The 420288-nt window shown below is 47.5% G+C and overlaps 12 protein-coding genes and 1 long non-coding RNA gene across 37 annotated transcripts; 7 read left to right on the top strand and 6 right to left on the bottom strand.

Annotated features, from left to right (window-relative positions):
* The first annotated feature begins 39319 nt into the window (after positions 1-39319).
* On the top strand, positions 39320-43371 carry LOC311521069 (uncharacterized protein). 5 transcript variants are annotated; one of them, XM_084629171.1, is made up of 4 exons: positions 39320-39785; positions 41186-41360; positions 41439-41555; positions 42328-43371. In XM_084629171.1, the coding sequence occupies exons 1-4, from the start codon at positions 39574-39576 to the stop codon at positions 42862-42864; spliced, it is 1041 nt and encodes a 346-aa protein (XP_084485297.1). In that variant the 5' UTR covers positions 39320-39573; the 3' UTR covers positions 42865-43371. The 5 variants fall into 5 exon arrangements, 3 of the variants coding, with proteins under 3 accessions (XP_084485297.1, XP_084485296.1, XP_084485298.1); XM_084629170.1 differs by having other exon boundaries at positions 41186-41555; XM_084629172.1 differs by lacking the exon at positions 41439-41555.
* A 6559-nt stretch (positions 43372-49930) lies between these two features.
* On the top strand, positions 49931-52637 carry LOC311528808 (uncharacterized protein). The gene is made up of 4 exons (XM_084644237.1): positions 49931-50093; positions 50470-50729; positions 51241-51330; positions 51978-52637. The coding sequence occupies exons 1-4, from the start codon at positions 49943-49945 to the stop codon at positions 52386-52388; spliced, it is 912 nt and encodes a 303-aa protein (XP_084500363.1). The 5' UTR covers positions 49931-49942; the 3' UTR covers positions 52389-52637.
* A 14181-nt stretch (positions 52638-66818) lies between these two features.
* LOC311515521 (protein mono-ADP-ribosyltransferase TIPARP-like) lies at positions 66819-70193 on the bottom strand. The gene is made up of 4 exons (XM_084618669.1): positions 70012-70193; positions 69342-69529; positions 68987-69256; positions 66819-68239 (listed from the first exon to the last, which is right to left on the bottom strand). The coding sequence occupies exons 1-4, from the start codon at positions 70150-70152 to the stop codon at positions 67795-67797; spliced, it is 1044 nt and encodes a 347-aa protein (XP_084474795.1). The 5' UTR covers positions 70153-70193; the 3' UTR covers positions 66819-67794.
* Positions 70194-87880: 17687 nt separating this feature from the next.
* On the bottom strand, positions 87881-114035 carry LOC311529441 (TRPM8 channel-associated factor 2-like). Of its 2 annotated transcripts, none has more exons than XM_084645414.1 (8): positions 113879-114035; positions 108401-109034; positions 103952-104943; positions 102901-102995; positions 101730-101943; positions 100466-100705; positions 96751-97088; positions 87881-94838 (listed from the first exon to the last, which is right to left on the bottom strand). In XM_084645414.1, the coding sequence occupies exons 2-8, from the start codon at positions 109015-109017 to the stop codon at positions 94584-94586; spliced, it is 2751 nt and encodes a 916-aa protein (XP_084501540.1). In that variant the 5' UTR covers positions 109018-109034; positions 113879-114035; the 3' UTR covers positions 87881-94583. The 2 variants fall into 2 exon arrangements, with proteins under 2 accessions (XP_084501540.1, XP_084501541.1); XM_084645415.1 differs by lacking the exon at positions 113879-114035 and adding an exon at positions 110086-110215.
* A 12169-nt stretch (positions 114036-126204) lies between these two features.
* On the top strand, positions 126205-151437 carry FKBP4 (FKBP prolyl isomerase 4). The gene is made up of 10 exons (XM_084644308.1): positions 126205-126391; positions 132237-132381; positions 134088-134230; positions 143865-143985; positions 144473-144629; positions 146672-146762; positions 148228-148311; positions 149216-149401; positions 149937-150176; positions 150743-151437. Exons 1-10 carry the CDS (start codon positions 126308-126310, stop codon positions 150851-150853), a joined length of 1362 nt encoding a protein of 453 aa, XP_084500434.1. The 5' UTR covers positions 126205-126307; the 3' UTR covers positions 150854-151437.
* Positions 151438-154958: 3521 nt separating this feature from the next.
* Positions 154959-196604, top strand: ITFG2 (integrin alpha FG-GAP repeat containing 2). 6 transcript variants are annotated; one of them, XM_084645595.1, is made up of 13 exons: positions 154959-155060; positions 158850-158945; positions 159446-159487; positions 161546-161723; positions 162101-162240; positions 162864-163012; positions 164837-164931; positions 169781-169834; positions 174135-174226; positions 175727-175844; positions 176573-176746; positions 176913-177056; positions 186168-188294. In XM_084645595.1, the coding sequence occupies exons 1-13, from the start codon at positions 155037-155039 to the stop codon at positions 186278-186280; spliced, it is 1419 nt and encodes a 472-aa protein (XP_084501721.1). In that variant the 5' UTR covers positions 154959-155036; the 3' UTR covers positions 186281-188294. The 6 variants fall into 6 exon arrangements, with proteins under 6 accessions (XP_084501721.1, XP_084501723.1, XP_084501720.1 ...); XM_084645597.1 differs by lacking the exon at positions 186168-188294 and adding an exon at positions 195365-196604 and having other exon boundaries at positions 154968-155147; XM_084645594.1 differs by lacking the exon at positions 186168-188294 and adding an exon at positions 188316-188433 and having other exon boundaries at positions 154968-155147.
* Positions 188650-212497, bottom strand: NRIP2 (nuclear receptor interacting protein 2). 2 transcript variants are annotated; one of them, XM_084645654.1, is made up of 6 exons: positions 211919-212497; positions 199977-200156; positions 192424-192506; positions 191812-191939; positions 190530-190582; positions 188650-188780 (listed from the first exon to the last, which is right to left on the bottom strand). In XM_084645654.1, exons 1-6 carry the CDS (start codon positions 212147-212149, stop codon positions 188688-188690), a joined length of 768 nt encoding a protein of 255 aa, XP_084501780.1. In that variant the 5' UTR covers positions 212150-212497; the 3' UTR covers positions 188650-188687. The 2 variants fall into 2 exon arrangements, with proteins under 2 accessions (XP_084501780.1, XP_084501779.1); XM_084645653.1 differs by lacking the exon at positions 188650-188780 and having other exon boundaries at positions 189829-190582.
* A 16529-nt stretch (positions 212498-229026) lies between these two features.
* Positions 229027-230244, bottom strand: TEX52 (testis expressed 52). Its single transcript, XM_084614708.1, has one exon. It carries the CDS (start codon positions 229733-229735, stop codon positions 229214-229216), a length of 522 nt encoding a protein of 173 aa, XP_084470834.1. The 5' UTR covers positions 229736-230244; the 3' UTR covers positions 229027-229213.
* A 4324-nt stretch (positions 230245-234568) lies between these two features.
* FOXM1 (forkhead box M1) lies at positions 234569-244283 on the bottom strand. 6 transcript variants are annotated; one of them, XM_084633873.1, is made up of 9 exons: positions 244170-244283; positions 241355-241954; positions 240553-240701; positions 240122-240328; positions 239311-239439; positions 238613-238657; positions 237633-237711; positions 236902-237083; positions 234569-236161 (listed from the first exon to the last, which is right to left on the bottom strand). In XM_084633873.1, the coding sequence occupies exons 2-9, from the start codon at positions 241908-241910 to the stop codon at positions 235100-235102; spliced, it is 2409 nt and encodes an 802-aa protein (XP_084489999.1). In that variant the 5' UTR covers positions 241911-241954; positions 244170-244283; the 3' UTR covers positions 234569-235099. The 6 variants fall into 6 exon arrangements, with proteins under 6 accessions (XP_084489999.1, XP_084489995.1, XP_084489998.1 ...); XM_084633869.1 differs by lacking the exon at positions 244170-244283 and adding an exon at positions 243574-243711 and having other exon boundaries at positions 237633-237708; XM_084633872.1 differs by lacking the exon at positions 244170-244283 and adding an exon at positions 243574-243711.
* Positions 243820-253529, top strand: RHNO1 (RAD9-HUS1-RAD1 interacting nuclear orphan 1). Of its 4 annotated transcripts, none has more exons than XM_084634000.1 (3): positions 243820-243913; positions 248773-249031; positions 252858-253529. In XM_084634000.1, exons 2-3 carry the CDS (start codon positions 248864-248866, stop codon positions 253524-253526), a joined length of 837 nt encoding a protein of 278 aa, XP_084490126.1. In that variant the 5' UTR covers positions 243820-243913; positions 248773-248863; the 3' UTR covers positions 253527-253529. The 4 variants fall into 4 exon arrangements, with proteins under 4 accessions (XP_084490126.1, XP_084490124.1, XP_084490125.1 ...); XM_084633998.1 differs by lacking the exon at positions 243820-243913 and adding an exon at positions 244104-244241; XM_084633999.1 differs by lacking the exon at positions 243820-243913 and adding an exon at positions 244126-244237.
* Positions 253530-254186: 657 nt separating this feature from the next.
* On the top strand, positions 254187-333304 carry TULP3 (TUB like protein 3). The gene is made up of 11 exons (XM_084633928.1): positions 254187-254311; positions 289074-289125; positions 303980-304142; positions 310637-310813; positions 319580-319710; positions 320894-321091; positions 321607-321719; positions 322125-322239; positions 326227-326325; positions 329328-329499; positions 330014-333304. Exons 1-11 carry the CDS (start codon positions 254271-254273, stop codon positions 330145-330147), a joined length of 1395 nt encoding a protein of 464 aa, XP_084490054.1. The 5' UTR covers positions 254187-254270; the 3' UTR covers positions 330148-333304.
* Positions 322472-335766, bottom strand: LOC311523741. The gene is made up of 3 exons (XR_014712411.1): positions 334713-335766; positions 333631-333689; positions 322472-323706 (listed from the first exon to the last, which is right to left on the bottom strand). It is a non-coding gene; the product is annotated as an uncharacterized lncRNA (long non-coding RNA).
* Positions 335767-339945: 4179 nt separating this feature from the next.
* On the top strand, positions 339946-416208 carry TEAD4 (TEA domain transcription factor 4). Of its 6 annotated transcripts, XM_084633943.1 has the most exons (15): positions 339946-340083; positions 340422-340512; positions 347345-347401; positions 354020-354117; positions 357113-357367; positions 383349-383413; positions 385368-385430; positions 391071-391205; positions 392782-392825; positions 394250-394305; positions 396253-396383; positions 397065-397238; positions 408905-409045; positions 410814-410966; positions 415979-416208. In XM_084633943.1, the coding sequence occupies exons 5-15, from the start codon at positions 357361-357363 to the stop codon at positions 416090-416092; spliced, it is 1083 nt and encodes a 360-aa protein (XP_084490069.1). In that variant the 5' UTR covers positions 339946-340083; positions 340422-340512; positions 347345-347401; positions 354020-354117; positions 357113-357360; the 3' UTR covers positions 416093-416208. The 6 variants fall into 6 exon arrangements, with proteins under 6 accessions (XP_084490069.1, XP_084490070.1, XP_084490067.1 ...); XM_084633944.1 differs by lacking the exon at positions 347345-347401; XM_084633942.1 differs by lacking the exon at positions 339946-340083 and having other exon boundaries at positions 340170-340512.
* Positions 416209-420288: the final 4080 nt, after the last annotated feature.

The raw sequence follows: 420288 nt of genomic DNA on the forward strand, positions 1-420288 counted from the left end.
TCTTCCCCTGGGTGGGGGGTATAGTTAATCAAAGGAAATTAATATAAAGATAGAGGTTGCTGATATTCTCCTAAGAGATGGAAGCCCAGGAAATGTGAAAAATATCTGTAGAATGGTTGAAGGAATGGGAAACTTGAATTTCTACTTGGTAAGTAAACTTCACTAGCCTTCAGAATTCTCCCAGAGTGGAGAGCCTGCTGGTAATGACTGGAGAGAGCAGGAAGATCTCTCAACTTTTAGATAAAAGGGTAATCTATACTAAACTACAGCTGGAGGAAGGCCCTCTCCTCCTGGGTTGGTAGGAATTCAGCCCCCCTCCCCTAGGCACTCTCCAAGCTCCCCTTCTGGATTAAGGCAATCGAGGACATTAGACACACAGCAGCATGAAGCCTCTTACCCTGTGACCCTACCCTTTGCTTGGGCACTGCCTGCAGCCCCACATGCGTTCACAAAGCATGTAGCAGTGATGGCAGCGTTCCTGAGGAAGTCAGGAGTTCAAGTGTTTCCTTTCCAGGGTGACTGGTTGGTGAGAAGGTCTGTGCCTCAGGTGTTGTCTAGCGTGTCAGTCATCCAGTCCACCTTGGACACATTTGAGTTGCTCTTCAACACAGAGAGGTCAATCCTGTCACCTACAGAAAAGGAGAGAGTTTCTAGGAGCTCTCTTGGACTCAACGGAAGCTAAAGCCTTCCTGCCATAGCTAAGATTCCAGATGATGCTGGCCATATCCTCAAGCTTCTAGGGCATGTAGCCTCATGCATTTATGTAGTTCAGCAGCCAGGCTCCATCTTCGGAAACTGCAAAGGGGCTGGCATCAGTACAGCCTCTAGACATGTTAGTTCGGGTACCACACAAATCTTGGCCTCTATACTGGTGGACAGACCCTACAAACGTCTGTGTGGGGATTCCGTTTGCTCCTCCTAACTTCCATTGAAGCCCATCTCCCTATGAAATCTCACAGTGATGTCTCTCTTTCCCATCTCAGCCAGATTGATGCTCTCTCTCCACATGCATTTATACAGACAGCAGCTAACAAGTTATATGTATTGTGGCAAGGCACCTTCTTGCTCTCAGCAGCTTTTAGCCTTGGTGAGACGGGCTTGGGGTAAAACAGTCCCTCTGGGCTGCACAGGGGCAGTCCGTCCTTCTCTCAGCAGGTCTTTTGGGCCTGTTTCTCTCTCTTATGGGAGGGAATGCAGCCTCCCCTCCTGGTGAAACTTGCTGTCTTGCTGCTCCTTGCCTACTGGCAGCTTGACTCCTTCTCTCTCTCCCTCTTCTCCCAACAGGGGAGGGTTTAAAAAGGTCTCAGGGAGCCCATAGTTGGAATCAGCTGATCCTAATTGATCTCTGGTAACCCTCTTCTCAGGTGAGCCTGATTGACCTGTAGTCACCCCTCCTCAGTTGATAGGGAGGAGGGCCTTTTAACCTTCTGGGACTGTTTTCTGCCCCCCGCCCCCCTTGCAGCCATCTGTCCTGAGTTTATCACATATCCCCACCACCCTACCCACCCCCCCACAGCCCCGCTCAACATTACGGGGTTGGACTACTTGGGTCGGCAAACAGTGCGCCCTTGACAGGCCATCAGTGTTGCCATTCTTTAGCGACAGTAACCACCTTGGTGCTCTTGCGTTTCTTTCTTTTTTTTGGTGCATCCACTTCAGAGGGATGTGATCCGGGATGGAGATTTACCCTCATCAGAGTAGGTAGTAGCATAGGCTTTTTACGGCCCACTTTACCACCAGGCATTCCTCCTCTACTACAGAATATTTATGTTCTCTGGGCAGGCATTTCCTACTGAGGAACAAGACTGGGTGTTGTTCTTCTCTGACCATTTGCAAAAGGACCGCTCCGAACCCAACCTCGGAGATAAAGGTTTGTAAGATAAACTTCTCAAAATCTGGGGCTACCGGCACTGGGTCGGTGCAGAGTGTGGTCTGCAGATCTGCAAAAGCCTCCTTGGCAGCGCTGGTCCATCTTACTCTGGGCTTTTGTTAGGTCTGTTAACGGGCATGCCCTGGTGGCAAAGTGGAGGATGAACTGCCTATAGCATCCAATTAGTCCCAGGAATTCTCTGACCTGTTTCTTCTGGACTGGTCGGGGCCAATTCTGTATTGCCTCTAACTTGTTCAATTGGGGCTTCACCATGCCCCTCCCCATGATATACCTGAGGTATTTGGCTTCTGCTAGCCCAATCGCATATTTGGAGGGATTTGCAGTTAGCCCCACCTTCCTCAGGGTGTCCAGGACTGCTTCCACTTTTCCAAGTGCATCTCCCAGTCTGGGCTATGTATAATGACATCATCGAGATAGGCAGCTGCATACTTGCCATGTGGACACAACAGCTAGTCCTTGGGAAGTTGCGGGAGCCCCATGTAAACCAAAAGGGAGAACAGTGTACTGATACAGTCCCTCTGGTGTTGAAAAGGCCGACTTCTCTTTATCGGGGGGGGAAGAGGGGGATTTGCCAGTAACCTTTGGTCAGGTCAAGACTGGACAAAAATCATGCTTTTCCCAATCAAGTCAATTATCTCATCTATCCGGGGTATAGGATACACATCAAATTGGGATACTTCATTCAGTTTCCGGAAGTCATTGCAGAACCTCATACTGCCATCAGGCTTAGGTACTAGGACAACTGGACTGGACCATTGGCTATGAGACACTTCAATGACTCCTAACTTCAGCATTTTCCTGACTTCTGTCTTGATCTCTTCTCTTTTTGCCTCTGGGATCCGGTATGGCTTGACATTCACCTTCACTCCAGGTTCTGTGAGGATGTGATGGTGAACCTCGGTAGTCCTGCCTGGCTTTTCCAAGAATACGTCCTGGTTGCATTTGATCATGTTGATCATTTCAGTTCGTTGGACGGGGTCAATTCCGGGGATATTCCCACTTGGCTGTACCGGTTGTTTTTGGGGGGTGACCCTAGAGTGACCACATGAGCTTCTGTCTTGCCAAGGTTTCAACAGGTTTATATGATAGCTCTGTTCCAGCTTCCGGCAGCCAGGCTGTTGGACCTTATAGTTGACCTCTCTAATGGCTTCTATTATTTTGTGTGGCCCCTGCCACCTGGCTAGGAGCTTGCTCTCCTCTGTGGGTATGAGCACCATTACCCGATCTCCCACCTGGAATTTTCGGATCATCGCTCGGCTATTGTACTATGTCTGTTGGGCCCCTTGCACCCTCTTTATGTGTTCCCATACTACGGGGGCGACTTGGGCTATCCTGTCTTTCATCTGCAACACATGCTCGATGATATTTCTCCCTGGGTTCAGCTGTTGTTCCCAACTCTCTTTGGCAATGTCCAGTCTGCCATGGGGGTGGTGACCATATAACAGCTCGAATGGGGGAAACCCAGTTGAAGTCTGAGGAACCTCCCCTTATAGCAAACATTAGGTATGGCAGCGGGGCATCCCAGTTCTTCCCAGCCCGGCTCACTACCTTCTGTATCATGTTCTGTAATGTTCTGTTAAAGCCTTCAACGAGGCCATTGGTCTGCGGATGATAGACTGATGTTCTTATGGTCCATATGTGGAGCATTACACACAAATCCTTCATTAATTTAGACAAAGAGGGGGTTCCTTGATCCATCAAGATCTCTTTGGGTATCCCTACTCTAGAAAAAATGTGGATTAATTCCTTAGTTATGGTCTTGGACATGGTGTTTTGTAGGGGTATGGCCTCAGGGTATCTAGTAGCATAATCTAGCACAACCAATATGTGCTGATGGCCCCAGGCTGCGGTCTCCAGTGGGCCTACTAGGTCCATAGCTATTTGCTCAAATGAGACTTCAATAGTCAGCAGAGGTACCAAAGGGGCCCTTATGTGTGGTCGGGGGCCATGTAATTGTTATTCAGGACAGGAGGCACAATATCATTGGACCGTCACATAAATTCCTAGCCAAAAAAATCTCTGTAGAATTCGATCAATGGTTTTATCTACCCCTAGATGCCGCCCTAACAGATGGGTGTGGGCTAGATCCATCACGCCCCTCTGATGCTTCTGTGGTACTAAGAGCTGTTCCACGACTTCCTCTTGGACCTGGACTACTCTGTGTAGCAGATCCCTCTTTATCATATAATATGGCCTTGGGCCCTTGGCTCTGCCTTCCACAGGGACCCCATTCACCTCAACTACTTCTTCGCGAATATTGTTATATATTGGATCATTAGCCTGATCCTGCCCAAAATTTTCCAGTGAAGGTCCAATTTGCCCAAACTCAGGGGGATCTATTTCCGTCTCCCTCTCGGGGGGGGAGTGTCCCCGAAGAACTGGGTCCAGCTGTTGGTTTATCAACCCCCTGCATAGCCCTTGTCAGCTGAGCCAACATTTTCCCCTGGGAGTGTAGGCTTCTGGTTCTGGGCCAAAATTCTCGTTCCCCTCCTCTCATCTGCCCTCCTTTCTCACCAAGTCTTCCTGGGCTTCCCAAGGGGAAAGAACAAATCCTTGGCAAATTCATGGAAGAATGAGGGGTTGGGCGCTTTGCTGTACCTGTATTTCCACTCGTGGAACCGCTGGGCCCTTTTAGCTGTAGTCAAGCCAGACCTTGCCAGGATCTGCGCCTTCAGCTGGGGGTAATCTGTAGCTGCTTCTGTTGTCATGTCAAAATACGCCTTCTGGGCCTCCCCACACAGAAAAAGAGCTAGGATACTGGCCCACTGGTCTTGGGGCCAGGCTTCCCGCAGGGCCATTCTCTCGAATGCGAGGAGATATGCTTCTATGTCATCCTCCATCGTCATCTTCTATAAGTAGCTGCTGGCTTGCAGGGGCCGGGTCCCATGGGGGCCATGCGTCAGAGTGGTCAGGGCCTTTAGCTGGTTCCCAACCTCATGCAGGGTGGCTCAATCCTGGGCCGCCTGGCTCATCAGTAATTGATTTGTCTCCTGCTTTATTCGCACTGACTCCTGGTGGGCAGCCATCTGAACCCTGGTAGCCTCTTGTTGGGCCGTGGTGGCCTGTACCAATGCCTTCACTACAGCCTCCATTTTTTTTTCCTTCTTGTTGGGGAGATGCCCTGAGATGGTTCGCCACGAAGTCTCACTCAGACGATCGCAACCCTGACACCACGTGTGGCAAGGCACCTTCTTGGTCTCACCAGACTCAGCTGCTTTTAGCCTTGGTGAGACAGGCTTGGAGTAAAAGTCCCTCTGGGCTGCACAGGGGCAGTCTGTTCTTCTCTCCGCCAGTCTTTAGGGCTTGTTTTTCTCCCTTACAGGAGGGAATGAAGCCTCCTCTCCTGGTGAGACTTGCTGTCTTGCTGCTCCTTGCCTACTGGCAGCTTGACTCCTTTTCTCTCTCCCTCTTCTCCCAGCAGGGGAGGGTTTAAAAAGGTCTCAGGGAGCCCGTAGTTGGAATCAGCTGATCCTAATTGATCTCTGATAACCCTCTTCTCAGGTGAACCTGATTGACCTGTAGTCACTCCTCCTCAGTTGATAGGGAGGAGGGCCTTCTAACCTTCTGGGACTGTTTTCTAGCCTCCAATCCCCTTGCAGCTATCTGTCCTGAGTTTATCACAGTGTGTACTGGAGGAGGGAGTCTTTCCCTTCGGGTCTCCACATGGGAGCCAGCGCTGGCGAGTCTGGGGGCCTAGAGCCTGCAGAATCACCATCCTGATATAGAAGCCGCTCCCAGGGGCTCCGTCTCCATGACAGCACTTCCTATGCTGCTTCCACTTGTAACCCTTCTGCCCGTCAGAGTTGGCAGCAACAAGGGCCGGGTTCAATATCTAGGGGTTCCATTCCAATAACACAATGCAAACCGGCTCGAGCCCCCACCCAGTGACCTGGGACCAATATATACCACCCCCGCTGGGCGCCTCCAAGAGGCAATACTTCCCCTCTCGCAAGCACATAGTCTGAGTGTAGCAAAAGTCTTTTAATAACAGAGAGAAACAATGTGGCATTATGTTGGGGAAACACCACCAACAGGATTCATAACACAACCCATGAGCAAAAACAACCCCACCCCAGGCAAATTGGGGCATGCCCTTTTCCCTTTGGTTCTTGAGTCCAGCAACCCCAAATCACCCAAAGTCCCAAAAGTCCAATGCCCCAAAAGTCTCTGTCCCTGGTCAGGGCAGCCCCAGAGTTCGAAAGTTTATCGGCAGAGCTTTACCTCCCAATCTGGGTGGAAATGGGACAGGGGTAAGAGGCACCTTACGTGATCTGAAGCTGACCGCCCCATAGCTCCATAGCGGCGCTCCGCTCCGCCAGCCGCCCCACGAACTCCTTCGCTCAGCTGCGCTCCGCTCCGCCAGCCGCCCCACGAACTCCTTCACTCAGCTGCGCTCCGCCAGCGGCCCCACAAACTCCTTCGCTCAGCTGCGCTCCGCTAGCGCCAGCCGCCCCACGAACTCCTTCACTCAGCTGCGCTCCGCTCCGCCAGCCGCCCCACGAACTCCTTCACTCAGCTCCACGGCCCACAAGCAGCTCCTGCCATCCACACACTGCTCCGCGTCGAACTGCTTCACCAGCCGTCCCGCAAATTGCTCCACAATATATCTTCAGGCTCCCCCACTACTTAACACAACACTCAGTGATTTCAGCTCTTAGGTGAATTCAGCTTATAGTAGGGGAGCCCCAGTGCTGGTGCACTGTCAGCCCAAAGTGAGCTCAGCAGCCTATAACTAGACTTCTAATGAAATCAAAATTAGCTCTGATATTCCACAGTGGAGAGAGGAGGAAGTGCAATCAGCATGTAAGGCCCTCACCAAGGGGCCCATGCCACCAAGTATTAATACTTATCCCCAGCCTCTCTCCCTTCACACAGTTTTGGAACCCATGACCCTTGCCTAGCGAGTGCTACTTAGTTGATGGTGAATCCCTCCATCATAACAAAAGGCCACGTACAGTTCCAAGCACAGTTCCCATAATCAGGGTAATAGCAATTTATTCTTCCTGCCCCAATAACAGAGACACTGGGGATCCCACAGCAGCCAAAGTGACCATTTGGGCAGCTATGGTCTCATTCTAGGCGTGGTGGGTGTGCCTATGCAAATGAGATCGGCCCCTGAAGTTCTTTTCCACAACTTGCCACACCTCACCACCAGATGTCAGGGTGGAGCTCATCCTGACACTGCTTACATCCTCCCCCCAGCCGAGACTTTGTCGTCCCGACAAATCACACTCCCTTTATACCAACTCATTGGTTTCCTCCAAAGGGCCTCAGGAAGCCCACTTTAGCTTCCACAAGCCTGTGTGCTAAATGTATTGGCTCCTCACTAGTCACCCCAGGTGCATCATAAGTTAACCGTTTCACTGGTCTTATCACCCTGTCTCGTCTATTGAGAATCTCTGTTGCCGAAGTAAGGGGAACATCCTCTTGAGTGACGGATGGAGAGGCTTCCCTGGAGGGTCCCTCGGCTACTGGCGTAGGCCCCTGCACTCCTAGTTCTAACGCTGGAGGGTCCAAGGTGCCCAGGACATCCTCTACCTGTCTGTCCCCATTGTCCAATAACCTGTGTTTGTCATCACAGGGGGGTCTCATCAGCAGCACCGGGGTATCAGAAAGGGGCCTAAATAGTTCCGCCAATGGGTTTAGGGCGGAAAAGGGAGAACTCTCGTTTGGTTCAGCTGATCGAGACTGAAATCTTGTCTCCATCCCAGGATACACCAGGGTTGTGTCTTCCTCCTCAGACTCACTCTCAGATGTGCAGAATAGGGGTAAGTTAGCTGCAGGGGGCCCACTGTCTGTGTTGGATGGCGGCTTTGGTCTAGCACCTCTGTTCTGCCCGGCGGCCCTGCCGTGGCCCATCTCACAAGGGGTGCTTACCAATTCCCCCACAGGGAGCAAAAGGTTTCTATGCACCGTCTTTATTTGCCCTGGACCGTCTTCAGGTTTGATCTTGTAGACCGGCAGATCTCCCAGCTTTTCCATCACCAGGTAAGGTATTGCCTTCCATCTGTCAGCTATCTTGTGTTTGCCAGCAATACCCAAATTTCGCAGCAGGACTCTGTCCCCCGGCTGGAGCTCCTGCGAACGCACTCTAGCATCATATCGATGTTTGTTGCGGTCTGCGTTCTTCCGAGCCGCAGCGGTAGCTAAGCGATAAGCATCCCGCAGCTTTTCTCTTAGTCGGGATACATATTGCTGATGAGTTTCATAGCTATCTCCATCCTCTGATACACCAAAGCACAAGTCTATGGGTAATCTTGGTTCTCGCCCAAACATCAAGAGATATGGGGTGACTCCCGTAGCATCGTTCTTTGTGGCATTGTAGGCATGCACCAGAAATGCGACATGCTGGCTCCAGGTTGCCTTCTGCTCTGGTCGCAAAGTTCCCAACATATCTAATAGGGTTCGATTGAACCTCTCTGGCTGAGGATCACCTTGGGGGTGATAAGGCGTTGTCCTAGACTTTTTAATTCCTGCTATCTTCAGCACCTCCTTCAGAAGGTGACTCTCAAAATCCCGCCCCTGATCAGAGTGTATCCGAGCCGGGAATCCATAGACTGAGAAATATTTGTCCCACAATACTCGAGCAACGGTGGTGGCCCTCTGATCACGTGTGGGATATGCTTGTGCATACCGTGTAAAATGGTCAGTCACTACTAGAATGTTTCCAACATTCCTCTTGTCTACCTCTACAGACAAGAAATCAATGCATACCAACTCCAAAGGTTTGTTGCTGGTGATGTTCTTGAGATATGCAGCCCTCGTGGGCAGAGTTTTCCTTTGAACACATCGAGCGCAAGTCTCACATTTCCTGCGAACATCTTCAGCCATTCGGGGCCAATAGAACCTACTACGAATAAGTTCCAGGGTCCTCTCCATCCCTAAATGCCCAAAGTCATCATGCAGGGCCCTCATGGCCAGGGCTCTGTACTTTTTTGGCAGTACTAGTTGTGCTCGTTGTTTTTGTAAAGGGTCAGTGGTCATTCGGTGTAGCACTCCCTGAATCAGTTTTAGTTTGGTCCATTCTCTCAATAGTAGTTTACCCTCCGGGTTAGGTGGGACAACCGCAGTTGGGCTTCGCCCCTCCCTTTTGGCAAGTAGTGTATCACGAATGTCAATATCTTGCCGCTGGGCTTCTTGCCAGTCAGCCGCATTGAGCATGGGCAAAGGAGATTGGTCTAATGCAATATAGTTCACCGAAGCAGAAGGCATGCATTCAGGGGGCAGGCCCAAAGCTTCTGCAACACATCCCTGAAAGTCTTCACGGGCCTCTGGCTCTCGGCGACTCACACTGCAAATAGCTCTCACTCCATCTGTGGGTATCACAGCAACTTCTGGAGCCTGCGGACGCCTGGACAATGCATCTGCATCTACATTGCTTCTCCCTGATCGGTACTGAATGCTGAACTCATAGCTAGCCAAGGCGGCCACCCATCTCTGCCCTGTAGCATCCAGCTTAGCACTTGTTAACACATAAGTCAGTGGATTGTTATCTGTCCACACCTGGAACTGAGCACCATACAAGTAGTCTCGAAATTTCTCAGTGATGGCCCATTTCAAGGCCAAAAACTCCAGCTTGTGGGTGGGATAGCGAGTTTCACTATCAGACAATCCTCGGCTGGCAAAGGCTACAGGTTTACATTTGCCTTCCACTTCCTGGTACAGGACTGCTCCCAGACCCTCCAAACTGGCATCAGTATGCAGGATAAATGGTTTGCTTGGGTCAGCAAAAACTAGGACTGGAGCATGAGTTAGGCAAGTAATGATTTCTTGAAAAGCCCTTTCACATCTCTCATCCCACCGTGGCCCAAATGGTGCAAAGGGGCCATTGTGTCTCTGCACAGGAGGCTTTGGGGACCTCCCCTTATTCTTGGACTTAGATTTGTTCTTGCTGAACTGATGTCCCCTGGTAAGATCATTCAGAGGCTTTACAATCGTAGCATAGTTTTTCACAAATCTGCGGTAGTAGCCACTAAATCCAAGGAAGGTCTTGAGTTCTCTGTAGTTACTTGGACGTGGCCATGTAGTGAGTGCTTCTATTTTATCAGGATCAGTACTCACACCTTCTTGGGACACAATGTGACCCACATACTTCACTGAGGTTCTGCAGAACTGGCATTTGTCAATTGAAAGCTTCAGACCATAATCCTCCAACCTATCAAGCACTTTAAGAAGTCTTTCTTCATGCTCCTCTAAGGTTCTTCCAAACACAATCAGGTCATCCAAATAAACTAACACTTGCAGTAAATTCATGTCTCCCACAACTTTCTCCATGAGACGTTGAAAGGTGGCAGGTGCTCCAGAAATCCCTTGGGGCATGCGTTCAAACTCATAAAACCCTAATGGGCAGATGAAGGCTGTCTTCTCCTTATCTTCTTCTCCCAGAGGGATCTGGTAGTATCCACTTCGAAGATCCAACACAGAGAACCACTGGCTTCCCAGCAAACAGTCTAAGGCGTCTTGCACTCGAGGCATAGTGTACTGGTCGACCACAGTACGGCTGTTTAGGGTGCGGTAGTCAATACACATCCGGATTTTCCCATTCTTTTTGCGGACTACCACAATGGGTGAGGCGTATGGGCTGCGGGACTCTGTAATGATGCCATTCGCAGCCAGCTCCTGAAGATGATGTCGCACATCTTCCATCTCAGAGAGAGCAATCTTCCTAGATCTCTCCCTGAAAGGTCGAGAGTCATGTAGTCTGATATTGTGCTCTACTCCTTTTGCACATCCCACATCCCACTCATGCAGTGAGAACACCTTGGATCTTTCACAAAGTTTCTTCCTCAGGCGATCTTTCCAGTCCTCGGACACTGGTGAATCTCCAAAGTCAAACTTTGCTGGGTCTATTGCCGAAACTGGAGTTTCATACTGGGGTTTTACAATCGACTCAGGCTCAAAGAGGTCTGCTATCTTTTGTCCTTGCTTCACAAAAATATCACGACTCGTTTCATTAGCAATCAATATAGTCACCCTTTCCTGGGCTTCAGCAGGTAGGGTTATGACTCCACTGGGGACCAGCACTCCTTCAGGGAGCTCTCCTCCCATCGGCTGCTCTATCATTGCTAACGTCCCTTTACTGCCTTTCAGACAGGTACTCATGACAAGCACTTCTTGCTCCGTCCTTGCAGGCACTACTAAGGGGGTTGTGCCCGCGTACTTCAGTGCCCCAAGCGGTAGCTCAGATGTGTCCCTTTTAGCGCTCTCAATTTTCCTATAGGCTTCAGCACAAAGCGTATGGATCATCAGGGTATTCAGGTACTGGTCCCCAGCCCGCCTTCTGCAGTAATCCGCGAGTACCTTGAAGAGACTGGAGTTGGTCCCTATCAGCACAGACACATCAGAAGTCCCTTTAGGGTCAGGGCATATTAAGGCAGCTGTGTCTACCTCTTCTCTTACCCCAGCAACCTCCTCTGGGAATTCCAGGTGCACTATGACATACCCTTGATAGGGGTATTCATCCATGCTGAGGCCACATAGGCCAAGGCCAGTCAGTGGCTGTATAGGCAGGTGCCTAAGCATCTGTTGGTAGAATGACTGAAATATAATAGTCACTTGAGATCCAGTGTCAAGCACTGCTTTACACTCCACCCCTTCGATCCTCACCATGACCTCTGCTCGAGGCCCTATCAGTCCTGCAGGGATCCCAGCTGGACAGTCTTTTCTGGGGGAATCTTCAAATCCTGCAGACCTGGGGGGTCCCCGTCCCCAGACCCTCTGGCAGCTACCGGATCTCTCCCAACTGATCCTCAGCTTTCCATACACTAAGGAGGGGTTTTCTTCATTACGGCACTTGGCAGCACTGTGTCCATCCTGACCACATCGGTAGCAGAAGAATTGACCTTTCCCCCTTCGCCTGGGGGGGATGGTGGCTCTAAGTGCGGGCTTCTCAATCGCCACAGTTTGAGGCTTCTTATTCCTAGAAGTCTTAACTCGGTCAACGGTACTTTGCAGCTCAGCTATCCGTTCCGTCAGGACCTGCATTTGTTGGGCAAGTTCCTCTCTGGTGCTCGCCATCAGTACACTGGCCATTTGCAGTGGTGTTGTGCTGGCTGGCTCCGATGTTTGGGCTTCCCAAAACTCACTGGCAGCCTGCCTTTCTTCCTCCTCTCGGACCTCTTTTATCAGCTGGGAGTAACTTGGGGGATGTTCCCGTCGTTCTCTTAGCCGGAGATGAAGTAGAATCGGGTTCTGATACTGAGTTCCTCTTACAATTTGAGCCAGTCTGGTCTGATCCATCTGCTCAGCAGTCACTGCTCCCCTCATGACAGCTCTCTGAAGCAGTCTCTCCAGTCTCTGTATGTAGGCTGAAGCCTTCTCGCCCTTTTGTTGTCGGGAATTAAGGAACTTACAGTAGCTGTCTTCAGGGCCCTCTACGCTCCCAAAGTTGTGTTCAAGGGCCTCTAGGCAGTCCTTCACACTGACCCCAGGGTCAATGAGCTTCAGGGTGCGAATCACATCTAATGCTGGGCCGCCAAGGCTCTCTATAAGGCATCTTCGCTTTTCTGCATCTGGTACGGCCCACTCTTGCAGCATTTCAGTGGTATGCTCTAACCAGGGTTCAAACTCCTCCTCCCCAGCAAATAATCTTAACTTACGACAAGAGTCTGACTCAGCATGGGGAAGCACAACCTTTTCCAATATTTGCCCCAGAGCTTTTGTCCAATCATCAGCCGAGGCTGCAGCCTCTGAGCTAGAAGCTGCTGAGCCAGGGCCCAACAAACCTGACATATTAGCCATTATACAAACAGTAATTTCCTCAAAATATAAGCACAAACAAAAAAAAATATAAATTGTTTCCCAATGTAGTGGATCACTCAACAGGTGCTTGCGAGGGGTACTGACCCAGGCGATCCCGGACGAGCCCCCAAAAATGTAACCCTTCTGCCCGTCAGAGTTGGCAGCAACAAGGGCCGGGTTCAATATCTAGGGGTTCCATTCCAATAACACAATGCAAACCGGCTCGAGCCCCCACCCAGTGACCTGGGACCAATATATACCACCCCCGCTGGGCGCCTCCAAGAGGCAATACTTCCCCTCTCGCAAGCACATAGTCTGAGTGTAGCAAAAGTCTTTTAATAACAGAGAGAAACAATGTGGCATTATGTTGGGGAAACACCACCAACAGGATTCATAACACAACCCATGAGCAAAAACAACCCCACCCCAGGCAAATTGGGGCATGCCCTTTTCCCTTTGGTTCTTGAGTCCAGCAACCCCAAATCACCCAAAGTCCCAAAAGTCCAATGCCCCAAAAGTCTCTGTCCCTGGTCAGGGCAGCCCCAGAGTTCGAAAGTTTATCGGCAGAGCTTTACCTCCCAATCTGGGTGGAAATGGGACAGGGGTAAGAGGCACCTTACGTGATCTGAAGCTGACCGCCCCATAGCTCCATAGCGGCGCTCCGCTCCGCCAGCCGCCCCACGAACTCCTTCGCTCAGCTGCGCTCCGCTCCGCCAGCCGCCCCACGAACTCCTTCACTCAGCTGCGCTCCGCCAGCGGCCCCACAAACTCCTTCGCTCAGCTGCGCTCCGCTAGCGCCAGCCGCCCCACGAACTCCTTCACTCAGCTGCGCTCCGCTCCGCCAGCCGCCCCACGAACTCCTTCACTCAGCTCCACGGCCCACAAGCAGCTCCTGCCATCCACACACTGCTCCGCGTCGAACTGCTTCACCAGCCGTCCCGCAAATTGCTCCACAATATATCTTCAGGCTCCCCCACTACTTAACACAACACTCAGTGATTTCAGCTCTTAGGTGAATTCAGCTTATAGTAGGGGAGCCCCAGTGCTGGTGCACTGTCAGCCCAAAGTGAGCTCAGCAGCCTATAACTAGACTTCTAATGAAATCAAAATTAGCTCTGATATTCCACAGTGGAGAGAGGAGGAAGTGCAATCAGCATGTAAGGCCCTCACCAAGGGGCCCATGCCACCAAGTATTAATACTTATCCCCAGCCTCTCTCCCTTCACACAGTTTTGGAACCCATGACCCTTGCCTAGCGAGTGCTACTTAGTTGATGGTGAATCCCTCCATCATAACAAAAGGCCACGTACAGTTCCAAGCACAGTTCCCATAATCAGGGTAATAGCAATTTATTCTTCCTGCCCCAATAACAGAGACACTGGGGATCCCACAGCAGCCAAAGTGACCATTTGGGCAGCTATGGTCTCATTCTAGGCGTGGTGGGTGTGCCTATGCAAATGAGATCGGCCCCTGAAGTTCTTTTCCACAACTTGCCACACCTCACCACCAGATGTCAGGGTGGAGCTCATCCTGACACTGCTTACACACTCATTGTGGAACGACATTCTCACCTGGAAGGGCAGAAGGAAAGGGAGGAAGGAGATGCTGATGGAGGAGGGAACTTAAGAAGGCTCTGCCTTTATTTCTCCTTCTCTCTCCCAATTACTCTCACTCCATCCCTTCCCAATAGGGACAGTGTCATATTTTATGCTGAGTTCTGGGAGACACCAGAAAGTAAGCTGTGAAAGTTATTTAAAAAATAAGAAAGGTAAGGGGAGATTCTTCCCCCGCCCCCCCACCCCACAGATCCCTCCAGCTCAGCCAGAAAGAGACCTTTCTAGCTCAAGAGACACCCTCCCCTGTACTGGAAACTCCTCTGTCCCCATTTCCCTCTCCAAGACCTTCCTAAAAGGAACTGCTACAGCCTCAGTGTTTGCCCTGACTAGGGAAAACAGAGACGGGAGAGAGACTCCCTATCACGAGAGGCTGGTTTTACTTGCTTCTCAGTGGGGGCCAGGACCTGGGCCAGCACAGTGATTGCACCGTAGTCTGTGTGCATCTGGCTGTTAAAGGAGAAAAACAGAATGTGCAGCTGTAACTAGCTGTACTGGTTTCGATTCCTCCTCTCTTTCCATTGCTCATTCCCTATCTGGCACTCCCGGGGGCTTTGGCTGCCTCAATGGTTCATGCACAGTGAAGACGGGCCAGGTGTTGATGAAGCCCTGGGATTTCTGAGCCGATCCTCCCCCTGTAAGGAGAAAAAAAGAGGGAAGAAGTAACAGGAGAGTGTAAGCACTGGGACGGGAGAAATGTTGTTCAGGGCCTTCTGTGGAAGAGTGAGAATTTAAACATGGGACAGTAACAGATCATGAATCCCAGTAATGGTTGAACCTAGCAATATTCTGAACAAAAAGAGCTCTCAGCCATGCTTGTAGCTGTTTCTATCACTTCACGCTAATTCAACAGACAGTCTGGGGTTCAGAATGATATATACACAGAGTGACAATCCTGGAATCTTATACTATAGACCTGGTCTACACTACAAAGTTAGTTTGACATAAGCTGCCTTGCATCAACCTCGCTGTCTGTGACGTTGACAGACCCCAGTTGTTGGTGGTCAGGATCGAACCTGAGACCTCTGGAGCTAAATGCAAGAGCCTCTACTGCATGAGCTAAAAGTCACGTGGATCTTAACCAAGGCTGCAACACTCTGATTAATCTCTAAGTGGTCTAGGTGCCTCTGGAGGGGGACAGAGCACCCACCAAGCAGGCATGGGTTACAGGTGCACGTGTTTACAATTAAATTTGCCTCCTGCTGATGTAAGTGCCCTGTTATGCCGACATAGTAACACCACCATCCCAAACAGCATTGAAGCATGGTGAATGTAGTGAGGTCAATGCAGTAACATCACCTCCCTGCGGTGAGACATGGTCTATATATGACTTCTGGGGGAATTCTGTGCCATTGCACATGTGCAGGATTTATGACTTTCTGATTGGGAAGCAAAGGGAAGCAGCAACAGCAGTCATGCGACCCTCCCCAGCAGTATGTTTTGAGTGCCTAGGGCAACTGTCAGAGAGGTAAATCACCGTGTGGTAGGAGGTGGGACTGGGGAAGACCTGGCTGGTGGCTCCCAGCAGGGCTGGGGAGGATCAGACTTTCTCTTCCCCTGCACGGCATCCAGGGCCATGTCAGACCCACCCCCAGATTTCTCCCCCAGCTGTAGGAAGCTCTGCAAACTCCCCCATGCTTCCTGCACCCATCGATCCCCATCTGCAGGGTGAGGGATCACTGCACAGGGAGCTGCTCCCCCATCCACCCAACTCCCATGCATCCAGATCCCCTCATGCCCCAGACTCTCCTGCCAAGCCTCACCCCCTCTACCCAGAACCTCCCCAATAAGCCCCACTCCCCCTGCACCACCCCAATGAGCCACCCACACCCAGATCCCCACCCTACCAAGCCCCAACCAGCTGCACCTGGATCCCCACTCCACTCCCCTAGCATCTGGACCCCCTACTGAGCCCCCCACACTCAAACCCCCATTCTGAGCTCTATCCGCCACACACCTAGACCCCCCTCCCCGCAGAGCCCCAACCACCTTCACTTGGACCCTCCTGCAGAGTCCCATTACTATTGCACCCAGAATCCTCCAACAATCTTGACCCTGTGCATCCAGATCCCCTCCACACCCAGATCCCCCACTGAGCCACCTGCTCCCACATTGCCCCACACAGAACCCTCTCAACCCACACCTGGATCTCCCCACATTAAGCCCCTCCACACTTGGATCCTGCCTTGCAGAGCCTGGCTGCCCATACCTGGTGCACCTGGCACAGAGGGGCAGGGCTCTGTGGTGTTTCTGGGGCAGGCCCAAGTGCTGTGTCAGGGTTGGATGAAGCCTCACCGCTGAGTCTGTGTCCCAGGGGAGGAGCTACACAGTGATCTCCCATGTATGTGCAGCCAGTAGCCTGTGCTCCCCAATGCCACGCTGGAGCCTCCACATTTATTTGACAAATAAAATTTGCAGAATTTTAAAATATTGTATGCAGAATTTTTAATGTTTTGGCACAGAATGCCATCAGAAGTAATATACTGAGGTCAACACGGCACAAGTGTATGTTGATACTGTATTACCTATGACAGGTTTCAGAGTAGCAGCCGTGTTAATGTGTATCCGCAAAAAGAAAAGGAGGACTTGTGGCACCTTAGAGACTAACACATTTATTTGAGCTATAGCTCACGAAAGCTCATGCTCAAATAAATTGGTTAGTCTCTAAGGTGCCACAAGTCCTCCTTTTCTTTTTGCAAATACAGACTAACACGGCTGTTACTCTGAAACCTATGTTGACCCTAACAGTCCTCCAGCAGCTATCTCACAATACCCCACTGTGGTCACAATTATGAACTCCACTGCCTAGGGATCATATAGGCTGAAAGGCCCCCCTTCCTTTTAATGCCCCACAAATTTTTGAAAAGTCTTTTCCTGATTGCCCAGCTTGGTTGGCATACCTAGCAGTTCTCCATTGTTGAGTGCAATCACCCAGCTGACCGTGATGGCTACATGCTTCAGACATAGCTTGGAGAAGACAGGAGACATTGGATCTGCTGGGCCTGTGGGGAAAAGAGACTGTGAAAGCACAGCTACGGACCAGCCATAGAAACATCAACATCTACAAGCAGATAGCTCGGCGGATGCCGGAGAAGGTCTGACAGGGACCAGCAGCAGTGCCACATGAAAGCAGAAGAACTGTGGCAGGCATATCAGAAGGCTAGGGAGGCCATCAGTCGATGCCATAAACCTGCCACTTTTACAAAGAGCTGCATGCCATCATCGGCAGAAACCCCACCACCACCATGGATTCTTCTGAGGTGCCTAAGCCCACAGGCACCCGGCCTGAACAGTGAAGACAAGGACGAGGTGGAAGACGCAAAGGGGGAAGATGTGGAACATGCGATGAGGGTCCATCTATGCCACAAGCCAGGACCTATTTGAGACTCCCCCATGGTCTAGTCGGTCCCGGCAGTTGAGCATGGGTGAGCCCGATGCAGCGGAAGGATCTTCAGATAAGCGTGTAAATGTATTCCCCATTATAGCGATGGTACCCCTATCTTAACAGGGCAGCTTTAAACTTTGCATTAATTTGCTCATGCAAGAAGAGGGAGTGGTACAACAAAGAGAGGGAGCATTATCTGCTTTTCATTCCCCTGAAGAGTTAGGCAAAGCGGGGGTGGGGGGAAGGCGGAGCAGTTTGTTCATATACACAGGGATGTCCCTTGAATCCTGAGAGATCTGGATAACACTTTCATGGAGGCACTGTGCAGTCCTCTCCCGGAGGTTCCTAGGTGTGGCCGCCTTATTTTTTCCTTCATGTTAGGACACTTTCCCACACCAGTCAGCGATTACTTCAGCAGGCATCATTGTAGTACACAGGCTAGCAGCATATGGGCCTAGGCAGCTTCTCAGCTTTCTGTGTTCCAGCTCCATGGAGCGTGTGTGGTGGGCATGGAAACTGGGTAGTTTCTGCTGCAGAGAAGGGGTCATGCTGGCTTATGTCTTAGCTGTGCGGGGAGTGAGCACCGAGTAGATTCTCCAGCTGGAAGAGGGACTTGTGGCATGATATGCTTGGAAGGAGGGGGTGGGAATTTATCAGTTCTCCTTTATTGGAGAGGTGGGCTACATTGGGGCTGGATACTTTGGAGTGGGAGATGGGGGATCTCAGCTATAATGGTGGTTTACAAGCCTCTATTATGAATATTCATGGGCAGGGGGGCTATGCACATCCTGCCCCCAGAGCACAGTGTGAAAATGGGCCCCTTAGCAAATAGTCAGGTCTTTGCTATCACCTGTGGCTTTGCCTAGAGGGCATTTTACAGTATGGATTGGCTTTTAAACATGACTGTAGTTGTGTTACCCAATTCCTTGACCTTGAATCCAGCACAGGGAAGCAATGAGCACTGGCGAGCATAGGGGTCTTTTCTTCAAAGGATTCAAGGGAGTTTGTTGATATTTTATAGATCTATTAAGCTGTTGAGAGTCCAAACGAACTCCAGGTTGGCCCATTAGTGGGTGGAGGTCAGGGGTTCCAGGTGATGAAGAAAGGGTAGCCTAGGCCCTCTTGAAATGTCACTTGTTTTGTGAGAAAATCAGGGTTCATATTCTTGGGTGGGTCAATGCAGCATGAGTTCCCAGGGGGCGGCTAAAGGTGTGTCAGTTTTTGCGATGGGAGGGAGGGACAGTTCTGGAGTCGGTTCTCATTTCATCCATTTGGGCTGGCCCAGCCCTTTCTTTGTGTCCCCAACAAATCAGAAGAAAGCAAAGGACCAGTTGCTACCATTTTTGTGGTCTCAGCATCTCAGGTACTAGCCACTTCTGACTTTAACTTTTTATTGTGTTGATGGAGCTGAAGTTAGAGCACTTTTTGCAGAAGGCTGCAGGTGTGGGGCAGGGGGGAGTGAGAATTGGGTAGTGTCCACAGGAGAGAGTGGAGATAAGACACGGTGGGAACTGGGTGGATTAAACAGCAGAAATCAGGGGTCACACTGGCCATGTCGCTTGTCCTTTGGGCGTGGAAGGGTCAATGGGGGATATCCGAGCTCTGTGTTTTCTCTCCTGAAGTTTGAGCACAGCCCCCACTAGTGGCAGAACATGGAATCTGACTCTGTAGCAGACACGAGCTGGAGAGAGCAGGTGCATCCCCAAGGATCAGGTCTGAGCCATTAGAATCAGGATTTCTGCTCCCCAAGGCAGGGACACATGCCCTGGGACCTCCTCTGGTCACATGCTGCTCAGGTGCCTACTTTCCTCCTTCCCCCACAAATCTGTAACTTGTGATGAAATAACCTCAAAGGATTTGTGGGGAAAGTTAAAAGGCTGAATCAAAAATTACCTGAGCACTCCAAGTCCCCCCCACCCCCAATCCTTCCCAAAGTCCCCCAGCTGTCTACTTCCAGTGGCACTCTCTCCCCAATGGGCCCTGGCTCCTTCCTTCCCCCTGACTAAATTCCTCCCCCCTACCCTGCTATCTGTGCCAACCATTCGTAGGCTCACTGGCTCCTTGAAAGTGGTGGAATCTGCAGGCTGGTCTTGGATCCTAGGCCAGCTGGCTCCTCCTACTGATGCCAGCACAACATGAAGCCCTGACACCTCCTATCCAGGCTCTCTCTACCCTCCAGAGGCTGTACCAGGACCAGAAGGCAACTGGAGCTCAGGCCTGGAGTGGGGGAGTGGTGGGGTAGAGTTAGGTACCTCAACCCATGGAAGGGACTGAGTTGAGGGGAGTTTCCAACCACAGCCCAGAATCACTCTGTGGGAGGGCATGAAACGGAGAGACAGTGGAGTGACAGTTATGGCAATGTCCTGCAATATTCTGGTCAAACCTTTTGGGATTAAACATAAGTATTTTGGAGGAGATGGGGCAGAGAAAGGAATGTGGCTATGGGGGAGGTTTGCAGATGCTCCCTTGCCCAACTCCGGTGTTAAGTGCAGTGCAGGGTTGAGAGCACTGATATATTTGAGAGCACTGATATACTCCCGATATATTTCACCCTTCGGTCCACAGAATGGCTGCTTGTAATATTCCCAGGGGTTGGGGAACCTCCACCCATTGTTGGGGCAGCTGACCTGTTGGGAAACGAAGGGACACCACACACACTCCCTAGAAACTGAATGGGAGGTGGGAGTGGGAGAACCAGGTTGTAAGTTTACACCCAAATGTTCTGGGATAACAAGGATAAAAAGGGGCATGGGAGAGCTCAGCCACAGGGGTTCCAAGGAGAGAAATTACGCAGGATGGTTGACAAACAACTCTGTGTGGATTTTTAACAGGTGTAGGCTGGCTGGCTTGCAGAAAGTTTATTATACGCATGGCTGAAATATAAAATTATAAAAGGTAATGGGAAAGCTGCTACTCAGGAAATAACCCTGTCCAGCACCCTAGTAAAACCCACTTCTTTAAGGGGGAGATCTGACAGTTGTGGCAATTTCCAGCAATATCTTAGAGCAGCGGTTCTCAACCGGGAGTCCACAGGCCCGTGGAGGGGCCACAAGCCAGTTTCAGGGGTCCGCAAGCCCCGAGCCCCACAGGGCAGAAGCCCCTAGCCCATGGGCAGAGTTGGAGAGGCGCAGTGTGGGCATTGCTCCCCCAAACTGCAGTGCCTTAACCAGAGCAGGGTGGTCCCGGAGGAAGCTCCACACACCCCTCCTCTGCTCCCACCCAACCAGCTGGCCAGGTCAGAGGCAGGAAGCTGGAGCCAGGTAATGCAGGGCTGCTGCTGCTCTAGCTGGTACCATGGAGCGGGTGGCTGCAGTGCTCCCCCATCTCCTGCTGCTGCTTGTGGTGCCCTGGGCTGTGGCTGCAGCTGCCCATCAGCTCCCAGCCCCCTTTACTCCTGGGGGAATTCTGCAACAAAAACTTAAAAATTTTGTGCACAATATTTTAAAATTCTGCAAATTCCTGCATATTTTATTTGTCAAAATAACACAATATAATCACACCCGTTTCAATTATTTTTGGTCGTTTATTTCAAAATATCTGTCAGCAAGTAAGTCTGTAACAATACAGACAACAAAAAAGATTCAGGAAATGTTTTTTGACAAATAGATTCCTTACTAGGCATATTAATACAGAACTCGGAGTAATAATTCATTTAAACTGCAATACAGAACCATATTTCCCGCACCCCTCAGAAGCAGTGCAAAGGTTTGGGGGAGTCAGGAGTAATGTAGGAGCTGAGGGAGAGGGAAGTAATTGCTGGGAAGGAGCCTGGGTGTGAACTTGGAGGGTTGTTGAGTATGCGTGGGAAAAGTATGGAACAGGCTTTTGGGGGCCACAGAGAGAGACTGTTAGGGAGCTTCCCCGATGCAGACCTTGGCTGACCCCTAGCCTCTCTGTGACAGGTTTCAATCGGTCCTCTGAGCCCCTAGGGGGCGATGGAGAGCTATGGTCCCACTGGCGGGCCTTAGTCACACCTTTCGGGCGCTGGGGAATTAGCGGGAAAGGTGTGCTGGCCGGAGTCTGCAGCGCACCCCTCCGGCAGGGGGGCGCCGGCACGAGTCTGCAGCGCACAGTTCTGCTACCCAAGGCAGGTTGGCCTGGGTAGGGGAACGCAGGCCCACCCAACTCCACTGCGTTCCAGCCCAGGGCCCTGACAATGGCAGGAGCTGAAGGTCCCGCTGCTCGGTCAGCGGGGGGCTATCCGCACCTGCTGACCAAACACACCCAACCCACGGTGCAGTTCTGCCCCTGGGCTACTTCCTACCCAGTCTCTCAAGCGGGTCTCTCCGGTCCCTCCAGCTTGTCCGGGTATGCCGCTGCTGGTAGCTCCAGCTCCCCCTCTGTGTCGGACTCACGCTGGCCCGGGCTACAGCCGGCCCCTCCAGGTCCTCCGGGTACTCAGCGGCTGGCAGTCCTGGTTGCCGCAGGCCTTCCTCCCCGTCAGGTTCCTCCTGGCCCAGGGCCTCCCCTGGGTCGGCAGCAGGATCGCGAGGGAGCAGCCAGCAACCTGTGTCTGTCTCCCTCCCTGGTGCTCTCCTCACTGGGCAAAGGGCCCCGCCCTTTGTACTTCCTGTCCCACCCCTCCCCTTCCGGGGATTGGCGTAAGCTTGGTCTGGCCCTCCCACTCAGGCTGAGAGGGTGGCTCTTTACCCTCTGGTTCAGAGGGAAGCCACCCTGGCTCCCTATACTCTCCCATTCAGTCAGGCACACCTGCTCCTGCTCCCATGTGTCCCTAAATCCCATGTATCCTTGCCCCCTGTGTCCACATGTTCCTTCACCCCCATTCCCCCTTCCCCATGTGTCCTTGCACCCCCTGTCCATATGTGTCCCTCCACCACCATTTGTCACAGTCACAGTAAAATTGCCCCCTATGGGGTTCCCTGGGTAAGCACCAGCATTGTATGTCGCTAACGCCTATATATGCATATACATGGGAAAGGATTTTGGGAGGGGTTGAAGGTGTGAGTGTGGAGTGAAAGATTCCTTTGCAAGTTGCAAGAGGCCACAGAGGGAGGAAGGGAGAAAGAAACAAGTAAACTCGACGATCCATCTAGATCCAAAGATAAGAAGCTGGCTCCAGCCACCCAAGGCCAATGCACACAAGCAGACTCTCTGATGCCAAGAGAGATGAAAGCCTGAATTCTAATCCTGACCAGCCATGAGAAAGGAGAATTAAGCTGAACAGAATTGCAGGGGCCGCAAAACCTAGTAAAACGGCGAAGGTCAGCAAGTGGGGAAAACAACAATCTTGTGTCCCTGAAGCCAGTGTGTTTTGGGAAAGCTGAGGAAGCCGCGAAAAGCTGGTTTAAACTGGTACAAAGAGCATGGGAAACAAAGGTCCCTGAACGAAATGCCCCCAGAAGAACCCAGGACTTAAAAATCCTCCCAAGAGCCAAAGCAAGTCGGAGATCAACAGCGAACCCTGGATGGCCTGTGCACAGGACAAAATTCTCGTCCATCCTTCCCCCTATTCTTCTTACATTACACCTGGACTTGGCCAGCCTTGGGTTGTGAGTGTGTGAGTATGAAAGTGGGTGAGGGCTCGGGCACTAACGCTTTCTTCCTTCCTTTGAGTGACGTGGAGAGAATCCAGCACTCACCGCTGTTATTTTATTAATAAAGCTTTAAAACTTAGTCACTTGGTGTGCTCCTTCATCTCCTCCCCTAAAGATCCTGTGACCTCAGCCTGATCACCTAAAGCCCCAGGCCAATTGGTAACTTAAATCTGTCACACACTCAGACACCATCTCCCATGTGGCCCTGCATCCACCCCATCCCCATGTGTCTCTGTGACCCCACTCAGCCATCCCCTGTCCCTATGTGGCCCTGCACCCCCTCCCTATGTGTGTCTCTGTGCCCCCACTAAGCCACTCCGCCATAACCATGTGGCCCTGAGCTTCCCTCCCCCTTGTGGTTCTGCACCTCCACTCCCATTCAGCCCCTTCCCCAATCTGTCCTCCCCCACCATCCCTTATGAGCCTCTGTCTGACCCCCCCCAGTAGCCCCAGGCTGGCTGTCTCCCCATAGCCCCTGTCTCCTGACCTGGCCCAATAGGCGCTGTAAAGAAGGCTCTGCAGGCTCTTCCTCTTTCCTAGCTGGCTGGGAGAGGCTGCTGTGTTCGTTCATCACAGCGCCCTCTAGTGGGCCAAAGGTGGAACTGCAGATGTTATTTTCTACTGAGAGCTGTTGCTGTGTTCTATTGCCATAGCACCATCTGGTGGGCAAAAGGTGGAACTGCAGCAAATTTTCAGCAGGTTTTTTTCTGCATAAAAAATTTAAAATGTGCACTGCTCATTAATTATGTGCACGTGCAAGTGGTGCAGAATTCCCCCAGGAGTACCCCTTTCACTGCTCACACAGCCAGTAAGAGTTGTCTGGGTGGGAGGACCCAGTTCTGAAGCCAACAAAGCCCTCAAGGAGCAAATACCACAGGGGGGAGCCTCCCTTGGCACACAACCCCAAGCTATCCCTGTCCCTGCACCTGAGCTACCTCCTGCCCACACACAGCTACTAGCTACTCCCTGGCTGCACCCTGAGCTAACTCCTGCCCACACACAACCCCTAGCTACCACTTGCCTGCATGCTGAGCTACCCCCTGCCTGCACACAGCCCCTAGCTACCACCCTGCCTGCACCCTGAGTGGTTTTTAAACTTTTTGAACTGAGTTATAATTTTGGTTGCACTCCCCCCAACCCAGAGAGGCTGGGTGGCCTGCTGAGGTGAGTCGGGGCTGGAGACGGCACTCCCTCCTGGGGCTCTGCCATGCAGAACTGGCCTGAACCCCACTGGGCCCTGCCCCCTGCCCCCTGCCATAGAAGTCAAACTACACCTGTGCCTGAAACCCCACCCCAGCCCACCTGGTGGCAGAAGCCCAGAGCCCTGAACTCCAGCATCCTGCAGGGCTAAAGTCCCAAACCTCCCCCTCACTGGTGGCTGAAGCCTGGAGCCCTGAGCTGTCCCCCACCCCTGCTGGACCATGGAATTTTTATAGCATGTTGGCGGGGGGGACTCAGAAAGAAAAAGGTTGAGAATTCCTGTCCTAGACAAATCTTATTTTTAAACCTTACTGAATAAAGTTTCCACATGTTAGGAGTTCAATGTATAATAAAAGGCAAATAGTCATGTATTATTGTGAGATTGGCTGGAACTTCTTTAGGAGGAAGACAGAATTAATGCATTCTCTGGGAAGTACTGTGGGCTTCAAAAGATGATGCTGAACAATGTAGCAGATGCAACTGATCTTTTGGGAAATTATGTGTGAAGAGGAATGCCTAGGGAGTACTGGGGAGGAGGGGATTGCAACTAGCACTTAAGGACTCAGCCTTCAAAGCTTTGCCCTGAGAGGGGACCTTTTGTCTGCTTTGCACCTGTTACATGAGATCAGTTCAAAGACAAACTTTAAAGGAGTAACTAATTTACTTATGGAAATGCTGTTTCTGAGCAAAAGCTGTTATGAACTTGTGGCCACCAGGAAAACCCTGGGTGGGGTTTGGAGGACTGTTCACTGGCCACAGCCCTTGTTGGAGTTGAGGGTGATCTCTGGTAAGGTTCTTAGTATGTGTTTAGGTTCTTCTGTTGTTTTAAAATGTTTTCTCTGTGATGCTTTTACCTTAGGAATACATGTGCTTGCTTAGAAATAGCTGTGTGGTAGCTTAACTGTGACAATTACACTGTTTACCATCTCTGGGGATAAAAGTAAAGCAGACCAGATTAGGCAACCCTGAATTTTCTGAGAAGGTCACAGTGTAGGCTGGGAGCTGTGCAGCCTGGAAAAGCCATGGTCAGGAAGGAGAGAGATACGGGTCCCCACCCAAGAGAGGTGATGGTTGAGGTGCCGGAGCAGGTGCCCTTACTGGCCATAGAGAGGAAACACAGGAGCCATTGCCCTGAATTGTGACAAGTGGCTCACACCTCTGTCAGATGTCAGTGCAATGACACTGCATAGATCATGGTGCTAGTCCTCTACTTAATGTCAGCACTAAAGTGGTGCAACCAGCTACTGCATTGATGTCAAGGTGATTGCATGTCTGTGTGATGTCAACACAGAGTTGCTGTAATAGCACACTGGGGTGTTGGGTCACTGTCATGGTAGTGCAACAGGGCTGTGTCAAAACATGACAGGATTACACTCTGGGATGCCAGCGCTATGATGCTGAGACAGAACATAGCTCATACTGTTCCTGACAGTTATGCAATGTAATGATGATGTACAAAATGGTCCTGCTGTCACTCCTCTGTGACACGGCAAACCGAAATATGTTGTCATCTCCGCAATGCCAGTGTGGTACTGAACTGGCTGAGCAATTTCACAGGTATCCTGGTGTTTGATAAAGCATCTGTTCCTTAGTTGTAGAGCTTTCCTGGCACATCGTAAATGTTCCTGGACTAACAAAATGCCTTCCCCATTCTCCATGTTAACCCCCAATTTCAGTTGTAGGGAATATTTGGAGACATAGGACAAAAGGCTGTGTCATATTTCTCGAAGCTATGCTAAAGGCTTCCCCATACCATGATAACCTCAGCACACAAGGAGTTAGTTATGAGAGATAATGCTGCTTTTTTTTAATTAACAAAATAACCACATAACTCCAGACATTCCCACTATGTATGATATTTTTTCTTTTGGCAATCGGTAATTTTTAAGCTACATGAGTCCAAAACATTGAAACTAACAATGTGAACTTTAACACCAAAATTTATTTCATTCTCAAGTTTTAATTCATTTATATCTACCTAAAGAGGAATTATGACAGTTCATCTCCTCAAACATGCTCCGGTATCCTTGTTTCATATGCTGGTCCATCTACTGGCCTCCCACAGATGGAATTTGGTGGCTTATCCACCTGTTGAGGCTCATTTTCAGGTTGTGCAGCTCAGTGGTCTTTCTGCAGAGGAAACGAAGGGGCAGTCTGGTGTTGGTATTAGCAGACCCACCACAATTGCCTCCAATAGCTCATATACAATCAGCATGGGGCTGTGTTACCAGCAAATAAGCATGAGACAGTCCTTTGAAATAAGGAGACAAGAGATTTCCATTATCATTACTAGTTGTATTGCAGTAGCACCGATGGAGATCAGAGCCCCATTGGGCTGGGAAATGTACATACCCAAAATAAGGGGCAGTCTGTTCCCCAGAGAGCTTACAAACTAAATAGACAAAGAATATAGTGAAATAAAAGTTATTCCAGTTGTGTGGAGGATAAATGGAGGGATTAAGTGATTTGTCCAAGATCTAAAGATACACATTGATAAGAAAGACACCACCCCCACAAAACTGTCCATTCACCACTGATAACATACTTTCCCCTCCACTGTAAGTTCCTGGTAATTGTTCTTGACCCTGCTAAAGTGTCTCTGTACTTTTTTTCCAGTTATTGCAATAGTCTTTTTGGTTCACTCATATGGTAAAAACAGTCTCAATTTCCCTTTCATTTTCACCTGCATTTTGGAAGGATGGAGTGTTATACCTTGGACTTCTTCACTTCACCTCCCCAAAAAGTTTGCATTTAGTAGGAGCTGTACTGAAATGAAGAAAGAATATGCAGTGTACAGGTGCTTGAAAGTTAAAAAATGCCAGAAAACCTTGTGTGAATATATAGAGACAAGATGGGTGAGGTAATAGCTTTTATTGGACCAACTTCTGTTGATGAGAGAGACAAGCTTTTGATCCACACAGAGCTCTTTAGGTCTCATGCACCTTGTCTCACTAATATCCTAGGACCAACACAGCTGCAACTACACTGCTTATATCTGAACAGTCAGTTTTGAACTCACCCTTTTCTTGATATAACTGTACTGGTGGAGGGGGTTAGGACTGGATTTCTCATCTTACTGAAATTAATTAGGAGGCAGAGTTAACACTGCATTAAGGTGAATGTGAGACAAGTTATCACCTTTCCTGCTCCTATTTTCAGCCAGAGACAGTTTCTGCAAGGCTGAATAAACCCTGCAATACACAGCTGTTTCCAAAGTGAAAAATCTACATTTCATTTTTAATGGAAGTTTAAATTTGGCAGAATCAGAGAGAATCCAATGTTGCAGAGACACTAAACACTCAGTGCAATTTGCTCCTTTTGATATTCTCCATCTGCTGATCCTCAAACAGGAATTTGTTGATTTGTTTGTTTTTTGATTTTTTAAAAATTGTTTGAAGATTTTGCTATGTCAGTTTCGGGGCAATGTTATCAGGCTCCCAGGTACAGCCCCAAAGTAGCAGCCCCTGGCTATAGGGGAATGCATAGTGCAGAGTCAACAGAGCGCATTTCTCTTCTGAAAAATGAGACAGCAGTAAAGGCTCAGCCTTACTCCACAGATGCTGCTCTAAAATAGATCTGTACAAACTCCAGAGAAACTTCAATGGCGATTCATTTACACTTTGTTCATTTATTAGACCAGAATCAGGAGCAGAGTCATATCTGATAGCTTCAGGATGAGATTTTTGAAAGGTTCAAGTTACTTAGGAAAAAGAGGCTCATAGACAGTCAATAGGACTTGCTCTGCCAAGTCTCTTCAGTGGTTTAGAAAATCCCAGCCTTAATGACTAAAATAAATGTGTTCAGTCAAAAAGAGGGTGGCACCAAAGCTGGTTATGACTATTCAGATTTATGCACAGAAGAGGTTTTCCTTTTTCTCCCAATTTTTCTTATCTAAGTAAATAAATGCTGGGCTGTTTTGATTTATATTTAACCATATAATAAAGAGAAATGTACCAAACAACATAAAGAACAGGAAACACATTTTAATTTATATCGCTGAGCTATTGCTGAAGAAGCCAGAAGTTTTCCATTGCCTATGTTGATTTTCTGTCTCTCTGTCCATGGTTTTATCCCATATCATTGTGATGTCTGAACTCCTTTTAACTGTGTGACCTCAACACTACAAACAATATGGCCTAAGGTTAGAAACTTACTAGTGATATTATGAACCTCATAATTTGTGTACCCAACTTGAGACACCTTAATGGGGCCAGATTTTCAGTTGAATAGTTTTTAGGTCTGACTGGGCAAACTGTTAATAGATAGCTAGATATGTGGGGAGCCGTGGGTGGGTTGGGGGAAAAGAGTGAGTGTGGGAGATCAGGTAAAAAATGCTATTGAGGTGTTGTGGGGGTGTCCATGAATCATGAAACCCACCCCCAAAGTTAACTACAATGCAAGTTTAGGGGGCTCAGCATCTCACTGAATTGAATCCTTAAACTGAAGGGGGGACAGTAGTTCCATAGTTAAGGTGCAACCCAGTTCTCAATATGCACCCTAGTATCACTACCCAACAAAACAGACAAATAAAGGTCAATGGGGCTGAAAATTAGTCAGGAGCTTCCAGGTCCAAGATAGAATTTTTCTCTTAGGTTTTGTGCAAACTCTCTATTGCTCATTTCACCTGCAGATCGCACAGTGCTTTACAGAGGAAGGTGCCATGACCCTGGTTTTACAGATGGCGAAGTGAAGCAATGACGTGACCCAAGGTTTCATAGAGTGACAGTCGCTGAACCAGGATTCAGATTTGTGCCTTAACCACAGTGCATCCTTCTCATACAGCATTCCCATCCATTCCCAAAGACATTCTCAGCTCCCTTTCCCTTGGTCCATTGCGCAGTTGCTTCATTCCACAGGAGTCCATGGAGCCTGTGCAGATTCCTGATTTTCAGAGGTGCTGACCTGAACTCAGAGCAAGTTGTGGATGCCCAGGGCCTGTGGCAGGGCAGGTAGCCCAGAGGAATGAGTTCCAAACCTGGTGCCATTACTGATTCACTGTGTGGCCTGGCGCAAGTCACTTTGTCTTTCTGCTTCAGTCTCCTCACCTATAAAATAGGGATGGTAATATTGGCCCTGCATCTCTCCAGGATTAATTAGTTCGTGTCTGTACAGTGCTTTGGTGTAAAAAGTGATATCAGATGCCAAGTATTCTGAAAAAACAGGCTGTAGGTGTTTCGGGTTAGGCACTTAATATTAGGAGAGACATTTATAAATTCTGGCCTCCCTTTGCCTCTGTTCCCATCTATAAAATGGAATAATGATACACTGCTGCTCATAGGGGAGTTGTGAGGGTAAATCCCTCAGGCCTGGTCTACACTACGAGTTTATGTTGAATTTAGCAGCCTCAAATCAAATTAACCCTGCACCGGTCCACACAACAAAGCCATTTTTGTCGACATAAAGGGCTCTTAAAATCGATTTCTGTACTCCTCCCCGATGAGGGGATAAGTGCTGAAATCAACATCGCCGTTTCGAATTAGGGTTAGTGCGGACACAATTTGACAGTATTGGCCTCCGGGAGTGTCAAGGTTCCTTCCCCACTCTGAACTCTAGGGTACAGATGTGGCGACCTGCATGAAAACCTCCTAAGCTTACTTTTACCAGCTTAGATTAAAACTTCCCCAAGGTACAAACTATTTTACCCTTTGCCCTTGGACTTCCACTGCCACCACCAAACTTTATCTGGGTTCCTGAAAAAACATAGTTTGGAAACGTCTTTCCCCCGCAGAATCCTCCCAACCCTTGCACCCCACTTCCTGAGGAAGGTTTGGTAAAAATCCTCACCAATTTGCATAGGTGACCACAGACCCAAACCCTTAGATCTTAGAACAATGAAAAAGCATTCAGTTTCCTTACAAGAAGACTTTTAATAGAAGTAAAAAAAGAATCACCTCTGTAAAATCAGGATGGTGAATACCTTACAGGGTAATTAGATTCAAAACAGAGAATCCCTCTAGGCAAAACCTTAAGTTACAAAAAAGACGCACAGACAGAAATATTCATTCTATTCAGCACAGCTATTTTCTCAGCCATTTAAAGAAATCATAATCTAACACATACCTAGCTAGATTACTTACTAAGTTCTAAGACTCCATTCCTGTTCTGTCCCCAGCAAAAGCATCACACAGACAGACACAGACCCTTTGTTTTTCTCCCTCCTCCCAGCTTTTGAAAGTATCTTGTCTCCTCATTGGTCATTTTGGTCAGGTGCCAGCGAGGTTACCTTTAGCTTCTTAACCCTTTACAGGTGAGAGGATTTTTCCTCTGGCCAGGAGGGATTTTAAAGGGGTTTACCCTTCTCTTTATATTTATGACACGCCCCCCAAATCTCAGCTAGGGTGAAACGCTGGCTGGGATTTCTTCCTGGAGCTCTAGGAAAAACAGAGTTAATAAGGCACATGCACCTCTAAATATACTACCAAGTACATCAAGACTAACAATATTTTCCACATCTCAAGGACGATTTTAACCAGTTGATTCTGGGAAACTTTCACGGGAGAGTGCATCAGCCACTTTGTTAGAAGCTCCTGAGATGTGTTGGATGTCGAAATCAAAATCTTGGAGAGCTAAACTCCACCGAATAAGTTTTTTGTTATTTCCCATGGCGGTATGAAGCCACTGTAGCGCAGCATGGTCAGTTTGCAGGTGGAAACACCGTCCCCAAACATATGGGCATAGCTTTTCCAGGGCGTAGACAATGGCGTAACATTCTTTTTCACTGACTGACCAGTTGCTTTCCCTCTCAGACAGTTTTTTGCTGAGAAACACTACAGGGTGGAATTCTTGATCAGGTCCTTTCTGCATTAAAACTGCTCCCACACCACGCTCGGACGCATTTGTGATTACTAGGAACTGTTTGTCAAAGTCTGGGGCCCTTAGTACAGGGTCAGACATGAGTGTCGCTTTAAACTGGTTAAAGGCCTTCTGACACTCTTTGGTGCACTGAACGGCATTTGGCTGTTTCTTTTTGGTTAGGTCTGTCAGTGGGGAAGCAATCTAGCTGTACTGTGGTACAAATCGTCTGTAATAACCGGCCAAGCCTAAGAAGGATTGAACCTGTTTCTTTCACTTTGGGACAGGCCACTTTTGGATAGCATCCACTTTGGCCTGTAGGTGGTTGATAGTTCCTTGACCCACCTGGTGTCCAAGGTAAGTCTCTCTGTTTAGGCCTATTTGACACTCCTTAGCCTTAACAGTTAGTCCTGCCTCCCTTATGCACTCAAAGACTTTTTGTAGATGTTCCAGGTGTTCTGCCCAGGAATCCGAAAATATGGCCACATTGTCAAGGTAGGCGACTGCATATTCTCCTAATCCCGCTAGGAGACCATCTACAAGTCTTTGGAAGGTGGCGGATGCATTTCACAGCCCAAAAGGGAGTACATTAAATTCATACAGCCTGACATGTGTGGTGAAGGCTGACCTTTCCTTGGCGGATTCATCTAGCGGTACCTGCCAGTACCCCTTGGTTAAGTCCAAGGTAGAACTGGGCCCGTCCTAGTTTCTCTAATAGTTCATCTCTGCATGGCATTGGATAGTTGTCTGGGTGAGTTACAGGATTTAGCTTACGGTAGTCCATGCAAAAACGTATCTCCCCATCTGGTTTGGGAACTAGAACCACTAGAGATGCCCATGCACTTCCAGAGGGGTGGATTACACCCATCTGTAACATATCCTGGATCTCCCGTTCTATAGCAGTTTTAGCTTGAGGAGACACCCGGTAAGGTTGGACTTTAATTGGGCGAGCATTACCTGTGTCAATGGAGTGGTATGCCCGTTCAGTCAGTCCTGGGGTGGCTGAGAACGTCAGCGCGTAGCTAGTGCACAGCTCCTTGATCTGCTGTCGCTGCATACGCCCAAGGATCATGGAGAGGTTCACCTCTTCCACACCACCAGCACTTTTCCCTTCATAGTAGACACCTTCAGGCCACTCAGCATCATCTCCTCCCTGGGCTGTAAACTGACAAACCTTTAAATCTCTGGAATAAAAGGGCTTTAGAGAATGAATATGGTACACCTTAGGCTTTCGGTTGGAGGTGGGGAATGCTATGAGATAATTAACAGCTCCCAGGCACTCCTGGACCGTGAATGGCCCTTCCCAGAATGCTTCCATTTTATGGGCCTAGAGCGCCTTTAAGACCATGACCTGGTCCCCTACTTTGAAGGAACGCTTTCTAGCACGTTTATCATACCAGACTTTTTGATCTTTTTGAGCATCCTGTAAGTTTTCTTTAGCAAGGGCTAAAGAGGTTTGGAGGGTGTTTTGTAGGTTGGTTACAAAGTCCAGAATGTTAGTTCCTGGAGAAGGTGTAAATCCCTCCCATTGCTGCTTCACCAACTGTAATGGCCCCTTAACCTCACGGCCATATACAAGTTCAAATGGTGAAAACCCTAAACTGGGATGTGGTACAGCTCTGTAAGCAAAGAGCAACTGCTGCAACACTAGGTCCCAATCATTGGAGTGCTCATTTACGAATTTACGTATCATGGCCCCCAAAGTTCCATTAAACTTCTCCACCATGCCATTTGTTTGATGGTGGTAAGGAGTGGCAACCAAGTGATTTACCCCATGAGCTTCCCAGAGGTTTTCCATAGTTCCTGCCAGGAAATTAGTCCCTGCATCTGTGAGGATGTCGGAGGGCCAACCTACCCTGGCAAAAATGTCTGCTAGTGCTTGGCACACACTTTTAGCCCTGGTGTTGCTTAGAGCTACTGCTTCTGGCCATCGGATAGCAAAATCCATGAAAGTCAGTATGTACTGCTTTCCTCTGGGTGTCTTTTTCGAAAAAGGACCCAGAATATCCACAGCTACTCGCTGAAATGGAACCTCAATGATGGGGAGTGGCTGGAGAGGGGCTTTGACCTGGTCTTGGGGTTTTCCCACTCTTTGGCATACTTCACAAGACCGGACTTAGGTAGAAACATCCTTGCCCATTCCCTCCCAGTGGAATGACCCCCCCAAACGGTCTTTCATAGAATCATAGAATCATAGAATATCAGGGTTGGAAGGGACCCCAGAAGGTCATCTAGTCCAACCCCCTGCTCAAAGCAGGACCAATTCCCAGTTAAATCATCCCAGCCAGGGCTTTGTCAAGCCTGACCTTAAAAACCTCTAAAGAAGGAGATTCTACCACCTCCCTAGGTAACGCATTCCAGTGTTTCACCACCCTCTTAGTGAAAAAGTTTTTCCTAATATCCAATCTAAACCTCCCCCACTGCAACTTGAGACCATTACTCCTCGTTCTGTCATCTGCTACCATTGAGAACAGTCTAGAGCCATCCTCTTTGGAACCCCCTTTCAGGTAGTTGAAAGCAGCTATCAAATCCCCCCTCATTCTTCTCTTCTGCAGGCTAAACAATCCCAGCTCCCTCAGCCTCTCCTCATAACTCATGTGTTCCAGTCCCCTAATCATTTTTGTTGCCCTTCGCTGGACTCTCTCCAATTTATCCACATCCTTCTTGAAGTGTGGGGCCCAAAACTGGACACAGTACTCCAGATGAGGCCTCACCAATGTCGAATAGAGGGGAACGATCACGTCCCTCGATCTGCTCGCTATGCCCCTACTTATACATCCCAAAATGCCATTGGCCTTCTTGGCAACAAGGGCACACTGCTGACTCATATCCAGCTTCTCGTCCACTGTCACCCCTAGGTCCTTTTCTGCAGAACTGCTGCCTAGCCATTCGGTCCCTAGTCTGTAGCTGTGCATTGGGTTCTTCCGTCCTAAGTGCAGGACCCTGCACTTATCCTTATTGAACCTCATCAGATTCCTTTTGGCCCAATCTTCCAATTGGTCTAGGTCCTTCTGTATCCTATCCCTCCCCTCCAGCGTATCTACCACTCCTCCCAGTTTAGTATCATCCGCAAATTTGCTGAGAGTGCAATCCACACCATCCTCCAGATCATTTATGAAGATATTGAATAAAACCGGCCCCAGGACCGACCCTTGGGGCACTCCACTTGATACCGGCCGCCAACTAGACATGGAGCCATTGATCACTACCCGTTGAGCCCGACAATTTAGCCAGCTTTCTACCCACCTTATAGTGCATTCATCCAGCCCATACTTCCTTAACTTGCTGACAAGAATACTATGGGAGACCGTGTCAAAAGCTTTGCTAAAGTCAAGAAACAATACATCCACTGCTTTCCCTTCATCCACAGAACCAGTAATCTCATCATAAAAGGCGATTAGATTAGTCAGGCATGACCTTCCCTTGGTGAATCCATGCTGGCTGTTCCTGATCACTTTCCTCACATGCAAGTGCTTCAGGATTGATTCTTTGAGGACCTGCTCCATGATTTTTCCAGGGACTGAGGTGAGGCTGACTGGCCTGTAGTTCCCAGGATCTTCCTTCTTCCCTTTTTTAAAGATTGGCACTACATTAGCCTTTTTCCAGTCATCCGGGACTTCCCCGGTTCGCCACGAGTTTTCAAAGATAATGGCCAGTGGCTCTGCAATCACAGCCGCCAATTCCTTCAGCACTCTCGGATGCAACTCGTCCGGCCCCATGGACTTGTGCACGTCCAGCTTTTCTAAATAGTCCCTAACCACCTCTATCTCCACAGAGGGCTGGCCATCTCTTCCGCATTTTGTGATGCCCAGCGCAGCAGTCTGGGAGCTGACCTTGTTAGTGAAAACAGAGGCAAAAAAAGCATTGAGTACATTAGCTTTTTCCACATCCTCTGTCACTAGGTTGCCTCCCTCATTCAGTAAGGGGCCCACACATTCCTTGGCTTTCTTCTTGTTGCCAACATACCTGAAGAAACCCTTCTTGTTACTCTTGACATCTCTGGCTAGCTGCAGCTCCAGGTGCGATTTGGCCCTCCTGATAACATTCCTACATGCCCGAGCAATATTTTTATACTCTTCCCTGGTCATATGTCCAACCTTCCACTTCTTGTAAGCTTCTTTTTTATGTTTAAGATCCGCTAGGATTTCACCATTAAGCCAAGCTGGTCGCCTGCCATATTTACTATTCTTTCGACACATCGGGATGGTTTGGTCCTGTTCACCCCAGCATGGCCACTAGGATGATCGTGGGCTAAGCTCAAGAGCTTGGCCCAGTATTTAGTTGGAACTACCAACTGTCTCTGAGGATGCCCGTCTTCCTGGTGTCCACCAGAAAGAGTTTCCTTGTATAAAAGTCCTTTTTCTACAACAAACCTGGATCGATTAGAAAAGCTGAGAGGCAGTGGGTTGCTCAGTGCCGCCGTCCAAGCTCTCTGGAGGCTTTCATCTGCTTCCTGTTCGATCTGGAACTGTTCCCTTGATGCTGGAGACATCAGTTCCTCATCGGATTGTGGACCTATGCTTGGTCCCTCTGGAAGCGATGTAGAGGATGGGGCTGTTTCCATTGACTGTGAACCGCTCTCCGCTGGGACACTATGTTGGGGTTCAGGCTCCAGCTGAGCCTCTTGTCTAGGGTTATGGGCTGCTGCTGGTTCAGGTTCGGTGGGGCCCTCTGGTGTTGAGGTTGCAAGTACTGGATTCAGTGCTGGCAATAGGTCATAGAATCATAGAATCATAGAATATCAGGGTTGGAAGGGACCTCAGGAGGTCATCTAGTCCAACCCCCTGCTCAAAAGTAGGACCAATCCCCAATTAAATCATCCCAGCCAGGGCTTTGTCAAGCCTGACCTTAAAAACTTCTAAGGAAGGAGATTCCACCACCTCCCTAGGCAACGCATTCCAGTGTTTCACCACCCTCCTAGTGAAAAAGTTTTTCCTAATATCCAACCTAAACCTCCCCCACTGCAACTTGAGACCATTACTCCTTGTCCTGTCCTCTTCTACCACTGAGAATAGTCTAGAACCATCCTCTCTGGAACCACCTCTCAGGTAGTTGAAAGTAGCTATCAAATCCCCCCTCATTCTTCTCTTCTGCAGACTAAACAATCCCAGTTCCCTCAGCCTCTCCTCATAAGTCATGTGTTCCAGACCCCTAATCATTTTTGTTGCCCTTCGCTGGACTCTTTCCAATTTATCCACATCCTTCTTGTAGTGTGGGGCCCAAAACTGGACACAGTACTCCAGATGAGGCCTCACCAATGTCGAATAGAGGGGGGACGATCACGTCCCTCGATCTGCTCGCTATGCCCTACTTATACATCCCAAAATGCCACTGGCCTTCTTGGCAACAAGGGCACACTGCTGACTCATATCCAGCTTCTTGTCCACTGTCACCCCTAGGTCCTTTTCCGCAGAACTGCTGCCGAGCCATTCAGTCCCTAGTCTGTAGCTGTGCATTGGGTTCTTCCGTCCTAAGTGCAGGACCCTGCACTTATCCTTATTGAACCTCATCAGATTTCTTTTGGCCCAATCCTCCAATTTGTCTAGGTCCCTCTGTATCCTATCCCTGCCCTCCAGCGTATCTACCACTCCTCCCAGTTTAGTATCATCCACAAATTTGCTGAGAGTGCAATCCATACCATCCTCCAGATCATTTATGGTGCTGGTTGTTCCGCTGGTTCCGCTTCTGGGACTGGTTCCGTCTGGGTCTCTGGGACTGGATCCACTACTGCTGTTGCAGACATTGGCCTGGGGTCTGGGTCCATCACTTCTGACCGGGTCCTGATAGAAGTTTCCGGAATAGAGCTAGGCGTCACGGCTTGTTTATTCCCACCCCCTTGGCCCGCTTCACATGATTGGCCAAGTCTTCCCCCAACAGCATGGGGATGGGCTAATCATCATAGACTGCAAAAGTCCACGTTCCTGACCAGCCCTGGTACTGGACAGGCAACTTGGCTGTAGGCAAATTGAAAGAGTTGGACTTGAAGGGTTGAATCATCACTTGGATCTCTGGGTTGATTAAATTGGGGTCCACTAAGGAAGCATGGATAGCTGACACTTGTGCTCCGGTGTCCCTCCATGCGGTGACCTTCTTCCCGCCCACACTCACAGTTTCCCTCCACTCCAAGGGTATCTGGGAGGTATCTGGGCCTGCGGATCTCTGGTGTGATTCCGGTGCAATGAACTCTAATCTGTTGGGGTTCTTGGGACAGTTGGCCTTTACATGCCCCCGCTCATTACATTTAAAACATTGTCCAGCTGACGGGTCACTGGGGCGAGGCAGGTTGCTGGAGAACGGGGTGGTGGGACGATAAGGTGTCTGGAGGGTTCTTTGGGAGGTAGGTGGGGCCTTGGGCGGCCCCCGGTAATATGGTGTGGTCTGGGGTTGTCCCTTCTGGTCTCCGCTCCAACTGCGACCAGTTTTCTTTTTCTCTGCCACCTCCACCCATCTGGCTCCAATCTCTCCTGCCTCGATTACAGTTTTGGGCTTCCCATCTAGGATGTATCTTTCTATTTCCTCAGGAACACCCTCTAAGAATTGTTCCATTTGCATTAGGAAGGGCAAATTTACAGGAGATTCAACACTTGCTCCTGATATCCAGGCATCCCAATGTTTCACAATGTGGTAGGCATGTCGGGTAAATGACACATCTGGTTTCCACCTTAGGGCTCTGAACCCCCAACGAGAATGCTCGGGTGTTATCCCCATTCTGACTCTCGCCTTGGATTTAAACAGTGCATACTTGTTCATGTGTTCTTTAGGCATTTCAGCCGCCACCTCAGCTAAGGGTCCACTGAGCTGCGGCCTCAGCTCCACCATGTATTGGTCGGTAGAGATGCTGTACCCAAGGCAGGCCCTTTCGAAGTTTTCTAAGAAGGCCTCAGTATCATCGCCTGCCTTGTATGTGGGGAACTTTCTGGGATGGGAAGTGGTACCTGGAGAAGGATTGCTAGGGTTTGTTGGTATATTCTGCTGAGCCTTTACCTTCTCCATCTCCAGTTCATGCTTCCTCTCTTTTTCCTTCTCCTCCTCCACATGCTTCCTTGCCTCCATTTCCCTCCTGTGGGCAGCCTCCTGTACATCCTTCTCCATCCGCATGAGTTCTATCTGTCTTTCATGTTCCTTTTGTTTTTCATCAGCCTGAAATCTGGCTAATTCCAGCTTTTGTTGAGCCGTGGAGTCTGTCATCCTAACCTCTCTGTTTTTAACTAACTTTACACCTGAGGTTTAGAAATAAAACAAACAAAACTTGGCTTGTAAAATTTTGTTGTGCTGGAATAGGATACCTATTCTCTGATAGTGATTGTCAGAAAAAGACAATTCCCTTTTGTCTCTGCTCTGGCCCCAAATCAAAGCAAAAAACCTCCAGCTACTTGGAAACCTGCTTTCCAGCAGCCCAAAGGAAAAAAATTTCCTTTTCAAATCTGTGCTCCTTGTAAAAAAAAAAAAAAAAAAAATCCTAAAAAAAAAAATAACCCTACCACTTTTGTCTCCGGGCAAATGGGTAGAACACTCCCCTATTTACTTTTAAGGGAAAAAAAACCTCAGGTTTGTGAAGACTGAATTTCCCTGCAGGAGGTTAACTACTCTGCCTCCAAGCAAAGAAAACCTGCAATTCACAAAGATAATCCCCTTTTGTCTCTGCTCTGGCCCCAAAGCAGAGAAAAAACTAGCTGCTTTCAGTTGGACCTCCTTTCCAGCAGCCCCAAAGGAAAAAAAAATATTTCCTTTTTAAAAATCTATTTTTCTGGTTCAAAAAATCTCAAATTGATCTCAAAAGGATTTCAGGTTAATCCCACCACTCTGCCACCATGTCAAGGTTCCTTCCCCACTCTGAACTCTAGGGTACAGATGTGGCAACCTGCATGAAAACCTCCTAAACTTACTTTTACCTACTTAGGTTAAAACTTCCCCAAGGTACAAACTATTTTACCCTTTGCCCTTGGACTTCCACTGCCACCACCAAACTTTATCTGGGTTCCTGAAAAAACATAGTTTGGAAACGTCTTTCCCCCCAAAATCCTCCTAACCCTTGCGCCCCACTTCCTGGGGAAGGTTTGGTAAAAATCCTCACCAATTTGCACCGGTGACCACAGACCCAAACCCTTAGATCTTAGAACAATGAAAAAGCATTCCGTTTCTGAAGGGTTAATGTCTAGCTATTCCACCTGGAAGCAGGCGGGGCACACCCTGACTGTTTCCTAGGAGCAATGCACACATTGCTCTATCCAAGGACAAGGGCTAGATATGAACCCTGAGAACTTGATTGTTTGGACAGCAACTGTGGGAGGTTTCTTTAGCCTGGGCTCAAGGCCTGAGAACCAGGATTGTAGTAGATAGAGGATGGTAACTAAGCATATGAATCAACGTCATACATTCCTTTGTGTAGCAGTGTGTAATGCTTAGGGGGAGAAATATAATAAAAGGAGAAGGTGGAAGGCAGGGGGGGCAGAACAGCCCATCTCCGCTGACCAGCCTGCTTGCTTGCAAAAAGCTGTGTTCTGTCTCATCACTGAACCGCAACAACTGGCGCCCAAACGTGGGGCCCTCAACACTCACCTCGCCCGGCAAGGGTTTCAGACGCGTCACTCATCCACTTCGTGGATCCCGGTGAGTATTTTTCATTGTGGTAAGTATGGGAAGCTCCCTCTCTGCTTTGCAAGTGCAACACCGTAATGAGCTGCAGTATTTGCTGCGTAAGGCTCAGCATGACTGCCCGGCTCGAGAACTCACTCTCCTGCTACAGGAGGTGCGTGCCAAGTGCCCGTGGTATCCTGAAGCTGGAAGCCTTAAGTTAGCGGACTGGGAGCGATTGGGCCAGACATTGCACAAAGAGCCTCGGGCACCCGTGCAGGCTTTACATGCCTGGCACCTCTGCCGCGACGTGGTACAGCGTGTCGCCTCAGACAGACCCTCCCTCGCGAGGCTGGTGCTCTCGCCGCCCCCGTCCGCCCCTGCAGTCATCCCCCCTCCTGGCGATGCGACACAGCGTGTCGCCTTGGAAAGGCCCTCTTCAGCACCAACAGAGGAGCTGCCGATCCTGCCACCCCCGTCCGCTCCTGCAGCCATCCCTCCCCCTGCTTCGCCCCCAGTGCCTCTATTACCACCGCCTCCCTGGCCTTCCCCACCGGAGCCGGTGTGTGATCACCCTCCCCCCATGGGGCCCCCCGGAGAGTCATCTGCATCTGCTCAGAAGCTTTCGCTGGTGCAACAAATGGTTCATGCAGCGAAAGCTCGATCAGATCTTACAGCAGAGGAGCTGGCTGATCTGGTCTCCGTTTGCCCGGTGACCTGGCAGAATGATGACCAGGGCAACCCCGTGGGCACCTGGACCACTCTGCCATACTCGGTGGTTAGAGAGGTAAAGAAAGCAATTCGTGAATTTGGCCTGACTAGCACCTTTGTGCGTGGTCTCATTGAAGGGATGGGTGCTGGGTACTCCCTAATCCCTGAGGATTGGAAAACGCTGCTGCGCATGATGTTGTCACCCAGTCAGTATGTTATTTGGCTTAGTGAGTATCGGCAGATGGCAGAACGCCAAGCCCAGGTATATAGAGAGCAAGGTATCATTTATGAGCATTTGGCAGGGGAGGGCCAGTTTGCTACTATTGGGATGCAGTCTCAACTCCCTCAGGCCGTCTTCCCCATTATCTCCACCTGTGCCCAGCATGCCTTCAAGAAGGTCCCGGATTCAGGCAAGCCTACCAAAAGCTTTGTCAGTATCCGTCAGGGTGCCTTAGAGTCCTTTTTGGATTTTACCAACAGATTGCAGGAGGACACGGACTTTCAGCTGCCAGGGGAGGTCTGTGCCATACCTACACAGGTGATGGGACCTCTCCCTGCCGGCTTTGTAGGTCTTGTTCTCCCTCGCTCACATGCTGGGAAACAGGGCTTTTTTGTCATTCCAGGGGTCATTGATGCTGATTACACTGGCATTATTAAGGTTCAGGTGTGGACTCATCTTCCACAGTCGCTCCTGCGTGGACGGTCAATTGCACAATTGATTTTAGTCCCCTATCAGGTGCCAGCTGCCGAGGATCGAACTCGGGGCGGAGGAGGCTTTGGATCTACGTTGTCTCACTCGCCGTCTCACAGCGTTCAGAATTGGCTGCTGTTATTTTGGCCTTTCAACTTTTTGCTGATTGTCCCTTTAATTTAATTGTGGATACCCATTATGTTTATCAGGTAATTGATCATTTACCCCTTGCCCTCATTACCCCTCAGGTTGATGCAGACCTCCTTCACCTGTTTTTGTCTTTACAGCATTTTCTTGCCACTCGTCATTTCCCTTACTTTGTTGCTCATATTCGCAGTCATACCCCTCTGCCTGGGCCACTCACTGAGGGCAATGCACGCGCCGATCGCGCGTTGCGTGGTCAGGTAAATTCCCTTTTTTCTGACCCCATTGAAAGCCATGCCTTTTTTCATCAGTCTGCCTCTGTTTTGGCCCGGCAGTTTCACATTCCTGCTGATCATGCACGTTCCATTGTTCGTTCCTGCCCCCACTGTGCTGCTGCTGCTCCTACTTTTTCTTATGCCGTTAACCCCCGAGGTACCGCAGCAAATCAGCTGTGGCAAATGGATGTTACTCATGTGCCACAATTCCGCCCCTATTCATTTTTACATGTTTCCGTTGATACTTATTCAGGCTTTCTTTGGGCAACCCCACAACGTGGGGAAGCCACTAACAAAGTTATTCACCATTTGCTGGCCTGCTTTTCTGTTATGGGTCGCCCTTGCCAAATTAAAACAGATAATGCCCCAGCCTACTGCTCTGCAGCCCTCTCCACCTTTTGTGCCCGCTGGGACATCCGTCTTAAACACGGAATCCCTTATAATTCCACGGGCCAAGCCATTGTTGAACGTGCCAATCGCACACTCAAAACCTTGCTAGATAAACAATTAAAACAAGGGGAGCTGCATCTCCGAACCTTAGGAGACATTCAACAACAGATGTATATTCTCTTGTTTACTTTAAATAATTTAACACTGAATGCAGATCAGCAGACCCCTGCGGATCGGCATTTTCACAAATCTGAGGTACTGGAAAGACCGCGTGTCTTTTACCGTCAGCTGCCCGATCCACAGTGGCTGGGCCCAGCACCTCTAATCACTTGGGGTCGGGGATATGCTGCTGTGTCTCTCCCTGCAGGACCGTTGTGGGTTCCAGCCCGGTGCGTGCGACCAGCACTTAAACAACATGGCATGGCACCAGGGGCTGTCGAATCCCATACCAGAGTTTCAGCTGACCTTGGAGGAGACCGCGTTGCCCCCCGAGTCGACAACGGCGGGACGGAAACGGAGGAGGCGTAACGTCCCAAGCCAGCCCGTGACAGGGGGAGCAGTAAAAGCATTGGTCGCCACGGCTCAACGAAAACTGGCAGCAGATCAGCAGCCAGAAACTCCTAAGACTTTGTTTGTGGCGATTCTCGCCCAAATCACTGCTAATTCTGTGATGATTGTGTGCCTTTTGTGCCTGCTATTTTCTGTAGGGGTTGGCTCGGAAGCGCCTCCCCCGTTACAAGCCCGAAGGAGAATAAGATACTGCTCTTTGCTTATGCTAATCTTTTCTCCCAGTATTTTAGCATGGCTAATTGGGGCCCGGCCAACTATACTCTGCCTCGCACGGCTATATTCCTTCACACACCGTACCCGGCTGGGGCTCACAATGTCACCTGTGCGCGTGTAGTTAACTGCACTAGTACAAAGGTGCCATTGGGCTGTCAAAAATTTCTCAATCCCTTTTAAATTGTTCCCATGCTGTTAATGTTTCATATAATTATGGCCATATCATCCTACCATCAGGATGGGTTTTTACTTGTGGTTCATGCACCTTTAATTATATTCCTGCAAATTTAAGTGATGGCACCCTTTGCTGTCTTAGTAGAATGATACTTATATTGCCTTTTGCTGGTTACAATTGTAGTAAAAGAAGTGTACCCCTTTTAGATGATTATATTGCAGATGTTAAGTTTTTGGTTATTTTGTGTTTGTAATTATTGGGCTTATTTTTTGTTGTTGCTGTGTACAATGTATTCCTTCCTTGTTAAGACTTTGTAAAATTTTTGCCCTGGAAAGCTCCCCAGGTTATGTCCTTGTCTGTCTGGGAGTTAAATAGCATGATAAAACAAATTGGCGGCTACCATGAGATGGCCAATTATCAATAAACAAAAAAGGGGAGATGAAGGGTTAATGTCTAGCTATTCCACCTGGAAGCAGGCGGGGCACACCCTGACTGTTTCCTAGGAGCAATGCACACATTGCTCTATCCAAGGACAAGGGCTAGATATGAACCCTGAGAACTTGATTGTTTGGACAGCAACTGTGGGAGGTTTCTTTAGCCTGGGCTCAAGGCCTGAGAACCAGGATTGTAGTAGATAGAGGATGGTAACTAAGCATATGAATCAACGTCATACATTCCTTTGTGTAGCAGTGTGTAATGCTTAGGGGGAGAAATATAATAAAAGGAGAAGGTGGAAGGCAGGGGGGGCAGAACAGCCCATCTCCGCTGACCAGCCTGCTTGCTTGCAAAAAGCTGTGTTCTGTCTCATCACTGAACCGCAACAAGTTTCCTTACAAGAAGGCTTTTAATAGAAGTAAAAAAAGAATCACCTCTGTAAAATCAGGATGGTGAATACCTTACAGGGTAATTAGATTCAAAACATAGAGAATCCCTCTAGGCAAAACCTTAAGTTACAAAAAAGACGCACAGACAGAAATATTCATTCTATTCAGCACAGCTATTTTCTCAGCCATTTAAAGAAATCATAATCTAACACATACCTAGCTAGATTACTTACTAAGTTCTAAGACTCCATTCCTGTTCTGTCCCCAGCAAAAGCATCACACAGACAGACACAGACCCTTTGTTTTTCTCCCTCCTCCCAGCTTTTGAAAGTATCTTGTCTCCTCATTGGTCATTTTGGTCAGGTGCCAGCGAGTTTACCTTTAGCTTCTTAACCCTTTACAGGTGAGAAGATTTTTCCTCTGGCCAGGAGGGATTTTAAAGGGGTGTAGCCTTCCCTTTATATTTCTGACAGGGAGCTATCCCACAGTGCACCATTGTGACCGCTCTGGACAGCACTCTGAACTCAGATGCACTGGCCAGGTGTACAGGAAAAGCCCCGGGAACTTTTGAATCTCATTTCCTGTTTGGCCAGGTGAGCTCATCAGCACAGGTAACCATGCGGTCCCAGAATTGAAAAAGAGCTCCAGCATGGACTGAACGGGAGGTACTGGATCTGATTGCTGTATGGGGAGATGAATCCATGCTATCAGAACTATGTTCCAAAAGACAAAATGCCAAAACATTTCAAAAAATCTCCGAGGCCATGAGGATCAGAAGCTACAGCAGGGACGCAACACAGTGATGTGTGAAACTTAAGGAGCTCAGACAAGCATACCAGAAAACCAAAGAATCAAACGGACGCTCTGGGACAGAGCCCCAGGCATGCCGCTTCTACACTGGGCTGCATGCAATTCTAGGGGGGGCCACCACCACTACCCCACCCCTGTCCATGGACTCCGAGGATGGGGTACCCTCCGCCATGCCTGAGGATTTTGCGGAGGGGAAGATGAGGAGGAGGAGGAGCTTGGGGAGAGCACACAGCACACCGTTCTCCCCGACAGCCAGGATCTTTTTATCACCCTGACTGAAATACCGTCCCAACCCAACCAAGCCAGAGAAGGGACTTCTGGTGAGTGTACCTTTTTAAATATAATACATGTTTTAAAAGCAAACATTTTTTAATAATTAATTTGCCCTGAGGACTTGGGATGCATTCGTGGCCAGTACAGCTACTGGAAAAGTCTGTTAACGTGTCTGGGGATGGAGCGGAAATCCTCCAGGGACATCTCCATGAAGCTCTCCTGGAGGTACTCTAAAAGCCTTTGCAGAAGGTTTCTGGGGAGAGCAGCCTTATCCCGTTCTCCATGGTAGGACACTTTACCACGCCATACTAGTAGCAAGTAATCTGGTATCATTGCATGACAAAGCCTGGCAGCGTATAGTCCCAGTGTTTGCTGGCATTCAAGCAACATCCATTCTTTATCTCTCTGTGTTATCCTTATGTCGTTCATAGTAACCTGGTTGAAATACAGGAGTTTAATTAAGGGGACATTCAGAGGTGGCTGTTCCTACTGGGCTGTTTGCCTGTGTCTGAAAAGAAATCCTCCCCGCAGTCAGCCAAGCGGTGTGGGGGGGGGCCATTGGTACTAAGCAGTTCACGTTTGGCTAGCAGGGATCTTCCCTGATACCAGCCACGCAGTGGGGGAAGGGGTAAAACAATCATCCCAGAGAATTGGATGGGGGGGAGTTAGTTTGGTTTCTACTGCTGCATGTTAACACGAAAACCGCAGCACTAAATGGCCAAGTCAGCGTGCTTTGCTTGATATGGGAAAGGAGGATGCTGCTGTTATGAAGGTTGCAGAAGCTGAAAGACTATGGCTTACCATGGCCGCCTGCAAGCTGAATTCTGTTGCCCGGCCCTGCGTGTGTGATCTCTAACACCAAAGCCGCAGGCACTCAATATAAGATGCAAAATGTGACCTTGTACCAAAATCACACGTGCTATGTAATGTGAATAGTGTTGTTCACCGTGAAAGAGTATAGCCATTGTTCTGTAAAATGTATCTTTTTAAATACTTCACACCCTTTTTTTCCTCCAGCAGCTGCAAATGTTTCAAGCCTCCCTCCTCCGTCCCAAAGACTATTTCAGATAAGGCGGCAAAAAAAACGAACACGTGATGAAATGTTCTCTGAGCTCATGCAGTCGTCCGACACGGACAGAGCTCAGCAGAATGTGTGGAGGGACACAGTAGCACAGTACAGGAAAGTGGCCAATGAACGTGAGGACAGGAGGGACGATCGAGATGAGAGGTGTTGGCAGAGGAGGCATGAAGCAACGCTGGTGCTACTGCGGGATCAAATGGACATGCTCCGGCGTCTGATGGAGGTTCAGGAACAGGAGCAGGATCACAGACCGCTGCTGCAGCCCCTGTTTAACCACTCTCCCTCCTCCCCAAGTTCCATAGCCTCCTCACCCAGATGCCCAAGAACGCGGGGGGGGGAGTTCCGGGGATCCAACCACTCCACCCCAGTGGACAGCCCAAGCAACAGAAGGCTGGCATTCAACAAGTTTTGAAGTGGCCTTTTCCTTCCCTCCTACCCTCCTCCCACACCCCACCTGGGCTACATTGTGAGTTATCTCCCTATTTTTATTATCAATTAATAAAGAATACATGTTTTTTAAATGATAGTGAATTTATTTCCTTTGCAAGCAAGCTGCGATCGAAGGGGGGCGGGGGGTGGCTTACAGGGAATTAGAGTCAACCAAGTGGGTGGGTTTTCATCAAGGAGAAACAAACAGAAGTGTCATACAGTACCCTGGCCAGTCATGAAACGGTTTTCAAAGCTTCTCTGATGCGCAGCGCTTCCTGCTGTGCTCTTCTAATCGCCCTGGTGTCTGGCTTTGCATATTCAGCTGCCAGGCGATTTGCCTCAACCTCCCACCCCGCCATAAACGTCTCCCCCTTACTCTCACAGAGATTGTGGAGCACACAGCAAGCAGTAATAACAATGGGAATATTGGTTTCGCTGAGGTCTGAGTGAGTCAGTAAACTGCACCAGCGCGCCTTTAAACGTCCAAATGCACATTCTACCACCATTCTGCAGTTGCACAGCCGATAATTGAACAGCTCCTTACTACTGTCCAGGCTGCCTGTGTACGGCTTCATGAGACAGGGCATTAAGGGGTAGGCTGGGTCCCGAAGGATACATATAGGCATTTCAACATCCCCAACAGTTATTTTCTGGTCTGGGAAGTAAATCCCTTCCTGCAGCCATTTAAACAGACCAGAGTTCCTGAAGACCATGAACCTTTCCCGGCCATCCCACGTTGATGTTGGTGAAACATCCCTTGTGATCCACCAGCGCTTGCAGCACCATTGACAAGTGCCCCTTGCGGTTTATGTACCGGTTGCCCTGTTGGTCTGGTCCCAGGATAGGAATATGCGTTCCTTCTATAGCCTCACCACAGTTAGGGAATCTCATTACAGCAAAGCCATCTACTATGACCTTCACATTTCCCTGAGTCACTACCTTTGATAGCAGCAGCTCAATGATTGCATTGGCTACTTGCATCACAGCAACTCCCACAGTAGATTTGCCCACTCCAAATTGATTCCCGACAGACCAGTAGCTGTCTAGCATTGCAAGGTTCCACAGGGCTATTGCCACTCGCTTCTCAACTGTGAGGGCTGTTCTCATCTTGGTATTCTTGCGCTTCAGGGCAGAAGAAAGCAAGTCACAAAGTTCCATGAAAGTGCCCTTACACATGCAAAAGTTTCGGAGCCACTGGGAATCATCCCAAACCTGCAACACTATGTGGTCCCACCAGCCTGTGCTTGTTTCCCGGGCCCAGAATCGGCATGCCACGGTATGAGTCTGCCCCATTAACACCATGATCTCCAAATTGCTGGGGACAATTCTCCAAATTGTTTTAGAGTAATCTGTGCCCATGTCCTCATCACTCTTGTCACCGTGCTGCTGTCACCTCCTCGCCTGGTTTTTCAGGTTCTGGTTCTGCACAAACTGCATGATAATGTGTGAGGTGTTTACAATGGTCATAACTGCTGTGGTGAGCTGAACGGGCTCCATGCTTACCGTGCTATGGCGTCTGCTCAGGCAATCCAGGGAAAAGGGTGTGAAATGATTGTCTGCCGTTGCTTTCACGGAGGGAGGGTTGACTGATGACATTTACCCATAACCACCTGTGACAAATTTTTGGCCCCATCAGGCATTGTGAGCTCAGCCCAGAATTCCCATGGGCAGTGGGAACTGTGGGATAGCTACTCACAGTGCACCGCTTGGAATGTCGACGCTTGCCACGGTACTGTGGACACACACCGCCGAGTTAATGTGCTTAGTGTGGACGCATGCACTCGACTTTATACAATCTGTTCCCAAAAATTGACTTCTGTAAAATCGGAGTAATTTCATAGGGTAGACCTACCCTTAATATCTGTAAGGCTCGGATATTCCAACAGTTAGTCTGAATAAGATTTGCAGGCACACATTGGATTATGTGGCTCACAAGAAATATTGTACTGTTGTCTAATTGCCTGAGCACCGTCCATCCAGTGCACTGAGGTATCTAGTAAGTAATGTTGAACTGTGTGATCTTAACAAACAGAAAGCCTGGTCTACGTTTAATAAATTTACTTGTGGGTCCCAGTGTGGGAAAAATGGTGGGATCAAACAAAGACTGTATCATAATGCATATGCCCAAAGGAACTAAATTAAGGTTGCACAGTCAACCACAAGTCCTGCATTTAGTAAATTTCCAGTACTTGATTCGGCAACCTAAATACCTTCCTAGTAAGGTGGGGGGTCTTTAGGTGTAAAAATAGCTTCCACTGGAATGTGCTCAGGCCTGTGTGTGATTGGATCAATGATCAGTTCATGCCCAGGCCGAGTTCAACAAAACCTGTAACGGACATCGAGCGGGTGATTCGTTTAACTGCTAATGTGATTGTCCTTCTGTCCAGGAATAACGGCCAGTGGGATGAAAGGGAAGCTGCATTGCTAGAGAAGGGATCTTGGGTTCATAACACTGAACTGCACAGAAAAATAAAGACGTCGTTTAATGCATTTATTTCCTAGGTAATGTCAAATGTAATGGCTATTGCAGAGGTTTATCCGTTGCTGAAATGAGGATTACATTAAGTTCCCTTCCTGCACGATAGCCCTGGTGTTCTCCTGGAACCAAATGGGAGCTGCATTCCCTGAGCTCTGACCATCCCCAGCGTGGCAGGACAGCCCCCTCTGGACACATTTTCAAAATCCGTGGCAGTCGGTATGTGAATGCACTGCTCTCCGCCTGCCCCCCGCCAGCCAGTAGGTAACAGACCCAGACCTGAGTACGGGACAGTGGCCTCTGGCGGCGAGATGAAGGGACGGGGGTGGCCCGCAGGGACACCGGGGCGGGCGCCCTGCCGGGCCGGGGGGCCCGGTGCGCAGCGCGGAGGCGCAGGGGCTCCGCCGCCTGGCGAGACCCACCAGGTCCCGGCCCGGAGCCCCGGTGCCCGGGCGACGCGGGCCGAGCCGAGCCGCGCCGCGCCGCGCTCTGGGGACCCTGGCCCAGGGACCCTCCCGCGCGCAGCCCCGGCCGCGGTGCTGAGGGGCGCCGGCAGGCTCGGGCGCATCCCAGCAGAGGGCGACGTAGCCCGTCGCCCGCCCGCCGGCTCCGTGCGCGCCCGGGGGAGACCGGCCCCGCCGCGTGTGCTCGGGTCACCAGCGCGGCCGGGGCCTGCGATTGGAGCCCCCTGGCTCCGCCGCCGCGCGCGGTGGCCCTGGGCACCCGGGGCTCCCTGCCCACGGCTCGTCTCACCCCGAAAGGATGAAGAACGAAGGGCTGAGAAGTGGGGGGTGGGAACTGGAGCCGGGGGCCCCCCTTTGCGGCCTCCAAGCCCCTGAAACCCCAGCCCCCGGGAGGGACCCGGGCCAGGGCTTGGCGAGCGGCTGCCCCACCTCTTCCCTGGGGTGGCTCCCCGCCGGGCTGGGGTGACTCAGCCTTCCCAGCCAGGGGCCCTCGGAGAAGCCCTTTGAACGGGAGCTTTGATGGGGCCCCTTGGCCCCTCCCCGGCGAGGAGCACAATGGCCTGAGCTCCGGGTATAAGAGGCCCGCGAAGCGGGGAAGCAGAGAGCAGCAGGGAGCCCGAGAGGGAACATGGACTCTGCCCCGGAGCTGCAGGAAGCCTTTGCAGCCATGACCCCAGAGCTGTGGGAACTCATCCCACTCGCGCGCCACCCAGCACAGCTCGACAGCAGCGGCGGGGGCGGCCAGCCCCTCTGCGCTGGGCCTGCTGGCTCCACGGGTGGACTGGTGGGGAGAGCGGGACCAGGCCGGCATGGTTCAGGTGAGCCCTCCAGGGGCTGGTTGTCAGGAGGGGAGCTGGGGGCCAATGCACCGGGCCTGGCTCAGGGCAGTTCTGGCAGCATCGCTCTGCGGGGCTGAGGCTCAGTCTGCTCTGCAGGGCTTTGCCCTGTCCTCCCTCCAGCTGACTGGACAATGGGGCTGCCACCACTTCCCCCAGGGACTCTGTTCCTCAGTCGCATAGATGCCCACTGGGAGGGAAGGATTCCTGACCCCCAGCCTGGAATGAGAGCTCAGCTCCATCCCCCTTCACCCCCAGCTCTCGCAGCCTCTTCAAGCCCCCCAGGCAGTGCCTCTACCTTCCTGGGGTTTGCGCCTTCCTCTGACCCTTCTCCTCTCTTCTCCCTTTGGATTTACAGCAGGGATCGACTCCAGAGAGGGATGCATGGCTTTGCCCCAGGTCCCGTCCATTGCTGCTGGGCCCCATGTGGTAGCTGCTGCCCCCAGCAGGGATCCCCCCCACAGTCGGTGGGGAGGGCAAGAGAGGAAGAAGAGGAAGAGGAACTTGTACAGCAGGAATCAGCTGCACATCCTGGAGTCCTTCTTCCATCGAGAGAAATATCCCAACCTGCCTGAGGCTGAAATGCTGGCGGGGATGACGGGACTCACCTACCAACAGGTACGTCCAGCCCCTCACTCTGGGGCTCTGGTTTCTCCTCTCTCTGCTTAAGGGACAATTTGCGTTCTGCGGTTTCTACAGCCAGGGCACCATAGGGAGCCATAGCAGAGGGTTGGGGGAGTGGAGTGGTGCTGGGGTCTCTGTCACTCAGAAAGGTGCTCACAGTGGGTCTGGAGGTACTGGGGCTGGGAGGACAGTTTCTGTGACCTGGACGGAGCAGGGGAAAGGGTCGGGGGGGTGGGGGGGCATGTGAGAATCTTTCATCCAACCGGAAAGCAGTGAAGGATCCTCCCCTCTGTCCCTGCCTCCCATTCTTCATTCAGGGCCACAGAGATCTGCTGTTGGACACAGGACTCCTCCCTTCTTCTCAAGGCCTAGGGAGGGGAACAGGTTATTTCAAAGCCTCTCAGGAGGAGGGCAGGAGGGAGGATAAAAGGGACAGACATTGAGGGGTCCCTGAGGTTCCTTCTCTGCCAGCAGCTCCTTCAGCCCCTCTTCTCTCCAATTCCAGATCCGGATTTGGTTCCAGAATAGAAGGGGGAAGCACCGGAGACTTTACACTGGAGACGGGACACCTGGGAGCAGCCTCTGTACCCTGCAGGTGAGAGCTTGAGAGCTACATACACACACAAACACACTCCCAATCACCCCCTCAGACACACGCTGAGTGTCCCCCACCCACACCTCCACTCATCCACAGAGACACTCAGACAGCGAGACACCCCAAGGAGCAGACACCCGCTCACACCTGCCAACAGACACATGGGCACTCTGGGCCTTTTCCACAAGGGTTATTCACTGGTATCTGGCCAGCACTTCAGTGACACAGGGCCAGATCCCCAGCGTGTGTAAAGCCGGGCAGCTCCAGTGAGTACAGTGCAGCTACACTGAGCACCAGGAGTTGGGGCCTGGCCTGTGAAGTGCTGGGAACCTGCTGAGATCTTAGCATTACACTGATCTCCCTCTGGGCTGTTCCTTTCCTGCCCTGTCAGGTTTGTTGGGGGCTGGTTTATGGGCCATTGGAACCCGTTGAAGAGTCAGATTTCTCCCCTCAAAGCATCCCAGGTGCAAGTAGATTCACCACCTGCAAGTCCCCTTGGGATCCTCTGGGACAGAAGAGCCTACAGAAATATCCAGGACAGGGCTATTAGTGCTGCTAGCAGTGAAGAGAGCTGAGCCCTGGGGATCAATGCAGGGCTCTGGGCTCTCTGGGTTGTGATTAAATGTTCTGCTTTCTCTTCCCTACAGACCCAGTGCTGTGCACGCTCCTGCAATGATCCATTCTCCCTGTTTCATTGGCCAGCACTTCCTGGATCCCCAGGACCTGATCCAGGGATGCAATGGGCTCTGCAGGGACCAGAAAGCTCTGCCTTTGACTCCAGAATTAACCTGCCTCCCCTCCAGTCCCCTTCCACGCCTACGGACTTCCAAGCCTACAACACATGGGCCCCAGAAACCAGCCTAGGAACCTCTCCCACTGCTGTGCACCCTGTGACCATCAACTCCAGCTTCCTCCACTTCTCTCAGATTCAGTCCATGGAGTCTCTGGAGCTGTCACAGTTGATCAATGCTGGTGACTCTCTGCTCTCTTCATTCTGTATGGATTCCCAAGGGAATTCGCAGTGGGGGCCCAACCATGGGGATAGCCAGCCCTGGTGACACAGAGGGAATAACTTCAGCCCCTTTGTCTGGACTCCCCACTGGCTGTTTCCCAGCCTGAGTCATGGAGTTCTCAGGCTCATCCACTCCCGAGGAATATCTGACACTCTTCACTAGTGAGACCACCAAGACTTCTTCAGACTGGAAGATGAGATCTGGACAGAGGGAGAGGGACAGAGATGTGGTTTCAGAGTTTGTACAATGCTGTGCATACGTGCATTTCTTCAGTGATATTTTCCTGGTGTGACAATGAACCCATTATGTTAATTTGGTTTTATTATTTTCCAGTAAAACAGTTTTAAATAATCAGGTAGTGGTTCTGGTTCTATTCCTGAGCTGTAAACAGGTCCAACTTCCAGAACTGCTAATCACCATGAAAAATTAAAATTCACACTCCTGCTACCCCCAGAAAGGACAATATCATTTGTGTGGGTTTCCGAAGACTGCAGTGCCATGAACCTATCCAATCTTCTAGCCACTGGCTAAGGTTGGGTTCTGTGAGAATGGGGGGAGTGGGTGTATTTTTGAGAGTCTGTCATAGTGACTTAGGTGTATAATCTCCAGACATTTACTGATCATAATAATGCCATCTGAGCTAGGCTCCTTTGCTAAGGCCCTGAATCAAAAACTTCACAGAGGCAGCATCACTGGGGCTTGGAGCAGAAGTTCTGAACCATTGAAGGGTCTCTCTAATATCTCTTCCTGCCCATTCCCAATGTCTTTTCCATGATCTAAGTGCTGCCGCCTTCTTGTTTCCTGGTGGGTCTCCCTGTTCTGGGCTGGGGGAGAGGGGCTTTGACTTTCTCCCCCAGAGATAAACTTTCAAGGATGGCAGCTGAAGCCCCCATGGGTGAGAAGGAAGATGGGATTAAGGTCCTTTCTGCACTGGGATCAGAGCCAGACCAGCCACAGCCTGTGTGAAATTTGGCTTCAGCTAGAACCACGTTGCGGCCAAGTCCTTATGGCGGGATAGGCATAGGTAGAGGACTGTCTACTCTGTAAATGTGTCCCCCACCCCAAACACAAGCCCTCCCTGATCCTGCAGACGTGCTCCATGCTCACCTGCCTCTCTCGTGCCTGCTTCACATTCCAAATTCCGTGTCAGGTTCGGGGAGGCTGGGGCCTGGTGGGATACCAGGCTCTGGTCATTTGGATGCAGTGGGATATTGTGGTTAGAGCAAAAAAGGAGGGCGTGGATCTTAGTGAGAGAAGGAAGCCGTCACCATGATACACTCCAATTAGTCCCCGTGTGGGTTCCCAGCTTCTGCCCTGTATTTCCCTAACAGCGAGCTAGGAGCCAGGGGCGGTCTTTGCATCCCACATAAAAGAAAGACACATCCCCCTGAGCCTCTCTCCATGGTCCTGACGCGGCGCAGACAGCGCGGCCCATTCCTGTGGGTCAGACACAGAGAGACCTCGGGGAACGTGCTTTGCCAAACACCTCCGGTCTCTGCTTCTTTCTCTGTCTGGGGGAGAACTCACACACAACCTGTCTCAGGCATTAGCGGGGCCCATGCTCGTCCTGCCCTGCCCCCAGAAGCACGGGAAATACCCACAGACTGCCCGAGGAAGGAAGGTGCAGTGGGAGACAGGGAGTTAGGTGCAGAAGTTCAACAAGTGGAAAGGATCGTAGAATCTCAGTTCGGACAGGGCACAGGGTAGCTATGTGCTGCAGAGGAATCTGGAAAAGCCGTTCTACTCTGGTGCTACCCTTCATACTGGCCATTCTCCCCCTCCCTGTGTCCAGTCAGTATCTCTTCCCATGCAACGGGAATCAAGCGCTGCACTGTACCTAGGGGAACTCTAATATGGTCCTCCTTCGACATAGATCCCCCCCGCGCCCCAGCTTCAGCCCACAGCATGATTTCTGCTGCCCGGGAGTGAGAAAAATACCTTCTTCCCCCAGCTCAGGGTTACACTGCCAGAACCAGACTGCCAGATGCTGTGTGTAAACCTGAAAGGAATTAGCTGCTTAAATCATTGCTTTACTATGAACCATTTATATTACAGTAGATGCCTACGGGCTTAGGCTTTGTAGTGCTGGGATCTGATCAAACAGAAAATGAGACAGTCCCAGCCCCAGAGAGTTTACAATCTGATTCCATAGGGACACAAAATATGAGACCCTCTAACATGGGATTCTAATTCAGGGGTGCTCACAACAATTCTTTTGGTGGCCTCAGAGTGCAGCCACCAACTCTTGCGGGTGGCTGTTGTGACAATTCTTCCTAAAATACTTAATTAACTTTCGGAAAAACAAATCAAAATGCACAGATACACCTCCAAATCATTTTAATTTATTTATGTACAGCTTTTTTGGGGGGGGGGGGTTGAAAACTCAATAATACAAATAATGTACAGTTGTCTCTATTCTTTACTGGACCCAAAAAGAATAGACACAAAAATAAGGGTTTTTGCATATTCTTGTCTTTTGTTGTTCTTGCTTTTGCTTTTTTGGTTGCTTTTTGTAGACTTGCTAGCTAGTAAGTCTGCTGCTATGAAAAATGATGTTTGTATGTTGTTAATATCACTTTTCACTGCCTCCCAGCTTGCTAGCAAGTCTGCTGCTATGAAAAGTGATATTAACAAGCATACAAATATAACTTTTCACAGCAAATTTACAAAGCTCTGGCAAGTTGTAGGACAAATTAAGCTCTGGATGGGGAGGTGGGTAGCGAGGCAGCAGGGGCCAGGGTGATGGTTGGGGGGGAGGGGCTGGAGGAGGCAGTAGGGCCAGGGGCAATGGGCTGGGGGAGGCAGTGGGGCCCAGCCAGACCGGACTAAAGCCCTTTGACTAGGGACCAGAGCCTGCTGCCCCATGGCTGGAGCCTGCCGCCCACAACCTGCCACCGCAGGACTGAAGCCAGAAGCCCACGCTCCACCAGCCCCAGGAAGGTGGGGAACTCACACCGACTGCCTGCTCCTCCAGCATTTCTGGCTCCAGAGCGGGGCAGGACCCGACCCCTGCTGGTGGCCCTTGGGGAGGGTCACTGCTTCCCTCCCCTCCTCCACCAATCACTGCCCAGGAGCCTGTGGCTGCAAGAAAAGCCCCTGCTGACTGCAGTGGCCACAGGTCGCAAACGCTGCTCAAATTATAATGAATCCAGTTGAGGGTAACCTAGTGTTGATGGAAGTAAACCCTGTTTAACAGGATCACTCTGAGATGGACTGTCCTGCTGCAGCATCTCTGGAGGCCCGGCAGCCTTTGGACAGTGGAAGTTTACATAGTTCACAGCATGAATTTCTAGCTCCCCTGGGAATGAGGGAAACCTGCTGGCTGGCCTGATGCTGAGCCACCTGCCTGAAGCTGCCGATAGAGAGACACAGGCTAAGTTCGGGTCTGTGTTCTCATGCTATAAATCTGGAGCCGCACCTTTGAAACCAATGCACTTACATCAGATTGACACAATCTGGCCCAGAAGCTTTCTAGTGCCGTTTACAAGGCTCCATTCCTGGAGGTGTAACAGGAATAAGGGAAATCACTGAGAGCAGGATGGCCCCATCCATGGGACACTGCTGGAAAGACCAGTGACATGGGCTTGTGATGGGGTATTTGGGCTAGATTCACAAAGGTATTTAGCCATCTAAGACCCAGCTTTAGGCTCCACTGTAATGCAGCAAACATCTGCCAACCACTGTAGGTGTCTGAACTCATTCAGCACATACATTTTCAGGGTAAAAGTTCCCTCAGCACCAAAGTTTCTGCCTCTGAGAATGCACTTTGCTGCCTGGCTCAAGGCCAGTGCTTCCCAAATAGTGAGTCCCAACAAGGTTCTAGAATAGTTGCAGGGACCCAGGCAATCACACACTTCTCACAGCCTGGTGCAGAAGGGAGGCCAGAGGCAGATAGCAAGCCACGCACACTCACCCCACAGCAGCAACTTCTATCCCATGGGGCTGGGCCTGTCTCCCTGCTCCAAGCATGAGTGGCCCTGCGACTCCACACACCGGGTCACAACACTGGGCACTCACTCTCATTTGGCTCAGATATCTCTCTGTCAATGCCTGAGGCTATGTCTACACTAGAAACGCTAGAGCAGCACAGTTGCACTGCTGTAGCGTGGACACTGCCGTGATGGAAGGGGTTCTTCCATTGCTATAGAAAATCCACCTCTCCGCGAGGCAGTAGCTAAGTCAATGGTGGAATTCTTCCACTGACCTAGCGCTGTCGGCCCCGGGGGCTTGTCTTCATGTACAGTGCTACGGAGGCGCAGCTGCATGGCTGTAGCGCTTTAGTGAAGACACTACTATGTCGACCAGAAAGCTTCTCCCATCGGCATCGTTAATCCAACTCCCTGAGAGGCAGCAGCTGTGTCGGCAGGAGAAACTCTCCTGTTTGACATAGCACTGTCCACACTGGGGGTTAGGTAAGTAGACCTTCTTCCCTCAGGGGTGTTTATTTGTAGTGATACCAATACAGGTCTGTACTGTAGACCTGGCCTGGGGTTTAGATTAGCTTAACTACATCTCTCAGGGCTATGATCTTTTCATATCACTGAGCGAGATATCTGTGGCACTATGCACCCTGGTCTAACGTGTTCAAAACTGCTCACTCCAGTCCCCTCAGGAATTTCTCAGGCTTGGCCAGCTGCATCTGGGGTGGCTATTACACGCAAAGGCGTCCCTTGTTGGGTTATTTCCTTAGTGGTCCCGGTGGTGATTATTTTGTGAGATCGCTGCCCTTGGCTTTGACGAGGCAGAATATTGTAAATATTGAAGTGTTTGTTTTAAAGACCTGTGTATTACATCAATGAGGATGTTTCAAGTTTTGGGTCACAGGTAGGGCAGGCAATTAAAATAGATTCACTATGGCTGTACAGTCTCTCCTGGGTCAGAGCTTGCCATCCCACTGTTGTGAGGATGAAGGTTGGGGATTAGGGAACACAGCTCCCATTAGAATCCATGAGAAAACCAGGGATACGCATTAGTAGAGGAAGTGATGTGATTAGTATAATCCTCATCAATGCTGATTTTTTTCCCACGGCAATAGCCATTGAATGTAAATAACAAAGTTTAGTTTCTTTTAAGATACAGGTAATGATCAGAAATATCTTTCTGTACCAGGGCAGCTTCCCTTGCATGTGACTCAGCAGAATTTCTGTTCCTGGGAGAGGGGAAGCCTGATCACGTTAGCAGATAATGAGATCACTGACTGGTGTGAAGTTCAGGTCCAACAGCCCCTTTCTTTTTACAGACATGCCGTGGCCAAACCCTGCCTGCATGGGCATGAGCACCATGCTAGCTGCAGGACTTGATTAGAGAAAGCCCCTCCATGGGCAGTCTCTTTGGTTCACAACCTCTGCCACCAGCCCAACTGATGCTGCTCCTGTGAAGTTTGTGGTTCAGGGCCTCAGTGAAGCAAGTTTGCTCCCACTGCCCTTGGCAGGATTATTATGATCAGCAAATCTTTGGGAATTAAAAAAGAGTCACTGTGAAAGACGCTCCCCTGCCCCAGTTATGGCTGAACCCTGCCATAGGTAGGGGCTGGGAGAGGGGCTAGCATTGTGACACCAGCACTTCTGGTAAACCCACATAACTGATATTGGCCCATTTGTGGGTTTTGGGGGGGAAGGGGGATTTTAATTGTTTGTGATGAGGAGAGGTTATGAGGGTTGGACCTAATTATAGCTCAGGAACTGTACAAGAAACACTCCCAGTATTATTTAAAACTAGTTTATTATAAATTAGCAAAATCACAATAAGACAATGGATTCACTCTAACAGCAGAAAAGCACCACTGAAATGAGAGAGACCCTCCCAGCATTCTGCAAACACTTAAACCACAGCTCTTTCCCTCTCCCTCTGCCCAGCTTTTCGCTTAGTCTGAAGGAATCTTGGTGTTTTCATGAGTGAAGAGTGTCAGAGATTCCTCGGGAGTGAAAGAGCCTGAGAACTCCCCGACTCAGGCTGGGAAACAGAGCCAGTGGGGAGTCCAGACAGGAAAGCTGAAGTTACTCCCTGGGTGTCAACATGTGTCAATGAAGAGAGCAGAGTGATTAACAGTGACAGCTCCAGAGACTCCAGAGACTGAACCTGGGGGTAGAGGAGGAAGTAGAGTCAATAGCCACTGGTTGCACAGCAGGGGGAGAGGTTCCTAGGCTGGTTTCTGGGGCCTGTGTGTTGTAGCCCTAGAACTACAGCTGGGAGCTGGCTGGAGGGGAGCCCGGTCAATTCTGGAATCAATGCAGAGCTTGCTGGTCCCTGCAGAGCCCATTGCATCCCTGGATCAGGTCCTGGGGATCCAGGAAGTGCTGGCCAATGAAACAGGGAGAATGGATCATTGCAGGAGTGTGCACAGCACTGGGTCTGTAGGGAAGAGAAAGCAGAACATTTAATCACAACCCAGAGAGCCCAGAGCCCTGCATTGATCCCCAGGGCTCAGCTCTCTTCACTGCTAGCAGCACTAATAGCCCTGTCCTGGATATTTCTGTAGGCTCTTCTGTCCCAGAGGATCCCAAGGGGACTTGCAGGTGGTGAATCTACTTGCACCTGGGATACTTTGAGGGGAGAAATCTGACTCTTCAACGGGTTCCAATGGCCCATAAACCAGCCCCCAACAAACCTGACAGGGCAGGAGGAAACAGCCCAGAGGGAGATCAGTGTAATGCTAAGATCTCAGCAGGTTCCCAGCACTTCACAGGCCAGGCTCCAACTCCTGGTGCTCAGTGTAGGTGCACTGTACTCACTGGAGCTGTCCGGCTTTACACACGCTGGGGATCTGGCCCTGTGTCACTGAAGTGCTGGCCAGATACCAGTGAATAACCCTTGTGGAAAAGGCCCAGAGTGCCCGTGTGTCTGTTGGCAGGTGTGAGCGGGTGTCTGCTCCTTGGGGTGTCTCGCTGTCTGAGTGTCTCTGTGGATGAGTGGAGGTGTGGGTGGGGGACACTCAGCGTGTGTCTGAGGGGGTGATTGGGAGTGTGTTTGTGTGTGTGTGTGTAGCTCTCAAGTTCTCACCTGCAGGGTACAGAGGCTGCTCCCAGGTGTCCCGTCTCCAGTGTAAAGTCTCCAGTGCTTCCCCCTTCTATTCTGGAACCAAATCCGGATCTGGAATTGGATAGAAGAGGGACTGAAGGAGCTGCTGGCAGAGAAGGAACCTCAGGGACCCCTCGATTCCTGTTCCTTTTACCCTCCCTCCTGAGAGGCTTTGAAAAAGCCTGTTCCCCTCCCCAGGCCTTGAGAAGAAGGGAGGAGTTCTGTGTCCAACAGCAGATCTCTGTGGCCCTGAATGAAGAATGGGAGGCAGGGACAGAGGGGAGGATCCTTCACTGCTTTCCGGTTGGATGAAAGATTCTCACACCCTCCCCCCCCCCACCCCCCGAACAGACCCTTTCCCCTGCTCCGTCCAGATCACAGAAACTGTCCTCCCAGCCCCAGTACCTCCAGACCCACTGTCAGCACCTTTCTGAGTGACAGAGACCCCAGCACCATTCTGCTCCCCCAACCCTCTGCTATGGCTCCCTATGGTGCCCTGGCTGTAGAAACCATTTTGTAGAAATGCAAAATGTCTCTTAAGCAGAGAGAGGAGAATCCAGAGCCCCAGAGAGAGGGGTTGGATGTACCTGGTGGCAGGTGAGTCCCATCATCCCCAACAGCATTTCAGCCTCAGGCAGGCTGAGATATTTCTTTCCATGGATGCGCAGCTGATTCCAGCGAACGTCAAACGTTGTTGATCCTTTCTGCTTAGTGTTTCTGCAATGTTGGATTCCTTCTGATTCTGCCAAGCCTGAACTTTCATTACCAAAGGAAATGTAGAGTTTCGGCTACCACTTTGAAAGCAGCTGTGTGTTGCATGGTTTATTCAGCCTTGCAGAAATTGCAAACAGCAGCCGGAAAGGTGACAAGTTTGTCTCATCTTCCACCCAATGCACTGTTAACTCTGCCTCCTAATTCATTTCGATGAGGTGAGAATTCCAGCCGCGCCCCCTCCGCAGCGCAGTCCTGTCAAGAAGGGGGTAGTTCAAAGGTGGCTGTGATGAATCCCAGGTATTCACAGACCAGATTTTCTGGCATTTTTAATCTTTGCAGCGCTTGATCTGGCAACCTGAATATCTGACTGGTAAGGCGGGTTTTTTGATGTACTAACAGCTTCCCTTGGAAAGGTCTCAGGTGTGATGCGATTAGCTCCATGCTCATCTGATGCCCCGGCTGAGTTCAGCAAAGCCTGTCACAGAAGTTGAACGGGTGATTCATTTTGCGGCTGATGTGATTGTCCTTCCCCCCAGGACTAAGGGCCAGTGGAAGGGAAGGCCGGCTGCGGGGAGAAGGGGAAAATAAAGGAGGAGGTCAATGCATTGATTGCACGTGTGACGCACAAACGTGGTGGGATGTGCGGAGGTAAAAGCCGGCGGCACAAGAATGGGAAGCAGCCTTAGTGCCGCGTGGCCTGGGGGCTCTCAGGCGGGAGCTGCCCTCCCTGGGCCTGGCCCTTCACGGCACGTGCAGCCTTTGGGACCGGGCCCATTTTCCAGGCGCTACGTCATTCCTCTTCGCCTGTCCCGCCGTGTTTCCGAGCCCTGGCAGCCAGCCTCCTCAGGGGCCGAGCGCAGGGTGACAGCACGGGAGAGGGCTCAGACCGCAGCCTGGCCCGCAGGGACACCGGGGCGGGGGCCCTGCCGGGCCGGGGGGCCCGGTGCGCAGCGCGGAGGCGCAGGGGCTCCGCCACCTGGCGAGACCCACCAGGTCCCGGCCCGGAGCCCCGGTGCCCGGGCGACACAGGCCAAGCCGAGCCGCGCTCTGGGGACCTCCCCGTGGCCTGGCCCAGGGACCCTCCTGCGTGCAGCCCCGGCCGCGGTGCTGAGGGGCGCCGGCAGGCTCGGGCGCATCCCAGCAGAGGGCGACGTAGCTCGTCGCCCGCCCGCCGGCTCCATGCGCGCCCGGGGGAGACCGGCCCCGCCGCGTGTGCTCGGGTCACCAGCGCGGGCTCCCGTAACCTGGGGGACCCGGGTCTCTGCCGGGTGCCCTGGGGAGGGGGTTCCCGGCCTCATCCTCCCCGGGTGGCGGCTGTCCCCACCCCAGCACGTGGGGCTTTCTCAGCGCAGGGTCGGTGCAGCAGCCGCGGCAGGCTCCATTCTTGCGCCAGGCCACGTTGTGTCTGGCGTTCCTGGGGAGATGGCGCCAGGACCGCCAGTTGCAGCTGAGCATTTTGACCTTGGCCTTTGGGAGGCCGGCTGTCGGAGACCCCAGGGCATGGCCACAGTTAAGTCCAGGGGATGGAAGGCCATAAGGGTGGAGGAGGTCTGCCTGCTGTAGGCCTTAGGGCTTCTTTTAACCCCCCCCTTAACAGAACTCAGGCCTGGCTGGTTTGAATAAGCTCTTTTGCTCTTAAAACAATGTTGCAGCGGCAGAGCATGCCTCATAGTGTAAGGTTTGCTGATGCCAAGTTAAAGATAACAGGAGAGACAGCTACAAGGCCAGGCAGGATGTGCTGGTTGTTTAAGTTGCTAGGAATGCTTGTTAGAGGTTGCGGGAAATAAACATTGTTGTAACCCATATAAGGAAGGCAGAGCATTTGTGCAAAGCTTCGATTGGCTGATGTGTAGTGCAGCAGCATTAAGGAATATAAAAGTGTGTGTAATGACCTGCTCTGATGTGCAGGATTTGAGATTCTCTTCTCCCTGTACCTTAGTTGCAGCTACAAATAAACTTTTTTGCTTCTCCACCCCGTTGTGATTATTGGGTGACACACACCGGGCAACGAACCCCTGCAGTTGTTTGCCTCTGGCGCTGGGTGCTGGCAACAAGGCAGACCCCGACTACAGTGCGATCGCTGTGCTGGCCCGGCCCCTGGCCCTCACTGAGAAGCGGGTGAAATCAGCCTCTCCTGCTGGGGCGTCTCCCTCCTCTGTCTCTGCCTCCCAAAGTCAGGACAAACTGATGCCGTAGCAGTTCCTTTGAGGAAGATCAGGGGGAGGGAAATGGGGACCAGAGGGGTCATTACCCAGGCTTGCAAATGTGGTAGGTGTCAGGTAACATTCTCTCAACCCAGAAAGGGACTTGGCTTAGGGAGATTTCTGGCCAGCGGGGGTGTGGGGAACCTCTCCATCATTCTCTTCGTCTTGTATTTTACTCTTTTGCGTACTTGCCTCCTAGTCTAAAACACACTATACAATATGACACTGTCCCTGTGGGGAAGAGGAGGGAGTGCAGTGGGCAGAGGGGATTGGCTCCCACTTCCATCAGCATCTCCTTCATCCCTTTCCTTCTGCCCTTCCAGGTGACCATGTGGTTCCACAGTCAGCCAGAGCAGCACAGGAAGTGCTGATGGAGACGGAGCCTCTGGGGGGTGCTTCTCTATGGGGCAGCTGAGTCTGAGGGCTCTAGACCTACAAACTCCCCAGCACAGGCTCGCATGCCCACACCTGAAAGCACAAGGGCCTGATCACGTCACAGTACCGAGCTGTGAGAGTGACACATTTCTGCTTGTCACTAGGGCCTGAATGCCAATATTCACAAGTGTCTGATGGACAGTCTAGCCTCTGCCCATAACCCCTATGGAGGGAGATCTCTGGAGCAAGGGAGCTGGGCAGTGAGACAGCAAATAGGGGGATCTGACTTTGTGTTAGCCTATTAGTGGATATTGGCAGAGGGACAAATGGTGAAAGGGTACAAGGGGTGAAAGGGAACATTTAATACAGCTGTCCCCAGGCAGTTGTTGGTGCTCTTAGAAAGCTGTGGCCAATCTATTCCATGTTAATGCTGGGTTTTGAAATGAGCTGAATGAACCTGGGACAATGCCTGGCATTCACTAAATATCTATTAGTTAGATATGGGCATGTGTGTCTGAGATTGTTAGAGATCAGGCATTGCTTCAGCATCCGGCAAGGTGGTGCTGGGCTGCTGGACACTGCACTGATCACCAGCAGGTCAGTTCCAGGGTACTTTGTACAAGAATAAACCCAATGTTTTGCCCAAATGCCTCCTCACAGGTATTTCCATTTTGTCCCCCTGCAGTTCCATTCCTCCCTTCCTATGGCCCTTCACCAGAGTGAAACTGGGGCAGAGTGGCTGCCATGTCCTGCCCCAGAAGTGGCTGCATTTCCGCAGGTGCCACATTCATCACTGCAGCCTCTTCCTTGTGGGATGAGGCTCAGATCTGCCCAGCTTCTGATTCAGTCTCTTCTTGTCTCACCAGGTGTGATGAAGTTCTAAATGCAAAGCATGATCTGGGTTTATTTTTTTAAATACCTCCCATATGGTCTAGCGGTTAGGATTCCTGGTTTTCACCCAGGCGGCCTGGGTTCAACTCCCAGTATGGGAAGTTTCACTTTTGATTTAGTTGGGGATTGGTCCTGCTTTAAGCAGGGGGTTGGACTAGATGACCGCCTGAGGTCCCTTCCAACCCTGAGATTCTATGATCTCATCCCCTGCCCCACCAGCCCTGCACTTCCAGGCATGATCAAGAGATGCAACAGCCTCCCCAGAGAGCAGCAAGCACCAGGAATACCTGGGTGGTGGGCAATGACCATCCTCATCCAGAGGTTCAGCAACCAGCTTCCTACACTGACCATCCCCACGGGCAGCCCCTGCGATAACACTCAGAGGGCTCTCAGCAACCTATGAGCTATTGCCAGAATGAGATGCGGGGGAGCTGTCACTGCCACTGGATCCTGGTCTGATCACAACTGAGCTCTAAAACTGCTACTGTGACTATTCGATCTCATGACTTTTACCCTCCTGTTACTCTCTTTTTCTCCACAGCCCTGCCTAAGGGCCATAGGTTCTCTCGAGGTTTGGGGTCACAGCCCCTGTCAGTGAGGTAGACACAAAAAAGACACAGACATTTTAAAAAAATCCTGCCTTGGCCAGAGAAAAAATAACACAGACCCAAGGCAGCTTCCACTGGGTTACCATATTTGAGAGGGGGTCTTATGCTGTACCCCTATGGCATAAGGGGTACATATAAACAGAGGCTGGGACTGTCTCCTTTTCAGTGCTTGTTCAGAGATCAGCACCATACGGCCTTAGGCATCCACCATAATATGACTGTTTAATAATCAGCAAACAGTTTGAACTGCAACACACAGCAGCTGGCAGCCTGGTTCTATCAGAGTTACTGCTTTAGTGAAGTCACTACTACGCCAACAGGAGAGCATGAATTGTGCTGTGGGCTGAACTTTGTGGGGCCTATGTAGTGGAAGAACCATATTAGAGTCCCAGAGGGAAGGCATTCCCTGTCTATATCAGTGAGACCAGTTGCACTGGGTGTCAAGCTGCCTGCAGTGGCTCAAAAGCATGAGTACCAATGTCAGGGCAGACTGTTAGGAAGCAGGGCACAAACCCCAAACTGGTTGTGAGTTTATACTTAGATTACCCCAACCAATTATTAAGTGTAAACTCCTCAGGCACTGTAACAGCCTAATCATGGAGTCACAGACAGTCCCCTTCAGTACTTCAATGTATTTTGGCACCCTTGTAAGCGTACTTTTGTGGTAGATCGTCCCTTACACCAAGAACCACAGCAATATTCAGGCCACTCCCAGTCCCAAAGGACTAGTCATTTACCCCAGGTCAATTAGATCTCACACTGAAGACAGCACTTGTAACCAATCTGATAATAAACTGTCTCAAGATTCATTAAATAGGAACAGGAAATAAGAGAGTTATTTCCAAGGTTAAAGCAGGTAAACAAAGAAACACAAATTCATTCTAATCTTGAGTTTCAAAAGATAATAGGGCCCTAGAGCCCAGGCTTCCACCCAAGCCTGGAAGTGTACACATCATGAAACAGCCCCACAGCCCAAGCCCCATGAGCCCGAGTCAGGTAGCATGGGCCAGCCACGAGTATCTAGGTGCTGTGTAGACAGATCCTTAGAATCAAAGACAGTTTCCCTGGTTATTAAGTTAACATGAACTACAATCACTATAGGAAATCTCTACACACCCAGCACATTCAGTGTCTGAGCTGCACCCCTAACTGTGGCAGTGCTCAGTGAGTGTCACTCCAGAGGACTGGGCTGAGAGCCAATCCCGAGGAGATCCTGCATCAACAGGGATGGCTGCTGCACTCAGCATGGAGTTAAAACTCCATGAGGGAACACATGGCTCATTGGCCAATCCAACTTTTAGATCCACTGGGATTTGTAGGAAAAAATATTCAAAAAAGATCGAGATCTAGACAGAAAATCCCCATTGTGACGGTAAGGAAATAACCCAACAGGAAAAGTCTCCCACTCCAATATTAGTCTCAGTTGTACCTGGTCAGGCCCCAAGAAAGGTGGGGTGTCAGGTGGCGTCAGTGTCTTGTAGAAGCAGCATGTCTTTGGTGACACATCAGACTGACAATTGGCCTGCCTTGCCTTCAGGTACGCCTGCCTCAGCTCCTTGATCTTAGAACGGCACCGCTCTGTGTTCCTTTCTTGCCCCTTCTCCTCCAGGCCATGAGAAATCTGCCCAGAGGAATCAAAGTTCCTACAGCTGGAGCTGAGCTGCGACTGCACAACCTTCTCTCCCCACAGAGCCAGCAGATCCAACAACTCCGGTGTACACCAAGCACAAGAGTGTTTGCTGTAGGGAGCCGGCACTGTCAGCTGGGAAGACAGCTGCGATGTGAGCTGTTGAGGAGGAGCAAACAGGAAGTGGAATTTCAAAAATTCTCAAGCCTTTAAAGTAGGGAGAGGCATATGCCTGTGTAACTGGCTGCAGGGCAGCGGAGTTCAAAATGGTGACCAAAGTGGTCAAGATGGGCATTCTGAGACACCTCCTAGCGCCCTCTTGTGGCGACGTAAGAAACACAGGGTCCGTTGCTCTAACTACATCACAAAAAGCTCTATGCCGCTCGTCGAGGTGGTTTTATGATATCGGCGGAGCAGGAGAGCTAGATCAGCGGGAGAAGCATTTCAGCGTGTACCTCCACTGTTTTGTTGACGAAAGCTGACTTTTCTCGACAAAAGTGTATAGTATCCTAAGTGTGTTAGCTTTGAGGTACCTGACTTGACACTGTAAGAGGATGCTGACTTTCCAAAAGTGCTGAGCCACTGCTCTGTGAAAATCAGGCCTTTTTGAAAAAACGTGTCACCTGCAGAGCACCTCAGGTCAGTCCCTTTTGAAAATGTAGGCCCCAAATCCATGTTTTGGCACTTAATCGTGATAGGAGAATTTTTAGAGGTACCGAGTACCCACAACTTACCTTGAACTCCCAGTCACTTGGTCCTGCTCAGCGTGTGTTGAGGTGGAGGTGGGGGACACTGGGCTGGACTAGATGACTTCTGGAGGTTCCTTCCAGCCATATATTTCTATAATTCTACATAGCGTAACTTCCGAGACTACATTAATTGTGATTGCTGGGGTATTAAATCAAATTAAGTAACAGGTTTAATGAACCAAGTGTTAGATAATGTAGCTCACACTGATATCGTGCAGTAAACAACATTCTTAGCTCTTTAATTTTAAAGACAAGAAAATAATGTAAAGTATAAGGCAAGTGATCGCAAATTATGAAGGCAAGGAAACTTGGCAAAGAAAGTAATTATGTTAATAGTACAGTGTGAATTAAAGAGTTATTGCTTACATGAATAAATGAGCAATCCACAGGTTCTCAGGCATTAGGACATATTAACTCACTAACGACTGGCCAATTCCTAGGTCCCAAAAACTGAGGATCACAGGAGGTTTCCTGCAGGGGCAGGTGACATGTTATCATTGGGAGCAAGGCCTGAGCAGCCAGAAACTTTCCCTGATCCTTGACATTGGGGGGTTTCATGCAACAGACTAAACACAGCAGATGCTTACAGCCACTCTGCCTTTGTATAACGAACCTATATGTTAAATAATTACAAACACATGAGAGCACTCTGACCCATGGTGAATATTCTAACAATACTTCTAAATTAGTCTTACACCAGAAAACTTAGCAAACACTACAGCAAGCCACTGTGCAAACAACTGTTGACAAACCAATTACCCGCAGGCTGAAGGCCCCTTTAGAAGGTGGAAGAGAAGGTGAGTCATGAACAAAGTGGTGACTTTTTGTGAATCACATACTGCAGTCTACAAAAGCAGTGAGAGGTCACGGAGAGTGATGGCTCGTATGGTGTAATAGAGCAGCTTCCAGGCCAGAGCTTGGAGCAGTGTCTGATGGCACAGCCTCCCAGGATGTTTGCATTTGGACAGATAGTGAAGGTGACAGGGGTGAAGTTGAACACAGGGTGGGTAAATCTGCTGGAGATTGAATAGGATGGGATGGGACAGAGCTCTTTTGAAACTAGATGGCCTTGTTTTCCACATACCCTGGGAGGGTCACAGCTGCTGCTCAGAGTGGATGTAGAGTGGGTTTTACAGAGCAGGTTGCATAGGAAGGCTGTAGGTGACAACAAAAAGTGACCCCTGTCCCCACAGGGGGAAGTGGAGCCTGATCAGAAAAGCTGCGTCAGCAATCTTTCCTAATGAGCCGTTCCTCCCCCTTGCACTATCAACCATCCACTGCTATGGGGTCAGAGAGCATCTTGTAGCTGATCAGGAAGTAGGGGTAGCACTGGCAGTTGTCAGAGATCACATACACTTGGGTATTGCTTTTGCTGTTGACCCAGGAGTTGAAGAGCTGCCCACCAGGCACCATGGGCAGGGGGTGGCGGAAAAGTTTATGCCCAACAGCAGTCTTGCCCACCAGCACCTTGGCCAGGAACATGTAGCGTAGCCCGGCCTTGCTCGCCTGGCCGTGGCGGTGTGAATAGATGGCACTCTTGGAGAAATAGCAGCCCCTGCCGTAGATTGGGGCATGCAGCCTTGAGAAGCTGGGGTCAAAGTTGTTCTGGCAGATGGGCTCCAGGAAGTCAGCAGCACTCCCATAGAAGAGGTGCTTCTCCAGCTGGTGTTTCTCCTGCAGTGAACATGCATGGGACATGATGGCCTTCTTCCTGAAGGAGACACAAAGGGAAAAAAAGCAGGCTTAGATCCTGCCCAGAGGGGATGTTTGGGGAAACTTAGAGGCCTAACTCCCCCCAACTCCCTCCATCTCCACTTACTCAATAGATAAAGGCCAAAAGCTTGAATGGGAAAGACTTAGGGGGTCAGTCTTCCCCAGCCCTCAAGGATCCATCCAACAATGACACAAGTGCATCCAATGTCACTTGAGCAGATTAGGATCTGCCCACCACTGCACAAATATTCACATTCAAGTGCACTATCTGCACCAGTGCACATGCATGGACCCTGCAAACAACCCAGTGCACTAGGATCCATGCACCCATTCCCGAGGATGCATCCAAATATGCAAACTCCAGTGCAGCTGAATCTACCTACACTCCAGCACAAGGAATTGCCAAATGAGAAGCAATCATGCTCACGCTGGTGTGCTAAAATCCCACCTGAGGAAACAAGCACTAATATTCACACCCTCGCACACTAGCTCCTTCAGTCAGACTCCTGTGAGTGCACACCTTAGCGCACTAGCTCCAGGGCTCATGCTCCTAGGCTTCCAGCGCCATGGGTTCTGCGCCCTAAAGCACTGACATTAGGTTTTACACTTCCTGCCGCGAGCATGGTGAGCTCCACACGTATAGGCACTAGCTCCAGCATCCCCCCTCTGGCACTCGGGCTAGGGTTCTCACGCTCACATATGTACACGTACAAGCACAATCTCCCCACAACATTTCTCTTTATACCTGGTATATTTTTCCCAGAGATCATCGTTCCGGATTCGGTAAATCCCCAGCACCAGTGCCTTTTCCTCTGAGACAGACTGATGGAAGAGAGCACAAACTCTGTGGTATGCAACCTCTGTTGGTAGCACCTCCATCTGCAGGAAAGCCTGGCCATCTGGTGGCTTCGGGACCCAGGCAACAGGATAGGATCCACAGTAGCCATCCTTTGGATTCTCCCCGAGGACGTCAGAAGTGGAAGGAACTGTTCCCCAGGGTCTTCTTGGGAGTGTCCTAGGGAGACAGTGAGACAAGAATTAATCTCCTCTGAATGCTGTTATATTCCTTTAGGACCATGGTTGCCAGGGGAGTCACTTACATCAGCTGTGGCACCATACTGAGGAGGGGACGGTAGGAAGGTCGGCGCTGGACCAGGCGGACGTATCCCTTATCCCGGTTCCATTGCACATGGCGCTTCAGATCCACAATGAAGAAGTGGCCCTGGCGTTCAAAGGTGTAGCTGTCCTTGTCTTGCTCATAGGCAGCAAGGAGACCTTGGGAGATGGGCTGAGGGGGAAAGGAAGAGAAGGTGTACAGGGAGAGTGCTCCAAAAAGGAAAGCCAAGGACCCACACACACTGCTCCTTAGGCTGCCACCTTCATCAATAATTCTTTAGCTATCTGGGGAAGCCAGAGGCAAAGATCTGCCAGTATCCAGCCTGTCTTCATCTTGACTAACTATGACCTGGTTTTAAACCTTTCCTTTCCCTACAGCATCCTTTAGCCTTTTCAGCCTGGTTTTCCCTCAGGCCATAGCAGAGAAACTCCTTTCTCTTCCTGCCGACGAAAGCTCCTTCCCCATCCTCAGTATCTCCCCTCCACAAACCTTCTCTCCTCTGTCTGTGCCCCTCAGTGTGTCTCCCCCTTTGCTGTTGTTTCTGCTTTAACTACAGTATGTAATTCCCTTGCATACCTCAGTGAGGCATTGTTGGGGAAACGCATTGTATGATATACATGACGCAGGTTGGATTGCCGTTCCCTTTTCCTCACCTCCTCATACTTCTTCCAATTGTCATTGCTCTTCCAATAGGCTGCCCACTCTGTGGGGAAGTGGGGATTCTCCTTTGGATCAGAGGTGTTGGAAAGTCGCCGCACTTTGTCATAGGGTCCGATGAAGCAAACCAGCTTCATGGAGTGCAGAAAAATGCTCCCAACAGCACCGCCTCTGTGAGCGGGAAAAGGATACAGTAAACAATAATTCCTCCATTACCTCCTACTAGGAGAGGCCAGGACTGGAGGAGCTAGCAGCTTCCCCTGCACCCAGTGCTCCTGCCCAGTTCTCTACAGCACCTCCTGCTGGGTGAGGCCAGGACAGCAGTAGAGTGGGAGCTCCTGGCAGCCAGCACTGTGGCCTACACCGTAGCTCTCAATTTGGGATCCACGCTTCTAGTGCAAATTACCCCTTCTGTAACCTTAGTTCCTTGAGTCTATTTCTGATGTAAAATAATTTTCAACAAGAAAAGTGAGGGGAGTCCCACACATGTGGGACATAAGGGACCTGGGGAGTGGAATGAATGAAAGTGGGGAAACGTGCAAGGTATTCCCTATGCTACATCCCAGATTGGGGCAGGGACTTGAGACACCATGAGCTCCCTATACTCAGCACCTCTCCCACTGTTTCCTACAGCTCTTCCTGCTGGTCGATTCCAGGACTGGAGTTTGGCTTCCCATCACTTACTTGTCCACAAACTTAATCTGCTCTTTTCCAGTGTCGCAGTAAAGTTTCTCTAGGTGCCGCTGAGCTGACTCGCTAACACTCTGCCAGGCATTGCTGTCCCTCCGCCTAATCTGCCAATGGTAGGGATAGTGGGTGTGGTGGAGGGGGCAGCTGTCCCCCTGGGTGCAGCCCCCCAGCAGGAAGCGGTCACAAATCTTAATTTCATCTCTTGGATGAATGTGAAATCTGACCCCATTGTCACCACCCAGATACTCGGAGGCCTCCTCGCGGCTCTGGGAGCTCTCTCCCTTGGCCGTGCGCATGCGTTTTTGGGGTGGGCTGTTGGGAATGGTACTTTCACTGGCTGAAGAAGCAGATGTCTGAGGGGAGCCAGAGCGCTCTTCATGGAAGGAATCCAACTCCTGGGAGAAAGAGTAATTTTGAAATGTAACCCTGAGGCACAGAGTAGCTCAATGCAGGGCCTCTAGCTTGAACCCCCCACTCCTACTCTGCATGCACCCATGCCACAATGGGGCCTCTCCTCTGATATATCGCAATAAACCACACACACACAGTCCTCCCCAGGGACCCCAACTCCTGTTCACACCTCTAACTCACACACACAGTGCTCTACAGTGGAACCCTATCCCGATATACATAAAGGTAACTTGGCCCTAAATCCACAGGATGGGTCACCCCTATCTGGGACTTTAACCTCCCTTTCAGCACAAATGTAGCTCCCACCCGTGGGACCCCAACCCTGCCCCCCAGAGATCTTTTCCTCTCCTGGGGGAACCGATTCCCAGCATGGCACAGCCTCTGCCAGCCCCTGTTCCCCACAGAGATTCCCATTGGCAAACACCTGCTGGGGCTGACTGGGGGAGGCACTTCTTGTCCTCAGTTGGCCTGGTAGCCCTGTGGAATTATTCTGCCCCATCCCTCTCCCTGTGGCTCAGGCTGTAGCCACCCCTCCCAAACGCCTGGCCTGCGTCTTGCTGCGTCTCTTTGAATATGGGGATTCCGCACTGTGCAGGAACAAGGGGTTTAGAACATTGGAACATGTTCTGCTCTGATTGGTGGGAATGGGGGGGGGTCCTCTGCTCTGATTGGTGGTTTACGATTAGTGTTTAATAGGTGTAAAAAAGGATAGGAGAAAAACTTGATCCCACTTTTCTTGTGACTGGGCAGTAGGGTAAAGTCCAGCTCTACCTTAGATATATTAAAATGAAGTGTAGAGTCTAAAGAGGCATTACATGCCTCTCTCTGTTACATATCAAAAGGTATAATACAGTCCCATGTGTATATTAATGAAGGGAGGAGCATGAGCAAGCATCTCTCTTCCCTTCTGCTGAGTATTCAGTGGGCTAGTATAATCTACACGTCCCAACTACTGCCATCGCCACCAAATATTAAGGAGTCTGGTAAAATACTTTTTCCCATTGGGACATATTGTCTGGGGATTGTATAGTACTCCAGAACCCTGAAGAATAACTAGGATGGGTAATGCTAGAACGCAAAAGGGAAGAGACCCGGGGTGGAAATGGGATTTGAGGATGAAACAGTCAGTAGTTTCAGCCCTAAAAGGTAGGTTTTTGTAGAGCTAGATTGTATTTCGATATAAAAATGGATGTAGGGAATTGTAAAAGGGAGGAAGGAGAAGAGTTTTACAAAAACCAATATGAACAAAATTAAAACACAAGTAATGAGAAGAGAGAATACTTTCTTTTACTTTAAATGTGTGGTTAACGCCAGGTGACCAGAGAGTGAAACTGACCCAGAGCAGAAATGAAATTGACCTCATGTAAGGTCATTCTCCAAGATGAGTGAGGGGCAAAGGGTAAATGAACAGCATAAAGAGGGACGAGAGAAATACATTAATTTTTCTTACATTTCTTTCAGAGTTAATAGCCTAAGGGGGTAGTTATAACATAAGGAACACATTATTTTTATCCTGATACCATCCCTTTAAACAATGCATTTACTGTTAGAGCCTTATTTAACTGCTTCCTGTTTTCTTTTTTAGGCCTCAGCTCTGTTTGTTGTGTAAAGTTCTAATAAAATATTCTGTAACCCTTTGCTAATTTGTGTCTCTCTGTCACCTTGATGGACCAGCAAAATGGGGAGAAGTTGTTTAACTGGTTCTTTTCTTCAAACCAGAGGATTCTGATAACAGTGATGTTACAATTCAGGGTAGTGACCTCATGTGGAATTTGTGATGGCATTGGTGCTATAAGGCAACTCAAATTCTTACTCACAGTTTCCCCAGTGCTTGGAGTTTCCAGAAAATTTTGCTGCAATTATCATTTTTATCATGGAAATGTGAAGAAACAAATCAAAGTTGCTCTGAGTTTATTGAGCGTTTTGTACTTTCAAATCAGTGCATTTAAAAGAGGGGTTCATCCAAGGAGGCATGGAGAGCGCTCTGTGAAAACTGAGTCTGTAGATGCCAATTACCGGTTAGGCAGGCACCAGTTTGAGGTCGGGATATCTGCAGTGGGTACCATGGTGTATGGCAACACATAATATGCTGCAGGGCTCTGTGATCAAGGTGTCGAGTGTACTCAAGCTCACTGAGGGATTTGAAAAGCAATGATTCCCAAACCGTGCTGGACACTTAAATGGTATGAACAGGCTCATTCTGTACTCATGCCACCAGCACAATGAGTTAGTTAAGAGAAATTCTGCTGCTTCATTGTGGTGCAAGCTGTGGTGGACCATTGCAGACAGTTCTTGGATGTCTGTAAGGATTGAGCCGGAAAAAGGTATGATGTCAGAACTCTTTAAGTCTGATTTTTTTTTAGGCATGGACATAATGGCACATTCTTCTCTCCTCACAACATTGACATCCACAGTGTACCCACCCCTACCGGTATTTTGGGGACCCTGCATACTCTCTGCTTTCTTGGTAACAAAGCCATACATAGACTCAACAAAGCCAGATGAACAAAGGTTTCACCACAGCGTTAACACATGCTGGATAGTGATGGAGCGTAGCTTTGACCAGCTTAAAATGAACTGGAGAGTCAGAGATTTAAAGGCCAGAAGGGACCATTCCATCCCCTAGTGGGACCTCCTTATGCCCACCTACACATGTTGATATTGGTGTTACAATAACTGCATGCTGCAGTCTCTACAATATCTGTGAAGGTGGGGCAATACAATTGACCATATATGGGTTGAGGTGGCTGCATTCCTTGCTGCAAATGTTCAGCAGCTAGACAGACAGACTAGGGCACCTGACACTGCAAGTTCTGCATTCCAAGCACTCATGGGAGAGTGTGTATGAACAACCCTTTCCGATGGGCTCTCTTCCCCACAACCCTGACTCCTGGAGAAGAACAGCCAGTCAAAGCTGCTGAAGAAGGCAAGCAGAGCTCTCCCCCTCACCACTCAGGAGCCAGAGGAGTTTTCAGGATGGGAGGGAGCAGCTGTCACCTTCCTCACAGGAGGGGAGGTGGGGGCAGAACTAGCTGATCAGCTTGATTCACCGCTGGGCTGGGGGAGCACAGAATTAATTGATTAGAATGTTGGCTTTTTTGGGAAGCTGGAAGCTCTGAACCATCAGGCAGCCAGAGAGCTCCTGCAGCAAGGCCAGAATCACCTTCCTGTATGAATCTGGGGGAGTTGGCAGCACCACACCTGTCACACACACGGAGGAGGCGAATGCAAAAATCAAAAGACCAAAAATTATAATATCCTTTTTTTTTTCAAAAATCCCATCGTTTTGGGGGCCAGGCATGATTTTTCACCTTGTGGGGTTGGCAATGCTGGCATCTGGTCACCCTCTTTCCTCTCACTGCCTGTGACATCTGCCCAGCACCATTTTTTAAATCAAACAGATTTTTTTAGTTTAACAAACTGTCATTTCTATAAGAGGAGAGAAACCTGTTTCAAAATAACAAAAAGCAAGCATGTTTGGCCTACCCATTTTACCAGGAAAGTCTCAATTTCATCTTTGAATTTCCATCCTGGTGATAAATTGTATAGTCAATTGCTTGATCACACTTTGATTCATTATGAAATATATTCAAGTCCCCTAATGACCAATGTCAGTCAGGTTTATTGCTCTAAGCCAAAAATAATATAGTGCAGGGAAAAGGTTCAATAAGAAAGCAGGCTCCAGGAAGCTGTCTTGTGCGGCATTGTTACACTCACAGCCTGCTCCCCAAGTTGCACATTTCAGCTAGGGGTACTTATATGATGATTTTACAAGTTACAGAACTTTTTGCCTGTCACTAAAATCCAGCCCATCAGTTTGTCCCACTTCCTTCGCTTGTTCTGTTCCTTTTCTCATCTTTCTTTTGGGTACTAGCGCTGCAGGTACCAGTCCGTGAAGATACCGTCCCCAGCAGCTTGTACCAAGACAGAGAACAAATGTATCTTGATTTTGACAAGTTTCCTAGCAGCGTATGCCAAATGCTGAGTTGTGCTATTGTAGGGAATTGTGGGATGTAGCTCAGCATGAGTGAACAGAACTCTGGGAAAAACAAAGGCAATTCAGCTCTTAGAACTTGCAGGCATTTGTAGAATGTGGTATTTTCTAACATAACATAAATGTGTTGGCCACCAATCCTTATTCTTAGGACTATTTTAGCCATAATTTCACCCTTACAGTTATATTGATGCCTATTTGTATTATTCCTGACATCCTCCTGGTTTTGTATTTATCATCATTTTCCTCCCTGTCTCCATTCTTCATCCGATCATTTTCAGTAACAAACTCTACTTTTTCCAACCACAAATTAAATGCAGACCCCATAGTCCTTTAGAGTAAAGGCCAGAGAGGAAGAGAAGAGGGGAAATTATTGTGGTGTTTGGTTCCCTAAGCTTTAAAAGGGGGAATGTCTTCCCCTCTTCCATGGCTAAAGAGAGGGAATTGATGCAGGGCTACAGTTCAAGGTGGTGGGGGAGGACAAGCTAAGCAGAGGGTGCCTATATCCCCTGTGTGATGCAGAGCCATCACTCAGATTCATTCTCTACCATTCAGATGCCAATTAAAACAATTGCAGAATCTTGGATCAGTCATAAAGTGGAATTATAGAATCATAGACTTGTAGCAATGTTGGGCTGGAAGGAACCTTGAGAGGTCAACTATTACATCCCCCTGCGCTGTGCTTATCTTCTTTTCCTTTACGTTTGTAACTGGTCGCTTACTGGGAAAGATACTGCTCCATTGGATTCTCTGGCCATTTTGGGAATGATATGGCCAGCTGCTGGGAAAGCTCTTCCTTAATAGGCCACCCCCAGGCCTTAAAAAAAAGGAGCCAATTTTTTCTGCACCTGCTGAGAAAACTTTGCTGCCCACAGATTCACTTTGAGTCATTGTCTGCTGGGACGTGGCACAATGTTTGGTACTCAGAAAAGATTTGAATGAAGGATTCCCATCCAAAGGCCTTTTCCAGCTGAAGGTCAGAAAAGAAACAAAACAAAAACATAATTTAAAATACAATTCCCTTCCCTAGTATTTTAGAAAAAATTTCCTGAACAATCAGTAAGTCTTTCGCTGCTGGGTGGAGCAGGCCCTGATCTTCACTTGGAATATTTTTCTTTTCTTTTCTACAAATGTGGCTGTCTGAAAAAGTCTAAGTACATGTACAAAAATAAAAATAACTCTTTAGCACTATTAAACTAGTTCGCAAACACTTCCCTAAAGAGCTTTCTATTTGCTGTTTTAATTCTATATATTCATATGAAAACACACACATAGACAGCTTGTTTATATAACATCTTTCATCTGGAAGGATCTCACAGCACTTTACAAAATACCTACCCGTCCCTCTTTGCACACACATCCATCCCTCTATGCACACACACACAGAGTCATGGAGGAATCCCTTCTCCTGTCACTGAAATGCAGGCATCTGGAACACATCTGTTTGTACAGCATCACTCCAGTTCATACTTTAGGCCAGAAAAAGATGCAGAAGATGTTTACACTGCAGGGTGAATGACAGCAGAACAGGAGGTTGGCAAGGATAATCAGAGCTAACATACTCTTGCAAAGACAGCCATGGTAGGCTTAGGGCATGATTTTAAAACCTTCTGACTTTGTGGGTTACTGTTAATGTTTACACATCTGTTGGGTAGTCACAACACCGACTAGTTTTGCATGTAAATTTGATACTTCGCACTCACAAGAAAGAATGGGCACAAATGTATGTAATATTGCAGCAGTAAAATTGGAGGTCAGTTTTAATTAATTACCCAGGGTCCCAGGCTTGTATTGCCTGCACTGAAGACTATGCTGCTGTGGCTTCACTGCTACCGGTACCCACGCTAAATAAATTAAAGCTAGCTCAGGTATGTCTTTGTGTGCTGCAATCACACAACCTGATGCAATGTAGACATGCACATTGTATTAGCTGACAAGCTGTGCTGACTCAGGCTGTATGGGTATGTCTACCCAGCAACTAGACCATCATGGCTGACCCATGCCAGCCGACCTGGGCTCACGGGATTAGGGCTGCAGGGCTGTTTCACTGCTGTGTAGATGTCTGGGCTTGAGTTGGCGCTTGGATTCTAGGACCCTGCAGGGTGGGAAGGTGCCAAAGCTCCGGGCTGGAGCCACAGCCATCTAGCTGTTCTGTAAACATGCCCTATACCTCCTGACAGGCCAGCCAAATCAAGCGAAAAGCACCACCACACTCGAGGAAAGGGGTTGTGTGTGTGGCTGCATGGAAGGGATGCAAGTTAGGGACAACACTTGGGTTATCACTCGAGACAATTCTGCAGTGAAGACAAGCCCTCAGCATATCTGACCCCTGTCTACCTTTGAGTTAAAGCTGTTTGCTTTCCAAACAAGAACATCTTTTCAGGTTTTGTTCATACGGGAGAACAGGGATCAAGTAGCTTGTTTGAGCACAGCGCTGCAAATAATAAGAGACAGTGGTCATCTTTCCTTGGGCAACATCTCTTCCGCCTGCGGAGATTGTGGAGATACGGAGATCAGCCTAGTTGAGAGTAGCTTAGCTTCAAATCCACTGAAACTGCCATCTTTCATAAAGTTAGAGATGACTGCCATCTTTCATAAAGAAACAAACTGTGAGATTGTAGCAGCTGCTTTTGTGATCAGATTAAAACAGATCCCCTAAAACAGGTACAACTATGAAAATTGGCAAGTTTTGCTCTCAGAGGGCTTCTACTACCTATTACCAACGCTTCAGTTAGAGCACAGAGCCATTAGGACCTACTTTCTAACAGGTGTTTCATTAGTGAACTGTCATAAAGCTGCATTTGCTTTCTAAACAACTGAAAGCAGCATTTTGCTGATACACAACACACCACTTTCCATCCTGCTTTAAGAGCTTTTGTGCATGCATATCTCCAGAGCCACATTATCTACCAAACTACCGAAAGCTTGATTGAGTGCCCTAATTTAACAGAAGGTCCCAATGGACCAGCTCGATTCTTTCCATCCCCATTCACCATGGTTCACTCCCACAGCAGTAGGTGCAATGATGCATAGGTTAACTGTTATCCTACATCTGCCTGCCAGTCTCTCTCTCTAAAAAACTACTGTATTCTTCCCCTGAGCTGGCTGCATTTCAGTATCAGGTGATGTGACATGTATAGAGGAAAATCTGAGTCACACAAGTAATCCTTACTCACATGGCTAGTCCTCTGAAGTCAATGGAATGATGCATATAAATAAGGATCTTCAAGATCGGGTTGTAACTTTAATGCACTAGGGTCCCTTTAGAAATATTGATCCTAGAGAAAGGTAAAATGTTATGATTATTATTCTTGCCAGTAGCTATTTGAACATCTGCCACAATCCTCTCTGGCCTTGGAAAAGTTGCTGGTTTGACTGCCAGTTTGGCTATGGCTGTCAAGATCTGCTCCCAGAGGAAAAGCAGAGTCTCTTGGTTCTCTATATTGCGGGTGTCATCAGCAGGTACTGTCAGGATGATGTTCCAACTAGCCAGTTCAGCCCAGGGAGCAGGGTAGTGACGGGCGGTGTCCTGCCAGGCAGATATGCTGGTTTCCCCTAATTCAGCATTTAAAGCCAAATGTCATTGGCTGAAAAGATTTTTTATACATAAATAAAAGAAGGACGGCTCCACCAAAACCCAACCAATAGAATCATCCTAACTTCATAGTCCCTCTGGATAGGGTTGTTTCTATCACACCAACTGGTAGACTTCATGGAGATGTATTATAAAACGTGCTGGGGACTGATTAGCTCCAATGACACCCTCATGTATGACACCCACTGTTTGGCTGAAGAGTGGAAACATTTTTAATACCAAGCCACTTTAAATGAGGCTAGGAAGCTCAGATACGCAGATGGTGATGATGTCACAGAGGTGGGGGGTAGACAGACCGATAAAATAGAACTCCAGGCTAGGAACAGAACACTTTCTGCAATGAGTTTATGGGCAATTCCCCTGGTGCAACATTTATCCCTAGGACTATGCTGTCTCCAGCTGCAGACGATATAACATGCGACCATGGAAAATGCAGGAAAATGTGGCCAAGTCAGCAGCATGGAAATATGTCTTTATTCTTTTGTCTTCAGTTAGGAATAGTGTCCACTTATTAAGCCTGAAAAAGAAGCCCGCATAGCCCGTTCTGTGGTGACAGATATTTGGCCCAGTGTTCATTTCTCTGTCACTAGGACGTAGATGAGGCCACCCCACAGACTAGGGACTTCCATCTTTGCAGTTTCAATGTTAAACTTCTGATGACCACAGGAGGGCGCTTCAGCTCCTCTGCATCCCCGAGGTCATCAGAGTGACAGCCAATCTGCACCTGGAGGAGTTAGGGTTCAGCTAAAGGCACCAGAGAGGCAACAGATTGGAATGGTTCATCCCTGAACCAGGGGTGTAGACAGGGGTGGGTCTGGGTGGGTCGCAGCCCATGCCACTTAGCATCCAGGCCCACTCAAATCACGCCCTGACCCTGCTCCCCAGCAGGTGCACCGGTGGGGCAGAGCAGGGCAAGACCCCGCCCACGGATCCTGCTCTCCAGCAGGAGTGGGGGTGGGGGGGATCGGGGCATCTCCACACCCCGACCGCATTTCTCCAGCAGGAGGGGGTCCTGCAGGCAGAAGGAGTGGGAAGGAACCCCCACTTGTCCTGGCCCAGGACCCCACAAAACTGTAATCCCCTCTGTGAGGGGAAGCGGCCCCCCGTCATTGCCCGCCCACCCAAAAGCCGGGGCCCACCCAGTTTTCCTATCCTAGATATGCCACTGCCCTGAATTTAATATATTTACCCAACTCCCATAAGCAACGCACTCTTCTTTCCATTGGCTAGTGCCAATATTACACAGCACAGGACCCGGTCACGCCTTGGGATAGGCGAGGACCCTTCACGTTGACAGCAGCATGAGAGCAGCATGGAGGAGTTTGAAGGCAGAACTGAGCCCCAAGCGTCTAAACCGAACATTCCAACTAGGTTGCCACAGAGGAAGCAGAATCCTCCTTCCCTGTGCTGATTTACAGGAGGCTTTTCCCTTTGGGGGTGCTTCCAATGTGACTAGGCTTTTGTCTACAGTGGTCATTTGCCCCACCTGTGCCCCCTCACCGGCATCACTGCACTGATGCAAACACTTCATGTGGATGGGCAAAGCCACTATTTGGACCAGTGGAGCTTACCCCTGCTGGAAACAGGGGTAAACTGCACCAGGGCAAATGACTGCAAAATCTGCCGCAGATTACCCTATCTGCACTAGGAGTATGCAACCTCGAGGACTGCCCATTGATGGCTGAAATTGGGGCAAATCCCCAAGGCCTAAGAGAACACGGGATCAAATATTATGCGATCCATGATCTTTTTGTCTTCAGAACCACAGTATTCCCAACTTGTGACTATGCTGTCACCTGTGTGCAAGGAATGTGATTGTGATTGTCAGAGTGGAGTGGGAAGGCTCCTTGTACATCCACTCAGGGACAGGCAGAATCTGTTCCATAGTTAATCCTATTGCTGTCCCCTTAAAGGAATGGAATTGCCTGCCACAGTATAGCATTATGTGGGTTTTATACCTTTCCCTTTACCATTCGGTATGGGCCACTATCGGAGAGCGTTGGACTAGGTGGAACATGGATTGAGTCTGGTGCAGTTACTCTTATGTCCTAATAACAAAGTCCAATAAATCCTGAAGGAAAACAAGTTATTAGAATTAGGAGGCCTGGAGATAAGGGAGGATGGAAGCAGAAGACAGAGATAGACATTTTCAAATGTGAGGGGGAGGCTATAGATTTATGACTGGCAGTGGTGGCTACATCTCTTCCATTCATAGAGACACAAGAGTTTCTGCAGAGAAAGCAGCCTGAAGAGGAGGAAAGACTTGGTCAAAGAAGTGAAGTGCCAGATCTATGTGGCCTGGTGGGAGTAGTCTAGAGCAGATGAAGGAGATCATAGATGATGTGCTGGGTTTGCATATTTTGGTGGAGTAACTTTTGAGAGGAAGAAGCACGGCAGCGTGGCCTCAGGCAATGGAAAGAGCCGCCTTCCAGGATTTTGATGGCATAAACATGAGAAGCAATTGCTCATGTATCTGGTGTCAGCACAGCAAAAGACAAAGTGCAAGTGTAACGCCAACAGACCCCAGTCGTCAATGAGCAGGATCAACCCTAGGATCTCTGGAGTTTAGTGCATGGGCCTCTACCGCATGAGCTAAAAGCCAGCTGCGTGGTAGCTAAGGCTGTGGAGCAGACTCATTTTCTCTCTCTAAGTGGTCTCGGTGCCACTAGATGGGATAGAGCACCACACCCACGAGGTCTGTGGGTTACACAAGGAAATGAGAATGGTTTGTCTGATTGTAATTCAGAGCAATGGAAAGTACTCACCATCAGATTAGCCCTGATGGCAGTGGAGGGGAATAGCAGAGTGGCTGTTTTTCCTGGAGGAATATAGAGTCCAGTGCTTCTCCACGCCGTCATGCCTATAAGAAATCACAGCAGCTGACATGACAGAAACACAGGTAGATCATATGATAGGGGTCATGACCTTCAGAGTTAAGGATGAATAACAGTTTCCATCCAGATTTACGGATTTTGCATGCGCTTATTTTTCTGAAGCTTTTACTTTGGGTGGGTGAAACTTTCCAAGCGTGGTCTATGGCTGAAGTTGAATGTTTCTGATATGTTTGAGCAAAATCCCTTTTGCGTCTTTTGAGTTATGAGAGAATGAAAACTGTACACGGGCTCTTCAAATTACACCCTCAACACCCGTGCGACCCTGTTGCTTTGCACAGGTGTAACTAATGGCATAATTTACAGACCAGGTGGCCCTGCAGTTAGAACTGAAATAACAAATCTGTCTGTGACACAGAAGGCAGAAAAGAGCCCAGGCCTAAATCTTCAAAAGTGACTAGTGATTTGGGATGCCTCAGTGCCCAACCTGAGACACCTCAACTGGGCCTTATGTCCCTAGAGCAGGTGCTGAGCATGCCAGCCAAAGCACCCAACTCCATCCAGAGGCACTGTAGAGACAATCTGATGAAATACAAAGAAAGAAAGAAAGAAAGAAAGAAAGAAAGAAAGAAAGAAAGAAAGAAAGAAAGAAAGAAAGAAAGAAAGAAAGAAAGATGTGTCCTACCTTCATTTCTTCCATCTATCTGAACAGTCACAGGATAGGCCAGGGGAGTTTCTAAAGGATTTTGACTCAGGGGAGGTGCTTATTTTTGGAATTCAGGGAAGATATTGTACAGCTCTGCAGCTAAGTGGATTAAAACTGCTTCCTCAAACTTCCCTTTGATGGGGTTTTCTGCACTGACATGGGGGACTCCACCAGCCAGGACCAGCTCAGCTGGCTCCTTCTGAATGGAGAATAAAGGTGGAGAGTCCTGAGCTGGGATCTTTATGAATGCTGTCGAATCCTCCCCCAGCTTCTTGATCCATGAGGAAGATGGGGTTTTAGAGCCTCTTTTTTCTTAAGGTATTGCTGAAATTGAAAGAGTACCCAGCGAAAGTGGTAATGGGAGGAAACATCTTCAAAGCATACAGCCAGGTATTTCAATACCGCAAGGATTTTCTCCAGGATTGCAATTCCAAACTTGTTCAATATTTGGTTGCTGGGATACTCAGCAATGGCATGATGGCCAGTATTGCCTGTAGCCCATGACCAGGCCTGTCCCCTGATCAGCAGTCTACCTCCTTCTGCAACAAACTCCTGCATCTTTTCTGCCCCTCTGTCACTATTGGCTGTGCAGCAATACACACACAGGTTGTCCTCCAGGTCTGCTAGCTCACACAAGATCTTCTCCTGACTTAGCAGAGGGCAAAGGTTTTGCATGTTGTTTCCAAGGCCAACTTTCCCTCCCTTTTCTGCTTCCAGCCAGTGGATAGCGTTGAGGATAAAAGTTTTCATTGCTGGTGCATAGAGCTGTTTCTCGTGACTGGCTACCACAGCACGACCCCTTCCATAGTGAGCAGCTGCAAGAAATGACTGGTGGGAGTCATCTAATCCGACAGGGAATGCTAAAGATCCATGGATCAGCAGGTGAGAGGGGACATTGCTTTCTTCCACCTTTAATTCAGTCATTCCTTTCAGAAGACCCTCTAAATCATTTTTTCTATTTAATCCATGCCTGGAAAAACCAGAGACATCCTTGTCATCGAGAGTGATTTATAATCAAATAATAATACCTAGCTAGTATCTTGCCCTTTCCATCAGTAGATCTTAAAGCACTTCACAAAGAAACTCAATGTCATTATCCCCATTTTACAGATGGGGAAACTGAGGTGCAGAGAGGGGAAGTGACTTCCCAAAGGTCACCCAGCAGCAGAGCTGGGAATAGAATCAAGGTCTTCTGAGCCTTAGTCCAGGGATCTATCCACTAGGCAACACTGCCTCTCCTCTGCCTCTTCCTAAAGGGTGAAAGTAATACTCAGTCGTGTATTTCTTTGTCCGATGTATAATTAACTTCTATGATTCACTGTTTCAGGATATAACTGAGACAAATACCTTGATCTCTTTTTAAAACATTTGAATATTACCCTAGCTAGCGTTAATATTAGGAACAGCATCTGCAGTGATATTAGCAATGTTAAAATGATGAGGGCTATCAACTGCCATGGTGCATAGCATAAACTGACCACTAGCTGGTATCAGGAAGGAAATTCTCACATACACAGGCAAGGATATCACTGCACAACTATGTGACCTATTTCCTATTCCATCATACTCTGAAGCATGTGCTTTAATCCACAGTCTGTCTGGCTATCCAGCTTATTTATACATCTAGATTTTTATAAAGTCTCCCATCACCATGGTATCTGAATAGCTTCCATAAAAAGGCAGCCTCATTAGAGGCCAAGCTCCGAATGAGCATGGATACCCTGTTAACTCCATAGATGATCCCTTCAGCTGTGATGTGGAGCACGCTGGTGAAAGGTGCTGTTTGAGAGACCCTTGTACTGCTGCTGTGTGGGCTCCCCAACAAGCACCACTCCTCAGCTGTACATTCACTTGAAGCGTGGTTTTGCCCTGAAAAGTGACTGCAAAAATAGCACCTTTTTACACAGCAAATCTGCTCTTGGAGCATAACCAGAGGCAAATCTGCTTATTGTAATGACACCGCTCTTAACTCGTGTTCACCCTGCTGAGCCAACACAGCTCCACGAGAGGGAGCAGGAGTCTCTTCTTCCTTGTGACTCATGAGCAGAGTCACTAGCTGCTGTAAGCTCCGACAGCAGGGTCAAATTCCACCCTCATGTACACGTGTGTCCTCCGTACTGACTACAGCTGGGCTCCATGGGGTCACTGAAGGTAGAATTTACCTGTGGACTCTTGATTACTGCTAATGATGGTTGAGAAGGAAAAAGCCCAGCTTGACTCTCAGATCCCAGGCTGAGTATGTGAGGCAGTTGTTTTACCTGTAAAGTGATCAAGCACCTTTGCTCTGGATTCACGAAGGGTCAATAAAGACGGGGCTCAGTGGTTTGCACATTAGCCTCCTAAACCCAGGGTTGTGAGTTCAATCCTTAAGGGGGCCATTTAGGGAGCTGGGCCAAAAATGGGGGATTGGTCCTGCTTTGAGCAGGGGGTTGGACTAGATGACCTCCTGAGGTCCCTTCCAACCAGTGGTGAGCTGGAACTGGTTGTTAAATTTAGAAGCCTTTTTAGATCCAGTTGTCCCTCGTGGGACAACCGGTTCTAAAAGGGCTTCTAAATTTAACAACCCGCCAAAAGTGGCGCTTTAGGCGCCGACTCTGTGGGTACTCCGGGGCTGGAGCACCCACAGGGAAAATTTGGTGGGTGCAGAGCATCCACTGGCAGCTCCCCTCGTCCCCATCCCAAGCTCACCTCCGCTCCGCCTCCGCCCTTGAGTTAGGCTCCGCCCCGCTCTGCTTCTCCGTCCCCAGTTTCCCGCGAATCAGCCGTTCGCGCAGGAAGCCTGGGAGGGCTGAGAAGCAAGCGGCAGCTTCGCGCGCAGGCCCAAGGAGGTGGAGAGGAGGTGAGCTGGGGCGGGGAGGCACGAGAAGGGCCGCCCGTGCCGCAGCAGGTAACCCGGCAGGGGGAGGGGCACAGGGGAACCGCTCCCCGCCCCAGCTCACCTCCACCTCCCTGGGCCTGAGCAGGAAGCCGCCGCTTGCTTCTCAGCCCGCCCTGGCTTCCCGCACGAACAGCTGATTCAGGGGGAGCCGGGGGGCGGAGAAGCAGAGCGGGGCGGTGCGTTCAGGGGAGGAGGCGGAGGCAGAGCGGAGGTGAGCTGAGGCCGGGTGTGGGGTGGGGAGCTGATAGTGGGTGCTCTGCACCCACCAAATTTTCCCCATGGGTGCTCCAGCCCTGGAGCACCCACGGAGTCAGTGCCTAAGGCACCACTTTTGATGTGATCAGTGGGGGGAATGGCCGCTCCCCCTGCTCCCCCCCAGCTATGCTACCCCGCCCCTAGGAGCCAGAGAGACCTGCCGGATGCTTCCTGGGAGCCGCCCCAGGTAAGCACCTCGGGGACTCCCCACCTCGCCCCCCGACAGGTCCCTCTGGCTCTTAGGGGCGGGGTGGAGTGGGCACCCACTACGGTGGCCCACGAGACCCTCCTGCCCGGTTCCGGGGGCAGTCAGGGGACAGGGGAGGGGGGTGGATGGGGCAGGGGTCCTGGGGGGGGCCACAACCCCCTCATAGGGTGAGGAAGGAACCAGTTGTTAAGATTTTGGCAGCTCATCACTGCTTCCAACCCTGATATTCTACGTGGTGGAGTTTCCACCTATTACCTTATGTGATGGGACACGGCATGAGGAAAAGAAGGGGGACAAGGAAGTGCATGTAGCTGAAAGGAATCCATGTCCCAAGCAGGCCCATAGCCAGCCATGCAAATGTGTGTGTGTGTGTGGTTCAATCCTGCCTGCCGACGAGCGGGATCTGTTGGCGTTACAAGTGGGGGCTCGTCCGGGATTTCAACTGGGAAGTCTCTGAAGCTCAGGACACGCTTCCTCAGCTAGGGGAAGTAGGTAACCCACACACCTCCTGGGTATGGTGCTCTGTCCCATCTAGTGGCACCGAGACCACTTAGAGAGATTAATGACAGGTTTCAGAGTTTAGAGATTAATGAGTTTGCTCTACAGCCTCAGCTAACAGCCAGTTGGCTTGAGGCTCATGCACTAACTTCAGAGATCCCAGGGTGAATCCCACCTGCTGACAAGTGGGGTCTGTCAGAGTTACATGTGTGTGCACATGTGCATTCATGTATGTGCCTAGAGAGTGGATCTGTGATGTCAGGGAGCACAAGGGTTGTCCCCAACTTCCATGTTACAAAGCATCAGGAAGGGGAGGGAATAGATAGGACCATTCTGTTCCCCTTGGCTTGGGGAGGGAACTCTGTTGGCAGGATCTCCCTTTTCTCCTGGGGGGGCTGGATGCTGGAGGCTCTACTGCTGAATGCCCAAAGGGCAGGGTCTGAAAACAAAAGATACATTTGCATAATCAGCAGAATGATTTAGGGTCAGAGTCTGCCTCCCTTATGTTGAGTAGTACCTTAGTATGTAGGCAGGCAGATAATACCTGAAAAAAACCCACTATTACTTTTAATCAAAGCATCTGAAAGGCAGGGCTAGAGGACTGAGGAGACTGGCACTCCATATTGGGCATTAGGTCACCCCTCATTTTAGTATCTGAGAAATTAATGTGTTTTAAACAAACACACGGGTGCTCACTGATGGTTATTTCTCTTTTTAAATAGTGAGAAGGTGCAAGATGCTGCAGTGAGGGAGACAAATAAATACCTAGAGCTAGATTTTGATAGGAAGTTTTTCCTCTCTAGGCCATGAGTTCAAATCCAGCTCACCTTGGGAGCAAGGGAAAGGTATTTCCATCTGATATTTGTTCATTGTGACCTTTGTGAAATGAAGAGTTGATCTAAATCCGTTTCATAGTGGGACAAGGGTGCATATCACCAAAATAGACATCGCAGGTGGCCTCTTGTGGGCAGTCTCAGCAGAGACTGAATGTGCCATGGAGTCTGACCTCCCAGCTCACTCCAGAGTTGGTCCCTTGAGAACATGGGCTTGAAGCTCAGTACTAAAAGCAGGTGGTAGATTGTAGCTGCTCTAATGGACCGGGTTCTGGCCTTAGGCGATGTGGGCTCTGTTGGTGAGCACTGAATTATTTATTACTATTAATAAAACGATCAAGATGACCTCAACTACATTGCATAATGCATGCCCTGCGCAAAAGGGCAAACCAAAGAAAAGATGAACCATAACAAAGAAGACCAGTAAATCCTTCATTAATGCTGCATACAGATCTGCATGTGTTTGCTTGCTTGGGTCAGACTGCAGGAGCTGCTGCTCTTTGCTTCCCTAAACGTAGAACAGTCAGAAAATGAAACCATGAAGGGCAGAGCAGATAAACATCCCACGCTGCACTGTTAAACACTACCACAAGTTCTGATTCTGTAATGTAACCAGATGTGGGATAGACAGTGTGTTTGTTATGGCAGCTGAGCAATCTCTCAGTATAACAAGCAATAAGAAAACCAAAGGTGCTTAAAGTTAATGGGTGCAGAAAAGGCCATGTATGCAAAAAGATAATTGTATGTGCACAGGGACACCGGTATGTGCATGCCTCTGTTGGAATTTGGCCTGAAATACAGACAGACCATTAAACGCTGCAAGCTCTCATATTCATCAGAAAGGTGGTGTCTCCCAGCAATCAGAATAATAAATTTCTTCAATAGTCGGAATGTTTCTGAATGTTCATTGGAAAAATATGGATGACAAGTGGAGCAATAGTCAAAGAAACTCAAAACCTCCAAATCTAAGATTTCACATGGCATTTTAATTTAATGAAACCGGTTCAGTTGAATAAGAAACCTTCTGAGTTTTTTGGGGAAGCAATGGTTTGGTCAAAACAGGACAGACTGAAGTGAAAATGGTTCCATCTTCCCTTAAAAGTGGTCTTTGTTTTGATCAGAAATGTCCAGATTTACAAATTTAAAATTCATAGCTTAATTTAGACAAAGGCCTATCTTTTCACATCAAATCACAAAATTAAAAATGCTTTCAAGTAAAATCATATGCTTTCAAGTAAAAAAACCTACAAGTTCACAACATTTTTGTGGAAAAGTGTGGGGGATAAAAAATTATTTTCAGAGTCCTGAGTATTTAGAGAGCACATTGCATTTACCATCACAGTATTAAAGGCTAGAATTCTCCCACTGCCAGATTATCTCTTAAGGCAACTATACCTGAACCTAGGACCCCAACATGTCCTGAAGCCCAGACCATCACTGAACCCAATCACTGGCAACGGCCATATTGTCTCTGCCCCAGTCTCAGTGGCCTCCCCCTCCCACCCTCCTCATCCAACAGCAACAGGTGTACTAGGACATTGGTTACTTTTCATACTACAAGGGCATATGAGTTTTGTGCAGACTATATCATGCTTACAGAGCATTAATGTCATGCCCAGGTGCCAGGAGTCCAGCTCAATGGTTAGAACCAGGCTGAGGTAGCCAGAAACAAGAGCCAACACTGAGGCCCAGAGTCAGAAACCAGGAGTAAGGCAGGAGCAGGACAGGAACAAAGCCAGAACTGAAGCAGGGCAGGGACAAGCACAGTCACAGCTGCAGGCTAAAGCACTGAGCAGCCAATAACCTGCTGTTGCTGAACTTGAAAGCTGGCCTCCTAGCTACCACAACCCAGCTGAGCTCATGAATCTGCCCAGAGGCTGGGTTGGCTAGTCCTCAGGCTCAGCTAAAGATGGAATCAGGAAGAGTGAGGATTTGAACATGGATCTCTAAAATACTAAATGAGTGTGCTAACCCATCAAGCTATGGGAGTACAGGGGGGCACCTCTTCCGCTGGCAGTCTTTTGAGGGTGGGGATTAGGCACGCTCTGAGCCAGAAGTGAAACTAAGCCGGTAGGGCAGGGCCACTGAGGGGGGAGAAAAGGGGCAGCTTCCCCAAGGCCCTAAGGCAACACCTTCTGTTTGACACCATCTAATCATTCAGCAATTCTCCATGGGCCAGTTCTCAGCATTAGCCTTTGAATGACTGCACTTTAACAGTTGTTGTAGCTGTGTTGATCTCAGGAGATGAGAGAGACAAGGTAGGTGAGGTAATATCTTTTACTGGACCAACTTTTGTTGGTGACAGAGACAAGCTTTTGAGCTTACACAGAGCTCTTCTTCAGGTGGGGATGTAGGCACAGTGCTGGGGTCAGAGTGCCATACCAGAGCTGCAAAAGTAAACAGACACTCAGTGCCTACTTGTCTGCTGGCTGTCAGTGTCCAGGTGGTGAGCCACAGCAGCAGAGCATTTAAGGTACTCAGGGTTACAAAGCAAGAGGTGCCACAACCCCTCGCTGGTCTGGATTGCACCTCAAAATGTGACATTGGTGTAGTCTAACCAGGACTGACACACAGCCTGCTATTTTAACTGAGGTTTATACCTCAAGCTCTGGTAAAACACCTGTCAGGGATTTACAAGTGTGGAGGCTGGGAACAGTCCAAAGAAAGGTTATGGTTTTATTATTTTCTGTTTGTTTATTTTGAGAAGGAGATAGAGTAAAGGAAAGTGTACGGATGAGTAAACAGCAGAAGGAGCGAATGAAGGAGAGGGCTGGACACTTCAGGGCAGGTGGCTTTGGGGAAATTTGGGAGTGTGCTGAGAGTCACCTCTGCATGGAGTAACCAAGGCTGGCGGAAACCAGAGTGGGGCCTGCTGTGTTGTAGGAACAGCACACTGAAACAGGGCTGCACAGCGTAAAGACACAAAGGATTCTGCATGCTTGTCTTCTGGTTGTTAACCTCCAGGCTGTGAGCCACAGGTCATAGCCATCCCAGTCCAGCTGTACTAATCAAGGGCAGAAAAAGGAAGCAATTAACTTGCTGCTGAGGCTGGTATTAAAAAACTGTGTACATCAATGGGCTCTCATATGACTACTCACACTGTGGACTTTTAAATGTCCTCTCAGATTGGGACAAAGTAGGCTCTGGTCAAAAAGTGTGGGTGGGGATTCCTGGTGCTCACTGAAGCATATCACGTTAAAACACTGGAGGGGAGAGAACAGCAACTACAGATTATGGCCCCAGTCCAGCAAAGCACAACCCTAACTTCAAGCACATGACCTCAAATCCCACTGAGGTCTCTTTGTGTTATTTTCCTGTCCTCACTGGGGTTTGCAATTAGCCCACTGTTTACTCCCCACTACAGATAACTAATGAAGGCTAGACCTAATAATGTACCCTATGGTTCTCTGCTACACACTCTTCCAAACTCAGGGCCTGATCCAAAGCCCAGTGAAGTCAAGGGGAGTCCTTCTATTGACTTCAGGAGGAATTCAGTCAGGCCCACAATAGTTTGTCATTTATCATTACCCTTTCCTTGTTTAGAGTTCAATCCTTGAGCTGGGCTTAAATCAACACACACCAATATTTATATCCAAGACAATTTGGATTCCTTTAGAGAATGAGATTTCATGAGACACCATCAAAAGCTTTCCTAAAATCCATACTCAGGACATCTAGCACATTCCCTTCCTCCACTCACTTTGTAATCCTGTCACAAAATGCAAAAACTAGTTTTTCGGGCAAGATCTGTTCATTGTAAATCCATGCTCCCTCCTGAGGCTTAATAACAAGGCATTGAAGGTTATATTCACAAAGAGAACTTAGGTGTTGCAACACCTAACTCCTAGGCAACATGTCACCCAGTGGAATTCACAGCCCAAATGTGGAGTTAGGCACCTAAGAAACTTTGTGAATCTGCTCTTGAGGCTCCCCATGCATTGTATGGAGAGAGAGAGGCATCTAAGAAAGGGATTCACAGAGCCAGCAAGCTACATTAGCCAATAGGAAATGCTGAGGCCTAAGCTCCACCTCTCAAAGGTAGTTAGATTCACAGCCATGAACCCTCTCCTGGAGTTAAGTGCCTAAACCAGGTCAACCCAGTCTTGCCAAAAAGAGAGAGAGAGAAACAGCCCAGGTCAAATCTTTTTGGAGGCTGGAGAGCTGGGTACAAGCCCTTGCACCAAACTAGGCAGCATGGGGATTTGAACATGGGGATCGCATATCCCAGGCAAATGCCCACCACCGGGACACACTCTCTCCTGCTTTGTGAAGCCCACCCAGGCTTAAGCTTGAACAAGGGCACTGAGCAACTTAGTAGCATCAGGAGGAATCAATTTTGTACGTACCGTCAGAAACATAGGTACCAACAGAGTTAGGTGGCTACTAAGCAGGGGCTTTGAGGATCTCACTTAACGGGGAACTTAGGTGCCCAAGTCTCTTTGTGGATCTAGCCCTGAGTGCCCTTGCAAATTTCCTTTAATTGTTTTGTTTTTAATTGCTTGTCATTCATATTTTTAAAAATACAGTAGTTACAGAAAATGTACTCTTGCCATCAATATTATGTTGTCATATGTGCGTGTGGTGCAGGGGAGATGTGTACATAAAAACATACAAAAAGGCTAAAAAAACGTTACTGAGGTGGCAAAGTCAAGCACTCCAAAGATAGGAAAAGCCAGATTTATTGGTGCATCTGTCCTGTCCTGAATGAGGTCAGAGTCCTGTGGAAAAAACTGTATGTGATAATGTAATTAAAGACAGAGTCAAAATGAATGTGAACAAGAGGGCCGAAATTAAGGTTGACATTCTCTGTAATAAATGATATACCTTTGATTAAGAAATCCTAGATTTAGAACCTAAATGATGCCTGACAATGTCCCTTTATCACTGTGGATAAATCAGTAAAAAAAACAAACAAACCAGACCCATAATACAGATTTTATTTTACTTGTGTTCTCTAACACTTAATACTCTCCAGTTCCCATATAACTATCTTCTTTCTATTTACTTTGAATGCAATAAAAACAATATAAAGAAGTAACACATACACAGAGAGCAGTGACTCTGACTATCTGATTGAATGGGGAGAGACTGAGTTTAATAAAACAACAAAGAGGAAATAAAAGGGGAAAACTCCTGAAAAATTAAATACAAATTGCTGATGTTAACTACAGTAAGCAGAAGGAAAGGGGATGAGAATTAATTCTATGAAACTGTGACAAGGAGAGAGAAGAGTGCAAGGGAATAAGAAAGAGGTGCCATGCTTCATGACTGGCTGCCTCTGAATTGTTTCAGCTCTGCGGATCCCATTCAAGTCTCTATTGGAATCTTTCCATTGACTTTGGTAGGCCCTGAGTTACTGCTGTTCTAAACACCAATGTCTTGGTTCAAACACACAGCAGTGAACGGCTCAGAGGGCAACCTTGAAAAAAATCTCTTTGGGTCTAATTAAAAGGCTGGTCATTGAAAGTGATGCTGTAACTTGTAAACAGTAAATGCCGGAGGGCCTTATTTAAAGTTGCTGGTGATAAGATTTTACAAGAGGCGCACCTATTAGGAAATCACACCACTTCCCTCTCACCCACGCCTGTTTCCATCCAGAGAGAGACTACAAAGAGGAGGAGAATCTCTCCTGACTTCTGCCCTGGAGAAAAACTGACTGTGACCCTAAATTAATATCCAGTAGCATTCTTTGTTTCTCAAAATACCATGCAAAGAAATTGCATTGCCTCAAGGAAATAATTTATTCACTCTCTAGCAGAGGAGAGTCTGCTGCAGTTTCCACGGCATGCATCCGATGAAGTGAGCTGTAGCTCACGAAAGCTCATGCTCAAATAAATTGGTTAGTCTCTAAGGTGCCACAAGTACTCCTTTTCTTTTAGCAGAGGAGAGTTTCATTTAAGTAATACTATATTCAATCATTATTCCATCCACACTGGTGTGCAAGCTCTTGCTCTGCTTGATTCTAGCGTACCAGAACAGCATTGTTCCCTTTCACTGTCCAGTGCCTAACCTCCTCCTTATCCAGATCAGGCCTCTGTCCTCTCTAGTCCAGCCGTCTGCTACACAGGATTAAATCACTGATTCATCTAGCTTGTTATCCCATTTCCTGCACTCCAGAAAGGACCTCAGGACCATCTAGTATCCCATTTCCCTGTCAGATAGGGTCAGACCATAGCTCACTCTCATTAAATATCCTAACTACGGCCACAGCCACTTCCACAACGCACCTGTTCAGTCATCTAATTACAACACTTTCATTCCTTTACGCTCTGCTGCCACTGGGTGGCCATTTCATCCCTATTGTGTATTATTTATTGCTCATTATTTATATTACCAGAGCATGTAGGCCCCCTAGTCCATAGCTCTAGGTAAGGACCAAAACCTCATTGTGCTAGGAGCTATACAAACACAGAAGAAAAAAAAAGACAGCCTTAGAGTGTAAGCTCTTTGGGCCAGGGACTATGTCTACGCTACCGTGGTAAGTCAACCTACGCTACGCAACTCCAGCTATGTGAATTACGTAACTGGAGTCGACGTACCTTAGGTCAAGTTACCACAGGGTCTACACCATGGGCGGCGGGGGGGGGGGGGTGGTTGATGGGAGAAAATCTCCTGTCGACTTACCTAACTCTTCTTGTCGGGAGTAAAGTACAGGGGTCAACTGGAGAGAGGTCTACAGTCAATTTGGCGGGTCTTTACTAGACCCGCTAAATCGACTGCCTGTGGATCAATCTCAGAGCGTCGATTCCCACTGTAGTATAGACCTGCCCCAAGTATGAGACAAGAGACAACAGATGGGCACAGACAAGCCGATGGGAGAGTACAAGGCAACAGTGAAACAGCATTGGTCAGTATGATAGTGTGTGATCTCAGCACACCACAACAGCCTACTACATTGGCAAGTTTTGTGTAGGTATCATGGCAAAAGAGAGGTTTAAGGAGGGTTTTGAAGGAGGAGGAGGAGGTAGCTCTATGGATGTTTATGGAGAGTTCCTCCCAAGCATGAGGGGCAGCATGGGAAAAAGCACAAGGGTGCTTGTTTGAAAATTTAACAAGGGGATGAGGGAGGCTGGAAACATGGGCCAATCAAAGATGGGAGTAAACATTTCGATAGCAAATGAGAGATGATAGGTAGGGTGGAGGTAGGCCAGGAAGGGCCTTGAAAATAAAGACCAGAGGCTTCTGTTTGATGTGATAGGAGCCAAGAGAGGGATGCAAAGAGAAGATGACATGGTCAAACTGACAGGCTAGGGATGAAATTTCCCCCTAGGCAGAGGGTCAGCACAAGCCCTACGCACTAAGTAAGTTCTCAAGGTTTACATGAAATTTGGATATCACATAGGCCTTTGCTGACCCTCTGCACAGAGGAAGGGAGGGGATTTCACGCAGAGAGCAACAAGCTATGGAATTCAGGGCAAAGATAGGGAAATAGTAAGTCCATATCCCACTGTCCAGTGAAGAACAGAGGTTGTGGATATAAAATCAGAATCAGTGTGTTGGCATGATCATAGAAATGTCAGCCTGGAAGGGACCTCGAGATATCATCTAGAACAGCCCCCTGCACTGAGGCACCATTAAGTATACCAGCTAGACCAATGAAAACTCTGGTACAGCTTAAAGGAAAGGTAAGTGACTGTTGGATTAGTTTTGAAGACGAAGTGCTCAGATTTTATTTCTTCCCAGGTTCATGTAGCTTCATTGGGTTCTCCTCCCAGTTTGGTAGAGAAGCCAGTTTCAAGGAGACTTCATCCTTGATGGGCCAGCCCCAGGCCAGAAAGAAAGGAGCCAGATTCTTGTTCACCTGCTGAGAGAACTTCTCTGCCCACAGGTTCATCTTGGAGGGGTTGTCCTTGGGGACATTGGGCATTTTCTGGTAGTCAGAGAAGAGGAGGATGAAGGGTTCCCAGCCAAAGCCCTCCTGCAGCTGAGGGGCAAGGAAGAGAAGTGTTAAAAACACGATATTGGTCCCCGAGTATAACATGAGAGCCTGTGCTTGATCCCACCTCAGGCAAAGCCTCACGATGCAATCAGGAATAGTAATGACCATGTCATGAATATGGAGACAGAACCCTTCACTGATCTAAATTTAACCTTTGTGCCTCTCAATTCACAGGCATTCATTGTTCCCTCGTGGAAGACATTCTCATTTTAAAATGAAAAGGAGTACTTGTGGCACCTTAGAGACTAACCAATTTATTTGAGCATGAGCTTTCGTGAGCTACAGCTCACTTGCATCCGATGAAGTGAGCTGTAGCTCCCGAAAGCTCATGCTCAAATAAATTGGTTAGTCTCTAAGGTGCCACAAGTCCTCCTTTTCTTTTTGCGAATACAGACTAACACGGCTGCTCCTCTGAAACCTGTCATTTTAAAATGTTACCTGCAGATACATTAGACAGGGGAAAAACCTATGAAGGTGACAAACCCTCATGGTTCTGGGCATAAGACAACTTGCCTAAGGACAGGAAGAAACATCTCCCATAGGCACACAATTACATAATAGCTTAGAGACCCAAGCTGCAGTTGCTAGCAGCAGCAGCCTGGTGTCACAGCCCCAGGAACCTTCCTGCAGTCTGGCAGCGGCTAATAGATGCGGCGGAGGGTAATTTGCACCGAGGGAAGGAGAGGACTGTCAAGAGAGGAAGGTGGTATAAAGGCTGGGGGGAGGGGGAATGGAGGATGGGGGAGGGGAGATTGTAGGTGGGGCATACTTTGGCCTGGAACAGGATTTCGGGGGGTTATTTTCAAAAATAAAAATAATTGAGGAATTAGTTCAAAGCAAAAGGGGGCTGGGCATGGGCTGGGGATTAGGGTTAACGATCAAGGTTAGGTTAAATTAGAGGTGACAGTGGGGGATCATACAGAAAGCGTGTCATATCCTCTTCTCTTCTCCTTGGCCCGTGTGAGGTCTATTTGGGCCCTAATGACCTTACAATCTAGACGCGTCTTATATGTATGTAAGGCATCTCCAGGGTACTATACGAACACTACTAAATGATGGAGGGAGAGAGGGGGGATTTACACCATCCTCTGCAGCATCTGGTCAGGCCACTGTCAGAGACAGGACACTCAACTGGTTGGCCCTCAGCTCTGATCAGTACAGCAATTCCTATGTTTCCAGACTGGGAGCGCTATGCATAGGCCCTGGCTTCTTCTCCTCTGCTGAGAGGCAAGAAGAGCCTCAGGGGGGCTCTGTGGACTGGTGGCAGGAACAACACTGGCTTGTTTTCACTGCCCAGCTCGGGAGGGCTTGCCACCACTGCTGCCTCTCAGTCCAACCAATGGCCACTTGAGGGACGGTGGGGGAGAAGGGGAAGGCAGCTGAACCACAGCTCCCCCACTCTCATCTGCAGTACTTACCTGGCCCCCACTACCCTAGTAACTGAGCACCTCACAATTGTTATCTCTGTATTTCTCCTCACTGCACCCTGTGAGGGAGGGCAGCAGTGTTATCCCCGTTTCACGGATGCCACAGAGAAACTAGGGCCCAGATTCTCCAAGGTATTTAGGCACTAACCACCTATTGAGTTTAATGTGCAAAGAAGCAGAGCAACAGCTCCTGTTTTCCTTCCCAGAAGGGAGATGGGCTTCGTCACCAAGGCAAAGGAGCCAATGCCATCTGCCAAAGTCCTGCAGCAGAGAGCGGGCCTGGAGAAACACTATGGCAGACTGAGCCATCCATATGCCTGCTGGGTGCTTTATAGACCTAGGACAAGTCCAGCTCCTGAGCAGATGTTTGTGTGGGCTGAAGACTCCAGACTGAGGATGTTTATCTCTCAAAGAAATCACTGAGTGCAATGAAAACACTCCATCTCCAACCCCGCCTCTCCCATAGTTACCTGCAAGTACGTCTCCAGCGCAGTCCACACGCTCCAGTCCTTCAGCTGAGCCCCTTTCTCCAGATAACCTGTGACCCTCTGCTTCCGACACTGCGGCTGGAGGGCCTGGTGGGCTCTGTCCCTGGGGATCCCCAGCACCTTCTCATGCACATAGACAGACCACAGGTTGCAGGTGGCCTCAGTAGTGTGAGGGGGGAATTCCCAGCCTGCTCGCTGTTGGTTGTGTCCTAGCTCGTGGATTGGGCCCCACAAGCCGGTGGCTCGCATGTGTTCCACATTCACCATCTCCTTCACCGAATCCAGGTGGCCCATGATGGGGTAGCCAGCGTGCATCCAGCCTGGAGGGAAGACATGGGGAGTGCTCACCCCAACACCAAACTCTCAGACACGCTTAGGGCACATTTGATCACTATGGATGCTGTTTTACTAAATTATGACTAAGTAATTCCTACCCATTTCCATAGGGCCTTTCCTCTAGCTGAGGAATAAGGCCCTCAGTGCCTTAGTTATCTGAGCACCTCACCATCGCTAATGTTTTTATCCGCACCATACCCCTGTGAGGCAGGGCTGGGCTGTTATCCCCATTGTACAGATGGGAACCAAGGCACAGAAGGCTAAGAGTATGTCTGCACTGCAATACCGCTGCAGCTCGTGCAAGTGCCCCCGAGCTAGCTGTGATCTACCTAGTGCAGGTACCGGTGCTGTGAGGCTGCACCACCCTGGGCTTCAGTGCGGGCTGCACAAGCCAGCCCTTCGCCCTGGATTATTACTCACACAGGTAACCCACGCTAATGTCTGTGCTGCCGCAGCTACACTGCTCCAGTACCTGAGCTAGGTAGATGAACGACAGCTTGGGTAGGTCTGCATGAGCTGCAATCACACCTGGTGGATGCAGTCTAAGTGACTTGCCTAAAGTCACACAGGAAGGCTGTGGCAGAGTAGGGAGACCCACGTTCAGTTCCTGAGTGCCCTGGAAAATGCATTTTCCTGAAGGGTCCCGAAGCACTTCACAAACCACATACACTATCTACATCTGCATTTCAAGAATCACTTCGTCTGTCACACAGTGTCTCCTCTCGGGAGGAGCACAGGAGCTGTTCAACAGCCCCCAACAACATTTTGCAAGAGCTCAAGAAAAAGAGGCAAAACATTAGTCCATTAGAAATCCCTGAGGAATTTTAAGTCAGCAGAATGTGATCACCCTAACTGGCAGCCGCCCAAGATAACAGAAGTTAACACTAAGTTTATTTCCACACTAAATATTTCCATGTCACTTAACCAGGGGTCAGGAGTTTAGCGTTTGAGCACAGACCTTGTGCTGACTCTCTGCATGGTGAAGAATTTCACCCAAAGTGCTGCTCTGAAAAGTAACAGTAAAAACAGCCTCCTGAGGCTCCATATTTCAAATCTAAGTGACTCTAGATCAGATGTGCTCTGTTTAGAAGTAAAAATGTGCTCTGTTTTTTTCCAGATGCCAATATTGCAACTCGTCCTGGACTCAGAGTCAAGCTGGGTTTGTTCCTTCTTTTCCATTGTCACCAGCAATAAAGGTTCTACAGTTTAAATTCTTCCCTCAGTGACCCTGCGGAACCTTATTTTCAGTAGCTTTGCATAGGTGTAACTATAAAGCCCTATCGCTGAAATTTAATCAACAATTCTGTTGCTGAGACAGATGGAGGTTGTAATCAGGAAGGCCAAAGCACAACTGGAGTTGCAGATAGCAAGGGATGTGAAGGGTAACAAGAAGGGTTTCTATGGGTATGTTAGCAACAAGAAGAAGGTCAGAGAAAGTGTGGGACCCTTACTGAATGGGGGAGGCAACCTAGTGACAGATGATGTGGAAAAAGCTGATGTACTCAATGCTTTTTTTGCCTCGGTCTTCAAAGACAAGGTCAGCTCCCAGACTGCTGCACTGGGCAGCACAGTATTGGGAGGAGGTGAGCAGCCCTCAGTGGTGAAAGAACAGGTTAAGGCTATTTAGAAAAGCCAGACATGCATAAGTCCATGGGGCCAAGGGTGCTGAGAGAGTTGGCTGATGTGATTGCAGAGCCATTGGCCATTATCTATGAAAACTCCTGACGATTGGGAGAGGTCCCAGATGATTGGAAAAAGGCTAATGTAGGGCCCATCTTTAAAAAAGAGAAGAAGGAGAATCTGGGGAACTACAGACCGGTCAGCCTCACCTCAGTCCCCGGAAAAATCATGGAGCATGTCCTCAAGGAATCCATTTTGAAGCACTTAGAGGAGAGGAAGGTGATCAGGAATAGTCAACATGGATTCAACAAGGGCAAGTCATGCCTGACCAGCCTAATTGCTTTCTATAATGAGACAACTGGCTCTGTGGATATGGGGAAAGTGGTGGATGTGATATATCTTGACTTTAGCAAAGCTTTTGATACAGTCTCCCAGAGTATTCTTGCCAGCAAGTTAAAGAAGTATGAATTGGATGAATGGACTATAAGGTGGATAGAAAGCTGGCTAGATCGTCGGGCTGAACAGGTAGTGATCAATGGCTCTATGTCTAGTTGGCAGCCAGTATCAAGCGGAGAGCCCCAGGGGTCGGTCCTAGGGCCAGTTTTGTTCAACATCTTAATTAATTATCTGTACGATGGGATGGATTGCACCCTCAGCAAGTTCGTGGATGACACTAAACTGGGGGGAGTGGTAGATACGCTGGAGGGTAGGGATGGGATTCAGAGTGACCTAAACAAATTGGAGGATTGGGCTAAAAGAAATCTGATGAGGTTCAACAAGGACAAGTGCAGAGTCCTGCACTGAAAACGGAAGAATCCCATGCACCGCTACAGGCTGGGGACCGACTGGCTAAGCAGCAGTTCTGCAGAAAAGGACCTGGGGATTACAGTGGACAAGAAGCTGGACAGGCATCGGCAGTGTGCCCTTGTTGCCAAGAAGACTAAAGGCATATTGGGCTGCATTAGTAGGAGCATTGCCAGCAGATTGAGGGAAGTGATTATTCCCCTCTATTCAGCACTGGTGAGGCCACACCTGGAGTACTGTATCCAGTTTTGGGGCCCCCACTACAGAAAGGATGTGGACAAATTGGAAAGAGTCCAGCAGAGGGCAATGAAAATGATTAGAGGGCTGGGGTACATGATTTATGAGGAGAGGCTGAGGGAACTGGGCTTATTTAGTCTGCAGAAGAGAAGAGTGAGGGGGGATTTGATAGCAGCCTTCAACTGCCTGAAGGGGGGTTCCAAAGAGGATGGAACTCGGCTGTTCTCAGTGGTGGCAGATGACAGAACAAGGAGCAATGGTCTCAAGTTACAGTGGGGAAGGTTTAGGTTGGATATTAGGAAAAACTTTTTCACTAGGAGGGTGGTGAAGCACTGGAATGGGTTACCTAGGGAGGTGGTGGAATCTCCATCCTTAGAGGTTTTTAAGGCCCAGCTTGACAAAGCCCTGGCTGGGATGATTTAGTTGGGGTTGGTCCTGCTTTGAGCAGGGGGTGGGACTAGATGACCTCCTGAGGTCTCTTCCAACCCTAATCTTCTATGATTCTATGGACACCCTTAAGGACACAGAGAAGCACCATGAGGCACTAAAAACATTCAGCTCTATGCGGGTTGCATGTTTATTTGACTCATTGCATTTGTCTGAAGTTTCAGTTTAACAAAAAAGCCTTGAATTAATTAAAGTTGCTGCCTAAAGCCCTTCTTTTGGAAACCCTGCTAGGACCATGCGGCCATACACCCACCAGCTGAGATCTGGACGTCTGTTACAATCCTCTCTGGCCTTGGGAACTTCGCTGGTGCCGCTGCCAACTCAGCTATAGCCAGCATGATCTGGTCCCAGAGGGTCAGAAGAGGCTCTGGGTTCTCTATATGGCGGATGCTGTCAGCAGGCACAGTCAGGATAATGTTCTCAGTAGCTAGTTCGGCCCAGGGAGCAGGGTAGTGCCGGATGCTGGCCAGCCACTGGCATTTACAGGTCTCTCCTGTAGCAACATGGAAAACACATTAAATGTACCCCAGTCTCTCAGTTACACTCTCTGAGTGTTGGCTGAAAATATGTGACTTCATCATGAATTCCTCTCAGGAATAATAGTACTTGGCATTTATAGAGCACTTCATATTTTTTAAGTGCTGGATGGGCATTAATAAGTTAAGCCTCACAGCATTCCTAGGAACTCTCACTGTCCCCAGTAGTGTCCACCTGGGGAACTGAGGCACAGAGATTAAGTGACTTGCCCATGGCCACACAGTAAGGCTATGGCAGAGCCAAGGACAGTACTCAATTCGCCAATTTCTCAGCCCATTGCCTTAAGCACTAGATCCTTCCTCATTTCACTGCTGAGCCTCCTGTCTAGTTATTATGTAAAGATACGAGATGAGTCCCCCCCCATACATCCAAACTTAGTCATGCTATTTAAGTACGTTATGGGAAAATCAAGTCCATGGCTTGTGAAAAGTGGGCCCCAAATCCACTTCATTCCTCCCCCCAAAAAAACAAAGCAAAACCAAATCAATACAGGATGATTCACAGGGGACACCTGAGTTGCTGTCCACATTTCTCTAAGTGACTTCTCCTCCACCGAATGAGATCAGCAGGCATCAAATAGCAACACACTGGTTTTGTTTGGACTGATGAAGGAAAAAGAAATTTCATAAACCAATAAAGAGAAGACTGATGGGAAATGCAGCAAGCACATCAAAGGGGCGGTTGTCAATTTCTATCCTAGTGACAGGAAATGGCCACACACGGGCAGCAGAGGAAAAGGGGAAGATTGAGAAAAGGGCTGGTGGAAATCTTTCAAAAGGGCAATAAAAAGTTGACAGTTTTCAGCAAAAAAGATGGTTTAAAAAACAACAAAGAAAGAAAACAGTCCCAGTTTGTCATTTTTCTGCCAATTCTGATTTTAACCATTTGGACTCTGGTTATATTTAATGCTGCACATTTTGGTTTGGGTGCCCACACGCACCACATTGAGAGGGGAAAGGCCCCAAGGGATGAACACCTACCCAGTCTGAAGTAGGGAACCTTGACTGTCCCTTCGACAGTGATGGGCACTTTGCCCAACTGGCTTCCCCTTGGCACAAGGATGTAAATGAGGCCGCCCCAAAGGCAGGAGACTGACTGCCTCTGGCAGCTGACCTGGCACTTGCGTATCACCATGGGGGCCCGTTTCAGCTCCTTTGCAGCGGTGAGGTCATCAGAGTGACACCCGATCTGCACCTGGGGAACATAAGGGCGGGGAAGAGCAGGGTCAAGCGCTCCAGGCTCCAGATTGCAACCCCACCCCCTCTGCCTTAGGGCCTGTCTGCAGTAGAGCACACACAGCTGCGGGGCACTGATTGCAATCCAGCCCTGTCGCAATTGCTGTCTGACTGCTGCATGTGAAACAAGAGTTCATAAAGCTCAGTGTAGCTCATAACAGGGAAGCTGTACCCCTCACAAAGCCATCTACAGCCCTAGCATTAAGGTCCTCAAAGGTATTTAGGTGGCTTGACTGATTTCACTGGGAGTTTGGCACCTTTGAGGACCTGGGCTGGAATGCCTCCCTCATTAGCAGTCTCAGCACAGGGGCCATGGATTGACAGGGCCACAGTGGCTGAACTCCCCCGTACCCTTAGAGGTGTCCCTTGAGAGCAAAGAGGAAGCAAACTGGAGAAAATACATGTGGGTGAGATGCGGACTCAGCTGTTGTCTCTGGCATCCCTAGTTAGGGAGAAATCCAGTCTCCAGGGCTCATTGCACCAGCATCTGAGTCCTGTAAGGTAACACAGGGGTGTCTGCAGCTTATTATTGCACAAGGTCCTGCTGCAGTGTCAGTGGCTGCCTGGTCCCCTCCCCACCTTCGCTTGCTTCCCTCCACTACTACAATGAAGCAGAGATAGCTTGGCGAGCACATCACCTTGGGGAGCAGTGAGAGCTGTGAAATAATCCAACCAACAAAGCAAAATGGGGAGGCAAAGAACAGTCAAGAGAGGGCAGAGGAAATTGTGAGGAATTTTTAAAAACTTAATGGCAGGAAACAGCCACAAGGTGACAGCAGAGGATAAGGAATGAGAAAGGAGCAGGCCTAGGCATAATACAGACTGATCCTTGAGAACAGTTTCAACTCATCTCGCTGATATGGGTACCTCACAAATGTATCCATGTATAAAAGCCAGCCAGGTTAACAGAAATTACCTGCAGACCAGCACTGGTCGCCATGCAAGGAAACGTTAACACTGCTGTGTTCCCATCAGGTAGGTAAAGTCCTGTACTCATCCATGCTGTTCCACCTGTAGGGAACCACAGAAGATAGGTCTGAATACACAGCACTTAGGCTCAGGTCTTCAAAGGCATGCAGGCACCTAATTCCCAGTGAAAATAATGGGAGTTAGGCACCTAAATACCTTGAGGACTGAGGCCTTACTCAGCACTCCTGGCCCCTGCCCATTTCCATGCTTAAAGTAATGCAGTTTTGAGTTGCCAGAGTGTGAAGAAATAATCTGATGTTTTTCTTGCTCAGAACTCTCAGAATTGGCCTGTGTGTTACCAGACTTGCTGACAATGTGCTGCTTGACTGAAAGCGTGAGAAATTTTAGCATAAGGGGCTTTTTCCCCCTAGCCCTAACTAAAGCATGAGTACCCTGACATTTCACTATAGTAAGACTTGTTTCTAGACAGCCACCCTAGGGAGTCGCAAACATCAGCTGCCCAGCAGAGACTGTAAAGCTGTGATAAGCAGCTGAGTTCAGAGCTCTTTATACTGCCCACGCAGAAACCCTCCCTTAACTTGGAGTTAAGGTTGATCAAGTGTATTTCAGCACAATTACTTAGTGCCAGGTTGTCGAGCCCCTCCTCGACTGAAGGTCATTGGACTACCTGTGTGAGTAAGTGTGCAACAGTGTGAATAAAGACTCCACATCCAGCCCAAAAAAAGTCTATCACCAACTAAGCCACCACTCACACCCCTTACATCATACACTCACAGACTGCAACTCCACAACACTGTCACTTCTAACATGGAACCACTCCCAGCGCACACACACAGTGCCCCATAATCACAAGCAAATGTACAAGCTTGACACCAACCCATCTGATCGGCGGAAACAGCCTGTGTTATATGTGTTATTGGCACATGGGGAAGTATGAGTTTTGGTGTGAAAGTGCAATCTCAACAGGAGTGTGTGTGTGTGTGACACGTTTTCCATGTAATTCTACATGGGGAAGGTGGAAAGACTGCTCCTCTCACCTGTATTAGTGCCATCGATTTCCAGGGTGATAGGGCAGCTGGATGGGAGCAGGCAGACCCCATCGGTGGGTTTCTGAACCAGGACACCACAGTCCGTCATGGTCTGGGACAGCTGTGTTGCCAGGCACAGCAGGGCTGCCTCCTTGGAGTTGCTCTTGATTGGGTTCTTCTTGCTGACCTGCGGGATCCCGCCTCTGCGCAGCACTTTGAGCAGGATGCGGTGGAGTGAGGAGAACGCCGGACAGTCTTCAGCTGGGATCCTCAGGAAGGCAGAACAGTCCTGCCCTAGCCTATGCAGCCAGTCTGCCAGGGGGGCTCCGAGTGCCTCCTTCTTTTCCACGTGCCTCTGGAAGAGGGAGAGTGCCTGACGGAAGTGGTAGTGATGGAGAAGCTCCCCCGGGAGCAGCGCTGGGTATGTATCTGCTTTGAGGTTCATGCCCAGGATGCTGATCCCAAAGCGGTTGAGGATTTTGTTGCCAGGGTATCCGGCAACGGCAGCTTGGCCTTGATTCTGGGAGGCCCAGTACCAGGCCTGCCCCCCAATCAGCAGCCCTCCCCCCTCCGCCACAAAGGCCTGGATCTTCTCCGCCTCTTGGTCGCTGTGAGAAGGGCAGCAGTAGACGCTCATGTCGCTCGCCAGCGATGATACCCGATACTTCCGGCCCTCCTGGGCCAGCAAGGAACACAGCCCCTTCAGGTGGGCAGCAACCCCAACCAGCCCCTGCCTCCCAGCATCCAGCCAGCGTACAGCATTGAGCAGGAACCCTACCAGCTTCAGGGCACACAGCTGGCCCTCATGAGATGCCACCACCACCCGGCCCCGGCCATAGCGCGCTGCAGCAAGGAAGCAGCAGTGGGAGCTGTCCAGGCCGAGTGGGAAGGCCAGCACCCCATGCACCAGCAGGGGGGAGGGCACCCCACCCGTCACTATATCCAGTTCCGACACACCATTGAGGAGAAGCTCTACATCCTGGCTGAGATTAGCCCCGTGCCTGCAAAATCAAGAGGCACCCCTGTTTAGGCCCAATCCCGACATCCTTTATACAATCACAGAATCATGAGGGATGCTAGGGGCACCCAACAGGCCACCCCTAGCCCATCTCCTCCCCTGCCCACGCTCTATGGTGCTGCCCCTCACAATGTTATAGGGATTCTGGTGCCAGGTGGAGTTTTTCTGAACTCCCCAGTTGCTGCAGTCTCAGCCTTCATTTTTAAAGAGTCCATTTGTAGCCTGCAGAGTTGAGCTTGAAAATGTGTCCCAGCTGTGATATAGAGGCTCCGAACCCAGGAGACCAAAGAAAAAGAACCCAACCTTTAGTCTGTGGTTTGGGTTGTTTTAACTCTGATTTCTAAGCCAATCTCCACTGGCCTGATTCATAATTTTTGAACCCCTGGCATTGGCAAAACCATGAGGCCTAGCATGCCTAAGCCACCTCAGAAATGCATTCTCTAGTCAAGCCTGAAAGATTTGCCAGTGCCTTTTCCTTAACTATCCCACTGCTACTGCTCAGAAGAGAGGACTGCCTCTGTCTGTGTGTGTATATATAGAATCTCAGTGACTCAATCTGAAACAAGTCTCTGATCTCTGTAAAGCGTAGCCACCCTTTTCCTATCCATTAACCTCTGCTTCCCAATGCTCCTATTTCGCTTCACTCATACTTCTCATTTTACCCTCTGCTGCCCCTGCATGGCTCTTGCTGTTAAAGCCGTGTCAAGTGCTTTCGTTTTATTTCCCCCTTTGCTGTATCATTTTACCAAACTTCATTTTCCCTTTGTCACTTGTGATGAATCTGCTGCTATTTGGAACGTCTGGATTTTCCACCCAAACGAAAAAACCAACCACTTGATAGAGTGTGAGAATAAATAACACCCATGTGTCCATAGGGCAGGAATTAAAAACCCTGGGCTCCTCATTTGATTTCTTCTCCCAGCTTCTTTGCCACACAGGACACCAATCCCTGTGGCATGTTGGTGGCCTTAAATCTCAGTTTTATTTGCTATGGGTGAAATTTATTCCTATGCCGAGGGCCAGAACAAGGTGAATGCACCTTTTAAGCCCCACTTAAACTCTCAAAATAGGGTGAATTCCCCCCTAAGTAAAAATTCCCAAAGCACAATCATCTCCATATAACTTTCCTGAGAGGAAAATCTCACCTCCAGTGCCTTGCAGGTGAGAACATGACAATCAATCAGCAACTTGTAATAAGTAACTTAATTACATTAATTTGTAGTTGTGTCCTGAGTACCTTTCTGCATCCTACAGCAAAGATTCTCTTTACCTTTGTAGGAAAACAAACCCAGCATCTAAAGAGCAACAAAACCAGCCATGCAGCTGGAAGAGAGAAATGGAGTTTCATTAACAGTGCTAGGGAAGGGGAAGGGACTGGGGTGACAAAAATCTGTGGGGAAAATTTTCTTACAACAGCTGTGGATTTAACTACATGAAATGAAGTGGCCACATAGTGAAAGCAAAGCAACAGTTGTGGTCATTAAAGACCCCATTGCACTTTGTGCAAGTCAGAAGCCCAGATTCTGAACTGGGCCAGGCACAGCTTGGGAGTGGGGGCAGGAAGAAGATGGCTGGGCATGGCCTGGATTCTGGGGCCAGCTGCGAGCTTGTCTGGTTTCTGGTGTGAGCCCAAAGTTTTACACCGATTGTTCTTGGCCTGATGCAGTCTGCCGGGCTCCACCCACAAGACGGCTGCATTTCATGTATCATCACAACACATAAAGGCTCCATCCAACTCCTGCCAGAGCCAATAGGAGACTTCCCGCTGACTTCAGTGAGAGGCGATTGAGACTCTGAAAGCATGGTGCGTTATCCAAGTAACATAAGGAATACTCGGTGTGTTTTCTAAAGCACATTCATTAATTAGACTTTTTTAAATATAGAAGCATAGAAATGAAGGGCTGGAAGGGACCTCCAGGGGTCATCTAAAGGCAGGACCATCTAGACCAGTGATACTTAGACCTCAGTGGTTCAGGAGCCAAATTAGTGATCAACATTACCCAAAACAGCCACAGTAGCGTGAATTCATTGTATCACTTATTATAGGACTATTCATATGTAAACAGTATGATGGGGAAATATTTGTATATGAATATTATTCTCAAGCAAAGACGTTAATAACTTCATACAAGTTTATAACTTAATTGGTTGAAAACATTGTAAAAGCATCCTGACTGGTTAATAACTTAGACTAGTTAATAATTAAATCACAGAGTTGTAATATCATGTGCTGCAAAGAACCTCAGGAGACACATTAAAGAGCCACTTGAGGCTCGCCAGCTGCAGTCTGAGTGTCACTGACCTAGACCATCCCTGACAGGCGTTTGTCCAGCCTGTTCTTAAAAACTTCCAGTGATGGGGATTCCACAACCTCCCTTGGAAGCCTATTCCAGAGCTTAACTATCCTTAGAGTTGGAAAGTTGTTTCCTACTATCTAACTGAAATCCCCTTGCTGCAGATTAAATCCATTAATTCTTGCAACTCTTTTTTAAATAATACAGTATTTCAATGAACCTGCTGGCTTGCTACTCAGTACCCTCCCCTCACCTTGGCTGAGCAGCAGGGAAAGAGGCTAACCAGCGAAGGACGCTGGGTTACTCAGTTCAGTACTCAGCCAGTAGAGAGCTCCATAATCCCTAGGGAACTGAAGAAAGGAAGAAATGTCCTGAGGGCTGAGAAGGCCTGGCTCAGGTGGGATCCAGGGGGACAAGCTGCCCCTGAGAGCTGGGCAGGGGAACAGCTAGTTGCCTGTTGTTGGCAAGAGAGCTGTGGCAGCAGCAGGGGCATCCCGAAGCTGAGGGATTCACTGTGTTCCTCCTCAAACAGCTTAGGGCATGATGAATGGCTCAGCCCTAGGGTAACCAGATGTCCCCATTTTATAGGGACAATCCTGACATTTGGGGCTTTGTCTTATATAGGTGCCTATTACCCCCCAACCCATGTCCCATTTTACATACTTGCTATCTGGACACCCTACGGGCCCCACTCTCTGTTCTGCCTGAGGTGCCTGCAATGTCACACAACCCTGGAGTACACAGCTGAGAAAAGAGCAAGGTCCAAGACTGGCTATTACTGCTCTCCACATCCTGTGTGCAATAGGCTCCCTGGAGCCTACCAGGCAGTCAGTGCTCAGTGCCCACAGACATGACCCGCTCACACCCTCATGGCCCTGCTGATATTCTCTCTTGGGTGGGAAGCAGTCATTTCGGATTCCATAGCTTAAGCCAGTGCCAAATGACTAGCCAGGACACCTCTTTTTAATTTAGGGTTTGATTAACTAAAGGACCCCCCCCCCATTCCCTGCTGGGATAATGATCTGAAACCCCCCCCTCCGTCGGATATCTGAAAATGGGGTGTTTCTCCCCTTTCCCGGGAATTTATGTAAATCTCTCTCAGCTGTACTTTACTGGGGCAGAGCCAATAATGGGAAAGTTACTCACGGGACGATCAAGGGGATCTTTGGGATCTTTCCCGAGACTTTGAAGATCCCTGGCTGCACTGTATTGCCGGTGAAGTACACACCGGCCACACTAGTCACTCGGTTCCCAGGGAATTCGAACAGCACCTTCTCCACACCGTGTTGACTAGCCCAGTACCAGGCCTGACCTCCGATGAGCAGGCCCCCACCTCCCTTTACAAACTGGACCAGCTCCTCTGCCCGAGCATCGTCATAGGCATCTGTACAGTACACCCTGAGAGAGGCACTGAGCCCCACGCCAGGCTGCACTTTAGTGCTGGACCTTAGGAGCAGCTGAGAGAGGGGATCCAGGCTCCTTTGGACTCCAACCTGCACCTCTGGGGAGGGTCGGAGCCAGTCCACAGCGTTCCTAAGGAACCGGGAAAAGTTGGGATTCTTCAGGATTTCTTCGTGAGAAACGACCACCATCCGGCCCTTCCCATAGTGAGAAACAGCGATCAGAACCTGCTTCTCAGGGCTTACCAACACCGGGAATGCAGTATCTCCTGTGAGCAACAGCTCACAAGGAACAAAATCTCCAGTAAAATCCCACTGCCCAACTCCATCCACCAGCAGCTCATAGGTGGCAGCGGGCTTCATCTTCAGTTTCCTTTTATCTGACAGGAAAGAAAAGGATTATTAGGGTGTGGCTCGGCTGAAAATTGACTGTCAATGACCACGTTAATTGTCCCACAAGGAGCCCCCAGCAAATGGGCTTTGTTTACAAAAGAGGGTGTCAGCCCTGCAAACACTGGGGGCTGGCTTACAGCAGAAAATTAGATCAACCCTGCTATGTTGCTCAGGGGTATGAAAAATCCACATCCCTGACTGGCATAGTGAAGCTGACTTAGGGCCCCATGTAGACAGCACTAGATTGGGAAGAATTCTTCTGTGAACCTAGCTACCATCTCTCAGGGAGGTGGATTAGCTACAGCGACAGGAGAACCTCTCCCATCGGCACAGGTGATATCTATGCTGAAGTGCTACAGCAGAGCAGCTGTGCCGCTGTAGTGTTTCAAGTGTAGACAAGCCCAGGGTACGTGTACACAGCATTTTGGAGCCTGCAGCAAATAAAAATAGCTGTGTAGACCAGGGGTGGCCAAACATTTTGGCCCGAGGGCCACATCAGGGTTGCGAAATTGTATGGAGGGCCAGGTAGGGATGGCTGTGCCTCCCCAAACAGCCTGGCCCCCGCCCCCTATCCACCCCCTCCCACTTCCCGCCCCCTGACTGCCCCCCTCAGAACCCGCAACACATCCAACCCCACCCCTGTTCCTTGTCCCCTGACCGCCCCCTCACGGGACTCCCCACCCCTAACTGCCCCCCAGGACCCCACCCCCATCCACACACCCCCATTCCCTGTCCCCTATCCACCCCCCTGCCCCCTGGGACTCCCACGCCTATCCAACCCTCCCTGTTCCCCGTCCCCTGACCACCATCACCCCCGAACCTCTGACCCATCCAACCCCCGCTGCTCCTTGTCCCTTGACCACCCCCTCCCAGGACCCCCCACCGCTAACCACCCCCCCCGGGACCCCACCCCCTATCCAACTCCCGCCCCCGCTCCCTGTCCCGACTGCCCCGAACCCTATCCACCCCCCTGCCCCCTGACAGGCCCCCGGGGACCCCCTGACCCTTATCCAACCCCCCCGCTCCCCACCCCCTTACCATGCTGCTCAGAGCAGGAACGGCAGGCCAGAGCATGGGCAGCGCAGCAAGCTGAGGCTGCAGGGGAGGGGAAACAGCGGGGGAGGGGCCAGAGGCTAGCCTCCCCAGCTGGGAGCTCAAGGGCCAGGCAGGATGGTCCCGCAGGCTGGACGTGGCCTGCGGGCCATAGTCTGCCCACTGTTAAGGAAAAGTTAGCACATGTGATTCCATTTTGGTTTGGGGCCCACCATTGTTTAAATGCCAGCACGTCGTACACCAGGAGGAGTGATCCTTAGATACTGAATCCCTGTGAAAATCCTCCTCCTTGTCTCCAGCCTGCCTTGACTCCCAGTATCTGGTTTTTGTCAGTCTTTAACTTCCTGTCTTTTGGCCTTGATGTGAGGCCTCCCATTCTGATAATAAAAGTTACTGATGCATGGCTTTAGGACCATGCTGTGTAATTAACATACTGGTATAGCACGAGGAATGCACCAAGCAGGGATAGGTGGTAGATAAGACAAGGGTTTGTTTATTGGCTAAAGTTTCCGATGCACAAGGGCAACATGCTTTGCTAAAAAGTATATAATCTTTGTATAATCTGTATTCAGGGTCCCGCCCTGGCTAGCAGGGGGGCACCACGCTTGAGCGTAATAAACTTAGTGTCTTTTGGGAACTCTGCAGTTGTGGACTTTGTTTCTGTGCCTCAGCCTAGATTCAAACTGTGCGTGTCCTATCAGGTGTAATTCGCAGCATTGGTGTGCGTGTCCTATCAGGTGTAATTCGCAGCATTGGTGTGCGTGTCCTATCAGGTGTAATTCGCAGCATTGGTGTGCGTGTCCTACCAGGTATAATTCGTAACACCGCCTCTGGTGTAGATAGTGCTTTGAAGTTGCGGCTCAGGCTCTGAAGCCTAGGGATGGGGATGGACTTCAGTGCCTAAGTCATGATTTCAAAGCGCTGTCTACACAGCTAATTCTAGAGCACTTGCATGAGCCCTGCTAGCCTGAATCTCTCAGCCCAGGCTGGGACACTTGCTTCCGCAGGCTCCAAAATGCGGTGTAGACAACCCTCAGGCTCTCCATTGTCTCTTTGCCTTCTCCCTTTCCGCTTCTCCAGCACTTTGTGGACATATCACCTTTCTCAGAGGGCGGGTGAGGGGATTTTTTTTGTCTGTTTGGGGTTTTTTTAAGCTTTGTGTTTGTCATTTAAACAGAAAGACATGACAAGAATAGAATCAGTTCTCACCAGAGCAAAATATTTAGACAAGGAAAAAAAACTACAGACCTAACTAATCCCACTACACATCGGGGAAGAGGTAAAGCAAAAAATGATAAACCCAAGCAGCAATAAAAATTTCCCATTCAGACTTTCATTGTGGTATAGAGAAGAGCCACTAGAGACTGCACTAGAGACTGCTTTTGCTCTTGATTTTACATGAAAGATGCTCAGATATTACAGGGCCAGGTGGCAGTATAAACCCTGAAGATAGATAAAGAGATCAAGAGATAGCCTGATCTGCAGTTAAAGAATTAATCCCCAGGAGACATGCTGTGTATTACCTACATGCAATTTAACAAATTTTTCTCCTTTATCAGGCAGTAGAGAATTCAGGTAAAATGTTCAAACACAAAGTTCCAAAGTTAGGCACCTAAATAAAAGTCCCCTGATTTTCAGGAGGTGCTGGTCACCCATACATGCTCCTGAAGTCGATAGAAGTTGTGGCTGTGGTCTGCACCTTTGCATATCGGGACCCTTATTTAAGTGCCTATATTTAGGCACCCAGCTTTGAAAAGACTGGCTGAAATCTTAATCGAAATAACCTCCATTGCTAAGCCAGTGCTCCTTCTTACCAGACTGTCCAAACAGCAAAGCTTAGGGGTGGGGTGTTTGAGTCGGTGCCAATCAGCTCCTGCCACTCAGGAGCCCCCAGTGCTGACTCAGTGCAGGGTGAAGGAATGCCTGCGAGAGGAAGAAACCAGCAGGCTTTGGGGCAGGGCTGCCCTCCCCACTGTGTGATGTCCCAAGCAAGCACTGAAGCTGCACCTAGCTGGCTTTCACAATCAGCCACTAAACGGTCAGATAATATTTGGCTGCCCTGAAAGCAAGTCACTCATCTGCTAGCACCAGTTTTGGTTGGAGGAACAGGATCTTCCCTCCGGATTCATTTATCACCTGCTCCAAGGGGCTCAGAAATGGTGTCCTAGCCAACAATCAAGGACCTATTAACCCATTGCTTGTCCTTGGACATGCAAGGAACGTCCTCCATCTTGCCCAACCATACCGGAGATTTTGTTACTGTTCAAAACCTTTTTAAAGTGATTTTAGTAATTGTGAGCAGTACTGATTAATCCTAGGGAAACCGTGCCCAATCCAGAAAGTTTAACCATGCTTGCTGGTTTCATTCTGAGCTCCACCTTTGCCACTCTGGGCTTCAATGGGCCCTAAACTAAAAGGTAGACTCCAGAGTTTGAAACCACACGCTATGAGAAAAGTTTGACACAAGCTGTGAACTGAAACCAGCAAGTTTTGCATGACTCCAGTTAAGTGACTGGCCCAAGGTCACACTATGAGCCAGTATCAGAACTAGGGACTGGAGGCCAACCAAGTAGTCATTATTCTCTGGGCCTGATTGTCTACTCCATCATACCCGTTTTACACTGGTGTAACTTCATGGACAGATTTACACTGGTGTAAGTGAGAGGAGAATCAGGCTCCCTGTCATTTACTCTAAAGACTAAATGGTCAGATTATGTATCCTTATTCAAACTGAGAAGTACCCTATGCGACTATTCATGGAGTAAGGTATTCCTCATGCTGGGGTAAGAGTGGCCCTAAATCTGGCCCTAAATCCTTAGTCTGCACTTCCTCTTGTTTTAAAGTATACAAACTGACACGAAGCCCCTGCCCCTGCCAAGGGATCTGCACACTCAGACTCTTGCCCAAAACACTGCATGTCACTGCAGTGTGGACAAGTTGGGAACTGTTTTAATTATAGCTCCATTAGCCCACCGATCATAACTTAGATTTCTTGACTTTCATATATGTAAAAATACAGTTTTAATATCACATTTGCCTTCCCCCCACCCCTTCATTTAAAATGAATACAGGGCTGCAATCCCCATGGGCTCTCAACTAACCTGGCACCTTTTACCAGCTGTATGACAATTATTAATTATTGTATAGCTTCCAAAGATGTGCTGAGTGTCTCACAGAAGACAAAGAAAGGCTCTGTCCCTACCCCAAAGAGTTTCCAGGTTACAACGGAGGTCTATACATCACCTAGCACAAAGGGGTTGTGGTCCTTGACTAGAACTCCTAGGTTCTCCAATAATACAAATAATAATCAATAATCATATGACACGAGCTGGGGAGTTCATGGAGTGAGGAAGGGCCAGGGTGACAGCAGTATCATCACCTTCCTGGGGCAACCACACTAAGAACAGGGGATTCTTTTAATGATGCACAATCTCATCCAGGTCAGTTCTGCTCTTGGGTAAGAAGAAAGTCCCTGATAGGTGAAAAACATTTGTCTGTCAGCCTGACCTTAGGAGTCACCCCAGGGATTGTGAAAACCACAATCACAGAAATGTGAAAGATCTGGTTCACTATTAAATCACACCAAGCGCATCCCATCTTACCCCTCCTCAGCCAGTGTAAGACTGTGTCCTAGAGTATTACCCAGTGCTTTGGGCAGGCCAGTTTTAAAACAACCTCTCCCCTTTAGGAGACTAATCCACTAATAAATCTTTCCACAGCCCTTTTCTCCCCTGGCCCTTTACATGGAGGTAGAAAAAAAATCTCAGTTCCTTCTCACCTACTCGGGTCCCAGCAGGGGGAATCACTCACTCACATACAGAAGTCTCTGCTTCCTGCAATCCAATAGTCAGATTAATGTTTTGGACTTCAGATCCGTCCCAATTAGAGTCCTCTTTAGGAGGAAATGAGGGGAACGGAAGAGACAGAGAATGACGGAGCCAGAAGGGAGGAGTCAGGGGAGGGAATTCCCAGCCTCTCCAGCTGGTGTCAGAATTCCATGAGGGTAGGCTGTCAGTGGGCAAATCCCACCCCACAAGCATGTCACTTAAAACAGAGGAGGTTTTTCTCAAACTGTTTTGCTTACTTCTCACTCCTCTAGTAAGACACTGCTACTTCAGATCTTGTCTCTATTCACTGTGCTGTTTCAGGATTGCTAATGTCTCCTCATGCAGTGAGCATCATGTTAAAACCAAGCAGTAAAAGTGCATACTCAAAAAAGGGAGCAGAAAGAGGTTTAAAGAGCTTGTTTTTGTGCAAACAAGGTGGTTTCCTTTTCTTGCTGGTTAAAAGGAACAGCCCTGTGGCTGTAAACTGCTGATTCATTGGACAGAGGAGTCCAAGAGTGGGTCTGCGTTGTGCAGATTCATAGATTTTAAGGTCTGACTTCCTGCAGAATACAGGCCACAGAATTACCCAGTAGCTCCTGTACAGAGCCCAGTAACTTGTAGGACAGAACTTATCTGTTTGGATACTCACAGTGGCATGGTGCGGAGATAGAATTTCAATTTAGAGATGCAATCAGGAAAACAGGAATGAATGAGCCTTATGCTTTTGATCCAGTGCAGGCAGAAGAACTAGAAACAGATGAGCTCTCTGTGCAGAGACAGAAGAGAGAATACATAGTGCAAAGCGGAAACACTAAATACATCTGAGGGCTTAGGAGGGAAACTTCAGCAGCCAGGAGTGTGTGTGGTGGGGAAAAAGCAGCAGAGGGATGCTGTGTATTTGCGTGGAGGGAGGATGGTGGAATAGAAGGAACCCAGGAGTCTGAGCTCCTGGCCTCCTCTGCTATAAATACTAGAACTCCCACTGGCTGCAGGAATGGAACAAAAGAGTCCTGACTACCAGACCCCTGTTCTAACCACTAGATAATTGTTCCCCACAGCACTCCCCACAGAACCCAGCAGTCCCTGCTCTATCCCAGTGGCAGCAGAATCCAATAGTCCTGATACACTTGCTCCAAACGTTATATTGCTCCAAACACTATCTATCTCGCCATCACTGTGATTGGAACAGAATCAAGGAATCCTGACTCCTACTTCCCCCACACACACACCCGGCTCTAACTACGAGATCACACTCCCCAAGGGCTGGAAATAAAACCTAGGATTGGGCCTAGGTAGGTTTGTAAACTCCGTCAGATGAACAGCTGCACCTAAGAGTTTATAAGCTCTGCTGTCACTTATAAGAGGCCCTGTATGTAAGCAGCCATTCCATGCCAAGGGTTCACTGTACCACAGATGAGCACTCACTCTCCTCTCAGCCCAGACACACAGACAGATGGTATTTAGTGTCAGCCCTTCCCATAGGGCTGTTCCTCTGTCCTGGTGTAGATGGCGACAAGATAGAGTATCAGAACCAGTGACACAGCAGCTCCAATCTTCAGGAAAGACAGAAAGAGGATTAAAAATAATCTGACAGTAGCCCATTGCCTCCCCTTTCATCTGTTCACTTGTCCCAACCACATAATAGTCATTCTAATACATGGTCACTAACAATAAGTGTACTAATAAATTATAATAAATCAAAGAAATCAGTAAAGATAATAACTAGTCTAGAATAACAAACAAAATTAAAGTGATGGGAAAGATCAGAATGAATAGTAAATACTTTACTAATATTAAATTGTTGCTAAAAAGTATAATTGCTAATGGTGAGCAATAAAAATAATGAGGGTAATTCTCAGAATAATGAGAATAATGCTCTTATTTCTACTGGTAATGTCTCCTTAATTCAAAAGTAAAATGTCATTTACAACTACTCTAATAATCCTAATAAATCATTAATGATCGCAGATAGTAAGACAAATCTGGCTACTTTCCCAGGCAGTGAGGAAACTCTGGGCCCCGAGCGGGGATGAGGCAGCTCTGGCAGAGCTAGGAAAGAAACAAAGCAAAACACTGACTCGGCAGCTCCTGGGACTCTTGGGCCATGGGGTTCATGCACTGAAACCCTGGACTGAAACAGGGATCGGAGAATCTTTATCCCCAGTAACAGTCACACTTGCATCCGATGAAGTGGGTATTCACCCACAAAAGCTTATGCTCCAATATGTCTGTTAGTCTATAAGATGCCACAGGACTCTTTGCTGCAGTCACACTTGTAGTTACAGCAGCTAATGTGGGATAATACCCTGTAATGGGTTGTGCTCACCACCATGCACCTCCTGCTGATTGCTGGGGCGGGGGGGGGGGATTTAGCTCTGTCCATCAGCAGTGTGATGTCTCACTCTCAGTCATTGCTTCTCCACCATCTCCGCTGTCTGTGGGGACCTGCTTTGCTCCCAGACAGCATCCTCTTCAGGGCACGGCCCTCCATCTGTGCCCCAACTACACTGTCTCCCCCACTTCCAGGGGAACCAACAGTCCTTCAACTGGCCTTTCACTGCAGTGGTGAACTGCAGCCCCTAGTCCACCCCTCGCTCAGGGGCAAACTGCAGTCCTTTGGCTGGCCACTTCCTCTGGCGGCCAGTGGGGCAAAAGGGGTGGCGGGCAGGCCCACCCACTACTCTGGGCCCCACGCCGGGGACCCTATAGCTGGCAGCCACTCATTGCCTCTCCTTCCCCTCTGCTGCTACCTGCTTTTACCTTTTTGGTGACAGTAATGTTCATCCATATGGGTACATCCAGTTGCAAACAGAATGTTAAGGTGTAAGAAAATTAAGTTTGTACAGAATAAATCTTCCCAGGCAACCTTAATTGCTTTTTAAAAAGTAGAATTTCAAAATTAGTGGATGAAATAAATGCAGCAGAGTCCCTGTATTTAGATTTTTTGAAAAAAAAAAAGTATATTGGATTTCATGAAAACTTAATTGAAAACTTCATTAAAATGCCTTAGACAAAAAGAACAGGAGTACTTGTGGCACCTTAGAGACTAACAAATTTATTTGAGCATAAGCTTTCATGAGCTACGGCCCACTTCATCAGATGTATAGAATGGAACATATAGTAAGAAGATATATATACACATACACAGAAGGTGGAAGTTGCCATATGTATATATATATATTCTTACTATATGTTCCATTCTATGCATCCGATGAAGTGGGCTGTAGCCCATGAAAGCTTATGCTCTAATAAATTTGTTAGTCTCTAAGGTGCCACAAGTCCTCCTTTTCTTTTTGCGGATACAGACTAACACAGCTGCTATTCTGAAATTAGACAAAAATATTATCCTATGGTTGGAAAACAGGCTAAAAGACCATAAATAAAAGTAATGATAACCAATACCTAGTAGAGAACCACAGAGATCAGTGTAGAATCTAGTCTTATTTAAAATGTACATTAATGATCTGGAAAGGGGAGTAAACATCAGGTCAGCAAAACTGGTAGATAATACAAAATAGGGAATAGCTGTGCATGGCACTGCAGAAAGAGAAAAAACATTAAGGGAGCTAGAGAGAAGAACAAGAAGAAAATAACAAAATGAGATTTGACATATAGTTATCACATGCCACCTTGTTGCGTTAGCCCAGCTATGTATATTTAGCTCTTCTAAGCCCTGATTTAGAAAGGTGTTGAAAATTAGTCAGGAGCTTAAGCACCTTGCTGAACCAAGGCCTTAGCCTTTTCTCATAAATCAGTCCCTCCGATCCCTGATATTTTTTCTCTTTTCTGAACTCCCTTCAGCTATAATGTGTTGCTCAAAGCTGGAGGCAGTATTTCAGGTGTGCTTGAACAGCTGTATAGAGAGGGAGGACTTGTGGCACCTTAGAGACTAACACATTTATTTGAGCATAAGCTTTCGTGAGCTACAGCTCACTTCATCTGTAGCTCACGAAAGCTTATGCTCTAATAAATTGGTTAGTCTCTAAGGTGCCACAAGTCCTCCTTTTCTTTTTGCGAATACAGACTAACACGGCTGCTACTCTGAAACCTGTATAGAGAGGAACTCTCTGCTCCATGTCGTTGTTTATGCTGCTCAAAACTGGCCTTTTTTACTATTATATCACCTTGCAAAGTTGTGTCTAGATTGTTGCTCCCTCTCACCCCTACTTCCCATTACGTATCTGTTTCAGATATTTTTTTCAGACGCATTAGTTTGCATTTTTCCAAGTTGATTCTTATTTAGTTAGTTTACGACCATGTTTCTAATCTCTTTAGGTCCCTGTGATAGGTCTTACCCCCCATCACCTGCCAGGCTAGCAAATGCACCCAATTAATCAGACTCCGCATCTGTCATGGGACTCTCCATGGAACTCTGCCATTGGCACTGGTGCACCTTCACGAAAGTGCTACAGTGGCCCCGCTGCAGCTTTTCAAGCGTAGACCTGCCCTCAGTCATCACCTGTTTAGATCTTGAGTAATTCCATTAACTCTCATGGAGTTATTTTACATTTACATAAATGTAACTGAGAGCAGAATTTGCCAGTTCTAATGCAAAAAATCATTTTAAAACAGGGAAAATGGTATAGCTGTTTCCATCAGTGGTTCTCCAGCTGTGACCTATGGAGAACAGGCTGGGCCCATGCATACGTGCTAAATTCTGTGCAGCTCCATGTGGAACATTTCTCAACAATGAGAAAAAGTCACTGATTTCCCCTTCGGGGGTCCCCCAAATAGGGTTACCACCTTTGAAATGCAAAAAACCCAGCACCCCTCTGCCCCACAAGGCAAGCCAGCTGCAATTCCAACCCCCAACCACATGGCAACTCTGAAACCCTCCACTTCAACAGCCACTAGAGAGATCTAGAGAGAGTATCTAGAGAGAGAATACATATAGGTAAGATTGATAACATCATTTTCTTTCTTAAACTGTGGAAGTGGGAACACTGCAGCACCTTTAGCTGAACACAGAAACTTTTAACATTAGATATCCCAGTGTATTGTGTTGATAATGCAAACCATTAGACACATGTAAAAATAAAAAAAAACCTGGCAGCTTAAATTATTTTTCTGGCAAATCCATAAAAAAACCTGGCCAGGCCAGTCAAATACTGGCCAAGTGGTAACTTTACCCCCAGGCCATGATTACAGGTGAAGGGACCCTTTTACTGCATATCTCAGCAGAAAGAGGATGTGGGAGGGAATATGGGGAACTGGGTCCATGATAGGAGCCGGGGGACCAGGCAGGGAGGAGGAAGCAGTCAGGTGCTGATAGGGTTGGGGTGCTGTGGAAGACGGATCGTTGGGGGGGGAGCAGACTGGAGGGTCAGTGGGGGTGAGAGGAGTCAGGGAAGCTGGAGAGGGCTGTTGGAGGCAATGGGAGCCTGGAGGTTAGTAGGGGTGAGGGGAAACCAGGCACAGTCTCTCCCACTCTGTCCCTATCCCATCAGCCTCCCCCAGCCCCTCTGCCTGTTGCTCACCTCTCTTCTCTACCAGCCATCTTTACCCTGCACTTGGCAGTATGCCAGCAGCAGGAGCAGAGAGAGCGGAGGTGGAGAGGGTGCTTGAAACTGACACCACAGTGTCCCTTGGCAGCCAGGAGGAGAAACAGCCGCTGTCTGCCAAATGCATCATAGAGGAGATTGCAGCTGAGATGTAGGCGAGCATGCTGGACTGCCACGTGTGAGGCTTAGTTACATAACCCTAGCAACTTATGGCAGTATACATACGCCCCTGAGCGACGCAGTTAGACTGATCTCACTCCCAGTGTAGACAGCACTATGTCGAATGGAGAGCTTCTCCCCCAGCATCGCTACTGCCTCACTCTTGGGGAGGTGGAGTACTTACGCTGAAAGGAGACCCCCTCCCATCAGCGTGGGGCCATGTTCTGAGACAGATTGAGAACCTCTGGCTTATGCTATGTGGGTCAAACTTGTCCATACCCAATGCCCGAGCACACAGGCATCCCAGTAACTTGCACAGGCTGCTTCGGAGGGACAGAAAGAATCCTACCCCACTGCCCAGCAGCTGGGTGCACAGCCCCACCTGGGACTCACTGCAGTCCGTACTACTGCCCACTGCATGCCCCATCTGCTGGACTCATTGGCTATACTTTCATCATTCCCCAACCTTCCCTGCATCCCACTGAGTGTAATGGAGTCTCCCAGCATAGCTTTTCCACACAGCAGAACCAGGGAGTTTTCACTGCTTTTTGGCCCGTAGGGGGCTGATAATTATTGTCCTACATTGTAAAACACCTTTGCATTACTGATTGAGACTTGCTGTTGGTCTCACTGAAGTGGGCTGATGCTTTGCCATTGACTTCAAAGGGCGCAGGACAGGAAAAGGGTATGCAAAATGCAATTAAATATAAAGAAAAATGCTTGAAACAAAAATGATGCATAATTCAAATGTACAGGTTTCAGAGTAGCAGCCGTGTTAGTCTGTATTCACAAAAAGAAAAGGAGTACTTGTGGCACCTTAGAGACTAACCAATTTATTTGAGCATAAGCTTTCGTGAGCTACAGCTCACTTCATTGGATGCATCTGAAGAAGTGAGCTGTAGCTCACAAAAGCTTATGCTCAAATAAATTTGTTAGTCTCTGAGGTGCCACAAGTCCTCCTTTTCTTAATTCAAATGTAGTTTCCTTCACGTTTACAGCATTTTGTATTGTAATAGGCCAAAGTATTTCAAAACGTATTTGATCTTTTGAAACACTGTCTTTATTGTCTGCCCCTTCCTCACTTTTCCAGTGGTTATAGCAGTTGCCCACACACTAGTCCTCTTCCACTTTGGACATAGGACTGGAAGAATCTTCCTGGATCATTGAGTCCAGTCCCCTGTTATCATAGACAATCCCATCATATAATCCCCTTTATAAATTTATCAGGCTCCTTCTTAAAACTAGTTAGGTTTTCTGCCCCCACAACTCCTGTTGGGAAGCTGTTCCAGAAGCTCACTCATTGGATGGTTAGAAAACTTCTCATTTCCAACCTCAATCTAGTCATAGCCAGTTTATACCCGTGTGCCACTTTGACTACTGCACACCTGTCCTCTCCGGTATTACCTTGCTCCTCTTCCAGTCTGTCCAAAATCAGCTGCCAAGCTCCTCGTCCTCACCCGGAATTCTGTTCAAGTCATCTCCCCTCTTTGAATACCTCCACTGGCTGCCTTTGCCTTGCATACTTCTTGTCTTTTCTTTTTGAGGGCCTATATCAATTGTCTCTGATCTGTATCTTTCACAGTGGGCCTGAATCCCTTTTTACAGGAAGTCTCTTTTACAATGTTCTAGCAGTATAAACAGGTCTTAAAGCATGTAAAAATAAGCAACAGGGCCTTTGTCTCTATTTGTGTCTCTGTGTCATCCTTTTTACTACACCAATGACACCAGCTTCAAGGCCCCCTTCATGTTCTTCTTGCAGTCCTGCTTCCTTGCTTTTTTCCATGATATTCCCTATGTCTGGAACAGCCAGACAGCACTTTTTCACCAAGCTCCTCTCCTTACTTCTTCATTTCTACCTTTCCTAAATTCTCACTTCTAGCATGTCAAACCAAGTGAGTTAAATTGGTGCCATTTCTGCATGTAGCCTGAGCCCCTAATGTTCTCTCCCCCAGGTTACAGTTTACAGTCTAAAGTTTAGACCACCCTTACGTTCTTTTGCAGTATCAGTTTTTGGTAATAGTGGAATTGCCCTTTCTGAGCACACACAAATTCAGTAGTGCCAGCTCTTGTGAATTAATTGCAAGTCACTGGCTTTTGGAGCCTGCAGGAGGAGCTCTCAGGGTAACATGAGAGGCTTCTCCATTCCTGCAATTTTGAGGGCTGCTCCAGACACAGCAGCAACACAATGTGACTACGGGAGGAGTGGAGCCTAAGTCATCCCTGCTGCAGCTGAGCCTTGGCAGCACTCCCTTAATGCACACTGCTCATGCACAACACACTCCGCTCCAGGACTTCTCTTGCAAGAGCAGCTGGTAGGTCCCAGGCAGAGGAGAATCCCTGGAACAGCAGAGAGGGCAGAAAAGGTGGGGGCAGTTGGGGAAGTGTTGCTTCTTGCAAAAGGCGAAACCAGTCCCATTGTGTGTTTCATGTGACATTATCACTTATATGAATGATTGATATAAGTAGTGACATAGAAATATTGTCATTATATAGGGTCATTTTTGGAACATTACAAATACTTTAAATATGAAATTGCACATTATTCATGTGTTGAATAATGTGCAATTTTATATTTAAAAATTATAAAGTTTGTGGGGAGGACAACTTTATGATTTACAAAAACAAAGTTTCTAGAGCTGGGAGGGGGGGGGGGGACGGGAGAAAACTACTGGGATCATGCTCTTCCCACAATACATCCATTCCCTTCTAGATGTAAGAGCACTACTGCTGAAGGCCCTGCTGTTGCAATAGGTGCCATGTGGGTACAGTAGTCCCCCAACCAGAGATCATTGCAGGGTTGAGGGGCCTAGCCAGATTGTAAGTCAAAGGCAAACCTAGCAACCGTCAAAGGAGAGCAGTCAAATATCACGTGGTGTCAGCGAAAGTCCTTTACTGAAGGAGCATTTGTCTAAGAGTTCAATACAAACATTCATCCTCTGAAATGCAATTCCCAGATGCAGTCAAATCACAGTGAATGAAAGAAGGAAAGACAGAGTATATCACCAGGGAAATACAGAATGAAAAGATTCTGGGAAGAAAGAAAATAGTGATTAGGTACCACCCAGAAGCCACAACCTTACTCCATTTACTCATTCCCCCTCAAATAATATCATAGCTGTGTGTTTGTTTGGCTAGGCATGTTCTTTCACAGACGCTGGGTTTGCAGGCTACACCCATATATTAAGGAAGAAGACACCCTGGGGTTACACTAAGGTTACCTCTCCCTCCCCCTCCCTTTAGGGCTTAGAACAGATGTGGGCAACCTATGGCCTGTGGGCCACATCTGGCCCGCGGGACCCTCCTGCCTGGCCCCTGAGCTCCTGGCCTGGGAGGCTAGCCCCCGGCCCCACCCCTGCTGTCTGCCCTCCCCCACAGCGTCAGCTCGCTCCCCCGCTGGCACAATGCTCTGGGCGGCCAGGCAGTGCAGTTGTTGAGCCGCAGCCTGACCCGGTGCTCTGGGCGGTGCAGTAAGGGGGCAGGTGGTGTTGGATAGAGGGCAGGGGAGTTCGGGGTGGTGGTTAGGGGGTGGGGTGTGGATAGGGGTCGGGGTCGGGGTGGTCAGACGGCAGGAAATGGGGGTTGGATGGGGCAGGAGTCCCGGGAGGGCAGTCAGGAAGGAGACAGGGGGTTGGATGGGGCGGCAGGGAGCAGTCAGGGGCAGGGGTTCCGGGGGCACTCAGGAGACAGGGAGAAGGAGTGGTTGGATGGGGAAGGGGTCCCAGGGTGCAAGTCAGGAATGGGGGGTCAGTTGGATGGGGCGGCAGGGGGCAGTCAGGGGTGGGGGGTCCAGGGGTGCTCAGGGGACAGGGAGCAGGGGGTGGTGGATGGGGTAAGAGTCCCGGGGGGGCCATCAGGGGACGGGGGGGACTTGGAGGGGCAGGAGTCCCTGGGGACCCATCGGGGGAAAGAAGCGGGGGGGGACTTGGAGGGGCAGGAGTCCCTGGGGACCCATCGGGGGAAAGAAGCGGGGGGGGGGGTCGGATAGGAGGCAGAGGCTGGCTCACGCCTGGCTGTTTGGGGAGGCACAGCCTCCCCTAACCGGCCCTCCATACAATTTTGGAAACCTGATGTGGCCCTCAGGCCAAAAAGTTTGCCCGCCCCTGGCTTAGAACGTAGAAGAGGAGATCAGTGGAAACACTAATGTAAGGCAATCTAGCTGGCTGTCAGTCTCTTTCATGAGGTACCCATCCACCCTGGGTGAGCCAAGCAGGATGAAGAAGCAAAAAAGAAAAAGTGCCAAACAAAAGCTGTTTCTGTTTGCATTCTCCGGCGGATGCAGAGCGGTGTGGTTGGAGGTGGGTTATCTTGTCACAATGACTGTTATTTGCAGCAGGTGTCACTTGCGAGGCAGAGCTTTCCTGAGAACGAATCACACCAGGAGACCTGGGGACTGATGAAACTGGTGTCAGGGCGCTGTGTTGCCACTGGAGTCGGATGCCGGGGTAGGGGTGTGGGTGGGGAGCCGGATGCAGGGATTTCATACCAGGGCAATGGGCCTGGCGGGAGGCAGGGCAGCATTCTCTGCACGTCTCCTGCAGACACCAGGAAGTGGCAGCAGAGGGCACTGCCTACTGGCTAGGGTGCTGCAGCGCCAACCCCCCCCCCCACGCCCCCACACACTTAGGGGACGTCTGAAAAGTGTGAGTGGAAATGGGAAGAGAATGTGCAAGAAATCTCGGGAACATGCCGGCACCCTCATGCTGTGTGCAATACTGGGGGCCCAAAATGTGCAGCTGACAGGAGAAATTGTAGAGTTGCTGGTTCGGACAAGGAAAAGACAAACAAACCCTACATTAATGTAATGGTAAGAATGAAAAGTTAACATGAAATCAAGTATCCCAAGAATATTGGCCTATATACTGATCGCTTGTACATCAGTGCAAATTCAAAGTAACTCCACTGAGGTCAGTATAGTTACTTACTCCTCATTTGCACCAGTGCGCATGAGATCGGAAGTTAACTATGCCATATTGCAGCTATTGTGTATATTTACTTTCAAACAAGGCATTACTTTTTGTGGGGGCAAAACTGCAATAAATTGCAGGTAACATTTTACCCCGCAATGAATTGCCAGGAAAAGGCAGTCACAAAACAGTAGGCACAATTCACTGTAGCTGAAAAATTGTGCCTCCAAAAACAGAAGTCTGGCTAGCAAACATGCCTTTTAAGAGGGCGAGTCAGTGTTGCTATGAGAGTGTTTGCATTTCTTGTTTTTGTTTGTTTTATTTTAAAGTCACCATTTTCAGAGAGAGCACTAAACAGGAAAGTCAGGGAGCTGAGTTCTAGTCCTGGTTGTGCCATTTTCTCACTCTGTGACCTTGGGCACATTACATCTCCTCTCTATGCCTGTTTGTCTATCTGTAAAATGACCACAGACTTTAAGGCTAGAAGGGACCATTGTGATCATCTAGTCTGACCTCCTGCACATTGCAGGCCACAGATCCTCATCCACCCACTGCTGTAATAGATCCATAACCTCTGGCTGAGTTACTGACATCCTCAAATCATGAAAATAATTTTAAAGTTAAGACAACTAAATTTGGAAGAAAATTAGGGCTTTTCTACTACACTTAAAATGTTGTGGTAACGCACCGTCATACGGCTCCTCCTTTTTAAAGTACTTTGAGATGTATGGATGGAAAGTGTTATGTAATATATACATGTAAAATATGATGAATAATAGTTAAAGTGATTTTTAAATGCAATATTCCAGGATACCACCTCCTCTTCCCTGCAAAGAAAAAAGGGTGAAAAAAGGATTGAAAGAATTGAATTGGCTTCTGCTACCCCAGATCACTTGTAATTCTTTTCACTTTCAGGCAGAAGCCTCTTAACTGGTCCAGGGCGCAGACAGACAGGCATGCGTGTGAAATTTACAAGAACTGCCCAGTGGACACCTATGGCAATCGGGAATGACTGGCCGCAATAAGAGAGACAACCTGGGTGAGGTAATATCTTTTAATGGACTAAATTCTGTTGGTGAGAGAGACCAACTTTCATGCTTACACGGAGCTCTTCTTCAGGACTGGGAAATGTACTCAGAGTGTCACTGCTTAAACAAAAAGAAAAGGAGGACTTGTGGCACCTTAGAGACTAACCAATTTATTTGAGCATGAGCTTTCGTGAGCTACAGCTCACTTCATCGGATGCAAGCTCACGAAAGCTCATGCTCAAATAAATTGGTTAGTCTCTAAGGTGCCACAAGTCCTCCTTTTCTTTTTGCGGATACAGACTAACACGGCTGCTCCTCTGAAACCATTCAAGGTGAGATGGCCTGTTAAGATGTGTCCAGGAAGGAAAGAAAGGGGAGGAAGCAGCTGGGTGGGGGGTGGTTAGTGAGTTACAGATGTTGTAATAAGCCATAAATCCCCTGTCACTGTGCAGGCTGTGATTTTTAACAACACGGAGGACTCTCTCTCTCAGCTGCGGGACCCTTCATGCAGTGTGCACACACAGCCACAAAGCTTTGCTCGCCACACACCTGCCTCCGCTCTTCTCCCTCTTCGCGGCTCCCCGCCCCTAGGACTGTTAACCGTCGTTTTTCGTGCGCTTGTGCCGTGCGGACTTTCGACCCGGCCCCCGGCGCTCCCCTGCCTTTCACTAGAAGACCCTGCTGTCCCTCTAGAAACTTCTCAGTCCCGCCTCCTGTCGCTGCCGCGCCTCGCTCCTGCGCTGCTCCCCGCCGCCGCCTCCCCCCCCTGCTGCGGAGCGAGCCGCGCCATGACTGCGGAGGAGATGAAGGCGGAGGGGGCTCCCGTGGAGGGCGCGGACATCACCCCCAAGAGCGACGGGGGGGTGCTCAAGGTAAGGCGGGGGCTGGCTCGGCGGGGGGTCGGAGCCCGGGGACGCACGCGAGCGCCCCCCCCCTCGGGCCGGGCCGCGGGGGGGGGGTGGGGGTGGGGGGAAGGTGCAGCGCCGGGGCCCGCCCGGGCGGGACGCACCTGGCAGCAGCCGGCGCCTGGCCCCCGCCCTCCCCGCTCCAGAACTCGAGGCCCGGCTGCCGTGTGAACGCTGCCCCCGCGCCGCTTCTCCAAAGGCCGGGCGGGCACCAGGCTACCAGCCCGTCTTGCCGGGGGCTGGTACAGCCTCCGCGGCTACCTAGGAGCCTCTGCTCTTGCTGCGGTCCCTCCCGAGCGCGCGGCCACGTGCGTGTCTGCAGCCGGCGGGCTCCGGGGCGCAGCATAAGGGGCAGCGGCGGGCTCCGGGGCGCAGGCGCGGGGCCCCCTCCTCCCCCCCCGCGCCGCGCACAGACCGTGGGTGCATCGAATGGGTCCAGCCCCAGCCCCGCCTGGAGACTGGGAGGCAGCTGGAGTTGCACGTTACAAGGGATAGGGGCCCAGACACGCCCGTGGGAGCCAGATGCATCCCCGGGAGAGACTGCAGGCTACGTCTTTAGCTGGTGTAATGGGTCTGGTTCCGCAGAAATGCGAGGCGCTCTGCTGATTTACTGCAGTTGAGAAGGTTCCAGAAGGGGGTGCTCTATCTTGATGTGAACGGCCTCCCCCCAGACAAAGATGGAACACCGCATGCTTGGACCTCTAGTCACCTGGGGCCCCACCTCCCTGCTTTTAAAAAAAAAAAAAAAAAAAAAAAAAAAGAGAGGGGAGGCTGCTATATATCAATTTTGTACAGATTAGATGTGGGCTGTTGGCAAGCTGCAAATGCAGCCCTCAGCTGGGCCAAGTCCCTGTGCCCTTGCTTTAAGAGGCATGGCTTATTGCCAAGCTGACTGCAGTGGTGCTTCCAATCACTCTACCCAGAATGGCAGAAATCTGACTTCTCTTACTCTCTGAATTTACAAACCCTGTGTAGCTAGCTTTCTTGCTTTCTTTCTTATTTATTTATTTCATTTTTCTTTATTTGGTATTGCTTCTCCACTTTCTCCACCCAGACTGCGGAGTAGAGCCCTGTACAGGACTTTTTTTTCTTTTTAAATTCCACTTGCTCTTCCATTGTTTCTTGCATTTTTATCCCACTCCCACCCACAAAAATCTTAGATTCCTCAAGTCCCATAGGAGAGACCAATTCCCCCATGCTACTTAACAAAAAACCAACAACCCAAAAAACAGTCGGTTAATATAAATGGAATTCAGATGTATTTTTTTACATGGTGAACTGGTTAGAGGTTTAGTGTTTTCCTGCAAATTACTGCAGTCTGTTTCCCACCCCCACCCAATGCTGCCCACAAGAAAGTACTTTTTGTCCGTTCCCGCTATTATGGCAGCAGGACCCACGGGATCCCAGTCCCACTGTAGGGCTGTACTGCAGAATCCCTTTCAAAAGTCTGTTCTGGTGATCATGGTTAGTCTTGTTGAAATGTGAGCATGCTGGTCAGTCAGGGCACCCAGACACTGCACCATTAAAGACTATATGGAATGAAAGACTGTCCACCCTCCTTTTGGGCTGGGTGGATTTCCTTGGGTCTATCCTGCAACCAGATGTGTTAACGTAAATGTATTTGCACTAAAAGGGCATTACTCTCTTAGCCCCTGGCCTATCTATAGTGAAAACCAGTAGACTTTTAGCCTGCTTTCCCAGACCAGAGCTGACATGGATTTTTTTTCTTAAAACAAAATCCTGGACGACCTAGGGGATCAAGTGTGTCCTCCAAGAAGTGTTCTGTTCATGGAAACAAGGGCAGAGTCGGGCCTGTACACAGTTTTTGTAATGGGGAAGGGGGGTTCAGTCACATGTCATGGAAACTGCAGACACTTGCATGGTTTATTTGAAGTTTACATAGAGTGTATGGGGATGGCTAAAATGCAGTCACTCCATAGAGTTAGCTGCACAGCTCAGATTGTTGTGTCCTTTGACCCCCTCCCAGTGCATGATGCCTGTTAAGATTTTGAGATATGATGGATTTGGGTGACTGTTATTTCACAAACCATAAAATTCTACACTGGGGGTGGGGTTGGGGAGAGAAGGAAGAGTAGGAAAATAGGATTTTAACAAGATCATCAAAGTGTTCTCCTGCCAGGAGGGTATGGAGTGCTGAGCAGAGGAGTGCACCTGAGGGATGCTGCGTCACCACTTACTGCACTGCCATGGGCAAAGCAGCAAGCCACATACTTTCCCTCTCTGTTCCTGTGAAGGATGGTGCAAGATACAGCTCACCACAGGAGCAGCTCTCAGGTACAGGCTATGGACTCGAGTAGCCTGCTGATCCAGCCTTTGTGTCTGAGCTCCCACAACACAAGGCCATGGCTCAAGAACAGTACCTTTTGTCCCCACCCCAAGCTTTCCAGTGAGTGAAGGGAGTGAAACAGGACCTGAAGGAAGTGGTGGTTGTGAAAAAACTGAGCGAAAAGGAGAGATGGAAAGACAGTGAACAGAAGAGTCATGGCATCCATGCCACGACACGGTGTGAGGGAGACATGAAGTTCATCCAACAGTTTTTCAGGAGGCTTTTATTTAGAGAGAGAGAGAAAGACAGACATAATGGGCTCTCTTACATCAGTAGAAGTCCATGGAGTTATAATAGAATTGGAGCACCAGGCCCAGGCACTCCTATGAAGTCACTCCTGACCGTGTCTCCAGGGTGTGAGGGGAGTCAGTCCCTACTGGCCCAAATGCAGATACACTTTGGTAGGGATCATGGGCTAGCTGGCTGCATGAACTAGCATGAAGAGCACTGTGGTCTGCCTCTGTTCTTAATGCTATAATTCTGTAGTAGCTAAAGAGGCTCTAATAATTAGTCAAGGGGCTTTTGTGTATTGACTTAGGAGCAGCAGAATTGGGAGGGGTGAAACAATAGGATTTTCTCAGTGTTGGAGACCTGTCCAGATTCTTCAGACTGGCAGTTTGTGTGGCATAACCCCACTGAAATCAGCAGGCCTGACTCTGATCTCTCATACTGCAATTTTTCACTGGTAATAGCTCCCTAGATTTCACTGCGATTGTTCCCGTTTCTCAGCAGTGTTAGATTATAATCAGACCCAATGGCTGTACCTTGGTGTTTCTGGAAGTAGCCTAGGAGTTTGGGCCCGGCACATGGGCTTTTCAATAAATTAACCTAAAAATGAGAGCGTAAGGAGAAGTTTACAGTCATACTATGAATGGAAAAATTAAGGTTCTACTGGAAGGAAAATGTAAACATTTCATTCAGGGTAGGAAATTGACAACACTGTCAGGTATTGCAGGTGAAACTTGCTATTGTCCAAACTGAATGAAGCACAAAAAGTAAACCATACATAGGTTGTGCAAGGTCAGGCATGACTGATTTTTTTTGAGTGCCCAAGACGAGACATCTTAAAGGAACCTGACTCTTCAGAGTGGGTGCCCAGCACTTTCTGAGAGTGACCTCACTTCAGGGATATCTCAGATTGGCACCCCAACATCAATAGCCACTTCTGACAATTCAGATCTGGATTTTTTTTTTAAAGGGCAGGAGAGGGAAATCTAAATCTAAGATATACAATTGGTGACACCAAAGGCTACTTTCGTAATTTTCCAAGACCCAAAGACTATGTTTTATTTCCATGTACATATACTTATCTAAATCCAAAAATGGAGGCCTACAACCGTAGCAGTTGCTTGAACTTCTGTCTTTCTTGACTGATGTCATGAAGTTGTTTGTCTTAGTTCACCAGCAATTTTTTTTTTTTTTTTTTTTTTTAAAGCAACCCTCAGATTGGGTAGGAGGGATGGCAGCTATTGGCCATCATGTAGTGGCTCCCGGGCTGTATTTAGCCTTCAGGTTTCTCTCCTTATATAAATCTATACAAGTAAGGGATATTTTCCTCTTATAGCTGGCACTGGTGGCTTTCCATTATTATAACACTCTGTGTCAATTGCTGTAAGTCTGTCAGACTCTACCATTCTGGACTGAAACTTCCTATGCTTGTGGTCTACCTTAGGTGCTACAGTTCAGTCCTTTTCAAGAATAAAGCTGTTGGAGGGTCATGCAGTGTACATTTTTTTTTTTTTTTTTTTTTAGTTTGGGGGGGTAGGGGGATGTTTTCTGACAGTCGTAGTCTCCCAGTAGTTGGAAGAAGGAAGTCAAAATTTGGGTGGAAGATAGTCCTGTCTCCTACTGTTACAATGAAAATCTGTCCTGATTTATAATCTCTAGGGATAGTCTTCATTAGCACATGTGCAGGTGAGTTTGTACAGCTGTTGGCATTCTGGGTTTTGCTAGGCTGCACTGCACATGCACCTGTCTCCTCTGAACCTCCTGTAGCTCTCCAGATACAGCTGGAACACAAGCAAAATGGAGTGTTCCATTCTTCCCAAATACCCTCTGGCCTAGTTGAAGTGCTGGACTAGTTCTAGTTCTGTCTCCTCCGTTTGCAGACCTTCCTGGTTCCTATTACTGGGTAAGGCCTCATACCCTAGGAGGAAAGCAAGTAGAGGATCAGCGAGGTTGAAGGAGTTTACTGCTTGTCGAGCTGGGAATTGAGCCCAAGTGGCAGTGCTTCTTGGAAAGAATATGCCAAATCTGTGTATTTGGATATGTCTGCAAAATGGAGATATCCCCCCCCACCACCACCTTTACAAAGTGCTGTGAGTCCACGGATGAATGAGTACTCTGTAACCTAAGAGCTTTAACTCTGTCCCCAACTAGATAACACTTGGATTTGGGAATAGAACCCAGGCGTCCGAACTCCCCATCTAATGTTAGAACACGTCCTCACACAGAAAAAGAGAGGGCTTCTTTCTCATTCACTGCATGTACGCTTTAGTATAAAGTTCTACCTCTGTGGTTAAGACAGCCATAAAGCATATGCATAAGGAAACAGAATTAAGGTTTTGTGGATTACCTTATTTTTGGCACTTCCTAACTTTTGGGTGATGTCCCTTTAAAGTCCGGGGAATGAAAAGTTAGCTGATGGAGTGTCCCTTTTCTAAATAGGCACTATGCTGTGAAACAATTATGTAAGCAACTCTTTGGTAACATATTTAACAGTAGTTTGGTCAATGTTGGGATAGAAGTATTTCCATGAGTATGTCAGGGATTTCCTGTCAGTAGGGCTGAGAGGAAGTTAATCTCACTCATTCATGAAATAGGGAAAAATTGTGATGACCACCTTTCTCTCCCTGCCAAAATAACCCCCAGTGTTGGGCTAAAATGCTCTCTCCTAAACTTTTCCATTTTGGGTAAATCCTGTAGTTGGATTTACAGTTACCATGTTAAAAAAAAAAAAAAGACAAAAAAACCACCTCCATTGAAAACCTGATATTTTCACTTGCTTTCTTTCAGACAGTTAATGCATCTTTTAAGGATGCAATTTTCAAACTTGGTGCCTATAGTTAGGCTCCTAAATTTAGATGGCTCATACATATTTGGTTGCCTGATCTGTAGATTCAAAGCTTCAAAAATGTTCTTCGTCTTTCAGAGCAAAAAGTACACCTACCAACCCAAAATAGTTCAAATGAAAGAATAGCTTATTGTAGCCAGGTAGTATTTTAGGGTGAATAGAACACAGTAATGGTAGTAATCTCCCCAGTTGGTATTGTCAAGGAAATCTATATAGATACAGGGAAGCTGAGAGCTGTTTTCCCTAATTTCTAATCTAAAGAACAAAGCGTTACCTCTTAGGATAGTTTAGGCCTGCCTAGTGTTACACACATGGCAGAGTTGTGACTTTGTTATCCAAACTGTATTTTTTGTATCCAGCTCAGTATCACTTATTGAGCATTTCTTTCTCAGGTTATCAAGACGGAAGGAACTGGGACAGAGTCTCCCATGATAGGTGATAAAGTGACTGTCCATTATACAGGATGGCTTCTGGATGGCACAAAGTTTGACTCTAGCCTGGACAGGAAAGACAAGTTCTCATTTGACCTGGGGAAAGGTAATGTCCCATGTTTTGTGTTTAAGAGTCTGTTTGGCACCATTCACACTGAGGCTCCATGTATAATGATTGTGGCTCCATATAATTGTTCCATAATTGCACATTTTAAAGCTCCTACATAATTGTGCTCCAGGAACTAAATGTTAATTTTTTAAATTATTCAACAATTTTTGAAGAATGGAGTGTAGTCGATGCAGCAATGCCTACCTAAGGGTTTGTCTACATGGAAAGTCATTCCTGATTAATTCTGCCCAATTAACTTTCTGTATGAACATTCCTAGTATGGAATAAGAATGCCTTCTTTCAGTTTTTTTTAATGCACTTCCAGGGTGATTAAGCTAATTTGGAATAAGGCTCTCTTATTCCAGAATAAGATCACCCACATAGAAAGTTAATCATGAAAAACTATTCCCCTTTAAATAACATCCTATTGTAATATGGATTAATTTCCCCATGTAGAGAAGCCCTAAGAATGCACATGGTCTGAAACAATAGCTTAGATAAGTGAACTGTTACATTCATCTCAGTGGGGAATTCACCCTGAACTGTAATGATAACTTAAAATATCGACACTGGCTATTTCACTCCTTTCATCCTGGAAGAAACATCAAGCAAGCATGCCTATTTTTGGTGGTTGGATATTGGAGCAGGTTGCAGTGGGGCAGCTGTCAAACTGTGGAGGTAGAGAATGAGGAAACCAGCCCCTCTGCCCCTACACTTCTAAGTCATCCTTGGTCGAAAGGGACCAGGAAAGAAGAGAAGCATGCCTCAACTGTCTCCTTGATGCCAGAAGCCCAGTCACCTCTTCCACCATTTCAAAACCTCCAGCTTCTCCCAGACGTCTTGTTCCTAGCACTTACATTTTGTCAACCCAGAAATTTCAGCACAGTTAAAAATTAGGGGACAGGGTAAAATTGACTGCCCTAAAATAATTAACGCCAGGAATAGTGTACCAATTGGATATGGGGTGGTGAATAAGAGGGCTTGATGGTGCCATGTCGTCGGAGGTTCAGGCCCCTATTTGGTCTCTGGCTTCAGTCCCCTATTTGGTCTTTTCCCTCCTTTATAATTGTGTGTAACTTTATCTTTTTGGGGGGAGGCGTGGGTTGAGGGGAAGGGGTAGCGGGAAGAAGGCAAGTTCTAGGGATGTCTAAAGGAGTTAGTGCCCTAGCTGTCCTCAGCAGTAGCAGAGCTTCTTCTCCTAGATGTTTGTTTCATGTTGAAGGACATCTGGATAACATTTGTGCTGGCCTCTGCCAATTGATAAAGTACAAAGAGAAAGGACCATCATTGTGGATTGTCTGTTTTCAAAATATGAAAAATCTCACACTCTAAGACCTTCCTCTTCCAAGAGTTTATTATTATTATTTCACAGCACTTGGCAGCGTGACAGGAACTTCAGACACGCTCCCTGCTTCGGATGGCTTGCAGTCTGTGTAGACAAAAGATTGGGGGATGAGGGGAGCAACAATTTAGGGTTCAGCACTGTAGGCCAGATTTTGATTACTTCCACATTTTGACTTGAGTGGAATTAATCCTGATGTATACAAGCTGAAGTGAGAACAGAATCAAGTCTGTAGTTTCTATAAAGTGCCCAATCAACTTTTGGGTGTTTGTGTAAAATAAATATTAATAGTAATGACCAGTATCTCACACTTCTTTGATATGTGCCTACCAAGTGTATGACTGAGCTCTGATTTGTGCAGGTGAGGTGATCAAAGCTTGGGACATTGCTGTGGCAACTATGAAGATTGGGGAAATCTGTCGGATTACCTGCAAACCAGAATATGCCTATGGTTCTGCTGGGAGCCCTCCTAAGATACCTCCCAATGCCACACTGATTTTTGAGGTAAGTAGGGACTGTCATTGACTACACGTTGTATAAGAAAGATGGTGCATTTGCAGTAGAATGTAGGGAGTGCATCTTAACTCCACAAGGTGACGCTTATCTGTAAATTCACTTCATTAGCTTGGAAGACAGGGTAGTCCGTCAGTGGGAACAGAATGGGATGGTCCTTGCCCTCAGAATCCAGGACCATCTCCAAAGGGCTGGAGGAGAGAACTGTGTGACCTGTTATTATTCATCTGGTCTACGCTCTAGATCTGGTAGCAGACATCAGGGAGAATGACATAGAGGTGTAGCTCACTCTAGGGTAGGATCGAAGGCAGTACCTTATTGGCAGTCCAAAATAATACATTAAAAGTGAAATACTCCTTTATATAAAGTGGGAGAATGAGAAATCCGGGGTTCTGTTCCCAGCTGCCATTGACTTCCTGTGTAACTTAAGTTAGGGGGTTCTGTAAAATGTGAGTAAGGGCTGGTGTACACTGGGAACTTACATTGGCATAGCCACATCTCTCAGAGGTGTGGATCTATACCGGCATAATCCCCAGTGTAGACAGTGGTAGGTGGACAGAAGAATTTTTCTATCAATCTAGCTACCGCCTCTCAGGCAGATGGATTACCTGTGCTAACAGGAGAAACCCTCCCATCGGCATAGGTAATGTCTACACTGAAGTGCTGCAAGTTACTCTAGTGCTTTTTTACCTCAGAGGCATAATTAATTTTAGTAAAGCATTTACAAATTGTATATGTCTCCTATCGAAGGATCTTAACAGTGAAAGAAGAAAACTGGTTAAGATTTGAAGTAGTTGAAAAATGAAAGTTTAGAACCCACTTCCATTTTGCAGGGTTCAAATCAGACCTACTTTTCACTTTATTGAAACAACTATAAATTTTTCATTCACTCAAAAAGCCACTAACAGTAACAATGATAGGATAAATGTCTCTTCAAATCTTAGAGATAAGGTAGGTGAGGTAATATCTCTTATTGGACCAACTTCTGTTGATGGAAGAGACAAGTATTTGAGCTACACAGTTCTTGCTACAAAATTTCACACAACTTGAGAGACAGTTTAGGGTTTTTAAGTCTAAACCAACTTTGTTCCAAAATTGAGACGAGCTCTAATTGAGATGTTCACAGAGTTCATCAGTAGCATTAAAACAATGAATTGTAGTTCTTCTGCAAGAATGAAATATCTTGCTAATCCTTAAAGTAATGTAAGGGAGCAGTTGCAATGTGGTCCAGAGTATACTGGTGATCTGCAGAGATGGATCCACAAAGGGACTTGAGCTTTGCAATCATCAGTGTTTATTTAAAAAAAAAAAAAAAAAAATCCCTGGCATCCAAAAAGCCTGGGTTAGTTGCCTGTGCTCCTTATACAATGCATGGGGAAAGCTGCTTGTCAGATAGGCATTAGGCCAGACAGAGAGAGAAGGCCTCTGTAGTTTAGTGGTTAGGATATGGGAGACCCTGGGTCTAGTCCACCTACCCCAGTGACTATTTAATTACTCATTAAAAATGGAACAGCTTCAACAGGAGAGATGCAGAGAGGCCTACATCCGACTATCCCATAGTTTAGTGGTTAGGGCACTCAACTGAGCAGTGGGAGACCCCTGTTCAAATCCCTTATTTCCATTAGGCAGAGGGTGGAAATGAACTGGGGTCTCCCATGTCCCAGATGAGTGCTCTAACCACAGGACACAAAGCTATAAGGGAGGGACCACCACCACTTCTTAGTTTGAGTGGGCACTGATCTAGTGAGCATGCTCACTGCATTAGGACTCAAAAGTGAGGTAGGTGTGGGCAACACTTACCTTCCCCAGGTTCAAGGATCACATGAGGATTTAGACGGGGGATGGGCATCCAGACTTCTCAAGTGAGCGTGCAGCAGCGTGCCCGCCCAGAGGCAGGAACTTGGCACCTAGGGAACTTTTTCAGTGACACTTAAGTGCTGAGTGAGTTTAGGTACCTACAGGGTTAGGTGGCAGCCAAGCAGTGGTTTTGTGGATTATAGAGGTGCCTAAGTCCATTTGTGGATCTTGGCCTCAGTGCTGGCACTTTTCCCGTCCTCCTACTGCTACGGGTGTCCAGAATCTTTATTGCAAGCAGCCTGGAGGCCTGTAAAAGCAGTTGGAAACAGAAGGAGGCAACTTACCTGCCTCATGAGGAGCCACTCTTACATAAGAGGAAGTGGGAGCAGCCTTCAAATATTGGAGCCACCCTGGAATTAGAGCCTACCAGCCACCAAGACCAGAGGAGTGGCTGGGTGGGGAGGGAATGAAGTAGTTGGGCAACATATCTGCAGTGAGGGTGCGGAGTAGGGGAACAGACTGGACAGGAGGGGAAAATTGACTCGTGTCAAAAGGAACAAAACTTAAGTCGCTAAATCTTGTTCTTTGTATTGTAATTCTTCCTATCACAACTTTTTCCACGTGAGCAGTTGCTGCAGCTGCCATAAGGGAATTCTGGGTTTGTGAATAGAAGTGTGTGTGTACTGGGGGAGGGGGTGGAGTTGTTCCATGTGACCATCTTTCTATCCATGTGTTCGCCATACTTTGGGAAAGCTTTACCCTTGTTGGAAGGAATGTAGCTCCCTGCTTGGTTTGTGGGATGTTCTCAGCTGAACAGGAGAAACTTAGAATTTGAACTGAGATCCTTGCAAGTAAAAAATATTTTACATTTCTGTGGTGGTTCCCATCAGAGGGAGATGACTTTTTACAAAGTCATTAACATTATTCCATCTTACAGGAGGGAGGCGGGAGGAGAAGAGACACCAAAGCTAACAACTTGCCCACTGTCATAGCAATTCTGTGGCAGAGTGGGACTAGAACACAATCTCCTGCTCCCTGAAGACAATGCTGCCTCCCTTGTAAAAACACACAAAATGCCGTTTTGTTTTTTTCCCCAATTATTACATTCATTTATTTAAATGATTCATCATTAAGAGGCAGGAGTGCAGGTCAAACGGACTCTGGTTCTGAATTAGTCATTCATTCTAGTTTTTCTAGAGGCAAGGAGGTTTTACTTGCCTACTTAACAAGGGTGTCAGACTAACTAGTTCAAAGCATAGTCTATGTTAAAGTGTTACCGGCATAGCCTGTCTGTTGAGGGATAGGGGGAGTGTGTTGCTGACATATCTATGTGGGCAAAAAAACAAACCTAGTGTATATGCACCTATACTGGTATTAGTGTCTTCGGCTGGTAAAGCTTATTTTGCTTTGCTGAGCCAGCATAAGCTACATCAGCATAAGCAGTATAACTGTCTCTCTGCAAGAGGGCTTTGCTGCTTTAACTATACCAACATAGTTAATGTCAAGTTTTAAGCGTAGACCAGGCCAAAGTTCATACAGTGACTTCTAAAATGTAAAAACACTATAAAAGTATAGTCATTAGTTTGTCTTATTTAATGATCTTTTCAGTTCATCTTTAATGAAAAGTGGAGGCTGGTCAACACGGTTGAGAATGTAAATAAAATCTAGTGTGACATTTTCACATGTCTTTCCTTCACTCTCCCCTATTAACTTCTGCGCACTAAACCACCTGTCTGCATGGAGATATTTCTAGTGCAGAAGAATGATGGGGAGAGACTGTTGGGAGTGAGGGCTAGGTTGTAAAACCTTACTCCCAGTGATGAGCTTTTGCCCATGTGAGTAGGTCCACTGGAATTAACAGGGCTACATATGCAATTAATTGTTTTTGCTAATGGGAATAATGGGGTCACAATCTAGACCTAAAAGAAAGACCTGGCAATCATTACTCAGGATCTCTCCCTCCAGCTAATTGTGGTTAATTTGTATTAGGTTATTGGGCTATGCATGTATACAGTGTATTGTTCCCTATAATACATCTTTGTGTGTGTCTGCAAGTGCATGTACACACAAGCAGAATTATAAAGATAGCCTGAGAAAAGGAAGCTACCTTCAATGCTGGAAGGCTTAAACCTCCACTGTTACAGTCCTCTAATGCAGGGGTGGGCAAAGTTTTTGGCCTGAGGGCCACATAGAGTTTCCAAAATTGTATGGAGGGCTGGTTAGGGGAGGCTGTGTGTGGCTCCCGCCTCCGAAGCTCCCATTGGCCGTGGTTCCCCCCTCCCCCCCCCACGGGGCCCCAGGGACGTGGTGCTGGCGGCACCATGGGGGGCAATCCTGCGGGATCCAAATCCCTGAGGGGCCGGGTCTGGCCCACGGACCATAGTTTGCCCATCCCTGGTTTAGCTCAAGGCAGAGTCTCTGCATTTCACAAGAGTTCAACTTAGTGACCAGGTATGGGTTTAGTCATACTAGCTGCCAGCAATCATGTGTGGCACAGTTAAATATATAAGTGAGAAGATCCTGCCTCTATTTGAAACCAGCTCTGTGGGGCATCCTTCTATTAACCTCTTTTTGATGTTGGAAAATTTAAAATACAAGTTTATTCCAAAAAAGTATAATGGACATGTTCACTGTCAGTACAGTATGAATGAGTAGCAACAAGCATGGAGCATCTTTGATAGCATGAATGTGATCTGAAACACTTCCTCCTTACTTTCCTAGCTCATGAATATGAAAATCTGTGTCTCGCTCCTCTAGATGCTTTGAAAGAGAACTCCACATGAGATTGACTGTATTTTATTTACATAAATTTTCACAAGCTGAGCTCAGGTGTTCCGCTGCCATTCTACTAAAGTCCCCAATAACACAGGTATAGCTGAATCTCAGCCTTTCCCTAATTGCCCATGCTTCCTTAAGTGGGGATCTGTGTAACATGTTATGGTTATATAGTTGTGAATAAACCAAAAAAAATGCAACCCTTCATTTTATAGAAACAGCTGCCTGTTATTGTTATTAAAAGGCCTCTGTTTCTCTGGAAGGCTGCCCTGCACTCAATGCCCTTTCCTTCTCACTACTTTAAATAATGCCTTGATTCACCCTGCAGCATGATATAAGTGGCCTTGAATCACCCGTGGTGAAGCTAGAAGGTCCAGCTCCTCAAAGGTATTTAGGTGCCGAACTCCCATTGAAATCAATTAGAGTTAGGTGCCTAAATAACTTTGAGGATCTAGGCCGAAGTCTCTGTGGTGTCTGTGTTTCCAAGCCCAGATTATCCTTCCTAGCAGAGAGGTCTCCTCTTTTTCCCCCTCCAACAGCCAGCATCCCCAAGGTGAATACAAAGCGGAAAAGGAGGATGCTGTCAGCTGCCTCTTTGTCAACACTGGGGAAGTGGTTGTGTTGGGGGCAGGGGTGGAGAGGTGCACATCTTTCTTTCCTTCCTTCCTTGTGCAGTTTCCTAGCAGAAAATGATAGAGCCTTGGCCTGAGTTCATTTCTCCAAGCCAGGGATTCCCCCTTTTAAGGCAGGTCTGGGAGCATGTTTTGTAGTGTGAAGATTCCATCGCATACTTCCCTTCCTTCCCAGATGTTCCAGTGGGGGAAAAGGCAACAGGTTTCTTACCTAGAAACCATGCTCATTCCTGCACATTCATAGGAGCATTGGTCCAGAGGCTCTGATTTGTTCTGATGAGGCAATCAAAAGCCTGGGACATTGCTGTGGCAACTGAAGATTGGAGAAGTCTGTCAATTACCTGCAAAACAAAGTACTCCTATGGCTCTGCTAGGAGCCCCCCTAAAACACCTCCCAATGCACACATGATCTCCCTCCCCTCCTTGAGGACTTTCCTAACAAAAAATGATAGTTTTGGGCTGAGTTCATTCCTCCAGGCCAGGGATTTCGCTTTGAAAGAGTCCTTGGCTGGGTGACTCCATTGGAATGCACTGCTGTGGAGACCACAAGGTCTCTGCATGGATGTGCTTGTGGATTTGTAGGGATGTGCATGGTCCCTGGCTTGGAGCTGTGGTCTGTTCCCCCTGATGGAATGTCTGGGGAGGAAGTTTACGATGGAATCCTCATAAATCTCCTCCCTCTTTGCCCCATCATGTGAGTGCCTCCCTCCCATGGTAAAAATCTGCCTCAGAACATTTAACCTGGTTTATATCCCCAGGAGGGACTTTGATAAGAATACCAGTTGCATCAAGGAGATGAGTTTGTATTCCTCCCCATCCCACTGAAAAATGCTGCATTGTTCTGATCTACTAGCTCAAAAAATAAAATTGGCCCACTGTCTTGTATACCTTAAGGCCCAGGAGCCAACAGTACCCCACATCCTCTCCAGGCACTGTGGGGATACCAGATCTCTCTGACTGAAATGTTTTTTTGCAGTTTATTCATGCAAAAAGAGAAGTAACATTAAAGCTCTGGTGAGAAAATCATTGTAATCATTTTAAGTGGCTCAGCTTGATTCTAACCCACTAAAGACTGCAAATACACTACAGCTTTTCTGCCTGGGAAGAAATGTGTTTGATCTTCCAAATGCTTGTGCTGAGCAGCCTGGGAGGCTGAAATAAGTTCCAGTAATATGATGCAAATGACTTTCCTGAGAGCCTTAGGGGAGAAATTCCAAAAGGCAACTGCTTCTCTTCTGAACTGAAGTCCACTTTTCACTAACCTCGGCCTGCTCCTTCCTCTCCTCTGCTTCCTCTCACTGCTGTTATGCCTCAGACCATCGCCATATTTGGGGTCGGGAAGGAATTTTCCTCCAGGGCAGATTGGAAGAGGCCCTGGAGGTTTTTCGCCTTCCTCTGTAGCATGGGGCATGGGACACGGGTCACTTGCTGGAGGATTCTCTGCTCCTTGGAGTCTTTAAACCACGATTTGAGGACTTCAATAGCTCAGACATAGGTGAGGTTTTTCGGAGGAGTGGGTGGGTGAAATTGTGTGGCCTGTGTTGTGCAGGAGGTCAAACTAGATGATCATAATGGTCCCTTCTGACCTTAGTATCTATGAATTCCCTTTTCTGTAGGGAGGGGCGAATCCCTTCCTTCAGTATCTCAATCAGAAAGTCCCAGCTCCCCTGCAGTGACATCACATGCCATGGAAAAAAGAGGGAGAAACACACTGCATTCTGGAAGAGGGTTAGTGGGAAACAGAAATGAAAGTGCCTTCTCATGACTGGCTTTGTACACAGTAGGTTCAGGAGTGTGCAGTTGGAGATTGAGCAGCTGTCTCCTCACCCCGCCAGCATCTGGCACTGGTCACAGGCTGCAGTCATTTCTCATTTTTCCCTCCTCCTGCCAGATTCAATATGTATTCGAAAGTAAAACAGAGAGGGCTAGGACAGTGTGAGAAAAAGCTAGATAGATATATGCTAGCATAGGGTTTTGACTTCTTTACGGAACCAGGGACAGAGGCTTGTCATCAGCAAAGTGTTGTGGAGTAAGTTGGCTTGTCCTAGTCTGGTCTTTCTCCCATTTCTCTTTGGTCAGAGTGTTAATCTGGGATCAGGAGCCCAAACAAGTTGAGAAAGAATTAACTGGAATCAGAGGCTGATCACAGCTCAAAATTATCCCTTAAAAGAAAGTCCCAAGAGAGAAGTCTCATCAGATTGTGCAAGTAGAACAGTGTTCTGTTGTTTACAACTGTCAACACCTTTCCAGATCCAGACATTCTGGTCTGTTCTGTGGGACTCCACCGCGGTGACCTTGGGCAAATTCGTTTGCCATCTTAAAACAGGGTGCATTAGTCTAAACAAGGCTGATTATAAACAACTGTGTTGCTCATTTATACTCTTTGTTTTTACCATCAGTCTCACTACAGCATGTTTATTGGTCAAAACAACCTCTTGTTACCACTGTCATAACATAAGACTTGCCATAGGCGATCAGATTGCTTGTCCATCTAGTCTGGTATCCTGTTGCCAACAATGACCCAAGACAGGTACCTCGGGAAGAATTATCAATTCTTAAAAATCTGGAACTAGACTCTCATGCCACACTATCATTGAGAACTCAGGTTCATGTTCCATCCAGGTCAATTTCCAATTGTTTGCGTTTCCCTTCCAGCCGCCTACACGCTCAGAGTCGGTTTGGCTTCACCCTTCTCTTCTCGGTACACCTGAAATGTAGTGTTTCCCAACCTGGCCCCCTTCACTTCAGGGTGGGCAAGGCTAGAGAAGAACATGGATGGAAATAAAATGAGAGCAGCAAGGGTGCTAAGGCCTAGGAGAAGGATGATATGGAGGATGGGGGACCCGCATTCACCAGTCCATCACAAGGGGAGAAGGAGGGCAAATGAATATAGGTTGGGAATCACTTGAGTTCAGCTGAGATAAAGCTGGACTGAGTCTCATCTCTGTCTAGACCCCTGAAGAGCTCTTCCTGGGTTTCCTTTGATCCCGTGGGACCAGCCCCTTGGAATCTGTCTCAACTGGGGCTCCAATCCTGTGCCTATTGAAGTCAATAGGAGTTTGTTCATTGATGCCAGTGAGAGCAGGATCAGGCTGCAAGTGAGCAGCTTGCTTCAGCTGACATAGCTGCACTTGATGTTTCTGCATGTTCTCCCTCACTCCCTGCTCTCTGTGCCCATCTTTCCCATTTCTACCTCTTCTTTTTAGTTCATGTCCAGCCCTGACCCAGTTAACATTTCTGTTCCCTCTAGAGTCCTGTCTGAGAGCAGGTCCTGGCCATGCCCACTCGTAGTGCACTGAGTTCCAGCGCGTTACCTCAGTGCCAAAGCAGCAACCATGAGCAAGTCCATCAGGCTTTAAAATGCTAGTCTTTAATGTTGTCTCTGCTGTGTTGCCTGTGTTCCAAGGGGTTTTTGATGTAAACGCTCCCCCCTACCCTCTCCCACACAAATACACACTGCTTTTAAACAGCCTGTGGAAGGATGAGGGCTGGATCTCGCCCAAAGTGTCATCCTGACTTCACACAGCATCATTGTTGTCAGTTAAACGGTACATGGAAGTCAGAACTGTGTGATCACAAAGCTTGTTAATGGTCCATAGTATTCAGGCTTTTATGTTCTTTAGAATCATAGAATATCAGGGTTGGAAGGGACCCCAGAAGGTCATCTAGTCCAACCCCCTGCTCAAAGCAGGACCAATTCCCAGTTAAATCATCCCAGCCAGGGCTTTGTCAAGCCTGACCTTAAAAACCTCTAAGGAAGGAGGTTTTGGGGGCTTTGGGGGCTTCCAGCCACTAGAGGGCTAGATATAATCACAAACACCTGAGCTGCCCTGACTCCATTTTGCAGAAGGGCAAGTGCACTCATAGATACTGAGGTCAGAAGGGACCATTATGGTCATCTAGTCTGACTTCCTGCACAACGCAGACCACAGAATTTCACCTATTAGGCCTATTTACCACGAATATTTAATTACCAAAACCATGTTATCCCATCATACCATCTCCTCCATAAACTTATCGAGTTTAATCTTAAAGCCAGATAGATCTTTTGCCCCCACTGCTTCCCTTGGAAGGCTATTCCAAAACTTCACTCCTCTGATGGTTAGAAACCGTCGTCTAATTTCAAGTCTAAACTTCCTGGTGGCCAGCTTATATCCATTTGTTCTTGTGTCCACATTGGTACTGAGCTTAAATAATTCCTCTCCCTCTCCGGTATTTATCCCTCTGATATATTTATAGAAAGCAATCATATCTCCCAGCCTTGGTTGTCTGATGCCTGAAACATACAGTCCTTTATGGGCAGCAGGATTTTCAAAGGCCTCTCTGCTGTGGCTTTTCCTCTCATGACTAGAGACTGAACTCCATAAGAGCTCTGTATTGACACTACAGGAATTAATGTAAGGCTGTCCTTTTCTCTGCAGATAGAGCTGTTTGAGTTTAAGGGAGAGGATCTCACAGAGGATGAAGATGGCGGAATAATCCGAAGAATCCGTACGAAGGGCGAAGGCTACTCCAAGCCCAACGAGGGAGCCTTTGTAGAGAGTAAATCTCTTTCAGGGGGCAAATGCAGGACTATTAAAGGAGGTTGCCTTGTGCGTGGGTAGCAGGAGCGATGGCTGGCCACTAGGTAGCAAAGGAGCCATTCCAAAACCACCTCTCATTCTGCTGCTGGACAGCTTTTATCCTTCTACCAGAAACCTGACTTGGGGACTCAGGAGGCTTTGTAGGGCTGCCCAGGTGCCCACCCTCCTTGACAAGAAGAGCCAGACATTTTTCAGGAAGATAGAGAGCATGGGGAAGGTTCTGACATTTGTTCAGTGTTGCACAAAGAAGAAAACCCAGATGTGCAAGTGAAAGGGTTTATTGGGTTTAGCACCAGATGTTACATTTGCTGCCCAGACAGTCTTTTTAAGGGGAAGAAGTTGCTTAGTACAAGGAAGCCTGGCATTCTCCTGGTTCCCTCTGCTAGCTTCTCTCTTGTTGCTCTAGATACCCTCTAACCTGCCTGTGGGATTTTTTTGTATCTCAGTACAGCTAGAAGGTCGACATGGAGATCGAGTGTTTGACGAGCGGGAGTTGCGGTTTGAGATTGGAGAAGGAGAAAATTATGACCTTCCTCCTGGCCTGGAACAAGCAATTCAGAGAATGGAGAAGTCAGAGGAATCTGTGGTGTATCTCAAACCCAGGTAAGCATCTGCTGAACTCCAGTAGTTTCACTAGACCAGTGGTTCTTAACCTGGGGTGCATGCACCCCCTGGGGGGTGCAAGATGCCCTTTCTGGGGGTGCGAGACATGCCAGATTTTCTTAGAAGGTAAATCATCGAAAACACAAATTAAGCACAGGCACATAAGTATAACTCCTTTGTTTCATCAAACCTATGTGTTTGATAACATTATACATTTTTTTAACGATTACTGTAATATACAAACAAAAAATATATCTAGGTTTAAAGAACTGACCTACTTCAACGATTTTTGATAAAGCGTGCAAGAACATATTTTGATTTTTATAAGGAGTGCGAGAACATATTTTGAGAACCAAAGGGATGCATGCAGGCTGAAGTAAAGGTTAAGAACCACTGCACTAGACTATGACTGTGGCCCCAGTACTTCTGTCTTTTGATTATTCTGGGCGTGTTTGTAGCTCAACGGAGTGGGTGTGTTTTTCTGATTAGTTTAGTTCTGCCCCCTCACCCCCCAAAATACCCTGGTCAAAATTTGGATGGCCCCAGAAACCTGATACCTGGGAAGTATCTAGCTAGCTGAAACTCCGGTTGAAGAAGCAGCCAAACTGGAATGTGGGTGGACATGGACTGCATTCCGCACTGTTGGGGTGGAAAAGTAGCATTGGCTAAAGAGTTCATGTAGGAACATAGGGGTTGCTGTACCAGAACAGAGCGATAGTCTAGCCATCTTCAGGGGCTAGGGAGAGGTGTAAAAACCACATGCTGCTCCTAACTATTCAGCACAAAACTGTGGTGGTCAATGCCTTCCTGCCCCCCCGAGAGTTATTATGCTCTGAAGCACTTGGATTCACAGCCATTGTCATTTTCATCCCAGCCCTTGGGACTTCACATGCTGTTCCTATTTGTATAAATGTGCATGCCCTTTATTGACTCTTAATAAGCTGTTTACCTCAGTAATACTCAGCGTACAGTGATGCATGTGAATGAGCTGGGGGTAGAGGATGGCCGTTCTTGAGATCAGCCTTTTGGCCAGTCTGATGTGAGAAAATAGCCAGCTCACAGATGCTCAGGTTAGGAGAGAGGCTGTTAGAAAATCCCTTTGCTGATAGAACAGCTATGAACATTTTGTGAGGCCTTTGGGGAGAAGAAAGAATCTCTCTGCTTTCTCCGAAACAAGACCAGTTTCTGTCCAAACCCTGCATCCACCATGGGAGCTGTTTCGAAGATACACATTCTTGTGTGAGCTGAGAATGGCTGGGCCTGGAATATGGAGAGCCAGCTACTGCAGCTTTTTTGATGGTCCTGCATGTAAGTAGTAGTTCCCCTTTCCAAGGAAATAAGACAGATTCTCTGTGGAAAGGGGGAGATGCAGGCTTCATAGCAGGATTGCAAGCAAGAGAAAAGTTTGTCCTCCGTTTCCTGCAAGCCCTGGCTTGTTTTAGGTTTTGAAATATTTTAATGAATCTAGTGCTAGTGAATGGTGCAGGTTAAACAGCAGTTGGGACTAGAGTCCTCTGTTTATTCTCAGAATGGATAGAGAACAGGCAGCAGCTAGACATGCTCATCCAATCCGACATGCTGGCACCTGAGCTTGAGGGACTACCTTCAGATGGGAGGAGATAGCTCAGTGTCCAAACTCATTAAATTCTTGGCCTCACAACAAGAGAGGCATCTTGTGCCAGTTACCAGTAGTTTTATGGTGTGGTCACATCCACTAGGAACTTAACTGAGACCAGCAAACTCATTTCATAGAGGCCATCTAACAGCCATGAGATGGTAACGACTTCGGGTGGCTGCTGACCCAAAATCGATACAAACTGGTAACCTATAGATGAAAGACTTTGCATTCCAATCCCACACAGTCACCCCGGCCGCACCCCTGCTGTTTTTAGGCAAAAACTGCTTGTGCCCTTGTGTATTTGGTAACACTGAGCAAAATGCGAATTTGGTGCATCTATATAGGCATGTTCTCTTGGCTTCTGCTTCCCTAACAGAGAACAGGTCTAGCTGGATTCTTTAGAAGCCACTTATTTCTCTTACAGCTACGGTTTTGGGAGTGCTGGGAAGGAGAAGTTTCAGATCCCTCCAAATGCAGATCTGCAATATGAAGTGAAACTGAAAAGCTTTGAAAAGGTAGGAACAAAGGGATGAAGTCCTGTTGGGATGGGGAAAGGGGTGTGTGTGGATACAGGCTCTGCCTGAGAGAGCAGGAGGAAGAGGTGAACTTTGATCAGCTGAGGATGGGAAAAATAATAAACCTATGGAAGGTGAAGTGGGAATAGGAATCCTTGGACGAAATCCCCTATATTCTCAGTGGACCCACATCTGCTTTGAGCAGCATCTCTCCTGCTGTAATCCAGTTCCCTCATGCTCAGTGGCAATACCTCCACCCATTCTTCCATGCCTTCCTTCCTCTCCTTACCCCATAAAAAGATGCAGCACATACTGATTGATTTCTGTAATGCTGCCTGCAGTGACTCAAGAGCCTGAGTACCAACCTCAGGGCAGACTGTTAGGAAGAAGGGCACAAACCCCAGACTGGTTGTGAGTTTATACTTAGATTTCCCTAACCAATTATCAAGTGTAAACTCCTCAGGCACTATAACAGCCCTAAGCATGGCGTCACAGACAGTCCCCTTGGGTACTCCAATCCATTTCACCACCCAGGTGAGCGTACTTTTGTGGTAGATCGTCCCTTATACCAAGAATCACAGCAATATTCAGGTCACTCCCAATCCCAAAAGACCAGTCACTTTACCCCATATCAGTTGTACCTTAGATCTCACACCAAAGACAATACCTGTAAGCAATTCTATAATAAACTATCTAAAGATTTATTAAGTAGGAAGAGGAAACAAGAGTTATTTACAAGGTTAAAGCAGGTAAAGAGATACACAAATGAGTTAAAATCTTAAGTTTTGAAAAGTAATAGAAGTTTCTATAATAAGCAAGCTCTACACGACCTTTAGAGCTAACCCAGGTTAAGCACTGGGGATCTCTCACTTACGCCTAGTAAACCTTGCCCCCCACAGTTCAAGCAGCATAGATTTCCTTCTTTTTGGGGTTTGATTCCTCTTATCCTTTGTGCTCTGAGGTGCAAGCTCAGCATCTTCACAGGGAGAGAGGGGTGAAGAGGCAAAATAACAAACATCCGTTGTCCTCTTTATCATCCCACAATAGTATGTCTGGTGTCAATGGACCTTTCCCATTGGGTAGGATGTAACCTCTTCTGTTGGAGATCAGCACTTTACACTAGTTAATGTCTTTCTCGTGTCTGGTGATTTACACAGTCACAGAGGCTCACAATACAAGTGTTCAAATATTATCTTCCAGTACGAGATACAGATGTTTTAAGTGAGATTAACGTCTACAACAACTCACAAGCATTTAGTAAAGTGTAAACACTGAACACAATCTTACAATTCTCATACCTGTTTTAACAATACTAACACACAGTTGAGCCAGACTGATTCCAGCTCTGTATTTGTCAGTGTTGAGTTGAGACATGGATACCTTGGCATGAACTGGCACCTGGTCTGCCAGCATCACAGTTTCTTCCAGTATCTGATGGATGACTGAACTGTTTCTGTCTGGACAGGCTAAGGAATCTTGGGAGATGAATACAGAAGAGAAGCTGGAACAAAGCTCCATTGTGAAGGAGAGAGGCACCCAATATTTCAAGGTAAGTTAGAGTCCTCCCTGCGTGTGGTCAGCATTGCCCAGTCCCTGCTACAGGTCAGTATTGGTGCTGGAGAAGACCCTGTTGCAGGGCTGTCTCACACATTGATGGCATGTTGCATGCAATGTGCTGCTGAAGATAGGGGTACTTATCTTAGTTTTTTCTCGGATGCTGGAGGATGGGCCTTGGAGGTTTTTTTGTCCTGTTAGGGAGCTCTCCTTAGTGTCTATTCTGCACTTTCCCTGGGGACAAAGAGCTGGAGGTGGAGCCTTGCAAGGTGTACCCACTTGGTATTTTTCTCTCTTATATGTCTGGGGTTAGTGACCCTGGGGCTTTTGCAGCTCTACAGGGAGTTCTCCTCTGTGCAGGAACAATGTGGCAAAGCTACAATGCTTGAATTTGCTGCTATGAGACAGTGCTGCACATGGGCAAGGTTCTGCCCACCGAGGGGGGCCTGAAGCAGCCATGTTACAGCTGGGGTCGCCAGGAGGAGTTTTAGCTGTCATGGCTGCTTTCTTCTTGGGGGCTTTCATGGCACACATGCCAGAGTGGTAGCTGCACTACGCTCAGAGAGTACAGCATGCTCCCTGCTCTCTGCATCTAACCAGTTGCGGCAGTGGGGGGACAGTGGTGTCCTGTCTTTCCCTGCTCTGTTTCAGACATCTGGCACTCATGGGGGACTGTGCTCCCCAGTGGGATTCTGGCCTGTTCCTGTGATTTGTGCACAACCACCCAGAAGCATATTAGTATGTGATTTTGTCTTCACGTACAGCACTTGTGTGGAGTTTGGCCACAGAAAATTTTCTCTGTTCACCTTAAGGTAGCTGTTCCTGGGTTGAAAAAGGGAGTAGGGAGTGTTGTGAAGAGGAGGGTGGAGCTGGACTAACTCCAACTTTATTGACTACAGGAAGGGAAGTACAAACAGGCAACATTACAATACAAGAAGATTGCATCCTGGCTGGAGCACGAAACAGGCTTCTCTGAAGAGGATGATGCAAAGGCCAAGAGCCTGAGGCTTGCTGCCCTCCTTAACCTGGCCATGTGCCATCTGAAGCTGAAGGAGTACTCACTGGCCTTGGAAAACTGCAGCAAGGTAACAAGGTTTTATACACCCTAGTGAGCAAAGTAGGCAGAGCATCTGGATCTTGCTGTAACTAGCTGGGCAACAGAAATCACTGTGGTGGGTTTGTGCCTCTCTTACCCTGCGTCCACCCCTGGGAAGGGCCAATATATCAAATTCCTCAATGGAAATTATTATTCTTTTCCATCTTCGTTCCCTGGGGGGGATTTTTTAATAGCTTCTTGTTTGAGAATCTCTAGGCACTTTAGAAAGGAAGGTAAGCTACACTTTACAAATAGGGAAACGGAGGTACAGAGAAGTTAGATGACTTACCCAAGGTCACACAGGAAGCCAGTGACCCAGCCAGGACTAGAACCCACATCTCCTGACTCCCTGTCAGATGCCCTAGTTGCTAAACCACACTGCCTCCCTTTGTCTTACCAAGCCCAGAATTCCTGGAGTGTTTACCCTGTAAAATAAGCAAGCTCATCCCTTAAGTGTCTCCTGCTGATTGTCTGGCTGTATTTCCTGAAACCAAACTACAGCCTGCTGCTCCCTTCCTATCCAGGCGCTTGAGTTGGACAGCAGCAACGAGAAAGGCCTTTTCCGGCGTGGCGAGGCCCATCTAGCTGTCAATGACTTTGAATTGGCCCGGGCAGATTTCCAGAAGGTGCTACAACTTTACCCTAGCAACAAAGCAGCCAAAGTGCAGCTACTAGCCTGTCAGCAAAAGATCCGGGAGCAGCATGAGAGAGAGAAGAAGATGTATGCCAACATGTTCCAGAGGCTTGCAGACAAGGGTGCCAAGGTAAGTGGTAGCACACCGCAAAACTCTGGGAGAACTGAATGGATACATGCGGGAAAAGAGGCAACAGGGATTGGGGCATTCTGCTTGCCATCTTCAGTGCTGCCAGTGGTACAAAGGGAGGACTCCCCAGCACCGCATCTGCAGAGAATGGAAGCAGCCCTCTGGTACCATGTTTGGCCACGTTGTCAGAGCCAAGCAGCACAGGGAGTTGTGTAGATTGGAAATGTTCTTTTACAAATCCTCGTCATTCAGAGCCAAAATAGAGTCGGAAGCATGTGCATGTTGTTGCTCCCTGCATGACCCGGGCCTTGTTTAGGAAGCACTGCAAGAAGCACCTCTTTGCCCAGGCCTCCCTAACTGCACTTGTTTTCCTAGCTAACTGATAAAACTTTAGGGAAGCAGGGTGCATGGTCTCTGCATGAGAGAGCCTGAGTCTCAGCTGAGCCCCTTAGGGAGCCCAGATATCCTGCTGATGAGCACCAAATTAATCTCTGTTATAGTGATAAGCTGCTGGAATGGGGAAGGGGTAAACGTTTCGTTCAGTTTTTTCATTGTCTCCCATGTAGCCAGAAGCTGATACCCTCCAGACCAGTGGCAGCTGTAAAGATGACACAACCATGAAAGAAGACAAACAGAACGGAGCCGAAGATAAATCACAAGTTGATGCAGAAGCATAAAAACAAACCCAATTCCATTAGTTTTGTAAACTGAAGAATTTCCAGTGAATTAGACCTTTATTTTTCTATCTGGTTGGATGGTGGCTTCAGGGGAGCAGAGGCTGGGGCCACGACACCGCAGTCATTTACAGCTTCATGTGTATGTCTATGTAGGAAACTCGGTGGTGGCCCAGATCTGGTGTAATCCTAGGGACTTTATTTATTCATTCTAGCCCTCTGTTGTTGTCGGGAGGTCTGTCAGGATTCCTTCTGCTCAGTTTCATTTCACTCTGCCATTGGTGTGTCTCTTGTTTTGTGGTCCCAGCTCATTCTAATCCCAGTCCTGCTTCCTAAACCCATTTGATTTTTTCTTTTAAAGCAATCTGCCTTTCCCGAGAGAGTCCTCACCTGAGAGACTTATGAACAAATCACTGCACCGAATTTTTCCGCCTCCACCTTGCTCCTTGCTGTTGCCTCTGTTAAAGCAGAGACCCCCTCCCATGAGTAAGTGTTGTAACCCTCCTTCTATGCCTGTTCTTTGCACATTGCTGAAGGTGAAGACTGTGAAGTCAAAGCTTGAGCAATAAAGCAGAAAAACTCCCAAAGGTCAAATTTGTGTTTTTAAGCAGGATGTGCACAGCTCTACGAAAGGACTTGATTCTCCCAGCGTCCCCAAACTATACCAAGCCTTCCCAGTCATGCAGCTGCATCTTAGCCATGGTAGTTTTAATGAATGCCTGTATTATACAGTGTTCACTACATTCACTATTATAAAAGATTTGCTCTCTCCAGCCACTAATTGCAAGGGGAAGAAATGCATTTCTCACTGTATCTAGAAATACTGGGAGTCCGGTTTGAAAGCAGTGCCCTCAGCTTCTGCACATGGCATCTCTATTCATGGGAGCATTGTCAACAAACTCAGTTTCTGAAGCACCTAGCTGGGCCTGCATAAATACCCTTCACTGATGCATAGGTTTTAAAGGGACAGCAGCAGTGGTTAAAGTTAGACCATTAGAAATATGCAGGATTTTTAAATCTTAAGCATAAGCTGTTGAGAAGAAAGTAGCAAAATGACTCCTGTTAACTGCTCCACAGGGAAGCCCTTATGTGTAGTACCCCCCTCCCAACTGTGAAGTGTGCTTCCTGGCTGCAGGCATGGAATGTAGCACGGTTCTAAATTTATCTGCTGTTGGTTGTCCTGCTACCCTGAGTGAAACCAAGGGGAAGCACTTTCCTTTTGTAGCTACACAGTAGGGGGAGAGGAGTAGGCGGGTTCACTCTGAGGGCAGAGTTCTTGCAAAACCACAAATTGGATGTCTTAAGTGGAATGTCCACTTAGGCAGGACAGAATATTGGAGCAGACATCCTTCATTTAGATACAGGATGGGGATCTTTGTCTTGAGGGGAGAAGGTAGGTATAAATGCCCCTTTGTCCTTGCATTGGAGAAAGGGGGAGAGGGGGAGGAGTAGAATGAGGTGGAGAAAGGAACAGCCCAGGATGAATTTCAATGAGGAAAGGAAAAAAATCTCACACACTCAGTTGAACCAATATATACATTATGACTTTTATTGAAATGCATGTACAGTAGAATGTCAGAGTTACGAACACCTTTGGAATAGAGGATGTTTGTAACTGAAATGTTCATAACTGAACAAAATGTTGTTCCTTCAAAAGTTTACAACTGAACATTGATTTATTACAGCTTTGAAACTTTACTATGCAGAAGAAAAATGCTGCTTTAATCATCTTAATTTAAATGAAACAAGCACAGAAAGTTTCTGTACCTTGTCAAAATAAAATGTTAAACGTTTCCTTTATTTTTTTAGTCGTTTACATTTAACACAGTGCTGTACAGTATTTATTTATTTTGGTCTCTGCTGTTTGATTGCATACTTCTGGTTCCAAATGAGGTGTGGTGTTGACTGGTCAGTTCGTAATTCTGGTGTTCGTAACTCTAAGGTTCTACTGTAACTGCCTTTCCTCCTGAATTGGACCCACTTTACAGACGTCGGGCCTGATTCTGATCTCACTTATACCCTGTAACACCACTGATTTAAATGTAATTACTCCTGATTTACTCTAGTGTAAATCGGAGAAGAATCAGACTGTATGTGCACAAGACCCATTTCCTTTTGTACTGCAGTGCAGCCGCCTCTTGAGTGGAACGTTAGAAACACTATATGACAGTTTAGGACAAGCTATGAAGAACAGTCTCCCAACTGAAGTTATGAGGGGGAATTTCAAGGAAGTAGAATATAATGGGAGTTGGAATTTGGCTAAGAAACCAGAACAAACATCCCTGCTCTGATGGAAAAAATAATTGGGTCTTATAGTGTCTGTTCCGGTTAAGATGTATTCTGTTTTCCTGAGACAGCCACAAGATGTCAGGAAGAATAAAACAAGAAAATGAAGATACTGAAGAGGGATTTTTTTTTTATTATTTTTTGTTTTTAAGAACAGAGTTTGCATAGTCCATCAGAAGAGCACCCTCTTTGCTGCCTGGTGCCCATTAGAGATATATGACAGTCTTCTCCTCCCACTTACTATTCTGTAATTCCATTGACTTCAGTGACGCTAACTCCTCCTTGCTTGCAGCAGTGGGAGTAAGAGAACTGGGCCCACAGTGTCCCTACCCCTTGGAAGGTTTTGAATATTGACACATTTAATGGTTGAATGAGTGGTTTGAGGGAAGAATTGCTCTGTTGGCCTTGTGTGATGTGCCACAAGCATAAAGACAGCTCAGAAAAGAGAATTTCTGGTTGTATGTCATTCGCCTTCCTCACCAAAGACACCTATAGGTATCGTCAATTTAAAGGTGGGGAGACAGGTCAAGGCCATCCAGCCAGTCAATGGTCTTGGGCCTCAGGGTTTGTTTCCCCACCTGTAAAATATAAACACTGCCTGGATTAGACTCAGAGTTTCTGGACCTGCAAGCACCTCCACAGAGCTGATTATGTAACAAATTCAGCATGAGAAGTTTTACACAGGATCCATAGCCCAAAACAGGAACAGAGTTCTACCATCTTTTATAATAGCACTTGTATATTGCTTTTTGTTTGTACCACTACACCTGCTCAGAGAAGTTGCTTCCACCACAGGACAATGCAGATGGAGATTTCAGTCATCTGCACTGTAGTGACTGCAGCACAACTCATAAGCATCTTAATGGTAGACCTCAATGTGCTTTAAAAAGGAATGTAAGTATCCGTCCCATTTTATAGTTGGGGATGAGACTTGTGATTTGCCCCTGGTCATGCCGCAAATTAGAGAGCTGGGAATTTTAATTTCCTGCTTTCTAGTCCAGTGTTCCAACATATAATGCTTTCTGTGAGTAGCCTTATGGAGCACTACATGCCAGAAGCTGGAGTCACCAGGGTCTCATCTTTATATTGAACTGAAGCTGGGCGCCGACAAGTGTCAAAAATGGCATCACGGGGCTCCATGATTTGTGGGTCTCGGTGACTCCAGAGCCAATGTGCTCAGTTTACAAGTAACAAGAGACGTATTTTTAACTGCGAGCCTGTCAGATTCAGCCTGGGATCTGAGAGTTTGAGCTAGGCTCTTCCCTTCTCATCCCCCCTTCCCCTGCATTGTTGATGTCCTCAGCGAGTCCCTAAACCCTGGTATCACTAAGCCCTGCTCTTCAAAACTTACGAGTCGAGCCCCCACAAGCTGAGACTGGCTCTCAAATCATGAGATTTTTTAAACCTTAACAGCTGGTGGGGTCGCTGCACCCTGGCTTCTGCACCACCAATGGTGAGGCGTCAAGCTCCTCTCCACAGCCAGCACTGGTTTTCCAGGGAGAGCCGGGAGCTGCCCTGGATCTCCTGACTCCAGGCGCTGGGGCTTTACGCAGACCCCTGTGACAGCCAGGCTCAGGCTGTAGGCCCCACCCCTGCGCGCAAAGGGCAGGTGGGGCTGGAGAGGTGACCCCCACCCCTTGGCCTGGGGGCGGGGGGGAAAGGAGGACAGCTCGGCCCCCGCCCTCCCCCTGGCTGCGGGACTCCAAGAGCCCGGCTCTGCTGCCCCCGCCCGACCACAGGCTGGAACCGAGTCTTTCAGGGACCGGCCCGTCACGTGATTACGCCTCGCTTTCTCCCCCACCCTCGGTGCGCTTTTTGAGCCCGTGGAGCCTCCGTAGCACCCCCATGGTCATAGAGAGCCGGAGCGTCGGCCCGCCTAAGAGAGAGAGAGACCATCTCTATGGTCGCCGGGGAGATGCGGTCGGTCAGTTATGTGCAGCGGGTGGCGCTCGAGTTCAGCGGGAGCCTCTTCCCCCACGCCATATGCCTGGGAGACGCCGATAACGATACGGTACCCAGAGGCGTCGGGGCTTGGAGTCTAAGGCGGAGAGGGTGATGTACAGGGCGCATGCGCGGGAGGGTCGGGCGAGCGCGCGAACAGCTGTGGGAATCGGTCGGAGGAGTGGGCGGGGTCTGGCTCGGTATTTGCATAAGGGGTTCTGCCCGCGGGGGCCGCGTGGTGCGCCCCCTGGTGCTGCCCTGCGCTGGGCACCCTCCCTGCGCTGCGCTGCGCTGCGCTGCGCTGCGCTGCTCGGTGCTGCCTTCCCTCTGCTGCCCTCCCCCGGCGCCCTCCTTGCGCTGCCTTCCCCTGGGTGCTTGGTGCTGGCTTCCCCCTGGCACCCTCTCTGCACTGCCCTCCCCCTGGCACCTGCTGACTGTGAGAGCTGACACCCTCTTGGCATGAGTGGGGCTGCACTGGTTTACACAGTTCACATTTGGACCATTATTTCCACACCTTTAAGGGTTAGAGACGAGTTCTGGAGTACGAGGTGGCAGCCTCAACACAAATCCTGTGCCGCCCCAGTTTGACCGGGGTCAGACCGCAGCAGTGCAAACCCTTGGTCTGGTCACAGGAACGCCGTTCAAACACTCCTGTTCCTCTCATCTAATATGGAGCAAACAAACCCTACTGCAGTGGGGTACTTTGGTCAGCTGCCACCATGAGGCTCCCTGAGTGAAATTTGTGACCACCAGCCTTGATTATTACAACTCCTATTCAGGAACAAAGCCACTGACCCTGAAAACACTCACTTCATACAAAATGCAGGAGCTTATCCACTTAGCAACACAGGTCATCGTGAACATGTAATTTGTTTCCCTACTTAAACACAAACTATCTGTTCTAATCAAAACTATAGAAGGCAGTGGCTTCATTTGGCAACTAATGGTCACCGCCCTCTGTGACGGGTTGGATCACAGAAACCCCCTTGGGAGTGCCACCTGATGTGCCAAGACTACATCTGCTCCTGTTTTCCTGTCCTGTCAGCTTAGGACTTCAGTGCCCTGCCTGGTTTGAGCCAGACCCGCTAGCCTGCTGCAAACCCAGACCCAGGTCTGAACCAAATCCCCTAACAGCTGTAGGCTTAACTGAAAGCAATTTGAGAAGTGTTCTTGCCTTTAACACTCAGGTGCCCAACTCCCAATGGGGTCCAAACCCCAAATACATCTGTTTTACCCTGTATAAAGCTTATACAGGGTAAACTCATAAATTGTTTTCCCTCTATAACACTGATAGAGAGGTATGCACAGCTATTTGCCCCCCCTCCAGGTATTAATACATACTCTGGGTTAATTAATAAGTAAAAAGTGATTTTATTAAATACAGAAAGTAGGATTTAAGTGGTTCCAAGTAATAACAGACAGAACAAAGTGAATTACCAAGCAAAATAAAATAAAACACACAAGTATATGTCTAATCAAACTGAATACAGATAAAACCTCACCAGTTCCAGTAAGCTCTCTTTTACAGACTAGTCTCCTTCTAGTCTGGGTCCAGCAATCACTCACACCCCCTGTAGTTACTGTCCTTTGTTCCAGTTTCTTTCAGGTATCCTTGGGGGTGGAGAGGCTCTCTCTCTAGCCAGCTGAAGACAAAATGGAGGGGTCTCCCAGGGGTTTAAATAGACTTTATCTTGTGGGTAGAGACCCCCTCCTCTCTCCTATGCAAAATGGAGTTTTGGAGTCACCTGGGCAAGTCACATGTCCATGCGTGACTGAGTTCCTTACCAGCCAAGCCACATTCCTGGGAAAGCCCAGATGTGGATTGGCGTCTCCAAGTTCATTGTTGGCTTAAGGGCTTCTTGACTGGACACTTACTGAGAATAGTCTTTTCTCAGGAAGCTGACCAACTGCTTCACTAAAACCTACTCAGAATCAAACAAGTACACAGGCAAAATTCATAACTTCGAATACAAAAATGATACATGCATACAAATAGGATTAATAGATTCAGTAGATCATAACCTTTACAGAGATATGTTACATGGCATATGTAGCATAAAACTCATTCTAGTTATGTCATATATACATTCATAAGTATATTTTCATAAAACCTTATGGGGGGCACCGTCACACCCTTTCTAAGCAATAGTTATATTTTGCTCGTGGAAATTATACTGAGCAAATTCCTAGCATAATGCAATACACATAACTGGACGGGGCCAGGAGAGCTTGTAGGGAATGGCCAGCCCCAGGAGATATTTTTGAAATCCCTGCCACTTGGTGTATTCTAGTCCATTCCAAAGGCATAAGTATTATTTGTTTATATTACAGTAGTGCTGATAGGCCCCAACTGAGATCAGAGCTCCTTGGTGCTGAGTGTTGTACATGAGAAAGAGACAGTTCCTGTCTCAAAGAGCTTACACTCTAAACAGAGAGCGGGAGGGGAAACTGAGGCACAAAGCAACAAAGTGACTTGCACAAGGTCACACAGTACATCAGTTGTAGAATCCCGCTCTTCTGAGTCCCACTCCAATACACTGGACAAATGTTTTATAAAGCATTTTTAACAGCTCCAAGGATGTAATCTCTGATGGGGCTTGTCAGGGTTCCCTCCCCACTCTGAACTCTGGGGTACCGATGTGAGGACCAGCATGAAAGACCCCCTAAACTTATTTCTACCAGCTTAAGTTAAAACTCCCCCAAGGCACAAATCCCTTATTGTCCTTGGACGGTATTCGCTGCCACCACCAAGTGAGTTAGACAAAGATTCAAGGAAAAGAACCACCTGGAGTTCCTATTCCCCAGAGTATTCCCCTGAAGCCCCTTCACCCCCTTTCCTGGGGAGGCTTGAGAATAATATCCTCACCAGTTGGTACAGGTGAGCACAGACCAAATCTCTGGGTTTTTAGGACTCTAAAACCAATCAGATTCTTTTAAAAAAAAAACCAGACCTTTATTATAAAGAAAAAAAGTAAAAGAAGCACCTCTGTAAAATCAGGATGGAAGGTATTTTACAGGGTAATCAGATTCAAAACACAGAGGATTCCCCTCTAGGCAAAACTTTAAAGTTACGAAAAACAGGGATAAACTGCCCTCTAAGCATAGGGAAAATTCACAAGCTAAAACAAAAGATACTCTAACACATTTCCTTGCTATTACTTACTATTCCTGTAATTTAGATGTATCATTCAGTAGGAGCTGGATTACTTGCTTGGTCTCTCTCTTTGTCTCCCAAGAGAACACACACAGAGCACAAAAACAAAGCTCCCCCCTTCCTCTCCCCCCCAAATTTGAAAGTATCTTCTTTCCCCATTGGTCCTTCTGGTCAGGTGCCAACTAGGTTAATTGAACTGATTAACCCCTTACAGGTAAGGGGATTCTGCACCTCTGGCCAAGAGGGATTTTATATTACTGCATACATAAAGGTTGTTACCCTTCCCTTTATATTTATGACAGGGCTGATTTAACAATGTCCAGGGAGGGACAGGGAAATCTTCCCTGATAGTTGAATTTGAATAAGGGGCTCCAGGGAACCCCCTTAACCACTACACTATCCGTTGGAATAGAATGTTGTCTTTTATCTTATGTCTCTACTGCTGCTGCTCTTCCCTCCTTCTCCTGTTATCTCTGATCTCCCCTTTTCTCTCTTCTTTTCCATTTTCTGCTTCCTGTTTTGCAGCTTTACATCTGAATTCTGGTTTCTTTTTCCCTCCTGGGGATGATGAGGGTGGGTGTGAATTTCCCATCATTAACATTCTTCCCTTTTCTCCAGCTGAACGAGCTAGTGGTGGGGAACACCAACGGGAAACTCTGCGTGTACAAGAATGACGATAGCAAGCCCTGGGCCGTGCGCTCCTGCCAAGGAATGGTCTGTTGGGGCAGAGTTTGCCACTCCTCTGCGTTCTTTGGAGCCTGTGCTGTTTGTTTGCCTGGAATGCCATGTGGGAATGGAAAGCCTTCAGAGAAGAAGGCATCAGGGCTGGTCCTGAGGCCCTGCACAATTGCATCAGAGACCCTGCTCCCCGCCCCAATCCTGGGCTCTCACACTCTGGGCAAGCAGTACTGTCCAAAGTGCTGAACAGCCACTCGAGAGAAAGTTCTTGTTCCCTCCTCCATCCTCATCCTTTCCCCCGTGTGCAGAGGGTTTTGCCCCCAAGCTCTGCGTGGGAAGGCCAGGTTCTGCCATTGGGCCTGGCCTCACTCCTTTGCCTGAAGGAGTGAGGTTAGACAGGTCCTCAGCCAGAGGGATGCTGACTTTGAGGACGATCCTGAGGGCTGAAGGATCACTAGTGCAGGCTTAGCCCAAAGTATTGATGTATGTTTTCTTTGCTCCTTCCTGGTTTCTGAAGTCCCTCTCTTTTCTTGCAGCTCACCTGCGTTGGCGTTGGGGACGTGTGCAATAGAGGAAAGGTGAGGGCATTTGGCTCCCCCGCAGCAATACTCACACTGGAGGAGGGAGATTGACCTTTGACATGTGCAGTTGTTTGGGGTTGCAGCACGTTTTAAGTGGGGAGGAGAGTCCCCCAGGTTCTTTTGCCGTACAGCTCTTCCCGGGTTCTGAGAGAGCTAGCACTGCTACTGGTTTAAACATTGTCCCTCAATTAATGTCCTGTATGAGCCACAGACCGGCCTGATGAGTAAGCAAACCAACACCTTACTAGGGAAGTGACCTGCCAATGACTAGTGCATCTAACCTGTATGGGCATGTTTGACCCTGGAGTGTCCCACCCGATCCTCATGTGTACTACTTGACTGTGCTGGGCCCTGTGGTGCAGCTGTTGCCTGCCTGCCATTCACTTGTGTGCACTTAAACTGGCCCTTGCAAAGACTGAGATGCAGAGCAGCCCAAGCGCCATTGCAGACTCCAGTCCGTGTAATAAGACAGCTCTTGCTGGGCCATTATCTGGGAGAATTAAACCTGGACCTCTGGATCCCATCATCTAAACTCACGTTCTATGGCTTAAGTGCTATAGCAGCCTCATGAACCATTATACACTAGAGAGAGAGAGTGTCACACTATGTGAGTGTGATGAATAGGAAGGGACTGTGACAGTTGAAGACTTAGGCCTGGTCTGTACTAAAAAGTTAGGTCGACCCAGCTGTGTTGCTTACGGGTGTGAAAAATTCAACCCCCTGAGCGATGTTGTTAAGTTGACCTAAATCTTGGGGAGGTAGATTACCTACACCAATGGGAGAAGCCCTCCTGCCAGCTTAGGTAGCATACACTAGATGCTCTTGTTATACCAATAAAATAAAAACCAGCAAGATCTTATTGAAGGGAAAAAGACAAAATACCACATTTATTGTGAATACAGAAAGAATCATAGTAAGCAGTTAATCATAGCTATAACATTCCATTCAATCTCATATTTATTCACACATTCATTCATACAAACACACACACAGGTTCTGCAAAGTTGTTATCATAGTTACCAGCCTTAGAGTTGCTCATGCCAAGCCACTGGCCAGGTGGCCTGGACATGAGGAGGGAGCAGGGCCTTGTCAGTTGCTCATCTGATGCTCCTGGAAGTTGGTTTGCAGAATCAGACCCCAAAGTTCTCACTTTTTAGAGTCTGTTTTTATAGGAATTTCTTCCTATGCCAGTCTATGGGAATTGCTTCATCATGCTGTTGCTGAATCAATCAGCAGAGAGCACATTCCTGACGGCTCCGTGCTGCTAGATGTTATCTTGTTCTTTGGTTCTCCCATTCTTGAGGCTGTTGGGTGGATTCTAGTCTGCTGTCCGGGGATCCTTTGGTTATTTCCACTTGACGCCTTCTTCAGCCGATGGACACTGGATTCTTAGGCTGGCATCTCCCTGATCATTCGGTTATTATCCACACCAAGGATCCTTCCACATACATCCTCTCTCTCTATTTTAATCACAATTGTTAATACAACAAAAGGGCGGGGATGCTGGGTTGTTACAGAGTATTGCTTTGAGTCTCTCTCTGTGAATTGCTTCGAGAACAGACTCTGTCTTAGAATGTACTAACGCAATTAGCAACTTGCAAGTTTCACACAGAGAGGGAGCGAAACAGTACCAAAAACCAAGAGACCTCTTAATTAGTAATACCCTGGAATTTAAACTATGGGGAATCAAACTCATTTGTGATTTTAATACAGAACTTCTGTAATATGATCCACCACTCTAGCGGTGCCACTGCTCTAGCGTTTCAAGTGCAGGCAAGCCCTTGGTCTGGCAAAGGTGACCAAGACGGTTGGATGCTTTGGCTCTGCTGCACTGCTCTGTTCTTTCCAGACATCTCTCTGTGAGTGCGAGCTGGCTCTGGCGCAGTAGCCCTGCACTGACCACACCTAGCCAAACACTAACAATTGGCCCTGCAGACAGAGCTCGCAGTGTAGTCACAGTTCATCTTGATGGCCCTGCCCTTGCCCCCATGGGGGACTGTTGCAGGCAATCTCACCACCTCTTCTATTGATTCAAGGACTCCCCTCTCCTCTCAGAATCTGGTGGTTGCCGTGAGTGCCGAGGGCTGGTTTCATCTGTTTGACCTGACTCCTCCACCCTCAAAGCATCCAGATGCGTCTGGCCACCATGAACCCCCACTGGCAGATGAGCAGAAGCCGGTGTTCAAGCAGCACATTCCTGCCAACACCAAGGTCATGCTGATCAACGACATTGGTGAGTATGTGGGATAGAAGGGGGCAGAGCAGGAGCTCAAGCACATGGCGATGGTAAGAGTAGAACAGGTGCAAGGGGCTCAGCAGGGCAGTGCATGTACCAGGACATGAGGGAAGCAGGAACCCAACCCATCTTAGCCCTAGAAGAGAGGAGAGAAGATCTTGGGGCTTTTGGGGTGCTGCAGTTCATGAGCTGTTGGGGAGCTAGGAGGTCTGAGATTTTTCTAAGGTGCCCTTCACTGTGGTATCTGAGCCCGAAGGATCTTTGGGATCATGGTACAGCGGACGCTTGTGTGACTCTGTGCTAAGTGTGCCTGCAGGCAGTGGGACTGTGATGCCTTGATGGAAGCCATTGTTGTCTCCCTGTGTCCCCTGCAGATGGAGATGGGAAGTTTGAGCTGGTGGTGGGTTACACGGACCGTGTGGTGCGAGCCTTCCGCTGGGAGGACCTGTCTGAGAGCTCCGACCACATCACCGGCCAGCTGGTGCTGCTGAAGAAGTGGCTGCTGGAGGGGCAGGTAGGAAGCAGGGTGCCCTAGATGGAGGTATGTTGAGTATGGACTTCAGGAGCTAGGTCTCCCAAAGAGCAGAGCCCTCCAAAGGAAGAGGAGCCAAGCCCCAGTCTTCTGAACAAAAGATCAGCAATGGGTGCGTCAGGAGTGAATTTCCCCCAAGGGTTTGTGCGGTGTGTGCAGGGCAGCTGACAAGTGCAGGTGATTGGGTGTCCAGTCAGCTGCTTTAACCTTGCTCTGCTCTCCCTGAATCTAAGGTTGCCAACCCTCCAGGATTGTCCTGGAGTCTTTAATTAAAGATTATGTCATGTGATGAAACCTCCAGGAATACAGCCAACCAAAACTGGCAACCCACTATAGTGTTTCCATTCTCTTTTGGGGAAAAAGGATTGTGTCTCCCAACATGGGACTGGACATTTCATCTCCTTTGTTGAACTCAGTTCAATGCCTGTCGACTTTCTGGCAGAAACCTGCTTTTCCAGAGAGCCTGTTGCCTTGGGGGTGATTGGGGACACACTCTCTCTCTCACACTCACACAAACACACACACTCTCTCCCTCTCTCCCTCCCTTTGGGAAGTGTACAGTCCTTCCACTCACAATCCTGCTTACTGTTCCTGGGCTGGTGCAGGTGGACAGCCTCTCTGTGAACCCGGGCCCTGATGGTGCCCCCGAGATGATGGTGTCCCAGCCGGGCTGTGGCTACGCTATCCTGCTCTGCACCTGGAAGCCGGACCAGCAGCCCCTAGCAGAGGGAGGAGACAGCTCTGCAACCAGCAGGTGGGCGTTAGGATCCAATGGGACAGACAGAGGTGCAGTTTTACAGACCTGCCACAAGGAGGCATGGTTGCACCACATTCTGATTGATGATTACACTCCATCTGCCCCCTTTACTTTGCATCCTCCTTCACTGCCTGCCCTCCTACTCCTACCCCTGTTCTGGGAGCATCCACGTGCTGTAAGCCCATCTATCTTCACCCCCAAAACCCTGGTGCTTGAGTGCTCCCTGCTTTGCTCTGCTATGGACTGAACGCTCTGGCTCTGCTCCCTGCATCATGCGTTTGCGTGCCGGGCAAGGAGGTGCCACTGGGGTGTGGAGGAAATGGCTTGCAAGATCCAAAAGTAGTTGGGGAAGCTTGGGTGCTGAGTTGACGGAAGTGGATGGAAGCCAAGTGAATGCCAAGATAAGGGGAGGGAGGCTCATTGGGGGCCTGATCAGTGGGAGGGGGAGCCAGTAGGAAGCCCAGTCAGCCCTCTGAATCTACAGCCCCAAGGTGGGACTTTTCTCTTGTGGTTTTTATTGTTGTTGTCCATGCTCCCAGAGGTGTCAAAAGGAAGCTTTATAAATTGAATCCTGGGAGTTAAACAGAAAAGCCCCATTCGTTCATCCAGTCTGTCTCCTTGGGACCAGGGCAGGCTTGTTCCCTCCAGAACCTTCTTGTGTCCTACCTAGCCAATTTCCCAAGTGAATAAAAGGCCGCCTTATAATATAATCATTTCTCTGCTGTTCTGGGCCTCAGGCCTAGTCCCTGCCAGTGGCACACAATAGTCTAGTCTCCTGACGGCTGAAAGACTTTGGCCTCATTTCTATTGTTAGGTTTAGAGTGCAGATGCTGGGTGGTGTTGGTGACCCGGGATACACAAGAGGTCAGACGAGATGAACTGGTGGTCTCTTCTGGCCTTAAACTCTCTGACTCTATAGCGAGGGTGACTCTCAGGATCTTTCCTTTCCTTGTCTGAAAACTGGTATTCCCTTGGCTTTTCTGCTGTCTCTCAGCACCTTCTCAGGTGTCTAATTTTTTCCGCCAATATCATAGAATCATAGAAGATTAGGGTTGGAAGAGACCTCAGGAGGTCATCTAGTCCCACCCCCTGCTCAAAGCAGGACCAATCCCCAACTAAATCATCCCAGCCAGGGCTTTGTCAAGACGGGCCTTAAAAACTTCTAAGGATGGAGATTCCGCCACCTCCCGAGGTAACCCGTTCCAGTGCTTTCCTAATATCCAACCTAGACCTCCCCCACTGCAACTTGAGACCATTGCTCCTGGTTCTGTCATCTGCCACCACTGAGAACAGCCGAGCTCCATCCTCTTTGGAACCCCCCTTCAGGTAGTTGAAGGCTGCTATCAAATCCCCCCTCACTCTTTTCTTCTGCAGACTAAATAACCCTAGTTCCGTCAGCCTCTCCTCGTAAGTCATGTACCCCAGCCCCCTAATCATTTTCATTGCCTTCCGCTGAACTCTCTCCAGTTTGTCCAATATAACTGTGAGTGGTTCAGAAAGGCTCTTAGTTAATTCCTTCCCTCCCCATGATGCACGTATGCACTCAGATTTGTCACATAGGCCCTTCCCAGGTATTTATCAGCAAATAAATACAGTCAGGTAGTTGAAAACCCTGTGCTTTCTTAGTGACTGAAACATCCCCTCAATGGACTGATCTCCCCTGCCCATCTGCCCTGCTGGGACAGGAGGCAGTCTCCAGAAATCAGTGTGTGTAAAAATTCCTGCCCTGGGATTCAAGGTCAGTGACTAGGGAGCCGCTCCGGGATTCTCTCTGGCTGGAATCCCTAACCCTTTCCCCTCTTATCTCTCCCTTCTTTCTAGGGAGGCCCCAGTTCGGGATGTTATCCTTCACCAGACGTCTGGCAGGATTCATAACAAGAACGTTTCCACTCATCTAATTGGCAGCATTGGCCGAGGTAAGAGGCAGAGCCTGCAGCAGTGCACAGGGCTGAGACCATAGACTTCCAGCTATTGATTCTGTTGGATTCTGTTAGAGGATGGGGATGTCACATAACTAAATAAATAAATCCAGGAGCAAATCAGATTCCTGGAAGTGAATACCTAGCAGGTGGCCACAAAATTGGAGAGAAGCCTGGTCCACACTAGCCAGCTCCCAAATTACAGACTGGCCCCAGGACGTTACGATAGCTGAACAGTTTGCATTAGACCAGGGGTGGGCAAACTATGGCCGTGGGCTGGATCCGACCCGCCAGCTGTTTTAATCTGGTCCTTGAGCTCCCACTGGGGAGCGGGGTCTGGGGCTTGCTCTGCTTCGGCGCTCCAGATGGGGAGCAGGGTTGGAGGCCATTCCACGTGGCTCCTAGAAGCGGCGGCATGGCCCCGCTTTGGCTCCTACGCATAGGGGCAGCCAGGGGGCTCCACTCTGCATGCTGCCCCTGCCCCAAGTGCCACCCCCGCAGCTCCCATTAGCCAGGAACCACAGCCAATGGGAGCTACAGGGGTGGTGCCTGTGAACAGGGCAGTGTGCAGAGCCACCTGGCTGCATCTCCTCATAGGAGCCAGAGAAGGGACATGCCACTGCTTCCAGGAGCCGCCTGAGGTAAGTACCGCTTGGAGCCTGCACCCCTGAGCCCCTCCCCATGCCTGAACCCCCTGCCCCAGCCCTGATCCCCCTCCTGCCCTCTGAACCCCTCGATCCCAGCCCGGCACACCCGCCTACACCCCAAACTCCTAATTCACAGCCCCACCCTAGAGCCCACACCCCCAGCCAGAGCCCTCAGCCCCCCCTGCACCCCACTCCCCAGCCTGGAGCCCCCTCCTGCACCCTGAACTCCTCATTTCTTGTCCCACCCCAGAGCTCACATCCCCATCCAGAGCCCTCACCCCCTCCCGAACCGCAACCCCAATTTTGTGAGCATTTGTGGCCCGCCGTACAATTTCTATTCCCAGATGTGGCCCTTGGGGCAAAAAGTTTGCCCACCCCTGCATTAGACTCTTCTGTAGCCCCCATGCCCTGCCCTTTGCAGCTTCCTCCACTGGAGCCGCTCCCATCTCCCACCCTGTATAGCTTACTCCCATGCTAACATCGTCCTTGATCCCTGCTTTTGTGCAGCTGTCGCTCGTGCTCCCTGCTGCTCAGCCTGTGCCACCCTCGTGCCTTCTCGTCAGCAGCTTCAATCCTGTCCACTGAGTCTGTTCATCTGCCACCCTCATTCTGCCGCACACATTCCCTCCTAGCAGCCCCTGTCCTACACCTCTGCCCAACTGTAGCCCACTTTTCCCTTACCCTGCGCAGCCCCAGTCCCATCCTGGGCAGGGTCCATGCTCAAAGTCCTTGTGCAGTTGCACCTCCCATTTTGGTCTGTGTAGCCACCGTGTCCAACCTCTGGACAGCTACAGGCTCCTCTTACCCCCTTCTGTGTAACCATCCCTCACACACAGCCACCGGCTCTCCTCTAGCTGCACGCACCTTCCTGCGTGCTCTGTGGGTTGGTCCTTGGCTCCCTCTCCTAGACTCCAGCCTAGCAGAGCTGCTGTAGACTCCCTCCTTCATGGGGGCCGTGCTCAAGGAGGCATGAATTGTCAGGGCAAGTCACATTCTCTTTTTCTCTACTGCTGCGCTTGCCCTGTGCGGGAGGGAGAGGGTTAACCCCAACCATGCTGTCTGAGGAAGGTGTGGGGTGCTTTGCGGAGCTGGAGCAGTGAGGGGTGCCTGCATCCTCAGCATCAAATCCTCCCTGATCTCAGCACGCAGGGCTCCCCTTCGGCCTGTCACGTTTTCAGCATCTCAAACACTGCTCCAAGTACTGGGAGCACCAGGACGTGAAATCAGTTATTTCACTGCATGCAAAGCCCCGGACCTTGTACTGATTGGTGGAGCCTGCTGGCAAAGGGAGACGTGCAGAACAAGGGGAGACAAGGATCCCTGGTGTCAGAGCAGTGCCAACTGCTAGGGGCTAAGGACCTACATTTTGTAAAGGGGCTTCAGGAAGTGGTTTCTGTCAGTACACATCTCGGCGTCCAGCCCTACCTGGCTTTCAGTATCACTTTACAAACCCTGATGTGACTGTACATGAGAATGTTGCTTATTTGACATGAGCTGTTACCCAAAAGAGAGTCTTGTCTCCCTGCTGGGGTGTGTGTAGTTAGCTAACACCCCCCTGCCCCCAGGCTGGCCAGCAAAGGTGCTGCAGTTCAGTGTCCCAGTCTCCCACAGTGAAGTTGTGTTCCTGCATAGTTACCTGGTGGCTGAGAGAAGGGGGAGCTACATATCAGCACTGGCTGGCTCTGGGGAAGCTACATATCAGCATGTAATCTGTGCAGTCCCCCAGTCAACTGGACCCTGCTTATCCTGTCACTGTCTTTTCAATGACAACTTGGTTTTTGGATATAAGTACTAGACACCCAGACAAAACAGCGTTGTGCCAGGCTGGGAGAACCACAAAGCAACGCTGTCTAGAAGCAGAGAGCTGGGTGCACCAAAGTTGCTCCTTGTGTCAGTAGCGGCTTCTCTGTAAAGTGGGTGTTAAACCTCAATCACTAGGCAATTGCGCACCCTTCTAGGGTGATTCTCCCCATGCGCACAGTAGGTGGCTTAGCAGTTACACCGGTTGGATCTGTAAGACAAGATGTGAGCTGCAGAAGGAAAGTGGCTGAGTCAAAATGGGCATCCTTAGCAAACTGCCCCGCACTTCCTCTCCAGCTGGGTGGCTGGGTAAAGATAGTGTAAGTGGCTGGTGTGATCCCAACAGCAGAGCTGGTCTCCAAGGGAACATCTACATAGCAAAAAAACCCCACGGGAGCGCGGCTTAGAGCCCAGGTCAGCTGACTCGGGCTAACGCTATGGCATAAAAATAGATGGTTTCAGAGCCAGGCTCCATCCCGAGACCGAACATCTACACATCTATTTGTAGCCCCGTAGTGCAAACCCTGCAAGCCCGAGTCCGTTGATCCAGGCTCTGAGACTTGCTCCTGCAGATCTTTTTTCGCTGAGTAGATGTATCCCAAGGGACCCCACTCAGTTACAGTATTTAACAGTGCCAGTCTCCATGGCTAGATTCCCTGGAGAGACATATGCCCCTTTCATGCCACCCTCCTGGCATTGCCTTTTAAAAATAAAAGCATTGCCCAGCCTGCGGACGATGGGAATGGTGCTGTGTTTGCCTTTGTGTATCATGGCACTCAGTTACATGGGCACAGTATGTGAAAGTCACTGAGTAGCTGTGTCCAACCAGCCAATCAGCTGGTAAAGTGGGGCTCCCAAGCATCCAGCCAGTGCTTGTCAGGAGGGAGCAAGGCTGCTTTGCAGAGTGTTGCCCTACTGCAGACTTGGGGGGAACTTGGCAGTGGCGTGGGACTGAGAGCTTTTCCGGAGAGACAGCGTTCCTCTGCAGATTTGCTCAACGTTTGCCTTTGGGAGTGCTTTGTGCTCACTTTCCCATACAGCCAGCTGATCCTGTTCCACCTTGTGGCCTTCCCCACATGCCCCCAGCCGCAGCACCAGGCTGCATTCAAGGGCAAGGACAGGGGGGAGGGGACGTATATTTGCAAGGCCTCTCCTGCTCCCCAGCGGAGCTGCTGCCTGCACTTGTGCATTTCTGGAGAAACAAGGGAGTGTAAAAGAGGCGATTAAACCACAGGCACCCATGGACCTGTAGCTGCAGCTCACATTACATGGGGAATCCTAGGATCAGTGAGCAAAACCAGCCAGTCCCACTCCCACTTACATGTAAACTAGCTGTTTAAAATTCATTGCTTTGTAATAGCCAGGGATGCCCTACAAGGGAAGGAAAGAGATAAAGAAAATAGGATAGTAACAAGATGGTGAAAGTGTGGTAAATAACCATTATGCAAAGTTTGAAGGCTGGGCAGAAATGTCTCCTAACATCTCAGGCTAGATACCTTCAGGCCCTCCTGCAACACCAGTGCTATTCCACCTCCCAGTCTCTGTCCAAAGTCTGCCACATGTGTGGGTTGGCGATGGTATTGTGGAGCAACATTCAATAGTCCTTATTTACACAACGTCAGTGAGAGCAGAGTCAGACTCACTGTTGTTAGCTTGATGCAGGCCCTTTAACTAAGGGGCAATCTCCAGCTCAAGTTGTTAAGTCACAATTCTGGGGAGAAGTGGGGAGACAGTCAAGCGGGGCTCTTTGGGCGCTGACCACCCTCAGCCTCCCCTCTGTGGGCTTTGGGTAGCAACTCCAGCTGAAGGGGGTGGACCATGTTAAAGGTTCCTCTTGAAACTGCCGCTGTCACAGAGCCCTTGAGAGGGAGACAGGCCAGGAGGGAAGGTCTCCCTCCTTGGCGGGGGGGGGGGGGTAGGGGGAGAAGAGATGCCAATCCAGGCTTCTCTGGGCCTTGTGATCAGTGGCTAGGAGTGGGCAGGACTGTGTGTAATAGCAGATCAAAATACTGGCCAAGCCCAGGGAGAGGAATCAGAAAGGGGGGGTGCAAAAGGCCAGAAACTGCAACAAGGACCCTCAGCTTGGGAGGGTAGATTCACTGAACCCCTTCCTTTCCCCTTCCCCCTCTGTGGTGTTTTCAGCTGGTCCTCCCCCTCCAAAGAGTCAGAGGAGATTGTACCACAGTGACCCATCCCTCCAGGAGAGCAGGGGAAGCAGATTCCTCTAGCTTGTCACACCCTGCCTGACCACAGCCCTGGTGCTCCATATAGAGGGGGAGAAGGCGATCGGGATGGTGGGCCGACGGTGAGAGATTAGGGAGGCTACAGCCAAATGTTGCTGCTGAGATCTGGGCTAGACAGCGGCATGAATGACATGTGCTTCTGTTCTGTGTCTGCAGGCTGCACTAAAGCGGATGCTGGCTCGGGCCTCTTTGCCCTCTGCACTCTGGACGGTAAGCCCCACTGCTGCCCTTGGATCAAGGGAAGAGGAAAGAAGGGATTGCCAGGGTGTAGCAGAGGCCAGGGCTGCCCGGGGGGTAAAGTAGGGCAATTTGCCCCGGGCCCTGAGCCCCGCAGACGGCGGGGGCAATTTCGGCGGCAATTTGGCGGCAGATCTTTCAGTCCCTCTCTTCCTCGTTGGGGGCACTTCAGCAGCAGCTCAATTGCTCTGCTTCAGTCTTCTGTGGCAATTCGGCAGCTGGTCCTCCTGCCCTCTTCTTTTTTGGGTTTTTCTTTTTTTATTTTCCTTCGCCGCTTGGGGCAGTAAAACTAGCTTTTTTTTGTGGAAGGGGCCCTGGAAATTGCTTTGCCCCAGCCCCCCTGAATCCTCTGGGCAGCACTGGCTGAGGCCTGTTACCACTCCAGAGCAGAAGCATGGGGGTAGTTCTAAGGGCACACCGGAGGCTCAGTGCTACTGGATTTGGGATGGGATGGAATCAGGCCTCTGAAGTACCCTTAGAGCAGTGATATTCAGACTGAGCCTCGGGAGCCGCAAGTGGCTCATGTGTCTCCTGTATGATTTAATTATTAACCAATCAGGATGCTTTTATGATGTTATTAACCAATTAAGTTATCAACTTGCGCAAAGTTATTGACTTATTTGCTGTGAGAATAATATACGCTAAATATTTCCCCGTCATACTGTTCAAATATGAAAAGTCCTATAGTAAGTGATACAATGAATTCACACTACTCTGGCTGTTTTGGGTAATATTGATCACTACTTTGGCTCGTGAACCACTGAGGTCTGAGTAGCACTGCCTTCGAGACATGCAGGAGGATTTGGCCGTCGAGGCTGTTGCGCTGGCATTATTCCTTGTCCTCATCTCAAATACATGCTTTCATGTGAGTATGTTATGGGGAGAGGGCTAAAGGTCCCCACCCCTCCCTGCACAGGCCTTTGCTCTTGTGCCCACAGGAGCTGAGAGAAGAGGCATCACCAGAGAGCCAAGCTCTGATTCAGCCAGGTGTGTGAGCACAAGGCCAACTCTAAGCACGTGAGCAGTCCCATTGAAGCTAGGCATGTGCTCCAGTTTCTTGCTGAATCAAGGCCTTGCTCCAGGGGTTTGTTCTCTACAGGGAAACGGAAATGTTTTTTCTCAATGAATTATTCCTAGCAGTCGTCTGCACTTCGCTAGTGGGCACCTTGCGTCCATGGGTTTCAAAGCACCTTATAAAGATTAATTGCTGAAGCCACGCAAAGCTGCCGAGGGAGGGAAGTATTAAATCCACTTCACAAATAGACAAACTGCGCTCTGGAGAGGGCAGGTGACTTGCCTAAAATCAAACAGCAGGTTCTTAGGAGAGGTGAGACTAAGAACCCAGATATCCCCTGACTCCCAATCCACTGCTCTAACACTCCCTGTGTGAGACGCCAACATTAACAGAATTTAATGGTCAGGATCACCAATGTTGTTAGATGTTCGGCTGCATGTGTGTGTTTTCCCTGTGTGCTGTCCCAGCCCTGCACAGACAGCTGGCGCAGCAGATCTCAAGCGAACTGCTCAATGACCACAAGATCCATTAAGGTACGAAGGCACCCAGCCAGGTTTATTGTCGACGAAGCAAAGTAATAGTACCTGGCAGACTCTATGAGGATACTAAAACACGTATGCCCATGACAATGGACGCAGCTCAGTCAGTGGCGGGACTTTCCACTGCCCCCTAGGCTGGCCAAAGACACTCCTTTTGAGACACCATTTTATATATCCGTATAAACAAGTTACATATTGCCCCTTTAACATAGTTAGTTGATACCCTCTGACGTAGCCAGTTACCAACCATCACCTTATACATTTCTATTTATTACACTGTTATCCTGACCTTATATTTAGGAGGGGTCAATGTGTTCCTGTTATTTTTGGGGAATGTTTTTGTACCATCATTGATATTGGGATGTTCTGATACCACTTTTTTGGACTGCGTTTCATGAGCACTCTGTGCCTAGCACTGTTTAGGAATGTTTTTGCAATAGCCGCCCTGTTCTGGCCAGGTTCTGTGAGCTTGCAAGCAGGCAGCGCCTGTCATTTGCTGACAGCCTGACTTCTGCTAACTTTGCTTTATATCAGCAAAGCTTGCCCGCTACTTTAGCTCAGGCCTTATACCAGGCCTCTCATACACGGGCTTATATTTTAGGCTCTCTTCTACTACATTGGCATACTTCCAAGTCCATTTGCGCACTAAGCTGAAATGCCATACAAATAATGCCATCTCTGAAAGCCTCTGGAAAAGAGCAGGGAGGCATGTTCCTGACACTCTTTGCAGTGGTTGGGTTGCTGCCAAAAGCAGCAAGGTAAATGAAGTCGTGGCAGAGGCAGTGGTGTGTAGTGGACTGAGCATGGGCCTGGGAGCCAGGTTTCCCTTGTCATGTCCCCTGTGATAAAGAAGAGACAGGATTCAGGTGTGATAAATAGAAAGGGAGGGGATTCTGTATTGAAGCTTTTGGATACAGACAGGATCCTGTGATTCTCACTGGCTCTTTAGGCAGTTCACCAGTCTGGGAGCTAAAGTCACTGTGCAGGGTCTCCCTAAATCCTGGCCGAGCCCAGCAGTCATGGAAGAGACGTGCTGACTATGCTATGGTCCTGAGTTCTAATCCTGGCTTTACTACTGACTTGTGTGGCCTTGGGCAACTCCCTTAACCTCCCTCAGACTCAGTGTCCCCCTCTGTAAAGTGGGGCTAATGATACTTACTGACTCCACAGGGTGTTGTGAGAATTAATTAGTGTTTATTCCGTGCTTTGTCTCACAGACACACCTCCTCTGTGAGTCACAATCTCCTAGCAACATCCCTGTGCCAGCTACAGCAATTGCTGACATGGGAGAGAAATGTTAGGAAAGTATCAAGTGTGTTTTAGCTTCTCTTAATGTAATTTGGCAGCTGGGAACATAAAGGAGAGGCAGCTCCATGTGATCAGCCAGCTCTCTGCAGTCCCCAGCTAGAGCTCCCCAGATCCCCAGGGATCCATGGGTCACAGCTGGAGAACCTCTGGCATAAGCAGTGTCTGATTTGAGATGTTAGGGCTCATTGTGTGTCTGTATCTTATTCTGAGAAAGCATTTCAGTCCATTTCCCAGCTGTCTCAGAATTCAATCCAATTATCAGAGCTGCTGCCATTTTTCCTCTGAATCTCCAGCTACTGCTGACAAGCTAATGGGTCATCATCGTTTCCGGAGATGAGAGACAGCACTTTGTGTGTCAACCATAGCCTGCACTACAGGGCTGCCTGTCCCTGGGAATTTGCAGATGGAAGCCTCTGGATGGGGCCCAGCATGTTGCTGGGGGACACTACGGTTCCCAGTGATATTCTCACAGGGTTAGGCTCTGCTGCATATCATAGGGATAGGGGATGTTGGCACGTCACCTTGCTTTGCTCTGAAGTCTGCTCAGCTATAAACAGAGTAAGCCTGTAATTCTTGAGGTGGCCTGGGCATATTCAAATGTCCTCCTCCCCAGGGTCAGAGCATGTTTGACTCAAATACTGAAAAGTACCCCTGGCAGCACAGCCCCCTCACTGCCCCCTCCCGCCCATTCCCTGCAGATCCAAGGCGCTAAATCCATGGTACGCCCACATCTTGAATACTGCGTACAGATGTGGTCTTCTCATCTCAAAAAAGATATATTGGCATTAGAAAAGGTTCAGAAAAGGGCAACTAAAATGATTAGGGGTTTGGAATGAGTCCCATATGAGGAGAGATTAAAGAGGCTAGGACTTTTCAGCTTGGAAAAGAGGAGACTAAGGGGGGATATGATAGCGGCATATAAAATCATGAGTGGTGTGGAGAAAGCGAATAAGGAAAAGTTATTTACTTGTTCCCATAATATAAGAACTAGGGGCCACCAAATGAAATTAGTGGGCAGCAGGTTTAAAACACATAAAAGGAAATTCTTCTTCACACAGTGCAAGTCAACCTGTGAAACTCCTTCCCTTTGGAAGTTTTGAGGCTAGAACTGTAACAGGGTTTAAAAGAGAACTGGATAAATTCATGGAGGTTAAGTCCATTAATGGCTATTAGCCAGGATGGGTAAAGAATGGTGTCCCTAGCCTCTGTTTGTCAGAGCGTGAAGATGGATGGCAGGAGAGAGATCACTTGATCATTACCTGTTAGGTTCACTCCATCTGTGGCACCTGGCATTGGCCACTGTCGGCAGACAGGATACTGGGCTGGATGGACCTTTGATCTGACCCAGTATGACCATTCTTATGTTCTCATGTGGTTAGATGTTGTCTAAGCGTCTCCTTCTCCCCTTCAGGAACGTTGAAGCTCATGGAGGGGGCGGATAAGCTGCTGTGGTCTGTGCAGGTCGATCACCAGCTCTTTGCTCTGGAAAAACTGGATGTTACCGTGAGTGTAAATGTGAACAGAGCAAAGACCAGAGCTGAGAGAGGGTGACTGGGGGTGGAGACACTGAAAAGCCTCTTTGCCACCTCCCGCACAGAAGAGAGAGCAGGGCATCCTGGGATTGTCCCATGTTCACATAGAAAGCCCAAGAAAATGGAGCCTGTACCACATGCACTGTAGTCACTCAGCTAAGGAGCTGGGCTCTGACCCAGAGGGCCCAGTATTACACTGTATAGTCTTTCCTCTTCCTTCCTTGCTGCCTGTCCTGTTCTCTGAGTTGAATGATTTTGCTCCTTCTTGTTAGGCGGAATAAGGAATGGGATGGAGAATAATATTATAATGCCAGTGTATCAATCAGTGGTGTAGTCTGCTGTGGATATTGTGTGCAATACTTTTCACCCCATCTCCAGGAGGAGGGTGCAGAACTAGAGGGGGTTCAGAGAAAGGTGATGAGAGCAATCAAGGGCCTGGGGAAACTCTCCTGTGAAGACAGGTTTAAAAGATTGAGATTGTTACCTTGGCAGATAAGAGGGGACATGCTGAAAGTATGTAAAATAATGAATGGCCTAGAGAACGTAGATCTGTTGTGTCTGTCTCATAACACAACAGGGGGGACATTCTATTAAATTAAAATATGGGAAATTCCAAACTGAGAAAAGGAAGCACTTTTTTCACACCATGAGTAATTAGACGGTGGAACTCACTGGCACATGAAGTTGTTCAAGCCAAGAACTTAACAGAATTCCAAAAGCAATTGGACATTTATGTGGCTCTCAAGAGCATCCAGAGTTATAATTAATGATGCCACACATTTGGAAGGAATATTAAACCTTGTGCCTCAGGGCTTAAAGTGTTAGACACCAGAATAAGACCTGTATGGGGCAGGTTTCCTCCAGCATTCTTGCACCTTCTCCTGCAGCACCTGGTGCTAGCTATTGTTAGAGTCGGGACACTGGGCTAGATGGATCTTGGGTCTGATGCAGTATAGTAATTCCTATGTTCCTGTTCTTTGGAAACCCTCAAAAGCCTGACTCTTCCTCCACAGCAGGAGGTTCAGACTGAGATGCTTGTAGGCGAATAAGGCAGCTGGGAAGTGTTTGAAGCTCTTGTGGGGGAAGGAGGAGGAAGCAGTCACTAGTAGGGGGTCAGGATGCTTGTCAAGGATTGCGGTGGGGAGAATGAGGGGTTGAGAGCACACAGGACGGGGGAGGAAGTGACTGGTGCCATCTATAGTTTATATTGTAGGGTAGACTGAACCTAGAGAGGCCACTGGTGCCAGGAGAGCCCAGATGCCTTTTCCCTAAGAACAGATTATCGGTATCCCTTATCAGGAGGCTATCCAGCTGTGTGCTGGGATGCTGCATTAAACACAGGTTATATCAGAGGGGAGGAATGGATGCTGCTTGCTGTGGGTTGCTGGGATTCCTGTGTATCTCTCTAGATGGCTGACGCTTGTGCTAATCAAAGCTCTCCCCACTCCCCCTACCTGTCCGACTCCGGCAGGGCAACGGGCACGAGGAGGTGGTTGCCTGCGCCTGGGATGGCCAGACGTACATCATCGACCACAATCGGACTGTGGCCAGATTCCAAGTGGACGAGAATGTTAGCGCGTTCTGTGCCGGTGAGTGGCCTGCTGGCGCCTGCATCTGAGACGCGCAGGCCTGGCTGTGACCTGAGCTGCTGACTGCGCTCCATGAACTATGTCACTGCTGCGCTGGGAGAGGCAGAAGCCCCTTGATTCTGTATCCTGCCCTGCTGGGTGGGTGACTGTGTGGGGAGCCCAGCTGATCTCTTCTTCATATTGCTCCGGGGAAGAGGCCTGGTGAGAGGGAGGGATGCTAGGAGATCCATCCCTGAAGAAGCACAGGTTTCCTGCCGCCCTGTGCCACTTTTACCTCTTGCTGACCCCCCATGGGTGCTGTGCCCCTGCAGTCTGCTGGTGAGGCCCTGTCCCATTAGGGTTTTTTCATTGGTTTTCTCTGTTCTCCCCCAAAAGGCACGTCTGCCCACAGCTGAATTGCTCAGGCACTTGCTGCACAGCCAGCCTCCTCCTGCCACCATGTGACTAAGGGTCCATCAGGGAAATTCTGCACACCAGAGTCCATGTCTCTCAGTGCAGTGCAGCTCACCACTGCACTAGCTGGTAGCCAGAGACTTTCTACCCCATCTTAGATCAGTAGCACAGTTGGGCACAGAGGAGAGAGTTAGGCTACTCCATTGTGTTTGCCTTACCCCATCCTGTGCCTTCTGATCTCCCATGGCCTCCCCCTTACTTGTCTGCCCAAGTTACCTCTTCATTTCCTCTGCTCTTCACTAACGGCTGGTGGCTCCCTCCCTGGCTTTTCCCAGGCCTCTATGCATGCAAAGGAGGCCACAACAGCCCCTGCCTGGTTTACGTCAGTTTCAACCAGAAGATCTACATCTACTGGGATGTGCAGCTGGAGAGAATGGAATCCACCAACCTGCTGAAGATACTAGAGACCAACCCAGAATACAGGGACCTTCTGCAGCAGCTGGGCGTGGGTGAGCATTGCACAGTCTACAGACGTGCAGCGAGAAGGGGGATGGGACGATGGGATAATGGGAGGATCTGTACGTGGTGGTAATAGCTGGGGCTCCTAGGTACCTTACTGGGGCTAAAACGCTTCTCACTGGTGGTAATACTGCTCTTTCTCTGCCTCACTCACAGAGGGAGATGATGTCTCGGCTGTCAAAGATCTGATTCACAAGACCCTGTACTTCCCAGAAAAGCAGCCACAGAACAGCCCTTGCCAACATCGGGGCCCTGCTGGAGCAGACTCCTCCAGTCACCCTACCAGTGCCCAAGACTTGTGTACGTAATAGCACCTCTTCTCACAGTAGTGACCCTTCTTTAGGTGTTGGCTACAGTCAGTCATTCATGTTGCACCAAGCTCAGTCTGTATCCGGGATCAATGAGATCCTTCCCTCCTTGTCAGTCTAGGCTTCCAGCAAGCTAGCAGCAGCAGACAAGCCACTGTGTTAGAATTAGCCTTCAGGTCAGGGCTGAGGTAAGGTGAGCGCTCGGATGCTGGTTTTATCATTGAGGGGTGGTGAGTTCGTTGCCCCTTTAGTTGAAGCAATGAGGGTCCAGTTCCTTCTGTTCTCTGGGGTGCCACCATTAGAATTAAACTCTCAGCAGCCATGTTCTCTGCTGGTCAAAGAGTTGTGCTTGTGAAGGGAAAACAGAGAGCAGCAAACTTGAGTCTAGTCTTGGTACGTTATTTGTGCAGTCCCTGTGGAGCTGATCCCCTGAGTTCCTAGCAGCTTATGAATGGGGGATTCGCTGGGGGTAGAGAGGGCTTTTTGATTGTTCTGGATTTTTTATCACATGTCCATATGCCTGAATCACTAAATAGACCTGCAGCATTACCCCTGCTTCAGTTCTGACACTCCCCTTGATCCTAGGCCTCCTCTCACAGCAGCAGCTTCCATTCACACGCACAGCTGATTTGTTTCCCATGGTACTAATAACAGGGAGGTGTGCGGCTGATGCCTGAGGAAAACTAGGCAGCTCCAGCAACAGTGCTGGCAAAAGGAACCCAAACTGCTAGGAATGCAATCAGGAGAAAGTTGAACCCTCATTCTGGTTGGTCACATAAAGACTGTGGGCCAAGCTCATCCCTGGGATGACTGTTTATACAGAGCAGTCAAGAACTGGACAATAAATCAAATCCATTCTTTGTTCTCTGAGGATGACCAGCCTTGCAACCAGCCACTGCGCCTTGCACATCTTTAGCAGCTGCAATAGTACTACTCAGCCTTCCACCACTGGCCCCCTGGGACAGCTAGAAAGAGCATCGTTTTGCTTTCCAGCCCTGCACATGTGTAATAGCTAGGAGGAGCAGGCTCTCCACTTTCTGCCACGGCAAAGCTTGGGGGCATGCCACTCCAGGTCCAGCACTGCACATGGGGAAAGGTGGCACTGCAACTTCTGCAGGCGCTGCTCTGCTCTCTCCAGCCCTTGTACATCTCTAACTGCTTTGCCTCCTTCCGTCCTGCGCCAGTCTCAACTCATTAAGACGAGACCAGCAGGCAAACCTGCTGCTCTGCATCCATTATCATCTCTCATCCATGCAATGTTTTATTTAACATGCATAATGGATGGAGCTTTCCTCCCACGCCCCACCACAGAGAGATTTGGATCTGACTCAGAGCAAATATAATTAATTCAATGATAGCCCTCAGGAAATGATAACATGTAAGGATCCCACAAGCTGTTGGGTTCCTGCTGTGCCATGTTCTGAAGAACACCCTTGAGTACCTCAGCAGGGAGACTGAATTCCCCACTCATTTCAGGAGAGTGGAAATGCCTACCTGCTGGGGTAGAAGCCTAGGGTTGGAACAGACAGACTTGGGTGGGGGTGCGGTGTGGAGCATCTGATTATTAGACAATAAACCTTAGCTCCTATGAGTACGTTCTGTCCATAGACCTCAAAGTGTTTTAGAAAGGAAGGTTCTCCTCATTTCTCAGATATGGAAATTGAGGCACATAGGGGTAAAGTCTCCTGCCCCGGGCCACACCAAGGAGTCGGTGACAGAACTGGGAACAGAAGTAAGTTTTCCTAATTCCCAAATCTTGTGCCTTCTCCACCAGACTCTGCTACATGGCTACAGAGAAAAAGGGTTTTCTCTCCCCCATGTAACCGGTACAGGGGACAGCATTATGGGTATAATTTTCAAAAGTGCTTAAGGCCCAGAAATCAGTGGGGGTTATGTCCCTGAATACCTTGTAAGGGTCTGGGCCTAAGTGACTTAAGAACTCAAGTCCCATTGATTTTTGAAAATATTGCAGTCTATAGACAGGGAAGGTTTGGGGTTTTGCGGCACAAACTGAAATCAGGGCTGTAGGGCTTAGAATCATCTGTTGGGAAGAATCAACTGGTCTATGGGAGGCATCTGGTAAGGGGATGAAGCCTTGGGGATTGTTATCCAAGGGTATGTCTTCACTAGAACATGCCCTAGAACGCAATACTGAGCAGGACTTTGCAGGTGCTGTAAACAGGGACCGGCCATGTTTCACACCATGCCAGCTGGTGATGGCGTAGTGGGAACCACTCCTCAGGGCTGTGTTTTTAACTTTCTGTCAGTTTCTAGCGGATATGAGACCCCACAAGGTTATAAAACATGCCATAGTTTAGCACCCTCATGCTACCTCCAGGTTCCCAGCCTGTTATGGTCTCCAGCCCCAGCACAGTCAGGCCTTGCAGAAGACTCAATGATCATTATTTCCAGCACAGCCAAAACTCGGCACTCCCAGCATGGCTTCTGAGGCTGAGCATTGAACAGTAGTATAATTTCATCTCTGTAAAAGTGGTGGAGAAAGCTCCTGCCACAGATGTTGGTCTGATCTAGGGTTGCCAACTGTCTAATCACACAAACCCAAACACGCTTGCCCTGCCCCTTCCCCAAGGCTCCGCCCCTGCCCTGCCCTTTCGAGGCGCTATCCTGCTCACTCCATCCCCCCTCCCTCCATTGCTCACTCTCCCCCACTCTCACTCACTTTCGCCGGGCTGGGGTGGGGGGGAGGGGGTGTGGGCTCTGGGCTGGGGCCGAGGGGTTCAGCGTGTGGGAGGGGGCTCTGGGCTGAGCCTGGGGTAGGGGGTTGGAGTGCAGATGGGGGGTGCAGGGAAGCAGGCTCTGGGAGGGAGTTTGGGTGCAGGAGGGGGCTCTGGGCTGCGGTAGAGGGCTGGGGTGCAGGAGGGGGTGTGAGGTGCAGGCTCCACCCAGGAGGCGCTTACCTCTGGCAACTCCTGGTCGGTGGGGCTAAGGCAGGTTCCCTGCCTGCCCTGGCCCCGTGCCACTCGCAGGGCAGGCAGGGAGTCTGCTTTAGCCCTGCTGCGCCACTGGACTTTCAGCCCCTAAAATGTCCCGGTGTGGCTTCAATAGCCTCTGGGAGATAGGGCGTGATTCCGGGAGACTCCTGCTGAAACCGGGAGGATTGGCAACCCTAGTCTGATCCCAGGGAACGTTCACCCAAGTCCCTGGAGTTGAATAAAGTGGCAAAAATAGCTACATTCCCCACAAGCAGCCAGAGGAGCTCTGAAGGAGCCTATGCTGTTACAGAGGGGGAGGAAGGTTCTGCTGTATGTGTCAGATATTTTCTCCCTAGCTGTGCCTGTATGGTTTCAATTTGTTGTATTTTCAAACCAGTGAAAGTGGCATTGAGAGAGACTCCAATGGAGCTGGGCTCTGCTAAGCAGATTTTCTACATAGGCTTCCTCAGTGCATCTCTGCCAATGCACCTCTTTCCTGACTTGTGGCACCCCCTGCTATGTTACTCCAGAGTATGGAAGGCCAATCCTACAGGACTCTGATGATTTTGTGATGTGGGCACATAGCCACTTGTGACAGAAATGAGCCCCCTCCCTGCATTTGGCATGCAATTACACACAGAAATATACATACTTCCAGTTCCACACATGCTCTTTTGCAGGGGCATCCTTACCCATATGCAAACTACGCAGCTGTGTAGGGCACCAGGAAATTTGGGGCACCAAATTGTGCCAAATTTCCTCGTGCCCTATGCAGCTGCGTGCTGCTCCAGCAGCCAGCCCGATCCCCCAGCCGGCTGAGCTGGACAGGAAAGCTGCTCCCGCCCCGTGTCCACTCCACCCCTTCCCCATAGCCCCTGCCCTTGCCCCGCCTCTTCCTGCCCCTGCTCCACCCCACCCCCACTCCACCCCTTCCCCTGAGCTATGCCCCAGGGGACTGCAGCAGGGGTTGGGAGCACCTTGCACTCAACGGGCAGCGGGAAGTGGAGTGTCCCGGCCCCAGACTGCTCCGCTCTGCTGGCTCCCAGCAGTGCCACTGGTGAGTGCTGGGGGGCGGTTCCCCCCTGCCCCCCAAGGCTGGGAGCCAGGGGAGCAGGGCAAGCTGGGGCCGGATCACTCCACTTCCCGCCGCCCCGTGAGTGTGGGGTCGGGCCTGCCCTGCAATCACCAGGCTGCAGGAAGTGGAGCAACCCAGACCCAACCCTCTCCACTGGCTCGTGCTGAGGGGTGGTTTTCCCCTGCCCCCCAAGCCTGCTCCTGTCCCCCACAGATCTTGAGCACAGCCTGCCCCCCACCCCCACCCCCCACCAGAGGCCTGGGGCTAGCCCCGCCGCAGGGGGCTGCATAGGGCACCACAATGTCTAGGGATGGCCCTGCTCTTGTGCTCATGTAACGCTTCTTGTGTGGATGCGTTCTCACACACGCACCCCCCCAACATAGAGCAGTCATGAAAAGACTGTTCTACACAGATACAGCCCTGTTTCTGCATGGCCACAGCTTGGTGCCGCTTATCAAGCTCTGGTCCCTGCATATCCCACTTTGGTGGGCAGGAGTTGCTAGCAGAAACATGTCCCAGCTCTGATTACATCTCATTCTCCTGATGGGACCCCAGTCACCAAAGGGTTCCCACAGCTGGCTACCAGGAACACTCCATTTGCCAACGCCAGGGTCAGGCTGGCAGAGCTTCCAACTGCTCTGAGCCCAGGCTGTGGTAGGGCGGTCAGCGGGCTATTGTAAAGCATTCCCAGCCACCTGCCTGCAGAGCAGCTGTTTGCAGAGCCGGGTCAATAACAACAGAGAATGACTTGGTTCTGGCTGCCCGCTTGAAGCAGAAATCTTTATTATCAACAGAGGAGACAAGGGAGCACAAATGACTGCATTGATACCATGGATGCAGCATGTTCATACAAAACACAGCCACTGCCACACAGGTCAAACTGTTGCCAAGGAAGAGAGCCAAGTGTAGCTGCTGTGGGACAGGAAACTGAGTAAGGCAGGGAGGGGCTCATGCAGAGAGATGACCCTTTGATGGGGACCTGCTTCCAAGCAGACTGGGCAACATGTACCCAAATGAATGCCGTGATGGGCAAGTGCGAGCCATTCAGCATGACGCTCTGACCTGGGACCCCCCCCTCTCCCACTGATGAGCTTGGTAGAGAGGTCACATGGGTACAAGCACTTGAGCACCTGCTGCGGAGGACTGCATTGTCCAAAAGACAGGGAGGGCCTCATTTACAAACACAGTGCTGTAAAGCTGGTGGTCTACTTCTTAAGCAAAAAGAGTTTTCATCCAAAAATGGCCCCAATCTAAAATTTTCATGCAAAATTGTCCATTTCACAGTTTATCTATCTGTTTTCCATTTCTTTTGATGGTTTTATCATTTTTTCCCTTTTACCCTCTCTCCTTGTCTTTTCAGTCATTTTCAAAAATCAATCCCCCCCCCCAAAAAAAAGGGGGGGAGAAAGAGATATGCAGGGGGAAGGAAAAACTTAAAAACTGAAGAACAAAAATATCAAAAAATTTTGGAGGGTGAAATTGTTTTTCCATTTTTTCAACCAACTCTAGATTGTTCCTAGCACTCAAAGCCCGTGGACGCTCCTGTTTACTCCCTTCTTTCCCCTGTTCCCATTACAGGCACAGGAGGATAGGCAAGGATAAGAACCCCTTGTACAAAACAGGAGCATTGTCTCCTGCTGAGAGAACCAGGGCAGTCTTATATTGCCTTTGTGCCAAGAGACACCTTCTCCCTCTCTTCATGTCCCAACCCAGCAATTGATGGTGGCAGCCCCACATGAGTCTAACTGCCATAACTTCCACTAAAGTGGGGCTCTACGATGAAAAGTGACTGACCATGGCCCCTTCTTCCCAGGGTACATTCAAGTCATGGTTGCTGCTCGGACCCCTTTTTGGCCCCTGTTCGCCCTGCAGAGCGAACATAGCTGAGAGAGGGAGTGGGATTCTATTCCGGCCTTGCTAAGTTATGATCAGTGACATCTGTGCAAATCCACTGGTGGCACTCGGACTCCACTGTGTCACCGAGGGCAGAATCTTTATCACAGGTGATGACAGAGGAGAAAGAACGAGCCGAGCTTGACTTAGATCCCAGGGCAGTTTGCAGGGCTGGCCCAGATCCCTGAAGGAATATAGGCTCCTAACTTACACTGAAATCAACAGAAGTTAGGATCTGGACCTTACCGACCCCAGTTCATGATGTTCAGTTTACAAACAAAAAGATATTTTGTTCCTGAGAGATGATAAACATGGATGCCCATGACGCTGCTTTTAACAATTTTCAGAGCCCAAATGACCTTTAATACTTCTAGATGCTTCCCAGCTGAACACCATCGAGGCTGCAAGTCTGTACCAGCAACTGAGAGCCCACTAGCTCCTTGAGCAACGGGGGGTTAAACAGCACCCCCGTGGTACGCGTGTGTGTAACCAAATGTCTGGCATTTAGAGATGCTGTAGCCTTCTGAGTGCTGGCTGGGATCGGTGGCTGGCTTGATTTCCAATACTTTCAGAGCCCTGTGGGGCACAACCCAGGACCGTGATGAGCAGCGTTTAGGCTGGGTTCATGAAAGCACTTTCTAGGAACAGATTTTGGCTCCCGTTCAGAATGATACATTTCTGTGTATAAGAGTCGCATCTGCAGTGACACTGACTTGGCTCCGTTTAGCCCCCGTACTTCAGGGCATGATCTGATCACTAATGGAGGTCAGGAAAGACGCTCCCCCGGTGGCATAATAGTGCACAATTGTGTGCAGTAGGGGGATGTCGTGCCTTATTCTGAAGCATTATTTTGGAGCCCGTATTGGAGGCAGGAGACCACACTAGATGGCCAATGCTCTGGTCAGGTAATCATAGAGTTTAAGGCCAGAAGAGACCACTAGATCACCTAGTCAATAAGTGGACCGTGGGCCAAATCCAGACTGCCAGGTGCTTTTGAACAGTCCGCAAAATCTTTTTATTATTATTTATTGTTATTATTTTCTCTGGATCTTGACTATATTTTGACCAAGAAATTTGGACCTTGACAAAAAATAATTGACTGCCCCCCAAGTCTAGTCTGACTTGCTGTACCTCACAGACCACCAGCACCCACACACTAAACCCACCAACTGAAATGAGACCAAAATATTACAGCCCACAGGAGACTAGACTATAATGTGCCAGAGGCAGAGAAAAGAAGGGACCAAGTGCACCAGTGCCCAAGCCTCCTGCAATGGCAGGGAAATGAGTAAGTGAAATATACCCAGATAATCTTGGCAAGCAACCTGCACCCACACATTGCAGAGGAAGGCAAATCCCCCTGTCCCATAAGCTACCTGCCAATCTGACCTGGGGGGATCGGTTAGACCCTGAGCATGTGAGCAAGACCCAGCCAGCCAAGCCCCTGAGAGAGAGAATGCTCGGTGCCACTTCAGAGCCCCTGGCCCACCCTGCCAAGGGTCCCATCTCCAGCCGTGGCCATCCCTCATGTTTCAGAGGAAAGAGATAAAAAAACCTCCCAGAATACACTGGGGGGAAAAGATTGCTTCCTGACCCCTTTAGGTGATCGGCTGAAGCCCTGAAGCATGCGCTTTAGGAACACAGGACATAAACCAGAAGTGAGCTGTGGGGCTGCTTAGCTGTGCCCACCGCCCCAAAACAAGCACCCCCACCATACAATCGCACTCATAAATTCATCTTGCTCTCTCTTGAAACTAATGCATTTGTCCCCCCCACCCCCACACAACTCCAATTGGGAGGCTGTTCCAGAACCTCACCCCTCTGATGGGTAGAAACCTTCTTCTCATTTCCAGCCTGAATTTGTTCATGGCCAGTTTATAGCCATTTGTTCTTGTGCTAGCATTGTCCTTTAGCTTAGCGCTTCACCCTCCCTAGTAGTGACCCCCTTAATGTATTTATAGTTCATAGTAAAATCCTGCTTCAAATATTAATTCTTGATTGGTTTTCCTGTCCAGTGGAAGAGGCCTTTAGTCTTTGGTGCCTTTCAGGAAAACATGGATGACTAAGCACTGGCAATGGCTTGAGGAGAAAAAAACATTTGTGAATGCACGTGAGCCTTTTCCAGAGTTAAACTAGTATTAAGCCATCATCAGCGTTGCCAACCCTAAGCGCTCCAACATCATACGTCAGGCCCCGGAAAATCATGGGATTGGCTTGAAACGCATGAGATTTGACCAGGAATCTCTTTGGGCTTCTTTTTATTTGTCACCTGGTTTTTGAAACTTTAGTTTTTGAGTTACTGCACCATGAAACTGACTTTTTTTTAAAAAAAATCAAGCTGAGGTTCTCATGTAATCAAATGATTCCAGGAGCTGGGGCTTGAAGAAGAACACCAAACCTTATGGTGAAATGGTGAAAGTTGGCAACGCTGCCTCGTTTGATGCTGTCATGGGAGGGCGGAGTCCAGCAGGGGAGAAGGGCAGAGGTTCCATTTCTGATGCAAAGGAAAGGAGGCATTGAGAGCTCGGGTCACACCATGATTCAGTTCCCAATGAAGTGGGGGAGCAAAGGAAGGGGCAGAAGGGATCCCAACCCATTGTATTCAGGCCTGCAGCGCTCGCTGCTTGTATTGCTGCTGCCCTTTCTGAGTTGGGGCTGGGTCAGGGTTTGGCAATCTAGACCGTGCTGGGGGGAAATGCTGCAGTAGTTATCTACAGAAAGGTCCACAATGTTCAGGGAGAAGGTAAATGCCAGAGGGCACAGTACTGAGTGACCTAGAGGAAATACCAGACATTTACCTGACACAGTAGGGAGGAGAGTGGAAGAGCATGTCTGCTGCCATGATGCTGATTACAAATTGGGGATTAGAGTCCCCCACGCACTGATGTAGGAATCAAGCAGAAACACCCTCAACACAATTGGCATGGAGACCGCATGCAAGCACGTGAACATGTATGATTACTAAGGGAGGAGGAGAGGAGAGGCCAGAAAGGCAAAGGCACAAAATCAGGGAATACTAGCAAAGGAAACAAGAAACCATCATTATAATATTTATGTGGGAAGCAAGAAGATGGCAGAAAAGGGTAGGTCTGCTGCTTACTGATGTGGGGGAGAACAAACAAGCCAAAGGCAGCAGTTGAAATGGTTCATTATGGAAAGGAAGGGATTACAGAATAGCAAGATAACCTAAATGTATTCACAGCCATAGGGCCTGGTGAAATTCACCCCACCGAGCAATCGGAATTAGCAGAAGTATCAGAACTGAAGAAATGTGAAGCCAGTGGAAGGGCAGAGAAGGAGCAAAGGATGCTTTGAAGGAGAGCAAAGGAGGGGGATTCCCAGGACTTACAGATGAGTAAATTTATCTGCAATACTTGGTATATTGCTCAAACAGCTAACAGAGCATCCAACTATTGAACACCTCCACAAAAATAAGTAATAAATAATAGGCAAAGTAAATTTGTCAAAGAAAAATCATGCCAATTTACCATGGGACCCAATCCTACTGCCATTAAAATCAGTGCAAAGCTTCCCATTGACTTCAGTCTGAGCTAGAGAGAGCTCTTAGGTTTTGTTAGTTTCATGAAATAAACTTAATGGATAAAGGAAATGCAGTGGACATAATAGCTATTGATTTCAACAGCTTATTTGATACATTTCCACAAGCCATCCTCTGAGTGAAACCCGAGAGTTGTGGACTAGATGAGTTGTTACAGAATGGGATTTAAAAATGAATAACACATTTAACAAATTGTATTCATTCAAGAGTCAATGTCAAATTTGAAGGAGGTTCCAATACCAGTCAGTATTGTCATTAAAGATTCAGATGCACAAACAATACAGATCCAGGAGGGACTGCAGAGGGATAGGATCATAATACAGGACAATCATGACACATATGAGACAAGGCCTTTAAATCATTGGTATTACTCAAGAAAGACATGTAAAGTGCTTCACATAGGAAGGAATCATCAGATGCACAATTGTAAAACAATGAACTAGGCAGCCATGCCACAGAAAAAGAGAGAAGGATATAATGGGTGATGAACTGAATAAGAGTCAACAGTACAACACTGCCATTAAGAGGAGCACAAGCCATTCTGAGTCGCATTGACAGGAGTATTATATGTAAAATTAGCAGGGTAATTATTCCACTCTTCTTAGCACTGGTTAAGCCTCAGAGTCCTGCATCCAGTTTAGGGCAACCCTTTTACCAAAAAAAAGACAGATAAATAAATTGGAGTGCTCAAATGAGCACAGGAGAAACAATAAAATGTTTGACAAGTGAGACCCACAAAGAGACCCAATTAGGTCCAGGGAAAAGATGGCAGAGAGGGGACATCAGAACCATCTACAAGTGGATGAAGGGATGTTATGAAGAGGGCTGGCATCAATTATTCTCATTAGTCGCTGAGGAGGCAAGATGTAACTGGGCACAAATTGTAGAACAGAAAATTTTAGTTAAAGATTAGAAACAAAAATTAACCAATACATCCATTTGGGAAAGGTGTGAGCTGCCCAGAATGGTGGCGGTGTGTCTGTCTCTTGAGACTACATAGTCATCTATCAGCGATGCTTTTAGGGTAATGAAATCAGGCCCACATGTATGGAGAAGAAATGACTAAGTGACCCACCAAAGGTCCTGTCCATCCCAGATGAGTTCGTAACTCTGTGACCTGAGCTGATACTGGGAATGGGTCAGGTTCTTTGCTTTCATGCAGGAGATGTAGAGTCAATGGGGTATGGAAGTCCAGTGGTTGAAGTTGATGGTGTCTCTGTGTCAAATCGCCAGGGTCCAGGCTGGAGGAGGAGAGTGGATGGCAGGTGTAGGCCTGGAGTTCATGTGGTATCTAAGTTGAATCCCTGGAGCTCAGAGTGAAGAAGCAGAGTTGATGGGTGTGTAAATCTGGTGACTGGAGCTCATGGCTGGTGGGGTGTCAGCCCAGTTACTACAGTTAACGGGGAGAAACTAGCACTTGAGCTCATACAATACGGAGTCTAGTAGCTAAGGCTGGCCTGGCCAGGCCTGGCGCCTATGTATGCTCAAACACTGCCAGAGTGTTTCAGCTCAGCATTTCCTAGAAGTCTTCCTGCTTTGAATGAAAACTCTCAAAATGCAGTGACTGCAATTTAAGCTGCTTCCAGTAAAATCCTTCCAATCTGCTCGGAGCCAGTGCAGGGTAATGAAATCCAGCTCTCCAGAGGACAGGGAGGATTGGCCACAGGGCCCTTCCCATTCAGCAGGGGATTGAGAGGCCCCTCCTGTCCAGGGAGATCTGTGGCCAAAAGGGAAGGGAAACTTTTAAAACAATCTTCAGAGGCTTTAGAAGAAGCCATCATCTCTCTGCAGGTGGAACCCCTGGAGACTGCTCGCAGTGACACTACCTATGTTATCAATACATGGCAGTGTAAAAAGAAGTCACTAAAAGGGCAGAAGCAGAAACCAGCGAGAGAACGGGGACACAGAGAGAAATGAGAACAAATATCCACTCAGCACATGGGGACAAGCAGGAGGGTCCATTGCAGGGAGGAAGAACTCTCCATACAAGAGGCCAGCTTGCATCAACAACAGCGGGACAGCACCTGGCTCCTGTTTACCTCCTCACTCCCCCATGGACGCCTCAGCGCAGGACTCAGCAAGGTCCAGGTGTGTCAGCCCCAGCTGCTGGTTTCCCTGGTAAGCCACAGAGTCTCCTCCCTGTGGATGTGGGGAGCCGGCCCATCACTGCCCATGCTCATCAGAGGCATGTAAGAAAGGCAGCTCTTCACTCAGGGCTTTCAGTCTCAGGACTCCTTCCTCCAAGTCAATGCAGCACTAATGGGGGCAGACAAGAGCAGGTTACCCATAGTACGTATCAGTCACAAGGTATCAGCAGGGTACGTGGGCTGCATGGCGTCTATTACCATGGAGAAGCTGGAGCGCATCTAGTAATCAGCACCCCCCTCTTCCCTCCCTCTCGCAAAGCCAGATTTTGGATAGCACCCTCCCATCAAATTCACAGCTGCTCTTCCTAAAGAAGCTCCCTACCCTCGGCCTTCTCTTCCTTCCATCCCCCTAACACATCTGCACCTCTTCTTCTGAATATACCTCCATTGTTCCTTCCCATCCCTCGCTGTCGCTCCCTCCCACTCCCCAGCAAGGCCCTGCTCAGGTGGTTGTCTCTCACCTTGTTCAGCACAGCCGCCTTATTCGCACATTGTATACATGGCCCTTCTTAGGGTGGCCAAGGGCATCATGCCCTCCTCCATCACCTTCCATTGGTTTTGAATCCAACTCCAACCTGGCCGCCTAACTTCCAAATCACCCTCCGCTCCCAGCCCCCTGCCTTCATTCCCTCTGCTCTGCCACTGGGTTCCTCTCCCATCCCTCCACATGGCCACCAGGGTACACTGACTGTTTTACCTCCACCTACCCACCCTGTGCACCTGGTTCTGTCTCTTCCCCTCCCTCCAGTTCATGGAGTCATTCAGCTCTCAGCCTAACACCAGCCCACTCATTGAGTGACACTCAGTGCCCTTCCCCATTGCTTTCCCTTCCCTCATTGCTCCCTGCTTCCTTCCTCCATTTTCCCACTTACCTTTCTACGCTCCCATTTCTGCCTCTTCCCAGCCCCATCTTTTCCCCCCAATGGAATGGTCACCCCCATTTACCTGCCTCCTCCATCTTTGCTGCCTCCTCCTTGCCAATTTACAAGGCCTTCGCAGGCCTTCTTAGCATGGTTATCATTTGGGTTTCTTTCTGCTTGCCCCCACCCTGGCCTCTCCTTCGGTAGTTCTCCCTGTTCTGCCTGCAGGACAGGGGCTCTTCCAGCCCCAGAAAGCATTCTTTCTCCTCTGGAGCATTTCTCTGATGTTTTCAGTAAGGGGGGCTGTGTATGTAGGTGTTTAATGGTTCCTTGCTGAAGAGAGCTCGCCAGCAAAGCGAGACAGGGGGCTTTCTCTTCAAGCTGTGCCAGGATCTAAATTGCAGGCTGTGTTTCTGGGTCATTTAGTGATCAGCACCCACCGGAAGGGAACGGCCGGCATAGATGCTCTTTGTTCCTGGGTTCTGGTCCCTACTCTGGGGGGAGACAAAACCCCTGAGAGAGATTTCCCAGCTGAGCCCCCCTCCACAGAACAATTCCAAGTCTATGCACTCCGTGCATGGACAGGCCCATCCTCCTGCATGATGGAGACTGGAGGGGCTCTTCAAGATCCAGCAAAGACACTCTGAGGAAGGGGTTACTTCTGAGAGATGAAATCTCTTCTCCCCATTTCCGCTAGCAGAGTGTTTCCCCTGCTCCCTGGAAAGACACATCAGGAGTGGGAGATACTGTAGGTCTCCCAATAGGGCTGCACAGGCCTCTAGCCACTGCCTCATCCAATAAGGTTTCCAAATGACTGGAAAGGGGTTCAATTCTCATGAGACTCATACCAGCTAAGAGCGTGCTGTAGTCAGAGATCAGGAGGCGGGTTTGGCCATCAGCATCGCATGCTTCCTGTAGCCCCAGCTTGGGGTCTCGTCGAGACGTCCCACCACACCTACATTACGTTCAGATGCAAGGAGAGGGAACCCATTCCTTACCTTGAGAGACAGCAGAGTCTGGAGGCCAAGACAGAACTCCACCATGTCATCATCTGGGGAAACAGAGAGGAAGTGGGTCAGGCTCAGGCACAGGTGTTTTCTGACTGTCTCCCTTATGCAGCACTTGAGTGACTGCCTTGTACCCATGGCTGGAACTTGCTATAAGTTATCGAAACTCTGGCACATATGGGGTCAGCATGCTAGGCACAGCAGAGTGTGGCCACTCCATCTTCCCAGATGCCTAAACGCTGTCCTTTCCACAGCTGCAGCCTGCAGGGGTTAAGTGCTACTCTAACTGCCTGTGCTCCTACAGACAACCAGCCATCAGAGAGGCCAGAGGAGCAGTCCGACTCTCCCACACAGAGAGGAGACAGAACCAAGGGTGAGGAGAACTAGAGAGGAGAAGGGGACGAGAATAAAGTGAGCTGGGGTCAGGAGAGGGAGAGAAACCAGAAAAGAGGGAAGAATGGGTGTGGCAGGGGTATAGTGAGGCGAGCAAGAGACAACAGAGGAGCATGAACAGGAAGGGGACTGGGAGTAAATCAGCAGGCTGAGGAGAAGAGAACAGAGAGAGGCAACGGGAGAAATCAGGGATGGATGAGAAGACAAATAAAATGGGGGAGAAGGGACGGAAAGAAGAATCAATCTGTTATTTTTGTTGTATGCAGAGGTTCACATACCTGGAAAAAATGCAGCCTCCCTTCCACCCCCTCCAATGCCTATTAAATGGGCTTCATTCCCTACAGCTCCTCCCAACAAGATCCTGCCTCTGGACACTGGCGGGGGCTCCCAGACTCCTCTACAATACATTTCTGCAGCCGGGGACAATGATACAGAGACATCCATGGTCCCTAGAAGGAATGGATCTCCAGGTTTCAGCTGGCCAGACTCATTCCATCCAGTTGGGGGCAGTAACACACATGCTTTCTTTTAGTCCCCCCTGCCCCCTGGGAATTGGACACGGAGCAGGACAAACTAATCAATCTGGGCACTTTTAGGAGACAAAGCGAAATGGCCCACGATGGGGCTGCGGCCTGACAGGACATCATCTCCACTGCCCTTCAGCCAGTGCCCCCATTTGCCAGAGCCTCCTTGTGGAGGGGGATACAGCAAGATCAAAGTCTCTGCATTGTACACGGGACTGTGCCTTGGCCCAGCCCCGTGGGTCATGTGACCTTCCCCCCAACCCCTGCTCCTAGATGATCCATTTAGGTGTGCTCAGCAAGGAAGGAAGGAAGGAAGAAGAGATCTGGAAAGGGGGAGGAAGCTCTGCTGTGCTCACCCACGACCAGCGCTGAGCACGCCACTCTCTCCTGGCCAAGCTGCACCTCCACACACTCCACCTGGCCAACGACACTAGGGACAGGAAGGGAGAGATCCCCATTGCCAGCATCGGACACTTCCTCCAGCCTGTGAGACACAAGGGATGTTACTGCCTGAAATGAGCATGAGGGGAAGAACAATGGGAGCTCCAACTAGTTACGGGCACTTCACAGTCTCTTTGGAACTGGCCTGCAAGAGAGGGGATCTCACTCGTATAATGGGGATGTCAGAAGCCAGATTCTCCAGGGGTAACCCACAGGCACTATGGGGCTGGGTTCCACTGAGCAGGTGCAAAGCATCAGCTGGTCATCTTGGGATATGCAGTATCCACAGCCAAATTGTTACCCCTCTGCCAATGCCCCTAAGTCCTGCCCCGCAGCCCCCTTGCTATTCCAGTCCTGGGCTCCCCACACGCTAAGCAGTTGGGTGTGAATGCAGGGGTTCCCGATGTGAATGGGATTTGGGGTATGAACTGCAAGTGGTAATTTCAGATTCAGAGTGAGCACAGGTTTTAATGCCCAATTCCTTGTTTTCTATGCCACTCCCCATCTCTTCTGCACCAGGCTCTTACCCCAGCCGTTTCAGACAGCTCATGGAAATGAGGTTTTGCTGGCAGCCAGTGTTAACAGCAGCTCTCAATACCTGACCTTGGCACTAGAAGAAACATAAAGGCAGGTTAATTAATACAGGCTTAAACTGACACAAACCTTACAAAAACCCCTGGCAATAGTGTGAAAATCCCTAAAAATTAGTGACAAAAGAACATCAGAAGGTTTGGGGTTCAGATAAGCATCCACAAGTTGGGGTGCTCCTGGGAACCCATGGAGGCCCCAGCAAGACTCTGTGAACCCCATTCCACCAGCATCTTCCTCTATTTGTCTTCTTATGAGAAGCCCAGTAACCTGCCACCCCCTTCCCTTCTGGCATCTTTAGGGAAGGATGGGTCTGCTTCCATCTCACTATAGCATCATCCCTTGTTTCACTCTCCCTTCTGCCTACCCACTGAGCCCCTGCCACATTGTCTTGCATTCTCTTGCCACAAACTGTACTCTTGTTTGCTATCCCCCTGGAGTGAATTCTCTCTCTTCCCTCCAGCTAAAGTTCCTGCGAGTACTGGGAGAGGGTCACGGGGAAGAGACAGACTACCCTACCCTGGAACCACTGCAGCATTCAGGAATTAGAAGGGGACAGACTCTTTCCCTGCTGTACCTCCTCTCCCTTTCGCACTCAGCCAGGGAGCACAGGGGAGCAATCACCATTTGCCTCCTGCTCACTCCTCCCCACAGCCCATGGTAGCATTGCTTTCTAACCTTGCGGCAGTAGCAGTTCTCAGTACTTGGGAGGGGATTGTAAAACCCAGGGTTGCCAGGAGCTGTGTGAATTGACACTGGAATCAATAGGAAACATGATCAGAGAAAAATGGGACAGAATTACAGAACATGGTGAAGGAAAAGTCATATTAGCTCCATCCAGTCCATCCATCTTGCCCCCAGCCAGTGCAGGCCTGTTTCAAGAGCCTACTCTCCAAGGCCTTGTCCAGGACTCATTTTAAATGAGCCAAGTGATGAAATTTCCCCCCTTTCCCTTAGGAAGACTCTTCTATAGACCAACACATCTTGCTGTCATGAAAATTTCCCATATATTTTGCCTGTGTGTTAATTTTCTTCATTTCACTGTGTGAGCTAGTGCTGTGGGCTAGCTGGAGGCAACAGCAATCCTCCCAGAGCTCCCCTTAGGGACAGCTCTGTACTACCTCCAGTGCAGGATTGCCCAGTCTAACCCTGAGTACGACACTGGTAGCGATCTACTGCTCTGTGCCAAGGGAGCTAATGGAGAGAAAAGGGTTAATGAAAGGGGGAGTTCATAATTTCTCGATTTCTAAAGATCAGAGGGGTAGCCGTGTTAGTCTGTATCCACAAAAACAACGAGGAGTCTGGTGGCCCCTTAAAGACTAACAGATTTATTATAAATCTTATAAGAAGTGGTTTTTTTACCCATGAAAGCTTATGCCCAAATAAATCTGTTAATCTTTAAGGTGCCTCCCGATTTCTAAACCAACTCTTTCCAAGCTTGTTATAGAGACTAATCCTCCCGGAGGGCTAACTCAAATATGAGATTTCATTTTGAAAACAAATGGCCGGTGAGTTGTGAGAGAGAGAGAGAGAGAGAGGAGAAAATAGGCTGTGAGGGAAAAATACAAGCAGCTAAAATGGGGTCATAAAATAAACAGCAGTCCGAGACTTAAAAGTATTAGTGATGAACTCGAAACAATGTGTGCACAGAGAAGACCAGAACTACTGAAACTGGAAACCTCCAGCCTATCTCAATGAGTAGCTCCCCTTCTAAACATCCAGGTATGTTTGAAGTAAATCAGTCCAGGGAGTTTCACAGTTACAAAGGCTTAAATCTGGCACATTCTCCACTATAATCCCCAGTTTCAATAATAAACACACGCAGTCCTTACAGAGCACTTTTCACCTTCAGAATGATTTACAAACATTAGCTAATTAATCATAACACTCAGCACTTCATAAATATGAACTATTTCTCACAATGCCCCGGGGAGGCAGACAATTTAAGTGACTGGACCCAGGTCATAGAGGGTGTCAGTGCCAAGATAGATTTCAGGGAATCCTGACTCCCAGCATGATGCTTACCCTACCAAACGGTGCATCCCTCCCGTTGTGCTAAGCAGTCATTTGGATGCTAGTCAGGAAAACACGGGTGTCCTGCGAGGGAATGGGGTTGGAAGGTGCTGAATGGAGAACATGAACCTCTATATTCCAAGCCCAGCAGCAACATGCCTGGAATGTAAAACAAGGCAGAGAAACCAGCCCCAGAAGAGGCCCAAAGCACTGAGTCTATCAACCAGTACACGCTAGCACAGAAGTATCCCTCCCAGTCCAGCTCCGTGGCAAATGAACAGTCCTATCTCATGCTGCTGAGCAGCCGGGCCTGTTCTCTTCTTGTGATGAATTTTTGCATGAAAGGACTGAGAGACCCAGCCAAGCTGCTGCCTATTCAGAGCACAAACCTACTCAGCTGTACTCCATTCATGCTCACCTCCTGCCTCTTTGTACACAATGGACATGGGCACATGGAGTAGGATGTTAAAGCCTCACAGAATGAAGCTAAAAGCCCTCCTGAGGCTGACAGGGCTGCTTCCCTGGAAGCTACTGCTGCCAATTACTTCATACAGGTCCCAGACCTTCCAACCCTCTGAGGTTAAGCACCAGAATGTGCCCAGTAGAGGAGCCCACTCTCCAGTGTGCTCATTCCCTCTCCCATGGCCCCCCTCGGATCGTGGCAGCATCTGCCTATGGCAAAAACTAGTGCCCTAAACTTAAGGCAGCTGGAAAGAGAACAGGTGCCACAAGGACTCCTCATTGTTTTTACTGAAATGGAAAGAGCCAACCATCTGTCCCTGCTGTGAACGCTCACAGAACTGGACTGTACCCAGAAGGCCAAGTTCTGACCCAACCGCATCCAAATTTCTCTCTTTTTTCCTTTAGAACGCTGAAAAGCTGTCTCGGCCACAGAATGCTCACTGAATGGGGTGTTCATGAAACACTGACACACACACCCCAGGACCGGGGGGACGTTATGTTAGGGAAAGAAATGGGATAAAGCATGAAGTGAAAGGGTGTATTCCAAAGGCATCTGCCTTCACATATATTATACCAAACTGTAGCACAGGGGAGGTGCTGAATCCTGCCTCCTGACTGGCTAGTAGGGTGCAGTGCTATCTTTATGATGTGTCATGTATACTACAATAGAGACCAATGACTGTGAAGATTGCAATGGGCTGGCAGCATTTGGCTGAAACATTCCATCCCATTAATAGGTGTTGATGCTGCTGGGAAAGGCTTAAATAGGTTCTGCTGACTAACTGAGGCAGGTAGCTCATTGCTCCATCCAGATAAAAGGGAAATGGGTGTGGCTCTCTAGGAACAGAGGATCTAGGGTGTGGGCTGAGCCATCCTGAAAGAGGAACCCTAGGAGCAGCCAAACCTCAGAAGGAGGCTTGAGCTGCACTTTGTGTAATGTTATGATTAATTGCTTTATTAATAAAACCAAACTCCAGGAAGGGGTGAGCTTTTGCCATTACACACGGGATGGACTTTGTTTTAGAGTGTGGTGGAAAGGCAGTTTCTTAGAAAGTTAACTATTCACTAATATCCACCAGATCAGTGATGTTTTGAAGGACTGGACTGTTTCCTAACTGTCTCATGAACTCATTATAAGCCAGAGGATAATTCCTGCCCTAGAGGAACCCCTAATGATAACACAGTCTGGGTGAAAGAGCAGATGAAGACTACGAGCAGACCCGGGTTTCAGGCCTTCCTCATAGTCATTCAGAACACCCGGTTGAAAAGAGACCCTGGCAGCTCCAATCAGCACTGTTGAGTGGGCCATTAAAAGTCCAGTTGATGCAGGCTGGCAGGCTCCCTACCTGGCTCCATGTAGCTCCCGGGAAGCAGCTGGCATGTCTCTACGGCTCCTAGGCTAACGGATGGCCATGGGGACTCCACAGGCTGCCCCACCCCGAGCGCAGGCTCCGCAGCTCCCATCGACTGGGAACTGCAGACAATGGGAGCTGCGAGGGCGGTGCCTGCTGGTGGAGGCAATGCACAAAGCCCCCTGGCCCCTCCACCCAGGAGCTGGAGGGACATGCCAACCATTTCCGGGAGCCACCTGAGATAAGTGCCGCCTGGAGCCCGCACTCCAATCCCCTGCCCCAGCCCTGAGCCCCCTCCCTCACCCACTCCCTCCCAGAGTCCGCACTCCCTCCTACACCCCAGCCCCCTGCCCCAGCCCGGAGCCCCCTCCTGGACCCCAAACTCCTCATCCAGCCCCACCCCAGAGCTCGCACCCCCAGCCGGAGCCCTCACCCCCTCCTGCAATCTGAACCCCTCAGCCCCAGCCCGGAGACCCCTCCTGCACCCCAAACCCCTCAGCCCCAGCTCCACCCCTCAGCCCCAGCTCCACCCCGCAGCTTGCACCCCCAGCCGGAGCCCTTACCCTTTCCCGCACCCACCCCCTTCCCCAAGCCTGGTAAAATGAGTGAGTGAGGGTGGAGGAGAGCGAGCGATGGAAGGAGGGGGGGATGGAGTGAGTGGGGGTGGGGCCTCAGCGCACTGGGCGAGGCAAGGGTGTTCGGTTTTCTGCAATTACAAAGTTGGCAACCCTATTCAGAATTACTATAAAACTTTAAATCTGCAGCTATCAGATGCCATTATTGTTTATTCAGTGTTTATTAACCAAATTTCCAGGAAAGAAAGGAGGGGAAGGACTTTTTAAGAATCAATCATTTACAAACAGCTATTTTTGCAGAAATCATGTCAGTTTCAAAGCCAGCCAGCTGCTTCCATCAACTGAGCTCTGTCTTGTGGCTGCAGCCCAAGCTCAGCACAGAGGAAAAACAGCCTCACACTGTGGGCTCCTTCAGTGTCTGTTTCCAAATGAACAATACACAAAAATAACGTCTTGCTTTTGGTGTGCAGATGTCAGTCACGTGACTGACTTTCCAAAATGCCTTGTAAAAACTGCAGCTGGCAAACCGTGTGATGAAAAAGGGGCACTTTGCTATTGAACTGTCTGAAGAACTCGCATAAATCAAATAAACAGACGCCACAATGACTCTGCAGCAGAAACTATGTTTATTGGACACTGTCTGTGATCTCGGGAACCAACCAAGGCCCTAAAAGCAATTCAACTGTGTAGTTGCCTGAGAGTGAAAATAATGGTAGACTGAGGATCCTCACATAATAATTACCATTGACTATCTGCAGTCAGCTTTATTTCCAAGTATATGCCAAGTACTGCAGCCAAGGGACATTATGAGGACACACGTCACCCCACATAATATTCTGTTTGCTTGCTTGGCTCTAATCTAGAAAGAGTAGCTCTGAGCTGAGGAATGAGTTTCACACAGATTCTGGCACATATAACAGGCTTTCCTGGGGATGTGCTCAGTCTCTCTTAAGAACAACATCACAGCTAGGGTGACCAGATGTCCCGATTTTATAGGGACAGTCCCAATTTTTGGGTCTTTTTCTCATATAGGCCCTATTACCCTCCACCCCCTGTCCCATTTTTTCACATTTCCTGTCTGGTCACCCTAATCACAGCTGGCAATAAATATTTCTCCCAGACCTAACTACTTACACAGAACCTGCAACCTTCCGGTGACTCCCTCAAAAGCTACAACAACTGTTTCCATGCACGTGTTTTTATCCCTGAAGTGAGTTAGAAAAGTTACAGGACCAAAGGAAATGTGTACATTTCCTCTAGAGGAGTTTCTGTCTTAAGGTGGAAACACCAGAAAGCTCTGTGAATAACACTTTGACTACCACTAAGCAGAACAAAACAGGCCTGACTACAACAGTCTTCAGCGCTTCAGAATCACTGATGTGAAGGGGTTACACATTCTCTGGGGTTTTCATGGAAATTCAGACTACCCCTCACAGGATGGGCTGGCCCTTAAAGGGCTCAGCCTCATCTTTGCCTTAGCAGATGCCTCCCCCCAGGTGTTGGGCTTTAAGGCAAATACAAGGGAGTTGAGAGGGAAAAGGAGACCTGCAAGGAAGCGGTGCCCATGCCCAGGATTAGGGATAGGGTTTTGGGAAAGCACTGTTGAGCCCAACAAGTGGCTGAAGAAACTGTGGAGCTGGGACAGACTCCATTTAAACCAAAGTGATGCTGGTGTAATAATCCAGAGCCCAAGAAAGGGTGTTATTTAACTTGCATGAGAGCCTGGGTGCAGCTCTTGGGAAGCCCAAAAAGGGAAACTGAGGCAATGGCAGGGTCTGACGCCAAGGTTGGTAAAAGACTCCATTACGTGTTGCTATGGCTGGATTTCCCTTCCCGACACATGTCCAGCATAAGACCAAAAAAATTCCACTCTCATTCTCCATTTATGGAAATACATAGACTCTCTGATGTTAAAATAATCAAACCCCTTTATTCACCAAATTGAGGCCTTGACTACCTTGGGGCTTGAGCAAGCAGTTTAGTTACCCATATATAGTCCAACAACTCAAGCCATGACTTTACACCAGTGCAAGTCCCAGTTTGCTCTATTGCAGTTATGGCAGCATAGCTACTCCAGGGGCTAAAACTCAGCGTAGATAAGGCTGAGTATCTCTAACAGCAAGAGTCTGAAAACAAAACAGACAAATAATTAGTTATGTGGGCCTGAGATACTTGGGTTTAAACTTTCCAGAAGATGGTGTGTACATTTGTATACAACTGTGGTACCTGAGTGTGCTAACTGGAAGTGCAAAGACGTATATTTTACTGAAAGTCTTGTCTTTGAATACAAGTATACTAAGGGATTTAAAGCTAGCCCCTGAAACTTAAATGTAGCTTTAAAATGTATTTTCATAATCTAGTCACCTAAAATTTACCAAAAACTGGATCTATCCAATGTGTTATCCAATAACTTTAATCACACAGCATTTGACATACTTAAATGGTGGCTCAGACATACGTGGGCACCCTCTGGACTTGCTTCAGAGCTTGCAAGGGGATGCTGGGGGTGCTATCTTCAGGATGACCTTCTTATATGGAACAATTTAAGAAGAAAGGCACTACAGAAGCTAAAGTAACACCACCTCCGTGGAGCTGTTTAATGTTTGTGGGTTCAACTGAATGAAGAAATCTTTTGAATCCTTACTAATTGCTCACATACAGTCAAAATGCAGCACTAGGTGAGCTCCCTGCTCCATGGGAGAAACCAAAATAAAGTAGATTCAAATTCAAGCAGGGAACACATAGCTGTTCTGATGAGCATAAGAAAGAAAGAAAGAAATCTGGCCACTGTCAGAGAGGAGATCCTGGACTGGATGGACTCTGGTCTGATCCAGTTTGGCAATCGCTATGAGACAGACACAGAAAAAGGGATGAGGAATAGCAGGACAGGAGGGAGAACAGAAAGGTAGCACCTCCACTGCTTGGGTCATTTGAAATGAGACTGGACAAAAAGCACGAGAGAACAGCCTGTACTTAACATTCTGGCACTGGTTCCCTGGGAGTGGAGCAGGTGGGATCCAGTGAGTATTTTCTCTCACTAATATAAGTGAGTGTATAAAAGTGGCACTGTGTACTTGCAGAGGTCCTTACCTTGCAGTGTACGAGCAGGGACACAGTCTCTCTCCTTCTGTCGTTCTCTTTCTTTTCTGCCCTGTCATCCTTGTCCTTCACCAGTGGGGATTGAACCCATGTGGTATATTCCCTGCTCTCCCCCCGCAGCTTGTTCAGATTCCCCTCCAGGAGGCGCCGTTGTACCACACTGTGGGGCTGCTGTCTCCACCACAAAGAAAAAGGACACTCTCAGCAAGGTATTGGGCTAGGAGCCAGAAAATCACCACTACTGCCAGCAGCTCTATTAGCCCAGGGAAGCAGTCTGCAAACGCTCTTTGGGCCTGGATGATCCACATACTCTCAGGGGCAACACAGAGCATGGGTGTCCGAAGTGTCCTGCTCAGTCTCCATCCCAGCCCCATTGCCTCTTCCATACAGTAGCATCTCCCTGTGGTTTGTCTACTTCAAGTGCATCTCAGACAGCAGCCCCTGCTTTAAAATTAAATGCAGTTGACTGGTTGTCTCTGCCATGTCCTCCCCCTCGTGGCCTTGTCTCTGGAGAGCTCAGTGCAGTCACGACAGGAGAAGAGCCTCCTGACACACCCTCTCCAAATACACATCCAGTCCCACAGTGAGTCAGTCTCACACGCCTCACACCCATTTACCTCCACACGTACCCTACCAGACATGCACATGCAGACACACAGAACCCAGCCCTATCACACTCTGTGATGGGGCAGGTACCCACACAGGTAATGCAAGAGTTAACTGGAGATAGAGAGCACTTAGAGTACCTGGCTGCACCTGGAGGGTGGGCCAGGCCTAACTGAAGATGAAGCCCAGCTGGGGGAAGAACTGGGTGGTACTCATAAAGGAAGAAAGCCCGGAGGCAAAGGGGCCTGTAGGGTGAGAAGGGAAGAGCTGGTCAGCTTGTGCCTATGGTGTGGTGGAAGGGCTGGAAGAGAGGCAGCTATACAGTAAGCCTAGGGAGGGGACAGGGCTGTGGGAAAGGGTCTGAAGGAAGAGCAGTGTAGGAAGAAGTCCAGGGAGGAGTGTGAGGCAGCAGACCTTTGCTGCTTGCTATGGGGTCCCTGGACTGCAACCCAGAGGAGAGGGAGGGCCTGGGCTCCATCCACCACTGTTCCACTGGAAAAGGTGGTGTGGTAACACCGTGAGGCAAGGGGGAGAAAGGCTGTTGAATTGGAGCTGGGAGGCACTGCTCTGCAGGTGAGTGGGAGGACAGGCCTGTAGAGGCCAGGAAGGGGTGAAGAGTCTGGCAGAGTATCCCTGGGTAGGGGTGAAGAGTGATATTTGAGTTCATTGGACTCTTTGCCCGCCCTGGGGGAGGGGTGGGATGAAGCATAACTTGGCTGGAAGGAAGACCACTGCAGGGCCAGAGGGGCTGTTGGCAGGGGTGCTAGAAAAGGAGAGCCTGCTAGGTCAGGCCCAAAACAGGTGTGCTAGGGGTAAGTCCGCTCTTCCAAACCCTCCCACAGAGTGATGACCCCCCCCCCCACGCATAGCCTGGTGCGGCAGCACAAAGGACACAGTAGGATACAATACGTGCCTCAGAGTGATGTGTGGGTGCAGGGCTGTAACTGGGGCAAGCGGGGCACAAAGTGTAGGGTGGAAAAGTGGGGATTGGAAGAAAAAAAGGGGGGGAAATGTAGCTGCTTGCTTCCCACTGATATGTAACTGTTGATTGGGGGGCACAATTTAGAGATTTGGGGGGGGTATGTGACTGCCCCACTGAGATCTTCAAACTGTGGGGTGTGCTCTGGGGGGGGAGCAGTAACACTGGGGGATGTGCAGCAATACCAGATGGGGTTTGGGGAGGGAGTGCCACCTGCATCCCCTCACTCATTTCAGTGGGCCACCCAGCCTGTCAGGGTTGGGGTGGGTGCAACCAAAAACATAGAGGGGGCCATGTGACACTGTTCCCCCTCCCTCCCTCACCCACCCACCATGTCTGCTCATCCTGGGTGCTAAAAATGCCTAGTTATAGCTCTGGGGGGGTGTCTTCCTCCACAGGCTTACTAGAAACAGAGTTTCTAGGGTATTTTAAGGCCTGCCTGGCAAAAGAGATGCTTCTCCCTCCCAGCAGTGGCAGGATGTCTCACCTCCTGCAAGGGGTAATGGCAGGAGGGCTGCTGGAAGGCCATATTCACTCCTTAAGGGGAGCAGCTGCAGCAAAATCAATGGCCAAGTACTTCTCCTTATCCCCCTTCTCTGCAGGATAGTAGCAACTTCTGCTCGTCCACTCTGCCTAGGCAGAGGAGGGGGTGGGGAAGAGCTACTTGTCAGACAACATTGAATACCTTGGTAGGAGGGGGTGACTGCTGCTTCCAAAGGGAGCTCACTTCACCATCAGGCAGCTGCTGAAGTCCTCATCTAGTGTTTACTCGGTCCCTAAGTAAGGGCTGAGTAAAATCCAGTAATCAGGGCAGCTAATCTGTGGTCCTGCCTGCTTTCCATGTGGTGGGGACCATAACCCTTCCACCTGGGATCTGATGATTCTGACCTGATCAGGGAGATCTCAGTAATAGCTGCATAGGAAGAGAGGAGGACTACTGGATCTGGCCAGGCTGCCTCTCCCTAATGACTGGCTGCTTCCACCTTCCTCTGAAATATCCAGCTCTCTGATTGTGGATGTTTAGGCCTGAGGGCGTTTTTTACCACCATGCAGTGTGAATATCTGAGAGGGAAAAGGCCTACTGAGTCTATCTACCAACAAGTGCAAGATACACTGTAATATCCTTATAGAGAACATATCCCTCTGCATCCCATTAGTTGTCAATTTGATCTTGACCATAAGGCTACGTGAGCCTTTAGATTAAACCTTAAATGGAGCCCACTGTAGCTCTAATTTAGCAGCTTCCCCAGTGATGAAAGCAGGTCTCTCGCTCTATAGTCTCGACTCTGCCAACAATGCACTGCGTGGTCTGGGGCAAGACATTCAACCCCCCTCCGCCTCAGTTTCCCTATCCATAAAATGGGAAGGATAATAGCTTTGTGAAGTGCTTTGGGATTTTTAAAAAAAACACCATCTAAGGTTAAAGAATGAAAGTAATTACACCCTGCATCCCAGTCTACAAGCTAAAAGGGAGGTCTGCTATTTCATTTTATTCTCTAAATATTCCAGCTCGGTGTAATGAGGCTTTAGATTATAACCCAATACCAGTCAGGCTGCCAGCTAAGACTGGGGCCATGGGAAAAGGGCAAGGGACTCCATATTCCCATCCTCTCTTCCCCTTATACTCTCGCACAGTCTGGCATCCAACGGGCTTTTCTCTCCCTCTCAGGGAACTTTCCCACAGGAAGCGCAAGCCCTCTCCAGCTGCTACCTCTGTCACTCAGGCCAGGAGAGGGTCAAGCATTGATATGGGGAGCTAAGCTTTGGGACAGCAAGGGCATCTGTTCTGAGCGCAGAGAACATCTCTGTCTCTTGCGTCACTAAGGAGAGCTGGGAATGAAGAGGAGACAGGACAAGAAATGCACCGTGAGAGAAAAGATGAACTGGACAGATGGTGAGTTGGGAGGTGAGGGGAGGAAGAAGGCCCAGCCAGGGATGGTGGGCAGTGTTCCCTGTGGAACCCGTCAGTGCTGCTCCTTAGCCAGCAGAAGTTGAAACTAGTTCAGTGAACCACAGCACACCCATTTTCCCTTGCACCTCCTGAACTGAGAGTCCCACCTTGGCAGGGCCCAAGCTCCCAGAATCCCAAGTGTGGGGACTAGCAGCACTGCCCTGCCAAGCAAATACACCTTTGCTAGCAATCAGAATTCCCAGCTATGATGTAAAACAATTGCACGTGGCCGAGTTTCACAGTTTTATTGCTCGTCTTATTTTTCAGCTGTTGGAGTCATGTGATTACTTGAGAATCTCAGCTTTCTTTTCTCTGTTTTAAAATAAGTTTCTAGCCCTCATGTTTGCAGAGAGAAGCTGAAAAACATGAAGCAAGTGTACCGTAAAGGCAGAGATAAACATTCCAACCTTTATTATTTAAAGAAATCTCAGGATTTTTAAGCCAGACTTGATTTTTAAGTGCTTAGGATCGGTAATACTGAAACATACATAAGAATGTCCGTTCTGGGTCAGACCAATGGTCCATCTACCCAGTATCCTGTCCTCCAACAGTGGCTGATGCCAGATACTTCACATATAGAGAACAGAGCAGGGCAATTATTGAGGGATCCATCCCCTGTCGTCCAGCCCCAGCTTCCGACATCCAGAGGTTTAGGGACATCCAGAGTGTGGGGTTGCTTCCCTGACCATCTTGGCTAATAGCCATTGATGGACCTATCCTCCAGGAACTTATCTCGTTCTTTTTTGAACCCTGTTATACTTTTGGCTATCATTACAACCCCGGCAATGAGTTCCACAAGTTGACAATGCATTGTGTAAAGAAGTACTTTTTGTTTGTTTTTAAACCTGCTGCCTATTGATTTCATTGGGTGACCCCTGGTTCGTATGTTATGTGAAGGGGTAAATAACACTTCCTATAGGCACTGACTTTTATTTTTCCCCTGGGGTGCTCCACCTCCACTCTGCCCCGAGGCCCCATCCCCACTCTACCCCTTTCCCTGAGACCCACCCCCCTCTCGATCTGTCTCTTCCTGCCCCTGCTCTGCCTCCTCCCTGAGGCCCCACCCCTGCTCGACTTCTTCCTGCCCCCGCTCCACCTCTTCACACCACTGCTCCAGCCCCTTGCCCAAGGCCCCCGCTCGCTGCTTACTGCTCTCCGCCCTCCCCCAGCTGCCGAACAGCTGTGGCTGGTGGGTGCTGAGCACCCACTATTTTCTTCCCGTGGGTGCTTGAGCCTAGGAGCACCCTTAGAATCTGCGCCTATGGCACGTATTCACTTTCTCCACCATCACTCACAACTTTATAGACCTCTAGCATATCCCCCCCCGCCCCCCAATCATTTTTTCCAAGTTGAACAGTCCCAGTCTCTTTAATCTCTCAGATGGAAACTGTTCCACACCCTTAATCGTTTTTGTTGCCTTTCTCTGTACTCTTTTCCAATTTTAATATACCCTTTTTGAGACGGGCTGACCAGAACTGCACACAGTATTCAAGAGGTGAGTGAACCATGAATTTATATAGAGGCAATATATTTCTGTCTTATCTGTCCCTTTCCTAATGGTTCCTAATATTCTGTTCGCTTTTGTAACTATTACACATTGGGTGGATGTTTTTCAGAGAACTATCCACAATGACTCCAAGATCTCTTTCTTGAGTGGTAATAGCTAATTTAGACCCCATCATTTTATATGTATAGTTGGGATGATGTTTTCCAATGTGCATTAGTTCACATTTATCAACACTGAATTTCATCTTCCATTTTCTTGCCCAATCACCCAGTTGTGTAAGATCCCTTTGTAATACTTTGCAGTCTACTTTGGACTTACCTGTCTTGAGTAGTTTTGTATCATCTGCAGACTCTGCCAGCTCAATGTTTACCCCTTTTCCAGATCATTTATGCATATATTGAGCAGCACTGGTCTCAGTATAGGTTCTTGGGGGACCCTATTAACTTCTCTCCACTGTGAAAACGGACCATTTACTCCAACTGTTTGTTTCCTATCTTTTGACCAGTTATGGATCTGTGAGTAGGACCTTCCCTCTTATTCCATGCTCTTATTCCTTATTTTCCTCAAGAGCCTTTGGTGAGGGACCTTGTCAAAGGCTTTCTGAAAAGCAAAGTACACTATATCCACTGGATCACCCTTGTCTACATATTTGTTGACCCCTTCAAAGAATTCTAATAGCTTGGTGATGCATGAGTTCCCTTTACAAAAGCTGTGTTGACTCTTCCCCAACATATCATGTTTCATCTATGTGTCTGATGATTCTGTTCTTTACTATAGTTTCAAACAATTTGCCTGGTACTGAAGTTAGGCTTTCCGGCCTGTAATTGTTGGGATCGCCTCTGGAGCCTTTTAAAAAAATCGCAGTCACATTTAGCAATCCTCCAGTTATCTGGTACAGAGGCTGATTTAAGTAATAGGTTACATACCACAGTTTGTAGTCATGCAATTTCATATCTGAGTTCCTTCAGAACTCATGGATGAATATCATCTAGTCCTGGTGACCTTTACTGCTTAATTTATCAATTTGTTCTAAAACCTCCTCTACTCGCACCTCAATCTGGGACAGTTCCTCAGATTTGTCACTTAAGAATGGCTCAAGTCTGGCTCAGTGAAGACTGATGCAAAGAATTCATTTAGCTTCCCTGCAATGGCCTTGTTTTCCTTGAGTGCTCCTTTAGTATCTCTTATCATCCAGTGGCCCCACTGATTGTTTGGCAGGCTTCCTGCTTCTGGTGTACTTAAAGTTTTTGCTGTTAGTTTTTGTGTCTCTTGCAAGTTGCTCTTAATTCTTTTTGGCCTGCCTAATTATTCTTGACTTGCCAGAGTTTTTCTATTTTCCTTAGTAGGATTTGACTTCCAATTTTTAAAGGATACCTTTTTGTCTCTAACCACCTCTTTTTGTTGTTTAGCCATGATGGTTTATATAGTTTGTCCCTATTATGGTGTGTTTAAAGCATTTCCATGCAGGTTGCAGGCATTTCACTCTTTTGACTGTTCCTTTTAACTTCTGTTTAACTAGCTTCCTCATTTAACTTTTTGAAGTTAAATGCTCCTGTGGTGGGCTTCTTTGGTATTTTGCCCCCTACAAGGATATTAAATTTAATTACATTATGGTTGCTATTACTGAGTGGTTCAGCTATAGTCACCTCTTGTTCACAGGATCTGTTCCCTGTTAGGACTAAATCAGTAATTGCCTCTTCCCTTGTTGTTCCAGGACTAGCTGCTCCAAGAAGCAGTCATTAGTGGCGTCTAGAAATTTTCTCTCTGCATCCCCCCCTGAGGTAACATGTACCCAGTCAATATGTGGATAGTTGAAATCCCCCATTATTACTGGGTTTTCTGTTTTTGTCACCTCTCTAATCTCCCTGAGCATTTCACAAGCACCATCACCATCCTGGTCAGGTGGTCAGTAGTAATTCCTACTGCTATACTCTTATTATTCAAGCATGGATTCTATGGTACTATTGGATTCATTTAGGATATACTGATCCCTGGTACTTGAGGTGTCTGTGGGGAGGAGTATTTTGGGGTGCTGGCAAAGTAACACCCCACTCTGAACTTCTGTGACATCAAGATCTCTCAAACTCTGCAGGGGAGAATCTGCCCCATGGCACTTATTCACCTCCCATGATCCAGGAGAGAGTCAGAAAGCAGATCAGGAATGAGACAGAGGTGCATGTGTAACCCACACACCTGCTGGGTGTGGTGTTCTGTCCCATCTAGTGGCACCAAGACCACTTATAAAGAGAGAGTAATGAGTCTGCTCTACAGCCTTAGCTAAGGGCCATATGGCTTTTGTCTCATGCAGTAGAGGCTCCTGCACTGAGCTCCAGAGGGCCCAGGTTCAATCCCGCCCGACGACGACCGGAGTCTGTCAGTGTTACACATGGGGCTATGGTGTTACACATGTGGATAGACCCCCAGGCTCAGAACCCAGGTCACCTGACTCCATTCCCAGCTTGGCCATTGGCCGGCTGTGTGCCCTCGGGCAAGTCACAGCTCCGTGCCTCGGTTTCCTCATCTGTAAAATGGGGCTAATGATGCTGACCTCCTTTGTAAAGCGCTTTGAGATTAAAAAAGCTATATATGAACTAGGTATTATATTATCATTTCTCTGCCTGTGGTACCATGATCTACAGAGTTCACAGTGGGTGATGATTTGCAGCCAAAAATACATCTTCCCACAGGCACATGAAGTACCCAGGGCTGCTGTATGTTTCATGTCACTCCAGAAGATTTGCTTTTCCTCTCGCCCCAGTATAAATCAGGAGTGCCTCTACTGAAGTTAGTGTAGTCACACCAGTGTAAAACCAGAGTGAGTGGAGAATCAGGCCCTAGAGCTGGCTGACTAGTACAGGAAGAGATTCACAAATATTTTCACACAAACAGTGAGTTCACCACGGCAGTTACTGGTGGGGTCATAGTGTTCATTGTTCAAGTATTCATATAACTGCTTTTGTTTGTGAGAATGGTCACAAATCCTAAAAGTTTCATGATTTTATCACAAATCCCAACCTTCATGTCTGAAAGTTTGTCATAATTTACTCACTATTCACCTGTTCAAAAATTTCAGTCAGCCAATGGTGGATCAGATACAATAACATGTGACTTAAGTGACCAATCAGGGTCAGTTCATGAACAATTTTCAAGCAGAAAAAAGGCCTACATTTGTCTGGTGAACTCTCCATGAAAAGGAGTCAAACCACTCTACAATGCACAACCAGTCAGAATGGGTCCCATAGCTAGGCAGTGCTACAAGTTCCTAAACATGAAACTACATTAGGCCAGGGGTTCTCAAACTGGGGGTCAGGAGGTTATTACATGGGGGGGTCAAGAGCTGTCAGCCTCAGCCTCCGCCTCCACCCCAACCCCATTTTGCCTCCAGCATTTTTAATGGTGTTAAATATATAAAAAAGTGGTTTTAATTTATAAGGGGGGTCGTACTCAGAGGCTTGCTATGTGAAAGGGGTCACCAGTACAAAAGTTTAAGAACCACTGCCTTAGGCTGTAGGTTCTTCAGAGCAGCGACTGTATCTTCCTATGTGTGTATTCGAGGCTGCATTGTGCTGCATGATGATCTCCCTCTGGATGCTACCACAATAAATCATGTCTTGGATATGGTCTGATGGATGGTGCAGGGGGAAGGTGAGACATGTTTCCCTATAGTTTCTACACTCTGCTGACTCAGTAAGAAGCTGCCCTGAGTAGGCCAAGAGTGAACTCTCCCCATCCTCAGTTAGAGGCTGTAGAAATATAGGAACAATAAGGAAAAAGGTGGGGTAGGTGATAACTAGATATTGCTCCCTGAGCTTAGGCTGTCAGCTGATCCCCCTGTATCACATAGAGAGTTAGAGCTTGTACATTGCCCTGCGGGGTGAGTGTGACAGATATTGCAACCCCAGGCAGTCTCTTTGGGGACCATTGTATTAAATGTATGACTGTTTTCTGAATGATTGTGTTCTGCTCCATGGGAGGGGGTTGCCACAGCTCCTCCAGGAACTAAAAACAGTGGGGTGGGCTGATTACCCCAGGATTGTAAATGGCTCTAGAGAAGCACGACTCCATAGGGTGTCGTCATGTACTGGTTCAAAATGAGTTTTCCAGAGGCTCAAAGAAAAGGTTTTTGATGTAAAAAGCTGAGCTTGAATGAACATAGGCCCTTCATTTTGCTTCAGCAAATGGACAGGACCCTCTGACCAAAGGGGCAACCAGCACTTGCAGAAGGATTGGAAGGGGATGTTGGGTCCCATAAGGAAGATGGGCTATTCCTGGCATGTTTGTTATAAGGGCATAGGAACTTTTATGTCTTTGTTTTCTGTGATACTTTTGTCCTTAAAATGTAGTCTGCTGAGAGAACTGGGTGGTAACTCGTAATGGCTGGCACTGCACTGTTCATAGCCCTCTGGGAGAAAGCATAGCACAGGGGCTGGCCTGTAGGCAGACTGGTTTGCTGGGGATATCAATGTAAGGCAGGGGGCTGTGCAGCCTTAATACCCACAGACAGAAGGGAGTGGGACAAGGGTCCCTGTCAGAGACAGGTGATGGCTGGAGGCCGGAGACCTGACTGGGCACCATAGGCGCCAACTCTGTGGGCACTCCAGGGCTAGAGCGTCCATGGGGAAAAATTAGTGGGTGCTCTGTACCCACTGGCACCCAAGCTCCCCTCCCCCACACGCAATCTCCTCCTCCACCTCCTCGCCTGAGTGCACTGTCCCCACTCCTCCGCCTACCTCCCCAGCACGTGCTGCCGCCAAACAGCTGTTTGGTGGTGCTTAGGACTTTCCAGGAGGGATGGGGGAGGAGCAGGGATGCGGCGTGGCATGGTCAGGGGAGGAGGTGGAGAAGAGGCAGGATAGGAGTGGGGTCTTGGGGGAAGGGGGTGGAAATGGGGGTACGGACTTTGGGGAGGGGGTGGAATGGGGGCAGGGGTGGGGTCGAGCGCCCACTGGGAATGGTGGAAGTCGGTGCACATGCTAGGCACTCCTAGAGTGGACCATGGATAGGAAATACAGGTGCATGTAGGGGTATGTTTATGACAGATTGTGATATGGAGACACTCCCTCATAAGGGACTGTGTTGTGTGGGAATCTGGAGATGTGCCCTGGAGGGGGAGGGTGGGTCTTGGGAACCCAAGACTCTGCAGCAGTTCACTAGAGACACACTTTTTGGTGTGTTTTATTAAAGTTTTATTCTCTTCTCATTCTTTGGTTTATTATCTAATGAACCCCAAGATTGTTACAGCGCAATTCCCTGAAATACTGACCGAGATCTCTAGGTTTCAAGGAGAGTCAGTGATGGTCCCTCTAGCCTGCTCCCCTGGGGGCTGGGGCTGTCAGGAGATGCCCCTGTTGAAGGGTCACCGACTCTCAGCTGTAACTCCCTCCGTCCCAGCGACAGAGACGGTCCGTCCCCATCTTGCCTGTGCAGCCGGCTCTCCGTGAGCTACTTGCCAGGGTTGGGAGAGCACAAATCCGGGGGCTCAAAGAGCCAGGCCTGCTGATGCCCAGCAATGGAATTTCATGTGTTCGTAACCAAGTTGTAGGGCTGGGATGGCTTGCTTACATACATGGGTGATGACCGCGTTTTGTGAGCAGGGAGGGGTTTCCCATACCAGAGCCGGTAGCAGAGTGGACACCGAGGCTGATGTGGTCTGAATGTGTGCTCTAGGGAGAGCTGCGCAACGGACTCGGCCTGCGTGTGAAGCTGGTGAGGGATGGTCCCAAAGCAGAGACACAGTTGAGTCTGACATGGTGCTGATCCCCAGCCAGCATGTGGTGGGATGGTTGAGCCCAAGAGAATCAGAAATCAATATTAACCTGTGAGATTCATTTCCGTGCAGCCTGGAACGCCTAGGAACTGGATTCCCCCTAATGCCCCGGCTCCCAGGCAAGACAGCACTATCACTAGTAGCAGTGAGGCCTAAAAAGAGAGCAGGAAACTTAGAGGAAAATGCCCCGCAGCAGAGAGCGTTGACCCAGTGCCCCGTACTTGCCAGGCCAAGGGGCTGCCCCACCTCACTAGCAATCAGATCACCTCAGAGCCCTTGATTTCTTTGGGTCTGGTCAGTGACTCCAGGAGCCCTTATCAGTTTGGCAAAACAACCTGGAGCTTGCAGGGGAAAGGGGCTGGAAGCAAAGCCATGCGCTCCACCAGGAAACAGGATTTCAACCCAAATCCTGGATCAACTTGTGGTACACTATGAAGAACAGTGGGTAGTGGGGAAAACTGACAGAGTGCAATGGGAGGGGGAAGATGTACTTAATCAGGGGGGTATCCCAGAGGAAATTATACCCTGTCCTTGTTATACATACCCAGGGGAAATCATCCTGGTCTCCAACTTCTCCCCAAACTGCTGGGGCACATCCCCTCATCCCCTGGGGAAATGTGTCAAAGCAAATCCAAAACTGGGGAACTGCACAGAAAACTGAAAAGTTTCAACACAAGACCCCAAAGTTTCGGGATTGGTGAGTGGGTTTATTACAGAATATGAGAGGGACCACTTCCATATTAGATCATGCAGGAGTCAATGTAGTGGTTCACGTCAGTCCAGCATGTAAACAGACATGTAAAACATACACAGAATCCCCATACAAGTTGCATGTATTTTTGTACTGTGGACTGGGAGCTGGATCTGAGAGCTAGGGGGAATCCCCTACCTTCTACTTTCTCCTGGCTATGGAGGGAGTTAGACCTCATGAGGATGACTGGGGAGAAAGATGCAGAGAGTGGGGGACATCTCCTTTCCCTTCACCCACCTCAGCCCTATAATGACTCTGATGGGCTGTTTGTTGTGCCTGGACCTGTGATTCTTTTCCCAAATTAGGGGGATGCCCTGGTATCACTAGGAGGAGAGGAGCATCCCGTTCCAAACTGGGTCCCACTTGACTCACCAGATCCTTGGAGGTGCCCAACCTCTTTAAGCCATCCAGGGGCAGCAGGTCAGCAGAATCCTTGTGCACAAACTGGGTGGCCTGTTTCAGGCGCCTCTTCTGTTGCAGGATGGCTTTATCCTGCAGCTCCACCTCGCGCGGCCTTCTGTCCGGATCCTGAGCGTCTTTGCTCTGCTTTTCCTCCCCATCCTCTGGCCCCACTTCCTGGGCACAGGTCTCCCTCGTGCTCATGGTTAAGAGTCCAGCTGGGCAGGTCTGTCTTGGGATGGCAGAGCGCTCTCTGGGCTTGTCTGCCCTCCTATGACTCACTCGGGATCTCTGCTCTCCCTTGCTCCTTCTCTCATCTGTCTCAGTTATAACTGCCCCATCGCTGTAGTACCTATGCACCCTTCTCTCTCTCTGGCTTTCCCCCTGTGCCCAGCTCCTTTCCTCCCTCCCTTCTCCTGCCCTGACTGCAGCTCTGCCTCCTCCACCCGGTGGGTCCCTGCTGTAGCAGAAAAAGCCCCACGTCAGAAATCAATTTCCATAAATTGCAGCAGAGAGACGGTAAGATGCTTTGGCTGGAAAAATCCAGCAGCAGAAGGATGGCCCTGCTGCTGGGGGTTGGACTCACCTTCCTCCTGCTTTGTCTGTGTGCGTGCACACACGCTGTCCTGTTCTCCACTGATACGCCAGAGAGATTGTAAATCTTTCTGTGGCAGGCAGGCTGTGCTGCTCAGTGTCTCTGCCGGGGTTTTTGACGCATCTCAGTAAGTCTATTAATACTGGAGAGAACATACTTTGCTCTAGGAGATGATGCATTGCCTCTGTAAATGGGGGAGAGCTTTAACCTCCACGGTTCTGGCAGGCATGCCCAGTCTCTCTCCTTTGGATGGAGAGTCACACGATTGGGACAGTTTTTAAACCTGGCGCTGGAGGATTTTACTGTGCGTTTCCAGTGAGACACAGAAGACTTGCTTTTTCACTCACACTGGCGTGACTGCATTGGGCTGGATTCTGATCTCACTGGAGTAACTCCACTGAAGTTAGTGCAGTTGTATACATGTAAAATCAGAGTGAGACCAGAAGCAGGCCCACTGATGTCAGTGCAGCTACTCCTGATTTACACCAGCATGAGATCTGAATATTTTTTTTTTAATTTCACCTGCTAAAATTGTTGCCATTTGAGAGCCATGCTCCAGGCCCTGGTACAAGGGGCGGGGGACACTGCAAGTTTTACCCCTTCCTCTGTCCTTCCATCTCTGCTTTGAATTGTCAGCTGAAGTCTGGTCTCTTTTGATCCCACTGTATTGGCAAATGTAATGCGCCGAGAGTCACTGAGTGCATGATTCTAATTTCACATGCACAGGAGCAAATCAGGAGTATTTCTGTTGAAGTCGACAGCGTTACGTCAGTGTAAAACTGGTGTGAATGAGAGTAGAATTGGGCTCTAGACATTTAATTCTATATGGTCAAATGCTGAAGTCCTTATTCAGGCAAACTCCTATTGATTGCAATGGGGTGACTCTTCATTTACACTGCTATAGATATTCCTACCCAACTCTGAGGAGGCATTGGAGTGAGATGCCTACAGAGGATAAAAGCTCTACTGCTAACAGCTAAAGAAGATTCCCTTTTAGCTCAAGTGTCAGAGGCCTGTGGTTTTTGAGCTAAAGTTTATGGCTGCTTACCCAGAAGCCACAGCTCTACCTCTGCATATGCAGCTATGGACTTATGCCATGCTCAGCACCTGAGAGGCGCTGAGGAATTCTTAATCAATTCTTTTGTTTGTGAGTAAAATCCATGGGAAGCTGCCAGGTGGGAATTCATTTCACCAACACATCTAGCCAAGAAACAGGAGAGGGAAAACATTGGCGCCATCTCTCCCAGCAGCATGAGCCGGGATAGCTGAAGAGTGAAAGTCCCTTCACTGGAGTTCCCCTCTTCCAGAAGATGAAAGTGCGGGAGACAAAGTGAATAGGATTCTCCCTCCACCCCACTCTGAGATGTGGAGTTCAGGCAGCTGAACTTTGAGAGGCCAGAAGAAAAAAAGCTGAGAACTTCAGTGTTGGAGAGTCCCCCTGCATTGTGCCTTGCAGTGGGGACTGCCAACAAATATTGTGCCTGATAGTCATAGATATTGGCGATGAGAGACCCATTTAATCATTCTGCCCATCTCCCAGGGGCCAATGAAGCACTGTTCCCAATAGAACATGGTCTAGTGCTTTGCCCAGACTATTTTAAAAGTCTCAAGACATGAGGTTTCCACCACTTACTGCCTGTGGGAGACTCTTTTACAGCATCTCACTGCTTGGAAGGGTTTATCTAGCCTAACCTTCTTAACTCCGCCCCCAATTCTTTTACCACCTTAAAGAATTCCTCTCCATCTTTGGGGTTATTTTTTTTACCCAATTCAAATATCTGTAGACTATTAATTTGTCTTCTCTTAGGACCAGCACAGTCCAGGGGGAAGTTGGGTCAAAGGAAGCTTAAAAACATCTTTGCACTATTCTACCTCTGAGTTGCTACAGGGGTCAAAGCAACGCCCAACGTAATTTAGGCAGTCCAGGGGCCATCTCTACGTTATACCAGACCAGCCTCCCACAAGGCACAATGGTCATACCAACATGTGCTGTAGCCCCATTCCCAGCATACCCCCCATTCCCAGGTTCTCGTGTAGGGTGAAGGGTTGCTTGTGTTGGCCCAACAGTGTGACAGACATGGCCACCACAAGCAATATATTTGGGGACCATATTGTATTACGTGTATGAAGGGTTTATGTACCATTGTGGGCCAGGAATTGTATGCAACTCTGGTGTGTGGGGGGGTTTCTTTTAGCTCTGCCAGGAACTAAGAACAATGGGGGGTGATTAAGATGAATTGCTCAGGTTGTAAACCCCTCCCGAGAGGTACCATCTCCTGAAGAGGTGATATGTGCTGTTTCAAACTGGATTTTACAGAGACCAACATGCAAAGAAAGGACTTCTGGCGTAAAAAGGCTGTGTTTAAACTGACTCAGGGCCTTCTGTCTGACCAGCAAACAGACAGGACAGGGCACCAGAAGACTGATGGGTGACTTCTGGTGAGCTGTTAGCATGTCTATAGGAACATTTATTGGGTTTTTTTGTTTTCTCTGTGATGATTTTACCTTGAGAATAAAGTTGCTTGCTTAGAAAGAGCAGGATGGTAACTTGTAATTGCTGGCAATACACTGCTTGTAGCCCTCAGAGAGGAAGCAAAGCACAAGCAGACCGGCTTGTTGGGGGGTATCACTGCAAAGGCTGGGGACTCTGCAGCCTTAAAACCCCTGGTCAGAAGGGAGTGGGACCAGAATCCCTGACCAGAGACAGGTGATGGCTGGAGATCTGAGACCTGACTGGGAGCTCCTGGAGTGGACCATGAGGGGGACAATACAGGCCCAGTTACCCTGAAACTGTGACACGCAGTGTATGTGCCAAGGGCATTCTCCCCCAACCCGCTTGAGATGCTGTTAACAGCCCCTGTATACCACCAGGGCAGAGCTAAGGTAGGGAGAGAGAATCTTACTTAGACAAGCTACACCCATTTCCTTCTTTTAATCAACTCAGCCCTCTGCTCTTCTTCCCCACTCTCCTCCCCTTTGCTTTGAATTCCCTCCGATTTGTCAAATTGGATAATAAAATACCTTCCTCCCTACTGCTCTGCAAGTGATGAGCAGGCTACAGTATTTATATCCATGGTCATGTTTGGCATGTTTCCTTGAAACATCTTCCCAGAGGTACATAACAATATAACTTAGCTAGTAAACCAGTGGTTTTCAACCTTTTTTTCATTTGTGGCCCCCCCATGTTAAGTGCCTGCTCCAAAGCCTGGAGGCGATAGAGCTTTCCAACCCCCCATAAGAATTTTTTAATCATATTTTTTCCTCATCTCGTTCTCATCAATGATGGAACCATTTTAGCTGAAACTTTCCAAAAACATTCAGCCTGCAGCACGCACCCAGCATGAAAAACTTAAGTTTGAAAGGTGAAAGTTTGGCAAAATTATAAGCAACTGAACACAAGCCCTTATGGAATTGTCGGGCAACTTTGACTACGGGGGCACTATCAATTCCACCTAGAACAATACGGCACTTGTTCTGCATTCTGTGGTGAACTGATTGGGTCACCGGCCAGGGGGCTATGATCATTGTATTGCCAATCCTACCCGGGCAAAAATCATAAGTCAGGCTCCAAAAAAACAAAAAGCTTAAAATCATTTTATTTTAAATAATAAATTGGGGGTTGTTTTTCTTTGTCTTCTGGTTTCTGAGGCTCTAGGTCCTACTTGGTTCACATTTTTCAGCTTTTCTTTGCAACCATGAGGGTCAGAAATGGACTTTTTTAAAAACGAAAGCTGAAGATTCTCGTGTAATTGTTTGCCTGTGGGAGCTGGGACTTTAATAAACACACCAAATATTGTGAGACTTGTGATAAGATCGTAAAAGTTGGCAATAATGGATCAAAACCACGCCACAGTAGACACCCCTCCCAGCACAACAAAGACAGATAGACATCTTAAGTGCTGATCTCCCACAGAGCTGGGGGCAGTGGTAGTAGATTGTAACTGCTGGATGCTGCCAACTAGTGGCAAGGTGGTGCTTCTGGGAGCCAGCCATCTTCTGTCTGATCACTGGTCTGGGATGAGTTCTTAGAAAAGTGTAATGATCCTCATTTGCAGTGGTCTCACCAGTCACAAAACACTGGCCCTTAAGGCATTGGTGCCACCTCATTTGAAGATGTTATTTTGTTCACCTTTGTTGTTGAATGCTAAATATATAAAGTTTTGGAAAACTAACAAAAGTTTTAAAGACAAAGTTACCGTCGGAAGGCATGAGGACTGGTAAAGGTTGCTCTGTAACTTTATCAGCAAGATGAGCCCAGGTGGAGGACAGACTGCCAAGCAATGACATTTACAGACTGTCAGGAAAGAGCTGCTGAGCCGGAGGGCACCCATGAGGCCTTTGAAGCAGGAGGAAGAGAAAAGCGACTAATAAGGGCACAAAGTGAGAACCGGGGCAAGGGAAGGGATGGGGGGGAGCTACAAAGGGTGCAGCCTTACATACACCAACATATCAAGCAGGAAAGAGAGCGAGGAGTTGGGATCAAGGAGGGCAGGCACTAAAGAAATACCTGCTCCACTGTGAGATTGTCCTAGACAGAATGTAAAAGTCCAAGTCAAAAGGCAGGTGGGAGGACTGAGGGCAAGAAACTGGCAGCACCACACCTGCTCCTAGCAGCCCAGTGTGAGTCTTGAATATATCCCACTCCAGGAGAGACCACTTCCTTGGCAGAGAGTCCAGAGAGTAATGGAGTGCCAGCTGGAGAACCTGCGAACAAGGCTATAAGAGAAGGAGTACTTGTGGCACCTTAGAGACTAACAAATTTATTTGAGCATAAGCTTTTGTGAGCAACAGCTCACTTCATCTAAGGTGCCACAAGTCCTCCTTTTCTTTTTGCAGATACTAACATGGCTGCTACTCTGAAAGGCTATAAGAGTGTGGCTAAGGGGAGAGATGGCGCGAGCACAGAGAGACAACAACCAATAGGAGGTGGAGAACGGAGAAAAGAAGAAAATGCTCAGGAGAGGAGTTAGAAAGGGGAACATGGCTGAAGAGAAATGGAGAGAAGCATTGTCTGGTGTGTCATGTCTGCTTCCAGCCAACAGGTGACAATGCTAAGAAGATAGATTCCTGCTCCAGCAAAGCATTAGTATTAAAGTACCAGGCCTCAGGATGGGTACTGTCAAACTCTCCCAGCCACAAAGAATTCTCCCTCTAATTATTTTGTTCTGCATGTGGAATGATCATAGAATCATAGAACTGGAAAGGACTTTGAGAGGTCATCTAGTCCAGTCCCCTGCACTACATGATAGACTGACTGAGCATAAATTTAGTTTGCCCAGATAAAACCATGTTAAAATGGAGTTAAGGTTGAAAGTACATATCAGTAATTGAGGGTATAATACACTACAGGGATTTTGTAATTACCCCTAAACCAAGTGTTTTAGGGCTTGTCTATAAGGGGAAATTAACTGGAATATGCTATTCCAGAACAGCTGTTGCACTTTAAAATTCACACTTTACCTTAATCTGAAAGAATTTTCAAGTGCAGAAAAGCCCCAAAACCCAGGAAATTCAGAGTTAAAGAAATCTAAACATGTTAAGCTATGGAAAAGCACATTTAAGCCCCTAAAGAACCTTAACTCTCATCTGTAATGACCCCATTTAAGAGCCATGTTTATTCATTTAGATTTATACAAAAATTAAAATGGAGTCTTATGATTAAAGTATTTTAGTGTTTGTGGCCCTAGATTAGACTAAACTAATTTTTAAAAATATTAGATTTTTTTTTCTCCCTCATGATGGCACTACGTATTATTCTCTTCAGGTTCTTTTACCACATCCATCACTGTGGTAACCAATAGCCTGATGTTAAAGTGTGGCATATGTAGCAATGTACAATGTAAGGCTGCTTTGTATGTATTGCACCTTTACTTGCACAGTGTGTCTTTGTGTGAGACAATTCAGGACGGCAGCTGTTACGGAGAATGTCACTCTCTGACGTACACATGGAGACTTAATATTGGTTCTTTCTCTCTTTGTTTGCTTTTATGCCAGATAAGTCAGCAAGACTGAACATATATTTGCTCTTTGCAGAAGGTTGCATACAGAGCAGGTCAAAAATTCCAGGTATGATTCACAGCATTTCAAAAGATTTTTGTTTTTTAAAGTGTCCTTTTTTTTTTTTTACCAGCCCCCTTTCCCCACAAATGACCAAAAAACAAATTAGCTCTGAAAGAAAACTCTCCCCCGCCCCCAGTTTTGGCATCCCCCATCCCTTTTGCCTTTTTCCTTTTTGCAAGTGGAAAAAAGGAGACAAAAGGGACAGGAAAGAGCTTCAAAATAAATTTTCTCCCAGTTCTATTTGTGACCTTTTTAGAACATATATTATTACTATTTGTTTATTTAACGGGTTCACAAATCATAGCCTTGTAAATAGCAGAATCAAATCAATCATACAATAGTGAGCTTTTGTTTAAGGAGACTATAGAGGAACCTTTTTAACAGGATGTTACTGTATTACAGAGTGAGCATCATTACAACACCCCTGACATGTCATTTTTATTGATTTTTATTAAACAGAGTGACCTCTCTGATTACACATTTCACAAACCAGGCATGTCTATCAAATGTTAATATTTTAAAAAATGAACAGGTGTGCTAGTTTTTTTGCAGGTGAATGTACTCTGAGTACTGTGTAAAAGATAACCAAATATCTAAGTGTCATATGTGGACTTTATTTTTTTTTTGTTAGGAAAGTTGTCTGCAAAGATTGATACACATTCATTATAATTTTTTGTTTCCTAATTGACCAGATGCCATCACTTCTATTAAAGTGAACTTTCTGTACAAAACAGATTCTCTAGCAAGTTGAGAGATATAATGCCTGACTTGAAAGTGTTGCCACCATAGAAGAGTGGGACAGTTAAAGTTAGCTTTGATCTCCAAATAAATTAGAAAAGTTTCTTTTCTGAATGGTTGGATCTTGCTATCTTTGAAGCTCCCCAGTTTGCGATTTGGGTTAAGATCTGGATTATTTGCAATGGGTATTGTTGGCTAGGGGGAAAAATGATCCTGTCTCTAGTTTTAACCCAGACACATAGAGTAGCCTTTGCTAAAGGATCGGTATCCATTTTTAAAATTAATTAATCCATGGTAGCCTAGCAATGTTTCCACTGTCACAACTTTCTTGTTCACCAAAGACCTAGTATTTGGCTGAGTTTACAGCAGCCCCAAATCACTGTTGCTTTGAGCTGACTGGTTTCGTAGTACCATAGAATATTTGGAACAGATAGTTTAATAGGTCTGCACAAAGTATCTGTACCCATTCTTGGTCTTTTCTTATTCCATATAAATTCTAAGAACATCCTCTGTATTCCTGCTAGGAAATATCTGGGGTGATTATATGAAGATTTTGAAACAAGACAGACAGTCCAGATCTTTTTTCATTTACTGAAGTAGTGATTTGACATTTAAGTCATAAAGCTCTTCTAGGCTGTTTGAGATTTGAGTTTCCAGGTGTCTTATAGAGTTTGTTGCTCATTTGTACCCATGTGTTTTCCTGAGGAATGACTTTACAGAATCTAGCTAATTTATAGCTAGCACTTCAGATTTGGCAGAATTTACTTTAACTGCAGCTGCTTTCCCAAAGTCCTGGATTTCTTTAGAAACTAATTTTAGGGCAATATTTGGTTTAGATAAAAATAATACTACATCAGATGCATATATAAAGCTATTTTCTGATGTGTTCCTTATCCTCTGTGCAAAAGGCTCCATGGCCCGTGCAAAAAGTAAAGGAGACAAGGGACATCCCTGCCTGGTCTCTCTGTGTAATTCAAACAGGAGCTGTAACCCCATTAACTCGCACAGCTGCTTTGGGGCTGGTGTAAAGAGCAGATATCCATTTAAGGAAAGTGCATTTGCACAGGACTTGAAACAGGCAGTTCCTATCAAAGGCTTTCTCTGCGTCAAGAGATAACAAGAGAAATGGATCTTTTTTAGATCTGGCATTCTGGATGGTTCCAAGTACTCTCTGAATGTTGTCTGACATTTGTCTATACTTAATGAATCCAGTCTGATCAGGATTTATATAATCTGAGAGCATGCACCACAATTGGCTAGCTAGTATTTTTGCTAAAATCCTTATGCCATGATTCAACAGTGCTATGCGTCTACAGGAGCTGCATAAAGTAGGGTCTTTTCCAGCTTTAGGGAGAAGCACTACAGTGGCTTCTTTCATAGGTTGTAGAAGTTCCTCCCTTAACAGAATGTCACTGAAGGTACCTTTCAAGGCACCCACTAATACCTCCTTAAATACCTTGCAAAAAGGTAAGGTGGAAAGCCCTCAGGTCCTGGAGTTTTACCACTTTTCACACTTGCTGTTGCATCTACAATTTCTTCATCTGTTATTTCTTCCTCTAAAATTTCTTTATCAGTTTTGCTCATCTTTGGCAAGCTGTTACTTCCAGATAACGGTGAATAGCTTCAGAGCTTGGAGTATCTAACGTTTTTAGTCTATGTTTTTTATCATAATAACACTTGTTTTGTTAAGGTGTGTAACTATCTTTTGCTGATTGTTTTTAATTGGTGGAATAATATGTTGCTTTTAAATCTCTTTAAGCTTTCCAGCCAACAGCCTAGCAACTTTTATTTCCTTTTTCATAAAACATCTGTTTTGAATATCTAAGGGCTTTTTCAGTGGCATCTGTCTTCAACATACATGTGCTGGAAGAAAAGACACGGCCCCAGCAACTGGGCCACCTTTAGAAGAGGGAGCTTTTGCAAAACCGTCTGTGAGCTGGGGGAGGAAATTGGGACATTTTCCCTATCAGGAAAACTCAAGCAATACACTAGTATAAGATAACAGGAAATACCCTGATATGGGGTCCTTTGGAAGTGTGGGAGGTGATTTATTTATTATCATATATGTTTGTGCAGTCTGCTGGAATCCATACTAGTTGGTGTGTTCCAGCTGGCTAGGAATGTCTCAGAGCATTCTAAAGAGGTTTCATTGTTGCAATGAATGTTCTAGTATGCACCTAAATTGAATTCAACTTGTCATAGCGCTGTGCAGGAGAGCAGTGGATAGAAGAATGCTGACAACTAAACTGGTTAGATTGGTGTTTTGACCTCATTCTTTGGGATTTTTGTTTAAATATTTAACTCTTAAGAAACTGAATTAGTTTCTGCAATTCTTCAGGACACACAATATACCCTGCTGTCAGCTGACAGGGACAGTTCTAACTATATTGTACTGCCATGAGGAGTAGAAAAAACAGAGCTACAGCTTTCCTAAGACAGATGTTTCCACAGGGATTTCAGCAAGTAAAGTAGATCCTCTTGGTTCTGTTTATGTTGGAGTCCCCGCTGCTGGGTGCTGGAGCCCTGACAGCTGCTTTCACCTTGGAGGGGTGATTGCTCTTTAGTATAATGAAGTCTTTCCCTTCCTTAAGGAGCAAACTCCTATTTTTGCTCCATCTGCCAAGATGCAGGAAGCAATTGTTATGAATTAACTTTACTTCCCTAACACAGTGAGTGCCAAGGCCCTTCCCATCAGTCCAGTATACTGTAGGAGGAATCCCACTTAGGGTGGGCAAGAGAAAGAAGTCGCTTGACTGGAGACGACTGGTCAGTTGCTCTCCCTTGGTGTGTGTTGTGCTTTTTTTTTTTTTTTCCCCAGTCTTAGGGCTGGATTTTCAGAGGCGCTAAACACCTGCAGCTCTGACTGACTTCACTTGGACTTGTGGGTGCTCAGCTCCTTTGCAAATCAGGCCCTTAAAAAGATCTCCTTCCCCTAAAGATAAGTCACAGCATACAGGGCTACCTCGAATCTCTCCTAAATGGTGGTCTCAGAATTCTCACATGTAGCATCTCTGTGGAAAGTGCTCGGCCGTAAGAGCAGGGGAATGTTACACAACTGAATCATTCGGTGTGATGTGGTCTGAAGTATTTGCCTAGCCTGTGAGAGGAGGCGGAAGAGGGGAGTTACCACCAGTATGCCAGCTCTTCCTGAGGCAGGAAAATAAAATACTGACTCTGAAGATGGAAAGTTTGATTGACGCAAACCCTGCCCACATATAGAAAGCTGCGCAGCAGGTGGAATGAGCCTGCCTCGTGGTTGCATTCCACCCCTCAGGCAAATATGCCTCATGAATCCTCTGCCTAGGTACAACCTTCCCATATCAGGCAAACTCTCTGTCCCATTGGACCCCATGCTAACTTGTCCCTTTGCCCTGATACCCACCTCACACATATACCCTAAGCTCTCCTCCTGCTACAGAATCCCTTCCCTCAATGCCAGCCAGGCCTTGCACCCAGTTACTGACCCTTCCACTCCCCCATGCCAACCAAGCCACGCACCTTCCCCCTACCATTGACCGAAAGACCAAGCGCCACACACTGACCAAGCTTTCGTCCCAGTAACAGGCCACTCCCACTCATTGTGACCAAGCACTGCACACTACCTTGTTACAGTTCCCATCCACCACAAATCAAACTGAAAGATTCAACCCACCTGCTCAGCATTTTATACAAGAATCAAGGGCCTGATCTCTGATGTGGGCAACCTTGAGAAGGGGCAACAGGACTTCCTGGTTGCAGCTGGGGATACCTATAAGCTCAGCACCTACCTGGTTCACAGATTGAAAGAGAAGGAGATCTTCTTGGGCAGGTGCCAGAGACCCTAGGGCTATCGGAATGGAGGTCTGCTCAACAGTAAGCATCCAAAATCCAAGACGCAAAGGGAAATACGGGCAATCAACATGACTTCATACTACCTAAGTGCTGCAGGTGTGCCTCAGTGCTGGGGACTCCCAAGCGCCATGCTGTTTTAAATCCAAGCTGTTACATTAGTATTTTTGTGGCGGAGGTTCCTGGATGATGATCTTTGATATCAAGTAGCAGAGGTATCTTGCCGTTTTGGGGGTGCCTGATCGCTGGCAGATCCTGCCTGCATCACCAGTGCACACTCAGTATTTGGGGTGCTGGTTGCTGTCCTCTGACATAATGGCTTGTGCAATCCCACATAGTTGGGTCCCCTGCCGATAGTCCCCAACAGCCCCCTTGAGCCTTCGAGTTATCCCCTCTAATGTTGTGGGTTCTGTTTGCTGGGAGTGTTATGGTACACTGTTTGTCTCCCAGACACGGCCAACTCCTGGTATTTCTGCAGCAACTCTTCATAGACTGGACTGCTATTCCTCAAGGCAAGTCTCAGTGCTGTCTCTTGGTAATGGGGTTGGAGACTGGGGCAAGGCCAGTCCCAACAGTCTCTAGTTGCAGGTCTAACTGGCTGCAGCTGGACACAGAGAGATTGCAGGCCTCTTCCTGCAGTCAGGTGTCTGTATCTGTCCAAAAGGAAGGGAGGATCAATGTGTTAGTTTCCAAACAGAAAGGTACCTTGCTGTTTTATCCCTGACTTAGCTAGCTCCCAAAGGATTGGAGGGATGGTAGATTATTAGGGCCCCAACTGTAAATATTAATTCTCTCTGTAGAAAGGGGTAATATACTTAGTTACCATGCTGCGCTGGGTAAAGGTCTCCCTGTCTGCTGGAGAACATTCTTCAAGACTGATCCCAGTCACAGGAATGGAGCACCTGCTCCTAGAAGTACAGATCTACTAGCCATTAGCATGATCCCCTGATCAATACTAGGGAGGAGTGGTGTCCTGTCCTACAGCCAGGCTTGGCCTGAACCTCCTTGTCTGAAAGGAACAGGCATCTTCCAGGGGCTCCAGCAGGCACAGCAATATGTGCAGGCGTGCAAAGGGGGGAGAGAACAACAAGAGAATTAAGGATCTATAGTACTTAGAAAATTTGGCTTTGAGTAATGTTTGCCAGTCACTTAAATACCACTGAGACCATGCAATTGTTAAAGCTGCTTCACAGAAGTATAATGAGGAATAATGGTATGAAACTCAGGAACTAACGTTTAGGCCAAATATCGGGGAGGGAGAAACTTCTTCGTGGAGAGATGCATTATGGCGGCTGTAAAATAGTCTCCCAACGGAAGTAGTGGAAGCTTCATCCCTTGGGATTTCTAAGCTAGGCTAGACACAGCACTAGGAAATCTACTGTACTTGAAACAACTCTAGCTGCAGAGATGAGCTAATATGTTTCATCCTTAATTTCTATGATGTGAGTGCTCTCTAGTGGTCATTCTATGTACAGGTTTCAGAGTGGCAGCCGTGTTAGTCTGTATCCACAAAAAGAAAAGGAGGACTTGTAGCATCTTAGAGACTAACACATTTATTTGAGCATAAGCTTTCGTGGGCTACAGCCCACTTCATCGGATGCATAGAATGGAACGTATAGTAAGAAGATAGATATACATACAGAGAACATGAAAAGGTGGAAGTTGCCACATCAGCTTTAAGAGGCTAATTAATTAAGATGAGCTATTATCAGCAGGAGAAAAAAAACTTTTGTAGTACAGGAAATAGTTGTTGGAACTATTGTGTTCAGCATGAATCCTTAACAGGAAGTGGGGGGTGTCTGAGCCAGGCTTCCACAGCAGGAAGAAGTTGCTTGTTGGTGGGGTGGGGCTTCTCTCCTGGAGTTAGGATTTTCCAAACTCTCCCACCCCTTGCTTTGGGGTGGAGAACACTCCTTCAGCCTTTGGAGAGGTGGGAATATACCCAGGAGTCACTCCAACACCATTGTCAACAAACAAACAGTCCAAATGGCTCAGCAACATTGGTGCTATAGTCACAGATCGTGGCACCTTCTTTCCCATGGGCTTGGAGGGGATTCTTGCATGCAGTCAATTGTAATGGGCTGGGGGAGTGCTGAGGTAATATGTATAACTACTACACTCTCCTTTTTCCTGCACTGCAGCTTACTGCTCTGCAGAAGCACAAATCAGAAAAGTATAAAGAAAAAATATACACAGAGTTAAATCTCAGACCTATGAACATAAGAATGGCCCTACTGGGTCAGACCAAAGGTCCATCTAGCCCCGTATCCTGTCCTCTGACAGTGGCCAAAGTCAGGTGCCCCAGAGAGAATGAACAGAACAGGTAATCATCATCTGATCCATCCTCTGTCATTCATTCCCAGCTTCTGGCAAACAGAGGTTAGGGACACCATCCCTGCCCATCCTGGCTAATAGCCATTGATGGACCTATCCTCCATGAATTTATCTAGTTCTTTTTTGAACCCAGTTATGGTCTTGGCCTTCACAACATTATCTGGCGAGGACTTCCACAGGTTGACTGTGTGTTGTGTGAATACTTCCTTTTATTTATTTTAAACCTTCCTTTTTTTTGTTATGGTGTGCAAAGTCCCTGGATGTCGGTGTTAACAACATTTGCCAATCCACCTGAGAGAGAGTGCCATACAACTTCTTAGTGAACAACCATTTAATATGTACACAAATGTTTGCAAACAGTATTTTTGAATAATTTCTTAAACAAAACTATTAGAGGGTCAAGCTAGTGATGTTACTTATCCAGGCTTCCCCATATCAACTTTTATACTTTGGTACACACATGCAGATACAAGCTGTAGCTCACGAAAGCTCATGCTCAAATAAATTGGTTAGTCTCTAAGGTGCCACAAGTACTCCTTTTCTTTTCACAAAATGTAGGTGTCACCTAGATTCTCCAGAGCACAAGGAAAACGGCAGCCTCTCAGTACCCTGCCAAACACCTCAGAATCTCCTCAGCAAAAGTGTCAGAAGCTCCATGTAGCCAGCAGCAATTCCAGTCCCATAGCCAACAGTCTCCACAGTTTCTAGAGCTACAGTTTCTGTCCAAAGCTGCACAGGTATTAGGACACAGCCTCCACAGCAGACACATCTCTTGGTCCTGCATTGATCAGTCACTAAGTCCGGCAGGCTGTCTGCAACTCCCATATTTATAATCCTTTCCTCCTGAACTCTGATTGCTCTGCTCTCAGAGGATGAATGTGTGGTACCTGCAAGACTGCCTGCCCTTAATGGAAACTTTCAGTACAGCTTTAGAAATAGCTCCTAAGTACATTCAGTAACTACCACACTTCTCTTCTAAATATCTGTGTGGTCTTCTAAGGTGCCCTGCTCTCTGCAGTTGGTGGTTACACAAGCTCCTAGGGTATGACTACGCAGCCCACAGCACTGGGCCTTCCAGCCCAGGTCAACAGACTCAGGCTAGCAGGGCTTGCTCCAGCACTCCAAAACCAGCTGGGTAGACAGCTCTTTGAAGGTGTGGTTAGAACTCAGGCTCTAAAGCCTACTCCCCTCCCTAGGCTTCAGAGCCCAAGCTCCAGCCTGAGTCATAACTTCAAAGTGCTGTCTATTTTCAGAATGCCAGCGCAAGCCCCCACTACCTTGAGTCTGTCAGTGTAGGCGGGGAGACTTGCTGATGTGGGCTGTGTAGACGTGCCATGGTGGCCACACACCCGGGCTGCTTCCTGTACCTGCTGCACATGTCCTCTCCTGTAGCCCTCTCCCTGAAAGGCATCCTCATTCTCAAGTAGGAAGAGACCTTGTCAGCAGAGGTGTGGTCTTCTGCCAGGTCTTGGGCCAAATAATGTTGTGCTGGGGTGGGGATGGAGAGACCATCCCCTAGCCAGCCAGGGCTCCAAGGGCAGGGATGGTGTTTGCAGCTCAGCTGCTGACATGCGGAATGTTGGCTCCACATTGGGAATGGCGTTCCTTGCCAAGGATTAAAGCATGACTCGAGTGAGTGCTCAGGGAACTCAAGCCCAGGGTGCTCGGCTCTGTAGGGACTAAGCTTTCTCCTCAGTGTTAAGGTTAAGCCTTTTGGAGAGAACTAGGCTGTCCTTGGCAGAGACAGATTAAGATTTATTGGGACCCTGGGCACAAAGAACATTTGCCCCCCACCCCACTCCTCACCATGGGGCACTGCCCCCTGCTCCTTTTCCCCCCACGACCCTAGTCATGCTGGAATCCTGAGCCAGACCAAGGTAAAAGCCGCCCAGGGAACCCGGACTGCTGTGGGGAGCCCTGGAGAGGACGTGGACCAGGGACTGCTTTTGGGCCCCCCACCCAGGGCTCCCCACAGCAGCCCAGGCTCCCTGGCTGGCTCTTACCGTGGCCTGGCTCCAGCTTCCAGCCTGCCAGGGGGTGGGTCCTGGGGGGGGGGGGGGGGAGATGAGAAGCAGGGGGCAGGGCTATAGTTCTGGCAACAGTGGCCCCCCCACTTCTACACAGGTTCTGGTACACCTACAGGAGCCCCTAAATTGGCAGGGGGCCACTACGCATGGACTGCATGGGTCCATGCACTAATCCACCATTGGTCCTTGGAGAACTGAAGACAGCATCAGGTTGGGTAGCAGGGAGTACTGAGAATTGTAGTGCTAGGCAGGGGAAGGGGCTATTGGTCACTATTAACACAGGGTTGCATGTGGGAAAGCTACATGAATTCCCGGCCATAACAGGCTCCATCCTTCCTGTTCTCTGCCAGTGATACAGAAAAGTGTTGTCTCCTGAGGGATAGCCTACTTTGGTCTAATTCTGATTGTTGGGCTTGATGCGGGGATGGCTGGGTGGTGTTGGTGACCTGTGATACACAGAAGGTCCAACTAGATGACAGAATCATAGAAATGTAGGGCTGGAAAGGACCTTGAGAGGTCATCAAGCCCAACCCCCTGCGATGAGGCAGGACCAAGTAAACCTGGACCATCACTGACAGGTGTTTGTCTAACCTATTCTTAAAAACTGCAGTGAGGGGGCCTTAACTACCCTCATAGTTAGAAAGATTTTCCTAATATCTAACATAGCTGATAGTCCCTTCTGGTGTTAGAATCTATGACTCCATTATCCCTGAGGCACAGAGCACTGATGACTGTTGCCCAAGATCACACAAATGACTCGGAAACAAGCACTGTTCTAACACTGTGCACAGTCCATTGGACCTCAGCTGCTCCTGTGGAGGGGAGACACCAGAAGTGTTATCACCACAACGTAACCCAGGAATTATAAAATCAGAGTCTATAAAATCTGCCCAGCTATCCAATGCCAGACAATGGGCAATGCTGGATGCTTCATATGCAGTTAGAAAAGGAGGACTTGTGGCACCTTATAGACTAACCAATTTATTTGAGCATAAGCTTTCGTGAGCTACAGCTCACTTCATCGGATGCATACTGTGGAAAGTGTAGAAGATCTTTTATACACACAAAGCATGAAAAAATACCTCCCCCCACCCCACTCTCCTGCTGCCAATAGCTTATCTAAAGTGATCGCTCTCCTTACAATGTGTATGATAATCAAGTTGGGCCATTTCCAGCACAAATCCAGGTTCTCTCACCCCCCCCCTCCCCGCCCACACACACACAAACCCACTCTCCTGCTGGTTTTGTGTGTGTGTGTGGGGGGGGGGGGCGCGGGTGAGAAAACCTGGATTTGTGCTGGAAATGGCCCAACTTGATTATCATACACATTGTAAGGAGAGCGATCACTTTAGATAAGCTATTGGCAGCAGGAGAGTGGGGTGGGGGGAGGTATTTTTTCATGCTTTGTGTGTATAAAAGATCTTCTACACTTTCCACAGTATGCATCCGATGAAGTGAGCTGTAGCTCACGAAAGCTTATGCTCAAATAAATTGGTTAGTCTCTAAGGTGCCACAAGTACTCCTTTTCTTTTTGCGAATACAGACTAACACTGCTGTTACTCTGAAACCTGTCATATGCAGTTGGAAGCCCACCTACCACCAATCCCTTGTGAGCTAGTGGTTAGGATTCCATGCCCTGCGATGTGCTCCACAGCAACTGATGGGGCACGGCGAAGTCAGCACTCCTTACCGTTTGAAGTCCTGAGGAGGCAAAATATTTCCCTGGCTGTTTAGGGGAGGAGCTCGGCACTCGCTCATTGTCTTCAGTCGCTTGCATTCTTGGAGCTCTTTCTGTATTTGGGCCATAGCTCTTTCCTTATGTTTCTGGTTGAAAAACAGAGCTCCCTGTGTGATAAACTTGAGGTAAGTGTTCCTATCCATCTCTGAGGGAGGCGGGACAGGTGGCTGGGGCATGCAGTATGCCCTGGGAGCAGTAATCCATCGCCACACATTGCTGTCATAAGGTATGTCTGGCCTCAAAGGGAAGAGTGGTGGCAACCTCCCTACATCCAGCCAGGTGTGATATCCCCAGATGTGCCAGCGGCTAGTGTCTTCCCAGGGGCAGCGCAGTTTCTGACGAACTTTGATCTTGCTGTCTGTGCATGGTGGTCTTGCAACTGCCAGTTTATGATAAGCTCTTGGGGAAAACCCTGGCCATGCAGTATGCCTCTCTTTACACAAGAACTCTCGCTCTGCCCAAGTGGTCATTTGCAAAGAGATCCCAGATGAGGCCTAGCTGGGAAAAAGCAGGGAGAAAACATCTGGTAAAGCCAGCCCTCAGTAAAGATCTCTAGCATCCCAGTATTCTTGTCACAGCTTGCAGCTCCTGAATACAGTAGGCAAAGTCAGGAACAATTTGCAGTGTTCAGCTGTAAACTTTCCCCACCCAGCTCTGCCAATGCCTCAGTCCTGCCCTGCAGCCCCCTGCTATTCCAGTGCTGGGCTCCCCACAAGAGAGAAACAAAACATTTCCGACTGCTATAAACGGAGAGTAATGCAAGGCTTAAAATACTCTCCACCTCACCCACTGTCCCAGTAACTAGCAGGCTGTACCGCCAGAAACTTACAGAGTCTCCATGGGGACAATCTCACTAAACAGCACAATCCAGAGATACCTGTTTTCCTCCAAGGGAGGGGGGAGGAGAGTCAGTTCACATCTATCTAAGAGGGTACCTGACATTAGAGGGAGCATCCATACCTTCAGTTTACTTAATATGAAGGTATGTACCTTCTTGAGGGACCAAATGACCAGGATGCTGTCATTATACAGTTTTCTGCAGTTTGCACTCTCTTCCCTGTGCTGACTGGCTGTTTGCTCCATCCCTTCCCTCTCCTCTGTAACCCCTTCCACCCGCTTCCTCACTGTCTCTACCTCTCCATCCCCCTCTTGTCCTTTGTCTTGCCAGCTAGCTAATCCTCTCCTAACACTGAAAGGGCTGAAATAATAAAACAGATTTAAAAAATGGTGCCATCTCATCATTCACTCTGCTTTGCTCTATCCCTCTCCCCTGCCCTTTGTCTACCTTCTCTATTCAGGTTGTAGGCTTCTTGGGGGCAGGGGCTATTGTTCAGTTTGTACAGTGCCTGGCACAAGGGGGCACTGTTCTTAGTTAGCCCCAGGGCACTACCATAAGAAATGAGAAATGTTTAAAAGTCACCAGCATTGCTGTAAACAGCACAAATTACAGAAGATTCATTGCAATGGGGCATGCAAGCACAGGGCTCCCACGCCCACTCTGCAATGATGTGTCCTGCACAGCATCTTACCTAGCACTGCATGCTCTCTGCGGGTATTGTGCACTGCCACTCTGGGGAGAAAGGAAACCAATTCCCGCTCTAGGCATCTATTCAGTTCCTAGTTTGAAATGAACCCTTCAGGAAATATGATCTATCATGGACGAGGGATGATACACATAGGGTTCTAGAAAAATTGGGCTTAAGCCTCTGGAGTGCAAAAGAAAATGAGATCTTCTCTGTCTATGTGGAATTCAATACAGAATTAAGTCCCCGGCCATGGAAAGGCCATTCTCTCAGATCAATAGGTCTCTTCCATAAAGGAAGAACTTCAGGAACAAAAGTAATATTTGCTGACTGTAAAGAGACTGTCTTGCCATAAGCATCCTTCCAGACACTTGGAGAAGTCACTGTTTCTTTTCATGGAACATTTTCCCCAGACAAACTGGGCACAAAGATCTCATCTTCTTGGGCATCCCAAAGGGCTTTGAGGTGACTCTCTTCTCACAGACACAGCCCATTTCCCATTTAAGGAAGTCCGCAGAGCTCGAGCTCTGTGTGGCATTTGTGTATCTACTTGTTGTTATAGCAACTATAGTACAGTCATACTTACCCACCGATTTTCTATAAAGCTGATGGCAATAGAGCACAGTTCAGACTTTCCCCACAGATGTTTACCTTCTGGGATTTGCAGACAGATAATGATGCCTAGGTCATAATTTTGAGAGACATTCTAAAGTCCTCCTTCAGGCAAATTACCAGCCCAGCTCCAGAACTGCAGATGGTGGGGTTTCATTTAAACAAAAACAAAATGCTGCAAAGTCTGAAAGAATGACAAAGGCTAAAAAATATTCAAAAGAGAAAAACAATGAGTGGCTGCTCAACACCTCTGCAGGCCTCACTCCTGGTCTCTCTCTCTTCCTTCCATGCCTTGCTCCCCCCCTGCAGACCTAGGATTTAGCTTCATGCTCTCTTGTTTTCCCATCTACCTCTGGGCCTTTGATCTCCTCCTACCGGAGAGCTGCGTTGCACAGATCAATTTCCACAGCAGCCACTTGTGATGTCATGTACAGAGAACTATGACTTCAGCTGGGGCTGAAGCAGGAGCATTTGAACTAAGGAATCTTGAAAGGACATTTGTAGGTAAACTAAAAGGAAGAGAGCCCCGTTGGCCCACTGAATGTTTTTCAGTTTCAGAGTAACAATACCTAGCAGTTAAGTAGCACTTTCATCACCTCAAAGCACTCTAGAGAAAAGTTTATCTCCTCCTTAGAGATGAGGAAACTTGAGGTTCCCCCAGAAGTTATGGACTTGAAGCAGGAACTATTTGGTTAGATTCTCTGGACTATGAAATACAGGTAAAACTAGATAATCATAAGGGTCCCGTCTGGCTTTAAAATCTCTGAGGCACAGACAGGTGAAAATAAGTGGGAATAGAACTCAAGTCTGCTGCCTCTCAGCCACATGCTCAGTCCATTAGAACACAGCTCTCTGACAGGCTTCTTATATGCTTAGCTCTTTTAAGTCTCAAGTGGAGGAGGGATATCCAAAACTTGTGTAGAATTAGTTTTCTAAAGACAGGGGAGATATACTTAACTAGCAGGCTGGTGGACCCCAAACATCTTAGCAGGGAAAATGCCCTAACCATGTGAACTATTTACCTTCCACTAATCTTCCTAATGGAAATGATGGAAGCCACATGGTTGGAGACAAGATCAACTAGACTACAGAAAGCACAATTGAGGAAACAGTCCTGCATTGGCCCCAAGGACATGGACAACCTGGAACCTAATATCTTTCATATTTACTTTCTATAATTTTCCCTTGTGAAAGAAAAACCCTACAGTTCATAAATCATTAGTACACTAATTAAAATGGGTAGGACTGGGTCACACTCAGCACTCTATTCTCTGAAGCCATAGACAAAATTCTGAGAATGGTATCTGATGGAGCTGCAAGGGTTTTGTCTCCTTTCCAATAAAACAAAGGGATGAGGGGGAAATGGTGTTATGAAGGTGGAATCATGCTAGGGAAAGCTTAGACTGGACCCTAAAGTCCCACTGGCTAGCACCAGCCTTTGTGGTTGGAGGGCTACTACCAAGTATTGTTAGAAATTCCTGAGATTTGTGTCCCTCTAAATGCAAAGGCTGGTGCTAACCAGTGGGGCTTTATGGTCTAATCTAAGATTTCCCTAGTATGATTCCACCTTAATAAAAATACTAGTCTCCCATCCTCCCGTTGTTTTATTGGTAAGGCTACAGAGCCCTTGCAGCTCTATCTCCCAAAATTAGATTTCAGGAATAAAGGGGGAGGTGGGGGAAGGTTATCAAACGCTATATAAAACAGAAAAAAAAATTTCAAGACGTTATCCCCCCCCCCCGCTGTGTTAATCTCTGGAACTCAGTGACATAGGATGTCATTGAAGCCAACAGCTTAGCAGGATTCAGAAAAAAGATTAGACATTCATATGGATAACATCTAATTGTATAAGAGTGCTTCTCCTATGGGCATATTATTTTTTAATTGTCCAGTGTGGTGTTTCTTGCACTTTACTCTAAAGCATCTGCTACTAACCTCTCAGAGACAATACACTGAAGCAAGGCTCAGATCCAGTATTAACATTTTCTATTAAACATGCTTTGGTTAGAATTCCAAACAGTGGCTTGGTGCTAGCCAGGTGTCTCCTAGTCTTTTACTGGCGCTCCTACATGTGATACACTGGTGGATCGTCTCCCTGCTCCATGGGTGGACACAGTTGCCACCGTCTCCCTTCTTTCCTGGCTATTTGCTGCTTTCCTTTCATCCCTTGCTTGTTCCTTTTTTTCCACCTCACCCTTCTATTTTTGAAAAATTTATGTTTTTGCTCCCCCTGGCCCCTAAAGCTAAGCTGCATTTAAGATGGGGAGAAGGGGGAATGGTGACCGTATGAAATCATGATCCTGGAGTTCTCAAAGCTGAGGAAGAAAAAAGCTAAGAGCAGCAGCTTACTGTCTGGGTCTTCAGCTCTGGACAGCTACCAGAACAGATCCTAGGAATCTCCCACAATTGTGGGATTTCCCCAAACGTTGGCAGGATGGAACCTGACTCATCCTTCTTTCCCCTTCCGCTCACAGTTCTTTTCCACCCCATATACCTCCTGAATTAGTCTAGGGCTTGCTTTCAGAACTGAATCACAGTGCTAGAGCATGAATATTAGGCAATGGAAATTAACTCCTCATTGCATTGTCTACCTTGAGTGAATTGTTAAAATGCACTCGCACCAAGAAAGAAAGTTAGAATAGCGGTGCTGGCTCTGACTCTTGAAAGCAGCAACGGCAGCATGTGGCCCAGCGATCCCACCCCCAGTTTATACACAGTAAATGGAAACGGTTTGGTTGAGGTATGTCTGTGTCTTATTTTGTTTTTGAACAGAGGCCCTATCTAAAGTCCTTCCAGGGCACATTCCTTCTTATTACATAAACTCCGGAGGACTGACACCAGCTGCCCTATTACACACTGCAGTGGAAGATACACAAGTGAGTTTCAAGAGACCGCATATTTTTAAGTGAAGATTTTAACATCCATCTTACAATTCCTCTCCACCACTTCAATTGGAATAGACACACACTTGCGGAGGGGTGATCTTTCAACCTCTGCCCCTGCCAACACTCAGAGTGTCCTATGCCAATGTGTTTCTGAAGTGAAAAAAGACCAAAAATGGCATCTTAGGTATTCAACCTGGTTCAGGGAGAAGAGACAGGGACAATGCTTCAAATCAAGCCTTTTACCACCCATTTCTATGCCCATAAAAGTTCTAAAAGAATAAAGTGACATTTATAATTAAAAGCTAATTTAAGGAATGTACAATATTTACAGAGTCATGACAGGCAAGGCATCTCAGAAAAGTGGAGCAGAGTGAAAGGAAGGGAATTGTCCGAGGGAGTTGTTGAGGACAGAGCCAGGAAAGGCTTGGGACTTTCCTCCCTCCAGTAGGTGTACTTTGGAGGGGCCTATCCTCATCGCCTCCAACCCCTTGGATGGCAGGGTGATTCAGCACCCACCTGGAAACCTTCCCTGACACCTTTTCACAAGGGACTCTGTTTCTCCACTTACTCAGGCCTGAGGCAAGACCAGCCAATAAGCCCCAGCCTGTCCCAGACCAATATTTATTGCAGCTCATAAATGAGCTCATAGCAGCCAATGGGCCTGTCTGTTTTCCAGCCAAGCAGATCTCAGCACAGCCCAGTATTCCCAATGGGAATAAGTCAAAACCACATTATGGGCCCCTGCATATCCCATCTAAGCAAGTCTTAGTAGAGCCCAGTGTCCATTACAGCTTGGGAATAAGCCAAACACAGCCTATCTCAGTTCAGGAATAAACTGAGACCAGCTCATCTCTTGCCCCAGGATGTCATCCTCTAGGCCAGAAAAGCTGATATCCAGCAGGATTTTGCTCAGGCTGTTGTTCATGGTGTCCAGAACCAGGCCCTCCATGAGAGACTGGTTCTCAGGAAGTCCAGAGGCTGGCAATTCCGGGGATGATTGCTTGGTGGATTCAGGATTGGAAGCAGGAGAGCTTGTGAGGGGCCCGGAAACCATGTCATTGGACTCTGTTTGGAGAAGCTGTTGAGGGGAGTCAAACAAGGAGTTTTTAAGGGGAGTGCTGTTGAAGCCCAGCAAGTCCAAGTTCTCTTGGAGGGATGTGAATGGCACCTGAAGGGTTCTCACGGGGCTGAAATCCAGCTCACTGCTTTCCTTAGCAATGGGTGCAAGTCTCCAGGAGTCAGGGCCCCCCGTTGGTGGCGTAGCAGTTAGGACTTTGCTCGGGGTGGAGGAAACTGGCAGCTTGCAGAACATCTCCTTGACTGGTGTTTTAAAGGGGCCACCCTCCTCCTGGGAGCAGCTGAGCTCCAGAGACTGGGTTTCCTGCAGGAAAGGAAAGTCCAATGTCAACCTGAAGGAGTCAGAGCCACTGCTCTCTGGCAGAACCAGGACTGGCTCTTCTGAGCAAGGTAGCACTAGGTGCTGTTTCCTTCTGGACCTGCCCATCTTCCGCCTCTTTATAATCACTGTGTCAGATACGCCGCGGGGCGGGGACTTCAGCACAGGGAAGTGTTTCTCCCTCTTCACACATGGTACTGGGAGCAACAGGCCTGGCTCTTCATCAGACTGCATTGGTTCCTCCTTTATAGACAAGACTGGGGGGAATGAGGGCAGCCATTTGTCAGGACAGCAGTCCTCCTTCTCCTCCTTTATACACAGGGCTGCAGGGAAAGAGGCTGGTGCTTCACCAGGCTGGGAGTTGTTCTCCTTTACAGATTGGGTTGGGGCAAATGGGGACGGCCTTTCATCACAGTGACTCTTCTCCTTCACAGGCCCCGTGGGCAAGAATGAGGATGGCTCTTCAGTCGATGGCAACACCTACACGGGAAGCACAGAAGTGAGGAATGACACACTACAGTGAGTAAGCAGGGGTCTAGAGAAAAAAAAAATCACAAGGCAGGAAATGCAGCAGGAAGAAGAGGGGCAGTAGAGCTTTGGGATCAGGCGGAGGGGGAAAGGAAGGCACATTGCTGAAGTCAGTAGCAATAATGTGATTAGATAGAGAGGAGCCAGCAAAGCGCACGGAGTGGATCTTGGCACAGCACCAACAGATGGTGTCCCTAGAGAGCAGTATTTCTGGGGAGGCGCTGTGAACCCAAGGAGTGTTGTGGTTGGGGGATGCAGGTAGTGAGGAGGGCTGGGCGCTTCTGAAAGAGGCAAAAACCACACTCTTCAAAATGTAAAGGGAGACCAGAATGGGTCAAGAGAACAATGCAGTTCCATTAGGAACTGAATGAAGGCTTGAAAAAAGGAGAGAATCCATGTTGCTCCTGTCTCTGGTTATTTGTAGCTGGACAATAGAGGAGTCATTCGTTCATACTCAGAGGAGAATGCCTGTGTGAAGTAAAAAGCAGCCTAGCCATGACAAGACAACTAGAGGAGAACAGTCACCTTAGGAATGGGGGATGGAAGGCAGGTGCAGCCAAGCGCCAGCCAGCACCAGTCCCACCACTGCAAGCATGGACGTTTGACAGCAGTAGCGAGAGTGGGCAAAAAAACCCTGTGGAGAGCAGGGGAGACTGGCACCACAGAAGCCCAAGGCTAGCAGAATCACTAACCTTTGGAGCAATGCGTACACGCTTGCTGCTCCGGATAGACTCTGAGCCACTGAGGGAGGCTCCCTGGGCCATGGGCTGAGGCACCTTCAGGGAGGACTGCAGGATGAGAGGTTGGCTCACAGGAAACTGGATTGGAACCAGGTAGGAGCTGATGCGAGGAAGCAAAGGCTTCATCTTTCGGCCTGGAAGGGAAGAGACTAGATCAGCTAGCGTCTTGCTCTGGGGAGCCTCTTCATCTCCCCCCACCACAGGCCAGACACTAGACAGTTATTTTCTGGGAATGAGGATGGTTCAAGCTCCCCATCTCTTGACTAACTAATTCCAGGGAGGGGCTCACCCCGCCCCTGCCTTTTCTGCATAGTTATGGGGATGCAAGTCCTGAGCCGAAACCCAGCAGAACCCAGGAGCTCCGAACAACCACCCCCAACTCAAGGTGTCTTGGGTTGGGATACTGCTCCCCACAGAGCTCAGCTCCTACTCCCTTTGAGCACCGGCCTCTGTATCAGGCCTCCCCCCCACCCCCAGACGTCTTCTCTCAGTGCAGTAGCCCTGCCCTCAGCTCCAAACCTGTCAGACAGGAGCGGCCGTGGCAAGCCTGCAAGCAGGCAATGCTGGACAGCAATTTCCATTTCTTTTCCTACAGGCTGGGAATGGCAGTTCGGGATCAAGCGCCCATCACCCTGGTTAGGGGACTGGCTGTCTTTCTGTCCAAGACAGATGCACACACTCACGTGCATTCTGCGGCTCAGTTTTGTTGCTGCTGTTGCCCCCTGTGTTCTTCTGGAGTTCTGGAATGTGTCGTTTTTGCTGCTATGGTCATTGGGGGATAAGAAAGAGGAGAAAAGAGAGTTAAAGAGAAGAACCCATCTCTGTTCGACTGCCTCACTTAGGAATGTGGATCCAGAGGCCTGTGCTGAGCTAGTGCTGAGAGAGCAACCGTTACCACCCTGAGACCGTGTGCCACCTGCCATTGCATGCCCATGACATCCCTCTGCCAGCTGCCACACAAAAGCCTTGTGGAGGGTGAGCTGGCATGATGGAGCTTCTCCAGCTGTGGTCTCTGCTGCAGGAGAAATGACCTGATTTTGGTGTCCTCTCCGCCTGAGGAAAGGTGAACAATACAGCTTTACAGCGTGTAGTGTCTTTCATACAAACCATAGCCCAAAATGCTCAAGTGGAACAGCAGAGCGAAAGAGGAATTGAAGAGGGATGCGGTTGGAAAGGAAATGGAGACAAGTCTGGCTAGCTGCTTGCACATCTGTTATCGCTATACTGCTGGAGGTGAAGGAGGCAGCACCAACTTCCATCTGGCCAAGAGTCACGGTGCTTCCAGGGAGAAGAAAGGAGTGCACAGAGATTTTGCCCTTCCTGAAGCCACAGCCCAGAAAGGAGAGGAGCTGCTGCCAGGGAGGGTTGTACCTGAAACTTCTGGCTGGGTTTGTTCTCTGGAGACACATTTCATGCCAATAAAATATTGCAAATATCCATCCATCATTATCGGGACTTCACCAGCTAGTGCATTTTCTGCAGCAGTTAGAAACTTGGCCCTCCATTATATCAGGCATGCTTCCTTCCCCAAAAAGGTGTGCAAGGAGCTATTGGACTGGCAGCTGCGGTGACTCATTCCCCCTCCCCAAGCATCCTGTCCTTTCCTGCAATCACTGGCAAAAGGAAAAGCAGCCCAAGCCCCGAGCCAGAGGGAAAGTCTTACTGATTCAGAGTACTCAGGCGATGTTGGTGACCCCGCATCCAGCGGCTGGTGGCAGCAAGGCATCAGGAGGGAGAAAAATAAGAGGAAGTTACCAACCAAAGGGGGAAAAAGTATGGGACATTAACCCTTGCACAAAGTTCCCAAGTAGGAACATCCAGCTGCCCACCCACCAAGGAGAAAACACAGGAAGCGTTCACCCTGCCTGCTCTGAAAATCATTGTAGCAAGAGGTGGTCTCCATTCCTTTCACAAAGGGACCCCTTCCACAGCCCCCAGGTGACACAAGGCAATTCTGCCTGCATAGCTGGTCAAACACAACTATGCAGTGCATTAAAGGCCCAACCCAACTCTCATTTAAGTCAATGGGAGTCTTTCCATTAGCTACTATGTGAGTTTGCATCAGTCCTTTGGAAAGCAGCTGGCTGAAAGCTTATTCTACCTCTTTCACTATTCACATTGCTACACTGCGCCTGGAGAGCCCTGTTGCATCAAAGGTGCTCCAGCCCATCCAGGCTACCTCCCATTTCAAAACAGGGAACTCGCTACTTGTAAAGTTAATAGTGACTTTGTTCTCTAGAAGTTGGACTGAGGCCACATGCCAAGAGGGCTTCACCTCCCTGTTGAAATCAGATGCAATCAGATGTCCTGGCATTCCGGAATTGGGAAGGCTACCTGTTTTCCTTCCCAGGAGCCACTCACCTTGAACACTTGGTCCAGCGTCAGATAGCGATTGGCATCAGGGTGGATCGTCCAGAAGGAGATTTTACCATTGGCAGACGTCTCCCGGACAAACATATCGTGAAGTGATAGATTGTGTCGAATGGAGTTCTAGGTGGAGAGGAAAGATCTTAATGTTTTTGGTAACCAACCATAGGTAGGACCCTAAGACACTACAACCCAGGCAGGGGAATGCCCCCCTGGCAGACCACGGCCCTTCATGCTCACCTGGTACCCAGTTATATCCCCATCACTAAAGTCCCTTAGTGCCCCCGTCAAAGATATTCCAGCTTCCTGCCCAGTAACCAGCCAGCCCTCTCCCCTGCCTGAGAGGAGTTGAGAGAGGATGCTAGGGTATTTGAGATGGAAAACGGAACATCAGAAATTGAAGAGGGCCCTTAGTTTGAAACTATTTTCCATCCTGTTTCATGGGCTGCTTGTTCCTTTGGATGAAAAAGGAAAAAAAAAAAAAAAAAGCAATTCTCCAAGCAAGCAGCCCCCTCGTGTGAGGGCTGGTCTATACTAACGCTGTAAATCAACTTAAGTTATGCTATGTAACTATGTTCGACCTATAGCAGTGTCTACTGCTGACTTCACCTCCCCAAGAGGTGGGAAGGTGAGTACAAATCTCAACGGGAGAGCACTCTGCCATCAACTTCACCAGACCTGCTAAATCAATACCGCTACATAGATTGCAGCAGTGCTGATTTAGCTGGAAGTATAGACAAGCCCTAAAACTCTGTTGCCCACACCTAGGGGTGGAGTCAGATGCATCCTCAACAGAACATGTTACCTTCCAGCCCGGCTTGGCCACATATTTGAAATAAGGGAAATGGTCCTCAATCCAGGTATAGATATCCTTCAGGGTCATGCGCTTCTTCTCAGTGCTGTTGATGGCAAACTGGATCATGGCCATGTAGGAGTAGGGGGGCCGTTCTGATACCGGGTCCTGCCACAAGGAGGAGGAGGTAGCAGTAGCAGCAATGGAGTCTTCTTCAGTCTGGAAGAAAAAAGGAGGAAACAGTGTGAAAGTTGCAGGGGCCCAGGAAAGTTCCAAGGAAGTTCCTCTTAGCCGGAGGACTCTGCTGCACAGATCAACTTGGCGGAGGCTCAGGTTACCCAGATTTTGTCATGTCTGCTCCCTTTGAGTGTTCTCACCCACATTCCTGTCTTCAGTTTCCAGAGGTTTACTCTATTATGTACCCCACCATCTCCCTCCCTTACCTTGATCCTCTCCTGCACAGGTGTCTGGTTCTCCTTCTCCATCTCTTGTTTCACAGTACAGGGGCCCAGCCCATCAGAGCTCATCTTCCCTAGCCATTGGATGTTAGTCAGACTGTTATCCAACCCGCTGCTGGTTGCCTCTCCACTGCCTGCAGGGAAACAAACGAAGAGCCCTGCTCATTCACCTGCTGCCATCCCAGATACCTAAAGAGAGACCCAAGCCAGGTCTCCCAAAATGGGCCCAAGTTCCCCATCTCGAGCTAGAGGCACAAGATGGAGCTCTGAGGCTAAAGCATCTTGTGGATCTAGCCAGAGCTCCTGATTTAGCTGTGGATCAGCCCAATTGCTGGAAAGGCTCCAAACCTAAAAATCCCAAATTGGATCTGAACCTCCATCTGCCCTGGCTCAGAGCGAGTGCTGAGCGCAGTGCTTAAAAAATGTCCCCAGATATTTACTAGCCAACAAACTAAATATCTTTGTCCCAGGCAGCAAAACCCTTTGCTCCTGTAGTTCTGACCCCCCTCACCTCCCATTCTGTCAGTGTACCAAAGTCTTGACCTGTAACACACCCTGCAAACTCTATGGGAAACACCATGCCCTAAGATCACTGATTTTGACTTGGATTCAGTATCTGAACCCCTGTCACCATATGTAGAAGGCTAATATACTAACCAGTTGGGCTGCTTAAAATTTCACATTTTTCACCACTGAACTCTTCCATGTTGAGCAAGGCACAGGCCTCCCACACCCACCCACCTCTCGTTGCACTTAAGAGGCCAACAAAAGGGAACAGCCTACGTACTGTTTCCTTCCTGTTCTTGTCCTCCCATGGAATTGGCTTGTGGAGGCCACAGTACTGCCCTTTCCACAGTTTTGTCAGGGTTTTGTTCGATGTTCTTCTCTCCACCCTGACAATCTGCTGGTCTGGTCCCCTTTGTTGCTGTGCTCATCTCATCCTTTGATTGGAGCTTCTGCTGAGTTGCTGCTGAGCCTGTGGGGCGAGAGCTGCCCCCACTGCTGATAAGAATGAACTTGTTGGGCCCATTGCTGCCACATTCTTTCCCCTTGGCTGTCAGAGCCTCAATGATACTCTGGATGTCAGCATCGGGAGGGATGATCACCACCTGGGTGTTGGGCATGGTTGGGTGATTAATGATCTTTATTCCTGCTGGGAATTTCTGGGTGACACACTCCACTCTGTCCCTGGGTTTGTCCCCTCTGCTATGCTCCTGCTTGGGGGCTCCTTTACTCTCCCCATCCGGTTCATCTCTTGCTGGAGAGTTGGATGCATTGCCATCCGGGAGGGACAGTTTTCGTCTCTTGAGAATCAGGGGCCTGCGAGGGCTGGTCCTCATCATTGGTCTGTACAGTCGCTCTCCATTGAAGACTACAAGAACAGACCCTGCAAAACATAAGACAGAGCATGAAAGAGGAGCTGTGGGCCTGGAACATATAGGAAAGGAATCAATTGTCTCTCATGCCAGGTACGCAATCAGCTGGTGTATGAGGGGCTTTCCACTCCATAGAGTCGTAGTCCCAAGGGTGGAAGATTCCTCACCACCTGTCTTGTGACTAGGGGACAGTCCCTATGCCCATAAAATTGCATACTACATCCATGCCAGGGAAAAGAAGAACAGATCAGAACAGACTGTTGGAAAAACAGCCAGCACTTTCTTCCCGCCTTATTTATCGACACACACCGTCATGAAAACCCCACACAAATGACCAGCACCAAGTAAATAATTTGCATGATAACTGAGGCTCTCAAACCACACCCGTGAGGTTAGTGTTATCATACCTGTTTAATAGATGGTCAACTGCTTAAAACACCATAAATTAGGGGGGTTTTAACCCATGGAAGCTTGAAATAGATGTATTAGAAGCCAGGCACTTCCCTTAGCACTGTGCAGAACTAAATTAATCATCCTCAAATGGCACAATAAACTGCCTAATCTGGACTTTATGGATGGTAAATAATTTTAAAATTTAGAACTGGGGGGATAAATGGCCAGACCAGAAATAGTGATTTGGAGAAAAGATAATTGGTTGCCCTTATATGAACACCGGTTGCAGATATGGGAGTTGTGGTGAGTGGAGCTTAGCTCTTGCACAGGAAATCTTCTGTGGAACGACAATGCTTGCACTATGCATATTGCGTATGGTAGATTAAGCATTAACCAAAATGGAGAGGATTTCACATCAGTGGAGCCGATCCAGCCTGTTAGTGTCACAAAATTCTCAGAGAGGGTCGTTTGTATTGTCATAAAAGGGCAAAACCAAAACAGACAGAAAAATAAACTAGTCCCCTTCCTACATGATAGAGGCCAGCGACACATCCAACCCCGGCCTCTTTCTAGCAGTTAGAGATGCTCAGAGAGGCTCGCCAACAGGTATCCTCCACATGCTACAGAGGTTAGGACGACTGTCCTACCTGTCACTTAGAGACCCCTCTGTGAGGTTACGGCAACGCCCGCGGTGTCACGCAGAGAGTGCCAGGGGGCCAGGGTCAGAACCATCCCTCTCAGAGAGCGCAAGAGAGTGATGACAACCCCGCAGGTTGCCCAGAGAGCTCTGTGGAAGGAAGCAGCTTCCTAGAGCGCCCTGGACACCACTGACAAAGGCCTTGCAGCCTCCTGGCTGCCTGCGGGGCGGGAAGGAACAGGCCAGGGCCATGCCTACAATGGGAATTCTCACCCGTCCCTTCCCCCGCCCTGCCCTGCCCTGCCCTGCCCCCAAACCTAGCCCATCCCGTTCCCCAGTCCCTGCTCCCCCACCCGTGTTCCCCGGATGCCTGCATCCACCGGTCCCCGCTTCCTCTCCAGCCTCCAGCCCAGGTTTTACACCCTCTTCACCCTGTCTCCCCCCCGCACCACCTACCTTGCCACCACAAACCCCACTGATCCCCTTTTCCTTCCCTGACCCCAATAAATCCCCTCCCAGCCCCCACAGCGAAGCCCCTTCCTCTTGCCTGATCCCCGCCCCGCGGCCTGGCCCTTCGGCCCCTCCCAGCCCCACTCTCACCCCGGTGTCCGGGGGGGGAGGGGGTCGCGCGCCCCGCTGCCTCCCCGCAGGGACCCGGCGCCGCCGGGCTCCGCTGCTGCGCTCGGCCCACGGAGGCCGTTCGTTTCGTTTCGCGGTTTGAATTTGGCGCCCGGCGGCCCGTTGGCGTCACGTGCGGGGACGGGGCCAATGGAGGTCGGGCCGGGGGGCAGAGCGTTCCATCCGGGGCCGCAACTGGCCAATGAGCGGCCGCGCCCGGGGGCGCCGACACACTGGTGACCCCGGCAGGAGCCGGGGCCGGACGGGACGCGAGGCGGGGCCGGTTCTCTCCCTCTCCGCGCGGCGCAGCGGCCTTCCTGAGGTGCCCGGGCGGGGCGGGCGCCGCTGGTCTCGGGGCTGAGCCCGGCCCACGTCCCCTCCTCTGCGCGGGGGGGCTCCAGCTCTGCCCCCCCTTCCCCGCGGGCTGGGTCGTGCCTCTCGCCTGGCCCCCGCGCGCCTTTGCCCGCCTCACGCCGCCCCCTCTCCCGCTGGAGCGGCTCTGTGACCCCGGTGCCTGCGCTGCCCCCCCCCCCCGCCAGGCCGAGGACCCGTCCAACGAGCGATGGCGGCTGGGTAACCTCTGCCTGCGTGCCGCCCGCTGCTGAGCCTCTGGGCTGCGTGTCGGGTGTCGTCAGCTGCCCGCTGGGTTGGTGTGTGAGAAAAGCCCGCTCGGGCGGGGCGGGGCCGGGGTGGGCAAACTACTGGCCTCGGGGCCACGTCCGGCCCTGAAGCTCCCGCCGGGGAGCGGGGTCCGGGGCTTGTCCCACTCTGTGCGTGCCCTGGCTCCGGGTGGCTCCCGGAAGCAGCGGCGTGTCCCGCTTCTGGCTCCCAGGCGTAGGGGCAACCAAGGGGATCCGCGCACTGCCCCTGCCCCAACCAGTGCCCCTGCAGCTCCCATTGGCCATGGTTCCCGGCCAATGGGAACTGCAGGGGTAACACCTGCGGACAGGGCAGCGCACAGAGCCACCTGGCTGCGCCTCCACCTAGGAGCCAGAGAAGGGACATGTCGCTGCTTCCATGAGCTGCTTGAGATAAGCTGTCTGGAGCCTCCAGCCCTCCTCACCAGCTTGTGTGTATGTGTGTGTCTAGCTAGTACTGGGGGGTGGGGGGAGTATAAAGTAGCTGGCTATATAAGTATATACACACACCCCAGCAAGGGTCATCAAAGGCAATAAGAAGTGTATCTTTAAATACAGTAAGAGAAAGACAAAGGAAAGTGTAGGTTTTTTACTTAGGAGGGAAGGAGAACTAATAACTGAACGTTAAGAAAGTTGATGGGTGTATTGCTCAGTTTGCGTCAGTCTTCACCAGATACCCAATATAATTAATATTAAAGACAAGGGGGAAGGAATGCAAGCCAAAATAAGAAAAGAACAGGTTAAAGAATATTTAGATAAGCTAGATGTATTCAGGTTGGCAGGTTGTATTCATTTTATGGTATTTAAGGCATTAGCTGAACCAATCTCCGAATGGTTAGTAATTATCTTTGAGAATTCCTGGAGGCCAGGGAAAGTCCCAGAGGATTGGAAAAGGGCAAACATAATACCTATTTTTTTAAAAAAGAGGACTTGGGGAATTATAAACCCATAAGTCTAATTTCAATACCTGGAAAGATATTAGAACAAACTTATTAAGCAATCAATTTGTAAGCATGTGGTGGATAATAGGGTTATAAGGACTAGCTAGCATGGATTTGCCAAGAACCAATCATGCCAAACCAACTTCACTTTTTTCTTTGACAGGGTTACTGGTGTAGTGGATAGGGAGGAAGCTGTAGATGTGATATATCTTCATTTTAGTCCCATGTGACATTCTGATAAGCAAACTAGGGAAATGTGGTCTAGATGAGATGATTATAAGATAGAGTGCATAAATGAGTGCAGCCTTGCAACCAAAGAATAGTTATCCATGGTTTGCTGTCAAGCTGGGAAGGTGTCTCTAGGGGGTCCCATGGGATTAGAACTGAGTCTAGTGCTATTGAATATTTTCATTAATGACTTGGCTAATGGAGTTGAGAGTAGGCTTGTAAAACTGCCAGATGACCCCATGCTGGGAGGGGTTGCTAGCACTCTGGAGGACATGATTAGAATTTAAAACAATCTTGACTAATTGTAGAATTGGTCTGAATTCTCCAAGATGAAATACAATTAAGACAAGTGTGAAATATTTCGCTTAGAAAGGAAAAATCAAATGTACCACTACAAAATGGGGAATAACTGGCTAGGTGGTATTACTGCTGAAAAGGAGCTGAAGGTTACAGTGGATCACAAATTGAATATGAGTCTACAATGTGATGCAGCTGTGGAAAAAGGCTAATATTCTGGGGACTCTCAACAAGAGTGTCATATGCAAGTCATGGGGAGGTAATTGTCCCACTTTGCTCAGCGTTGGTGAGGCCTCAGCTTGAGTAGTTTGTCCAGTTCTAGACACCACACTTTAGGAAAGTTGTGAACAAATTGGAGAGAGTCCAGAAGAGAGGAACAATAATGATAAAACATTTAGAAAACCTGACCTATGAGGAAAGATTTTAAAAGGAGGGGGGGAGGGGGGAGGAGGCATGTTTAGTTCTTGAAAAAAGAAGACTTGATGGGGGAACCTGATAAGTCTTCAAATATGTTAACGGTTCTATAAAGAGGATGGTGATTGATTGTTCTCTAGCCTGCACCCAAACTCCCTCCCAGAGTCCCTACCCCAGCCTGGTGAAAGTGAGTGAGGTGGGGGAGAGCAAGTGACAGGGGGAGGGGGATGGAGTGAGTGGGGCAGGGCCTTGGGGAAGGGGTGGGTTAGATTGCCCTTAAATTCAAAAAGTGATCTTGGGTGTAAAAAGTTTGGAGACCACTGAACTAGGGTTTACTTGGCCCTGCTTCATCGTCGGGTTGGAGTTGATAACTTCTTGAGGTCCCTTCTAGCCCTACATTTCTTTGATTCTGTGACTCTCTGATATAGCTGGCTTCATGTATCACTTGCTGGTTCTAATTCATATATTTTTAAAGAAATGTATAACAATTCTTTAAAAATAGCTGACTTGGAACCATCATGTGAGGAATAGAATCATAGAATATCAGGGTTGGAAGGGACCTCAGGAGATCATCTAGTCCAACCCCCTGCTCACAGCAGGACCAATCCCCAACTAAATCATCCCAGCCAGGGCTTTGTCAAGCTTGACCTTGAAAACCTCGGAGAAAGGAGATTCCACCACTTCCCTAGGTAACGCATTCCAGTGCTTCACCACCCTCTTAGTGAAAAAGTTTTTCCTAATCCAACCTAAACCTCCCCCACTGCAACTTGAGACCATTACTCCTTGTTCTGTCATCTGTTACCACTGAGAACAGTCTAGAGCCATCCTCTTTGGAACCCCCTCTCAGGTAGTTGAAAGCAGCTATCAAATCCCCGCTCATTCTTCTCTTCCGCAGACTAAACAATCCCAGTTCCCTCAGCCTCTCCTCATAAGTCATGTGCTCCAGTCCCCTAATAATTTTTGTTGCCCTCCGCTGGACGCTTTCCAATTTTTTCACATCCTTCTTGTAGTGTGGGGCCCAAAACTGGACACAGTACTCCAGATGAGGCCTCACCAATGTCAAATAGAGGGGAATGATCATGTCCCTCGATCTGCTGGCAATGCCCTTACTTATACATCCCAAAATGCCATTGGCCTTCTTGGCAACAACGGCACACTGTTGACTCATATCCAGCTTCTCATCCACTGTAACCCCTAGGTCCTTTTCTGCAGAACTGCTGCCGAGCCATTTGGTCCCTAGTCTGTAGCGGTGCATGGGATTCTTCCGTCCTAAGTGCAGGACTCTGCACTTGTCCTTGCTGAACCTCATCAGATTTCTTTTGGCCCAATCCTCTAATTTGTCTAGGGCCCTCTGTATCCTATCCCTACCCGCCAGTGTATCTACCTCTCCTCCCAGTTTAGTGTCATCTGCAAACTTGCTGAGGGTGCAATCCACACCATCCTCCAGATCATTTATGAAGATATTGAACAAAACCGGCCCCAGGACCGACCCTTAGGGCACTCTGCTTGATACCGGCTGCCAACTAGACGTGGAGCCATTGATCACTACCCGTTGAGCCCAACGATCTAGCCCACTTTCTATCCATCTTATAGTCCATTCGTCCAGCCCATACTTCTTTAACTTGCTGGCAAGAATACTGTGGGAAACTGTGTCAAAAGCTTTGCTAAAGTCAAGGAATAACACGTCCACTGCTTTCCCCTCGTCCACAGAGCCAGTTATTTCGTCATAGAAGGCAATTAGAATATAGCCAGTTTATTTAAACACTCATTCTTATTACAGTTGCCTTCATTCTCCCTCCTATTAATTTTGAAAAGCTTACTTGCGTCTTGACTTAAACTAGATTGTAAACTCTTTAGGGGGCAAGGACTGTCTTCCTATGAGCTTGTACAGTATCCAGCACATGAAGCTCCAGTTCTGTCTGAGGTTTTCAGGAGCAACCCACATTACAAGTTATAATTAAAATATGGATGTGTTTGGTGTTCCAGTGAAAAATGTTGCCTTGAAAAGTCCACTTGCCACTGGGGGTCAGGATGATTTCCCTGACAACAGTGGGGGGCCTAAGACATGTTTCAACTACATTTAAACTTTAGTTTAAAGAAGTCTTTTACTTCTTATGGTTGCAAAGTAAATCAACTAAATGTGAACAAAGTGCAAATGTAACCAAATGCAGTGCCATCTTCTGGAGTTTGTAGATACAGCTACAGCACCTCTACTGTTGCTCAGACCTTTGCAATCAGTAAACTAACAAGATTCTGTTCAGTTTAATTCACTATACAGATCTCCTTGCAGCAGTGAATTTGGCAGGAATTGTGTCAGTTCCATGCTGCTGATGTTGTTTAGTGAAGCTCTTCCCAACAGCAAGGTGGCGCTGGATATATTCACAGTGCGGAGGATGCCCCAGTAAAACAAGTCTATGTGGAGAGGTGCGCACTACAGACTGTATCTTGTATAGCAGCCAGAAAGCTCTAATGATTGTGTCCTCAGTGGGAGTATGGCTTTGTGTGTGTGTATATACTATAAAACATGTATATTTCCAAATTGTATTACAATTTTTTTTCTGAGAATTTTGAGACTGATCAGAAGTGTGTTCCCTTTTAAAAAAAAAAAACAAAAATGTTGCCAGTTTGTATGATGGTTTCACATCCCCGTTTGCTTTCTGCAGATTTGGGTGCAATTTGTCATCTCTTTCCTCTTCCCTTAACTGGCTCCACCAGGCATCATGAGGTTTCTTAGTGACTTTCTCACACCTTTTGATGCCTCCAAAGAAGAAATGCATCCGCCAGGCTCACAAGGCACAACTGCAGTTCCTTGAAACCCCAAGAGAGGGGCCTATGCATCACTATGGATCTCCACTGCCTTTGGCTGAGAACCCAAGACATGTTTCTACCAAACCTCTAGACCAGAATGCCTCCATCTCATGGGTAGGTGCAGGTTTCCTTCCCTTTAGTTTCTTACAGCAATTGTTCTCAGCATTCTTCTGCATATCTTAACAAAGAGCTGTTTGGACTGGATCTTGGGCATGCATAGCAAACACCCCCTTATTCATTTTTGTGTTCTCTAGCTGGTTATGGTGTTTGGGTTGCTTGAAATCCCAGTCTGGCAGTCACAAGCAGGCCAAGTTGAATTGCAGATTGGAGTGCTCGCATCTGAATGGGATATGGTGGCTGCCAGCTGATAAAACAGAGTTCCCTGTCTTGTAAACTAGCATGGTGGCATGAAAAGGTTGGGATCCATATATGAGGGAGATTCTTTTTGGTTTTTACGGTAACTGAAAACCTTGGAAATGGAAAGTAGAATACTTACTTTTTAGTTTTATTCTGTATTGGATTTGATACTTAAAATACAGCAACTATTTCAAATTCAAATTCAACTATTTCAAATTCATAATCTCAACCCTCCAGCAACTAAATGTGACACCTTCCTGCTCAACTATGATACAAAATAGAGCCTGCATCTTAACTGTGGTTCTCATATTTAATATGCATTTTTTAATAATCTCAGTTTTGATAGCTTGCATTTCTGTGGTCGCATTTACACAAATAAACAGAGAATCTCCGGTCTCTGTGGGATTGAGTTAAATGTTGGGTTAAAATGGATGTTATACTTTGTAATGTATATGGTTGAAAGGCAGAGTACTTGATGTAAGGTGATGAGGCCTACTTCCAGAAATGCAGAGTGGTAAGGAGCAGGGGGTTGCTTCTTACATTAGCCAGCCACTTGGTGAGAAATGCAGTCTGCTCCAAAGGCCAGTGTATTGCTTGGAAACAAACTAGTACGTGCCTGGGGTCAGTGTGAATCTGTTTGAAGATCAAGCCTTGTGCGAAAGTGGGGAGAGGATGTGTTTGTTTTCAAAGGCTTTAGCAGTGTTACATAGACTACAAACAAGAGTGAACAACAAGAGACGCAGCTGATTAGAAAAATTATCTTATCAAGTTGAGACACCAATAACCCCCTCTCCAACATGATAAAGGGGCACTACCAAGATAATTGTATTTACTAATCATGTTCACTTTTCACTGCTCATGCATTTTGTTGATGTCTTGCATTTCACTCGATTGGACAACTCTGCTCAGCTTTACTGTTATGCTTCATTTAAGTCAATGCTCTTTTTCTGGGTTGTCAACACCACAATGAACTCTTTAAAAAAAAAAAACGAACAGGTTTTTGATAATAACAAAATTAAAATTTCCGTTTTTCTGTTAAATTTTGTTAACGTGATATTACTTGGTTTCAATCAAAAGAAAATGTTGAGCCTGAAGTAAGCTGGCAAATAGATTCCCTGTACTAGAAATTCAAGGCAGGGTGATAAAGCAGGCTTCAGGCAGATACTGTGGTAAGAGCATAGTGCAAATATCTAGATAGCATATTTTTGAAGCAGTAATCTATGTACCTTAATCCTGCCCTCCTTTCCATTTTTATGTGTGTTTAATCCTCTGCTTTTCCCCACACAGTTCTTCCAACATACCCAAATATTGTTGAGGGGGCAATTAGGTTTCTGGTCAATCAGTCCGAGGATACTTTTATCATGACATAACATTTTTTTAAGCAAACGTGCAGTTGTTCAGTGGGAGCTGCCTGTCCTTGCAGAAGCCATCACCTCAGGCAGCTCTGCTAAATAACAACACTTAAGTCTCAAAGCTTTTTAACAAAGCAACCCCAAGGAGCAAGGATTCAAACTTGAATGAAACACTCCACCAGCCCCAGAGACCTGGAGTTATCTCTGTTAGATTTTAAATTTCTTTTCGTTGATTTTTTTTTTTTAAAGCAGAGCATTTTAAACATGCTTCAGGCAGTCAGCTCTATGGGTTCTAAAACAGTGAGTAAAACGGTTGCTGAGAGGAGGTAGAATCTGTGTGTATCTGGAACAATGTAAAATTTCCATATGTACAATGGACTTATTTGGATACGTCTGAGGAGTATTTACTTAATAAGTAGTGTCACAGTTACTGGGCTAATGGCACCCCTGGGCCCTCCTGGTCTCTTTTGAGTGCACTGCTCCTTAGTTCTCAGACCTTGAGACATCACCTCTCTTAGAACCTCTCTTAGCATCTGAGGAAGTGAGCTGTAGCTCACGAAAGCTTATGCTCTAATAAATTGGTTAGTCTCTAAGGTGCCACAAGTCCTCCTTTTCTCTTAGAACGGACTCACACAATTTTCTCACTCTTAGACTGGGCCCTGAGTAGCCACCCCCTGTGTATCAACTGTGATTTCCTCACCACTTCTGCCTTATATTCAGTACTTGCAGTTTCCTCCCTCTGGGACCAAACAGCCTTTTAAAATTATTTATTTTGAACAAAAGTATTTCAGAGAAAATAGATCTTAAAATAATAAACAGACTGTGTGGACATCCAGGTGTCTTTCACATGGGAATCTTGGTAAATTTAACTTCTTAAAGACTCCTAAGCGGAGTCTTTCTTTGTCAGCTTGTCTCCTTGGACAACCCTCTGGCAACCGACAACCTCTTCCCCCTCATAGGGCTTTTAACTGTTTGGTATCCTTGTGATCTCCAGGCTCCCAGCCTGACAAAACAAGGCTTGCAGCTTCGCTGGAGACAGGATAGGATCCTCAAAGTCAATAGCTTTCCCTGTTTCAAATGTATGCCAGGATGTTCTTATTTGGGGAGCCATTATGTTGGCTTCCTGTTCAGTCCCCACTGAATTTAAACAGTATAGATATATGATATAAAGTCTCTCAATAACTCGGTTACTTATCAGTATTCTTTGATTACACAGCAACTCCACAACAATCACAACTAGTACCCAGGTTTCTGGGCTCCCCTCAGTGCTAGGAGAAAGTGAGATATATTAGGAAACGGAAAGTTTCAATCAGAATCCTGTAATGAAAGGGAGCTAATAGGAAAGATTGTGGGACTCATTTTTGAGAATAAATAAATTCTATCTATCATAATACTTTATTAAACAGTGGAACTGGGATCTGCCATTTTTTTCTGTTTGACTTAGGAAATGTTCAGGATCTGAATGCATGACAGAGACTGGAGACTTAAAGTTGTTGTTTACCTTTTATAATATAATCTTAGAGTTCAGTAGCTTGCTGCGCACTAACATCCCATGTGGACACTGCTGCAGTGCAGTGAAAGTCCTGGAGTGCCACAGATATAAATATGCAAATCGGATCACTTTATCAGTAAGACTTGTGTGTGTGTGTGTGACACTGACAGTCTTGCAACCTCAATCTGGGATCCAAGAATCTAGATGGTTCTCTACTACTTATGCATCATCATCTGTATTAGAGGTCCTGCAAATCAAATTCTGCCCTTAGAGAAACCAGTACAGCCTCCGTGGAACTCACTGAAATTTTGTAAACAATTTTGTTGATGCACAGGAAGGAACAGAATCACTCTTTGAACTGTGATTCTGCGGGGATAAGAGATTGACATAGCAGTTGATTTAGTTTATCACTGAAATAAGCAAACAAGACTTTGAATATATCTAGGGAAGGAGGTGCATTTATATATAGTCACTTTTCAGAGTAGATTTGTACTTTTAAGGCATATGTGAGCTTTCTGTTTTTCTCACTCATTTGGATAGTGTGATTTTCCTTTCCAGTCATTACACTGGACTTCCTGCCAAGAAAGTAATAAAATGGCAGCTCTCAAACCAAGAAAGACATGCAGCAGGGGTGGGGAGTAGGGTAGATAGTGGTTGCCTTGTGAAGGAAGTAGGGGGTATGATGAGTCACCCTCTCTGAAGGAAAACAGTTTTTCATCATCTCTGTTTGGCCCCTCAGGTGTCTCCACAGTTTGAAAGCACTGTGTCAGCAGGCTCCAAGAGATGTCAGAAGCAGCACCATGTTGCCCGCAGCTTCCAGAGCTGGGATGATAGTCGTGGTTTCCTCAATGTGGGAGGTGTGTGTCGGAAACACACAGTCTGCAAATTTCCTCCTTTAATGTTTGAGGTTTCACAGGCACACTCCTATGCTGGAGCAATAGGGTACTCAGACTCTTGTGGTAACCCAGGGAATTGTGCAAAGACGTGCCATATCCAGCCAAAGAGGGGCACTGCAGCAAAGCCCAGTACCTCAGTGGGCAAGCCTAGGAGCTGTGGAAAAGGGGCCTCTCAGTTTCCTAACCAGGATGCTGAGCCAGATGTTTTCAGTCCACCAGATCTACGGACTCCAGAGCTGCCCTCTGTGAGAAGCTATGGATGCAATGGTACTTTACCACAGATGAACACCCTCTCTCCAAATCCACACAGTGGCCTTGATCTCTGTGCTGATACCACTGAGAGCCTTGAGCCAACATCTGTACTGGTCAAGGATACCCCAGAGCATGAGTATGGAGTGAAGGTAACATGGAGAAAACGGTCTCACCTGATGAGATACCTGAGGGAGAAGGGGATGCTGAGCCCAAGTGACATCCTAGTTAAGACTGTAACTGCTGATCCCAGTCAGTGCTGATCCCTTTGGAATAGGACGGGCTGCCTTTGACTTGAGGGGCACAATAACTGAAATCCCTTTTTGCTGGCTCCAAAAGCAACGGGCATTGCTAAACCTAGCTGGGAGATCAGTGCCAGGATAAAGAGAAGAACCAGGACTTATACTGTAGGCTAAGACTGCTTGGTGCTGCAGAGAGAGGCTCTCTCCCCGCCAGCCCGCCTGAAGATCAGTCTGCACTGGATCGTGATGGGTGGGGGCGTGGCTGAGAGGTTCCTAGTCTCCAAGAGACTTTCTATACCCAGCCCCGGACGTTTCCTTCCTCCCTGCTCCTCGTCTTGGGTTTCCAGACCCTCCCTACGCCCGCCTGGGCCCTGCTCTCTTGGTAGGGGTGGGATGCGCTTTTCGCACCCTGCTCCACCCGGGGTGAGTAAGCCCACGCTGGCGTCTCTGGGTCCAGCCCTGTTTGCCCCGCCCCGCGCGGCCATTGAGCTACCCCCACAGCTCCGCCTCGTCGGAGCCTCGGCTGCACAGCAGCCACCGGAGTGCCGGGCACGAGCCAAGAGGGGGTGGTCCTACCACCACCCTGCAATAGGCATGCGCGGATTTACCCCACCCCTTCCAGGCACCAGCCAATGAACGCTCCTGGTGTTGCGTCTTCGGCCAATGGCGCCGCGCCTCAGTGTCGGGTGCGGTTGCTAAGGGCAGCGGCGACGGCCGGGGCTAAGCGCGAGTGGCCAGGATCCCATAGCAACGGCGGGGGTGAGGATGGAGAGCGCGGGGGACCGGGCCGGGCCCCGCGGGGGCAGGTGAGACCCGGGGAGGGAGGTGCGCGGGCGGAGTGGCTCGGGGGGCGGGGTCACCGGGGTTTCGCGGGGCTGGTGTCTGGGCTCTTGCTCCCCGTTGGTATCGAGTGAAGCGCCCCGGGCTCATCCGTCGTGGATGCCGCTGACGGTCCCGGCCAGCAGCACCGGGACACCCCCCCCGCTCACCCCGCCCCAGCAGACGCTACCATCGCATCCCCGTTAAATGTTTCCCTGTCCCTCCCCCTTCTTTGTGTGGAAAACCTCCCCAGTCAGGCTCGGCAATGGCCTCTCCCGACGGGCAGGGCCACTGGCTGTACAGAGCGCGGTGCAGGGCAGCAAATAAACTCATTGCACTCGGGAATGGCTTGGCTTGGTTTAGTTCATTACGGTATTTTAATCTCGGGTGTTAATTGTAGCCCTAGGGTATAAAAGCAATAGACTGATGGCTTGACGTTGGCGATGTCCCTGGCGATGATGTACAATTTTTCAATATCGCAGTGTGTGCAGCTCAGCCCCTCACGTACAAAGAGAGCACTTACAGGGGAGGGGTTAAAATAGACCAGATGTATTGAAAAATTCTCAACACTTTAAGGTCCCTGTCCCCCCCCAATATCCCCTTCTTTTCCTGAAATTTGTCACAACAGGTCTAGATGATGTGGATAAATATCTCTGTCAGGCAGCCAGACTACGCTCATGTTCCAGTAGTTAGTTGCTGCAGTGGTGGAGAATTTTAAGAAAAGGCTTGTGTCTCTACATACAGGTTGTTCCATTTTAATTTTATCAGTTTAATTAAATTAGTACAAGGGGTGCAATATACTGCACTCCTGAGGGAATTCTATGCCAAAAAATAAAAATTCTGTGCACAATATTTTATTTATTGTGGATAATTTTTAATGTGGAGGCTCCTGCATGGCAGTGAGGACTGAGGAGCACAGACTGCTGCCTGCACAGAGGTGGAAGATCACCCTGCAGCCCCCCCACGACCCAGGAACTCAGTGGTGAGGCTGCACCCAATCCTGACATAGCACAAGGGCCGGGACAGACCTGCCCCAGAAACAACCCAGGGCCTTCCCCTTCTGTGCCAGGTGTACCAGTTGTGGGCAGGCCGCCTCAGCCCAGCATGAGCCAAGTGTAGAGGGGCTTGGTGTGGGGTGAGAAGGTTCTATGTGGACCAAACTGGGTGCGGGGGGGATCTGGATGGACAGGCTTGTTGTGGGGTTCTAGGTGCAGGGGCAATGGGACTCTGCAGGGGGGTCCAGGGTGGTTGGGGCTCAGCTGCGGGGGGGGGGGGGGAGTCTGGATGTAGGAGGATGGGACTCAGCCGGGGGGGGGGGGCGTTACGTGCAAGGTCTGGGTGCTGGGGGAGTAGGGCTTGGTGGGGTGGGTGTTCAATGGGTCTGCTTAACGGGGGAGCTTCAGCTGCTGCTGAGGGGATGCTGCATGCCAGGCTCCTGATTCTCCCTCCAATCCCTTTCTGTTTCCCATCTCCTCCCCCTTCCTCTCACTACTGTCCCCTGACCCTATCCACCTCCCCTCACTCCCACATTCTCCTCCCCCTGCCCAATCCCACCCCCTTCCTTCCTCACTGCCTCTTCATCCCATCCTCTTCTCCCATTTCCTCTGCCCCCCTGCCCACGTTCCCTCCCCTTGTCCAGAAAACTGGATGGTTCCCAGCACTAGGATGCAGGAGGTGACATCAAGCTGTAGAGTCAGTGGAGCTGAGCGGCACCCTGCTTCACCCAGGCAGCTTTGGATAGCAGAAATGGGGGGCGGGGCACCCCGTATGCCCCCCCATCCCTCACCTCTGGGGGGCAATGCCCCCTGCCCCCCCCCAAACTATGACCATAGGTGTCCCCTGCCTTTCCCCTCCCCCCAGTGCAGCTTCCCTTTTCTTCCCTGTCATTTTTTTGCTGGGAATTAAATCTGTGGGGAGAACATAAGAATGGCCTTACTGGGTCAGACCGATGGTCCATCTAGCCCAGTATCCTGTCCTCCGACAGTGGCCAGTGTCAGGTGCCCCTGAGGGGATGAACAGAATAGGTAATCATCACCTGTTGCTCATTCCCAGCTTCTGGCAAACAGAGGCTAGGGACACCATTCCTACCCACCCTGGCTAATAGCCATTGATGGACCAATCCTCCATGAATTTATCTAGTTCTTTTTGAACCCTGTTATGGTCTTGGCCTTCACAACATGCTCTGGCAAGGAGTTGACTGCGTTGTGTGAAGAAATACTTCCTTTTATTTGTTTTCAACCTGCTGCCTATTAATTTCATTTGGTGACCCCTAGTTCTTGTGTTATGAGAAGTAGTAAACAACACTTCCTTTTCTACTTTCTCTACACCAGCCATGATTTTATAGACTTCAATCATATCTCCCCTTAGCTGTCTCTTTTCCAAGATAAAAAGTCCCAGCCTTATTAATCTCTCCTAATATGGAAGCCTAATCCCTAATCATTTTTGGTGCCCTCTTCTGAACCTTTTCCAAATCCAATATATCTTTTTTTTGAGATGGAGCGACCACATGTGCACAGAGTATTCAAGATGTGGGTGTACCATTGATTTATATAGAGGCAACATGATATTTTCTGTCCTATTATCTATCCCTTCCTTAATTATTCCCAGCATTGTGTTTGCTTTTTTGACTGCCGCAGCACATTGAGTGGATGTTTTCAGAGAACTATCCACAATGACTCCTAGATCTCTTTCTTGAGTGGTAACCGCTAATTTAGACCCCATCATTGTATATGTATAGTTGGGATTATGCTTTCCAATGTGCATTACTTTGCATTTATCAACATTAAATTTCATCTGCCATTTTGTTGCCCAGTCACCCAGTTTTGAAAGATCCTTTTGTAGCTCTTCGCAGTCTGCCTGGGTCTTAACTATCTTTAGTAATTTTGTATCATCTGCAAATTTTGCCACCTCACTATTTACCCCTTTTTCCAGATCATTTATGAATATGTTGAATAGGACTGGTCCCAGAATAGACCCCTGGGGGACACCACTATATACCTCTCTCCCTTTTGAAAACTGACCATTTATGCCGACCCTTTGTTTCCTATCTTTTAACCAGTTATCAGTCCATGAGAGCACCTTCCCTCTTATCCTGTGGCAGCTTACTTTGCGTAAGAGCCTTTGGTGAGGGACCTTGTTAAAGGCTTTCTGAAAATCTAAATACATTATATCCACTGGATCCCCTTGGTGCACATGCTTGTTGACCCCCTCAAAGAATTCTAGCAGATTGGTAAGGCATGATTTCCCTTTACTAAAACCATGTTGACTCTTCCTCAACAAATTATGTTTGTTTGACAATATTGTTTTTTATTATAGTTTCAACCAGTTTGGCCAGTACTGAAGTCAGGTTTACAGGCCTGTAATTGCCGGGATCACCTTTGGAGACCTTTTTAAAAATTGGCGTCACATTAGCTATCCTCCAGTCATCTGGTACGGAAGCTGATTTAAATGATAGGTTACAGGCTACGGTTAGTAGTTCTGCATATTTGAAGTCCTTCAGAACTCTTGAGTGAATACCATCTGGTCCTGGTGACTTATTGCTGTTTAATTTATCAATTTGTTCCAAAACCTCCTCTAATGACGCCTCAATCTGGGACAGTTCCTCAGATCTGTCACCTAAAAAGAATGGCTCAGGTTTGGGAATCTCGCTCACATCCTCAGCCGTGATGTCTGATGCAAAGAATTCATTTAGTTTCTCCGCAATGGCCTTATCATCCTTGAGTTCTCCTTTTGCAGCTTGATCGTCCAGTGGCCCCACTGATTGTTTAGCAGGCTTCCTGCTTCTGATGTACTTAAAAAAAAAAAAAATTTGCTATTACTTTTTGAGTCTTTGGCTAACTGTTCCTCAAATTCTCTTTTGGCCTTCCTAATTGTATTTTTACACTTCATTTTCCAGTGTTTATGCTCCTTTCTATTTTCCTCACTAGGATTTAACTTCCACTTTTTAAAGGATGCCTTTTTGCCTCTCACTGCTTCTTTTACTTTGTTGTTTAGCCACAGTGGCTCTTTTTTCTTTTTTTTTTTTTTCTTACTATGTTTTTTAATTTGGGGTATATATTTAAGTTGATCCACTATTATGGTGTCTTTAAAAAATTTCCACGTAACTTGTAGAGATTTCACTTTTGGGACTGTACCCTTTAATTTCTGTTTAACTAACCTCCTCATTTTTGTGTAGTTCCCCTTTCTGAAACTAAATGCTACAGTGTTGGGCCGCTGTGGTGTTTTTCCTGTCACAGAGATATTAAATTTAATTATATTATGGTCACTATTACCGAGTGGTCCAGCTATATTCACCTCTTGGACCAGATTCTGTGCTCCACTTAGGACTAAATCAAGAATTGCCTCTTCTCTGGTGGATTCCAGGACCAGCTGCTCCAAGAAGCAGTCATTTAAGGTGTCAAGGAACTTTCTCTGCATCCCGTCCTGAGGTGAGATGTACCCAGTCAATATGGGGATAAATGAAATCCCCCATTATTATTATTGAGTTTATTTTAATAGCTTCTCTATTTCCCTGAGCATTTCACAGTCACTCTCACCATCCTTGTCAGACATGAATCGTGACGCAGAATTCCCCCAGGAGTATTAATTAAATGTACTTACACTGGTATAGCTTACTGCCATATCGGATGGGGAATAAGCATAAAGATACTGGAACAAATTATTAAACAATTAACTTGTTTAAACCTAGGGGATAAAAAGGTGCTAAGTAATAGCCAACATGGATTTGTCAAGAACAAACCATGCCAAAGCAATTTAACTTCTTTCTTTGGGAGTACTGGCCTAGTGACTATGGGGAAGCAGCAGATGTGATATATCTGGATTTTAGTAAGGCTTTTGGCACAGACCAACATGACATTTTTCTAAGCAAATTAGGGAAATTTGGTCTAAACTAAATTACTATAGCCAATAATTAAAGAGTATTTATCAGTTATTTGTTGTTAAATTAAGGACATACAAAGTGTGATCTTGCATGGGTGTATCCTGGATCCAGTACTAGTCAATATTTTCATTAATGACTTGGATAATAGAGTGGAAAGTATGCTTATAAAATTTGTGGATGACACCAAGCTGGGAGAAGATGGCAAGTACTTTGAAGAACTGGATTAGAATTCAAAATGATCTTGATAAATTGGAAAATTGGTCTGAAATCAATAAAATGAAATTTAATAAAGACAAGTGCAAAGTACTGCATTTATGAATGAAAACTCAGATGCATACAAAATTGGGAATAATTGTCTAGGCAGCACTGCTGCAGGCAAGAAGGTTCTAGTGGATCACACTGAATATGAGTCAAGGGTGTGATGCTGTTGCGAAAAAGGCAGATATCATCCTGGATGTGTTAACAGGAATGTCGTATATGAGACACAGAAGTAATTGTTGTATTCCACTCAGCACTAGTGAGGCCTTAGCTGGAGTTCAGCTTTAGGTATCACACTTTTAATAAACATGTGAACAAACTGGTGAGAGTCCAGAAGAGGACAACAAAAAGAAATTTTTTATTTTTTTTTAAATGACCTTGGAATAGTTGAAAAAACTGGGTAGAGTTAGTCTAGCAAAGAGAAGGCTGTGCGGGAACATAAGTAAATCTTCAAATATGTAAGAGTTTGTTAAAAACACAATGGTAATCAATTGTTCGCCATGTCCACTGAGGGTAGGACAAGAAGTAATTGCCTTAGTTTGCAGCAAAGGAGATATAAGTAGGATGTTAGGAAAAACTTTCTAACTATAAGGATAGTAAGCACTGGAACAACTTACCTAGGGAGATTGTGTGGTCCTCGTCCTTGGAGGTTTTTAAGAAAAGATTAGACAAACCCTTGTCAGGAATAGTATAGGTCAGGGGTAGTCCATTATTTTTTGGCAAGGTCCAGATTTCTTGGTCAATGTAAAGTCAAGGTCCAGTCTCCATAGAAACATTTTTCACACTACAGTAACAATTATATTAAGTAAATTAAAAGATTCATGGTCCATTCAAAAGTGTCTAGTGATCTGGATTTGGCCCACAGTCCACCTACTGACTACCCCTGGTCTAGGTATACTTAATCCTGCCTCAGTGCTGGGAGATGGACTAGATAATCTCTTGAGGTTCCTTCCAGCTCTAAATTTCTATGATTTTCATGGTAAACATATATACCAGTATAACTACATACACACCGGTACTAGTGTAACTATATTGGTTAAAAAAAACCCAGACCCCTAATTGACAGTTATACTAGTACAAAAATTGTGTGTAGACCAGGCCTTAGTATATGCAAAGCCTTATATTGGTGAGCTGTATGTGTATCCTCTAACTGTGTATGTGTGTAGGAGTGCAGTGTTTCAGCACTTCTGAAATACTTTAAGGAGGCAGTTGTAGGTAAGTAAAGTTGGCTAAGGACTGGTCCACACTACATAGTTAGGTCAGCTTAACTATATCGCTCCAAACTCTAAAGAATTTCATGCCCTATGTGATGTATTTAAGCCAGTGGTCCCCAAACTTTTTACGGTCACATTGTCCCTTACCCCTGTCCATGTCCCCCCTTCCTCTCTCTTCCCCCCCCCTCGGAGCCAAGGCTTGGGGTGGGGGGGGAGATGCAGACAGGGGTAAGGGGGCAGAGGTTGGGGCTGGCAGCCAGGGCCCCAGGCCAGGGGCCAGCAGCTGGGGCCCTGGGTGGAAGGCCAGCAGCTGGCGCCACGAGCAGAGCAGGGTGGTGCTCCCTCCCTGCCCCCCGTGGGGCGCTCCCTCGCCCCAGCCATGCCCCTCTTCGCCCTTCCCCCCGAACGTTCCTCCGCACCTCCCTAGGGGTGTGCGCCCTGCAGTTTGGGGACCTCTGATGTAAGCCAACCTAAACTCTGGTGTAGACACTTCTAGCTGGATGAAAGAACCCCTTCTATCACTGTAGTAAGTGTCTTACACTACAGCAGCACAGCTGCTCCTAGTGTAGACATACTCTAAGACTGTGAAACTACAGTTTTGCAACCTTAGCCAACTTGGAGATTCATTTTACTTATTGGCACAAAAAGGCACAGCATGAACATCATCATGTCAAGCTTCCCACATATTACTTTCTGCTAAATGTGCTGGAGTTCTGACCTGGAGATACCATATCTATGAAATCAAAGTCTCCATGCCTCTGCAAATCTTTGGCATCGCTCTTGAGACTACAAGCAAGATGTAAATAAGATGTGTTTACTGTAATGTAGACACTTCTCCATTAGCAACTAGGTTGAGCCCACTAATTTCAGATTGACTATCCAGCTAACAATTCCTCCTCTGTGTGTGTGCAGGACCTAGCACACTGAGGGCCCTAATCTTTAATAAGATCTATGTCTGCTACTGTAAATGAAAGAAGTAAATAAAAGAATAAAAAATAATCGGTGTTATTAATAACTCCTAATTTTGATTTAATTAGAACCAGTGGCTAAAAATTAGAGTTCTAGATCTCCTTAAAGTGTGGTTTTGCTTCAAAATGTGACTCTTAACATCTTTATGGGTTTCCATATTTGTCCATTAGTAGTTCCATATTACTTTTTCTCAGTTTATAAATTGTTTTATTGTAATTCCCAGCCATGTAAACTCACCCTGAGATCTGAATCAAACTGAGTGTGTGTCTCTTGTTCCCCCTCTCCCTCAGATTGAACTTTATCAACAACAACCCTGTCCCAGCTGAGGTGCAGTATAAGTGTAGTAAAAGTGCAATTGAGGTACTTACCTAAGCATATCTCACCTCAGGGAAAATATTCTGCAAGTGGAATCTAGTTAACAATCTTGTTGCTAGTGTGTAAGCCAAGAAGGAATTCAGCTCACCTCCAAAGGGGTGTGAACATTGCACAGTGGCCAAAGAAGTAAAAGGTAGTGAATATGTCACTGAAATAAATAGCTATGACCTGGGATGCATTCTAGATCCATTGAATAAAAAAAGCCCTTTTTGTAGTCCCTTTTTTCAAAGTCAGAACTGCACCTGAATAGTCCCTTCAGTTCCCCATAATTCTTTTCTAAATTTAGAATATTGACAGTGCACTTTAAAGTAGACACGTCACAACTTTCTCTGTCCCCCTAACTCATTAAAAAAAAATAATCTAAGCTTTCATTTTCACTATAATTGCAACTGAGACAAGGGACATGGTTACAACAGTTAAGATTTGTAGTCAACTTGCAAACTATGTTCCTGCAACCACGCCAAACCTTTGGGTTGCTCAAGGCTCTTGCATCTTTATTGGGATGTGATTGGGTCCTGTCCACACGACAACCTTTAACCGTGTTGTATCTGGGATAAGGTATTTGTAACTAGGTCGGCTGATGTGATTAAAGTTGTAGTCTTTGGATATTGAGAAAACTATTTGCCCTTCCTGAGAGAGGACAATTCCACTCTTTAAAACCTCAGTTCCTGAGTTGGGCCATACGTTAACAACTAAAAGTGCTAGACTTGTAGAAGCCTATGCATGCAACACATGTTAAACTTCCACACTCCTTGCTTGCAGTGTTCTTATTCAGGTAAGATAAAGAAATGGACAAGGATCTAAGTCTCATGTCCCGGAGATCCTAACAGACTTAGCAGTTTTACTTACTACTTGTTGAGCCACCTAGCCTGGGTTAGAATTTTAATTTTGTTCATCCCTTCTTGATAACTTTTTGATTCTTTCATTTAAGAAATTAGATTTTGTATGTGGCTGTAAAACTTCTGACCTGTCAACTCTGAGTATCCTCTTTGGTGAGGAACCTGTGTGCTCCTCATGAATGTGGACACCCACAATTGTGTTTAATGTGAAGGGGCATAAAGTAAGGGTAGTGTGGAGGGTGAGGTGTCTATGCAGTTCTTAGGTTTTGAGGGAGTGGATGAGTAAAGGAACTGGCATTCTGACGGGAAGGCTGCTTAAATTTAGGTTTTTGGAGAGAATGTAATACTTGCTTCAAGCATTGTGTGGAAAGCATCCTTGCTTGAGCTTGTAGCTTCTGCACTAAACAAACCACAATAATTTTTAAAATAAATAGATTTCAAAACAGCCATAAGAGTGGGACTATGAGTCATGTTTAGTCTGGGCTAGGTACTGTATAGTTCAGACAGTTTAACTGCTGACTTCATTGCTAGGAGAGAATGGTATTTGCTTTACTTTTCATTGGTTCCATGCTGTAATGGGGTACAGCGTCAACAAAAGTGACAGACTAGGTTTAATAATTCACGAAGGGGAGGTCATACTGGTCAGGATCCCAGGTTCCTGCATCCGATGAAGTGAGCTGTAGCTCACGAAAGCTTATGCTCAAATAAATTTGTTGGTCTCTAAGGTGCCACAAGTACTCCTTTTCTTTTTGCGAATACAGGCTAACACGGCTGCTGCTCTGAAACCTGAGAACTTACTGTTCACCTTCTCTCCCTGTCTTACTTTTAAATATATTTGTTTTGCCTGAGGCAGAGCAGCTCCAAAAACAAACCGAAGAAACAAAAAGGAATTTTTAATGGAAATTTGAGGGCTATCTCAGTGAAAGGACTTGAATAGTTGAGAGTGTAGCTGGTGCTCTCCTGCTGTTGAGTAGAGATTCCTTTATCTGGGTGAAGCCTGAGGAAGTCTAGAGATAAACCTAAATGAGCTTGCTATTGAAAGCAGAGCATAGATATTTCCTTCACAATCCCCCAGCAGCAGCAGTGGTGGAGAGCTAAAGGATGCCCTACCCTGAGTTATGTTGTGATTTAATGCTTTTCCTATAAATTCCAGGATACCCGACAGCTGGGATTTCTCTCAAGTTTTTGAAATTTTCCAGCATCTGCATTTAGACTATGAAAGTGCATTGGCCGGGAATCAAATCCAAGTCTCCCACATGGGAGGCAAGAATTTTACTACTGAACCACCAGTGCTCTCTCCAATGAATGTATCTGGCAGGAAATTCCTGTTTTTTGTGCCCAAATATGGATTTTTTTTAAAAAAAGTGCTTGCTGGGAATGTCTGTATCTCAGCATTATGCAGAGTTTGGTACCTGGAATGTCTGCCCCTTCTTCAAATATGAAGCCAGCTAGAATGTGAGAATAAGAAAATACTAGCTCTTTTGTCATTCCTTTACTCCTCTGCCCTTGCACTCCAGACAGGTTTGCTATTTGATAGCTGGCCTGTGTCCGTTTTGGGCTCTGTGGTATTCCTTTTAGGAGGACAGTGCGCCTTTCCTTGTATCTCTGCTTCATTGAAGAACTTAATAAAACTTATTAGAAGGAAAGGGTTCTTGTAGGTCACATAACAGAAGAATGAAGTCTCCCTCCAAGCATCAGTGCAGCAGCTTTATAGAGAATATTGCATATTCTTCTTTCCACTCCCTTCTGAACTGTATTTCAGACATGGGCTCCAGTAGTGGCTTTTCAAAAGCTGCTGTTCTATTTCCACTGGCTCCATTATCTTTGGTATCTAGTGGGTCAGTGTCAAGGGCACTTGGATTACTAATTGACACATCATCTAAACAGCTGTGAATTCATGACCGTTAAATCCTTTTATGCTTTTGTTGGCACTCATCATGTGTTACATGCACCAATTTCAGCATGTACTCTCGGACTAGCACCTTTTCTCAGACCTGTGCTCTGAACATACTCTCCATTTACCTGTTAGCCTTCAGAACCTAGACAGACTGTTTCCTATCAGAACTAGAAATGCATTCTTATGTACGATAGGGGGAAGTCTGTTTTAACCTCTTGCTGTATGATTTAGGGACTGTTGTAAAGTGAGATGGACCCTGCATTCTTCAGTGTTGTTTTAATGAGGTTAATTGTCTACCCTGGCAATTGAATGACAAAACTTTTGTCTTTCAGAGGAGTTAAACCCCTCACCCCTGAAAGACAAAGGTTTTGCCGTGGCAAGTGCCACTGTGAACAGCACGTTGTTGGCAGGAGCGCTTTCCTGCCGACAACGCGAACACCGCTCGTTTGGCATAGAAGATTTTTGTTAACAGGAGAGCCGACAAACCGCACCTACACTGCACGACTTTTAGCAGCATGTCGCTAAAAGCTGTGTCGTGTAGATATAGCTTTAGAAAGAGGTTTGATATAACCTCCAACTGTGCTAGACATAAGACTCCCTGATACAGGAAGCATTAGATATGTATATAACAAAATGCTGTAGGCATTGTATGTGATGAAACACAGTTACACAAGATACGTGACTTCACTGGAGTTATACCAGGGATTTTCCATATCTTCCTTTTTTAAGCTTGGTCTGAAGGCTAGAGGCAGTGGCCGATTAACCCAGGGGTCCCGGCCAATTTGGGGGCTCCCCAGGAACATGTAACTCTGGCCCTGCTCCTCCTATGCCTTGGGGCTCTGCCACCCTGCTCCTTCTCTCCCCCCTGAGACCTTGCCTCCTGGCCAAGTCAGAAGCCAGAGTCTGGCTGTGATAGGGCAACCATACCCCCACCCCCGCTTCCCTCCACAGGGACCTGGCCTGAGCCCCTCCTCCCCATGCAGAGTTGTCCCTCCCCCCATGCGGAGCTGGCCTGAGTCCCTCTTCCTCCCTCCTTTCCCCCCCGGAGAGCTGACCCAAGCCCCTCAGCCGAGCCCCTCTCCCCCACACCTCTGCGCAGAGCTGACCCAAGCTCCTCTCCTCCACCCCCACGTGCAGCTGACCCGAGGCTCTCCCTTTCCCCTTTCCATGAAGAGCTGGCCTTAGCCACTCACCCAAGCCCCCTTCCTCCCCTGCGGATGGCCGGAGCCCCAACACTCAACTCCCCCACCCCCATCCCTTTTTGGCAAAACTGGGAATTTGTCCCATTTGCTCTTTCTAACTAGTGATCAGTTGCCAAGAGAAAATGGGACAAATGTCCAGATTTGCCAAAAAAATCAGGACATGCAGGGTCAAAACGGGACGTATGGTCACCCTACGCAAGGGGTCCCCAAACTCTTTTGGTCATGCCCTGCCACTTACCTGGTCTGCACTGGGTGGGGGCCAGGAGCAGGGCTGCAGCTGGGAGCAGCGCTGGGGCTGTGTCTGGAGCCGCGGCCAGGAGCAGAGCCACGGCTGGGACTGGGGTGGAGCCAGAGCAGGGCTGTGTGGGAAACCTCTTCCTCCCTGCCCCAGGGGGGCTCACCTGGGTTCCCCCCCCCCCGCCATGCCCCTCCGAAGGGGGTGGATTTATTATAGTGAAAGAAAAACCCATTTAATCACTGTAGTAAATGTGTATACTATAGTGGCATCGCTGCAGTGCAATAGTTCTTGTAGTGTAGACATGCCCATAGCATGGAATTCCTGCTGACCTAAGTTTTCGTTGTCCCTATTTTACCACACTGGCAAATCCCCTGATTGGATTATTGAAGTCTTGGGTTCTAGTCTTACAGCATCACCTCCACATCCAGACCCCCACACAACTGACTCCCAACTAACTGCACCCAGACCCCCCTGCTGAGACTCCCACACCCAGAACCGTCCACTGAACCCCAACCACCTTCACCCCTGCAGAGTCCCATTGCCCCTGCACCTGGAACACTTCCCCCCCGCCCCCACGAGCCTCTTTGCATCCAGATCCTCCCACACCTAGACCCCATATTGAGCTGCCTGCACCCAGATTGTCACACACAGAATCCTCTCACTCAACACATGGATCCCCCTAAAACTGAGCCCCTCCACACTTGGATCCTGCCTGGTTGAGCCTGCCTTCCCCACACCTGGTGTACCTGACACAGAGGGCAGGGCCCCAGGGTGTTTCTGGGGCAGGTCCAGGCCTTGTGCTGTGTCAGGGTTGGGTGCAGCCTCACCGCTGAGTCCGTGTCCTGGGGGTTGGGGGAGCTGCAGGATGATCTCCCACCTTCCTGCAGCCAGTGGCCTGTGCTCCCCACTGCCATACTGGAGCCCCTCAAATAAAACTTGCAGAATTTTAAAATATTGTGCACATAATTTTTAATTTTTTGGTGCAGAATGCCCTCAGGAGTAAACTCCTAGATCAGTTGCTGAAGTGAGCAGATTCCTCTTTTGGCTTCTGACACTTCTCCTGCATGGTGATGGATATGTTTTTACTAGGTGTGGGCATGTACTGCTAAATATGCTGTTTGACAGTAGGTGTCAAACTGCTCCCCCCAATACTAGTAACTCCTGGAGTTGAAGAGTTCCACTTGTATTGACAGCATTTTAGGTATTTTGCTACTGCAAGTGTTAAAGGCAGTGGACCTCTTTAATATCAACACAACCTATTTTCATCAGTTTTCAGAGTAGCAGCCGTGTTAGTCTGTATTCGCAAAAAGAAAAGGAGGACTTGTGGCACCTTAGAGACTAACCAATTTATTAGAGCATAAGCTTTCGTGAGCTACAGCTCACTTCCTCAGATGCATATCGTGGAAACTGCAGCAGGCTTTATATATACACAGAGAATATGAAACAATACCTATTCCCACCCCACTGTCCTGCTGGTAATAGCTTATCTAAAGTGATTTCCAGCACAAATCCAGGTTTTCTCACCCTCCACCCCCCCACACAAATTCACTCTCCTGCTGGTGATAGCCCATCCAAAGTGACAACTCTTTACACAATGTGCATGACAATCAAGCTGGGCTATTTCCTGCATAAATCCAGGTTCTCACATCCCCCCCACCCCCATACACACACAAACTCACTCTCCTGCTGGTAATAGCTCATCCAAACTGACCACTCTTCAAGTTAAAATCCAAGTTAAACCAGAACATCTGGGGGGGGGGGGGTAGGAAAAAACAAGAGGAAACAGGCTACCTTGCATAATGACTTAGCCACTCCAAGTCTCTATTTAAGCCTAAATTAATAGTATCCAATTTGCAAATGAATTCCAATTCAGCAGTTTCTCGCTGGAGTCTGGATTTGAAGTTTTTTTGTTTTAAGATAGCGACCTTCATGTCTGTGATCGCGTGACCAGAGAGATTGAAGTGTTCTCCGACTGGTTTATGAATGTTACAATTCTTGACATCTGATTTGTGTCCATTTATTCTTTTACGTAGAGACTGTCCAGTTTGACCAATGTACATGGCAGAGGGGCATTGCTGGCACATGATGGCATATATCACATTGGTGGATGTGCAGGTGAACGAGCCTCTGATAGTGTGGCTGATGTTATTAGGCCCTGTGATGGTGTCCCCTGAATAGATATGTGGGCACAGTTGGCAACGGGCTTTGTTGCAAGGATAAGTTCCTGGGTTAGTGGTTCTGTTGTGTGGTATGTGGTTGTTGGTGAGTATTTGCTTCAGGTTGCGGGGCTGTCTGTGTTAGGGGGTGCTGGGCGCAGCCATGTTTGACACCTAATTGCCAGATATCACTCATTTTCAGCATGGATGCTTATCTGGAAGACACAGGCTAGTTTTGAACTGAACTGGGGCCCATTAAAATGACACACAATGAAGTCTGGAGGTTTGGTTACAAAATGGTTGTCCCTTTTCCCAACAACATAATTAAAGAAGACCCTGCCATGATTACTATTAGGGTTAAAGCTGTTTACAGCTGAGTCAGAGTCTGTTGACTTGCTTGCTTTTGTAATGTAGCTGCACTCTTACAGCTTGTCTTCATGTCTTCAAGCTGCAGCGGCTGTGGTGTTTTAGTGAAGATGCTACTATGCTGATGGGCGTACGTAATCCACCTCCCCGAGAGGCGGTAGCTATGTTGATGGGAGAGCGTCTCCCCCGTCTGCACTGGGGGTTAGGTCGTTACAACTACATGCCGGGGTGTGGATGTAGTTATACTGATATAAGTTTGTAGTGCAGACCTGGCCTTAGGGTATTTCTGCACTGCAATTAGACACCCATGGCTGGCCTGTGCAAGCTGATTTGGGCTCATGGGGCTTGTACTATGGGGCTGTTTAAGTGCGGTGTAGATTTTGGGGCTCTGACTGCAGCCTGAGCTCTGGGACCCTTCCATCTACACTGCACTTAAACAGTTCCTTAGCACCAGCCAGAGTCAGCTGGCAAGGGCCAGCCACAGGGTTTTAATTGTGGTGTAGGCATAGCCTTAGTGTACTGTACTTTATTGACTATAAAATGTTATTGTTTTATTTACTGTTTCTAATAGCTAAGGTTTTTATAAATGTGAGAAAATACCATTGTTTTGACTTCACAATTTTTTTTCATTCTGTTGAAAGAACATCTCAGAAAAGTACCCCCTAGGCAAATTACACTGTACAAATAGCATTGTAACAGCTTGATCCAAAGTCCATTGAAGTAAATGGAAAGGCTCCCATTGACTTCAGTGGGTTTAGGATGAGGCCCTAAGAGCATAATAACACTGCTAAGCAATGAAACAGCCAAGTAAACAAATAAGAGAACTCACCTTGCCATTGCACCTGTGGTGTAACGGTGGACAAAATCGCAAAGAAAGAAATGCACAGATAAGGCTAATCCTTTATGTGCTAAAAGCACATATGGCATTGTTAACCATGCTTTCATAAATATAAACGGAAGGCTAACCACCTTTAAATCCCTCCTGGCCAGAGGAAAAAACCCTTTCACCTGTAAAGGGTTAAGAAGCTAAAGATAACCTCGCTGGCACCTGACCAAAATGACCAATGAGGAGACAAGATACTTTCAAAGCTGGAGGGGAGCTGTCTGTGTGTTGCTTTTGCCAGGACCAGAGCAGGAATGCAGGTCAGAACTCCTGTAAAGGGCTAATAATCAATAATAATAAAGGGCTAATAATCAATCTAGTTAGATATGCATTAGATTCTGTTTTGTTTAAAAAGAAAAGGAGTACTTGTGGCACCTTAGAGACTATTTGAGCATGAGCTTTCGTGAGCTACAGCATCCGACTAACACGGCTGTTACTCTGAAACCTGTTTTGTTTAAATGGCTGATAAAATAAGTTGTGCTGAATGGAATGTATATTCCGTTTTTTGTATCTTTTTGTAACTTAAGGTTTTGCCTAGAGGGATCCTCTATGTTTTGAATCTGGTTACCCTGTAAGGTTTCAGAGTAGCAGCCGTGTTAGTCTGTATTCACAAAAAGAAAAGGAGTACTTGTGGCACCTTAGAGACTAACCAATTTATTTGAGCATAAGCTTTCGTGAGCTACAACTCACTTCATCGGATGCATAAAGTGGAAAGTACAGTGAGGAGATTTTATATACACACAGACCATGAAAAAATATACATTGTAAGGAGAGTGATCACTTAAGATGAGCTATTACCAGCAGGAGAGTGGGGTGGGAGGAGAGAAAACCTTTTGAAGTGATAATCAAGGTGGGCCATTTCCAGGAGTTAACAAGAATGTCTGAGGAACAGTGGGGGGGGGGGAGGGAGAATAAACAAGGGGAAATAGTTTCACTTAGTATAATGACTCAACCACCCCCAGTCTCTATTCAAGCCTAAGTTAATTGTATCCAATTTGCAAATTAATTCCAATTCAGCAGTCTCTCGTTGGAGTCTGTTTTCGAAGTTTTTTTGTTGAAGGATAGTCACTTTGAGGTCAGAAATCGAGTGACCAGAGAGACTGAAGTGTTCTCCGGCTGGTTTATGAATGTTATAATTCTTGACATCTGATTTGTGTCCATTTATTCTTTTACATAGAGACTGTCCAGTTTGACCAATGTACATGGCAGAGGGGCATTGCTGGCACATGATGGCATATATCACATTGGTAGATGTGCAGGTGAACGAGCCTCTGATAGTGTGGCTGATGTGATTAGGCCCTATGATGGTGTCCCCTGAATAGATATGTGGGCACAGTTGGCAACGGGCTTTGTTGCAAGGATAGGTTCCTGGGTTAGTGGTTCTGGTGTGTGGTTGCTGGTGAGTATTTGCTTCAGGTTGGGGGGCTGTCTGTAGGCAAAGACTGGCCTGTCTCCCAAGATTTGTGAGAGTGATGGGTCGTCCTTCAGGATAGGTTGTAGGTCCTTGATAATGCATTGGAGAGGTTTTAGTTCGGGACTGAAGGTGACGGCTAGTGGTGGTCTGTTATTTTCTTTGTTGGGCCTGTCCTGTAGTAGGTGACTTCTGGGTACTCTTCTGGCTCTGTCAATCTGTTTCTTCACTTCAGCAGGTGGGTGTTGTAGTTGTAAGAATGCTTGATAGAGATCTTGAAGGTGTTTGTCTCTGTCTGAGGGGTTGGAGCAAATGCCGTTGTATCGTAGAGCTTGGCTGTCGACAATGGATCATGTGGTGTGGTCTAGGTGAAAGCTGGAGGCATGTAGGTAGGAATAGCGGTCAGTAGGTTTCCGGTATAGGGTGGTGTTTATGTGACCATCGCTTATTAGCACTGTACTGTCCAGGAAGTGGATCTCTTGTGTGGACTGGTCCAGGCTGAGGTTGATGGTGGGATGGAAATTGTTGAAGTCATGGTAGAATTCCTCAAGGGCTTCTTTTCCATGGGTCCAGATGATGAAGATGTCATCAATATAGCGCAAGTAGAGTAGGGGCATTAGGGGATGAGAGCTGAGGAAGCATTGTTCTAAGTCAGCCATAAAAATGTTGGCATACTGTGGGGCCATGCAGGTACCCATAGCAGTGCCGCTGATTTGAAGGTATACATTGTCCCCAAAAGTGAAATAGCTATGGGTGAGGACAAAGTCACAAAGTTCAGCCACCAGGTTTGCTGTGACGTAATCGGGGATACTGTTCCTCATGGTTTGTAGTCCATCTTTGTGTGGAGTGTTGGTGTAGAGGGCTTCTACATCCATAGTGGCCAGGATGGTGTTTTCAGGAAGATCACCGATGGATTGTAGTTTCCTCAGGAAGTCAGTGGTGTCTCGAAGATAGCTGGGAGTGCTGGTAGCATAGGGCCTGAGGAGGGAGTCTACATAGCCAGACAGTCCTGCTGTCAGGGTGCGAATGCCTGAGATGATGTGGCGCCCAGGATTTCCAGGTTTATGGATCTTGGGTAGCAGACAGAATACCCCAGGTCGGGGTTCCAGGGGTGTGTCTGTGCGGATTTGTTCTTGTGCTGTTTCAGGGAGTTTCTTGAGCAAATGCTGTAGTTTCTTTTGGTAACCTTCAGTGGGATCGGAGGGTAATGACTTGTAGAAAGTGGTGTTGGAGAGCTGCCGAGCAGCCTCTTATTCATATTCCGACCTATTCATGATGACAACAGCACCTCCTTTGTCAGCCTTTTTGATTATGATGTCAGAGTTGTTTCTGAGGCTGTGGATGGCATTGTGTTCTGCACGGCTGAGGTTATGGGGCAAGTGATGCTGCTTTTCCACAATTTCAGCCTGTGCACGTTGGCGGAAGCACTCTATGTAGAAGTCCAGTCTGCTGTTTCGTCCTTCAGGAGGAGTCCACCTAGAATCCTTCTTTCTGTAGTGTTGGTAGGAGGGTCACTGTGGATTAGTATGTTGTTCAGAGGTGTGTTGGAAATATTCCTTGAGTTGGAGACGTCGAAAATAGGATTCTAGGTCACCACAGAACTGTATCATGTTTGTGGGGGTTAAGGGGCAGAAGGAGAGGCCCCGAGATAGGACAGATTCTTCTGCTGGGTTAAGAGTATAGTTGGATAGATTAACAATATTGCTGGGTGGGTTAAGGGAACCATTGTTGTGGCCCCTTGTGGCATGTAGAAGTTTAGATAATTTAGTGTCCTTTTTCTTTTGTAGAGAAGCAAAGTGTGTTGTAAATGGCTTGTCTAGTTTTTGTAAAGTCCAGCCACGAGGAAGTTTGTGTCAAAGGCTGGTTTTTTATGAGAGTATCCAGTTTTGAGAGCTGATTCTTAATCTTTCCCTGTTTGCTGTAGAGGATGTTGATCAGGTGGTTCTGCAGTTTCTTTGAGCGCATGTGACACAAGCTGTCAGCATAGTCTGTGTGGTATGTAGATCAGAGGCTCGTTCACCTGCACATCTACCAATGTGATATATGCCATCATGTGCCAGCAATGCCCCTCTGCCATGTACATTGGTCAAACTGGACAGTCTCTATATAAAAGAATAAATGGACACAAATCAGATGTCAAGAATTATAACATTCATAAACCAGCCGGAGAACACTTCAGTCTCTCTGGTCACTCGATTTCTGACCTCAAAGTGACTATCCTTCAACAAAAAAACTTCGAAAACAGACTCCAACTAGAGACTGCTGAATTGGAATTAATTTGCAAATTGGATACAATTAACTTAGGCTTGAATAGAGACTGGGGGTGGTTGAGTCATTATACTAAGTGAAACTATTTCCCCTTGTTTATTCCTTCCCCTCCCCCCCTCACTGTTCCTCAGACGTTCTTGTTAACTCCTGGAAATGTGCTGGAAATGGCCCACCTTGATTATCACTTCAAAAGGTTTTCTCTCCGCCCACCCCACTTTCCTGCTGGTAATAGCTCATCTTAAGTGATCACTCTCCTTACAAAGTATATTTTTTCATGGTCTGTGTGTATATAAAATCTCCTCACTGTACTTTCCACTTTATGCATCCGATGAAGTGAGCTGTAGCTCACGAAAGCTTATGCTCAAATAAATTGGTTAGTCTGTAAGGTGCCACAAGTACTCCTTTTCTTGTTACCCTGTAAGGTATTTACCATCCTGATTTTACAGAGGTGATTCTTTTACTTAAATTAAAATTCTTCTTTTAAGAATCTGATTGCTTTTTCATTGTTCTTAATATCCAAGGGTTTGGGTCTGTGTTCACCTATGCAAATTGGTGAGGATTTTTATCAAGCCTTCCTCAGGAAAGGGGGTGTAGGGTTTGGGAGGATTTTGTGGGGAAAGACATTTCCAAGCGGGCTCTTTCCTTGTTATATATTTGTTAGACGCTTGGTGGTGGCAGCAATAAAGTCCAGGGGCAAAAGGTAAAATAGTTTGTACTTTGGGGAAGTTTTAACCTAAGCTGATAAAAATAAGCTTAGGGGGTTTTTCATGCAGGTCCCCACATCTGTACCCTAGAGTTCAGAGTGGGGAAGGAACCTTGAAACATGCACATTTTTCATATTTTGTTTACTGTTATCCTATTACAGTATTGTATTCTGCCTCCTTAATCAGAGGTTTGATGGAGCTAGTAGTTGCTGGTGGCCATTTTGGTCTTTGTTTTAGAAAAGTTCAAGAGTTTAACTGAATAGATTTTTAAACTGATTTTGGTAAGCTACTGCACTCTGCATAGGTAAGGCGTAGCTTCTAGCCTTTGCGGCTCCTGAGAAACTAACTTAATGTGACAGCATGGTGTAGTATTCTTACTGAATCTGCAGATAGATGGGAAGAGAAGCAGCTATAAGAGCCTAATCATGACAACTCTGTCAGTGTTGTTACCTGTTTCATTAACGATCATCATAGCAGAAACATGCAGCCACTTTGAGATTTTGGGTGAAGCATAAGTAGAATATCACACCTTTTCCCCCAGTCTGATCCCTGATTTTAAGATTTTCTATGTTTGTTTTTCTCATGGGGGAAAAAAAACTTTAATATTTTAACTAGTTCTGTTAGGTGTGACCTGAGGTATGCCTGGAACACAACCAAACACTAAAACATTGCCAAGAACTGTTTTACAATAGCCTGGTACCTTTGGAATTGTGTTTTTAAAATTAAATCCAGTCAGAGTTTGTTCCCTGTCCCCCTAATATGTTAAGTAGCTAAGTCTCTAGGACAAAATGATGGCCTGAAATATTTCTGTTTTAAAATAAAGGGAAAAAAAAGATTTATTGTAGCCAAAAATCTTTTGTAATTGTAATTTGTAACAGTTCTGATGGCTCAAATAACCAAACAAATTTTGCAAAATCTTTGTAAAAGGGTCTTCTACCAGCTCTAGATTCTGGACCTGCTCCCACAAGAGTTTATGGCAAAACCCCCATTGATTTAATTGGGGAAAGGTTCTGGTCTCTGTAAAATCCAAGCCCCAGGCTGAAATTTGTTCTTGATGTATAACTGCTTGAAAGCAAAGATCTTTAATTGAAATGCTGGTTCAACCTCAGTTTACAGTGTTTAAAAATAGGTGTGCAGTTCTATAATCTGGGTCTGTACAGAACTGATTATGTAGAATGCTTTGTGGCAATCCATCTAAATATGATCGTGCTGAGAATATCCGGTATCTGCCAATGAGAGAGTTGTTTTAGTTCTGGGAGAAGATCTGACACTTCTCACTCTTGTTGCGAGCGCTGCACATCTTCCCAAGAGTGAATTAGTAAAATTACATCAATCATATTGTAAACTAATAGGCTTTACAGTTTGAGATACCGCCTTGCTGAGATTAGTCATGGGTATTGTGAAGAAACATTTGTAAAACACTTTTATGATTAAAAGTATTGTTTATTTTTGTTAAAACTTTGTTCAAATATCTCTACAGATTCAATTGTCTTACGCTGGTATCAAATAAGTAGAGTAAGTCACAAATAAGATCATATTATTAAATATGTAACATCATGGAGAGTTGAGGTAATAGGACTGATGACCTATTCCTGTTAGTTAACTCAGCTCTTTATTTATTGGAGTTGCTTTTGTTTGTGCTTCTATGCTGACTAAAAGTAAACTCTAATAGACAACCCACATCCAGCTTATTACTCTTATTCTCTGATTCCCTTTGAATGCTGTGTTTATTGCTCAAGGAGGTGTAACTGCTGGTGCCACATTAATATGACCTCTGATTTGATGCCCTGGAAAGTGATAAGGAGTGCTGTGGTAACACTTGCTGTCAGATTCCTGAAGTGACAGTGCTTTTATGACAGGAATGTGCCATGGGATCCTAGGAACTTTAACTTCCCGTGCAGAGAAAAGTGGAACTATGTTAAGGTGCCCTGGGATTTCTGTAAAACAAATAGCGCTCACAGTGGAGACCAATAAAAGAGTTTACCAGTCAACAGCCCAGTTCACATTCCCATCAAAATTGAAGGATGTGCCAGGACAGACAAGAATTTACGTGACAGACTGATCCAGTTTGTTGAATTAATTAATACGTAACAGGACACAGTCAATTTTGAAATCTAGTCACTTTTCAACTCAAAATCTAGTTGGTTTTAAAATGCATTAAGTGACACCTCACCTGAATTCCCGTTTCTGATTATACAGAGGAAACAGTGAAAATATACATGAGTGCTATCAAGTGCACAAAATAAATAAGCTAAAAAAACCAAGGGAAACCATTATTATTATTTGACCTCTCATTTAATAAATTCATAGATTTTTTTAAGGCCAGGGGAGGGGGGCATTATAATTATCTAGCTAGTCTGATCTTCTGCATAACACAGGCCATACAGCCTTACTCAGTAATTTCTGCAGCAAACCTATAACTTCTGTTTGAATTATACCAGACATTATAGAACTAGTGTTGCCATTTTGGCCCAAGTGGTTAGCCAGTATTTGGGCTGTGTTTTTTCAGTTAAGAGAAATCCTAATTGCAATCCTGTTTATTTGCAAGGAATAAATGCAAAGTCCTGTTTTAGGGCCACTCTCACAACTGCTTCTCTCAGTTTCTGCTGGCTTTCTGCCTTACATAGCTATATTAAATCAATCCCCTAGTCCCTGTATTTGTAATCAGTCCCAGGGAAAACTCTGAGCCCACACAGTTTAGCTCTGCTTAGCTTGTCATGCAGCCCACTGCCTTGGGTGGTAGCTTCATACTGTTTCAGATATCACTACACAAAGGGATATTTAATTGTTCTTTCTGTTTAGTTTAGCAAACCCAGCAGCTTTAATCAGGTATGTAATTGTTTATAGATCAAAGACTTGCTTGATGGCAGCTATTAACACCTTTCAGCATAAAAATACTTGGTTTTGATTTAAAGACTTCAAGAGACAGAGAATCTACCACATCCTTAATTAAGGTATTCCAGTAGCCATTAATCCTCACAGTTAAAATTTTTTAACCTCATTGCTAGTCTGAATTTGTCTAGCTTCCGCTTCCAGCTATTGGATCTTGTTATGCCTTTGCTCTGTTAGATTAAAGAGCTATTCAAAATCTCTTGCCCACATAAATACTTGTAGAACAGGATTAAGCCAACTCTTTAATTTTCTCTTGAATAAACTAGAATGAGCTTCTTAAGTATCTTGCTATGAGGCATGCTTTCTAAATTATATATCATTCTTGTAGTTCTTTTCTGAACCCTGTTCAGTTTTTCCACAATCCCTTTTGAAGTGGACATAATGTTTCAGTAATGATCTCACTAACTGCATATTCAGTGGTAATACCATCAACCTATTCCTGCTTGATATTCTGCTGCTTATATATCCAGGATTGCATTAGACTGTTAGCTACAGAATGCTATTGGGAATTCTTGTTTAATTGGATATTCTTTATAACTCCTAAATCCTTTTCAGTATTGCTACATTCCAGGATACAGTCCCCCATCTTCTAGGTGTAACCTGCATTCTTTGTCCCTTATGACGTGTTTTCATACAGCCAAATACAAATGTTGTTCATAAGAGCCCATCTTACTAAGCAATTTAGATAGGTTTGTATAACTAACCTGTCCCAATAATTATTTACCATTTCACCAATTTTTGTTGTCTGCTCATTTTACCAGCAATGATTTCATATTTTCTTCCAGATCATTGATAAATATATTGAATAATATTGGGCCAGAAAAAGATTCCTGCAGAACTCCACTAGGAACACCTCCATTGAATGTGATTACCCAGATACAATTAGTTTTTGTGATCTATCACTGAACCAGTTTTTAATGCATTTATTATGTTCTACATTGATTTGATATAGTACTAATTTATAAAAAAAATTATAGTCTTTATGTGCCATAGTGAAAATAGATCAAGATAGGAGAGAGACGCTCAAGAGATTTAGTTGCTCTCTTCACTAGTATCAACTGCATATGATGTGGCATCACATCATCTTATCAGCATATAAGATTAGTGTTGAAAGAGACCTCAGGAGGTCATCTAGTCCCACCCCCTGCTCAAAGCAGGACCAACCCCAACTAAATCATCCCAGCCAGGGCTTTGTCAAGATGGGCCTTAAAAACCTCTAAGGATGGAGATTCCGTCACCTCCCTAGGTAACCCATTCCAGTGCTTCACCACCCTCCTAGTGAAATAGTTTTTCCTAATATCCAATCTAGACCTCCCGCACTGCAACTTGAGACCATTGCTCCTTGTTCTGTCATCTGCCACCACTGAGAACAGCCTAGCTCCATCCTCTTCAGAACCCCCCTTCAGGTAGTTGAAGGCTGCTATCAAATCCCCCCTCACTCTTCTCTTCTGCAGACTAAATAAGCCCAGTTCCCTCAGCCTCTTCTCATAAATCATGTACTCCAGCCCCCTAATAATTTTCATTGCCCTCCACTGGACTTTGTCATTTGTCCACATCCTTTCTGTACTGGGGCCCCTGAAACTGGATGCAATACTCCAGATGTGCCTCACCAGTGCCGAATAATCACTTCCCTCAGTCTGCTGGCAGTGTTCTTACTAATACAGCCCAGTTTGCCGTTTGCCTTCTTGGCAACAAGAGCACACTGTTGACTCATATCCAGCTTCTCATCCACTGTAACCTCTAGGTCCTTTTCTGCAGAAGTGCCGCTTAACCAGTCAGTCTCCAGCATATAGCAGTGCGTTACTCTGCACTTGTCCTTGTTGAACCTCATCAGATTTCTTTTGGCCCAGTCCTCCAATTTGTCTAGGTCACTCTGGACCCTATCCCTACCTTCCAGTGTATCTACCTCTCCCCCCAGTTTAGTGTCATCCACGAACTTTCTGAGGGTGCAATCCATCTCATCATCCAGATTGTTAATGAAGATGTTGAACAAAACCTGTCCCAGGACTGACCCCTGGTGCACTCTGCTTGATACCAGCTGGCAACTAGACATCGAGCCGTTGATCACTATCCATTGAGCCAAACGATCTAGCCAGCTTTCTATCCACCTTATAGTCCATTCATCCAATCCATAATTCTTTAACTTGCTGGCAAGAATACTGTGGGAGACGGTATCAAAAGCTTTGCTAAAGTCAACGTATATCACGTCCACTGCTTTCCCAGTACCCAGAGACCAGTTATCTCATCATAGAAAGCAATCAGGTTGGACAGGCATGACTTTCCCTTAGTGAATCCATGTTGTCTATTCCTGATCACCTTCCTCTCCTCCAAGTGCTTAAAAATGGATTCCTTGAGAACCTGCTCCATGATTTTTCCAGGGACTGAGGTGAGGCTGATGGGTCTTTGTTCCCCAGATTCTCCTTCTTCCCTTTTTTAAAGATGGGCACTATATTTGCCTTTTTCCAATCGTCCGGGACTTTCCCCAGTTGCCACGAGTTTTCAGAGATAATGGCCAATGGCTTTGCAATCATATCAGCCAACTCCCTCAGCACCTTTTGGATGCATTAGATCCGGCCCCATGGACTTGTGCATGTCCAGCTTTTCTAAATCGTCATTAACCTGTTCTTTCACCACTGAGGGCTGCTCACCTCCTCCCCATGCTGTGTTGCCCAGTGCAGCAGTCTGCAAACTGACCTTGTCTGTGAAGACCGGGGCAAAAAAACCATTGAGTACGTCAGCTTTTTCCATATAATCCGTCACTAGGTTGCCTCTCCCATTCAGTAAGGGTCCCACACTTTCCCTGACCATCTTCTTGTTGCTAACATACCTGTAGAAACCCTTCTTGTTACCCTTCACATCCATTGCTAGCTGCAACTCCAGTTGGGTTTTGACCTTCCTGATTATACCCCTGCATGCTTGAGCAATGTTTTTATACTCCTCCCTAGTCACCTGTCCAAGTTTCCACTACTTGTAAGCTTCTTTTTTGTGTTTAAGATCACTGAAGATTTCTCTGTTAAGCAAAGCTCGTCGCCTGCCATATTTGCTGCTATTTCTGCACATCGGAATGGTTTGTTCCTACGCCCTCAATAAGGCTTCTTTAATATACAGCCAGCTCTCCTGGACTCCTTTCCTCCTCATATTAGCCTCCCAGGGGATCCTGCCCATCCATTCTCCGAGAGAGTCAAAGTCTGCTTTTCTGAAGTCCAGGGTCTGTATTCTGCTGCTCTCCTTTCTTCCTTTTGTCAGGATCCTGAACTTGACCATCTCATGATCACTGCTTCCCAGGTGGCCATCACTTCTGCGTCCCCTACCAATTCTTCCCTGTTTGTGAGCAGCAGGTCAAGAGAATCATGGCCCCTCTTTGGTTCCTCCAGCACTTGCACCAGGAAGTTGTCCCCAACACTCTCCAAAAACTTCCTGGATTGTCTCTGCACTACTGTATTGCTCTCCCAGCAGATGTCAGGGTGATTGAAGTCCCCCATGAGAACCAGGGCCTGTGATCTGGAAACTTCTGTTGGTTGTCCGAAGAAAGCCTCGTCTACCTCATCCCCCTGGTCTGGTGGTCTATAGCAGACGCCCATCACATCACCCTTGTTGATTTTGCCTCTAAACTTAACCCAAAGACTCTCGAGGCTTTTTTCCAGTTTCCTACTGGAGCTCTGAGCAATCATACTGCTCTCTTATATACAGTGCAAATCCTCCACCTTTTCTCTCCCGCCTGTCCTTCCTGAACAGTTTATACCCATCCATTACAGTGCTCCAGTCATGTGAGTTACCCCACCAAATCTTTGTTATTCCAATCACATCATAGTTCCTTGACTGTGCCAGACTTCCAATTCTTTCTGTTTGCTTCCCACGCTTCTTGTGTTCATGTACAGGCACCTAAGATAACTAGCCAATTGCCCTACTTTCTCAGTATGAATCAGGAGGCCTCCCCTGTTGCACCCGCCTCCTTGTGTTTCCTCCCGGTATCCCACTTCCCCACTTACATCAGGGCTTAGGTCTCCATCCGCAGGTGAACCTAGTTTAAAGCCCTCCTCACTAGGTTAGCAAGCCTGCCTGCGAAGATGCTCTTCCCTCTCTTCATTAGGTGGACCCCATCTCTTCCTAGCAATCTTTCTTCCTGGAACAACATTCCATGGTCGAAGAATCCAAAGCCCTCTCTTGGACACTACCTGCGCAACCATGCATTTACTTCCACAAATCGATGGTTCCCTACCTCAGCCTTTTTCTTCAACAGGGAGGATGGACGAGAACACGACTTGTGCTTCAAACTCCTTTATCCTTCTTCCCGGAGCCACATAGTCTGCAGTGACTCGCTCAAGATCATTCTTGACAGTATCATTGGTGCCCATGTGGAGAAGTAGGAAGGGCTAGTGGTATGAGGTCTTGATCAGTCTCGGCAGACACTCCGTCACATCCTGAATTCTAGCTCCAGGCAAGCAACACACTTCTCGAGTTTCCTGGTCTGGATGGCAGATGGATGACTCCGTCCCCTTAGGAGGGAGACCCTGACCATCACCACCCGTCGTCTCCTCTTGGGAGAAGTGGTCGTGGAACCCCCATCCCTAGGACAGTGCATCCCATGCCTTCCGGTCGATGGGGTCTCCTTCTGATCCCTTCCCTCAGATGACTCTTCCAAACCATTCTTAGCCGTAATACCTATACAGAGAGCCTGAAAACGGTTTCTTACTTCTATCTGCTTTGGGGATACATGGGTTCTCCTCTTTCTTCTGGAGGTCACATGCTACCAATTTTCTTGGTCTCTAGTCCTTTAACCTTCTCTTCCAATATAGAGACCAGCTTGCACTTCATACAGATGAAGTCACTTCTATCCTGTGGGAGAAAGAGAAACATGGTACATACTGTGCAGGTCACAACAGCTGATTGTTCACTATCCATATTGTCTTCCTTCTAAGAGCCTCTTCAGATGTTGTATTTATTGCTCACAGAAACCTGAAAGGCAAAAAACTCTGTGGGAACTCCCCCCAGGCAAAATCCCTCTGTTTGTGTCTCGTCTGTTCGCAGCTCTCTCAGTTCACAACCATGGTGATGGAACGTGGCTAAAGGGAGAGAAAGAGAACTGATTTTTTATCTTCTTGGGGTTTGTCTGCACGCAGTTTCTGTACAGGTTTGATTAAATCAGGTTTTTTGCACAGATTTTCTGTGCATAAAACAGGCTTTATACTCTACCTGTCACTATGGTGTCCAAGCACCTAAAGGGACAAGAGAAGAAATGTGTGGTGTTCCTGTCCTCAAGGAGCTCAGCAGCCAGACAAACAAAAGTGTGGGCAGATGAAGGTGATTAGGAGAATATTCCTAGTGCATCCCACCCCAATTCCAATAAATACATCCATAATACATGCATGCATAAATTCATTCATTTAGATGTGACCAGGATGAAAAATCTGTATTGGTATTGATTCAAAAACAGAAGGTCTGGGGGTCCTTTGTTAGAAAACTTCAAAATTCTTGTTGCCATTTACTGCATTTTATAAGATTTCAGAGTAACAGCTGTGTTAGTCTGTATTCGCAAAAAGAAAAGGAGTACTTGTGGCATCTTAGAGACTAACCAATTTATTTGAGCATAAGCTTTCGTGAGCTGCATCCGATGAAGTGAGCTGTAGCTCACGAAAGCTTATGCTCAGATAAATTGGTTAGTCTCTAAGGTGCCACAAGTCCTCCTTTTTTTTTTGCATTTTAAAAGAGTTTAAGATTATTCTGAAGCTAGATTTTATGCAGTCTCTCACTTATGTATTGGTCTTTCCCCCAAAGGGAAGGGGAAGCCAGCAGAGTAATTTAGACCTTTTTGCAGAGATGAGTAAAGAGCTGTGAACAGGCTCCCCCTTCAGCTCCTGGAAACCCTAGCGGATAGGCTCTCTATGAATTACGCAGCACACACAGTCCACCAGGGTACTGCCATCAGATGTTGTTATTGCTGTTTATGTTCCAGGTACATCGCAACACAGCAGCAGTTGTGTGGAGCCCCCTTCTTCCTCCCTGGCTCAGCCTTTTATACTGCTTGCTTTTTCTTGGAGCTATCCAGCTGGTGAGCTAATTACCTCATAAACTCATCTGGCTCCCTACAGTTGCAAATGATCCCTTCTTCCCTTCCAAACCCAAACTACCTAAGCCCTTCCTACTCTAACTACACGCAGTGCTCTGGGTGTTTTAAGTGACCAGGGTGCTGGCTTCAAAAGGGCACAATTATAGATCTAACCGCACCCTGTCACAGGCTTCTGCCTGGGACATGACTCCTATCAGGAATTGCTTTGCCTACCTCTTGGCCCCAGGAAGTACTGGATGATTTAAAAAGTCAGTTACCATTCTAACTATGAAGATGTTTCATGATTCTGCTTAGACCGAAATCACTGAGGTGTTAAACATGATCCCAAATATCCACTGTAAAATTACTCTGCATCAAGGAATGTCTATACCCCATTGTTTTGTGAAGATTATTTTATTCATAGAATCGTAGCAATTAAAGGTAGAAAATAAACATCATCATTCAGTCCATCTCTTTGGTTGAAGGTAAGTGCCCTAGAGAGTTGTGAATAAATTTTCAAATTCAAGATAAGTGTATTTGAAATGTCTTGTATCAGTATATAGTATAAAGCCCTTACTAGAACGTGTGTAAGTTTTGTGTAGCGGCTTTTGGGGCCAAATTACGTTTCCTATCTAAAAGATGGCATGTTATTACTAAATTTTGCAAATTTTATTCCTTCTGAGCAAAGCAAGAGGGTAATTCTTTATTTATTTTTCTGTTTATAAAACTGCATCACCCAACTCTCTCAGGGAGCTGTGTGCAGTATAAAAGTGCTTGTGTTGAACAGTATCCATGCACAACCATCTTCCCACCTTCGATGAACTTACCCTCAATCAGGCAAAACTCAAGGACTTTATGCTCTACACATAGACTTGGGGGACCAAAGTGAGAAGTGAATTCCAGTTGAAAATCCTCCACCAAGATCAGTCTCCAGGCCCCACAAGTTATTGGGCTTGCTGCTGGAAACCTTGGGTGAAATTCTATGGCATGTGTTATGCAGGACATTGGACTAATTGATCATAATTGTCTTCTGGCCTTTAAAATCTATAAATCTTAATGAAATCAAATATTCAGTGACAATCTTAACTGAGTAGCATAGCAAAATATATAAAGAATGTTTATTGTATGGAAGGTTGCGTTGATATTCCAGTTTGTATTGTATATTGTACAATTTGATAAATAGTATGTAATTCCATTAAATAGCCCCTACATTTAGAGACTATTTTATTGCATGGTCAACTACTCAGAAGTCAACAAATTTCAAAGTTCAAATTGAATGTGGAATGTTAACTCTGCCTTTTCTTGCATATGTATAACACAGGCTCTAATTACATAATCACATACTGTTTTCAAAATAATACACTATTTCCCTTTTTAAAAAAAAACAGCTGGGAACATGTGCATGTTGTAATACTTCTTTAATTTTAGAATACTACTTGGTTATGTATAACTGACCTCTTACCTAATGGATGCTGAATCTGGGAGTTATGTATGTTACAGGTAACTATGTATACCAAGAATAGTTATGAAAGAGGCAATTGATTTCATATTATACTTCATCCATTATCAACAAATTTATCATCCAAATTCTTATTGCAAAATTTCTATTTCTGGTAATGATGTAAAAAGCAGGCTGGGCTCTGATTTCAGCTGGAGTTTTTGACATTGGCAGTTAAAAAGAAAAACTTCTTACTTATCATTGGAGCATGTTTGACCTGGAAGGCAGTGAGGAAGACAACATGGAATCCCACCATTTTGCTGTTTTTCTCATTTTTAATGTCCAACCACACTTTAATATGCCTTTTAGTAAACGTGCATTCTGCATTCTTCTCCATCCCTACTTGGTATCCATGGTTATTCTTGGTCTCCACTTCCATTCTACACCTTTGATTATTGCCCACCTTCTCCAGAGCCAGAGGCATCATTCAGCTCATAGGGCAGTTAGAGGGGGTTCCTTGAATTTAGTGAAACTGAAGAAAGGAGTCATTGGGGGCAGTTTCTTTGTAAGTGATTGGGACACACCAGTGACCACAGTACCGTGGAGAGATTTGGAGTGAATATAGCATGTGCTCTGTTGCAGAGGGTTAGGGAGAAAAAGGGGAGGGGAAGTTACTCTGAATACTGACACGTCACAAGTACCATGGGCTAAGCTAGGAATTGCTTTCTAGACCATACTCCTGTATTCAGGGCAGATTTGTTGTTTTCCTCATTTCCGATAGACGTTTAATTGCTCTTACTGCAGACAGGAGTGTTATGTGCAATAGGGTATGATGTGTGCAATGCAGTACTTGTGCACTGATACGTCAGCGGAGCATTTGAATATGTTGTTTCTATGGATTTGGTTGGAAGGATTCCCTTTTGAAGCTGGTTGAGTCAGGGGCTGAATTAGTGCACTGCTCGCATTCCTCACTGATATGTGGGAGTGCCTCCACATAGTCTTTTTCTGTTAGATTAGTATCAGCAGTTTATCCATTTGAGCTACTAAGAGAAAAAGTTAGTGTAGGAAAGGAACAAGGAAGTTCTGTTTTCCTGGCTGTTGGGTTGGACTTTCCAGACAACCAGGGAGTGGGAAGGAGTCAAGGGATGGGCTAAATAAAAAGTGAGACTTTTTTTATATTTACCATATAGATGCTCTGATACCCCCTGCCCTCTTCTACGATTCACGTGGATTCCTCTATTCTGTGATGGGAAAGGATTGCTGGGCTCCTTCACTGCAAGTCCTTTTCACAGAAGTGCTCTTAATCTGTTAAAGGTGACCTGAAAAGGAGACAAAATTGTTCCTGTACTCTATGATGCAAAAAGATGACTTGTGAAAGTTTTTGTTTCTTCCTTCCTTACCAGGGGTGGGGGGATGTTGGAATAACCACCCACCCACCTCCATCACACTTGGTTTTTTGCATGCCTTCTACATTAGGAAAATCAGATCCTGACTTTCTTCTTGTTATTGAAGGACTTGAATCATCATTGGAGGACCAGAATGGAGACATCACAATAGATTGATCCTGACTGTTATCACTTCCAACCCTTAATTAAGTAATGAGGAGTGTTGAATGTGAGGGCTAGTCTATTCTGCAGTAGTGGTGCTGTTCCAGTCTTCAAACATAGCTATAAAGTTTTCACTTGACATAGGTTTTGTTCGAAAGTAGACACGAACAACATAATTAAAAATGATTTTGATCCCCATTGAAAATTGGGGTAATTGCAGCTCAGAGAGGTCATTCCCTATTCTTCACTGGCAGCATTATCCAGCTAAAAATAAATGTTGGGATCTTATATGTCTAACATAAAAAACAAACAAAAATCTTTTGAGGTTTCATTTTTCCATCACAAAGAAGCAGTGAAGAGTGCAAACATAATGTTAGTTTGTGTCCACACTGCTATTTTTTAAATAAAAATAATTACTTAAGACAATGTCCAAAAAGAAAAGGGGTGGGTGTGGGTGTGTGAGTGAGAGAGAGAGAGAGAAATGGAAAAGTGACCTTTATCTAATACCATGGTTCTCAACTAGGGATACACATACCCCTGGGGGTAAGCAGAGGTCTTCCAGGGAGTACATTAACTCATCTAGATAGTTGCCTAGTTTTACAATAGGCTACATAAAAAGCACTAGTGAAGTCAGTACACACTAAAATTTCATACAGACAAAATAAGAAAGTAAGCAATATTTCAATAATAGTGTGCTGTGATGCTTTTGTATTTTTATTAGGGCTGTCAAGCAATTAAAAAAATTGTGATTAATCGCACAATTAAAAAAATCACGTGATTAATCGCACTGTTAAACAATAATAAAATACTATTTAAATATGTTTGGATGTTTTCTACATTTTCAAATATATTGATTTCAGTCAAAACATAGAATACAAAGTGTACAGTGCTCACTTTATATTTATTTTTTTATTACAAATATTTGTGCTGTAAAAAACAAAAGAAATAGTATTTTTCAGTTCACCTCATACAAGTACTGTAATGCAATCTCTTTATCATGAAAGTTGAACTAACAAATGTAGAATTATGTACAAAAGAAACCTGCATTCAAAAATAAAACAATGTAAAACTTTAGCTCTGACAAGTCCACTCAGTCCTATTTTACAGCTTCTAACCAGTGTGTGTTTTGTCCATGCCAAAGGTAACCTTTTCTATCACTAGTGTGTTCTGTATGTGAGCATGCCAAGTCTTCATCACCCACCGGATTTCCACATGGCAGCTACTGCATATCTTGCTGTATTCAGCAAATGTGTTACAAAAATATCAATTGTTTAAATTGTGTGCATCCTTCAACAGAGAGCCTAAATCTGTTACTATAACCATAGCAAGTATCCTTCAGGTCATTTGTCCCTCTCTATGCCTATAATGTCCCTGACTGGCTCTTTTATGCTACTTTTCTGGATAGTCATCACAATCTTCTCCATGCCCTCAATTTTGTACTCAAGATGCTACCTATTCCTGGCTCTGCAGCTACTGAGCTCAGGATTCACTTTCTATCTGAGGCTATTATCAGTCCAAAGTCATTGACCTAAGTGAGGATTTCTCAAATGTTTTATGGCTAAATTACAGAAATAGGAAGTGTGACAAAATAAAAAGCAGTTAAACACAGATAACCCTCAGACTAAGTTCATTAAAATATGATTAGATGACACTCTTCCAATTTGTCCACATCCTTTCTGTAGTGGGGGGCCCAAAACTGGATGCAATACTCCAGGTGTGGCCTCACCAGTGCCGAATAGAGCGGAATAATCACTTCCCTCAATCTGCTGGCAATGCTCCTACTAATGCAGCCCAATATGCCCGTAGCCTTCTTGGCAACACGGGCACACTGTTGACTCATATCCAGCTTCTCTTCCACTGTAATCCCCAGGTCCTTTTTTGCAGAACTGCTGCTTAGCCAGTCAGTCCCCAGCCTGTAGCAGTGCATGGGATTCTTCCATCTGCATTTGTCCTTGTTGAACCTCATCAGATTTCTTTTAGCCCAATCCTCCAATTTGTCTAGGTCACTCTGGACCCTACCCCTATCCTCCAGCTTATCTATCTCTCCCCCCCAAGTTTAGTGTCATCCGCAAACTTCCTGAGGGTGCAATCCATCCCATCATCCAGATCATTAATGAAGATGTTGAACAAAACGGGCCCCAGGACTGACCCCTGGGGCACTCTGCTTGATACTGGCTGCCAACTAGACACTGAGCCATTGATCACTACCAGAAATTTTTTGTGTGTTTCACTTAAGCTCAGAGCAGATTCTGGCACAATAGAAGAACTTTCAAATTCCTTCTTAGCAGGCAAGCTACTATTCTCAGCAGAAAAAGGCTAGGATTTCCCTCCCCTTTCACAGCCTTCCTCACTGGCTACAGACAAAGCAGGTGTATTAGACCCATACTTTCCCTAGGACCTGCCTATAACATTAACATGCTTAGACATGGCTACAATGTTATTGCCTATTAAAATATCAGTGAGTAGCAAATTCCTAACGCCAACCACAACCTCACCTAACGATAGAACATTTCAGTACTGAAATCATCAATTTTTATACATCAGGTCAAATTCATATCAAAACTGGGTAAATACAGTCTTTTGCGTATCATGATTAGTGATCCTGGGCAATCCACAAAGAGGAAAGAGCTGGATTGAGGAGCCAGCGAGTGCAGAACTCTGAGATGTAGATATTTGTGGGAGAACCAGGACCACAGTGAATTACTTTGAAGTGTTAAGCATTGAAGCAGCAAACTGGCTCATGACTCAGCCAATTTGCATCCGATGAAGTGAGCTGTAGCCCACGAAAGCTCATGCTCAAATAAATTGGTTAGTCTCTAAGGTGCCACAAGTCCTCCTTTTCTTTTTGCGGATACAGACTCACACGGCTGCTCCTCTGCAACCTGTCAGTATTGAAAGTTGCTTCAGTATTGCTTCAAGAACGTGGTTAATACATAGCTTAGTCTTGTCTAAACTGCACTATAAAAGTGAGTTTTTAAACATCTCAAAGGGCTGTTGTAACTGGGTCTCACAGTATGGTAAAAAGTATATTGTGGGATGGCAGTTAGTTTATAAACGTGTTTGTTCTGGAACCGTGTCTTGCTCTGTAGAGCACCATATACACTTACAGTGCTATGTAAATGATTTTTCCTAGCAATAATAGGGTTTTTTCTCTTTCCTTTTCACAGTATTTTTGAAGATGAAAGTGTGAAATTGCGACAGCTGAAACTAGAGAACCAGGTAAGTGGATCGGCAGTGCAGAGGCTGACAAGTGTCACTATAAGAGAATGGGCAAAACATCAGTCTCCAGGAATTTACAACCACATTTTACATTGAGTCTGAGTTTGCTGCTGCTTTATTCTGATAGAGAAGGAGAGGCAAATGTTTGCACTTCTTCCTTCCCCACATTGTGCTTCTTGGATGCACCTGATTCACTGCTGTGCTTTATATAGTCTTTACACCAGTGAAAAGTGGGTGTAAAACACCAGCATTTTACACCCACTTTGCACTGGTGTAAACAACTGCAAAAGGTGCAGAGCATCTCCCATTGCACGTGAGACCATGTGTGGAGTAAAACAAAGACAGGGTGATGCATGTGATATAAATGCTTGGAATGATGGATAGAGACAGATTAGAATGAATCGCTACCATTTGCCTTCAGGGATTTTCTGGTTATCATTAGTTTAGGGGTCAAGCTTGCCGTAGGTTTTGTTTTGATTTCCTTGATATTTTGTGTCTCCTGCAAGTGTTGTTTTATTCATTTCATTAGGATTCATTCATCACAAGACTGAGTGGATCAAAAGAGAGGAGGAGAATTAATCTCTGTAGGGAATTATCCAGTTTAAACATCAAAGCAGAAAGAAAAATACTCTCTAAACAGTAGAAAGAGCGACTGCCAGCAACTTTCTTTCTTTTTCTAAATACAACCCATTTTTGGCTTAGCATTTGATTTGGCAGAAGAGCAGGAATTGTATCTCTTTCCAAACAGCTGATTGATATGCAACTTGCTGAATGCCCAGACCACCATACCCTTTAGGGCACTTAGATAAACATATTCATACTTACTCTTCTGCCCTGTGAAATTTAAGATGAGTATAGGTTCATACAGAGGCGGATTAAGGTTTGGTGGGGCCCTCAGCCAGAGCACGTAGTGGGGCTGCTCCCCACCTCTTCCACCTACAGCCCCACCCATGGCCACATTCCGTTCCACCCCTTCCCCCCGCGCCCCCACCCTTGTTCCACCCCATTCCACTCCCCCACCCATTTGCTTCTTTCTGTCCCCCACAAAGACTGGAGAAGCTCTGTCCTCCCCGTCACGGCCCTGGGTGGGCAAGGAGTGAGAGCTCCTCCAACCCTTAGGCCACGGCAGGGAGTGAGAGCGCCTCCAATCCCAGGCCGCAGCTGGGTCTGGGCGCTGGGACTTTGCCTGGCACTTCTGCCAAGGAGCAGGGGCGGGGTGGGGGGACTTTCCTCACCCACATGGCGCTTCTGCTAGGGAGCTGGGTCAGAATGTGGGGGCTTTCCCCGCTCCACCCGGCATTGCTACAGGGGTCAGGGCATTGGGGCTTCCCCTGCCCCACCCAGCGCTGCTTATGGGGCTCTGGGCTTCCGCCATCTGGTGGCGGATTTTTTCGGGGGCTCCCCCAATTGGCCAGGGCCCCTGGGCATGGGTCCCATAGGCCAAGTGGCTAATCCGCCACTGGGCTCATATATTTTTGAGGTCAGAAATCCATTTTGATAATCTAATCTCACTTCCTAACACAAGGCTTAGAGCATCACCCAATAATTCTTGTACAGAATGCAATAACTCATGGATGCACTAGAAGCATATATTATAAAAAGGCATCCAGTCTTGATTTAAAAACTCCTAAGGGATGAAGAATCTGCCACAATCTTTGGTGAGCTGTTCCAGTGGTTAACTGCCCTCACTTAGATATTTGTGCCTTATTTCTAGTCTGAATTTGTCTTGCTTCAGCTTCCAGCCATTGAAGTGTGTTCTACCCTTTGTCTCTAGTATCAGATATGTTGTTTCTGTGTAGGTATGTATGGCCTTATCTAAGGGTATGTCTAGACTGGCAGAGTTACAGCACCGGCAGTTACATTGTCACTCAGAGAGCACTGAAGGGAAACCAGTGTTGTATGTTCACACTGTCAGCTGCCTGCGCAGTAGCATATTCACACGTGCAGCACTTGCATCGGTATTCAGAGCTGTGCGCTCTGAGCAGCTATCCCACAGAGCATCTCTTCTGCCGTTAAGAGTTGTGGGAAGGCGGAGGGGGTCACGGGGCATCCTGGGTTCTGTCCCAATGCTCTGTGATGCATTGGTTTGCATCCAGCAGTCCATGTGCTTCCATCTGCATTTGGCGCCATCTTTCAACAGTTTGTGTACTGCGTGCTCTGCCTCTTCGGTCTGCAGGAATGCATCTCGCACTGTTGACCAATATGCTGCTCGCTCTTACTAACATGTCACAAGTGGCAGTGGAGTTATTCCATAAACTACAAAGGCAAGAGGAGTTTGACATTGATCTCGCCACCTGTAGTAGCTCCGACACGAGATTGCTCGTGGCATTCATGGAGGTGCTGACCACAGTGGAATACCGCTTTTGGGCTTGGGAAACAAGCACTGAGTGGTGGGGTCAGATCGTCGTGCACGTCTGGGATGATGAGCAGTGGCTGCAGAACTTTTGGATGAGGAAAGCCACATTCATGGGACTGTGTGATGAGCTCGCCCCAGGCCTGCGGTGCAAGGATACGAGAATGAGAGCTGTCCTGCCGTCGGAGAAGCGCATGGCGATTACACTGTGGAAACTGGCTATTCCAGACTGCTACTGATCGGTCGCTAACCAGTTTGGAGTGGGAAAGTCGACCGTTGGACTTGTGTTGATGGAAGTGTGCAGGGCCATTAATCGCATCCTGATCCGAAATACCATGTCTATGGACAACATGCGTGACATTGTGGATGGGTTTGCACAAATGGGCTTCCCTAACTGCGGAGGGGCGATAGATGGCACGCCATTCCAATTCTGGCACCAGACCACCTAGCCATGGAGTACATTAATCGCAAGGGGTATTTCTCAATGGTTCTTCAGGCACTTGTGGATCACCGTGGATGTTTCACGGACATTAAAGCGGGCTGGTCCGGAAAGGTGCCTGATGCACGCATCTTTTGGAACACTGGCCTGTTCAGGAAGCTGCAAGCAGAGAGTTTCTACCCAGACCAGAAGATCACTGTAGGGGAAATGGAAATGCCCATTGTGATCCTGGGAGACCCCACCTACCCCTTAATGCCATGATTTATGAAGCCATGCACGGGGCACCTTGACAGCAGCAAGGAGCGGTTCAACAACATGCTGAGCAAGTGGAGAATGACTGTTGAGTGTGGTTTTGGCAGTGTAAAGACCCACTGGCGCTGCCTATATGGGAGGCTGGACCTGGCTGATGACAACATTCCTATGCTTATAGCCGCGTGGTGTATGCTCCATAATATTTGTGAAGGGAAGGGTGAAAGCTTCACTTAGGGCTGGACTGCTGAGGCTCAGTGCCTGGAGGCTGAATTTGAACAACCAGAGACCAGGGCTTTTAGAGGGGTGCAGCACGGGGCCATAAGGATCAGGGGTACCTTGAGGCAGCAATTTGAATCTGAAAGCCACTAATGTTTGTTGCTGTGCTCGGGAGTGCAGTGTTTGTTATGCTAGGAGGTGATTGTGATTGGTGCAGACGATGCACTGTGAAGGTTTAAGAAAATTGCTTGTTGCTTTGCAGGGTTCTGTTTACTTTCAATTACTGGAATAACAATTGCTTTTAAACCAAAACAATTCTTTGATAAAAGACAACAAGCGGAGGAGAGAGACAAACAAAAAACACATCAGCACTGTGAGGGATGGGGGATGGGAGGGTCCTAGGACGAGGTGGGGTCTCGGGACGGTTAAAGATTTGTGTATATCCAGGTATCATATGCAGCTTTGTCCTTTGGAGTACAGTGCCAGCCTGCAGAGGGACGGGTGTTGAGTGCAGTGGGTACTGGGAGTCGGCAGGGCTGGCCTGTGATGGGGGAGGCGTGGAATGCTGCGGGTACAGACTGGAGCCAGGAGGTTTATAAGAGCGTGTTGGCGGGGTCTGGGGGGCGCATGGGAAAGAGTTTTGCGACAGCGGCTGCAGGGGAGGGCGGGCGCGGAGCTGCTTGGTTTGCTGCACTAGTAGCGCCTGGAGCATGTCTGCTTGGCGCTCCGTAACATTTAAGAGCCGCTCCATGGCTGCGTTCTGGTGTGCCACGTTGTCCTTTTGGTCCCTCTTCTCACTGTCCTTCAGTGCTTGTTTTTCGGCCGCACAGCACATCGTGACATCACGCAGAAAGTCCTCTTTAGTTTTTTGTGGCTGCTTTCTAATTCTGTGCAGCCGTTCAGCTGGTGATAACAAAGGGAGGCTGGGCTCCCAAGGTCATCTCTGTGAAACCAAAATGCAACATTTTACAGAAGCAGTATTGTTTGCAACACCCAGACCACTGATTCAGTGATTTAAAACACAGCCACTAGTCACATACCTGACAGGTTTCAGAGTAGCAGCTGTGTTAGTCTACTCCTTTTCTATTCACATACATGTCACTAATTGGCTGACTCCAGGCAAGCACACATGAGTCACAAGACCCCCAAAATGATGAGTAACCAGAGGGGAAATCGATGTTCCAGGACGATATCACCTAGGGAGGTGGTAGAATCTCCTTCCTTAGAGGTATTTAAGGTCAGGCTTGACAAAGCCCTGGCTGGGATGATTTAACTGGGAATTGGGCCTGCTTTGAGCAGGGGGTTGGACTAGATGACCTTCTGGGGTCCCTTCCAACCCTGATATTCTATGATTCTATGATAGTGCACGTGGCTCTTGGGGAGAGCCAGCACTGTAGGGGGGCCTTATAATCATTACTGTCCCCACATTTTCCACAGGCTGTGTTCATTATGGAAGATATCTCGCTGCTGAGGGTGAGTAGGGAATCGAGGGAGGGTCTTCTCCAAGACTGCGGCTTCCATCCTGGGCTTTATGCGGCTCGCCTGTGTGCAACAATGCCCCCCCTCCCCCCCACACACAGAGTGGCACAGGAAAGTTACCCTTAACGGGGCAAGAAACAAAGCAGCTCTGCCAAAGAACCTGTGACAGCAGCTTGCCCAGTATCACCATGAGAGTTTTATGGAGATCTCTGAAACAGATTCCTGTGAAGTGAGGGAGTCAATCAACACCCTGTTCTGCCATTCAGACTAGGCATATGGCGGTACACGCATCATACAGACACAAGCCTGCTTTCTGCAACCCTGCTGCCCCCAACAACTTGCTTCAGCGATTCCCAAAAATCAAAGCCACTTACCAGGGGTCTCCTCTCCTGTTTGCACTTCGCCAAGCTCTGACTGCTGTGACTGGCTAGCCCTCTCTGAGGTAGAGAAGGGCTCCTGGCTGCATGCATCTCTGACCTCTGAGTCGTACTCTGCTTCTGGGTCCCCTTCCCCCTCCACATCCTCGTCTAAGATTTCCTCCTCCTGACTCTGCCCACTCTCAAATGGCACGTGAGCCACGGAAGTCTTTGCAGTGGAGGTGGGATCGCCACCGAGTATCATGTCCAGCTCTTTGTAGGACTGGCAGCTCGTGGGCGCAGCACCGACAAGGCAGTTTGCCTCCTGCGCCTTGTGGTAGGTGTTCCGCAGCTCCTTCGCTTTGACCCTGCACTGCAGTGTGTCCTGGTCATGGCCTCTTTCTGTCATGCATTGTGAAATCTGTCCATAGGTATCGTAATTCCTATGGCTGGAGCGCAGCTGGGACTGCACAGCCTCCTCTCCCCAAATGCTGATGAGGGCCAGCAGCTCGGCATTGCTCCAAGCCGGGATCGCCTGGTGCGTGGAGCAGGCATGGCCGCCTGGAGAGATGCGCTGAGACCACTGCACGCATCGCCGAGCAAACAGGAAGGGGACTTTCAAAATTCCCAAGGAATGTATGGCGTGGGGTTCATGGTTGGTCACCTAAGGGCCAGGCAGTAGAGTTCAAACTGATGACCAGAGAGGTGAGAAGAGGCATTGTGGGACACCTCCCGGAGGCCAGTCACAGCGCTGTATCGACCAGGGTGTCTACAGTGGCACCGCAGCGCTGTACCCCCGGCACAGAAAGCTCTACGCCTCTCGTCGGGGCGGGTTTTTTACAGCGCGGCAACTGCGCAGTTTCTGTGCTCTAAATGGCTTGGCAGTGTGTGCACCGCGGGAGTTATAACACAGAAAGCTGCATTGCTGGGCAGAAACTTGCCAGGGTAGACAAGGCCTAAAGAAGTCCGTGGAAGAGTTTACGTCTTTGGTTGTACCACTCAGACCAAACAGGATTTCTCCCTCTATAGGTTCTACAAATAATGTATGATTAACCAACAACACCGGATAGAGTACTTACTTTGGATCTTTCTTCTAAAATAAAAGAGAGTACAAATTTAATAAATTTATTAGAGGTAATGTTGAAATAAGGAACGGTACAGAGTTCAAGCATGTCATTTGACTTTGTTAGGCAATGGGGCTAACCTAAGTAGATGAATGGGAGTAGTTCACACCTCTCTGAGGTTCTGTTTTAGGCTCTTTGCAGACACATTTAAAGAGAACTGTATTGGTTTGCATTCAGAAAGTTCTCTGCAAAATTATAGGGGCTAGAGACTTGCGACAAATTTTGAAACTTCAGTCTGTTAGAGCTGTGGGTGCCCAGCAGTGCTGGTAATTAGGCCTCTTATTTAGGTATGTACATGTAGATTCAAATTTTTACCTTCAAATGCTTCTGAAAATTTTAGTCTATTTTTTTTAATAAATGAAAGCTTAAATTCTGCAGAAAGAAAGAGGCAAGCAGCAGGTTGCAAGGGGCACTGTGACAGGCCACATGCTGGTCATACACCTCTATCCCGATATAACGCGACCCGATAGAACAGGAATTCGGATATAATGCGGTAAAGCAGCGCTCTGCGGGGCGGGGCTGCGTGCTCCGGCGGATCAGTGCGTCGGCGTGTCTGGCTCTGACATACGGCTCTGAGCGGTGTGTTAAGGGTGCCGGGCCAGGGCCGAGGGGTTGGATAAGGGGCAGAGAGTCTCGGGGGTTGGTCAGGGGACAGGGAGCAGGGGGGGTTGGATGGTTCGGAGGTTCTGGGGGTGGGGCGGTCAGGGGACGGGGAATGGGGGCGTTGGATAGGGCATGGGAGTCCCGGGGGGCCTGTCAGGGGGTGTGGCTAGGGGGCGGGGCAGTCAGGGGACAGGGAGTTGGGGGGGAGGGGAGGGTTGGGTGGGTCGGGGATTTTGAGGGGTCAGTCAGGGGGTGGGAAGTGACTATTAATAATGGAAAAGCTCGTGGCCAAAGCAAGTTCGATATCTCACGGTTTCACCTATAACGCGGTAAGATTTTTTGGCTCCCTAGGACCGCGTTCTGTCGGGGTAGAGGTGTATATTGTGCACCACACACTAAACAGGCTTTTTTCATCTCTAATTTCTATAAATAGCTGGGATAAGCATTGCAAGATCTATTAAGCCACATCGTTCATGGCTTAAACCGGCAACCAGATGATGCTCAGGAAGCAACTTTTTGCACAGCAGGGAGCTGCCTTTTATAGGCTTCCTGTGATGTGCCCAGCACACTTGTTGACACAATACCAACGATGACAATTATTAATAAATAAATGGTGTAGTATTGCACCCTCAACTGCTTTATTAGGGGTTTTATGTCTTCCCCTAAGGCACAGAAAACCAAACTGGATGGCCCATTGGTCTGCTATGTTATTCTAGATCTGATGGCGCTAACTCCCTGGGCAGCTTGCTGGAAATATGCTAGACTCAGTGTTGTTGTTTTGTTTCCTGTGTTCACGGTGTTCTGAATTTCCAGGACTCCTGTGTAGCCTGAAAGTAAAATGTCATGGAAAGTTTTTAATGTGTAATGTTCCCAAAGTGTCAAATGCATCATAATAACCAGTATCCTTTCATTATCTTATAGGGCACAAATGGAGCATAGTGCTCAAGTGTCTTTTCCCTGAAGTATATTAATCTCCATTATAATACAGGGGTGGAAGAAAGAGTTGGATATTAGCCAAAAGTAAACAAAATCCAATTCTATTATTTGGACATCACATCAGTGTAAGCAAATTTTTAAAAGAACACTTAGCAATGTTGATTATAAAGTTGTTATGCCATCTCGTTCAAACAAAGTGAACTGCACTCTAGCAGCCTTAAATGGCTGGTTTTAGATTAAATCTAAATTTTTTTAATAAATGGAAGCTTAAATTCTGCAGAAAGAAAGAGGCAAGCAGCAGGTTGCAAGGGGCACTGTGACAGGCCATATGCTGGTCATACACCTCTACCCCGATATAACGCGACCCGATAGAACACGAATTCGGATATAATGCGGTAAAGCAGCGCATTAGAATTAGATTTTTATTGGTAAATACTGTTTTTACCATACACACTCAAACTGATGAAAAAATATTTCTATCTATAATCATCTACATTTACAGATAGGCAAAGGAAGAGAAATGCTGCTTGAGAACTTACTGCAGTCTCCACCTTAATGTGTATAAAATGTGGTGTTAAGCTAGCATTTAGTGCAGCTGGAGCAGAGGCACCATTTAGGTAGCTTTAATGTTCGAAATCTTAACATTTACTGTCATTAAATAATTATTGTCTGAGATCTCCTCCCCCATAATTCCACAACTGTGAAAATTTAAAGAGACACAAAATCTAAAACAATGCTTCAAAATAAATATTGATACTCTCTATCAAAATTATTAAACACAAAGAATTATGCTAAGCCTACTTAAATAATAAATTTTCCATGCCTTAATCAAACACAGAAATAGAGAGAAACCCTTTTAAAACAAATGACTTTAGTATCCCATTTTTTCTACCTTCTGGTTAACCAAAAGTTTCTGTTAAATGAAGGTGTGCATGATGAAATACTGTCCCATGTATCCAAACCCTGTTTTCTTGAAGTTTTGGTGTGTCCCATAAACTCTTTGTTAAAACAGAATTGTACTGTACTCAGGCCGTGTCTACACTACGGGTGCTACAACAGCATGACTACGGTGCCATAATTATGCCACTGTAGCACCATCATATAGCCGCACACTGCAGCAATGGAAGGGGTTTTCCCATCACTGCAGTAACTCCACCTCCACAAGCGGTGGTAGCTGGGTCAGTGGAAGCTTTCTTCTGTCAACCTAACCATGTCTACACTGAGAGGTTTGGATTTTTCACAACTCTGAGCACTGTTCCTGTGTTGACCTAAATTTTAAGTATAGACTAGGCCTAAGATGGAAATAAACTTCTAGGCCAGCAAACACTAAAATGCTTTAAAAAACCTGGCCTAGTAGAAGAATCAGTCAGGTTGCTCTTAGAGAGTTAGTTTACTGGTATCAGATACTGACCCCCAGATTCAGTCTCCAACGCCTATAGTAACTGGGTATATTCTTACTGCATGTATAATGTCTCTCTTGCTTCCCTTCTCCTCTTCTGTCTGTCAGATAAGGGAAATGTCAATGACAGATTCTCTCTCATATTTATTTTGAGGATAATGTGTTGTTGACTCTTGCTGTCTTGCTCCCTGACATTTCCTTCCTTCATATTTCCTTCCCTCCTGCTCTTGGATGATTATGGAATATATTTTGGATTTTTTAGTCCTGTAACAATATACTGGTATGTTCTGTGATCTGAGCCTGGTTATATATTTTGTACAACTGCAGAACCAGCAGACCTGAATTTCTGGTAAAGGGTCCGACTACCAATCAGAAGGGTAAATTTGACCTTCAATTTGTATTTTCAAAGTTTCTCTAATTCTTATGTATGTTGTTTCTTCTTCCAAACCAATATTTTAATACTTATAAAATATATTTTTAATGTTCAGGCTATCCTTTGTGTGTAATGTTACATAACAAACTAACTTGGACAGCACAGGTCTCAGAAGTAACCCAGTAACAAACCAGCCTAGAGAACATGACTCTCACAAATAATATTAGAATAACTGTAACCCATGTAGCCCATCTCTCAGGAATGCCAACTACGACAGCAAACCAGCTCATGTGCGGTAGCGCTCATGAAGAGTGCTAGGATAATGAACCAGCACATGCAATCTAGCCTTCGTATGTTATCATGCAATTAAAGAAACAGTGTGCACACTCCAGACCTTCTGAGGAAAGTTGCCGAAAGAGATAAAAAAGAGCAAAGGGCCAAGAACTGAGCTTTGCAATTGAGGATACACGCAGGGAAAGAGCCATCACTAGAAACAAAAAGAGAGAGGGTAGTTTCATAGGTTCGGAGGGGAATGATGATAGAAGGACACCTGCCTCCAGGTGTCCACTTTCTTTAAGGAGAATGTGGAGACTGAGAACTGGGGGCTATCATCAATGAGAACAACCTTCAGATTGCTCTTAGGGTTACTAATGAGCACACAGGGATGATCTGTCTTTAGTGCAAGTGACTTGTACACATGTAGAACATCCCATTTGGCTCAGTGATGAGCTACAGTGTACTAAAATCTGATTCTCCACTTTCCTTCACAGACCTTGTAACTCTCCGTACCAAGCGTAGTTCTCGTCACAGTTACACGCATGCGTCCAGCAGCATCTTACCCTAATTCTTTAAGTTAGAACTTGTTTCCTTTATCACTTGTTATGACATCACAAGTGACATGGTTATATATGTTGACTCTCAGGGCATGGCTACACTTGCAGGTGTAGAGCTCTGGGAGTTAAATCAGCCTTCGGAGACCGCAGCAGGGAAAACGCTGTCATGTGTTTACACTGTCAGCTGCAAGCGCACTGGTGTGGCCACATTAGCAGCACTTGCAACACCACAGAGAGCAGTGCAGTGTGATAGCTATCCCAGTGTGCAAGTGGCTGCAGCATGCTTTTCAAATGGTGGGGGTGGAGTGTGACAGGGAGTGTGTTGTGTGTATGTGGAGGGAGAGAGAGTGGGTTTTGGGGGGGGAGAGAGTGTGTCAGCATGCTGTCTTGTAAGTTCAGACAGCAGCGGACCCACCCACCCCCCTGCCTCTCTCTCTCTCACATGCTCACAGCAGCAGCATTCCACAGTGATGGTTGCTTTGTTCCGGAGCAGATAAGCAGCCGGCTGTCAGAAACTGAGCTTTGAAAGGGTATATCTGCATGCCTGCAGCCGAGTTCAAAACAATGACAAGAGTGGCCACTTGACTTCAGGGGATTATGGGACATTTCCGGAGACCAATCACAGCGTAGTAATGCAACACCTCATTCAGACTGATGCCTGGGCGTTTCAGCCGGGGTGCAGCAAGCTTTATGCTTTTCGTGGAGGTGGATTACCAGGAGTGCTCCAGCTGCAGAGTCCAGGTGCTCTACGTGCCTTGCCAGTGTGGACACCTTGGGAGTTAGGGCGCCCGGGACTGATTTAATGCGCTCTAACTTGCAAGTGAAGCCAAGCCCTAAGATTAGGATTCATAGTTCATTTGACTCTGGCTAAGTTTGTCATTCAGCTTTGTATCACAAGGAATGAGTTCACTCGGTATATCCAGTTCTCTGTCATTCAGTTAACTCAACATGAATGATTGAAACACCCTTGACTTCCCCTGTAACTTCTACTCCTTCTTGTTCTATCCATGGCCCCCAGTGTCTGGGAGCTGTCAGTTGTGAGTTCTCCTCTGGGGATGCCTGCTCCTATCAGAAAGTCCATTTCCTGTGCAAGTCCTGACCTGTTTTGCTGAATCACAATAATATCACTGAGTGCAATAGTAATGTCAGTTGGAAGAGTGAGTTCAGGTCAAGGATTTGAGAAATAGGATGTGGCAGTGTGTAGTGGGGTGGCTGCCCCACTCCAGGAGAGCAGGGGTTAAAAGCAGCCCTTGGAGAGGGTTGTGGCTGGGACCCAATTAGAAAAGAGGATAAGAGCAGGCATAGCTGTGGCCACACCCAATCAGGCCAACCTAAGCTGGACCTGATACAAGGGCTAACGGAAGAGCTGGGTCAGTCTCACTCCATCCTTGGAGTGGGAAGGACCTAGCTGCCTGGGAACATGGGGTACCTGAAGCAGAACAGTGCCAGTGGGCAGAACCCCAAGGTAAAGGGCACTGGGGTCCGGGAGAGACACGAGGCCTGAGGCAGGAGAGACACTGGCCAGCAGGGGGTGCTCTGAGGCTGAGGAGCTAATTCCTGAGGCAACCAGTAGGAGGTGCTGTGGCGGTGAGTGCTCAACCTGTTACACAGTGTAATTGAAGACTCTTATCACATTGTAATGCATAGGCACAAGGGAGCAGGGAAAGAGGTGTGGTCTCAAGCTTAACTTTGGCATTTTGTGATTTTTTTGTGGTGGTGGTGGTGGTGGTGTTTTGAAATTTTACTAAGACACAGTTGCAATAACATGTTAACATACTACATAACTTGTTCCGATGTAGCATCAGGTTAATATTCGAGAACCTGGCTAAAGATTCTGGCTTGCTGACTGAAGAGTTCTCCTCCTCTGAGTATGTCAAAAAGGATGACCACATTTCTAAACACCCATTCTTTTTTTGGCACTTCTCTTGTGTACATACTTGCTGTGATAGCTTTCCCATTACAAGGACAGTCCATATTTTGCTATACCTCAGTTCCATAGGAGGAGCAGTTACATTTTTCTGGTAATGTGCAATGCAAAACTTAGCTGCTAACAATAAAAAAGAAATTAATTTGTCATTCTGTTTAAAATGTAGATCCTTTAATAGGGTATTAAGTAAGCGGGTCAGGGGATATGTAGGAAGCTGGCATTTTGTCATAAGAGGAATTTCTTTAATAATTCCCTTTCCCGTAGAGCAGTGGTTCCCAAACTGGGGTTCTCAAAATGTTACAGGGGGTTCTTGGGGAATTCCCTAATGGTGGACAGAACTGTCCTTAGGAACCCTGGGCAGCGTGGGGCCAGTAGCCTCCAGTGAAGCCCCTGGACTTCCAAGAGCTAAGCAGATCAAAGCAAGGATATCTGTCACACATCTTTACTCTTCAGGACTCCTTATAAGAAATGGAAAGGGAGGTGGACATTTTTTGCTGTTTTTAAAATTAAATAGGCAGCTAGTTTTGTTTTTTAAATTATTCTGAAGAACAAGTTTTAAGCTTTGTTGTAACGTGTGTTGTTTGCCTGGACTGCTCAAGACCTGAATGCTTGTGTAGGAGGAACTCTTTGAGTTGGCTTCTTAAATACCTTCATGCTGGTTCACATCTGATGCTCCTTGATGAAACATAGGAGCCTTGGCTTATAACAGGCTTATTCAAAGTGATACAAGCTACAAAATTGAGATCTTGGAAGAGTGTTGCTGTTTTCATAATGTAATAATACTGTAATGATTATTATTGATGTTTAATATGCATGGCATAAAAAACCATTTTATTTCCAAGATCACTGCTTTTATAATTTATACTCAGGTAAAGGAGAAAATCCCTGGAAATATTCATTTTTAGGAGGGGGTTCATGAGACTTGACATTTTAGTGAAAGGGGTTCACTGGTTGTTAAACTTTGGGAACCACTGCCCTAGAGAGTCCCACCCATCCAGATCAATTTTTGTCCAAATCCCTCTCCCTTCTTTTTATCTTTTTCAGTCAAAATTGTACATTCTTAGAAACCTTTTGTTCCTACTTGCTCCTGGGTCAAGTCCTCAAATATGGTTAAAAGTCTAGATAGAGCAACCTTATGTTAAGATTTCACTATAAAATATTTGAATTGTTATCCATGCAGAAGTAATACTACACAAATGTACTTCTTGGCATTTAATATGAAATTAGCTTATCTGTACTATTACACATTTGACATACCAAATTTAGTAACTGAAGATGTTTTTCAAAAAGACAGAATGTTTAGTCATAGAATCAGAGATGCTGGAGCAGGAGTGGGCAAACTTTTTGAACCGAGGGCCACATCTGGATGGGGAAACTGTATGCAGGGCAAGGGGTTGGGGTGTGGGAGGGAGTGCGGGGTGTGAGGGGGTGCGGTGTGCAGGAGCGGGCTCAGGGCACAGGGTTGGTATGCACAGGAGTGCAGGGTGCGGCAGGGGGCTCAGGGCAGGGAGTTGCGGGGTGTGGCTGGGGGCTCAGGGCAGGGAGTTGGGGTGCGAGGTGCAGGCAGGGGGCTTAGGGTAGGGAGTTGGGGGACAGGGGTGCAGGAGAGGTTTGGGCTCTGGCCTGGCACTGCTTACCTAAAGCGGCTCTGGGGTGGCAGCAGCGCGCACTGGGGCCAGGGCAGGCTCCCTGCCTGCCTGCCCTGGCCCCACGCCACGCCACGCAACGCCACTCCGAGAAGCAGCCAGCACCACAACCCTGCGTGGCCTCTGGGGGAGGTGAGGGGCACAGGGCTCCATGAAGCTCCCATTGGCCGCGGTTCCCCATTTCCGGCCAATGGGAGCTGCGGGGGGTGGTACCTGGAGGCAAGGGCAATGCACCGAGCCCTCTGCCCCCCTTGGGGCTCAGCACCGAGCCCTCTGCACCCCTCTGCCGGCCGCTTCTGAGAGCGGCGCAGGGCCTACGGCACCACGGGGGGCAGTCCCGTGGGCCGGATCCAAAGCCCTGAGGGGCCGGATCCGGCCCGCAGGCCGTAGTTTGCCCACCCCTGTGCTGGAGGGTCCTGATGGGTCATCATTTCTATCCTATCCATCAGTTTTAAATAGGTAAGTTATGGACAGTGATTAATGAAACCACCAGACAAGTTTTGTATCGCTAATTCTAGTTTGTGAAATGCTTCATAGTGAATTTTGAGTAAACCTGCTAAATTTAACTCAGTGTGAATTAAAGAGTTGTGGCAGTTTATATTGGATACAAAGACAAAAGATTGCTGATGGCCAAGGATTAGGTCGCAGTCTAAGGTGGTGCCTTGACCCCTGGCTGCCAGCAATGGAATCTGAGAGTCCAAGTGAGTGCCTCAGTCCAGAGTCTTCAGAATGATTCCAGGATGCAGACTTCACCGAAGCTTGAAACCCTTATCAGAGCGCACCAGAGCTTTTCAGACTTCACAGTGGTTCCAATATAAAATACTTTGCCAATGGCCAGGGAGGGACCATGCATTGCCGCCTCCTCTCTAGTGTGTGTGGCTATTCATCCTTCCTTCGTATGCTTTGTTTCTCTTACAGAGAGCTCTTCTGGAGAAGAAGCAGAGGAAGAAACGTCTTGAGCCCTTGATGGTGCAGCCAAATCCAGAAGCAAAGCTGCGTAGATCAAAGCCCAAAGGGTGTGAGGAGCAGACTCCCTTAGTAGAGACCCACACCCCTTTTCACAGCGATGTTGTCCTGCATGGTGCGTAGTCCTCCTGATCAACAGACATTCTTACTAATGCTAATTTGTTTTTACCTTGGGGTGATCACATTTACATTCCCCAGGGGAATGGGTGGCCGAGAAACTAAAGGGATTGATTTTGTTGGGTACAAAAGAAGAGCAGCATTCATTTGTTCCTTGTCACTCATCTGGTGCTAAGCAACACTGCGCTGTAAAAAAACTATCAACCTGACCTGGACTCCAGTGTCAGATTAAATAATTAGGTTGGGAAAATCCATCCACCTCTGAATGATCTCTCCTTAGAGTTAGACCAAAGCCATCTGGCTCAACAGAATTAGGTGTGGAATTGTTTAGTTTCCTCACCTCCTGGGTACTTTAGTAGTGTTCCCAGAAATGTAGGGAGCTATACATCTGGAGCAGGAGAGATTCATTGGATTTTTCTGAAGCAGTAAGAGAAAAGGAGGACAGGGAATAAATGAATAGCAGCAACATGCACTATCATGACAGAGTTCTCAAAATTGTTGTGACAGGCTGATTGGGAAGGGGAAGGCAGTACAGGGGTTGATGAATATTGAATTTAGCTTTCTTAGTTTCTCCTGTCTTCACTGACGTTCCTTATACACGCTGGGTTTCAGCCACAGCCCAATTCCTTCTGAAACTCTGAAGGAGTAAACCCCCCTCTGCTGGTGGCAGGGATTTTTGCATTCTCTTTAATCTCATTCCTGGAATTCCTCTCCACTATCCTGTTAACTCACTCTAATCTCAAATTACAAATCCAAGTGTCGGGTGAGAGGAGTTTTTCAGAGTCTTGTCCATGTGACATGCAAACAGGATCCATTAGATTTCTTGCCATATGGTAAGGAGGTAAATTTTGGGATCAGTGGGCCCTGCATATGGCAGGGAGGTGACAGCAACATAGCAGCAAAGTGTTGGTAGTAAGGAAAGCTATAGGCACTGAGAAAGCAAGGAGCCAATGGCAAGAGCTCAGTAGTCTCACAGCATGACAGTGAAATAGTGGCAAGAACCATTGGGAACAGTGACCTAGCAAGAGAGTGTGATGAGCTCACAGGCCAGGGAGCCCCACACATGATGGGGCATAGGAGGTGACAGGGAAAACCCCACAATCCTGGGAAAGTATCGGAAAAGTACCACGAGAGCCAGGATTCTGGCAAACTATCAGGGAGGTAGCAGGGTGTGTCTTGGGGTTTTGTGATGCACATTAAAGGGATACCATGAGCTAAAAAGGATAAAAATGAACTTAGTGGTTGCTCCTAGAAATATATTGTCTCCTAGCAGCCCATCTCTTTAAATCTCTTTCCTGTTCTGTGGATCAGTGGCTGCAGATTGGGAGAGGAGTGAGAGGAGACTTCAGCTGTAGCATTTGCTGGACTGATAGCCTGCTTAGAATTAACTGGGAGAAAGCAGATTGTGAGAAACTTTCTGGTTGGAGAGCGTGCTTCTGAAATGAGACAGGAGAGAATAAAAACACCCCTGAATCAGGAAGCTAGATACTACAGAAGTCAGAGGGATGAAAATTGGAAAGCTTCCCTGACCTTGAAGCTGCTTGTATACTTTCAGACCAAGAATCTTTAAAATGGAGTGAAGATTGTAAATGTGTCAGTAACCCAAAGGTAAAACATCTGAGTAAACCACTGTAGTTTTAAAATACAAAAAACAGCAGAAAACCAAGAAATCCAAACCGAAGACTGCACTTAAAACAAATTCTAGATGGTTTGGAAATGCAGAGTTAAGGTACCCCAAACAACCTTCACTCTCCCATATCCCAGGCACATAGTGCACCCTCTGTGTAAAGTGTCTGTGACAAGAACTGCAGTATCACAGCTGCTTTATATGGTTAACCTTGTGTACGTTGGTTCCACCAGAAACCCACGTGGCAGCTACATATACTTTGGTATCTTGTCTACAGCTGTGAACACCCCCTAGTTTACTGTGACTTACGTAGCAGAGTATTCTTAGCCTTGGTCTACACTAGGAGTTGAGGTCGAATTTAGCAGCATTAAATCGATTTAACCCTGCACCCGTCCACACGACGAAGCCCTTTTTTTTTGACTTAAAGGGATCTTAAAATCAATTTCCTTACTCCACCCCCGACAAGGGGATTAGCACTGAAATCGGCCTTGCCGGGTCGAATTTGGGGTACTGTGGACACAATTCAACGGTATTGGCCTTCAGGAGCTATCCCAGAATGCTCCACTGTGACCACCCTGGACAGCACTCTCAACTCAGATGCACTGGCCACATAGACAGGAAAAGGCTCGCGAACTTTTGAATTTAATTTCCTGTTTGGCCAGCGTGGCAAACTGCAGGTGACCATGCAGAGCTCATCAGCAGAGGTGACCGTGATGGAGTTCCAGAATCGCAAAAGAGCTCCAGTATGGACCGAACGGGAGGTACGGGATCTGATCGCTGTATGGGGAGAGGAATCTGTGCTATCAGAACTACGTTCCAGTTTTCGAAATGCCAAAACATTTGTCAAAATCTCCCAGGGCATGAAGGACAAAGGGCATAATAGGGACCAGAAGCAGTGCCGTGTGAAACTTAAGGAGCTGAGGCAAGCCTACCAGAAAACCAGAGAGGCAAACGGCCGCTCCAGATCAGAGCCCAAAACATGCCGCTTCTATGATGAGCTGCATGCCATTTTAGGGGGTTCAGCCACCACTACCCCAACCATGTTGTTTGACTCCTTCAATGGAGATGGAGGCAACACATAAGCAGGTTTTGGGGACAAGGAAGATGATGATGATGATGATGATGATGAGGTGGTAGATGGCTCACAGCAAGCAAGCGGAGAAACTGGTTTTCATGACAGCCAGGAACTGTTTCTCACCCTGGACCTGGAGCCAGTACCCCCCGAACCCACCCAAGGCTGCCTCCCGGACCCGCCAGGCGGAGAAGGGACCTCTGGTGAGTGTACCTTTTAAAATACTATACATGGTTTAAAAGCAAGCATGTTTAATGATTAATTTGCCCTGGCATTCACGGCTCTCCTGGATGTACTCCTAAAGCCTTTGCAAAAAGTTTCTGGGGAGAGGGAAGCCTTATTCCGTCCACCATGGTAGGACACTTTACCACTCCAGGCCAGTAGCATGTACTCGGGAATCATTGTAGAACAAAGCATTGCAGTGTATGTTTGCTGGCATTCAAACAACATCCGTTCTTTCTCTCTCTCTGTTATCCTCAGGAGAGTGAGATATCATTCATGGTCACCTGGTTGAAAGAGGGTGCTTTTCTTAAGGAGACATTCAGAGGTGCCCGTTCCTGCTGGGCTGTTTGCCTGTAGCTGAACAGAAATGTTCCCCGCTGTTAGCCACGGGGAGGGGGGAGGGATGAGGAGCTAGCCACACAGTGCGGGGAGGCAAAATGCGACCTTGGAACGAAAGCACATGTGCTATGTATGTAATGTTAACAGCAAGGTTTACCGTGAAAGAGTGTAGCCATTGTTCTAGAAAATGTGTCTTTTTAAATACCACTGTCCCTTTTTCTTTCCTCCATTAGCTGCATGTGTTTCAAGGATCACAGGATCTTCTCCTTCCCAGAGACTAGCGAAGATTAGAAGGTGAAAAAAACGCACTCGCGATGAAATGTTCTCTGAGCTCATGCTGTCCTCCCACACTGAGAGAGCACAGACGATTGCATGGAGGCAGACAATGTCAGAGTGCAGGAAAGCACAGAATGACCGGGAGGTGAGGTGGGGGGCTGAAGAGAGGGCTGAAGCTGAAAGCTGGCGGCAGCGTGATGAGAGGAGGCAGGATTCAATGCTGAGGCTTCTGGAGGATCAAACCAATATACTCCAGCATATGGTTGAGCTGCAGGAAAGGCAGCTGGAGCACAGAGCGCCACTACAGCCCCTGTGTAACCAACCGCCCTCCTCCCAAGTTCCATAGCCTCCTCACCCAGACACCCAAGAACGCGGTGGGGAGGCCTCCGGCCACCCAGCCACTCCACCCCAGAGGATTGCCCAAGCAACAGAAGGCTGGCATTCAATAAGTTTTAAACTTTTAAAGTGCTGTGTGGTCTTGTCCTTCCCTCCTCTACCACCCCTCCTGGTGCTTCTCTCCTCCACCATCCCTCCTGGGCTACTGTGGTAGTTATCCCCCTATTTGTGTGATGAATTAATAAATGCAAATAAATAAATTCATGCATTTCATGAATGTGAAGCAACAATGATTTTATTGCCTCTGCAAGCAGTGATCGACACTTGATATCAGCAGATCTTTGATTGCGTTGGCTACTTGTATCACAGCAGCCCCCACAGTAGATTTGCCCACTCCAAATTGATTCCCAACTGACCGGTAGCTGTCTGGCGTTGCAAGCTTCCACAGGGCTATCGCCACTCGCTTCTCAGCTGTGATGGCTGCTCTCATCTTGGTATTCATGTGCCTCAGGGCAGGGGAAAGCAAGTCAAAGTTCCATGAAAGTGCCCTTACGCATGCAAAAGTTTTGCAGCCACTGGGAATTGTCCCAGACCCGCAACACTATGCGGTCCCACCAGTCTGTGCTTGTTTCCCAGGCCCAGAATCGGCGTTCCACAGCACGAACCTGCCCCATTAGCACCATGATGCCTGCATTGCCAGGGCCCATGCTTTGAGAGAAGCCTGTGTCAGTGTCCTCATCACACTCGTCACCGCACTGACATCGCCTACTCGCCTGGTTTCGCTTTGCCAGGTTCTGATGCTGCATATACTGCTGGATAATGCGTGTGGTGTTTAATGTGCTCCTGATTGCCAAAGTGATCTGAGCGGGCTCCATGCTTGCTGTGGTATGGCGTCTGCACAGAAAAAAGGCGCGGAACGATTGTCTGCCATTGCTCTGACGGAGGGAGGGGCGACTGACAACATGGCTTACAGGGTTGGCTTACAGGGAATTAAAATCAACAAAGGGGGTGGCTTTGTGAGAAACAGAATGGCCCCCTCAAGGATAGAACTCAAAACTGGGTTTAGCAGGCCGTTGATTTCACAGGGGGAGGGAGGAGAAAATGAGTACAAAACAAATCTGGTCTATTTCTTGTTTTGATCCACTTCATCTATCTTTATATATCTTGCTGGCAGCAGACTGTGCAGTACGACCACTAGCCATCGTCATCTCCTGGGTGCTCGGCAGAAGACGGTGCAGTATGACGACTAGCCATCATCTTCTGCTGCCTGGAGGTTAAAAGACAGTGCACTGCCCGTAGGACTGAATCGCCATGAAATGAAACTTAAAAGGGGAATGACTTGGCTGAGTCACTCCCATGTTTGCCCAGGCACCCCTGACCTCATCGAGGTCTGTTAAAAGAGGACCCAGGACTACGTCGACACCGGCTACCAGTCATACTGCACTGTCTGCTGCCAAAAGGCAATAAACTGCTGCTGTGTAGCAATGCAGTACAGCGTCTGCCAGCACCCAGGAGACATACAGTGATGGTTAGCTGAGTGGGCTCCATGCTTGCCATGATATGGCGTCTGCACAGGTAACTCAAGAAAAAAGGCGCAAAACGATTGTCTGCCCTTGCTTTCACGGAGGGAGGGAGGGAAGGGGGGCCTGACAATATGTACCCAGAACCACCCGTGACAATGTTTTAGCCCCATCAGGTACTGGGATTTCTACCCAGAATTCAAATGGGCAGCGGAGACTGCAGGAACTCTCTTCACTTAACGTCATCCCTGTTAATGTTATTATCATAGAATATCAGGGTTGGAAGGGACCTCAGGAGGTCATCTAGTCCAAACCCCTGCTCAAAGCAGGACCAATCCCCAATTATTGCCCTGATCCTTAAATGGCCCCCTCAAGGATTGAACTCACAACCCTGGGTTTAGCAGGCCAAAGCTCAAGCCACTGAGCTATCCCTCCCCTGTTGGATAGCTACCCACAGTGCAGTGCTCCGGAAGTCGATGGTTGCCTTGGTACTGTGGACACACTCCACCGACTACATGCACTTAGAGCATTTGTGTGGGGACACACACAATCAACTGTATAAAAACACTTTCTACAAAACCGACTGCTATAAATTTGACCTAATTTCATAGTGTAGACATACCCATAGACTAACATCAAGGTGATTAACAAAGAAGATGACTACTGTGGACAGTAAAGGCTTAAAATGGTTGCCCATAAAAAAAATAAAATCTAGGAGTTTCAATGTGCTTTACAAACATCAATTAATTTAAACTCATAACCCCTTGTGACAATAGAAGTATCATCATCCCCATTTAGGGATGGGGAAACTGAGGCTTGGAGAGGTTAATGTGACTTTCCCAAGGTAACACGGGAAGTCTGTCAGAGCCAGATTTAGAATGTAGGTCTCCTGACTCAGAATCCTGTAAAGTGCTTCTTTGGGAAGACGGCCTTTTTTCCTCCCCTTGTGGAAAATGTCTGGGCACTCAGCTGCATCAGTGTTCTAAAAGGGTGTTTGAGTGGGGAGAGGTGAAATTAGGTGCCTTCTTGTGATGCTTAACACAGTCAGCCAGTTACAAAAACTGTGAGATTTCTCCATTCTGTTTCACTTTTGCTTGCAGGCATTGATGGCCCAGCTGCCTTCCTGAAGCCAGAAGTTCAAGACTTAGGGACCAAACTCCAAATCCTCTCTGTAGGATCTTCCACAACAGAAGATGATGCAGATCAGGACAATGATGAAGAGACTCTCATAGATAGAGCTGCCAAGCCGGATCTGCAAGAAATCCTACAGAAACGAGGTGAGAGTTGGCTATATGCAGGGTTTGAACAGGGGTCTGTCAGGAATCATCTCACAATACAAGTGTGCATGTGAGCTTCCATACACAAAGGCAGCCAGCAATTTCTAGAACATACATTGACGGATGAGTAACTGTCATTCCCTTGTCTAAAATGCTAATAGTAACTGGCATACCTATCATGTTTTAAGAGATTACAGAAATTCCATATAATTTCTGGTCTTTCCAAAGGAAGTAATCACAAATTGCCTCTCTTGGTTTTGCCAGAGTCCAGGACATTTTTATTCCATGTACCTATCTGTTAATATTATAACAACACAATATAGTTCTTAAGTATTAGAAACCTCCACTGCCAGCCAACAATGCAGTAATTACTTAACTGCTCAGGAGACCTGCAGGAAAGGTGCTCTTCCTGATTCAGAGGATATCCCAAACAGCTGTTACAGAAAATATGCATAAAGGTTTATTGTCAAATACTGTGTCCCGTTGAGCAGTTTCTCATCAGAGCGTCCACTGTTGCCAATTGTATCACATCCCTGCCAGTACTGCAGGAAGTCTGTTAGTTGCATGCTGTCTAAACATTTTGCAGTGAAATAAAAATGAATACTGTGTTGTTTGATGCACAGTTTACATTACCTTGTGGTACCTGTCATCTAAAAGGTTCCCAAAGGATTTAACCTTTGAGTTATGTAGTAATTTGTAAGGATCGTGTCATCCACCACTCAGAAGCAACTGTTGTTTATCCATGAACAGCAACATTACACAAGAGTTAGGACAGGAAGTGCAAGAGAATAACTGATTGAAATTACACGGGAAATTTAGGAAGGCAGAATGTAAGTACACAGATTAGAATTTGGCCAGAACACCGGGGTTAACGCCTTTCCTCTTTCAAAATGTGCCTTGGGATGTTTATTGACAAGTAGTCAGGAACTTAGCTTTAGATCTCATCCAAAACACAGCACCTCCAGCAATGCTTTGTATGTGCAATACCATACTGGGACATTAGTGTAATATTGAGTCATAGGGAAGAATGCAATTTACAGGATCAACAAAACTAGGTACTTCAGCACTTTCTGCACTTTCCCACTCCTAACCCTGCTTACCACAAGAAATCAGGTAGGATCACAAAATAAAGTGGTGTGACTCCAAGTATAAATCCCAGGAAGCTTACAGAAGTTCCCTCTCAGTTCTTATTTGAGTATATGCCCTGTGGGTGCTGTGCACTGTTGACCGGAGACAGTAAAGCAGCATTTGCAGGCCTGAGCCTGCACAGAATAACTCCTCATGCTCCCATATAAGGTCATGTAGGGAGGTGCGGACCCACTGCCACTCATTTATCTCTAAACCCATCTGTGGCTTGAGATGGAGCAAAACTTGGGTGATGTCCACACTACTGTGGTAAATTGACCTAAATTATGCAACTCCAGCTACATGAATAACGTAGCTGGAGTTGACGGAGCTTAGGTCGGCTTTCTGTGGTGTCTGCACAGCACTGGGTTGATGGGAGAGTGTCTCCCGTCGACTTACCTTACTCTTCTCATTCAGGGTGGAGTACCAGGGTCGACCTGAGAGTGATTTAGCGAGTCATTAGACCCGCTAAATTGACCCCCCCCCAGTGCATTGATTGCCGGAGTGTTGATCCGGTGGTAGTGTAGAGATAGCCTTAGTGTCTACTGTTCTACAGCTTCCCACCTTTCTCACTTTCTGTGAATTTTTCATTTAGTTATTTACTTAGTTTGTTGTTTATTTAATTTCAGAACAGTTGTGGTTTCAAAGGGAGGTCTCTTCCCTCCCCCCTCCAGGACTTCTAGTTTAGTACATTGGCACCAGATTATGCCAAAGACACTGTGGTTTAAGCCCTGCCCATGCAACAGTAATTCTAGTTGTCTCTGGTGTCTCAGAGACTCACTTCCCATCAAAGGGCAAGGTCTGCTCAGGGTTTAAAGGCAGGTGTAAAAATGGAACACTCCTTAGCTTCTGAGGGGTCTGCTTCCCCACTTGCACATCAGTCTCAGCAGCTCAGGTGACTGCTGGAACCTTGGCAGCACCCCAGAGATAGTGATTTCTAAGAAAAGAAGACTCTTTCCCTTACCAGGGAAACGAAGAGTGGTAGGTCACCCCATAAATCTCAGTCCTGGGACACCTTGAGTCCCCTAAGGGGTTACCTTCCCCTCTTCTTATGTAGTACCGACACCTTGGTACCAGTTTCACTTGGCGTCTCAGACTGAAATCAGTACCAAAGCATTCGTACCTGTGACGGGTTGCACACTCACCACCATGGTGCCTCCTACTGGTTGCTCCGGGAATTAGTTCTGTCCAGCTGTGGAGCACCCTCTGCAGGTGGTGTCTCACCTGTTCTGCTCGGCAGTGCTGTCTGGGACCCGCATTGCTCCCTGGCTTGCGTCATCCTCTTCTGGACACAGCCCTCCAGCTGTGCCCCACTCGGTTCTCTCCCCTTCCGGGGGTATCCACAGTCCTCAGTCTGGAGCTGCAGTTGGCCATGAAGGCAGGTGCAAAGTCTAGCCTCTTGCCTCGGGCAAGCCACAGTCTGTATCAGGCCATGCTCCTCTATGGCCAGGTGTAGTGGAAGGGGGAAGGAGGAGGACCCAGGTCCGTCCACTACTCTGGGTCCTGGCCCGGGGACTCTCTGGCGGTAGCCATGTGCTGACCTCCTTCTCTCCCCTCCACTGCTCATGCTCCCTGGGCCACTTCCCTTTGGCTCTTGCACCTTCTCGGCCTTTTTTAGCAGGGGCCGCAGCCTGGAAGGTATCAGGCTGGAGCTTTCCCTCTGCTCCCCTGAGTCTGCCCAGCGCTGCTCTATCTAAGGTGCTAGCCCTGGGAGCCAGTACTCCTCCCTTGCTTGTCAGGGAGAGACTCCTGTCTCTTCTGCTTTGCAGCCTTCATATAGGGCCCAGCCTGGCCCTGATTGGCTGCTTCTAAGCCTTCTATGATTGGCTGCGTTCTGCGCATCCGCTCCAAGGGCTGCTATTAACCCTTTGTCTGCCAAAGTGGGGCAACTGCCCCACTACAGTACCACATAAGACGTTGTGTGCAGAAAAGTCTTCCATGCACAGAGTGGCTCCTACATCAGTACCATCCAGCACCTCTCAGCCCCTTGATGTACACAGGGCTTCTACCTGCACTCCGGTACCATCATGTCTTACAGCTCCAGTGTCAAAGAAGCTGTTCTGTCAGCTTTGCCAGTACTGCATGCACCAATTCCTCCTTGGCACCGATCCACATCCCAGTTCCAGCACCATTGGCTATCATAGCTCTTGACCACGCTCGAGATTCTTTTCTCTGGAGGATCTTCTCATTTTGGATAAACCAGGGTCTCCCTTACTAAGGAGCTGTCATAAATATAAAGGGAAGGGTAACTACCTTTCTGCATACAGTGCTATAAAATCCTTCCTGGCCAGAGGCAAAACCCTTTCACCTGTAAAGGGTTAAGAAGCTAAGGTAATCTCGCTGGCACCTGACCCAAAATGACCAATGAGGGGACAAGATACTTTCAAATCTGGAGGGGGGCGGGAACAAAGGGTTTGGTCTGTCTGTGTGGTGTTTTTGCCGGGAACAGATCAGGAATGCAGCCTTCCAACTCCTGTTAAGTTAGTAAGTAATCTAGCTAGAAAATGTGTTAGGTTTTTTTGTTCAATGGCTGGTAAAATAATCTGTGCTGGAGGGAATGGATATTCCTGCTTTTGTGTCTTTTCGTAACTTAAGGTTTTGCCTAGAGGGATTCTCTATGTTTTGAATCTGATTACTCTGTAAGGTATTTACCATCCTGATTTTACAGAGGTGATTCTTTTACTTTTTCTTTAATTAAAATTCTTCTTTTAAGAACCTGATTGATTTTTCATTGTTAAGATCCAAGGGTTTGGGTCTGTGTTCACCTGTACCAATTGGTGAGGATTGTTATTAAGTTGGTGAGGATTGTTATTAAGCTTTCTCCAGGAAAGGGGGTGTAGGGCTTGGGGGGATTTGGGGGGAAGACGTCTCCAAGTGGTCTCCTTCCCTGTTCTTTGTTTAAGATGCATGGTGGTGGCAGCATACTGTTCAAGAACAAGGCAAAGTTTGTACCTTGGGGAAGTTTTTAACCTAAGCTGGTAAGAATAAGCTTAGGGGGTCTTTCATGCAGGTCCCCACATCTGTACGCTAGAGTTCAGAGTGGGGAAGGAATCTTAACAGGAGCTGTACTAGATCTCTCTCTTGGGTACTGCACTGACAGCTGCAGCTTGACTTCCAACACTTGGTACCATCACCAATGCCCGGGCCCTTTTATTCCAGAGGATATTTCTGACTCTGAGGTCTCTGTACAGGGCTCTACCTTGGAACTGTTACACTCTTCTTGAGTTCATTTACTGAAGGGGACCTTGTGGAGCCCACCGGGTACCCTAGACCTTTGGGATATGAACATCCTTGGAGACGCCTCACCTATCCCCCTCCTGCATGGGCTTACTGGAACCCATGGGAGCACTTTGTGGAACAGTTTTAGAGGGTACCAGCTAGAAAGAAACCCCAACACCCACCAGTACCACATCATTCACAGGCACTGACAGACCATCCTTCGGTGCCGTATGCCCCCTCGGTACAAGAGGAGCAATAGCCACAGATGGAGGAAAGCTCACCCTTATCAGCCAAGTCCTCCTCCTCCTCCCCAGATGAGGTTGTAATGCCACCATTGCCCTCTTCTGCTGATGACTTTAGAGCTTTCCAGGAGCTAATGAAACACGGGATGGAATCCCTCCAGATCCTGCTAGAAGAGGCCCAGGAGTCTCAACATTCCCCGATGGACATTTTAAATATCATTCCCGCAGGGAAAAATTGCCCTACCAATTAATGAGGCACTGTTATTGCCTTCATGTACTTTATTGCAAACACCTGCCACTATTCCACCCAAGCGGGGAAATAAAATATGTTGTATTACAGCTAAGGGAATGGAGTACTTCTCCCATCCCATCACTAATTCCCTGGTGGTGGATGTGGCTAATGAAGGAAACTATCAAGCTTGCTCCAGACCCTCTGCTTTGGACAAAGAGGCCAAACAAATAGACCTGCTGGGCAGAAAGAGCTATTCATCATCAGCTCTTCTATTTTGTGTTGCAAACTACCAGGCTTTGACAGTGAAATATTATTTAAGTTATTCCAAGTTCACAACACTTTATTGAATGCCTGCCACAAGACTAAAAAGACCAATTTCAGTCCTTTGTCTCTGAGGGTCAGTTAATCATGAAAGCCTCCTTGCAGGCTACTCTCGATGCCGCTGACACAGCTTCTAGATCCCTGGCTACTACTGTGTATATGCAAAGAGTATCTTGGCTCCAGCCTTCTGAACTCCTGAAAGAGGTGCAGAATACCACTGAAGACCTTACCTTTGAAGGGCTCAAGCTCTTCAGTGCAGACACACACTCCTCACTCCACACCCTTAAAGGTTCAAGGGCAGTGCTATGGTCACTGGGAATTTATATGCCTTCAACAAAAAGACACTTTAGCAGGTCTCAATTTGCACAGGGTTCAGACCATTCAAGTAGCACCCACACCAGGCTTTCTTAGAGCTTTGGAGCCTTTGAGGAGGAGATCCAAACCTCACAAAAGAGGATCACTCCCCTGCCCCCTCTGCTGTACAATTCTACCATTCCACCCACTTCCAGTGATTGAATATTCCACTTCCTGCCTGCCTGGAAGCACATTGCCTCAGACAAATGGATATTAGAGGTGGGTGACATGGAATATTGCAACACAACCACCACCCACCTCCCTTCCCTGTCTTTTTTCAGGGACCCCTCTCACGAGGAGCTCTTAAAGCAGGAGGTCCAATCTTTCCTGCTCTTGGGGGCAATCAAGCCAGTTTCCCACGAGTTTGTCAGAAGAGGGTTCTAGTCCAGCTATTTCATAGTCCCCAAAAGGTTCATTGCCCTCGACCTCCAGGAAACCTGTTTTCATGCAGGTATCCACTCCTCCCACAAGCGTTTCCTATGTTTTGTAATAGGCCCTGAATGTCTTTACAAAGGTCCATTCAGCTATAGCGGCCCATGTATTTCAGTGGGGTGTCACAATATTTCCACAGTTGGATGACTGGCTTCTCAGAGGTCACTCAGCAACCTCCAAGGCACTTAGAAGCCCTCAATGGGTCTAAGAACTAGGTCTCAGTTTTTGCCCATCCTATCATGGCTGGATTACTTAAAGGCTTACATAGCTTGTTTTCCCCTATGCAGAACCCCACTCCTCCATGGGACCTTAATTTTCTCGATGCCTTTAAACCAATGTCTACCTGTTCTCTCCTCTACCTCTCCCAGGCTATCACTTGGGATAGATGAATAGGAGAACTCAATGTGCTCATAGTAGACTCACCATTCACTGCCTTCTGTATAGAAATGGTCACACTACATTCCAATCCTTGTTTTCTTCCTAAGGTCTTTTCAGAATACCATATTAATCAGGAAATCTATTTACAAGAGTTCTATCCATACCTTCTATTCAAATGAAAATTCTGCGAGCAGCTTCTATTACACATGGGCATATTTAACTGAATGAAAGTATAAACTAAGCAGTATGGTATATCATGTTTTAATAAAAGCTAGACAGCTTTTTATTCATTTCACTAAAGTCACTAGTAATATGGATATCAAGACTCAGAAAGCAATATCCCACAAGAGGAACATAAGGATTAAATTCTTCATAACATAATGTTTGTGAGATGCTCAGTCTCACAAACTACAGCAAGCAGCCAACACACACTAAACATCAGAAGGGCTCTCACCTTCTACTTAGACAGAACCAAGACCTTTAGGACCTCTCCCATACTCTTTGTATCCTTTGTTGAAAGGGTGAAGAGACAGGCCATTTCCACACAAAGACTGTCAAAGTGGGTCTCGGGTTACATCTTGACATGCTATGATACTGTCTCAATCACAGAGGGAGAGCACGCTCCACTAGGGCTCAGTCCACATCTTTTACGCTCCTGAAAGATGTTCCCATAGCAAAAATCTACAGGACCTCAAATTGGTCCTCTGTCCAGACATTTGCCATGCATTACCCTATCTTACCTGCTTCCAGAGCTGACATGTTTGGTGACGCAGTCCTCCAATATGCCCTGGATTTTCCTCCTGCCTCCTCAGCACCAATCTCCACATTGTGTTACTGCTTGGGAGTCTCGTATGGTGGTACACCCATAGGGACATATCTCAAAGGAGAAGACTTTACTTACCTGTGCAGTAACTTGAGTTCTTTGAGATGTTTTGTCCCTATGGGTAATCCACCTCCTGTTCTCCTTACTCTCTGCTGCAAATTCTCTGGCTTCGCAATTGAGAAGGAACTGAGTGATGGTAGGTCCGTACCTTCCTGTATGCCCGAGTATGAGGAATTTCTCTGTGCAGGTGTGGGCCCATGGCCACTGCTTTACAGTCTCCGGTCAAGAGTGCACAGGCATCCTATGGTGGCCCATAGGGACAAAACATCTCAAACTCATGTTACTGTACAGTTACTGTATATATTACTGTAATCTCTATTCTTCACCCAGAATTCTCTTGGACACACCTCCATCATCTTCTATACATAGCTGTGGTGTGGTTGCTTGGATAAAGATGAAACATTAAGAACAGGGACCTGTAGTCTACTTAGGCTACACCTCCATATTAAAGATGAGGGTGTTTGTAGAATTGATTTGATGTGTTAGATTGCATTGATGCTGTAGGAATTGGAGAGAATTGGTGGTTGAAACAGTCTGTACTCAGTTATGAAGTATCTGTAAAATTGAAGAGTATAGTGAAGGATGGGTTAAATGTAAACTAGTAAGCATCACACTTACTGGGTTGGATAAACCACGTTAGGCTGGATTGCTTTTTCCTGTTCTTAAAATATCTGTTCTTGTCTGCATGGAAGTTAACTGAGATTCAGGGAGATACAACTGTAAGTGGAAAAAATAGATGTGAAACAATTGTAAAGGAAGCAGTGTGTTAGAGAGGGAGACAAAAGCCACTGAAGGCAAGTGGAATAAGGATAAAACCAAAATGAACAACTACACATAGATTTGCTTTTATGCTGGTGTGCAAATACACATGTACTGTATGCTCTGTTTAAAACTGTTTTGTCACCAGGCAAAAGTGGCTGGTGCTACAATGTTATCTGCTCAGTCATAATTTTCAAATGAAAATTGTGCGAGCAGCTTCTGTTACACATGGGCATATTTAACTGAATGAAAGTATAAACTAAGCAGTATGGTATATCATGTGTATGTATTAATAAAAGCCAGACAGCTTCTTATTCATTTCACTAAAGTGTCACTAGTGATATGATCTCAAGGCTCAGAAAGCAATGCCCCACACGAGGAAAACTCACACTAGGAATATAAGGATTAATTCATAGTAACATAATGTTGGTGAGATACTCAGTCTCACAAACTACAGCAAGGAGCATAAGAGAAATATGTAAAAATAAATTCATATAACATAAGTACCTAAAATTAGGCTACTGAGTTCCTATTTTGGTACCTAAATAAATGGTCTGATTTTCAGAGATGTGGAAATATGGATTTAGGTGCCTAGCTTTCGGTCACCCTGTTTGAACATTTTATCTTTATTGCACAAAAGACAGTTAAAAGGCATCATTACTACCCTAATATTACTTTTCCATATAAACAGTCATTGCAGGTATGTTGTGGGTTAAAGTTAGGATAGGAGCAGGGAAGGTAACTGAGGGGTATGTGAATTGGTGATGCCCTGCATTTGTAACACCTTCCATTAGAGGTTACCTAGTCCTGAATTCTGACAGGGATCTCAGGCAGTTTGAATTTCGATGAGGACACAGAAGAGGAGGAAGAAGCTGGAAAGAGGTCAAGATCTCGTTCACCATATTCTGAATCTGAGAGGCCTAGTTCCGCAACCAGCCAGAAATCTGCTACAGTAAGTGTCTTGAAAACACTGTTCTCAATGAGACTCAGACCCATGCTTTCTAGTGCCCATGTGTAAGGTGCTGACTTGTGTCCAGCCCACAAAGGACTCACTCCCACAACCAAGTCTCTTCCCAAGGGACTTTTCCTCTTTTGCCTCTCTGTCACTTCCGCTTCAGGACTTACTGCAGGATTCTTCCTTGCTCTTTTGGCTAAGCACTGTCTCCAGGACTTCTCCCTGGCGCCCTGTTTTTTCCCCCGGCAGCTTCTCTCAGCCTCCCCGATTAGGGGACTCTGGCAGCCTCTTCCAGGGAACTCCTTGATGCTTCTGCTCCCCTACTTCTCCTTCCTTACTGACAGCCTGGCTGTAGGGAACACGTGATTCCCCTCCTCAGCTGCACCTGATTAATGAATAGAGCTGGCTGGCCCCAAACTCTGACCATTAGAGCGGCTGACCACCTGTTACAGCACCTCAGTGTTAAAACATGCTAGTTCCAGCCCCTAGCCTGTAGCCAGTGTGCTCAGACCTGAAACCAGAGGGAAGCCAAGGTGTTGGCTTCCGTACCTTATATCCAGTCCTCCACTAGCTTCCACCGCCATCTGTGTCCCATTTTGATATTCTGCATCTTGACTGTTGTCACTGTTCCTCTAGTGCTCACTCCTGCTATGGGGAGAGTTATTTCCACTCTAGATACAGTCTGAGCAAGCATAGACACACTTATGGTTTTAGCCATACCATCATACTGTGGTTTTCCGCAGCCTGTCCCACTCCAGGATCAAGGCTGACCAGAAAGTGCTATTCCTCATACTGTCTTTTTTTACAATACATTTCAAGCTTAGCGATTAAATGCTATGCTAAAAGGGACATTTCTCCCTTTGACTATAACAGCTTTTCACCCTGCGTCCCCTCCCTAGCAAGCCATTCTACCCTCTGGTTACTGGGGACTCTAGCCCAGCTTTTCCTTCCTTAAAGGGGTATTCTTCTCCCAGGGTAGGAGAAACTTCTGTCCTGATTTCTTCTTCTCAATGGAACATTCCTTCCTTGAAACACAGAGATCTCTGATCCAGCATCCCTTCCCCAACAGAGCTTTTTCCTCTTCAAATGGGGGCCTTCTACCCAACAGGCCATTCTTCTCTTGGGTTACTAGGTCCTCTGACCTGATTTCATTTTGCTGATGGGATAGGTCTTCCCACAGGACACAGGTGCTTCCTGCACTGCATCCCCAGAGTCAGATGCACAGCTGGGAGAAGTGGAGAACTTGGAGGAGTTTGCATTACGCCCTGCTCCCCGTGGCATTACAGTGAAGTGTCGAATCACTAGAGATAAGAAAGGAATGGACCGAGGCCTCTTCCCCACCTACTATATGCACCTGGAAAGGGACGACAACAGAAAGGTATTGGGACTAGCACACAGTCTCTAGCCCTGGGCTTCTGAACTTCTAGTACAAAACCTTTGGGTGTGTGGTGGAGCAGTGCTTAAATGGGGAAGGAACCTGGAGCTGAAAGGAGAAAGCTTGTGAAAAGAAGGAGAGGTTCACGTCTGTATCTGGGCGCAGGGTATGAAGGCAGCAATTGGGAGGTGTGGAAGCAATAGTATAAAGAAGGTGCACTAAAGCTGGAGTAAAAGAAGAGCAGAGGGATGAGTATCTGGTTAAAAATTAGGAAGGAAAGGTGCTTAAAATCTGAGCCATTGGGTGGGCTAAAGAGAGCTGAGATTTGGGGCTGTTTGCTCATGGGCTGAAGAGAAAGGTCAGTGGTATGGAAGTGGCAAGAAGGAGTCTGCCAAAGCAGGTGGGAGCTAATGGGCAGGGGAATGGTGATAGGGACAGTGGGATGGAGGCCAAAAGTAGTGTTGTGCCTCTGGGCTCTTCCAGAGCTTCCTGTCATGACCAAAGTTTTGTGTTTCCAGACGTTCCTTCTTGCAGGGAGAAAACGGAAAAAGAGCAAAACATCCAATTATCTCATTTCAATTGACCCAACAGATTTATCCCGGGAAGGGGAAAGTTTCATTGGAAAACTGAGGTGAGAGCCGCAAATAAAAGCCATCAACAGGTGCACGTTTCTGTGTTCATGTACTGCAAGAGAGGTTGGAGTTCTTCTCTTGCTGAGTCAGAGCCAAGGGCAGCAATCTAGTCCCATGCCAGGCAGAGCGTGACCTCACCCTCTCTTGGTTCACCCCTGGCTGTCCCTTTGGTACCAGTATCTCTTTCAGAGCGATGACTGTGGCCACTTATGTGAGGAGTCCTGGCTTGATGTTTTTCCAGGTCAGGTTATGGGCTCAGTGTAACAGATACTTTCACTAGAGCTGTTTATTGAGCTGCTGATGGGAAACCCCAGATGGGAATGTCAGGAGAGGCTGACCCAGTCTAATTATGTCACATAGTCTCACATAGAACATCTCACTGACTCTCCGTTTCCTGATTCTAGGTCCAACCTTATGGGAACAAAATTTACTGTCTATGATCATGGAGTTAGCCCAGTCAAGGCACAAGGGCTAGTAGAAAAGGCCCATACCAGACAGGAGCTCGCAGCCATTTGTTATGTAAGTTCCTTTTATTTTTTCCCCCTACCCCAGCTTCTGAATCACTTAAACCCAGGTATTAGGGATGGGAGGCATCCTGCAGTTACAGCCACTTTGGCTGTCGTCTTGTCAGGACTTTCAAGCCAAGTATTTGGATTGGAGGCCTGCAGGGAAAACTCAGAGTGCTTCCGGATGTTAGTGATTCCGCAGCAAGTTTTCTTAATTCTGCATCAGTACTGTATCAGTGCAACAGGATAACTATAATGTGCATTGGACTGCTGGAGGACTTTCATATGAGTCATAAAAGCAAGGTCTTGATTGCTTGTGGTTCTTTGAGATCTCAGTGGCACATTAACAAGAGACTAGATGTGTGAACTCCAGTTCTGTCCAGTTTCTACTCTGATAATCCTAGTGCATCCTGGAGTTTCCATTGGATACAGTATTCTTCATTTCCCATCCTAAAATACTTTGTAGTGTTTCTGTGAGCTGTTAAAACAAGTATAATATATCCCTAAAAGGTGGCTGTCTGTTAATAGTGATGAAGTGATTTCTGTGTATGTACAATCAGCTATTCAAGTTTGTAACATGTTTGCTATATACATGTAAAATCATTATCCTGTTTCTCAGGTCTCTTCTCAGCAAGACCTGAGATGGAATAAGACAGGTTCCAGCTCCAAGGACCTACAGCAGAGGTCCCCAATCTGTGGAGCACGCCCCTCTAGGGGGGTGTGGATGAATGTTTGGGGGGCACGGCAGGGAGGGAGCACCACCCAGCTCTGCTCCTGGCCCCAGCTGTCAGACCTGCACTCAGGGTCCTGGCTGCTGGACCCGTCCCCTGAGCTCTGCTTCTAGCTGCGGCTGCTGGCCCAGGGATCCAGCTGTTGGTCTCCACCCACAGCTGAGGCTCCACTTCTGCCCTTGCCCCTAGCCTTGGCCCCCTACTCCTCTCCGCTCCCAACCCCCAGAGCTGTGGCCCCGCTCCTCGCCCCAGCTCTGGGGGGAAGGAGTGGGCACGGTCAAGGGTAAGGGCGGGGTGAAAGGTAAAAAGTTTGGGGACCACTTACCTACAGTCTATATCAGTAAAACGTACTAGTATGTTAGGGGAAGCTATATAACTAATATTAATGTTATACCTGATTTTTATCATATATGTGTTAGGAACTCTAAGGAGCCATCTTGCTGGAATAAAATTGAAATAGCCTTTGAGATAGATTTTTGGTTGAAGGCATTAAACAGTTGGTGACTAGAGGACCAAGAAAGTCTGTTTCGTCTTCAAGTAATGGTCCCTATTGTATTCCACTGTGGGTTACACATGTGCACCATGCTCCCAGAGTCAGAGAATTTGAAAGCAGTGTCTGCTGGTCCGCGCATGTGCCTCAGTTCACCTCGTGCTCCCAACCTCAGGGCAGACCAACTGCCTCATCAGTTGCTTCTCATTGCTGCGTGGTCCAGGTCAGAAACTTCGTGTCTTCAGTTCTGATGTCGTTTCTGAAAAACAGTAGTGTTAGCTGTAAATAGTTTGTAGTTTTAGAAGTTTTAATAGATTTAGTAGTTTTGATCATTTTAATAGTTTTAGAATTAGATTAGGCTATAGGGGTCCCCTCCATTCTCCCCCATGCCCTATTTGGGTACCTGACTGTGCCCAGAACTCCAGGCTTAAAACTCTGCACCTCCTGCCCGCAATCCTTTTCCATCAGTGACGACCCCCAACACTGCCTCTACTGCTTGGGACAGGCGCTCATGTTGCAGATTGGTGCAGTATTTGTCAGTCCTTCCCCAGCTGCATCCGAGAAGGACAGGCTTTTCACCTCCGTAAGTACCTCATGGAAATGGCTATGAGGCTTCAATCAGATCCAGGCTGGGGAATCCCCCCTTTACATCATCCTGAATCAGCAAGAAGTATGCCTCCTGCTGCAAAGTCTGACTCCGGTGCCGGAGGATCCACCCCCACAAACCCCATGGTGGGGCCTAGTCAGGAGATCAGAAAGCACTCCTATAAACATTGCGCTAAGTCTTCCTCTAAGTCCATTCCAAAGATACTGGATATGCCTACAAGCAAACCCACTGACTCAGCCCAGGAGTATGTCATACGTCCCCAGTCCCATAGACATAATAAGAGAGGCATGAAACATAGGGCTTCACCATCTCCACACCACGCTTCATCAGTACCATCATTCCCAGCTCTTCATAAGACACCAAGACCTTCTGGCACTGGTGAATGGAGACCATACAATATTCATCACCAGCACCTGTGGCCCAAACAGAAAGGTCCCTATTAAACCAGGGAGGTCCTGATCCTTGGCCACACCACAGGACATTTTCACTCCCCCAGATCCTGAATCCCCTCCCGCATTGGGACTCTCCATTTCCAGAGAGTGTAGTTGCCTTTCAGAAATCTGCTGGCAGGATGGAGCTTATCACCTCCACCATACATAACGTGCATCTTCCTATCAGCACCAGTGTTACCGCCATTAGAACCTGAGTCTGCCCTTTCCTCCTCAAGAGACTCGGAACCATGACAGGAACCACACCCAGGAGACCCACAAAACCCTGGAACCAACCAATGCTTCACCTGGCTCAGAGTCATTGGTACCCCATGCCATGGGGACCCCTGCCACGAGCTGTTGACCCCACCTATTGGCCATATTGGGGACCCTGGCACCAGTGCCCACCATGGGAATGTATCTGACCCACTAGGGAGTCACCACCTGACTCCACCCAGAGAATTCCCAAATGGATTTTGGAATATACTCTACTCTGCTATAAGCTCTCGAACCTACCCCCAAAGCAGGGGGGATCAAAGCACTCCACGAGAGCCCAAGCCACGACTGTAGCATCTCTTCAGGACATACCAAGGAGGCCACATAGAGCTCCATCCACATGTTTGCAAGACATTGTTCCCTGGTATAAGACTTGGCTACTGATGCCTCATTGGGGATAGCTGTTCACCACTCATCCCTGCCATCCTCATCCTTACACCCTCCTCCTGCTTAAGTACTGCTTGTCTGTCCCCCGCAGTGGAATACGAAGGACCGTCACTCAAAGAAGAAGAGGAGGTTACTTACCTGTAAGTGGAGGTTCTTTGAGATGTGTGGTATCTCTGGGTATTCCACTACCCACTGTCCTTCCCCTTTGATTTGGATCTTGTCTGATTCATGGTGGAGAAGGAATTGAAGAGGCAGTCAGTCCTCCCAACCCTTTATCATCTTGGTCAGGAGCACAAGGTGAACCGGGGCACATGCACAGACCAATGGACACTACTTCCAATTCTCTGACTCCAGGTGCATGGTGCGCATGCATAACCCACAGTGGAATACATATAGGGACCACACATCTGGAAGAACCTCCAGTTACAGGTAAGTAACTTCCTCTTATCTTCACTGCCGTACAGGTGGAGTATGTGGAATTCCCTGCTGCACTTTGGAGTAGACTTGTTTGTTTCAGGATGAAAGCTAAGCCATACGCTGACTCCAAATCCCCCAGGGGTTTCTTTTATCTTGTCTACAAGGTCACAGTTTGGGAGAAACTATGAAGTATAGCCTTAAAAATAAAACAAAAGCTAAGCAGAATTAAATAGATTGTCCATTTAGACTATAAGGTCCCTGGAGAGTTGACAAAGTACAGAAGCAGTCAGAGTCATGCTGTCTATAATTGTGTTTATACCTTTGTTGCTAGCAGGGATTTACCACATTTCCCCTCAACAATATGAACCACATTTATTGTCCGAGAATGACACTAGCCAAATTGTATAATAAAACCGTACTTTAGGTTATATTTGGAAGATTATCTATAGTACTGTTTGGTTAATGTGGTTTTGGAGGAGAAAAAGAATTATATCACTAATAGTCAAGGAAACAATGTTGATTGCAACCGTGTTTAAATACAGATGTAGCTGGCATGTTTCTGATTCCAGGGTAGATAGGGTATTAAAGGTCAATCTCATTATCCTCTCTCCCGGATAAGACAGTGCTTTAGTTCCTGAAAAGAACTTAATTCCTTGTCTTTTAGGAAACCAATGTCCTAGGATTCAAGGGCCCCAGGAAGATGTCCGTGATCATTCCAGGGATGAACATGAAACACAAGCGGATTCCAATCAGACCACGAAATGTAAGTTTGGAACTGGGTCAGATTCCAGTGGTGCAAGGAAGAAAGTTTTAACCTCTTAGAGATCCAAATGCTAATTATTGGCAATCAGAGAAATTAGAGGAAAAAGACCTGTTGGGTTCCAGCTATCCCATCTTCTGGAAGTTAGGGTGGGATTCTTCACTACACTGTGCTTTTCCAGGCCACTTTGAAATTATTCCCATAATAGGATTCTACCATTGCCCTTGGGAGACTGATTGATCTGATAGGTCTCATGATTGGTAAACTTTTCTTGATATTCAGCTTAAAATGTCATTTTCTTAATTTCAGCTTATTTCTTGCTTGTAGCCCTTATGCAACCCTTTAAACTTTGCCTCTTTCCTTACTTGTCATTTAGCCATGTGGACCATATCTAGCTCTTTTCTTTTTTACTGTAGTGCATAGGAGCCCTAGTCATGACTGGACTCCATTGTGCTAGGTGCTTTACAAACACCGAAAAAAAGATGGTCCCTGGCCCAAAGACTTTACATTCTAAGTATAAATCAAGAGATAACAGGTGGATGCAGACAGAGAGAGAAGCATAAGAAAACAATGAGGTGATATTGGTCAGCAGGATGGGCAGTGGTCTCAGCACACCAGCAGCCTAGCCATTGTCCAGTTTTTCAGGAATCCTAGAAGAGTTTTAAGGAAGGATTCAAACAAGGATAATTAGATCGCTTTGCAGATCTCTACAGGGAGGTCCTCCCACGCATGAGGGTCAATGTGAAGAAAGCATGATGGTGCTGTTGGAAAATTTTAATAAGTGGGTGATGGAGGCTGACATCATGGGCCAATCAAAAATGGAGGTTAACATTTAGATAGCAAATGAGAGCTAAATAGAGTGGGTATAGGCTATAAAGGGCCCTGAAAGTGAGGACAAGTAAGAATCTTATGTTTGATATGATAGAGAAGTGGAGGGATACAAAGAGAGGAATGACCAAATGTTAGAGATGTTTTGCAGAAAGAATCTGCAGGACTTAGACATATCCAGGGGGCAAGAGGAGAGGATTTGACTCAGAGCTGGTGAACAGGAGGCTGGGATTGCAGGCATGGGGTTCAATTAAGTTGGAGAAGTAGTTATTTCTCTAGGAAGATGGCAGAACTAAAGGAGGAGAGAACAAACCTGTAGTGGAGGAAGCAAGCCTGGTCACAGGATTTCTGCCAGACACTCCACAGCGCAAGAGCCCAAGCAGGCGCAGAGGAAGTGGATGTTGGGGGTGAGCCAAGGCTGGGTGCTGGCAGAGCAGACCTTGCGATGAGAGAGAGTGAGGCATGGAGAGAAACAAGCATATCAGTGGAAGAGGGGGCATAAGTCCATTTATCTAACCCTCACTTTTTTTTCCCCCACTTTGCTAAACTCATTCCAATTTGTCAGTAGTCTTCTAGTAATTAAATGCCCTGAGCTGAATACAGTATTCCAGATGTGGTCTCACTAGAAATATATAGGACCAGATGTGCCAAAGCACAGCCCTTACTAGGGGGCGATATAAAGCCAAACAACCCAGTGTGGGCTACCGGAGTCATTGTGTCTCAGGAGGACACTATGCCTGATTGAGCTCTTGGAAATCACAGTTGATTCATCATCCCTTAGGAGAATGCAATATGCATCCACTTGATAGTGCAGTTGGGGGGATTCAGTCTATTGTCCTGTCTCTTTCCCCTATCCATTTTATTGGCCTTAAAATCTGAGTCTAAGAGAGGCCCACAATGCTCAGGAGAGCATAGGGACTGCAATCAAGGGTGGCCCCTTTCCTGGGATACAGGGTTTAGGGGTGGCTCTCTGTGGTTTTGCTCAAATACCAGCCACAATTTAGCCCATATAGATTCATCATCATCTACCTGGTCTGTGACATGATGTCTCTGAATAAGCAGTGACTGCTCTTCTCTAAAAGATTGCCCCACTGCCATTTCTAAATGTAATTTGTTGATGCCCATTACCAAAGTCCTATGGGCATCCTTACAGAAACAAATAAAATCAGAGATCCAATTAAATAGTAAATCTATTTAAAAAACAAACAAACCCAAGAAGCAACAGACAGTTCACTACATCCTACTCAGAATTTTACCACAAATAAATCTATTACTCAAACCTCCCCAAACAACTGCTTACCAAGCATCTCCCTCCATGGAATAACTTCAGTTTGGATAGTTTTTATCAATTTTAATAGCTTTTATTTTTTAAGGTTGAAGTTCATTTTGTCACGTTATATTTCCTTGCCACTTTGTCCTCACTGCTGTTTTCAGCTCCTCCCAATTTCCTGTTCTTCTCAGATGTAGTGAACATGCTGTTTTACCCACCTTCACATTTCCATGTGTTTGTGTACCTATGCCTAAACCTGGTAGAATCATAGAATATCAGAGTTGGAAGGGACCTCAGGAGATCATCTTGTCCAACCCCCTGCTCAGAGCAGGACCAAGCCTCAATTTTTGCCCCAGATCCCTAAATGGCCCCCTCAAGGATTGAATTCTCAACCCTGGGTTTAGCAGGCCAATGCTCAAACCACTGAGCTATCCCTCCCCCCTCCCTATGGGGGGAAAGCACTTTAATCCATACATACTTGTAGCCCACTGCAGCCTTTGAATTTCCCACTACAACATCCCAACTTCTTGCATTAGGGAGTTAAAGATATCTGGGTTATTCCTCTTTGCTTTGAAGGTTACAAGGTGGGGAATTGGAGGTTTGTACTGGAGGAAAAGGCTCCCAGGGGTTAGAAATAGACTCCTGCCAGTACATTGAGAGTGGGTGCAGAAGATGCTCTCACTTTGTCTCCTGGTTAGGATTGAGATGCAGTGGGCCCAGCAGGAGAGAGAACCTCAGGACTGGGAAAGTATGGAAATATCTCCATGGTACCTGCAGGATCTATTTCAGCAGGGTTGAGTTCACTGTTCACTAGACCAGGGGGACTCATGGTTGTAGAGTAAACACAACTTGAGAGAAGCAGTGACTAAAAGCAGACCCTCCCAAGTATAATTTTTCTCTTGAGCAGGAACATGAAAGTTTGCTGTCAAAATGGCAAAATAAAAACCTGGAGAACCTGATTGAGCTGCACAACAAGGCTCCTGTCTGGAATGATGACACTCAGTCGTACGTCTTGAATTTCCATGGGAGAGTCACTCAGGCCTCGGTGAAGAACTTCCAGATTGTCCATGAGAATGACCGTAAGAGCTAAGGGTTGTGCTATGGTGGGGTGAGGTGGGGTATGTGGGGCTGCCACTCCAGTGAGGAAAAGAGCATTGTTCCATTAGGTGGGGAAATATGGGAACATTGCTCTTACACGAGGGATATGGGATGGGCAAGAACGGGATGGGGGATATAGTCCAGAGGATCTTGGGACTTTTGGAATGATATGGGACCTCCCCTTCACTCTAGAGGTGGAGGGGATGACAGGATAGCTGCATCAGAGGAGAGGCGAATGCAGGCCTTCTGCTGAAGATGGAAAGGAGAGTAATATGGGATTGCTGTCCCAGCCAAAGCATAGGTATGGGATTTCTCTGTAAAAGAAGTCAGCAGGACTATTGTAGAAAAGCAGATTCTGAGCCACTCTGGCAATAGTGAATAGAGAGACTGATATTCTTTCCAGTCAGGTGTATTTGGAACTGTTTCCCTCTTTCTCCTCTTACCTCTCTCTCTTTGAAGTAGTTGGTCTCTGACCCCCTCTTTCTGTCTCCCTAGCTGACTACATAGTGATGCAGTTTGGTCGTGTAGCAGAAGACGTGTTCACTCTGGACTATAATTACCCCCTGTGTGCCCTCCAGGCCTTTGCCATTGGACTCTCTAGCTTTGACAGCAAATTGGCATGTGAATGATGGAGACAGCGGACTTGGATGTGGAATCATGAGAAGTATCCTGGGGACAGAAGGGGAACAGGAGACGAGAGATCTGTGGCCTTAACAAGAAGCAAATAGTAGATTTGGGGGCTTTACAGTAGCTGATAGGGACCATGACCCTTTTGGAAGGGAGATATCTGCATGTGCACTGGGGGAAGGCAAGGATAACGTGTGATGGCTTTGTTATCAGTATTAATGCTGCATAGAGACTCTTGATGGGAGATGATGTGTGAGAGCTAATCCTGCTCCTTAGCAGCTAAGCATCACTGTGACTAGGAACTCCTGCAGTGGGGATCAGATTAATAGTGCTTTAGTGCCCAGGTGCCTTGGATCTCACAGCGCCCCTGTGCTCATGCAGCATATATTAAGATTAATTCAGAGAAGGAAGGACAGGTACAGTCTATGCCATCTCTTACCCCGCAGAGTAACACTCCTGTCTAAGGAAAAGTTCAGAGAAAGAAGAGAGGGTATAAGCCTGATGCCCCTGTGCAACTGTAAGCAGTGTTCAGTGAACAAAGAGTAGGAACAAGCCCCATGCTTCTAAAGCCACCCTTTTACTCTACAGGATAATTCTCGTTCAAGGCTGATGGATCCCAGTTCCTGTTAATTGTTCTGCTGCTCATTACCCTATGACTACCCGTTTACCAAATAAAAATCCCCCATCATTAGGGATGTGAGAAAAGCTCCTATGGTCACTTCTAAGTGAGCAATATTTATATTATGACCATCACTGTTTCTTTTATTCCTAACAGCTCTAAAAGTGAAATTGAATAGATCATTGGACCTGACAGAAACTGGCTGAGAAGGGCATGCCATTGACTATTCCTGAAATGCAGCATTCTGATTGCCTTAAATACTAGATTCTATAGGTCAGTCAATCAGAAACATTTTTTTCAAATTTCTTTTATGAATAAAGTTTCCTGCATTTTAGGAATAAACTGATGTCTGAAGCTTTTCTTTGTTTTGTTTAACTTTTTTCTCAGCAAATAAGAGACTCTCCTGCAGTAGTCTGAATGGCTGATTCCAATTGCATGTGGTATAATAACCATAGATATCTCAAATCATGACCAGTTCAGCCAGTTTTATATAATCATTTAATCTGAATATGAGAAGATTAACCAAAAAATAAGATTATAGGCATTTTCCAAGGCACAAGGAAAGAATATTGCAACAAGAGTGGCCGAAGTGCTGCTCATCGAGCTCCATAATGTGTCCTGCAGCAGCCCTCATCTTTAATTCTGGGTTGCAGTCAGTGGAGACCACAAGTCCCAGCATGCAATCCTCCTTGATCCACCAGCCTCAACTTGCATCAAATTGGAGCACGGCATATTGAGACCTATAGGTTACATGGGTTGCACATCTGCTGTATACTAAAAAAGAGGGCAACTACCATCCTGTCCATTTCATGTTCTTTCTGTACAGCTGTCAGGATCTTTTCTTTCACATTCATTATGTACAGTTAATTGCTCATGTGTCCCTCTGTTAAGCAAACTGTGGGTGTCCCCTTTTTTGCATGTACTGATCTTTTTTTTAAAGTTCATTGTCAGCCCACAAGTCCTATCTGGATGCTCTCAGCAACCGGGCTTTCATCATTATGAAAGTCTTTGCATTATATGTCACGTAAGTCTCTATACTGGTGATATTATCTTGCTGTTTAATTTTCCAAAACATCAAACTTTGTGTAGACATTTTCTGATGCCAGAAAAAACACTTCAATCATAATTACATGTAATCTCTGTATTTAATTGTAAATGGTGAATTGTTGCTGACAGGTCCAGTTCTAGAAAATGCTTATCTCACTAGTGCCCAAGCTACAGTGAGTGAGGTGCCATTGCATTCAAAGCAATCTCATCAGCATAGCACTCAGCAAAGAGAGTTTGCGCCAGGTACCTCTTTTGTGCCTTCATGCACTTCCCGCATGCATCTCCCACTTGTGCTCTCTTGTGCTCCCAACTGACTGCTCTGCATTCCCTGTATCTACCCAGAAAAGCCAAGAAACCAGTTCATAATGCCTCTGTCACAATTACTTTATAACTAGGACCAGATGTAGAAAATTAGTTTATGTTCGCCTGGGGTTATTTGTAGGCAGTGCATTAATTGCTAGTCCAGAAAAAGTTTCTTTGTGCTTAGCAAGCCGCCCTGCAACTGCCTGGTTCATCTCTCCAACTGGGCCAGTCAGCAAGGGCTCTCTCAAATTAATTCAAGGTGGTAAACCCATGGGTGAGCTTAATTGACTACGGCTAAGTCAGTGCCTGTGATTCTTTAGGTTTCCTCATCAAGTTGTACAGACAGATGACCAAATTTCTTGTCTTTTCTGAGGTGCTTTCTATACTGTGGGCATGTGACCCTTCACTTACCTTCTAGTATTGAAACTCTTTCGTCTGTCTCAGTTTTTGAGGTGGTTGTTTTTTTTTTTTTTTTAAAGGGACTGTACACAATGAGCTTGCTCACACTAGCATTAAAGTGTGTTAGCCACAACTGTGTTTAAACACAGGTTATTGCTAGCAGGTCTGAGCATGGTTTCTCTGATAACCTCCAGCAGGGAATTTTTCTAAAAAGGGTGATATTGTTGTGCTAGGAAACAGTCCTATCAGCTGTCTGTGGGGTCAAACTAAAAGCCTTATTTTCAGACAGAAATCCCAGTGCACGCTGCTCAGGGAAATGGTACGCTCTATCACATTTAAATCTGACTCTGGGTATCTTGGTGTCAACCCTAATGTGGACAGAAGCATGGGTCTGTTTCTTTTGCTGTTTGAAGAGGCAATAGCAATGCAGGAGGTGGGCATTTACCTCTTCTCAGCTGCTTTCAGACATTTTATATATTGGAGGCTTCAGTGCCCTGCCCCATTCTGTTTGGGTTCTTCACTCACTCTGTTGCTGCTCTGTGTGCCTAAGGTCCACCTACATGACTGAGAGGCTGGCTTTGTGTGCTGCCTGCTGCTTCCAAGCTTTTTTTTTGCTCTGCAGAAACATCCAGTGCTTTTTGGTCAAACATTGTTCTACATGAATTGTATTTATAACTTTTGTACTCTAATGAAAATAAAGTAATTTATAAAAAACAAAACCCTAAACTCTGAATTGTTCTTATCTTGTACTATAGGATTTTTGCTGCATATGGTAGTTCCTGTCAGCTCTGATATCTCTCTCTCCTCCTTTGGCTACCTCTCTTTTTCTCCCTGTCTCCCTCCACTCCATCTCTCTTCTTTCTGTATCATTCTCTCCTCACTTGTCCCCCACACTTCTCCTCAATGCTGGTTTTACAAATATTTAGACGTGTGAGAATCACCTTGGAAACACAAGTACTACCAATTTCCCTTGTGCACCATTCCGCGCTGCTTGCTATTTGTTCACTCTCTTCCCCTTGATTCTCCTGCCCCGCACACCCCTTCTCTCTCAAGTGTTATGGCTGCTGTTTCCAGCTTCAGACCTGGGCTCCTGAGGGGGTGCATTGGAAATATTTACCCAGCCCTGGTCGCTTGCTCCAAGCCCCTCCTGTTGTCCAAGTGTCACATGGTGCAATTCTGGAACAGGATTGAAATAGTGTGAGGTAAAGAGGGGCAGTACTGAGCTGAGGGTATTTTTACTGGGGTGATATGAAGAGAAGTAAGTGTCTGCCTCACAGAGGGGAAACGTCCTTGTTCCAGTGACTTAAAACTTGACATAGGGGAGATCTAACTTTGCAGGCCCCGGTTCTGAATGCAGGTTGAACAATCATGCCTATTTCTCTCCAGCTCCGCCAGAATGGATACACGGTGCAGGCACTTTCTGCTCTGTGTCTGTCTCACAGATCAGCAGCAGGCAGTTGCTATCTCTAAAGCACTGTGTTGACTGCTGTAATATCACGCTCTCACTCCCACATCAAACACAACACCCAGAAAACTCCAAGAACAGGCTGGGTACAGGAAGCAAATGTTACTGTGCAGTGTGAATCCTCATAGCAGGACTCAGAATGCAGCAGCTCCAAGGTGCTGTGAGGTCTCCAGCTGACACACATCAAAGGCAGGAGTATTAATTTCTTGCTCTTTTATGGCTCAATCCTGCTTGCATTGAAGTGTTGATATCAATAGGACTCAGACTCTATTATTTAAAAGTATAACATGATGACAAAGCACACCCACACAACATGCTCTTCTACTGACTGGTATTAATAACTCTGTGCACTTCACAGCTATTGTTATTGAAAAAGAGTAACAAAGGCGGCAAACAACTATTCCCCCACCCCACCCTTTTCACAGATGGAGAGCTGGGAGTTCGCAGGAGGTCACTGCAGTCAGAGCTGGGGATAGAGTCCTGTCTAAAACAGCATACCCAAGTCTCATCCACACTGCTTTTCTGAAGGAATGTGTCAAATCTATGGGTTTGAGTGCTGTCTGTAACCATTATATCCCACCCCTTCCAGAGCTAGAAATAGAACTGGGCATGGGTGTGGGCTACTGATGAAGTATTTGTTGTATCCCCCCCTAGTGGCTGGTTGACATGGAGGATAATAGCCTACTACAACTATCAATTACTTATTTAGCTCAAGTAATAGAGGTCAGCCTTACCATAAAGGTGAGAACAGGCTAAAAGTCAGAGGCTTCTCAGGAGTTCTTGTTCTTGTGTCTTCCACCATGTTCAGTCTATGGTCCCTGTCTCCCCGTTCTGTTCTCTTGTCCTGTTCTCCAGGGAGTTCTTGTTCCCCTGCTGGGACTCAGAAGTCATTTTCCTGTTTCAGTTTGGATAAATCTTTCCACACCTAGATAAGCTCTGTGATCCTTTTCACTAAAATGTGTCAAGGTAAAAACTATTCCGATTGTACATAGGTGTTTTAACATATAATTGGCAGTTGATATATATGAATGAATGTTGTTTCCACTAGATTTGAAGGTGGGATCTGATCTCATTTGCTTTGATAAAAGGAAAGTGATGGTTTAAAAAGAGAACCACTGAACTATGCTACAATAAAACAGGGAGCTTAAAATACAAAGGTGAACAAAGAATGATTTTCTTAACTTGAATTGAGAGCCGCATTTATAAAAGAGAACTTAGAACTACCCTTAGAGTGCAGTTTTTCTCTGAAAAGCAATTCCTAAAAATGGCATGATGGATTCTGATCTGGAATCTGATGAGGTTCAATAAGGATAAGTGCAGGGTCCTGCACTTAGGACGGAAGAACCCAATGCACAGCTACAGACTAGGGACCGAATGGCTAGGCAGCAGTTCTGCGGAAAAGGACCTAGGGGTGACAGTGGACGAGAAGCTGGATATGAGTCAGCAGTGTGCCCTTGTTGCCAAGAAGGCCAATGGCATTTTGGGATGTATAAGTAGGGGCATAGCGAGCAGATCGGGGGACGTGATCATTCCCCTCTATTCGACATTGGTGAGGCCTCATCTGGAGTACTGTGTCCAGTTTTGGGCCCCACACTTCAAGAAGGATGTGGATAAATTGGAGAGAGTCCAGCGAAGGGCAACAAAAATGATTAGGGGTCTGGAACACCTGAGTTATGAGGAGAGGCTGAGGGAGCTGGGATTGTTTAGCCTGCAGAAGAGAAGAATGAGGGGGGATTTGATAGCTGCTTTCAACTACCTGAAAGGGGGTTCCAAAGAGGATGGCTCTAGACTGTTCTCAATGGTAGCAGATGACAGAACGAGGAGTAATGGTCTCAAGTTGCAGTGGGGGAGGTTTAGATTGGATATTAGGAAAAACTTTTTCACTAAGAGGGTGGTGAAACACTGGAATGCGTTACCTAGGGAGGTGGTAGAATCTCCTTCCTTAGAGGTTTTTAAGGTCAGGCTTGACAAAGCCCTGGCTGGGATGATTTAACTGGGAATTGGTCCTGCTTCGAGCAGGGGGTTGGACTAGATGACCTTCTGGGGTCCCTTCCAACCCTGATATTCTATGATTCTATGATTCCATATTTGTCTGTCAATAGCTGTATATCAAACCTGTTCAGTTAACAGGAAAAAAGATTCCACTACTTCTGACCACCCCAATCAAACTCCATTTGCGTGCTCTGTCGAGTTCTTTCCTTGCACATCATCTCCACTACTAAAGATTCTACAGGCCAAATTCTACCCTTAGTGACACAGGTGAAAGCCCATTCATTTCAGTGGGTTTCTGCAACTGTAAGTGACTGGAATTTGGTGAACAATTCTGTTGTTGATTCACAGGAAGGAATAAAATTCAGCTCCCTTTCTGAGCTGTGTTGACTCTGCAGGGCGAACAGGAGAAAAAATGTACATTAGCCACAAAGTCAGCAGATCTGACCTTCAATACACATAGGGAGCAGATGTAATAAGTAATAACATGCCATTTTTACAAAGTAATTTTTCACAGTAGTACTGCACTTTAAACATCCGTTTTTAATCTTCACATGGTTTAGCAGAGACCCACAGTGGCTAAATGGGCTCATTACAGGTATACATTTAAAGGAAAACTGCAACACACACTTGAGTTTACTGTGTAGAATAACACCACACAGAATACATGGTTTATTTTAAATTACCAGTCATATCTTTATGTACATGGATATTACCTAACATTGTATGACTTAGAAAATGTGTGTGGCGTCTCTGCATTCAAAGAGAAAAATAAAAATAAAAATTCTAATTGTATCTAATTACAAAGCAAAGTAATGTATATGTATATTGCACGTAGGGACATTTTCAAGCTCATCTCCACAACCACAAGGGCTAGGAGCTTACTTTGAAAGAAAGGAGGAAAGCTGAGATACTCACATAGTCATGTGCCCCCACAAGGTGGGACTTAATCACTGGAGTCCGCAATGCTGCTGAGAAATTTTAACTCTCTGTCTCAGGTCTTAGCTACACTAGTTGGTATTGTTATTTCGGTATAGCTACACTGGCAAACCCCTTTAGTGTAGCTGTAGTTATACTGGTATAAAATACTCTGGTTTGGGGAACCTGAGGGCTAAAATGCTTTAGTTTAAATGAAGTCATCAGGCTCAGCGTAGGGGCATTTGGGTTAAATGTACAGCCTGTGTTATGCAGGAGGTCAAACTAGAGGATCTAATGGTCCCTTCTGGCCTTAAACTCTACGAAATCTATACTCTATGAAACCAGCATAAGCGATACCAGTGTAAGCACAGTTATATTGTATAATTGTCTGCAGTAGGGCTTTTACTGGCATAGCTATATTGGTTTTTTAAAAAAAAAATCACCCCCCAAATGACATAGTAACACTTGTAAAATTTTTAAGTATAGGCCAGGATTCAATTTCCCCAGTTGTAAAATGGAGAAAAGTGCCATCTTAGCACATAAGAATATCTCCCACTGTTCTTAAGTTCAAAGGGTCAGTAAAGTTGTTCTGCCCTGCATTTGCCTTCCTCGTCAAACTAACCTACTTTGTAGGGTCTTCTGAGAGGGTTAGGTAGATGTTTGTCAAGTGCTTTGAATATGAAAATGTGCACAAGGGTGAAGTGTTTTTATGTAAAATGAAAGTGAAAGAATTGGCTGTGTTGCAGGGAATGGTGTGGGTGACTCAGCAGAGAGGGGCTCTTTCTTCTGAGTCAGTACTGACCCCAATGTCTCCCTGCATAGCACTACAGCAGGGGTGGCCAACCTGTGGCTCCGGAGACACATGCGGCTCTTCAGAAATTAGTAGGCGGCTCCTTGTAGAGGCACCGACTCTGGGGCTGGAGCTACAGGTGCCAACTTTCCAATGGGCCGGGGGTGCTCACTGCTCAACCCCTGGCTTTGCCACACGCCCTGCCCCCACTCCACCCCTCTCCCCCCAGCCTCCTGCATGCCAGGAAACAGCTGATCAGGAGGTGCGGGGAGGGAGGGGGAGGCTCTGATTGGCAGGGCTGCTGGTGGGTCGGAGTGGGGGCAGGGGGAGCAACTGATGGGGGTGCTGACGTATTACTGTGGCTCTTTGGCAATGTACATTGGTAAATTCTGGCTCCTTCTCAGGCTCAGGCTGGCCACCCCTGCATTGCAGGGTTCTGTGTTTCAGGGAGTGGGGTGGATAACTTGAGAGGAGGTGCTGTATTCCTTCTGACTCTGTGCTGACCCCAGTGTCCCAGCATGGGGTAGTGCAGTGGTTTTCAAAGTTTGGGTTGCGACCCAGTACTGGGTCACAAAATGCAAGGCACTGGGTCGCCTTGCTCAGCACTCAGGGAACTGGCCAATGGGAGTTGGGGGGGCGGTGCCTAAGGGTGACCATGGAGCCACTCATGTGCCTCTGCCAAGGAGTCGGACCTGCTGGCTGCTTCTGGAGCGCAGCGGAGTCCGGCAGCGGAGTCCGCTGTGCCGGGACAGGTTGGAAGCCTGCCTCTGCACCCCAGCTGCACTGCTGACCGGGAGCCGCCAGAGGTAAGCCTGTGCCCCAACTCCCCCCCAAACCTGGAGCCCCTTCCTGCACCCCAACCCCCTCATCCCCAGCCCCACCACAGAGCCTGTACCCCCAGCCCAGAGCCCTGACCCCTTCCCACACCCCGACCCCCTGGCCCAGCCTAGAGCCCCCTCCCACACCTGGAATCCCTCATTCCCAGCCCCACTCCACAGCCCACAGCCCTCACCCTTGCACCCCAACCCTCTGCCCAGCCCTGATCCCCTCCCACACCCCAAACCCCTGATCCCCAGCTCCGTTGGGTCACTGGCATCAACAATTTTCTTCAACTGGGTCACCAGAAAAAAAGTTAGAAAACTACTTGGGTAGTGGATGCCGTGTTGCTTGGAAGTGCCATCTCTGGGGCCAGTAAAGTTTTTTTTAGCCTTTGTCCCCTGTTGCAGGACATTGGGCCCCTACTTATGCACCTCAGGGACAGAGAGTTTAGAAAGCATCGGAAAAACCAAATGCTTATGGAAAGGGAATGTTTTAGTGGCCTTTCTGTCTCCACTCCCCCATGGGAATGAGGCCTACTAAAAAGGAGTGCTCAGCAGGGGGATGTGGGAGCTGCTCCTGCCTGCACTGGAGGTGGTGCTTGAGGCGGGGAGGGAATGGATCATAACCCTCCTTCTCACACCCGTGAGGCTACTTGCAATGCGTGTTAATATTTATTACAAAATAATCACAGCCAGGTTTTAGCTCATGAAACTATTTACACCTCTTTCCTGTCACTGTTGTTCAGTGAGTGACACACCAGAACTCCCTGAGGCGAGGTTTTTAAATGTTCACTCCCTGGCCTTTGCGAGCCCTCCCCACGGAACAAGCCCGCTTCCAAAGTCCTTCCCGAGGGGAGGCCAGGGGCTCCCAGCGCGGGTCACAAACCCGCCCAGCCCCATGTGCGGCTGGCTCTGCCAGCCCCGCCCTGCTCGCCTGCGGCCCACCACGGGCCAGCGAGGACAGTCGCCCCAGGGTCGCCAGTTTCGGTGGGACAGTTTCCTGGAGCTTTCCTCCCATGGCGGTAGGGTGACCAGACAGCGAGTGCGAAAAAAATCAGGGCGGGGGCTAATAGGAGCCCATGTATGAAAAAGCCCCGAAACACAGGAACTGTCCCTACAAAATCGGGACGCCTGCTCACCCTACATGACGGACTCCTTAATTACAGGATCACCTTGACTGCCTGGAGACTCCAGGACAATCCTGGAGGGTTGGCCACCCCCTCGCTGCCGTGATTTCTGCCGCCTCCGCTTTGCCCCTGCGGCTCTTCCATGCCCAGCCCTAGCTCCGGCCGCGGGAGCGAACTCCGGGCCCCTGCGGCTGCCGGGAGTTTCCTCTCGCCCCCGCCCGCCCCCAGTCTCCCCCTCCCCCTCCCCCTCCCCCTCCCCCCCCCCCGGCCCTGGCCAGAGGCGAGCCCTGGTCAGTTTTGTTCCCAACTCCGCCCCGCCCGCCGGCCCCCTCCCCCGCCTGCGTGCATTTCATACCAGCCTCATTCCTCGCATTCCTGCCTTGCTCCTGCCACACGCCGCCCGGGGGGTGGGAGCGGCCCGGCCCCCTCCCGGAGCCTCCAGCGCCCCCCTCCCGCTCGCCAGGTGGGTGCCCTCCCCTCGGCCCGCCGGCTCCGGCCGCTTCCCTCCCTCTCGCCCAGCCGCGGCTCCCCAGTCTCTGCCCTCCCCCCCCCCCGCCCCGATCCCAACTTCCCGCTGCTGCTCGGGGAGCTGGGAAGCGAGCCCAGCAAGCGCGGGGCGGAGCCGCTCCGAGGAGTTTGTGCCGGACGCGGCGCGCTCGCCAGGTCCGGTCCTGCGGCGGGCGGACAGCGGCTGCTCCTGCCCCTCCGCCCCCGGGCCCCGACTCCCACCGCCGAGAAGAGGGGGTGGGGAGCGAGCTCGAGCCACACCGCGGCAGTAACCCTCCTCCTTGCCTTTGGCAGCAAGTCCCGGAGCTGAAGGCGGAAAAGGGGAAGCGGATTTGAAGCCGGTTCCTCCGCATGTAGGGAACAAGCGCCGGTCTCGACTCTCCAGGTCAGGAAATGCGATTTCACACCCCCAGCGGCCAAGGGGGTGCGTGGCGGGAGAGGAGGGTGAAGGGGGCCTTGGGGAAGGGCGGAAGGAGAAAGGCACAAATGTACAAAGAAAGAGATCGGGAAACTGATGGAGGCTGCTGGCCATCTCCCCCCTTTCGCTTCCCAAACTGGAGGAACTTGCTGCTCTGGAAGAAAATAGTTAGCAGTGCTTATGGAAAAGTCCCTTAGAATTCAATAGAGTGAGCACCTTTTAGTGAGCGGTTTTCATTGTGTTACTATTCTGTGCACCAGGAATGCAATTCTCTGGTTACATTTACCTTCTATAGGGTGGGCCACAAACCTACAGGAAAGTTATGAATTCCTGTGGGACTTTTCCATAAGGGTGAGAGAATGTTCTTTGGGCATCCATTATTCAAAAATGGAGCAGGATGAGCGGAGTTGGGGGGTTTACTCATCGTTTCTCATGTGTGGAAGGTTCTACTTAAAAACCCCTCCTGTGTTTCACCCCGGAGGTTAAGTACATTGCAGCCAGGAGTGAAGGGGTCCCTGTCTGTATTTAAAGTGGTGAAGTCCTATGGGTGTTTTGGGGGTGAAAGGATTCTATAAATATAAGGTGGGATTGGGGCTTTTTTTACGGAAACTTGGCCTCGAGTGATTGTTAGTCTTTAAAAGCTGAAATCGGTGTCACTCCTCCGCAAATAAACCACACCAAATCCTTTTTAAACATACCGTGGAAGGAGCCTGGTTTTGTTTCTGTTTCCTGCCGCTTGGAAAAGATCGGCTGCCACCAGACTTGATCTTGCTGTCTGTACGCAACATTGCAGGAACCATGTATCCACCTGTCTGTCTGTCCATCTGTCGGTGGAGATGTCAGAGGGTTCATTGTCTCTGCTCCTAGGGAGGGAAACAGACAGCAGGACAGGGCGTTGGGTAATGGGGAGGAGTGAGAAGCACAGAAGAAGGGGTAGAGAGGCTGAACAATAAGGACTGGGACCTGATTAGAAGGGCTGCTGCTCTGCTGTAAGCGTTCTATCTTGGTAGTTTTTCTCACGGTAGAGAAGAGACTGGACTCGGCTGTAAGGGGATTCTTTATTGAGGGTGCTGGACACAGACAGACTTTGTGGTTCTCACTGGCTCTCTAGCGCCTAGACTTACAAAGGCAGCCTGCTGCCTGTTGCTACATAATGTCACCTTACAGGGTTTCCCTAAATTCTGGCCTGGACTTTCCACTCACTCACTGGACTACAGGGTATATACTTGTCTAAGACCACTGGGTAAAAAGGGACTTTAAATGGAAATTGCCAGCTGATCATATCAAATATATTTGCTTGGTTGTTTTTTCCCAGAGAAATTCAGAGTTCAACCAGAATACAATAAATTAGAAAGTGTGAGATTTCCTGTTGATATTAGATGATAGGAATCTCTTCCACACCTTCTCACTTTCTTGCATTTTGTATTTTGAAGTCTTTTTATTTTTAAAAAAAACTATTAAAATAATATATGAAAATAAAAACAACTAGTTTAGAACTTTAATGGAAACCAATATCACAGCAGCACTGACAGTTTCTGGAGGGTTTCCATCAGCCAGTGACTGTTCTTGTGTGTCACATTATGGAGAAGAGGATCAGAGACAGCAAAAGGTTTAGAACAAAGAATTGTAAGAATATGCTCTGGGATTTTCTGTCTAAGTCACTTGACTTCAGTGTGAAGAACGCTATACAGAGGACTGGGGTGGCTGTTGAACAGTAAAGTGTTCACAGTAACTTATGCGCAAGACACACTGTTCTGAGTGATTGTTACAGTCGTCTTCCCAGCTTTTGTCCCCTATTATGTGTAAGTTTTTACATCTAAAATTCAGGTGTGCCATTGATAAGGCCGTGTCTTTGAATTCTTGGTTCTGTAGCAACTGAGCTTAGTTAGCCCTGAGGGAGTTCAGAAAGTTAACTCTCTCTGACCAGACCATTAGGATATTTCAGAGGGAAGCAGCAATTCAGCCTTATCTGTTCATAGAAATTAAAGACCAATTACATCCTCCAACCCATCATCCATCTCTTGGGAGGTGGGATGCAATGCAGAATTGTTCCCTAAACCCCCTTTGATCATGTTTTGTCCAATCTGGTTTTTAACATGCCACGTGATAGAACTTCCACCACTTCCCATGAGAGGCTTTTCCATACCCTAATATGTGTCACAGGCAGGAACGTTCTCCCAATATTCAGACTAATTTTCTTTTTCTTAACATTCCATTACTTCTGTTTATGCCTCATGTACCGCATTAGGTAATCCATTGTTTTCTCTCCATGGTGTTTACACCCTTTAAGTACTTGTGAACTGTTATCACGTCCCTCTCAGCCCTTTTGTAACCAACCTATACTTTTAACCTCTCCTCATAAATCATTTCTTCCAAGCTTCTGATCGTTTGTGCTACTCTTCTCTGAACTCTCTCCAATTTGTCATCACCCTTATGGTGACATGGGTTCCAGGATGAAATACACTATTTCAGACATAGTCATGCCAGGCAGGCCTAAAGAGAGGAAAAGTGTCTCTTTGAGTGAAGTGATGTCTGACAAAATGACATTGATAATTTACGCAGCCATACTGCCTTCCAAACTCATATCTGATTTGTTCTGTATGCCCATTTTAGGGTGTCTTTAACCAGTGCTGCTTGCAAGGTTCCCCCCCACATTGTATATCATGCCATTTCCCCCTAATTGTACTGGCTTTAATTTTTTCACCTAAAATCTTGTTCTACTTTTTTCTGTTCTTGTTTGTTTCTAAGCTCCGTCGGCCCCTTTAAATAATCTCTTCACTGGTGTTTGTAACTTTGATTTGGCATCATCTGCAAATTATGTTAATGTGACATTTATTCAGTCTTCCAAATCATTAATTAAGATGTTAAATAAAACTGGACTAACACCGATCCCTGCAACTCCTCAACAAACACCGCAGCCTCCTTGATGCATTGTTATTTATAATTCCCCTTTACAACCTTTATGCCAATTTCCCATTCACGTGAGTGTTGCTATACGAGTCAATCTGAATTAATTTTTCAGTTATGATTTCCCGGAAGAGAAGCAAATGATTTCCTAAATCTAAACTTATTACATCATCTACAACCTTTCTTTCATTTGCTAACTTTGCAATTCTGTCCCCACTCAAAAAGCAATCGAGTTTGTCAAGATTTACAGTGGACTTTATAATCTCAAATTGCTTTGTTCATGGTTCACTGCTATCGATCTAAGCATCTATCAGTCTAGGCATCGATGTTGTGCTTATAACCATGGTAAATGAGCACCTAGTATGTTACCAGTTAGAGCCCTGATCCAGCAAAGAGGTTACAAAAGCCCAGGATTCTGCCTGCATGGAGCTACTTGCAGGATCTTGAACAAGATAAATAGTTAATCTCCCCCTCCTTATTTTTGTTTCCACCCCTTGTAGTCTCCTCGTTCTGGAGAGTGTTCAATCACTCCCAATTGTTTTTGACACCAGACAAAGTAGGTATCTTCCTGCTAGAGAAGGGCAGTTTTTCTATCTAAAGGCACCACAGATGGAGGCATGGGTCCTGTTCTTGGGCTGTTTTGTAAGCTTTTAGTTCCACTGTTCATATCTCATTTTTGATACCAATACCACTAGCCTGGTGTTGTATTCCAGCCGTTGGGCTTCAGTGAACGCGGTGGAAGTGGTCATGTGGAGCTGGGCATGTGTCTTTGGTGTGTCTGCTGTGCTGTTGTCATAGAGAAAATAAATTAGCGTAGTCCTCACAATGTTTCCCTTCAAACAGTATGGTAACCATTAATGAGGGATGTCCAATCAAAGTCTAATCCCCAGTAGCCAATGGCTGCAGGGCAATAAGGAAGGGAGGAAAGATCAAGAGAGCACTGAGCACCTGTAGAGTGAGACGTGAACGTTTGAGACAGCACAGCTATGGGATGGTGCAGAAATAGGGATGATGTAATGGTTTGTGTCAGCCCATCTGGGCTGAAAATATCCCGCCTGAGTTAGCCCCTGGATAGAAAACACAAATATTGTACCGAGTGCAGGGAATGTACCTGGGACTAGTGGGATTTAAAGGGACACCCTCAACTTAAAATCTAGTCTGTTTAAAATTGGAGTTAAAGTAGTTTGAGGTCCCATGTCTGCCTCTGAATCCCTCTGCCAATGTTTGTCCATTTAGAATATCATTTTCCTAACTTTTAAAAAAGCTTTTTCCCCCTCTCTCTCCCCTGTTGCTGTGTGAAGGACCCACACAGACAACAGGGGGAACTGACTATACAGAGGAAACAATGAAAATGGCCAGATCACATCCACCAAGTAAGATAACTGGAAAAATAAAGACAAATAATAGTTTGTCTCTAATATCTCTCAGTCACAGATGTTACATGTAGCCATAGGTAAAAGAAATTCAGACAAAAATGTAGATCAGACAGTGTCCCTTTAAGAACCTAGTTTTGCTTGGCAGGGGGCCCCTCTTGCCCTGCAGATTAACCCAGTAGAAGGTCTATAACCTGCTGACCTTCCCTGGGAAAGGGGGCTGGGAGATCAGAGAGACAAACTAGAGGGCCTGCAGGAGATACTTTCCCATAATATGTGAGGGAAATTTAACCTGTGTGGCCTTTTTCTTTCACTTGCAAATGGTGCTACAGTTTGACCTCTAAGAAAGAGGCACCTGGTTTGGGATTGTAGATAGAGGTCCTTGTGTCTGGTGATGTGTTCTTTTTTCTTTCTGTGAAAGGCCTAATAATCCAGCATCCTAGAAAATGGGGAGACTTTGTTACCACAGCCCAGCGGGCCCAATTCTGATCTCAGTTACACTGGTGTAAATCAGGAGTAGCTCCACTGAAGTTAGTGGAGTGACACTTGTATCAGACTGGGGTGAGCCCAGAATCAGGGCCAGAAGGTGCTGTAGCTGCTTGTACGCACCCTGTTACAAATGAATTAATCTGATAATCTTTCATGAATACTGATTGTACTACAATCCAGTTGTTTATGAGTAACAAGCTGTAAACATTCAGCGGCCAGTAGTTTCAAAGTGCATACCCCAAAAATGGGGCACGGGGACATTGGCAAAGCACTACAAATTACTTATTGTTTTATTACAGTAACTTTGCTCTAGAGAGACCTAAGCTTTATATTAAGCATTTTAAATAGTGACTCTGCAAGCTTGTCTATGCTTGAATGAACCATTGTGTTTTAACAAACCCATGTAAACTAACACGGTTGATAATTCCAGTGTGGATGAGGGCACAATTATTTCAGCTGACTCTGGTTAGCTCTCTCACTTCTTTTATGTTGGTATAGATCCTTCCACTTCAGTATCACCGATCCCAATTTCCTCTGGCCTAAATGAGAGCAGAATCAAGCCCTGAGTTCATGCATCCTCTTTTGAGTTCTGTGTTCTGTTCTCCCATCATCACGAATGGCATTTATTGGATCGTGCCAAAGGCCACACACGCAGTCTTATCTCATTGCATCCTGTTTGACTACGTAATCAGGGGCTGCACTGATGGAAATTCTCATCCCTTCTTGTTTTGATTTCTGTCACTGTGCTGGACACTGCATCCTCTCTCTGGTTCAGACCAGGCTGAACTACTGCAGTCATTTAAGACTCTTGTTTTGCTTTACTCAGGAAGTCAGGTGTCATGCGTGCAGCAGCTGCTGCAGGGAGATTCAATGTACCAAGCAAACTGAGTGCATGCTTGGGCTTGTATTAAGCACTCGGTGAGAACCCAGGCTTCCGTGTGATACGATCTCAGAGTAGCAGTGCTACAAAAGACCTTTCCTTTACAAAACAGACTTGTCCGGTAGGGAGACAGACACAGCAACTGCACTGTGCGGTCTGGAGGAGCAGTGACTCTATCAGTTTGTCTGACATACATAACCGCAATCTCAGTTCTCCTTCTCTCCCTGCCGATCCTTGTGCTGCTGCTCACCGTTCCCCACTACCCAGTAGGGTTCATACTTCACCTGTTACTTGCATTTGAAGCTTTTTGCAAATCCAGATATTCCCAAATATCATTCAGATGACTAGGCTTCTGAATCGCTCTCAAATTTCAGCATCAGCATAATTACCCTTCCCTATGTTGAAGCCTATCTTGGGTCAAGATTTGTGCTAACATCCTTCCTATCAAGAACACAGGGATCAAGAACTCCCTCTGCAATTACACCTATTGAGTGCTGATAGTACAGTGCTGTACAGGACACAGATAGCTATCAAGACTGCCCCTGCTTCAAAGAGTTTATAATCCAAAGAAGTCAGACACAGCGTAGATTGGACGCACTGGGAATGACTAGGATGTAGAAATACATACTGTTGAATTCCTGTGGACATCAGGGAAGAATGTAGTCTTCAGGAGGAATTTGAATGAGGAGAGGATGGAGGCTGAATGGAGGGAGTTGCATGGAAGAAAGCCCAGATGTGAGAGAAATGGATCAATGGGGCATCAGGCCTCGTGTCATTGGGGGAGCAGAATGGTCAGGGAAGAGACTAGGTTAAGATGAAGGCCAGGGCAAATTTCTGTAAGGACTTGGAAACGAGGAAAAGTCTATAAACTCAGGTTCTGATCCAGCTCTCACTAAAGTTAATGGAAAAATTCCGAGGGTGAAATTGAAGTCAATGGCAACACCCCCATTGATTTCAGATAGTCCCTGCTCTGAAGAGCTTGACTCATACTGATGTTTGCTGCTCTTCTCTTTTTGCCCTGCAAACTTTAGCTAACCCTACATATTCTTGTATATCTGCCTTCTTCTCCATTTCCAGTCATTTTTATTTTAATTTGTGGGCATCCCTTCCTGAAGACACGCTTATTTACTGCATGCATTCTTTTTTTCAGAGGAACTGAGCTATAATTAGAGTGTCCCTTAGGATTTCTGAGCATCCTTCCACTCTGGTGAGTTTCAGTGCTATTTCCCATTGCACCTTACTAGCTAGATTTCTTAATTCGCCAACATATGCCTTCCTCAGATCAAAAGCTCTTGTACTGCTGCATTGTGTGAACACATCCCTTGCCGTGCTGATTTCAAGTAACTGGTTGTTACTGGTTCCTATTATTCTCAGACAGTGCCTCTCTCTGAGTAAGAAGCAGCTGTAGTGTGCCTTCCTCTCTGGCTGGAATCTTTACTCTGTGGGTTGTTAGTTGGCATCTATGCTATCTTAAGAAGTTTTTTGCAGATGTCTGGATGGTATTTGTTACCCAGTAGACACCTAGATACAATAGTTAAAATCCTGTACAAGAACAGTGTTTCATGACTCAGCATACCCTGAGAGGTTTCAGAGTAACAGCCGTGTTAGTCTGTATTCGCAAAAAGAAAAGGAGTACTTGTGGCACCTTAGAGACTAACCAATTTATTTGAGCATGAGCTTTCGTGAGCTACAGCTCACTTCATCGGATGCATACCGTGGAAACTGCAGCAGACTTTATATACACACAGAGAATATGAAACAATACCTCCTCCCACTCCACTGTCCTGCTGGTAATAGCTTATCTAAAGTGATCATCAGGTTGGGCCATTTCCAGCACAAATCCAGGTTTTCTCACCCTCCACCCAGAGAGTGAATTTGTGTGGGGGGGTGGAGGGTGAGAAAACCTGGATTTGTGCTGGAAATGGCCCAACCTGATGATCACTTTAGATAAGCTATTACCAGCAGGACAGTGGAGTGGGAGGAGGTATTGTTTCATATTCTCTGTGTGTATATAAAGTCTGCTGCAGTTTCCACGGTATGCATCCGATGAAGTGAGCTGTAGCTCACGAAAGCTCATGCTCAAATAAATTGGTTAGTCTCTAAGGTGCCACAAGTACTCCTTTTCTTTTTGCATACCCTGAGAGTTAGCCCAAGGATTTTTCATTATTTGTATTACAGTGATGCCTAGGGGTCCAACCAAGATTAGGGTATCATTGTACTAGGCACTGTACAGACACATAGCAAGTGATAGTCCCTGCCATGAAGTGTTTACAGTCCAAATACATAAGACAGACAAAGGGTGAGATGGGAAACAGAGGCACAGAGACTTGCTGATGGCACACAGTACATCAGGGCCAGAACCATGACTAGAATCTTTGTCACCTGACTTCCAGCCCAGTGCCCTATCCACTAGAGCACACTGCCTCTCGTTCCCATGCTGGTGTCCAGGAGGTGTGTAGCAGGGGATCTGTGCCTAGCATATTGTGCCTGATACTGACTCATTAGCAGGGAGAGGACTTACACAAAGCAGCTCTAAGAAAGCTGAACAACTGTAGACAGCTGGCTGCAATACTCCACAACCCCAGGAAAGTATGATTTTTGTGTTGAGTAGAGCAGCTGTCGCAAACACTGCAGAGGAAGCTGCTACCAACAGTAATAACTTGGAGGATAGATATTAGGAAGCAGATGTGTCAGCTTATGGAGTCTGTGTTAAGGATGCCTCCCTGTCAATGAGGCCTCTGCTGAAGAACCCTTGGCAGCTGTCTGTCCCTGCAGGAACTCTGAATCTCAATGAGATGCCATGTGTGAGAGGGAAGGGAGCAAGCACTGAAATTACCAGTGCTGGGGAGAAAAATTGAACTGAAGCTGCTGGAGCTGTAAGGGTTTTGCTTGTGTTCGTTTTCCAGTGCCCACAGAGCTGGTATATTAAAACGAAGCAGTAGGGACAGGTCATGACACAGAGAAACACAGGCACCAAGAATGAAGGGGGAAAAATAGGAACTGAGCAGAAGGAAGTGTAGCAGCAGTGAATGTAGTGATGGTATGAAGTGCCAGCCAGTTTGATCTCTGCAAACGTGGGTGTGGCCCCCCCAAAAACAGAAGTAGCCACCTCCCTACAAAAAATAAGGAGGGGAAGGGCTTCAGAAACAAAGATCAACTTGTGATGGGGTGAGAGAATGAAAAAACAGGGAAAAGGATTAAAGATCACCAGCTCAAAATGAGGCACCCAAAAGGGACATTGAGAAGAGAATTCCGGACAACACCCACTTCTCTGAATCAATGGACAGTGCCCAAAGGAACTTTGTCTGGATATGTGAGTTCAGAGTGAAAGGAAATAGGTGGAGGTGGATAGAAAACAGAATTTACATTGTGTGGGAAATTCTGACATTTCAAAATTTTGTTTTGTTCCAAATCGGCAAGTCCATGTTTCAAAATTTTTCTGCAAAAAGGAAAGTCTAAAAAATATTTGATTTGGAAACACTGAAATGTTTTGTTTTAGATAACATCTAAATATCTTGTTTCCATGTCAAATTGTTTCATTTTGATAATGTCAAAGCATGATAGTATAAAATATTTTGTATATATTACATTTCTTATGAAATATAGTATATGTTAAATATATGTAACATTTCTAATATACTATATAAATAAAACAATAATGTAATATGAAAATCAAAATTTATTGAAATGATGAAGTTGAAATGGAACATTTTTACCTTATCTAAATGAAACATTTTGACACAATCCAAAGGAAACAAGAAAGTCAAAACAATTCATTTAGACTTTTTCCTGTCAAAACTTACAGTTAAATCAACACATTCCTGAAAAATGTTTTGATTGCAACAAAACCACGTTTTCTTGTTCTGTTGAAATTTTTTTGACCAGCTCTAGAGGTAGACTGGGCTATCACAGAGAAGACTCCTCCTCCCTCAGCCCTCTAATCCAGCTTTCTCCTCTTGGTTTGATAAATGGCTGTTTTGGCCAAGTGTAAAGGGCAAGATGGACAGTCCTGTAAACTGAAGTCTCAGGCAAAAGAGAGCAGGTACAATGCACAAAGCAGCAGTTCCAGCTTCCATATCACTATAGCTCAGCCCTGATCTGTACTGAGAGATGGTCAAATGTTCTGGCCAAACTCAGACCCACTTGTCTGAATTCTCCTTTCATGCTAGTATACATCAGGAGTAGCTTTGGTGAGTGTATCAGTCAAAGGAGAATCCGGCCCAATGGGTGAGAAAGCTGGAGTCAAATGCTCTTGGGCTTCTGATCTGCTTAGAGTGTGAAAAAGGTGGCAGAGAGAGGGAAAAAATCAGGAGGAAGAAGTAAGGTGAGAGAACTTCTAATGAGAAATAAATAAATGTGGTGTCTGTATACAGCACGTCTGTCTAGTTTGGAGAGCTCATCTATCCCTATGATAAACCACAGGTTCCCCTTTAGCTGCAGGGATGCTGGAACAATTTGTATAGTGGGGAGGCTGAGAGCCATTGAACCAAACTGTAAATCATATGTTGGAAACCACTTCAAGCCAGGGGGTGCAGCAGCACCCCTAGTTTCAGCATCTGTGTTTGGCTGGACAAACATTAAAAACAAAGGTTGAATGTGACTTGGGGATGGGCCAAGGGGTTCAAATGACAGTTTGCTAACAAACCCGAAAAAACCAAGAAATAATGGGTAGGCTTCACAGCACTTGGGCTCTGCAGACTTTGCCTGATCCTAATGCAGACGTGTGCCCCCCAGCACAGCGCTGTGGCTATGCCAGCGCAGTGCCCATAGTGTAGACCCATCCCTGCAGTGAGTACCGGCCTCGGCTGGGTTAGAATGAACAGTGGTGACCTAGAGGTGCAAGATGAGAAGCATTTGTTAAAAAATTGGGCAGCTTCAAGATTGCCAGTGTCTGAACATGGGTCTCCTCTCTCCCTACGTACGCCAGCGTATCCCCACTGATTTGGGCCAGTCTGAGAGAGACTCGGGACTGCTGCCTCTTTGCTCCCAAGGGCCCCTTCATGCTCCCCACACACCTCCAGAGCCTGTAAGGGCTTGCCGAAGCAAACAGTCAGTGCCCAGCAAGCGAGAGTGTAAATCTACCTTGTGCTAGGGTGCTGCCCACTGTCTGTGTTGACCCTGCACCCACGCACTAAAAGTTCCCTCATGAGCTTTGAGCTACTCCCACATCAAAGTGGGGCAGATCGCAGTGCACTGGGAACTTTTTTTGTGCGGTAGCAGCATCCACGTGGACAGCTGGTGCTTGACAGGCTGGGGTTCTCGGGACACATTTTTTGGTGGCCTCATTGCAGCCACTGACTCTTGCTGGTGGCTGCTCTCACGTTTTTACCTAAAATACTTAATTAACTTGAGAAAACCAAATAAATACGCACAGATACATGTCCAAGTCAATGTAATTTATTTATTGCTAGCTAGTAAGTCTGTTGGGAAAAGTGACATTAACAAATGTACAAGTATCACTTTTCACAGCAGACTTACTCAGCCCTGGCAAATCTGGGGACAAATTAAGCCCTGGCTGGAGAGTCGGGGGAGGCAGTGGGGGCCAGGGGAGATGGGGGTGGGAGGCTGGGGGAGGCAGCAGGAGGCTGGAGCTTGAAGCCCCATGGCCAGAGCTTGAAGCCCCATGCCAGAGGATGGGGCCCAGGGACAGAGCCCGAAGCCCTGTGGCTGGAGTCCGGGGCCTGCCGCTGCACAGCCAGACCCTGGAGCTGGAGCCCAAAGCCCCACAGTCAGAGCCTGCTGCCCTACCACCCCTGTGAAGGTGGGACACTCACCGGCTGCCAGCTCCTACAACAGTGGTTCTCAAACTATTGTACTGGCAACCCCTTTCACACAGCAAGCCTCTGAGTGCAACCCCCCCCCCCATATAAATTAAAACCACTTTTTAATATATTTAACACCATTATAAATGCTGGAGGCAAAGCGGGGTTTGGAGTGGAGCTCGCGCCCCCCCATGTAATAACCTCCCGACCCCCAGTTTGAGAACCCCTGTCCTACAGCATTTGCAAAAAGAAAAGGAGTACTTGTGGCACCTTAGAGACTATCACAAAGTTCAGCCACCAGGTTAGCCGTGACATTATTGGGGATAGTGTTCTTGACGGCTTGTAGTCCATCTTTGTGTGGAGTGTTGGTGTAGAGGGCTTCTACATCCATAGTGGCCAGGATGGTGTTATCAGGAAGATCACCGATGGATTGTAGTTTCCTCAGGAAGTCAGTGGTGTCTCGAAGGTAGCTGGGAGTGCTGGTAGCGTAGGGACTGAGGAGGGAGTCTGGCACCCTGACAGCAGGATTGTCTGGCCATGTAAAGTACTCCTTTTCTTTTTGCAAATACAGACTAACATGGCTGTTACTCTGAAACCTGTCCTACAGCATTGTGTCCCAAGTGACTTCAGATGGGGGCAGGGCCCAACCCCTGCTGGTGGCCCCAGCAACCAAACACCAAGGTGGTGCATCCAGGAGAAAGGGCTGTGTGCTACTTTGCCCTCCCTCCCCCGCCCCTCCCCATCACAGCCCAGGAGCTGTGGCTGCAAGAAAAGCCCCTGGTGGCCGCATTTGAGAAATGCTGCGTGGGAGGTAGATTAATACCCCAGCTTGCCACACACCCAGGGCACGCCTTTACGGGCAGCGTAACAACGCTGCGCGCTTTAATTTGGCTTGTGTAGTCGCAGCGCAGAGCTGAGAGAGAGCTCTCCCAGCGCTCTAAAAATACCACCTCCATGAGAGGAATAGCTTCCAGCGCTGGGGCACTGTCTACACCGGCACTTTACAGCGCTGAAACTTGCTGCACTCGGGGGTGTTTTTTCACACCCCTGAGCGAGAAAGTTGCAGCGCTGTAACATGCCAGTGTCGACAAGCCCTAACTGTTTGTTTAGAGAAGCCCTAAGAGACTTCATCTGAAGTCAGTGTGTCCTGTGGCTGGAGAGCAGGGTCCCAGGAGTTGACTGACTCTCTGGCACCAGCCTGCATGTTTTCTCCACGGTCTCTTCCCCGCCCTGGCCTCAAGCCCTTTCGAGCCAGAGTTCATGGGCTCCGCTTCCCATCACCCTGAGGTTTGTTGGCACAGATTTGTCCCACAGTTCAGTTAAGCGATCTGCCCGTGACCACAGGATTTGGAACAGGGGGACCTGGAGGCCATGGCGCTCCCACTTTTTACTAGCCGTAAGGGCAAATGACAGGGGAGGGGGCAGAGAGGAATGAGCAGGAGTGGGGGCTCAGGGGAAGAGGCGGTGCAGGAGCGGACGCCTGTGGCCTCCCCCCACTTTCAGAGTGCTTCCTCCACTCCTGCCCATGACTCGTAGGGCTTCTCTACACAGCAAAATGTATGTGTTTCAATTGAATTCACTCCATTTCCTTGCTACAGCATGGCCAGCTCAAACAGTCTTAAAGGTGTTAAACTGAAAACATGGCCTTAAGGGGAGGCTGTAACTGAGTTCACACCCCTTGAGTTCACACTAAAGGCCCTACCTTCTCTAGGCTGTAGCCATGGCTACATTAGGGTAAAAGATGTGTTTTAACACGTTAGCTAACGCATGTTACAATCCAATCAGCATGAGGCAAGTTGTAGTTTTAAGGTGTTAATTGGCCAGGGTCAATCTTTAGGGCTGAACATGTGTTAAAACTACAGTTTACTTTGTGCCCCCTTGGATTTTAACATAAAAACTCACCTTTTACCCTAGTGTAGACAGGGTCATAGTCAGGGCCCCAGGGAGCAAGAGTGTTTTTAAGCATGAGAAAAGAGGTGCTAAAACATGTGGCTTTTTCCTTTTTCTATTCCTGAGCCTCCCCTGAGGAGACCTGACTCAAAGGTCTGTCTCTCATTCCACAGTAGCCGAATCTCTTGGATGTCTGCATAACCTTGTGCAGGGCACCTGCCAGTGGAGTCGGCTGTTGGTGATTGACATCTGGCACTGGGGCAACTATTAGGTACTCATTTTACGCTCTCTTAAAGGCACGGTGCCTGTTTCGGTTCAGTCCTCACTACAGTTTACGTGTCATACGGCTAAGGGCTGAATGTCAGTCACCCCGATGCCTTTATCTTCCTTTCCCATGTTTTCTGTGGGGAGCACATGGCAATGGGACCTAGCGTCCAGTTCCTTGGATTTCAGTGGGAAACAAAGCAGTCCCCCCTGAATGGAGTTCTAATTTAGGGTACATCTACACTGCCCACGTTGCAGTGCGGCTGCGGCAGCGCCGTGACGTGGGCAGTGTAGACACGCTTTATTGCTGGGGGAGAGCTCTCCTGGTGATTAAAAAAAAAAAAAAAAAACCCACCCCAGACAAGCAGTGGTAGCTTTATCGCTGGAAGCGCGGCTCCCAGCGATAAAGCGCTGTCTATACTGGAACTTTTCAGTGCTAAAACTTTTGTCGTTCCGGGAGGTGCTTTTTCACACCCCTGAACGACTAACGTTTAGTGCTGAAAGCGGCAGTGTAAACATGGCCTTAGATTGAATCTGTGTCCTCCACTCTGCAGCATGGTATCTTACAGTCTCCAGGCAACCAGCTGATTAGTCACTTTGTGTATGTTTTTCTTATTATTATTCTTGTTTATTTATTTATTAGAACATTATGCTTTTTTCCCCCCAAAGCTTTTGTGTGGGCTTTGGTGAATATTTAAGATGTAAAATGAGTGTGGATGTCGCAAAATCTTGTGAAAACCACTGTTGTCAGCTCTCGTGATTTTATCGTGAATCCTGCATTATTTGGTGTTTTTCTTAAAGCTCCAGTTCCTGGAATCATGTGAATTCATGAGAATCTCAGGTTTCTTTCTTTTTTTTTTTTTTAAGTAAGATTCTACCCCTCATGGGGGTGGAGAAGAGCATGAAAACGTGAATTCAAAAGACTCCGAAACCAAAAAAGCAAATAAAAAGAGCCTGATGTTTATTACTTTTAAGCCAATCTCGTGATTTTTTTTTTTTTTTTAAAGCTAATCCCATGACTTTGGGGGCCTCACTCCTGATTTTTAATGCTTGGGGTTGGCAAAACTGGGAAACCTCCTCCTTCCCAGCACAGGTCTCACAAACAGAACAGCATCTCCAAGTCCGTTGGAGTGTGGTGATTGCTCGTTAGGAGCCCAACCCTACTCTGGGAACAGAAGGAGAGCAGTCTGCACTTTCTGTTTCATTTCTCTTGCCCCGCTAATCCCTTCAGTTCTGCTTTTCCTCTTCATATCTTCCCCCTCTCTGCCTCATATTTTCTTCCTTCCTTTTTACTCTTCTTCTTCCCAGTCTCCTTTTCCTTGGAGATCACATTCTTCTCATTCAGTCTGTATTTCTTCCTTTCTCTCTTTCTCCCTCTGTTACTGGTTAGCTTTTGTATTCTGGTGGCACCTACTTGCCCCAACTGTGACAAGGGCCGCATTGTGCTAGGCCCCTCTCTAGACAAGTCACAGCTCAGAGACAGCCTCTGCCCCAGAGTGTGTGCAGCCTGTGTCAGACAAGACACAGCTTACATGTCTGTTTATAGTTCTTGTCTGTGTTTGTCTCTCTCCCTGTTCTTTCGCCTTTCCTTCCTTCTTACTTCTGGTTATCTTTCTCTCTCCTTGCTTCCTCGGCTCAATCTTCGTGTCTCTATCCTTTTTCTGGTTTTTCCCTCCGTCCCTTTCCCCTCCTCCCGCTCTGCTTCCAGCTGTAGACTCCTTACTCTGTTTACTCCCTAGTCACTGCCACTCTGTCTCTCTGCTCTGGGCTATCCCTCTCCTCACCTTGTCTGAGCCCTCTCCTCTTCCCTGCCTATGTGGGCGGAGGCTTGAGTGTTTTCCCCACTGCTTGGCTCAGGGGAGTGGTAAAGTGGGATTTTTCAGCTCTTTTGTTCTCTTTCACTATGGCTTGAGAACCACCAGTCTGCCCTGGTGGCTCATAGAGTGAAACATTTGGAGAACTAAGCAGCAGGGGATCGAGGTACTACAAGTGGGTCTATAGGAGAGATTAATTCTATGGACCAGCCAGCAGGGCTCCACGGACCATAAATTGGAGTACCTCTGGCTAGCAATCTGTCTTCTCTGTTACAGGGATTTATAAAGTATCTATTACTAGTAGTAGTATTGTAGTGCCCTGAGCTGCACAAACACACAGTGAGAGACAAGTCCCTGCCCCAAAGCACCTTAAAATCTAAATAGACAAGACAGATAGGAAACTGAAGCACAGAGAGGTGAAGTGACTTGCCGAAGGTCACCCAGCAGATCAGTGGCAGAGCCAAGTACAGAACCTCAGGCTCGTGACTCACAGTCCAGTGACTTATCTACTAGCCCATGCTGCCTCACCTCCTCTCAGGCTGGGGCTGTTCCATTAGACTGCCTGGCTTTGAGGCATTGCTTTTAAAAATTGCAGCTGATCCCAGGGAAGCAGAAATGTCAGTGTTAAAAATGACACCGATCGCCAACTGCAGGCCCGTGAAACTGTATCTAAGACAATTCTTTAGGCCAGAGTAATGACTAGATAATTCATCAGAGCTTTATTTGTGTCGTGTCTTTCACACAGACTGAATCCCTCCATGCTTTGGAAAGTTAAATAATACAGTTAGAGAGATAATGACAGCCAAGGGAGAGGAAAATTAAGAGGCAAAGGAGAGAAGACGTGTTTTCAGATAAGAATTGAAAAAAAAATGGAGAGTTAATGAACCAAAGAGATAGAGGGAGGCAGTCCAGGCAGAAGTGTCTGCAGAGGAGAAGGCTCTCCCTTGCAGCAGTAATAAGATTGTGTGACGGGATAGCGACTGCTAAGACCGAGGAAATCTCCTCTGTGGTTCTGCATAGTTTATTGCATTGACTGTAAACCGTCTTGACAAACTGATCTTGTGAAAGCCAGGGGCCTGCACTCAGCCAAGGACCCAGCGTGGGATAGGCCCTGACCTGGTTTTTACTTTCCCATAGTCTTTATGCTAGGAGGCATCAGTAACTGAGACAGTGTGTTTGTCATTGAAGGTTTTGTGGCTGCTTCTCCAATTGGCGCCTTGGAGTTTCTAGCTGGCACCATTACCTCCAACGAGTGGAGTTCTCCCACCTCCCCTGAGGGGAGCAACGACTCAGGGGGCAGTGAGGCCTTGGACAAGCCCATCGACAATGATGCCGAGGGTGTGTGGAGTCCGGACATTGAGCAGAGCTTCCAGGAAGCGCTAGCCATCTACCCGCCATGCGGACGGCGGAAGATCATCCTGTCGGACGAAGGCAAGATGTACGGTAAGGAGAATGGAGGGAGCTTCCCACTACCAGAAGGAGTGAGATCTGTGCAAGCCCATCTGTTCTGCAATGTAGGATGGTCTGAATGAGATCTTGAGATGGCCAAGAACAATTCAGCAGCTCCGATTCGATACATTTTTTTAAAAGCAACCAGAATTACAGAAAGAAGTGTGGGAGGGTCAAAATTGGGTTTAAAAGAGGCCTTTTCGGGGAAACCAGTTAAGGGGTAAGCCAGAACCGGGCATATTGCTGATACAGGTTTTGGATAAGTGTAATACAGTGGCTTAATGAATGTGAGCGTATGGCATCCCCCACAACCATCATTATGTTCCCCTAAACTTTAAGTGGGAGAGGCCTGTGATTTGGTGCTGAAGGTCCCAGGTTCAATCCCCACTGATGGCCAGAGTGTCTGTGTGCAGAGTTACTGACTTTGAGAGTTCCTGGGGGGTGCTCAGTCCCCCCTCAGGCCCTGCCTCTTTCTGTCTCATTCCGCCCCCAAGCGCACCCCACCCCTCGCTCCACCCCCAGCACCTCCTGCATGATGCTGAACAGCTGATCCTGATGGGTAGGAGGTGCTGGGGGAGAAGTGGGAGGCACTGGGGAGGGGGGGAGGAGCTAGCTGCGAGTGGATGCTGAGCACCCACTATTCTTTTTCTGTGGGTGCTCCAGCCCCAGAGCACCCACAGAGTCAGCACCTATGTTTGTGTGTATGTGTCCAGGGGTTGTTACACAGCCTCATTATATGGCCTTTGAATGGGAAATCTTTGAGCACAAGCTGCATATGAATTCTGCTCTCTATGCTTCCTGGTGACAATATTTTGTCTACTTCCAGCCCTGGTATGAATATTTTTCGCCTTTGGGCTGTTCTCAGCTGGCTAGGACAGTGGCCCTTTTTTCTCTAAGGACAGAATGATAGAGACAGTAGCTTCTTACAGTCAGGAATAAAGAGAGGCATCCGCCTGCAGCAGAGGGGGGGAAAGTATCTGTCTGGGACTGTGGAAAAGCAGATAAGGGTATGTTCTATAGGTGGAGTGGCTCACCCAGGGTTGTTATACAGTAAAGGTGGTCACTATCTTGAGTTAACTGGCAATCAACTCATGCAAGAGGGGGAAAAAGGACAAAGCACAGGAGTTAAGAGGAAAAATTCTAGTGCTTCTGTGGCAAGACCAAATGAGAGGCTGAGATGGCACAATCTGTGGTTAAAAGTCCCCAGAAAAACAATGTGTCATTCCGCTAGTAAGAGTCTCTTCTGAGGTCTCTTTTCCCCTTCCCAACCAGGTTTCTTTTCTGGATTGCACACCTCCACCGTGGTAGTTTGGTTCCCTGCTCCCAGGCTTCAAGCACAGCAGTTCACAGGTTGTTCTGATTAGCTTCTGATGGACCCATCCAGATAGATCAGGCCTTCAGTTTGGCATGGGTGAAGTTTTTCTAAGTCCTTCTCTACAAAGGAAGATTTTACCAGTTACACTTGTATAGTGTTATACCTATAGCAGTGGTGCTCAACCTGTGGTCAGGGGTCCACGGATATATCTGAGGGGTCCGCAAAAGACTTAGATGGAACAGAATTCAATTACACATGCAGACAATAGATTTCCAAAAGGGTCTGCAGCTCCCTTTACATTTTTGTAGGGGTCCACAAATAAAAAAGGGTTGAGAATCACTGACCTGTAGGGTATCTTTTCACTGCAGAGTTCACCCGGGCTCTACCCTGGGGGTTGCTCCGAACCTCCCTCCCATAAAACCCTCTGAACTGAGTCTAGTGGTGCTCTAAACCCGGACAGCCGGGCACAGCTGGGGCTATAGGCTGGAGTTCGTAACCCGGCCACTTCACAATGAGGATGCAGGCTAACCCACTTGACTGTTGATAGTCCTCCAGTGCTCAGAAGGACAGACAAGTTCTCCCACAATTCACTGGGAAAGAATCACAGAGAATCACAAAGAAGTTGGGGAATGTGTGTGCCCCCAGAAGTCCTAACAACCATAGGCGCCAGGTTTCTAATCTGCCGGGGGGTGCTCCCTTTCCCTGGCTCTGACCAGGCCCCGCCCCACTCCACCCCTTCCCCCAAGGCCCTTCCCCTTCCCCGCCCAGTTCTGCCCCCTTCCCTGAGCACACTGCGTCCTTGCTCCTCCCCCCTCCCTCCCCAGCGCCTCCTGATGCCACGAAACAGCTGATCCATGGTAGGCAATGATCGGCGGGGTCTGCTGGCAGGCAGGAGGGACTGGCGGGGAGCTGATGGGGTTTGCCGGTGCATGCTCTGCATCCACCGTTTTTTTTTCCCCATGGGTGCTCCAACCCTGGAGCACCCATGGAGTCGGTGCCTATGCTAGTAACACACCTGGGCAAGTGCAGCACCAATGAGCACACAGTAATGTAGCTAAGACTTTGCAGTGTGGCTGACCTAGGTCCTCACACCCGGGTACTGAACATCTGGTTAGCTCTGCAGTGAAGACGTAGTCATCAATTATACTGGTATTATTGCGTCTATTATTAGTGGAATGAGATGTAATAAAGGTACAACTATAGTGGTTTAAAGTCACATCTTAATTTACAACTCAAAAGCTTTCCTGTGTAGGCAAGGCCTTAATTTAACATCCACCTTGCTCATCTTCCTTGGTTATAAAATGTAGATTATCAACACGCTTAATACCACCTGTCACAACTTCCATTAACGTAAAAAATTCCCAGTAAAAGCAGGTAGTTTTTGTTTGGTTGGGTTTGTTTCTTTTTAAGCATTCTGTGCAGTATTTGCAACCAAAACATGGCAGCAATGTGATAGGCTGGGCGTGAAACTCAGGAAGGGGAACTGACAGGATGTAGAATTGAGATTCAATTCAAGAGTAGAATTGACTAGGAACAAAACTAGAACAGAAGTGAAATTGACAAGAAACAGAAGGGATTTACCTAGGGGCCTGATCTAAAGCCCATTGAAGTCAATGGAAGTACTCCAATTAATTTCACTGGGCTTTAGAGCAGGCCCTAGATGAGCAAAGTGCAAAAAGTAAATAATGCACCCTCATGGTGAAAAGTGTAGACCAGACTTATGGGGCAAAGAAGTGTAATGAACTCACTACCCGTGCTGGGATGGTACAATGTCCCTGCTTGTCCTCAGTGCACCTGTTTCCAATGTGAACGGTTAGTTCAAGGCACCCCTGGCAGGCCCCCAGCCACTGATTTTATACCCTCCTTTGCTTACTAATTTCTGGGGTCCATGCCAAGGAAGAGGGGCCCAGTGTGTGATCTGTAGAAAGATCTGACCAGACAGAGATGTAAATATAGTCCTGAGATCATCTTCACAGTTTATAAGCCAGTTTGTGGAACAGGACAAACTCTGTGTGGAGCAGGCCCAGCCTGCAAGGGAAAGTTATGCAGCTGTCTCTGTTTGATGTGCACAGAATTCACTTATCCTGAGGCAGAGGTGCTAGAGAAAGTACATGCCCCTCTCCCCTGACTGAGAACTCTTCCTCCATCTCTAACCAGGAGGCAGCCAACACAAATGGACTGTTTCTGGTATAATAGCCCAGTTCACAAGGTGTCCTACCTTTAGAATGAAACTGCTTTCACCTTTGTGGATAACCCATAATCAGTTTGGAAGTGGTTATATTGGTTTAATTTGTGCCTGTAAACGTATTGATATAAACCAGGCACGGTGGACAACCTGTGGCTTGCACTAGTTTAATTGGTTTAAAATAGCTAAACCAGTACAAGTTTGTGCGTAGACCAGGCCTCAGACTTACCTCCATCACAAATCACCTCTGAGTTTGGCCCATTGTCCATGCTCCCCCTGGCTGAGGCTCCCTTGTGGGTAGCTGGAGTCCACTGAGGGGAAATGGCTCCTACGCCAACTGAAAATGAACCATACTCTTCTCTTCAGAGCGTGCCTTTGCCTCATGTACTGTTTTTGATGCTGGAGGTGTTCCACTGATCTTGTAGAAGTCTGGCTGGCTCCGGCAGGTGCCACCACACTCCTGAAGGAGAAGCCCAGCTTACTTCTCTGACAGCCTAGCAGTCTCCACTTACTTTGGACTCACTGCATGGAAAGCTCTGCTAGGATACCTCCCTGTTTGCTCACGGATATAGGACCCAGCCATTCCTTAAAGGAAATCAAAGGCCAGTCTCCCATTCACTTCTCTGAGCGCAGGATCAACCAGGATTTCTTATGTGATGAGGAAGGTAGCTTTTGATTGCAGCTAAGGTGCAGCAGGAATTGCGTTGTAGGGATGCTTGTGATTGCTGCTGTAATATCAGTGAGGTTTAGACAAGCAACAGCTTTGTTTTTCACCTTTTCAGACAATATTGGGCCATCATTAGGGGAATGATATAAATGACAGTGTACCTGCTTGGGAGCCAGGTCCGGTATTCTTTAACATTGTCCTTAATAATCTGGAAAGGGGGTTCACAGCACATCAGTGCCGCTTCCAGGTGACTGTGACAACAGAGGAATTGTACATGCCAGGGAGGAGAGAGAAATAACAAACAGGGAGACAGAGAGATTAGAAATGTAGCAAAAAGCCAGCCAATGAGATTCTGCTTGAAAGAATGCAGCTAAGCTACCTGAGAGAGTGCCAATCCAAAATACAGATATTCAATCAGAAGGAGACACAGAGAAAGCAGTGATGCAGAAAGAGACCTCCAGGGGAGAATGGCCAGCCCAGGCTTGAGTTTGCAGTGTGATGGGGCTCTAGGAAAAGGCTAGTGTGATTTTTTTGGGCTGAGTGGTGAAAGCTGGCACATCACAGACAGTCGCTCTCTCTGAGGTTCGGCTGTGAGTGCCCTGGGGGTGTTGTATTAATTTCTGGGGGACTATGTTACCACACAGGATTGGTGTGGTTTTCCCCAATCCAAAAAACTCAACTGGGAAAAAACTGAAAAATAAACACATCCGCATCGGTGTAATGAAATGAAACACAAAACACATCCTGGGCGATTCACTTCATAAGCACACGTGTGCCCCAAGCAGGAAAAGGCACATGCTGTCCAATGGGAAAGCTTCAGTCATGTTCCCAGTCTACTAACCAGCTAAACTTCTCACTCTCGTATCTGCCCTTGGTAGCTAACCTGTTGCAGTTTCAACTAACCCAGCTGGATTGTGCCAAAAAGACACACACAGTAAGTAGTTGATGCTGAGCTAACTGGCCAGGCATTCATGTTTTTAGAAAATTGACAAAACCCTGAAAGCTGCTGTGTCTTGCTGCTTTTGTTATGATGATCCAAAGAATTCTGGCACAGCCTCCTGCACATACATGGATTTGGGATCAGAATTTGGATCTCTAATTTTCAGTGCTAGCAGAGAAAGAAGAAACTTAGGGCTAGTCTACACTGGCAACGCTAGTGACTTGTGTGGTCGCAACGCAGCGCTGGGAGAGAGCTCTCCCAGCACTCTAAAAAAAACCCACCTCCACAAGGGCCATAGCTCCCAGTGCTGGGGCACTGTGTACACTGGCGCTTTACAGCGCTGAAACTTGCAGCGTTCAGTAGGGTGTTTTTTCACAACCCTGAGCAAGAAAGTTGCAGCCCTCAGGTTGATGTTCCATCAACCACTTTTCTGTCTCTTCTTCCTGTTCTGGGTGGAACCTCTGACCTGTGCAGTTGAGAGCAGTAACAGCTAATGAAAAGGTTCCATTGCGTTGCTGAATCAATTTTCAATTTTGCCTTTGTGTGGTTCCAGTTCTTTGTTGTTAATTAGATCAGGCCAGATTTCTGCTGAGACTGCAGCAGTAATGTCATTAGCATGTAGTTTTTCAAGTTTCTCCCTCAGTTGCTTTGTAAGTTCATTGTCTCTCTGAAGAGTCCCTTGTTGTGTGAAAATGCATGTTATGTATTCATCAAAGTCCAATCCACCGAATATGTTCTTTTTTTGCATTGGTTTTGTTGTTTAAGCAAATGGCAAGACATCCATGTTGTACTTACTCTGCATTTTCAGCAACTTGGCACCCTACTCTGGGATTTTCTATTCAGACGTAGAATGAAGAGCATCATGTAGGGGTGGGGTGAGGTGTGGGGGGAGATTGTTACGGAGTTGTGGAGCCTCCCCCATGCAAACCCTGGCTGACCCCAAGCCTCTCCCGTTCAGTCAGGCACATCTGCCCCTGTCCCTGTGTGTCCCTGCAACCCCCATCCTCATGTGGCCCTGCACCCCCATTCCCATTCAGCCCCTGGCTCAATGCTGCCATCCCACCAGCTCCTGAGCCCATGCCCCAGTCTGTCCCCGCTGATCCAGCTTGCCATTTTGAACCCCAGTCTGTGGACCACCAACGGCCCCGTGTGCCCCACTCTGTCTGTCCTAACTTGGCTGCTGTGATGAACACAGCTGGCTGCTGGCTCTTCTAGTGCCACAGCGGTCTCTGGTGGGTGAAAGGCAGAACTGCAGCACTTAGTGGGCAGAATGTATTTTCGGGGGGGAATTCTGCACCGGACATGAATTCTGCGTGTGCACAGTGGCACAGAATTCCCCCAGGAGTAGCATATGCAGCTCTCTATCTTATGTGGGCTGCATCCACACAATATATATACACTACCTGTACATCTACAAAAAAGGTTTAATATTTGTTATATGACAGCAATATGATTCAAATCGATATAGTACCTTTAATTTCAACACTGGCAAATGTCTGCTAAGAGCATTTTAAATTAGCGAAATAAGTTAAAACATTAACTCTTAAAATTAATTAATTTACTGTACGGGTGGCATGCCATGGTGTATTGCCACCCACACTTGCACGCTGCTGCTGGTGGCACCCCTGGGCGGAGCACCCAGAGAGCCCAGCTGTGGACCCTGCCTCCAGAGAAGGGCAGCCCTGCCCGATGAGGGGTGGCCTCCCAGCCAGGACTGTCCCCCATTACCCAACCCACCCTGGGACTGTCCTCCCAACATCCAGACCCCCCCCTCCCAAATATGGGCTGGCACATGTGCCTGCCCTACAGAGATAGGGTGTCCTGTCCAGGGCTGAATGGCCCCACGCAGTGACAGCCCCCTCCAGCATTCAGTCCCTCTCCCAGGGACTGCCCCCCATGCACCCATCCCTCCACCTAGGGACTGTCCCACAGAACCCTCCAGCAACAGCCCTCAGCCCCCCCAAGGAGTGTTCCCCAGCACTCAACCCCCCAATCCAGAGACTGCCACCAGTCCCCCTACATAGAGTCTGTCCCCCATGCGCCGGCTGCACTCCCTTCCCTGTGGCCCCAGCCCACTGCACCTTCCTCCCCGCGGTCCTAGTCCCCTGAACCCTCCTCCCCATACCCACTTGTCTCCTACCTTGGCTGCACATAGCTCAGCTGTCCATCTCGCCCTTCCTACCTACTGCTGCAGTCCTCATGCCAGGGAACCTGCTCCAGTTGGGGTCATTGGACCCACAAGCCTGTGGGGTGGAGGAATGCTGAGCACCCTGGCCTCCTGCTGATGCTACAGGGGGAGGCTGGGGTGGTGGTGGATGATGCCGGGCCTAATCCTGCACTACCTCATCTTTGCGTACCCCTTCCACCTCTCCCCCCTGCCCCCCCCGCCAGCTCTGCGTCCGGGGCAGGTGCCCTTCCCACCCCACCCTAGTTACGGCCCTGAGGATGTCACATGAGCTGCAGCTGTGTGCTGATTGGGCCGCAAGTGGCCCACGAGTTGAGAACCACTGATCCAGGGAAAAGTGCATATATAATTTCTTTAAATTGACCCACCTACCTTCCAGAAGTTTCTGGCTTCCAGCAAAACAAGCTTCCTTAATACTTCACTGCTCCATCAACTCTCCTCATTTCAACATTCTACTCACAAGCCATTGCCTTCTCTCCAATCCCTGTTCTCCTCCCACCCTATGTGTTTGGATTGTTCTATCATTTTCTTATTGTTTTACAAAGGCTAAAACAAAAACCTTGATGCTCTCCTTGCTTCCCTTTCAAATTTTTAGAACAGTGATAGCCTTCATTCACAATTGGAGTCTGAAGTTTCATTTAGTTTCTTTTTTTCCCTCCTCTCTTTTCACTGTTTGTTTATTTGGGAAGTTTTACCAGGTTTACAAATCCTTGCCATGTAAATATCAGAAACAAAACTAATAATTACAACAGTGAGCTTTTGTTTAAAGAGACATTATACAGGACTATAGACATCAGATCTGTATTTAAGAAGTTGTGACCATATTAAAGAGTGAGCATCATTACATCCATAACATGTCATTTCTAGTGATTTTATAAAATTGAGTGAAATCTCTGATTACACATTTAACAGACAGGGCATGTCTATCAAATGTTAATATTCAAAAAAATTGGACAGGTGTGTGGGGTTTTTTTTTGTTTTTTTGGTGAATGTACTTTGAGTATTGAATAAAATATCTAAGTATCTCTTTGCCATCTGTCTATTTTGATGGGTATGTAACAACCTCCTGTAGAACTGAAGCCTAATATTTCTAGTGTCAACCTGCTCTCAAATATACATTACTTTCATCTAACAACTTCAGCATGACCAGAGAAGTTCAAAAACTGTGAAACAAAAGAAAAGAAAATGGATTAAATCCACGGAGTCAGGATTTTTTCTGGAGAAAAACCAAACCAACAAAAAGCTTAGTTTTTCACAAGCCTGTTATCAAAAAGATCTTGAAAAAGTGGAATGAGTTTTGAGAAGATGGACAAAGATACCAAACCTAACACTGATCAGGGGTCTGAAGGGACCGATTTAGGACAAAAGATAAAAGTAGCTAAATATATATACTGTGACTAAATGATGGCCGAGAGGTGTGGGGGGAGGGCATATACATTATTTTTTCATTGTTAATTGCAAACATTTGAGAAGTAGTTTGTAATACTTTTGACATACCTGTATTTCTGTGAAGCAGGTTGTGCAAAGTTATAGTAGGGTGTGAGAGGGGCGGATTGGTTTATTTGTGGCTCTTCTCTTCGAAATGCCTGATTTTCACAGGTTTAGTTGTTATTTTAAACTACAATATTCCAAGAAGATACTTATTGTTTGTTTCTTAATAAAGTTTTCTGTGGGGGAATTTCCTTTTTATTTGCTCTAATTTTGCCATTAATTTCACTTTGTGATATCAACTTCTCATGGCAGGGCAATGTAAAAACAAGGATCTAATCAGTTTTAACTATATTGAGCATCATCTGAAACACTGCAGTCATCTACAGAACTAAATGAGATTTAAAAACTGCTTTTGCAGGTGATTAGAAACCGAAGCTAAGATTCCAGCGCTACAAAATAAAAGTGCGTATTTATGATTCTTGTTCTCAGAAGGTAGCGTTTTCACAAGCATTCAGTGCTGGGTTAACTCTGCTCCCATTGAAGTCAACAGTCAAACTCCTATGGAGTGCAGTAGGAGCAAAGTTAGGCTGATGCTGAGCAATTCTGGGATTCCCACCCTGAATGTATGAGTTACGATAGATCAGCGTTCCTGGGTCTGTGCTCCCCAGTGTCTGTCTAGGAGAAATTTACACAGATACACACCAGCATTGGGCAGCTTTCCCCTCTGTTAGAGAGAGAAAGTAAGTCCATTGCCTCTGACCATTAGCTCCTTGTCCTGCCCATAGATAGAACTCACACCCTTGCTGCTCCTACTCTGTGGCGAATGTGCATAATGATGTATTATAACTCGTACATTACTGAAACAAACATTGCAGATACACAGGTTTCTTTTCTCTAAAGGTACTAATCTCCATTCTTAGAAACTACAAAACTCCAAGGCTAAATTCTCTAAATATTCTGTTTGCACTGGACATGCTGCAGCCTAGGGCTACAGGAACTGATCAGGACTTTTCCTACAATTGTTCCTCCTCGTACCGCGGACTTCTGTGGCTCTGGGCAGAGGAACTGTGAGCAGGGACATTGTCTCTCCTGTGATCTCAGTGCTAGAGCCCAGGCAATGAGGAGGAGGAAGACACCTGATTCAAATACAGAGGGGATAAGAACAAAACCTGGGGGATGGCAGCAGAGGAGATAGACAGGGACAAGGAGCCTGGGTGTGGAGGGGTGGAGACCAGTACTGGTTGGGCATGGATGTTGGGGGGGATTTGCAGTCAGTAGGGGTGTGGGTACAGATGGAATGAGGAGCTGGGGTGAGGGTTGATTAAAATGCGTGTTTTGGGTTTTTTAATTGATTTTTTTTATTTAAATCAGGTGGCTTTGATTTAAATTAAGTACTGGTTTATTTTTAAAAATAAAATTAAATTAAATTTGAATTTGACAATCTAGGTTAAGGCCTAAATTTATAATCTATTAAAATCATTTCAATTAAATACAAAAAATAATATTTGGCAGCACTTATTTGCTGCTAAGATTTAAAGAAAGTCAAGCCACAAAACTGATAAAGTCACTGGCTAAGTGCCTGGAGCAGTAGCTACTCTACATGTGCAAAGAGAACACTTTCTTCATTTCAGTTTATTTAGCTAGTTCAATTCAATGATTAGTTCATTCAAAATTAAGAAACTAATTGGGAGCAAAAAAAGCAGGAATGCTCATTTTCCTCTTTCCATCTATGCAGTGGGACAAGACACCAACAACAATCTATGAGTAAAAACATTGGCCTGCTAAACCCAGGGTTGTGAGTTCAATCCTTGAGGGGGCCATTTAGGGATCTGGGGCAAAAATTGGGGATTGGTCCTGCTTTGAGCAGGGGGTTGGACTAGATGATCTCCTGAGGTCCCTTCCAACCCTGATATTCTATGATTCTAACTAGGTGTGAGAGGCTGAGATCGACTAGTCTTAAAATCTCAAAGGATATAAACACCAGAAATAATCAGTTCAATTCACTAAGCAGTAGGGCTGTCAAACGATTAAAAAAGTTAATCGCGATTAATTGCATGATTAATTGCACTGTTAAACAATAATAGAATACCATTTATTTAAATATTTTTGGATGTTTCCTACATTTTCAAATATATTGATTTCAATTACAACACAGAATACAAAGTGTACAGTGCTCACTTTATATTTATTTTTGATTACAAATATTTGCTCTATAAAAACGAAAATAAACAGTGTTTTTCAATTCACCTAATATAAATACTGTAGTGCAATCTCTTTATCATGAAAGTTGAACTTACAAACATAGAATTATGTACAAAAGAAACCTGCATTCAAAAATAGAACCATGCCAATCAGTCCTACTTCTTGTTCAGCCAATTGCTCAGACAAACAAGTTTGTTGACATTTGCAGGATATAATGCTGCCCTCTTCTTGTTTACAGTGTCACCTGAAGTAAGAATAGGCATTTGCATGGCACTATTGTAGCCGGCATCACAAGATATTTACATGCCAGATGTGCTAAAGATTCATATGTCCCTTCATGATACATCCACCATTCTAGAGGACATGTGTCCATGCTGATGGCGGGTTCCGCTCAATAACAATCCAAAGCAGTGCGGGCCGACGCATGTTCATTTTCATCATCTGAGTCAGATGCCACCAGCAGAAGGTTGATTTTCTTTTTTTGGTTCAGGTTCTGTAGTTTTTGCATCGGAGTGTTGCTCTTTGAAGACTTCTGAAAGCATGCTCCACACCTCATCCGTCTCAGATTTTGGAAGGCACTTCAGATTCTTAAATCTTGGGTTGAGTGCTGTAGCTACCTTTAGAAATTTCACATTGGTATCTTCTTTGCATTTTGTCAAATTCACAGTGAAAGCGTTCTTAAAACGAACAACATGTGCTGGATCATCATCCGAGACTGCTATAACATGAAATATATAGCAGAATGTGGGTAAAACAGAGCAGGAGGCATACTTCCCCAAGGAGTTCAGTCACAAATTTAATGAATGCATTCTTTTTTTAACGAGCATCGTCAGCATGGAAGCATGTCCTCTGGAACGATGGCCAAAGCATGAAGGGGCATATGAATCTTTAGCACCTCTGGCACATAAATATCTTGCTACGCCAGCTACAACAGTGCCATGCAAATGCCTGTTCTCACTTTCAGGTGACGTTGTAATTAAGAAGTGGGCAGCATTATCTCCCGTAAATGGAAACAAACTTGTTTCTCTTTGCAATTGTCTGAACAAGAAGTAGGACTGAGTGGACTTGTATGATCTAAAGTTTTACATGGTTTTGTTTTTGAGTGCAGTTATGTAACAAAAAAACCTACATTTGTAAGTTGCACTTTCATGATAAAGAGATTGCACTCCAGTACCTGTATGTGGTGAACTGAAAAATTCTATTTCTTTTGGTTTTTACAGTGCAAATATTTGTAATAAAAATAATATAAAGTGAGCACTGTACACTTTGTATTCTGTGTTGTAATTGAAATGGATATATTTGAAAATGTAGAAAAACATCCAAAAATATTTAATACATTTCAATTGGTATTCTATTGTTTAACAGTGTGATTAATCGCGATTAATTGTTTTAAGCATGATTAATTTTTGAGTTAATCGCATGGGTTAACTGCAATTAATCAGTTTGTTTTAAATGTACAGCATATTTTGATAAACTTTTTTCTTATGTTTCCAGTTCATTTAATGTAGTTTTATTCTTTTTTAAATGCTTGTTTGTGTATTTAATTGAATTTTGAATTTCCATCCAAACAGATCTTGACAGAAATGGTATAAAAAATTAATCATCTAGTAAATAAGAAATGCATCATCTGCCATTTTCTAAAATAAAAGAAATGTAAAAATGAAGAATCTGAATAAATGTAAGTTGAGCTATCTAATTGCTTAAATTAATGTGTCTAGCTATAGTTAGATATACTTTATCCTTTTGCTTAGCAAAAAGAAGCACCACATTGTATAATTATGTAATCATTGCAAATAAACTTTTTAATGGTTACCAATAAGAATCAACATTTCTGTAGGAAAATAACTAAAAAGTGCAAATGTAAAACACTATTAACATGGATTAATTAAACTAAGGTTTCCTGTGTGCTGATTTAAATCATCATTAAAACAGGTGATTTAAACCACTTTGATTTAAATCAATCCACCCTGGATAAGGTGGGGAGTGGAGAACCAGAACTGGCTGGGCCAGGTAGATTTGGGACAAGAAACCAGGGGCAGTGAGGGAGGAGATTTAGCACTGGGTTGAGTTGCCCAGGATGGAGACTGGGACTGGGATGAGGAACCTAAGGAGTGGAGACTGGCTCGGTGAGGAGCTGGGGGTGTGGCGGGAAGGAAGACTAGGATGAGGGGATGGGGAAGACAGGGGAGGCTGGAGGGGATGTGAGAGAAGAGGTCAGGCTTGGGGAAATGAGGCAGTAAGGTCTGTGACCACGAGAGAACATTCCCCCCTAGAACTGGAATAGAACCCAGGATTCCTGAGTCTCAACATTCCTCTGCTATCAGAAAATAGCTGTGAAGTCCAATGGCAAAGTATATGTCTCATCCTTCTCTAGTGCTGTTCCACCTAGAGAATGTCAGCCTTCTACTGATAGCAGTCACTCCGCTAAGGCAAGTGGCAGAGGTCTGCGTGATGGATCTGTGCTCAAGCAGCCTTAATTCTGGCATTTCCTAACTTTTGCGTGCTTGACGTTGCACTCTTAATCATGTTCTTCTAACGTATTTGTGTGTGTCTGAAAGAAAGTAAATATTGGCCAGAGGCTGAAACAAAAAAACAAACAAACAAAAAAAGTCCAAGTGAATATTTCTGATTACAAAGAGATGAGCAAATACTACTGTCTCTAGAGGAAAGTAGTATCAAAATGACTCAAGCAAAACCGAGTAATTAAAGCGATGTCTTACAAGCCAGGAGGTCCCTAGGGGAATCATGCAGTCCCTTTTCAGGACACACGTTGAGGATCTCAGAAGGTGAACCTAGATTCAGCATTCTTATCGGTCAAAGCCACAGTGGAAAGGTGACTTTAGCCAGGTGTTCTTTGGAAAATACAAAGTGGTGAGATAAGTAGGATCGTGTCATGTTGAACGATCAGGAGTCTGTCAGTGGGCAAAGAGCATATAGACATGATCCTCCGGAGCTAGGAGCTTTTGTAATTCCACACTGTGGTCAGGCTGTTCTGGGGAGGGGGAACGGCCTGTTGTATGAAAGAGGTCTTGATATTTATTTAATGTGTACTGAAGGATGCAGAACATTAACTTCACAAAACCTTAATGGCATATTTAAATAGCAACATAGCTGTATGTTGTAACACAACCACAGGGTAAGATAATATACCCTACCAACATTTCACCATCAACAGGGATATTTAAATTCTAATAAAGAAAGAAACCAATTAGTTAAAAAAGAGAGAATGTAATAAATTATTATATAAAAGAGAGAGAGAGAGAGTGTGTGTGTGTGTGTGTATAAATATATATAAAAACAGAAAGAGTGACAAAATCCTCTCTCCAATACAGTACTGAGAATCTCAGTGTGGTAAAACTACAACCATTTAGTAGTTCTAAGCAGTTGCTTGTTCGCTGCTCTGTAACAAGCTCTGTATTGTCTCTGTGTGGTGAGGATCTATGGAACGAAACCAGGAAGGCTCCGTGCAATTTGTGCTCAGACAGATGGTCTCCCAAGGCTGTTGGTCACTGGCAGAACTGGCTAAACCTCTGGGGCCCTCCTGCACCTGCTGCTGAAGGGTGTGCAGCTAGCAGCTGTTCCTTTTTAACTGTCACCTTGAACTTCTGACCTGTTTTCTGGGTAGTCCTCCAAATCCTCCCTTGCTGATTGCACACACTTGTCCATGATATGTCCTGCCTCCAGAAGGGGTAGGGGACTCTGATCTGGAAACTGATGATGATCGGTTGAAACTACTCTACCTGGAATGACTTTCTTGAGCATTCATCTTTCATTCCCCTGCAGTTCAGATTATATCACAATCTCAATCAACATCCCTTCTCTTCTCAGGAGTCAGACTTGAGCCCTTAGATAGAAACACAGTGAAGGTGGCCTGCGCTTGATGAGAGCCTCCTACCAAATGGGAACGGTATCAGCTTGGTTAGTTATTAGTGTTCTTTACATAGCCCCATTGCTGTGCATGGCAATTTACAAAAAGAAAAATAAAGAACAAGCGAAGCATCGGCCCTGAAGACTGGCAATCTAAAATCACAGCCAGCTGCAGCACAGTTAACAGAGAAAGGGCCGGATTGTGTCTACAGTTTCACTCCACTGACTTATTGCTCCTCATATCTCAGGGGAGAGTTTCTCCAAAGAGTGTTGTGTAGACATGATCATTTGTTGTTCACAGAACAAGTGGCTTTTCAGAAGCAATGCGAAGGAAGTGGATTGAGGTGGGACTGTACTAGTCAGGAGACTGATCTGAACGTAAAGTGCGGCTTGAAAGAAGGGGCAGGAAGCAAGAAGTAGGAGAAAAAGGTTGTAGGAGAGAAGCTTGGCTGGAGAGCAGGAGGAAATGAGGAGAGAATAAGATCATACTGTCATTTATGTACAGTACTTAGCACAATGGAGCCCTAACCCTTGATTGGGGCCTCTAGGGCTACTGTAGTACAGATAATACATTATCATAGAATCATAGACTAGCAGGGTTGGAAGGGACCTCAGGAGGTCATCTAGTCCAACCCCCTGCTCAAAGCAGGACTGATCCCCAACTAAATCATCCCAGCCAGGGCTTTGTCAAGCCTGACCTTAAAAACTTCTAAGGAAGGAGATTCCACCACCTCCCTAGGTAATGCATTCCAGTTTTTCACCACCCTCCTAGTGAAAAAGTTTTTCCTAATATCCAACCGAAACCTTCCCCACTGCAACTTGAGACCATTACTCCTCATTCTGTCATCTGCTACCACTGAGAACAGTCTAGATCCATCCTCTTTGGAACCCCCTTTCAGGTAGTTGAAAGCAGCTATCAAATCCCCCCTCATTCTTCTCTTCTGCAGACTAAACAATCCCAGTTCCCTCAGCCTCTCCTCATAACTCAGGTGTTCCAGTCCCCTAATCATTTTTGTTGCCCTCCACTGGATGTTTTCCAATTTTTCCCCCTCCTTCTTGTAGTGTGAGGCCCAAAACTGGACACAGTACTCCAGATGAGGCCTCACCAATGTCGAATAGAGGGGAATGATCACGTCCCCCGATCTGCTGTCAATGCCCCTACTTATACATCCCAAAATGCCATCGGCCTTCTTAGCAACAAGGGCACACTGTTGACTCATATCCAGCTTCTTGTCCACTGTAACCCCTAAGTCCTTTTCTGCAGAACTCCTGCCAAGCCATTTGATCCCTAGTCTGTAGCGGTGCATGGGACTCTTCCATCCTAAGTGCAGGACTCTGCACTTTCCTTGTTGAACCTCATCAGATTTCTTTTGGCCCAATCCTCTAATTTGTCTAGGTCCCTCTGTATCCTATCCCTACCCTCCAGCGTATCTACCTCTCCTCCCAGTTTAGTGTCATCTGCAAACTTGCTGAGGGTGCAATCCACACCATCGTCCAGATCATTAATGAAGATATTGAACAAAACCGGTCCCAGGACCGACCCTTGGGGCACTCCACTTGATACCGGCTGCCAACTAGACATGGAGCCATTGATCGCTACCCGTTGAGCCTGACAATCTAGCCAGCTTTCTATCCACCTTATCGTCCATTCATCCAGCCCATACTCCTTTAACTTACTGGCAAGAATACTGTGGGAGACTGTGTCAAAAGCTTTGCTAAAGTCAAGGAACAACATGTCCACTGCTTTCTCCTCATCCACAGAGCCAGTTATCTCGTCATAGAAGGCAATTACATTAGTCAGGCATGACTTGCCCTTGGTGAATCCATGCTGACTGTTCCTGATCGCTTTCCTCTCCTCTAAATGCTTCAGAATTGATTCCTTGAAGACCTGCTCCATGATTTTTCCAGGAACTGAGGTGAGGCTGACTGGCCTGTAGTTCCCAGGATCCTCCTCCTTCCCTTTTTTAAAGATGGGCACTACATTTGCCTTTTCCCAGTTGTCCGGGACCTCCCCCAATCACTATGAGTTTTCAAAGATAATGGCCAATGGCTCTGCAATCACATCCGCCAACTTCTTTAGCACTCTGGGATGCAGTGCATCCAGCCCCATGGACTTGTGCTCGTCCAGCTTTTCTAAATAGTCCCGAACCACTTGTTTCTTCACAGAGGGCTGGTAACCGCCTCCCCATGCTGTGCTGCCCAGTGCAGCAGTCTGGGAGCTGACCTTGTTCGTGAAGACAGAGGCAAAAAAAGCATTGAGTACATTAGCTTTTTCCACATCCTCTGTCACCAGGTTGCCTCCCTCATTCAGTAAGGAGCCCACACTTTCCTTGACTTTCTTCTTGTTGCTAACATACCTGAAGAAACCCTTCTTGTTACTCTTAACATCTCTTGCTAGCTGCAATTCCAGGTGTGATTTGGCCTTCCTGATTTCAGTCCTGCATGCCCGAGCAATATTTTTATACTCTTCCCTGGTCATTTGTCCAATCTTCCACTTCTTGTAAGCTTCTTTTTTGTGTTTAAGATCAGCAAGGATTTCACTGTTAACCCAACCTGGTCACCTGCCATATTTACTATTCTTTCTACAAAGGTAGAAGGATAGGTAGAAGGATAGGTAAGGATAATGATCTTACATTACAGATGTAGCATCTCCCAGCTAGAAAGAACGCATACATAATCTGAGATCCTTCTAGCTGAGAGATACTAACTAAATCCACTAACAGTTCCCAACCGGTTTGTCCCAGTGTGACTTTAGGAGATCTCAGAACAATCTTTGCGCTGCCCTGCAGTTTCAGAATGCTCTGGCTACAGATTTCCATGTGAGTTTGTCTGAGTGCTTTGTTGGGTGGGTTTATCTTGCAGTACTATGGTCTGAGGTATAGGGACAGTATGCAGCAGATATGGGCATCCCACTCATTCGCTGAAGATGAGATTGCACTTGGTGGGAAGGGTGGTGTAGAGCCATATTGCCTGGAGCTCCCCAGTGAATGGAGGAATAAGTAGACTTCTATAGTCCTTTAAAGAGTGCATCATGGTCCTGTGTGTAGGGGGTAGAGCAATGGTCCTGCCCCCAGTCCATCTTCCCTGTAATACATACTGTACCGTGGAGGAATAATTAGGGAGTAGTAGATGCAGTCCAGTTCTGCCTAGCCTTTAGGTGAGCTGTGCAAGCAGAGGAAGATCCTAACTCACTCCCCTCCCACTGTGCATCTCTGTGAGGGCTAGTCAGAGTCTAAACCTTAGGATCAGCTCTAAGCCAGCATCATGCACTGCCTGGGGTTAGTGAGAAACTCCCGCTATTTGCAGGTTATTCCAACCCTGTCCATTAGGGGGTTTCTTGCACCTTCCTCTGAAGCATTTGGTGCTGGCCACCATCTGAGACCAGTGGTCTGATCTAGTATGGCACTTCCTGGATTACTAGCAATGTGTCTCAGGTTGATGTGGAAGAAGGAGGGGAATAAATATAGACCTTTCTAAGAGTAGCCCTTTTACAGAGGCAAGTGTGGCCCATTGTATAGATCATTAGACTGAGACTTGGGAGACCTGAGTTCTATCTCCCACCCTATCGCTGACTTGTCCTGTGACCTCAGGCAAGTCACTTTAACCACCCTTAGCCTCAGTTTCCCAAATGGGGATAAGTTATACTTATCCTCCTTTGTAAAGCAGTTTGAGATCTGCAGATTAAAAGTGCCGTGTAAGTGCTAAGTATTCTTTCTGAAGATATGTGTCAAAACCTCTCTCTAGTGAGATGGCCTTGGCCCAGTATACCTTGAATGTCCTGCCTCATGAATATCACCTACTCTTCTATGCCATTTCAGAGAAGTAAGGAGCACAGATCAGAGCCACAGACTTTGCACGAGCAAGAGATGAAAGCAAGTTGATAGCGATAGTACTGAAGGTGCAGGTGACACTGATCTCCCATTTGCCGAGTTACATACCCTACAGCAAAACCAGTGGGTCAGAGAATTTTTAAAGAAGTACCTGAGCAGCTTGCTGTGTTGATTGTTGGCTTCAAAACATTATTGCTAGGATTGAATGAACATAGGGACTCAGATCTTCTCTTATCCCAGGAGTGGTGAGCCCTTCCTGAGGAGGGTTAGAGCTCATTAGAGCCATGCAAGGGAGCAACCCAGGAGTGAATGATCACAAAGATGGAATTCTGTTCTCAGAGCCGAATATAAAATTCCTGGTGGTCCAGTACATGTGTTTATGCCAAAGGGGCTTATCCCCAATTAGTTAGTGCTGTGCTGGTGGCATTCTTTGATGCCCTGCAGGGATCAGAGTGAGGTTTCTGGGACTGATTTGGCCAGGGGCCAAGTATTTACAGTAAGGCCCAATAAAATGCAATGTGTTTTTCTATGGTGTGTCTCATACACAATGATCCCAGGATGGTGATCATAATGGTGATTTAATTAATAAGCAAGGACAATGTGCTTGTCACTGTAGGTGGCACAAAATAAAAACAGTCTTTTCCTCTGCAGAGCTCAATTTAATAGCAGTATACCACGTAGTTTTCTTGACTTGCACATACAAGTAGTTTGTGTGTACAGTAGTGCAGTAAGTTGTATCCTAGGTGACTGGGATTTCCTTGAATTAAATCATTAAGACTTGAGATTGGTGTATAGAACCATCATATATATTGAATACCTTTGCACTTCATAGTTCTCCGCATAGTACTGACTAAATTCCTAGATGATGTCCCACTATGTATTGGGCTCAGTGTGAAACCATGTGTGGATTCCAACTTCTCTTTGATTGTTCCACGGCTTTGTTACGGGGGGGATCCCCCTGGGACACCATAAATGCCTGCATAGCATGGAGTAGGCCATGGAGGATATTGGGGAACTAAAGCCAAATTTCAGGGTTGACGATTGAGGCTGGGAAAAGTGGGATGCTAAAGCAGTGGTGTTTATTTCTTTTATCGGCGAGAGGAGGAGGAGACACGGGCCAGGGAGGAGAAATAGTTCCTGAGATGAGACTCGGGGAAAGCTGAGGAACCAGTTTGGCATAAAGAGACAAGGAAACTTTGCCACATCACGGTAAGGGCATCATGTGGGAAGGATCTAACAGCATAGAGAAGGGGTTGGTGAAGAGAAAGAGTGGAGCCCAAACTAAGAAGTAATGGCAATGGGAGGGGAGATAACGTGAGGGACCTTGGAGACTAGGAAGTAGATTTTGTGCTAGATGCTGAAATGAGCAGCAAAGACCTCTGAGGACAGGAGTGCTATGTTCCTTCTTTTGGGTGGGGGAAGGAGCCAAGGAGGTGCATTTTGAACAGTCAAGTTTGCATGCAGGGCTGGGGGAAACCATGGAGGAAGGAACTACTCTAGCCAAGACAGTAGACTTAGGGATGAATAAGTGCTTTAGCAGAAGAGCTGCCACAGACACAATCTTGACAGAGACTGAAGTTGGAAGGGATGGGTAGATTTATGGAACTGGGCTGTGTAGAAAGCAAAGTGGCAATCTGGGGTTCGGTCAGAGTAATGAACCCTACTGTACAATGGCAGCTCTGAGCAACTATAAAGCTGTCCCCCACTTGTGGTTGGAAGAGAGACTACAGGGCTGTCTATGTATAGAATCATAGAATCATAGAATATCAGGGTTGGAAGGGACCCCAGAAGGTCATCTAGTCCAACCCCCTGCTCAAAGCAGGACCAATTCCCAGTTAAATCATCCCAGCCAGGGCTTTGTCAAGCCTGACCTTAAAAACCTCTAAGGAAGGAGATTCTACCACCTCCCTAGGTAACGCATTCCAGTGTTTCACCACCCTCTTAGTGAAAAAGTTTTTCCTAATATCCAATCTAAACCTCCCCCACTGCAACTTGAATGCACTTCATCGGATGCATCGATGAAGTGAGCTGTAGCTCACAAAAGCTCATGCTCAAATAAATTGGTTAGTCTCTAAGGTGCCACTAGTCCTCCTTTTCTTTTTATGTATATGTAGCCAAGTCATGTGGCGCCTGAGGGCCAAGGCATGTACAGTAAAAGAAACACCAAGCTGTACTGAGGTGAGGACATACAGTAGCTATGTAATTAAGTTTCACCTCCTCCTAAGGGAGTGTCTGGCTGTGAATTTAGCACTGAAGGGAGGAACAATACAGATTTTTGTGAAGTCTGAAAGAAGCTGGATGTGTGTGAATTTTGACCTCATTAATTTAGTGTTTAGAGACTCAGACTCTGCTGGAGAAAAGCCAATTAGGAGACCTGAGGGTGTGACTACACTGCAATTAGACATCTGCGACTGGCCCATACCAGCTGATGAGGGGCTTGTACAGCTCAGGCTAAGGGGCTGTTTAATTGCGATGTAAACATTGAGGCTCAGGCTGCAGCCCAAGCTCTGGGACCCTCCCACCACGCAGGGTGCTAGAGCCCAGGCTCCCGCTGGAGCCCAAACGTCTACACTGCAGTTAAACAGTCCAGTAGCTGGAGCCCTGCGCACCCGAGTCAGCTGGCATGGGCCAGCCTCGGGTGTCTAATTGCAGTGTAGACGTGCCCTGAGCGTGGGGAAATGTTAGAGCTGAATCAAGGCAGAGGTATCTGTAACAGGGTTTTGGTAGGAGTGGGACATGTCTGTGGTGGAATTTTCACTGAGGCTGAGGGTGCTCTTAGTGAGGACATCAGTGCTGTGCGTGTTGAGCTGATGGAAGTTCTGTAAAAAGTAGGAGCTAGTGGGGTGAAATAGGCAGAAAGGCTGACTCAGGGAAGGGGTTAGAGAGCCATCTGTATAGGAAAGTGATATGCAAGGTTAAATTCGGAATGGGGGAAGGCCAGTGGGGAATAGCTAGAGGAGAAGAGAGATGAGGCCAAGGGCTAAAACTTTAGTGGAGAAGTTCCAACCAGACAAAGGGGAGTTATGGGGTGAAAACAGAAAAGCAAGGATGCACTGGATCTTGGTGGGTAATATCAAGCAGTCAGGAGGGCGGGAGCCAGGGCCAGAGGAGAGAGCAAGACCACTGACTATTCAGAAAGGGCAGTTTCAGTGGTCTGGAAGGAGAAGAAGCTGGACTGGAAGCAGTAAAGGAGACTGTGCTGGGAGATAAGAGGAGGAGAAGACTTTTCCCAGGACTTTGGTAGGAAATGGAAGGTGGGACAGTAGCCAATGAGCGGGAGAGAGCCTAAGGATGATGGCAGTGAACTTAGTATCAGGGAAGATATCAGCGAGTGGTTAATTGTTGCAGTGATCTTGCTGGGGAGGAAGGACTATGCGGTAGATAGACAAGGTGAGTTGGTCTAGGATTGGCATATGAGGCACTGTTTTTAAAAAGATGATGCCCAAGAAGGCATCTACTATAATGGGAAGGAAAGAGGAAAGGAATGAGTGGGATGAAAAAAGAGGAAGGCAGGGAAGCAGACCTGAGGCAGTAGCTTTGACAGTGATGATTTAGCTTCCCCATGTTCGAATTTTATCTAGGCCATGGCCTGACAGAACCTGGGACTAACTCAGTATTTAGTTTTGTTTCGTGCTTATAGCGCATTGAAAGGCGCAGGTGTTGTACTGCATGTCTGTAACTTCCTAGTGGCTTGATTTATTTGTGGCAGTCAGTTTCCAGTGTGTGCAATTCTTGGAGGAGATGTTTTTGTGTTTTGTAATCAACAGTTAAGTAAATAAATATGAAGTCCAGAAAACTGTGACATCCCATTAACCATTCATTAAAATTATACCACCAGATTGAAAAGATGGGGCAGATAATTTCCCTACGTCTGATTTACTTAACCCCTTTTGGGATACTGCTAGATCATCACTGTCAGAGATCGCTTACCCATGCTGCTCATCAAAGTAAGTCCCAATGCAAATATTCTTTTCTTGCCTTTGGAATGGACCAGATTGCACCAAGTAGCAGGTATTTTTACCATTTCACAGTAGTGACTATCTGCAGAGACCACTGTTCACTCCTACCCAGTACAGAATAGACTCTCTGGTCCCCCATTTTCTCCTTTCTGTGAGCACGTGCTCTCTGATACACAGGATTTATCCCGGGCTAGTGGAGAAAATTTCTATGAGAGTGCCTTGTACAAGCAATATTTTGTCACTGGAAGACAGCAAAGAATAGCTGAGAAATTGGATTGGGACATATTTCTCATGGCTTAGGGGCCTCCTTTGACTTCTTCTGCAATGATGACTTCTTCATCTGTGAAATGAGCACAGTTAGGAATGGGGAATTACAGATGCTTTGTGCTTCTCTTAGGAAAACCTTGGTGGAATTTACTGAATCCAAGTAGCTGCAATCTGGAGTGAGATGGGAGGAGAGACAGATCTAATGCTGCTACAGGGATAGAGGTCTAATACAAAAGCAGAAGGCAAACCTGCTTCAGATGCACAGGGCTGTAAAGAGAACAACAAGCAGAGCAAGAACCTGAGAGAGACTCTTTCTTGCACTCTCTGTTTTTTCATCCCATGCCTCCAAGGGGAAGGCTTCAGGGAGGATAAAGGGCTTTCTGGCAGTGGGCTGCAGTTGGTATGTTGGCTAGAGCTTCATGAAATCCAATGCGCAGTTCAGACAGAGGAGACACAACTGTTGGTAGGTTCCCGTGACTGTGGCAGGCCTCAACGGGAGTTATTCTAAGAACACAACATGCGATCAGATTACTGAGCTCTAAAAAATGAGCCATCTGACAGTGTGCGACAGCTCCCTGCCCATTCCAGCCAAGTGAAGACAGGGCATGAGGCTTTGAATATCCTGCAGCCAGGTTTGTAATGGAAACAAACCGCCCTTCCTAGACAGTGAACCCACAAACTTCTAGAAATCCCTCACATGCGCACCTCTGGCTTTTAACAGGGGAAACAACAAATCTTTAGAATTGGCTTCTCCTGGGGTTATGACCTTGTGTTCTTTTAATATGTTCCCATTAGGGATGTTCTCAGGTTTAGCACCCTCCATAATTCTGTCTGTCCCTAGGTTGCTAATATCTTTGCAGGGTTACCTGCATTTGCTGCTGGAGCCTTTAGCAAGTAATGCACCCTGCTGCCTTTCTGTCTCCTGGCTTCAGAAAGAGGAAGGTGCAATGAGGTAATGAGAGATGAGAAATGGAAAGCAAAGCATGGAAGCTGGAAAAGAGGGTGACTGTGATTGGATACAAAAGAGCTAAATCCTGCACCTGCGACTTGACTGACTGTAATGGAATTGCATAGGGTCTACATCAGTGCAGAGTTTGCCCTGGTTTGTCAGTGGTGGTCTCGGTGATATCTGTGAGGGGATTGGGCTCACTTTATGTAACCCACGGACTTGAATGGAGTCACACCATAGATACATTTGCCCCATAAAGTTTATTTTCACTAGTCTGTGATTGTCTGAAATTCTACTTGTAAAATTCTCACTGGGTCAGTTCTCCCTTCCTCTCTCTTTCACACCCCATTCCTCCTTCTCTGCAGCCCACCCCCTCTGTGGACATACACATTCCCTCACACTTCATTAGAGACAAACAGGTTCTGGGGAGCTCACTTTGTTCTGTCTAGCTTCCATTGTTCACCATTGTCAGATTGTCTTTCTCCAGCTCTGGGCCACGCCAGCATTCTGGAAGTAGCACCCCCTACCCTGGCATTGCTCGGTAAATGCCAGTCTGCGAGGCTACCGGCCTGAGTCAGCCAGATGGAGGCTTTGAAAAGCCATAAATATTATTCTTGGCACTAGAGAAAGGTCGGTTATCAGGCTGATGTTGACCTCTCACTAGCAATTGGTCTCAGCTTCGCAGAAATGGCTATGCTGGTTGAAAAACAGCCAGGTGGTAGGTAGTCTGACAGCATCTGCTCCCATCTAACCCTCTCCTGGGCCTGTCACTGCACTAGCTGGCACTGTGAGAATCGGAGAAGTCAGCAGCACTATACTGGGCATCAAATAATTCCATCTTTGTGCGTAGCAGAGCAGGGAAAACTGGAAAATCCATGTGGCTAAGAGCCTGCTCCTGCTCCCAGTGAGAACAAGGGGAGCCTCTCTAACAATATGAGCAGGGAACGGATTGAGACTTAGGTGGACAGAGTGCTGGAGACAGCCATGTCTGTGCTTCGTTACATTTCATGAACATAACGTAAACCATCCTGTGGCTGCAGCTCCCTCTGTCAACATCAACTAAAAGTGACATGGAAGAGACACCAAAAAAGGTGTTTGTGCCCTTTGTTGTGGCTTTAGAATTTATAAAGTTTGGATTTTTAAAAAATTTTATTATTAAAAAAAAATTCTTCATGTTTTTACTTTAGAAATGTCAAGATTAAGTGTGGTCCTCCCATGGTTCTGCTGGAGGTCTCCTTGAAGGACTCAGGGACCTAGAGTAAGAGCTTTCTCAACCCTTCATGGAAGGGCCCGGGTATTGAATTTCTGAGAGAGATAGAGCTTTTCTCCAAATTGAAAAGGAGGACTTGTGGCACCTTAGAGACTAACCAATTTATTTGAGCATGAGCTTTCGTGAGCTACAGCTCACTTCATCGGATGCATACTGTGGAAACTGCAGCAGACTTTATATACACACTTGTTTTATGATCTCTCTGTGTGTATATAAAGTCTGCTGCAGTTTCCACGGTATGCATCCGATGAAGTGAGCTGTAGCTCACGAAAGCTCATGCTCAAATAAATTGGTTAGTCTCTAAGGTGCCACAAGTACTCCTTTTCTTTTTGTGAATACAGACTAACACGGCTGTTACTCTTTCTCCAAATTGTTTATCCACATGTTTGAGTTAAGCAGGTGTTTAAAAAAACCCAAACCAAATAACCCCTCTCTCCAGAGAGCTTTAAACCACCCAAATAAAATATCTCTTCCCCTCTCAATGATCATTGTTTTGATATTTGTGATGTTCTAATCCCACTTTTCCAAGCATTCATGCAGCCTTCCATGGAAAACAAGGCAGACAGGACCTGAATTTTTAAGGTTCAATAAAAAAAAGAGCAAGAAGAAAACCCCTCAGAACTTTATTGGTCACAACCAGCCATTAAAAGGACACAAACCTGGAACTTTTAGAGATCATTGTAAATTGCACACAGGCAATATGGGGAATAGAATTTTCAGTCCAGACTTCTTCTCTTTTAACACTGGCCTCTGCAACATGAACTAAATGAGAACATTCCTGACCTAGGGGTTAGCATTAGGGCTTATCGCCTCCCTGCAGGCCGCTATAGATAGAAACGTCCAGACTACATCTTCTTGCTGAGATCATGTCTCTCTAAACTTTGGTTTGAATTATTTCCTTGTTCCAGGCCGAAATGAGCTGATTGCCCGCTATATTAAACTGAGAACAGGGAAAACGCGCACAAGGAAACAGGTAGGTGTGAAGTTGACTGTGTGACACTGGCTGCTCTGTTTGTGTCCCGAGGGATGGAGAGGGCTTGTGTGAACTAATGGCCTCTCTGCTGGCTGCAGTTAGTCTCTGCTTTTTGGAAAGAGATCATCACCGTCTGCTGGGTAATGAGAGCTGTGAGTTCAGTCAGTCTGAGTGTCTTCAGATGGGACTGTAGCATTACCACACAGGGACACAGGAAATTTCCTGCAGTGGCGCGTTCGGAGAGAGATTAATTGTTACGTTCTCGGGTTAGTGAGAAAGGTGAGGCCGGGGTAGTCAGTAGGCAGACCCCGGGCCAAATCTGGACCACCAGAAGCTTTTTAACAGTCTGTGGAATCTTTTTATTTGCTTATTATTATTATAGTTATTTTTGTATGATTTTCCTCTGGAGTTTGGGCCTCCAAGAAATGCCTTGACCAAGACATTTGGACCTTGACAAAAAATAATTGATTACCCCTGGTCTTGGTGTATGGTGCCTTCTCCCGCTCCTTGTCAGTTAATGGAAGTTGTTACCATCTGATGGGTTACATGTATGAATGAGTTCGCAGTCTCAGTCCCGTTCTCTGTAGACAAGAGTCCCATCACCGTAATTGGTCCTCTTTTGGGCCATCTCACTCGAAAGGCCAAAGAATGCGTAGCCCTAGGAACAGAACTCCTACAGATGGTCCTTCCAGGTCAGGGATTAAAACACAGGGGTTTGGGCTGTTCAGAATAATGTGCCATTGCTGGAGACACACATAGGACTTCAGGTCTCCAGACCTTTCGGTCGAGAACCTTTCAGGCACACACGAGTTCAGAGTTAGCATTAGCTTCTCTCTTAACCCCACTGCTTGATAAAGAAGCTGGGCAGAGTCTCAGCCCTCATTTCTCTCAGCTTTATGGTGATGGTCGTGTGCCTGTTATCGGTATTTACTGATTTTTCCCAGAACCATTCCCAGGTTTTTGAAAAAGCCAGTTTTGTGGTTTTATTGACTTTTCACCCAAAATTTGGCTGTTTTGGGACCCGGGGATTTTTTTGCAGGGGAAGAAGACAAGGCCATGCTGAAGGGCTGGGGTCAGCAGAAGGCTCTCCCTGGCAGAGGAGATCAGTATTCATAGCTTGCAGTCTGCCAGTCCTCTCCTGATCCCAGCCTTTAGCACAGCCCCAGTGCATAGAGCCCCATCAGCTGCCTCTGCTAGACAGAGCCCCCTGCTGACCCTGGCCCTTCAGTGCATTCCCATCAGCTTCCTCTGCACAGTGGGGCAGCGAGACAGGCAGGGAGCCAGGTCCCAGCAGCGAGACTGCCCTACTGCTGCTGGGAGTGGAAGGCTTCTGCAATTTCTACATGGTGAGTGTCCCTGCCCCCCATCCCCTCTGAGTACTGGGCACCCCTCCTGCCCTCCGCCTACTGCCCCTTGTTTATGGTTTTCACTGGTTTTTAAATAAAGCCCAATGATCCCAGGAAATAAAAATAAAAATGGCAAATGAAGGGCCTTCGGCATAGCCCAATGTGGGAGGAGGGAAAGTCAGGTGAGTCAAAGGAATTTATAAAGGCTGGAGAGGAGGGATTTAGGTAAGAACTCACTTTGGGAAGTGTCCCTTCTACCTGGACGAGGCCATAATGTGGTACCATAAAGAGAGAGGTCTGTGACATGTAAGCAGCCTCCTTAAGCCCTTTAGGAGAAGGGCTGTGATTTCACAGGGCCCTTTGGGTCAGTGGAGACCTCTGATTTGACACCTATTCTTAGCCCCTGCAGCCTGATCAGATTGGGCTTGTTTGCGCTTGGAAGAAAGTCTTTCTTACTGCAACCTCTCTTTAAAAAATATAAAAGAAAAGAAGAAACTAAAAGGATCACTAATTCCCCATCGCACAGACGTCATGGGCTTCTGTTCAGTACTGCTGGCAACTCCCAAGATGTCCCCTTGAATGAGGATGGCAATTGTTTTTCAATGCAGGTGTCCAGTCACATCCAGGTGCTGGCGCGTCGGAAAGCCCGGGAGATCCAAGCCAAGCTAAAGGTATGCTGGGCATCCTTAACCATAACGCACACACACCAGCCAATCCCTCCTAATAGCCTTGTTGGGGGGAGATCAGCAGCTAAACTGTTGTAAGCCAGGGAGGAAGAGGCACTTCCCAGGAAGTGCTGAGCTAACACTTGCATTGTTATGGCTCTGTGGTGCTGGAAGCGATTTCTATTTAAAGAATGAAGAAACAATGACTTTCATTTCTGTGGGGCCGATTTACCTCTGGTGTATGCCGCCATAGTGCACATCACTGGGTTCACAGTGGCAGAACATATATGGGGGTGGGATAGAGGTTGTGGTGGTATAAAGTGGCCACAACCTCCCTTCCTTGTGCTGCCAGGGTTTGTAGTAGGGTTAGAACAAGCCGTGGGAATGTGGTGACTCACCGCTTCTCCTGGTGGCAATCCCGTGGAGCTGCCTGGACAAACTAAAGCTACCCTCTGCTGGCATAACCGTGAGGGGACTATGGTGATGGCAACCAGTACCTCCTCCGGGGATGCGCTTCTGCTGGGGAGGGACGTCCCTTGCAAATTGTGACTCCCTGTACCAGCTGAGGTGACTCTGAACCTGTGTCTAACACAGGTCTGGGGTGAAGAGTGTAATTTAGGACTAAGCTGTTTAGAAGCTGTAGGTGACTTCTGGGCTGTATTAACAGAACTGTTGTATGTCAGACCCAGGAGGTACTTGTCCCACTGTACTCGGCACTGGTGAGGCCTCAGCTGAAGTGCTGTGCCCAGTTCTGGCACCGCACTGTAGGAAAGATGTGGACAAACTAGAGAGAGTCCAGAGGAAAGCAATAAAAATTATAAAAGATTTAGAAAACATGACCAGTGAGTAGGCTTGGAAGGATTACATTTTTATCAGTAAATGGTGGTAAACATCCGTTTCACTGTATGCACGCAAATCGACAAAAACTATTTTGATCAGTAATAACTGAAAGGTACATCTAGGCAAAGGAAGAGAAATGCTGCTTGAGAAGGTATCAGAGTTTGATTTAAGGATATTTACCTTGTATATTTTGATGTGATGTTGACAATTTGTGTTTTAATGGTTATAAAGCTTGAACTTTTTCATTCTGAATGTCTACTGTAATTAAATAATTATTGCCTCGCCCCACTATAGAATTTCCCACAACTTTGAAAATTTAACTAAATAAAAATAAAAAACCCTTAAAACCCCATAATTTTTGCAACTGAGAAAATTTAAATACGTAAAAGTAAAAAATGCTTAAAAATAAACATTAATATTATCTATCAACATTATAAAAAAAATCAAATTCTACCAAGCTTGCCTAAAAGGAAAGGTTAAAAAAACCTGGGTATGTTTAGTCTTGAGAGGAAGACAGGGGGGGGGGGGGGACCCGATAACACTTTTCAAATATGTTAAGGGCTGTTATAAAGAGGATGGTGATCAATTTTTCTCCATGTCCACTGAAGGTAGGGCAAGTAGTAATGGGCTTAATCTGCAGCAAGGGAGAGTTGGGCTAGATATTAGGAAAAGGCTTGTTACCGTAAAGATATTAAACATTGGGAGAGGTTATTAAGGGAGGTTGTGGAATCCCCGTCATAGGAGGTTTTTAATTATAGGTTAGACAAACACTTGTCAGGGATGGTCTAGCTATCCTTGGTCCTGCCTCAGTGGAGGAGGCTGGAGTCGATGACTTCTCGAGGTCCCTTTCAGCCTTCCATTTCTATGACTCCTCAGTGTTCATCGTCAGGAGCTGACTCTCTGTAAATGAACCAGCTGGACTCAGTCCCGATCAGTGCTGAACTGCATGTGTCTGCGTTTTGATCCCCAGCTACCACACTTTCCACCCCTCCCTCAGTTTCTTTGTACAACTCTGTGATAGTTCCGTGATTAGCCAGTCCTGTTTCCAGCTGCTTTGAGAAGGGAAAGAAGTTACAAATTACAGCTGCCCAATTCAAAGCAGCTAGGTATGGCTGTCTGGGCTGGAAGCCTTTGGTGCCAGTAAGTGATCTATTCAGGTGGAGACTGGCTTGAGAGAGGAAGTGCGAGTAGGAAACAACTGCCCACCATGTGAAAAGATTTACTGCTGCTTGTATCTGTAACCTTGATTCTGTTCCTGGCGTGTCACAGCCCTGGGATTTGGCGTGATTGGAAATGAGCCAGCTGAGCCTGCTTCCACTTAATGCCTGGGGGCAAGGAGACTTCATTCTCAGGGAATGAAGGTGTCTTGGGGAGCTCCATTTCTAGCTTCCTTTTACATTGCTTTGGGCCATGCTGTGAGCTCTGCTCACATGCCTGCAGTGAACCATTTCCCAGCACCAGTCAGTTCCTTTCTGACCTGCAGAGGCAAGTCTGCCACGCTCTCGTTCAACTTACTTACTTCCTTCACTTCCCCCACTCATCTTTGTAGAGCTAGGAGATGCAATCAGAGAGGTTACTGCCCTTCTCCCAAGTTCCTGCTGGCAGCTGTGTGCTCTCCTGCTGCTGGTTCCCCTTCCATATCAAATACACATTTCATGTTTATACCCTGGAGAGCAGACCTGCCACGTTCTGATTTATTGGGCAATTAGTATAGTGCTATTTCCACAGCACACACAAGAGTGTATTCTGCAGCTGTCCACTGTGCCCGTAACAGGCTTTTGCACCATGTTCAAGATGAATTTAACAAAAATGGGATAAAGCTTGAGGAAAAATACTTCCCCAGGAGACAGCAATTTTCTATGTCCTAATTGGCTAAAATATCTGTCACCTGCACTAAGGCCAGACTGAAAAATGATCTGCAACGAAAAACTAACCTATTATTGTGTCCTTATTTCTTTCATTACAAAGTATAAGAAGGGCTTGGGGGGCTGGGGGAGGGGAGTGGAGGACATTTTTGTTCTTGCTTTAGCGATATGAGGAATATCAAGTCTGCTTTCCCCTATTTTTGCTGGAAGTCTAGAGAAATTGATTCCGAGCTTTCTCGTCCCTTAGCTGAAGGGGAAGGGATCAGTGTTGATTCGTTAACAAAGACAAGTTTGCTCCCAACTCTTTGTCAGGCATTTGAATTAACAAAATTCAAACGGGGAAAAAAGTTTTAAATTGAAACTCCCTTCTGCTCTCAGTTGCCCACATTTCACTTCTTAAATGATGGTGTGTTATTATTCCACAAGTTCGCTGTCTTTCCTTTATATCTTCCACATAAAGTAGATTACAGTTGAATTTCAAATGTAAAAAGCAAACAGAAAAAAAAGCCTCAGCGGCAATTTGGAAAGTCTTTTTACATCATCAAGAAGCAAAAATGGATATAACCCTTTTCTTTAAAATTTAGCAGGTCATCTTTAAAATATTTTCCTAAAGCCTTATTTAAATAGGACTCTGCAGAAGCTTCCCCTGGCTTTTGAACATTTGTAGGCTTTCTCAGCAGTTAAAAATATTTCCCTTCCACATACTGAGTGATACCAACACAGAGATACCAGCTGGTTCTGCTGAGGCTCCATGGAAAACACTATAGCTGGAGACCATTCCCTCTGTAGAGGCTCATTTATTTTCAGTTTTTTTACTTCCTCTGATTTTTTTAATTATTAGCATTCAGGGAGTTTTGAGGGAAGAGGAGGTTGGGAAAAGGAATGGAGACCCTAGGGAGAGTATTTATTTTAGGTACTAAAGCCAGCTGCTCTGACTCTGAATACACACAAGGAGCAGAGCTGCTGAGGAAAGAGGTGCCACTTTTCTTCACTTGTAAGAGGTCACCTATTCCGGTTGCTTATGAAAATCATCATCCCACCGATGATGTCACAATTATGATGTCACAGACAGAAGAGAGTCTGAAAGGTAGAGACTGGCTCTGGCTGTAGAAACGAACGGGGGTGAGGGCGGGGATCGTGGCCCTGCCTGCTGCCGATGCTCCCTAGCTGGGAAGAGGACTGCTTTTAGGAAGAGCCTTGAGGTCCCTGCTCCACATATTAAACCTCCTAGTGACTTCATAGTGTCATTACCCACAAGCATAAATGCCCAACTAAGGCCTTGTCTGCGCTTGTGGTGGCATGTAGGGAATGTGCCGTGTGACAGGGTCAGGCCAGATGGCTACAGGAGAGCAATAGAAGGCAGATATATTAGCCCCAGGTTAAGTAGGTCCCTTTTCCCTGGGTAAGGTAACAGAGAAGGTTCCAGAACAATCAGGAACTTTCTGGAAACAATTAAGGCAGACAGGCTGATTAGAACACCTGCAGCCAATCAAGAAGCTGCTAAAATCAATTAAGGCAAGCTAATCTGGGCACCTGGGTTTTAAAAAGGAGCTCACTTCAGTTTGTGGTGTGCGTGTGAGGAGCTGGGAGGAAGAGGTGCAAGAAGCTGAGAATGAGAAGGCGTACTACTGGAAGACTGAGAAATACAAGCATTATCAGACATCAGGAGGAAGGTCCTGTGGTGAGAATAAAGAAAGTTTTGGGAGGAGGCCATGGGGAAGTAGCCCAGGGAGTTGTAGCTGTCACGCAGCTGATACAGGAGCTACTGTAGACAACTGCAATCTACAGGGCCCTGGGCTGGAACCCAGAGTAGAGGACGGGCCCAGGTTCCCCCCATCCCTCCAACTCCCTACTTGGTACTGGAGGAGTTGACCCAGACTGTGGGTTCCACCAGAGGGGAAGGTCTCTGGCCTGTTCCCCGATCCACTAGGTGGATAAGCAGAGACTGCGGGGATTGTTCTTCTTCCTTTTCCCCTTGCTGGCCAGTGATGAGGCTAACTGAGTGAACGGCAGATTTGAGCCACGAAAGTAGCCAAACTGAGGGCTGCCGTGAACCCTCTGAGGCGAGCAAATCCGCCAATAAGCACAGGACCCACCAAGGCAGAGGAGGAACTTTGTCACAGTAGCTATATGCCACAGTGAAAAGCTCTGGCAGGGAAGAGGCAGTGTAGACCAGGGAGGCGCTGTTTGGGTGTGCAGGGTATATACCCTGGGGTTCATCCATGTGGGGCACTCTCCTCTGCTTGTCTAAACTGTGCCTCACCATCTATGCTGCTACTTATAGCCATGCTAGCTGGGCATACGGTGTCTGTACTCTACATACCACCACAAGTGTTGCCATCCCATAGAAGGAAGGCAGGGCTGTCCTGCTGAACATACCTGAGGGTGATTTTCTTGTTGCTTACAAGTTATTTCCCCCCTGAAAAAATGGATCGTAACAAAGCGACTGATCCTCACTTAGACCAGCCCAAGTGCCGGGTTGGAAGGGATTGTTTTGTGGTGAGGAGCTGTTTTTGTGTTACCCCTGAGTCAGAGTATAGATTTTTATTCATGGAAAAGTATCTGTCCCATTCCAGCTCCTTGCCAGTAATTCAGAAATGGCTGGCAGGATCTGACTCACACTTCTAGTAACAAAACCTCACAGCCGTAGAGCTGAGACTGAGTGTGAAAAGCTTCAGACCAAAGGGAGAAATGTTGGGAAAGTTCTGAGCAAGTGATTACTGGATTTTATAATGGAAGTTAAGTTGCAGTCTTAACTAGGGTGAGCTCTGTGCATTAGAAAGTCACTTGTGGTCCTGTTGAATGGCTTTACTGGCCTGATTTTTCAGAGGTGCTGAGCACCCATTTCCCTGATCGAAGTCCATGGGAATTCTGGGTGCCCAGCACGACATATTGATTATTATAATCACCATGTCTTCTTTTCCCTTCCTCTCCCCCCTAGGATCAGGCAGCTAAAGATAAAGCCATGCAGAGTATGGCTACAATGTCATCTGCCCAGATCATCTCTGCAACCGCCTTCCACAGTAAAATGGTATTGCCTGGCCTCCCGCGACCAGCCTACCCTGCTGTGTCTGGGGTGAGTGAAGTGTCTCGATGGAAATGGGGCAGGAGAGTCAGCTAGAGATAAGAGTTAGGAACTGTGATAGACACACACCCCAGAAACAGACCACAGGGGACAAGTTCAAAGTGCACCTCATTAACATGAAGGGCAAAATTGCTATGTAACTGCAACATTTAGGGCCTGATTCACCTCTCAAGCTGGTGTAAATCAGGAGTAACTCCAGTGAAGTCAGTGGAGACACACTAAAACCGATGTAGACGAGAGGAGCATTTGTGACGTTAATCACCAGTGATGTTATAGGATGTCTGTGCTGTCTTTTTTGGCACATGGTTCTTTTGTATTGAGCAAATCCGTTCTTGCCGTCTGTCCCCAGCCCCCTCTTGGGCACGTACAGTCACAAGTGCTTGTATACCATGGTGACAGGTGACCTCATATAGAAGCCTAAAGAGATGAGGCCTGATCCAAAGCCCACTGATGTCAATGGGGAAGACTTCCATTGACCACAGAGCCCTTTGAACCAAGCCATGGAACTTTAAGATTCTCTGTACCCTGCAGGATGAATCCCACTGAGATCCTGAGGGAAGGGATGCTCCTTCTGTCCAGGGCTCTGGGACTGTATAGTTCAGGGACTGTGCTAAGAGGGTGATGGAGGGTCAGATACATAATGCAGCCAGCATTAGATCAGTCACCTGAATGCCACGGCTGCTGCTTGCAGTAACAGGAAATCCCTCCATGTTGAGAAGTTCAGATTGCTCTTTTTTCCTTTTTCTTTTTGTAATGCAGCCATGTAAAGATCAGGAATTAACCTGATAAATAAAGAGGAGACACGATATCTGGACTCCGCACGCTGAACAAAATGCGAGGCCTACCTGTGTTCCTTCCTCACCCCTCCAGTTGCTGTCACCTCCCTGTCCTCACTTGGCCATTGTTACTGCACCACATGTCAGCACCCAGGCTGTCTCTTTGTCTCACTGTCTCTCCTTCCCCTCTTCTCCACCCTGTGACAGGTCAGGAGAGTCAGAGTTTGGGATGGGGTCAGTATCCAGGTTTTGAAGTTCGACTGGTGGATGCTGATGGATCCAGGTTTTTTGAGCCATGGAGCAAGAAAACTTGTAACAGGCATGGTTTTGCAAGGCTTCCCCCAGCCTGCTTTCTAGATGCACATAACCAATGCAGAATGCCTTTGTGCAGCACAAAAGAAAGCTTTTCCTGCTCCATCTCTGAAGAAAGGTCTGTTTCCTGGTGCTAGCCTGCCCTATGGTGCCTCCCAGCTCATCTCAGTGTAACATGCGGAGTTAATCGCATGCAGCCAAGTTTTCAAAAGTGACTGTGGACTTTGGGGTCCCTGAAGTTGGACACCCAAAAATGGAGCCACTCTTACCCAGTGTCTACCGCTGGAAAAATTGTCCTTAATTACTTATCACATCTGGCTTAACCCTTCCAAGTCCCATCAGTGCCGCTGCAGGGGAATACAGGCTCACTTAGCCCTTCTCACAGTCTTGTTATGTGCCATCACTAGCCTCTGACAGGAGTAAGGTCTGATTTTCTTTAGCCTCAGGATGGTGACTGTGTCTGTACTTTGGTTTTGCAGTTTTGGCAAGGAGCTTTGCCAGGCCAAGCTGGATCCTCTCACGAGTGAGTACTCCCACACCTAAGCATACACATGGCTGCTTCCCGTGCTGTGGTGGAAGTTCCCCTGAGCTGGGCAGTACCTTCAATTAGCTCGAGGTTAAGAAACCATAAGGCCATATGCTGCTGTTTCTCGGAAAGGCAGACACTCCCCAAGCTATCGATGGAAGCAGGCATGGATTTGAGGCAAAAGGCCTAGGGCTAAATTCAAAGATGAGTCTAAATGAGTTCAGAGGGAGTCTTAAACTGGTGAATCTTGCCCCTTCTTCTGACCCCTCCAAAATGTACATTACACTCATTCAAACTGCCTCTGGATTCACTTAAGCTCACTTAGGGTCTGATCCAATGCCTATCAAAGACAACAGAAAAGCTGGCTTCAAAGGGAACTGAGTGGGGGCCTTAACTCACCCTTTACACCCTCCTTTTATACTTCATCTTGGAATTTGCCCCACTGTGTCTATGGGTATCGGAGGGATTCACATTGGGCCTGATCTGGCCTACAGTGAGAATCTAGAAGAAAAGAGTGTAGCAAAAAAGGCAGTAACAGGAAGTTGTAAGAACAGTGTACATGAAAGTTGGCCACCTCTCCTCCTTCAACTCACACGTCTTGGCTTCTCAGCATGTAAGTCACACCCATTTAGATGCCCTTGCACATCAGTAAGTGGGTATGAGTAGGTCCAAGGGACCCTAAAGCTATCTAGCACATATCAGCTTACATGTGGCCTCTGAATTAGACCTCTAGTTTGCAAGTGAACTGGGGAGGGATCCCTCAGGGATCTTGACTAAGGGCCAGATTTTCCAGAGCGTAGCACTCACCACCTCCCACTGAGAACAGGGGGCGCTGCCAGGTGCTGAACACTTCTGAAAATCTGGCCTAACTGGGAGTGGAACTCTGTTGATAATCCAGTCCCAATTGAGGGTGTTGAGCATTTCTGAAAAGCTGTCCCCACATGGCCCATCACCAGGAAAGGAGCTCGCAGAGCCCAACACAGAGAGGCTGAGTTGCCATTTACTGACATTTCCCACACTTAAGTCCATCTCTGGACAAAAGGCTGTATAAATACATGGGCATTAGGGTCTAGGTGGGCAGGCCATGTAGGGAATCAAGTCAGAAGCCCTGCAATCTCCATACAGCCAATCGTTGAGGTGAGCTTGAAGGATGCCCCTGAGTGGGTCTGTGCTATTGGATACGTAGGTAAGAATGCAGTGTGCTGTGTGGGTCCCTTTTTATACATGGGGTGCTCTATTGAAGTTATGCTCTTAGAGGCCCCTTTTGTATAGGGACTGTTAGGGTCCCTTTTCTGGGCCCTCCTTGCCTCTCGTGGAGTTACTTTCTCTCCCCCCCGGAAAGTCCTTCACCTAATTTACCCAGAGAACTGAACAAAATGCTTTGATTTTTCTTTAACTAACTCTCATGTATATTCCTACAGCGTGAAACCTTTTTCTCAACAAACCTATGCTGTTCAATCTCCACTCCCGTTACCAGGTAGGTAGGGAAACACAGTTTCTTGCACAGCACATACACATCATGTTGCCATGTAAGAAAATCATAGTTCTTTAGTCATAACTATAAAGGAGACTTACATGCTTCCTGCCACTAAAGGGGAAATAGAAAATTCGAATATTCCGCAAGGACCTGAGAAACCACAAGAATGAGAACAACCCACATCTAGTCCCAGACTTGTTCTGTCCAGCCACAGGTTTATCTGATATAGCCAACCAATGCATGTCCCATCCAGCTCCACTCACTCAATCTAACCTCACCATACCTGATCCTGTGTTTTTAATTTCTCTGGTTACCACAAAGAGCAATATTTACTTGCAGTCTGAATGACTCCATAAAATTAAGGGAAGCCACAAACATGGAAGAAGAACAGTAAAGTTTCTGAGAGAGCACAGTGTGTGTGTCTCCTCTTACACCAGGCTGCAGCAACTCCAAAACCAAAGTGGCTGCTGTCTCTGCACACAGGCAGAGTTATTAGAAACATAGGCTGAGATTCTGAAAGCTGCCTAGGGGGATTTAGATGCCAAGTTCCCACTAGTTGAAGCAGAGCAAGGCTAAATGGCATGCTCAAGATTACGCAATAGGTCAATGGCAGAGGCGGAATTAGAAGTCACGAGATCCCAGCACCATGCTCCAGCCAGAAGATCGCTCTGTTTTCACCACAATAAGGGGGTTGTATTTCCAATGTGACTCTCCTCAGATGCCTTGTTCTAGTAGAGCAGAAGGTGGTTTTTCCTTCCCAATCTCAACATTTCCTCATTCATGGTGACTGCTCTGAGATATCCAAGCAGATTGTCTTGCTATTCATTTAAGGCCCAGTCCAGCTCCCACTGAAGTCAGTGGGAATCTTTCTTTTGACTTCAGTGGCAGTTAGATTGATCCATTACTTAGCAGCATATCCTGGGTTACTTCCTCAGAGAAGAACAGTTGAGAAACTGATCGGGGAGGGACAGACTGTGACAAGTGTTTTATATGAGGGTTGAAGTCCAAAAAAGATTCTCACTAGGCTGTGACATTAGATCAGAGGTGGGCAAACTACGGCCCGCAGGTCACATCCGGCCCGCGGGACCCTCCTGCCCGGCCCTTGAGCTCCTGGCCCGGGAGGCTTGCCACCGGCCCCTCCCCCGCTGTCTCCCATCCTCCGCAGCCTCAGATCACTGTGCCGCTGGTGTGATGCTCTGGGCGGCCGGGCAGCGCAGCTGCAGAGCCGCGGCCTGACCCAGTGCTCTGGGAGGCGCAGCTGTAGTGTTGCCAGCCACCGGTGCTCCAGGCAGCGCGGTAAAGGGGCAGGGGGGTTGGATAGAGGGCAGGGGGGTTGGGGGTGGTGGTTAGGGGGCGGGGGTGTGGATAGGGGGCGGGGTGGTCAGAGGGCGGGAAACGGGGGTTGGATGGGGCAGGGGTCCGGGGGGGGGGGGGGACAGTCAGGAAGGAGGCATGTGGTTGGATGGGGTGGCGGGAGCAGTCAGGGGCAGGGGTTCAGGGTGCGGTCCAGGGACAGGGAGAAGGGGTGGTTGGATGGGGCAGGAGTCCTGGGGGCAAGTCAGGAATGAGAGGGGAGGTTGGATGAGGTGGCAGGGAGCAGTCAGGGGTGGGGGGTCTGGGGATTATCAAGGGGCCAGGGTGGTGGATGGGGCAGGAGTCCTGTGGAGGCCGTCAGGGGGCAGGGAACAGGGGGATTGGATGGGTCAGGAGTCCTGGGGGAGCCTTCAGGAGGCTAGAAGCGGGGCGGGTCGGATAGGAGGCTGGGGCCAGGCCATGCCTGGCTGTTTGGGGAGACACAACCTCCCCTAACTGGCTCTCCATACAATTTTGGAAACCCGATGTGGCCCAGGCCAAAAAGTTTGCCCACCCCTGCATTAGATGCTGAAAATGACAGTTGTTGCTGACTTGGCTCTTTTTCATCTCATTTTTTCATCCCCTTGCATTTAGGGTTTGAGTCTCCTGCTGGCCTCTCACCTTCCCCATCGGCTCCACCTTGGCAGGGGCGAAGGGTTGCCAGCTCCAAACTTTGGATGTTAGAATTCTCTGCATTCTTGGAACAACAACAAGACCAAGATACAGTAAGATATAAACCTCACTCCCACTTCCCATGTATTTTTTGCCACTGGATAGCTTTAATTTACACTAGGTGTGCTGTTCAGTATGTGTCTAGCTATTTAACTATGTACTGAAGCGCCCGGTCCACTGAATTGCTCTGCATTGGCAGGGACAAATTTAGAAGCCAAGCTTGGGGAATTTAGGATCTGGTAAAAACAGATTCTCCTCCATTAAAATGTCCTAAGGCCCAAAAGACAGAATGACATGAAGCCAGTGTAGCCGCTTCTACACCATCGACTTCTGATCTCCCCTCCGAGTGTAGTGGGCATTCTGGGTATGTTCCAGGGTGGGAGGATGTGGCCAGAACAAACTGCGCTCTGGTGATCATGAGATAGTGGTAGAATCCCTGCAGAGCCATTTCAGCAGGCAAGGGGCCAGACAGCACTTCCTGCAGTGTTTTCCTAAGAGGCCTCCTGCACATGTACCGTTCATGCCTGTTGTGAGGTAAATGATTTTTGGGTCCTAAGGCCCAAATGGGCTCCCTGGTTTGTCTCTGTCCAAAAGCTCCCCTGAACTCTATGGTTAGATGGTCCCAGCCAGTACATTCTGTTCCCATCTTTTCTGCTGTGAAGAGCACTGGGTGATAACTCTGAACCGAGGCCCATCCTGTGTCACCCTAATGTCTCACACCTGTCTCCCTGCAGTATAACAAGCACCTGTTTGTTCACATTGGCCAGTCAAGCCCCAGCTACAGTGACCCCTACCTCGAGGCGGTGGACATCCGGCAGATCTATGACAAGTTCCCTGAGAAGAAAGGGGGCCTGAAGGAGCTCTTTGAAAAGGGGCCACCCAATGCCTTCTTCCTTGTCAAGTTCTGGGTAAGAGAAGGAAGCTCCCAGACTGACCAGCTGCTCCTGCTCCTTTTGCTATTTTGTGGGAAGTACCAGATACTCAGTGTTGAGTGTGCAGCTAATTCACCCACTGCTCGCATCTGGGACTCCCCCTGAAGAGCAAAACGCCTTATTGTGACATTCTGGCTGGAGCAAGGCAAATATTTGGTGTTGCCTTCTGCAAAGTTGTAACTGACTAAACTCTTGGGAGTTTGTTTAGTTGCAGTTCAGACCAGTGGTTTAATGATTGATGTGTAAGGGAAATCCTTCTCCTCTGCAACCTTGAAGCTATCTGTTCCCTGAATCTAAATATTCAATAACTTCCCAGCGTGCACTCTATTTCCCCCTTCCTGCCCTATTTCGCTATTTCTGTGGGTTTGCATTATCTATGTACAAGTGATTTACACTAGGCACAAGGCCGACCACAAAATAGGAAACATGCACCAATGAAAGTGGATTATACAGCAAATGTGTTCTTGAAAACTGACCGAGAGGTTCTGGTAAATTGGCAGAAAACTTAAGGTTGAATCAGCCTGGCAAAATTCTACCCTCTCAGTTGCTTGGATTGAATTTTTGATGCGCAAGCTCAGGTTTTGCAAAAGCTGTAGCATTGTGCCATTGCATCTTGTGTGTGCTGCAGGGCACAGAGGAAATAATTTGGAGACGGATGTTATTGTAGGTATTATAAGATTACAAATAATAGCAGCTTGGGGCAGTGGCAGGGCTGGATGGCTGGGGGAATCTGTAATGAGTAATGAGATATGGAGCCTTTCACTTTAACATTACCACTTGCAACTCAATGCTGGATCATTTCTCATAGCGAGACTATGAGAAATGAGCTGATGGTCTTAGTCCCGTTCCTAGTGGACGCTTATCCTTCTCTCAGACTCATCATGTTAATTGTCACTAACTGACCACTTGATTGGCAGGCTCAGCAGAGACAGCAGGGAGTTCAGCAAGGAGGGTGAATGGCTTGTTTCTGAACACCTTTGTTGTGTTTCGAACTTTTTTCTTTTTTTTTTACCCCAGATGGGTAAACAAGGAGTTGATGCCACTGAAGTCTGAATTAAGCCTTTATTTTGAAGGATTTCAGTGGCATGAAGGCCATCTGCACAGGGGGGAATCTCACTTAAGGTGACTACATGTTGTCTCTGTGCTGGGCATGGGTGAGGCATCTCCTGATTGCAGGGCATGGACTGACATGTCCTGGTGTCTGGGGCATTCCAAATCCTGGTCTTGAATGATTTGGCATGTTGCGTAATTTGGAATGCATCGGAGAGCGCGCAGTCAGTGATACCATATGGCATTTTGGTTTCCTGGTTCCTTTTTGATACCGCGGGGGCACTGTATTTTGTTGAATCACAGAGGGAGCTTTATATGTCTGGTGATGAGTTGTGGTGGTGGCCTTTCTGTGCACCTAAAAGCAGGCGCATTAATGGCCTTCAGGCATAAACGTTGTGCTGTGATCCTGTCTCTGCTTATCATAAGCTAAGCAAGATCGGGCAGGGTCAGTAATTGGATTGGAAACCTCCAAGGAATACTTACCATATATACTCGATCGTAAGCCAGTTCGTTTATAAGCTGACCCCCCCCCCCAAGATGGATACGTAAAAATGGAAAATTTTTATGACTCATTCATAAGCCGACCCTATAATTCAGGGGTCAGCAAACTTTGGCTCCCGGGCCATCAGGATAAGCCGCTGGCGAGCCAAGATGGTTTGTTTACCTCGAGCGTCCGCAGGCATGGAGGTAAACCTAAGTAAACAAAGTGTCCCGGCGCACCAGCTGCTTACCCTGACAGGCTGGGACAGCAACTGGTGGGGAAATTTTTTTGGGGGGAGAGAAGTTGGGGGTCAGGGGGAGTAACCCCTGTGACCACCCCCTACATGACCCCACCCCTAGCCTGGGACCCCCACACTCTCCCCATCCCATCTCTTCCCACCTTATCTGGGTAGGGCTAGGGGAGGATGTCTCTGGGCTGGCTGCAGCCTGCTCCGGCAGGCCAGACAGGGCGGCATGGCCAGAATCGGAGAGCCTCTGGCCCCACCTCTTCCCTTCTGGCTCTGCTGGCTGTGCTACCTCTCCTTGACCCCAATGTGGTGGGGAGGGGCTGTGTCCCACCTCTTCCTCTCTGTACCCGTTCATAAGCCGACCCCCTTCTCTGGTGCTTCCTTTTTTTACTAAAAAAATTCAGCTTATGAACGAGTATATACAGTACTCTCTAGGATCTGCAAACAGCAGTATTTATGATTTACTGAATGTCAGTTTTGAACCAGTGTCTCAGCATGACACTATTGGGTACAGAGCTGCTGAAGAAGCTGTCTTGTGGATCAGATGTAAAATAGAGGTCTTGAGCACTTGTGAACATTTAAGAATCAGTGGCATTTTCACAAGAGTGTCAGTGTTAACCTTGTAAAATTTCAGCTTGGTGTGGGGTAATACATCTAAGGGAGTGTAATTTCTAAAGTGCACTAACATGTTATGCATTATTTCGTCCTTGTAGACCTTGCTGGTACACTTTAACATAGCACTGTTTGAAACAGCGCTGTGTTAAAGCACACTAGAGATTAGCACGCACCAGCGGGATCTACACAGACCAGTTAAAGCTTAGCACACTGGTGTGCTTTAGAAATCACACGTCTATAGAGCGCATTACCCCACGGTGTAGACAAGCCCTTTGATTATTACATTCTCCGTGGCTGAACATTAGAGCTAGTTGGGAAATTGATGGTGAGGGAAGAGGGTAGACTCTCTAGTGAAAAACTGAAAACAGAAATTTTCAGCCAACAACATTCATTTGGAAATTCTGCCGCAGTACCTCATGGCAGTTGTAGTTCGGGTGCCTCATACCCTCATTCTGCTCTATGTGCCAGGCTCTCTGGCCAGACTACATCTCCCCTGGTGCACTAGGGTCTTTTCTTTTGTTGAGCAACCACAGTACATCAGAGGAGATGTAGTTTGACTGGGAAACCCAGCCCATAGCAGAGAAAGGGGGCGTGAGGGAGCAGAACTACAAGTTCTGTGCGGGCCTGTGGCGGCAGTTCCAAATAACTTTTTAGGGAGAGTGGGAAGGTGGCCAAAATTGTTCAGGTTTTGGCAGAAAACTGAAAACTTTTTGGTTTTGGAAGTTCTTTTTTTGACAAAAAGTCAAAATGTTCAGCAGAATCCAGACACCTCTTACAAAAAAAATCATTGAGTCAAAACCACTTTTTTTTTTTTTTTTTCTGAAAAACCAATTCAGTGGAAAATTTTCAACCAATTCTGCTATGTAGCCCTGCATTTTCAACTGCATGAACAATGCAACTTCATTTCTTGTCTTAGTTGCTGTGCACTGCAAAGAAGCTACCTTATTCCTCCACAGAGGAGGCAGCTTTTCAGTGGTGGGTAAAGCAATACCTACATTATACAGTTGGTAAAGTCCTTTTGGATGAAAAGTATTCTATAAAAACAAGATACTGGCCAGAATTTTCAAACTTGCATGCCTAAAATTAGACACTTAAATCCATATTTAGATACATGTATGAGTGGATTGGTTTTCAGAGGTTCTGAGCTCCTGTTAGTTTCAATGGCAGTTGCTTATGGTCAGTGCCTCTCAAAATCAAGCTACTGATTTATTAAATTCTTATTTATTCATGTAATTCTATTGCTGTAGCACCCAGAAACCCCAGTGATAGACCAGTGTGCTAGGTACTGTCCAAACACAGAAGAAAACAACAGTTCCTGCCCCAAAGAGCTTGCAAGGATTCGATGCCTAACTTAAAACACCCAAGTTTGGGGATTTTGGCCATTACCAGCAACGGCTGGCTCTAGTGAGACAGATCTGTGCCCATATTCATTCATTAGTTTTTTAGTTTTCAGATGTCAAACATATAATTTGTTTAAAACTTGAGCGCTCCCAGCACACACACCCCTTTGATGAATTTGGCCTTTGGAGCCCGAGGGACAATGAACTGACCCTTGGCCTTGGATCGACAGCTTGTGAAGAGCTGCTCCGTGACATTTCTCCATGCTCTGAGCGCATTCCAGCACAGGACAATGAATATGAGACATTACCCTCCTAACACATGGGCAGCGGCAGCCCTGCTCTTTTCCAGCGTAACGTTATCTCTCGCACCTGTTACTTGGCTCTCCCCCTGAACATCCTGCTACAGGCATGTGTATTAATAGCATGGGGGGTGGGGGAGTTCTTATGTCTTCACACGCCATGGGAATGGAGCACTCGCAGTGTAAAACTTTCAGGGGATGGCGTATGAGTCCAGGGGCCACACAGGGAGGGAGATGGAATGCAGATGAGAGACCAGGGGTTCCAGGTGGGCAGTCGGAGTCCAGAGCTGTCCAAAGCACCTGTCTGCAGAGGTAAACCACCTGCTGCCACTCAAGGGTTAATTTAAAGTGCACAGAGCATTCTGATTCAGAACTAGGTGCATCTGAGGAATTGCCCAAAGGGCTGATAGGAGACTTTTCCTAAACGGATGATAAATAAGCATAATAATCTCTTCACCTCAGCAATAGGAAAGCCTAGAAACCAATCAAATTGTTTGGTTCTTTCTTTTCATGAAGTGAATGAAATACTCATAGAAGGGGCTGGAGGGGAGGACTGGAGACTGAAATAATCTGCTTTCCCACAGAACAAAGCAGCAGCACTGCACGCTTCCCCACGCACGGTGCCCAGCCCGCCAGTGTGCCTTAAATCTGGACCTGGCAGGTACTGCCTGGAGGGATGAGAGGGCAATTCAGTTTCTAAGTCCATTCTGTCCTTGGCCTCTCTAATTGCCATTGCAGACAGCAAACAAGGCAGCAATTAGTGATGAAGATTTTTATGATGTTTGCACCTTTCACTGAGGATGGGACTGAGAACCCCCGTTAATTTCACCTGGGCTAAGGAATCCTAGCAAGACTGCACTGACTTTTAATAGCTGTTCTATTCTAACAAGGGGCTTTGTAAAAATGCACTTCTTCCAGCCAATTTGCTTGCCATGTGCGTTCAGAAGCGTAGGAATTGTGTGTTGGCAGAGGGAGCTGTGTCGAAGAGCAGGGGCAGCTGTCCTCCAGTTGTCAAAGTGTCATGGAGTCTTGCAGTCTTGTTGAACTCTTCTCTGCTCCTGGATTCCCAGATCTTGCTAGTGGCTGGAAATGCGTTCTGTTATCTTTGGTTAGCCAAAATCCTCCCCCTTTCCTCTCAGATATGGATCTAGCCACCAAGACCCAAGTTCTACCTTCTCCAAGCCAGACTATTGTTTTGCATGGAACCTACCATGGCGACCATCTGGAAGCTGCAGCTGATGCAGGATTCCATAGGCCTGCCTTCTAAGAGGGAAATATGTAATGAGTAGGGCCCTGCCAAATTCATGGTCCATTTTGGTCAATTTCATGGTCATAGGATTTTTAAAATCGTCAAATAGTCAGAGCTGGGCGCTGAAGGCAGCAGCCGCGGAGCTTCCTGCAGCTGGGTGAGGTACCCGAGAGCAGCTGTGCTGGGGATAGGGTTGCCAACTTTCTAACTGCACAAAACCGAACACCCTTGCCCAGCCCCCCGCCCTTTCTCCAAGGCCCTGCCCCCTGCTAACTCCATCCCTCTCCTCTGTCACTCCCCCGCTCTCACTCAATTTCACCAGGCTGGGGCAGGGGGTTGGGGTACAGGAGGGGGTGAGGGCTCTGGCTGGGGGTGTGGGCTCTGAGGTGGAGCTGGTGATGAGGGGTTTGGGATGTGGGAAGGGGCTCCAAGATGGGGCAGGAGGTTGGGCTTCGGGACGGGGTTTGGGCTCTCGCTGGATGTATGAACTCTAAGGTGGGGCCAGAGATGAGGGGGTTGGGGTGCAGGAGGGGGCTCCAGGCTGGGGCCAAGGGGTTCAGAGTGAGGGAAGCGGGTGTTGGATGCAGGCTCTGGGAGCAGCAAGCACTTTAAATACAAGCATAGAGCCAACGCTCATAACTTCAGATATAAAAATGATACATGCGTATGAATAGGATTAATATATGCAGTAGAACATAACCTTTGCAAAGACATGTTACATAGCATATCTAGCATAAAACATATTCCAGTTACGTCATATTGACACTTATAAGCATAGTTCTATAAAGCATTATGGAGTGCAACGTCACAGCGCCTACCCCGTGGCCCCAGCCCCGGAGCTGCCACGGCAGGGAGAGGCACCTCTCCTCCCCAGCCCAGGTGTTGCTGTGGGGAGAGAAAGCTGGGTGGAGTCCTCTCTCCCCGCCGTAGCCCCAGAGCACCGTCCTGCACCCCAAACTCCTCATCCTGAGCCCCACCCCAGTGCCCGCACCCCCAGCCGGAGCCCTCACACATCTGCACCCCAACCCTCTGCCCCAGCCCTAAACCTCTCATCTCTGGCCCCACCCCAGAGCCCTCCCCCCTGCACGCAACCCTCTGCCCCAGCCCTGAGCCTCCTCCCACACTCCGAACCTCTCGGCCCCACCCCTGACACATCACCTTCATAGTGGTGCACATAACAAAATTCATTCCGCACGTGGGTGGGAAAAATTAGAGGGAACACTGGCCGGGAGGTTCAAAGGTGACTAACATAGATAGGTGCCCAACTCCTATTGATTTTCAATGGGAGTTGGGTGCTTAACTGCCAAACGCCTCTATGAAAAATCCCAGCTGTAATATGCAACGTGCTTGGGATTGAAAGGCGCTGAATAAACATAAAATATCACTGGATTATAGGTGGTTACTTCATTGGGACATGGCATATCAGGATGGTTCCCAGGAAACGGGTTTGGATGAGGCCTGGTCTGCATTTAAAATGTAGTTTGACATAGCTACGGAGCTCAGAGGTGTGAAAAACCCATAGCTATGCCAACCAAGTTCTGGTGCAGATGCAGCTAGGTCAGTGGAAGGATGCTTCTGTTGACCTAGCCACCATCCCTCAGAGAGGTGGTTTTCTACAGCAGTGGAAAAATGCTGTCGGCTGCATTTATACTACAGGGTTATGCTGGCATAGCTACAGCATTGGGGCTATGCTACTAATAGTGTAGACATGGGCTTAATGTTACTGAATGGTAATGCTCCCTGCTTTATTGGAACAGCATTAACATAAATTTACCTAGTGCCAAATAGTTTAATGTGGATTAACTAGGTGTTAAACAGGTGTTTACGCCCTGACCTTTTCATAGGTGAGTTGCCAACTATGGAGGCACCTGCAGTGACTTCTTAGTTAAGGTTGTGTGGAGCTTTTTACTTAAAGTGGGACTGCAATCCTTCTGTTTCACCTCTCAGTGACTGACTTTGTTTCCCAAAAATTCTACCACAATTACTGGTCAAGAGATAATTCAGTTTCTCTGAGGTTTTCTGGATAAAATGCTTGCTAATTTTTCTAGAGAAAACATTGTAAAATCTGATTTTGAAACAACCCCACATCTTTTTTTGATCACCTATGCTACATAGCCACAAAGTCCAGAATGCACACAGTTAAGCCCGGATCCTTTACTCCTCTTGCTCAATGGGACTACTCAGGTGTGAAAATTACTCACATGTGTCAGTGTTTGCAGGATCAGGGCCAAGACAGCCTCATATGTTAAAGAAACAGCAGGTGAGCTAATACACTGATAAAACACCGTGCAGAATTGTATCAACTGCCACAGGAAAACCAAAGTATCCTGTTGAAAGCGTAGAACATAGGTACTGACAACGTTATTAAGACATTAGGGACAGATCCATAGCTGGTGTAAGTTGGAGTAGTTCCTTTGGCTTCAGTGAAGCTATGCTGATTTACATTAGCTGAAGATCTGCCCAATCCTTTAGAGAGAAGAGACTGTAGCTTATAAAACATTGGAGTCTCTCAAAATAAGACAGACCATTCTGACAATGAAATGAGTTACATAACATATAGAAGAATAAAGAAGCATTTAAAGATGCTATGTCTCTTTAAGGCTTTGGTAATAACTGTATGCAGTTATGTTGTATAATTTGAGGACTGGTCGGCGGCTGTAGCTAAAGGCTGTATTGCAAAGCACACTTAAATGGGGCAGAGCAATGGTTGCATATTCTTAACTCTGACATTTCTTGACTCTTGAGTGCCCAACTATGCAACCTTCCTGTTCTACTAATATAGATTTTTTTTCACTGAATTGATCTTTGTCCACCTGGGATTGTGGCTGGAGACTACAGCTGCTAGGCTAGAATTCAGACCTGTAGCCACTGTACTTACTTCATCAAAGCCTGCCATAAACCCATCTGTTATTTGGTCCTGAGTATGTGCTGTGACAGATGGATAATATCCTGAATAAACCTTATGGAATTAAGATAAACTTTATTGCAGGGGTGGCCAAACTTACTGATCCTCTGAGCTGCATATGATAATCTTCAGAAGTTTGAGAGCCGGACACGTCTGCCAGAGCTCGTGGCTTCAGCCCTGCGGGCCATGCCTGCTGGGGCTCGGGGCGTCAGTCCCGTTGCCCCAGCAGGCACCTCCTAAGAGGCTGAAGCCCTGAGACCCACCACCGCGCCACAGGGCAGAAGCCCTGAGCTCTACCTGCCCCAGTCTGGTAGGTGGAGAATGTGTGTGGCGAGGGGGGAGGGGAGCAGGCTCCATGAGCCACACTTTAACTGTAAAAGAGCCGCATGCAGCTCGCGAGCCATGGTTTGGTCACCCCTGCTTTACTGAGTTAAGGTAGACCTCACGGACGTAGGGTTAATACCTTTAGGGTCCATTGTATTAAAAATGCAGTGGTGTAGGTGTTGTTGTGAAATTATATGTATTTCCATGGGACGGATAAAGCAGGGGGTGATTAGGCAAATTCCCCCAGGTTGTGACATCTCCAGCGAAGCCATCTCCCTGGAAAGATGCACATATGCTAGTTCAAACTGGATTCTCCAGGGATTGACAGACAAAGGAAGGGTTTGGGTAAATAGCCTGGTTTTAAACTGGCTCAGGGCCTTTTTCCTGATCCAGCAAATGGACAGGACCCCGGTCCATGGAGGGCCCCAATCCTTAGGGCAGTGGTTTGGTCCGCGGAGCTATGTCTGAGGGGTCCGCAAAAGACTTAGACTGAAAATTGACTGAACAGAATTCAACCATATGTACTGACAATAGATTTCCAAAGGGGTCTGTACCTCCATTTGACATTTTTTAGGGGGTCTGAGAACCACTGCTTATGGGTTGGGTTGGAAGGACCTGGCCTACTAAGGTCCCATAAGCTTGTTTTATGCTGAAGCTGTGATGAACTTGTAACCACAAAGAAACCCCTGGGGTGGGGCTTTGAAGGACTGCTCCTGCCATAATCTATGTTAGAGTTGGGGTTAACTCTGGTAAGCTTATTAGCATGTGTAGGGGTTCTTTTGTTCTTTCTGATATGTTTTCTTAATATGCTTTTTACCTTAAGAATAAAGTAAGCTTGTTTAAGAAGTGCTGACTGTGGTACCTTATAACCGTAGCAATTACACCTGTTAACCGTCTCTGAGGAGAAAGCGAGGAGGTGTCCTTGGGCAGCCTATCTGTGCTGGGAATCACACAGTGCAGGCAGGGAGCTGTGCAGCCTGGACATACTCTGGTCAGGAGGGAGAGAGACGGGAGTCTCCATCCAGAAAGGCGTCGGCCGGGGAGCTGGAAGCCTGTGCATGGGTGCCTTTGCTGGACCACTAAGGGGAAATACAGGGGCAGTTGCTCTGAACTTGCAACATGTGCTCTGGGAAAATGAGTGGTGATTGGATTTCAGTGGCTTGCTGGCTCAGCTTTCAATGGCATCATGTATCTACCTGAGCCCAACAGGTTTCCTGAAGGCGCCCATTTCCTCCAGGTACCCATTGCACGCAGCATGTTGCAGCCTGTGCAGATGCAGAGGGAGGCAGCAGGGATGGGACAATGGAGCTGACGTGCTAAGTGGGAAACGGAAATTGGACTTGGTGAAATAAATGGTAGGGTTGATTGCATTTCCTTCTTCTCCTTGCCCTCCATGTGCCTGCAGCAGCACGTTAACCGGCAGGGGAATTAGATTGGATTGAAATGCTGTACGTTTCTACATGGCTTCCTGCTAATGTTGTTAGTGTCACCACTGGCAAAGCGATGAATTCATCTGTGGCGTTGGCTCCAGCGTTTGGTGGGGATCAACACCTGCTGGTCACTTGTGTAGCGCAGAGTCCTTGTCGGCCCCGGCCAGCTTGTGCTCCCAGGCTTCCGATTCTGGAGCTAAAACTGTAACTTCCTGGAAATGATAATAAAGTGGTACCACTATCTCTTGCGGGGGACCCCAGAGAAAGATTCACGTAACACCTCTCCTGGTCAAGGAGAGATGGGACCTGTGATGAACAGGACAAGGATTCTTTATTGTGCTTGCCGTACATGCAGACAGACCAGGTTCTTGGCTCTCTAACTCCTAGCCTGACTAACACAGCCAGTGCAGAGTCTCCCTATATCTGGGCTTGGCCACAGCAGTCATGGAAGAACCTGCTGACTTTGTTCCAATACTAAGGGTCTGTCAGCGCTGTGATCCCACCTTCGCTCTAGCTCTGTTTAAACATGGTGTAAGGAGGACGGTGATCAATTGTTCTCCATGTCCACCAGCACCAAGGGTAGGACAAGAAATAATCAGCTGAGTTTGCAGCAAAGGAGATTTAGGTTGGATGTTAGGAAAAACTTTCCAACTGTAAAAGTAGTTAAGCACTGGAGAGGCTGTGGGATCCCAATCCTTGGATAGCAAGAAGAGGTTAGGCATACACCTCTCAGGGACGGTCTAGGTATTTTAATCCTACCTCAGCATGGGGAGATGCACTAGCTGACCTCATGAGGTCCCTTCCTGCCCTATATTTCTGGGATTATTTGGATTTTCTTAACAGGATCTAGCAGGTTTCTCTGACCAATGTGGACATGAAGTTTTTTCTGAGAATCCCACTAGCTGCGCTGCACAGTGGGCTCTCCCAGTGTCTAGTGTAGAGCATGGTTCCATAACCAGGTTCTTGGATAAAAGTCTCTGCTGGCAGTCAGGAAAACCATGCTAGAACTGTGTTCCTAGTATGCTGGTTCTTGTCGCACTGTCAACAGGGCCATAGAGTCCACTGTCCCAGAAGCAGAAAGAGATTTTCTTCCCTATTTCCCTTAACCTTGCAGGGGGGTAGTACAGATTGAACCAGCCCATAGGAATCGAAGGGAAGGTAATATAGTAAATTAGCACCTGGTCACATCAGGCACTGAGGAATTTGGGGCTCTCTGTTCTCTTATTTCATGAAGTTGAATAAACTAAATGCCTTTTTCTGTTGCTTTGTTTTTTGCAAGGCACCTGTAAACTTTTCTTTTCCTTGTTCAGGATAGAATATCAGGCTAGTGTGACCCCTGGTGGTAGTGGTGTAGCACCACATCTTCAAACTTAGCCCTAACGATAGCTTGTGCACCTAACTTAAGCCCACAAATACCTATTTCAAGACCCTAAATAGGGATTTAAATGTCAAAATTAGAATTTAGATGCGTAACTTTAGGCACCCAAATTTGAAAAGGTGTCCCATGCCCAGATTTCCTCCACTTCTTGGGCACACATGTTGATCTGCTTTGGCAGCGTGATTTCCCCTCTCCCTGACCCCCAAAAACAAAAGCCCAAGGCCAGAGGAGAACTCTTTCCTTGAGTGGTGTGTGTGATGCCAGTGACCCAAAACTAATGAGCTACTTGGGAATTGCCTACTATCCTTGTCTTTTTTCCTGCAGGCTGATTTGAACACCAACATTGAAGATGAATCCAGATCTTTCTATGGTGTTTCCAGCCAATACGAAAGCCCAGAAAACATGATCATTACTTGCTCCACTAAGGTGTGCTCCTTCGGAAAGCAGGTGGTGGAGAAAGTGGAGGTAGGAAGAGAAGGCAGCAGAGCCCTGAGTGCAGAGTACTCTGGGGTGCAATTCAGCCCTTGCATGTCCTTACAAACCCCACCCGTGCCTCTGAGGGCAGAAAGTATCCCCTTGTCAGGGAGGTGGCTTGGAAAAGGATTGAAAATCAGGAAGCATCGGTCTAGTGCAGTGTGTCAGACATGCAGGGATGGACCTGATCCTGCCTGTAGTGTTGCCCCCTCACACAATTTTATCACATGTCTTGCAATATTTGGTGTTTTTCTTAAAGTGCCAGCTCCTGGAGTCCAGTGATTGAGAGAGACTCAGCTTTCATTGTTTTAAACAATGAAGTTCCCAGCCCTCATAGTTGAGGAGAAAAGCTTGAAAATGTGACCTCTTGGGGCTTACAAACTAGAAGGCAAATAGAAAGATCCCCACATTTATTATTATTTTTATAGACTCATGATTTTTAAGCCAGTCTTTTTTGATTTTTATGGGGCTTGAGTCGGGATTTTTAAACACATGGCTCTTGCCTCCTCAGTGTGTTCAGCTGGCCTGCAGGATGATTCTCAACAAAGATAGAATATATAGACAAAGGAAGTTTCTAACCCATATGTTTACAAAGATAAACCTTTACTGACAGATAATGCCACCCACCCAGGGTGAGTGTCTAGGCCAATCCCTTCTGCTCCTCATATAACCGCAAGCTCTGACAGGAATAGGTGCTACACTTTTTTTAAAAGTGCAGCAAGAACGGCTGCTCTTCACCGTGTCTGCTGAAATCAAAAGCAAATCTCTGGCTAGGGGCCATCCCACTGCTCGGGGCTCAGCAGAGATTGGGAGCCTCATGGCAATCTCAAAAGAGGGGAGAAGAAGCAGCACCTCCTCCTCCTCTGAATTACTGTTGCGATGGGGGTGCCGGCACTTGGGGGAGGAGATAGGATTCTAATGGGAAAACAAGATGAAGGCATATGGGGAATGCAGAGGGTTGCTAAGAAGTGATAAACTCCCCTGTCACTTCAGTTTGGGGGAAGTTTACATGTACATGTTAGGGGGGAGGGATAGCTCAGGGGGTTTGAGCATTGGCCTGCTAAACCCAGGGTTGTGAGTTCAATCCTTGAGGGGGCCATTTAGGGATCTGGGGCAAAAATTGGGGATTGGTCCTGCTGTGAGCAGGGGGTTGGACTAGATGACCTCCTGAGGTCCCTTCCAACCCTGATATTCTATGATTCTATACTGGAGCTAAAATGTGATAGTAATGAAAGAGTTCCACAAATGTTTAATCCCCATTTGCTAATCTGGGCAGCATGGTCTGGTAGGTAGAGAATTGGACTGGGACTCAGGGTGTATATTCCTAGATGTGCCGTTGCCTTCCTGTGTGATCTCAGACAAGTCACAACCTCTGGGTGCCTCAGTTTCTCCATCAGTGAAACAGGAATAATGCTACTGAGCTATCTCACAGAGGCATTGGGAAGCTTAAATCATTAATAGCAGCAGAGCACCCTGAGGTCCTTAGCTCGAAGGTGCTATAATAGTGCAAACTGTTATTACCACAGTAGATATTACCACAGTAGATATGTTCCTTTGCTTTTCTTTAAATAATCAAAGCAGGAGAAATTTGAGAGCTCAAGGAAAGCTACTTCAGAGTGGATGATTGTAAGGAATGATGAATGAACTAATGTTAGTAAAGCGATGTGAAAATGCATGTGGTTATTATTATTTTAACTATCAGTAACATTAATAAAAACAGTGGTGACCCTGTGTGCACCTTTTCTCTTTTACACTATAGACGGAGTATGCTCACTATGAAAATGGACACTATTCCTATCGCATCCACCGCTCCCCTCTATGTGAATACATGATTAATTTCATCCATAAACTCAAACATCTCCCAGAGAAATACATGATGAACAGCGTGCTGGAGAACTTTACTATTTTACAGGTGGGGGCACTGAATTGTTTTTATTGTTGCCTTGAAATATTTAAGCCATATCCAAGAGTCCCCAGCTGCGAGTCAAAGTTTTCCACATACAGCTCAATAGTTAATTTTATTTAGTGTCAGTTGCGTCTCAGCACCCCTTACAGAGCTACGCAGAGTGCAGTTATTCAGATAAATAGGATCAGGAACACAGGGAGAAGAATGAGAGGCACGGGCAATGGAGAGAAAGGAGAGATGAAGAAGGTTTGAAAAGGGAGAGTAGATGACGCCAAAAAGTTGTGCCAGATGTGAAGGCAGAAGTTGCAATAAAGAAGACTCCAGTACCAACAATAGACAGAGGGTGAAATAATTGTCCCTGCTCTGGCCCCTTTACTCTGGGTTGATTTATCGCGGCTAGTCTAGACGTGATAAATCGACCCCCGAGCGCTCTCCCGTCAACTCCTGTACACCAGCTCGGCGAGAGGTGCAGCAGAGTCGATGGGGGAGCAGCAGCAGTCAACTCACCGTAGTGAAGACGCCGCGGTGAGTAGGTCTAAGTACGTCGACTTCAGCTACGTTATTCACGTAGCTGAAGTTGCGTAACTTAGATCGATTCCCCCCCACACAGTGTAGACCAGGGCTATGATTCTATGATCTGCCAGCGTGAGGATTTAGCTTCTGACCCTCCTGGCTCCTCACAGAGGACAGAACGGGGCAAAGGTCTGCTGTAGAACACAGCCACTAAGGGAGCTGTGCTGGGAACTCCAGTACCAACAATAGACAGAGGGTGAAATAATTGTCCCTGCTCTGGCCCCTTTACACCATTTAAGAGGGCCAGCGCATCATAAAAAAACCCTAAAAGCCCTGGTTGTGACTGCAGGAAGATTACTCCAGTTCATGCACTGCTGAAGACAGCCATAAAGCTGCCTTCCCAGGACCCATCCCAAATCCTGGCATAAACAGCGGGACAGGAAGGGGCGTGTTGCTGCAGAGATTCCATGCAGCACTGCAGTCCATAAGGCAAGCCCTGGGTTGGGAGGTTGCCAGAGCTTAGGCTCCCAGAGCTGTCCAAATTACACTTGGGCCCTTTCCAGCCCCTGGCGCAGCCAAGAATTAGGAGGGTGCAAGGGTGGTTTAAAGCCACTCTGGACTGTGAGCTCTGTGCTGTGCCTCTTTAAGGCACAGCATGGATTCTTACTCACTAGATCTGTGAAGGATGCTCCTGTGGCTAATGCCCAAGATTGTGAATCTGGAGGCCTGGATTTTGTTCCTGGCTTTGCCCTGGAAATCCTGTGACCTTGGTCAAGTCACATCACCCCTCCGTAGCTTATTTTCCTTATCTGTAGGACAGGGTTAATGCCATTTCTCTACCTCACAGGGCCTTGTGAAGCTTTAGTCCTTCACAGTTGTATCGAGCTTTTAGATCCTTGGAGGAAAGGTGCTTGCTGAGTAAATGCCAAGTTTTGTTATAGATGAAAATGAGCAGAGAAGGGAGGTGGGGCAGTGGAGAGGGACGAGGTCTGTGCGCCATAGTTCATGCTGACGAGCACTTGTAAATGCTTTCCAGCGCACCTCCTTCCATCGCCTTCTCCAGTGTCCCTGTACATCTACAGATGCACTTGCCCTCCTTCCCATGGGGTTTTACAGTCTGAATAATTGTAGGTACTCCCCCACCTCCCACCACAGACAGCTATTTCTCACGTAGGCCAGCAAAGCCTTTCACATCCTGCACTGGTAATCCTACAGCCTTGGCTCCTAGCGTACAGTCTGAGAATTTTCTACCCTCCCCACCTTCTTCCACTTGGGTGTGAGGGGTCTCTCGTGGTACAAGGTGTTTTAACCCTTTGGCTCCCGGGGCCAAATAGAGACAAGTCTCAATAAATTCTTCCAGCCCCCTCCTGTGGTTTTCACCAGCTTAGAGTCCCTCTAGACGTAGTCTCTTACGTACCATCATGTAATGCATGCTCTGCCTTATGCAACACTTCTGAATGTGGGTCTCTGAGGCTACGGGAGTCTAGCTGGCTGCTACCTCCCTGGAGCACTTGGATGCCCGCTTCCAGACTTGGGCCTGGCCAGTTCCCATCTCTGAATCCCGGACAGAGGGCAATGGTTAGTTCAGCCACAAAGGTAAGCATAAGGCATGAAAATAAAATAGAACACAACAAAATCAGCTAAAAAATTCACAAATTAACAAATGAGCTCTTTCCCTCCTGGAGCATTGTCTCCAAGGGTGGCCATGCTCCTCGTAAGGTACAGGCCCACAATTGGTCTGATAGCAGATCAGCCTGGAGTACTGTGACATCCTTGACAGATCAAGGAGTAACGGTCTCAAGTTACAGTGGGGAAGGTTTAGGTTGGATATTAGGAAAAACTTTTTCACTAGGAGGGTGGTGAAGCACTGGAATGGGTTACCTAGGGAGGTGGTGGAATCTCCTTCCTCAGAGGTTTTTAAGGTCAGGCTTGACAAAGCCCTGGCTGGGATGATTTAATTGGGGATTGGTCCTGCTTTGAGCAGGGGGTTGGACTAGATGACCTCCTGAGGTCCCTTCCAACCCTGATATTCTATGGGTATGTCTACACTGCCCGCTGGATCGGCGGGCAGCAATTGATCCAGCGGGGAGGTTGATTTATCGCGGCTAGTCTAGACGTGATAAATCGACCCCCGAGCGCTCTCCCGTCAACTCCTGTACACCAGCTCGGCGAGAGGCGCAGCAGAGTCGATGGGGGAGCAGCAGCAGTCAACTCACCGTAGTGAAGACGCCGCGGTGAGTAGGTCTAAGTACGTCGACTTCAGCTATGTTATTCATGTAGCTGAAGTTGCGTAACTTAGATCGATCCCCCCCCCCCCCCCTCCCAGTGTAGACCAGGGCTATGATTCTATGATCTGCCAGCGTGAGGATTTAGCTTCTGCCCCTCCTGGCTCCTCACGCAGGACAGAACGGGGCAAAGGTCTGCTGTAGAACACAGCCAGTAAGGGAGCTGTGCTGGGAACTGTGGGATGCATACAACAATCGCTGTCAGCGATCAGTCACGCAGGCTGCAGGAGAGTGATTTTGCAGCGTAGCGGAGATTATTGAGGGGCTGGGATGGGGGAGGGGTCGATGTAGTAAGAAAAGTAACAAGCAGGAGGCTGTACGAATGTGTAAATTCAAGTAGGCAACTCACAGGCACCTTTTGCTTACATCTTCTTGGTGTGTAAGTTAAACCCATTCCGCATTGCTTACCCCCATTCATCCACCAGTAAGTGAGCATTGGGAGGTATAAGGGAGTCGATCTTACATCCAGGGGTGGCAAGTTGTATGGGCCCATGGTGCCCAGGCTCCAACAATATTCAGGGCCCGGGGGCCCGGCTCCACCAATGTTTGGGGCCGGGTCTCTCCCCAGGATCTGCCTGCTGACCACCACCACCACCCCCCGCACCCCTCTCGAGTGTCCCCCGGCCCCCACGTGCTGCCCCCACGCACCTCCCCTGGCTCCAAGAGCGTCCCTGACTCTCCCCTGAAGCTCCATGCTGCCTCCACTCTGCTGGCTTCTGGCATCAACTGCCGCCGCAGGGTCCTAGTGTCCGACATCCGCTAATGCCAGGGCAGGGTGCCCTGACCCTGCCCTTCTGCCTCGGACCCTTCCCTTTTCCATTGGGACCCTCTAGCAAACAGAGGGTCCCCCGCCCACAGTCACCGCTCCTGCCCTACGCTGGGCAAGGGGCAGCTCCATCCCCCACCCCCAGTGAGGCTACAGTGAGGGGCAGCAACAGGGGAGGAGGCGCACATGTGATAGAAGCTGCCCCCTCCCCCCCCGGCACCCACCACAGGGGAGACAAGGGGGCTTCCTGGATCTGAGATGGGGCCCTAGGATCACATGCTGTGACAGTGGTACGGGGTGAGTGTGCTGCCAGAGGGGAGAGGGGGGCCCCTCCCCCAGAGCTACTGCTGCCGGCGGGGAGAGGGCTGAGGGGCGTCCTCCTCTCTGGCCCCAGCCCCGGGGCAGCCTGCCTGCACCCAAAACTCATCCCCAGCCCTGCCCCACCCCCGAGCCCACACCCCCAGCCGGAGCCCTCACCCCCTGCACCCCAACCCTCTGCCCCAGCCCTGAGCCCCCTCCTGCATCATGAACCCCTCATCCCCAGCCCCACCCCACAGCCATCACCCCTGCACCCTCTCCCACCCTCAAACTGCCTCCCAAAGCCTGCACCCCCTCCCTTCGCACCCCCTCCCATCTCCAAACTCCATCTCAGAGCCTGCACCCCTCACCCCCTCCTGCACACCCATCCCCTGCCCCAGCCTGGAGCCTGCACCCAGCACCCAAACTCCCTCCCAGAGCCTGCACCCTCCACGCTTCCTGCACACCAATCCCCAGCCCAAGGCCTGCACCCCAGACCTCCCCCCCCCACCCAAACTCCCTCCCAGAGCCTTAGGCAGGTGGGGGGGCGGAGTTGGGGGGGGGTTCTGGGCACCACCAAAATTTCTACAAACCTGCCACCTTGCTTACATCTCAACTGTGAATTAGGCTCCAAGTCTTGATGTCCCCTCCAACCGCACTCCTCAAGCTACTAAGAGCCCTCTTTCACTGGCATCAGCAGACCTTTCCCTTCAACACCCTCTCAGTGCTGGGGAATTCTCAGTGTAATTCACCCTTCGTCACCCCTGGGAACAGTGACATCTGCTGGCTCCAAGGACACACGGCTGCTCACTGCTCCCAGTCCCGACAAGACTTTCCCCCCCTTGCTTGGTGAGTGCTTATTATTCACTGGCCACATATTTCCATTCTTTATGGTCCTGAGGAGGCTTCTCCTCCTGTGCTTTCACTGCATCTCAGTCCTCACGTTGTGAGAAAGCGCCCCCTGTTGGTACCAAGCAGATGTTTCATTACTGGTGTTTGGAGACAGCCCCAGTTTGGGGTGTCATTGCTGAACTGTGTATCTTTCCTGTTGTTCATTCTGTGGATTATGTTTAACACTGGATACGTTCAAAGGTGTTAGAATATTTACAAGTTGAGACAGAAAAAATAGCACTTGCTTTCTTTTCTCATCCGTCTAGGTTGTGACGAACAGGGACACTCAAGAGACCTTGCTGTGCATAGCGTATGTTTTTGAGGTGTCAGCTAGTGAACATGGTGCCCAGCATCACATCTACCGGCTGGTGAAGGACTAGAGATTCTCTGCCCAGGAACTGCCTCCATGAATGTATATCTGAGGGAAACGCCCGTGCCTAACCCCAATACCAATCCAAAAAATAAACTGCAGACATGGTGTATTTTCAGAAAAAAATCTTCGAGCTAGTTTGTGATTGCAAGTGTAAAATAGTGCAGCGTCATGGGCTTGTGTAATTGGGGAAAAGGCTTGAAACAAAGACATTGAAAACACAACATCACACCACACCACCAATCTCTGTTAACTGCCCCTTTGGGTTCCATGTTATTTGGGGCAACCAAGCCGCCGAGCAGCTCAAGGATAATAGGATGCAGATGCACATCATACACACGCTCATGTGCACAGACATACAGTCACAGATGTACACCTGCATGCTTGCACACAGTCTCATGCACTGGGTCACAAGTACAAGTTGAGTCCGATGTATGCACATGCCTGGTCATGTACACATACACACAGTCATGTATGTATTCCCAGGTCCACGTGTGCACTCCAGGCCAGCACACTTGCCCAGAGACACATTTGCACAGTTAAATGGATGCAAGAATAGAGATGTGCACAATAGACGTGCCCAGGCAAAAGCATGCACACAGCAATGCATGTGTGCAAGCAGACACATACACACATAATCACATATGCAAGTGGACTCATTTGCACACGCACAGTCACACATTTCTTCTAATTAGGCTTGTCTGAGCACCAAGCTTGCTCAGGTCTTCTATACAGTACTAAGGGAAGTAAAGCTACCCTACCAAGCTGGGGTTGTGTGAATGACACTTTCTTCTTTTTGAGATGTTTTCTTTCCTTTGAAGTGCAGCTCTGCTCAGAAAAGTGAATGTGTAAAACCCCGTCTTTGTACTCAGTAGATCTGCTCCCCGTGTGCGTTCAGAGTCACATCTGCTGGCTGTTCGGACTGAGATAAGATCTTTCTTCTTTTCACTCCTGTTTGCCCTGCACAGCCAGTACAGCTCAAGGAGCAGGAGTCTGACCCTTCTCGTGCACCAGCAAAACTATGGTTACGAAGCCCCAATCAGTTACCCTTGTTTCATTCCAGGCAGTGGGGTTGCACACAGGTCACTGAGGGCACAATTTGTCCAGCCAGCTCCTTATTATTGGTGATGATGCTTGAGAAGAATTAAAACCCAGCTGGGCTTTCAGAGACCCAGCTGAGTTTGCGGAGCAGGCAGCTGGAGAAATCTCTTCTCCCCTTGTAAACTGCCATGTGCCCTGGCTTCAGTGAGCGATGATAAACATGGAGCCCCACGATACCATTGTGATGGAGTCCCTTGTCGGAGAAGAATCAGCGAGACAGGTCTAGCTGTGAGGTATTGGAAGAGACGTTTGCGCTGCTGTTGGGGAGTGGGGTATCAGATGTCCAGGCAAAGTGCCTCAGAACACATTTTACAGGTGCTATTAACATCAACTCTTTCTTGAAAAATAACAAAAGACCGTAGTATCTTACACATTTGTTTCATACACTTCCATCCATCAGACTCTTGGCATATGGAAAACTACTGTGTTCTAGCCAACAGGAGCACATGGGAAACCAAAGTGACCTGACCCAGGGTCTGCACGGCATCAGTGTTGCTTGGGCAGCAGCTGCTGAGCACTACAGAGGTAGGGCACTGCCCTAGCTATATCCGGAGCAGTGACACAAGGGCTTTCTGTGGCATTTCCAGCCTGTGTTTTAAGGGAGTCTGCACCACGTTCTGGAATATTGCAAAATCTAGCCTATTCCACCAGGCCCTGTGACATTCACAAAAGTTTCTTTCTAGATTGCCTTTCACTAATTGCCAGCTGACACTGCCTGAGGGTGAATGAGCTCAACTGAAGAACAACAGCCAATGGCACTGTGTGCGTAAATAGAAGCTTTCTCCTTCGTTTGACTCATTCAGCTGGTCTATGAACACCACACACCTGCATTTCTGAATGGATCAGGAGGCAGCTGATACTCAAGCACAAAGTCCTTAAGGCTGTGTCTGCACTAACATTGGCCTCAAAATCTCCCATTGGTGCAGCAGTAATGGGAGAACGTTCTCTGGTGTTTTAACCATCACGTCACCTACGGACGTGATCGTTAAAACCTTAGAGCAGGTCCCCACTAAATTGTAAATTAAAATGTCCACAGCCAACTAGGAGGGTGGTGAAGCACTGGAATGGGTTACCTAGGGAGGTGGTAGAATCTCCATCCTTAGAGGTTTTTAAGGTCAGGCTTGACACAGCCCTGGCTGGGATGATTTAGTTGGTGTTGGTCCTGCTTTGAACAGGGGGTTGGACTGAATGACCTCCTGAGGTCCCTTCCAACCCTAATATTTTATTATTCTATTCTATGATTCTATAATGTCCATACCATCACTCTCCCTGTTGTTGGCACCAGTGGGGCTGAATGTGTGCTAGGAACAGTAGAAAATCTTCTGGAAGATGCTGGCATCTACAAGTTCGTATTTGCACACAGGATTCTGAGGGGCAGGGATGTGAGAAGAAGTTCAGAAGAAAGGACAGTGGAGTTTGCTTTGAAAAAGAAACTGTTGAGCTGCTAAGCAAAGCCAGGGTTACTGACACTTTATCATCACTACAAATTTGTATTACAGTAGGTCTATGGGCCCCAGCTGAAACTGGAACCCCACTGTGGTAGGTGCTGTACAAATACCTAAGAGCTTACAGTCTGAGCAGACAAGACAGACAAAAAGTGGGAGGGGAAACAGCAGCACTAAGGGGTCATGCCTTAAAATTCAAAATGTACGATGGGCATAGAGGAGTTGTCATTAAACTCTTCTAGTTACTGGGGTGGGCCTGTGCTATTGTGAAGCTCTCAGAGTGCTTTAAAAGCAGTAACCAGCTAAATCTAACCTAGTGAAGTAGGTAAATATTATAATCCCCATATTATAGGTAAAGAAACTGAGGCCTAGTCTACACAACCTTGTAGTTGTTTAAGTAAAGATGTGTTTTAAACTGATTTAATTACATTGGCACAAGTTTGGGTGTAGATGCTCTTATGTTTTAAAAAAACAGATTAAGCTAAGCTGCAATAAAAGCATCTGCACCCAAACTCAAACCAGTTTAACTAAATCAGGTTAAAAACACCACTTTAATTAAACTGCAGTAAGTTTGTGTTGCATGTCTTATCTACTTACTTAAGGGACTTTCCAACGATCCCACAGCAAGTCAGCAGCAAAGATGGGAAAACTTAAGGCAGACCTTAAGCATTTAGAAACATACAGTAACATCAGTGGAAGTTTAAAAGCACACAATTGTTGCAAACATGGCCAGCTGCCAGTATGAAAAACCTAGAATTGTTTTCCACCCTGTCCTTAGCCCTCAGAAAAATAGTAATTCAATAGTTTCTAAATAGCTACTACTTTCTTTATAACTTGCTTGATTACTACTACTAGTGACCTCTACTATGGTTTTGTGCTCACCTTTCCCAGCAAGCCCATGTGGGAGCTAGTTCTTTAAATCTGTGGGAGATAAGCAGCTGCAGCCCTAAAGTAGCCATTTTAGTAACTGAATTTTGTAGGCTGTTTTTCCCCCCTCTTAGCTAACAGGTGTTTTTAGCTGCAATCTTGTTTTTCATTGATTTGCCTTTTCTCTCATTCTTGAGCAAGTAGCTTCAAGCCCTAGTAGGTTAACAATAATCATGGAGAGAAAGTCTCAAAGTATCCAAAGAACAAAGCAATGAGGAGAAATAAGCAGCAAGAATCAATTGCTCAAATCAAATAAATCAGTCAAAGCTGATCAGGTTTTTTTAACCAAATTACTCAAATAGTGGGCAAAAAGAATGCAGTAGCTCTAATGTACCTTGATTGTAGTAAAGTTTTGCTACCAGACCTCACAAAATGTGATGTGAAAGATCAATTCAAATTTGCTTGGATATTAGAAGTTATCTGAAAAACTTGCTGAAGACCCGTAATTAAGGGGCATGATAAATGGCAATATATTAACCATGGGAAGGGTGGGTACTGAGGAGATCAGTGTTAGGTCTACTCTCATGTAACAGCATGATTAATGAGCTGGAAGAGGGAGCAAACAGCATGGTAATTAAATCTGCAGATGGTACTAAAGGAGGTATCCCCAACAGTGCAGATATAGGGACACCAATGCTTCTGAGCTATGAATAGTGACTTTAACCCCATTGAAGCACTAGACTGGAACCTGGAGAATAGATTGAAAGGTTAGATTTGAAATATGATTTTAAAA

Source organism: Lepidochelys olivacea (genome assembly GCF_965140295.1).
Source record: "Lepidochelys olivacea isolate rLepOli2 genome assembly, chromosome: 1".
In the NCBI taxonomy this organism is placed as follows: Eukaryota; Metazoa; Chordata; order Testudines; family Cheloniidae; genus Lepidochelys; species Lepidochelys olivacea.

Excerpts from the sequence above, each read along its gene's own strand:
- LOC311521069 (XM_084629170.1), top strand. The coding sequence starts at position 39,574 with ATGCTTAGGGGGAGAAATATAATAAAAGGAGAAGGTGGAAGGCAGGGG. Across the intron at positions 39,786-41,185 it reads CATCCACTTCGTGGATCCCG|TCCCCTATCAGGTGCCAGCT; the intron begins GTGAGTATTTTT and ends AATTGATTTTAG. Across the intron at positions 41,556-42,327 it reads ATCGCGCGTTGCGTGGTCAG|GACCGTTGTGGGTTCCAGCC; the intron begins GTAAATTCCCTT and ends CTCTCCCTGCAG.
- LOC311528808 (XM_084644237.1), top strand. The coding sequence starts at position 49,943 with ATGACCCCAGAGCTGTGGGAACTCATCCCACTCGCGCGCCACCCAGCA. Across the intron at positions 50,094-50,469 it reads ACCAGGCCGGCATGGTTCAG|CAGGGATCGACTCCAGAGAG; the intron begins GTGAGCCCTCCA and ends TTGGATTTACAG. Across the intron at positions 50,730-51,240 it reads CGGGACTCACCTACCAACAG|ATCCGGATTTGGTTCCAGAA; the intron begins GTACGTCCAGCC and ends CTCCAATTCCAG.
- LOC311515521 (XM_084618669.1), bottom strand. The coding sequence starts at position 70,152 with ATGAAGCTGGTTTGCTTCATCGGACCCTATGACAAAGTGCGGCGACTT. Across the intron at positions 69,530-70,011 it reads ATTGGAAGAAGTATGAGGAG|CCCATCTCCCAAGGTCTCCT; the intron begins GTGAGGAAAAGG and ends TTTCCCCCTCAG. Across the intron at positions 68,240-68,986 it reads CTCTGGGAAAAATATACCAG|GAAGAAGGCCATCATGTCCC; the intron begins GTATAAAGAGAA and ends TGTCTCCTTCAG.
- LOC311529441 (XM_084645414.1), bottom strand. The coding sequence starts at position 109,017 with ATGAAGCCCGCTGCCACCTATGAGCTGCTGGTGGATGGAGTTGGGCAG. Across the intron at positions 104,944-108,400 it reads AAGATCCCCTTGATCGTCCC|GCACGGGGCTAATCTCAGCC; the intron begins GTGAGTAACTTT and ends TTGATTTTGCAG. Across the intron at positions 100,706-101,729 it reads GGTTCCCTACTTCAGACTGG|GAGAGACCTGTAAATGCCAG; the intron begins GTAGGTGTTCAT and ends ATGTTGCTACAG.
- FKBP4 (XM_084644308.1), top strand. The coding sequence starts at position 126,308 with ATGACTGCGGAGGAGATGAAGGCGGAGGGGGCTCCCGTGGAGGGCGCG. Across the intron at positions 126,392-132,236 it reads GCGACGGGGGGGTGCTCAAG|GTTATCAAGACGGAAGGAAC; the intron begins GTAAGGCGGGGG and ends TTTCTTTCTCAG. Across the intron at positions 144,630-146,671 it reads GTGGTGTATCTCAAACCCAG|CTACGGTTTTGGGAGTGCTG; the intron begins GTAAGCATCTGC and ends TTTCTCTTACAG.
- ITFG2 (XM_084645593.1), top strand. The coding sequence starts at position 155,037 with ATGGTCGCCGGGGAGATGCGGTCGGTCAGTTATGTGCAGCGGGTGGCG. Across the intron at positions 176,747-176,912 it reads TCTGCAGCAGCTGGGCGTGG|AGGGAGATGATGTCTCGGCT; the intron begins GTGAGCATTGCA and ends CCTCACTCACAG. Across the intron at positions 177,057-186,167 it reads TACCAGTGCCCAAGACTTGT|CCATAGGGCCTGGTGAAATT; the intron begins GTACGTAATAGC and ends ATGTATTCACAG.
- NRIP2 (XM_084645653.1), bottom strand. The coding sequence starts at position 212,149 with ATGAGCACGAGGGAGACCTGTGCCCAGGAAGTGGGGCCAGAGGATGGG. Across the intron at positions 192,507-199,976 it reads CCCTGCTCGTACACTGCAAG|TGCCAAGGTCAGGTATTGAG; the intron begins GTAAGGACCTCT and ends TGTTTCTTCTAG. Across the intron at positions 190,583-191,811 it reads GTGCTCAGCGCTGGTCGTGG|ATGATGACATGGTGGAGTTC; the intron begins GTGAGCACAGCA and ends CTGTTTCCCCAG.
- TEX52 (XM_084614708.1), bottom strand. The coding sequence starts at position 229,735 with ATGACCACTTGGGCAGAGCGAGAGTTCTTGTGTAAAGAGAGGCATACT.
- FOXM1 (XM_084633873.1), bottom strand. The coding sequence starts at position 241,910 with ATGATGAGGACCAGCCCTCGCAGGCCCCTGATTCTCAAGAGACGAAAA. Across the intron at positions 240,702-241,354 it reads ACAAGAACAGGAAGGAAACA|GCAGTGGAGAGGCAACCAGC; the intron begins GTACGTAGGCTG and ends GTTTCCCTGCAG. Across the intron at positions 236,162-236,901 it reads GTGTACGCATTGCTCCAAAG|GTGTTGCCATCGACTGAAGA; the intron begins GTTAGTGATTCT and ends CTTCCCGTGTAG.
- RHNO1 (XM_084634000.1), top strand. The coding sequence starts at position 248,864 with ATGCCTCCAAAGAAGAAATGCATCCGCCAGGCTCACAAGGCACAACTG. Across the intron at positions 249,032-252,857 it reads AGAATGCCTCCATCTCATGG|GTGTCTCCACAGTTTGAAAG; the intron begins GTAGGTGCAGGT and ends TTGGCCCCTCAG.
- TULP3 (XM_084633928.1), top strand. The coding sequence starts at position 254,271 with ATGGAGAGCGCGGGGGACCGGGCCGGGCCCCGCGGGGGCAG. Across the intron at positions 254,312-289,073 it reads GCCGGGCCCCGCGGGGGCAG|TATTTTTGAAGATGAAAGTG; the intron begins GTGAGACCCGGG and ends TCCTTTTCACAG. Across the intron at positions 319,711-320,893 it reads CCAGCCAGAAATCTGCTACA|GACACAGGTGCTTCCTGCAC; the intron begins GTAAGTGTCTTG and ends GTCTTCCCACAG.
- TEAD4 (XM_084633943.1), top strand. Across the intron at positions 385,431-391,070 it reads AGATCCAAGCCAAGCTAAAG|GATCAGGCAGCTAAAGATAA; the intron begins GTATGCTGGGCA and ends TCTCCCCCCTAG. Across the intron at positions 394,306-396,252 it reads ATCTCCACTCCCGTTACCAG|GGTTTGAGTCTCCTGCTGGC; the intron begins GTAGGTAGGGAA and ends CCTTGCATTTAG.